This window comes from Pan paniscus, chromosome 17 (genome assembly GCF_029289425.2).
Source record: "Pan paniscus chromosome 17, NHGRI_mPanPan1-v2.0_pri, whole genome shotgun sequence".
NCBI classification, from domain to species: Eukaryota; Metazoa; Chordata; class Mammalia; order Primates; family Hominidae; genus Pan; species Pan paniscus.
In genome coordinates this window covers 78086323-78663038 of record NC_073266.2, presented here as the reverse complement: position 1 = coordinate 78663038, position 576716 = coordinate 78086323, and the positions used below count along the sequence as shown (strand labels likewise).

Genomic DNA, 576716 nt, shown 5'->3' with positions numbered 1-576716 from the left:
TTTCTCATTTTCATGCTTAAAAATTTGTCAGTTTGCATTTTGAAAGGGCGGATTATTAGTGTGTTTTTCAAAAGTAGATATGTAATAACTAAAGCCCTCTCCCATATTTATTTCTAGAAAAAAAACTAGCCAGAAAACAACAATTATGTGTTAATTCAGATTTATTTCTGGGAGGCTTGAACAGTTATTGTGGCAGAGCAGCATGCCTGTTTGCTAGTTTTCAGCTCTGTCTTGGATAAGGTCCTTTCTGTCTTCTGGAAGGTTGTCAAATATCATTAGGGGGTCTCTCAGTGATGCTTCATTGTGCATTCTGTATCTTTTATTTCTCTAGTAAAATTGTGGTTGCCTATAAAGTGACTATGATGCTTCCTGTTTTTCTCATAACAGGTAGAAAGATCTGTAGCTTTGTATAGTATGAAATGACAAAGAAAGACCTGTTATTGAAATACAATTGAATTTTAATTAGCCATACCATCTAAAGCCTCCATTATGGTGAAGCTAGTAGAATAAAGACTGGGTATTTTGTTACTTTTCCAGGGTATGAGGAGGCAAAGATTGTATGTAGTTACTTGGTAGAATACTACTGTCTGCCATCTTAAAAATACTTTTTATAAGAAGATCCCTATTATATTTTACTCTGGCTGAATTCCCTGTGAAAAGCATTGAAGGGTTGGAGTAGAGGAAGGACTAAGTCATAAGCTCTCTCTCTCTCTCTTCTATTAATAAGTCCTTCATCCCTAGATAGTGCTAGTCTTTCTAGAGATAATATGACTGTGAACTTCAAACAGCCACTATCCAGCAGAAGTCACAATGACTATGAATAAAATCATTCATTTTGTTGAAGTTGCAATTTCTTGGTGTCATCAAGTTAGTGTACTTATTCTTTCTCATCTACCTATTTCTGAAATTGTAACTTGTATAATGTTGACCAGTAGCAATATACCCTCTACTATTGCCTAGAGGACATGCCATTGTGTTGCTTAAATGGGAGGGTCTCTTCTCAGGACAAGGAGCAGTTACCAGTTCAGATGAATGTTGACTTTGCAGAATAAATACAACTGAGAGAAGATGACGATGAGAGAAAGAGAGAGAGAGAGAAAGAGAGACAGAGATCTGGTTAAAAGACAGAGCTGCATTCCTATCCAAGTGCTAACCAATCCTATTTCTGGGTAGTTATCCAAAAGAATGGAAATCAGGATCTCAAAGAGATATTAGCACTGCATGATCATTGCAGCACTATTCACAGTGGCCAAATGTGGAAGCAAACTAAATGTCCATTGACAGATGAGTGGGTAAAGAAAATGTGGTATATGTGTTTATAGACAGTGAATTATTATTCAGCCTCCAAAAAGGACATTCTGCCATTTGCCACAACGTGGATGAACTTTGAGGATGTCATGCTAAGTGAAATAAGCCGCTAACAGAATGACAAATACTGCATAATTCCACTTACATGAGATGTCTAAAATAGCCAAATTTATAATATCAAATCATTAAATGGTAATTGCCAGGGGCTGGGGGAGAGGGAAATGGGGACTTACTAATCAACGAGAATAGCATTTTATTTAAATGATGAATAAGTTCTAAAGATTTGCCAGGTAACATTGTACCTATAGTCAAATATGAAATTAATAAAGTAAAACGAACACAAAAACAGAACTGCAGTGTTAAGCAGCCTTGCCAGAACTGATGAGAACAAATGGATTGCCATCCATCTGTAATCTTCAATAAGGGCATTGAAGGGAGGAGGGATGTCCCAGCAGAGAGCAGATGCCATGAGCCAAGGCAGGTCCTGAGGTTAGGTTCCACCTCAGGTCTGTCAAGAATGAATTCACAGTTGGTGGCAACTTTCTAAGTGGCATAAGGATTTGCTGCAAGTGGCCTACTAATCTTTATTTCCCTAGCTTTCCAATGTATTAGAACTGTTCCTACCTGTAATTCCTAGAAAGGTTTCTGTGAACTTGATCAAAACCTGACTGATAATGGTTTTGGTACTGAAAGTGAGGTGCTGCTATATCAGTGACCTGAAATGTTTTTCACTTGCTTACAAGCAGTAAAGAAACTGATTTTGGAGGCTGAAAAAATAGTGGCCCATGTTATGCAAAATATTTTAAAAATACTATCATCTGCTACATCTTGAAAGATAGACTTTGCACCTTCTCAGCTTGTAGCTCTAGGGGAAGAGGATGGAAAACAGAACTGTAGTAGTATATACTTGCAAGTGTTAGTCGAATTGGCAATGTATTTTAAGAAAGAGATGAGTCCAGGAAAGAATTATCTAGTTTGCAAGCAGACATGAAAAGATGGATAGCATCCTAAGATTCAGGGCCTTGAAAACTTGAAAAAATATACTGCTTCTAGAGATTTTAAAAAGGATTTTGCATAACAAAGATTGAACAGAGCTTCTCAGCTGGATCAAGTGACTCATGGAGCTCAGATTAAGGATGTAATTGTCCCTCTCGTTGTTTTATATAACATCAAGGGTAGTTATCATACATTGGGAATTATGTTTAAAAAGTTTTTTGATGGTAGACATGAGTACATGGAGTCGGCTGAAGACACATGGATTTGTAACCCACTAAGTTATTGAGAAAATTACACTGACAAATAATTCATGATCCTATACCAATAAGACCTTTGTCCAACACTTAAAACAACCATTGGGCCTCCAGCCCTCCTTGAATGTAAGACTTGTAGGGCTGTGAAATGCCTTCAAGTAGAGCATGTTTCTGACCCCTGGACCACAGATGTTGCCAGGGAGGATAATGAATAGGGAAGAGCCCCCTAGAATATGAGCCAAGAGCCACTAAGCACAAGGAACCAGGATGTTCCTCCTGACAGCAGAGTCAGGGCTGATGTAAGGAACCTCCCCTCTCCCCTGTATGGGGGAGTGGAGACTTCACAAATTCTTCCAGAGGGATATAAATATTGCCATGAAGCAGTGACTGCTTTGTGCCCACATTATTCTCCTTTGGATGCATTCTGTCCTTGCTCCAGTATTTTACACTGGGAGAATGTGTAGGGAGCCAAACCCTTCCATTTTTAACCCAAAGATTGCCATGTAAAGAAGAGCTATTTATAGATCATGTGTAGGTTTATATACACTATTCTGACATCCCAGACTCTCAGCTGGATGCAGTGACTAGCTGGGTTGTCTCCCTTAGGGAGGGGTTGAGGGTGTTCTATATGTGGGAAATCAGATAAAGGGTTTGGGATTTCTATATGGGCACACTGTGGCAGAAACAATAAGATATATCATCATACACATTTCCTCTTCACAATTGGTAAGAAAAACTAGACTTTCAGGTTTCCTTGCTCATAGTTTGGTGGACATGTGGCTGAGTTATGAATAACGAGATGTGATTCAAAGAGATGGAAGCCAAGAGGTCCTCTAGCTTCTCTTATCCAGGCAGTGATGGTCACGCATTGACAGGTGCGGTGACACAGGTAGGCGAAGCTGGGTCACAGAGTCACTGCTAGGATCTTGGATTAACCTTTACTGTGTTATGCCACTGAGCTTGTACTGTCTTGACTTACCATGCAATTGAAGCTAAGTCCTTGCTACTTTTTTTGGGGTGGGGTGGGGTGGGTGGGAGATGGAGTCTCACTCTGTCAGGCTGGAGTGCAGTGGTATGATCTCAGCTCACTGCAACCTCCATCTCCCAGATTCAAGCAGTTCTCCTGCCTCAGCCTCCCGAGTAGCTGGGACTACAGGCACATGCCACCATGCCTGGCTAATTTTTTGTATTTAAATATAGATGAGGTTTCACCGTGTTGCCCAGTCTGGTCTCGAACTCCTGAGCTCAGGCAATCTGCCTGCCTCAGCCTCCCAAAGTGCTAGGGTTACAGGCATGAACCACCATGCCTGGCCAATCCTTGCTACCTTAAGCACATTTAATTATATCATTCTGTCCTGAATAAGATTCAGTTTGAGCTAAAGGTTTACCACTTTGGGTACATCTGACATCCTTCTTGTCCTAGCTGAATTACAATGATGAGACCTGCACATCTTTGGATGAGTATTTCCATTTTCATTTTTCCATTATTTTAAATTAAAAATTGGAGTAAAAATTAGTAGAAGACTTCCATAATTTCTTAAACCACTATAGATAGAGAGGGCAACCTCATACAAATAAATTGTTGGCTGGCAAGAAAAGTTACATAACTACTAACCTACATACATATAAAAATAATTCAACCCATGAAAGGTAGTGAGATGATATCACTGTATAAGGTGGTTTTGCTCAAAAACAAGGAATACCTGTAAAATAAGTAATATATTAATTGTACTGCACAGAGTGGTATCAGCAATTTTCTTCAAAACATTTTATCAACCTCTGCTAGACTTGGTTTAAAAACATCTCTAGGCGTTGTTAAACATAGAAACTCGAGCTGCATAGACCATTGCAGACATTTCTGCAGTGAGGAAAATGTTCTATATCTGTGCAGTGCAATAGCCGCTAACCACACATATGGCTGCTAACAATTGCAATGTAGCTAGGGCAACTGAGGAATTAATTTTTTATTTTATTTAATTTTTATGAGTTAAATCTGAATAGTATCATGTGGTGAGTAGCTACTGAGTTGGACAGCATAATTGTAGAGCTCACCTGCTCATTAGAGTTAAGATTCTGTGCCCAAAGTGGGAAAAACCTGGTAAAATACCTGCAACATCTTATTGGGGCTTATTTCTTTCTGGGCATCTACACATTATCCAAGGTCAATGTTAACAGCCATTTTACAAATGGTGTTAAGAACTAAGAAAGCGCAAATGAGGATTTTTAAAAATAAAATAGAAGTCAGTAGATTAACACCCCCTACACACGTGGTTTATATAGTAACAAAAAACTTACCCTTATATTTTTTAAAATTTAATAACCAAAGAACAATAATTTAGAATACTAAGAATAATTCTCAATGGAGAAAGGAATATAACACGACTAAGGTAAACACAGACAAATCATCTGGTTATTGACTATCCAATCCATTTTGTGGGGAGGTATATAGCTTTTCCTTTAAAAGGAATTGAAATAGCTGCTGTCCCATGAGGATAGGGACATTAAGTATTGCAGAAGCTGTGACTATTAAAAAGAGTTGCTGGTCATATTGATTTATACCCTCCTTCATCTTTTCCCCTATGAGGGGCCAATGTGAGAACCAACCAGTAAGAAGAGGATGGTGAGTGGTCACTGAGGCCACTCAGCTATTTTATAGGCAGCTGAGACCTAATCAGCCCTGTAAGTGGCAAACTAGCAACTCTGTTCGAATTCTAAGCTCCCTGGTGGTTTTATGTAAGCTATAACAAGAGGTGAGAATATACATATTCTTAAAGAACGCAGGAAAATTACATGTAGGAAAAAAGGCAGAGCAGAATCAACGCTACTTCTACTTAGAACCTAACATTTTCCTGTGAATGATTTTTCTTCCCCATGTTAAGGAGTCCGGCAGATGGAAAACCAGGATAAACCATTTCCTCTCCTTACAATTTGTTTTCCTCCGGCCTGAAAAATCTCTAACAGGTTTTGTAGCTCATAGGGAAGCACATATGCCTTCTGCTGTGAGGGGGCCTTTCAGTATTCAGCTTGGCTGTCATGATTTTTCCACTTGTTCTGATTACTCAGGAGTGTCTGCCTCTCTTCTTTTCCTCCAGGAACTTCTCTAGGTCTTTGCTCAAAGACCCACAAAGTTTGGGTCTCTTCTCAAACTATGCAAGGCCCAGTGGAAGAACATTCTTTTGCTGAAATATACCTCCTGTAGACCTTTGACATATGACGGAGACTCATGTACATTTACTTTGGCAAAATAAAACAATTGGTGAATTAATTATCAAACTTAAATTTTAATATAGAATTTTTAAGAGAACACAAGAGGTTGAAATAAAAATTAAATATTACAGAGAAGCTCTGCACCATAAAATTAAAACATCAAGTTTATTCGTTTTTGACCTTTTATAGATGGTGAAACTGAGACCCAGAACAGTTAAGTACCCAAGGCCAAACATGTAAACCGATGCTTGTAAAATCAGTTTCATGAGACAGTAAACACAGTCCTTATTTTCAGCCTTCATTATGTGCACTGAGGACTGTTTTGGCTGAGGATTTATCATTGCATCTCTACCTGAACTAATCATGATCAGTGTTATCCCATATCTGAGTGTGTAAGGACAGTCAATACTCAAGAAATCAATGATACTGTTGACTGCGTGGAAAATTTTGTGAAAGAGAACATTTACACCTTCACAGTGGAAGGCTGAGACTTCTCATTTTCTTTCAAAACTCTCTATACAGATGGATGAAATATGCATTTGTTAATATTGCCTCCTGTCCCTTTGGTTGAATTTACTAAAGATACAAACAAACAAAGCAAATCACTCCCACTAAGCCTTATACTCATTTGTTTTTTTCAGTGACCGACCAATATATTTTACCATTTATTTAAACACATCACTTGCCTGCAGGAAACCTGTTGACAGATACTATTACATTTGGAGCAATGGGATATAATATTTTCTGAATTTTTCAAGTTTGAAGAATTTCCAGAATTGGCCAACTCTAAGTGAATTTTTGTGTATTGTTAAACGTCAAGAGGGTTTGTTTTAAATGTGGTAGAACCCTCAAAATACTTAAAGCAAGGAATGGATGTGGTGAAAGTAACATATTAACAAGTCAAAAAAGAAAAAGCAACTAAATGGCCACATGTATGAACATCTTCTAAGAAGATGAGCTTACAGGATTCATTTAAATAAACAGTAGAGCTGGAAGCTAGATGGCTGAGCTGTGTTCTGAGCTGTAAAATTGTCACATATATTTTCTTACAGCATTATAGGAATGGGTCTGGCAGACAATCTGAGGACACCAGTGAGTGCCAATAGCCCAGATACCCGCAGAGCTCCACCTCAAAGTGCCAAGCGAAAATCCATTCATCCAGCAATGGCTGTATCTGTTTGCAAATTAATTTACTTGAATAAATTCCCATTCCCTGGAAAACAAATTCAGAGAGGACACATACCCTGCTGCTAATCCAAGTAAAGTGTGTCTTACAGATGGAAGATTAATATGGCCAAATGTTTGATGGCACTTTCTTAAAAAAGAAAAGGGGGGTGTTCTTCCCACTAATAAAATGCAGCTGTGAAAAAGAAAAGCTAACAGCAGACGGTCGTTCTACAAAGGAAACAGTATTTTAGCAACAGAATGATGATATATCCTAACTCCTGATGTTGAGTGTGTGTGTTGTGATGGACACATGGGAATGGGTAATGAAAATAGGGAGGCTTCTACTTGAGAGTACACGAGGCTCTCACTCACAGCCTCTCCATTTAACAAACATACATATTTTTTATTTAGTGGAAGTATATTTGAGTTAACAAGCTCTCTTTCTCTCTTTTCATGAGAGTACCCATTTTCACCTTCAAATCGATCATTGCTTAGAGCAAATTACTCTAATGTGATTCATTTTCTCCTCATACCTGACTGAGATCGTTCTGTTGCCGAGCAAGAGTTTGGGGATTGAGCAGACAGAAGGGAGGGCTGACTTTGGGAATTAGGGAACTGCAGAAATACACATCCCAGGGCAGACAGGATGTGCACAGAGGACACCAGGAAGGCAGGGAGTAAGAAAGAAGCATCAAAAATAAGGTGAGGATTTCGAGGAAAACTGTTCTTTTAGCAAAGGTGGCATGAATGCTTTGCTTGAATGCTGCTTGTCTTTAAGATATTGCTAATTCTCAATCAACTAGAAAAAGCTGACATCTCTATAAAGAGAATAAATTCATAAAATGCAAAGGACAGGCACAACAGAGTATTTAGTAAGTAGTGCGTCATCTTTATTAGAGAGGTACATCTAAACTAATTGGAGGCAAAGTTAGTTTGAATGAATGATAGTTCACATGGCCCAGGCAACTTTGGTTTTTAGAATAAGTGTTAGTAAATGATGTTTATTGCTTTCAAGGGCAGAGAGTAACTGGAAGTGGGTTTGTGATTAGCAGATCTAATGTCCATTTAGGGTGAAACCACCATTCTGAAATCATGCCCCATGATTTGTCCTGCCCCTGGTCATGTTCCTCCTCCTCTGCCATTCTCATGATATCAGTGTTTGCCTGGGTGCCATGTGACCGCATCTCATGGCCACTTCACGCTCAGTGCGTTCCAGGCCTCTGAGGTCATTCCCAGTCTCTGTTACCCACAGGACTCTGTGTACCCACTTCTCTGACCTCATCTTCATCATTCTCTACCTTCTGAACCCCATTCACTATCGTCTTCTGAAAATCCCAATATCCTCAATCTTTGCTGGTATTGTTTGCCTTCCCTTCTTGTTTTAATGGAAACTTGGCTCTTCCCCGATGCTTTACCATGAAACCCTCTCAAGGGGAGCTGTTTTCTTTCCCAAATATCACATGCCACTATCCATGAAGGTGAGGTAGGTGTCTTCTTTGATTCCCATTCATGTTCCCAGTCTGTGTGTTCTCTCTAGAAATGTCTAGGTTTGATTCTCATATAGTACTCCTCTTTCATGTATCTACTCCCATCTTCAATTTATTGGTCCTATGTCCATTTCACAATCCTTCACCCAGTTCATGTGTTCACTTCCTTCTTTACCCAGTTTAAATTATATGTTCAATTATTATAATCACTCCCATGCATATACTCATCTGTCTTGCACTACCCTCACCATATACCTATTTATCCAACTACCTTGGATAACCCTGGCTCTTCCCCTGTTCTGTCCCTGCACAGAGGCAGTTAAGGTTTGCTGAAGAAAATCACACACCAAGTTCATAACCAACTAACCTCGGTGGGCCCTGAGTGTTTCCAGGCAATCATGCTATTTTCTGACTTTGTTTACTCACTCTGCTAGACAATTATTTCATCTTTTCCTCCTTTTTCTTCCATTTTTGCTCTATAACAATGTATATACACTCTACAGGCCATCATTCTATACCTCATTTAAGCCATTGTTATCAAGGGTTTACCCTTAAAGATCATTGTTGAGTAATCACCTGGGCCTGTCGTGGGGTTGGCGGAGGGGGGATGGATAGCATTAGGAGAAATACCTAATGTAAATGATGAGTTAATGGGTGCAGCACACCAACATGGCACATGTATACATACGTAACAAACCTGCAGGCTGTGCACATGTACCCTAGAACTTAAAGTATAATAATAAAAAAAAAAGAATGAAGAACAAAACAACAAAAAAAGAATAATCGCTTTGCTGAATACAGTCGTTGAATCTCAGCCTCTGTCTGACTTGACCTCTCAGAAGCATTTAACACAGTGCATTACTCTCCTCTTGAAACACTTCCTTTACCTGGCTTCCAAGAAACCAGGATTTCTGGTCTCCTGGATTTTCTTATACTCTTCAGTCGTGCTTTCTCTGTCATTTTTATTTTTTAAATATTTTCTACTTATCTTTCTGGTCCTTAATGATGGCCTCCCTCCAGACTTAGTCCTTGGACATCTTCTCTTTCCTATCTTTACTCACAAGAAACTGAAATTTTTAAGTACTCTATCCACTTGCATATAAGAGGCACCTGAAACTTTATCTAAAATGGGGCTCTTAATATTTTACCTTCCCCTGACCTTAATCCTCTCTTGCCATAGTCTCAGTTAATGATTTCTTTATTTTTCCACTTACTTAGGCCAAAAATATTGATGTTATTTTTGCCTTCTGGTTTTATCTTACTCCCATTACTGAATCCACCAGCAAATTCTAGTAGCTCTATCTTAAAGCATATCCAGTGACCACTTATCCCCAGCCCACAGTTACCTCTCTAAGTTATGACAACACTGTCACCCACCTGTGTGGTTGCAACAGCCTCCTAACTGGTTTCCCTGCCCCTCTGCAGAGCAGGCAGAGAGGTTCTGCTGAAACATAAAGCAGAACATGTCCCTCCCCTGATGGAATTCCCCCCAGGACTCTTCTCTTACACAGGGTATTAGGTGAAGGTTACTATGGCCTAAGGGCACAGCACGGACATGGCCTGACCCTGCTTTAGGTCTCTGACCTCTTCCTTCATTCGTTCATCTCCACCTGTGTTAGCCTCGTCACTATTCCTTTCTTTTGGCCAAGAACCTGGAAATGTCACAAAGTAAGCATTTTTTTTGATACTTACAAATAAGTATAAATTGAATTAATCAGCTACAGCTTGAGAGATGCTGTTGCTTACCCAAACATAGACAACAAGAAATCATTAGAGCTTGGATGTGAATTCAGAACTGCCTCGTTCCCAAACCTCTGCTCTTTCCATCCTGTGAATAATGGTGCTTTTATTAGAGCATATTTCCAAGCCACTCTGGAGGATGGCTCAGAGCTGGTCACTTTAAAATAACCACCAAAAACTGATTTTCAAATTTTAGGATTCTTGGAAAACAGTCTTCCCTGAGTATACATATAAACCATAAAAAGACAGAAATTTCAGATATTTTTTCCTTGAAAATGTGTGTTGAACATTTTGAACCTTTAAGACACGGTTAGCTGTTTTGTTTTTATTTCTCATATGTTAGTTTTGAACTGTATCTTATCTACTGCAAACACAGCCAGCAATTATCTTGTTTATTATAACATTTTTCCTTAGAAAAGAATAGAGGTTTTCTACCATTATTGAACCTCCTATAGATTTTGGCTTAAAGAAAACCTTTTGAACTTATAAGAGGTTTGGAATTCATGAATACTAAAATAAATTTATGGTTCTTGGTAACTAGTCCTCGAGATGGAGAAAGGAAAGTATGATTCTAGCACAGATAAACACATTAACCACAGTTTTCAATAAATAAGTAAACACTGATTCTTCCAACTGCTGCCAGCTCAGAAATGATTAACCAGAGGGCTGCTTTCTAACATTCATATTCATGAATTCTCTTTAGAATTAGAGGACAAAGGGCCTCTTTTATAGTTAAACAGGTTACAGCCAAACAAAGAGTCACATATCACACAATATGAGCGTGTCTTTCAGAGAGGATGCATTTTCTTTCAGGTCTAATTTTCCTTTCCTCTCATCTCCTTCCTCCTTTCTGCTATGACTTCCCAACAAATGCAGTCTCCTTGGAGAGCTGCTTCAGATTCCCAGCTGTGCTGCAGCTCTGGGCGCAACAGGGGCCACGTTTCTCTCCCAGCTGATAATTTTGCAGTGAAACCTGGTGTGAAGAACGGTACTCGGTGCCAAACCCCCTGCTGATGAAGGACCCAGCCTCTGAAATGAATGCCCCTCTATTTTGTTCTCCTGGAGTGCTTGTTGGGTCACGTGGCATCTTTCTTTAGAAAAGAGACTCTCTCTTGTTGTTTTAAACAATACAAAAACATGCTCAGGGGCCAATGGGAAAATTTGTTGGTGAGGAAACAATTTATTATTTTAAATGGCATTTCTTAGAGAGATTATTGGCCTTTTTCTGATCTTTCTTGAAGAAACTGCATTTCTCTTTCTCCCATAGACTAATTCAAGAGAAATGAATTTGTAAGCTCAGGGCAGTCATTCCCTTTGGAAGCTTCCTGGCTTTAAAGATGTCTATTGTATGAGAATCACAGACTTCAGAGTTCTAGGGGGCGTCATCAGGAAAAATAATGGCAGTGTGGTGGCCAGAGTGTGAGACACAAATGCAGATTGCCAAACTACATGACAGCTTCTAGGACACTTCCCAGACTTCATTTTGAAGATCATTTAGAATTATGTGTGAGGCTTACTCTCTCCTTAGGGTTTGGGCAGACGCAAAAAGGTGGAATGAGGGGCTTCATTTTTTGTCCGTATGTCTGATTGAATTAGTTAATCAAATTTACTCCCTGATTTGGAATCTTGTAAACACAGCCTGTTTATCCCAAAGGTACTTTGACTGACTGGCATTGACCTTTAAGGCCTAAAGAAGAAAGGCCAGGGGCTCTCAGACCTTTGGCCACAGACTGAAGGCTGCACTTTAGGCTTCCCTACTTTTGAGGTTTTGAGACTCAGACTGATCCACCACTGGCTTCCTTGGTTCTCAGCTTGCAAACAGCCTATCATGCGAACTTGTAATCGTTAGAGTCAATTCTCCTTAATAAACTCCCTTTCATATATACATCTATTCTATTAGTTCCATACCTCTAGAGAAACCTGATTAATACAGACGCATATCAAAGAACAACACAATTGTATAAATTAAAAATCAAAAACTCATTGTAAAGTAAGCCTCTTGGAGGGAAAGCTATTTCTCTATCTTATGGCCAAATTCCTAATATTATGAGTCATTACATAATCTAACCCAGCGATTTCAAGGTGAGGGGCATCAGAATCACTTGGGGATAGGAAGCTGGTTCTGATGCAGCTTGCTGGGCCCCACCCTTAGAGTTCCTGGTGCAGAGGTCTGGGATGGAGCCCAAGAGTGTACATTTCTGACAGGTTCCAGGGAGATGCTGATGCTGCTAGACATGGTACCACACTTTGAGAACCACCCGTTTAACCCATTGTGTAAACTTTTTCCTGGGATATTTTTCATAAATTACTTGCCGGATGATATATTTAACTCTTTTTTTTTTTTTCGACATGGTATTGCTTTGTCGTTCAGGCTGAAGTGCAGTTGCACAATCATATCTCAGAACAGCCTCGAACTCCTGGGCTCAAGTGATCTCCCTGCCCCTGCCTCCTGAGTGGCTGGGACTACAGGTTCCTGCTGCCTGGCTTGGCAATTTTTTTTTTTTTTTTTTTTTTTTTGAGATGGAGTCTCACTCTGTAGCCGAAGCTGGAGTGCAGTGGCATGATCTCGGCTCACTGCAATGTCTGCCCCCAGGGCTCAAGCAATTCTCGTGCCTCAGCCTCCCAAGTAACTGGGACTACAGGTGTGCACTACCACGTCCAGCTAATTTTTTTGTATTTTTAGTAGGGATGGGGTTTCACCATGTTGCGTAGGGTGGTCTTGAACTCCTGATCTCAGGCGATCTGCCCGCCTCAGCCTCCCAAAGTGCTGGGATTACAGGTGTGAGCCACCGTACTTGGCTTACATTTAACCCTTTGAGATACAAAAAATATCTTTTCTGTCAATTTATATACTGTATATTTTAACCACAATTCATATTTTATATTTAATTTAAAACTAATTGATTTCAAAGGAAATTTTAGAGATAGTCAGCAGGAGACAGCATGGAATAAAGCAGTGTTTCTCAGATTTGTGTAAGGTGTGGATCTGCTTATTAGTGTAATAATGCCAGTTTATGTTGTAAGAGACTCATTATGCTTATGTAACTTATAAATCTATAATTGGGAAATGTTATAATTATATATAATATTAAAGTATATAAGTAAATGTAGAAACTCATACTAAATTGTATAAATAAGCATAAATTTATATAAAATATACAATAATTTAATAAAAATTGTATTTGAATAAAAGTATAAAAACAAATTCAAATTAGCAACTTTAACTCAATGTGACTAATGTGCTATTTTGAGGAAATTAAGCTGATGTTTCCATTGTGGCTATGGCAGGATCTTTCTTCAGTGTGTCACACCACTGTGGGGATGTGTGAAGGTGACATTTTCCACTCTTTTCTATGTGAACTCCTGAGAAATATTCTTCAGTCAGTGTAATGTGCCATGATTTGGCCTTTCCTTATATTACAGTCATTTGTTTGTTCAGTCTGTCTGTTTTGTTATTACTGTTGTTGTCTTTCCCTAAGCTCTCAACACTTAAGATAGCATCATCTAGTGCCAATGTGAAGCATCCATTCATTTAGAAGTGTTTGTTTTTTGATTGCTTGCTCCATTTTTTCAGGCACTGTTACAGGTATAGTAGAAAAATAATCCAGGCCAGGACTCTGCCCTCATGGAGCTCACTGAGTGAGACAAGTTTGCAGGGGAAGGTGAAGAAGTGAAAACGCAGGTTGGAGAAGTAGCCTGGGCTGGGCTACCTGGGGGCTCACAAACCAATGTGTGGCATTTGGATTTTCTTTGAATGGTAGTGGGAAGTCACTGGAAGATTTTGTTTAGGGGATTTACGTTATTAAAAAGAAATCTGGCTATTATGCAAAGAATGACTTGTAAAGGGGAAGACTGGAATGTAGATGCAGACCTTGAAACAGAAGCAATTCTTTTTTTTTTTTGAGACGGAGTCTCACTCTGTTGCCCAGGCTGGAGTGCAGTGGCATGATCTCAGCTCACTGCAAGCTCTGCCTCCCAGGTTCATGCCATTCTCCTGCCTCAGCCTCCTGAGTAGCTGGAACTACAGGTGCCCGCCACCACGCCTGGCTAATTTTTTGTATTTTTAGTAGAGATGGGGTTTCACCATGTTAGCCAGGATGGTCTCAATCTCCTGACCTCGTGATCCGCCCATCTCGGCCTCCCAAAGTGCTGGGATTACAGGCGTAAGCCACCACGCCCAGCCCAGATGCAATTCTTTATTTTAACATGATCATCCAGGTGACGTGCAGCAGGCAATATGCTATTGCTTTTAAGATAATACTCAAAATTCAAAGATACGTAAGTTTATCAGGGAGATAAACTTAGGGAGACTATAAGTGCTCCACTATTGTTCTTTAATAATTAAAAAAATTATACAAAACTGTGAAGCACCTCCATATTTCCTCAGGATCTTGTATAGCAGACTTTGTTTTATAAGACTCTCTGCAGGCTTTGCAGTCAGCTGTGGTTTCAGCATTGGTTGGGCCACTTACATAAGTTGCTTAATCTTGCAGGGCCCGTTTCCTCCAAAGTGGGGCGAATAATGCTTCTAACTCAGGCTCTTGTCGGGTGGGGGGTCGGGCACAGAGAGTCATGGCACTGAGCATTGGGATAGTCACTTTACATATATTTGCATGCATTTAAATAAAGGTGTCAAGAGGAAAATGTAACATAAAATGAAAGCAGGTTAAACACTTCATGATTCAAGAAGACCAGGGCAGTTATAATGACCATAGGTGAGAAAAGAAAACCAGGAACTTAAGAATGGGTCAGAAAGAAGGTGCCTTTCTTTCAGTCTTGGCTTCCTCCTACTTGTGCTTTATGAGTATGCTATTAAATAGGAAACTCTCACTGAGGGGGGAAAAAGTCTTTCCCAGCTCTCTGAGAGGAATCAGTTCACTTCTCTGTATTCTTGCTTTGTAGATAAGGAGAATTTTCATTCAAGAAGCTAATCCATTGTTATAATTTCCATATTGAACTTTACGTCAACCCCAAACTTGCATCCTTTGTGAACCAGTGAACTCCGCTTCTTGTTGGAATTATGATGATAGTAGTTTCATAACCATTGGTTAAAATCAGCACAGCTGACTTCCATTTGCTTTTAAATTACGCGACAATTCTAATAACTATAATGGCACTTTTTGAAGAATCCTTAAAGAGACTTCTCCTGATGGCCCTGTGAGATGGGAGCATCCTAATCAAATTTCAGAGATGAAAGATGGAAAATGGAGTAAGACAGGAGGTTAAATTGAAAATGTATCCTAACCTCTTTTAACGCTGGAAGTCTTTGATAAAAATTTTAATTAAAAATCTTCATTTTAAATACTATTGCAGAATGCGTATTTACAAAAAGAGAAACAAAGACTTTTTACTTTGTCCAAATAACACTGGGTCTGTTCAGTGCTGCACTGTCCTTGCAATTGCTTTTGTGATGACAATGAATAAACTTAACTCTTCCACCAAATATGCATAAGGATAATTTCACACCCCAGTGCTATGCAGCTGCTTCTGTCATGGCTAGTGTTGAGTAGCTCAGAGCAAGAGCACATGGGCACATCAAAAAGGAAGCATAGCAAGCCATTGTACTTTGAAACCATGGCATCAAGAATATTGTGTGTTATCATCACATTTAAACTCTCTTTCCCCTGCCAAACAATTCCAAGGGGACAAGAAGTCCTAGTAGTGATGTGTTTAACAAAATGCTTCTAATAACTTTCTCAAGAATTGGGCTTTGCAAGATCATGATACATTTTTGCCTGGAGTCTTTTCCTCTTTTAATTTTTAAATTCAGATATGTTTTGAGTGTGCTTCCATTTCATTTACACTTAGCCTACCAAGCTGCAGTATTCTAAGAGTTATTTGATGTTGGAGAAGTTCTATACATTTTTCATAAGCCATGTTAAGTGTTTCTCTTTGAACCATAAAGTTGTATTTTTGCCATCTCTAAGTGAAAATCAGACAAAAAATAACAAGAGTAGAGTTCTTAAATGCGAAATCACTAACAGAAAAAAACCTATCTCAAAGTCTTCTATCATTAAGTAAGAGGATATCCATCTAAAAAGCCCAAAGGATGAATTTTGTTTCATTTTTTAATATCCTTCAGAAACAAATAGAATTTATGTAAGGTTCTCATGGCATTAAAGCAAAAACCAATCACCTGACGGCTCAATCAGAAGGTCAGTGTGACGTTAAAAAACAAACAAACAAACAGCTTAAATGGTTATTCAAGATCATGCATGTACTCCTCTCCCCAAACCAACTTTGTAGATGAAATCTTTCGCTATTGAGGTAGCTCAGTCAGTACCCTTTCTTTCTTGCATGAAGGAATTGAAATGCAGAGGCTAATTCAATTTTTTAGTCCCCTATCCTCTTATCTTCTATGCAACAAATTATCCACTGTTTCTTGCTAATGCGTTTAGAAATCTTAAAGCCCAGGGTAACTTAGACAAGGGCTATTATTGCTATTTTCAAAGAAAAGAAGTTCTACTATTAGTGTATGGACACAATGCTTTGAATAAAAAGGCTTAAACATTTCATGAATATATGAAAATAGACTTTATGACGGAGAAAGTGAACCTGACTTCTTTGATCTAGGAAAGGCCTTGACAAGTGAAAACCCAGAGAACTGCACCCAGCATAGAAATGAGGACAAGATAGAGAAGCTGGAGGGTAGACCTAGGCCTCCCCAGATTCACAGAAGCTCTTTCAGTGGTGTTCAAATTCCTGTTTTTGTTTTCGATACTACAGTCTATTCTTCAAAATGTTCTTTAGAATCAGATATAACAGCCATGGTTCTGGTTGAGGAAGGCAGATTGTCAGAAGGGCATAGATCTTCTCTGCTCACTTCTTTCTTCTGCCCCTCGTCTGCTCCCAGCCAGCCTCGGAGTCACTGAGGAGTTAGAAAACCACTGTGACCAAAGCCAGCTCTCTCATTTTACAGATGAAAACCAAGGCAAGAGAAATGTAGCATTTTTTTTTCTAAGTCACACCAATTTAAAAAATTTTGCAGAACCCAAGCTCTTTTCCATTGTACTATACCAGGGGTCGATGAACTTTTTCTGTAAATGGCCAGATAGGACATCTTAGGCTCTGCGAGCCATATGGTCTCTGTTGGGACCACTCAACTCTGCTGTTGTAGTGAAAAAGTAAACACAGGCTATACATTAAAAAATGGGCATGCCTGTGTTCTGATAAATGTTATTTATGGAAACTGAAATTTAAATTTTATATAATTTTCCTGTGTAATTAAATATAGTCTTATACTATTCTTTGGTTTTCTTTTCAACCATTCAAAAAAGCAAAGATCATTCTTAGCTCCATAGGCTATACAAAAATAAGCATCAATTGGACCATAGTTTGCCAACCCCTGCAGTACACCACCTCCTTATCCAACCTAAATAGTACTTTTCATTTTGTGCACTACCTAAAAAAAAGTTTAGATCTTTTTTTGGGTTCACAAAAGTGTCATTTTTTTTTCCGTTGATGTCTCCCATCCAGGTCTGTATTTTCTTTGCATTTTCTCCCAGGCCACATCTTTATCCACAGTTTTAGTTGAGGGTTCAGGGCAGTTTATTCAAAAGTTAAAATTAGAAGGATTCTCAAAAACCGTTTTGCCACTGAGCATGTGAATACACACTCAAAGTCAGTGCTAAACTTAGCTTGATTTCTTGTCCAAATTGAATCCTGATTTCAGCGATGCTGTTGAGGAAAAAGACCTGCTTCCAAGCCCTCTAACACTTGTGATGCTATTGAAAAGGCGCAATGGGTGTGGATGTGGTTTTACTCTGCTTCAAGCTTTCACTATTTTTCTCCTGGGCTGGATTTTTCTAAAAGGATGAGGGTCATTAACAGAAGCAGCAATGTTTATAAGCTGACAAAATAACAGCTAACATTTATTCGGTAACTACCACAAGAGAGAAAATTATGTAACAGTGAAGGGTATAGAATGCATCTGTGGACCTTCTGGGTTAATCCCACTCTGCCTCTTATTAGCTGTGTGACATTGGACAAGTTAATTAAGTTACCTCTTCTTCAGTTTCCTCATCTGTAAAATGGTGACAGAAATAGAAGTGTATACTCTATATAATTATAAAACTAAATGATTAAATATATGTAAAAGTTTAAACAGTACCTGATAAGTGGTAAAAGCTATTTAAATATATGATGGCATTATTATTATTGGCCAGGTAGCATATCAAGTTTACTCTTTTCAGATCCTCTCCCAATTTTTCTACTTTTTTGCACCAGATGTGGGCACCGTTAACTGTTCAGTATGTTAAAATCTAGACATTGTCTATGTCTGTGATGAGAAAAATACTTAAGAATTATTGAACACTTACTATATATAACAGACACTATTCTAAAGGCTTTCTGATTATTCCATAATTTAATTTTTGTAATATCCTTCTAAAATAGGTACTATTAAAATGTACTTAAAGATGAAGGAACTGAGACACAGAGAAACTATTGCAGCAACCCCAGGTCACAGGGCTGGTAAATGGCACAGCCTCTCCTGAAAGCAAAATAATTAGGAGTGAAACCTGAATAGATGTTGGTTGAAAATTCATGAAGTTCATGTTTTGGGTGAATGCAGGTTTTGATAGTTTCTGGATATTTAATCTATAAGGTGTCTCTTGTATCCCAGAAATGTGAATTTTAGAGAATGACAAGAACGTACTGCTTTACATTGTGGGTAGAAATGCCACAGAATTTATTGCCTCAAAAAGCTACAGAGGTTTCTTGAATAGTCAAAATATGGAAACAACCTGTGTCCATCCACAGATGAATGGATGAAGAAAATATGGGGTCTATTGTGTATACAATGAAATATAATTCAGCCTTAAAAAAGAAGGAAACCCAGTCATTTGTGACAACCTGATGGAGCTGGAGGGACATGTTAAGTGAGATAAACTAGGCACAGAGGGACAAATATCACATGATCTCACTTATATGTGGAATCCAAAACAACGGACGTCATAGAAGTAGAGAGCAGAAAGGTGGTTACCAGGGGCGAAGGGTGGGGGTAATTGGAAAGATGTTGGTCAAAGGATACAAAATTTTACTTATATTAGGAGGGATAAATTCAAGAGAGCTATTGTACAACATAGTGACTATGGTTAATAACAATCTGTTGTATTTTGAAAATTGCTAAGAGAGTAGATTTTAAGCGTTCTCATGAGAAAAACAATAAATACGTAAGCAGCAAATATGTTAATGAGCTCAATGGAGCTGCTTCACAATGTATACTCATTTCAAAATGTCATGTGTTCATGATACAAATATACAATTTTCCTTTGTCAATTACAAATTTTCTTTTCTTTTAAAAAGCTGTAGAGGCTTCTCGAGACTTCAGGAATACAGAATAGAAATGTTTAGGATCAACCCTAATCTGACTTCAGGGCAATCATATATCCGTCTAAGCATTGCTGGTACCTCTCGGTTAAAGAATGGCAATTTGAATAAAATATGAAACTAACTCAGAATGGTCATTTTATATTATTTTTGCCTTATCAAATTCATTTTCTAGACTTTTTCTCCCTTGGTTAAATGCTGTCCCAATGGGGGTTTATCAAGAGAATACCTGTAAATATAGAGGGTCACTGCATAGGAGATTCTGGTATATCAACCCTGATGGCGAGCCTCTGTTCCCCACCACACGCTCTCTCTGGCAAGAACCAACCTAAAAGATCAACAATCTATTCAGGGTCAGAAGGCATGGTTTGGGTATAATCTTCAAAAGTTTAAACCCCCAAGTGGGACAACTTCAGACATCTTAAAGAATCAAATGGTTCAAACCCATGGTGCATTAAGGTATTGGCATTAATGTATTGGCTCAACATATTTCCTGCAATGTTTTCTTGCAGTTCATAGAGACTCTTACTTCAAGAGACATTAATTAATCGCTGACAGTTTTGCCAGCGTGCAGTGAGAAAAAGAAACAAACAAAAACTATAGCCATTTTGGTTGAATAATTGTGTTGTCTTCACCTTTAGGTATAAGGCATGCCATTATAGAGTTTTCAAATATTCTCAAGAGTGTACACATATCAAAGCCTTCAAAAGCACAATTGTCTTATCTTTTTCTCGTGTCCAGTTATCTTCTCTTTTTACCATTAAAATCAGGTGAAGATAATGTCTTGATGTAATAATTGGATGTAAATTTGTCATTTCAATGCTTTATCTTGCTCCACAAACTTGTTTTCCATTTTGTGCTTCATGGTTTAATGAATGATATCACTGAAACCAGAAACCTGAGAATCAGCTTTGAATTATCTATTGTCCACCGAATCCACACTGGCACGTTGATTCTACCTCAAGTATCCATACCCAGTGTCTCCAAAGTCATTGTCTTACCAAGAGCCTAATTATTACTTGCCTGGGCTGTTGCCTCACTGATCCTTTTTCTGCTCAACTATCCATGGAAAACGGAGAACTGGCAAATCATAAACTGCCTCATTTTTTAAAGTATTGGTGGCTCCTTTAAGCTGAGAAGATGCTTGCCCAAATTCCCAGCAGAAGCAATATCATCCACACTAACCATTACAGATTTATGTCCCTTTACTATTATTACTATTCTTGCTACCCATTCCCCTCCCACCACACCTATCTTCACCCACCCACCACAGGGCTCAGTGCTCAGTAGTCTCTGAACCCGCAGTGTTCTTATGCATCCCAGCGACTGTGTACACACTGCTGCCATGCCTGAGATGCTGGCCTCCTCTTTCACTGTCTGCTGAAGTCACAGTGTTTTTGTTTAAAGGCAATCCCTCATGCCACTTCCTTCGGAAAGCCTTCCTTAAGTCACTTAAGTAGAATCAATAACTCCTTCATTTGTACTTTTATGGCAAATTTTTAGTAAAACAAACATGTAAGTAGGTATTGGACATAGGTGTTTGAATCTCAGCTCTGCTACTGACTGTGTAACCATGGGCCTGTTATTTCACTTCTATGAGCCTCAAAACATAATCATAAAATGTAACATCATGAGGTTTTTGTAAAGGTGAAATGAGTTAGGGCACTGGAAAGCATATTACAGTTAATCAATAAATATCAGTTATTTTCTCCATCTCCACTGCAACCTCTGCCAGCTATGGTATCATTGATCACAATAGTGTGTGTGTGTGATTGTGTGTATTTTTATGTACGTTGTATGTGCTCCTTGAATATAGGGACTGTCCAGCACATATTAAACATTAATAAACAGTTGTTGAATTCAATCAAATCCCAAGTCCTATGTCTTTCATTTAATAGCAATGTTAACACTATGGTCTCAAGAAAATCATCATCTTTTCATTTAAATAGATAAGTTAAATGACTTACTTTATTATTTTATTTTTATCATTTTTTCTACAAGAATTGGATGAAAAAATCACTATGTGTGAAAGTATCTGAGCTATATTTACTAAAATATTTAAAAAACGAAAACATTTGAAAACAACAGCAGTATTCACATTCTTTTTTAAACATCAGATGTTTGAAATTATGTAAATTATATTCACTTGTGCGTGGGCTTGCGCATCTGTACGTGACTTTAAAAATAAGTCTTAGTAAGGACAGATTTTTCATCCTGAAAATGTGAGCCTTAATGTTAAAATTATAACTAAAAGTGTCCGCAAGCCCAGATTCATTAATATTAGAAATGACTGGTAGAATCTAATGTCAGGAACTAATGGCTCCACAATATAAGAATATATTCTAATTAATAGTAAAGTCCACAGCCTTTATGCAATCAGCTCTTTAATGGTTGCCACCCAGGAACAATACGGGGAATGAGTGAAAACCTCTTTCAGCAAAATAGGACTTCTCCAATCTAAACCTGCTTTCTTTAACAGGGCTAAGCTATCTTTATGTATACTATAAAGAGAATCTCAGGCTGGCTGTCTTCATCACCCAAGGACCTATGCATTTTTCCAATGACTGTATTTTCAGGTACCTAACACTCTTCACATCTTTCACTCCTATCTCTACTAAGTCTCCAACAGAAGCATATTCTATGCTGCTACTTACTGTCTGCTGTTCAGGGTGCATATTCCCTGAGCCCCAATAGCTTCCTAAAAAAAATTATTGTTGCTTTTTTGGTTACTTTGTCTTTACTGCATGATCAGCCTATTTCTTCTAGAGCCTGGGTTTTACAAACTAGTATCTGTCTCTCTTGCTCTTTCTCTGTCTCTCGCTCTCTCTACTTTTCCACAGAATACCAGACAAATAACTAGATTCCCAAATCGTATCAGATTTCCAGAGGAAAAGAAAACAATTTGTGACTCTTGTTAGCAAAGGTATTTTGTAATAATTTATCTATGATCTATTTTGGTGAATTTTTGTCTTGATCATATTTCTAACTTGCAGAAAAGTTGTAAAAGTAGTAAAAGGAATTTTCAAACACTCTCTGCCCAGATCCAGCAGCAATTGTTAATTTTTGTTCCATTTGCCATGTATGTGTGTAAGCACACACACACAATTGATTCTCATTATTTATTCACGGTAGTTTTGTTCCATAAAGTTGCCATGGACTTTGAATAAGTGAATACTAGTTTACATGAGTCTCTGATCACAACCTTGTTTTTATCAACTGATCAGTACTGAACCTTGTTTTCTATGTGTTTCTAAGACTCCTAATTTAATATATAATGATGGTTCATTACAACTGAACTGTGATCAACAGCACTATCCCTCAGGTCTGCAAGAAGCTTATTTAACAGATGCATTTTCCCCTTAGGGTACATCACAGCCTCCTTGCACTTCTAACACTGGATAGCACTTCTGCACTGCAATTGGGGGTCATTTTAAACGGCAAAATCACCAACAAAAATCAGAAAAATGTGAACAACGTGTTACTAAATAGACCCCAGAAAGGACACTTGCTTATAATATAAGAGCTGAAACAAGAAGGCAGAGCATATTCTTGTTGGACCCCAGCTGGAAACGGGCAAGGCAGTCGACTCAAATTTCTGACCACTCTGCCTTAGTCCACAAATGATCACTGAAGCTCTGGGAGCATTGATTTTGAGCTATAGATAAATTTTAGCGAATAGGCAAATTCACAAACATGGAATCCTTGAATAATGAGGACTAGCTGGTTATGTATTTGACCCATATATTTATGCATTCACATCTTTTTCTGAACCATTTGAGGGTAAATTGGAGACATTGTACCTATTTACTCCAATTTTTAATTTTTTTATTTCAGTAGATTTTGGAGGAACAGGTAGTGTTTGGCTACATGAATAAGTTCTTTAGTGGTGATTTCTGAGATTCTGGTGGAACCACCACCTGAGTGGTGTACACTGTACCCAATGTGTAGTCTTTTATCCCTTGCCACCCCTAACCCTTTTCCCCAAGTCCCCAAAGTCCAGTGTTTCATACTTATGCCTTTGCATCCTCATAGCTTAGCTCCCCCATATGAGTGAGAACATATGAATGTTTGGCTTTCCACTCCTGAGTTACTTCATTTAGAATAATCTCCAATTTCATCCAGGTTGCTGTGAATACCATTATTTCATTCCTTTTTATGGCTGAGTAGTATGCCATATATATATATTCATACCACATTTATATATATATGTATATGTGTATATATATGTATATGTGTATATACATATATACACACATATACATACACACCATGGAATACTACTCAGCCATATATACCATATATATAGCATGGAATACTACTCAGCCATACCACTTTTTTTATATATATACACACACACACATATGTATATATGTACACATATATACACATGCATATATGTATATGTGTATATAGGTATACATATATACACATATATGTACATACATGCATGTACACATATGTGTATATAGGTATACCTATATACACATATATGTACATATATACATGTATGTACATATATGTGTATATAGGTATACATATAATCTTTTAAACATTTGAAATATGTATATATGTATACATATACGTATATGTGTGTGTATAGATATATATTTACTTTATATATATACACACACACATTTACATTATCCACTCGTTGATTCATGGGCATTTGGGCTGCTTCCATATTTATGCAATTGCAAATTGTGTTGCTATAAACATGCATGTGCAAGTATCTTTTTCGTATAATAAATTCTTTTCCTCTGGGTAGATACCCGGTAATGGGATTGCTCGATCAAATGGTAGAATATGTTGTTATAATGTCTTCATGGCTTATAGGAGGAAAATGGTTAAGCAGTAGATCATGGATTCATTCTTTCTTATTACTGGAGGATCCATCCTTGAAAAAACAGTGTCAGGTGTCTTGGTGCTGATGATAGATCCTCTGGCTAGCAAATCAATGATATTTAAAGTGAGATAGTATCTCTCTATGAAGAGCTTTTAACAGAATATTTCTGGTCTAGTATTTTTTATGATAAAGTAGCCTAGACTCTGTATTTATAGGTCATGGCTGCCTGAAAAATGTTGCATTAGTTATGTCACTATTTTGGTAGAAACTGGGTTCATTTCAGGGTTGCGCCAGCTCTTTTCTGAATAAGTAATGTATTAGAGACTTCTAATGTTATTCTGTGCTGAAGCATATCCAGTGTATGACAAAGGATTTGCGTGATGTATTGACATTTATGTACCTTTTCCTGCTTTACCTATGCCTAGAAACTATTTGCATTCTTGACATTTTTTGTAAAGCTTCATATCAGGTAAGATCTCCGATTCATGTGAATCTGATTTGACAATTCAAATCTTTTATGTTGTCCCAATAATGTGATTCGGCTCTTCTACTTCTTTACTAATTCCTTTGCATTTTAATATGTACTAAAATTATATTGCAAATAGTAGACAGTGTGCCTCCTTTGAAGAATAATATAATTTGTTATTCTACTGGAGATAAAAATAAACAAACTACATATATATGTGTATCTGTGTGTGTGTATATATATATAATGTATATATATATATAACGTTTAAAATTTGATTTTCAGATTGTATTCATATAAGTTGCCATCTGAATTAGCTAGTCAATAATTTATAATTACCAGAGGCATTGGCAGAAGATTAAAATAATCTCCATGCTTGTTATATTGGTGAGGTAGTGTTGGATAATTTATAGCCTTTTATACTATGCATATTCGAAGCAGCATCTTTACCAAAAATTAGTTGGCTTTATTTCTGTGGGTCTGTTTCCAGACTCTGTTCTGTTGATCTACGTATCTGTCCTTTAACCAATACCATGTTGTTTCAATTAACGTAGCTTCAAAGTAATTCTTGAAATTAGGTAGTATTAATGCTCAGACTTTGTTGGCTTTTTTTCAAAATTGTTTTGGCTATTCAAGTTCATTTGCTTTTCAATATTCATAATAGAATCTATAAAATTACCTGCTGTAGGTTAAAAGTCTGAAGGAGGCTATAATCTTCCTTATACCTGTAGCCTTTAGGTGCTTCACAATGTCTGTACTATGTCTGTCTTTACCAATTCATCAGCTGTTACAGCTGAATTCTTTTATTGATGTTTGATAGCCTTGCTCCTGGTAAGTAAATGTAATGTACTTCTTTCCCAGCAGACTCCTCCATATCCTGAGATTTGGGGTTAGTAGCTTGCCCTATGACCTCAGCTCTTTGATAGGTTCAAGAGAAGTTATAAACTTTTAGTACATATGTCTTATTTTCTGGTTTAAGTGTGGGAATGAAGGAATTTAGTGTGAAGAGGGTCTCTCTAGGTTTTTACTTAGCTTATTGGAAACCAGGAGACTTATGTATTTTTTAACCATTTATTTTGATCGGTTATTGAGTGAGAAGTATTAGTCTTTAATTGTGGATGTATCTATTCTCCTAACTTTAAAAATGTTTTGTTTCTTGTATTTTAGGATCTGTTATTTGTTGCATAAACATTTAGGATTGTTATGTCTGTTTTTAATTTATCCTTTGATTATTATGAAATGTCTGTGTCCTTTTTAAAAAAATAATTAAATTTTACTTGTTTTATGTTAATGCAGGTGTTCCAGCTTTCTTAGGCTTACTGTTTTTGTAGTACATCTTCTTCTATCTTTATAGTGAAGCCATGCTTTAAATCCAACCTGGCAATCTGTAGGTTTTAATCTATTTTTAAATAGAATGAATTAATTTTTAATGTTAAATGTTATTGCTATCGTTGATGTTTACCATGTTTTCTTGAGCTTTCTTAGTTTTTTTGGTCTTCTCTTCCCTTTTTCTGTGTTTTTTTTTTTTTTTTTTTTGCGGGGTGGTGTTATTTGAATGTATTTTTAGTGGTCCATTTTAATTATTCTACTACACTTTTTGATTATAAAATTTGACATTATTTTGTAGTTGTTTGCTCTAGGGATTATAATATATATCCTAAATTTATCACAGTATACCTAGAGTTAAGATTGTACTTCTTCAAGCGAGCTTTAAGAAATGTGTAATGCTATGGTTATATTTATCCACATAGAGTATTATAACTATGTGGGTGAATATATAATGTATATTTAAATTAAGGTAAGAAAAAGGTAATATTTTATATTTACGGCATATTTTTTATTCTTTTCATCTAGTGGTGCTCTTCTTTAGCCTGAATAATTTCTTTTTCTCTTTGCATCTTTGTCTGCAAGTAACAAATTCTTTTACTTTTTATATTTCTGCAAAATCATGATTTCACTCTCATTTTTGAAGAATATCTTTGCTGGACATAGAATTTTAGGTGGCAATTTATATATTTCTTTTTAGCACTATAAGGATATTCACTGTTTTCTGTATTTCTCTTTTTTCTGAATGTAAGTCAGCTGCCATTCATGTCATTCCTCTGTATGTAATGTGTCTTTGTTTTTTCTGGCTGCTTGCAGTTTGACTGTGATGTGCTTGAGTATGTTTGTCGTCACTGAACTTCTTCAAATTTAAGTTTTAGTTTTCAATAAATTTGAAACATTTTCCACCCTTATTTCCTCAAATATTTTTTCTGCCTCATTCTCTCTCTTCTCCTTCTGTGACTTTGATTGTTCCTTGTTAGACTACTCTATTGTCCCACATGTCACTGAGGCTCTATTTCTTTTCTCTGTTCTTCAGATTAGACAGTTTTTACTGATCCTATGTCTTTCATTTCCAATCCTCTTCTAATCCCATCCACTGAGTTTTAAAATTTCAGATACCATAGCATTGATTTCTAAAATCTCCATTTTTATAGTTTTATTTTTCTGTTGAAATTCCCCCATCTTTTCATTCTATATTTTCTTTTGAGTTTCTGGACATATTTATAATAAAATAGCTGATCTACATTTTGATATATTTGTATTTTTCAATTGGTTCCTGATGACTGATATCTGACTTGACTGTGGATCGTATTTTTTTCTGTTTTGTTTATGAATTTTGTTTATAAAATAATAATGTTTATAAAACATTCTGGAGACTCTACGTTATGCTGTCTTTCTCTGAAGAATGTATATAACTGTTCTATCACGAGTAATCTGGCTCAACTCAAACTCTCAATGCCATCTCCCTTACGGTTGGTAGTAGCTAAAATCTGTCTGTAAGACTTTTTTAAGCTTAAAAAGAGTTGCATTTAAACTGTTGCTTTCTGCTAGACACCTGGAAGTCTTAAGTATTTGTAGATCAGGGATCAGTTAAGAGTTTGGAAAGATTTTAAATGCAGATTTTTCAACTTCCCCACATTGTGCTGTTCTCTCCTGGGGTTTCTTCCACATGTTCTGGATACTCTGACATTCCTGAATCCATGCCTGGAAGACAGATTTCTGCTGAAGGTCCAGACATCCCACCCTGTGTGGACCCCTCCCAGGTGAAAACTTGCATAAATTCAAACCTACAAAGTTGACTCTCTTCCAGGTTCTTTCTGCTCTGACTACTTATTTTCTCTATTTTGTTCAGAGTTTGTAATTTTATCTGTAGTCCATTATGTAAGCCCGTTACAAGCTGCTCTGCCATTACTAGAATAACTTTACTTTTAAGGAAATAATATTTGTTGTTATTAATTCTAAAAATAGAATTTCCTTGTAGAAAAGTTGGATAATTTAGAAAAAAAAAGAAAAATAATTTGTAATCCAATGAACCAGAAATAACCATTATTAACATCCTGAAATATATTACGCATTATTACAATGTTTTCTCTCCCATTTTATAATACCTATACACCGATACACACAAAGTTGGTATATATCTATTGTTTTGTATTTTGCTTTTTTTATTTGTCATATCATAAACATTTCAATTTAATTGGGTGTATTTTGGAACAAAAGTTTTGAAAATGAAATACTATTCTCTCATTTGGGTATACATAATTAATCTAAATATTATTGTTAACTACTTAGATTCATGACAATTTCATTGTGTTAAATAGGGCTGTGAAACACTCCCTATATATTAATCTTTTATTGTATATCAGATTATTTCATTAGAATTGATTTCCATAAATAAGGATATTGCATCGAAGCATTAAGATGTAAAGATTGTTGCTAATTCTGATTGTTTATCAGAAAGCTTTCTCTTTCTTTTTTTTGTTAACCAATTTATACTTAAATTGCTTATGTGTGAGTTATGCCTCACCACAGCTTCTATATGTACATGTGCTATTGTAAAATACTTCCAATTTCATTTGGGGAAAGGGATAGCTCACTGTGGGTTTAACTTGCATTACTAGTGAGGTTGGACATTAAATATGTTTATTGGCTACCTGTAATTATTTTCTGAACTATTTATGTGCTTTACCAACTTTTCTAGGTGAGACCACTCCTTAGAGACTTCTAAGAGCTCTTTATATCTTATTTACTAAGATCTACTACATAGCAGACATTGGATGATAGAAACTGTGGTAAACAAAATCCATATAGCTCCTGCCTTCTGAATCTTATAATCTTTTAATCTTTGCCTGTACTCATTAACTTTTGTTAAAAACATTTTTATCAAAATAGCCGGTGAATCAAGTAACATGGAAGTGCTAACTCTGCTTTCCTCAGCACTCTTTGTTCAGGGGCACATTCTTTTGGTGCTTATTCCCATGGTTGAAATAAGTCTTATTCTCCTCTTTTTTAAGACTTAGAAACACTAGATAATATCTAAGCAACTCTAAAATGAAAAGTTCAGATGCAGATCCATTGTACTATTGCTTTCTTTACCCCTCATCAATGTTTCAGATTTATACAATTTTTAGTCTTTCTCTTAGTTACTTTTGTAACTTAAAATAAGAGACTAAAAACTATTTTTTGTTACATGAAATTTTAGAAATATCTTCATATTTTGCAATTGGAGGAATTATTCTTTCTTCTTTCTCCATTTATGTCTCATACCAACATAAAATGAATTATACCTTCTCTACACTCAAATGTTTAAAATTGTGCCATGTTTTCTTTGCTTTTTATGAAAAAAATATACTAAATATATATATATACTAAATAGCTTTCTGATTCTTAATTACAACTGTATTCTATTGAAAGGATATATTATAACAAATGCCCTATACGTAAACATTTACATTGTTTCCAGTCTTTTGCTCTTATAAGGTTAAAATATTACCAGTTTTGGACAAAAATGATGGAATGTTGGTAATATATATAACAACCTAATATAAAATTGCTGTTTTTATATTTCCAGATATTTAATTTTGATAAATATTGCCAAAATTTTCTACATAAGTCTGATATAATTTTGTGTTATTATGAGCAGTTTATGAAGAAATCTAGATTTGCTAATATTTGCTTGTTCAATTTGCAGTTTTGCCAATTTGAAAGATGAAAAAATAGGATCTACTATTAGTTATGATTTACATTTCTATTACTATGAGTGAGGTTGACTATCCTTTCATATGTTTACAGGCCATTTTAATTTCTGTTTGGAGGGTGAGCTGTATTCATATCCTTGAACACTTTTATATTAGATTTCTGGATTTTTTTCTTGTTAATTTTTTATGAGGTTTGTAGTTATTAAAAATTCTAATCTCATATCTGATAGGAGTTGCAAATATATTTTCCCAGCTTGCTAATCGTCTTTCAATGTTTGACATTTGCTTTTTAATTTACTCCTTAAATTTTTTTTTTAACCACAGAACTTTTTGATTTCTATATATCTAAAATTTTCTATCTTTTCTTTCATAGCTCTACATTGTAAACAACAGGGTGGTCTTCTTTCTTCAAGATCATGAAATGATGACTCTAGACTTTTTTTTCTAATAGACTTTTTTTTCTAATACTTTAATAATATTACACTAACACTGAAATCTTTGATCTTGGTTTATTGTGGTATGAAGTGTGGTTTCAAGTGTGTATGTTTCCAGATGGCCATCCAGTTTTGTCAACATAATTTTTAAATATATATATCCTTATGTACTAATTTGATAATTAAGTTATATAAATATATTTGGGTTTATTTCTCAACTTTTCATTCTTTTCCATTAGTCAGTCTATTCATGTAACAGTAACATAGTTTTTACTATCAAAATTTGTATTTTAATATCTGGCAATGCCAGTGACTCTTATATCTCTTATTTTTTTAAAGATTTTCTGGCTATTCTTGCTTTTTAGGTGGTGCATGTAAACTTTGAATTGAATTATGTAGTTGCAGATGGACAAAAACCTTTTGGTATTTTCACTGGGTTCACATTGAACTTAAATTGACTTATGTAAGATATTGAGTCTTAAATAAATAGTAATTTTACTTCTAGTTGTTTAATTTCACTTCCGTATCCATCATGAGAATTTGAGCTATTTTCAAAAATATTGTCTTGAATCTTCCTTGTTAAGTATATTTACTGGAGTTAAAATTTTTATTGTAATGAGATCTTCTATTTTATCTTCCTTTTTAATTATATCTTATTTCGTTCTTTAAATTAATTTTGTACTTTATTATCTATCTTACTACTTTTACTCACTGTGTGGGATTTCATCTTTCTACAAAGATGATAGGATTGATTGTGTATTGGAAGGGTTGGGGAATAAGAAAAATTCTTGAGTAAAATTAATTTTCTTGTTAAAAGCATTGGCAAATATCTCCAGTAGAATGTTAAATAGTTGTGATGAAAAAGTGATATGTGTATTTATCCTGTTAATAAATAGTCTGCCAAATTTTGTCAAATGTCTTTTTTATTTTTGTATCTAGAGAGAGATGATCATGAGAACTTCCCCCTCAGGAAAGTTTCTCTGATCTATTAATATAATTGACTATAACTGCCTGATACCAAGTTTATTCACATATTTTTAGAATAAACTCCAGTGAGTTGTTACCTGTTAAGTTGATGTTGACTTTGGCTTGATATACTCAGGATTTTTTTAATGTTAATATTCGTAAGTGAGGTTAATCTATAGTTGTCTTTTTAAATGAAATATTTGTTGGCTTTTATTATCAATATTATATTCATTTTAAAAAACAATTGGAATGTTTTCTTTCTTTCTGAGTCCTGAACCCAGTTATGGAGCACTGGAATTATTTACTGTCTAATTTCTATTGAAACTACCCAGTGAGATCTCCTAGCTTGGTTCTTCGTTAGTGTTAGCTCTTAATTTCTTCTGTGCTAAAGAAAGTATAACACACTAAGTTTCACTGAATCGTATTCTCCTAGAAAACTATTCAATTTATATAGGCCTTTACATTAAGTTGCCTAGAGTCATCTGAAGTAGTCTTGTAATTTTAAACATTTCTGTTCTTATGATTACTTTCTCTTGCTCTTTTATTTTTTCTCTTGAATAAATTAGGTAGTGACAAATCTATGGATCATTTTCAAAAACACCATTCATTCATTCATTCATTTATGCTATGTCATCAATTTATGAATGTACCCTAATTTCTTCCTTTGTCTTTTTTTTTTTTTTTTTGGTGTGTTTGTATTATGTTTCTATTTTCTGACTCTGAGCCAGATGCTTACTGCATTTATTTTCATTTCTTCTTTAAAAATGTTTCCTGTAGGACTTGCTTTAGTTGTATTTCATAAGTTCTGATATATATTGCTTTTATTGCAGTTGTTTCTGTAACTTCAGTTGGTATTTTCTCCTGACTTGAGACTTTTTAAAAGGTTTGCTTTTTAAAATATATATATTTGTTAGTTTTTGTTTGTTTGTAGTTTCCTTTTCCTTTCTGGCTTAATATATTGTCAATTTTCTTCTTTTCTATGGACACTTGAAAAGAAGTGTTTTCTACAACTTGAAAGCATAAAGTTTGCTATATAAAAATCATCTGGTTGATTATAACATATGTTGTTTAAATATTTTATATATATATATTTTTGTCTTCTTGATCTGTCTTGATTAGAGAAGTAAAGTGTTCTTTTAAAAAGGTATTTCTAATTCTCACAGTATCAACTGTAATTGCTCTTTGATGAAATTTGCTACTAGTATTTGGTGTCTGATAATAAAAGTTTTATGGTTTCATTATTATTTGCCTCCCTTAGCATTTTGAAGTGTCCTTATTTGTCTCTGTTAATGCTTTTGTACCCTGAATACTGCTTTGTCTGATACTAACTTTGCAGTCTCTGCTTCCTTTTTGGTTGTATGTTCTGGTCTACTTTTGCCCATATTTGCATTTTTAAACTTTCTAAATAATTTTGTTTTATACATGTTTCCTGTAATAAGCATAGACTTGTCTTTAGCTTTGTGATAAAGAGAAAGATTTTTAATATTTATCTGTGAGGTAAGCTCCCTCATATTGGTCAAGATGATATTCATATTTTATTTCTGTTATGTTTTGTTATGTTTTCTGTTTAAAATATAGGCACACCTCATTTTATTTCACTTCACAGATATTGCATGTTTTACAAGTTGAAGGTTTGCAGCAATCCTGCATGAAGCAAGTCTATTGGCAACATTTTCCAATAGCATGTACTCACTTTGTGTCTCTGTATCACATTTTGGTAATTCTCATAATATTTAAATTTGTTTTTATTCTTACTATATCTGTTATGGTGATCTGTGATCAGTGATCTTTGAGGTTACTAATGTAATTGTTCAGAGGGCCATGAACTGTGCCCATAGAAGTTGGCAAGCTTCATCAATAAATGTTGTTTATGTTCTGATTACTCCATTGACCAGCTGTTCCTGTCTCTCTCTTCTCAAGCCTCACAATTCCCTGAGACACAACAATGTTGAAATTAGACCAGTTAATAACCCTACACTGGCCTCTAGGTGTTCAAGTGAAAAGAAGAGTCACATGTCTCTCATTTTAAATCAAAAGCTGGAAATAATTAAGCTTTGTGAAGAAGGCATGTTGAAAGCTGAAATGGGCGAAAAGCTAGGCCTCTTGTGCCAGTTAGCCAAGTTTTTCTTTTGACTGCAAAAGAAAAGTTCCTGAAGGAAATTAAAAGTGTTGCTCCACTAAACATACAAATGATAAGAAAGCTAAACAGCCTGATTGCTGATATGAATAAAATTTTAGTTATCTGGATAGAAGATAAAACCAGCCACAACATTCCCTTAAGCCACAGCCTAATCCAGAGCAAGACCCTAACTCTCTTCAATTCTGTGAAAGCTGGAGAGATGAGGAGGCTGTAGAAGAGAAGTTTGAAGATTCCAGAGGCTGGTTCATGCATTTTGAAAAAATAATCCATCTCCGCAACATGAAAGTACAAGGTAGAGCAGCAAGCGCTGATGGAGAAGCTGCAAAAAATTATTCAGAGGGTCTAGCTAAGATCATTGATGGAGGCGAACAGCAGGTTTTCAATGTAGACAAAACAGCCTTATATTGGAAGAAAACGCCATCTAGGCTGTCATAGCCAGAAATAATAAGTTAATGCCTGGCTTCAAAGCTTCAAAGGACAGGATGACTTTCAAACAGGCACTAATGTGGCTGATGACTTTAAGTTAAGGCAATGTTCATTTACCTTTTCGAAAATCTTAGGGTCCTTGAGAATGATGCAAAATCTACTCTACCTGTGCTCTATAAGTGGAACAAAGCCTAGATGATAGCACATCTGTTTTTAGCATAGTTTACTGAATATTTTCAGTAAACAATTTCAGTAAGCATTGCTGAGACCTATCACTAAGAAAAAAAAAATCCTTTCAAAATATTACTGTTCAATGACAACACACCTGGTCACCCAAGAGCTCTGATGGAGATATGCAAGGAGATTAATGTTGTTTTCATATCTGCTAACACAACATCCATTTTTTAGTTCCTGCATTGAGTAGGAATTTTGATTTTCAAGTCTTATTATTTAAAAAATTCATTTTAGAAGGCCAAAGCTGCCATAAATAGTAATTCCTCTAGTGGAGCGGGGTAAATTGAAAACCTTCTGGAAAGGATTCACCATTCTAGATACTGTCAAGAATATTCGTGATTCATGGGAGGAGGTCAAAATATCCACATTAGTAGCTGATTACAACCTTCACAGATGACTTTGAAGAATCCAAGAGCTCAGTGGAGAAAGTAACTGCAGATGTGGTGAAAATAGCAAGAGAACTAGAATTAGAAATGGACCCTGAAGATGTGACTGAATTACTACAATCTCATGATAAACCTCGAATGGATAAGGAATTGCTTCTTATGAATGAGCAAAGAAAGTGGTTTCTTGAGATGGCATCTACTCCTGGTGAAGATGTTGTGAACATTGTTGAAATGACAGCAAAAGATGTAGACTATTATGTAAACTTAGTTGATAAAGCAGTAACAAGTTTTAAGAGGATTGACTCCGGTTTTGAAGGAAGTTCTACTGTGGATAAACTGCTATCAAACAGCACCAAATGCTACAGAGAAATCTTTTGTGAAAGGAAGAGGCAATTGATGCAGCAAACTTCACTGTGGTCTTAACAAGATAGTGTAATCACAACTTTTAAATACACTGTGAAACCAAAAAAAATTGTGTAACTCACTTTATTGTGATATTCACTTTATTACTGTAGTGTGGAATGGAACCTGTAGTATCCCCTGGATATGCCTGTACATGTGCGTATGTACAACTGTAGATATATTTATACATTTGTACTATTTTATCTATTCTTTCTTGAAAATTTAGCCTTTTTGACATATAGAAAAGTTATATTTGTTTTCATGACTACCTTTATAATACCCTTTAGATTGAAATCCTTTTTTGATACCTTTTATGTCTATCTATCCATCCATTTATCACCTGTCTCTTTATCTTTATCATCATCATCATCATCACCAGCCCCATCATCTTATCCTTTCTCTATGAGCAATAATAAAATTAGTTTATGTATTAGTCAGGGTTCTCTAGAGAGACAGAACTAATAGGATATATGTGTGTATGAAAGGGAGGTTATTAAGGGGAATTGACTCATGCGATCACAAGGCAAAGTCCCGTGATAGGCTGTCTGCAAGCTGAGGAGCCAGGAAGCCAGTAGTGGCTCAACATCCCCAAACCTCAAAAGTAGGGATGCCAACGGTGCAGCCTTCAGTCTGTGGCCAAAGGCCCAGGAGTCCCTGGCAAATCACTGGTGTAAGTCCAAGACTCCAAAAGCCAAATAACCTAGAGTCTGATATTTGGGGGCAGGAAACATCCAGCACGGGAGAAAGATTAAGGCTGGAAGACTTAGCAAGTCAGCTCATTCCACCTTCTTCTACCTGATTTTTCTAGCCACTCTGGCAGCCAATTGGATGGTGCCCACCCAGATTGAAGGTGAATCTGCCTCTCACAATCCACTGACTCAAATGTTAATCTCCTCTGGCATCACCCTCATAGACACAGCTAGAAACAATACTTTGTATCCTTTGATCCAATCAAGTTGACACTTAATATTAACCATTACAGCTTATATCCTATTTCTTCTCCTTCCCCTTCCATTTCCTAATGACCCAGCTTTATGTTTATGTTTTTTGTTTATATGGGTGAATTATTTTGTGGTGAAGTCTGGGATTTTTGTGTAATCATCACCCAAATGGTGTACATTGTACCCAATAGGTCATTTTTCATCCCTCAGCCCCCTCTGTTCCTCCCTGCTTCTGAGTCTCCAGTGTCTACTATACCACTCTGTTTGCCTTTGCATACTCATTGCTTAGCTCCTGTAAGTGAGAACATGTGGTATTTGGTTTTCTGATCCCGAGTTACTTCACTTAGGCCAGTGGCTTCCAGTTCTATCCAAGTTGCTGCCAAAGACATGATTTCATTCTTTTTATGGCTGAATACATAGATACATAGATAGCACTATCTTTATTGATTTTTATCTTTGTACCATAAGCTTATACTTCTAGACCTTGCTTCATCATCCTTATCTGTTTCCTTCATATTCCTGATGTCGCATATGAGACAACCTCTAACTTTACTCCACTTTCTATATTATGTCCCTCCTTTCCTCCAATATCTTGTGGTTGTATTATTTTTCACTGTCAGAGCACACAACATTTACATCCTATTCTGTCTTCTTTAACCTTTATATGTGTCTTAGATCTGTTGTTAAATATATTTTTGTCTCAAATGTACAAGTAACATATTCAATGCATAGAACCGATTCTTTTGCTAGAGCTTCTCTAATTATTTATGCATTGGCTAGAACTAATTCTTTAGTATTTCTCTAAAGAAAAGTCCACATGAAAAAATTACTACCTGAACTGCCTCATGTTTAAAACACAGTACTGTAGCCTTTATAGTTGAAGGGCATCTTGTCTGGATAGAAAATCTTTGGTTCATGTTCTCCTCCGAATATACTGTAAATGTTCGTGAACTGGATTCTGTCTTCTGTTTTTGTCAAGATGTTTGAGACCAACTTAATGCTCTTTCTCTTAGAAGCAGGTCGGCAGTCAATCTAACTGATACTTTTGAGTATGAAAAGGAATAATATAAGTAATTAGCTTGAGGAACAAGTCTAAACCAAGATAACACCAGGTTAACTGGGACATTTTGTTTTTTATTTGCCCAGAGAACCAAAGCCTCTTTATTCAAAAGTCCGATAATTTTCTAGGATATGTATTTTTCTCAAAAGAAGATATAGAAATGGCCCTCAATCATATGACAAAGTGCTCAACATCAGGAAAATGCAAATTAAAGCTACAATGTGATATCTCCTTACCCCAGCCAGTATGGCCATTATTAAAAAATTTTAAAAAAACGGATGTTGGTACAAATGTGGTGAAAAGGTACCACTTATACAGTGCTGGTGGGAATGTTAATTAGTACGACTTCTATGGAAAAGTGTATGGAGAGTTCTCAAGAACTGAAAGTAGATCAACCATTCAACTCAGCCTTGTATATCTACCCAAAGGAAAATAAATTGTATTATAAAAAAGACACCTGCATGTATATGTTTTCTACAGCACAATTTATAATCGCAAAGATATGGAATCAACCTAAGTGCCCATCGACTGATGAGTGGATAAAGAAAATGTGGTATATATACGTCATGGAATATTACTCAGCTATAAAAAGAATAAAATCATGTCTTTGGCAGCTACTTGGATAGAACTGGAAGCCATTGGCGTCAGTGAAGTAACTCTGGATCAGAAAACCAAATACCACATGTTCTCACTTACAGGAGCTAAGCAATGAGTATGCAAAGGCAAACAGAGTGGTATAGTAGACACTGGAGACTCAGAAGCAGGGAGAGGCCGAGGGGGTTGAGGGATGAAAAATGAACTATTGGGTACAATGTGCACTATTTGGGTGATGATTACACAAAAATCCCAGACTTCACCACAAAATAATTCATCCATGTAAACAAAAAACATATGTACCCCTAAAGCTTTTGAAATTAAAAAAAATCTAAAAGAAAGGAAAAAAATTATTTTAGGATCTGTCTTGCTGATAACTATTCTGAATAAATTTTCCCAGAATGAACCCTTTCATTATGTGGATTCAAATCTTTTTTTAACTTCAGTAAGAGTTTTATTAATTATTACTTTAAATATTTTTTTCTTCTTTGGGGAACTCTGTGTGTGTGTGTATGTGTATATATATATACACAGACACACATTATGTATGTATGTATGTATATATAAAATACATATACATACATTATATATATAATATATTCACCTTTACACAGATTTCCATGTTTGTATGTTCTTTATGCTTTTATCTCTTTTGTCCCTTTTCATATCTTACTTTATTTGACTTTCTCATTTCCTTCCTCATATGCCTTATTCTGCTTTCCACAGCTTCTGTTCTTTCAAAATTTGGTTCTGATTCCTAAAATATTTTTGTCTTTTTGTATTTTTTATTTCTTTCCCTAACTTTCTCAATTCCTCTATTGTCTGATCACCTCTTCTTGTAATTCTTTAGTTTCTGTTTGTGTTTCTTCCTTCATATTGCTGACTATTGTATTATATTCACTTTAGTTCCTGAAAGATATTAGGTTGTAGTTTGTATCTATGTTGTGGCAACATTTTTTCAGGCATGTTTTTATTATCTTTCCAGATATACTGTCTCTACTTTTTTACATTTTTGTATGGAAATAAAATATATTCTGTTCTATTAATTATATCCTAGATTTTACTGAACTATAGGGAAAGAGTGGACATTGGACAGAGTAGCTTCTTATACTCTAAGGCTCCTCCTCACTGCTACAGTGAAAAATTAAAATACAGAAACTCTGCATAGCCCCTCTTTCTCCATTGTCGGACCCTCCCATAGTTGAGGTCTGGGCTTCTCAGTTCTCTTTCTTTTACCTTTTAGAAATAATATTTTGCAGATGATTTCAGAGCACTACACCTTCTGAGCCCCCGTCACTTTCTTTTTGTTGCCCTCTGCCACTTTCTGCCAGCCCCAATAGTCTTGTCGTGGCCAAACTAGGCCTTGAAGCATGTTTCTTCCCAGGTTTACATCTTTCCTGTCTGGGAATCCACTGTTTTTCTCTGAAGTACCTTAAAAAAATTTTAGAGAATAAATGGGAATATTAAACAATTAGCTGTCACCAAATTCTTACAGAGAACAGACCATCTCTGGATATTTGCCCAACATTTCTTCTATTTTTGAGACGAACTTTCACTCTTGCCACCCAGGCTGGAGTGCAGAGTAGCTGGGATTACAGGCACCTACCACCACACCCGGCTAATTTTTTGTATTTTTAGTAGAGAAAGGGTTTCGCCATGTTGGGCAGGCTGCTCTCGGACTCCTGACCTCAGGTGATCCACCCACCTCAGCCTCCCAAAGTGCTTGGATTACAGGCATGAGCCACTGTTCCCAGCCCCAACATTTAAGTTTTTATTGAAGGTTCTCCTACTCTTTGTATTATTTATCTTTCAAATACCCTCATTCTGCTCTCCCTCTCCCACGTCTTCTATTGAGTTCCTTTTTTTGTTCATGGAGACTTCCAGCCGTGGATTTTTACATCCTTCTACTGCAAAATGCATGGGTTGACTGCTTGGACTTCACTGGCTCTGTTTTGATTGACTTTCAATCTGAACATGAGTCCTTCAGCTCTGTGCAATTCTTTTCTATTATGATTGTAGTGTCCGCCCTAGATTGTCCTCAACCTTATTTTTCAGTCTCTCTTTAATTATACAGTAACATCTGCAGCCTCTCAGACTTTTTATTCCCTCCTTCAGTGTTCCTTGTTCATAACTTTGTTTTTGTTTTGTGACAGTTTTTCTGATCACTCCAAACACACTTGTAGTTTTCAAAGTTCATGTCTATTTTCTGTACTTTTCCTAAAGCCATTTAAATGTTTGTCTATTTTGCTTTCTTTTATATGCTGCTGGCTCTTTTCACCTACCTGGCATTTTCTATTCCTTTATTCATACTTAAGAAAGATGTGGCTTTTCTATGCTGCTGTAAAACACTTTTCTAGACATTTTCTCTAAGGAGCTCTATGTATGGCCACTTTGCTAGGTAGAGTTATAGGATCCAGCGGGTGGGCTGCAGACCTCATTCCCCAACTCAGTGCCAGCATCAATAGCATTTTGTTTTTCAGCAGGAGAGGGGAGATGGAGAGGAAAGGACACTTGCCACAGGAATCCTTTGCCCCCAACATTGATTATAATTCCTTTAGAGAATAGCCTTTAGAGTTTTACCTGGGAAGAAAATGCTGGCTGTGTGTACTCTGCATTTGACCTTTTTGGGGTAGAGAGTAAATTTGGGTTCCTGACTATTCTAATTGCATCATATGTAACTCCTTCCCTGTACCTATAATTCACAATATATACTTACCCATGTCATTTCTTAGATGCAGGCTCAATAATTCCATGTCTCAGGAGTACTTGGAATTTATGTGTATTAATAGAATTGCTACAAACCCTCTGAGCCCTATGGACAATTTATGAATAGATTCTGTTCATTTCATATTGATCTCCCTTCAACCTTCTGAGCAGTTCAATGTCTTTTCCTTTATCTCACTTTCACCATCTTTCTCTCTTTTTTTCTTTAGGGGGAGGAGACTCTCCTTTCTCCCAAAACCAAGAATCAAGTTTCTTCTCCTTTTATAAGGTCTTGTATTTTGGCTTAGTCTCTAATATTCTGGCAGACTGCCTCTACATGGAAGTTACCTAAATGGCCCCATTTGAGCAATCTTTCCAATTGACTTTGGGCTTCATAGAAGGCTGAGTTAAGTAACAAGAAAGTTAAGATGAGACTAGACAGTGAGGGCATCACAGGGTGAGCAAATAGGTCTTAGAGGAGTCCATGGGTCATTCATTGACAAATAATCCTTACTATAAGCATAAGACACTTAAGGAACCAAAATATCTAGAATTACAAAATAATAAAAAAGCCATGTCTACTAAATAAAAATAACCAAAAAGGACAACTACTTACTTTGTATTTTCCTAGAGTCCTATGCTTTCTTATTTCACATGTGTACACTATGACTTTTTTAAAAGCCTAACATCTTCTGAATGAGTCCTTGGTTCTTATTTCTCTCCTATTCTTCTCTGGTCCCTTTGTAACACTTCCTTTGTAGCACTCAATGTTCCAGTGCTAATTTTCTATATGGCTTTTTTGGTTAGAGGTCAGTCCTGTAATTTCTTCCATTTGTTCCCCTCCTCCACCAAAAGCGACCCATTTGAACTCGTGATAGCTGTTCCAGTGTATTCCAGATACAGGCATCTTCCTGTCTTCCATCTGAATACTGTCTGCACACTCAAAGGTCAGAAACCCCATTATTGAGCAAAAGTGTAAAGTCCCAAATCCAGAGCACAGAATCCATTAAGTCTTAACAATCGGTTCTAGCCATTAGCTAATAGAACAAACTGCACATCAATAACAGTACTCTGAATAGGATCACATACTTGGCTCATGCAGAAGGTTGTAATTTGCCATATAAAACGTCGAGCTCAGAAAAGGATAGCTGGAGAACACAAGATACTGAACAAATTGTGAGGTTTTAATTTAAAAATTTAAATGGACAGAGGCGTAGCATCACTGGTAAGTGGCACTGAGAATTTCAGGCGATGCTGCCTATGGCTGCCTCTAGTGAGAACTATTTGTTAAAATGACTTGTACTGGTGTCAGACAACCAGAGGGTTCCTCTCACCTGTCAATTTATCTAATAAAGGAAGAGACAAACCTGCACTAGATTTCTGTATTGACTTTTCAAGAAATACTGCAGCCCTCCAGGTGCCATCCTATAAAAACATCAGAAAACATGGTAGAGAGCCTCTTCCCTATGGGTGTTTTTAATCCATTTACACCAATATCAGCCAAGTAAATAGAGCAAAGCTTCAGTCATAAAGCATGCTTTTGACTGTAATAGTCTAAAATTTAACTTTATTATGTATCTTTATATGGTTTTGTGTGGAAAGTTGGAGAAGGTTGCCATGACTGATAAAAATCTTATCTCTGTTTGATTTATATTGATTCTTTCCATAACAATTATATGATTTTTAAAAATTAAACTACACTTCCTTGCCAAGAAAATGGCAATCTTTTTTAGTCCATCATATAATTTGTCTCTAAAATGCCTGTCTTCATAATATGCCGATCATTAGAGTGATGTATATTTGATGAAAACGGGTAATGAATAACATTCAAAGCCTATTTCTAAGCGTTGATTGATGTACGTATTGTTTTGTCTCCTGTGTTTAATGGCCACGTCTTCCTTTTTTTTTCTAGTTTTTCAGCAGCACTCGCTGAGGAGTAAATGAGAACTGACCTGTTTTGAAATCTTCCAGAAATAAAATTCTCATCTTGTTACATTTGTGGCTGGGAGGGGATTTGGCACATATTGCCGTTCATTTGCAAATACAAAGTCACCCACTCAAAAGCCTATTCACTCTGAGGAGGGCACAGTCTATCAAACAAGATCAAGCGTACTTTTTATAGACTCACAAACATCTTTCTTTATGTACATACATAAAAGGGGCTGATAAGAATAGATTTTTTCTCACTGGAAAAAGTCCCTTAAGCATAAATACCCAGTTCTATGAAATTTATTGATCATAAAGGGGAAATGCTGTAGCAAAAGTGCCACTAAGTGACTCGAGCTCTATTTATACACAGCATGTATATAGCTTGGTAGTATTGAGAAATTCTCTTGTGCGATTTTCGGGAAAAATCAGTTCAGACAAATTCGTAATGAGAACTTTATTCCATTCTTATATCACTAGCAGATAACCACTTGACAGTGTGCTCAGATATTAAATTGTTGGGGAAAGGAAAAGGTTTTGCTTGAGCTCTCAGAATGCCTATGCTATTGTAAGCCTGCATGAAATCCTGGCAACAAGCCCCTGCTCACATCCAGGTTGTGTATCTGCTGGGTCAGAGTCACAGGTCAGTGATCAGTCTAACCACAAGTCAGATTCTATGTCCGCAAAGTGGAAAACCTATCATTCCTTTCAGCCTTCTGAATCAGTTTGCATTTCTCCCTTTCTTTCTAACACCAACTTTCTACTTTTCCTCTTATAGGAGTCGTCTGTGGTTCCATGCCTTGTGCATTTGTTCAGTTCACTTGTTTCTTCCTTTCCTGCTGACTTACTTTTGAAATTTAATGTATATCAAATAAGGGAGCATTTGCATCCATGTCCAGGAAAGATGAAAAAGATTGGGGTGGGAAGAGTTAAAGTTCATGGAGAAAGATAACTGTGTTATTTATTTGTTTATTATTTATTTTGAGAGAGAGACGGGGTCTTGCTCTGTCACTCAGGCTGAAGTGCGGTGATGCAATCATGGGTCACTGCAGCCTCAGATTCCTAGTCTCAAGCAATACCCCTGTCTCAGTCTCCTGAGTAGCGGAGACGACAGGTGTGTGCCACCACACTGGGCTAAACTACGTAAAAATTAAATATGAGAAATAGTCACCTATGCAAAGGATTTGAATACGCCGCCTCAACATTCCTTCAAATCGTAAAATATTCTAAAGCTGCCAAGAAATTCCTACTTCAGTTGATTGGCAACAATGAAATAGGCAACTAAGCTCTTTTTATTTCTTTTTGGAAAGATGTTCACATTCTTTATTCTTGTTTAACCTCTGAGTTAGATAAAGAACATAGGTTGGTCAATAGGAAAATACGTATTATTATTCTGGGATCCTTCCACAAAATTGTTTCTAAATATGAGTTAATAACACTGTGCTGTCTGACTACTCACTATTTCCTTATGTTGCTACTTTTACTTCTTTGTCATATAAACCTCTAGAGATGGCATAGATTCCAAGGACACTTTTTTCCTCCCAGCCATCTGAATATAATGATTTAAAATAGTAAAATTTATTCTTCATTTGTAGATATGCATTTATTTGCTAACATCTTCTCAACCAGTTGCCATTATTCAACTAATCCCTACACCAATCAGACTAATAATTACATATTTACTATGAATACATGTCCAGTACTGTACTTTGTGCTATAGTGAATTAGAAAAGTATAACAGTGCTCTGGGTTTTGATGGACTCTTTACTGTAATCAGCTCTTACCTGACCAATGAGTTGACTCTGTTAATCCTGCCTATGATATTGGAAATTCACCATTATTGGAGCTGTTCACATTCCTAAAGTATGTACTATGAGAAGTAAGAACGTGACAGAAAAACTAAGCATTTGGGCCTCATAGCTGTTTAAGTTTCAAGGTTTTAATATGTTCAAAATATTCCCATTATAATTGAATTTATCTTTATTATTCATCAATATATGCTTATAAATGGTAGCAAACATGCAGGCTGCACATTTGTTGAAATAAATTTTTTTAGCTTAAATAATGTAAAGTCTTAAAAACTTAATTACTCTAGAAGAAGAAACAGAGATTCTGGAAAAGTTGGATATCTTTTAAGTTAGAAGTCAGAAAAACTTAAAAAAAAAAAACTTGAAGATTGAATTACTAAGGTTTCAAGCTTTCAAGTTGGTTATCTCTAGTGCCTTAGAAACACCAGCATTTTCACAAAAAGAATTTGATGATCCAACCTAAATTAATATCATATATAATTACTCTTTCTATTATATAAGATACTATTATATTAGACAACTGTCCATTACTGTTAAATTAGAACTACTGCCTAGATAATAATTATACCTGCTTAAGTCTACAACATAGTAAAATATAATTTTATATAACAGATTCTCACAAGGTGGTCCATTAAAGTTCTCTTACAGAGTTATACAATAAAATTAAAACACAAAAGAAGTAATCTGTCTTGGTGTCAATCTCGAATACTAATTTGAGTGGATGTTTTTATTTTAAGAAAGCTTTTTGGTTGTTTTACATATTATGCACCTTTGTCATTTCCACTGAGATCTTGAAAGAAGTATTGCTTTTCATGACTTTGTCATTAGCTCTTGGTACCTGACCTGCATTTAGTGAATGATGAAATTTGAATGTGAATTATGAACATTTAGGCATATTCACTTTTATAAAAATCATCATCATTCTGGTCAGAAAGTACATCTCCTAAGACTGAGATACTACATACAATTATTAAATGATCTGGGGTAAGCAATGTAGAGAAAGAACAAAATAATTTCCAACTTGTAATCATCACCTGTGATAGTAACTGTCTTAAGTGGCAAAAAATTACTGGCAGTGCTTTCTGGAGCCATTAAGAGCTTGCTGCACCCTGGAGTGCAATGAGCCATAAAAGCAGAGCGGAGATAAACACACTCTGGGGTGTCATAAGCTATGAAGCACAGATGTGTTCACCCATATTATGATAACCATTGCTTACAGAAATCCTGCTTTTAGTGGAAGAAGATGAAGAAGGAAAAATGCATTTTTTATTCAATAAAAACCTAGCAACTTAATCTTCTATTTTTTTAAGCATGTGGGGCAATTGAACTGAGAAGTTTTACATAGGTATATCTTTGTCCTTAGATATTCTTTTCAATATTACAAACTTTCTCTAAGTGAAATAAGACCTGAGTATACATTTTATATATAGTCACTGAATAAAGCAACCCAAAACTTCATCCTTAGCATTAGGACTTTTAAAAAGTTACCTGGTTGATAAATATTTTTAGGCTTCTATTATCTTCAACTTACAATAAAAGATAAATAAGAGAATTCCAATATATTTTTCTCAATATGGAATTGATGCAGTCTAAAATGTAAAAAACAAAAATATGGCACTCCAGGAGGAATTCACCTTTCAGACAGGGTGCTCTTCAGATCAACATTATGAATTTATTTTATTATTCTTGTTGTTGTAAGTAAACAGGCCGTCTGTTATTATAAGCAAAGAATAAGGTAGGTCTCAAAATAAGGAAGACTTAGAAACTAGTGGTTTTTCAACTTTATCAGTGCTCCAATGTTACGATGTTGACATAGATTTAGTTAGCTAGTATATGTTGGAGTTTTAAAATGTCTCTTTCGGCCAGGCGCGGTGTCTCGCACCTGTAATCCCAGCACTTTGGGAGGGTGAGGTGGGTGGATCATTTGAGGTCAGGAGTTCAAGACCAGCCTGGCCAACATGGTGAAATCCAATTCCTACTAAAAATACAAAAATTAGCCGGACATGGTGGTGCTTGCTTGTAATGCCAGCTATTCAGGAGGCTGAGGCACGAGAATTGCTTGAACCTGGGAAGCGGAGGTTGCAGTAAGCTGTGATCATGGCACTGCACTCCAGCCTGGGTAAGAGAGTGAGACTCTGTCTCCAATCAATCAATCAATCAATCAATAAAATTAAAACAAACAAAATGTCTCTTTCTTTTTCTTTTCCCTTTGGGTTCCACTTCCGTTGGAGCATATTTGTACAGATGGCAGTGATTCCAACAAATGTGGCCTTTGATTTTTGTTGAGGAAAATAGGAGTTACTGGGTTCAACTTAAAAGGACCTATACAAGATCTAAGAATTAAAGAAGGGAGAGCAATGTAATAGCCACAATAAAATGGTGCAAAGAAGGTTTCTAAATACCCAGACAATCTGTATTTTTGTCCATAATATACTCCGGTAAAAGTATGTTATCTCAGACTTATAAGGAAGTGTTTAATGGCCAATAAACTCTAGAGCATGATGTTTAAACCTATGACCGATGAACCCCCTGAGACTACATTAATTGTGTTGTTGCTGCTGTGGTCTTGTTGTTGCTGTGGCCTTGTTTAAACATTATTGAATTCTGTGGGTTTGTCAGATTCTTAAGAATCTAATCTGTGACTCCAAAATGGTAAAGGACCAGGACCAAGGTTTGTGTCAAGAGAAATTTTAAAATATTTTATTAGTTAAAAATATTTTTAACTAATACAAGTGAAAGTGTAACTTATCAAAAATTGTGGGATGTAACAAAAACAGTGATCAGAGGGAAGTTTATAGCATTGAACACATATATTAGAAAAGAAGAAAGACCCAAAATAAATAATTTAAGCTTTCATGTTATGAAACCAGAAAAAGAAGAACAAATTAAATTCAAAGTATGCAGAATAAAGGAAATAATTAATAGTACATCAGAAATCAATCAAATTGAAAACAGGAAATCAATAGAGAAAATAAAACCAAAGCTGGTTATTTGAATATCAATAAAATCAATAAGACTCTAGTGAGGCTAACTAGGAAAAGGAGACAGAAGACACACATTACTAGTATACAAATGAAAAATGAAACAGAGGTCATTACTACAGATCCCATGGATGCTAAATGGATAATAAAGGAATATTATGAGCAACTCTATGCCCACAAATTTGATAACCTAGATAAAATGGAAAGAGTTCTTGAATGATGCAGTGTGCCCCTTATAAAACTCAGACAAGAAGAAATAAGCAATATGAATAGGCCTACATCTATTAAAGAAATTGAATCAATAATTAATAACCTTTCAAAATGGAAAGCAACAGGACCCTACATACTCAATGGTGAATTCCACCAGACATTTCAGGAAGAAAATCTATCAGTGCTCTATAATCTCTTTGAGAAGATAGAAGCAGAGTTAATATTTGCTAACTCATTATATTAGGACAGCATTACCCTGATACCAAAACAGACAAAGACAAAGGTATTATAATAAAATAACACTACAGACCACTATCTCTCATGAATATAAATGTCAAATCCTCAACAAAATATTAGCAAACAGAATTCAACAATGTATAAAAACAATATATACTATGAGTAAAATTTATCTCAGGCATGCAAAGCTGGTTTAACATTAGAAAACTAATTAATATAACCCTTCACATCAACAGCTTAAAGAAGTTAAATCACGTGATCATATCAATAGACACAAAAAAGCATTTGACAAAATCTAACACTCATTTACGATAAAATTTTTCAGTATATTTCAAATAAAAGGGAACTCATCAACTTGATAAAGGATATCTATATAAAATTTACAGCTAACATGCTTAGTGGTTACACGTATATGGTCAACTGTTCTTTGACAAAGAAATAAAGGTGATGCAGTGAAGCAAAGAGAGTCTTTTCAACAAATAGTGCTGAAAAAAACAGTATATCCATATGCAAAAAAAAAAAGAATGTAAACACAGAACTTAAATCACTCACAAAAGTTAACTCAAAATTGATTGCAGACCTAAATGTAAAATGCAAAACTATAAAAATCCCAGGAGATAACATAGGACAAAATCTAGACAACCTTGATTTTTGGCAATAGCTTATAGATATGATATCAAAGACACAACCCATGAATGAAAGAATTGGTAAGCAAGATTTAATTAAAATTAACATTTTCTGTTTTGCAAGAGACACTGTCAAGAGAATGAAAAGACAATACACAGACTTGGAGAAAATGTTTGAAAAACCCTATCTAATAAGGGACTGTATCCAAAATATACTAAGTAGTCTTAAAACTCAACAATAAGGAAACAAACAACCTGCTTAAAAAATGGTCCAAAGATGTTAAAAAAAATACCTCACCAAATAAGATAAACATATGGCAAAAAAAAAATAAGAAAAATTGCTTCACATCGTATGTCATCAGGGAAATGCAAATTAAAGCAACAATAAGATATGGCCTATTAGAATGGGAAAATTGAAAGCATTGACAACATCAAATGTTGGCGAGAATGTGGAGCATCAAGAACTCTTATTCGTCACTGGTGTAAATGAAAAATGACACAGTCACTTTTGAAAACAGTTTGGCAGTTTCTTACAAAACTAGCATACTCTTGCCATAAGATCCAGTAATCATACTCCTTGGTGTTTACGCCAAGAAGTTGAAAACATGTCTACACAAAAACCTGCACATAAATGTTTATAGCAGCTTTATTCATAATTGCCAAAAATTGGAAGCAACCAAGGTGTCCTTCAGTATGTGAATGAATAAATAAACTGTGATACATCCAAACAATCAAATGGTATTTAGTGTTAAAAAGAAATGAGCTACCAAGCCATAAAAATATATGGAGGAAACTTAATAATGCATATTACTAAGTGAAAGAAGTCAACCTGAAAAGGCTAGATACTGTATGATTCCAACTATATGACATCCTGGAAAAGGCAAAACTGTGGAGAGGGTAAAAAGATCAGTGGTTGTCAGGGGTTGGTGAAAAGGAAAGATGAATAGGCTGAGAACAGAGGATTTTCAGGGCAGTGAAAATACTCTGTATGATGCTAGACTGGTGCATACATGTCATTATACATTTGTCCAGACCCATAGAATGTACACCACCACGAGCAAACCCTAATGTAAACCATGGGCTTTGGGTAATTGTGATGTGTCAGTGTAGATGCATCAATTGTAACAAATCTAGCACTTTGGTTGGGGATGTTGATAATGGGGGAAGCTGTACATGTAGGAGGGTAGGGGATAGATGAGATATCCCCATACCAACCTTTCAATTTCGTTATGAACTACTCTAAAAAATAGCATTTTTTTAAAAAAAAACTTTATTCTATCTCATCATCTATTAGAAAATCCACTTTGGGGTGATTTAAGTGCTATTCTATACTAATATACTATATCAATGACATTCTGGTATAGACTACAAGAAACTTCTAAAGAAGAGACAGAAGAGTATCAGCACTAATCTGTTAGTCACTCTTGTATAGTTCCTTTCCCTTTATATTTAAGCAGTGTGTATGGTGGAGATGGTGGTGAGGCAGCAGGTAGGGTAATACCAAGATAACATATAGATGAAAAAATGTTACATAGTGTAATGAGAATTAGCTTTAAAAAGGCAATTGTTTCTATTTTAAATGTCTATTAAAAGTAAGTCACATAAGTTATGGTTTTTAATATGTGATATTTATTTAAATGTTGTCTAAGAGGAGGGTTATAGTATATTGGAGGTGCTAAAGAAACTCTCTAATATGTTAGAATATTAGTTTCAAATCCTGACTTAAACACTGAGTAGCTCTGAAGCCTACATTTATTTTCTTCCTTTCCCTTCCTTCTTTCTTCCTTCTTATTTCTCCTCATTCTTTCTTTTTCTTTCCTCTGACAGGATCTTACTCTGTCTTCCAGGCTGGAGTGCAGTGGTGCAAACATAGCTCACTGCAGCCTCAAACTCCCAGGCTCAAACCATCCTCCCATCTCAGCCTCCCTAGTAGCTGGGACCCAGACATATGCTATTTTTCATATTATTTTTCATATTATTTGTAGAGACGAAGGTCTCCCTATGTTGCCCAGGCTGATCTTTAACTTCTGGGGAAACCTGAATTTCATAATCCCTCTGCACCAAGACTTCCTTAGCTGGAGAGTAGGGAGTATGGAGTTATTGTGCGGGCTAAACATTTTCTGAGAATGAGGCACCTTCACCTCATTATTTAATTCTGAATGTCAAATGTCATTACTTGAATCTGAAACTGATACACACACACACACACACACACACACACACACACACACACACACACACACACACTCCATCTTATTTGGATCTAAGCCAAAACTGAGAATGTGCGCCATCTGCTGGTGACTTTTGGAACTTCAGACACATGTTTCCCAGGCCTTCGCGTTTGAGGGGATAGGTAAGCATCTATGCAGAATGTCAGAATTGCGGGTAACCTTAGAGATTATCCCATGTAGCCTTCATTTTTATAGTGATTTGCACATGTTGGCTTTTAGCCAGTTGCAGAACCAAGACATGAACCCAAGTTGTCTGACTCCGAGTTGTGTGTAGATCTAAAGCATCAGGGGCAGCGGAGGATTGCTGTCACAAAGTGGGAGAGTTTCAGACAAGGAAGGACAGATTTGGAACACTGGGAGAGAAAACGTTTTCTCCGCTCCACACTTGGGCGGCTGCACTATGTGTGGAGAATATTGGCCTGTGAGTCAAGGTAACCACAGAAAAATGGTACATAATGGATTTTATCATTGCACCCTATATCTTCTCCACTCCAATAAGTCTCCCCTTCCTGCCAACCCCTATATCTTCTCCACTCCAATAAGTCTCCCCTTCCTGCCAACCCTCATGCTTATCTTGTCAGATGCTCAGATACTAGCAGCTGCAAGTTTCTTCCTGAGTTTACCTATTATTCACTTTCCTTTTATCATCAAAACTACTGGGAGGGTAGGCGATTATCTGATCAAATAATCCGATTATCCAATGGACAACATAATGATGTCCAGACTATGTACCAGGTGGAGGTGATGCAAGTGTGAAAATGACAGGTGAGAAACTTACAGTCTAGAGGAGAATCAGGCTAACAAGGAGTCACTCACCATAGACTGTGAAAAGTTGTGATAGGGAAACTGCTAATGAGGTTGAGCTTCTTTCCATATTTGTATGGGTTGTGTGAAATGCCTTCTGTAAACTATATGTTTAAAGGTTGCTTTGCTTTCTTTCTGGGGGTGAGGGGGCTGATTTTTAATGATGTTTTTGTCTTCATCTTACTAATTTATGTAATTTCATAATGTTTTCTGGATACTAGTTTTTTGTTGTTGTTGTAGTGGACTCAGTGGTGGCCCCCCAAAAGGTGTCCACCTGGACCTTGTAAATATGATCCGATTGCAGTTATAATTAAATTAAGGATCCAAAGATAAGATTATAGGGTGGGCCCCAAATATAATAGTGAGTTTCCTTATAAAATAAGACGGGAAGACACAAGAGAGAGACCAGGTGAGGATGTAGGCAGAGATGAGAGTTATGCCACTATGAGCCAAGGAGAGCTGGAGCCTCCAGAAATTGGAGAGGCAAGAAAGAATTCTTGGGAGAATCCTTCTCAAAGTCTCTTGGGGGAGACTGGCTCTGCTGAAACCTTGATTTCAGACACCTGTCCTCCAGAAGTGAGAATAAATGACAGGTGTCATTATAAGACAGCCATGTGAAGACAGAGCTACACAGGGAGGCACACAGGGAGAATGTGTTGGCAGAGGCAGATAGTAGAGAGATGAATCTACAGGCCAAGGAATATTGACAGCCACAGAGAGCTAGGAGAGAGGCAGGAAAGGATTATTTCTTCACCAGCATCTTCCTAATTCTTCATTTGCATGTGCTCGATTCTAAAAATGCATTGTCCAGGAGGATGCTTCATGAAGAGGTGGCACACAAGTTGGATATTTACTACTATGAGAAAATAAAAGAAGCATGAAAACTCTTGGGAGCATACATTTATAGTAGCCAAAAATACAGCCAGATTCGATCAAACTGAGGATGTATACGCTGAAGCCACTGCCAAATGCTTAATTTTAGTGCAAGTTTATCATCACTTAGAGATGTAGTTTGAACCCTCAGCATGTTGTCTCGAGAAAATTTTTTGCTGGCCAGTTTCAAATATTTGGCGTCTCGTATCAGCAGGACTGTACTGAATAGGCATGAGACACAGTTCCTCAAATCAAAGCTAAAGAATGTCATTAGGCCATTCTTGCATTGCTATAAAGAAATAGCTGAGACTGGGTAATTTATAAAGAAAATAGGTTTAATTGGCTCATGGTTCTGCAGATTGTACAGGAAGCATGACAGTGGGCACCTGCTTGGCTTCTGGAGAGGTCTCAGAGAGATTCACTCATGACAGATGGCGAAGTGGGAGAAGGCACATCACATGGCGAAAGCAGGAGCAAGAGAGAAAGTAGGCGGGTAGAGATGCCACACTTTTAAATAACCAGATCTTGGGAGAACTCACTCACATTAGCAAAGACAGCACCAAGCCATGAGGAATCTGCCCCCTTGACCCAAACAATTCCCACCAGGCCTCATCTGCGACACTGCGTCTTAAAATTCAACATGAGATTTGGTGGGGACACAGATCCAAACCATATCAGTGATTGTATTTTTAAAGAACATTTCAGTTCCTTTTGTATATCTCCAATGAAAAAAAAGATGATATTCATATAGTTCTGTTCCCCAAAAAAGACACTTTTAAAAGCTGTTGGCATTGTGCATTGCTACTTAAATCAGAGACAAAGTGAGCAAATTCCATGAGGTAGTCATGGTGAAAATATTCAACTTTATGGTTTGTCACAGATTAATAAGCAAATAATATCAAGGCTCTGCAAACCCTTTTTCAATAACTTGAGTGATTATCAAAGATTACACAGGGCATGTGTAGCAAAAGAACAAAAACTAATAAATATGAATATCAATCTGTGAGCTGTGCCTCATTAATTATTTACACACCAGTGAAACTGAAGTAAAGCAAGAAATATTCATCATATAACTAGGGACCTGTGTAGAGAAGTTGTTAAAATATTATTTTGCATTAGTAATTTAAGAAAATAAATGGAATAGCTATTTCACTGAAGTGAATTGGCATTGCCTGGATTTGACACTTAAAATTCTGTTGTGTAGTGAAGAATTAACCTTACCCAGAGAGAGGTCTGGCTTTTGTCCTCAGCTACTGAGAGGTGATCCCTGGGTTCCTCAAATATCCTGTCTGATGGGAGTTATCTTTTTTTGCCTAAGGGCTTTGTTCACTGGACAGATTAACAGTGTGATTTATGATGGGGCTTTGAGGCAGGGTGTATCAATTCCCATCTCTGGAGGAACTGGAGACTAAGTTCCAACCTCTGGAAGGACTGACTACATGTCCGTCATTTGGGGAGTATGGGATTAGCCCAATAAAGCCTCTGGTCAGCAAAGGCTCCAGTGAGCTTCCCTGGTTGGCCATATCCCATGTACATTGTCACATCATGGCCAGGAGGAGGTAGCACTGTTTCTGGTTCCAGAGGAGAGGACAACTGGGATTTCTGGTAATAGGACTCCTCCTGGACTATCTGCCTTGTGTGTCTCTTCCCTTGGCTGTTTTAAAACTATTTCCTTGTAATAAACTGTAACCATGAGGATAACAGCTTTCAGTGATGTTTATAAGTTCTAGTGGATTACCAAACACCACCCCCCCCCCACCCCACCAAACTTATAATTGGTGTCAGAAGTGAAGGCATTCTTGTGAGGACTGTTTTCTCAGACTCTTCAGTTTGATAAGCTCTGGGTAACTGTCTAAGGCCAGATGAAGAACAGTAAAATAACTAGAAAAACAAGACAAAAATCCAATACAAGCACAAGATAAATGAAAAGTGTATGTCCGTATATGTATGTTAACATATACCTACTTTGTACAATTGTCACTTTTTTCTTGCCTCAAATCCTTTCCCCATTTTTTTTTGATGGCAGAATTCCTCTTTCCTAATGGTTATTCATTCCGGACTCACCCAACTCCTACTCCCAGCATAGTCACATGACCATCAAGGCATGTCAAGGCTTGGTTAATTGGAGTCCACCCTGAGAAGAAAATGACTGTTTACATGACCAAACTAGGCCGATCAAAATACTCTCTAGATTTCTCTGCTAGTCCTACTGAGGAAAAAACATCTCTCTTTCTAGAGTTGCCGGGAGAACAGGATATATACTTGGAATTGTTGGTAGCCATCTAGGCATCTTTTTTACAAAGTAAAGAGGTGCTGCTTTAAAGAACAGAGAGACCCCACACAGAAATGTCAAGAAATGGAGCGAGACCCAATGACATAATTTTATTTCTTGGGACTGACATGTTTCAGGTTAAACTCATCGTGCTTCTTAAATATCTGAGCTGATATTCTCATTCTACTTTTTGTCAGACTAGGTTGAGTTTTTTTTTTTTTTCCTCTCACAAACTCAGACTGAACACTGTCAGCAGTATTTTTTATGGACATCTAGCAAATATTGAAAAATATGTATTGTAAGCACACTAAACAAAGGCAGGAATATGATAGAAATGTCTGGGATTATAAATCTTTGAATATCCAACCAGAAGTCATCCCTGCTATGATCTGAGAGTTGTGCAGAGACAACACTTTGGGCAATGGCTCACTTTTCAGTATTATAGGTATTTGATCAACAATTCTCTTGAATACTCCCTAATCATGGTGATGGACTACATTACATATATCAGAGATCATTTTAGTCCCTTTAGCTTTAGGAACCGGTCCCTTAGGCAAGGATCCTGTTCTTGGCCCAGGAGATCAAACCTCTTCAATGTGAACAAAATCAGAGAAACACAAACCCAAGAGAAAGGGCACTGCCACAAAGGGAATATTTTCTTAAGGCCTGGATGGCAGTTGGCCTATCAGAAAGCCTTCCAAAAATTGAAGCATGTGATAGGTCCCTCAGTACGAGCTGGGAGCATCTTGTATCACCACTGTGGCAAGAAGCAATCCAACTTGGCCAAGAGGCAAGAGGTCATCCAAAGAAAGGAATCCCAAGAAAAGAGACACTAAAGAGGGCACGCAGATATTTTTCTATTCTCTTTGGAGCAGTTGTAGCAATGTTTCTTATGACAAATGGACTAAACATTATTACAACATTAGTATACATTATGATAACTCTTCTCTATGTGTTTATGTATATTTGAATAACTCTTACTTGAAAACTTAAAAAGTAAAGCAAAGCCCTTTCTCTCATTCTAGTAGAGGAAGTGATGCCACAAGGGGGAACTTGGAGTGGCTTTAGCCTTTTTCTCTATACTATTTTCCCACCAAGTTTCTCCAAATAACCAAAGCATAGGTACTTTTGTCATGGCAAAGGCAAATTTAGGGTTTTTTTCTTGAACTGCAAGTGGCCCTTCCTCACTTCCCTAACCTTCTCCTATAAAAAAATTCTGGAGCTACTTTGAGTAATGTACATAACAAAAGTTCATAAACATTCTATGGTTTGATATTTTCCCCCTTGTGCTATAGTTGTAAATGTAGATAGTTTTGTGGGAGTCATGGAAGACAGAGGTGATTTTTTTTTTCTAGAGATATTGAGGAGGTTTGAGGGGGTAGTAAACTACTATTTGAGTCTGCTGGAATGGTATGAACTTAGAGACAAGGAAGACAAGCCTTTTGGGCAAAGAGAATTGCACAAATAAAGCCATGAATACAGAAAAAAATCCAGCCACATTTGGAGGCAGTCTGTCATTATGAACTGGAAATGTTAACAGGCACATGGTGGAAGGATGGGCTGGATAAATGAATTAAGCTCCACTTTGTGGGGGACACTGAATGTCAGACTAAGAAATCATTACTTTATTTTGCAGGGAATGTGTCTTGGTTGAAAGATATGACATGATTAGATCGGTACTTTAACAAGATTAATTTTGTAGTACTTTGTAGAATGAAAGATAGAGACAAAAGACAGGAGGTAGGGGTATCTTGTCATGTCTGACAATATATCTTTTAAATTCCTGATTTTTTAATGTCATACAGCAACCATGAGAACTTCCACTACACTTTGAACATGAGATTCTGCTGTTAGTAGTGACATTCACTTCCCATTTTCTCTACCCATGAATGATGGAAGGCAGTGCCGGCTGACAGTGGGAAGAATATTTAAATAAGGTAAAATGAACCTCAGTGTTAGGAAGGCAAAGGCTTCCACTATATACATAGTCATAGTGTCTTCTGGTTCTACGTTATCAGGAATGACAATAGGAGGGAGGAAGGGAGAGACAGAGAGAGAAAGAAAGGAGGAGGAGAAAAGGAAAAAAGAGAAGAGAGAATATGTAATGAATCTAATCAGTTTGGAAGTTTACTTAGGTTTTTTTCCTTTATATTTTGTGTTTATCATAGTAATTATTTGGAAGCTCTTGCATATCAACTTAAAAATCTGGGATAGTCATTAGTTTTCAGCTTTCTGGGGACATGGTGAGATTATACTTTCTGGTATACTTTCATGATAAGATTATACCCCTTAGGCTTGGGTGTGACAGCGAGACAGTTCGGAACAATGAGCTCTGAGTGGAAGTCACGCGGGTCACTTCTGGGCTGGGACATTTGATTGCTGATGTGAGACTTTCAGAGCTCTTTTTTTTCTGGCACAGATGGTAGCTGGTCCCTCAGCCTACACGTCTGAGACAGGTTTCTCCTTACCAAGTCACATTTGCATCAACAGCATATGAGAACATTGGCCTAATAGCACCCTCCACAATATTGACTAACTTAGTATTTTTCTAGCTTGATATCTTCTAGTCTCTATTATGAGTAAAGTATACCTGCTGACCTGAGATGAAACGGTAGTAATCAGCAAGAATTAGACTGCAGCATAACATACTCTGGATTTTACTGTAATTTCACTTAATTTTAATACTTCCAGCACTTTATATATATATATATATATATACACACACACACATAATATATAATATATACATATATAAAGATATAAATAATAGTGCATATATTTTATACAATATATAAAGGTATTTATAATAGTGCCTATAAAATATATGCATTATTATTTATATCTTTATATATAGTATATACATGTAATATATCTTTATATATTATATATACATATATCTTTATATATCATATACATATATATCTTTATATATTATATATACATATTATATATCTTTATATATTATATATCTTTATATATAAAATATATATATGAAGCTATATGATATATATCAAAATATATTTGTTTTATATAAAGATAGACTATATATAAAGTATATATTTATATACAATATATAAAGGTATATCTTATGTATAAAATATGTTATATTTTACATATAATATATAGGTATATATAGTACATAAATATAAATATATAACAAACATGCTCACATATGTATATATGGCACACCTATATATAGGCTACATGTTATATATAAAGCCTATATATTACATATGTAGCCTATATATTGATTTTTTCTTTTCTTTTTACTGTATTATATAAGCATGTTTTGCTCTTGGCAATGATCACTTTTTCAAAATAAACTATAACATAATTAACCTTTCCTCCAGTGATGAATACTTTTGGATTGTTTTCAATATTTTTGCTATATTACGTTAAACTTCTCTGGTTGTTGCCCACATCTGTTCAAGGTTTTGCACAAACAGAGTTGGACAACAATCAAGGAAGTTAACTGTACCTCCATATATTACTGACTGTCCCTGGGGATTACTCACAAATGCTTATGAATAAGATGATTCCTGCTGGTGCTACCTGGCATGTTATGCTCTTCCAGGACCAACATCTCTTGGGAACCTTCTTTTTGCACTTGATACCACTGATGCACGAAATTCTCCATTGACTCAGGAGTAGTCTCAGAAAAAAAATGATGTTAAATTTCTCTCTCTATCATTAACTTACTCTTTGTTAAAGGGTCACCAAGCAGTGCTGTTATTGCTGACACACTGCCTTAAAATAGATTCTATTTTTTTTTCTGCAGAGGATTAAGATGTGTAATTATGGGAAAAATTTCTAGGCTTCTTGCCTTTCATGTATGACAAATCAACTGGCCTGTACCATCAATTTTCCAGGCTTCTTAAGATCTGTCTAAACAGAAGCCACAGAAAGAGCTTTCATATTGTCCCAGGGAGCTCCTCAACCCACATTCAAATAAGCATCGTATTGATTCTACCTCACCAGTTCCTCAGACAAGCATGACTGTTCAGCACTGATAAAGTCTAAGCTAAACTAAAATCTTTTCCCAAATAATGCTGAAATGAACATTGTCGAGCATGTAGATTTACCTGCATGTATCAGTTCATGATCTATATTGACAGATTTCTTTCAAGACAGATTGCTTTTTGCCAAGTCACATTTGCATCAACAGCATGAGAAAATTGGCCGCATTCACTCTTCAAACATTGACTAACTTAGTATTTTTCAGGTTTGGTAATTTGATGTGGAAACTTATAACATCTTGCTGCATTAACTTTTTAAAATTTGTTTTTCATTTGCACATGTCATTGCTAAATAAAATTAGAAATCATAAGTATTTGTAACTTTTCAAATAAATTTATATTCAAATGATACATATATGTGGAAGCAAAATAATGCAAATTATCTTAGGTGACTATGAACAATTTCTTAAGCTTTATTTCCTAAACTCAGGTATCACTCTTCAGAGAAAGCCTTTTTTCAAAATTGCTTTAATTTTACATTTTTCTGTAGGTCATTTGTATAGCTCACATATTTTTGACTCATGATTTTGAAGACTAACTATCAACTTTATCTGATGATTTTTAGACATATAAAATGAGGATTTAGCTCACTTAAACTAGTCCATTTTCTCCTCTCCTTTCCCCACTGTTTGATATTTATATTTTGCTTATTTTCCTGTTTAATTTTATTCATGTACGTAATCAACTTGAATCATTCTTTTTTATCCTAATGAGCCGTAGACAGTGTTCCAGTTACCTATTGCTGAATAAAACCCATCTGAAAATATAGTGGCATAATAATTTCAATAATTTCACAGACTGTGGTCCGAAATTCCACCAAGACCCAGAAAGGACAACTTATTTCTGCTCCATGACATTTGAGACTTCAGCTGAAAAGACTCAAAGACCGACGAGTCGTAAAGTGGTTGGTGGCAAAGTCACTTCAAATGATTCCTCACATGTCTGGTGGATGACGCTGGCTATTGGCTGGAACCTCAGCTGAGACTGTCAGTCAGAGCGTTCAGAGCTTTTACACATGGTCTTTCCATGTAGCCTGATTTCTTCATAGCACGGCAGTTTCAGAGTAGTTGGACTTCTTATATGGTGTCTCAGGACTCCAAGAGTTGGTCTCCAAAGAGGAGGAGGAAGCTGTGTGACTTGAAAGTTATGCAATGCCACTTCTGCTTCGTTCTACTGTAAGTGGACTCACTCTGGGTGACCAAGAATCATGAATAGGTGACATAGATTCCACCTCTTATTGGGAGGGGTGTCAAATAGTTTACAGATGTCTTTTAAAACTGCCATAATGACCTTATGCAGATTGCTTAGGGCCAACCTACGTAGTACAGTGGGATTTCGTTTCCTTCTCTGTAGGTCTTGTATCAGAGCCACTGGGCCACATAAGGAAGAATGTCCTTAGCAACAAGGTTGGTTGGGTTTTCCTTTCTTTCACTCCATGTAATGCTTAAAATAATGTTATCTTTTATTATGCTTTGTATTTTGTATTTGAATCGTTAATCTGTTGCATAGTTCTCATTTTTCCTCTCTTTAAAGCTTTTAATTGCATTACTTTTTCTTACATAATTTGCCTTAATTTTCTCCTCAAATTTTTCCCCAGTGTCTCAACTATACCTTCTAATCTCGGAATCCTTTCTTTCTGGGTGCCTTTTCTCAGGACTCCTTGTTTTTGTGTGTGTGTGTGTGCTAACCAGGGAAGGTTCTCGCTAGACTCAGGGTACAGCTGTCATATTGAGATTCTCATTTGCCGCTCTCCTGCATTGGGGATATCTAAGCTTCCATTTTCTTGGTTGACTCTTTTTCTCTGAGTTCTTTTCCTAAAGAAGGATATCTATGAGGTAAATTTTATGAGTACTTCTATGTATGAAAATGTCTACTTTCATTGTTGAACACTAGTTTAGTCACACAGGCAGTGTAATAGGTCAAAAATAAGTATCCTGTCATACTTTTAAATGAATTTTTCATATTGTCTTCTAGAATTCAGTGCTGCTGATTAGAATTCTGACATCAGTCTTTATTTCCTTTGTAAGTGTCCTGTGATTTTTTTTATTCACCTTTCTTGAATATTTTCCTCTATTGGAATATTTTTAAAAATTTATCTTGGCTGGGTGCAGTGGCTCATGTCTGTAATCCCAGCACTTTGGGAGGCCGAGACAGGCAGATCATGAGGTCAGGAGACTGAGACCATCCTGGCTAAAACGGTGAAACCCCGTCTCTACTAAAAATACAAAAACAAAATTAGCCAGGTGTGGTGGCGGGTGCCTGTAGTCCCAGCTACTCAGGAGGCTGAGGCGGGAGAATGGCGTGAACCCGGGAGGTGGAGCTTGCAGTCAGCCGAGATCGTGCCGCTGCACTCCAGCCTGGGCGACAGAGCAAGACTCCGTTTCAAAAAATAAATAAATAAATAAATAACAATAATAATCTTTACTTTGGGTTTATTCGGTTTTGTAAACAAGGTGTAGGTGTATTTTTAATTTATTATGCACATCATGCAGTGGGATGGAAACTGCTATACTTTACCTCTGAGAGCTTCTATATAATATTTTTGCTAATTTTCTTTGATTTATTTCTTCTCTTCTAGAACCTCAATATATCTTGGCTTTTCTCATATTTTACATTTCTTTTAAAATCGCTAAAATAACTTTCTCTTTTAATTGTTCCTTTTTCATAACACCATCTTATTTTAGTTATAACTTTTAAAACATTTCTTGGAATATTAAGAAGGTTTTTTAAAAAATTTTTTGCTTATTTTACTCTATTGTTTAATCTATATTTCTCTCTCTCTGTCTTCACTTGGTTTTTCTCTCATACTACTTTCTTCACTCATATGCCTAATGATCCTTTGATATCCATACATATTTTTATATTACGAGAATTCCTTCTGCTATTGCTATAAAAAGATGCTTGCCAATAATTTTTTTCTCTTGAGTAGAAATTGTGCTTTGGAGCTCCACGTGGTGAAAGAGGTGTGTTATGAATTATGAACTAGCAGATTGCCATTTAAGGCGAGCAAGTAGGAGTTAACTCTCAGACTACTGAAGCTCCAAGTCCCAGAAAGGGAGTGGCTTCCTGGGGATTAGACACCTAAGTCATGCACCTTAAATGTCTCTATATATTTTATTCGATTTTACAACAGTAGAGATTTCTGCTATAAGAAGACAAATAAAGCCTGTTTTTGCTCTGAGGGCTGGTGAAGGAAAGGGGAATGAGGATGGTAACTGATAGAGCTGTGCCATATATCTCATCTGCAGACTTTCATTGAGTCCTTCTATTTTGGGCTGCACTTTTTACTTTAGAATTCAGCTTTACCTGTTGACTCTGAGCTCAATTTGCAATCAGCAGGATTCTGGCCAACAGGGTATATCCCCATCTTCTTGGTATTGTCTTTGTAGTGTATTATGGGCCACAGAATTATTTGTCTTTTTCGTCTTCCCACGTTTCCATCCATATTCTTTCTTCTGGGAATTTATGGAAATTTCTCCTTTGTTGTTGACCACACATTTTCTGCTTTCTTAGCAGTTATTGGTTCACTGCCTAAACTGTTAGCTTATTTATTCATTCACTTATGTTTTAGTCTTTTATTTGGAGGATCTTCAAAATTTTGAGAATCAAATTTCTGTGCCCATTCTTCCATCTTGAATTAACATGTTTTAAACTGAAGAATATACTTTAATTCCATAGACATTCAGGAGAAAGAAATGGGCTTCTTTCCTGTTTGCCATGCCAACCTGCTTGTTTCGAAGAGTCAAGCAAACACAGGACACCTGTTTCACATCAGGGTCTTAATCATTCACCTGCAATCACTTGAGCTAATGTTTGATTTAACTGCATTGTTAAACTCCAAAAGCAAGAGTTCCTCATCTGGTGTAGCATTACGCACCTCAAGAACTGAATCACTGCCATAGACAACATCTGGATTCTGACAACATCATGAGTATTTCTTAGAGAAAATATTGCAGTGAGCAGCTTTATATCTCAGTAAAGGCCGATATATCATAGAAACTGAATATAAATATAGAGGATGGCTGTTTTGTACAGGGAGATAAAAGGCATTCCATTTGGTCATGACAAGCCAAATGAACTTTTTTTTTTTTTTTTTTTTTTTTTTTGCATAGTGTAATATTAGATAGGAGCTTCAGGATGTCTCAAATAATTCCTACTTGGTTCCTGATGTCCAAAACTTCATCATCATTTAATTACAAAGCAGATAACCCTGAAAATGGTAGCATGAGGTTTTATTAGTTATTTGCACCTACATATGGATGAAGAAATTGGAAACAAATATCTATAATAATATGTAAACATGAAGGGGTGGAACCCGCAGTAGGGATGCGGTTACTCTTCTTAAAAGAGGAGCTGAGGGTCAGCAGTGGAGGGCATTAGAAGCTAACACTACTCAATCAAATGACTTGCTTGTGCCCAGCAGGTTAATTATTCCCATCACAGGCTGTCTTCTTGAGCCTACAGACCATATTCAGATAGGCATATCAGAGAAATTGGCAGAGAACTTTTGAAGCAAATTAATATCAGACATTTTCTTGTGATGTACCTAGAATTATTTATTTTATAAAAGCAGTCAATATCTACAAAACATTTTATATATTATGCAATTTAAATTCACAGGTATCTTTATGGCACTCATTGTTGCATTAATAATGAATAGAGGTATCAATGTTGGAGAGAACTTGATTCATCATGAAAATAAGAGATCTCTCTATCTGGGAGATGCATGATGTAATACAAGGAAATTACTCCCTATGAGTTAGAACAATCTATTCTCTGTCTCTCTCTTCAATGTCTACTTTATATCTTCTTTCCACTTCAATCTCCAAACTCTCCTCCTCTATCCCCATTCTCAGCTGATATTTTTTCTATTTCACTGAGAAAATAAAGTTGATCAGAAAACTTCCATATTCGCACACCATTACATCTTCTTAATGGCTAGCATCTGCCCCGCAAACTCTCCTCACTCAAAATTTAGCACAGATGGTCCTGTTAGATAGCTCCATCATGTCCTCCTTGTTCTCTCTGCTCTCTCCTTCATTATCACCCCTTCACTTCTACTAGATCATTCCTAGTAGCACACAAGCTTGCTCTTATTCCTCGTGTCTTAAACAAACAAACCTTCTTCTTGAAGCCACTAAATGTGCCAGCTACGCACTGTCTATGGTTCCTCTCCTCTTATTCTCCCCTAAATGTGCCATTCACTGGAATAAAGTGCTCATGTGAACATTGCCAATGTCCTCTGTGTTGCTCGATCCAATGGTCAGGCCTCATTCCTCACCTCACTTAAACCTGAAGTAGTATTTTACACAGGTGGTGACCCCTCACCCTCCTTACAGTTTTCTCAGTTGGCTTTCTGGACACCACAATCTATTGGTTTTCCTCCTACCATGTTTGTTGCTTATTCTCAGTTTTGTGCTCTCAATGTTAGATGTTGCCTTAGCTTGGGTTCCCCTGCAAGGAAAATCCGGAGACAGGGACTTGCCTGCAGGTAGTTATTTTTATTAAGTGATTCCAAAGAGGAGTCGAGAGCCAAAATGAAAACTATGAATCAGGGATGGAGGGAAAACTGAATGAAAGGTGATTTATTAAGTTGATTACAACTGTCGTGAATAACTGAGGCTCAATCTTTCTGGGGCCTTTTTGAGAATCCAGAAGGTTTAGGTTTAGAAAATAAACCTAGTATTGGCCCAGGCAACATGTAGATGAGGGGGATATTTATGTATTTCACGGATGAAGGGTTGCCTCATTGCTGTTACCCGTACCTCAGATCTTCCTGGTATAAACATGCACTGGAATGGCTGAGTGGGCTACCACAGGCTCCCAAGTACTGGCCACAAAGAAAGCCAGAGCAAAACCAGGAGATAACACAGCTCAGCTGAGGTAGGGAGCTGTCAGGCTATAGCTGCATAGCAGCTGGCTGCTACAGCAATGGCTGAATTTAAAAGGTCAACAGAGAGGATGTGATTCTGGAAGGGAAAGATACTGAACACAAATGCACCAGAGCTTGTCCTTGAGTTCTTTTTTCTACATATGCTCATCCTCTTGTTGAGACTCATTCAGTGCCACGGTTTTAAATACCATCCCTATGCTAACAACTTCCAAATGTATAAATCCAACACCGTGTGGGACATCTATGTATCCAACAGGCATTCCCGTCTTAACGTGACCCAAATGGTACTTTCAACGTTTCGTTTCACACTGGCTCCACCATTTCAGGCAGAATACATCTACTTCTCACCATCTCCCTGGTTACCACCCTGTTTCAAATTGCCATCATCTTTGACCTGAAGTGTGGCAATTGTTTCTTAACTTTGCCATCATCTTTGACTGGAAGCATGGTCACATTTGATGAGTTAAATGAGTGCATGGTCTGACATCTACTCCTACATCTGCCACAATCTGTGTGAACCTCATCAAATGTAGACTCGGAGTTTGAGAATTTTTTAAAATCAGCATAAAACATGTAAACTGAGACTATTAGAATGTTCCAGCTCTAAAATGTTATCATTACTACTTCATAAGGCTAAGCTTGGTGAAAGTTTTCTGTATTTCCTTGGAATTATGAAAGTTATTGAAACAGTATATTTCTGAATGTTATATTTGGCTTAGAAATCTATACTTCAGTGAACTAAGTAAAAGAACTATTATTTTGGGTATGTCATTAAGAAATGTAATAAGCCTCTAACTGCTATAAAATAAGCTTCACGTAAAGGTTCTAGGCTACTTGGTAGAAAACAAAATCTACTTTGTAAAATATAATTTTAAAATAATTTAAAATACATTTTTAGATGTTATGGACCAAATTTGCCAATATCTTCTATTAGACTTTCAGCAATAAACAGTAATGAACTGAAATAAATTCATCTCATATATTCAATTTAGTATTAGAGTGGTGAATGTTTCCAAAATGCTCAATGGCCAAGAAATAAAATGTTTTCCTGAGTTTTGAGGGGCTTTATAAAGTTTACCTGTGCATGTTTCAATATTCTCTCTAGAAATTATCCTCTCATTATGAGTTTCACAAAACATTTCTTTTTTGAATCACAATTGCTTCAACTAAATGATGACATATTGTGCACTTGAAAAATGTATAGATATGAAGTGCTCACACCACACAATGATAACTATGCAAGGTAATGCATTTGCTAATTATTTAACCATTTCACAATATACGTATATTTCAAAACATGATGTACATGAAAAAAACGGACAGTGTTAGCTGTCAGTCTTAAAGGAAACTAACAAATTTCATTTTATTTTTACTTTTTAACTTGTATTTTAAGTTCGGGGGTACAGGTTTGATATATAGGTAAACATTAACAAGTTCAGGTTTGATATATGGGTAAACTAGTGTCATGGGGGTTTGTTGTACAGGCTATTTTTCACCCAAATATTAAGCAATTAGTAACTTACTAGTTATTTTTCCTGATCCTCTCCCTCTTCCCACACTTCATCCTCTGGTAAGCCCCAGCTTCTGTTGTTCCCCACTTGGTGTCCACGTGTTCTCATCATTTTAAACAATGTGCCTGAGCCTGAGCATGGTGCGACAAGAGTCACTGTGAATTTCAGTTGACCCATTATCCTCCCTGACAACTTTCTAACAAGTCTCTAACTATGGTGAGTATACACACACATATTGAGTCACTGCAGTAGAAAGACTTTTTTCTTTTTTTGCTATATGTTCTCTTTTGAATTGTGTCTAAAATTGTGTTCATACAGTTGTTGAATCTGAGTAAGAAAAATAGTTCCTGAATTCTCAAGGGAAAAAAATGAGTATCACATTAATGCCGAGAATAATGTTTCTAAGAATTATTCTTTATATAGCTTAGTTGTGTTGATTAAATTAGTTTTTCAGCCTCCCTTGGTTCACCCAGAGTCATATTATAGGCCAGTCCTAGTTTACCACTTTACTTTAGCTATTATCATTGTAGGCAAATAAATTTCTCACTACATGTACGTTTAAAAAATGCCCTTTCTACAGTAATGACTGTCTGTTTAGTATGACTTCTGAAATAAGTAATTTGAACACTCATGCACTATGAACAGAATACTTAATAATACTACTTTTTTGTTTGTTTGTTTTTTGTTTGGTTTGTTTGTTTTGAGACGGAGTCTCCCTCTGTCTCCCAGGCTGGAGTGCAGTGGAGCAATCTTGGCTCATTGCAAGCTCCGCCTCCCGGGTTTACGCCATTCTCCTGCCTCAGCCTCCTGAGTAGCTGGGACTACAGGCACCCGCCACCACATCCGGATAATTTATTTGTATTTTTAGTAGAGACGAGGTTTCCCCGTGTTAGCCAGGATGGTCTTGATCTCCTGACCTGGTGATCCGCCCGCCTCGGCCTCACAAAGTGCTGGGATTACAGGCGTGAGCCACCACGCCCAGCCCGATACTACTTTCAATAATGTGTCCTTGGCCTTAGTATTATTTCAGAGACAAAGAAAAATAGAGACTATATATTTGAACTTCTAAAATTCCATGATCAGCTGAAAATGGTTATAAAATTAAGCATATTTAAAGAAATTTAATGAGTTTTTATTAAATCAGATAATATGAGATAAGAAAATCAATACTGTTAATACCATTCTACAAGAGTTTGGATAAAGAGTGGGTCTGTCTCTGCTGGTTTCTAAGATGTTTCCTTGTTAAAAGCAAAACAAGAACACACATTTGAAAGTAGCAGTAACTGTTTTAGTGTACCAGGGTACCCCTTGGAGTATGATGGCTACAGTATACTAAGTGCCATCCTTGTAGTCCCACACAGATAATGCAATTTATAAAGTCTTTATTGGTCTTTAGTGAATATCCTACACACTGGGAGAATGTGGCTACACATATTTTTATGTCTGCTGAGCTTCAATAAGGATGGACCTATATAAGTTTAATATAGAAATATATGTATTTCTCATTTGAATACTCCACATGGTATGAGATCATGCATTTATAGTTCCCTAATGTACCACCTTACTGTTTCAGCAAGATTCATGGATTTTGTAAAATGTGTTAGACTGAGATCTTTCACTGTAATACTTAAACCTAGCATGCTGTGGTAGAGTAGCAATTCTAATATCTCTTCAACTTAACAGTGCATAGAATAGTGCCAAAGGAAGGGCCTAATCTAATGCCTCTAGTGTCGATAGATGTTTTTCTAAGAGCTTTCAAAACTCAAGATACTATGTTTTATTGTGAGCTCATTTTAGTTCCCAATAAAGTGATAATGTAAATATTTTACTAAGTGTATACATTTACTTGTTGCCAATATAGCATGAAAATAATTAATAATGAGCTTGATGCATCTGGCATTAAGGCACTTCCATAATGAAACTTTTAAGATGCTTAAGTATTTAAGGCAACAAAATGCAGATGAATAGGGCACAATAAACATATATAAATGATATGTTTATATGTGTTTAATTTTATATTTTGAAAAAATATAGTTTATGCTTGTGACTATTGTTGTTATTTTTGATTAAATGTGAGAGTAGTCTTTAAGTGGACGTTTTATAGCTTCTTTCTTCCAGATCTCTAAGTAAAAATTAATTTTAAAAAGGGTATACATATGTTAGCAGAAAATGTGTCCTTTCCAAGTAAAAAATAATCCAACTAATTAAAATAACTTGAAAAATTGGACTAAACCTGGTTTTCTGAATGGATTACTGCTTTTCTTATATTCTATTGAATTAGAGTAATCTTTAAGAATTTCTAATTCACCTTCAGGAAGTAATTTTGTGAGATATTTTCAGCCTATTACATCACATTTTAAAGGTCTATATGCAGAAGCAGAGTATGGAAGGGCTCTCTTTATCTTTGCTGCCTCTATTCATTATTATGACGTTCAACCCCATTTTTCTATATTTATGAACATCTACAGTCGTTCCAATCTCATGCAATGTTCTTCCTTTTATATTTGTGAGCTCTGACGCCATCAAAATGTACTGCATAATGAGAGACAAGACTTATCTGTATAAATGACCACTTTTGGTAAATGCACATCTGGGGAAGAATACTTAAATGTTTATGGCATATACTTTTATAATGCAGTTTTCACTGTGTCTACATTCTAGTGACTTCTCATTTAGAAAGTGTTTCAGGGCCACTCTGCAACCATATAATTGGAGGATGATAAGAAAACTTGCAGTGGTTCACCTCTTCTGTTGTTGTTGTTGATTTGTTTAAAATTAACTACCCAGAGAGTATTCTTGTTTGTGGGGTGGGGGTGGGAATCAATTATCTTTGACACATGTCAGATTTCCTTAGAGAAAAGATGAGTATCTGCCAGCTGACCGTTCGTCCTTCCCAATTGCTTATTGTTTCATTGTAGAGAGAAAATTAGAGATCTGTAATAATTGGCTACTCTATAAACTCTGCTTCCTGGATAACCTACTATCTTGGCCGTGGACTCCTGGTTTAAGGAATAGAAACAAACCCAAATTCGTGGTACAGTATTGTGATTTGAAGGATTTAGGGCAATAGCTCAATCAGGTGAAATGCACTCGGCTTGTTAGAAACCATAGACTATGTTTTACTGTGTGCTTTCCTCATCTCTATATGGCAGAAATCATGTTTTTGTGTGCCTACATTCCAATATTTCACATATTGTATGACACATTGAGGGTATTGAATAAATATTTGGTGAGTATTCACTAAGCATCAGGTACTATCTAAAGTTTTAGGGACACAGATGGGAAAGAACAAACTACATCTGCCTTTAATGAGCCTTGCTTTTTGCCATTAAATTAAAAAAAAAAAAAAAAGGGCGGGGAGCCCAGAGAAGAAGGAAGCTCAAGGATCAAGGCTGGGGCTCGTGAGTCTACAAATTCTCTCATCTCTCTTTTTCTATAACTGTCCATCAGCCTAGTATTCATCTGTTATTCATTCACTCATTCATTCACCACCAAATATTTGTGGACCACCACTAGATGGGAATTAAATCATGAACAAAAAAGAATAAAAACAGTAAATAATTCACTAGAGAGGCTATGCATAAATTTATAGGGGATATATGCTAGATAAGCACACAGCAAAGGTAGCAGTACTAGTCAGGACTACTAGGACTAATCTGGCAGAGAACAGATCTTGGAGAGCTCTGCAAGTGAAGCGAGGGAGTTTGCCTTTCCTTTGCTATTGATCATGAAGACTACCTAGTTCCTAGTCTTTTAGATCTCTCCTTCCAAGAATAACTGTTTTCTATATTCTTAGTGTTAGTTAAAATTCTAAAGAAAGAATATGATTGATCACTGACAAACCAGTGAATTGAATCTTTGTCATTCAATCACCAATGATTGTTCGAATACAGGGAAAAAGGGGAGTAACAAATATTCACATGTAATATAAATGGCGACCCAAGCCTTACTCTTCAGCAGTTTGTGTGAAGGTCAATGAGACAATGTGTTAGGGCTGAGTGTGTACCACCAGACCCTCCTTTAGAATCTGCCCAACTTTTTTCTTATTCATTGGTAAAACTTTCGTGTTGAGACATGCAGGCCTTTACAAAGAGATCATCAGCATATTTTCATTTAGTGTTTCATATCTGAGGGCAATTATTATAATTTATTTAATATGAAATTATTTGGCTAGAAATGGCATTTTAAAAAAAACATCATAAATATCTCTCAAGCATCCAACTCGATACAGTGCAAACTCTCCTTGCTTTAGACCCAAAAGAGAGACAGAAAGGAATTATGGAGCCTCCATCCTTAAAATTCACTGACCTGATTTCTTATTAGAAGTGAGAGTAGAGAAAAGCTTGGGAGTGGGTCTTGAGAAACGAATGAAATATTGTTTGAACTTGAAGATTTGGTGAAATTCGGGGAGCAAATACTTAAAGAGATGTTCCTAATTTGAGAAAGTATATTGATATTTACATGAAAAATCTTAAAACAATTGGGGATTATTTCCAGAATAATATAAATCAACAACTTTAAGTAGTTGTAATTAAGCTACTAGTGTTTTATCAGGTCCACCCGCTATTGTACTATTTGCTTAGATAGCTTTGGTTTCCTCTGTTCCCTTCCAATCAATCTTATTGACTAATCAGACTGAGTTCAACCTATAATCTATATTATTTTAGCCCAATTTTAAAAATCTGAATATTGATAGAGGTGGGAATCTAACTCTGAGGTGATCCATTGATACTTGGCCTCTTAGATTTGTGGCATCATTAAATGGTCTCCACACCCAAGATATGGCAAAAAACAAGGCACATTAAAAGCAGATACAGTTTTTTCTTTCCCATCTGTAGCCCTAAAACTTTAGATAGTACCTGATGCTTAGTGAAGATTCACCAAATATTTATTCAGTACCCTCAATGTGTCATACAATATGTGAAATATTAGAATGTAGGCACACACAAAAGCATGATTTCTGCCATATAGAGATGAGGAATGAGGGAAGCTACAATTTCTTGAATATTTACTATATTCCTAGGACTATTCTAAGTGCTTTCATATCATTTCACTTAATCCAGACAACAATTTTATGAGCTTTTGACACTTAAAAAGAACTGCTGTTTTCTATTTCTCTCCTCTGTGATTTCAAAAGAGAAGGTGGTAGAATCTATATTTTGTTTATACCAAATTGCATATTTCTGTTATATTTTTAACAAGCTACAGTTATTGCATTTTTGAAATCTCTTAGAGTTTTGCAAAGATAAAAGCATATTAGAAAGAACTTCTAGTATCATTTGATGATATATACTTTACAATTATATGGATCAGGGCACAGAAATAAATACCAACTGAATAAGGTTTTACGTAACAACCTATTACAAAGTGAATATATAACATTTGATGAATTTTCTAAAATACAAAAAAAACAGTTATCTGTTCATGGAAGAGGATATTTGTGATAAATTTAACTTTTTTTTTTCTCCAACCAGTCCCAGGCTTGCTTACTTTGTAAAATTAATGAGGAATGCACTTGCATAGGATTATTATTTTTTAAAGGGAGATAAACATGTCTTTCAGAAAACTGTACTACTGTAATTTTTTTTCTTTTGTTAACAAATAGCTTATGGTAAAGGGATTCTAAGCATTAGCAACATAATTTTTTTTTTTTTTTGAGATGGAGTCTTACTCTGTCGCCCAGGCTGGAGTACAGTGACAAAATCTCGGCTCACTGAAACCTCTGCCTCCCGGGTTCAAGTGATTCTCCTGCCTCAGCCTCCCGAGTAGCTGGGATTACAGGTGCCCACCACCACACCAAGTTAATCTTTGTATTTTTAGTAGAGATGGGGTTTCACCATATTGGCCATGCTGGTCTTGAACTCCTGACCTTGTGATCCGCCTGCCTTGGCCTCCCAAAGTGCTGGGATTACAGGTGTGAGCCACTGCACCCAGCCAACATATATATATACTTAATGTGGAGTGAAAAATGACAACAGGATTGAAATTCATGTAATTTCACCAAAAAAAATAATTATTTAAAGCTTTCTTCTTTCACATGGATACAGTAACAGTTTTACCATTAGAGAGTAGCTAACCTCCACAGTAGCACTGATGTTTACAAATGCAGGAAGTTTTTGTTAATCACATTGGACAATTTTAATTACATCCTTTCAGGTATATAAAATGTTACCTTATTCCTGCAAATCCTCCCAATGTCTGTTTAAAAAGAAAACTTGCTCAGCATTAGAAATATTTTTAAATTTAAAAATTGTTCTAGACCTTTGGGGTTTTAAAAATACATAAAGCCTGTTTTTTTATTGAACAAAACATGACAATTTGTAGACCATGTAATGTAGCAGCAAAGGTGGCATTCGCTGTTCAGCTGACACAGTGAATGGGTCCATCAAGTTTCTTTGAATGTGTTATGGAGCTTTTGAATATCTAAAAAAACATTTCTTTGAAACTATCAAACAACTGTTTGATAGGTTTTTCTTATTTGTTAAGATTCACAAGTTCTATTTTTCTCAGCATGCAGTGCTGAGCACAATGGGCAATGTTGACTAGCCTTTATTTAGATAAGCTGGAAGAGCATTAGTTTTCCTTGGGAAGCCATGCACATGCAAAATTAATTGAGGAAACCAACTGATTTATCTTTCCCAGCTGCAATTCAAATGACTCAGGTGTAATACAGTGCAGCTGAGAAAAGTCAAGCTATACAAAGCCCAGCATTAAACAGTTGCTACTCACAGAATAAATTGTTGATTGTCACATCATCAAGAAAATCCACAATTTCCAAAGGTAAATTTAAAAATCCCATCCTTTCCTGTAGACTACTGCCCAACTAACAGATTTAGAGTTGAAACAACGGATTTCAAAATTCTGATTCATTTTCTTCTCAGTGTGAACCTGTTTTCAGGAAAGTTGTTTTCTCAGTAATAACACAGATCATCCTAACAAGTTGAATGACAATTTTCAAGTGCAAGGTTTTTCCAAACAACAGTTTCTCTGCTTTAAAGTAATGTGAAGCAATAAATGTTTAAGGAACATGATATTTTGGATGAATTAGGTGAGGCTTTTTTTTTCTCTTTCATGCATAGCTCATGCTCCACTAATCATCAAAAATGATATTTTGTCAAAAACTATTGAACATTCATTGAGTTCTTTATAGTATTCAAAATAACATTCCCTTTTGTGGAGTTATTCACATTGTTCATTGAGCCTCAAAATTGTTTTTAATTATCTGAAACGTGTAAGGTCTGTCTGTAGTAATCACATGTCTGCACTTAACCAAGACCCAAAGGATAAGATCTACTATTATCTCCCTTAATCTTATTTTCAGTGTCTTATTCTCAAAGCACATACTTGAATAATCTGCTGCCCAAAGTAGAGGTCAAAATTGTTCTTTCGTTTCACTGGGTTTGTTCTTTAAATCTGCTTATTATCCCATCACAGTTTTATTTTTCAAGTCCCTCAAGATACAAACTAATTTTCCACTCAAAATATTGCTTATGTCATAATAAATCAGACTGTGTCCACTGACAGTTAGTGAATAATACATTTCAAATGAACTGAACATTCAAGTCATTGTATATAGAACAGCATCTTTGCAATTTCTTAACAATTCAGAAAAAAATGTTTTTCTTTGACTTCCCTTAAGTTTGACTAACTTGACCAATACAATAATTTACTAGGAGTTTCTGTGACTTACGATTTGGTTGCAAAGAGTTAAAGACCAAATGCTACATTCTCAGAAATGATTCACAAATACACTTCAAGGACAGTTTGGAAACCATTGAGGGGATGAGACTCTTTATAGTAAGGGAATTAGGACACATTAGGATCTGGGCTTGTTTCATTTTTAGAGAGAATAGTCAAGAAAGTCCTCTGCCAGGAAACATGTTCTTTCTCCCTAAAATAACTTGATTTCTGGAGAGAAAATGAATAGAAAATTCTATTGTTCAGAAACTTGGTTAAAAGGTGAACCTCAGAACCACTCCACACGCCAAGGGAATGCTTTTAGTATTGCTTCCTGAAGTCAACTAATGGATTGAAAAGGGACTGGGAAAAGTGGTCACCAGGGGAAGCCTGATGACGGGCAGCTGCAGCTGCACCAGTGCCAAGCACTGACCATTTAGGACAAAAAGGAGCATGTGAAGATGCATTGGGGGCATCAAGAGCAGTAGAAGTAGCAATAGAAGCGCCTCTTTCTTCCTCCTAGAAAAAAAGAATAGAAGAATATACAGAAGAATGGAAGGAAACGTGTAAGGAGAAAATAATAAAACACACAGTAAAGAGAGATTGATGGAATGGGATGGCAGAACTCTGTAGGGTGTTTCACAAAGGGAAGCAAAGCTCAAATAAAAATGAAAATTATTGGATGTTCAGCCTTTGTAGAAAATGATCACACACATACATTCACACATACAAACCCATGACAAAAAGGGACAAGGGAGGAACTCAAGAAGACAATAAATATAATACTGAGACACTGATCAAATAATTTCCTGCATGATTGAGAATTGATGGACAACATGAAACACCTACTTGTATGATATGCTTGTAAATCAACCATTTGGGTAATGCAACAATAGTGTGTGCAATTTGCAATTATTTCCTTTTAAAAATACTTTTAATAATATTAAAGAGGGCAAGTCTACTTGATATGTTTCCATGTTAAGAAGATCCCTACTCAGGTACTGCTTGAAACCTTGTCTCTTTATTCAGAAATTACTGAGAATCAGTGCAGCACGCTAGAAGGAGCATGACTTTGGAGTCAGGCAGACCGATATTTTGCTGTATGTTAGCCGTGTGGCCTGAGGTGAGTTACTTAATTTTTATGGCTTTAGTTTCCTCTCATGCAACTTGAGAATCATAAACTCTGTTTCAGGGGATTGTAAGAATGACAATAGGCAACATCTAAAGAAGTGCTAGGACATACTAGAAGCTCAAAAATGGAAGTTTCTATTGTTTCTGTTGTTGTTCTAGTTGTTATAATCATTAGGAGAGATTATTTAATATCACTCTTTAGTAAGGCTTCAGACAGAGTAGGTAGAATATGAAGTTGTTTTAAAATTATGAGTAGGATGTAAACTCCCAGAGAGGGGGCACAACAAATTTTGAGTAGAGAAAGAAACATTGGAAAAGACACCAGAGTGGAATCCATATGGAAAATGTCAAACAGTTTGGTTCATTTGGCCATTTGGAGGCAAGACCAAAGACCTTGCTCTGAAATGCATTATGCATATTTCACTTCCACATGGATTGCCGAACATTTATTTGCATTGCAGTGCTTATGATAGGTCTATGGTCTGCATGTTTTATATTTTTGTGGTGATTTTTCATTCTAAAGAATTTGCTGGAAGCAGTATGTAAATGCAACCTCTTTTGTATTGTCAAGATCTGTTTCTTACAAGCCAGAGTGAAAATCTACACCAAAATATGACTTGACTTCAAAGAACAATCATTTTTCACTTGTTTGTATCAAAGGACAGTGAACATTTGTGAAAGCTTCTACCTTTATTTTCAAAATACAGTGGGTTGTATTTTGTAATCCTCTGCATGTATTTGTGAAGCTGCAGATAGGCTTAGAACCTTCCAAAATGAGGGTCTTTTGATGAGCATGACTTCTGAATTGCAGGTGGAACAGATGCCCTAGAAGAGGACATGATTTTTCACTAACTGGGGCAAATTGGCTAAAAGCAAATCTTGGAATTGTGATGGCTTTGTAAATAGGCTGAACTGAAGCAAGGATTTTGAGATTAGATTAATGCCAGCCTTAGCTGGAATAATTTGTGCTCTTGACCATCTGCAGCTGTGAAAGCACTACAACCTGCTCTAGTTGAATGTGATTTTCTTGCCCTGATCCCTGGCACACTTTAGCTCAGAGATCCACATGTAGAAATAGGTCACTCAGGGGAAAATGTGTGTTTCTTACACCCTCAAACGGCTTTAGATTTACATATCAGCAAATGACTTACCATGAAGCTCAGAGAAAATACAGTATTTCCATCTGTAGCACGAAGATTATTGACATTTAAGGGGAAACTGTACACATTTTCACTTTTAGCAACACTTAGAAAAAAAAAACATAAACGGCATCTCTAGTAAAGGCCAATATTTGGTTCATATATTTTTCTCATCAGCTGTTTGCTAGAAGAGCAAATGATTAGAATACAGGTCCAAGTACATCTTTTACCCTCTAGAAAAATGTCATAATCTTAGCATACATTGAAAAAAGAAATACTAATGTTTCAGGTTAGCAAGGGTAGGAGAAGGTACTAATCTATGATGTGAGGGGGAAATGATATAGATTTTTCTTTACTGAAAACCACCAGCTGAGTTTATGACAATGAAATGAATTCTCTATAGAATCCTCACTTTTCATTGAGTTGGCGTTCAAGCTTTTAAAAATCTAGAGTTCTGAGCTAAAACGATAGGCAACAATGCATGGATTAATCTCACAAACATAATAGTGAGAAGCCCGACACAAAAGAATACATATTATACATCCAGTTCAAAAACAGGAAAAAACTAATCCAAGTTAGAAGTCAAAAGATTGATTCCCTTTGACAGGTAGAGAAGACTGGCACGATGCGTAAGGGGATTTCTGAGGTGCAGATAAACTTTTGATTCTTGATCTGGTGCTGGTTACATAGATGTGCCACTTTATAAAAAATCCATCAGTCTGTACACTTACAAGGTGTGCACCTCTCTGTACTTTGTTATACTTCAATACAAAGATTTTAATAATCTAGGTTCTGTAAAACTCTCTCTTGATAACCTCATCAGCCTCTACTTCAAGGCTAAGTCCTATGGCTATGAGAATATCAGTGGTGATATGACACTATGACTGATATGCACTGCAGGTTCTTATGGAGCCAAAGATGCTCGCGTTTCAAAGGCTCAGCATCTTCTTTAGCAGGAGTCCATCAAATGGGCATATTAATAGAGCAAAATCCCGTAAGTAACTAGGACCAAATAAACCAATCACAAGGCAAGCTTAGGGGGCATTTGGGAAATTGTACTAGCTTTTTTAAAGCTGGAATTTCATAATATTTTTCGTTAGAATCACTACAAAGTAAGAAAATAAACATCCGTATCAGGAGAAACATAATGATTCTTACCTAAAATAATGTAATTATAGTAAGAACATTATTGGGAGGCAAGCTCTCATTCTATACTATTTTTGGTGCCAGAATGAAATCAAAACTTATTTTTAACCAAGAAATATTATATTCAGGGAACAGAAACTGTCCTTTGTAAGCATGAAGCATAATTTTATTTGCAGTTCGCCCATTTCTTTACCTACAGGGACCACCTTCCAGGTGTCATCGTTCACTGATGCTAAGAGATCTTATGTATAATTCAGTACTTTGTACATCTGTCCAGAAACGCAAAACCAGACCCCCATTTTACATTATGGGAGAATCAAAAGCAGTTCCAGAGCATAATGCTTTTCTTTACATGAGGGAATTTTCTCAGCGTGATGAATGAATAGGACTCTCTTTAACATCAGCCAGACCTAACTCGAAGTACCGCCGCTTACTACCCAAAAAAATGAGAAAGTCACTTGTTTTTTTTGTTTTTGTTTCTGTTTTTTCTGTAAAACATCTATTTCCTGGAATTTTTCTACTGTTTAAATGAGATAATATCTATAAAACTCGTTTAAAAAGTTTTCCTCATATTATTTGGTAAATATTCATGAATATACTACTACTATCGCTACCACTGCTGCTAATGACAATAATAATAATAAATTAGTAGTAGTAGCTAACATATGTGCCAGACTATTACTAGTGTTACTAGTATTACTAGTGTTAGTATCCTCTTTACATTAATAGTGGTGGTGGTAGTCGTATGCACATTTAGAACTTGATTCCAACTTCAAATCTGAAATCATATAACTTATGTCACTCAATTCTACTTCTTGCAAGCAGACATCTGTATATAAAACACAATTCCCTAACCTCATAATACTCAGCTCTCTTAACCTTTTCCCAGACTTCTCTTGCACAGATTTCTTTTTCAATTTTCACTGTTATAAATATTAAAATTTTAAGTACTAAAACATTTCCCCTTTTCTCCTTTTCTGAGAACTCACTCCTTCAACAAATAGAAGGCATGTTCTGATATGCCTGTTTTCTGCTGGTCATAATGCTAGGCGATGGTGGATAAGGTGGACAAGATACCTGCACTCATGAGACTTAATGTTCCAGTGTGAGAGGAAGAATATAAATAAGTATAGAAAATAATTGCTGATTTTGATAGTTTCTATGAAGGAAACCTACAGGGTAAAGTGAAGAGGAGCAGCAGCTGGCAGGAACCACCTTAGACGCTTACAGTTGGGACAGGTATCTCCGAGGGGATGACTTCTGTGGTGAGATCTGGATAAATTATTTCAAGAGGAAACTCTAAGAGTAAAGGCCTTTAAGCTGGGGCTTTCTTAGCAGTATATCCAGGGGAAAGCCAGCAGGTAACTACACAAGATGCCGTGCGAAAAAGGATGAGCGTGAGAATGGAGATGGGGTGAGAGAGGTGGCGGGGCTGGGGGGTGGGCAGGAGGGAAGAAGATGCTAATATGAAGCTTTTACGCCACGGATGCTCACTGGAGAAATGTGAGCAGGGGGGAACACGCTTGTTCCCATAGGTAGCCAGTCAGGCATGAGCAGGTCAGGAGAGGGCTCCCCAGCAACCCTACCAGGAATGTCAGGTGACTATCAGGTGATGGTCCAGCAGTTGTTACACTGTCTCTCCAAAATAATAATTGGTCGCAGCTAGGGCCGGAGAAAGGCAGTCTCCCAATAGATAGAAAAACCCTGAAACTAGTGAAAAACCCTGAAACTAGTGATCAGCAGCTTCCCCATAAGATCTCGGGAGTTGGATGAGTGGGCTCACACATGTGAACTAAGAGGCAAAACAACAGAGTTTAAGTGGTATATGACCTGCTAGTGACATTTGACTGGTAAGGGAAGGCTGCTTCAAGTGAGCATGCACACAACTCCAGTAAACTCACTGCGCATGCTCCCCTCCCAAGCACTAGCAGGCCGCTGCATGTGTGGACAGCCCACCCCAAGGGAAGAATCAGGGGAGAAGGGACACAAGACCCTGGAAACATGCCAACATATAAAATCCCAAGTCAAAAGTTCAAACCGTGCACTTGATCACTCAAGTCACCTGCTCGGCCCTCTTTCAAGTGTACTTTACCTCTTTTCATTCCTGCTCTAAAGCTTTTTAATAAACCTGTACTTCTATTCTAAAGCTTGCCTTGGTCTCTCTTTCTGCCTTGTGTCCCTTAAGTTGAATTTTGAGGTTGCTGCAGACCCATATGGATTTACCACCAGTAACATGATAACTTAAATTTGAAAAGAAACCCTCTGGATGCTGCGTGAGGAATGCCATGTAAGATTTGATGATGAAGCAGTACTCCAGGTGAGAAATGGTAGAGAGTTGTAAGAAGGAAGACTCAGTTTAGAGAAGACTATTTTAAGTCTTATAAGTAATATAGAAAGTTCGTAAAACAGCCAAAAACTATCTACCTTTCTATAAATGTGAGTGAGGTGGTGATAATAATCCAGCTTTCCTGGGTTGTGGGGTGTATTAGTTTGTTCTCACACTGCTAATAAAGACATACCCGAGACTGGGTAATTTATAAAGGAAAGAGTTTTAATTGACTCACAGTTCCACATGGCTCGGAGGCCTCACAATCATGGTGGAACGCAAGTGAGGGACAAAGTCACGTCTTACATGGCAGCAGGCAAGAGAGAGCATGTTCAGGGGAACTGCCCTTTATAAAACCATCAGATCTTGTGAGACTTATTCACTATCATGAGAACAGCATGGGAAAGACCCACACCCATGATTCAATTACTTCCCACGGAGCCCCTCTCATGACATGCGGGAATTATGGGAGCTACAATTCAAGATGAGATTTGCGTGGGAACACAGCCTAACCATATCATGTGGTTAGTAACTGCACTAATAACTCAGTATTAACTACTAGTAGCTAGTTACTAGTAATTCTGTCCATGTAGATTTCACAGGTATTTTTCATTAATCACCAGAGGGGCATGGGTGAATCAGCCCAAGTCCTCTCCTTCACTGAAAGACAAATCTCAAAGCAATTCCCTACTATGAAGTAACAAACCTTTCCATTTAATGAGAAAGAAAATGAAAGTTTGAGAATGGTTAAATTGTAAGAATAGCAAGTTATTCTTTAGTGCAATGCATAAATAACTCATTAAAACACTTTCATGTGAGTTAATTCATTTAATCTACATAATAGTCTAAGAAAATAAATCATAGGGCAAGTATTACTATTTGTCCCCCAACCCTAACTTTATAGATAACAAAACCAAGACCCTGAGACTAAGTACATTTCCAATTTTCCACAGCTAGTGAGCAATTGAAGTGAGATATAAACATTGTCTCTTGATTCTTGATACTAAGACTATTTTCTCTAAGGGATGTGTAGACTGCCCTTTGTAGGATGCGATTTTAAAGGAATTTTCAGAGTGCAGGCTATACTGTGTGTCCTGCCTTTAGCTGGCCTTTTTATCTTCTCCTTTCTTTCTATCCTGTGCTATTCCCATTCCCTATGTCCAAATCCAATTCTTCTCAGGCCATTATCACTACCTTTGTTAGAGGGAAAATTTGGAGGATATAAATACACAGTCATTATACAATGAGTTCTGATGACCTTTTAGTATTTGTTGTGTATGAACTGTAAGCAGCAGTTAAAGATGAAAAGGAATTGGCATTGAGCCTTCTTAATTATTGTTCCTGTTTCAGACCTTTAATAGAGCTCTGGCTGTTGCTGACACATCTAAATGAGGTTTACAGAACCTGGAGCTGTGAATTCAGTGCTCATTAACAGAGGGATGACAGGACTGCGGCATTTTCTTTTTTGCCCTTTTAGAAAAAGAAATCATCATGGATCTCAGATTTAGATGCCTTATTTTACATGTGGATTACCTTCTGATTTGGAATTATTGTTAAGTGTGCTCATCTCGAGGAAAGCCTAAAATGGGTTCATGAAAGCAAGACAAAAGAATGAAGGCTGTGCTTTGTTGGGCTTTCTGAATTCTGTAAGGCCTAACCGATATGACTAGTATCAGAACTCAACACACCATTGTAAATTATGCTATCCAAAGAGGGTTGAAAGGCAGAGGTTCACAACCTGGGTGAATTCCATCTCCATGGATACCACGGTCATCATCTTGACTGGTTGCAGGTCTTTAACTGGTCTTCTGACCTCTAGAGTCTTCTCATCTTGAACTCACGTATACATCACTGCCAGATTTGACTTATGAAAAGGGCAGCTTGGGTTATACAGTATCCTCCAAATTCTTTTTTTTTTTTTTTGAGATGCAGTCTTGCTCTGTTGCCCAGGCTGGAGTGCAGTGGTGTGATCTCAGCTCACTACAACCTCCACCTCCCCCAGGTTCAAGCGATTCTCCTGCCTCAGCCTCCCATGTAGCTGGGATTACAGGCATGCGCCACCACCATGTATAGCTATTTTTTTTTTAAATTTTTAATAGGGACAGGGTTTTGCCATGTTGGCCAGGCTGGTCTTGAACTCCTGACCTCAAGTAATCCACCTGCCTCGGCCTCCCAAAGTGCTGGGGTTACAGGCATGAGCCACCATGCCCAGCCAATAACCCCCAAATTCTGTTGTGAGTGGCCTATTTAATAATGAATTATATATAAACTCTACTTGTTATTTATTGGCTTTAAAATTATGATGTTAGAGTAACAAAGTCAACTAGTTAATATCAAAAGGCAAATAGAAAGTTAGTAGATTTGCTTAGCGTGATGTAGTTTGCATATTTATTGGGCGTGAAGTTCTCACTTAATCAACTCTTACAAGAACTACCATGGTGCCTGTGTTTCTGCTAAAATTGGGATTATGGTTTCCTGGCCACCCTCTCCCCTCTCCCTGCTAAAATGTGTGAAAATCGACTTCTTGTCTTGTGTGTAGAATAGAACATGGGAAAGAACAAAAACGCTTATGGCAAGAAACACATAGATAAGAAGCTGAATTCCAGGGCAAAGAAAATGGAAAATGATATTATAACTCAGCTAAATATGGTGGCAGGTTCTTAGCCAGCATAGTAAACAAACTCTTTAAAGTGTATTCACAAAAAACATATACCAAAAATCTGAACTTCGGACAGTGACTAAGAGAGTAGGAATTCTTTGTAGTAAGGAGCTTAATATAAAGAAACAATTATCCATGCACAAAACCATGTGAAATAAAAAAGCATGTAGCAGGCCAGAGAAGGATCAACAGGACTTAAGTTCTAAAAGAAGAACAACTCACAACAGAGTAAACAGAAGGGACAATTTCCTGACCATGCCCACTTTCTATCATTAACCTGTTCTTCAGTGAGAGGAATTATAAACAGATGTTGGAACTGCACATTGTAGTCATTTTTGTATATAACTGATGTTTACATTTACCCTATAGTTCTTATTTTGGCCATTCTCAACTCTTTTCTCATCTACTTGAAATTCAGAGGATGAATACAAATATGGTTATGACTAGACAATTTGCTTGAAGTGTATGAACACAAAGTAGACAAATTAAGGACATTTCATGCTTGTGACCTTGTCAGTTTATTTATATGTGAACTGAGCTGGATGTTACAAAAGCATTCTCAGTTTAATATCCTGTTTCTTTACTGGATGATAGATATTATTAGGGGATCCTCATATCTCAATAGTTTGAAAGGGTCTCCTGACACACAGCAATGGTCTTACTTTCATACTTCATTCTAACATGGTGACCAAGAGAATTAGCAAATGTGGAAAATGCTATAAGGAAATAGTTAAAAATAAATCAGTAGTGAATGTGAATATCCTTGTCCTGACTTTCAAAACCTCAAAAACTCAAGGTCATTTGAAAATTTGTTCATTGAATAAATAGTTATTAGCATCGCATATGCCACTCACTGTGCTTGATCCTAAAGAAATTTAGATAAAATGAAATAGAGTTACTGCCTCTGAAAAGGTCAGGTACTAGTTGGAAAGCAGGTATGCAAATAAATAAAATAATACAAGGGATAGATAAAACGCTGTTCATTATATTCTGATAATTCTTCTAGGGCAGATTGGGGAGGGATAGGTAAATTCAGGAATAGATAAATGACTTGAGTCTTAAAGAGTGGACTCAGGAAAGGCATTGGAGAATGAAAGAAAGCAACATGGTAAAGTGTGGATGCTTTACACACACACACACACACACACACACACACACACACACACACTCTTAAAACATAGTTTTAGCTAGTTGGTTGCAATGGTCTACAAGTTTGTCTACCCCAAAATAATATTTTAAATCCTAATCTTCAAGGTGATAGTATTAAGAGGCGTGGCTTTAGAGAGATGATTAGGTCATAAGGGTAGATCCTTCATGAATGAGATTAGTTCCTTTACAAAAGAGATCCTAGAAGCCAGGCGAGGTGGCTCACGCCTGTAATCCCAGCACTTTGGGAGGCCGAGGTGGGCAGATCACTAGGTCAGGAGATCAAGACCATCCTGGCTAACACGGTGAAACTCTATCTCTATTAAAAATACAAAAAATTAGCCGGGCATGGTGGTGGGAGCCTGTAGTCCCAGCTACTCAGGAGGCTGATGCAGGAGAATGGAGTGAACCCGGGAGGTGGAGCTTGCAGTGAGCCGAGATTGCACCACTGCACTTCAGCCTGGGAGACAGAGTGAGACTCTATCTCAAAAAAAAAAAAAAAAAAAAAAAAGAGATCCTAGACTAGAGAGCGAGCTAGCCTGCCCCTTTCTCCATGCGAGTACACAGCTAGAAGTCACCTTCTATAAGGAATGGACTCTCACCAGATGCCAACTCTGCTGGAGCCTTGATCTTGGACTTTCCAGTCTCCAAAACTGTGAGAAATAAATTTTCATTGTTTATGAGCTACCCAGTCTAGGGTATTTTGTTACAGCAGCCCAAAGACATTGGTCTGGTCCTTAGACCATTTAGAGGTCAGGATCACCTCTGACACATGTTGAAAAGGCAAAGTTTCAGATAATCACATCAGACTTCCTAGATTGGAGTCCCTAAGAGCCAACTTTAAAATATGCCATTGTAACCAGACTCCCAGTGATTTCAATGCCCACTATAGATGAAGAATGACAATTCTAGAAGCTAAAAATGGTTCCATGTAACAGGTGCCTCTATGGAATTTCACAGGTGATAGGACCATTTTATCTTAGGTATATCATACTGGCAGACAGACCATTTTGAACTCATAGACATCCAAGGCTAAAAATGCCAGGACATAAAGACCAAGTCATGGAGTTTTCTAGGAATATGGGACACGTAGTACTCATGACATGGGACTCATTTTCGATATGTCTCCAGGTTTTCTCTAAGTGGATTGGAGGGTGTTGAAGGATAGTGCATAACTCTTGATAGAAGAAAGCTCCACTGGAAAGAGGAAAATCATGTGGAATAAAAAAATCGTTATTTTTCTTTTAATTTTTATTTTAGTTCATGTGGGTACATGTGCAGGTTTTTTATATGGGTTAACTTGTGCCACGGAGGGTTGGTGTACAGATTATTTCATCACCCAAGTACTAATTATAGTACCTGATAGGTATTTTTTCTGATCATCTCCTTTCTTCCACTGTCTACCCTCAATTAGGCACCAGTATCTGTTTCCCTCTTCGTGTCCATGTGTTCTCATTATTTAGCATCCACTTATAAGTGAGAACATGTGGTATTTGGTTTTTCAGTTTTTGTGTTAGTTTGCTAAGGTTAATGGTCTCCAGCTCTACCCATGTTGCTGCTGCAAAGGACATGATCTTGTTAATTTTTATGGCTGCATTATATTTCATGGTGTGTATGTACCACATTTTCTTTCTCTTGTCTACAATTCATGGGCATTTAGATTGATTCTATGTCTTTGCTATTGTGAATAGTCCTCTAATGAACATATGTGTGCATGTGTTTTTATGGTAGAATGATTTATATTCCTTTGGGTATATACCCAATAATGAGATTGCTAGGTCAAATAATAATTCTGTTTTTAGTTCCTTGAGGAATTACCACACTGCTTTCCAAAATGGCTGACTTAATTTACACTCCCACCAGCATTGTATAAGCATACCCTTTTCTCTCTACCATCTGTTGTTTTTTTATGTTTTATTAATAGCCATTCTGCCTGGTGTGAAATGGTATCTCACTGTGGTTTTGGAAAATCATTCTTTTTGACAGGCAGACTTGTGCCTACATGAGTTTTACATACTTCATTGTTTTTAAATGTTTCTTTAGGCAAATTTAGGACATGCAGATTTAAAAACTATACTGTTGCCATTCTAACTGGTGTGAGATGATATCTCATTGTGGTTTTGATTTGCATTTCTCTGATTGCCAGTGATGGTGAGCATTTTTTCATGTGTTTTTTGGCTGCATAAATGTCTTCTTTTGAGAAGTGTCTGTTCATGTCCTTCGCCCAATTTTTGATGGGGTTGTTTTTTTCTTGTAAATTTGTTTGAGTTCATTGTAGATTCTGGATATTAGCCCTTTGTCAGATGAGTAGCTTGCGAAAATTTTCTCCCATTTTGTGGGTTGGCTGTTCACTCTGATGGTGGTTTCTTTTGCTGTGCAGAAGTTCTTTAGTTTAATTAGATCCCATTTGTCAATTTTGGCTTTTGTTGCCATTGCTTTTGGTGTTTTAGACATGAAGTCCTTGCCCATGCCTATGTCCTGAATGGTAATGCCCATGTTTTCTTCTAGGGTTTTTATGGTTTTAGGTCTAACGTTTAAGTCTTTAATCCATCTTGAATTAATTTTTGTATAAGGTGTAAGGAAGGGATCCAGTTTCAGCTTTCTACATACAGCTAGCCAGTTTTCCCAGCACCATTTATTAAATAGGGAATCCTTTCCCCATTGCTTGTTTTTCTCAGGTTTGTCAAAGATCAGATAGTTGTAGATATGCGGCATTATTTCTGAGGGCTCTGTTCTGTTCCCTTGATCTATATCTCTGTTTTGGTACCAGTACCATGCTGTTTTGGTTACTGTAGCCTTGTAGTATAGTTTCAAGTCAGGTAGCGTGATGCCTCCAGCTTTGTTCTTTTGGCTTAGGATTGACTTTGTGGTGCGGGCTCTTTTTTGGTTCCATATGAACTTTAAAGTAGTTTTTTCCAATTCTGTGAAGAAAGTCATTGGTAGCTTGATGGGGATGGCATTGAATCTATAAATTACCATGGGCAGTATGGCCATTTTCACGATATTGAGTCTTCCTACCCATAAGCATGGAATGTTCTTCCATTTGTTTGTATCCTCTTATATTTCATTGAGCAGTGGTTTGTAGTTCTCCTTGAAGAGGTCATTAAAAAGTCAGGAAACAACAGGTGCTGGAGAGGATGTGGAGAAATAGGAACACTTTTCCACTGTTGGTGGGACTGTAAACTAGTTCAACCACTGTGGAAGTCAGTGTGGTGATTCCTCAGGGATCTAGAACTAGAAATACCATTTGACCCAGCCATCCCATTACTGGGTATATACCCAAAGGACTATAAATCATGCTGCTATAAAGACACATGCACACGTAAGTTTATTGTGGCACTATTCACAATAGCAAAGACTTGGAACCAACCCAAATGTCCAACAATGATAGACTGGATTAAAAAAATGTGGCACATATACATCATGGAATACTATGCAGCCATAAAAAATGATGAGTTCATGTCCTTTGTAGGGACATGGATGAAATTGGAAATCATCATTCTCAGTAAACTATCGCAAGAACAAAAAACCAAACACCGCATATTCTCACTTATAGGTGGGAACTGAACATTGAGAACACATGGACACAGGAAGGGGAACATCACACTCTGGGGACCGTTGTGGGGTGGGGGGAAGGGGGAGGGATAGCATTGGGGGATATACCTAATGCTAGATGACGAGTTAGTGGGTGCAGCGCACCAGCATGGCACATGTATACATATGTAACTAACCTGCACATTGTGCACATGTACCCTAAAACTTAAAGTATAATAATAAAAAAAAGAGTAAAAATTAAAAAAAAAAAAGAAAACTATACTGTTAAGGTCTTAAGTTATTATTGTATTTCATGCTTGAGGATAAAAATCTCAACCAAAACCCATCATCCTCAGCAAAGTATCACAAGGACAGAAAACCAACCACCACATGTTCCCACTCATAGGTGGGAACTGAACAATGAGAACACTTGGACACTGAGCGAGGAACATCACATACCGGGGCCTGTCAGTGGGTAGGGGGCTAGGGGAGGGACAGCATTAGGAGAAATACCTAATGTAAATGACGAGTTGATGAGTGCAGCAAACCAACATGGCACACGTATACCTATGTAACAAACCTGCACGTTGCGCACATGTACCCTACAACTTAAAGTATATATATAAATAAAAAAGAAATCACAACCAAAAAATGAGGACTCTGCCTACTCCCTTTTTTGGGATTGAAGCCCTTTACAGGAGGTCACATATACTGTGGACTGCTTAATTTTAAGACATTTTAATTTTCATTTATATTGGCATTTTGTAAGACTCTATGTTTACATTTAAACTGATTATGGTTTAAAGTGATTACTTATCCACGGTGATTTCTCTGTGGGAATCCTGAACAGATATGACGATTGTTCTGCCTTAATATAAGCCTGAAAATTTATCCCTAGGCAGCTCCCTCTATTAGGAGATATTTGCCTCATGTCTTAAACCATCTATTTTTAAAATGAAATTAATTCATTTATTTAGGAGAATTCTTAGTGGTGGTTGATAAAGTATTGTAGTGACAATGATGAGACTGCTGACAGCTATGAATCATTGAATACTTACCACATTCCTAAAATTGTTCAAAGATATTTACCTGGATATATTTATTTAATCCATTACAACAACCTTATTAATAGCCCCATTTTATAGGTGACAGGGCAAAATCATAAAAAAGTAAAATATTTTGCTCCAGGATCCTGTGAATAAGGGGGTAAGGTTTAGGATCCTGAGGATCCTAACTCAGGTAGTGGATCCCCCAAGCCTAGGCTTTGAACCTTAATGCCATTCTGCTTGGTTTTGAAGCTGCCAGTTCTGTTTCAGATTTTTTTACCCATTATTTATTATCTGAATTTAGCGATTTCTTCAACATTCATTGTCTTCATTTTGAGAGATATAAAACAAAAAATGCCAATCATATTTCTTTAGCTCTATCTTAGGCTAACACCAAACGTGACCTTGTACTTTCGCCTTTCACACCCAAGGGCATGCTGTCAATTATCAGGTTACCCACCCCACGGCCTCATGCCTGGTGACATGCCTTTGTTTGGCTCAAAGAGAAATTATTCTCTTGGTGATTTGGCCATTGAAGCTTCTGGTCCAAGTGAGTTTTTATCCTTAACAATAAGATAGGACAACAGGCTTTGGATGCATAGTTGCAAATAGATAATACCAGTCTCTCCCACTATGCTCTGTGGAAGGTTACAAGAATTCCAGCCCCACCAAAGGCCATACAATTTCATAGCCCAAAAAACTAAAGAAAAATAAAATATCTTGGTGGTTCTGTGAAACGGCTCCTTTTCATTTTTGTTCTTTGAATGAAAAACTCTATTTACAGAATATTATTCTTAGTAACGCCATTGTAACTACCTTGTTCTGTCTTTTTACCATTTCACAGAACATGAATGTTCTTACAGGTATAATGGATATCTTAACATCAGCTCACATTTTACAGTGATACTCTTTGGCATATTTCAAGGCAATAATAACACATGCCTGCTCAACACACATTTATATCATCAACTGCAATAATTTAGCTAATACAAAAAGCTACATGTTAATGTATAGCTTTTCCTTTCTTCTTATGCTCTTCCATGACTTTGTGCTTCTGTGTTATAATAATAATGACTAGGAAGAAAATGATCTATCACCATTTAGTACACCATAAATTTTCTACAAAATTGATGCTGTGTCAGTCATAGATGACCTGCCTCTTGGTGAGAATTTGCTAGCAAAGCAAGCCCTTGTTGAGATTTTCTGAAATTTAGTTTGTGATGAAACCTGCTGTCGGCTTGAGGGCTTTTTATCAGTGAGTATCTTGCCAACTTAAATGTTCTTTCTCTTTCTTGGACAACTTGTTCCTCATTTTAAAAACAAAGCAAATACCCTTCCCTCCCAAATACAGCACATATTATCATTTAATAGATGACAGAAAATATTTAAACTTAATTTCAGGAAAGAAAACATTATTTTCCATCATAAAATAAAATAGAGCGTTAACATCAATATGAAAAATTACAAGCTAAAACAATGAAAGCCCAACTGTTTGGAAGTTAAAAAACACAACAAAGCACACACTTCTTTCCCATATAAATATTTCGTCAAAGATAGAAACAAAATTGCAGTTTTGCACCATAACAATAATACATATTAGAACTGCCAGAATGACTGCGTGAGGAACTCAGTGCAGCTATGTAACTCGAAAATACTTAACAACAACAAAAAAAACAAGAATAAAAATATTTAAAATCTTGAGAAAATGTCATAAGGACATAAAGCAAATGGAAACCTGTTAATTCAATAAAATGAATTAAATCTCTGTAACAAAAGCAAAAGTCTATAAAACAAGAACCTACTGCTATGATGTCTGGAGTTGGTTCCTTCTGATGGGTTCATGGTTTGGCTGACTTCAAGAAGGAAGCCGTGGACCTTCGCTGTGACTGTTACAGCTGTTAAAGATGGCACAGACCCCAAGAGTGAGCCTCAGCAAGATTGATCGTAAAGAGCAAAAGAACAAAGCTTCCATAAAGTGGAAGAAGACCCAAGGGGGTTGCCACTGCTGGCTGAGGTGGCCAGCTTTTATTCCCTCATTTGTCCCCTCCCATGTTCCATTTCTGTCCTATCAGAATGCCCTTTTTTCAATCCTCCCTGCGATTGGCTACTTTTAGACTCCTGCTGATTGGTGCATTTTACAGAGCGTCGATTGGTGCGTTTTACAGAGTATTGATTGGTGCATTTTACAGAGTGCTGATTGGTGCATTTTGCAGAGCGCTGATTGGTGCATTTTACCATCCTTTTGCTAGTACCAGAGTGCTGATTGGTGCATTTTACAATCCTTTGGTAAGACAGAAAAGTTCTGCAAGTCCCCACAGGACCCAGAAGTCCAGCTGGCTTCATCTCTCATTGCTATTCTCTCTCCCCTTTCACCCTCCCCATGTTATGGAAGCTCCTCTCTGGAATGTGTGGCCGAGAAAATGAGAACTCTCTCTTCCTATAACTCCTAGTTAAGGGCCACAGTTTCATTCTGAAAGGCATAGGCCACTGGCACCACTTATACCCCAGCTCACCCCCAGTTTCATGCTGTGGAAGCTGTATTCCAAGCAGGCATAGCAAAGAGGACTGGGGGTCCCTTCTGCCACCCGGGGCTCACTGATAGGGTGGCAGCTCTACCCTAAGCATGGTAAGTTGAGAATATCGGGCTCTAGTCACCCATAAATTCTTACTGCTCATAAGTTGGGGTCTCCATTCTGGAAAAGGTAAGCCTAGAAGATGAGTGGCTACTTTGCTTCCCCTACTTTGCTGGCAGAGTAAAAGGTCACTGTGAGAATCTGGCTATTGTCTCTACCCCCAGTGGTGATACAGTGGTGAAGCGGTTATGCCTCAGGGGAGAGGCAGCCGATAAGAATTAAGACAGAAAACCAAACACCGCATGTTCTCACTCATAGGTGGGAAATGAACGATAAGAACACTTGGACACAGGGCGGGGAACATCACACACCAGGGCCTTTCGTGAGGTGGGTGGTTGGGGGAGGGATAGCATTAGGAGAAATACCTAATGTAAATGACGAGTTCATGGGTGCAGCAAACCAACACGGCACATGTATACATATGCAACAAACCTGCATGTTGTGCACATGTACCCTAGAACTTAAAGTATAAGTAAAAAACAACAACAAAAAAAACAATTAAGAACTCCACAGTTCTTCCCAAGGTGACTGACTTTACTTGGAACAGATCATAGAGAAGTTCATGCCTAAGGGCACTTTTAAAAGTTTTATTTCAAGATTTGGGGGGGCAACAGGTGGTTTTTGGTTACATGGATAAATTATTTAGTGGTGATTTCTGAGATTTTGGTGTGCCCATCACCTGAGCAGCGTACACTGTACCCAGTGTGTAGTCTTTTGTTCCTCACCCCTTCCCATCCTTCCCCACAATCCCCAAAGTCCATTATATCATTCTTATGCCTTTGCGTCATCATAGCTTAGCTTCCACTTACAAGTGAGAATATACAATATTTGGTTTTCCACTCCTGAGTTACTTCACTTAGAATAATAGTCTCTAACTCCATCCAAGTTGCTGCAAATGCCATTATTTCATTCCTTTTTATGGCTGAGTAGTATTTCATGGTGTATATATACCACATTTTCTTTATCCACTCGTTGGTTAATGGGTATTTAGGTTGGTTCCAATTTTTTGCAATTGTGAATTGTGCTGCTGTAAACATGGGAGTGCAAGTGTCTTTTTCATATAATGACAACTTTTTTCCTCTGGGTAGATACCCAGTAGTGGGATTGCTGGATCGAATGGTAGTGCTACTTTTAGTTCTTTAAGGAATCTCCATACTGATTTCGTAGTGATTGTACAAGTTTACATTCCCACCAGCAGTGTAAAAGTGTTCCCTTTTTACCACATCCACGCCAACATCTATTATTTTTTGATTTTTTAGTCGTGTCCATTCTTGCAGGAGTAAAGTGATATCTCACTGTGGTTTTGATTTGCCTTTCCCTCATCATTAGTGATGTTGAGCTTTTTTTTTTCAAATGTTTCTTGGCCATTTCCTTATCCCCCTTTTGATGGTTTTTTTTTTTTTTCTTGCTGATTTGTTTGAGTTCCTTGTATATTCTGGATATTAGCCCTTTGTTGGATGCAAGTTTGCAAATATCTTCTCCCACTCTGTGTGTTGTCTGTTTACTCTGCTGATTATTTTGCGGTACAGAAGCATTTTAGTTTAATTAGGTCCTATTTATTTATTTTTGTATTTGTTGCGTTTGCTTTTGGGTTCTTGGTCATGAAGTCTTTGCCTAAGCCAATGTCTAAAAGTTTTTCTGATGTTATCCTCTAGAATTTTTTATGGTTTCAGGTGTTAGACTTAAGTCTTTTATACATCTTGAGTTGATTTTTGTATAAGATGAGAGTTGAGGATCCAGTTTCATTCCCATACATGTAGCTTGCCAACTATCCCAGCACTATTTGTTGAATAGGGTCACCTTTCCCCACTTTAAAATATAAAAAGAAGAAAAAATAGTGAGCACGGACATTGGAGGCTACATACTGCATGGGAAACAGGCCTTATAAAGTTTATTTTCACCAAGTCACTAAGTAGATAAACACAATCATCCAAACAACAACAGCAACAATAACAAGTCTAAGTAAAGGAGGATTGGAAAGTATCCTCAGTTGCTACATTTTACTATCAAAGATGCTGAGTTTTCAATAAAAATCATTACACGTGGAAAAAAAACACATTATGACCCATGCACTGAAAAACAAATAGGTAATAGATATTGCCTTTGAAGGCACTCAGATGTTGGACTTAGAGATAGTTTTCAAAGCAGCTAATATAAATATGTTCAAGGAAATAAAAACCATGCTTAAAGAAAAAATCAGGTATGAGAAAATGATTTATAAAATAGCACATATTAATAGATATTTTACGAAAGAAACAAATGGATATTCTGGAATTGAAAGTATAAGAACTAAAATAAAAATTTACTAAAAAGTCTCAGTATGGATTGAGCTGATAGAATCAGCAAATTTTAGGAAAGATAAAGATTATACATCTGAAAATCAAAAATTAATGAACAAAAATAAAAACTCAGAAAAATATAAGACATTTTAAACCCACCAACCTACCTATAATGAGAATACCAGAAGGAAATGAGAGAAATGAATAGAAAAATTATTCAAGCAATGACTGCTGAAAAATTTCTAAACAGACTTACAAACATTTTTGTAAATATTAGAGAAGCTCAGCAAGCTATTATATTCGACAATAGCAATACAATAGAACAACGTGGGAATAAAGCTATATTAGAGTAAGGAAATGAACCCAGATGATAACAGGACCAAACAAGAACATGAAACAAACCAAAAAATGCTAAATAAGAAAACTAATTTATAAATATTTGTGATTGTGCTCTCCTTTATTATCATAGCTTCTTTAAAAGACATAAGGTAATGTAAAGTAATAATTATAACAATGTGTTATTGGGTTTGTAACATATGTAGACATGATATGCGTAACAATAATGGCACAAAAAAGGAAGAAGGAAGGGAATGGAGCTATCTAGGTATAAGGTTTATATGCCTTACTAGAACATTTAAAGAATTAACACTAACTCTTTCAAAAATATAAAAGACAAAGGCACACTTCCCAACTTATTCTATGTATCTAGCATTACTCTGATATCAAAACCAAATGAAAACAGACCTTATGAATATACTCATATACTTAATGGATACAGATTAAAAAGTCTTCAACAAAGTATGAAAACCTGAGTATTTTATAATACTTATTAAAAGTATCATAGGCCAGGTGCAGTGGCTCAAGCCTGTAATCCCAGCATTTTGCGATACCGAGGCAGGTGGATCACAAGGTCGGGAGTTCAAGACCAGCCTGGCCAACATAGTGAAACGCTCTCTCTACTAAAAATACAAAAAATTAGCCAGGCGTGGTGGTGGGCACCTGTAATCCCAGCTACTCAGGAGGCTGAGGCAGGAGAATCACTTGAACCTGGGAGGTGGAGGTTCCACTGAGTCAAGATCACGCTATTGCACTCCAGCTGGTGCGATAGTGCGAGACTCCATCTCAAAGAAAAAAAAAAGTATTATAAATTATGACCAAGTGCATTTTATTTGAAAAGTGCAAGTTTGATGTAATATCTAAAAATCAATTCATGTAATACACAATATTAATAGAATATGGGACTATCAATCCCTTATCAGATACCTTGTTTGCAAAAGTTTTCTCCCATTCCATGGGTTGCCTTTTTTCTCTATTGATTATTTCCTTTGCTGTGGAGAAGATTTTTATTTTGATGCTATCCCATTTGTCTATTTCTGCTTTTGTTGGTTAAGCTTTTGGTGTCATATCCAAAAATCATTACCCAAACCAATGTTAAGAAGATTTTTCTCTATTTTCTTTCTGGTAGTTTCATGGTTTCAGAAATTACATTTAAGCATTTAATCCCTTTCAGTTGATTTTTATATATGGTGTGAGATAAGGGTCCAATTTCATTTTTCTGCATGTGGATATCCAGTTCCAAAGTAAATAACCTGACTAAAACATGTGCAAAGAACTGAACAGATATTTCTCAAAAGAAGGCCTACAAATGGCCAGCAGGTATACAAACAAGTGCTCAAGATCACCAAACATCAAGGAAATGCAAATCAAAGCCACAATGAGATATCACCTCACACTTGTTAGGATGGCTATTATCAAAAAGACAAGCGATAGCAAGTGTTGGTGAGGATGTGGAGAAAAGGGATCTCTTGTATATTGTTGGTGGGAATATAAATTAGTAAGTCGTTATGGAAAACAATATGGAGGTATCTTGAAATATTAAAAATAGGACTATCTCATGATCTAGCATTCCCACTTCTGGATATATATGTATAATACATATATTATATATAATATATAATTTATATATAGAAAATAATATATATAATATATAATTTATATATAGAAAATAATATATATATTATATATACAGAAAGTAAAATCAGGAACTCAAACAGATATCTGTAAGGTCATGTTTATTGCAGCATTATTAACAATAGTCAAGATATGAAAACAACTAAATGTCCATCTGTGGGTGAGTGGATAAAGAAAATAGTGTTCATGCATTTACATAGAACAGAGTATTATTCAGCCTTTAAAAAGGAGTCCCTGCCATTGATTACTATATGGATGAACTTGAGGATACTATACTATGTGACATAAGCCAGATACAGAAATACAAATACTGCATATGCAGATCTCAAATAGCCTAATAGGAAGACAGTAGAGTGGTGTTAACCAGAGGCTGGGAGTAGGGGAAAATGGGGAGGTGTTGGTCAAAAAAATAAAGTTGAAGTTATAAAAGATGAATAAATTCTCAAGATCAAATGTACACCAATGTGACTATAGTTAACAATACTGTATTGTGTTCCTGAAATTTGCTAAGAAAGTAGATCTTAAGTGTTCTCACCACAAAAAAAGATAAATGTAACTGTGTGAAATGATGGATATGTTAATTAGATTGATTTTGGTGAATTTTCTACAATGTATATGTGTATCAAAACATCAAGTTGTTCACTTTAAAATATAGTTTTTATTTCTCTATAAAACCTCAATAACCTGAAAATTAAAAAAATAGAATAGAGGAGTTAAACCACATGATTATCTCAATAGATGCAGAGAAAGTATGGATAAAATCCACACCCTTTCATGATATTATATTCAAAAAGCTATGCAAAAGGGAGCTTCATCAATCATATAAAGGGTATCTATGAAAAGTCCACAACTATCATCATTTCTAATGCTCAATATTTTTCCATTAAGATTGAGAACAAGATAAAGATATTCACTCTCACCAGTTCTATTCAATAGTGGATCTAATCTGAGCAACCAGACAAGAAAAAAATAGAAAATGCTGTTTCTCAGATAACATGATATTGTATATAAATACACAATAAAAATATTAATATGGAAATATTCCCCAAATTGATCTATAGATTTGACACAATTCTCAAAATCCCAGCTTTTTTCTCTTGCAGGAATTTTAGGATTCATATGAATCCTAAAATTCGTATGAAATTCAATGCACTCAGAATAATCAAAACAGTCTTGGAAAAGAAGTTGGAAGATTCACACTTCTCAATCTGAAAACTTATTACAAAGCTACATTAATCAAGATACTGTGGTTCTGGCATAAGGATAGACGTATAGATCAAATAAATAGGTTGAAGTCCTGAAAATAAACTCTTACTTCTAAGGTCAGTTGATTTCAATAAAGATATGAAGAAAATTCAATGGAGGAAGAATAGTCATTTTTACAAATGATGCTGGAATGACTAGATAGCCACATGTAAAGAACAAAATTGGACTTCTACTCACATGATACCAAACCAAGCCCCATCATAATGAATCAAGGACCTAAATACAAGAACTAAAACTACAAAAATCTCAGAAGAAAGCATGGAAGTAAATATTTGTGACTTTAAATTAGACAATGGTCTCTTAGATAAAATACTATATAGAAGACATATAGATGAATTAGACTTCATAACATTAAATTTTTTGTGCTTCAAAAAACACCTATCAAGAAACTCTAAAGATAACTCACAAAATCAGAGGGCATATTTTCAAATTATATATCTCACAAGTGACTTGTGTTCCAGCTATATAAATTATTCTTGCAATCCAACAACAAAAAGACACATAATAAAATGAGTAAATTATTTAATAGGCATTTCTTCAAACAAGATATGCAAATGGCCATTAAGCACATGAAACGATGCTCAACACCATTAGTCATTAGGAAAATGCAACTCAAAATCCAAATAAGAATCTACTTCACATGCAGTAAAATTGTTGTAATGAAAAAGACAGTAACGATTGTTGGCAAGAATGTGGAGAAACTGGAACCCTCATGCCCTGTTGGTGGGAATTTACAATTCTGCAGCCCCTTTCGAAAAGTTTGGCACTTCTGCACAATGCTAAACATAGAGTCACCATACGATCTAGCAATTCCACTCTTATATACGTACCCAAGAAAAATGAAAAGATGCCCATACAAAAACTGGTATATGAATGCTCAAAGCAGTGTAATTCATAATAGCCAAAAGATACAAATAAGTCAAGTGCTGATCAACTTATGAATGGATTTTTAAAAAGTGACTTATCCCTAAAATGAAATATCATTCAGTCTTAAAATTAATGAAATATATGCTATGATGTGGATGGACCTTGAAAACACTGTGCTAAGTGAAAGAAAGCAGATTTTTAAAAGGCCACATATTGTATGATTCCATTTATATAAATTGGCAAAAATAAACAAAGGTATTGAGTTAAAAAGTAGCTTAGTGAGTAACTAAAGCAGCAGCATGCGGGCAGTAAAGCTCAGAATGTGGGGAGGGGGAAGAGGAGCAGCTGCTCGATGGTACAGAGTTTCCTTTGGGATGATGAAAACATTCTAATATTTAATTATGGTGATGGTGACACAACCTGTAAATATATTAAAAACTATTCATTGTACACTTAAAATGCATAAATTATATGGTATGTAAATTATATTTTAATAATGCTATTAAAATGTCAACCATAAAACTAGTACATATATTCTGATACCCATCCTGTTATTGAATATATTAATTAGAAACTCATCTAATCACATGTAACAATAGGATGCTCATTACATTAAATTATTTTAATTTTTCTTATTTTTCCCATTTTTGAAAAGTTTTACAATGCATAGGAATTACACTAAAATAACTCTTCAAAAACTTTTATTTAGAATAAATAACAAAGAATACATTTTTAATTTTTTTTGACAACATAGATCTTGTTAGATTTTGTGGTTTCCCTTTTAATTGTAAAACACAGACACTTTAGTTCTGTTAAAAAAAATTGCTTTTTCTCTCTGCTTCGGGAATAGAGATAGTGTCTCACTAGTAAGGCTAGGAAATGATCCCTTAGTTTCTATTTCCCATTCCCAGGCTTAGATGAAGGAGAAAATAATCAGATTTTTATGGAATCAAAGCATGCAAGCCTACTCCCTCAAGAAACCCCCAAGCTAGACAGTTTTGAACATATGGGTCTCATACAAGGAATTAAGCTCCAGTTTGAGACAGCAGAATTGATGGGGTCAGTACTTTTAATTTTTGAGTGTTTATAAAAAAGGAAAGTGCCCAACTCCAATGACTGGGGGAAGGGAGATGATTCCAGAGGCAGAAAAGGACAGAAACTCTAGGTTCTAGGGATCTGAATTCCAAGTCACTCCAAGACAATGCTATTTAACGCCTGCTGCCCTGAGGAAACGGCCATGTGATACTGAACTGAAAGATCTAAGAATAAAGGGCAGGTGACTTGGGAATCAGGAAGAGGCACACCTGGAAAACATGAGCTCAGTGGGAGAGTTCTGTTTTCTTTTAAAGATCATCAGAGGCCTGGGCAGACGGACACCTCACATTATGGCCCTACAGTAGCAGATGGACCTGAGGATGCCCACATTTCACCAGCAATATTGGCAGCAATGTGAACTAGGGCAAAAGTAGGTCAATTGGAAATCCAGCCATTTTCTACTTTGTAGTGAATATAACCTGTGTTTTTGGAGTGGGAGGGTAAGGCAGAGGGCAGAGTTGCTCATTAAGGGGATAACAGGATATGCCAGCTAGTTCTGCAGGCAAGGACTTTGAAGTTCTGATGTGGAGAAATAAAACAGTGAAAAAATTGTCCCTGGTGTTTTGGTGCAGTGTGTGTATGGGTTACATAAACAAGCTCCATGCATATTTTGAAAGTTACTCTATATTGTTCATTTTCCTATCGATATTTTGTACTATGAGTTTAACGCAAATTTGGCTGAAAGAGGTCAAATGAAGCACAAAAAATGGTGATGTGATAATATAATTAAATAATTTATATGCACCTCTTTTTTCCTTTCAAAAAGTAATTATGCTAAATACATTGTGGTGTTCTGAATCAGCGTTTGAAACAGAAGAATAGCATTAATGGAAAAACTGATGAAAGCCATACAAAGTCTAGAATTCAATTAGTAATGATGTACTGATGTGGGTTTCTCAGCTTTGAGAAATGTCTTATAGTAAGATGTTAACAATAGGAGAAATTGTGCAAAGGGTTTATGTGGATTCTCTGTACTTTCTTTGCAACTTTTCTGTAAATTTAAAAAGTTTTGGAGTAAAACGTTAATTAGAAAAGTAGTTAGGACTCACATATTCTGTACCACGTTACTTTTCCCTCAAATTTCCAGCTGAAGAGCCAACTCATGTGACATTTAAAAAAATTTATGGATATATAATAGTTGTATGTATTTATGGGGTACATGTGATATTTTGATACAAGCATACAATGTTTAATGATCAGATCAGAGTAACTGGGATATCCATCACCTTAAAAATGTACCATTTTTTTGTGTTGGAAACATTTCAAATCCATTCCTCTAGTTAGTTTGAATTGCACAATACATTATGTAAACTATAGTCACCCTACTGTGCTACCAAATACTAGATGTTATTCCTTCTAACGTTTTAACATTACAGACTCAAAATATTGGCACATGGTTTGTACAAGCTTTCAATCTAGCTGCTGCTTATTCTAAAGAAAACTCAAGAAAGGAAATCCAGCAGTTAACATAGTTAAATTTGATGCACACTATCAGTTACAAATAAGCTGTATATTTGCTACTTTATAATTTGCTTCAGATTAATTTTCAACTAGAAATCTCTTCTTGTATTCTTTTTTGCATGTTTTATGCAATGTTAATTATATAATAATTCTACTTTAATTTTTAGTTTAGTAGCCAAAGTGCAAGCAGAGAATAATATGTATGCAAAGCATGCTGTCATGTGCTCTATGGCACTCTTTCCCAAGCAATAACCCAGTTCTACCAACAGGATGAAATTTCTAACCTTCATTCTTCCAGTTTATCTACTCTGGAGGTGAACAAATGCCTCATAAAACAGCCCAATGGTGCAATTATCACTTTAGTATTAGAGGCACACTGGAAAGTGCTAAAATTCCACATTAGATACAACATTTTATTGTAACTATAAACTCACAGTGGCCTTTAGGTATTTGCTACAGTGTTAGTAATGATTCATACTTGGCATCTGACAAGAAATGGAAAGATGCCTTATTTGATAAAACCAGTATAAGGAGATTAAGAGACGAGTTTAGGGTAAATTGTGTGGAAGATAATGGTTCATCAAATATCCAGTGCCACACTTCAATAAAGTGCTGGCAATTTAACATGTTTCATGGCAAAATATGATGTTTCAAGTTAAATATGACTATCCATGATTTTCAAAGCACATAGTGATGCCCTAAGCAGTCTTAACAGGTGGAGACATAAAGCAGGCTCTCTTCCCATTTCTTTATTTACACAAATAGCTGCCAGCATAATTCTAGGTTATCAGATTGAACAGAGCTTAAAAGAACATCACTAATATTTGATGTATCTTTTGGTTAGTCTAAATTATAAATTTCTTATTTTGAATTAATTCTACTTTTCTCTGGAATTTATACCCACAGTATTTTTCTTTACTTTTGACAATTCAGAGAAACACTGAAGGAAAGGATTATTTTGTAAAGAACAATCAAATCCCTTTTACTCTCACTGCCTTAAACAAACGTAGATTTATGGAGAATCCTCTTCACAGTATTTCTGTATTAAAAAATGTTATCATCACTATAAAACTATAATGCCTTTTAAATTTTTAAAATGTAACATTAGATAAGTAATGTTTTCTGTTTTCATATGGATTTTATAATTATGCTAGGTAAATAATATTACATCAAGTGGGGTCCTATCCCAGAATTCGTTGAACAGTTCATCTGCTGTAGAACCTTTCAATTTCTTTCAACATTTTTTCATTGTAGATAACATTGCAATTGGCATCTTTATGCAGCTATCTTTTTTTGTATAATTACGTTCTTAATATAAATTTCCCAGAAGTGGGATTATTGCCTTAAAGCAGTAGCAGTGTTATAGTTCTTAAGATATATTTCCATATCGTTTTGTAACGTGTTTTGTCATTTTGCTGTCCTGCTTTCATGCACAGACATTTATTGAAACATGCCATATACATTAACTGAACTCACGTTTACATTATGGTTCCCCCAAATACCATTTGGGTAGAGAAGTTAGAGACATTCACTTATATTTTTGCTATAGAAAGAAGTATCCTCTATTTTATTTAATTTTATTTTAAAGATAGAATACATCTGCCTAGGATATGAGCAACCTTTTGTTTTTGCCTTTCCAGATTTTAGAAGCTGTACTATTACCAGATTGCACATTAAGTATCAGTATTTTACAATAGCAAATGTTGCTACCTAGCTTTATATTGGTTGATTTAACTTCTCATTTTTTTTTTGTTTAGGTAAAATATAATCTAGTTCTAATGTTTATAGTACTTTAAGTAAGACGTCAACTTATTTGTGTCTGTTATTAAAAAAGTGACACCTAAGGATTTTCTGCTAATGTAGTTTTTATTTGCATGTAAAGCTGCATAGTGTTATATTGAACAATAAACACTGTTACATAATTAGTTGTGAGGACTCATTTTAATTAAAGTAGATTATAATCATAATATATTATAACATATATAATCATAACATATATATAATAAAACATTCAAGACTACTCTTAGTATCAGTGACAGCAATTATAGAAACTGAATGTTGGGTTAGTCTGATCATTGATGTTATAATGGTTACATCTGATTCTATTATTATTAGATAATAATGCATTGCTACTGATTAATGAACTGTGAACAATGCAAAATCATTTAGAAAAACAAGATCAAATAAACCAAAAGATCTATTTTAGTTATAAGCATATAATAATTCTTATATTCTCAAGGTGTACTTGCTTTCATTCAGTTGACTTTCTTCTATCTCAATATTTCTGTATTAATTGGTATGATCCTAATTACAGAGAAAATGATATGTGGGGAACAGAATAGATTTCTGCTCTCACTCTGCTATATCAAACTGTATAGAGGATATCATCAAACTATTTGTATTTAAATTTGCCAATTTAAAAACTCATAATCATATGATGAGAAATAAGTGTTAATATGAAACTATTAAGTTGTGAAAAAAATTAGAAATTGGTGAAGGCTCACCATTACCTTGAGGGACACAAATAAATTAGTACAGCCTCCTCTGTTGAGTGATTTTGAAGGTGGGTTTAGGTATAATTTGACTACTAGGTTTTCAGAGGGTTGCTCTGTTATCCTCAAATGTTGCTCTGTTATCCTCAGAGGTCAATTATGCAATCATTAATTGTCTTCATTTTGCTAATTTTTCTGTAAGAGGAAAGACATTCACATGTTAGCCCTAACTGTTTCACTTCAGCTTAGGTACATTTGATATAACTTCTGGGATGGGCAGGGGAGAATGAGGCATTTTCCAGTGAAGTGTAGCCATTTCTTTTCAGCAAACTAATCTGATTAGAGCTCTAATAAATCCACCTAAACTGAAATGTCTTTGTGTAAAGCAACTATGTGCAATAAACAACTAAAACTTCATAAATCATTTGAGATTGAACTGTCCATAATAGAAATTGCTTGACAACCACTTTGTCTTGTAGACTGCCCTCTCGTTATATCTACATAAGCCTGCTCCATAGAAGAAAAGTGAGATGATTCCAGGTAAAGGAGGCATGAGTAAATTTGCCTCTGAAATACTTGCTACTCTCAGTGGTGACCTTATTGCATTGTGTTTCTCTCTTTTTATCAATCACTAATTCAGATACCATAAAACAGTTTGGATTTAGAATTCTGAAACCTGCTGTCTGTATATTTCATATATAATATTTGCATAAATTATCCACATATATATTTAGATAATTTCTTTATTTGTTCTGCATGCATTTTTTAAATAATTAGTATATGTGATGCTTTTTCTGGATACCTTAAATATGAGGATAAGAAGACACACTTTCTATTCGTGGGGTGTTCTATCTGGTATTAGAGATAGGAATTTAAAAAATATGTATTTGCAACATTGGATAATTAAAACAATAGTAAAAATATTATTATGCATATTTTTGGCATTGCAGTATATAGTATCATGCAAATGCTCCACTCACTTCTTTTGCTGTTGAAAGCATAGTTGATTGATGGCCCCAGCTGCTGTCCCTCTGTGTCTACCACTGACTTGTGCCCAGACACCACCTCTGGCTGCTCTCAGCCAATGACTGAGCACTGCAGGCATAATAATACAGGCCCAATCTAGCCGGACATAAGACTTCTCCCACAGGTAATATTGGATCGAAGACTCTCCATTGGCCTGACTAAACATCTTTTGGACCTGGGGTGCAGTCTGAGACTTTTCCTTCATGATCTTTTTTCCCCTTGTCCTTTATGGGTGCCAGACTTGCTGCTCCATTAAAAGAACCTCCCTACCTTCTCTTGCTTCCTCTCCTTTACATTTCACAGGCCTTTTCTTCAATAAATCTCTTGTACGTCTAATCTCATCTTGTTGTCTGCATCTTGGAGGACCTGAACTAATGAACCATATGTATTGAAGGCTTACTTTGTGGCAAGAATGAACTAAATACATTATCACATGTCCTTTCCTCAGAGCAAGCCTGTATGCTAAGTCTCCAATAAGCCAATTTTACAGATGAGGAAATTAATACTTGGAGACATTAAATGACTAGACTGAAATCATATGGCTAGCAAGAGATGGAGCTGGAATTTGTAGCCCTCAAATTTATACCAGCCACCAAGCTGCCACTATACTTAACTGCAAAACCATAACAACTGGTAAAAGAAATACAGAAGCACAAAAGAAATGATTGTCCTGATATATGAGAACATATACTAAACAGTATGTAACTTTTTATGGAACGTATTTTGTCATTTTGCTGTCCTGCTTTCACGCACAGACATTTAATGAAACATGCCATATATATTAACAGAACTCATGTTTACATTATCGTTCCCCCAAATACCATTTGGGTAGAGAAGTTAGAGACATTCACTTATATTTTTGCTTTAGAAAGGAGTATCCTCTATTTTATTTTATTTTTATTTTAAAGATAGAATACATCTGCCTAGGATATGAGCAACCTTTGGTTTTTGCCTTTCAAGATTTCAGAAGTTGTACTGTTACCAGATTGCACATTAAGTATCAGTATTTTACAATAGCAAATGTAGGTAGTAGGTAGGGTAGTAGGTAGCTGGCTAAAAGAGGATTTAAAAAGCACTATGGCATTAATCATAAAAAGACAAATGACCCAACAAGAAAAATAGGTAAAGGATATGAATAGACATTTATCCAAGAAGATATACAAATGGCTACAATACACATGAAAAGATGCTTAGAATCCTTAGTAACTAAGAAAATGCAACACAAAATCTCGATGAGATTCTACTTCATGCCTAATAAAATGGCTGTAATGAAAGAGACAGACAATAACATGTGTTCACAAGGATAGGGAGAAGTTGAAACCCTGGAATATCACTGGCAGAAACGTAAAATAGTGCAGCCACTTTTGAAAACAGTTTGGCAGTTTCTCAAAGGGTTAAATCTAGAATTAACATATGACCCAGTAACTGCACTCCTGGTTATTTACCCAAGAGAATTAAAAATGCAAGTCCAAACAAAAACTTGTATATAAATGTTCACAGCAGTATTATTCATATAGCAAAAAGTGCAAACACCCAAGTTTCATTAACCGATGAATGAATATTAAAAAATATATATCTACATAATGGAGTGTTATTTGGCCACAAAAAGTAATGAAGTACTGAAGTATCCTCTAACATGGAAGAACCGTGAAAACATACTAAAAAAAATTAAGCCAGACATAACAGGCCATGTATTATATGACTATACATTTATTTAAAATCTAGACTAGGCAAATCCATAAAGGCAGAAAGTAGACTAGTGATTGCCAGCGATTGGGGAAAGACACAATTGGGAGTACCTGCTTACAAGGAGTTTTCTTTTGGGGGGTGATGAAAATATTCCAGATTTAGATAGTGGTGATGATTATGTGATTTTTGTGAATATACTAAAAATCTTTGAATTGCATACTTGGGAAGGGTGAATTTTGTGGTATTTGAAGTATGTCTCAATAAAAGGACACTCAAAAGGTTAGAGAAAATGTTTAAATACAGTTAAAATTGTCATAATTTCTTTTTCTCTGTGTTCACAAAGACGCCCCATCCAAATATCTGTAGAACATGATTTGAAAACCAATGCTTTCAGGGTCCGAATGAAAATGAAAATTAAAGCAAGACAACAATAACAATTTAAAAACCAACAATGTTGGACAGCATGTTATCTCTGGATTTTAGTTCAAAGGAGAAAGTGGAAAGAATGTAGTGAAAATCAACATCCAAATAAATTAATTTTCCAAAGGAGTGTAAACTCTCACCTGAAGACAATGGTGAATCATTACCAGCTTTTGCACAAAGGAGTGAACTGGTTTGAATTGTGTTTCAAGACTAAAGTTCAAGGAGCAGAAATTTTTTTAAGTACGTTTTCACGGTTCTTCCATATTAGAGGATATTTCAGTACTTCATTACTTTTTGTGGCCAAATAACACTCCATTATGTGGACAAATGTTATCAGGGAGAGGCTGGATGCAGGAAGGTCTGTTGGGAAGTCCATGGTGATAGTTCAGATAGGAGGACTTGACCTAAGATAGTGGTATTGGAGATGGAGGTGGAGGAAAGGCGAGAGTTATTTTTGTAGTAGAATCCACAGGACTTGGGTCAGAAGTGAGGACGGAAAGAGAAAGAAAAATTGAAATCCTGCCATCTCCTGCTTGGGCACCTGGATACATTACAGAACTACATTAGCTTACATTGGGAATCTAAGACATTAACAATGAAAGTTGGAGATAAATATTTATTTGAGTATTTTGACTTTGCGGTGCTTGCAAGGCATTTGGGTACAATTCTCTTTTCATAATTCGAGATATGAATCCAGGACACAGGAGAATGATTTGGAGTAACACTCTGATATCAGCCTGTTTTCTCCATGAAATTACTTTGCTCCTGACCTTTTACTGTTGTTATATACAAAGAGTTCATTCATGTACACTGCCTCAAGGCATTTGTTTGTTTGTTTAATTGCAAAATGAATGCAGTTTCATTGTTCTTTCTTGAGTTTCAAAAGAGAAGTCTGAATCCAGGGAAGAAAGAGTTGCTTTCAGACAAAATTATTTTTTTTGTGTTGTAATATTCTTGGCATTTTACACCCTAAGCCAAAAATACCATAAGCAACAGATTTTTTGGAAAAATGCAAACACCCATGCAGATAGCATGGACACTATGGTTGAGAGTTGCCTGGCTAGGGATGGCAGTAATTGGAAAGTATTTACAATACATTAAGTCCCTTGGGTTTCCTCAAGACCTCGACCCCTCATTTCTCTAAAGCTCAATCTTGAAGGTAAAGGCTGATGGTATGTGGGGGTGGGATGGGTTAGTCAGATTTGTGTGCATTTTTCCTGGAAGGAAACCAGAAGTTGTAGCACGTCCTTGTTAGAATTCCTATCCACTGGCATAGGCAGACAGCTGGAAGTAAAGACCGCAGGTATTGTTTAGTTTTAAGTAATCCTATGAGAGTCCCCCATAAATTTTCTGTGTGCACCAAAGAACATCTAAGAGCTTCTAGGTCACTGAGAATGATTTGAAGAAAATGCCTCACTTTCCTCATCTGTAAAATGGAGAATTGATATGGGAATTAAATGAGTAGAAAGCTATAGAATACTTAAAATAGTGCCTAGCATATGCCACATGTTCAAAATGAATTATCGTTATTAGTGTAGAATTGGGAAAGAATAAACTGAAATCTACCCTAGCCTCACCTGGCTGTGGGTATTGCAAACACCCAAGTAGGAAAGGTTGTAAGCTGACACCAAAACTTTTTATTCATTATAAATATCTGTATGTTTGTGGTGTGTGTTTCTGCATGAGCACCTACAGTTCAATATGTACAATATCCACAACTAGTAGGTACCCATAAAAATTTTTAAAAGAGTAAATGTACCAGTCCTCAATGGTTGTACCATTAAGGACTTTTGCTGCTTATTTTTTTATAGAAAGTCTTGAGTTACAGAGTCCATACTTGAAGTGGGTTTACTACTTTGATATCATAACCACTCATTTCATTTGGATTCCTCAGTTTGGTAAACTCCATTACAAAGTCTTATCAAACTGATACTCTGGCCAAATGGGGACTTGATTGGACTTTAACTGACCCTTCAGTTGACTGTAGAATAATGCATACTGACCATGTTTATTTAATGGGTTCCCTCTTTAGAGTAGAGGTCTGGATACTGCCTCCTGGTTCTGCATCCTATTAGATGTCTGTCCAACTATACCAAATGCAATTTTTTGGTCTACAAATTACTCTTGAAAATAAGGTGAGGCATTCATTTAGTCTCTAAGATCAATTTAGGGGGTTTAAATACTTGAAGGTGCTAACGTCAGAGACAGAAAAGTAGTTTACAATCTATAACTCACGATTCCATCTTTTTCAAAGATGTTATATTAAATTTGCTTATTTTATCATATTTCTAAAAATGTGAAAACTCGATTGCCAGAATTCCTCTGGCATAATTTTGTCTTTGACCTTGCCAATGTGTTGGGCTTTGGGGAGTGAAGTGTGACATTATTCAGGAGTTGGGATCAAGGCTGAGGTTCACTGCCATCCCCATAGGAAGACTTCACTCAACACTGGGCAAAAAGAGCCAAGGGACATTCAGGAGGAGACCTATCCATGAGTAAAGGCACGAGATGAATGTGGATGTCTTGTTAACGACTAAGTAGGCAGTGTTCCATTCAAGAGAAGAAATGTCTAATTGTTGTACAGTGGGATATTTGGGTGGAAAGTAGCTAAGTAACTCCAAGAAGGGAGAAAGATTTGAACATGAAGAAAGTAAGTGTGGACTTCGGTTGGCAGAAATAGAATAGAGACTATGACAGAAATCTTAAGCCTTTGAGGAAATAAAGATCCCTTGTCTTTTCAAAAGTTTTAGGTGTATCTTGCCTATAGGATAGTCTTTCATGGTATAAGAACAGAGAATGTTAACTTAGTAATACATTTTCTACACTTGGAAATGGAGAAGAGTATAGGTCAGGAATCTTTACAGGTATTGGCTTTTAAAGCTGTCAGTTCTATTTGATAACTTTGATTCAGGTTTACTGGTTGATCATTCCTACGGCAGGCAATGAAGGCACTCTGAATATCAGGGAAAGGTGTTCTACCTGGAAAATACAGTCATTAATTCACATTATTTGATATTATTTAGTATGAAATAAAAAATAAAAATTTAAATAAAACAATAATGCTTGATGCACTAGATAAACTAGTTGCATTCAACTCTCCCTGTATTTGTCAAAGAGACAGGAGAATTTTAAGGACAACTACCTACTGTGTTGTCTTCAAAGAAACATAATATATATTGCCTTGTGTTGTGCTCATAAATGAGAAAGTGTGTATGTATTGTTCTTGCACTACCATAAAGAAATACCTGAGACTGGGTAATTTGTAAAGAAAAGAGGTTTAATTGGCTCATGGTTCTGCAGGATGTACAGGAAGCATGGCTGGTGAGGCCTCAGGAAACTTACAATCATGGTGAAAGGTGAAGGAGAGGAGGCGAGGCATGTCTTTCATGGCAGGAGCAAGAGGAAGAGAGAGAAGGGAAATGTGTCATGCAGTTTTAAACAACCAGATTTCATGAGAACTCACTCACTATCATGAGAGCAGCACTGAGGGGATGGCATCAAACCATTCATGAACAATCTACCCCCATTATCCAATCACCTCCCACCAGACCCCACATCCAACATTGAGGATTACAATTGAACATGAAATTTGGATGGGGACACAGATCGAACCATATCAAAGAGGGAAGTCATTTGCAAAAATAAGATATTATAAGTATGCCACTGGTTGAAGAGGAAAAGGATAATGCAGACCCACTGTTTGTTACAGGACTGTGGCTAACAACATATAGTTCTCCACATCATTTTGTGACACCATCTGGTAAATTATGACATTCATTTAATTGACCCATGCGGAAGTAAATTTCTGTTTCAGGCAAAGCTGCATGAATAAAATGAAAGAAAATAAACTAGTTTCACTTAGTGAGTTCACAATTCTTATACCCCCATCCCTCGATAATTCTAGAAGTTTCTTTGGGTTTTTCTGTTTTTGTTTGAGTTTGGAAACAAGAAACTATTAAGTGGCTCTATAAACATTTAAATGTTTTACTACCTTGGTTCCTAATCACATTAAAGAAGCAGTGGGGAGCAAGAAAGGAGAACCAGGCAAAACAATACATAAACATTCCATATTTCACAGCTCTAACTATTCAATAAAGGTGGGGGCATTAATTATAGGTTCGGAGGAAATGTACTTTATTGGATAAATTTACTATTTTAAAGACTCTTCATGAAACTTGCAGAAAATTAGAAAAGAGAGGAAAATTTATTGAGAATCTTGCATCTCTAATAGTCCTATGACTCAACAATTATTTATTGAATGTTTACAAGGAGCCACCATTGTTCTAAAACCTAGGGTGTCTAAGACAAATGGAAATGTTACTACACACAAATATTTTACACTATATTGGTAATAAACAAACACCAGTAAATAATAACAAATTATGTAAAATGTTGGAAATGGAATTTGTTCTCTGCCTTCATAAACTTGAATTGTTTATGTTGTCTACTGGTTGCCATTAATTTTTAATGGAGGAGTGTGCTGTCCAAAAATGGTGAGCATCTGACTTTTGTTGGCCTGTTAGTCTGTCTTGTTATCCATGTTTTCCTTTTCTTTTATTATGAAAATGTATATAATCTGCTTAAAAATTATCTTCTATATGTTTATTATGTATTTCAGTATCTTTACTGATAAACACTACATTTCAGTGAATATTTTTATAATAAAATCAAGCAAAATAATATGTTTAAAGTATAAAGCCCTCTGCCATATATATGTATATATATGTATATACATACAACATATATATACATATATATGTATATACATACAACATATATACATATATATGTATATACATACAACATATATACATATATATGTATATACATACAACATATATACACATATATATGTATATACATACAACATATATATACATATATGTATATACATACAACATATATACATATATGTATATACATACAACATATATACATATATGTATATACATACAACATATATACATATATGTGTATACATACAACATATATGTGTATACATACAACATATATATGTATATACATACAACATATATATGTGTATACATACAACATATATATGTGTATACATACAACATATATATATGTGTATACATACAACATATATATGTGTATACATACAACATATATATGTGTATACATACAACATATATATATGTGTATACATACAACATATATATATGTGTATACATACAACATATATATGTGTATACATACAACATATATATGTGTATACATACAACATATATATGTGTATACATACAACATATATATATGTGTATACATACAACATATATATGTGTATACATACAACATATATATATGTGTATACATACAACATATATATGTGTATACATACAACATATATATGTGTATACATACAACATATATATATGTGTATACATACAACATATATATGTGTATACATACAACATATATATGTGTATACATACAACATATATATATGTGTATACATACAACATATATATATGTGTATACATACAACATATATATGTGTATACATACAACATATATATGTGTATACATACAACATATATATATGTGTATACATACAACATATATATGTGTATACATACAACATATATATGTGTATACATACAACATATATATGTGTATACATACAACATATATATACATATATGTGTATACATACAACATATATATACATATATGTGTATACATACAACATATATATACATATATGTGTATACATACAACATATATATACATATATGTGTATACATACAACATATATACACATGTGTATACATACAACATATATACACATGTGTATACATACAACATATATACACATGTGTATACATACAACATATATACACATGTGTATACATACAACATATATACACATGTGTATACATACAACATATATACACATGTGTATACATACAACATATATACACATGTGTATACATACAACATATATACACATGTGTATACATACAACATATATACACATATATGTGTATACATACAACATATATACACATATATGTGTATACATACAACATATATACACATATGTATATACATACAACATATATACACATATGTATATACATACAACATATATACACATATGTATATACATACAACATATATACACATATATGTATATACATACAACATATATACACATATATGTATATACATACAACATATATACACATATATGTATATACATACAACATATATACACATATATGTATATACATACAACATATATACACATATATGTATATACATACAACATATATATACATATATATGTATATACATACAACATATATATACATATATATGTTGGTTTGTCTTAAGAAAATGGGACAGAGATGTACCTACAACCTTGAACTTTGCTATTTATTTTTAAAACATCAAAGTAATATATGCAGATTTATCTCACTCTGTTTTAATAGCTGCATAGTATTTCATTATATGGCCATATCATGTTCTATTAATTTGAAACCATTTAAAAGACATTAGACTGGTTCAGAATTTTCAATAATACTAACATCCTTGTACATATGCAGTCATTTCTATGAAATATGAAGGGTTGGTGGAGGAAAATGCATTTTAAATTTAGAGTTACTGCCTAATTGGCCAACAGAATTTTTATGCCAACTTGTACTGTCCCAGTTACATCTGAAAATACCTGTTTCCCCACTAGAATGTTGACTCTTCAAGGACATAGCCTTATCTGCATTTCCACCACTATTTTTGGTTATGTCACTTGTCTACTTAAATCCCTTCGGTGGCTTCTGATTGCTTTCTACAATCTGTTCCCTCCTCATCTCCTCGCCTCATTGGTGCTGTTTGCCTCTTGCTTCCTGCACTCCCCACACTGATTTCTCTTTTAGTTTGTCACATGTATTTGCTCCTTCTTACCTCACATTTTTGTTCACATCATGAATTTTTCTTGGAAAGTACCTTGTCCTCCTCTTTGCCCTGCTAATTTCGACTCATCTGTTAGAATTCAGATCAAATGTTAATTTCTCAAAGGAAACTTCTCTTGCCCTGATTAATTTAGTTCTGATATTATTAACTCCTGTAGGAGCCATAATATCTCATTTATAGCACTTTTCACTATTTAAATTTGTATTTTGGTGTGTGATTATTTTTTAAATGTCTGTCTCATCTGCTAGCATGTAAGCTCCATGAGGACAGGAAGCAAACTTTCCTATCCACCAGGAAATCCAAATCCTCAGCAAACCAGCTTTTTACATGGTAGATGCTTTGTAAGTAGATGTTGAATAAAATAATGTATCCCTAATCCCTAGTGCTTAGCAAAATACCTAAGACACAGTAAACACTCAATAATGTATTGTTTAATAGAATGTTTTTTATGTCTGTTCCCAACATTAGCTATTATATTTTCAAAAATTCATGCCAACTTGAAGAAAAAAACTCACTGTAATTTCATTTTCATTTCTTTAATTATAAGATCAATCTATTTTCATGTGTATTTTTTCATGTTTATTATTATATTTAATTTATTTGGTGAATCCTCTATTCTCGTTATTTTCCTATAGTTCAGTTGGGATAAAGAGAAGTGTCTATTTTTTACTATAGATCAGCAGTCCCGAAACTTTTTGGCACCAGGGACCATTTTCGTGGAAGACAATTTTTCCATGGATGAAAGGAAGAGTGGTAGATGGTTTCAGGATGAAACTGTTTCACCTCAGATCATCAGGCATTAGATTCTCATAAGGCACGCACAACCTAGATCCCTCACATGCACAGTTCACAATAGGGTTCGCGCTCCTATGAGACTGGAATGCTGCTGCGGACCTGACAGCAGGAAGAGCTCAGGTGGTAGTGCTTGCTCGCCTACTGTTCACCTCCTGCTGTGCTGCCTGGTTCCTAACAGGCCACCAGCAGGAACTGTCCACAGCCCAGGGGTTGGGGACCCCTGCTACAGATGAAAATATGAAGATCCATCCAGCTTGTAGCTCATGCTATTGTGCTTCTGCAGCTTCTCATAGCAACTCAGGTGGGGAAAATATCCTCCCATTCATATTGGTTTGGAATAGGAATAGCACTGGGTGGTCACAGGAGGATGGAAAAACCGAAACAACAGCTAAAACAAAAACCAGGCAAAGAAACTACAGAATAACAGAAAACCCAAAATAAGGAAGAGGAAATAGCCAAAACCCCAGTCAGGGTGACATGTCCATGACTCTTTCAAACAAACCCAAGTAAGGGAGAAAGGGGGTGGTAACTGGGAAGCCTCGGAAATCCCCTCCTTTTCCAGAATACCTAATAATTATTCCATCTACTTATTAAAGAAATACCCATAAAATAGAAATACTCGGTGGTCACAGGAGAATCAGAAAATATCAAGCAGCAATTTCACACAGCAGCAAGAAAGGAGATGTTAAAATTAGCTACAAAGAGAAGGACGAGCCTGGGTTGATAAGACCAACAACTGGGGCGGGGGCTCCAGCTGCTTGAGACCACCTAAGTCCAACATAGCATTGGATTTGACCCACACCCAACCCCAGGCCTAAATATATGCTCGTTACCATACTAAATCACTCACCCACCAGTGCAGTGGCAGATACAAGTATGCCCATATTTAGTATAAAAATGGGAGGCACCTCAATTCTAAGAAATCTCCGCCTTTTCCCTAGAAAACCTCATGATTATTCCACCCTCTAATTAGAAGAACCCGTAAAATTAGAAACCCAAACTCCATGTGTGCGACTCACTCTCCCCACTATGCCTGCACGCCCGCTCTTGAATGTGTACGTCCACTTTGCAATGAAAGTTCCTTGCCTTTTGCTTCTTTCTGACCCATCCCTGAATTCTTTCTTGCTGCCGTGTCAATAATCCGGACACCAGCTGGGGCTGGGATCTCACCAGCATCCGGAGACCCACTTAAGCCCTCCAGCAACAGTACCACTATTGTGAAAACTATAAACTCTGCTTCTAATGATGATTGATGGCTTTTCAAGAAACAGCTCCTTTAGTTCTCTTCTCCTCTCTCTATGATTCAGGAACAAGCCTTTTCTCTGACTTTGTCCGAATAATTTTTAGTATCTAAAAGGATGCTACTTATTGCTTGCTTTTTATTTGTGTATTCTCTTCTCACATCCCCCACTCTCGTTCCCCAAATCTCCCCTGCCCCCACCCGCTACTGCCCCATTAAGAAGGAATTGTTTCAAAGAAAGACTGAGACTCATTCTTGGTCCCTGATGAATCTCCAGTGGCAACAACAGGACATGGAACATAGTAGGAACTCAATAATTATCCGTTGACTTATTGAGTGGCTGTCCTGTCCAGAGAGCACTGCAAGTTACAAGCATCAAGCTGTTAAAAAAATCATCCATCTCTTCCATCGTTAACTGTTTTGATCCAGATCTGTGCTTCTTACTCATCTCTTCCACTTGGATGAGTTTTCCTGGGACAACTCTCAGTGTTTCAGAAAAGAAAGCCCATCCGGATATTAGCCCCAGATAAGCACAGGCCTATTCTTACCCTGGCAGGCATTGGAGAAGAGTGGGATGGATGGCTGTGCCTGCCAGGCGGTGGCTAAATGTCCAGATTCTAGATAAAACCATTAGAATTAGACATAGCTCCATATAACCTTGGGCATTCCACTTAATCTCCTGGTGCCTACTTTTCCCCAGCTGCTAAACTGGCTAACAAGAGTTCCTGCCTTGTAGAGTTAGTGTGAGGATTAATAGAAGTAATATATGTAAAGCACTTAAAGCAGTGTCTGGCATGTAGTAAGTGCCTGATAGATGTTGTTAGTATTCTATTAGTCTGGGCTCCTAGCTAGAATTATGTGTCTGTCTCCCTCCCTTGAGGTTAACAAGGAATCTGCACATAGAAAGGTGGTAGCAGATGTAGATCTGGCTTGTTTGCAAATTACTGCCCAGGAATTATTTTTTCTAACCCTCATTTATGTAAAATGCCATAAACTTTTCCTTTTCATTAATTGTCTGTGAAGATCTGTGATCAGAGTGGGTATTATCCTATTTCATTTAAAAGTCTGAGGCATAGAAAGGTTAAATGATTTGCTCAAGGACATAACAAATGACTGGTGACTGGGAGATAGAAATTATATGACTTCTAGTACACTGCTCCAGACCAGGCTCATTCTATTTAGATGTTAAGTTCTTACTTAATATTACAGATCCAAGTGACCTGGACCCATCTCACATTTCCTGTATCATAGCGATATGCAGATGGTGAGTGTAAAAGCAAGGTTACAAGTCAAATGTTGTATCATAGACAGAAAGACTATAAAATTGAAACATGATCCTTTATATCATTCCACTTTTATTTGAGGCCTGTTCTTTCTCCTTACTCACATGAAAATACTATTTATTGGCTTTTTGGAGATGGCATATCCTAGTTTGAAATTATATCTGTCAATTGCAAAATAAAGTTACCAACTATACAAATAAAAAAAAGATCATCTTGGCAACTTCAAAAATAATAAAGTATGCTATTATAAGAAGTAAAGTTTTACACTAGCAGCAATATATAATAAAACATTAAATTCATATTTATTGCATGAAAAATAAATTGGACCACATTTATACCCACTACTTTATAGCCACATGCTATATTAGAGGAGAAAGCTGTAATCCATAATGGAAATACACAAATAGAAAAATATTTCCTAGAGCTGTTTTAGTGACTGAGAGTAAGGTAAGCCTTTTGTTAAAATTACACATTGGTATTTCATGAATTGAAAGTTGGAGTTGTGGTTTAGAGAAAATGGCACTGCAGGTTTCATCCAGTGCTGTGGAGTAGAATTCATCATCCTGGGGGTGGGAGGAAGAAACGGCCCAGAGCAGCTGGCCATGGAAGCAAGGCAGAGCAGCTGGAAACTGCTGTGGGAAGTGGCAAAGGCAATGATCCCAGTGCCCCCAACAGCAACGGGGTCCAATAGATGAACAGTGTGAGCCATGCAACAGCAGTAGTGACCCCAGAGGAAGAAAACAGTGCAGTTACCAGCACCACTACTGACAATTATGCAAACAGGGACAAGAGTCAGGAGGTGTTCAGGCTGAAAGTGTGGGTCACAGCCATGAGAGGAAGAGGGCTGATAACTGTACACTGGGCACAACCTTTGGGTTTTTTCCATGCTGGATGAGGAAGGAAATATTGAAAAGAAATATATATCAAACTGAAAAAAAAAATCAGACCTGGCTTGTAACTTCAGACACCACAGTATAGTAAAGCCCTAGGCCATTTCTGTTCACATAACATACAAGACTTCTGTTAATAAGTCTAATATCACAATGTGCTGTGACTTATTGAACACTTATTCTATGTCAAACATATTTTATCTCATGAGACTCTTACAAAAACCTTGCTAGGAAACATTGTTATGCCCAACTCCACAATGAGCATAATAATGTTTCCTAGCAGGGTTTTTGTAAGAGTCGCATGAGATAAAATTAGCTCCAAAAACACAAAATTAATCTTTAATGTCACCAATGGAGATGTCAAGATTACAGCAGGGACCATGAACTTTTCACCTAGCTTTACTACCTCTGCTTAGGAGACCACTGTCTCAGGAGTCTATAGTCTAAATCTGGTTATTAAAGCAATGCAACTAATTTGAAAAAGCAACATTTCCTGGAATACGGACTGTTAATTTGTCATAACCATGTTTTACTGAGATTGTAGTCACTGCTTTTCTTGTATCTTTCTTTCTTCAGAGATAGAACTTGCTTGGCAAATTTCTCTGCTGCCATTTAAGAAACTCTGTATAACAAGTAAAATGAGACCCAATTCACATGGACGCATACAGAAAATAGACTTGTTTGTTCAGGTAATGGAAAAGTCACTGGGTATGTCTGGAGCTTCAAAACCAGTTTGATTCAGAGACTCGGGAATGTCACCAGAGCCCCAGCTGCTACATTCTGCACATCTCCTAACTGTCTAACTATATGAATTCCAAAAGTGTGCTGCCCCTTGGCCTAAATTGGTCAAAGTTAAAGCTAGAGAGGGCTTTGCCTGCCCATAAGCACTAAGAGTGGAGGAGTATGGGTTCCTGTAGATGGAAAGCCGGGTTAGTTCCTAGGACGGTGAACCTCTGGATGCTGGGCAGCAAAACACTCGTGTAGAGAAATAAATTCTAAGGGATAGAGTAAAAATCTGAATTGCAAGTCAGCACCAGGGGGTTCACTTGAGCTCTGTGAGTATGCCCTGAAGGCTACTGTAATATTGTTATAAAGGGGGTAATGGAAAGAGTTTACTTTGTATTTGTGATAGATGGAAGACTTTATTCTTCAAAATTTTTCCATAAGAAATAATGTAATATATGAACATGGTGAATAAAGCAAACAGCCTGAGGAGACTATAATGAAAATAGAGGCCTCCCTCTCCCTCTTCATTACTCCCTGTCCCCTAAGTCTTTATCCCTCCTCCCCGATGTGACCACTGTAATAGATTTCCTGTGAAATTCCAGCAAAAAAGTATACATTGACATATGTTTTTGTTCCTCCAAATATTTATAATAGAAAATGAAGAAACATTTCCCAACTCATTCAAGGAGGTTAGTACAATTCTTATCATAAAACAACAACAAAAAAGAGGTTATAAAAAAGACAAAGCTCAGGCCTGTGTAAAATCTTAAGCAAAATTGCAATTTGAATGCAAATGTGTATTTAAAGAGACAATATACCATAAGTGGGTTTATTCCAGGCACACAAGAATAGTTTCCATCAGAAAATCCATGAATATTGTTCATCACATTAACAAATCAAAAGAGAAAACAAATAATCATCTTATTAGATAGAAAAGCCATCTGATACAATAAATAACTCTTTAACACAAAACTTTCAGTAAATTGAAAATAGAAGAGAACTTCCCTATTCTGATAAGCATATCATTTATAATAAATCTGAGCAAATATCACCCTAAATGAAGAAACATTAAATCATATTCTTTAAAAGAAGGAATGACACAAGATGTCCACTCATTACTTCTAACGGCAACCCCAAATAGTATAATGAAACAAGAAAAAGGAATTAGAGGAATAAGGAGTGAAATGGAGGAAATTAAAATCCAGTTGACCCTTGAGCAACATCAGATTGACCTGTGTGCATCCACTTACACACGGATGTTTTTCAATCAAATGTGGACTGAAAACATAGTATTTGAGGATGCAAAACTTGGGTGTACTGAGGGCCAGCTTTTTCATTCATGGATTCTGCAGGGCCAACTGGAATACTTGACTATGCATGGATTTTGGTATCACAGGGGTCCTGGAAAAATCCTGTTCTGTATACTGAGGTATAACTGCATTATTATTTCTAGATGATAGAATTTTTTTTGATGATCCAAAAGATTCTACAAGCAAATCATTAGAAATTACAAAAATATATTCCCCAAGAGAGTTAGATATAAAATTAAATTTAAAAATCAGTTGAACTTCTATACCCAGCAATAAAGTACTTAACAATTAAAGAGAAGATAACAGATATAATATTATCAGAGAGTATTAAATACAATTAGGGATAAGTAAACAAAGGAAATGTAAGAAATTTGTAGGGAAATGATAAAAAATACTTTAAACACAAAAATTCTTCAAGGGCTATTAGATCATGCACAGAAACACTGAGTATGTGAATATATGAATTCTTACTGAATTGATCTATAGGGTCAATAAATTTACAATCAAAATCTAAACAGTTTTTGACTTAATAACATGTTATTGAAATTGAGTTTTTATACTACACCAAACACTAAGATCAACTCAAAATAAATTAAAAACCTAAACATAGGCCAGGCATGGTGGCTCACGCCTGTAATCGCAGCACTTTGGGAGGCTGAGGTGGGCAGATCACTAGGTCAGGAGATCAAGACCATCCTGGCTAACACGGTGAAACCCCACCTCTACTAACAATACAAAAAAATTAGCCAGGCATGGTGGCGGGCATCTGTAGTCCCAGCTACTCAGGAGGCTGAGGCAGGAGAATGGTGGCATAAGGGCGTGAACCCAGAAGGCGGAGCTTGCAGCGAGCAGAGATCACGCCACTGCACTCTAGCCTGGGCGGCAGAGCAGGACTCCTTCTCAAAAAAAAAAAAAAAAAAAAAAAACACCTAAAAATAACATAGGTGAAAGGCTTTGATACTGGCCTTGGCAATTATTTTTTTGGGTATCACACCAAAAGCTCAGGCCACAAAAGCAAACTAAATAAACTACATCAGATGAAATAGCTTCTGCACAGCAAAAGAAACAATCAACAAAATGAAAAGGCAATCTACAGATTGGGAAAAAATATTCGCAAACCATATACCTGATAAGGGGGTAATATCCAAAATTTACAAATAACTTACACAACAGCAGAAAATTAAATAACCAAATTAAGAAATGGGCAGAGGACCTGCATATACATTTCTCAAAAGAATACATAAAAATGGTCAAATATGTAAAAAAATGTGTCCAACAATTTGCTAACTGAGCAGATTTTAGCCACTCTTACCTTAACATAATGGATGAGTGTGAGATAATGAATATGTTAATTTGCTTCACTATAGTAAACATTTTACAATCTATATAAATTCCATAATATCTTATTGTATACCTTAAGTACATACAACAAACTTTATTAAAATGTTTTAAAAACAAAATTTATATAGAAGAGTAAAGGCCAAAACAACACTGTTTCTGAAGAAAAGTAGGAACTTATCATAACAGAGGCCAAGATTTATTAAGAAGCTAATAAAATAAAAAAAAACAAGTAAAAGACCTAATGATGCATCTTAAAGATCTAGAAAAGCAAGAGCAAACCAAATCCCAAATTAGTAGAAGAAAATAAATAATAATGGTCAGAGCAGAAATAAAATAATTTGAAATGAAGAAAACTATACAAAAGATCAGTAAAATGAAAAGTTTGTTTTTTTGGAAAAGATAAATAAAATTGACAACCTTTGGCCAGGCTAAGTAAGGAAGTGAGAAACCCAAATAAAAATGAGAGATGAAAAAGGAGAGATGACAACTGACAGTGCAGAAATCTAAAGGTTCATTAGTGGCTACTATGAATAACTGTATCCCAACCAATTGGAAAATATAGAGGAAGTGGGTACATTTCTAGACACATGCAACTTACAAAGATTGAACCATAAGGAAATCCAAAACCTGCACAGAGCAGACAAGTAATGAGATGGAAGCCATAGAAGAAAAGCTAGGGACCTCATGGCCTCACTGCTGAATTCTACCAAACATTTACAGAACTAATACCAAAACTACTCAAAGTATTCCAAAATACAGAGGAGGAGGGAATACTCCCAAACTCATCCTATAAGGCCAATATTGCCAATAACAAACCCAGACAAAAAAACTTAAAAGAAAACTACAGGCCAATATTTCTGATGGATATTGATGCAAAAATCCTCAACAAAATGCAAGCAAACCGAATTTAACAATACATTAAAAAGATCATTAATCATTACAACGTGGGATTTATCCCAGGGATGCAAGGATGGTTCAACATATGCAAATCAATCAATGTGATACATCATATCAACAGGATGAAGGACAAAAACCATATGATCAGTTCAGCTGATGATTCTCCTTATTTTATAGTCAGCTGATTAGAAAGTGAAAATTTTAATTCCTCCTTACATATAATACATTCATTCACAGGTTCTGCAGATTGAGGCATGGACATTTGTTGTTGTTGTTGTTGTTGATGTTGAGACAGAGTCTCACTCTGTCATTGCCCAGGCTGGAATTCAGTGGCATGATCTTGGCTCACTGCAACCTCTCCCTCCAGGATTCAGCAATTCTCCAGCCTCAGCCTCCCGAGTTGCTGGAATTACAGGGGCATGCCACCACGCCTGTCTAATTTTTCTATTTCTTTAGTAGAGACAGGGTTTCACCATGTTGGCCAGACTGGTCTTGAACTCCTGACCTCAGGTGATCTGCCCACCTCAGCCTTTCAAAGTGCTGGGATTACAGGCGTGAGCCCCTGCACCCGGCCGAGGCATGGACATCTTGTTAGGGATATATTCTGCCTACTACAACAATAACATAGTTTGTGACTTTCATGACACCTCTTCAGACAACTAATGACTCCTATATAAATAACCACTTGCAATGGTAGGACTCACACTATGTCTTCTGTTGCCTATTAATATTGCATATAGATGGACATTCAATTTTAATTCTTTAGCTTTCTAGTATGAGTTCATATCAGTCTTAATTCACAAAACTAAAATCCATATTGTGTTTTAACACATCCAGCATGGTAGCTTCTTCATTTCATCAAGGCCTTCAAAATAATTCAAAGAAGTAAACAGATTGGTGGATGCGGTTATATTAATTATCTTGGCCATATTTGTTGTAACCATCCTACTTGTCAGATGAGCAACTTTTATATATAATAGATGCCTAAGTTTCCCTACCGTATGTTCGAGATCAAAGGTGATTATAGAAAGGAATGCTAATACAAAACTAGCCTAAAATTTAACTGACATTCAAGCTAGGTAGACAAATAGTAAAATATTTGTATAGTTTTATTTACATTTTTGATAAAGTGGAATTTAGATTTATACTCATCAAGTTTTGGGAAAATGAATAACCATTAATGATTACATTCTCCCTATTTATACATGATTGGAATATTTCAAGACAGCTATCAATTATTCCTAGAGGAAAAAATCAAGTGCAAATGCCATTTTAAATCATACATTACAAACAATTAAAAATTTTATTAGCTTTTGCAATTTTTCTGTCCTGGATGTTATTATTTTTTTATTTCAATAGTTTACCTATATTCTCAAACAGTAGTAGCTGCTGAACTAAAGTCGTTTGGTATTTTGGCATTTCAATAGATTTTACTGAAACTACACATTAATCATTTGCAATTACCTATATTTAACAAGTAGTAAAATATATAGGCATAGCAGTCTTTATCTTAGCAGCTACAGATGGCTGATTCCAACTGCTACCAATTGCTACCAACACATACAAGACATAGGTGGTTGGAAATGACCTTTTGGAGTGACTTCTTGTCTTGTTAATCTCCATATATCTACATTATGTATGTACGTTTTAATGTTAGGAGCTCAAGGTGTCAGAAAGCATCATCAGAAACAAATAGAAATGCACTTTATTTTAATTTTCTTCCATTTGAAACCAAATCCAGAAAAAGATTTTGCAGGATCTGAATATTTATACATCATAACCCCTATTTCTCTCATGCTCCATTATTTATATACTATATTCTGCCATAACTGGTTAATTAAATCTCTTTGTCCTTGGTAACCAGGTGAGTGTTACTACCAGTCACATTTTACTGGTAGGCACCTTGAGAAAATGAGTATGTGAGCAGTATGCCTACACACATTCTGCATACAGATTCTGTTGAACGCCACGAAAGGTAAAAGCAGCATGTAAGGCAAAGCTTCCCTGATGAGATAAGAGATGTAAAGAACTGTTTTAACCAGTGTTTTGAACCTAGTTTGTTGAATTTAATTAAATTAACCTGGGTTAGAGCAGCAACTATTCTAAAGTCTGTGGAGGATACACAGATAAATAAGATTGAGTTCCAGCTCTCAAAGTTTAAAATCAAGAGAGGTTGGTGTGTTTGCAACTACTCTAATGTAGTCAGAATGTTACAATAGAGGGAAGATAAGAAGAGATTGATTGCAGTTTTGATTTCATTTTTGAGGTAGGTGTGAATTTTGGTCATTTTAAGAAAGCTTTTTATTTTAAAATAATAGATTCACAAGAAGTTGCAAAAATAGCATGGAGAGGTCCCCTGTACTCATCATCTAGCTTCCCCCAGTGGTACCAGGGAATGGACATTGGTACAATACAATTAACTAGACTCCACACCCTATTGAGTGGTCTTTGAACGTGTAGAAATGAGGAAGGGAGAGAAAGAAACTCCAGGTTGAGGAAATAGCATTTGGTTGAAGGTCGGTCATGATGCAGTTTGGATTTTTCAAGAAATCTGCTGAAAGGGATTTTAACAAATAGGCCACGCTTTCCATTTTACAAATGAGTGATTGAGGCCCAGATAAATTAGACAGCTTGCATATTTAATTTTCTTTCTGTGGTAAGATTTAAGTATATTTATACATCATACACCTAGGCATCAGTCTCCAGGGTCTTAGTCCAGGTATATTCCTCCCCACACTATGGTTTTTTTGATGGAATAAAAACACAATTATTCTTTTGGAAACTCCATTGAGAGCTACTCAATGTACATTTTTTTATGAGTCCCTAGAGCCTAATGCAGAGTCTGCCACATAGTAGATGTTCAATAAATATTTATTGAATAGATAAACCAATGCATTTCCTTTTTAGCCTTTAGAATCTGGAAGAGAGATCCACGGAGGACAAGAGGATAAATCACGCCCACAATTAGCCAACTGCAATGGAAATTCATTACTAAAAGTCAATTTGCAGTTGGGCAAAATGACAGCTGCAAGAAGACAGAGAAACACATTTCATTTGAATTGTGATGAATTTAAAATGTACACAGGTTAATTAGCCCTATTTCAGCTAACGGTAAAGTAAATCTGTAAATAAAAGGTGAGTTTCCAATGTGCAAAATAGTGTATCCTCACTTTCTGCATTTTGAACGTATGCATCAGACATCCCATCATGAGGACCATTGTGGTTTTTAGCTTAATTCCAAGCTTAAAAACAGAATCATTACAGAAATGCTGCTTTTCTTATTGAACACTCTACAAGATAGCTTGTTGCCAAATTAAGCTGCACACAGCACTTGTTAACTTAATTAGCAACCTAATGGCTGAACCGCAGCCTGACAAAATGCATGTTGCCTTGGATGGAAATTGCAATGAAACTATAGGCACTTTAAGAAAAGCACAATCCGGGGGGATATTTATTTTCCCTTTTGGACTAAAGGAAAATCTGATTGCCTGGAAAGACCTTTCTCTTCCTGTTGAAGCCCAAACAGCTTTGCGAGGAGCGAGCACCTTCCACAGATATGAAGCATGCCTTTTTCAAAGGCTGCATGCAGGCGAACTCCCAAATGGCTAATGGATATACTTCTGCTTCCATTAATAGCACAGAAAGCAAACTAATTAATTAGAGGACACACTGAATGAACTCCATTTATCACCAAATGGCTCAAGTGATAAACAAATTATTTAAGAGCTCATTGAAAGCAGGAATCAGGACAGCGATTGTAAAGGATTCAACCCAGTGTATTTGTGAATATCCCTAGATTAGCAGCAGTGTCAAGGCCTCTTGTTAGAGACAGTCATGGAATTTTTATGTGATAGAGAATCTGTGTAGATTGACTTGCCATCAAATCTTAAATTATTGTTGAATTGCTACTCCTCTTCAGAATTCGTTGATGTCTCTTTGACTCTGATAAAACTCAGGTGTTCTGATTCTTGGAGAACAGAGGCTCAGATCTGATATGCCGGCATAAATGGGCCTAGCTTTAATCCCAGTGTCACTCTGGTATTTTAAAATGCAAAATTTTCTTTTTTCAGGCTGCTGTGCATTTTCAGGGAAACACTGACCTACTAGAGAAAGAGTTAAAGCAATAAATATAAGAGAGAGTGCTAAAAGCAATAAAGACAATTGCAATTTTTATTATATACTGAGAATATCTATTTGATGTGGTATATTTACCTAATATATAATGATTAATTTTTATAACAATACCATCTCTCTATCTATCTATCTATCTATCTATCTATCCATCCATCCCAATACTACATAAGATAAAATGGGTTTCTGTGACTGGTCACTTGCTCCCATTTTCTTTCTTCCTTTCTTTGTCTGAGCCTGTTTTCTCTTATAACCTATCATGTCACTGCATTTTGCCAGGGCCTTAGAAACCTATATTGATTCTTCTCTCATGAAAAAGCACCGACCTGGCTGCAGTTTATTTTGTTCCACTAAATACTTTGGGGAAGGGAATGCGAATGGAGGCCATCTCTATTTTAAGTGGGTGCCCCCATCAGATTAATTCCAGGATTTGTGTGTGAACCTCAGTCTACGTGAAAGTCGGCTGCTTGTCTTGGGAGTCCCATTAGCTGTCATCAGACTAAATAAACATGTTCCTAATAATTTGGGGAGGTGTTTTATGGTGTCTAATTATACAAGTAAGTATGAATGATTTTGTATATTACAATTGAAAAAAAAAGATAAGTTGGTTCCTGTGTTAGGATGACACAGAAATCTCTTGTGTGCTCCTCCTCCATTTTAGGTCATTATTTTGTACCTCTTGACTTAACAGTTTGAAATTTTACAGACCACCTTTATCCAACGTGATTTGACTCAATTAGCGTGTGGATTCCTTGGTAATAGGGACTATGTCCTTGTAATCTAATTAACTGAGCAACTGCCATATGCCCAGCACTCTAGAACCTTGAGTTTTTAAAATCAATTAAAAGTTCTCCTACTCCCTCTGTACCTTAAAACTGTACTTGATAATATATATTCTTTAAGTCAATTTTCATTAACTGAATCAGAGTGATTCTGGGGATGGCAACAGAAGATGTAGCCTGTTAGCCGGTTACCTTTAGCTGGCTTTCTTTGAACCACGGGTATGGGGCTAAATGGAAATAGAAAGGCCCATGTCATGGTAACATCCATTTAGCTGACATCTTATTTAAAAAAACAATTGTAATTGATATGCATCATGCTTATGGTACTGTTACAATTGTTTATGTTGATATTAGGGAGAGTGACATTAAGTAGTGAAAATTACTATGGATTAAGGGCCAGTGAATTTGAATCCCATAATTTTGTCACATGTCTATAATTCTGAGAAAGATTCTTAAATCTTTAACTTTTGATGTCTTCGTAAGTCTAGAAAGAATGTCTATGAATCTTCTTAGAATACACTTTCTTATTCATTATTGAGTTTTCCTCTTGATTATAATCTTATTTGGCATGTGGTTGTGGTGTGAACAATAGAGAAAAGTGAGAGTCATCAGCTGGGTGGCAAAAGAAAACAGACATAGCAGAAAATCCAGTGTATGCTCCTTCTCATGGTTTCTAGATGGATAACGGGTTACTTCTAAAGGGAGCAATCACAGATGTGGTCATAACACAGCTCTCTCCCGGAGTCATGTGTACGACTTCCATTAAGTTTTGGGGCTGGACTGTCAACTTCTGAAACGCTCAGTGTTGCTAGTTTTGTTCATAAGGCCTTACCTGAACAATCAGAATGAGTCTCAGTTTCCTACTGCTGTTCAGCAACGGACAAATATCTCCTGGGCTAGGCAGGCTCAGAGAGCCAGGGCTAAGTGGGTATTCAGCACTCCCCTTACATCTCCTTCCAAAAGAGTGAGTGTGAGTCCCAAGTACATTTTGAATTCATATCTTCTAAAATTTCACCACTCAGCATCAATATATTTTTCTGATTAAATATAAAGAGAGTACATTTGATCACCAACAGCTTGTACTTTTTATAGGCCACAGTTACGTGTTCCTTACAAAGATACTTTCATGTAACTGTTAGAGAATTACAATTTCAATCACATTCTGTTATTTTTTTCTCATTTGGATGCATACTTCCATAGCTTTGCCTTCTATAAATTTGCAAATTGCTGTCCTCCCTTACATTTTTTTGCCTTATTCCAATTATTACGCTATTTTCTTTCCTTCCTTCCTTTCTTCTGTCCTTCCTTCCTTCCTTCTGTCCTTCCTTCCTTCTTTCTTTTTTTTTCTTTCTTCTTCTTAATTTTTTTTTTTGAGATGGAGTCTCGCTCTGTTGCCCAGGCTGGAGTGCAGTGGCATGGTCTCGGCTCACTGCAACCCCTGCCTCTGGGGTTCAAGCGATTCTCCTGCCTCAGCCTCCCGAGTAGCTGACTAGCTGGGATTACAGGCGCCCACCACCACACCCGGCTACTTTCTGTATTTTTAGTAGAGACGGGTTTTCTCCATGTTGGCCAGGCTGGTCTCTAACTCCTGACCTCGTGATCTGCCCGCCTCAGCCTCCCAAAGTGATGGGATTATAGGCATGAGCCACCGTGCCTGGCCTACACTATTGATTTTTTGCTTTGAACTCATCCATCTATGCTTGACTTGGCATTGCTGAGGTTGAGACTCTGCCTACTACATTTCTGCTTTACAAGACTTCACCAGTGAAAGGTGCAAGAGGGAGACCATGAAGCTGGAGGAGCCCGCAAACTGAGTTCTTTCCTGTTTATTTCCTGCTCCTATCAGTGTTATGTTACTACAGTCTTACAACTTCACCTTGACAGAAGCAGTTACTTGAAGAAGCAGCAATAACTCCCGTTTGGAATGTGTATCACACTGGCTGAACCAGCCTCCGGGACACTAGCCCCAGTTGCCAGTGCCCTCTCCTGAAAGGCCTCATCTCCAACTTCTTGGAGCCAGAGAGCAGAAATAATTGCTCAGCCCTAGATGTGGCAGCTGCTTCCTGCAGGCGCTCCCACCAACATGTCTTGGCATTTTCATCTTCGTTTTACCTTTCTAGTTAATATAGTTAACAATTATTTATACTTACTTACTTCTGCATATTAGATTCTCTCTGTTAAAAGAGCTGCTGTGATTTCTGTCTTCTTAGTAGACTGTGACTGACACAAACCATTACTCATTTATCCTGGCACAGCCATTCCTAGGGTTTTTCTTCAAGTCAGTTCCAGAAAATACTTCAAACTGTTTTCTATCCTGTTTTTCTGACCTCACAACAAAGGTGCCTCAGCAATTGCTCTAAAGGATTTTGGTAAATGCCTCATGAATGCATGTAGTGAGTTTCAGTCTTTCAACAGAAAAGGTCACACTTGCCTTGCTATCAAGGCTCTGAAGCCACCCACGCCTCTAAAGGAAAACACTCAACACTGACAACATTTCCACACATTTTGTATTTAGTCATCTTTTGCATAACCTCATTAAATCATAAGACTTGGAAGGAAAATTGAGAAATCATTTAGTTAATTTGTTTGCTTCAGGAGGTACTAAATCTTGATACTTGCATAATTTAGTTTTTCCATCAAAGCTAGACACTGGGCATTCAAAATATGAGTAGATGAAAGAATTCCATGTTCTAGACATTATAGATGATAATAAATTAAGAAATTTCTCATGCAGATATATGACTATTATCCCAAGATATATATTATCCTAAGATATATTAATTTGATGTCCCTATATTATTTAATTTTGATTTTTTTGAGACAGAATAACACAGATGGAATCTAGAAAAACCTCATGGGTGGCTGTGTATCTGGTTCTAGCACTAACATCTGGTTGCTATTCCTGCTGGTTTATGGCCATTAGCCTCAGTCCTCATTGTGTCTACTATGGCCTGGCTTGTTTTGTCACTCCGTGTCCTGCCCTGTTATGAGTGAAGTGAAATGATCTGAAATTTGGCTTAAGATTTGGCAAATGATACTTCTGATAATTCCTAATCTTAGGAGGACATGGCTTCATGATAAGACTTTCTTATATTTGACTTTTCTCTGCTCCCAATCTGTGAGGTTGTGTCATATACTCTTTATCTCAATCTGTAATTCTATAATCACCTATGAGTTATCTCCTCAGATCTATGGTCTAATTCAGGAATTTCTGGTGTTGGATTTCTAGCTGTCCCACAGGCCTAGAATTTTTTTTTTTTTTTTTTGAGATGGAGTTTCACTCTGTTGCCAGGCTGGAGTGCAGGGGCACGATCTCGGTTCATTGCAACCTCTGCCTGCCAGATTCAAGTGATTCTCCTGTCTCAGCCTCCCGAGTAGCTGGGACTACAGGCACGTGCCACCACGCCCAGCTAATTTTTGTATTTTTAGTAGAGATGTGGTTTCACCATGCTGGCCAAGATGGTCTCAATCTCTTGACCTTGTGATCCGCCTGCCTCGGCCTCCCAAAGTGCTGGGATTACAGGCATGAGCCACCGTGCCCCTCCAGGCCTAGAATGTTTTTACTTAATGTAGGAATTATCCACAGGACACAGAAGTCTTATATCCAAGTTGTCACGAATAACTGGGCTGCGCCCTACCACAAGTCCCATATTGGGTTTGCTGACAGCATTGCCCTTTGTTTTGAGGTTCCCAAATGTGATGAGCTTTGACCTGAACCAGCCTTCTTCCAATTCACAAGTTTTTTAGAAATTCCATAATTCCCACCTTTCTCTGAGTTCTGAAAATTCAGTATCAGTGGCATTCAAATTATTTTGCTTACATATCTCCTGAAATAATTTTGGAGATCTAGTCACTACTCACACATTTTTAATTTAGTTTCCTCATAAGTTTTAATAGTTGCAAAGGATATGATTTTAACATGTTGTAAATATTGCCATTTTAAAATAGAATTGCTATATCACTTTTTAAAATATATCCAATGCAATTTAAATTCATAATAATTTGATACCCACTGTCATCCATATTAGAAACATTGAACAAGCCCTTCACTGAAAGTCATAAATTCTATTTTTGTTCCTTTTCTCCTGAGTTCATATTTTCCCTTTATTTTTCCTATAGAATTTGTTCTTATATATTTTAGTGCATTAAAGTATTTTAGTTACCACCCTGTGGTAGAGTACAAAAGTGGCCCTAAGGCTTTCCCCATCCATTGCCATGTAACTTTGTACTACCTTCCCATTTTGACTCTGAGACTAATTTGTGACTTGCTTTGGCCAAGGTGACGTTGGAAAATGTGAGACGAGCAGAGGCTTAGGAAGCTCTTGAATGATTGGGTTTGCCCTCTCTATTGTGCTTCTGCCAGAGTTAGTCTCTTAAAGAATAAAAGACACCTGAAGCAGAGCTGAGTGTCCCCAGCTGTCTGAGCCTAGATCAGTCCACATCCAGGCATCACAGATGGATGAGCAAAACCAGCCAACATAAGCAGAAGCACCAAGCCAAACTCTAGCTGCTCCAGATGAGCAAATAGATCCTTACTGCTTTATGATATTGAGGTCGTGTGTTGTTTTTTATGTAAAGCATACTTGTATGTAAAATCTGATTTTCTCTACCATGCTTTTCTAAAAAGATTTTTTTTCTGTAAGCATGTTGTAAATATGCTTAAAAATTTTAATGTTAAAAATGTTTAAAATTTGAAAAATTATTTCTTTACGTTTATCCGTTCTGTTATTAGTATTCAGTTAATCCAAATAATTCAAATATATTTTAAAATTAGATACATATTCATTAAATAAAAAGGTAAAACTTTATTGAAAATCCATCCCATTATGAGAGATGAGGAATTTTTTCCAATTGTTTCAAAAATTCATAGTTGAATATTACATACTACTGAATGAAAAAAAGCTAATGATCAAATTTATTCATTTAAAAATGTTTACAGATATAAATGCCCAAAAATCTTGTCCACATACATAAGTTTATGAGAATGGCAGTTGTTTTATAACAATGTCATTCAATTGTTTTGTCTTGCTTGATTATACACCAAATTTAACACAATGATCTGTAACCAAAAGTATTTTTAATGAATTTAGTAGTTGACAGCACCACAGACCATAATTGAATTATTACCAAAACCTAAAGACTAGATAATCATCTGGTTTACAAGATAAATATTTAAATCCAGTTAGGTAGAGATATTCACTCTCTCAGCAGATAGACCAAGAATCACAACTGTCTCTTTATTATGTGTACCATACTTTTTACATCCAGGTCAATGCACCAAAGAATATGTTCTTATTTTGTAAAATGGAAGGACTATTGTCTAAAGAGAGGGAGTGAGTTCTCAGGCAAATCAAATTTTGGAAGGAGTACATCTGGAAGTTGAATATCTGGAAACTAATTTCACTTAAAATAAACCTTCAAATATTGCTAACCTTGGAAAACATACGTGTTCTCTCAGGGGTAAGCACACCCTGGTGTTTGGTTTACTGCTTTTACACAGAGTCAGAGAGGTAAGCTGGTTCCAGGTTCACTCATCCAGACCCCAAGTCAACCATTTCTCCTCTTCCCTTTCCACAACAGTTGGATGTAATGCTGGGAATTTAGGTGTCCTCTGGCAAGCTTTCACTCCTCCCAGTTTATGACAGAGAAAAAGGGACATCAGGCTGATGTCCTTAGATTCACTCAAACTTGTCAGGCAATTTTCATTCTATTCCAATTAGGAATTAATCCTTGGTTGTAGTCATGATCCTTCCACTTCAAATCTCCTTGTCCTCCCTCTCCACTCTATCTCCCTACCCCAGACCTAGAAGAGTTGTTTTGTCTGTTTGTTTTTTTCTGAGATGTCTTAGTTCAGGCTGCTGTGACAAATTACCATAGACTGGGTAACTTAAAAAATGGAAATTTATTTCTCACAGTTCTGCAGTCCAAGATCAGGGAATACTGTGATTATGGTGAGGGGCCTTGTCATGGTTTATACTGAGTGTCAACTTGATTGGATTGAAGGATACAAAGTATTGATCCTGGGTGTGTCTGTGAGGGTGTTGCCAAAGGATATTAACATTTGAGTCAGTGGACTGGGAAAGGCAGACCTACACTTAATCTGGGTGGGCACAATCTAATCAGCTTCCAGTGCGGTTAGAATATAAGCAGGCAGAAAAATGTGAAGAGAGGGACTGGCCTAGCCTACCAGCCTACATCTTTCTCCCATGCTGGATGCTTCCTGTCCTGGAACATCCGACTCCAAGTTCTTCAGTTTTGGGACTCACACTGGCTCTCCTTGCTCCTCAGCTTGCAGATGGCCCATTGTGGGACCTTGTGATCATGTGAGTTAATACTTAATAAACTCCCCTTTATATGTATCTATTCCATTAGTTCTGTCCCTCTAGAAAACCCTAATACAATCCTCTTCCTGTTTTGTAGATGGCCTTCTTCTTGCTGTGTCCTCAGGTGGCAGAGAGCAGAAAAAGAGGAAACAAGCTCTCTCGTGTCCGTTTGTATGAAGGCACTAATCTCATCATAAGGGTTCTACCCTCATCACCTAATTACCTCCCAAAGGACTCATTTCCAAACACTAGCATCACATTAGGATTAGGGTTTCCACATACACATTTTGACTGGACACAAGCATTCAGTTCATAGCATGTGGGTTGGACTTTTCTCTTTAACATAAATACCCTGTGTTTTTTTTTCTTCTATTTCAAGGTTGATTCTTTGGGTAACCCACCAAGATTTGTTCTTAATAGGAAAATCAAGAGTCCTCTCTTAAAAGACTGGGGTAAAAATCTATGATTTCCTGAAAGTCTGGAAAAAGCTGGACTAATCTCACTGCTGTGGTTGTACCCATTTTACTTTTTGGTGGTGTTAGCATAAGTTTCATGGATATAGTATTTGTGAAATACCTGAAGGAAGAATATAAAATCACACACAAAACCAAATAACAAAACCTACACTATAACAAGAAAGGTGAGAAAGTTATGTGATATTCCAAAACACTCTCCATATTACTATAAGCTTTAATTATACTAAAGTGTTTCCATTGAATTTTGACCTATGAGATCATGAGTGTACATTTTGTATTCAGGAACATGTTCTGCTTAATTATGTACTCATAACCATGCTTCCTGTCACTAGGACCCCACAGTGAGGCTGCCTGGGCAATTTTCAGTGCACTGACTAGAGTTGCAGAAGGCAGGTAAGAGGATGCCAAATATATACACTTAAGTGGCTTTTTATCAGCCACAGAATAAAGCCCAAATTCCTTACTGTGGTACCGACATTCTCCCTTAATATATTTCATTTGGCTCTTCTATAAAAACTAAATCTGACCTAAACCATATATTCAACCTCTCTCATTTGTCTCCTTAAAGCCTTCTACTTTAGCTAGGCAAATCTCTTCCGAAACTCTTAAATGAGGTGCATGTCCATTTCGTCATTAAGAATATTTGTATCATTTTTTGTGATACATTTTTTCCAATTACATTAAATTCCATATCTTGAAATCTTTGTTCAACACTCAAACCAAATTCTTTTAAACTGCAATTGTTTTCATTGCCTTTACAATTTCCTAGAAACTTAAATGTATTACCCATGGTATTACTCATACTTTTATTATTTTTTCCAGTCTCCCAACTAAAGAGCAAGTTTCTCGAGAGGCCAGAAAACATGTTTTATGATCCTTTGAACCCATATTATTATACAATGAGTTGTACACATGTGTCATACTGGGCGTCATTAAATGTCCAAAGCCCTTTCACAATCCATGCCTTATTGTTAACATATAATACTGCTTTAAATTTCTCAGAAACAAAATTGCATTAATCATAGGGGATCTTATTAACATGTTAACTTCCTATGTCTACACATCTGCCTACCCCTATTCTTGCCTCCCTACTGCTAGCCATCAAATAAACTGATGTTTGAGCTTTACCCGAGAAAAACTTAATTAGAATCTCTGAGCATAGGCCTTGGAAATTAGAATTGTAAAGAAGCCTCTCATGATTGATAACCAGCATTTTCAATCTCTAGAATAGATTCTAGCCTCTCCTATCTTGAAGACAGTATTTCTTTTTCTAGTACCTTCATCCTACTTCTGTAATGATTCTTTCCTTCAGTTTACTCAATTGCTAATTTTTCACCAAGCCAAAACAAACCAAACAAAACCCTTGATTCTTCTCCCATCTCTCATGTTATAGTTTTAGTACATGTTTTCCTTTCATAGATTACTTTTGGAAAATGCATGCAGATAAGCTATCACAAGTCCAAGTCCAGTCAGGAGACAGAAACCACACAGTAGGTTAAACAGGAGGAATTTGATACAAAGAACTACTGACTATGATAAAAGAGTAAAATAAAAAAATTAAAGGAAACTCTATATGGTATCCTGAGAGAAAGTGCCTTAAAAAGGACAATTTAGGGCTGGGCGCAGTGGCTTATGTCTATAATCCCAGCACTTTGTGAGGCCTAGATGGGTGGATCACAAAGTCAGGAGTTTGAGACTAGTCTGACCAACATGGTGAAATGCCGTCTCTACTAAAAATATAAAAATTAGCCGGGCATGGTGGTGCATGCCTGTGATCCCAGCTACTTGGAAGGCTGAGGCAGGAGAATTGCTCGAACCCGGGAGGCGAAGGTTGCCATGAGCCGAAATTGTGCCATTGCACTCCAGCCTGGGTGACAGAGTGAGACTCCATCTCAAAACAACAACAACAACAACAAAAACAACAAAATAAAAACACCACCACCACAAACAAAAGCAACAAAAGGACAATTTGGAAGAAGTTCAGATTTCTCTGGAAGAAATATAGTTTATTACACAAGATAGCAAAGAAGTTTGCTTCTTTAGCCAGAGCTAGTCTGGAGTTACTGGGTGAGCAATTACCCACTGTGGTAGGAAGAATAAAGGCCCCCTGAAGATGTCCACATCCTGATTTCTATAACCTGTGAATTTGTTACCATACATGGCAAAAAGCACTTGCAGATATGATGAAATTAAGGACCATGAGATGGAGAGATTATCCGGATTTTTCTGGATGGATCCATTATAATAACAGGTTCTTAAGTAGTGCCACTTTCTCACCTGTAGCTAGAGAGAGAGCTATGACTATAGGAGAATTGTCAGAGAGATGCAACTTTGCTGCTTTTGAAGAGAAAGGAGCCATGATCCAAGGAATGTGGGAAGGTTCCAGAAGCTAGAAAAGGCAAGAAAAGCGATTCTACCTACAGATTCCAGACAGGGAAATCAGCCCTGTTGCCATCTTGATTTCAGTCCAGTGAGACATGTTGGATTTCAACTTACAGAAATTTAGGATAGTAAATTTGTGTTTCAGACCACTAAGTTTGTGGTAATTTGTTAGAGTTGGAATAGAAAACAAATACATCCACTCCTCAGAGTACAGGAGGGAGCAGGTAGCTGACCGGCAACTGGTGGCAAAGTGTGCTCTGGGAGTTCTGGAGCTGGTGATGCTGGGAGATGCTCAGAGAATAGGACTTTGGTTTCCAGGTAGAGGGGGCAACAGAGAGGTTACCTCTAGGCTGAAGCTGCAAAGTCTCCTAGGGACCACAGTTGGGGCCTGTGGTTGGGTAAGCTTCTCTGGATGCCTTCAGGTGGACATAGCCCACCTCTAGCTCCTGTAGAAAGAGGACGGGAGAGCGCTTTCGTTTTTGCAATGTTTCTCCAGTGCACTTTACTGAAAAGCAAAACATCACGCTCACTTGAAAGGAGACACAATTAAAGGAATTATGTTGTTTATCACAGAGCATATATTAAAAGGTATATTTGGATCTGAGAGGCAATAAAATGATAACTGACATATATTCTAACTCCAAATTAGGCTATCCTTTTATTATATCCCATGATTTTTCTGACATTATTCCTCATTCTCCTCCCATGTCTGAGTGTTTATTCATATTTTCCTTCCAGGGATATTTTTTATTCTTCTGTGTCGTTAACTCCTTCTCAGCTCTCTACTCACTTTACATTCTGTTTTTGGGTGAACATATTCAAATCTACAGATGTGAATTAATTAAACAGTAGATGGTGATAATTCCCAATCTGTCCCCCCCTGGATTTCTCAATTCTATTGCTAGGCCCTTCCTGGGCATACATCACAGGAACCACAAGATGCCATGGCCCAAACCGAATTATCTTTCCTAACTCTTCTTCACACAGTACATATTGATGGGTAACACCAGCTTTCCAAACTGCAAATCAGAAACCTGTGCATGATCTTTTGTTTGTTTCTTTGTTTTTTTGTATTTATTATACTTTAAGTTCTGGGATACATGTGCAGAATGTGCAGGTTTGTTACATAGGTATACATATGCTATGGTGGTTTGCTTCACCCATCAACCCATCATCTACATTAGGTATTTCTCCTAATGCTATCCCTCCCCTAGTCCCCCACTCCCTGACAGGCCCCTGGTGTGTAATCTTTACTCTTTCTCTCACATGACCCGCAATCAATTCTTAACAAATATCACCATGTTGAATACAATTTCTGAATGCATCTAAAGTCCAGTCACTTCTACTATTCTCTTTTCCTTAGTTGAAGCAGGTTTTTCCCCCTGTCTGGAACACTGCAATGGATTCCAGGTGATCACTAGCTCTTCAAAGAGCTAGTCTTTCTCCCTTCCTACCTATCATGCTCTAAAACAAATAGTGGGCTGGGCATGGTGGCTCACGCCTGTAATCCCAACAATTTGGGAGGCAGAAGCGGGCAGATCACCTGAGGTCAGGAGTTCGAGACCAGCCTGGGCAACATGGTGAAACACTGTCCCTATTAAAAATACAAAAATGAGCCAGGTGTGGTGGTGCATGCCTGTAATTCCAGTGACCTGGGAGGCTGAGGCAGGAGAATCGCTGGAACCCAGGAGGCAGAGGCTGCAGTGAGCTGAGATTGTGCCACTGCACTCCGGCCTGAGCACTAGAGCAAGACTCCGTCTCAAAAACAAAAACAAAAGCAAAACAAAACAGTGTAATTCTGCTCACAATAACCTATAGCATATAATCACTTCTCAACACAGTAAGTGCTTTGCAAAGATTTCTGTACAGGCAAAGGAGACCATTGATGGAGAAGTGTTTGACTTACGCCTTTAGAATGATTAAATTCAGCTAGGAGGTGGCATGGAAAATAAATGGGAAGAAGAGAATTACAGTGGGACATTTTTCCAGCTAGATTAGTATATTTACATGAAAATGCAATGTATGATTTTTAAAAAATTAACCCATATTTGGAGTCTTTGAGTGACTGAAGACTGAAGTAACTAATTAAAGGGTATTGAGAGAGCAAGGAGATTTTTTAACTGGAAAACCTTTCTTAAATCTACATACTCACCTGCATCTGCCTCTTTCTCTCTTGTTGTTTTAATTGATGTCATGTGCCTCCTGTCAAAAGGAAATCCTTTCATGCATGCTTAAGATCCCACCTGATCCTGCCTTCTCAGGTGTGCTCTGTGTGTTATCTTCTCCCTAACATGAAACCTTCATCCTCCTCTGCACTTTAACTTTCCCCGATCATTTAAACACGCTTTAATATCTTTGACATCTTACGTCCACTCCCTTGGGCCTCTCCTTCCATCATAGTCCCTGAAAAGAGTTGTACACTTACACATTCTTCATTTTTCACCAGCGTTTCACTTTTCAAACATTACCGTTTGGTTTTTGTCTCGAACACCTTACCAAAACTGTTCTTGCAAATGTAACAAAAAATTTTCATGGAATCAAACCCTGTGAATATTTCTCAATTTTTTTTGATGTTTCAGTCAATTTTCCAAGTATTTCCTCTTTCTACCTGCCTTTAAAGCTGCTTCTTCATAGCTTCCTTTGCTAAAATCATCTTCTCTAACGGAAGTGTTGGCCGTCTTTGAGGCTTATTTCTGGGTCGGCTTCTCTCCTCACATACTTCCACCTTAAATGACTCATCTGTGTCTTTGTCTTCAAAAACTGTGTGCTAAGAACTCCTGGGAATTTTATCTCTCAGGAATGCAGGCATCCAGGTATGAGCCCAAACTATAGACAGTTGGGTCTGAAGGAAAGGGACAGATGGAGAAGCATGATGAAAGATGAGTCAGCCTGATTTCATTTCTCATTACTTCAAACCGAAGCTAAATTTTGGAGAAACTAGCTAAATTTTAGTTCAGAGCTTTAAAAATCTCAGAGAAATGAATATTCATTTAGATAAAAAGTATCTATCTCCCCCATTGCATCATACACCCTTTGTAAGATACCTCAATTTATCCTATAAATGTGCCCAATGTATTTTTTGAACTGGGGATTGAACATTTTAGAAGATCTATAAATATTTTGGGGGTAAGTCATTGCAAATTTAACTGTGCCTGAGCTGTCCTTGTGAACCATTTTTTCCCTGGGTAAATCTTCAGGCCTCCCTCCAAACAAGTCTCACTGTTATCTCCTAATGTAATTCATTGATAATATTATTAAGGCAGGAATTAGGAAACTTTGAAAATACTGTTTTTAAACGTATGCCATAACTCATACAATTTTCCTATATGCTGTCACAAGTAATGTGCTTATTGGCTAGGTCAGTACAATTGATATCCAGTTGGCAAGGCATTTTACAACAACATCTGTATTTCAGGAAGACTTGAATATTATTGTACTTTTAGAACCATCATGTTTAAACAAATTTTGACTGAAAATTAAATGTTTTAATTAGCTTGCTATAATACTGGGTGAAATTGTATTTTTATATTGATGAAAGTGACATTAAGTAGTAGCAAGACCTCAATCAAAATCATAATCATTTCCTTAACAGTATGGTGCCTTAATTAGCATTGGAACAAACAAATTTTACTTTTTGCAAAATTGCTTCTTTGTATCTGAGATCTGTATGTGAGATTACTTCAGGGTGAGAAATGGTGTGGCAACCATTCTGACGTTCACAGCCATTCCTTCTTTGTAGTAACGCCTTTATTTTTTTATACTAACATTTAAGTCCAAATAAACAGGCCATTCACCACTTGACATTATCATATTCTCACATAACTTTTCAATTCTTTCATAAATAATAATGCAAATTCATTAACTTCTTTTTGTGCCTTAGTTTTGACTATTTCCCACAATTTTTCATTGAAATAGTATTTGATCTGAGAACATCTGCTGTTTTTGGAAACATTTTTCCAGTATTTCACATATTAGTGCTTGCTGTAGGATTAGCTGTTCATTCACCAATTCAGTCACACTTCTTGACATTAGTGCACAAATACCAGTTTTGTCTATGTATTAGAAGCCTTGACTGGAATTGACAATGAATTGACTGTATCAGTGACATACCTACAGATTTCATATTTGTCTCAAATCCTGTCAGTCACTTTTCTACTATTTAAAAAATTAAAGCTACAACATAACATTTCCTAAGTAGGCATATCTGAAATCAACAGTAACATCATTCACTGACCACTTCTGTTTGCAGACTATTAAGATTCACAATCACCTTTTTAAAAAATTTTTACTTTATTTTTTGAGACGGAGTTTCACTCTTGTCACCCAGGCTGGAGTGCAGTGGCGTGATCTCAACTCATTGTAACCTCCGCCTCCCAGGTTAAAGCAATTCTCCTGCCTCAGCCTCCCGAGTAGCTGGAATTACAGGCATCCGCCACCACGCTCAGCTAATTTTTGTATTTTTACTAGAGACAGGTTTCACCATGTTGGCCAGGCTGTTCTCGAGCTCCTGACCTCAGGTAATCTGCCCACCTTGGCCTCCCAAAGTGCTGGGATTACAGGTGTGAGCCACCGTGTTTGGCCCACAATCAATTTTAATGCTTATATCAAGTGTGTATGTTCATTGTAATAATGTTGTGATTCAAAGAGGCTAAATCACTTACCAAAAGTCACTAAAAAAATGTAAGTGGAAAAACAGACTCAAAACTATGATTGAGTCCTTAGGCAACAATCTTTCCATTTCTTCTACTAGTTCCTTTATCTACATTTGGAAACTTCCTATTACCATTTATAGCTGACATTGATTGGTGGCAGTAACTTCAAAGTAATGGTGAGAGAAGTTTTGCTACCGTAGTTGACTCTTCGTTGTATGTTCTAGACTTTATTCTCCTAGTTTTCTGCAATTTTGCCTTCTCCAATCTTATTTTGTGTCTCCTTTTAATGAAATATGTGATTTCTTAATATGAGAATGTAAGAGACAGAATATATCCCAAATATAAAGTTTTGATTCATGTAAAAGATTTATTCTGTCTACATAAAAGTCATTCTCGTGAAACCCCGTCTCTACTAAAAAATACAAAAAATTAGGCGGGCGTGGTGGCGGGCACCTCTAGTCCCAGCTACTCGGAAGGCTGAGACAGGAGAATGGCGTGAACCCGGGAGGCGGAGCTTGCAGTACGCCGAGATGGCGCCACTGCACTCCAGCCTGGGCGACAGAGTGAGACTCCGTCTCAAAAAAAAAAAAAGTCATTCTCCTGTCAAGTACTTTTTTCTCTGAAATTAGTTGTTTTTGAGTTTGTATTTTTTTCAGATTCAGACAGTATGAAAGCATACATCCAAAGCTGTCTTCTCAATTGAATAAAAATGGTGAAATGGAAAATACATATCTTTGTTATACTTTGTCGTTCTATGTTGGTATCAAAATGCCTAGAATATGATGTTGCCTGTATTCTGAGACTCCTTCCCTTTGTGACTCTGCCTGGCCTGCCAAGTTTTACAATAACCCAAGCTTCAGATCTTACCACCTTCTCCTCCCATGTGTCCTGGAAACACTGACACCTCAGCAATGACCAGTATGCTTGGCACTCATATCTTGGATTCTAAATATAATTCCCCACTAGAAGAAGCCCCAGGTCTTTGAAAATATGGCTGATTCTACAGCTGGGGCAAGGAATTTTTATCTTGTACCAGGAAAGAAGGGAGATGAATATGATGATATCACTCTGATTAGGCTACACTGTATGGCAAAGGTAAAGACATTTTGCAGATGCAATGAAGATCCTAAGTCCGTTGCCTTTAAGTTGATCAAAAAGAGGATTTTCTTAGTTGAGGCTTTTAAACAAGGGTCTGTCAGAGACACACTTCTGCTGACTTTGAGCACATGTAGAAGTCTAGAAGAAGAAAAACTGATAAACCTTAAGTTGAAAAATTCTCAGCTATCTCAAAAACTCAGGGAATAATGGATTTTTGAGCAGGCAAAGTTAAAAACTCATGTTGAACAACAAATGTATTTAGTAGGAACCTCAGAACAGTCAATCCATAATAGTAGGGCTAAATTATCCTTAGGTCAGGAGTTGGCAGACTACAGGCTGTAGGTCCAATGTGGCCTTTCACCTGTTTTTCCTAAAATTGTGAAGGAACACAGCCACACTCATTTTTTTAATGTGTTATCTGTTATGTGTTGCTGTTTTCAAGCTACAATGGCAGAATTAAGTAGTTGCAACAGAAACAGTGGGACCAACAAGGCCTAAAGTATTTACTGTCTTGCCTTTATAGAAAATGTTTGCCAACCCCTGCCCTAGTTAAAAGGCTAGTTAAATGAACCCTAACAAATATAAAAAACAAACCTCAAAGAAGATTAGGCTGTTCTACAAGTAACTTAAAGTCATGCTAAACAAAGTCCAATAATCTTCAAATGAAAATCACAAGATCTAGACTCTTGACAATGTAAAATCAAAAAAGTCTAATATCAAATAAAAACTGCTAGATATTCAAAGAAGCAAAACATGTGACCAATAATCAGAAAAAAAAACTCAGTAGAAACAGATCCAGAAATGGCAGGCGATGATTGGAATCCGCCATCTACTATTACATCTACTTTAAATATGCTCAAGGACATAAAGTAAATTATGAACATAGTGGGAGAGATACTAAAATTATAAAAAGGAGAATGAACTGAAATACAATAAAATTGAAAAAAAATCTGTGAAGTGAAAATTTATGGATGGGGTTAAGACATTAGATATTGCTGAAAAAAGTATTAATGAACTTGAAGACATAGAAATAGAAACTTTAAGACCTGATGCACAGAGAAAAAAAAAAAGCTGAAAATAATCAGAGACAATAATCTGAGGAACAATACTAAGTTGTCTAATATACTTGTTAATTGTAGTTCCAGAAGGAAAGGAAGATGGGGAAACTGTACCCGGCCAAAACAGGAAAAATATTTTAAGAAATAATTATTAAATTTTTCTAAATTGCTGAAATATATAAAGCCACTGCTTCAGGAAGTTTAATAAATCAATCAGGAAAAACACAAAGACAGATGCATTAAGGCATATAATAATCAAATTAATGAAAACCAATGATAATCTTAAAAATAGCCAAACAAAATAAGACACAATACATAAGAATAGATTCCACAGATTTCTCAACATGTTACCAAGACACCAGGGGTTCAGGCTAGGTCCTGATGCTTACCACACAGAAAGCCAATGACTGAGACGATGAGTAATGTCAAGGGAGAAGGCTTTAATCAGGTGCTGCAGTAAAGGACATGGAAAATCAGCCTCAAGTCCATCTTCCTGACCGGCTAAAACTAGGGGTTTATATAGCAGGGAAGAAATGCAACAATGTGTAAGAAAATAGGAACTAGGGAGGGGCAAGGAAGCAATCACGATGAATGATGCTTTCAGCATCTCATTGTCTGGATGTGGTGACCTGCTGAGTTTCAGTTATTTCACACTTTTTGATTATTTGATACTTTTTGAGAGGCCTAAGGGATTCTTTCCTGAGGAAGGAACTCAGATAAAACAAATATAAGTTGGCCTGGTGGGGTGGCTCACGCCTGTAATCCCAACACTTTGGGAGGCTGAGGCAGGTGGATCACCTGGGTCAGGAGTTTGACACCAGCCTGGCCAACATGGTGAAACCCTGTCTCTATTAAAAGTACAAAAATTAGCCAGGCGTTGTGGTGGGCACCTGTAATCCCAGCTACTCAGGAGGCTGAGGCAGGAGAATAGTTTGAACCCGGGAGACAGCAGTTGCGGTGAGCCAAGATCGTGCCACTGCACTCTAGCCTGGGCGACAAAAGTAAGACTCTGTCTCAAAATACATATGTTTTAAGCTTTAGGACCAGGAAAGTTAATTTCTGTATATCCAAAAACAACTATTTATGGGACTACTGGGTGGATTTCAAACAGAAACTGTGCAAACCAGAATTGAGTGGAATGACATCCACTAAGTGCTAACAGAAAACAAATTGTCAGTCTAGAATTATAAGCTTGGGGAAAATATATTTTTAAAATGAGGGTGAAATAAAGACTTTTTCAGACTAACAAAAGTTGACTGAATTGGTGGTAAGCAGACTTGTTTTAAAAGAAATGTAAAAAAATATTCAGACTGAAAGTAATATCAGATGGAAATGTGGATTTATACATGGAGAGTTTTGGAAATAGTAACCATGTACATAAATATAAAATACTGTTATCTAATTTTAAATTTTATTTAAAAGATTAAAAAATCAACTCAAGTGGATTAAAGACTTAAATATAAGACCTGAAACTATAAAAATGCTAGAAGAAAACTTAGAAAAAAGTCTTCTGGACATTGATCTGCGCAAAGAATTCATGATTAAGACTTCAAAAGCGCAAACAACAAAAAACAACAAAAACAAAAATAGACAAATGGGACTTAATTAAACTAACAAAGCTTCTGCACAGCAAAAGAAGTAACACAGTGAACAGACAACCTGCAGAATGGGAGAAAATATTTCAAACTATACATCTGACAAGGGATTAATATCCAGAATCTACAAAAATCTCAGACAACTCAACAACCACCACCACCACCACAACCACCAAATAAACCCATTTTTTTTAAAAAAAGAAAAGAACACCAACAGAACAGACATTTTTCAAAAGAAGACATATAAATGGCCAAAAAGCGTATGGAAAAATGCTCAACATCATTAATCATCAGACAAATGCAAATTAAAACTGCAATGAGATACCATCTCCCACCAGTCAAAACGGTTATTATTAAAAATTCAAAAAACAACAGAGGTTGGCGAGGATGCAGAAGCAAAGAAATGCTTATACAATGTTGATGGGAATGTAAGTTTGTAAAACCTCTATGGAAAACAGTATGAAGCTTTCTCAAAGAAAGATCTCCCATTCAATCCAGCAATCCCACTACTGGGTATCAAAAAGATACCTGCGCTAGTATTTTCACTGTAGCAATATTCACAATAGCAAAGATATGGAATCCACCTAAATGTCCATTAACAGATGACTGGATAAAGAAAATGTGGTATAAGTATGTATATACAATGAAATAAAACTCAGCTATAAAAAAAGAATGAAATCATATCTTCTGTAGCAACATGGATGGAACTGGAGGCCGTTATCTTAAGAGAAATAACTCAGAAACAGAAAGTCAAATATCACAAGTTCTCACTTGTAACTGGGAGCTAAACAATGTGTACAAGTGCACATAGATTGTGGAATAATAAACACTGGTGATTCTGAAGGGTGGGAGAATGGGAGGGAGATGAGAGATAAGAAATGGCTTATTAAATGCAATGTACAGTATCTGCCTCATGGTTACACTAAAGCCCAGATTCCACCACTATGCAATATATCCGTGTAACTATACACTCTGCATTCCATAATTTACCTGTAGTGTATCCCAATGAGAAATTCAACTGTAAATTATATCCTCTCAAACTTTCCAAGTTCATACTGAAGATTTTAAATCTTACTTTCCACTTCATACACTTACAATTAGTTTGTCATTTAATCATGCGCTTCTTGCACTATTTTTCTGTCTTTAAATTTTTATTTATTTATTTATTTATTATTTTTTATTTATTAAAAATAAATAATTTCTGGACATTGGTCTGTGGAAACAATCTTGTTTCCCTTTTAACCAGAGTCCATGTAGTTTAAAAATCATGAGAAATTCTAAGTCAACATTGTCTGTAGTCATAATTACATTAAAATTTATTAATACATTTGAAAACATTTTAAATTAAACAAGACTGTTTCCCGTTTAACCAGAATCCATGTAGTTTATAAATAATGAGAAATTCTAAGTCAACATTGTCTGTAGTCATAATTACATTAAAATTTATTAATACATTTGAAAACATTTTAAATTAAACAAGATTGTTTCCCTTTTAACCAGAATCCATGTAGTTTATAAATAATGAGAAAAATAAATGCCAGTGGGCTGGAAATGTGTGTACATTGGTTAGGTAATGTCTGTCCTTCTATATAAGAGGGCAATTATAGCCAGAAGTGTAATGCTAAACCTGAAGGCAAAGCGAAAAGTTATTTGGAAGATTATAATGGTTTTGTTACTTGTGGTGACTCATTAAATGGTTGAGTCCCCAAGTTCATGCCTCCTCTCCAAATGTGCATCAAAGACAGACTAATCAACCCTTGTTCTGTGGCACCATCTTTTGTCTAGATTTCATCCAGCATTTATCCCAAACTTTGTGTAAGAAAAAAACTATTTAAAAAGTAGAGGAATTTGGGAAATTTTTCCAGTTCCCTTAGCTGGAACCCATTTTGCTCCTTTTATTATCTTGTTTGATTTTGTGTTTTCATAGAATTTTCTACAACATGTATTTACAAAATATCTATGTTCTTTCGTACAGATGGCTAATTCCATCGATTAGGAGTTTCACTTATTTCCAAGTCCTGCAGACACTCTTTGCATCCTTTTTAGTATTGATTATTGCCCTCCCCTACCCCTACACACATTTTAAAAGATGTAACAAGTCATTAGCTTACTTCATGGCCCTAGCATATTACAATTATTTCATGTAATATGTCTGAAGGCACAGATCAAATAAATTTCACTTTTTATAATTACAAAGAATTATGCATCTCCAAATGTATTTCCTTACTTAATTCCTCATATCTGAATCTCCTTAGATTTTTATCTCACAATATTTATCCATTCAAATGGCTCTTGTTCTGACATTGCACTTCATTCTGGATAAAATAAATGGGTTCCTTCTCAGTCTCTTAGCATTCATCTATTGTATCTCTTCATAGTTTGTTCTGTCTTTCATTATGCATGTCAGGGTGTTCGATTTCTAACATTACTGAAAATGAGGATCCTTTTTAAGAGTTGATGTCGTGGGTGAAGAGTCTAGTTTATTTCTAATTTTCCTCTTTTTAAAACATAAGCAATGTGTAAGATGTGAGATGAGTTCTTTCGTATTTTAATCTTTCCCAAAAGAAGGTGTCTTATCCTAAAATCCTTCTTCAAGGACATTTTTTAAAAGGTTCTCACCTTTAAATATAGCACAACATGAAGATTTTACAGATTGATGGACATCATATTACAGTTCTGGCCGGAGTTTAATGCTGTTTCCTTAGGGATTGCCGACTGCAGGATCTTCCCCTATGTTTCTAATGAAAGCTTGTCTTAAAACAATCATAGCAAAGTAACCAACATCTGTTTCTTTGCATGGGTTTGGTATGTATATGCACAGGATTTGCTTACTCAAGTTTTTTCTTTCTTTCTTTCTTTTTTGTACATGCTAAAGATCAATAAATATGATGAACTAGTAGAGAGAAGTTCAACATTTACCTAGACACTCTTTTGTGAATTGTACACAATTGTTAAAGCCACTTGGTTCAAAATATATTCCTTCCTACATTCTGATAGTCCATTAAATCTGTTAAAAGATGGTCCAAATATATATTAACTCAATAGTATAGCAATTTTATTACCACAGAATATCACAAATTCCATTTATTCTAACCCAATTTGGAATATAAGCTCTCATGTATCATCAATTTTTTTTGGAAGTTTTCTTCAATATAGCAAAATATGCTAGATTTGTGAATGTAGAAAATTATGATTCACAAGACATTTATAATTTATCTTATCTGAATAGTCTCTTATCTGAATAGTCTTTGAAAAGTCCCCACAATGCGAACTTGGCAACAAATGAATGTTATTCACAAGTATGTGGCTGTTGGAATGATTCACAGATTTCCCCTCACTAAGTCCTGGCTACTTCTGATTTGTAATGTGTTTAAAAACTATCATGTCTTGAATTTCTATTAGGTAAAAATTCCTTTATATATGTTATGTTTCACTTTCACAGCAACCTTATAAGATTGAGAATCTTATACCTGTTTTAACTGAGGAGTCTTAAGGGTATTTCTGCAAAAATGAAGATCCAAAAGTGTTGACAGTATTTGATCAATTCCTTCTATCCCAAGATCTAAGGATTTGCCAAAAGTAAACACAATAATACCAACTCTCTGTTACTTAAACAATAAAAAAGGTTTATTACTTTTAACTAAAAGTTTTACACATGTTTCAAGCAGAAATCTAGCATAGCTTGTGGTGGCTTGATAGACTCTGAGTGTCACCTGGCATCCCTCTCTTCTTGTCATGGCCCTCCATGGGCCAGCATCAGGCCTCTGTAGTGCCCACCATAAAAATAATAAAAAAAGACTCTGGTGCACTGGAAGTCAGCTAAAGTATAGAGCACGAATCTCTGGCGCTAGTGCCCCTAGTAGTTAGGGTAGATGTTTCCATATAGGTCACATTTATAGTTTCTGCTGAAGTGGGGGAGTATAGCAGCTGCTGCGCAAAAATGGCCTATAGGCCTTATGTTCATGGGAAAGCCCTAGGGTATCATGCAATCACTATTCTAATTCATAGGAAGTAAGAAGGCGGGCATGGTAATGAAGTTAGCCATTTGTTGTACCGTAGACATAAACAAAATATCTAGGATTGTTTTTCTCCATCATAATAGCAGTTGGCATCCCAGGGTAGCATAGGAGTTAGTGGAATATAATCCAAAGAATAAGCCCTTGTTATGTATCTTTTACTTATACATTTCCTTAGTTTTAAAAACTGGGGCCTTGGTAACAAAGCCCATTCATATTAGTGCAAACAGTAGGGTGCATGTACCTTCTAAGAATTTAAAATAGTAAATACCAAGTTAAAATGTGTGTGAGCATGTATATGGCTGTTAAGCATTTAAAATAAGTCCTAGCCTATTTCAATAACACTTAGTTCTTCAGTGTCATATACCAATAAGCGTCAAGGAAAGAATTCGATTCCAGGTATTGGAAGACTATGTTTTAAGTTTCCTCTATTACAGCATACAGTCTCTGGGGAGTTTGATGCCCTTCCTTTGGAAGTTAGTTGTTTACGTAGTTTTGAAGGTGAGAACCTTGATCTATAGATCTATGGTCTGATTCCCAATTTTGCTTATCCATAAATTTTATTTTGCTAGTGTATCCAGAATTAATTGGACCTAGGGAATGGAATAAGGCAGCTAAACTTACAAAAGATTTACTTAGAAATAGAAATGTCAATATATTGATTTGTCATGATTAATATAAATGCAAAGAGTACAGGAAACAAGTACCAATTGATCAATTCAGTTTTACTTCTGTAAAATATTCTATATAGGAAGCCAAATATAACACGTTACTTAGAACTAATTGAGTCAGAGTATGGGAAAGTTTATAACTGGTTTTAATTGCTACATGTCTAGTGCACGCATTTCACTATAGGAACTTATTTACCATAAGAATCACACCTTTGAGTGTTTGTGTCAATATGTCCACCCTATTAAAGGAAAAGGAAAGCATTTTATTTTGATTTAGGTAATTTAATCATCTAACAGCAAGAATTATCTACTAGCCGGGAAGGGGACATTTTTGGAGGAGGGGCAAAGCATCAATTTTAAATAGTACCCACAAAAAGCGTTAAATTATTATATTCCAGAAAGTTTTCTCAGATCAGTCAAACCTTGGGAGGCAGAAGTAAAGCACAAAAGCAAAGTGTTGGAACCTGAGTATAATCAGTGGCAAAGAGATCAGTAGGCATCGAACTACATAAAAGATTCTGATCAGAGTCACGTGGAGCATACCTCACCATGGAGGTCCAAGAAATAGGCTCTCCGCCTCATGATAGTCACATCATAATAAGAAAAACTTCATGCAGATGAAGTAGAGAATAACTAATCATAAATCTGTAATTGGTCCAGTGGGATTCATTTTAGGGAAGAATCGAAGGAAGCAGGAAGGAGATATTTGTGTTGCAGACCAAGAATCAAGTCACAGGAGGAAGAATAAGTCTCAGGTATGAAAATGTTAGCAGGAATCTGTGCACTAGGTGTAGCAAGACAAGCTGCAGACAAAACCCCTCAGACACCGAGTCAAAGAAGGAAGCGGTTTATTTGGCTGGGAGCGTCGGCAAGACTCCTGTCTCAAGAGCAGAGCTCCCCAAGTGAGCAATTCCTGTCTCTTTTAAGGGCTCACAATTCTAAGGGGGTTTGCTTGAGAGGGTCATGATCCATTGAGCAAGCAGGGGGTACGTGACTAGGGGCTGCATGCACCGGTAATTAGATTGGAACAGAATAGGACAGGGATTTTCACAGTGTTGTTCTATACAATGTCTGTAATCTATAGATAACATAACCAATTAGGTCAGTGGTCGATCTTTAACTACCAGGCCCAGGTCATGGCGCTGGGTGGTCTGCCTGTGGATTTCATTTCTGCCTTTTAGTTTTTACTTCTTCTTTCTTTGGAGGCAGAAATTGGTCATAAGACAATATGAGGGGTGGTCTCCTCCCTTATCAGGAGTTAAAGAAGGAGAGATCCTTCTGGCACTGCTGATCGGGCTGATTCTCCAACTGATTCAAGTCCAAGCTCTAGTCTGGTCCTAGCTATATTAATGAATGTTGGAGCCATAGATTCAAATTGCCTTCTAGTCCTTTCATTAGCCCTTGCAGTTCGGGGAGAAAAAAAAAATCCTAAAATCGGGAACTTAGGACTGAGAAAGATGAATACGCACTTTCCTGTTTAGAGCAGCTTACATGGCCTTCTTCCTGGAGTGCCCTCCTTTCACTTACTCTCACCTGGTAAGTGTGTCAGGGTAAGTAGACTGGAAGTCAACAAATTTAGTGATGCAACAGGTGGAATATCTACATATAGATTGCAGTGAAAATATTAGATCTGAAACAGCAAACGTGTAACAATACACTTGACTCCTTAATTTGTTCAGAGATTGTTCTGGTGCTGTGCTTCTTAATATTCCCACACCTAATTCCTCTTTTTTAAAAAAAATAAAAAAAATTATGTTAATATGCCTTCTTTAATCCTGATATGCAATTCATAGCTAGCATAACCTAACTATACAGTTGACCTCCATAATACTCTATTTTAAATTGGAATTGGAATTCTATTTAAAATAGAAATCAAAGTAATTTGTAATAGCATCACATATGTTTCAAAGGTGCAAATTCATGGACATGATTACACTGGGAGAGCCGAGGAAGCGGTCAAGCATTTACCACAAATGTGATTGCTACAGATGCAGTTGGGTATAGGCGAACTGTATTGCAACTCAGATTTTATGAGCCGCATTTCCAGGGATGTTGTGGTTTTACAAAATTGTAATCAACTCTTGGTGAATGTCCAAAGAAAATACAATCTCTTCTCTATTTACACAAATGTTGCATTCCTAGAATAGCCCATTTGTGTTAAACCCACACAAGAAAATCTTGTGCTTGCACTTAAAACAGTCACATTATAGCTTTAGTAAATTATAAACAAGCATTTCATCTCTAAGAATGTCCTGTAAAATATCTGGATATCTTGAAGAGTTAGGGGCAATGCTTCAGTTGGGCAGGACTGCAAGTTCATTTCAGGACATCAAGTATCCATGACTCTTAAATGAAATTCTCGGAGTGGCCATAACCATTATGATAACCAAAACACCCTCACACCTTCAAACTTCCAAAGCACGAGAAGTCACTAAGAGGTCACTAGAACCAAGTCTTCTATGCATTTTGGAAATGCATTAATTTGGGATAAGCTATACATAACTGTTTCAAAATTTTTAGAAAACTGGAATACTCTTATTTGCCCTATGAAACTTATCAAATTATTTTTTAAAATTTAATTTCTACATGGGCCAAAGACACAGATAAGGATAAGAGTGAGGAGTTAATAAAAAGCAAATGTCAAAGACAGAGTCATGAGCCAGAGAGTTATTTATTTGTAAATTTTTGAGATGAAATGAAATGAAACAATTATAAGCACCAAGGCCTCTTTGTAAGAAGATCCAGGTCAAAGCTAGATTTGAGATGTTCAGATGACAAGTGCCTGAGATCTGGAGAGTGGGTGTTTGAATGAAAACACAGGATTTGGGGACTAACACATAAGGTTGTCATGAACATATTTTCTAGCAGCCCAAGCTCCAGGGCTTTGACAATGTAGGGATGACTGAGTGGGGAGGTCTTGGCTACTCCAGTGTGTGATACATCAAGGATCTTTTGGGATATGTCAAATAGCTTCTGCTGGGAACCTCTTTGTTTCAGAATCTCTGTTGCCTCAGCTTGACTTCAGATGCTGATGCTGTTCTGATGACACTCTGGCTATTCTCTCAGAATCCACAGGCTGACCATGCTTCCTTGTTGCACACAGGGATGATATTCTATGACCCAGATCAGGGGCCCCAAAACATGTTAGCTCTCAGCCAGAGATATGATGTGCAAGCCAGCGTGGAACCAATAAGCAGACTCCTGCTCTGCTGAGCTGTCATCAAACCCAGTGGGAAAGTAAAGAGGCTGTTACCTGCTGCCTCACTGCAGCCTGAATTTTCACTTCCATCTGAAATTATTTCTCTTCCTTTATTCTTTGTGGTTCTTTCTTTTGTCCTTACCTCCAATCTCTTCCTTTTTTCCCTGAAAATTGTGCTAACAAATTAGGAGGATTAAGCTCAAATTAGATAAATAAAATAACGCTAGCCTTTTTGCCATTGGGGTAATTGTACCTTCTTATCCATCCCTTTCCATTTGGGGGCATGTCCCTTCTCCCCATCCCTGGCCCTCATTTGTTAGTTACTGTAGCTTACACTGGTTTTTAGGTTTTACTTACTCCCCTCCCACAGCCAGGTTCTTGCCAACCATCTACCATATACAATATTGCAGCTACAAGCTGTTCTCCGAAAATCCACTCAAAATAGCTGAGGAACAGCTGCTCCTGTGATATTTTCAAAAGAAAGAAATTTGTATTTGGCTTCATGGTCTAAGGGTCTGTTGGTTTTGCATAGAAAGAGACAAATGAAGCCCTTCACTCCAGCTGAAATTCTCTGTCCCTCATTCTCAGGCTCCTATTTCAGTGGAAGGATAAGTGGGCCAGGAAATGGAAAGATGGTTCTGGAAAAAGCATGCATCATTTGCTTGAGGGCTGTTCATTTACTTCTCATATTTTTGCAACTGATATTTACAAGTAGATTAACAAGAGTTAATTTGTGGGTACAAATTAGCGAGAAAAACAAGACCAGTTGAATCCAATTAGCATTTTTTGACACATGTGTCACTCACCTAACATAACACTGGTGGGAACACTTTAATAATGCAGAGGAAATATATCATTAATGTGTGGCACGCTTCTTCTACTCTTGAAATTTAAAGGCTTTCGTAAATTTTGAGAGTGGGGCTAAGTATCCTTAAATTGTTTAGTTTGCTAGTGAAAGTCTCTTTTTATGTCTTTCTTCTCATACTTCCCCAGGAAGCATCTGAAAGAACAGTATGGCTGTCAGGTTTGGAACAGAACAATTAGATGTCAAGGATGCAATTAGTCTAAAATTAGCACATTAGGGACTCAAAATCATAGCATCTGAGACCACACAGCTATGAACTAGTAATTAAGAAACTACTTTCCACTCACTGTTTCCTGGAAAAAAAGTATTTATGTATTTCCTGTGAGATAATATTTATTCACTGTAGAATTATATTTCATTTAAGCACTTGAAGCCATGTCTTGATTCTGGAAGAGCTGAAATGCATCTTTGAAGGAACACGCCTGTGTTAGCAAGAGGGGGGTGTGTATTAGCAACAGTGCCCATTGCTTCTAAAGTAAATTTTATGCTGCAGAGCAAGCAAAGCTACAAATAATCACACTTCTTGTCACATGCTATGGGATCACATCAAGCATTATAAATTATTAGAGATTTCACATGGACATCATGTAATACCACAGGAGTTCCATTATGACCTACCGTTAATTAACATCCACTGCCTATATTTCAAAGTGCTATTGCTCTGTCACACCACAGGCTGTTATGCAGACCATAAATGCTATCAATATTCCTGCATTTATCTAAGCTCCAACTGCTCAAAATGTGATTTGTCCCATAATACCTTCTTAGTTTGATATGTGACTCAGATTGCTGACCTCACATTACTTCTATCTCAAGTTGTCATGCAGTCAATTTTACTGAATAACTGCGGGGCTTAAGAGCACAGAGAAGAACCAGTATTGGAAGGAAAACATTACTCCCATAATTTTAAGAAAGAAAAGAAATACTAGGATGAAGAGTGTGGGGGCTATTCTGTGCCAATGAAAACAAGTTGTAAAGTTGTGAGTTTCCTGGGGCAGAACATAATTAAGTCCGTGCCTTGCAGTTTAATGAGTTAGGAGATGCTCGCAACTTTGGAGAGAAAGCCTGCTGGTTTACATACTTTCTTGCCTTCTTCTCTTTCTCTCTCTTCCTTTTTCCTCTTTTTCATCAACATTTACTTATTGAGTGTCTAATACATGCATTCCTTAGTGTACCAAGGAGAAGCCAAACTTTTCAGTGTAACAGCAAAGAATAAGTCCGTCACACTACTAGATTAAATAGTAGTATGAAAAAAGTTAATATAACTTAACAAATAATTTGCTTTTACTATAAAGGTATTTGCTAAATATTAGAGTTTCATAGACTATTATGATTAAGGATTTTTTTAGTGATAACCTAGTCTAACATTACATAAGAAAAATGAGACAAAAATTAGCAAGTAAGTGGTTGGAGTAATACCAAAAGTTAAGGCACTAGAAAATCAGGACGAGAGCCCCGTCTCGTAGAACTTGGCTAGCAAATGTTTTTCTTCTTACACATGCTTTTATAATTTGCTATCCTAAAAAGACAATTGCAATTGCAAGACAGACAGATTTTATACCATATAGTTTAAGCGCTTATTTTTCTTTAAGCAAAACAAATTAATGGAGAAACTATGAGGGCCGAGTGCAGTGGCTCATGCCTGTAAACCCAACACTTTGGGAGGCTGAGGCAAGTGGATTGCTTGAGCTCAGGAGTTTGAGACCAACCTAGGCAACATGGCAAAAACACATCTCTACAAAGAATACAAAAATTAGCCAGGTGTGGTGGCATGCATCTATTATCCTAGCTACTTAGAGGCTGAGGCAGGAGGATCACTTGAGCTGGGGAGGTTGAGGCTGTAATGAGCCGTGTTTGCATTACTGTACCCCACCCTGGGTGACAAAGTGAGACTCTGTCAAGAAAGAAATTATGGAGATGTAACCCCTTAAGCCTTGTGTAATGGAAAAAGTCACAAAACTACAATAGTGAGGGAGCAAACAATACATGATTTGAGACAAAACACTTAAATTTGAAAAGCTTTTGAACTGCAAAGTGAGTCTCTCTAAGCTACAGTTGCTCATTGTTATGGAGCATACTAGGGTTTAAATGTGTCTCCTAAAGTTCATGTGTTAGAAACTTGATCCCCACTGTGAAAGTGTTCAGATGATGGAGCCTAATGGGAGGTGTTTGGGTCATAGAGGTGATCCCCTCATGAGTTGATTAATGCTGCTTTTGTGGGAGGAGCTTCCTTATAAAAGTGGAGTTCAGCCCCCTTCTCCCTCTCTCTCTCTCTCACGCACACCCCCTCTCAATTTCCATCATGGGATGACATAAAAAGAAGGCCCTCACCCAAGGCTGGCCCCTCAGTTTTGGACTTCTTAGCCTCCAGAATGGTGATAAATAAATTTCTCTTTTTTATAAATTACTCAACCTCAGGCATTCTGTTATAGCAACAAAAAATGGACTAAAATAGAACACAAGGTCGTTCTTTGGAGATCACCTTTTTTACTTGCCTATCAGATAAGCTCCCTCACACTGGAAGAAAGCCATTGGCATAAAACTGTGTTTTTCTGTTAAAAATGTACAAATGGTCAAACACTTAAAAGTTCTAGAGTTAAAAAGCAATGACCCTTTCATGTTTTCTGAATGCTTGTCAAATAATGAAGTTATTGCCCTGATCAGGCAGGAGAGGTTGATAAAGAGTATAGGGGTTAAGGGTTGCTTACAAATGACAGGAGGGCTGGCTGTATCCTGTCTATGAAGCCCTTATGAAGAAAAACGAAGTCCCAGGAAAATAAAAGGCATTTAGTGTTATGATCTTTATAGATCCTTTGCTTAGTTTTTTGTGAGGTAAAACTCAACTTAGAGAAGATATTTTATTCTCAATGTGTCCAGGCATCTTTGCCAGCTCAGGAACAAATGTAGAGCTCTGCAATAGATAAAACCTGCATTGTGATTAGATGAGCTGCCAATCAAAGTCCTCAGTGGTGTCTGATTGGAGAACAGAATCCTGGATTTGTAGAAATTTGGAGTGGGCTGAACCAATAAACCTCCACACACCTCAGATACCCTGGGACTAGTTCCAAAAAGAGAGCCAGAAACCAGTATGCAGTGTGGGTCTGGGCAGAGACAGGAGTTTTCTCCAATGGGTGGAAAGAAAAAATTTGACAAAAGGAACAAACCTGGAGTTCCTAGGAGCCCACGGTGATCTGGTGATCTCTGTATAACATACTCTAGATAGCTTTTACCCCTAGTACAAGTTTCAAAATGACAGTTTTCAACTTTGATATTAGCTTTTATTATTTTGCTTCAACTGACATTTTCTTAATATTAGATGTAAATGTATATACTGAATTTTTATATATATTACATAATTTAGTAATTAGAGAGTTTATTTTTCTGAAAAAAAATCAAGCCCCACAGCTGGATAGTATATTTTCATAGTTTTCTCAGTTAACCTTCATAGAAAAAGGTTCAGTTAGAGTTTTATGCTACCCTCAATGATGCCTGCTGGTAGCAGCTAAGCTGGGGTTAATTCCCAAAGTGAAATAAAGTAGTCTCTGGGCAATATGCCCTACAAATCTAGCTTAGTTGGTGATTACAAGTTTCAGACTCATTATCTTCTTTTTTTCACTCAAACAAATAAATATAGCATTTAAATATCAGGCAAGTTTAGAGAAATTTGTTTTTGTTCACTTATTTAAGGCTGAATAAAGGGCTCAGATGAATTCACAAAAAAATTAATATACATTTGCCCAACAAATATTTAGTGAGTACTTTCTTTTTCCAGAACTGTGACTGTTCAAGATGTAATATATTTCTATATTAGGGTTACTTTTACTTTTTTACAAAATTAAACTTATATCTCAGGAAGTATTTTAGGATGAAATGAATAAAATAATAAAAGTGTTATATATTTATTTATTTATTTATTTTTTTGCATGAGGAACTTTCTGATAAACCCAGGAGATGGCAGGAATTGAAGAATAAAAGGAAGGATGAAAGAAATGGTAAGGGGACATTGACTAGATCTTTGTGGAAATGCCATTTTTTTCCACTGGCATTAGCTTCCTGTGTAGCTCAAATATATGTACAATCTCAAGATTGATGGCTTCCTTGCATTCCTTTCACTTAGAATAACAGTGAGTCATTGCGCTCAGCTCCAGCTTTAAGCAGAACTTCGGAAAGAACATTTCTTGTAGGGTTTTGTCGTTTTGCTAATGAATCACGTGGAGCTCTCTTATGGTTAGAGGGCCCCCAATCAGGAAGGATATTGGACCAGTTGGATAAAGGAGTTTAAGGAATCAGTGACATTCCTCATAACTGAGGCTATAGACTTGTAGAAACGTATTCACTCTGTGCACAATTTAGGTGACACATTTATAAAAATTATTTCTAATCCTGGGGCTGTAGGAAATAGTAACTGGAGGGCTGAGGGAGTTACATTGCCATTGCACTGCTCATGCACTTGTAAAATCCTCCCCTGAAAAAGCAAATTGGACTTTTGGGTTCATCCCTCTTCTTGGCAGACTGAGTGAGCCATATTCGTAATGGCATTTTGTTTTTTAAAAAGATATTAGTTATTATGCAAAAAGGCAAAACTCCTGGTGGACAAATAAGCATTGCTAATTTTGAGGAGATTCCTTCTGAGGCCGTTCTATTACCTTCAGATGTTGGCCATTCCTTGGAGGTGGTCTTGACAAGAGACTAGACCAGACTCCTTTCCCTTTTATGTAACCACGTCTGATAGATGTGATAATCTTCTGATCTTTTGGGAGTTCTGATGAACATCTTTCCTCAAATAACTCTGAGCTCTGTTTGTCAGGTGACTATGTGTACTAGTCTGTTCTCACACTGCTATGAAGAAATACCTGAGACTGGGTAATTTAGAAAGGAAAGGGATTTAATTGACTCATAGTTCTGCGTCGCTGGGCGGGGAGCAGGGGGAGGTTCTTAGGAAACTTAAAATCATGGTGGAAGGCAAAGAAGAAGCAGGCACCTTCTTCAGAGGGAGGCAAGATAGAGTGCCTAGCAAAGGGGGAAGCCCCGTATAAAACCATCAGATCTTGTGAGACCTCACTCACTATCATGAGAACAGCATGGGGGAAACCATCCCCGTGATGCAATTATCTCCACCTGTTCTGCCCTCAATGTGAGAGGACTGTGGGGATTACAATTCAAGATAAGATTTGGATGGGGACACAGAGCCTAAGCATATCACCAAGGTTCCCCAAAGTGTCCCTTACTTTGGCACAGAAAGAACTGGAACAAAGAACTATCTGACCACAAGGCTCTGGACACAAAACTGCGCAGAAATGTGTGAATTGGAGATCAAGCTTTGGCTAATGGTTTTTTCATTAGCCAAAGTTGAAATTCAAAAGGTGTTTGTTGTCACAGATGGCATGGGTAAACCTGGAGGACATTATGTCAGGTGAGATAAAACCCAGTCGCAGAAGGACAAATACTATGTGATTCCACTTAAAACATGAGGTATCTAAAATAGACTCATTGAAGTTGCTAGCGACTGGGGGTGGGGAAAATAGGGAGTTAGTCAATGGGTATAAAGTTTCAGTTGTTCTAGATGAATACGTTCAAAGTATCTGCTGTACAAAATAGTGCCTATAGTTAACATCATGGTATTGTGTACTTCAAAGAGTGTGTTAAGAGGGTAGATCTCATGTTAAGTGTTCTTACCACAAAATAAAAGAAAAACAAATACAAATGAAGAGAAACTTTTGGAGGTGTCAGATATGTCTATTACCTTGATTGCAGTGATGACATCATAGGTGTTTCCATATGTCCAAACTCATCAAATTATACACATTAAATACATGAAGTTCTCTGTGCATTATTTATACCCCAATAAGCTGTTAAAAATAAATATTTAAAAAATATTAGTTGAATGAATAAATGAATTAGTGAATTCAGTAGCCATTGATTATAAAGAGTCAGATTTTGTGGCAGGTCCCTGGAATACAGAATTAAAGAAGACAGTCAACAACATCAAGGGAAAGTGACTGAGACACACATAAAAATGCATAATTCCAGTACAGTGTTCGCTGCTAAAATAGATGCCGACTCTAGAGCACTGAAGAGTAAGAGTAACAGCCCAGTGAATCAGGAAATAATGCCACGGGAAGGAAATTTTGAGCTGGCATTTGGTCTTTTAATTAAGGCAACATTAATTCCACCATATCATTACTTTCAAATTATTTCTATGTTATGTCTCTCAATTGCTTCTGTAGGCTAACATATTGTCTAGGAGTTAAGCCATGGCTTTAAAATGCATTCTGATGTGATTGTATTCATTTACCAGTTGAAGAAACATTATTGATACCATAGTTTATTTTCTGTTACTTTCCAAATTTTTAAAACTTTGAAAATCACCCAAACTATATCAAGAAATCTATAGTATGCCTATAAACTTAGAATATCTAACAAAAGACATCTATTGTTTTAACATAATCATCCTTTCCTTTTTCTGATATCTTATATTTTCCTGGACCATCATGCACTTCAGGTTTTAAAATACATTTCCATAGAGTTGAGACAGATGATTTTAATTTGCTTGCTATGATTCATTCTCATTACCAATTATAATTTTGTGATTTTGTGCTTTTTCCTGTATTTTTAAGTTCATGTTTATTTTTTCAAAGAACAAAGTTCTGCATATATTTATAAAAGTTATTGTTTCGCTTTATTAATTTCTGCTTGTATATTTGTTATTTCTCTCCTGCCAGTATATCTTGGTTGATTTTGCTTATTCTTTTTCAAACTTCTTATGTGGAGTACTTACTTCCTTTTTTGAAAAAACAAATTCTTTTTAAGTTTCCAGATTTTTTTGTGAGCATAGTTTTAGCCATTTTCCATATTGTGTAATTTTTATACTTTTATTCAAAAACTTTTATTTATATTTATTTGTTGCTGTTATAAAGGCGTTGGTTCATTCTCATCAATATCGCTGATACTGGGATGGTTCCTATTGGCCAGAATGGTTCCTCTCCTTACAGTAGGTAATCTGCAGCCTCACTGGCTCACTGGGGACACAGGGAGGGGTGCGAGCTGAGCCCAGGGTGGGGCGATGACTCTTCAGGCAGGCAGCCTGTCCCGTGTGAAAGAGGCATGGGTGAGTGAACCACCAGGGAAGCAGAGTTGGCAGAAACGGCCTCACAGTCTTTTATTTTTCCCCATCCGTCAATGATTCTCCACCCATATTTCCAAGTTTCAGGTTAAAGTGTTTCCTCTCAATTTTTGTCATGAATTTGTAGTGTTGTTTCATATTATTATAAATTATGGACTGTTTCACTATGACTTATTTGAATTTATTGAAAGTTTTTGTTATATTGCCTAATTTAGAAAATGTTTTAATGACATTCATAAAAGGCAAATATCTTCTTTATTAAATGTGCTATTTCGTTCTACTTATTATTTATTAATATAAATAAAACTACATCATTTTGTCAAAATTTTCAAGTACTTCTGACCTGCCTGTGGTATATTCTCAAGGTATATGAAAACTCTTTGAAAGAATCAAAAGACTACGCAGTCCAGGACCACTGAAGAATATCTGCCAGCACTCTAAAGATTTTAAGAGGTTTTGAAAGAAAAAGGATTGGTGTCCAAATAATTTTTGAGTGATTTGAGGTTAACAAAAATTAAAAATCATTTCTTTCTGAGTTTCCAAAGGTCTTTAATATGTTAGCATGAATTGAGTATCTCTAAGATATAGCTATTTAATACAAGTTTTCCAAACTAATTTTGTCATGAAAAGTTGTTTTGTGGGACATCTCAAGTAAAGTGACTGGATTTCATTGGAAGTTTTTAAGAAGGCAATAGAAGCTAAGAGACCGTTCCAAAACTGTGAACTTAATTGACAAACTTTGGATCTGGTGTTTTGGCAGTGCCAGTAGTTCCATATCAAGTGTATCAATAGTTAGCTAAATATTGCCCATCAAATTACATGGAAAGAGAGTGAAACAACTTAGTCAGCAGTCTGAACTGGATCTAGGCTAGCAATCTATTAAATTCTAATTGATAGCCTGTATCGTCGTGGCTCAATTTTTTCAAATGCTTCTGACCGACTGTGGTATATCATCCATAAGTGAATTTTCATTCCACACTGTAACTGAAAATTCATTCATTCAATTAAATATTGAGCCCCTGTGACGTCTTAAGCACTGTCACTATTAAACAGGACAGTTTATGCTCCCTTGTTGGAGCTCATTTGCTTCTTTAGAGACATAGACAATCAATAGGAAAATATAAAAATTAAAAAAGTTATGAATACAAATTATGTTTCTGGTGGGTTACTTCAGATTGGCAGACATGGAAAATATCTCCAGATGCAGGAATGTTCTTTGAAAATGATATTTTAATTTTGCTCTTGAATTAGTCCACTTCTTCTTGATGCTGATACTCAAGCAGCTGTTTCCTAATGACTGGGTACAGAAAACCTCACCATGCTGGCTGATGGCCTCAGATCAAGCGTAAGAGCATGAGAAGGTTCAGAAAATTGTTTGGCACAAATGTGTAATAAGTAGATGCAGTGTCTGTTTCACCTGAAGATGAGAAGTAATAGTTCTATTTAGGGAATATTTTTGATTCTCTCTTGTTCAATGGGGATAAATGCTGCCTTAATTTTTAAATTGACATGTGAAATTAAATTTACATGGAAACATATGTTTATCGCAGGGAAAATTAATCATTTGAACGGGTACCTAACAGAGCCTTTAAGAAAAAAAAAATAAGAGTTGGGGTTTCACTATGTTGCCCAGGCTAGAGTTGAACTAACAGGCTCAAGTGATCCTCCCACCTGACCCTCCCAGGTAGCTAGGATTACAGGTGCCTGCCACCATGCGCTGCTAATTGAGCTTTTTAAATGATCGGTCATAACAAAAATGTTTCTGTTTGGCCTGTGTGCTCATGTCATTTAACATTCATCATGTGGCCCTGATTAAGTTGAAATCAGACTTTATTTTAATATATATTTTCACAAAAGGGTAAAAGAACATACATTAAAGCACATTTCAAGATCGATCTATCTATCTGTATATATATTAGATCTTACACTATTGTCATAAAAAAGTACACAAAATTGCGCTCCAGTGTAAAATTCTATGTCACATTGTTCTCTGTTTTAAACTTTTCACAAGTAATTGTTACTGGCACTATTGTTTTTGAGAGGAAAAATGCATGTATAAAGGAAGGCACAGTATATGTAAGGTTTTGATAAAGCCATTTGCAAATATCCTTTCTAAATATATTAAACATTTGGCCCCAGGCAAATAATAATGTTTTATGGGATGGAGGAAATAGGGAGAGTTAATATTTTTATAAATATACAAGAAGCTGTCCGATCTTGAGTCACTTTAAATGCTCATTTTGCTTTTAATGAGTAAAAATGTTCTTCAAATAGTAATTTATAATTTGTATTTCTTCTTTTGTGAATTTTCTGTCAATACATTTTGTCAAATGTTTTCCCACTATTGGGATTCATGTCGTTTCTTTGCATTTGACAAAGCTCTATTTTGCCATTTCTGTCACAGGTTGTAAATATTTATATCAAATTATAATTTGCTTTTTGGTTTCTTTACATATTTAACCCTTTTGAGTAAATAAAACTAAGGAAGCTCTAAAATGTAAGGTTATTTTATGTTACTAATTATGATTTCTGCCTTTAAATTTGTTAAAGAGCCATCTATGTGTTCTTCTATTTCTTTTAGGGTTTCATATTCTACATTTAACATTTACTGTGCAGAAATTATTTTATCTTTTCTCCAAATTGTTCACCAGGAGACATAAGCTTATTATTTGTATATTTGTGTATTTATTGATTTATTGAATAGTAAATAGTCTTGCTATATATATAATATATGTATTATGCATATATATTTCATGTAAAATAATCCCCACTCTTTTTTTTTGAGACAGAGTCTTGCTCTGTTGCCCAGGCTGGAGTGCAGTGGCGCAATCTCGTCTCACAAGCTCCGCCTCCCGGGTTCACGCCATTCTCCTGCCTCAGCCTCCCTAGTAGCTGGGACCACATGCGCCCGCCACCACGCCCAGCTAATTGTTTGTCTTTTTAGTAGAGATGGGGTTTCACCGTGTTAGCCAGGATGGTCTCAATCTCCTGACCTCGTGATCCGCCTCCCTTGGCCTCAAAAAATATTGGGATTACAAGCCTGAGCCAACACGTCAGGCCAATCCTCACTCTTTCCTGACTTATAAAATCCTTTTTATGAAATTTGTTTTCTTTAATATATTCCATTATTCATAAGCAAATGTATTACTATTTTAATTAGTATATCTTTATAATACTTTTTAATTCTTGATACTTTTTAAGTCCTACCTTAAAAGTCTTTACGAAATTTTTTACCTTAAAAGTCTTTACAATTTTTTTGTTTGTGTGGTGGGGGCGGTGGGGGCGGGGGGACAGAGCAGAGTCTCGCTCTGTCGCCAGGCTGGAGTGCAGTGGCCCAGTGTCAGTTCACTGCAACCTCCACCTCCCGGGTTTAAGCAAGTCTACTGCGTCAGCCTCGCAAGTAGCTTGAACTACGGGCAAGCACCACCACACCTGGCTAATTTTTGTATTTTTTGTAAAGACGGGGTTTCACCATGTTGGCCAGGATGGTCTTCATCTCTTGACCTCCTGATCTGCCTGCCTCGGCCTCCCAATACAATTTTTTTTTTTTTTTTTTTAGCTAAACTAGTACATTTATTTTTAAAAATAAACTCAGATTATATTGGAAAATTTCCTGCAACTCATAGTAATTTTTTTCTCTAGTTATTCAAGAATTCTTTGTATATTTCTAAAAAATAATTTTACTCTTTACCTAATGATGTAATAAATTATAGTTTTGGATTTATTGTAATAAATTATCTCTGCATTACTATAAATATGCTTTTTTGATCTTAGGTCCAGGTAGTAATATTGCTGGTAAGCTCTAAAGTATTTTACATTTATTCACATTAGAATAAATGTACTGTGACCATAGATTGGTCACAGTTTTCTATGTTTTGGTGCTATAAATTTCTGATACACTGGTTGCAATTGATTATAAATATGATTTGAAACTCCCAATATTTACCCGTTATGAATCATTATATAGCATGGGTATTATAAATGGACTTTAGTAATGCAAGAATTTATTTTTAAATTGATGTTGACACTTATTTTAGATATATTCTTTGACCACTAATTTTTTCAATATCTAACATTTATTTTCCTATTCATGTTTCTAATTACTTTTAATTTAATTTTAGTTGTATATTGTGAATTTCATTGATATAGTCACATATATTAGTATGAAGTCATAAGTTACTTCTACAAATGTATGTTTATTTCCCCATTAACATTAATTTTTAAATTAAGATTTTTCTATTTTTGCTTGATTCGTTCTTTTCTTGTTTATCCCCCAAAGAATAACCTTTTGGTTATATTCACAAACACCGATATTTTAGTTTTAGGTTTTAATATTTTAATTTTACTTTTCTGAATTTATATTTTCTTGTTTTTTGTTTTGTTTTTTGCATTTTTTAAGTTTTTCTTTCTTCATCCCAAGATTTTATACTGCTGGATTCAATTTGCTGATATTTTGTGGGAATTTTATGTTGAGGTTCCTGAGGGATATTCATCGACAGTTTTATTTTTTTCAATGGCTCTTTTGCTTTCTGGGTAATTTTGGTCTCATAACAAGAGTTGGTAAGCATTCCCCCTTCTCACACTTTCTGGAAGAGCTTGTGTAGAATTGGATTATTTCTTCCTTAAATGTTTGGCAGAATACACTAGTGAAACAATCTAAGTTTGGATTTTTCTTTGTTGGAAGTAACGTAGCAACTTCTACTTTGTTTTTATTTGATTATTCTCTAATATCTAAGCTTGCTTTTTTATTTTCAAACTTTCTGGATCATTTCTTCTTTTCACTTACTCCTTTTTAGATCCCATGCAATTGGTTTTGACTGATTGGTTTTTATCTTAATCTCATTATTTTCCTATTTTACCAAATAAGCTAAACTGTTTAGCTACTCAAATTTACGGTCATAACTAATTATATAGTCTTATTTTGTCACTTTTTTTTACTTTAATATGTATCTGCAATTGATTCCTTAGATTTGTGTGTTATGCCATTTTAACTGTTTTCTTTCACTTGGTTATACCTAATTATTTGGAATTTTCATCACATTTTTAATTATCTCACTATCTTTGTTCATTAAATATTGCTACAACTAATTAGGTGTAATATTTAATTCTCAGAGTCATAACAGTAGATAGTTTATCTGCTTATTGCCTTCTTGTTTTATGATAGAATTTTAATTTTTTGTGTAATTATTGTTAAATTATACTTTCTGTCATATTTCTTTAAAGAAATACTTACAACACTTGGATTTTTTCTTGAGATGGAGACTTGCTCTGTTGCCCAGGCTGGAGTGCAGTGATGGATCTTGGCTCACTACAACCTTTTGATCAAGCCATTTGATCGAGGGTTCAAGCCATTCTCCTGCCTCAGCCTCCCGAGTAGCTGAGATTACAAGCATGCGCCACCACACCAGGCTAATTTTGTATTTTTAGTAGAGACAGGTTTCATCATGTTGGCCAGGCTCATCTCAAACTCCTGCTCTCAAATGATCTGCCCACCTAGGCCTCCAAAAGTGCTGGGATTATGGCATGAGCCACCATGCCTGGCCCACATTAACTATATTTCCTGATGCTTAAATCTGTGTTTCAATGGTTTTAATGCTTTCTTTCAGTTGCTTTATGTTGCAATACCCCCATTACATTCTATTTTTATTTAATAAATCTCATTTCTGTAATATATTTTGAGTTCTTTACTAATACATAGTTGGTAAATAGTAATGAAGACTTCCTTATGTGATAATTTTTTCTTCAGGTGCCAAGTCGCATGAACCACAAATTAGCTCAGCATATAATTTCTAGCAATAACTTTTTCTCATTGAAGTTCTTTAGACTTTGAACCATTACTGGGATCTTACATTATGGGAAAAAGTCTGACATGAGGTCACAGTGTCTTCTTTTATGAATAAATTGATTTTAACACTTGATGTATGTACCAGTGAAAGTCTCTAAAGCATAGTAAACCCTCTTAGCTTGTATTAATATTTAGGCCCCCATATAGGAATATTTTCTTCTATTATATTTGATTATTGTCTTTTTTTTTAAAAATTGGTTTTGCCCGAGGAACACCAGTGATCCATCTGTATGTTTTTGGTTGGGCTATCCACCTTATCTATTATAGCCTTTATTATTTGTGTGATTTGTTCTTAATAATCTATATTCTGCAGGATTTTTTTCAAGCTTTCATCCATAACATGGTTTTATTTTTTCTTCTATTTCTTGTTAAGGACTAGTATTGTCTAGTTGTTTTTCTTTTTAATCTCAAGCTATTTTCTTTTCTTCAACGAATGTTTGAGTGCCTTCTGTTGCACTAGGAACACCAGTGAACAAAACGGTCAAACATCCCTGCACTGAGGGAACTTATATTCTGTGGCTAGAGAGAGATTAAAAAAACATACATATGTAATATATCAGACGGTAGTACTTAGGAGAGAAAAAAGTAGGTAAGAAAGCTGGGGAGTGTTATGACTGGAGATTGGCCTCATCCAAAAGGTAAATTTTGAGCAAAAACTTGAAGGATTTGAGAAAACAGTGTGATAAAAATATCTAAATAAAGAGCATTCCAGATAGAGGAACAAGGAAAAATGTTTCAAGATGGGATGGTATCTAACTTGTTCCAGTGATAGCAAGAGGCCAGGGATTCTGGAGCAGGAAGACCAAAGGTAAGAGTGATATGAGAACAAAGAGTAACAGAGATGCTGACCGTGTAGGGCTTCCTAAGGCACAGTAAGAATGTAGCTATCTAGCCATCTAGCTATCTCTCTCTGTCCCCACCTCTCACTCACTCTTGAAAGGTAAATGAGATGTGATATTCATTCTAAAATAGTGGGTGTGAATTCTCCTTGTGTCCCCTCAAAAATTATCAAAATGATACTGGAATTCTCTCTTAAATCTTAAGCTAGAGCACACAGATAAATCATTAGACTAAAAAGAACGTGGTAGGAGCTAGAACCATGAATCAACCCAAGTGTTTACCTCTACATGGCTGTTTCTTCACTGTTTTTGTGGAAGCTCTGTACCAAGGACAAACTTTCCATTTGTGTCCAGCCTGAAATTATGTTGCATGATGAGACGTGTCTCTTTCCAGGTCTTGTTGTCTGCCTTAGGAAATACCTTCAGTAGCATGAGGGATAAGCTGTGTCCCAGGGAAACCCTATTATTCCCAAGTTTGGAGTGGCTACTAACTGCTGTTGTGGCAAAGCAGTCTCCTCAGCCCTCAACCCATATTCTTCCTTCACTTGGTCATTCAAATTAAGAGCTGTGTTTAAATTTACTTTCTTCATTTCCAGTGTCATTGTACTTCCTTCAAAGGAGGAAGGGCAAAAAATTGTCTTTTAGTGTTTTCTATAATTTTGGGAAGAACTCTTAAAGCTTGTGTAATGTTTATTCTTAAATTTTATGTTTTCTAGATGGTATCTTCCAAAATTTACAGCAATATCATTTAGATGTTTAAGTTGAATTCTGTTGTATGAATGTGTGTATGTTTAGAGAGATGCAGGGTGGTAGAGAAAGCAATATAAGGATAGTTAGGCATCTGCATAACAGTGTATTTGTTTTCTATTGCAGCATAACAAATCAATATTATTTTAGTGGCTTAGAGCAACACATATTTATTATTTTAGAGTTTCCATAGGTTGCAAATCTGGGCACAGCTTGGCTGGGTCCTCTTAGCTGCTTTGTGTCCTGTAAAGCTGTAATCAAGGTCTTTATTAGGCTGCATTCTCATCTAGTAGCTTGATTGGGGAAGAATTGCTTCTAAGCTTATTCAAATTGTTGGAAGAATTCATTTTCTTGTGGCTGTATGAGGGCACCAGCTCTTTAGTGGTTGTTACCTTTATGCCAAACTCAGGTCCTAGAGGCTTCCCATAGTTTCTTGATGTGGGAAGTGTGGCTGCCTACTTCATTAAGGCTACAAGATCAATGTCTGACATCGAGGGAGGCCAAATCTTTTCTCAAGGACCTTCACCTAATAAGGCTCTTCCAGAAAAAAATGTCCCTTTTGATTAATCACAAATAAACTGATTTGTGGACTTTATCTGTCTTTAAAAATCTCTTTATCTTTGCCATTTTCTATTGGCCAGAAGGAATTCACAGTTCTCATCTCCACTTAAAGGAAGGCATTTTTCAAGACTTAAATACCAGAGAAAGGAATAGTAGGGGACTTAGAATTCATCCTACCACATCAACCCACAATTGTCCCCAGATATATCTTAAAATATATGTATTATTTCATATATCTTAAATTAAAATTTAATTTTAAGTTAAATAGTGGAAAACATTTTAAGAAATCAGCTTATTTTTCATAGCAAAATTTAATACTTACGTATACTTTTCAAAACATCACTCAACTTTCTAAAATAAACATTTTATTGAAAATATACTCATCAACTTCCAGGAAATACTTATGGACTATTCTAATTTTATTTATTTAGTACTCTGATGGTTTCATCATCTAACTTATTTTTTCAGGCTAAATTCCAAGTACGCTGTCTCCATGCTCCTCAAAACACACATTGTTTTCCAGAGCATAAAAACACAGCACTAAAAGAATGATCCATTGCAGATTTGCCTGCCTACCTGCCTGCCTGCCTTCCTTCCTTCCTTCCTCCTTTTTTTCTCTTTCTTTCTTTTCCTTTCTTTCTTTCTGAATCTTACTCTTGTCACCAGGCTGGAGTGCAGTGGTATGATCACAGCTCACTGCAGCTTCAACCTCCCAGGCTCAAACAGCTATCTTACCTCAACCTCTTGAGTAGCTGGAACCACATGCGCATACCACCATGCCCAGCTAGATTTTCTTGGCTGTTGTCAAGATGAGGTCTCCTTCTGTTGCCCAGGCTGGTCTTGAACTCCTGGGCTCAAGCGATCCTCCCACCTTGGCCTTGCAAAGTGTTGGGATTACAGGCATGAACCACCACACCTAGTCTATGCATTAATTTCTAAAAAATAGTTTATCTAAGTATGTTGGGTTTTTCTGTTGTTTGATTTTGGTTTATTTGTTTTTACCCTGTGACTCTACTGGGTCATTGACTATTCTTTTATATACTCATTTTGAAATTTTGAGAAATGAGAATAGACAATTAGGATAAGATATGAAAATCAGTGATATTTGTATGAACTTTGACAAGCAGAGGAAAGATGATAAACTACTTTTTTCATAAGTTTGCCTTCCCTTTCCCATATTGTGCTTCAAGAATCATTCAACATTATAAGCTGAATTACTACTTGTCTTTTTAGACATCTAATAAATGCATGAATAAAAAGTTTTATAGTGGTCTTTATCATATTTTAAGAATGGAAGCGAGAGACAAGAACAGGATATGCTATCCAGGTTCTTAATTTATCACCAACTAGGATTGCAATAGAATCTATTATCTGCCAGTAAAACCAATGTTTTTAGAAGTCAAAAACAGGTGGACCACTAGAAGTCTCCCTTTGTGAAAGTGGTAGAAATTGCCCCTGATTCAAGTCAGCTAATACTAGTAAGACTTTTAGAAGTAACTGGCTTCAGGCACACCCCTCTGATCTGTCTGTTGTTCTGACTTGCCAGCAGGAAGGGTGCAGGAAGTTATGGTGTTCATTAAGAAAAGTGCCTTTCAAACCTCCCTAGACTCTAGCCTCAAGTGAACTAACTGACTGCAAGCTTGTCTGTTTCAATGTTGCAAGAGAACAATTTTTGTAAGAAAAAGCAAACAACTTTAACAGCAGGTGGCTGAAGCATAGCCTTCAGAAAGCTGTTAAGAACCATTTTTGTCTGTGAAATAAAACATGGTTGCGAGCGATATTATTTGCACTTATTGATTCAGTGAAAGAAGTCACCTTATGTTTAATTCAAATTGCAGTCCTGACATGGACGGGCTTAAAACAATCATGTTTTACAAATCCATTTGTTTAAATGATTCTCTTGTTGGTTGTTCACACTGTGCCCTGTGTTGTTATATTATCACTCACTGCAAGTGCTATTTAAAGAAGTGGGAAGCCAGCAATACACATTGCTTTAGGGGGCAGAGATTATACTTAGTAGAATAAGGCAAAACGTAGTAGGTGAGTGTTAATTTCACAATGCATCTTTGTATTTCTTCAGTCCACTTCAATTGTTACTCTCCCTTTCTGTCCCTATTGGTGGATTTAGTGTGCTCCCATATATGCAGTTATGATGGCCATATTTCTTTTTTCTCTTGGGGTTGAGATGCAGTATAATACGCTACAAAATCTTTCAACTAATTTTTCTTTTAGTTCTATCTATGTTGGGCATCACAGTGCTTTTCAAAAATCTCAATTTCATTCTTTAGATGCCAAAGCACTGTACTGGATGAAAAGAAAAGCTTGTCAAAACACTGACAAGATGGGGTAGACCGTAATTCTCTGCAACCCAATTATTCTTACCATTTAAATTAGGAATATCTCCTTGAAATTGCTGAGAAATTGCTGTAGATTGAGTTTTGGCCGATTTTATGGAAGTAACTTTGATCATGGGAACACCCATGGAAGCTCTTCTGATTGCATTTGTGAAGTTCTGCAAATACGAGTGCAGAGAAAGGTTAAATAAACTCCCTCAGATTTTAAAAATTAATGAGTAAAAGTGAACCTTGTTTGTATGTATTTTAAAATTCCAGTCAGAGGCCGGGCACGGTGGCTCACGCCTGTAATCCCAGCACTTTGGGAGGCTGAGGCGGGCGGATCATGAGGTCAGGAGATCGAGACCATCCTGGCTAAAAAGGTGAAACCCCGTCTCCACTAAAAATACGAAAAAAAATTAGCCGGGCGTGGTGGCGGGCGCCTGTAGTCCCAGCTACTCGGGAGGCTGAGGCAGGAGAATGGCGTGAACCCAGGAGGTGGAGCTTGCAGTGAGCCGAGATCCCGCCACTGTACTCCAGCCTGGGCGACAGAGCGAGACTCTGTCTCAAAAACAAACAAACAACAAAATTCCAGTCAGAAAGGATAGCTGATCCATGTGCATGGAATTACGAACCCTAGACTCATGATAGCTGGTAAAATTGGAAGGAACCTGATACGAAGTCCCAATGTTAGTTAAACAGGGAAGAGCCCCAGGAAAGAACCTGCATTGTACAGATAAAACTGAGTGTACAGATAAAACTGAGTGTACAGATAAATATTCATTAGGTACAGAACTCAGATTGAGGAGGCATCCACAGTTCCCTGGAATGGTGCTTGCTTGCCTTCTCTTACTTCTTTTTCTTCCTCTTGGTGGGTCAAAGGCATCAGTCCCCTGGAGCCCAATAAACCCCAGAAAAATCACATATGTACAGCTTTTTGAAAAAGCAGTGGCTTTAGTGTCAGATAAATCCAAGTTTGTGTCCTAAATCTTCCACTTCAGTAACTGCTTGGCCGGCCCTGGGCAATGGGCAAATTCCAGGAATCTCAGGTTCTTAATCTGTACAAACAGAGATAACATCTCCCTTACAGGTTTGTTGTGAAGAATTAAATAAAATAAGTTCCTCAGTCACCCAGAGGAATGCTTTATTATTTGGCTTCTGTTGTTCCTGAATCTGCAAAGCTGAGAACTCAAGATTCTGGGGATCACTCCTCATGAGACCTTGTCTTAGTGCCCACCACACTTGCCATGGCATGTGCATGCACTTGCAGCAAGTGCCGTGCCCATCATTCTCTCATCCATAGTTGTGTGGATCTAACAGTCTCTTTTGAACAATGAATGAGCTCTGAAGAAGTAAATGGAAGGCATAAGAAATATTCTAGCACTAGCAACAAATTTAACCTGAAATTCAGTCGTTTTCCTTGTTCTTTGTTTCATTGAGTAAATCATCTCTTAGCATGGCCAATGCACACGTGGATAATTGTTTTAGGAGACACAAAAATGAATCAGCACATGCTTGCAGTCTAATAGATGAACTAATATATGTAAATAAGAAAATACTAAAGATGTGAGAAAAAGTTAGGAGCCATAAGAGAAGTACCGATATATTTTATTAATTAGACAAAATGATTTAATATTAATGTACCATGCTTCCTGGGAGACTAGAATTCTGAACACTGAACTTATATTGAAGAAATGAAAAATCACGTCATTAATATTATAGCCGATTGTTTCCATGTCTCACCAGATCTTTAAGAGGCAGGGCATTGAATTTTTCCTTGCTTAAACACCTCAGCATTTAGATCTTTGTATGTATCTTGCACATAATAGAAATCCAAAGCATAAATGAAGCAATGAATGAGTGAATGGAAAGAATGGGAATAAGAGGAAATTAATAAGACAAAAATGAAGACAGTATAGCCTTAATCAGCACAACCAGAAAAGATGTCCCATAATGTTTTTCCCCCAGTAAAAACTTACTAACTCATACCCTGTTCTAGGACTATGGCAGAATAAATCCTGGTTTTTATTTTCCAGGCAGCAAGTTTTAAAAGACAGGTAAATCTATTCTCATAGATTTGGTAAGATAATTGATATGCTCCTCAATAAGTTGTATAAATATAAATAAGTAGATCTGTGCTCTATTACTGTATTATTAAACTTACAGCATTTTCTGAAACTGCCTTATAACATTAAAAAATCCTATGTCATAGCCAATGTTAATACCCTACCTCTGATAATCTAAGTTTCAGTCAAATTGGAGGAATTAAAGTGACTCAAAATTGTAAGCATGTGGTTGTTACCCTGAAGACAAATATAGTTGTGATTGAGCATTCATTGTCTCTCAGCCAAAAGGTTGCCACTAAAATAAATTGAGAATGGAAATGTTGGCAGAGGTATCAAATGGATGGCTCACGTGTTTGGAAAACCCCTGTTGACCCATAAGCATCTATCTTGACAGATGAGAATGAGAGTGAAAAGAATCTTGGCTCATGTAAAGAAAGGTGCCCCTTTGAAGTCAAATTGTAGGGTAACCTCAATACAGCTAGTAAATCAGGCCCAACTCTTTGGTTCTTTGAATTGCCTACCTAACTTCACCATGGCAATGCGTGCTACAATACACAACTGTTACCAAGCTTCATTAATATTTTATAAGAGAATACTGAACATAAATGTTTAGAAGGATTACATGCATAGAATCAAATGAACAAATACATGTAAAACATTTGAAACAGTGCCTGCACTAGTAAGTAGTCAATAAATATGGGTACTATTATTATTTATACACACTTAAAAATGGTCACTTTAGTGAAATAAATGCTTTTCATTTTGGTTTATTTAGTTAGTTAATATTAAGCCAGTCAGTTTTTAAGTGACAATGTGAACTTTTTACAAATTGGAAACATAATAGAATAATTAATACAATTTTATAATATCATGATTTTATATACTAGACACTATAATTTTATAATATACCTTATACTTTAAGATTTCTTAAATTTATTTTACAATAACCCTGTTAGGTTGGGCAAGGAAAATTCTATTATGGCTTTTTTTTTTTCTGTAGAATTGGAGTCTATAGGACTTTGTAGGGTTTGGAATTTTGAAAAATTTAAATGAGTTATTCAAGTATACACGATTTTTTTTTTTTGTCCTCTAGGACCCAGCTAAGAAAATAGTACATATCTCCTAATGACACATCTAATGTTCTTTCCACTACCTAGCTCACCTTATAATGGTGCAGCAAAGCAGGAATTTCTGTTTATTTGTTTTGTTTGTAAGTGAAAAAGCAAAATGGTATATAATAGAAAGAGCTTTTGGGGAAACTAGACCTGGTATTAAATGATCTCTCCGCTACTGCAGTAATAATTATGATCACCTACTGATTACCCCTTACAAGTGAGATAACTCATTAAAAGTTTAGTTGATTTTTAGAACAATTCAACAATGAAAATGCTGTTGATGCTCACATTTTACAGATGGGGGAAATAAACTGATCCTCAAGAATTTTTTTTTTTTTTTTTGAGATGGAGTTTTGCTCTTGTTGCCCAGGCTGGAGTGCAACGGTGCACTCTCGGCTCACCTCAACCTCCGCCTCCAGGGTTCAAGCGATTCTCCTGCCTCAGCTTCCTGAGTAGCTGGGATTACAGGCATGTGCCACCACACCTGGCTAATTTTGTATTTTTAGTAGAGACAGGGTTTCTCCATATTGGTCAGGCTGGTCTCGAACACCCGACCTCAGGTGATCTGCCCGCCTTGGCCTCCCAAAGTGCTGGGATTACAGATGTGAGCCACCACACCCATCATTTTTTTTTTTTTTAAATGGTAACTTTGTGAAAGGGAAGCACCTGGGGTGATCTGGATCACAAACTGGTTCTTACATTTTGTTATTGTGATTCCTATCAGACTGTATACTAATGCTCATACAATGCAACCTGCCTCATTAAACGTTAGTTTCTTCATTTGTAACAGGGCGTTAGTTTCTTCATTTGTAACGTCATAAAGATACTACTTGCTTTGCATGGTTGCTGTGAGCTATTATTTAAAAAGTGTCCAAATAGCTTACTACAAAGCCCTTCAATAGTAGAAATTCTAAAACCCTGGTTGCTCTATCATTACCTTCCGTGGATAATCATATTATTTGAATAAGGTATAAGCCACTTAGTGCTTTCAAAAATTCTTACATTTGGCTACATTTTGCAATGATTAGTCAAGTTTTTATTTTATATTGGAGTAGTAACAGATGGACACATTTTGGTGCTATATGATTTTTAATATCAATTGTGAGAAAAATTGATGTGGACTCCAAGTTCTTAATTCTTCATTTTCATTAAGAAGGTCTCTTTAGATATAAACTTACCTATATAAGAGCCAAGGACTTTCAGAAGCTATGCTGAAAATAAACATTTTAATCATGAAGTTCTATAACTTCCACATTACTTGGCAGATTGTTGTCAAGCTTGTAGCTCTCATTTCTTTGTGGAATATGGTGGAATCAGAGCTGTTTCTAGATCGATACATGTTTCTTTGATAAAGTATTAGTACTCAAAGAAAAATATATGGAGTTTTACACATCTGCACAAGTCTGACAGGCATCAGTTTGGTCTTCTTGAAACTGAATAAAATGTTCAATTTTAATAGAAAGAATTTTGGAAGTCATTAGGCATTTGATTATTTTTCAATTGTATATCAATACATTGTAATTAAGCCACTTTTACAAGTGATTCAATGCTGTTTCTATTAAAAACAATCACTGTCCTATTTAAATCTTTCAAAACTTGCTATTTATATATTGTTTATACTTGGAAATGCAAACTTTGGCCTGTTTCAATTAATATTGACATTTTTCAAATTATATATTCATTTTCAATTCTAAGAAAATATGTCAAATGGACTCAAGGCAATGTGAAGCATTCAACTGGTTTCTGAAGCAGGTTTAGGAAGCCTGTCTCTCCAAATTGCTGCATTGTATATGGATGTAACCATGCCCAATCTTCACTTTAAAAAGTCATATGTTGTATACCATATTCAGCTAAAAACTACGAATTACACTCCCCCTCTGATACTCATTATGGAAATTCAGAGCTAATAAGGATGTCTTTGATCAACTAATCCAATAATTTTATTTTTACAGATGAAGAATCTAAAAAACAGAAGGCTAAGTTAGAGTCACACAGATGATTAAACTATGAGCATCAACTAGAAGGCAGGTTTTTATTTGTTTTTCATCTCTGTTATTGCCCATATACTAGACTGCTTCACATTTCGTAACAAAACAACTAATTTCCTCTTATACATAATAGGAATACATAGAACATGCCACTCCAAAACAGCATAGTGTACATTTTGACAATTTAACTGTCCAATTGAAAGGCAGAGATTAGCAGAATCAATAAAATAATGATTCAACTACATGTTGTCTACAAGAGACTCACTATAGTGTACACGGATTTCTCAGGTGCCAATAGCTTTCTCAAGTGTTCATATACTCCAGTATAGACTACACATTAGGCAAGAAAACAATTCTCAACAAATTTTAAAAGATTGAAATCAAATGATATTTTTCAACCATAACAGAACGAAACTAGAAATCAATAACTAAAGGAAAACTAGAAAATTCACAAATATGTAAAAATTAAACAACATACTCTTAAATAACCAATGGATCAAAGGAGAAACATCAAGGGAAATTAGAAAATACTTTGAGATGAATGAAAATGAAAACACAAAAGCAAAACTGTGCTTAAAATACATAGTTGTAAAAGCCTACAATAAAAATAAAGATCTTCAATTGAGAACATGTATTTTTTTTTTTTACATTAAGGAAGTAGAAAAAAAAAGCACAAACTAAACCCAAAGCCATCAGAAGGAAGGAAATAATAAAGATCACAGTTAAGATACACAAAATAGAAAAACAATAGAGAAAAATCAATGAAACTAAAACTTGGTTCTTTAGAAAGATCAATAAAATTGGCAAACCTTTAAGTAGATTAAGAGAAAATAGAGAAGGATCAAAGAACTAAATTCAGAGGTTGAAGTGGGGATATTGCTAATAATTTTACAGAAATAAATAAAGGACTGAAAGTACTATGAACAATATTATCACAAAAAATTAGGTAAGCTAGATGAAGTGGACAAAATCCTAAAGGCACACAAAATACAAAAACTGACTTGAGAAAAAACAGAAAATCTGAACAGACATATAAAAAGTATAGATATTGAATTAGTACCCATAAACTTCCCAATAAAGAGAAGCCAAAGACCAGATGGCTTCAATGGCCAATTCTCCCAATTATTTAAATAATTAACACCAATCCTTAAACTCTTACAAAAAAATGGAAGCAGAGGTAAAACTCTTTAACTCATTCTATGAAGCCAGCATTACTCTGATACCAAAGCCAGACAAAGGGACCCCAAGAAAAGAAAACTGTAAACAATATCTGTTTGTAAATATAGGCGCATATACCCAGTAAAGAGATGGCTGGGTCAAATGGTATTTCTAGTTCTAGATCCCTGAGGAATCGCCACACTGACTTCCACAATGGTTGAACTAGTTTACAGTCCCACCAACAGTGTAAAAGTGTTCCTATTTCTCCACATCCTCTCCAGCACCTGTTGTTTCCTGACTTTTTAATGATCGCCATTCTAACTGGTATGAGATGGTATCCCATTACTGGGTATATACCCAAAGGATTATAAATCATGCTGCTATAAAGACACATGCACACGTATGTTTATTGCGGCACTATTCACAATAGCAAAGACTTGGAACCAACCCAAATATCCAACAGTGATAGACTGGATTAAGAAAATGTGGCACATATACACCATGGAATACTATGCAGCCATAAAAAATGATGAGTTCATGTCCTTTGTAGGGACATGGATGAAGCTGAAAACCATCATTCTCAGAAAACTATCGCAAGGACAAAAAACCAAACACTGCATGTTCTCACTCATAGGTGGGAATTGAACAATAAGAACACTTGGACATAGGGTGGGGAACATCACACACCGGGGCCTGTCGTGGGGTGGGGGGAGCGGGAAGGGATAGCATTAGGAGATATACCTAATGTAAATGACGAGTTAATGGGTGCAGCACACCAACATGGCACATGTATATATATGTAACAAACCTGCACGTTGTGCACATGTGCCCTAGAACTTAAAGTATAATAATATATATATATAGATAAATAAATATAGGTGCAAAAAATCCTCACAACATACTATCAAACTGAATCCAACAGCATCTTAAAAGATTTATACACCATGACCAATGGGATTTATCATAAGAAAGCAAGAGTTTAATCAATGTAATACATTATATTAATCAAATTAAGGGGAAAACATGCTCAGTTCAATAGACGTGAAAGCATTTGACAAAATTCAACACCCTTTCACTATAAAAACACTTAACAACTTAAACAAAAAATAGGAGGGAATTTCCTCAAACTGATGAAAGCTGTTAATGAAGAACTCCCAGCTGACATTATACTCAATGATGAAAGTCTGTACATTTCCTCCCTAAGATCAGGAACAAGACTAGGATACCCACTTATGCCACTCCTATTCAACATTGAACTGGAAGTCCAGTTTCATTTCCTGTCCCATACATAGATGTTTATAGATTAATGTGGGATTTGATCACTGTCTTATGTTGTAATACCACTCTCATAGCTATGATATACTGCTTTGGATCTGTTTTGTGCATGCCCAGCTTGGGGCTGAAGCTTTTATTTGTTTCTATGTGTAGAATTAAAAAGTTTCCTCCAGCTCTCAAATCTATGGGATTTTTCATACACTATTCAGTTCCCAGAGGCTAGAGAAATTTGAAGTTTTTCTTATAGTTGTATCTGCTCACACTGCTCTGTGGTTCCACATAACTCAGGTCACACTCAAGGAAAAACGATGAGAGAAAAGAGAAAGAAAAAAACAATGTGGATATTCCCCATAGTCTTTCAACTACAGGATTGCCTTTTTTCTTATATTTTTGTCTAAAGAGAGGGGTTTTCTCTCAGGTTTTAAGTGCCATTACTATACCTCCACCTCACTTCCACTACAGTACAGATTCCCAATTGGGACAACTCCCAGGGCAGGCCTGAGGAGACAAAAGAAAAGAAAAAAAATTAAAAAGAGAACAGGGCTCTCCTATCTATACTCTCCAACTTCCAGTGTCCTTTTTTCCGGTTCCTCTGGCCAGAATTAAATGGTTCTTGGAGATCTGACTGCAGGTATCTGCTGCAGTGGAGCCAAGGTCACATTTGTGGTAATAAAATCTGAGAAACTCACCCCGTGAGAGGTCATTCCTCATGTTTTGGCTCCTTTTCCTATTTTGTTACTGTCACTATTTCAGAGTTCCCAGTTGATTGCTTTTTGTATTTTGTCCAGAATTTTCAGTTGTAATTAGTGAGAGAAACGTGTCATAGTAGATTTACCCCTTCTTTGCTAGCACCCTTTGGTGCTATGACTTAGACTTTTAAGACATATATATTTGGACATATTAAAAAATTGTTTTTGCTATGGCAAATTCTATCTTTCTAAATAATATACTTTTAGCTGTCAATTTCTAGTGTATAAAATGCATCTGATTTTTGTGTGTGGATCTAATATGTAGCTTATCTGCTTAATTCTATTATTAATTATAATAATTTATTTCTAGATTCCCTTCGTGAGACAATAACACTACCTCTTATGAAAGTTACATTAATGTTTTCTAATGCTTATAATGTTTTTTATTTTCTTATGTTAATTCACTGGGTAAGGCCTTCAGTTTGGGGATTTATATAAACAGACAGGAAACTTCCTGCTGAAATTCAAATTTTAAAATAAGTGTTTCAAAGGTTTAATCGAAGTTTGCTTTACTATTTGGAATATGCCATTTTCAGATTTGTAGTTTACTATTTTTCTCTATATTATGGAGAATGGGTATTAAAATTTAAACTATCATGAATTGCATGATATGATCTTTGTTTTGTTATTTTCTTCTAATCTTTGAAAAATTATTTATTTTAATTGAAAAATTCCTCAGTTTATATGTATGACAAATATATTTATTGTGTATATATTCATTGTGTATAGCATGGTTATTTTGAAATATGTATACATTGTGGGATGGATAAATCAAACTAAGTAACACCTGCATTACCTAACATACTTATCATTTTTTGTAGTGAGAACACTTAAAATCTATTCCCTTGGCAATTTTCAGAAATACAATACATTGTTATTAACTATAGTGACCATCTTGTACAATAGGACTCTTAAGCTTTTTCCTCCTATCTAGCTGAAATTTTGTATTCCTTAACCAACATCTTCCCTCCTACAGCCCCAGACCTGGTCACCATCACTCTAATCTTTGCTTCTAAGAGTTCAACTTTCTTAGATTCCACATACAGACATTCCCTGGTTTACAACACGTTGACTTACTGTTTTATGACTTTAAGATGATGCTGCAAAAAGGATACACATTCAGTTAGAGTCCTATTGTACTTTGAGTATCCATACAACCATTCCTTGTTTCACTTTCAGTTTAGTATTCAATAAATTAAATGTGATATTCAATACTTTCTTATAAAATAGGCTTTGTTAGATGATTTTTCCCAAATGTAGGCTAATGTAACATTTAAGGTAGACTAGGCTAAACTATAATGTTTGGCAAGTTAGGTGTATTAAATGCTTTTTTGACTTATGGTATTTTCAACTTAACACAGGGTTTATCAGGACATTAATCCCACCTTAAGTTGGGGAGCATCAGTGTAAGTGAGATCATGCAGTGTTTGTCTTTCTGTGCCTGGCTTATTTTGCTTAGAATAATGTCTTACAAGTTCATTCATGTTGTATCAAATGACAGTATTTCTTTCCTTTTTAAGGCTGAATGGTATTTCATTGTGTATATATACAACACTCTCTCTATCCATTCATCTGTTGATGGATCCTTAGGTTGATTCCGTATCTTGGCTATTGTGAATAGTGTTGTAACTAACATGGGAGTGTTGCTATCTCTTCAACATACTGATTTTATTTCCTTTGGGCATATATCCAGATGAGGGATTGCTGGACTGTACGGTAGTTCTCTTACTGACTTATTGAGGAACTTCTATGCTTTTTCTATAGTTTCTCTACTAATTTACATTCTCACCAATAGTGTAAAAGGCTTCCTTTTCCTCTGTATCCTCTCCAACACTTAGCTTTTGATTCTGTGATAGTAGCCATTCTAATGGGTATGAGATGATATCTAATTGTGGTTTTAATTTGCATTTCCCTGATGATTAGTGATTTGTGGCTTTTATAGTGTACTTGCTGATTATTTTTATTTATTCTTTTGAGAATTATCTACTGAGATTCTTTGCCCATTTTAAAATCAGGTTATTTATTTTCTTGCCATTGACTTGTATGAGTTCCTAAATATACTTTGGATATTAACCCCTTATAAGATGTTTGCAAATATTCTCTTCCATTCTGCAGGCTGTTGATTGTTGCATTTGCTGTGTAGAAGCTTTTGGTTTTAGGTAATCTCATTTTTTTCCTATTTTCTCCTATTTTAATCTCTTAATGTGAGAAATTATCTTAATAGACTTTCAATAGGTTTTCTACTTTGAAATCCCTCCTTCATTCTTAGGATAATTTTAATTTGGTGAATAGTTATATATTTTTATGTATGTGTACACACACATATAATATATGTTATCTATAATAAATATATCATGTAATCATATATACATATAATAATGGATGTGATAGAATCTTTTGTATTCCTCATACATGAGTCCTGGCTGTCCTCCACAGTGCCATTTTGTAGGGGCTTTCTTGTCTTTTGTAACAGATAGTAGAAGACAAAAGAGTGTGGAAGCACCCATGTGGGAAGTTTTGACAGAGAAGACTTGGAAGAGGTACTTATTCTCACATTTCATTGGCTAAAACATAATCAATAACAGATCCCTAAGGAAGTACGGGATGTGGAGCCATTTCGGGCCCAAGAAGACAGAGAAACAGATCTTGGTGAGTATTTAACAATCTCTTCCATAGTGATAATCTTGTTCTTTCAATTGACAATTTTAATCCATATGTATTTATTATGGTTATTGGTGTATTTGGCTTCATTTCTCTCCTGACATTTTGCATTTTATTTTTGTTATTTTTATGATTTTGTTATTATTGTGTTTATTTTCTCTCTTTACTTTGGAAATTATGTACTCTTATTCTGTTATTTTAGTTTATCACTTTATATTAATACTTTATATATCTAATTATATTAAACATTTTTACTCTTCTCCCAAACAGTATTATGATCATACAATGTTTTAAATCTAGTTATCCCCATGTTATAAGTGATCGTTATCTAGAATCTTTATTTTATCTTATATTTTCACTATCAAATTCAACACAATCATCATTTGCTCTGAGAAATATTTGTAAAATATTTACCCACATTTTAAACATTTATTTGTTTATCTTTTTTGTTTGTTTCTCAGACCCTCCCCTTGGGGGCTGTATCTTCTTTCCATATATATATACACATATATATATATGGAATATACATTATATATAATATATTATTTATATATTATATTATATATTATATATAGTCCACAAATATATTATATATAATATATACAACATATATACATATATGTGTGTGTATATATGTTAAATATATATATATATTTAGCAGAGACCAGGTCTTACTATGCTGCCCAGGCTGATGTCAAGCACCTGAGCTCCAGTGATCCTCTGCCTTGGCCTCCCAACATACTAGGATTATCGGTGTGATCCAACACTTCCAGCCAAACTTCGCTTTTAAAAATTTCCTTCAGTGTCTAATTTACTGAAGTTCACCCTTTAATATTGTCTCTAATTTTTAACTGTTATGCATTAACTGTGTGTGTCCTTTTCTTCCTAAATACAGCTGACTTTTCATTCTATATTTTATTCTTTATTATGTGAAAAGGGCAGAGGTAGGAAAGAAATATAAATTACTATTATTTCAACATTTATTCCCAAAGTACTTTCATCCACATTTACATTTAATTTCTAAGTGTCTTGAGACAGTAAAGTGCAGTAATGAACAGGACACAAGTTTTGCCCTCAGACAGACCTATTTTGAATATTGGCTCTACCACCTACCATTTGTGTTAATGGAAAAGTTTCTTGACTTCCCAAATTCACTTACCTTATGTTTAAAACACAGATAGTAGTAGCAAACTTAGAACATTAGTGATTGGTAAAAGAGATAATGTATTCAGAATATGTGTTTCGCAGTACTTGGCAGAAAATGGCTACCATTTATTGAGTGCTTATTATGATGATGCTGATATAAAAAGTCCTTCGGTGTCATCAAAGATTTAATTCCCTGGAACATTAGTGATCCTACTTTACCATAACTATAGTGTAATTAAATTTCCTGAGGCATATGTGTATGGGTCTCATTGTTTTATATGCTCGTGGTAGAAAATTTAGGGAAAGACAAGTCCATCTTGAACTCTAGCCGTAAAATGGTGTATTCATTCTTACACTCGAGTATATGTAGTCTACAAAAGAGCTATACTTTAAGTTATGGATTTGCTGATAATGTTTGAATTCTGTTTAAAATAGTGACAAATGGCAATAATATTTTACTGGTGTATAATGTAATCTCTTACTGCATTCTCTTTTTTGTTTTGCTTCTTGATTAAGATAAAATCAACAGTAAAAACAAATTATATTAAGTGTATAGCTCAATGTTTCTACATTTGTGTATTATGTAGATCAAAATATAGGACATTTTCAGCATCTAAGAAGGTTTTTTCGGCCGGGCGCGGTGGCTTACGCCTGTAATCCCAGCACTTTGGGAGGCAGAGGCGGGCGGATCACGAGGTCAGGAGATTGAGACCATCCTGGCTAACACGGTGAAACCCCGTCTCTACTAAAAAAAAAAAATACAAAAAAATTAGCCGGGCGTAGTGGCGGGTACCTGCAGTCCCAGCTACTTGGGAGGCTGACGCAGGAGAATGGCATGAACCCGGGAGGCGGAGCTTGGAGTGAGCCGAGATCGTGCCACTGCACTCCAGCCTGGGCGACAGAGCGAGACTCCATCTCAGGAAAAAAAAAAAAAAAAAAAGACTTTTTCATGCCTTCTCCCAGTCAATGCCCCTAAAGGTAACAATCCCTTTTTCCTTCCAGTGATAGATTAATCTTGTCTATTATTTATTTATTTATTTGAGACAGAGTCTTGCTCTGTCACCCAGGCTGCAGTGCAGTGGTGCCATCTCGGCTCACTGCAATCTCCGCCTCCTGGTTCAAGTGATTCTCCTGCCTCAGCCTCCCGAGTAACTGGGATTACAGGCGTCCTCCACCATGCCTGGCTAATTTTTGTATTTTTAGTAGAGATGGGGTTTCACCATGTTGGCCAGGCTGGTCTCGAACTCCTGACCTCACATGATCCTCCCACCTCAGCCTCCCAAAGTGCTGGAATTACAGACGTGAGCCACTGCATCTGGCCTAATCTTGCTTATTTTTGAATTTAACAGAAATGGAACCACACAATGTGTATAACTTTTGTCTATAAGATTTATTGATGTTGTGTTTATTGTTATGTTTACTCTTTTACATGGCTATGCAGTGTTCCACTGCATGAATATATAATTATTTTATCTACCTGATGGACATTTGGGTTGTTTCCAGTCTTGAGCCATTACATTTAGTATATTAATTACTCAATTCCAATCTGGCCAGACTTCTAAGTGAACAATATTCTCCACTCACAACATGCTGATTCTCCATTCGCCAGTCACCGTCTGTACCCCCTTCCCTTTTCATATGCTGGTTTATTTTCTAAGAATATCTCCCTTCTTTCTTCTGATTATTAAAATCTTAAGTGATGCCAAGTTCAACTCAGGTTGGGGCCAAATGTGAGGGATGAGCAGGGAAGGGACCCAAGACCATGTACCATAAAATTGTTTCTAATGATAGCCATGTGCTTAGTCAGCATCTTCCTTATCATCACCTTTAACAACAGCAAGAAAATATTTATTAAGATTACTGTATGTAGAATATGGAACACTATGTTAGATAATCAGGGGGAAAAAGGCATTTTCTCAAGAGCATTACAACACACATGGAAAGACAGAAGCTTATATAAATTGTTATTGATCTTCCCTATGCTGTAGACCTATGACAGATGGTAAGTGGGTTAGAAGTTAAAAATAAGGAATCATTCACAGTGGGGCTGGAGATAGGTCATTATGGAGGATTGTAGGAGCTGGGGCCTTATGGAAAACAAGAAAAAATAATTCAAGAAAGTGGAAATAACACAAATGAAGTCTTTGCTTTATAACACATCCAGAAAATAATGAATCAACTAACAGAATGATGTAGGGAAGTAGTGAAACACAAGGTTGGAAAGAAAACCAGTAAATGAAGTTTTAACAGACTTGTAAGGCCAAGTATTAATAGTTAGTGTAAGCTTTATCATCAGGAAGTAGAGTGACATTAATGACTTTGCAGCAAAAGAGCACTTGGAACAAGGTAATATTTTCCAACAAGATAAAGATATAATTAATATGTAGAATGGGTTGGAGTGGTAAAACCAAAGTATAAAGAAAAAATGACAACAATAATCTGTATAAGAGACATTGAAACTTTGGAACGTGCTAGTGATATTGAAAATGAAAGAAAGAGAGAAGGACTTTACACTAAAAAAATCAATGAAGCTTAGTTAATAACTGATATAGAAGGGGGATTTTTAAAAATTGATCTCATGGGGTTAGAGAGTAGAATGATAGCAGAGGCTTGAAAGGATGTGGATGTGTTGGGAGGGGGGAATGAAGAGAGGTTGGCTAATGCTATCTAACTGAATGTTCTATCCACTCTTCATACAGTTAGATAACATACAGTTAGATAACATATAGTTAGATAGAACATTAACCACCATACATTTAGATAGAAGGAATACATTCTAATGTTTGATAGTAGAGTAGAAGGACTATAGTTAACAACAATGTATTGTATATTTCAAAGTAACTAGAAGAGAGGACTTGAAGTGTTCCCTACACATAGAAATGATAAATGCTCGAGATAATGGATGCCCTAAATACCCTGACTTGATCATTACACATTCTATGCATGCAACAAAATATCACATGTACCCTGTAAATATGGACAATATTTACCAATTATTTTCAATTAAAGAGTCAAGTATGACTCCCAGGTATTACTGGAAGACTGGAAGCATAATGGTACAAAGGACTAACATCTGATCTCTTGGAAGAACTGCTAATCTTGTAAAACATAATAATGTTGGTTTTAGATGTATTGAATTTCACATAACATAGGGAGTCCAGGAAATCATGAGCAGCAGGTAATAAGAGAAGTGAGACTAATAATAAAGTGTAGAGTTAGAGTTGGAGTTGTGTGGATAATCTATAAGGATTTCGGAGCTGAAGGTTTGCGAGCGATCGAGGGCAACAACAGGGTGGGGTGAATGAGTAGGAGGAGCAAGAAGAGTAGAAAATCAGGAACTTAGGCTTTAGAAAGTAAGAGAGTGAAAGAAACAGAAAAGGTAAAACCATTTACTTACAAAGAGTTAATGCTGCTGTGAAAAGTACATTAGTTATAATAGTACCTACTTTGTGTACTGGCAAATATGACTCATTTATTTTCATAAAGTTTCATCCCATTTATAAAAGGGAGGCATTTCCCATACATGTTAACCGCCACAGAACCTATGGCACTAAGAAATTTCTGACACGTTTGATCTTAAAGATGAAGTCTTCAGTTCTTCATACTTTAACAATTTTTTATTTCTAGCCTTGTTTCATACCCATACTGCATTCAGTTTTCTTACTTTTCATAAAAAGGAGAAACATGAGCTGGAGCTGAAAAATGCATTTTATATAATCCAATTGATTTTAAACTCTGCCATTTGATAGGTAGGGAGAATGCCCTAACAACACTGCTATGGAGTTCTCTAATTTGTTTTTTTCGGCTTCATGCTGCAAGCAATTTTTCACCTCAAATTCTAATAGAACTTTCACATATTGAAATGAGAGATGGAAGCAGCCTTGTAGATCATCATGGTTGCAGTAGGAAAGAGTTTTAGACAGGGTCTTATAAAATTTTAAATTGATCCTGCATTTGACCTTAGACAAAAAGTCAAAAATGAACAACTAGGTACTGCACTCACATAAAAGGAAATATCTCATCAGCAAACAATAAATCTGTTCTTTAAATACCAGTTTTAACAGGTCCATGTAATGCTTGAAGCCAGCTATCAGTCAATTTTAAGGTTATTGTCAAATAGCAAAAAGGAATTCAACATTCGTGTATCAAAACATATATTGTTGTAAAACATGAAACTTACTGATATTTTTATTTGTAACAATAAAGTAATTACACTTCTATGTGGTATAGCTATAGGAGACTTGGGGATTTTGTAAACATACAACTGAGTGATACGAATGTTCCATCGTTTTGTGTCTGTAATTAAAATTTCAGAAACTATTGCTGGCCAATCAGTATGTTATTGGCAATAGTCTTTTTCATCCCAGAATAAATAAGAAATTGTGTTTGCATGGCACTCATGCTAGAGAATGAACACTGGGATTTACATGATTATCACTCGTAACTGTGGATGATAAATAATCTACTGGATAAAAAAATGATGTTGGAAGCAGACAGATCTGTTTTCAGGTACTGACTCTAGCAGGAATTTCAACCTGGCGAGTGTATGCTTCTCAGTATTCATGTCTGTAATACCATGAAATCTACCTGCAGGTTTGTTGTGAAGAAAAAAAGAGATAAAACATGCAAGTAATCTAGTATCTAGTAAGAGCAACAGTTGCTTTTATTGTTGAGGTTTAGTAATTCGTCAGTTTTGTATGACAGTGGGTACATACTATGATCTAAATTTGTGTCCTCACAAAATTCATTTGTTGAAGTTTAATCACCAGTGTGGTAGTATGAAGAGGGGTGCTTTGGGAGGTGATGAGGTCATAGGGCTGTGCCCTCATAAATGTGAGTAGTGGCCTTACATAAGAGGCCCAAGGAAGCTTGTTCACCTCTCCCATGTGAGGACACATAGAAGGTGCCACCTATGAGGGAGAGGCCGTCAGCAGACACCAAATCTGCTGGCACCTAGATTTTGGACTTCCAAATCTCCAGAACTATGAGAAATAAATTTCTGTTGTTTATAAATTACCAAGTCTAAGTTATAGCAGCCCTGACAGACTGAAATGGTACATACAATAATATACAATTATCAAATCATTTTATATATAGATATAGATTTTTTTTTTTTGAGACAAAGTCTTGCTCTGTCACCCAGGCTGGGGTGCAGTGGTGCAATCTCACCTCACTGCAACTTCCACCTCCCAGGTTCAAGCATTTATCCCGCCTCAAGCCTCCTGAGTAGCTGGGACTGCATGCCTGGCTAATTTTTTTATTTTTAGTAGAGACGGGGTTTCACCATGTTGGTCAGGCTGGTCTCGAACTCCTGACCACAAGTGATCAATGTGCCTCGGCCTCCCAAGGTGCTGGGATAACAGGCGTGATCCGCTGTGCTCACCCTATATACACATTTTATATATAGGTTTATATATACATTTAGATTGTAGGCATGTAAGCATCCTATATACATGGAAAAGTGTCTTCTAGAAGTGCTTAACAAAGGTTATCAATGACACTATAGATTTAGATAGAAGCAGGTTAATAGCAGGTCTGGGCCGGGCATGGTGCCTCACCCCTGTCATCCCAGCACTTTGGGAGACCCAGTTGGGTGGATTATGATGCCAAAAGATCGAGGCCAACATAGTGAAATCCCATTTCTACTAAAAATACAAAAATTAGCTGGGCGTGGTGGCTCGCACCTGTAATCCCATCTACTGGGGAGGCTGAGGGAGGAGAATCGCTTGAACTCAGGAGGCGGAGGTTGCAGTGAGCCAAGATCATGCCACTGCACTCCAGCCTGGGTGACAGAAAAAAAAAAAGCAGGTCTGGCAATGGGATAATTCTGGGAAAGCTTGCAAAAGCCATGAGGATAATGAAAATCAAATGCTGTCTTAGTAAGCTCAGACCACCATAACAAAATACAACAGTCTTATAGTCTAGATTGCTAGGTCCTCACCTGGCCTTTCCTGGGCATGTATGGAGAGAGAGGAGAGGGGAGGGGAGGGGAGGAGAGATAGTGCTCTGGTTTCTCTTCTTCTTGTGAGGACACCAATCCTACTAGACTACAGTTCCACCCTTGTGTCCTCAATATCCTTAATTATCTTTTTATAAAGCCCTATTTCCAAGTACAATCACAGTGGGATTGTGGCTTCAACATATCAGTGGGGTAATGGGGGTGAGAATGGGAGGAATCATTCGGTTCACAGCAGATGTTAAATATTGAAGAGGAACAATGTGTTAAATATGTTTCAGGACAATGATGATGTTTGAGGAAAGCCATTGAGGGAAATTATGATGACAAGACCTCAAATTGCCAAAGTCTCCTAAATTGCTGAACATTACTTGAAACAGCCTGAAGTATATGTTGTAGACTAAATAAGATAGGGTAAGATAAAGGTTGAGGGTGTTGGACTTAATACCTATTAAATTTGGGAAGTAAGACTGGGCATTGTAGTAGATAAGAGTTCAGTAGAACTGAATGATATCTCAGAGTTAATACTGACTGAATTCCTTATAATGAATGACATTATCCAGTGTCCTCATGTTGACTGAAAAAACAATACATGTGTTTGAAAAATGAGAGAGCCACACTCGAATACTGAAAGGATGTGATTGTTTTTCCAAGTGTCACTAGGGACCATATGCATTTTGATTTTAAGGTCAATTCCTGATTGCTACTCTAGAATTAATTATTTAGTATATTTGGAGGTGGGATAAAAATGTGCATTTTAACAAATTTTCCAGATGATTTTATGCACTTCACTGTTTTAGGAGAACTAATTCAGGGTGAAAAACTGTAGGGAAGGTGAAAGATAACTCAAGTGAGGAGGTGCCTTTTAAGAAAGGTGATATAAAGGGATGTGAGAATCATGCAATTAGTGGAGATTTTAATAGAAAACCCTGATTATAATAGGGTGGTAAATATAGAGGATTTTTAAAAATGGGTCTTGATAAGGCAAATATTTATTTTTGGCTCCGGTACACCCAGAAGCAATAACTGTTCTACTTATTCTGCACGTTAAACTAATTATCAAGACTTCTTGATTGTAACTCCAAATATCTATATTTACATTCCTGTGGTTCTTGTTTTAGTTGAAACTCTCAGTAATTCTTATCCAGACAACTATAATAGCTTCCTCCCTGGTATACCTGACTGTATTCTTTCCTTCCCTTCATTTATCCAGTAGTTTGTTGTACAAGGAAAGCACAGATTTGTTGAAATGAAAGCACGCTCCACAGAGTGGGAGTGGCTCAAGGGAGTGGCTCAAGAGCACTGGTTACAGCATTTTCTGGGGTTTTAATACCCTCTAGATGTTTCCCATTGGTTATTTAGTTATACCCTGTGTAAATAAAGGAGTGGCCTGCAACCAGGAGGTGACCAATCATAGGCTGAAGTGAAGTTACAAAGTTACACGTAAGTACTTGGCCAGCAAACTAGTCTGATTGGTTTCAGGAGGGACCCAATCAGAGGTGCTTGCCATGTTTCATCTGCAACCACAGTGCAAAGGGAGTAGCCTCTGATCCTTTTGTTATTTGGGTGTGGAGAGGTGGGGTTTTCCTCTTGATTCAGTTCTAGGAAGTCAGCATGAATAGGCCTTAGGTTCCCTGCCTCCAGATCCTATTCTCCTGCCTCAATAGTGGTGGTTATGGGTTGAACAAAAGATGCAATCCCCATTACTTGTGAACGTGGCCATATTTGAAAATAGGGTATTTGCAGATGCAATCAAGTTAAAATGAGGTAATAATGGATTGAGGTAGGCCCTACTCCAATGTGACTGGTATCCTTACGAGAAGAGGGAAATTTGGACACAGAGCCAGAGACACACAGGGAGAATTCCATGTGATGGCAGAAGTAGAGTTTGTAGTTATGTTTGCACAAGTCAAGGAACTTCAAGGGTTGCTGGCAACCACAAGAAGCTAGGGGAGAGGCATTTGCCCTCTGAACCTCCAAGAAGGAACCAACCCTGACAACACCTTGATTTCAGAGTTCTGGCCGCCTGAATTGTGAGAGAATAAATATCTGCTATTTTAAGCCACTGCATTTGGGGTATTTTGTTACAACACTAGAAAACTAATATAGTAGTCTTTCTAAAACTCATTTCTTTTCTCAGAATTATCCAAGAGGCTCCTACAGTCTGTAATATAAATATGAACTCTTTAGAAAGATATTCTAGTTCCTTCAATTTTTGTGTCCTACCTATCAGTCCCCTCTCTTCTCTCTTGTATATATCAAACCATTTGAAATTCTGTGATTTTGACCCACGCTCTCACCCTGCCATTTATTTGCACATGGTGATCCCTCTATCAGACATGTGAGCTCCATTTCTGAAATGCAACCACCTGGAAACACTCACGTTGAAGTATTAATCCAAGTGACATTGGATTAAAGTTTTCCATGACCTCCTCCAACCCCAGCACAGTCCCAAGTACTCTCTCTTCTTTCCCTTTTACTCCAACGTATACACCTCTTCATTTGAGCACTTATTAGATTATGATGTAATGGTCTGAAAAATGTGTTTATTTTCCCCACCAGATAATAAAATCCTTGAAGCAAAGAACTTCGTCTTTACATTCAAGTGATCAATGATTCAGGTCATGCCTGAAATGTAGTAGGCACTCAATAACCAAGTGGTAAATTGTAATCAAATGAATGAATGAATGAATGAATGAATATATGACAGATTTTTAAAAAGATTTTGTCATTACCACCACAGAGGAGAAACTAGATTTCTGCTAATGGATATCAGTGTCTTTAACACAGATGGTTAAAATAACATTGCATTTGATCTTTTAATGTGTCTTTTATTTTGCTTTTTTTTTTTTTTTTTTTTAAAGCAGGTTGCACAGTCACCATCTCCTACATGGGGCTTATAGGTAGTAAATAAGAACTTCATGATAGCTCAGCCAACTATACTCTATTCTCTCTCCAACCCTTCCTAAAACATTGTAATTCTAATGCACACATATATTTCTGGTAGCTATCCTTAGAATTCCAGAAAGTGCAAATATTGATGAACTAAGACAGAAAGCTCGGTGATTCTCTGCACCTTAGTTTGCCCTCAGTTGTTTTATTGAAATAAGCTATGCGACACCACTGTGATTCATAGTGCACTCAAAATTAGCTTAAAATTATTAAGTGTGGCAATTTTGCCACCTGATTTGGAGCCAAATAATTTTTTTTTAGTACAGGGTCCTCGAATGTTTTTTAAAAGCACCATTGATGAAAAGGAAGTTAACAAAATTAATCCGATCTTGAAAGTTTGCTTAATTTCCATTTTTATAAGGTGATAGATGATTGATAGATAGATAGATCAGACACACATATAAATTTAACTCCTTACACAAAGATTGAATCAATGTTGTCAATAAGAGAAAAGGGCTGAGATTCCATTTCAAAGTACATACGCCTTGTTAACTTCTTCGTGTCTTTGTTTTCTTTTCATCATTGGTTCTCCTACAGTGGCTCTTGGAGAAAGGGGAAAACCTGTGCTCTTAGAAAGCGCTAATCAAATAGATATGCCACAGCCTAACAGATGGGTAAGCGTGCTGGAGGATGAACCTCACGTGGATTCAGAGCTGTGATTACACCCCCTCCTGGTTTCACCCCCAATGATTCCCACAGTGTGCACCTGTAGATCGTCAGCCCAGTTCTTTCAGCTGCACCACCAGAGACACCCTTACTGACAGAATAGCCTCTTCCCTCTGTGCAAAATTTCTCTCTGTGCACATTTTGATGATCTCCCCACCTCCCTCATTTCATTTCGGCTGCGCTTGTTGTTATAATTGTTTTACAAGTGTATGTACAAACAGTGTGCTACCTCTTTAAAATTTTCTAAATACCTTGGGAACTCAAGCTTTCGGAGGAGGCTTCTCCAGCCACCTGTGGCTGCAAAACTGTGTGTGAAAACTTGGAGACTGTCAGGAGTGGAAGGGTGATGTGTCCTGGCTCCCCGCCGTTCTAGAATGATAGGACATTGCAATAGCAGCAAACTTGGAAATCGTGTCTGACTTGGATACTTTACTGATGCAGAAACTGGAGTGTGGAGAAGATTAGTGATCTCACGTTCACCAGGTTAGTTATACCCTCCTCCTGAGAAGCTCTTGGAAAGGGATTGTGACTTTTAAATAGAGTTGAATAATCTCAAGGAAGGTTTCACCTACCACCCGTTCTCCTTCTTACACTTTTCCCCAAAGCTAGTTTCGTTTTCTTTTTGGCTTTGAAAATATGTTGTGTATATTATAGTTCCATTTCTATTTTGAGTTGTAACTGATGTTTATAAATATATTTCTCCTAACTACAGGCCTCTTGAGGGCAGGAACTCTATCTTACTCACTTCTGAATCTTTAGTGCCTATGATAAATACCCGATAAATATTTGTGAAATAAATTATTAAACAAACTAATATCTAAGGGAAGAAATTAAAGATTCAATGGATGAAAGAGGGAAGGAAGAACAATAACTGGTCATGCTAACCCTCTTATTAGAGTATTGACATGATAAGAATTAATTTCATGCCCTGTGGAGGGTTTCTGGCTCTACCTATAGCTAAGGGATATTGGCAAGCTACTTTTTTAACCTGGTCAAAAATCCTTTACATCAAGATAGATATCAAAGGAAATCTATTTCTATTTTTAGCTCACTGATTCTATCACATTTTTATCTAATCCATGAATAAAGATGAAATAATCTGTTACTTACCTAAGGATAATTTCAAAGTAAATTTGAGTACATGATAGTGGATTGTTTTGAATAATTTCATCAGGTATTTCTGCTGCCACCTAGACTTTTTTTTTTTTTTTTGAGATGGGGCGATCTTGGGTCAACCTCCGCCTCCTGAGTTCAAGTGATCCCTCTGCCTCAGCCTCCTGAGTAGCCGGGATTACCGGCATGCACCACCACGCCTGGCTAAGTTTTGTGTTCTTAGTAGAGACAGGGTTTCACCATTTTGGCCAGGCTGGTTTCGAACTCCTAACCTCAGGTGATCCACCCACCTCCTCAGTCTCCCAAAGTGCTAGGATTACAGGTGTGAGCCACTGTGCCTGACCTGTCACCTAGACTTTAAAATATATGTATACATATATATATGTATATTTGTTGTTAGCATTAAATTCTTTTCTAAATTAATAAAATATATGTTTTCAAATGTCTAAGCTCATGGTAAAATCTACTTTACATCTTTATCAACAGTGAATATGTATATATTCATGTACTAATTCATTCTTATGTGAACCAGTATTTTTGGGGGGATCTGCTTTGTGCATGTACTCGGCTAGTTTCTCCAAGACAAAAAAAATGAAAATAAAAATCACAAAACTCATTCTTTATACTCAAAGCACATAATTTTATTATATTCAGTAAAAGCTGGAAAAGTCCAAATTTCCATATCTACCTCATAAGTTATTTATTAAATTATATACCTATCACATTATATATGTATAAACACACATTTGGTGAATATACTCCAAGTAATTATGACATTATTCTGATAAGTCAAGATTTTATTGATGAATAATTTTTTTAAAAAATTTAAGTGCAAATGAGAGACACAACTGATGCTACTAATTGCACATAACTTACAAACTAATTTCAGTATTTAAGAAAATTTTATGTCAGTTGTGCTGTAGTTTAGAAAAAAAGGCTGAAAAGTAGTGGTAGTCTCAAGCTCACAGTAACTGCTGTGGACGTGAATAAAGGAACATGAGTTTCTTTAGTGTGCACTCTGTGTGCGGCAGCACCCACAGTGTTTACCTGAAAACATTCTATTAGAGATCAGCGATGTGGAGCAGTCACAGCACAATAATACCTTTTTTTTTTAGAAGTACAAGATGTACTGTGGGCAGTACTTGAAGAAAATTTAAAGCCTAAAAATGTTTATTGATAGTAAGAATAGCAGCTAACAAGTATGGAGTGTGGTGTGTGTCTGGCACAATGGACTATACTTCATCTATTTCTGTATCAGCACAGTATGTTATATATGGTCCTCAAATGTCTTGGAATCCAACATGGCTTTATAATTTTCAACTTTGTCACAGTTTGCAATTGAAAGTTGCAATTGAAAATACCTCTGGTTTGAATAGAACAGTGGTTGCCAGTGTCTGAGGAGAGGGGAAAATGGGATGTTGTTCAATTGGGACAGTTTCAGTTATACAAGATGAGGTCTACTGAACAACACAGTACCTTGTATTTAACAATATCATATTTTGCATTTATACATTGTTCAAAATGTAGAGCTCTTGTTAGGTGATCTTACCACACAAACACAAAAAAGGGACACGAGTAAACTTCTGGAGATGTTGGATATGTCTATGACCTTAATTATGGTTATGGACTCTTGGGTGTATACGCATGTCCAAACCCGTCAAACTGTATACATTAAAATGCACAGAGTTTTTACTCAATTCTACTCAACAAGGCTGTCAAAAAAATATCTTGTTTTCTTTCTTATGAGAGATAAAAATCACTTAAAGATGTAAACTTCGGGGCAAACACGTTAATCAACAACTCAGCCTAACACTAAAGTGACATTGGAACTCACGCTACAGCTTTTTTATCCAATGCAAAATTAGAGAGAAAGATATCTGCAAAGCTACAGTCTTCTGTTCATCATCAGGAACAGGTGTTGAGCACCACTGTAAATTAGTGCAGTGCTGGATGTACAGAAGCAACACATTAGGGATGCAGTGGGCTGCCTTTATGATGCTTCGAGTCCAAAGATGAGCCAAGGGACTGAACTTGGAACAAATCATCTCTTTCTTCTCTCCTGATATATAAGCCTGTCTGCCACTCTTGTTCTGGATGCTTTTCATCTTGTAATTAAAGGTGGGTAAAGCATTTCCCATGCAATATGACTGGCAAGTCTAAAGACACACATTGCCTAATTTCTTAGTTGTCTCAATAGGTACTTAAGAAAAATCCTGAGAGTAACAGTTCACTAGAGCAAGAGTGGTTTGCAAAGAGTTCCAAAAGTAAACATAAATGTTTAGTTCAGCATATTATTGATAGAATTCATACCCTGAATTAAGAAACACATATTTATATAAATTTTCTATCTCTCTCCTTCCTGTTGAAATATTTTATGTTCCAGCAACAGGTAATTGTGCAAGTATTTTTATTTATTTGTTTGTTTGCTTATTTATTTATTTATATTTGAGACAGAGTCTCACTCTGTTGCCCAGGCTGGAGTGCACTGGCGCGATCTCAGCTCACTGCAGCCTCTGCCTCCTGGGTTCAAGTGATTCTCATGCCTCAGCCTCCTGAGTAGCTGGGATTACAGGCATGTGCCTGCATGCCCAGCTAATTTTTATATTTTTAGTCGAGAAGGGGTTTCACCAAGTTGGCCAGGCTGGTCTCAAACTCCTGACCTCAAGTGTTCCATCTGCCTCGGCGTCCCAAAGTGCTGGTAATTAACAGGTATGAGCCCTTGTGCCTGGCCCCATTTGTACATGTATTTATACTTAATATTGAGTGTACATTTTTTATGTTATTATTTGCTATTTATATATCACATAACCTTGAAGTATTAAGATCTTTTTTATCAAGTAGATAAGAAGAATATAAAACAGCAGGAATAAATATGTGATCTCTGGCTTTTTAACTTCTTTATAGAACTTATAATTATTTCTAAATGTTATTTGTTTAATTATTTCTAAAAATGAAGATGGCTGAAAGATTAGCCAAAAGATTACATTTACTACACAAAATGATATTAGATAATATAACAATAATTGACAAGTCCACTGTTCCATATTTCCAGTACTTCTGGTAGACCAAGTTTCATCAAAGCAGAAAGTTCATTTCATTCTCTACACTTTTGATCATATGAGTAACACAGTAGCTAGCAGATAGTATGGCTCTATTTATCTATCTGTCCATTTTTGTTAAACCCTGGAATCTATTTGTTAAACCCTGGAATCTATTCATGTTTAGTAATTACCAATGAAGCCGCTGGATCTAGCAGCTTTGTGTTCTTTTCTCCTGATTTAGTATGAATTTTTCCTCATGAAGCATTAGTTTTTAATTTACTTATGACTCTGATTTTCTGCAGATTTAAGTAGGCAGGAAAAGCACAGTGAAGTAATGTCTGTATGCATATTTAAACACATACATTGAATTAAATACATGTAAATGACAATGAAAAGGAGAGATTGCAAACCTTTTCCTACACAAGGTTCTACGCTTGTCCTTAGGTCAGACCAATCAAGTTGGCACAATAAGAGGTGAGATTTTTGTCTACTCTTCATCTATTCCATTGAATCACCATTACTACTTCGTTAGTTGCAGATGTGTTTCTAATACTGGGCTCGTACTTAAATATCTGTTTTAAATATATACAAGAAATTTTTAAAAACTACATGCAAAGGAGTGAGAGAAAGAAGATGTCAATGGCTTGCCAAATACTGATGCTCAACAGAGAAATGGAGACTATAAAGAAAAAAATCAAAAGGAACTATTATTCAAAAGAACAATCAAAATTAAAAATTCACTAGACGTGTCTGACAGCAGATTTGAGATTGCAGAAAAATTAATTGGTTAATTTGAAGATAAGTAATAGCAATTATGCAACTTGAAGAATATACAGGGAACAAAATTAAAGTTAGCTGAGCTTCAGAGACTTGTGGTACAATGCCAAGCATACCAATTGATGTGTAATCATGATCCCAAAAGTACATAAGGGAGACAAAGGGAGAATAAAATGGAAGAAATAATGATCAAAGCTTTCCTCAAATTGATAAAAAAATGTTAATCTGGAGATCTAGGAGCTCAACAAACTTTAATAATCACAAAAGATGTGCACCTAGATACATCATAACCAAACCCATGAAAGCCAAAGACAAACAGATAATCTTGAAAGCAACAAGAGAAATTTGACTCATGATGTAGAGGAGTACATTACATTTTTTAAATTTTATTGTGTATGTTTAATGAATTTATAAAGTTATGATGACTTTTCGTTTGAAAAAATGGATGGCAGAAGGCAATGGAATGACATTCTCAAAGGCTGAAAGCAAAAATAGTTAACCCCAAACTTTATATCCAACAAAACTATCCAATACTGATAAAATTAATTTATTCATTTAATCTTATTGAGCCAGTTATTGCTATGGACATCATATATAGAACCATGCTTCCCCTTTCCCCCAAAATGTTCCATTTTCTTGAGATTTATATTCTTTCATGGATGCAGTCAGTCAAGCAAAAGTATGACAGGTACTGAAAAGTGTTATGAATCTGTTTAAAAAGCATTCTGGTAGATTTTAGCTGCTTTTTCCACCAAAAAAATAATAATAAAGGTAATTGTGGGATGATAGATACATTCATTTGCTTAACTGTATTGATCCTTTTACTTTCTCTTATGTATACCATAATGCCATGTTTGATACCTTAAAAGCATATATTAAAATTTATTTTTAAAGAAATGAATTTCAGGAAAGGGAACAACAGAAAACTACCAATAGGCTGGCATGGCTAAAGCTCAGTGAGGATGAGGGAAAATGGAAGGGAAGGGGACTGAAGAATTGGTTAAAAAAATCACCCTGGGGCCTTGCAAGTTCTGGAGGGACTCTTGTTTCTACAGTGATTACATTGAGAGGTGAGGAGTGACGCAGTCTCATTTCAACATGTACTTTTCTTAAAATCATCAGTTAATCATAGTATGGTACATGCAGGCTACCATTTGCCTGTAATATTAAAAAACAAAATATTTTATAAATACATCACATTATAAGATAATGGTAGAAAAAATGTAAATCAACTTCATATTAGTGTTTACTACTTAGAATGAAGGTAAGAAAGGAGAGTGGTGAAAGGTATATGAAAAAGACTTCAAATATATTTGTAATATTTTAATATCTTAAAATCAGATAAAAAGTGACAAATTATTGACATTAATTATTGAATAATGGTGGTCTCCATTTTCTCTGTTTGAAGTGTTTCATACACAGAATTATTTACGAAATAAGTCAGGGAATATATGCCTAAGCAAAAGTTTCTTACAGGAGCCTGGATATGGTTTGGATTCGTGTCCCCACCCAAATCTCAGGTGGTAATCTCCAATGTTGGAGGTAGGGCCTGGTGAGAGATGTTTGGATCATGGAGACATATCCTTCATGGATGGTTTAGCACCGTCTCCTCAGTCCTGTTCTTATGATAGTGAGTGAGTGAGTTATCACAAGATCTGGTTGTTTAAAAGTGTGTAGCACCATCCCCTGCCTCTTCCTCCTGCTCCAGCCACATAAGATGTGCCTGCTTCCCTTTCACCTTCCACCATGGTTATAAATCTCCTGAAGCCTCCCCAGAAGCGGAAGCTGCTATGCTTCCTGAACAGCCTGCAGAAACGTGAGCCAAGTAAACCTCTTCTCTATATAAATTACCCAGTCTCAGGTATTTCTTTATAGCAATGTGAGAGAACAAATGAATACAGGCCTCAAAAGTTGTCATAATTATTCAACTGCAATACTTTATGATTTATTTGGCTCTTTTATTGACAATTCAGTTAAAGAGCAGAAGCAATCAAAGTTAGAAAATAGCACCTACCAAAGTCAGGTTGTGTAATAGATTTGTTATGTTCATCTGCCTATTATCTCATAGGCACTTATTAGGTTGAAATTACCATTTTTAGTTTATCAAAATGATAAAATGTTTGCAATCCACACTGTTTGACTTAGTAGAAGGATTGTTGTGGTTGAGTGTTTCCTCCTTCCTGAGAGTTGGTTTCCTCTTCATTTGAAAGCACATTGTTCCTTATCAAACAAATGTGGGGGAAGTCCTATTAAACTTAAAAGTGACTCTAACAAGCTGAAATGGATACTATGGACAACATGAAAATCCAAGCTTATTCTAGTATTATCAAATCTCTTTATAGATGAAATGCACTAGATTTACAGTTTGCCTTTCAAATCTCTTTTTCTTAATTTTTAAAAAAATTTTATAAATGCATCAAATCCATGCAAAATATAAGATTAACTTTTGTTGGCCAAATATTTCATAAATCCTGATCAAACTGCTTATCCAAACTGTCGATGTTATATTTATTCTCATGAATTCTTTGAGGCAAAGACCAAGGTTTCAGATACTTTCAGACACGAGAGGGAAAGAATCACTAGAAAGGTCGCTAGAGGCCAGGAAGAGAGAGACTAAAGACAGTTTGCTAAAAAGGAAGTTCATTTAAACACAGTAATTTGAAAACAGACACAACAGGAAACAATCTATATTATCTTCTATTTGCTCAATCTTTTTGGTTTTACTACTGCCAATTCCACCCCTGCAGTTCAGACCTGGCAGCAAAATCTCTCTTACTTTCCAGCAGCTTTTCACAAGTTGATAAGGAACCAAACTCAAAGATAAAAAAAAAAAAAAAAAAAAAAAAAAGAGAGAGAGAAAGGAATAGACTAAAATCTCTGACTTGGCCTTTTTCTCTATGTGTATCTTATTTCTTGCAGCTTCACCCTGAACATGGTAAGGTTCGACAATGGAAATGTGAGCCTGACTTAGAAATGGCTCTGTCTGGGACTACCATAAACCTTCACCTTAATGGTTTTATGCATCCATATAAAGTCCTCAGCAGTATTGTGTATATCTTGAAAACATAATGACTGTTAGTCAGTTCATCCTCATGTCCTCTGAAGGTGAAATCCTTTGATATGTAGAGCTGCAGAACTGTGTAGCTGCACCAGGAGAAATAGCATTCCAGCTATGATCTTACATAGTGCAATCATTTATTTAAGTAAAGCCATCTGTCATATTTTGGGTGGAAAATTACATAGTCAAGATGGATTTAAAAAATACTGTTGCTATGCTTTGGTTGACAAGGGTTTATTTTTCAAATTGAAACAGTAATTCTTACTCATCTTCAATGTTATTTTTGTAAAATAAATCCCAATGAACTGCTGCGCTTTAAATACCTCATTGTGATTCACACCACTGACATTCAGGGCATCTTCCTGAAGCATCAGTTCTGGAATAGATTGATCAATATGTCAATTTGGATGGAGTTCTTTATTGCAATTGTTTCAAAGTTAAAGAACTGCATTTTCCAAAGTTCATTAGTTTGCCAAGTGAGTTGAAGTAATGGCTCTCCACTATCCTTTCTATCCTTAGTTTGTTGAAAATGTTTTCTAATGACATTCCCTGAACATTTTCCAAAACCAGTTGTCCAAGGATTTCTTCATGTCCTTCGTATGTTTCTCTGTAATAGATTTGGGTCCTTTCTTTGTTCTGCACTTCAATTTCTCCTTCAGCTAAAATTTATCTTCCCATTAGCAAGTTGTTACTTTAACTATAGTCTGCTTTGTGGGTGATAAACCCTATAAGAGAACATTAGACTTTGAAGGACCCTTGGTTTCCCTCCGAAGCTTTTCTGAGAGCAAAAGGGACATTGGGAATATTGACCATGACCAGCATGGGACATTTATTCCTAAACACCCTGAATGGCATAGACATAGACATTTTCAAATACTCCAGAGAGAGAGAGAGAGAGAGAGAGAGAGAATGAATTAAATTTTATGCATGTGTTTAATTTCCTAGGTAGAATTAGGATTCAACCGTTCCTAGGACTGTGGGTTAAATTTTAGGGCATGGGTTTCTGGGAAGTTGACAAGACCCAGAGTATTTGGCATCAACAGAATGATGTAAGTAGCCTGCAGATAACTCTGAGGAGAGTTTAATAACAAAGTATATTTTCCTAAGAGATTGTTCACTTTTTTAATGCTTATCTCACCAGTTTAAAATCAGGTAGAAATTTTCATGTCATTTAAAGTGATTTTTAAATGCAACATCATCTTATCTTGGTGAAAATATGTTCTGAGGATTCAATAATCTAAATACTCCAAGAACAACTAGGATTTTAAATCGCACCCTGCAATTAGGCATTGTTGTTCTCCCCTGTAGCTCTAAGGTTAGTTACATGTCAGCTTCTCTTATTTGAACCAACTTTTGGAGTAATGCTCTCCTAGAGCAAAACTTACCTCCAGAACCATAGGAATTAAGAATCAGCAAAGCATCAGAAAAAAATGTGTGATTCTTATTTTTGTAGCGTTATGTCATTTCTCTTCTTTAATATGCTTCATGTTTATCTGTTCCCTTTAATTCTTGTTCAAGATCTAATAAAGTTTGATCTCTTAACCACACAAAAGAACCCATGTAGAAAGTGAAACAATTCAATGAGCAAAAGTATTTGATAGAAATCGATAGAAACAAAACCAATTCTAATTAGGTACTTGAATCCATCACTCTTATTTTTATACAAAGTATATAGAAAAAAATAAGTGAAAATATTTTATTGAATTTTCCTTTTTTTTGTTTTTATTTTCTTAATGTATTTTTTGGTTCTTGTTCTGACTTCTTGTGTTGATCTCTTAATGTAATCGTTTTTTAATCTTTGTTAATTTCTAACAAATGTCTCTAAGCTTTGTAGTTTCCACTGAGTATACCCCTGCCTCACAAACACAAACACCATTTTATCTCCTTTATGATGTTAGTCCAGATTAACATAAAGTTTAGAAATCATGCAGCACATACTCATTGGCCCAAAGATAATGCAATACTGTTCTTTATTCATAATTCTTGAACTAAGAATATTTAACTAGTTTATTGTGCACATAGGGCTTGTGCTGTGTTATTAACCACACCATCCCAATTCAGTGTCATGGTTTTTGAAGACCAGCTCCATTTCTTCAAATTTATTCCTGGGATTGATTTCCCTAGGAGTCTTGTTTCATCAGGTATGAGGGTTTTTGTTTGTTTGTTTGTTTGTGTAACTCATCAAGGGTTTTATTCTTTTGGACATTTCAAATGAAGACAACATTCACTGAGGGCATTAGAGGGTCTTAAATTGTAGGAAAATCTAACCAGTAGCCCTGTAGAATAATTAGTCTTCCATCTGGTTTGGCACTGAGAAGCGTGAGCCCGCATAGGGGAAGGGGAGAAACCTCAGGCACTTCAGGTATATTGTGATAGTTATTTTTGCAGTTTGTATTTTTTCTAGCACAAGGGAAAAAAATCTTTCATTTACATACTGTCTAAAATTGTATCATTATTCTTTCATTTGTGTATTGTCTAAAAGTATATCATTATTGGTGAGATAGGTGTGACATATTTTATTTTAATTGTTTTAATTGGTTGTACTAAAACTGGCTGAGAGAACTGAAGTATAGAGTTAAGGTGATGATTGTCTCTGATAAAACTTAAGTCATTGGATTAGTAGGCTAAGTCAGAAGTGCAAATGCTTAATCAGTAAAGAGGAAACGTCTAGTAAAAAGGTCATAAACACTAGCATGAAACTCAGGATACTCTTATTCCAAAGGTTTTGAGAAGAAGTTATCTACTTCATACTGCCATTGACCTGTTTGAAGATCTTGGCATTTCCTGGCAGATTTACTGGATCACCTTACTTATCTGTACAACTTCAGTTAAAGATCTTTGCTAAAATAGAGCTTTCTAGTTCTGCTAAGATTCCTTCTATTTGTTCAAAATTTGGAGTGACTAGGTGAGTGAAGTTTCTGAAGAATAGCAAACCCTTGAATAATTCAAGAATAACTATTCCGGCCTGGCGTGGTGGCTCACGCCTGTAATCCCAGCACTTTGGGGGGCCAAGGCAGGCGGATCACCTGAGGTCAGGAGTTAAAGACCAGCCTGGCCAACATGGTGAAACCCCATCTCTACTAAAAATACAAAAATTAGCTGGGCGCGGTGGCAGGCACCTGTAATCCCAGCTGCTCAGGAGGTTGAGGCAGAAGAATAGCTTGAACCCCGGAGGCAGAGGTTGCAGTGAGCTGAGATCGTGCCATTGCATTCTAGCCTGGAGGACAAGAATGAGACTTCGTCTCAAAATAATAATATAATAATAATAATAATAATAATAATAATAACTATTCCAGTTAAATATGTTCCCATTTGACTGGATAGAAAAGTTGCAATGTCCCAGGCAGGAAACACAAACTTCATGTATCTATGTGTATATATATGTGTATATATGTGTATATATATATATATATGTGTGTATATATATATGTATTTATTTATAGCTCTGTGGATGCTGTGACTTTTTTGAAAGGAAAATGATTCAAACCATCCACAAAATATGCATACTATTTTTAGTACATATTTATAGTCCACAAAAAGAACCAATTGTATGAAATCTATTTAGAGATAGATGCTCAGAGATTCCTTAAGGGCAGGGTTCCTGTTCATCTCACTTTTATTATTTTCCCATAAGTGTATTAGTTACAGGGCTGGCCGCTGTGGCTCTCACCTGTAATCCCAGCACTTTGGGAGGCCGAGGTGGGTGGATCATTTGAGGTCAGGATTTCAAGACCAGCCTGGCCAATATGGTGAAAACCTGCCTCTACTAAAAGCACAAAAATTAGCTGGGAGTGGTGGTGCACACCTGTAGTCCCAGCTGCTCGGGAGGCTAAGGCAGGAGAATTGCTTGAACCCGGGAGGCAGAGGTTGCAGTGAGCAGAGATCACACTGCTGCACTCCACTCCAGCCTGGGCGACAGAGCGAGACTCCCTTTCAAAAAAAAAAAAAAAAAGTTAGTTACAGAGGAGGCAAGAATTGCCCACCCTCTGCTATTCAAAAAATGTTTTCCCACCCATGTTTATTTAATATTACATCCAATTTACCACTATTGTGATGGTTTCCTTCATGGAGGATTTTGGGGGCTAGTAAATTTGAGAGGTTTTAATTTGTGTGTTTTTTTCTGGTGCTACCTAATAACCATTATGGTTGGTGCCACATCTTGTCTTCATGGATCTTACAGCTCAATTATTCCAGGGCTTTTGTAGGAATTCACAAAGCCACATTTTAATGCCCCAAACAGAAGATGTTAATTTCTCCATGGAAGTGTTGATAAATTTTTTGTTATTAATGGTCAGTCGAAAGTCAAAGCAGACTGTTGAGTGTAGCAAACTACTGTAATATTTCTGTAGTCTTTCTAAGGTATACATAATGTATTTTAATAATATTTTCATAGTATCTGCTATGCAGTATGCTACCTTGTATTGTACCTTTTGTTGTGAGCCTTAATTTAACAACAGCAATTACTGAAGATAGAATAAAATACTTCACATTTGTTGTTCTTTTTTTTTTTTTTTTTTTGAGACGGAGTCTCGCTGTGTCTCCCAGGTTGGAGTGCAGTGGCGCGATCTCGGCTCACTGCAAGCTCCGCCTCCCGGGTTCACGCCATTCTCCTGCCTCAGCCTCCCAAGTAGCTGGGACTACAGGCGCCCGCCAACACGCCCGGCTAATTTTTTGTAATTTTAGTAGAAACGGGGTTTCACCGTGTTAGCCAAGATGGTCTCGATCTCCTGACCTCGTGATCCGCCCGTCTCGGCCTCCCAAAGTGCTAGGATTACAGGCGTGAGCCACCGCGCCCGGCCTTGTTGTTCATTTTTAAAGAGTATCTGAGAAGGTTAAAAGACCTGTTTATTTCTATGATATCTCAAATAATGCATTATTCTAAAAATGTATTGGTGGTTACTATATATATTTACCCTATTAGTAATCTGACATGCCCTAGAATGGAACACATTTGCCATTTGAAACTTTTTGGCTTCCGTTTTTTTCTTGTTTTGTTTTGTTTCTTTTTTTTGTGGAACTTACAAGAAACTAGATATTGCATACCATCCTGGTATCCTCTTTTATTTTTAAGCTTAGACCCATGAACAAAAAACATCCAGCCAGGATATGGTGTAAGAGCATCCCAAAAAACAGTTCATGGCCATTCCCAGAACACGCATGAACTAAAAAACACAGTATTCTCCTATACTGGATAAATGTTATGAAGTTGCTCCTTTAAGGGTGTTATACAAGTGGATGGTCTTATGAGAGGAACAATACAACAACAATTCATAATAAGTTAATCAACTAGTAGAAAACTGTTGGTGTTTTCCTTTAGCAATGGATATTCACTCTACATAGTAACACGAGATTTAATGATCCTTATACAAGAGCTGAAGGTGGTGTGACTAATTTATTTGAGGTCTATAATTGCTCCGAGGCTGAGTCTCAGCTTGGCCTGCTGTTGAGTGTAGCCTAAATGTTTACACATACAGAAAGATTGATTTATGATTGTATTAGTTTCCTAGGGCTGTGGCAACAAACTACCACAAACAGAGAGGCTTAAGACAGAGACATTTATTCTCTCATGGTTCCAGGGTCTAGAAGTCCAAAATCGTGTTAACCAAGCAGTTCTTTCCAGTGGCTCTGACCGAGAATTCCACACCTGTCACCCGGCTTCCAGTGGTTGCTGTCAGTCCTTGGCATGCCTTGGCTTATAGCTGCATCACTGCAATCTCCTCCTTCATCTGCACATGGCGTTCCCCTCTCTGCATCACTGTGTATCCTCTCCTCTTCTTATAAGGAGTCAGTTATCAGTTTTAGGGTGCACCCAAATCCAGTATAACCAACTTAACTAATTACATCTGCAATGACCCTATTTCCAAATAAAGTAACATCCTGAAGTTCTGGGTGGACATGAATTTTGGAGGGACACTATTCAACCCACAACAATGATCACCACGAACTATCAATGACCCTGCTATAATTAAACTACCTATGTTTACAAATTCTTTTGTCCATAGAGATACTGGGACCATAGCCTATTGTCTGATAATTTCCTGATTCATAAATGGTGTAGGTATTCAGAAGTCTAGTTTTACTCTAGATATATGAAAGAAAATTTATAAGAACTTCTAAAATAATCTCTCTGCAATATGCTTTATCTGAAAGTTCCATTTGTAATGTACCTTCTATCTATTAAATCTATAGAAATTACGTCATGGTAGAGAAGTAAGTATTTGTCTAAAAAGGATCCTGAAAAAAGTTACGGATTGAGATTTGGGAAAGAACTTAACAATTGGTAGAAAATTTCTATTACTTGAGTGGCTTTAGTAAATAAAGCAAATAAAGTCCATTTGACCTCAAGCTTTTTAAAGTTGATAATTTACCATCAAGCTCACATTTTTCTTACTCCCCTCACACACACACACACACACACAATGTGCCACAACCAGTCAATTTTATTTCAGGACACAGTTTCTCTCTTTCACCTTCTCTCTCTTTTTATGCTTTAATTACAAGTCCATTTGCCTTCCTTCTTATTTTTCAAGTATCTTTAAAACTTTGCTCTGATGGGCAGTCCTAGTGGGCTTAATGGTAGATATTTTCACGGTCATGCAGTTAATAAATCTGTAATGTTGTCCATTTATACTTTATTATTGGGAGTAAAGAAAGAATAGGATGTATTGGAATACTAATGCCTTCCTCCTAGTGAGAGCTTTGGCAGACTTTGTCAGGTTGTCCTTTTACTTTTTTCCCAAAATTGAACTTTGATTCTTCCACTGGCTCTTCCGTTTGCAATATGTACAGGTACTTTACAGAGAGAAGCTTTTGATTCTTTGATGAAAAGACTTAGTTTGTATTGATTTCTAATCTGTTAACTTTTTTTCCCCAGTGTTTTTATTATTATTATTATTGTTATTATACTTTAAGTTTTAGGGTACATGTGCACAATGTGCAGGTTAGTTACATATGTATACATGTGACATGCTGGTGTGCTGCACCCACTAACTCGTCATCTAGCATTAGGTATATCTCCCAATGCTATCCCTCCCCCCTCCCCCCACCCCACAACAGTCCCCAGAGTGTGATGTTCCCCTTCCTGTGTCCATGTGTTCTCATTGTTCAATTCCCACCTATGAGTGAGAATATGCAGTGTTTGGTTTTTTGTTCTTGCGATAGTTTACTGAGAATGATGATTATCAATTTCATTCATGTCCCTACAAACGACTTGAACTCATCATTTTTTATGGCTGCATAGTATTCCATGGTATATATGTGCCACATTTTCTTAATCCAGTCTATCTTTGTTGGACATTTGGGTTGGTTACAAGTCTTTGCTATTGTGAATAATGCCGCAATAAACATACGTGTGCATGTGTCTTTATAGCAGCATGATTTATAGTCCTTTGGGTATATACCCAGTAATGGGATGGCTGGGTCAAATGGTATTTCTAGTTCTAGATCCCTGAGGAATCGCCACACTGACTTCCACAATGGTTGAACTAGTTTACAGTCCCACCAACAGTGTAAAAGTGTTCCTATTTCTCCACATCCTCTCCAGCACCTGTTGTTTCCTGACTTTTTAATGATCGCCATTCTAACTGGTGTAAGATGGTATCTCATTGTGGTTTTGATTTGCATTTCTCTGATGGCCAGTGATGATGAGCTTTTTTTCATGTGTTTTTTGGCTGCATAAATGTCTTCTTTTGAGAAGTGTCTGTTCATGTCCTTCACCCACTTTTTGATGGGGTTGTTTGTTTTTTTCTTGTAAATTTGTTTGAGTTCATTGTAGATTCTGGATATTAGCCCTTTGTCAAATGAGTAGGTTGCGAAAATGTTCTCCCATTTTGTAGGTTGCCTGTTCACTCTGATGGTAGTTTCTTTTGCTGTGCAGAAGCTCTTTAGTTTAATTAGATCCCATTTGTCAATTTTGGCTTTTGTTGCCATTGGTTTTGGTGTTTTAGACATGAAGTCCTTGCCCATGCCTATGTCCTGAATGGTAATGCCTAGGTTTTCTTCTAGGGTTTTTATGGTTTTAGGTCTAACGTTTAAGTCTTTAATCCATCTTGAATTAATTTTTGTATAAGGTGTAAGGAAGGGATCCAGTTTCAGCTTTCTACATATGGCTAGCCAGTTTTCCCAGCACCATTTATTAAATAGGGAATCCTTTCCCCGTTGCTTGTTTTTCTCAGGTTTGTCAAAGATCAGATAGTTGTAGATATGCGGCGTTATTTCTGAGGGCTCTGTTCTGTTCCATTGATCTATATCTCTGTTTTGGTACCAGTACCATGCTGTTTTGGTTACTGTAGCCTTGTAGTATAGTTTGAAGTCAGGTAGTGTGAAGGACCTCTTTAAGGAAAATTACAAACCAGTGCTCAAGGAAATAAAAGAGGATACAAACAAATGGAAGAACATTCCATGCTCATGGGTAGGAAGAATCAATATCGTGAAAATGGCCATAGTGCCCAAGGTAATTTACAGATTCAGTGCCATCCCTATCAAGCTACCAATGACTTTCTTCACAGAATTGGAAAAAACTGCTTTAAAGTTCATATGGAACCAAAAGAGAGCCTGCATCGCCAAGTCAATCCTAAGCCAAAAGAACAAAGCTGGAGGCATCACACTATCTGTTAACTTTTTAAGGTTCTTAGGAAACATCTACCACCTATTGGATATTTTCTAATTGGTAATTGTACATTTCAATTTTTAACAGTCTCTTAATTCAAATTTGAGCCCATTTATAAAGAGAGTTAATTGGTGTCCCTTTATTTTAGCTGTTGGTCTATTCCAAAATACTGTTTGAAAGTTCCCTAAAATTTATGTGAATCTTTACTTAGCTTATAATTTGAATCTTTATCCAATTTCCTTTAAAAAGGAGGCTTCTGAAATTTTTTAATGTTTCAAATTATTATTTTTCTTGCCTTCTCATGGCAATTATTTTTACACATCTGAGTCATTTAAATCTCTTCCTCAGCTTTTAAATAGTTTTTCACACCTGAAGGAAAGACAATTAAATGAAGTAGTTTAGGTTTGTGTCCATGTGTGCTCAATGATGCGCTCCTGCTTATAAGTGAGAATATGCAGTATTTGGTTGTCTGTTCCTCTGTTAATTTGCTTAGGATTATGGCCTTCAGCTTTATTTATGTCGCTGCAAAGTATATGATTTCATTCTTTCTTTATGGCTGCATACTGTTTCATGGTGTATATGTACCACATTTTCTTCATCTAGTCCACTGTTGATGGGTGTCTAGGTCAATTCTATGTGTTTTAAAAAAAAAACAGATCTACTGTGTGTTAAATACATTAGGTATGCCAATAGATATGGAAATCATTATCACTCTCAGTGAAGAACCTACTGGATATGACCTAGAGATTCTAGACTTCGGCTTGATACCTTGACAGGATGTGACTTTTTGGTTGTCTTCCTTGGTGAGACGGTGCTAGAGCAAAATTGACAAAAGCATTTGTTCACCAGATGCTCGATTAATCAAATATATTCAGCTTTCTGCATTCTAGACACATGGTAAGACTACACTTTCCCACCCTCTTTAAAGCTGGGTACGGCAGTGTGATTTGCTTTGGCCAGCAAAAGTGAGCAAAGGTGATGTACGCCATTTTCAGGTGGAAGCTGAAAGCATCAGTGCTTCCTGCTACGTTGTCTTGCAAGTTCTGCAGCGAATGTTCATGCATGCACCAAGCTGAAGTGGCTGTTAGCCTGAGCCACTGAGTTCCGTGACGATGGAACACCCCACCCAAGCACCGGCCTCTTTTGCACATGTAGTATGAGCAAAAAGCAAACTGTTAAGTTACTCATTTATTTTACCATTGTTCATGCTACACAACCTAGCCTAACCTTATGGATATCTTTCAAATTGCTGAAACATCAAGACAATCTGAATCCTACTGCTTTGTAAGTAACCCCTTGTTCTTCCACATCTTGAGGTTGTAAAGATTTTTCTCTTCCTTTGAGTTGTGAAATTTAACCAACGTGCATGTGTGTTTGTTTGAGAGAGAAAAAGTGTGTCATTGTGTCTAGGTCTAAATTTTCTTTTCTTTTTTTTTTTGTTTATCTTCCTTAATAAATGGGTATTGCGTGTCTGAAGACATACTTTTCTTCTGCCCAGAAATTTAGGTTTTTGTTATTTCCATGAATGTTCTGTCCCTCACTGTTCTTTCCTTCTGGAACGCTTACAGACATTTCTATATCTATATTTTTGGGAATGTGTTCTAAAAGAATACTTTGGCAGAATTTTTATCTCACCAGACTTAAATGTTTTGGGTTTCCTAAACAGGAATTAAGAATTTTCAGATTATTTCTTTAAGTGTTTTTAATTTTTAAAATGCTAATAGTTTTGTTTTATAAGTATAGATTGATATGTATATATAGTTTGGTTATGTATACAGTATATATACATAATGTGTGTGTATGTGGTTTCTTGACTCTTACTGAAGGTCTTAATTATCTAATGTTACAGGTTTTCATTTGCTTTAAATCTTAGTTTTGTGTTGTTAGTTTCATTCCATTTATTCTTTTTTTAGCTTGTAAATTTCTTCCCTAGTGTCATCTTTTTCTCAATGCTTGGTTTCTGCAATGTTTACAAACAAAAGTAGCATATGCCGTCTTATCTTGGGATTATTCCTGGGTCTCTGTTTTCAAACTCATTTGTTTTGGATGTCAATTTGTGATTCCCTTAGCTCTGTTGTTGATATGTCACCTGTTTTTTTTGGTTCCGTATTTTCTCTAAATTCCTTAAAATTGCCACCAGGCATGGATACTTGCCTGATTGTTAGAGTTTTAAATGTATAATTATTTTGTAATTTCAGTGGATTATCGGGGGGAGACAAAAACACCGTATGTGCAATCAGCAAGCTGAATAAGATTTATATTCCCCTGTTTAACTTTAAAAGTGAAAATAATAATAATGTCATATTCCGTGTAGTGGTAAGATGTATTCATTTATATACTTATTTCTTTCACCCTGAGCTTAATTTATTATCTGACATATGTCAGAAAATAATGTGATAATTTGATTTTCTCTAGTCCCCAGTAGCTGTCTAGTTGTCTATTACCTACTCATTTGTGATGCCTTATCAGGGATTAAGTGCTCATGCAATGTAGGGTCTTATATGGCATCAATAATCCACCAAATAACTAAAAATTATTAAAGGCTCACTATATGTCAACTACTGTGCTACTCATTTTCTCTTCTTTCTTTCTTTTTTTTTTTTTTTGAGACAGAGTCTTGCTCTGTCACCCAGGCTGGAGTGCAGTGACGCGATCTCGGCTCACTGCAAGCTCCACCTCCTGGGTTCATGCCATTCTCCTGCCTCAGCCTCCCAAGTAGCTGGGACTACAGGCGCCCGCCACCACGCCTGGCTAATTTTTTGTATTTTTTAGTAGAGACGGGGTTTCACCATGTTAGCCAGGATGGTCTTGATCTCCTGACCTTGTGATCTGCCCGCCTCGGCCTCCCAAAGTGCTGGGATTACAGGCGTGAGCCACCGTGCCTGGCCTCATTTTCTCTTCTTTCTACTGGCCAGTATGTCTATTCTTGCTCTCGTAGCACACTTTTACTTATTATTAATTATTTTAAATAGCCACATGACTACTGCATTTTTTTCTTCACCCAGATTATATGTGACTCTTTCCTCAGTAGAGATTTATGCATATATTCTTATGTATTATTCTGTTCTAAGTGATTTACTTGAAGCTTTTTGCATCACAATTTAGATTTATTCTTAAAGGCTTCCAAGTCCTGACTTGTAGATTTTTAACTTTGGCTACAGATGTGGGAAAACATATGATTGGTATATTTTTTTCTTGCTTTCTTCCTTTTGTTTTATTTTTTGGTGTTTGGGGTTGATATAACTTCATTGATTTTAATTATGTATGTTATTTTCTCCCTACTCCATCTGGCAGAACTGAACTGTAAAATTGAAACCAGAAGGTTGCAAATTTCAGTTAGTTCATGAAACTTAATTGTCAACGTTAGCTTTGTGACCAACCATTGTTATATGTGTTTTGTTATGGGGCCTCAAGAAGGCTTCAGAAACTTTGGCACAGCCCTTAGTCACAGTCAATCAATTATTCCACTTTGCAGGTGCTTGATTTTCTAGCATACAGCAATTGCACAGTGGGTTTGGAAGACGGGCAAACATGCCCATGAATATTTGGAAGTTTATTTTTCTTTTATTGTCACCGGCACATCTGTTAGATGTGAGTTTTGTTATATGCCTCTCAAAGATTGCTCAGATACATTTTGAATTGTGTTACACATGACTTACGGAGAAGCCATTAGCAGATATAAACATCCCCTTTGTTTTACACAGTAGACTTATTCTAATAATATCCTATCAATTTAATTATCTGAAACACTAAAAATTGTATTTTAACCTTATACTAAAATTAATTTGATGTTTGCTATGTTCTGAAGATCGTTTCTTATTTAAAAGTACTATTTTAAGTAGTATCAGGGATAAATATATTTTGAAAAAAGTAGGTAAGGGAACTATATGCTTCACACCAGGACTTTGTCTTCATTACTAGATAAACTTTGGTTAGGCAAATTATGTCAAACAGCATGATACCTCTGCATTCTCATGCTAATATTAGGTATTGACTTATAATTTTGATGAGATGGATAGGTAATGTTCCTTTCACCTTTCCAAAGAGTGGAAATCTGTGGGCTGTATTTCAGCTTTGCGGAAGAAAACTGGCTTTTTTCATGTATGATTCATAGAGAAAATGACCTTCTTAAAGGTAAATTTGTTGGTGAATGAATGTGTAAAAGGATTCATTCCTTCTACATTTTCATACCTAACCATTGGCAATGCAGATTGGACCTCATTTCTGTTGATAACACACGGAACTAGTGTTCTTCCTTGACTCCAACTAGCTGCCTTTGAGCTAGTAGTTGTTACTCACAGGGATCTGGGCTGTCAGGAAAACACAGTTTTCTCCTTGCATTCCTTCTAAGCCAGAAAATCCTAGAAATTTTGCTTTTTATTGCAGTGCCCAGAGCACTAAAATCAAACTTGTTTGAGAGGTAAAAGCAATTTCATGGAGACGCAGAATAGCGTGGCTGTTCAAAGTATGGATCTGCAACTAGGCTACTAGTGTTAGAGTCCAGCTCTGCCACTTCCTGGCTGTGTGGTCTTGGGACATTGCTTAATCTTTCATTGCTTCAATTCCATCATCTGAAACAAAGGTTATAAACACTAGTTTCCCCACAGCATAACTGAGAAAATTAAATGACCACTAGACACTAGATACTCTAGAATAGTATCTAGAATACAAACTGTATGGTTTTAATACAGTCATTGTCTTTAGACTGACTCAGGGTGTAACTTTTAAACTTGTCTGCCATGTTCAACCTCTGCTTTGATTTGAATCCATGCTTTTACAACTTTCTGAGAGCCATCCTTATAGGAGCCTGAATCATCAGCTGGTGCAGAGAGAGCCCTGTGTCGGGTCTAGTGAACCAGGAAAATTGCTGTCTGCAAAATCTGTAATTGATAGCCATTCTAGTCACCCACTCTTGGATATATGAAAATGGAAGTTATAGACAGTTGGGATTGGAGCAGTCATGCCTAAGGAATGAGTTAGTCAAAGGGGAAAAGCTAGGATGCAAAGTATGAGAAGGAATATAGAGGGAGAGGGGGCTGAGGGAGACCAAGAGGAGGCTTGAATGGCTTGTTTCCTAAAAGGTTCAGGGCCTCTAATGGCTCACATTTCCTAAAATAGTGTTATAATCTTACAGTCTTGTTTGTTTTAGCCAGCTTAAATCAGTTCTGTTGCTTGTAACCAATTACTGTCACCCTATTTTAGACAAACTATTTATGCAAAAATTACTAACAATCCAAGTCTAAGACATTCTTTTTTTCATTTCAATTTTGTATCAAGCAGGTCATATTAGTGATGGTTCAATGCATTTTTTCATTATATACCAACCTACCATTTTTATTGTGATGTTACACACAATAGTTATTTTTATAACACACATATTTATTAACGAGGTGAGGCTAAACCATTCTAGAAATATCATTCTGACTGAGATGCAGCTGCTCACTTATCAGCATGTGCGACACTGAAAAACTATCTGATGAAAGAAATATTTATTGAACACTTACTATATCGGAGCAATGCTCTATTTGCTTTATTTATGTTGTCTTATTTTATTTTCACAGCAGTGCTGTCAGGTAAGTATTAATAGAGGATGGATTGGAAGCCCAGGGAGGTTAAATAATTGGCCTGAAGTCATATAGCTAAAATATGTGAGGCTAGGTCTATTTGACACTATTCTCTTTTTAATATACCTTGCAGTCAATCAATCACTCACGGATATTTACTGAACACTTATTATATACCAAGAAGAGTGGTACAATGAGGATTGGACCAGTAGGGTCCAGGGAGTTGTAAATCATATTAAGAATTTTATCCAAATGTTGTCAGTCTCTCAAATATGGAAGAGAGAATATATATTTATGTAGTTTTTTAAATTATTTTTTGCAAAATTATTAAAGTCTAAATAACTGGAAAGTCTAATGATAATTATAAATATAAGCAATTGAAGATGCCTAAGAGTAATACTTAAATGTCAATTTTATGACCATGAAGCAATGTTTAAAATTATAGTGTAATAAATTCAGGTTGGCACTCAGGATTTGCAGCTTTCTGTTAATAGAAGGTCCCTGTGATTAGGCAGAAAAGAGTAAGCTGCATGGCAAACTGGACAAATTGATAGTGGTGAAAGATTCTGGAGCCTTATTATTTAATCAATTAGAAGTTGACTTATTTCTTTGCCAAACAAATAAAAATAAGATTAAAATAAAATGGATCATATAGCTTTGAGTATATTTATAATACTAATAACGTAGAGTTGCTACTTTCTTTTTAAAGTGCATGTTTCTGAATTAAATCTAATTAATTATTCACTTGAGATGGTCACTACCTTCTCTGACAGTTCTTTGGTTAGATACACTCACTGATGCAGAAGTATTCCTCCTCCTTTGCAGTAATGCCCCAATCAATCCAATTTAGAGCCATAATTGTATCTAATTGAAATGGTCCCATATTGCCTTGGATTATTATTTCAAAAATAAACAGCATATTTTGACATGATGACATACATGTACCTATACCAGGAGTGTGCACACACACACACATTTGCTATCTCCTTTGCTTGGTGATGGGTCAGTGTATTTTCTTGCCACATCCCAGTCAGAAAGATCTGAAATTCTACTCTAAGGACTGCTTTACAGAATTGCATGCATGTTTTATATAATTCTTCCACATAGAACTCACTATTATTCAAAACACCAATTTTACAAAAATTATAATTCTTGAGTTTTGTGATACTGCAACAAAGGGGTCATTTTTATTTCAGCTGATGTCAGTAAAAACTGGAGCAACCAAAACATTACAACATGTAATTCTTTATGAAAATTGACACTGAGAGTAGACCAGAAAACCCAACCAAGCAGAAAGTACTTGTGGAATAAGTGTTCAAACAGGTGGGGTTATAAAATCAGTTTTAAATTCACCATGGGAAATTCCTAACTCTCTTTTATCTGAGTGTCAAATAGGCCCTCCATGATTAAAGTAGAACTCAACACTGATCCCTTTTAACCATGAAATATACAAGTAATTAACACTACACTTCAGTTTCACACTAATGCCTGAAATTCAGGTCTTGGAAACTGCACTAAATGCTGGAGGATCAAAGTTTGATTTTAACTTTAATTATATTTGAGCCTGATAGTCCAAGCATTGGTAATTGATATGAAAGCCAAGTTCATCACAAAGGCAGCAACCAGAGAATTCTTAACATATATAGCATTGGAAAACAGGTTTCCTTGGCTTTGTTTAGCAATGCAATTTTGGTCATTACTTTAGAGAGATGAAAGAACTGCATCTCCATCACTAGATTTTTGCTTGCCCTGGCTCATGCTGACTAGTCACTCAGGGAGTCAAGTTGGGTCCTTGAAGCCACCTTTGTATTCAACAGGTCATAGAACTTCCTGTGCCATGCCAGGGGGAGATGCTGCCATTCTCTCAGCTTCTGTGAATCTTTTGTGTTGCTTGTACTTTCGGCCACTGGCCCAGGATAGGGACCCAGAGTCCCCCTGCTTCTTCAGCAGCACCGACTCGATTTCTTCTTATGAGATTACCTTACATTACTAATCTCTATTAATATGGTTATTATGTGGCAAATATATATATTATTTGTGTAAGTATATGTTAAAGATTAAGTCATATATATAAACATACGTATATAAACTTATTATTTATTTATTTAAACTTATTTAAATTTATAAAATAAATTTTATTTTAAACTTATTTAAATATATATGTGTATGTATATATGTATATATATGTCTGCCTGTCTATCTATCTATCTATCTATCTATCTTAATCTGGTGGGTGCAGTGGCTCACAGTGGTAATCCCAGCACTTTGGGAGGCTGAGGCAGGCAGATCAACCAAGGTCAGGAGTTTGAGACCAGTTGTTGAACACGGTGAAACCCTGTCTCTACTAAAAAATACAAACAAACAAAAAAAATTAGCCAAGTGTGGTGGCACACACCTGTAATCCTAGCTACTTGGGAGGCTGAGGCACGAGAATCCCTTGAACCTGAGAGGTGGAGGTTACAGTGAGCAGAGATCTTGCCACTGTATTCCAGCCTGGGGGACAGAGTAAGACTCTGTCTCAAAAATAAATAAATAAATAAATAAATAAATAAATAAAGATATACTTACACAAATTATATACAGTAGTTCCCCCTTATTAGTGGAAGTTATGTGTCAAGCCCCCTAGTAGATGCCTGAATCCTCAGATAGTCTCGAACCCCATATATACTATGTGTTTTCTTATACATGCATACGTGTGATAAAATTTATTTTGTAAATTAGGCATAGTAAGAGATCAACAACAGCAACTAAGAATAAAATATAACAATTATACCAATATATTATAATGAAGGTTATGTGAATATAGTCTCTCTCTGTGTGCCTCAAAACATCTTATTGTACTGTATTCACTGATTTTCACCTATTTTATTCTTATTTTACTGTATTCACCTATTTTCTGATCCTGGTTGACTGCAGGTAACCAAAACCTTGGAAAGCAATACCATGGCTACGGAAGAGCCTGTTGTACATTTTGCATTGTTAATATGTTTCCTAGTCACCAACAACTAAAAGTGTCATCACTTAAATAGTCACTTTTTCTGTAATGATCCACAGAATTTCACAAATGCTGTTGCATTTATATTTACTAGAGCTTTACGAGAAAGTGGAACTTAGTTGACAATCAAGGAAGGGCTTTACATTTCAACTGTGGGTTTACAATTCATTACCAAAACTGTGTCCTAATTTGCAGCTTGATGCTCTCTCCTTGTAACTTCTGTTTATGTTAGACTCAATGAATTAAACTGCAATTTCTGCTTATTTTCCTCTCTCTTGACTGTTCTGTGTAGGACAATTAAAAAATCAAACTTCGAAAATAAATAACAATTTGCCTTTGAAATTCTATGGTTCTTTGGCATATTCAGAAATTGAAAAAGCAAAGGAGAGTGCATTGTTAATACGAATTTGAAAAGCTGTTATTTTTTAAAAGTAGATGAGAAAATGTGCATTGATCAGTTTTGTGTATTACCATGCAAAGAGGCAAGAAAAGAAGACAGCAGTAATGGTTTCCTATTGAACCATTTTGCATTTCCATGTGTTAAAAATTTCTTAAGTAAATCAGCATGTTTTGGCTGTTCTATGACAGCCATAAATCTTGGGTAATCATCCTGTGAATGGGTCAGTGCATTAGCTCCATAACTTCAATTAGCTGTACTTCTATCAAGCTCTGAGAAATCTACTGTAACACAGTTTTAACTATTAGATTAAAAATAGTCATATATATTAAGTGTTGTTGTAAATGAAGCCAACTTTAGGCTATGTCATCTGAACTTCAAAGCTTCATTAAAGTTTAAATATTTAATGTTGAAATGGCTAGCATATGCCATAACTACCATATGCAGCATTTCTTCGTGTGTGTGTGTGTGTGTGTGTGTGTGTGTGTGTGTTTTGCTCTAATGTAAGAACAGAAAAAGACCATATGTTTCAGAATGTGGAGAACAGGGCAATATGACAAACTAGATAACCTGACGTTACTTTTGGAAAAACAGAAAACGAAAACTTAAAGTACTGAATAAAATATCACAATCTTCCTTCTTAATACTTTGCTGAGTTTGGAGTGAAAAACATAGGGAACATCTGAAACTCAGGGTTATAACAAGGGTTCACTGTGGCTGCCCTGGGGGAGCAGAGGGGGATTGCCGGTCTTGATAATTGAGGAGGGTGGGCTTCATGCCCATATGAATAGCAGAAATAGGGTCTCTGTTCCATTCAGGGTGGTAAGTTGTAATTGATATCTGCAGACATAAAATCAGGACCCTCAAAAGGCTACCAACAGTAAAAAGATGGGCCAGTCAAAATTTTTCCTACCCATGAGAAAAGACATTGAAATATCCTTGTTTCTGTTCTGAGTGGGTAACAAAAACCACTGCCTTAAGATCTCACAGCCACAGACCTGCCCACCATCACACAGGGTTATATTCAAATCTATGTGGTCTGTGTGTGACATGGGCTCACAAATTAATATAAAATATGATACTAATCTATTAATACTCCTGAGACACCTAACAAAAATAAAGATGAAATCAGTCTGGAGAGACTCAGCCTCAATTTTTGAAGATGAGCTCACAATTAAAATTTCAAAATAAAGAAGAGACTCACCATGTCCAAGGGTTAAGAGACCCAAGAGGACCTGCAGATAAAAGAAATATCATTTCTGACTAAATCCGTTTTTCTTAATAACACTCTATTTGGAGCAGGACAATTTTTTTTTGTTGTGCAGGATTAACTTGTGTGTTGCAGAGTGTTTAGTGTTCCTGCTCCACTCTGACACTAAAGGCCAATAACAACCCACCCCACCCTCACCCCCAGATCCTGTGACAGTCAAAGGTGCTCCTGCACAATTCTAAACACCCTCTGAGGAGCAGAGCCACCACCGTTTATGAACTATTGGGCTAGAAAATAAAATAAGTATGTTTTATATTAATAATGATCTGAAAGAATGTGTTGAAAATGTGAGAAAAACACAATCATAAAAGTCAATTTTAAAGCACTCAATGGAACCTATAAAAATTAAAAATATAAAGACTGAAATTAAAAACCTATTGAACAGATTGAACATCAACATATACACATTTGATGAGAGAAATGGTGAATCAAAACACTGATATTATATAATTAGAATTCAGCATAAAGAATAAAAAGTTAGGAAATATGTTGAGAGGCATGAGAAAAAAAAGAAGTTTCAATTTATATCCAAAATAAATTTCAGAGAAAAAAATATAATTCAGGAAGGCTAATATCCAAAGATATGATGATCAAAACATAGAGATTTAATGAAATATGTAAATTCTTTGTTTTAGCTATTATAACATCCCTAACGTAATACAAACAAATAAATCTATATCTAATCACATCATGGTGAAATGCAGAACACCAAAGACAAAGAAAAGGTGTAGAAAACAAGACAGAAATGCCAGATTATCTACGATAGAAAGACAATGTAAACTGAGAACAGTCTTCTCCAAGGCAACTGTAGAAGCCAGAAGATAATAACAATTTCAGGAAATGTGGGGATAAATAAATTTATGTAGGTGAAACAGAACTGGGTCTGGCACATTGTATGTGTTATACAAGTGTTTGCTATGGTCCTCATTAACCTGGTTTGGGTTGCATGAATAAATTATGAAAGGTATATAAGGTATAAAACTGAAATGTAATGAAAGGTATAAACCTGAAAATAATCCACCTTCATAATTTTTAAATGGCTACTGGGAATCATAAATTGTATTGTTTTCTGAGGAAATTAATATAATATACTTATTAATAGCTTAAACATTGAACATTAGCCTTAGATTTAGTGCTTCAGTTTAGTTCTTCAGTTAACTATTTTTGTTCAACCTTGGGAAGTAACTACAAATTTAAAGCTGTTTTTTTTTTTTGTCTACAAAATTGAGTTAGTTAACTGAATTATTTATTAATTTAAGTATTTATTAATAAATATTTCTTCAAGCTCTGAGGCAGAAAATCCCCAACAATTTTAAAACTCTCTAGAAATATTACAATTTAAGTAAGAAATAAAACAATTGAATGTAAAATAATGCAGTAACTGCTATGTAAACCAAAAAGTATCTGCGTCGGGTCTCAATCAATTTAGATGTTTATTTTGGCAAGGTTAACGACAGTGCCTGGGAAAGAAAAAACAAAAACAAAAATGGAATCACAGAAAAAGCCTGTGGTCTGTGCCTTTCTCCAAAGATGACTTTGAAGTCTTCAATATTTAAAAGGGAAAAGTGGGCTGGAGGGGAAAGAGGGAGGGTGTGGTCACATTACTGAATCCACATGTTGCAAGAGGAAAGAGAAGGTAGAAGAATAATCAGTTATGTTCTTGTGCTCTTTAATCAGCACTTTACATAAGATAAGGTGAACATAGAGTAGCTACCTGTGAAGATATTTAACCTTTTTTCTGTAGCTATCTGCTTAGGAACAAAAGAAAAGGCAGCTTCTTGCACGTTTCCCCTTTCAGCTTAATTTTTTTCTGTTTTGCAGAATGAATTGTGGTCCCAAGTTTTTATTTTCCTCTCACAACTATAACACAGATATTTAAAAATACTATAGAAATGTAGAGGAATGGCAATTACTTCTTCAAGAAGTCAGAGATAGTTGCAGGAAATATATGATGATGATTATTATTACCATCATCACCCTAATCACTGTCTGAATGAACACTCTGGGCTAGGCACTGTTTACATATATTTTACATGTGTATTGGAAGGATATTGCAGACAGAGCTAAGACACAGTGACATGAGGTTGTGTCATAATTATAAGGAATTTTCAATAGTTGAGTGTGGTAATAGCACCAGAGTAGATGTCAGATAACTTTAATAAAAAAGGACATAAAATATTGATCAAACATTCCTTAGCAGAGACAATGCTAGTTTTCATCCGAAAAGGTGGAATGGAACAGGATTCTAGAGGCAGAGAGATTAGGTAGCAGCTGCTACCATAATCTGGGCAAAAGCAAGTGGAAGCCTGAACTAAGGTAGAGGCCATAGAAATTGAGTAAATGGGTTTGAGTGACGTCTATGAGACAGAATCAACTCGACTGGTATGCTTGTCTTAAATTCCCCAACCAAAGATAAATCTGAGATACCTAAATGGAATATGTGAATGGACAGAGATTCTATTATTCAACAGCAAACAGCTAAAAAACTGCTACAGATGTTTTTTTTTAAATTTTATTATTATTATACTTTAAGTTTTCGGGTACATGTGCACAACGTGCAGGTTAGTTACATATGTATACATGTGCCATGTTGGTGTGCTGCACCCATTAACTCGTCATTTAGCATTAGGTATGTCTCCTAATGCTATCCCTCCCCCCTCCCCCTATCCCACAATAGGCCCTGGTGTGTGATGTTCCCCTTCCTGTGTCCATGTGTTCTCATTGTTCAATTCCTGCCTATGAGTGAGAACATGCGGTGTTTGGTTTTCTGTCCTTGCGATAGTTTGCTGAGAATGATGTTTTAGAGTCATTTTCGTCTTGTTGACCTTGAGGTCTCTGTGTGTGAGAATGTCTCACAATGAGAAGGAAGCACAGAACTCAATTTGCAGATGTAAAGACAGGCAGTCAAACATCCTGTAAGATAAAGTTGAAGTGCTAAGTGAATAAAACTTACTGTGAGAGGAAGGTAAAGAGGAAGGGAAGGAAAGTGGGCCAAAGGGGAGAAAAGGAGGAGAGTAAGGGGAAGAGAGAGAAAATAAAGAGGATAATTAGATGGATGTTAAGAAATCGCAGAGGTGTTTTTAGGCAGATAGAAATGGGATAAGCAAAGATGAGTGTTCAAGAGGCCACAGGAGAAAGACTTGCTAAAACAAAAGGCGTAGTGGTCAATATCAAGTGCTGTAGAGAAGCAAAGTGAAATAAAGATAGTTAAAGTAAGCAAACAAATTATTTTCAAACATTCATTGAACATCTACTAGGTATCAAGTCCTAAAATCATCATGGAAGAGAGGAGACCCATATCTTACTCTAAACCAGCTTACCATCTTGTGAGACAGATAAAAACAGATCATTGGTAAAGGTTAAGAAACATAGTTGCAGACAGTAAAAGAAAAGACCCACTTAGGCCAAACTGGAGCTGTTTAAGAAAGATGAATAAGAGGTGAGAGGTGGCCAAACCAAGAAAGGTGGGAAAGGCATTCCAGAGAGCAAAGATACAGAGGCAAGAGACATGGTGTGAACTGTTACAAAAGTGTAAAATAGGAGAAAAGTAGAACAGTGGCATTTGACAACTGTAGTATCAATTGTAACTTCTGCAGGTGAGTTTCTGTAGCAGGCAAGGTGGCCTGAAAGTTGATGCACTCCCACCCTACCCTGCCACTGCCCCTATGGCCCCATTATCAAGATGAAAATATTATTTGATGACATCTTTAATCTCACTCAGGCAGGAGAATGTTCAATCAGTATGTTAAAATACCACATAAAAGAAGTACCCTTGGCATAACAAGGGCAGATGTATTGAAAAATAAGACTAGGGTAAGGAAGATACAAAGTCATAGCAGTAAAGAAAAATTAATTTTATCAGTAGGGAAATGTGTTTGCTCATAAGTATTACAGGGCAAATAAAAGCACAAATGCCCATAAACCACAGCTACTATTGGAGCAGAGAGAGAGAGCTCAACAACTCTTTTCAGTCCTGTGGATCAGAGCAACCTCCAAGCCCACAGGCCACATCATGAAACAGTGAAATTCTCATTAGAGCTGATTGCCATTGAAATCCACTTGTTGCTTGAAGTTCCATATTTACAAAAACATAAGGGATGGGATTTAAAATCTAATTAAAAACATTAAGAAATTGAAGAAGTAAGGTCATAAGAAAGAGTGTGTCTTAAACTGAGAGAAAGACTTCAATTGTAAGGGGAAGTCTGAAAATTCAGATATGAGGATAATAGGTGAAGTTTGACAAGGTTTAGCTCAATGCATTATGATGACTACACAAATGCACGTTAATATGTTTAGTAACTATTTTACCATGTATTATACTATGTTTAGTCATGAGACATCATTGGATCTTCTTGATTCTGGAAATAGAAGACCAATGTTAAATTAGAAACAAAGTAGGGACACATACATGCTCACTAAGGTTTAGCAATAACCCGATAGTAGAAAAATAAGAACTGTAAATATTTTAGTAATTGGGCTTAAATTTAAGGATCAATCTAATGAATTTAAAAGTTTACTTTAGCAGTTTCCACAGAGTTGAAGTGCTACAAGGACTGGCTATATAAAAATATTCAGTGAGTCAACTTATTATAACTCTTTTAATTCATTTAGGACACATTAGAAAAAAATGTGAGATGATATATTTTAATTTTTTTACTTTATAAAATGTATGTGTGTTTGATTTTAAAACGCTTTTATAAACAAAACAAAGGATAAAATATTGAGAGCATTTAAAAATTGTTGGCATTTCCCATGTTTATTTCTATCCAAATTTGTCAAAGAAATATGAAAAACTGTATCTAATCTTATTTCTCATTAGTCTCTCCAAAAAGAATTACTTTGTTTTTCAGTGTTAATTACCTCTTAATATAATATCATGATGCTTATTAAATTCATAATTACTCAGCTTTTACAATGATAGTGCCAAATAATCTAGTATTTATGGTATTTTAACTACTTATTTTCTATTAATTTCATGAAAAGTATTTTTTAAACTTAAGATTACAGGCTTATATTTTAATTGGCAATAAAACATTCATAAGTAAGAGTGTTATTAATAGATTCCTTAGACAACTAAAAACAAATGAATTATGAGTTGTCTCAAAAATTAAGCTGATAAGTGAATTAGACTGATTCAACCTCATAGACTAACAAATCATGTGGTAAATTATGGACTTACACTATTACCAAAAATTTGCCCAAAACTTAGCTTTATTCATGCGTGTATTCACTGGGTCCTGTATCAACCTAACATTTAAATACCTTCCGTGTAAAAGCACTGTGCTGACTGCTGGGAAAACTACACATATTTTCTTAAATGCGCTATGTTTTCATGCCTGCCTGCTTCTAGTATTCCTCTTGCTAAATGACTTTCTCATTTTGACTGTGTAGTAAATTCCTACCCAATGTCCAGTGCTCTCCTGGAGGCTTCTCTGCCTCCTTCCTCTCCCTTGCAGCCAGATGGACTTGATTTCTTCTTTATGCTTCTGTACAACTCTGGTATATGCCTCTATTATAGCCCTTCTTACACTGGGCTGTAATCGTGGTGAGTGTTACTGCTGCCACCATTGTTCTGTTTGTATTTATATGGCCTTATTCCTGATTAGACTTTTAATTCCTTCATGGTAGGACAAATATCTAGTTAATCTTCAGCCTCCTAATATTTACATAGTTAAGTCAATGAATCTACCAATAAACAATAGTAGTTATAGGGTCTTGGTTTGAAATTGGTGTAAAATATGTTACCTTTTTAATGAATTTTATTGCACATATATATATATTTTAAATTTTTGCGACAGAGTCTCACTCCATCACCCAGGCTGGAGTGCAGTGGTGTATGATCTCAGCTCACTGCAACCTCCGCCTCCTGGGTTCAAGCGATTCTCCTACCTTGGCCTCCCCAGTAGCTGGGATTACAGGTGCGTGCCACCATGCCTGGCTAACTTTTGTATTTTTAGTAGAGATGGGGTTTCACCATGTTGGCCAGCCTGACCTGGCCTCGGGTGATCTGCCTGCCTCAGCCTCCCCAAATGCTAGAATTACAGGTGTGAGCCACTGTGCCTAGACTCCAAGTTTAGGAGTCCTAAGTAGAAGCTTGCAATTGACTGAACTTGGATCATGTGTCCATTACAAGTGCCAAGGTGAAGAAAGACAAAGTTTCTGATTATTTTTGGCTTCCAAGGAGACAAGACTCAGCCAAGATTCACATCACAGGGGACCAATTCTCTCCACAGAGCAAAGGGTTTTGATTACCAGCCAGAACAAATAAAAATAGTTACTGTAGCACATGACTATTTTCTTAATCACATGCTTACTTGGAAACATTTAAAGAACCAAAGTTTCCTAAAATACACAGAACTGCTTTATCCTCAGCTCTTAGAGAAATCAATTTGCTAAAATCAGACTTTTTATTTATATTTACCCTATTTTGGTAATAATATTCTGAATACATTAATAATGATAATAACGACAATATTTATTGATCATTTATAATGCTAGTATACTTTGTATATTTAGAATGTATTGAGTTTCACTTTAAGATTTTTTTTTTCTGTTTTTAAAAATATTCTGCTTTAATGAACCTTTAAAAATACTTCTTTTTTTTATTTTTTATTTTTTATTATACTTTAAGTTTTAGGGTACATGTGCACATTGTGCAGGTTAGTTACATATGTATACATGTGCCATGCTGGTGCGCTGCACCCACTAACTCGTCATCTAGCATTAGGTATATCTCCCAATGCTATCCCTCCCCCCTCCCCCCTCCCCACCACAGTCCCCAGAGTATGATATTCCCCTTCCTGTGTCCATGTGATCTCATTGTTCAATTCCCACCTATGAGTGAGAATATGCGGTGTTTGGTTTTTTGTTCTTGCGATAGTTTACTGAGAATGATGGTTTCCAATTTCATCCATGTCCCTACAAAGGATATGAACTCATCATTTTTTATGGCTGCATAGTATTCCATGGTGTATATGTGCCACATTTTCTTAATCCAGTCTATCATTGTTGGACAAACAACCCCATCAAAAAGTGGGCGAAGATTTTTTTTATTAGTGAATTTAACTCTTACTATTCACCCCTACTGCAGGTGTGATTATTAAATTAACTTACATCTTGAAGCAACAATCCCTCTGAAGGATAACACAAATTTTTTTTTATTTTTTATCTTATTTTTACATTGTTTCAGACATACAAAAATATATAAAGGGTAATATAAAAAACCATGTCCCTTTTTCCAAACTTAAAAAAATATTACTAATAGAGTTGTAGCTCCCAGACACCCTATCCTAATTCCATTCTTTTCCTTTCATATCAGAGATGGTCACAAACCTGAACTAGATGTTTATTAGGTCCATACATCTCTTCAGATATCTACACATATGTATATATCTATAACCGAATATTTGTAGACATCATATACTCCTTGTATCCTGCTGCAATTAACTTTTTTTGCTGAATGTTATATAGGTGACATTTATGCAGTTGACACTTGTAGCTATCAGTTATTTTTACAATCATATAATATTCTATTGGATATGTATATATCAGTTTTTTTATTCTCTCTGCTATTGATGGACATTTAGATATTTTTTGTGGTTGTAAACAATCCTGCTCTGTCCATTCTTGGATGTTTCCTTGTTTAGTCTGTAAGAGTATTCACAGGTATACACGCAACAAGGGAAGTGCATCTTCAACCTTATTAGATATTTGGGAATCTCTCTTCAAAGTATCGATTTAGATTCCTACTAACAGGGTGTATTCTTCCCTGTTTCTCTACATTCTCACTGACATTTTTGACAGCTATTTTAATTTCTTTTTAAATTTATGCAACCAGAAGGGCATGCCATTTTGGTTTTAGTCGCATTTCCCTAATTGCCAGGAAAACTGAGCCACTTTTTCAATGTTTCGTTACTTCATGTTTCTTCTTCTATGAAATGCCTCGTCGTGTTTCCATCGTGTTATTTGATCTTTTTCTCCTAGAATTAAAAAAATACATATTTCTCTATTCCGGAAAGTAATCCATTGTTGATTATAAGAGATGCATCTTCTGATGTAATTTTCATTCCATTTCATAATGTCTGTTGATAAATAGATCTTAATTTTTTATATTTCTTTTATTTAATTATACAGTAGTCACACCGTTTACATTATTTAACTCAATCTCAAAAACATGCAAAGGTATATAATGAAAAGTTTCATGCCCTATAACCCAGGCACCAGAAGCCTGCCTGTTTATACAACTTCCCTCCACCTCTTCCCGAAAGGTAACAATTGTTACGAGTTTATTATATTCCCTTGAGGAATATTTTAATGCATGTTAAAAAATGCAGATATAGTCTTCTCTCTCTTTCCTTTTCTGCAAGTAGTAACATAATATATCCCATGGTTCTGTGCTTTCCTTTTTCACTGTCAGGTATATTTTAAATGTCTTTCTATACTTGTACATAAAGTATTCCTCATCCTTTCTTACAGTTGTATACTATTTCACTGTATGTATGTACCATATTTAATTAACTAGCCTTTTACTGATGGAAATTTACGTGTTTTTCAATTGCCGTGTAATGAAGTGCAGGTGTTAAGATAACGGACCTTGGAGCTGGAGCACCTGGTTGTTAATTCCAGCCAATCATTTACTAAATAAATCTAGGACAAGTTAATTAACTTTTCTGTTTCCTCATTTGTAAAATGCAGTAATAGCACCTACCCAATAGAGAAGTTACAAGAAATTAATGAGTTAAAGCTGTCGTACTTAGGATGGGACTATATTATATGATAAGTACTAAATAAATATTAGTTGCTGTCATTACATGCATTGTCTCAATGCCTTATCTTGTACATACTTCATCTCACAAATGTATACTTGTTTTAAAAATTCCTAGAAGGTAAGTTAGATTGCCTAGCCATATGTATATTAGTATTGATTTGTAATTCTGATACATTAAAAATTACCCTCCATAGAGTTGTACCAGTTGTCTCTCATACATGAAATGTGTGAGTTCATAGTTCTTCAGAACTTTACTCACAGGCTGTATTTTATATTTTTTGTCAATTTCTATAAGTGAAAATTTCAATCAGAATGAAGTTTTAATTTGCATTCTCTTTATTTTTCTTGAGGTTATCTTTTCAATTGTATACTTTTATTTCATATTTTGTGAAATATCTGTGTATATTATTTATCAACTTTTCTATTGGACTGCTTTTAAAACAATTTGTAGACTTTGTTCTGTGTTAGGAAGAATAACATTTTTTTCTGTGATAGGAGTTAAAAATTTCTTTTCGGCTGGGCGCAGTGGCTCACGCCTGTAACCCCAACACTTTAGGAGGTCGAGGCGGGCAGATCACGAGGTCAGGAGATCGAGACCATCCTGGCTAACACAGTGAAACCCCATCTCTACTAAAAATACAACAACAACAACAACAAAAAATTAGCCGGGCGTGGTGGCAGGCACCTGTAGTCACAGCTACTCTGGAGGCTGAGGCAGGAGAAAGGCATAAACCCGGGAAGCAGAGCTTGCAGTGAGCCGAGATATCACCACTGTACTCCAGAAAAAAAAAATTATTTTCATATGTGTTCTTTGTCTTTTGACCTTTGAACAATATTTTTCCCTTGCAGTTTTTTTTTTAGGTAGCAAAGTATACCAATGTCTTCTCTTAGAACTCTAAAGTTTTATATGATTATTTCAAAGGTCTTCTCACTCAGAAGTCATGAAACAATTCTTCCAAGTTTTCTTGTAATATTTTTGTGACTTAATAACCATATTAACATTTTAAGTCATATTTATTGGAGTATAATTTACATACAGTTAAATTCTCCCTATTTGGGCGTGCAGTCTATGAATAATTTTTGGCAAGCAAAAAATAGTAATGAATTTCTTCTACCCACCTCCATCCCCAGGAAGTCTCTGATCTGTTTTCTATACTCAACAGTTTTGCCTTTTCTAGGATGTCATAGAAAAGGAATCATATAGTAAGGGGACTTGTGAACCTTTTTCATTTAGCATAATGCATTTGAGATTTATCCATATTAAAACATATAGCAGTAATTGGTCTCTTTTTGTTTTTGTATAGTGTTTCATAGTATGGCCACATTACAGTTTGTTTATCCATTCACCAGTTGAAAGACATTTTGGTTGCTTCCAGTTTTTGGTGAATATAAATAAAGCCAATATGGAAATTCATGTTTTTTGTATGGACATATGTTTTCATTTCTCTAGAGAATAGAAATGTAATATCTGGGTCACATGGTAAGTATATGTTTATCTTCATAAGAGACTGCCAAATTGCTTTCTAAAATAGCTGTACCATTTTGCATTTCCATATTAACATATAACATATACACATTTTGTATTTGAAATTAATTTACTCCAGCCTATGGATGAGATATGAGTCCAACTTTTGTATTCCAGTTGGTTTTCCAGTTGTCCCATCAGAATTTATTGATACACACCTGTTCCCTACTGATTTGAAATGCCATCTTTATCATATTCTAAAGCTCTATATCTATTTGCCTTTAATTTTGACTTCTTATTCTGCTCCGCTGATAGCTCAATATGACGGATGACAAAGGATTCATGTTTCAGTACCATACTTCTAAATTACTGAGGCTTTACATTTTAAAATATAGAAGGGCAAGTTTTCTTTCTCTTCTCTTTCCTTTTTAAATAATAATAATAATTATATTATTATTATTATTATTATTATTATTTTTGACAGGGTCTTACTCTGTGGCCTAGGCTGGAGTGCAGTGGCAAGATCATGGCTCACTGCAGCCTGGATGTCCTGAACATCCCGGGCTCAGGTAATCCTCCCACCTCAGCCTCCCAAGTAGCCAGGACTACAGGTAAACGCCACCATGCCTGGCTAATTTTTGCGTGTTTTGTAGTGACAGGCTTTCACCATGTTGCCCAGGTTGGTCTCAAGCTCCAGGGCTCAAGCAAGCCTCCCTCCTCGACCTCCCAAAGTGCAGAGATCACAGACACGAGCCACTGTGTCCAGCGAAGGGCAAGTTTCCTACCATGGATCTTCTTTTTAATGTTTTGCTTTTTATTTTCCCTATCAATTTTAGAATTATTTTGCCAAGTTACAAAACATGTCTTTGTATTTCTTTGAAGAAAGTTTTCATCTGTATGATTTTCGTTCTAGCTTGGAATATGATTTCCCTTTATTTTATTCCATTCTTCATTTTTGTCTGTGACCTCATGTCAGTTGCCAAAGCTCTCAGAATCTGACCCATCCTTCCTTTTCGACCTATTCATCGTTCTTTCCTGTTACACTCCAGGCTGTTGCTGTTCCAATCTCAGAAAGTTACAGATGCTCTCTCTTTTATCTGTAATCCTATTTCTTCACATGGCTAATGGCTTTTTATCATTTAAGATTTTGCTCAAATGATACTTTATGAAAGTGTTTTTCTGTCACCACTTTACTTAAGTAGCCTCATCTTGGCCCCAACCATTCACTTTCAGTTTACTCTGATTTATTTTCTGTATGATGCTTATCACTATTACAGTCATGCGCACTCATTTCCTTACTTGTTTATTTCTAACGCCCCCTAATTAGTTGAAACCATGAGAGCAGGAGCTTTGTCTTCTGGTTTCCTGCAGGTCATCAGTGCTGGGAACAGTGCCCGGCACTGAGTAGATGTGCAGCACATATTAGGTGAATGCATGGATGGTCTTTTCTCAGCTCTATCAACTGTCGTCACACTCTTCCTTCTGCTACTTATACAAACCAGTTGGACAGATTTTCTATGTGAAATGATTTGACTGCCTAAGAAAATCAGTGAGGTAATGACTTGTGACTTTTCCAACTGAGTACCAGAATCACAGGTCAGAAGACTGAGGTCCCCTCTGCTACTCAGCTCCATCTCCCCCACCTCCCACTCTCATCTTTGGCTGGGCTGGTATGACTGGCAGGACCACCATCTGTGACTCCTTGAGGCATCACAGTGAAACAACTGAAGCAGAATACATACTCAAAAACAAGTGAACAGAATCAAATCCACTCTCAGTAGCTCAGATCCTTACGGATGGAAATAACCAATCAGAAAATGATCTGGAACAGTGGTTTCCATGTCTGGCTTATGATATGTCACCTAAAATATTTTGACAAATATGGCCATTTGAACCTCACCCCAGTCCTACCAAATCTGAACCTTCAAAGTTCATTAAAACAAGCAAACAAAACCCACCAATGGAACTCTTGTGGGGCTCTGGTATACTTCAATGTTGAGGAATCACTGCTAAGCTGAGTTAGGCAATTGACTATGTGTCTAATCAATGTGAACTGATGCAATGATCATAGATAATGGTCCATGCATTTAAAAATATTATGGAATTATTAGATTGATGGTTGAATAATAAGCTAAACAATCTAGCATTTTTTATGCTCTACATTGATGAAAAAGTTCTGTAAAGTCTGTATAATACCCAAATGCAAGAATAAGGCTTTGTTCTACAACATGATGAAATGAATTCTGCTACTTACCTGTGAACTGCCTGCTCTGCAACCAGAATAATTTAAAGCTTAATTCAATGTCTAAAAATGTTTTTCTAGTTAGAAATGCAGGCAGCTGAGCTTCATTATAAAGATACTGAGTCCGAATCTCTGAATATGGAACCCAGGAATCTGAATGTTTATACAACGTTTTGGATGATCCCTTTGTATGATCTCACACTACTATGTGTGAATCATGAATTCGCACATCATAGATTTGGACTCCTTTTGGGGTGGGGCTAGTTGAGTTCAAATGGGTCTAACAGGGTGATCCTGGGCAAGTTACCGTTTTCATCTTCCATTTCCTCATCTATAAAATGGGAACCAATATGATCTGCCTCAGGGATTGTTGTGAAGGTTAAATGAGATCATCAATGGAAAGTAATCAACAAAGTGCCTGAAAATTTACAAAAAAAAAATGACTCAGTAAACATTAGGTCTTACTTTTACTAACCACTTACTTTAATGGTTTATCCCTATTTGGATTTTCTATCTAGTCTGTAGGAGTATCTCAAGAGATGGTTCTCAAAACATGGTTCTGGACTACAGTCATCGACATGAGTTGGAAACTAGTTGGAAATAAAAAATTTTGGATCTGACCCAAATATAATGGGTCAGAATCTCTGATTGTGGGACCCAGGAATTAATGTTTAATAAACCCTCTATCTGGATGATTTTGATGCATGCCGAAGTTTGAGAATCACTGATCTAGGAGGATTAAATAATAAAAGGATTAATTGAAAACAATAAGCAAACTGTGAAATAAGTTACAGTTAACTAAACAGATAAATTTTAAAGATACATAATCTTTCTCACATACGTATGCGCATCAACCACCCCCCACCACACACACATTCATTCTAAACTGTGAATAATGCAGGTTGTGTTTATCTAAGGAATGTTGAATTTCTCTTAGACTCATGCTTGCTCTGGTTTTGTTTATTGTTTCTCCTATCAATACCCTGGTTCCATATCATCTGTGGCTCTTCTGTATTTCACACTCTTCCCTATTTTTATAGTAGTGTTTCCTGGAATATTTACTTTCTGTATTAGGTTTCAGTGTAGAAGTAGACTGAGAGTAGACATTGGAGACAGATAAGCATTATATATATAACCCAACTCAGTTTGTTGACTTTGGGCAAGTTAACCCCAGAATTCTGGATTTTTCATCAGTTAAAAAGGAAGAATGATGCCCTCCTTAAAATTTTCTTTTGAAGACTAAATGTAATATATGTAAATTATATAGCACAGTGCCTGACACATAGTGAGAGTTCAAAAAATGTTAGCTAAGTCCAGGCTTGGTGGCTCAAGCCTGTAATCCCAGCACTTTGGGAGCTGAGGTGGGCAGATCGCCTGAGGTCAGGAGTTCAAGACCAGCCTGTCCAATATGGTGAAACCCAACATGGTCAAACCCCATCTTTACCAAAAATACAAAAATTATCAGAGCATGGTGGCGTGTGCCTGTAATCCCAACTACTTGGGAGGCTGAGGCACGAGAATCACTTGAACCCGGAAGGCAGAGGTTGCAGTGAGCCAAGATTGTGCCACTACACTCTAGCCTGGGTGATAGAGCAAGATTCTGTCTCAAATAATAAAGTTAGCTAATATACTAATATGCATAGAATGTTCAATCTTACAGCCATTGCTAATATTAATATTTTATATAGACAGCACTAACCAAAAATATATACTGTTTTTTTTCTATGCCTGTTCCTATTTCCACAGAAATTTAGGGAAGAGCCACACTCTTTTCCAATATGCACAGAGCAAAAATATCTGTAGACCTCCTTGTTACTGTCAAATTTCTAGAGGACTACAGTAGGGTTGAGAAAGTTACAATGACTTATTATAACCTATGTTTGGGATCATTACACCCTAATCATGTTGTCAAATACAAATTGAAAGCTTCCCTCAATATATTTATGGCTCTGAATTTGCCCACATTCTGACACTATTTTACCATTAGTTAGAATAGAAAACGACAGTCAGTAGAGTTTTCTTTTTATATCTATGGCACAATCTTCAGAGCAGCCTCTTGTATAGGCAACTAGACATGAAGTTGCAAAGTCTTTATTAGAATATGCTTTGTGTCTCACTTATTTAAGTTGAAGTGGCTGCAGCAATGTGGACCTGAGTCCAGATCTGTGCTCTGATTCAGATCTGTGCTCTCTCACTTTCATTATAACCTTGAGCCAATTGCTTCATTTCACTTGCTCTCAGAGATAATTAGTTCAACTTTCTCATTTATAAAACGACTAGGTGCATTTTGACTAGTTCAATTTTGGTGAGTATTTTATCAGTACTTGCAAATAATATGTGTTTTCTGTCTTGTTTTGCATGTCATAATTGACATTCAGTTTGAATTTTTACTTGTGCTTTGCAGATTTTCTATAGTCTAACTTATTTTTTGGTCTGCTTGTTTTATCAGCCATAAAGAGGGATTGTTAAAATATCTCTTCCCATATGTTGAAGCTACCTTTTGGATTGCATGCAAATGTATCTTTCTGGTGGATTTGTTTTTTTATCATTATGAAACATCCTTCTTTATATCCAGAATTGCTTTATGCCTTGATGTCTACTTTCCATGATATTTGGATAGTTATATAAGCATTCTCTTGGTAAGGTGATCCTGATTTATCTTTTTTCAATTCATTTACAGTCGGCCTTTCTTTGTCCTTTAATTAAAGACGTGTATCTTAGAAGCATCATATAGCTGGGTTTTGTTTTCAGGAATTCTACTCGGCTGTGCACAGGGGTATTTTCATTGTGTTCATTATGCTTGGGAATTTGTAGAGTTTATTATTATTGTTGTTGTTGTTATACATTTTTACTTCAAATTGAAATGAAAAATAAAGAAAAGCACGTATATCTTTAGTGTGCAGCACAATTAATTTTCACACCTTTGATCAAGCACCCAGATCAAGAAAAAGAATATGCCCAAACTCTAAGCCTTTCTCATTCTCTCTTTCAGTTCCTTTTCTCCCTAAGTAATCCTTATCTTGATTTCTAAGATCATAGTTCATTTCTGCTATTGCATCTTCCCCATTCTCTTTCACTCCTCTTCCCTGACTCTAAGTAAAGACATTTTATATCTTTTCACTGTGTCCTTTACATCTCATCCTTTTTTTCTCCATGTGTTTCATTTATACCTTCTGTTTACTTATTGTCCAGTTCACTAATTCTCTCTTCTGGTTTTTTGACTAATTTGCTATTAAATCCATATATAAATTTTTCATTTAGGTTATATTTTATACTTGTAGAATGTCCATTTGATATTTTTATTGTTTCAAGTTCTCTGATAACATTTTTATTATGTCATCTATATTTTGAGCGTAGTAATAATAGTTATTTTAAAATTAATATCTGGCAACATGAATATAAAGATGTTTTGTATATTCTTACTATTAGGGTTTTTCCTTTTTTGTTCATTCTGTTAGCATGTCTCATGGAATACACTAAAACTTTTATCGAGTGCCTCACATAACTAATAAAGAAAATGTAGAGATAATGTTAGATTTATCTGGAGGGAATTTCATTTTGCTACTGGTAACTATTTAGGCTAAGAATACATCTCCTTAATCCAATCAAGAATTGATGTGATTCCAAGTTGGATTTCAGTCTCTGTCCAGGCTGATCCATTTGCTTACCCATGCCTTAAGATCTCATCCTCCATCAGTTCTAATTGAGAGTCTAGACCCTTTTTCAGAGTCCCTTCTTCTCTGTGGGCCATACTAAAAATTTTGCTTACTCCCAGACACATAGCATTGCTGGAAGCTCTGCTCAGCTTCTCAAAGTCTGTCGCCTCTTGAGAATCAGCAAACACCTCAAAGGGAAAAGTAGTAATAAATTTTGAGTTCTTATCTTTGTGTATTTTTTGTTTCTGGGATTGTTATCCCTTAAGCCTCTTTTTACCCCTTCAATGCTTTCAGAGACATTTTTTTAAATTCCATCCTTTCTGGTTGTTCTCAGAAGGAAGGTTCATCTGCAAAAGCCACTCCTCAATTACTGGAAGCAGAAATTCCCTAGAGCCCAATTTGATAATTTATTTTATAAACATATAGTCTTCTTTGCATGGACCTTCAGTATGATAGGTGCAATTAAATGCTATACAATTAGACATTTTTACCCACAAGTGTTCCCATTATATATTTTGGATATCTGTATAAACCTTCTATCAAAAAAAGAATAAATTTTCTTATAAGGATTAGACTAGTCAGTGACAAAAATATTTATTTATCCAAAACATCTTCCATAATATCGAGAACAAAATTACCCGTCTGCAGACCTGAAACTCTAGGGACAAAACTTATAGAAAGCCAGGTGTTAACATAGCTATTCTTTGACTGAGTAATTTAACTCAATGATACATAAAATATGAACAGAATATTTTAATTATGTGGAATAGAGTAGTAAATTGATTATGCTCTCTTTAAAATGCATGTTGAAATGGTATTCCTTAAAAATAATTGCTTTCACGTAATACCCAAAATGAAGATTCACATTTTGGGAGATAGTAATCGCCTACATATTTTTCTTCTATCATTAAAAAATAGTCTTATACATATCATACAAGATGTATCTTATAAAACACCCAAGAAAATACTTTCATGGTGTTTTGAAATTATTTTGTGGGAAGGGGAGCTCAGAGATTGACAGCCTGGTAAGAGGAGAAAATGCAGCATTCTTGATTTGAAAGTAAATAGACCACCTTAGAATCTCTGAAATTGTCAGGAGGCTTTGTGAAGACATTCTTATGCAGGCAACTGCAAGTCCATCTATTGTTTTAATTTGTCTCTCTAATAATTCCCCGGAGTTGCACTTGGTTTGAATATTGGAGAAAACAGAAAAGAATCAGGTTGTTTTCTTTTACTATTCATCCAAAAATTCAGTGTGGTATATTAACCATCACCTATATCCCTTCAAGGTTGTTTGATTTCATTAACCTTTACAATATCCCAATTAAATACAAGTATATTCATTTTATCATTCATACTTGATTTCTTTAGATAATCAAACTATGCAATTTTCTGTGATTCTTTTTATGTGAACACCACTGCAATTTGTAGAATGTTTCTTTTTCTTTTAAAACAATGTCACATATCTAAATAATATAGCAGTAGAAAATATTCTTTATTAAAGAAAAGGAAGCATCCATTTTCTTTTACATGTTTTCTAATTTGACAGAAAATCTTCAGTATATCTAATAATTTCAAAAGATAATTTTGTTGTGCTTCATTACTACATCTTGTAATTTGGAAAATGATATGTAGTATACTGAAAGTTCTCTATACCTAGATAATATAATGCTGCTCTTATGGATATTATTGGTAACTTACATATGTTGCTTATTTTTCTACAAACATATTTTTTCTGCTGAAATGTTGGCAGCACTTCATTAACAATGGCTATGAATTTAAAACATCAAACATTATTTATTATCTAAGGTATAATTAAACACATAATCAAGTTCTTTGAAGGCTAAGTCAGCCTCTGTTCTGGTGGTATAATTTTGGGAAACACTGACTGTAAGCCATAATAGATTCTTCAGACCACTGTTAAGCAGAATAATTATTGTACATTTGAAAATAACTGAAAAAAATAGAATTTGAATTATCCTAACACAAAGAAATGATAAATGCTTGAGGTAACGTATACCTCAGTTGCTGTGATATTTTGATACAAGCATGTATCAAAACACATGCGATGCAAAATACAATGCAGATTGTATGCTTGTATCAAAATATCGCAAGTACTCCATAAACATGTATTACTATTACGTGTCCGTAATAATCAAAAATTAAAAAAAATAAACTGAACTAGAATAATTATTCCCCTGCTACTTCCAGGTATGAAGACCTAATCTAAATGTCTGACACTGAGAGGAAAATCAGTGAAAATGGAACGGAATAGATAAACCTCATTTCCTTTTGGACTTTATTCTTTGTTTGTTTCTTTCGCCACTCCGTCCAGGCCAACCCACCCTCAGCCAGTGTCAAATTAGTCTGGGGATAAAATATGCAAGCAGAGACTGCTGATCAGATTGTAAAGGGGAGGAGAACAGAATCCAGAGTCATGAGCCTGAGGTTTCTAGTCTGTGTTATCAAAGAAGAAAACCCAACTTTTGAACTCATCTTTTGCATTTTCATTGCACCACCTTCAGTCAAGCACTGAAACCTACAATGTTATGAAGAGGAAAAGAGAGTTAAATGAACTATGTGATATATAAAAACTGCAAGTTGTAAGCACCAAAAGGCATAGAAAAGGACTCTGAGACCCAGAAAACTACTTGACTAGAGCAGTCAGATTCTGTTCGTGTAGAGTGTTGATGAAAGCAGATTGTGTGTGTACAAGTATATTTGTTTTATTTAGTTAGATTAAAAGGTTTACTTCCAGTATATTATCATAATGACCATAGAGAGTTATGGTGTGTTATTTTAGAATACATTGACATGTGCTAAGGTGCAGGAGGCACTGTTAGTGACACTATACTTTGGGTATAGGAGGGTGAACAGTGGAATGTTCTGAACAGTCCTGCACCAGAACCATTCAGCAGAGGCAGAGTGATAATAACTCCTAATGTGCCAATATCAGAACAGAGGAAGTTCAATTTGAAAGGAATTAAGTTAACGATGTATTGACTGAGAGAAATATTCAGTGTTAATTGGATGGCATTCCGAATGAGCCTGCTATGCAATACAGCTCTTTGTTAAAGGAGGGCTTTGGCCTAGATTTGTCCTTGCTCTGTCTGAAATTGCCATGGTGTTTTCACAGCAGATTCAAATGAAAGCCTAGTTAAGCAAATGAAACCTACACATTAAATTATGTGCATGCGTGTGTGTGCATGTAAACATAAACATGAATTTGGTCTAATTTTCCTCACAGTTCCTTTCAATATGGCCATGGCAAAGAACATGATAAATGGTGATTTGGGAACTCTATAGAAAATGTCTTTCATACTTTAATCTTGTGGAAATGCAAAGAAAATATAATATTGGCAGTGAATATGATATTTTGTAATTCAGATAAACATTTCATGGGGGTGGTGATAAACTGAAATTCAGATGGTTGATATTGGCTGCTGGATTTTAAAAATAATTTAAACAAATAGCTTTAAGAAGAAAATTATTCTGTGCATGACAATATAATTTTTAACAGTTTTATTGAGGAATAATTTAGATACATAAAATTCACCTGCATTAAGTGTGTATTTTTAGTACATTTACACAGTTGTACAACCATCACCACAGTAAATTTTAAAACATTCCCATTACCAAAATAAGAAATAGGTTTATTTATTATCACAAAAATTTACTATGCAATTATTCAATAAGTATATTATTTCATTTAATAAGTAGAATTTATTAATCACTAAATATATAAAAAATGATTTAGAATATATTTTATTGAAAATTTCTGATAAATATATGTATCTCACTAACACAGATCTGTGAGATAACCAATCTGCTAGGACACAAATTCCAACAATTTGCATCTATTAGTGCCTGCTAATAGTGCTAACAAAGAGAGGTAGTATACATATTAGCTTGGTTGATAAAAATTGAGTTAAAATTTTTCTCTAATCTGAAAATATAACAGAATCTAGTCTCAGAGACCATAATGTAAGTGTAGAAGCAAGGATATGAGACATATTCAAAAAATAATTTACAATACAAAATAAGAAATATGGCCGATATTTACTATTTATATTATTGTTGTTGATAATTATAGTTAAAGATTCTACATGACACAGAATATCATATAAGAGGATATTCAGTTTGAACCATGTTAGAAAGGGAAAATTTATTGGAAAAAGTTACTTTATATGAGTTAGAGCTTGGAGGCTGGGAAGAGTTCAATAAGTGACACTGAGGAACTAAAAGAGCCTTATAAATAAAGCCTAATAATATAAGCCAAACCACAATGCTGAGAAGCTTAATGTTCCTAAAAGAAAGACTCATTTAATTGGTTGGAAGGTGCAGTGTAAGGAGGGGTTGGGGGGCAGTTTCCTTCTTGGCTACAACTAACCTTAATACTCTGGTAACAAGTCTGTGCTCAGCCTGTTGGAAATGGGAAAATATAGCACACTTTTTAGCAGGAGCTTATGATTGAAGAGTTATTTAAACGTTAATTTGATTACACATTCTTGGATTGATCAAAGAGAAAAATTAGTAAAAACAAAATTCCATACGTGAATGTTGTGGAAGTCTGAGGGATATAAGCATAATTACAGTGATTGCTATAAAACAGAAAGGAAAGCATGAAAGAGAGAGACAGGAAATAAAAAGCGACAAGCTTTGGTGACTGAATAGATCTGGAAGGAAAAGTTGAAAAAAATGTAGAATGTCTAAAGCAGAGAACAAAAAATGCCAGATGTGGGTGAAATGTGCCAGGCTTGTTGGTGGCCATGTTGGGGGAGGGTGTGTGCACTCTCCTTCGATAAGAAGCCCCCTTCTTTCCTTAGTCTTATGTGCATATAACCTCTGATGGCCTTGAAGTTGGCATAGCTAGCTCTAAGGCTTCAGGCTTGGGTGATCAGAAAAAGCACCTAGCAATTTTGCACAGTTGAGGGGAGGGCGTATGAAAAGCCATATGTTGTGTTTTCAAATGTTGGAAAAAATCTTTAAAAACCAATTTAATTCTCATTTTATATGCTCGAGTCAATTCTGTTCTTTAATTATCTAAGTCAACAGAAATAGGTGAGTCTGTTTCATTTTGATTTCAAGTCAGTTTCACTTTTTGTATTTTCATGCACAAATACGAAAAAGCAATTTATTGATTTTTGGACAAATAATCCATACAACATATTATATTTTGTACCATTGCATATAGCACCTCTTTCTGCAGCTCTCGGGACTCTTTGCAATTGACTCATTGCTTGGGCCAATGGCTCAGGCTGGGCCTCTGAACTGAACTCCTAGACTTTTTAAAATTACTTTTCAAATGAAAAGTACCATGATCTAAAAAATTTTATTTATATTGAATCCTATGCAGTTCCTGGTTGTGGGAGTTCCATAAAATCCAAATTTCAAATTTGCAAGTTAGCACTTCAGTTTTTTCATAGTGGTCTCACACTTTGATTCTGGGCCAGCTCTTTTTCCTTACCTCTCCATACATGCAGGTTAATGTATCATGAAAATTCATTTATTGACTTTTTTGAGATGGAGTCTTGCTCAGTCACCCATGCTGGAGTGCAGTGGCGCAATCTCCGCTCACTGGAACCTCTGCCTCCCGGGTTCAAGCAGTTCTCGTGCCTCAGCCTCCCGAGTAGCTGGGACTACAGAGGCACGCTGCCACGCCCAGCTAATTTTGTTTTTTTTTTTTGTATTTTAGTAGAGGCGGGGTTTCACCATGTTGCCTAGGCTGGTCTCGAACTCCTGAGCTCAGGCAATCTGCCCACCTCGGCCTCCCAACATTATTGTCTTTTAAAAATCACAGGCTTTTAAAGCTTTGAGAAAAGCTAAATGCATTCATTATATATTATCTTCACATGAGTAACCTGAGACTCAGAGGAAATCCAATGACTTACCCAAGATAAACACAGTAATATGAGCCAGAACTAAAATCTACGACTCTCTGCTCTTTCTTTCTACACCAATCAACTAGACATTTAAATTATGAATAATCATAATTTCTTACTTGCGTTTTAGGTGTTTATAATGCTGGAAATCCCAGCTCAACAACATTGCCTTTTCAACTCCTCAGGAGGGTAAACAACCCCACAAGTTGATGGCGAACCCAGTTAAGTTCATGAACTGGAGCCACATGAGAGGAGTGTACTCAGTGTGAGCTACTCATGCACATTTAGTCCTAGAACTCTGGGGAAACACACTGAGTCTTTTGACACATTTTTGCTCCTTGGTTTATCATTATGTGCTCTTGTCCCAATTACAGTGGATAATTCTTGAGGGCTATTATTAAAATATGAGCAAGAGAAAGAGAGATGCGTAAGTCCTGAATTTAGTACATAATTAGGCTAGAGGAGCAAAAAGAGTCCAAGTCAGCTCTATAGGGCTTGGGGTCGATGATATTATGATAATTAACATTTATTGAGCTGCTACTATTAACCGTCAAGCACTGGTGCAGATGCTTTTCATGTAGTACTTAATTTAATCCTCACAGCACCCCCGAGTGATTCTCTCAGTCTAGTTTCCCTCAGATGACCGTGAGACAAGTATTCGAGTACAAGCAGTTTATGTAAGAGGTGATCTCAGGGAATACTGGAGGAGTATAAGGAAGTGAGATAGAGGATGGAAAGACGCCAATAAAAGGTGCCTGATGCAACAAATTATGACATGGACAACTGGGGCTTAATCTACCACACATGGTCAGAGCAGCTTCTGTAAATTTAAAACTATTCTCAAGTTTAAAAAGTGCATTTAAAAAATGAATCTTGTCAAATTTAACTGGATTTCAATTGTGTAAAAATGCTAGAGGTGACAAGGAACGCTCACAAGTTTTGTTCAGACTTGCCCATTGTAGGAATGGCCCTGACTTTCGCATACATGAATCAGCTATGTTGGATCATGTATCTTTGCATTGGTGAGACAGGTGCTCCTTAACCTAGGTCACTATCATATACTTCTTTCCTCTTGGGCATCATCTGCACTGCTGTGAAGGAAGGAGCACCAACAAATCTTTCCCAGAAGTAAAACTGAAAGAAAGAGCCAGTTGTTTCTTGGAAGTGAATTTCAATGTGTGGTACCTGTTTGGCTCACTTTCCAAGGTATGGGTGTTACACATGTGAGGAGGTGACTTAGGCTTGTGCTAGGTTTAATGATTTAGTTGTATAGTACGGTGATACTATTAGATCACCCACAGTTCCCACCCCCAAACTCAGTCGAGTGCACCCATAAAACTGCTGAAATAACAATACACTGTTGTTTTCCAAGCCTTCCATAGCAAAATATCACAGGCTGCATGTCTTAACAATAGAGATTTATTTTTGATAACTCTGGAGACTGAAAATCCGAAATCAATGTGTGGGAAGGGTTGATTTCTCCTGCGGCCCTGCTCCTTGGCTTGCAGGAAGTAGCCTTCTTGCCATGTCCTGACATGACCTCTCCTCTGTGCACAACCATGGCCCTGGTGTCTCTTCCTCTTCTTATAAGGACACCATTCCATTGGATGAAGGCCTTACCCTTCTGACCTCATTTAATCTTAATTACTTCTTTAAAGGCCCTATCTCCAAACACAGTCACATTGTGGGTTAAGGTTTCAACATATTAATTTGCGGAGAACACAATTCAATCCACGAGTGTACCAAATCCCTCATTATTCAAATGAACTTACATAAAAATATGCATTACCCTTGCTGATGCTATTCTGTCAGATAAGCTCTATGCTTTATCTCTGAATTTGTCACACCCTGTTACAATGTGCATATACATTCCTATTCATAATTATCCTGTTATGTTGCCACAGCTGAAATCAGCATTTTGTAAAGGAGGGTGGGGCTGTTAACCTCTGGGAAAAAATAAGACTCAGTGGAATGCTTAAGTGTACCAGGAAAGCAAACGCTATTAAATATTCTTAGACATACATGACTGTTCACCAATGGAGACCAATTTCAAATACGAAAATTAGTTAAGTTCTTGTACACTAGAGAAGAACAGAAGGAATGGGAGAACTTCTGAATTATATAGTCTATTCCGGTTGATCCTTGAACTTCCCATTGCTGGGCCAGTCACAATGGCTAATGCCTATAATCCCAGCACTCTGGGAGGCCAAGGTGGGTGGATTGCTTGAGTCCAGGAGTTCAAGACCAGCCTGGGAAACATGGTGAAACTTGATCTCTACAAAAAAAAATACACATACACACAAAACTAGCTGGGCGTGGTGGTGCACACCTATAGTCCTAACTACGTGAAAAGCTGAAGTTATAAGATCTCTTGAGCCCAGGAGGTTGAGACTACAATGAGTCATGATTGCGCCACTGCACTGTAGCCTGGGGAACAGAGTGAGACTCTGTCTCAAAATAAATAAATAATTAAAAAATTAAATACCATTGGTTTCACAGAGAACTAGAGAGCTGAATAATTACTCTAAATTGTTGGCAATATTTTTTGTGATAATAATTAATATGATTCTTCAGGTAACTACTGTCAAACTTTAGAAGTATAGAGATTAACAAGGAATAATAGGCACAAAATGAGAATTATGAAAATATGTCCAAGCTGACAAGAGTTGACTTCAATTTGCTTCACAAAGCTGCCTGACCATGAAAGATGCATTACAGTAGCCTGAGATTTATTAATAAGTTTTTCTTGTTCGAGCTTGCTGAAGTATTTCATGTTTTCAAATTTTATGCCAAGTAAAAATATGTTCACATTTTATAAATATTTAGGAACTGAGTCATGGTGCTCTGGTGTTTTGGTTCCTAAGACATAGTTTTATTTCACTTCTGTGATGGTTAGTTTTAGGTATCAGCTTGACTGGATTAAAGGATATCCTGATAGCTGGTATACCATTGTTTTGTGGTAGGTCTGTGAGGGTGTTTCCAGGAAAGAGTGAATGAGTGGACTGTGTAAGGAAGTTCTGTCCTCACCCAAAGGGGGCATGAACCACTCAATCGGCCAAGCACTGGGATAGAACAAAAAGGCAGGGGAAACGCAAATTTGCTCACTTGATCTCTTTCCTCTGTGGATGAGTCTATCTTCTCCCGCCCTTGGATATCAGAACTCCATGTTCTCCAGCCTTCAGACTCCTGGACTTCCCTCAGTGGCTCCTTACGTTTTCAGGCCTTTGGCCTTGGACTGAGAGTTTCACAGTCAGCTTCCCTGGTTCTGAGGGCTTCAGACTTGGACTGAGCCATACTACCAGCTTTTCTGGTTCTCCAGCTTACAGATGGCTGAGTGTGGGATTTCCCGGTCTCCATAACCGTGGAAGCCAATTCTCTTAATGAGTCCCCTCTAGTATGTCAATATCTATATATCTATACTAAATCTATCTATATCTATATTACATATATGTAGAAACATACCCTGCTTATTCTGTTTCTTTAGAGAACCCTAAAAATCTTCTAAGAAAATTATCTTGGAATTGAGCTTTATTAAAAAAGAAGAATGAGTATCTTATTGAATTATGCCTGTACATATTTACCAGTCATCATAAGACTAATATTTAGTTCACCTAAACTAAGTTTGTAGTTAGATTTTCTCATAGAGCATAATTCTTCTTTTCTGCTATTATCATTTATCACACGAGACACACCAGTCTATATAAACTGAAATAGATTTATTTTGGCCTATATTTGAAGAGCATAAGGCTTAAAATTAAAATAGCATTTTTAAGCTGAGCATAACTTGGAGGTTATAATGTCTATCCTCCTTCAGAAGAGGCACTCTGCCATTTTGTCTCCGTTTCATAATTATGAACACCTTTAGTGTGATAAATGAGAAATAACATTGGACAATCAGGAACACTGAAATCCAGCCCTGTCCTGTCTACTTAATGGCTTAGTGAACTTAAGTCAAAGTAAGCTCTAGCTCTGCCATTAGGTAGGCATGAGTTCAAATCCAGGCTCTCCTATTCATCAGTCTGGGACCTCAAGTAAGTTGTCAAATGAGGAATTGATTTCCTTGTGTGCCTAACTTTGGTTAGCATAAAGAAAGATATCATATATCCCAACTTATGTTTTGAGGATTGTCATCTGTAGAATATTCTTATGTTAATCTGCTCTATAAAAATCACAGTTAGGGTTCAAATAGTAAAAATATTTATTTATTTTTTAAAAATCTCAATGAATAAAATAATTTTGTACTGTGGCCATGATGGCCTAGAAGGAAAAGTAATCAGTTTCTAATATTGCCAAATAAAGCCCTCTTGGGTCAGACAGAGTAGTTAAGACCATACTACACTACCCCACCTGTGGTAGGTAGTTTTGTGAGTCAGCTTGGCTGGACTATAGTACCCAGTTATTTAATCAGACACTAACCTGGGTGTTGCTATGAAGATATTTTGTACAAGTGGTTAAAATCTACAACCAGTTGACTTTTTTTTTTAACAAAAAAGAAGATTATCTTTAATAATCTGGTGAGTCTTATCCAATCAGTTCAAGGTCTTAAGAGCAAAACTGAGGTTTCCCTGAGGAAGAACTCGCAGCTGTGTGCCACAGTGCCAACTGCTGCCTGGGAGTTTGCAGCCTACCAACTTGCCCTACAAATTTCAGACTTGCCAGCCCCCACAATTGTGAGAGCCAATTTCTTGCAATAAATCTCTTTATGTCCTACTTTATCATTCTATTAGTTCGGTTCTCACATAGAACCCTGGCTAATACACCTCTGTGAACTGGGTTTTAGGGATACAAAAATTAATGAGAAGTAAATCCCAAATTCTGATGTGATAGTATTGGAGGAGAAGCCCGTGTGGAAAACTGAACATGCTCTCAACAGGAACAGTTAGGGAGCAGGGCAGGGAGGGATGATGGGAGAAGAGTGAGGGGGTGCTGTAGTGAATATTCGTTCATGTAGTGGATTAAGTAGAGTCCCCCCAAATCCATGTCTACTCAGAACCTCAGAATGTGATCTTATTTGGAAGTAAGGTCTTTATGGGCATTATTAGTTAACAATCTTGAGTTGAAACCATCCTTGATTTAGCCTGGGCCCTAAATCCAATGACTAGTATCCTTTTAAGAAGAGAAGATACAGAGAGATATAGAAAGAAACCAATGTTAAAGATGGAGGCAGATATTGGAATTTTGCTGCCACAAGCGAAGGAACACCTGGGACCACCAAAGCTGGAAGGATTCTTCCCGACAGTCTTCAGAGGGAGCATGCCCATCTCAGCACCTTGATTTCAGGCTTCCAGTCTCCAGAAGATTTCTGTTGTCTTAAGCCACACAATGTGGGATATATTGTTATGGCAGCCCCAGGAAACTAACATTGGGCACATTATGTTTTCAAACTGAACCAGCTCCCTCACAACTTCAAAGTACAGCTGAAGTATTAAAACATGGGGACAGCAATGTCAAATTGTAATCAGAACAAGCATGAAATGCCATTGCCAAGCACATCTCTTCCAAGGAATGACATTCAGATCATGGGCCTATGTGTCCTTGGGGCAAGGGATGGATGAGCAGAGAGAGATATTTATTTATATCTGTATTTATAAATATACATTTATATGCATTTATATTTATGGTCACTGCACCTATGAATAGATCTATCCTTAGAGCTTGGTAAGGATTTCTTAATTCCAAGAAACACATAGTTAAATGTCACATGTCCAGTTTCAATGAAAGCAGACTCTGAGGTAGAGATAAGCCTGCAGGATGTTTGCTGGGGAAGGCTTCTGGGATTAACACCTGTGAAGGAAAGTAGAAGAAGCAAGATAAGCAAACGAGAAGTTGGATGGTCGTGTAGTCACTGTATGGCCTCTGCCAACCCCACCATCACATTGAGTTCCTGAAAGCTGAGATAACCCTTGAAAATTGGTCCGTATATCCATTGAATAGGAGCTGCCCTTGGGAAGGGGACATGGCCTTGGGTGTAAAAGCTCCATTTAGTGCCAGGTGCAGTGGCTCACACCTGTAATCCCAATACTTTGGGAGGCTGAGGTGGGCGGATCATGAGGTCAGGAGATTGAGACCATCCTGGCTAACACGGTGAAACCCTGTCTGTACTAAAAATACAAAAAATTAGCCGTGTGTGGTGGTGGGTGCCTGTAGTCCCAGCTACTCAGGAGGCTGAGGCAGGAGAATGGCGTGAACCCGGGAGGCAGAGCTGGCAGTGAGCTGAGATCGGTCCCCTGTACTCCAGCCTGGGCAATGGAGCAAGACTCTGTCTCAAAAAAAAAAAAAAAAAAAAAAAGCTCCATTTATCTTAGGCAGCTCTCGGAGGGAAAAGCTAGAAGCAGAAGGGGGATCTCAGTGGACAGTGCAGCATCCATTACATCAGGTTGCTAAGAAGTAGAAAAGCCAGTCTCTGAATTAAATGAGATCAGAAACCATTCTGTAATATTTGTGTTGTAGCTATGTCATCTGTAAAATGATTAAAAATTTTAATAAGTCAGTCATTGTATGTAAAAATACATAACCTATTGCCTGGTGTACAGTGCTTTACATTTATTGAAATTATTTGTATCAGTAAAAGTGAGTTTTCCAAACATGTGATAACATACGAATGCTTATAGCCTTCTCTTGTAGTGTTCTAAGCTTCAACACATGCTAAAAGGAAAATGATTAAAAGCATTTAGAGGACCTGAGTACAACTTCTAGTTCTCCATGTTACTTTTAGTTCTTTTATATGTTAACTTCTTAACTGTTCTCAGAATCTTCAGCTACAAAATGAGGCCTTCAGACTTATTCCTAGAATACATTTAAACTCTAATATTCAGTACTTGAGAATTCATAAACTCCATTGAGCTGCTAAATTCTTCACAGATGTCTCATGGTTACCTGGGAGAAAATGGCAACTTGGACAATGGGACCTACATTTTGTTCAATAAAAGAAGCTAAATTCTAGCGTGTTCTTATGAAAACAATGAAATTGCCTCAATTTTAATCCTGCTTTACCAGACAGTAGTCACGTGACCATGGACAAGTTATTTGATCTCCCTCTGCCCCAATTTCCTCATGTGTAGTGATGTGGTTTGACTGCATCCTCACCCAAATCTCATGTTGAATTGTAATCTCCGTATTTCCCACATGTTGTTTGAGGGACCCGCTGGGAAGTAATTGGATCATGGTGATGGCTTCCCCCATGCCGTTCTCATGATAGTGAGTGAGTTTTCATTAGATCTGATGGTTTTATAAGCGTCTGGCATTTCCCCTGCTGGCATTCATTCTCTCTTCTGCTGCCCTGTGATGTAGTGCCTTCTGCCATGATTGTAAGTTTCCTAAGGCCTCCCCAGCCTTAGGAATCAATTAAACCTCTCTTCTTTATAAATTACCCAGTCTCAGGTATTTTTTCATAGCAGCATGAGAACAGACCAATACATGTAGCATGGGGACAATACTAGCATTGACCTCACAGGGTTGTTACAAGTTATAAGTGGGTTAATTTATGCACAGCACTTAGAACAGAGCCTGGCACACGCTAAACACGCCACAAATGTCACACATAATGGCTGTAGTTTTTGTTGAAACAAGGTAATCCCCCAAGGTCAATATCACCCCATTTAGAATAGTCTACAGAGTAAAAGGAGTTTGTCTCCTTTTGAATGTTAGTTCAACAATAAGCACATTGATAAAACTAGCATTTTTTATAACCATTTTTTTGGACTATCCTCCTCTTGGGACTATAAATTAGGAAGAAAAAGAACAAGGTCACCTTAGAACTGGGAAAAAAATTATAAGAAATCACTCGCAGTTACTAAGGAGTAAGAGACCAATACCTTTTTCACTATTAATGCAAATTTTCCACACAGTGTGATGACCTCTTTCCATCTCAATATGATATTCATTAAGATGTTTTAATAGGTTATGGAAAATTTTGAAGAAGGCTTTATATAGAAAGTTAAATTTAGAGTGGATTTTTGGAAGATTCTATTTAAGTTATTGTTGGCGTCCCATGTAGTTCTCTTCATTAGCAAGGTCCCTTACCTGAAAATGGGATTCCGGCACTCTAATGGCTTGTTTGCCCCTACGGCTTGTCTCCAGTTCCAAATTTCCTTCCTCAGTATGCAAATGCACAGTGTGTCACAGGGATACTGATTCTATCTGCTGAGTATTCCCACACCAAAAAAAGAAAAAAGAAAAAAAAAGCATAAAACACATGTGAGATAAGCAAGTGAACAAAGTGCAGAGTTTATCCTTTCTTTGGTCTGTTTGTTTCAAAAAAAATATGGGTTATTCCACTATACGTTTTTTCTACACAGTCTAGGATTCTAATGGCGGAACAGGACTATAAATCTCACAGAAATGCATACTGCTTTGATTACATTTTTACACACTGAGGATTGGAATTCAGTTTAAATAGTAGTGAGCTTAAGATCAAAAGACTTAAAGCATTGAGAAAATGAGTATTTGGATTTCCTTTATTTTTATAATTTGAAAGTTGTGCTCTGTAGCTTGTACATCTTCGTTCCCTTCCCTTACATATTTCACCAAACCTAAAATATGCCCGCCCCTGAACACACACACACACACACACACACACACACACACACACACACCCCAAAAGCATGCCGAGCTGGTTTTGCCATTATCTAGCTTGGTGGCTTTAGCAAGCCTCTTTGCCTTTTGAGACCTCAGCTACAAAATATGTTGGCAGAGGTGGGGAGGTAAGTATTCATTATCCAATCTCTCATCTTTTCCTCTAATGTTCTAAGATCCTTATTTAGCTTTGTTTTGTTTGTTCAAAGAATGAGACACTAGAGCTTCACATTATATTTCTTCCTTTTAAATTATGTACACACTATTCATGTCCCTGGATTAGACACTCTGCAGACAATCTAATCCTTGAAGTTAATTCCTCGATTATAATAAAAAATGAACATTTTGATATGGAAGCATAAAAGGCAGAAAAGCAGTAGTGACCAAGCAGAGCTCAGGATTGCGGGGAGATTGGATCAGATAGAAGAGCCAGTGCCTGAGCTACTTTTAAAAACATAAAGCACTTTCCTATCATCTACCTTGGTGGTAACTAGGATCTGGTCTCCCACGGATATTTATTATTTCATGTCTGTGTGCACCATGATGTGATAATGGCTGGCCTTTACTAATGAGGGCACAGAATTTCCCAAATGGTTTTACCTTTTAATATATAAGTTCCTTGAAGATCCACTCCCCATTCTGTTTACTTTATATTTTTAACTGCTGATCTTTATGTATACACATATCTTATTATGAAACATTCTCTCTTCATTATATAATAATTTAATTTATAAAATCTTGAATATCTTAATTGCAATAATCTCCTAAACCAAAATAAATTTATAATATTTTACCCTTCTGTTAAAGGAAATAATGTGGCTTAGACTTTTAGAGAGATCTAAGATTTGTATTGCCAAATAATAGCTTAGGTTTCAAATTTTAATATAATGTATATGAAAGTAAGTTATGAACTAATTTATACACCCACCATCAATGTATAAGTGCTCCCTTTTCTCCACAACCTTGCCAACATCTGTAATTTTTTGACTTTTTAATAGCCACTCTGACTGGTGTGAGATGGTATCTCATTGTGGTTTTGATTTGCATTTCTCTATGATCAGTGATGTTGAGCTTTTTTTATATATAATTGTTGGCCGCATGTATGTTTTCTTTTGAAAAGTGTCTGTTCATGTCCTTTACCCACTATTTAATAGGGTTGTTTATTTCTTGTAAATTTAAGTTCCTTATAGAGTTTGGATATTAGACCTCTATCAGACACACAGTTTGCAAAACTTTTCTTCTATTCTATAGGTTGTCTGCTCACACTGTTGATAGTTTCTTCTGCTGTCAGAAGCTCTTTAATTAGGTCCCATTTGTCAATTTTTGTTGCAGTTGCTTTTGGCATCTTCTTCATAAAATCTTTGCCTGTGCCTACCCATTGTGTGAGACAGTGTGGTGATACCTCAGAGACCTAAAGACAGAAATACTATTTGGCCCAGCAATCACATTACTGGATATATACCCAAAGGAATATAAATTATTCTATTTTAAAAACACATGCACATGTATGTTCATTGCAGCACTATTCACAATAGCAAAGATACGGAATCAACCTAAATGCCCATCAATGATAGACTGGATAAAGAAAATTGGGTATATATAAACCATGGAATACTACATAACCATAAATAAGAACAAGAGCATGTCTTTTGCAGGGACATGGATGGAGCTGGACGCCATTATCCTTAGCAATCTAACACAGAAAGAAAAAAGCACATACTGCATGCTCTCACTTATAAGTGGGAGCTAACTGATGAGAACGCATGGACACATAAAGTGTAACAACACACACTGGAGCCTTTTGGAGGGTGGAGATTGGGAGGAGGGAGAGGATCAGGAACAATAACTAATGGGTACTAGGCTTAATACCTGGGAGATAAAATAATGTGTACAGCAAACCCTCATGACATAAGTTTACCTATGTAACAAACCTGCACATGTACTCTTGAACTTAAAAGTTAAAAATAAGTTTTAAAAAACTTGCTGTGAAAGAAGGGCATATGCTATAACAGCTCAATAATTTTGAGGAATAGATCATTTTTGGTCGATGTTACTTTTTAAAAATCATTCTCCCTGATAATTGAAATTTTATTAATTTGCCTTTAAAATGATCAATCATCTTCCCATTAGTTCAAACATTTCTGTTTTCAAAGCATTCAAAGCAAGAGAATGAGAGATGTTTCTTAGGAGAAAGGAAGGAAAAGTATTCCAATTTTGTAGTTTCACGTTGGAGAAACAGTCTTTTATTTTTAAAAATATTTATTATTTGTGTGTGTGTGTGTGTGTGTGTGTGTGTGTGTGTGTGTGTGTGTGTGTCAAGATCTCGCTCCGTCCTGCAGGCTGAAGTGCCGTGTTGCAATCAAGGCTCACTGCAGCCTCCATCTGCCAGGCTCACGGAATCCTTCTGAGTAGCTGGAACCACAACCTGTGCCTGGCTAGGTTTTTGTTGTTGTTGTAGAGATGGTGCCTCCCTGTGTTGTCCAGGCTGGTCTCCAACTCCTGGACTTAAGTGATCCTCCTGCCTTGGCCTCCCAAAATCCTGGGATTTTTAAAAATAATTAAGATGTGTTAGAAAAGAAATTTTTTGACAATGTCCAACATTGTCACTAGTCATATAACTCTTACCCATCACAGACATTGTTCTTCAAGCTTCTGCCCCTTCCATTCCTTCCCATCCTCTTACTTCCATTTCCTTCCTTTCACTCCTGTCTTCTCTCTTCATTCTTTCCCCAGGAAATCTCATGATTGCGCCTATACATTGCCAGATTTAACTACATACATCCTTCGGGTACCTCATCTATGCAGCAGGCTCTTTATGCACTATGGTCTTGAGTGCCAAGAATTGGATATCTTATCTAGGATGATCAACAAATTATAAAGTTGATGAGAACAGGTCTTAATAATGAATTTATAGTTTCTCTGATGTGTGACGACTTCTAACACTGACAGCCACTCAGGCTTAAAACTGGTTTTATCATTGTCTCACTGCTGCTCATCCCCCATATCCTATGCGTTTTGACTCATTCAGTCATGTATGCAAGCATTTTTCCTCTCATGGGTGTGCATTCATTTACTCAACCAGCCTGTGTTAGTAACACTTCTATGTATTGGGGTGTGTCTTTTCTGGGTGCTTTAGAAAATGCAACAGGATAAATCAAATGTGGTTCCGATGATTTTTCACCTATGATGTGTACTATATTTGCTCCTATTTGATCAGGCTATAATCACTTACCTTGCTCAGATTGCCTAAATATCTAATTACCTAAGAGTTTCACTGCCATCAGTTTCTTCTCTTCATTTCCAGAGTCATCTTTCCAAAGAATACCCCAGATCATGTCACTCTTATGCCCAGAACAAACAAACAAAAACAATAAAATAACAAAAAGAAAAATTCCTGAAATGAGCTTACTCCCTAATTTGGTTAGAAGAAGTTATGAGGAGCATCGGTGGTAGCTGTAGGCCAAAGCAAAGAATAAGTTACTTTTACTGGGAGGTACTTTAAAGTCATAAAGCTCCATTAAAAATTGAGTTTATAAAAAGTCACCTTAGTTTTCTTTTTTTTTATTTTTCCCCAAATTAAAGAGGCTTATCTATATTTTTTAACATTGATACTTGCCTTCTCATTAATGAGAGAAGGTTGGCTTACTGTTATGCTGAGAATGGAGACAATTAAGAAAGCTGAAAAATAGCAGGATGGCAAAAGACTAGTATAGCTGCATCCTGGAAGATGAGCTCTCTCTTTACATCAAGGAAATAGACATCCTGCTTTCTCTTTTTCCCTTTCCAAAGGGCCCATGGCAGTTTGGTCAGAATGCTCCTATATATAGCAAAACAAAACAATACAAAACAAAATTTGCAATCCGTATGTTCATAAAGTGGATAGTGTATTTGAGCCTTGTGTTTTTTTTTTTCTCTTCAATGATTCATAATGATGGTTTTCCCTGCCTGAAAAGACCTTCCACCATATCTTAATTGCCTTTTTTTTGAGGGGGGTGTCTACAACACCTACTATGGTGACTAAGATTTAGTAAATATTTAATGACTATTTTATAAAAATACAGTTTTCTATTTTTTATATTTAAGTTGAAGATGCATTAAAAATAAGTGATAACACTTAAAACAATGATCGAATATTAACTAACTCAAGACATAACTTCATGTTCCCTGAAAAGCCAGTGACATTATGAAAAAAAAATAACCTCACCAGAAAGACCCTGCTATACAATGCTACAAATCGCCTGTTGCAGATTCCCTCTCCTTCCTCTTTGGGTTTTATAGCTGGAGGCAGGTGGCTCATTAAACTTGAAAAGAGTTTCTCCAAATTCAATTTCTGAATTCTCTGCAGGAATAGGCTTTGTAGAATCTCATTGAGCACAGGCACATTTGTTTGTTTGTTTGTTTTGTTTTTCTTCACCATCAACATGGAACTCACTTAAACTGATTAGCAGTTAGAATCAGAGTCATTGCACATTGTTTCATAAGCCGCACTTTCATATCCAGAACCAGTAGGTTGCTCTTTAATTCCTGGTAGTGGGCCATAAGTTTTCACCTTTTATTCACAACTCAGAGAACAGGAACCTTGCCGTGTCAAGTCAGAAGTAGGGTGAGTTTTTCTGATCTTTAGAAGTCTTTTGAAAGAAAATTTATTTAATATGGCAATAAAATGTTATTATATCTGACAGCAAAATATGTGTGTATACATATATAAAAATATGCACACATATATGTATATTTGTATGTGTGTATATATATATAATATAGACCACTTAAAAATAAAATGGTTGAGAAGAAAACAAATTATAAATCAAAGAAAGTAGGAGTATTTCTCTCATTATACAGACAGTGAAAAATTTTTGCAATGAGATATAAAGGTTAAGCATTTTTTTTTTCAAAATCATAAAACAAGTGAGTGATGTATCTGAGAAAAAAATCTAGGATACTCCCAGCCTCATTTTCTATTCTCTAATCCTGAAACTATATTTTCAGTTTTATACTCTGTCTCACAATACTTCCCTACCAGGCGCTACTTTTGTCAGTGAAAAAAGGCAGTTTTATTCCCTGGTCCTATGATATCCCATCTTTCACTATCAATTGCCAACTACCTGCCTAGGGACATCATAGAAGTTTTTATCAGGGGAAGTCATCTTACTTCATCTTCCAAGAATATTCTCATTTTTTTAATATTGCCAATTGATCTCAAAATCATCAGGGATTTAAAAGTTTGGTTTAATTTTTAAATTACAAATTTTCAATATATATATACATATATATATACACACACACACATACTTCTAAAAAGTGAAATAACCCAACAAGATCTCCAATGACAATAATGGATATGTGCCCCTATCTCAAGAACTCAGACCCAAGATCTCAGAGGAAACTACTTTCAATGGTTTCCAGGTTTAGTTCTTCTTTTGGCTATCTTTACATTTCCAAATAAGGTGCCTGTGTTGTCATTTCCTGATTTATCTTCTGCTTCAAGTGTCTTACTATAGATCAATAAATACGGATTTATCTCAAAATCTTTCTCACGCTCTCTCTCTCTCTCTTCTATATGTCAGCGTTTTTGTTTCCTCTCTCAAGCCACTTTGATAACTTGGAATAATAGACATAAGCCAGTGTTTCTAGTATTATCAAGTTGTTATGGATTGAATTTCATTCTCCACACCCTAAATTCATATGTTCAAGCCTTACCTTTAGAATATAACCTTATTTGAAAATAAGGTCTTTAGCTGAGGTTAAAAACATTAAAGAGGGGTCATTAGGGTGGGCCCGAATCCTGTGTGACTGGTGACTTTATAGAAAGGAGAACTGGACACAGGAACCCGCAGAAAGGAAAGGTGATGTCAGCAGACATAGAGAAATGGCCATCTACAAGCCAAGGACAGAGGCCTAAAACAGATCTCACCCCCCAGATCCCTCAGAAGGAAGCAACCCTGCCAGCACTTAATCTCAGACTTTTAGCCTCCAAAACTATGAGACAATAAATTTCTGTTGTTGTCAGTCACTCAGTTTGTGGTACTTTGTTAAAAGACCCCTGGGAAACTAAAACGCAAGTATATAGTCAGGGGTCTCGTGACTACACACCACTACCTCTAACCATGGGTGTTCCCAGTACAGGACTAATGAAGGCCCCTAAGTCAATTGGCCTTAGGCCCAGTTACAGCTTACAAGCTGGTGGCCTCTGAAAGTCTACTGGGTCTGCTTCTCTTGAAGTAAAGCATTGCTTTTTTTTTTTTTTTAATTTAAACAAGTCTGTAAAAACTATCTTTAAAGCAACAAATTTCGCTTAAAATGTTTTAAAAGTTTAGTACAAATCTGAGACCAAAAAAAAGATCCTCATTAATTTTGAGAGCATATGCTATTATGATTTTCTAACTTCCTTTATATCCCCACACCTGGCCCTTCTTGTTTCCAAGTCACAAGTGTAGAAAAACACCACATATGTAAAATGATCTATTTCAGTTCACCAATGAGCCACTGAAGTTTATTATACTATTACAGAGTCCTCCAAGAGACATAGACATTTCCTTGAGAAAAAGACAGTTACTAAGGATTCAAAGTAATTACATAAGCAAGAATCATGATATGAATAGATGGATAAAGGACTAAATAAAAAGTAACAAAAGTTCCCACATTTTTGTTTATTCTAAGTAATTGTATAACCTTAAGAAAACTACTTAGCCAATATCAGCACCTCTTCATTTATTACAAAAGGATAACAGAGAATTTTCTTTCTCAAAATTTTCTAAGAATGAGCATTTGAATTGTTAAAAGCTAGTTATAAATTGTTTGAGGCAGTTCATAAATAAGTTTACTATTCTAAGAAATCAGAATTTTTGCTTGACAGTGAAGATGTTAGAAGATATACCTCTATTTGGGATTATTTCAAACAAATGTATACTTTTTATCTAAAACATAAAAAATTACTTGATCAAATGATGTTACTTGCATGTACACAATACAAACTTTAAGAGCTATTACTTAACAAGTTAAACTTTTTGACAAGTTAAACTTCTTGACAGGCAAGTTCTTATGAGTAAAATATATTCGTATGACTTTTGGGTTAGTTGAACAATACACATTTAAGAAATTATTTTTAAATGTATTAAAATATCCTATTAAAAATAAGCATTCTCCAACAAGTTAATATTTTTTCTCATCATATTTTATCATTTTATTTTAGTCCAGAATCTTATCTCTCCTACTGAAAAAAAGGCAATAAACATTAATTTCTTCTCTTTTCTCCTACGCTTTGAACATGTTTCATTGAAAAATTAACTCAAATATATTTTTTCCACTTAACGTACTGATTTATTGTTTGAAATAAATTATGGGGACATGAAAGACATCATAAGGTTGAGGAAGACTTTAAAACTCAATGTAGTTTATGAAATGTACCAAAGAAGAAAGTAGTGTTATAAATAATAATGAAAACAAATCTAGTGTTTATCTAACTAGCCTCTCTCTCTTATGTCTCCTAGATTGCCAATGAGTTAGTTAGATGAAAATTGATCCTTTAGACCAGGCATGATGGCTCTTGCCTGTAATCCCAACGCTTTGGGTGGTGGGCGGATCACCTGAGGCCAGAAATTTGAGACCAGTCTGGCCAATATGGTGAAACGCCCTCTCTACTGAAAAATACAAAAATTAGCCTAGCAGGGTAGCAGGTGCCTATAATCCCAGATACTCAGGAGGCTGAGGCACAAGAATCACTTGAATCCAGGAGGTAGAAGCTGCAGTGAGCCGAGATCATACCACTGTATTCCAGCCTGGGGGACAGAGTGAGACTCCGTCTCAAAAAAAAAAAAAAAAAAAAAAAAAAAAAGGCGGGGGGGAAATCGATTCTTTATTCTAGTCCACAGTAAGAGGCAGTTTCAACATCCCTGACTTCTTGAAAAAAGAGAATTTAGATTATCACACATGAACCTCATCAACTCTTTCCTCTCTACTCCAAATCTTCCCCTGTATTTATGCCTATTTCCTTTCAGGCTCCTCCCCATCCCGCACACTGCCCTAACCAACTTACCACCCCTTCCCAGGAGCAGAGGAAGGATGACTCCCTTAGTCTGAGGAAAGATCAACCTCTGCCCGCAGACTGTTCCACCCCCAAGACAACATGAATGTTTCAACCCCTGGTCTTGATAGCATTACATCTTTGCCCTCCAGGATTGTATGACTTTAATTATTTGCATTTTTATTTTCGTTTTCAGTATCTCCTTCTCCCTGATCTCCATCTTCTCTATGTATATACACGCTCACACTTCAACCACAAATGTAAAAAAACAACAAAAAGAGCATCACACACACACACACACACACACACACACACAGACACCCCACACCATACCATACCATACCATTCAAGCTTCTGTTCTCTTCTAGTTGTTCCAGCTCTCACTACTTGTATCCTAAAAGAGTTAACTCGAGTTATTTCTTTAATTTTCTCACAGATTTTGCCCTCTTTAAGATCCCTAAATTAGACTGTAAATTTTGCAACTCTAGCCGATCTCATATCTCATACATAGCCAAATTGTATGTGTGTATATATACACATATATTTTTTCTTAGTGCCCCTGCTCCTTAAAGCCTGGAGGATTTTACAGTGTTTGCCATATTTTGCTTCTTAAAACTTGACCTTCTTGGTGGATGTGGACATCCTAAGGCCTAGATTTCTAAAGTCAAAACTGAGCACATTATCAATAAAGATGTGTTATAAAAATGAATCCTTTTCATTGCTGTCATAGCCCCTTGAATACACCTCTTGCTCACATTTCTCAACATTTCCTTGTTCTCAAAAGAGTTTTTAAATTTTTAGTATCAGAAAAGACTAGAATATTTTTAAAGGGTCTTTAAAATGGTTTTTAATGTTGCTTAGTGACTTTATTGAATTGAATGAGTTTAACAGGTAAAATTTAATCTTATTCCATGCTCTGAAAAATAGACTAGTTTCAGAAAATCATCAGTCTGTTAATATCAATTATGATTATTATTAATTTTTAAGAGACAAGTTTTCACTCTGTCACCCAGGATGGCGTGCAGTGGTGTACTCATAGCTCACTGCAGCCTTCAACTTTTTGGCCCAAGCGATTCTCCTACCTCAGCTGCCTGGGTAGCTGGGACTGCTACCAGGTGTGCACCTGGCTATATATATATATATATATATATATATATATATATATATATATATTTTTTTTTTAAGAAATGGGGTCTCACTGTCTCACTATTTTGCCTAGGCTGCCAATTATTTTTTAATTAGGTGAAATATATACTTTAATTTTTTCCTTGTGGTAGTAAATAATTTTTAAAAAATACTTCCAGTTACACATGAACTTGAGTATCTTTACTTTTCAGTGTTTTTACCTTCTTTTCTTTTTTTTGAGACGGAGTCTCACTCTTGTCGCCCAGGCTGGAGTGCAATGGCAAGATCTTGACTCATTGGAACCTCTCTGCCTCCCGGGTTCAAGCAATTCTCCTGCCTCAGCCTCCTGAGTAGCTGGGATTACAGCCACCTGCTACCACACCCAGCTAATTTTTGTATTTTTAGTAGGAGATGGGGTTTCACCATGCAGGCCAGGCTGGTCTTGAACTCCTGACCTCAGGTGATCCGCCTGCTTCCACCTCCTAAAGTGTTGGGATTACAGGCATGAGCCACTGTGCCCACCCTTTATCTTCATTTTACATTTATTTTGTACCTATGTTCATACTAGTTATAAGACCTCCTATCCCCACAAAATAAAAATGAATACAATCAAAATGTTATACATAGAAGAAGCATATATGTAAGGTCTAGACAAGTAAACAAGTCAATTGACAAAAAAATTTTAATCATTTTTCCTAGCTACAGTTCATTTTATAATTCTCTTGTAATCAATTTTTCTGCTTATTTCCATTTATAAGGGAATTCAGATGAAGACTAAGAAAAGTAAAAATTTCCTGGACTTATGAGCTCTTTATAAGTCTAACCATTAAAAATTTAACATCATATTATTCATAAAATGCATTCTTGATACTAGACATTTTCATTTTCTGTGTTGAACATTTACATGCTCCTCACACCCATTTTTAATGGCATTTAAAGTTCTAAATGTGTTACTCTGCCATGCCCTTCCTGTTATCTTAATAGGGGCTCCAATTCCTCACCCACATCCTTGCACACTTGACTTCTCCGAATAATATAAAGTTAAAAGACGGAAGTTGATTGTACTGTATCCCCAAATGGCTTTTTGATATCTGAAGAGATATCATAAAGCTGAATGCTCCCTATTCCTCCCTTGAATGCATTATCTTCCTTGCCACCTTCCACTAAATTGCTACCTCCAGAAAACAGCTTCATACTAAGTTTGGAGAGTGAATGTAGGTCACTAACACAGCGGGGCCATGTACCGCAATTTGTCCACTAGCCTGACTCATTTTGTGTTCTAATTTCAGTAAGAGGGTGCTGATTCTTTGCTAAGTGGTAATTGCACCTGCAGTACTAAAACCTTTCTACATGCCTGGAAAAGCACACTCACCATCAACTTGCAATCATTCCCTACCGTGCTCCTCAATAGTTTCTGTGAGTTTGCTGGCCTCGACCTTCAGAATGACTGCCTGGTTTCTTCTATAGATGTAGTTATGTGGCTCCCAGAGGCCTGCTGTTATTGTCAGCAGGAGACCAGGCATAAGACAGGCTAAGACTTTAGATCGGTATCCTGTATTGCACTCTAGGGCTCTAGGGAGAGGTTTCACACGCTGCCTGGGACCTTGGGAACTTGCTCTCATCCAGAGTTCAATCCGAGCCATAAAAGTATCAATGGTAGAGATGATGATGATGATTATTATTATTATTATTATTATTATCATTATTATTTTGCCCAGGCTGGAGTGCAATGGCGCTATCTTGGCTTACTGCAACCTCCGCCTCCCAGGTCACGGTTCAAGCAATTCTCCTGCCTCAGCCTCCCAAGTAGCTGGGATTACAGGCACACGCCATCATCCCTAGCCAAATTTTGTATTTTTAGTAGAGACGGGGTTTCACCATGTTGCCCAGGCTGGTCTTGAACTCCTGACCTCGTGATCCGCCCACCTCGGCTTCCCACAGTGCTAGGATTACAGACGTGAGCCATCACGCCCTGCCAATGGTAGAGATTTTTTGTTTGGAAGCCTAAACTTCAGTCCACCAATCTAACCATGTTAGTGCAGGATACTGCATTTTTTTTTTTTTTATGAGACAGGAAATTTACGGCTGCTGCTTTCTCTTTCTCCCCTTTATATACTTATAACAAGGAAACAAAACAAAATAGAACAAAACTCTCTTTCAATGTAAGCAAGATTGCACAGGAATTCACCAATATGAATTAACTGACATTGCAGTTGCTCAAATATCCATGCACCTCTCTTAAGTTTAAAATGTATTCTGACTTCTTACTTGGTTTTAAAAAAATCTCAAACCAGGTCAATGTTTGCCTTCTCTTTTTTATTATTAATACTCTACACTTTATGAACTCCTTCACTCACTAGAATAGGATCAGAGTTATGACATCCCCAGCACCAACTCTAGTTTCTGGCACACCAATGCCCCAAAAATATTAAGTGAATGAATTACTAAGTGAATAAATGAATGAGGGGAGATGTTTAACCATCTTTAAAAATTTTAAACTGGAAAGTATAGTTTGCGATCAGCAATTGAATAAGAAGAGCTTGGATGTGATTCATTAGAAAATAAATGGAAATGAGGAGAGATAAGCAATAAATAGATTATAACTTTGAAAGGGGTAATGAGATAAAAAAATTAGTGGAAAATTATAGATTCCTAATCTATTTTTTAAAAGGTCTAGATTGCTACTGTGGGACACATGAAACAAATGAGCAAAAGAAACTTAAGCTATTAGTATTGATAGAAAATAGAAGAGAAATTTAAGGATTAGAATAAAATAAAGATTTGGCATTAGGAATCTTCATTTTTCCCTTTCCACTTAGGATTGGGACTTATAACCTAGAGAGCCAGTTAACTGACTAGTCAACTGTTGTTTTTTAACATTTTCCATCCTGTTTACTATTTAACGGGATGGAAAAATCCCAAGATAGAAGATGATGACAATGGGGAGGATGTATTTTAAGTGTCTGCACAACAGATTGTTCAGGCTTTTGATAGAGAGAGAGACGTATCTGGGTGCTGTGAATCTCTTGGGCAAAGGAAATGGGTTGAGAGAAGATCACAAAAGGGAAGGGGGCGCATACAAAGACAATCTTCATCATTCTTGCAATTCCTTGTTTGAGGGACTACATGTACATGTCCATAGGAGACCTAAACCTGTTGATATTGTGTTCAGTTGAAATGTAATCCCTCACCTCAAGGCTCTTATCTCGTAAAGGTGATCCTTCATCACACGATTCCCATTATACTCCCTAAGACAGATGTATATCCTTTGGGAGAGAATTTCCTATTTTAATCAATAGTGGTAATCACAGTGCTACTTAATTTTTCATGTTATATACCAGAAACATTCTGGACTCTTCTCTCTTAATGCCATAGAATCAACAACTCAAGAGGCAGTCGGGAGGCGTCTGTAGTGTAAGCCATTTTAAAAAGTAGCAAAGTCTTTGTGTGCCATGGAGACACATTTGTTATCCCTCCCTCCATGAACCCACTAAAGTCATCTCTAACATCTGGTATATAATATACTCTCAGTAAAAATAGGTTTGGAATGACAGTAGGAGAGGGCATGTAATTGATGCTTGGCAATTCTTTGCCATACCCATGGAATGAAAACATTTTGTTCAAGACAGTGACAGCAACACTGTATATGTACTAAGGTTGGTGCTTTTAACCTCTGTGAACCATGGTTGAATAGTAAATCACTGGATGTGGAAAGAAAACTATAAATATTTTGGGGAAAAGCCAAAAATATCAAAGTAAGCTGAGCTTAGCCAGAAATTGCAGCCAATTTCACTTGGCAGAATTGCTTCCATCAAACTGTGGAATTAGAGACAAGTCACTTAGAAATGTAGCAATTACAGCTACCTAACCACTTCAAGGAAACTGTTAACTAATTAATTAATTAATCAGTGTGTGGAACATTTACTTTTTCATTTCTTTGTCCTAGGCATCATTTTGAGATTTAGCTTCAAGAAGCTTTTATCATTTTAAGCAGAAACCATTTCTAGAGCTAACAAAGATTCTGTGAAGACTATAGGATAACTTTAATCTTATATGCATACACTTTATGTTACATAAAAACGTCATAATTATCTGAATATGAATTAGCTATTAACTACTACAAAAAATTAACATACCTCAATACTAAATGTTTACATTCTATTAATGCATTCATATAAAGTGCTGTCTGTTGCCTACTTCTTCCTGTCTACATCACTGACTATATAGTCTTTGAAATGTAACCCAGTACTAAAAGCACTTACATTACTTAATTTATTCGTTCTTCATAAATAAATATTTATTGACAACCTAATATGTTCCTGGCACTGTGTTAGGTCCTAGGTGAACAAAACCTCCATAGACCTTAACTTCATAAAGCCTATAGTTCAAGGAGAGAGAAAAGCACTAAATAGAAGGATGTGAGTGTGTGTGTTTCAAAACAATTACAAATTGTTTTATGTGCCATGAAGGAAAAGAAAAATGGGACACCATAAAAAATTAAAATGAGGATCTACTTTAGGTAAGGTAGTAATAAAAAAAAACCTCTTCAAAGTGAAGGATAAAAAGAAAACAGTCAGGGAGATTGGAATAAACATTTCAAGCTGAAAAAAAAGAACATACAGACGGTGTCAAGGTGGGGGCAAAGGGAATGAATAAAACTTTGCCTATCAAGTAGCAGAGAGAAATCCAGTGTGGCCAAAAGATATTTTGTTAAATATCTTTTAACAAAAAGCATAACACAAAAATAATAAAAAGGGTAAAAGCATGAAAATGTAATAATAGTAATAGAGCTTTTAGTATGTGCCAGGCATCAATCTAACCAATACTGCATTATCTCATTTGATCCTTATAACAAATCTATTAAGAATGCACTACAATTCTCTCCATTATACAAAAAAAAAAATGAGACAGAGAGAAAGAAACTTGAGGTCTGAACATTTTCTCCTGGATTTGCCTTTATAAAGGTCATTGGTCACCTTTGCAGGAAAGGTTGTAGTGGAATGGTAGTAGCAGATACCGTGTCGGCATGTGATGAGGAATCATTTCCTGGAGAAATGATGGGAAATGGCATTTGTAAACAATTTCCTCTATCCTGAGGTTTGGCTGGAGAGAAGAACGGTGAAACTGCGTGGTAACTACAAGGGAAATATGGAATCAAAGGCAGTGTTGTATAGCTTCTTCATTTTGTTTCTGAAATAATGGGGACCATGAGGACATATTTCTATGCCAATGAAATAAGATCTCACATAACACTTCCTTTGATTTCCAGTTCTGTCTTTGCTGCTAATGCTGTCTTAAGATCAATGCAAGACAATTAAATCAACAAATCTTCGCTCCATGTCTGCTGCTATGCACCAATGCCTTCCTCACATTCTACTGCCCTGATTCAAAATCATTTGTTTCTGAGACCTCTGTGAGGGCTCCCGTTATGTTTGATCTCTATAATTGTACTCATGGGTTTTTGGCCCTCATTCTTTGTATCTTCACTGTTTGGAGAAACTCAGATGCACTCGAAAGTACTTTTTCCTATTATTTCACTCAACGTGATAGTCAACACAAGATTTCTGTGACTAAATTTGGGAGGAAAGTTTCTCCCCACTATCAAGTGAGCAATTAATTCTGCAGTGGACACCAACTGGGTGTCCCCCAATTCAATTCCAACACTATCTACCTGAGGATACTGCCAGATCCCACAGACGGGGGCTCAGTCCCCAAAACTGACCCCTTTAGACATCATTAGACATCAGTCACAACTCCAGGTCTCTGGAAATTCTGACCAACCATCTTCAAATTGAGTTTCCCAATTTGAAGATTTGGGTTCATTGAAAACTCATTGAAAATGAGTTTCCCATGACCCCCTCTTTGGGTTTGATTAATTTTCTAGAGGAGCTCACAGAACTCAGGGAAATACTTCACTAATTTATTACAAAGGCTATTTTAAGGATACAAATAAACCACCGGATGAAGAGATCCATAGGGTGAGATCAGGAAAGGTTCTAAGCGCAGGAGTGTCTGTCCTCATGGAGTTGGGGTGCGCCACCCTCCCAACATGTGGATGAGTTCCTATTCAGTGTCCTATGAGACCCCACATGTTCAGCTCTCCTGAACCCTCTTGAGCCTTTTTATAGAGACTTAATTGGATAGGCATGATTGAAGCATAGATAGCCATGTAGAAATGTGATTAGACAAAAAGGGTTTGATCTAAACCCAGCCAGGCTTATCTGTTTAGATCCTTCTGGGATTCATTGTGTAGCATTTTTTCCTCCAGCTTATGGGGTAGAACTCTGTCTTGGATAAGGGTCTTATGACGCATATTATGATTAGAGTCCTGTCATGAGCAGGTGAAAGGAGGGCAGGAAAATGTCTGAGCTGTTCTGTTTACTGTAGCAAGGTCTATGGGAGTTACAAGCCAAGAATTGTGGGTGAAAACACACACACATACACACACATACAAAATATCACACTCGCCTTGCTGCTTTCAGGTATGAGGAAACCTGGATTCGTTAGGGCAGTTTTAGCCATTATAATGTAAAAGTTTATTTTGCACTCATGGAAAACCCAAAGTGAGTGCTCCTTGGTAGAAATGCCTTGTCTCTGCAATAATCAGGGCCAAGCTCCTTCCATCTGTGGTTCTCCTGTTATCAACATTTGCCCTCAAGTGTTGCTGTGGATATCTGCATTAAGTTAGTGAAAGGAAAGATAATAAAGGATCATGCTTGGGAGCATTTTATAAGTTGGGCACATCGTTTTGAAATGCACATCATTCTATGTATATTCTATTAGCCAGAGCTCAGTCCAACTAAGCTGAGTTGGCAAATCCCACTGCCAGAAAGGCTGGGAAATGTAGTCCAGCTGAGTTTGGGGGACAAAGAAGACCTGCTTTGGATGACTAGATAGTTACTTGCTGCCTCTCTGGATCTGGCCACTTGCCTGCCCGGACAAGTTAGAACACCTCACTGCCCGCTTCCTCTATTGATTGTTTATTTTCTTTCTTTCTTTCTTTCTTTCTTTTTTTTTTTTTGTACTTGACCCTGTCCCACCTTAATGAATAAGCAAGGGCTCCCCCCTCTACAATAAAATTTCAGCTTCTGCCCTTATTGCTCTCCTTAATATGGCCAAAGTCACAGAATGAAATTGATGTTTTACTCTGTCTTCCCAGTAAAATGGCAATGCTCTCTGTTAAGGAGAGCTTCATTCATTGGCTTAACCACAACTATAACTGAAAGAACAGTTGTTCTGCTTCTGAGCCACAGACCAAACCAATCTACAGTTAAAGTAATTTCTCTCCCAAAAAAAGATAGTCATTCAAAGAAATCTTTCTCATTGATATGTATTGCTTCAAAGATGTATTGCTACAATTATTACTTAATCCTCATAATAATTGTAGAAAGCAGAAATTAATGCTTCTATTTTATAAGTGAAAAAATTGATACGTAAGGAGATTAAGTTTCATTTAACTAATAATTGGTGGGTATTAGGATGTTTTGAAATGCTCTTATTTCTAAGCCTGTTTTTTCTAATATACTATGATGGATTTTTTTTTTCATTTTTGCCAGTGTATTTCTTTCTGTAGGGAGTATGAAAAAACTGATGAAAAGTACCAAGTAGTGAGAGAAACAAAGAACCATAGTATCAGTATCCAAATATAACAAGTTTCATAAATTTTTCTTACAATCTATTGCCTATGATCTTTTTTCTTTTGAAAAACAAATGAGAGAAACTATGTATAGTAAAATAACAATTAGACTTATGTATCTATTACCCCTAAGTTTCAAAAAGCAATATTTCTAATATTTACTTCAGATGTCTTTTTAAAGATATGAAATATTACAGATAAAAGTTACATGGGCTTTTTCTTTACACTGTTAATTCATGGATTATTTCTTTCATACTCTGCTTCTTAGTAAATATTTCATTATAAAATTAAACCCTACCATTAGAATTAAGCATAAACTTACCCTGTTGCATGTTATTCTGTTGCTGAATATTCAGTGATTTTAACAGTTATGCTATAATTATACTATAACGCATTTCTTTATGCTTAAATCTTTGTCCATATTTCTAATAAGTTTCTCTTGTCATTTTCTGTAGAAGGGGAAAAGAAATGCAAATTCATCTCTACTGTATGTACCACTATTTACACCTTCTTAAATTCCTAATTCTGATTGTTGTCTGATCTGAAATATACCTTTACATTATTTGTTTCTAAGATGGGCAGGTGATTCATATATTTTGCACATTTTGCCTGTGAGAGGATGTGTTTTGTTAGCTTCACAAATGAAAGACAATTTAGCTACTTAAGAAATTCTTTGATTATAGCCTTTTCCTTTAAAAACATTTTGGATAATATGCCAACATTTTCTGGCACTTTAGTGCAGAGGAAAAATATGAAGGCAGCCAGTTCTTCGGGTGTTCTTTTAATATTTTTCTTTCACCATTTAATTCAAAATTTTGCCAAGGGTGTCTAGGTGTGGGACTCTTCATTGATTTAATGTGTAACATGGTAGTGTGACTTTTCAGTTGACTTACTCATATTTTTGTTTGCTTGTTTGTTTCAGATTTTACTTATGTACAAATTGGTTTTCCCTTCTTAAGACACCTAAGTTATTCTTCTGTACTTTGTCTTCCACATTTATTACCTTATTTTTTCCTTGTGTCCCCTTCTTTAAATCTCTTGGTCATTTTTGTTGCATTCTGGAAAAATAATTGAAGTTTTCGTTTCATCACTGATTTGATTTTTTCATCAATTTTACTGTCTGCTGCTCTTAATATGCATTTAACACTTTCATTGCATTTGAGTCTTCTGCTAATCCTACTTTTCTCAGCAGTTGCCCATTTCAATTCATCCTGTTTTATATCCACACCAGCCTGTTGTCATGCTCCTTTCACATGTGCATCATAGAATTCATGCATTTTTTGTACCCTATGTGTCTACAAAAGCGATTGTAATTTCCTTTTAATATTATTATTTCTTGTTCTTGGTATTATCTTCTCTACTTTTAGGGTGATGATTGCCACTTCTTTTCTCCTGTGTCCTTACACAGGTTCCTTTGTTGTTTATTTTGTGGTTATTGTTGTTTTGTTTTCTCATCTTCAGATAGGTGCTTTTGTCGAGACTCACCACGTGCCAATGGACAAACTATTTATTTTGGCTTTCATCTCTTTTTCTCGACATTTCATTGCTGAATGAAAATCCCCTTGCAGAGGTTTGGCGAGACATCCAGTTAATATGCACAGCTATTAGCATAATTTTCATGTCTATTATTAGGATTTTATCAAGTGTAAGCTCTACTGGACTATGATAAGATTGTCAGTTCCCAGTTTCTAAATCTTTTTTTTATTCTGAACAAGGGAATTAAAAAAAAAAAAAGAAAAAACAGGCACTCTTCTCAGAGCTTCTCTTATTCTTGTCACCACCAAAAGCTCATTACTTATGAGGACTACTATTGTAATGCAATATGTCAATATTACTTCCTATGCTTATTTCATAAAAAATTTACTCTCTGGAAGTTTTACTCTTCAACTGAGAGTAAAGGAAAAGTGCTGATGGGTATGGAGAAGTAGCTGTACCCACATAGAGCAAGATGGATTCCTCATTTTCTGCTTGGCCGTGAACTTGACTTCCTAAAGAAGAGTAAGCCTGGTGGCAACCATGGGGAAATAGAGCATGAGCACTCCATCAGCTGGGTTAAACCAAAAGCCAGCCACCCGAGGAACACTGAACAGAGCTATAACATCCTGCCAATCATGGAAATGTTGGTAATCACTTTCCATGCTTTGCCAATTCTCTTATCTTAGTAGCAAGTTGTGAAAAGCTGAGCTGGGAAAATTACACTTAATTTTACCCTGTAGCTACCAAATGACTACCAAATAACATATTTTAAAGATGATACTTGTATTTAGTATAAAATACACAAAATGCTATGGTGATCCAGGTAAAAGTTTTTTCATACTGGTCGCTGCTTTTTCTTGAATACTGTCAGTAAGTGACATATTTAAAAATATAATTAAAAAGAAACAAAATAAGCTAGGTTTGGAAAACATACAGAGCTAGTTTTTCTGGATACTTATGGGTAGCTTTATTAATCTTTTATTAAAAAATGTCATGCCAAAAATGGAATATATTTATGAGATTTCAATTAATGTCTACTTTTGCTGTATGATAATTCTATCGGTACTTGAAGAGGGTACTTTATAAAATCCTAGGGAAAAATTCACAATGCACCAGGAGGAAAGATGCTCCCAGTGATTTTTCTCACATGACAAATTTATCAGTTGGCATTGGTGAGCACTTTTGTTGATGAGTTGAATAATTTTTATGAGTTGACTAATATATTGGGATATATGGTTGTGGGTAGCTCTATTGGCCTACGTCCTACAGTGTGGAAAGTCAGATCACTCTCCTTTCTTTTCTGGCCTTGAACTGTATCAAAGTAAATGCCTACAATTTCTTTTCTTAGGATAATAAAATGTTGCTTCTCAGTGAAAGTAAGACAACTACAAATTTGGGTTAAACACTGTGCTTTAAATATATTTTTAAAAATTACATTTGGAATCATTAAAAATATTGGACTTTCACTGTAGAATAAGAAAATTCAGGAAAATATTTATAGAACACATAGTGTAAAATTCTCCTCAATTGCATAAAAATGACAGGTTATTTAGCTTGGGCTGGAAAGTTCTGAAAATATCCCACTGGTAGTCCCAAAGCAACAAGGAAATTAACACGGACAATGAGAATACTACTTTTTTTTTTTTTTTTTTGAGACGGAGTCTCACTCTGTCACCCAGGCTGGATTGCAGTGGCGCGATCTCGGCTCACTGCAAACTCCGCCTCCCGGGTTCACGCCATTCTCCTGCCTCAGCCTCCCGAGTAGCTGGGAATACAGGCACCCACCACCACGCCTGCCTATTTTTTTTGTATTTTTAGTAGAGACGGGGTTTCACTGTGTTAGCCAGGATGGTCTTGATCTCCTGACCTCGTGATCCGCCCGCCTCGGCCTCCCAAAGTGCTGGGATTACAGGCGTGAGGCACCGCGCCCGGCCGAGAACACTACTTTTGTTATGTACCAAAAAACTAATCATTTCAGCATCCTTATTACTTAAGCACCTTACATCTAGTTGGGTACTGCAAAGATATATCCTCATGCTTTTTAGAAGTGATAATAATATTAACTGGAAGATCATTTTTAAAAGGTCAATTTTAAAATTGAGATTAGCGTTTGCTCTTTCTTAACTTGAAGGACTGCCCTCGAGGTTATAATTACTGAGTGATGTGAGAAAATGAACTCTTAACACTAAAGTTAGTTTCATGTAGCCATATTTACCTCAGTTCTGTAGGGGGTGGTGAAATAAAAGGGCATGTCCATTGGGCCCTCTAGCATATTTAAGATGTGGGCAAAGGCAATGAGAAACATATGAAAGCTTGTTGGGCTTGTCTTCTGACATCCCCCATCTTCATTTTCAGAACAGTAGGAAGTATGTGGTCTTGTCTCTCTGGAGAGGGAACATCTGCTTTGTAGACCCAAGGTTCACTAGCTACATCCACCCCAAGGGCAGCCAGCTCAGCAAGACATAAATGTTCTATTAACAAATTTGGCCCTTGTCTCCTGCCTGTAATCTCCACATTGTCTTTTGCTCTCTTGGCTTTTGACAGGCCCTTTGTAAAGAGCCAAAAAACCTTGCTGCAACCTGCAAAATGAAACATAAACAAAAAGGAGTGAAAAGGAATTCCTGTTGCTGATAAAAAGCCATGAGCGCTAATTACATCACTACTAGTCCCTTGAAAGAGAACAAGAAAAAAAGCCTGAAATGAAGAGATGAGAAAAACAAAAACAAAAAACACGAATACTGAACACTTTGAATTGTTTTCTGTTTGGGATGCTTGTGGATACACAATTCAATTAATGTTTTATCTGTGGTTCTTTACTCTTTTTTTTTTTTTATAAAAATAAATCCTGGCCAGGCATAGTGGCTCACTCCCATAATACTAACACTTTGGGAGGGCAAGGTGGGAGGATCCGTTGAACCCTGGAGTTCCAGACCAGTTTGGGCAACGGCAAAACCCTATCTGTACAAAAAATACAAAAAGTTAGCTGAGCGTAGTGGCTTTCACTTCTGGTCCCAGTTACTCTGGAGGCTGAGGTGGGAGAATCACTTGAACCCCGGAGGTTGAGGACAAGGCTACAGTGAGCCATGATCACACCACTGTACTCCAGCCTGAGAGACAGAGGAGAGCCTGTCTCAGAAGAAATCAATCAATAAATAAAAATAAATGAATAAGTAAATACATCCCAAATTTTTAAAATTAATATTGCTTCTATGATTAGTGTAACCTATTTACTATTCTTACTCTGTTCTAAATTACTTTTTCTTAAGTCTTTACTTATTTGGAGTTTAAAGTTCTCAAATTTTTATATTATGAAAAAATATCACATTAAAATAGATTTATTTCCAAGATCATCTTTTTGCTCTTGCTTTTAATAAGGTATTTACAAGGCAGGCAGATAAATATTAAAACTCTTCAAGAGCAACTAGATTTATCATAGAGGATGTATTTACATTGCGATTGATAGTAAAAACCAAACTCCTAAATGAGGAAAACATCTCTACATAAAATTATTAGAACTTATTATACTTTTATAGCCATGGATCTCATTAGAGGCCATTGTAGGATGATGTACCACTGAGATTTCTTATTCTAAAACCACTAGCAAAGTGAAATATTCCTGATACATGCTCAGAGGTTGTATGCATATTTCTTTTCTAGATCTTATACTAGTTGCTCTTTCTAAACTACAATATTGTAATTATGGTAAAAATAATAGAAGTTATCTTATTATGAAGAGATGAATAGCGTTGTAGGAGTATCGTTGTTAAGAGTAAAGAAAACATAGTAAAACTAACTTTTAGAAACATCTCAAGATATAAGTGTCTAGGTCAGAAATAATGGGAATGCTGATGAAAATTTAAATAAGTGAATAAGGCTGTTTTGTGACCTCTGTAAGTTGAAGGATTGTTCTCAGATTGGTTTGGCCTAGATAGTAATGTCATCTGTTTCAGTTTCTATGTTGACAAAAAGTAGTGCACACAATTATTTTCTCTTTTAAACATATCTGTAGAACCACTGAGTATGTAATGAGTTAGCATTCTTGGCAGCTAGCATGTATCACAGCAGCATATATACAACTCGCTTAAACACTTTCAGGAACACTGATAGCTAATATGGTAGTTGTGATCATTTTGAATTTTATACAGATTTTTATTAATTGTATGTTTATTTTTATGCATATATCACAATTGGTTTAAAACGCAAAATGAATATTTATGTTGAAAAAAAAGTTAAAGAAGTGCCTAAAGTAAGTCTACACATTTTCTTCAAGATGTAATAATCACCAGATTTATAAGAGATATTCATTCTATTAAAATTACTATATAACACATAAATTGCCAAAAATTAGTGATAAGAAAACAAAATATGGTAAAATTTTTAATTGAATTAGACTTTCTATTTATTGGAACCCCCAAAAATCTATTTCCACAATATGTTACATACTTGAAAATAGCAGAAATGACATCCAGAAATGCTCACATGTTGTCATGTAGAAATACAATGTAAAAAGTCATTTTAAGAAACCCAGTGGAAAAACAAATAAACTACTAGAAATACAAAAATTCCAAACATGAAAATTTTTTAGCATTGCTGTTATAAATATTACGATTTGTATTTTAACAACATGGTGTTCCAAAATAAAAATATATTAACAGTAATTGTGAGACATTTTGTAGAGTAAAGTAAACTATGTTATCTCAGTTTCATTTTCCTGGGAAGCAAACTGACCTACATCTTCAGCTTCTTACAGAAAACTGCCTCTCTCTTTCCCTTTACAGAAACCTCACTGTTCCTTTGATATACAATTCTTGCTGAGGCCTCTCAGATGGAGGTGGCTCATTTTCCCTTACCCCATGTCTTGGTCCATTCAGGCTGTCTTAAAAAATGCCATAGACTGCATGGCCTAAATAACATAAATTTATTTTCTAATAGTTCTGGAGACTGGAATTCCAGGATCAAGGTGCCAGCAGGATCTGTATCTGGAGAGGGCTCTCTTCTTCGGTTGCAGGGCTGAGAGGTAGGGGAGGAGTGCTCCCTTGCGTCTCTTCTTTTTCTTCTAAGAACACTGTCACATCAGGTCCCTAGTACCCTTATGACCTCATTTAACACTAATTATGTCCTTTTAGGCCCTATCTTCAAATAAGTCACATTGGGGGCTAGAGCTTCAACATATGCATTTTGGGAGGATACGATTCAGTCTGGTAGGGCAGCAGTACCCTTACTTGTTTGTGCTATTTCCAGGACATCCCTTCTCCACTTCCATGTAAACCGCCTTGTTCTTTTGGGCCTCGGCTATTCAGAGCCTCCTAGGAAACCTCAGTGCTATGAAAATCTTTGTGTGCTATTTCTATGCTTTCATTTGAGATGCCAAGACTAGCTTGGAAAAATCAAACGAGTGCTACTGTAAAGCCACATTCTACCACCTCTACTGCATGCCCAGTGTTATTCAGAATTCCTTCAAGTTACTGGGTGTTTTTTTTTTTTTTTTTTTTTTTTTTTCCTCTCTCCACAAAAGAACTTCACCCCCTAGCCTTCTACTGTCAAAATACAGCTGGTCAGAATGCTTTTTTCATGAATTGATTATTTGCACTGAATAATTGATTATTTGACATAAGAGCCTAACAAGTGGAAAACTCACTCTACTACTTATCAAATTTAAAATTTATCTCCAAATCTTCCATCTTCTCCTTATAAAACTAATTTCTCTCAACTATGCTCTATACATTAAAGTTTTTAATAAGTATAATTAAAAATACTATAAACAAAGTTAAAATATAAGCCATATACTGAAAGAAACGATCATTTGCAATACATTTAACCAGCGAAGAGTTAGTATCCAGCATACATAAGAAACTTCGGCAAATTAATAAGAATGGTAAACAACCCAGTTGAAAAATGGGCCAAGGTTATGAATAAGCATTTTATATGGGAATAATTTCATTAGGACTCTCAGGAAAATGCCAATTAAAACAATATGTTACCTTCTTTTTAAGGCTGAATAATATTTTACTGTGTATATATACATATCACATTGTCTTTAGTCATTAGTCTATGGACACTTGAGTTGTTTTCATATCTTGGTAATTGTGAATAATGCTTCAATGAGCATGGGAGTACAGATATCTCTCATACATACTGACTTCAGTTATTTTGCATATATAACCAGAAGTGGGATTGCGGGGTCATATGATATTTCTATTTTAATTTTTTGAGAAATCTCCAAACTGTTATCCATAGTTGCCACACCATTTTACATTCCCACCAACGGTGTACAAGATTTCAATTTGTTTCGCATCTTTGTCAATGCTTGTCTTTCTTTTACATAGTAACAATCCTAACGGATGTGAAGTGATATCTCATTGTAGTTTTGATTTGCATTTTCCTTGTAATTAGTAGTGCTTAACATTTAAAAAAATATATCTGTTGACCATTTATATGTCTTCTTTAAAGAAATGTCTGTTCAAGTTCTTTGGCCCATTTTTATTTGGGTTATTCGTTTTGTTTTATTTTGTTTTTTTCAGCTATTGAGTTGTTTAAATGTCATATATTTTGGAAATATAACTCCTTAGCACTATATGGTTTGTAAATATTTTCGCCCTTTTCATATGTTGCTTTTTATTCTGTTGATTAATTCCTTTGCTATGAAGGCAGTTTGTGACAACATGGATGGGCCTGGCAGACATTACACTGAATGAAATAAGTCAGTCACAGAAAGACAAATACTGCACAATTCCACTAATATGAAGTGTCTAAAGTACTCAAACTTAAAGACACAGAGAATGCAGTAGTGGTTACCACCAGCTGAGGGGGGAGTAAAATAGGGAATTGTTTAATGTGTATAAAGTGTCAAATATGCAAGATGAATAGATTCCAGAGAGCTACTGTACAATGTTGTGCCTATCACCAACAATACTACTTATTGTACTTCAAAATGTGTTAAGGATGGGTTTCAAGTGTTCTTTCCACAAAAAGAAAAATTAAAAACAAAAATCAAAAATAAAGGAACACGGGGAAACCTATGGATGTGTTTATTACCTTGATTGTGGTGACAGTATCATGAGTGTTTGCATATGTCCAAACTCATCAAATTGCACACTTTACATATGGACAGTTCTTTGCTTATCAATCATACCTCAGTAAAGCTGCTAAAAATGTTAAAAAGTGTTTTAAAAATTCACATTCATCTGTCAAAAATAAATTGAGAACAACAAGCATGAGAGAGAATGTGAGCTCTCAAACACTACTGGTAGCTGTATACATTGGCACAATCCCTTTGAAAAGCAATTTAGCAACAGCTAGAAAAGTTGAGGATGTATATTCCACAACTCAACATTTTTTCATCTGCTTATACCCTAAAGCATCTGTCATTCATGAACACAGATAATCATTGCTACATGACGGATAAAAGTGAAACATCATAAATAACCAAAGTATGTATTATTATAGGAGTATATAAATAAAAATGGCTATGTTCATATGATAGAATATATGGAAAATAAATAAATGGCCTTGATCTACATGCATCAACATTGATAAATTTGATGCATCTGATGACTTCCCTTTGAAACTTTTTCTTCATTTAACATCCAGCTATGACACCTGGTTCTCCTCCTAAATTTCTGGCCAATCTCTCAGTCTTCTTTGCTGGTTGATGGTCATCTCTAAAATTTCCTTTGGACTTCTCTTTTCAAGCAACATTTACTTTTTAAGTGACCTCATCAATTTTTGTGGCTCTAAATGTCAACCTGGTGCTAATGACTTTAAAGTTACACCTGCAGCCCAGATCTTTCCCCTAAATTCCAGACCCCTCTGTCTCACAACCCATTTAGTCAACATCTCATCTGCAAGTCTTGGACTTTGGCTCCTGGGAGCTCAAAGCTGTTCCCCATGCAGTCTTCCTCACTTCTTTTACTGCCAAGATGATTCTGACAGTTGCTTAGATCTTTCAACATTGATCTCCAACCTGATCACTTCCCATCACCCCACTGCCACTGCCACCTGTCTGATTGGAACCACCATTATCTTTTGCTTTTGTTACTGAAATGAGTTTTTACAAGCGGTTTCCCTGCTGCTGCCCTTGGTTCTTTCTGTCTTTTCTCAACAGGACTGTTCACAGCGATTTGTTCGAATGAATGTTGGATGCTATCATTCTTCTGCTTAAATACTCTCCCTTGGTTTCTACATGATCTGGCTTCTGTTATTCTCAGGCCCCATCTCTTCCCTCCCTTCCCCTCTTTCCCTCTACTCCAGCCATCCTGACCTCCTCCTCTTCCTAGAATGCACCAGGGATGCTTCTGCCTCAGTCTTTGAACTTGCAGTTCTGTGTTTGCTCATGTAGCCAAATGACCAGCTCCTTTATTTTCTTCAGAGCTTTCCTCAAGATTAGCTTCTTGGTTAATACCTCCCTGGATGCTTCATCTCAGCTTCTGATCTGAACCCTATTACTTCCTCTCCCTTTTCTTACTTAATTTTTCTTGTTAGCTCTTATCAGTTATAAAGCCGCTGCATTAATCAGCTTGGCTTCCATAAAAAAACACCACAGGATGGTGGCTTCAACAACAGAAATATACATCCTCACTCATCTGGAGGTTCTAAGTCCCTATCAAGGTGTCAGCAGATTGGATTCCTGGTGAGAGCTGTCTTCCTGGCTTGCAGATGAGTGGCATCTTGCTGTGTCCTCACAAGGCCTCTCAATCTCAGAGAACTATCTGGTGTTGTCTCTTTATAAGCACACATGTCCTGTGGGATCAAAACCCTACCTAATGACCTCTCTTAATCTTATTCCCTCCCTAAAGGTTCTCTCTCTAAATATTTGTCACTTTGAGGGTTAGACCTTCAACATATGTATATTGGGAGGTACAAAATTCAGTTCGTAACAGCAGCCTTAATCGAATATTTCATATTTTGTTGTTCATTGTCTATTATCCTATTAGAATATAAGCTTCATGAGTGCAAAGACTTTAGTTTGTTTTCTTCACTGTTTTCTTCTAGCACCTAGAGTATTTCCTGTGGCATAGAGGATATTTAATAAATGTGTATGAATTATCTGAAATCCTGATGTGAAGTATAAAAAACGAGTTGTCATTTCATACCTAAAACATCATTTCAAAATCTTCAAATTATAAAATTGCACCACAAGTTTTTCATGAACAAGTATGTGTGTAGTAATATACTTTTTAAAAATTGGAAGACTGCCAATGTCAAGACAATTAATTACTTCCCTGAAGAGCAGAAGGAACATGAAATTAGAGAGTAGTTAAAGCAGCTCTAACTGTAGCTATAATGAAATAAAAGATTTAACTTTTAAAAATAATACTTGAAACAAGTATGAAAATTTTAACATTTGTGAAACCTGGAGATAATACAGGAATATGTGATATGTTTTCATTTATGTTTCTATGTTTTAAATATTTTAAGACAGAGAGAGATAAGTAGAGCTCCTATAAGGGAGAAGACCATGTCTGTTTTGTTCTTGCATGTATCTCAAACTCCTAAAAAGGATGATGGCCCATAGTAGAACCTCAGTGAATATTCAGTGAATGGATGAAGGTTCAGAATATTTAGGCTTATTTATCTTTGGTTCCGAACATAATACTTGGTACGTAGGTACAGATAAACAAATATACAAGCAAATAAGCAAGAAAACAAGTAGATGAACAAAAACATGTTTAAAATGATAAACAAGTCTCCCTAAGTGTCCTAGCCTCATTCTTCCCCTCTTTCTGTTCCTTTTATACTACTTAGCAATGCTGTATGTGTCTTGGCTTCCCAGTTCTGCTATCTCCCTCTCTGTTCTTAACCCTCATTTACTTTTCTGCCAAAAGATACAAGCAGAAGCCACTGGAGAAAGAGCTTGGGGGACTAGCATGGTTTATGGTCAAGGCCCTGGCCTTCTGTATCTTCTCCATACACTGTGAAGGCATTTGGGACCCCTCTTTGAACTTGAACTTCTGCATGAGTCCTCCCTCATTGGTTCCGATGGATTGTTTTGCCTAAAACTGCAGTCCTGTGGACCTTACAAAGAGTGGCAACAGAAACCTGTTCTTTGCAGCTCTGCTTAATTCATGCCAAAACCCGTTGTTAAGATCACTTTCTGTCCAGTCTCACAGCCAAATGCCCCACATTTGGCCAGATAAAGTCTATTTTCTGCCAAAATTCCATATACAGTTTCTCTTAAAAAGAAGTGTGCTTCTACTTTTTCTAATAATCTAAAAGTCATGTATTTATATTTACCTTTCACAGGTGATAGATTCTAGCAAAACTTGAGAGTCTCCATGTTCCTTTATTTTGCCTAATTATGAGTACTTTAAGTATGTTTGGGCCAATCTATCTAAGTCATTTCTGCCTTAATTTGATACAAACAAGCAAAAGTCATGTTATTAAGGGGACTGTGAAAACATTCAAAGAAAGTCATTCTCTCTCACAGACTCTCGGTCCACGTTAATTAGGAAAACAACAATCAGTCTTTCACATTCACATCTCTAACCTTTTATCTCTTTTCATACTTAGCCATGGGGAAAGTGATGACTCTAGGGATTAAAAAGATAAAAGAATTTAGAGTTATAAATTAAGATCGTTTATCTGATAAATACCTAGCCAGAAATTAGAACCCTCAACCTCACAAAACCCGAAAAAAATAGATTTCTAATGTATTAAAGAAGTTTAAAAACTAAATCATAAGGAAATGAATAATATGTCAAGTATTTGTCAGATCTCCAGATGGTAGACTTTCTTAATTTAAAAGTAACAGCAAGCACACATAGAAAAAAGTGGACTATTTGGCTGCATAACCCTTTAAAACTTCTGTATGATTTTTATTTCAAAAAGACAAAAATACAGAATTGAAAACAAAAGATAAACAATAAACTGAAGAAACTATTTGCAACAAATATAGTATCTTTTATTATAAAAAGAGTCTATTCCTATTGATGCCAAAACACGAAGACCCTTTAAGCTAATAAAGAATCGAACAACCTGGGCAGCCAATTCATAAATGAGAAACTACATTTATTATAAAAGTAAATTTAAAAATCCACCCACTTATTAATAACAAAGGAAATCAATTTAACAAAAAACATTTAAAGTAATATTAAGAAATCTGTTCAAATTTGGTTAAGCAAGTAATATTATATATTACTAATGGGAATGCAAATTGAATTACTGTGGAAAACAATCTTAAATTTAAAAATGTAAAAGTCTTCCTAATTATTGACCTAGTAATGCCATTTCTCAGAATTTAAGAAATGATTCTAGTTTACAGTCCCACCAACGGTGTAAAAGTTTTCCTATTTCTCCACATCCTCTCCAGCACCTGTTGTTTCCTGACTTTTTAATGATCGCCATTCTAACTGGTGTGAGATGGTATCTCATTGTGGTTTTGATTTGCATTTCTCTGATGGCCAGTGATGATGAGCATTTTTTGATGTGTCTTTAAAATGATGAGTTCATGTCCTTTGTAGGGACATGGATGAAGCTGGAAACCATCATTCTCAGCAAACTATCGCAAGGACAAAAAACCAAACACCGCATGTTCTCACTCACAGGTGGGAATTGAACAATGAGAACTCATGGACACAGGAAGGGGAAAATCACACACTGGGGCCTCTTGTGTGGTGGGGGGAGAGGGGAGGAGGGAGGGATAGCATGAGGAGATATACCTAATGTTAAATGACGAGTTAATGGGTGCAGCACACCAACATGGCACATGTATACATAGGTAACAAACCTGCACGTTGTGCACACGTACCCTAAAACTTAAAGTATAATTAAAAAAAAAGAAATGATTCTAAATACAGGAATTTAAAAAGCAACTTTATAGCCAAAGCTGTGCACTGAGTATTAATCATCACAGTGGAAATTTGAAAATAGTCTCCTAGGTTTCTGGATTATTTTAGCTATAATATATTACATTCATTTATGGCTATATATTTTAAAAAAGCCAAAGACAGAGTAACGATGAAGGAAGACTACTTAAAAACATTTAATGTATCAAATATGAAATGGATTAAGGAATATACGGGTTGGTTTATTATTAGGTAAGCAGATTTTTGGGCCAACAGCTTTCAGATGGATTGTCTTTGGTCGACCTGGTGTCAATCCTCATAGCCATGCACATGACCTTCGTGGTCTCCATATTAGACATCTTGGTATCTAACTCTTCTGAAATTGACCCAGGGCCCTCGTTTTTTAACCAGCACTACCCATCTGCTCTCCTTGTCTTGGCAACCCGAAGTCTTCCTAGGTGCCTGAACCACTTTGCTTGGTGGGAACTTCCTCCTCCAGTTCCCGTGGGCTCCGAGCTTTAGAAAGCCCAGATGCCAAGTAATGCTCACACCTGCCTGAGCCAGGACAGTGATGCACAATGAGTGGCATTCATTTTCATCTTGGTTACACTTTCCAGTTTGTCCTGAAAATATTCTTACTGGCTTTGGGCCAGTGCCATGGCTTATATCTGTAATCCCAGCACTTTGGGAGGCTGAGGCAGACCAATTTGAGTCCAGGAATTGGAGACCAGCCTAGCAACATGGCAAAACCCTGTGTCTACAAAAAAAAAAAAAAAAAAAAAAAAAAAAAAAAAAAAATTTAGCCGAGTGTGGTGGTACGTACCTGTAGTGCCAGCTACTTAGGAGGCTGAGGTGGGAGGAACGCTTGAGCCCGGGAGGTCAAGGCTGCAGTGAGCCATCATCGTGCCACTGCATTCTAGCTAGGGCAACAGAATGAGACCTTGTCTCAAAAGGAAAAAAAAAAGAAAAGAAAAAAGGAAAAATACTTACTGGTTTTTTACCTGTTACTTGGCTGTAGGAACTGTGCTAAGTGTTTGATGTTTATTATCTAATCCTACCAACCAAAGACGTGCACTAAATATTTAATGTATAGTATCATGCATAACTTTCTTCACAACACTGTCAGAAAAATGACATTTTATTGATGAGAAATCTAAAGCTTCGTAACTTTTCCCAAGCACTGTGAGGAAATAGCAGAAGTAGAATTCAAATTCAGGTGTTTTGACTTCAAAGAGAAATCATTATTTCTTATGTTCCACACTAGGTAAAAATAAAGTTTCACATCAGGCTAATCACAGAGAGAAAAGACATTTAAACAGTAGGTAAATGCTTGAAGACTTTGAGGTTTCTAGGTGTTCTATGTCTTGTCTACCCTATTCACCCTATTGGTGAGGGAGAGATTCTTGCCCTAAATAATATAAGAAAGCCAAACACGCAAAACCCAGCACCACACAGGTGATATTGGCAGCATTATATTCATTAGCTATACTCGTAATGTCCCGAGGTAGGAGGACATTTCACACAACACATGGTAATACAGGGGTGTATACTCAGAAGCAAAGGGAAACAACACGGCTGTGGGAGGCAGGCTTTGTAGTAACTGGTGAGTGGGTGTCCTCTGGTTCTCACAGGAGAATGCAATCGGTTGTTTGAATAATTCTGTGGGCTGACAGGGAAGTAAAACCCGTGAGGTCGAGAACAAGGTCGGGGACAGCTGGTCTGGCTGATAGGAAGACTACCTGGGTGGGGAGTGACGGGAATATTTGGCAAGAGCCGGGAGCTCATGAATAGGCCTTTGGTGTCAAGTAACTCAAAGATGTCACAGCAGCACTTAAATTTTAGGTCCTACAATTACTTTTATCTAAAAAATAAGGAAGAAGATAGAGACTCAGTTTTATTTCTCTTTGTATCCATAGTAATTTCCTGCAGTGTCTTCTGTTTTCTATAATGAGTCTTCTCAGTGTTTTCACCAGGAAAGATACAATGAAACTGGTAGTGGATACAGGAAAGACTCTCATTTCAGGTTGAAGTATGTCAAAATTATTCATGTTTAAATGTGAATGGTTTGTATGTAAGGTGTAATTAAGAAATATTCTAAGTATTAATATTTTAGTATGAAATTAAACATATTCATTCTATACTTGAATAAACTACCTAAAAATGTCTTACTACAGACAACGAACAAAGCATGATCCAGATTTTTCATTGAGATTTTATTATTTTAGTTAAATTTCACTCTAAATCTTGTCTGTCCTCTGAACACTACCCTAATTAAAAGACTACCTGAGACAATTTTAAAATGTCCAGGACATTAGAAGCTTGTGTTCTATTCATTCTTATTCAGTGTCTTACCTTAAGGTACCATTTGGAATTCTTCAACGTATTCTACTATTTTCAATTAAATACTAGTTTATGAGACCAGAAAGACAATGCACTGGTGCCTCTCAAAATGAAATGGATGGACCGTCCACTGAATGACAGTCCCTGGTGGTAGGAGATTTTTAATGAGCTCTGCAAGTGATTCTTATGCATGCCCAAGTATGACAAAGACAGCGGTCTAGAAATGCTTTTATTTCTATGGTTCAAGGGGGTTATAGATTAGCTCTACATTTATCCTAGCTGGAGGTGGTAAAAAGGGAAGGGGCTATGAAAGGTTTGCATCTGTGCATCTCTCTTTCTCCTATTCCTGTGTGACCTTGGCAAGTTACCTTTCTTATACCTCCTCTTTCCTGTCTGTAAAACAGAGTTAACCTACAACATTAAAATATTGTTCTAATAATAATGAGAGTAAAGAAGACAGCTCAGAGAGAGCACACACTGTGCGCTGAAGGATGTTATGCTTTCCCCAGTCTCTTCCCTTCCTAACAACCTTATGAGAACCCCTGACACAACTCAGGTGTGGTGAGTCATTCTTCTGATTGCTTATCTGCCAGACCACAAATTGTACATGTAATTAGGAGTATTTTACATTAATTGTCTCTCATGTACTATGTACTTGCAGGTTAACTCATTTAATTCTGAGAATAATGTGACAAGACTGATTATTATATATCCAAATAAATCTATTTACAGATGAGGAAACTGAAGAAGAGAGGAGTATTTTACTGGCTCATGATAATGCTAGTTAAATGTTGAAACTGAGACTCAAGTTCAAATCATCCAGACACCCATGCTTGTCCCACAGTAGCAGCCTAACAAATGCAATTATTCTATTTTATTTTTCTACAAAGCAATTTTAAATCATCTCGATTTTCCCCAACTTTATGAAGGTATAGACTGTTTAAAATTGCATTTAAGGTGTACAACATAATAGTTTTAGATAGGTAGATAGATAAACCTTGTGAAATAATCATCACAATCAAGGTCATTAACATGTCATGCTCTTGATTTTTAACACCCTAGTTCAAGTATCTCAAACTCATATGCCTAATAGGACCAGGAAAAAATATAAATGAATGGCTGAATTGTATTCAGCTGACATAAGGAGTGGTTTATATATTTTGCCACCATTTTTCTTGAAACACATAATTCTGTAAACCTAACTTTTCTTTCCTTACTTTGATGGAAATATAGTTACAGGGAAAAGCAATGGCATGAAAACAAAGAGAAATGGCAACTGAACTTTGGCCTCAGTGCTGGTGCCAGAGAAGAAAGTGACGAAATAACTGCCAATGTGATCCTGAGCTTCACACCTCATCTAAGATGCACAGTGGCCACCAGCTCCAGCTGATGATGCTGTGCTGCAATTCCGATCCCAAGACTCCAGGTGTTCTGGTTTCTAAAGAGAAGTCAGAAATCTGGATTTTAGTTTGAAATTTCACAACTTTTGATTGTTGGTCTGAAATAATAAAACAAAACTAACAGGCAAAACAAAACTAACAGGCAAAACAACAACCAACTCCTGTGCTGGCCAAACGAAGCATATTTGCTGTCCAACTCTAGTCCATTGGTCACTGGTTTTGGACATCTTCTTTGGATGAGCAATAGGAAACACCTGAGGTCTGCAGCATTTTTATTTACCTATGGAAACTACTTACATTAAAAATGGCCTCAGGGCAAGGGGCTTTTGCATCAGCTCTTTCTGTTTGAAATGAAATTTTTGTTTGGCTCCTGGTTGGTTGGTTTTAGCTCCAAGAAGTTTTTCTCAATCTTTCTATTAAATGTTTTCCACACAGAGGCAAGGAAGATGTTTTCACAGTTATTGTGATAGGGGTCAAGACTATTGCAACAGGGGAGGGAAACTGAACTCAGTGCCACTGAAACAAAGGTCATTCTACCCTTCTACCTTGCTTCAAAGCTGTCTGAAGAGATCCCATTTATTTCTTTGTTTATTTATGGTTTGTCTTTCCTACTGGAGGCTGGTTTCCAGCGAGTAGGAAACTTGCTTATCTTTTTCACCATTGTATTATGAAATTTTAGAACAGTGTCCTATACCTAGTATATGTTCTACAAATATTTCTTCAGGCACAGTAGCAGTTACTTATTGAGCAGGCACTAGATGGTCTGGAAATAAAGCACTCTGTGCCTTAAAAGTCCTGAATAAGAAAGGGAGGTAACTGTGCCCTCTCCAAGGCTGACCACTCAGTACGTCATCAATAAACATGTGTGAAGTGAATGCTTAGTATATTACAAATAACTGAGATTTGTTTAATTTATACTTAGCCTCCTAAAATAGGCTTTCTTGGGTTTAAGATCCACAGTCTTTGAATGCATCAGCACATTATGTGCCACATCATTTCAGAAAATGCATATTTGATTTGACCACAGTTGCTAATAAAAATGACCTTTTATAAAATCATTTGCATAGCATGCTCGTAGGACTCACTTACTTTGTTAGGCAATTAGTCCATCATACTTCCAAAAATAATACATTTTATATATATGTTAATAAAAGCAATTTAGATGTCTCAGATACACTGCAAAGCTTTTGTAGATGGAACAAAATTTGGCTTTTCATCTATACATATTCAAATGGTTTCTTAATAACTCAATTATCTTTGGCTGATTGATTCCAGGAATTTTGCTAATTTTTTTCTCAACAGTACTGTGATATTTTACATTTCATATTACTTTAATTTTTAAGGAACAAAGGGCTTCTCGCTTTTTCTAAGCGACATTTTGTCTTTTGGCAATGCCAACTATGAACTGCACGTGGCTAAACTTGGATTCTTAGAAGTGATAGAAAATTAGCATAATAAACTCCATGCATGACCCTTAACTGCATCTGCATACTTAAAGAAAAACAAATATAATCAGTTTTCATAACAGGAGCTTCTGTAAAGTACTGTTATATGAAGTTAGGAGTTGGCTAATGAAATTGTGGATAATATCAGTTACTATTTGGCTTAAAGCCTGCCTTTTAAAATATTCACTTTTATTATCTTTGGAAAGCTAAGGGCTTGTGTTTGTTCTCTCCTTGTGCCTCCATCAGCTGGGTGTTTCTGAGTGGACGGAGGCCTTACCTCTGGATTGACAATCCTGTGAAGATATGGCTTGAACTTTTTTTTTTTCTGAAAGTGGATTCTGGAAGCCTAAAAGTAGTCCTGTTACATATGTATACAAACCTGATGCACTACAATAAATCATTTATTTAGACTAATATGTCCGAAGACATCAGAAAAGCCCCAGATAAAAATCTTTGGCAACTATAATAAAATTTGGTAGGAATACAGAAATAACCCTCCATAATCTGATACATCAAAATAATCTATTTATAAAAAATATTTGTCATGTTTTCATGAAGTTGCAGTATTTTTCAATCAATATGTGCTAAAACAAAATCACATAAAAAGATAGTGAAAAGTGTGCTGTATGCAACCAATCATATACAAGATTAAGAAAACTATATACCATTATAGGACAATGATATGGTTTGGCTGTGTCCCCACCCAAATCTCATCTTGAATTGTAGCTCCCATGATTCCCATGTGTCGTGGGAGGTAATTGAATCATGGGGGCGGGTCTTTCCCATGCTGCTCTCATGATAGTGATAATTCTCATGAGATCTGATGGTTTTAAAAAGGGGAGTTCCCCTGCACACATTCTTGCCTGCCACCATGTAAAACATGACTTTGCTCCTTGCTGGCCTTCCACCATGATTGCGAGGCCTCCCTAGCCGTGTAAAACTGTGAGTTCATTAAACCCCTTTCCATTATAAATTACCCAGTCTCGGATATGTCTTTATTAGCAGTGTGAAAACTGACTAATACAGACAGTCTTTAACCTTTCTTCTACTCACCAAAATCTTCAGCCCCTTTTTTGTTCGAGGAGGGGGTTGTGCGAAAGACTGGAGCAATCACTTATCATGTCACAGCTGCATTTTCTTTGCCATGCATAGCACCTTGCTGCAGAATCTTACTGTATGGTTGCAAGAACTCCTCGAATGGTCATATATTTAATCCAGTAGAAGAGCTTGTCAAACCATGCAAGTACCATTTGTTCTGAGTGCTTGTCTGCCTCATCTATCGTGATGTCCAAATCAATGCTAATTCAGTCATTTCCATCATTATCCCTCTTGCTGGTTCAATGACAAGAATGCTTATAAATGTACTTACAGCAAAGAAAACAAAGCCATGATATATTCTAGCATATTCTAACTTTTTCCATATTATTTCCTTTTCACATGTTAAAGAAAAATTGTACCAGATGGAGTTAAACAGGCATGAAAGATTTTATTCAAGGGTATTGCAAGAGGGATCAATATTGTTTTAACAGGGAAAAGAGGCTGAACTCAGCTCCACTGAAAGAAAAGACAGGAGTGCTTGTAAGCACTGGAGTGAGCTGGTAGGAAAGGACTAGATCGCCTAAGTGGATAGTTTGGTCAGTGTGATTAGGCTACCTTGGTTTGCTAATTGTCACTTAGGGAAGTTTGGCATTCATTCTCCCACTGAGACAGGGGCCCAATGATTTCTGATGATTGCATTTCAAAGAGTTAGCTCCCAGGTTCAAGAGAAAGACACTCTTGGGTTGTAGAAGATTTACATCTTAAATAGGCAGAGAATTTACTATATTAAAAGTTTATTCTGGCCGGGCACGGTGGCTCACACCTCTAATCCCAGCACTTTGAGAGGCCGAGGCGGGCGGATCACAAGATTAGGAGATCGAGACCATCCGGGTTAACATGGTGAAACCCCGTCTCTACTAAAAACACAAAAAGATCAGCCAGGCGTGATGGCGGGCGCCTGTAGTCCCAGCTACTCAGGAGGCTGAGGCAGGAGAATGGTGTGAACCTGGGAGGCGAAGCTTGCAGTGAGTCGAGATCGCGCCACACTCCAGCCTGGGTGACAGAATGAGACTCCATCTCAAAAAAAATAAAAATAAAAAAAAGTTTATTCTAGGCCGGGTGCAGCGGCTCACACCTGTAATCCCAGTGCTTTGGGAGGCTGAGGCGGGCAGATCATGAGGTCAGGAGTTCGAGACCAGCCTGGCCAATATGGTGAAACCCCGTCTCTACTAAAAATATAAAAATTAGTCAGGCATGGTGGTGCATGCCTGTAGTCCCAGCTACTCGGGAGGCTGAGGCAGAAGATTCACTTGAACCTGGGAAGCGGAGGTTGCAGTAAGCCCAGATCACGCCACTACACTCCATCCTGGGTGACAGAGAGAGACTCTGTCTCAAAAAAAAAAAAAAAAAAAAAAAAAGGTTAGTCTAAAGTCAATGCTGTAAGGAAAAGAAGGCCAGGGGGCCTATAGTCTGGAATAAACCTGTGTAAGGTTTAGTGAAACTGATAGGAACTTTAGGGCCTTCTTGGTCAGACATTTATTGTATAGTCTACAGTTGTTGTCCCCAACCTTTTTGTCACCAGGGACCAGTTTCGTGGGGGGATGGTTTCCAGGATGAAACTGTTCCACCAGAGATTATCAGGCATATTAGTTAGATTTTCATAAGGAGAGTGCGCCCTAGATCCTTTGAATTTGCAGTTCACAATAGGCGCCCTCTTTCCTTAGTGTAAGGAATCTAATGCTATAGGCGCCCTCTTTCCTTAGTGTAAGGAATCTAATGCTATGAGAATCTAATGCTGCACTGGTCTGACAGGAGGCAGAGTTCAGGCAGCACTGCTCCTTCAACTGCCACTCACCTCCTGCTGCGCAACCAGTTCCTAACAGGTCATGGATGACTAGGTGGTTGGGGACCCCTCGTCTACATGAATCATTTACATTTTGAGCTCCAAAAAATATTTAAATTTGTATTAATATGTGAATAGAGAGGCAGTTACTATAAGTGTCACAAAAAGAAGCTTTGCTCAGATAAAGGAGAAAGTATATTATGATCCTAATGAAGATCTAATATGACTCGGCCTTGCAGTGTATAAAATCATGCCTAACCCAGAAAGAATCTGTTCCAAATTGCACCTACAATCTCATGTGGTGGATCTATAATTTTACTTCAATTACCATTCTACATCACTTTTTACCAAATAATTTATCTTTAGGAGAAGGGGCCTAGTGGAATGCTGGCATTTAGGGGGAAATCTTGAAAATAAGTTACTGTTATTAGCACTGTTGTTGTACTGTATTTGGTGCTTAGGATCTCTTTAGAAAGAAGTGAAGAAAGGAATGAATGACAAAGAAATGGCAACAATTAATGGTTATGCTAAGGAAAGAGGGCACCAAAACCCAGCAGGAGAAAGAACAAGCAGATGGAGAGCCTGAGCGGTTGACCTAAGCTGTGGGAAGGTAGTCAGTCCTGGCAGGACTGCATCCCTGTGCTAGCTGCTATCAGATTCTATACACCTTTGTCCCCATTGATGAAAGGCATTACAGTTGTGAATCCCCATTTTATAGATTTTAAAAATCTGCCTAACAGGTTTAAAGTCATACCCAGTATCAGCCACACATGAAACCTTACATAGCTCCACTTATCTTGATTATAATTGAGATAGGAGTTCCACAGGACTTGTTTCTCAAGAAACGGGTCACAAAGACCCCCATATGATAAAACAGGATGTGGTAAAGAAGCTGTCCAAAACCCACAAAAACCAAGATGGTGACAAAAGCACCTCTAGCTGTCCTCACTGCTCATTATACACTAATTATAATACATTAGCATGGTAAAGAAAACTCCCACCAGTGCCTTGAAAGTTTACAAATGCCATGACAAGATCTGGAAGTTACCCTATATGGTCTGACAAGGAAGGGAGTCCTCAGTTTTGGGAATCCCCTGCCCCTTTCCCAGAAAACTCATGAACAACCTACCGCTTGTTTAGCATATAATCAAGAAATAGCCATAAAAACAGCCAAACAATAGCCCTCAGGGGTACTCTGCCTTTGGAGTAGCCATTTTTTTATTCCTTTAGTTTTTTAATAGACTTGCTTTCACTTTTCCCTGTCCAATCATTCTTGAATTACTTCCTGCACAAGGCAAGAACTCAGCATTCTGAGCTGAAACCCAATTTGGAGGTTCACCCTATGACAGAATTGCATAAATTGTTTGAGAAGTTTGGAACCATTGGAGGTAGCCCACTATATAATATGGCCAAAATGTATAGCACTGATTGTTAGAAAAGTTAAGAAAAGCTTTCCCTGTATTGACTATTCATGGGGTAAAAAAAAAATCTACAATAAGCGCAGGCAACTTGTTTCAAATAGGTAACAAAAAGGCATAGGTTTGGTGACTAAAATTATCTCAAGATGTATTGAGAGGGACATTAGATAAAGGTCCTTAAGCAGTGAGGAACAAAAGCAGTGGGGAGAAAACTTAAAAATGCAAACATTTAGAAATTGGAAACACTGCTTTAGAGGAGAGAAAAGAAAGTAAGGCTTTATCTCAGTTATAAGAGACAGTGTTGAAAGCCAAAGAAAACACACTTTCTTTTTTTTATTTTATTATTATTATACTTTAAGTTTTAGGGTACATGTGCACAATGTGCAGGTTAGTTACATATGTATACATGTGCCATGCTGGTGTGCTGCACCCATTAACTCGTCATTTAGCATTAGGTATATCTCCTAATGCTATCCCTCCCCCCTCCCCCCACCCCACAACAGTCCCCAGAGTGTGATGTTCCCCTTCCTGTGTCCATGTGTTCTCATTGTTCAATTCCCACCTATGAGTGAGAATATGCGGTGTTTGGCTAGTCCTCAAGGGTTTATTCTTAACATTAATTATAATCAAAAAGCAAACTCAAATCACAGCAATCAGTATGTGGTCACAAACCCAACAGGACCAGACCTTAGTCCAGATGCCTCCATTACAGGTGGTTGGTGAGTCTGAGCATTTCCTGATGGCTTTGACGCTGTGGGTATAATGAAGTGAAAAGACACTTGCAAGATCTTGTCTTTGAGGAAGAACAAATGTCCACGCAGACAGGAAGCGGCTGGCCTGGCGTTAGCTCCTCCTGTGAGGACAGAATTTTTGCCGTGGGCTATGAAGACTAGCTGCATTTCTGGTGATTATAGAGAGACTCAGCAGGCCAGGATTTTTATCACCCATCTTAATTGTTTAAAACTGAGGTTCTGCTTTATAGGACTTTACTTAGAAACATTTCTAACATATAATTTGGTTAACATATTTGTAAAAACATATATATATATATATATATATACTTACAAACATAAATCATTTTTAATTATGAGTTTCTTTCGGTTGTTTATTTCATACTTTAATTCCTGAGAATTTGAAGAAAAATATTTTGTGGTACATTTTCGGAAGTAAGAAATGGGAATGCCTATGAACAAGTCCATTAACTGTAGCTTTTATAATCATGTTTAAGAGGGCAAGATAACATCACAGGTTGCAATTCAAGGTCTCTAATCCATCTGAAAGATTTATTGTATCGGGGAAAATTTCTGCTTGTTGCTGCATTTTAATAAAATTAATCTTTATAATTTGAATTTGGGCTCATATATACGATCTCATATTCTGGATGCTGACAGAGCTGAACATTTTAGTAGACAATAAATTACCTTTACTTTGATTTTTATCTTCATACAAGAGGACCATTACCTAGGAGAAATACAATCATGAAATAGTTACTCTGCTGAAGAATTTTAAAAGCCTAAATAACTAGAGGTAAGAAAAAGTACTTAACTGTTTTTCCTTTAAAAATACCTTCCTTTTTAAGGAATAAAAATGTTTGGGTGCTTGTTTTCTAATTGAAATGTTCTTGTTCTTAATACACTCAATGCAGCTGGAAGGAACTGTAACATATGTCTCTCATCCAGAAGAATTTCAGAAATGTCATTTTCTTCTCCAGTTGTGAACCTTCTTGTGTAACAAAAAACTCTCAATTATATACTAAAGTATGAAAATGTTATGTAGTGACTGAAATAGAGATGCGTTTTCATTCAAACTAAATAATCATGTTGTGACTTTGCTTTTTTAACATAAACATTTCAACACATTTAATTTTGAAAGCATATATAGCATATAGGGAATTTGACTATTATTTAATAGTAATATCTTCACATTATGGACTGGAATCCCCTTTATTTAAAAAAAAAAGCACTGCAGTATTTATGTTCTGCACAAAAATCTCTGTCCTAACGTCTCTATGTTTCAGTGATTGTCTGGTTTGAAAATATCAGCATTATAGAAAGAAGTTTCAGAGGGTTGGTCTTCCTTAAATCTTATGTTGCATAAGTGAGGTTCAGGTACATGAAAGTTATATTGTTTATTTATTGTTTATATCTTATATATTTATAAAGTTCATTGTTTATTCCTAGACTGAGTATTTTCCCTGGATGTCTACTCCCAAATTTCTTTTTAATTTAACTTTTATTTTAAGGTCAGGGGTACATGTGCAGGTTTGTTATTTAAGTAAACTTGTGTCTTAGGGGTTTGTGTATAGATTATTTCGTCACCCTGGTATTAAGCCTAATAACCGTTAGTTATTTTTCCTGATCCTCTCCCTCCTCCCAAACTCCACCGTCCAATAGGCCCAAGTATGTTTTGTTCCCTTCTATGTGTTCATATGTTCTCATCAATTAGCTCCCACTTATAAGTGAGAAGTGTGTTAGTTTGCTAAGGATAATGGACTCCAGCTCCATACGTATTCCTGCAAAGGACATGATCTCATTCTTTTTTATGGCTGTATAGTATTCCGAGGTATATGTATGTACCACATGTTCTTTAGCCAGTCTACCATTGATGACATTTAGTTTGTTTCCATGTCTTTGCTATTGTGAATAGTGCTGCAATGAACATACATGTGCCTGGGTCTTTATGACAGAACAATTTATATTCCTTTGGGTATATACTCAGTAATAGGATTGCTGGGTCAAATGGTATTTCTGTTTTTAGGTCATTGAGGAATTGCCACACAGTATTCCGCAACAGTTGAACGAATTTAATTTCCCACCAACAGTGTATAAGCATGCCTTTTTTGCCACAACTTTGCCAGCATCTGAATTTTTTGACTTTTTAGTGATAGTCCTTCTGACTGGTGTGAAATGGTATCTCCTTGTAGCTTTGATTTGCATTTCTCTTATGATCTTTGATGTTGAGCTTTTTTTCATATGATGGTTAACATCATGTATGTCTTCTTTCTAAAAGTGTTTGTGTCCTTTGCGCAATTTTTTAATGTGTTTTTTTTTTTGTTTTCTTGTACATTTGTCTAAGTTCCTCATAGGTGCTAGATATTAGCCCCTTGTCAGATGCATAGTTTCCAAATTCTGTCCCTCATTCTGTAGTTTGTCTGTTCACAATTTGGACAGTTTCATTTGCTGTGCAGCAGCTTTTTAATTGGATCTCATTTTTAAATTTTTGCTTTTGTTGTGATTGCTTTTGTCATCTTCATCATGAAATATTTGCCTGTTTCTATGTGCAGAATAATATTGCCTATGTTGTCTTCCAGGGCTTTTATTGTTTTGGGTTTTACATTTAAGTATTTCGTTCATCTTGAATTAATTTTTGTATCTAGTGTAAGGAAGGGGTCCAGTTTCAATCTTCTACATATGGTGAGCAAGTTATCCCAGAATCATTTATTGAATATGGAGTCCTTTCCCCATTGCTTGTTTTAGTCAGGTTTGCTGAAGATCACATAGTTGTAAGTGTGTGGTTTTGTTTCTGGGTTCCCTATTCTGTTCCCTTGGTCTCTTTTTGTACCAGTACCATGCTGTTTTGAATATTGTAGTCCTGTAGCATAGTTTGAAGTTGGGTAGCATGATGCCTCCAGCTTTGTTCTCTTCACTTAGGATTATCTTGGCTATTTGGGCTCTTTTTTGGTTCCATATGAATTTGAAAATAGTTTCTTCTAGTTCTGTGAAAAATGTATTTTTTAAAAATAGAAATAACATTAAATTGCTTTGGGCAATATGGCCATTTTAACAATATTGATTCTTCCTATCCATGAGCACAGAATGTTTTTCCATTTTTTGTGTCATCTCTAATTTATATGAGTAGTGTTTTTTACTCCTTGTGGAGATCTTCCACCTCCCTGGTTAGCCATATTCCTAAGTGTGTGTGTGAGTGTCAATTGTGAATGGGATTGCATTCCTGATTTGGCTCTCCGATTGACTGTTGTTGGTGTATAAGAATGCTATCAATTTTTGCACATTGATTTTGTATCCTGAGGCTTTACTGAAGTTGTTTATCAGCTGAAGGAACTTTTGGACAAAGACTTTTGGGCTTCCTAGATATAGAATCATGTTGTCTGCAAACAGGGATAGTTTGACTTCTTCTCTTCCTATTTGAATGCCTTTTATTTCTTTCTCTTGACTGATTGTTCTGGCCAGAACTTCCAACACTATGTGGAATAGGAGTGGTTAGAGAGGGCATCTTTGTCCTATGCTGTTTTCCAAAAGGAATACTTCCAGCTTTTTCCCTGTCAGTATAATGTTGGCTATGGTTTTGTCATAGATGGCTCTTACTATTTTGAGGTATGTTCCTTCAGTAATTAGTTTATTGGGAGTTTTTAGTATGAAAATATTTTGAATTTTATTGAAAGTCTTTCGAGATAATAATGTGGTTTTTGTCTTTAGTTTAGTTTATGTGATGAATCACATTTATTGAATTGTGTATGTTGACCCAAACTTGCATCCCAGGGATAAAGCCTGCTTCATCGTGGTGGATTAGCTTTTTTGTTTGCTGCTAAATTTGGTTTGCCAGTATTTTGTTGAGAATTTTTGCATCAATGTTCATCAAGGGTATTGGCCTGAAGTTGTCTTTCTTTATTGTGTTTCTGCCAGGTTTTGGTATCAGAATGATCCTGGCCTCAAAGAATGAGTTAGGGAGGAGTCTCCTCAATTTTTTTTTTGGAATAATTTTAGCAGGAATGGTACCAGCTCTTCTTTGTACATCTGGTAGAATTCAGCTGTCAATCCATCTGGTCCTGTGCTTTTTTTTTAGTTGTTAGGCTATGTAGTACCAACTCAATTTCAGAGCTTGTTATTGGTCTGTTCAGGGATTCAGTTTCTTCCTGGTTCAGTTTTGGAAGGGTGTATGTGTCCAGTAATTTATCCATTTCTTCTTGATTTTCTAGTTTCTGTGTATAGAGTTGTTCATAATATTTCTGGTGGCTATTAGTATTTCTGTGTGGTCAGTGGTAACGTCTCCCTTGTTGTTTCTGATTATGTTTATTTGGATCTTCTCTCTTTTCTTATTTATTAGTCCATCTAGCAGTCAATTTTATTTTTTCAAAAAACAGCTCCTGTATTTTTGATCTTTTGAATGGTTCTTTATGTCTCAATCTTCAGTTCAACTCTGATTTTGGTTATTTCTTGTCTTCTGCTAGCTTTGGGACTGATTTTCTCTTAGTTCTCTAGTATTTTTAGTTGTGAGGTTAGGTTGTTAAATTGAGATTGTTCTAACTTTTTGATGTGGGCCTTTAGTGCTATAAATTTTCCTCTTAACACTGCCTTAGCTATGTCCCAGAGATTCTGATATGTTGTATCTTTGTTCTCATTAGTTTCAAAGAACTTCTTGATGTCTGCCTTAATGTCATTATTTACCCAAAATTCATTCAGGAGTACGTTATTCAATTTCCATGTAATTGCAGGTTTTGAGTGAATTTCCTAATCTTTATTTCTAATTTGATTGTGCTGTGGTCTGAGAGATCCTTTGTTGCAATTTCAGTTCTTTTAGTTTCAGTTCTTTGCTGAGGAGCATTTTATTTCTGATTATGTGATCGATTTTAGAGTATATGCCATGTGGCTATGAGAAGAATGTATATTCAGTTGTTTTAGGGAGAAGAGTTCTGTAGATGTCTGTGAGGTCCATTGAATCCAGTACTGGGATCAGGTCCTGAATATCTTTGTTAATTTTTCTGTCTCAATGATCTGCCTAATATTTTCAGTGGGGAGTTAAAATATCACACTATTATTGTATAGCAGTCTAAGTCTTTTTGAAAGTCTCTAAGAGCTTGCTTTATGAGCATGGGTGCTCCTGTATTAGGTGCATATATATTTAGGATAGTTAGGCCTTCTTGGTCTTCTTGCTGAATTGAACCCTTTACCATTATGTAATGGATTTCTTGGTCTTTTTGATTTTTGTTGGCTTAAAGTTGATTTTGTCTGAAACTAGGATTGCAAACCCTGCTTTTCTTCTGTTTTCTATTTGCTTGGTAGATTTTCTCTTTATCCCTTTATTTTGAGCCTCTGTGTGTCATTGCATGTGAGATGGGTCTCTTGAAAACAGTATATAAATGGGACTTAGTTCTTTATCCAGCTTGTCACTCTGTGCTTTTTAATTGGGGCAGTTAGCCCATGTTTCTCCCTAGTTTCTGGTGGCTTTTTGGCTGGTAGCTGCATCAGTCCAATCTCTGTTCTATCTTCACATGGCACTCTTCTCTTATGTCTTTATTTGTTGTTTGTTTGTTTGTTTTTATAAAGACACCAGCATTGGTTGTAGGGCTCACCTTAATCTAGTTTGACCTCATCTTAACTAATTACATCAGGAAATACCCTGTTTTTATATCAGGTCAAATTCTCAGGTTCCAGATGGACTTGAATTTTAGAGGAACACTATTTAACCCAGTATTATCCTCAAAATAACTTCAATTGTTCTCTTTCTCCAATTTAATTCATCTCTCACAGCTAACTTTATATGTTTTTTTCTCATTCTGAAAACATAAATATTACATGTGAACAGAAGAAATGTGAATCATTAAGACCATGAGAATCCATGGATTGATTTTCCCATAGTAAGACTTTGCCTCCAAGTGTTGAACTTTCTTTCAGAGAGATCAAATATGTACTTGGTACACTGAAGTGCTTTTAAAATTCTTTCCTCAATGTTCTGCATTTACGGCATGCCAATGACAGTGTCTTATCTCTCTCTCTGTGTCTGTCTCCATTACATCCAGATGGGCCACTTTACTTCCATAAAGCCTTTAGAATTACAGAAAATTTGGCTCTAATAGACTTTGATTTTGAGCTGTAGTTTTTCTCATCTTCAAAATTAATATGACAATGTTTAATTATCATGGTTGCTGCAAGACGAAATTTATTTGGCCTTGCATATTCACTTAAGTCATGAGACACTGTTGGTGCCTATGTAGCTCATCACCTATGGCTCACCCTCTGGCTCCCTGAGCCTGCTTTGTGTCCTCTGGGGCAACCTTCAAACAGCGACCAATAGGGGTTACTGTATAAACATCCCTGCAAGTGGAATAACACTCTATGTGTTCTACACTGGCCCCCAGAGTTCGCTTGTTGGATTAAGTATTCAGTTGCCCACCTAGAAACTGACAAAATATGGCATCCCTTATTGCCTTTTTTTCCTTCCCTGTCTCACCTCACTCTTCCTCTTAGGCCGTTTTCAGAGATTATCTCCCAAATAAACTACTTGCATTTGAATTCAACTAAGATAAATAGTCACTGTTATATCATTACTATGAATGAAATGTAAAGCTTTTAAAATGGTTAAAGGTGGTCTGTGTCCAGGTTTTAGGAAAAGATCTGATTATCTCTGAGATTCCTTTTTAATGGGCACCCTGCTAAAACCTGCCTGCCATCTCTTTCTCATTCAGTGTGCTTTTTCTGATTTCCTGCTCAAGTCTTTTTCATTCAATTGAATTTTGCCTCTACTGGCATCATGCAGTTTTCGAGGGAATTGTCCAGTGCCTCAGGCGCTTAAGAGAGGCCCGCCAAGCATCACGTATCATGATCTTGGACCACTCTGTGTGGTCTTCCCTTTTCCTAAGGCATATACTCTAAACTCCTTGCCCTGACTAATTTCGAAACCACATTCAATCTTTCACTTGGACCTCCAGATAAATTTCAGAACTATTTGCCCTCTGAATTTTATGTATTTTGTCTTATTCAATAATGTAATAAATATATATTGAGTGCCTACCATTTCCTAGGCCTGTACCAGGTGTACAGATGTGCACAGGACTAAATCTCCATCCTCATTCTGTGGTTCCCTTGCTTCACTCTCTCTGTGAAGCTTCTTATTTATAAGCAACAGAAATAAATAGGTTATTCTAAGTAGATAAAAGGAATTTACATAAGGGCATCTAGTAGCTTACAGAATTTGGGGGTTGGCCAAAGAATCAGAGTTGAAATCTACTCACCTCAGAACAATACCCAAAGTCACATCTCAGAAATGATTTCTCAGGGAAAAAAATGCTATTATCACTGCTGGTAGAACTTCTGCACTTTTGAATTCTTGATGCTGGATGAAGCTACTGCCTTTGCTGCCTCTTTCTGTAGAGTGGATTTCATACTTTCCATGACAGGTGGTTCTAAAAGGTTCCCAATAATCCCCACCTCTTTGTATTCACATCCTTATGTAATCCCTTCTCCCTGGTGTAAGCGGAACTTAGTGACTTGCTTCTAATAGAATATGGCAAAAGTTAAGGGATGTTACTTCTGCAATGAAGTTATTAAAGATGTGTATTCTGTCTTGCTTGCATTCTCTATTTGGCTCTTCTTGTTTGCTAGCAATGATGAAACAAATCCTGATGTGGTAGCTGACCTATGAATATGCCCATGTGGTCAGGAGCTGAGAGCAGCCTCCAGCGAAAAGGAAGGAAGGAGCTGAGGCCCAAGGTCCAACTGCCTATGAGTAACTGAATCCTGGCAACAACTGTATGAGGAAGCATGAGACAGATCCTTTCCATTCATTCAAACTGTTGCCCCAGCCAACATCCTGACTGCATCCTTGAGACCAACTTGAAACAGAAGATTCAGTTACACTGTGCCCAGATTCATTACCCTGCAAAACTCAGTAACAAATGTTGCTTTAAGCCAGTAAGTGATGGTGTCATTTGTTATGTGGCAATATATAACTAAAACACCATTCTTAGTGATTTATATTCCTACCTGCAGATTCCAATCTGGTAAGAAAGCATTCAACTGGGCCTAGATCATACATTTGTACTCTAGACTCAAGGAGGAATGGAGGGCAAGAAACCAGCATTTTCATCTTTTATAGTTGGAGGTGTTTTCTTCCTCACAACAAAACATACACAGGGAGGGGTTCCCGAAATATAGAAAAGACTTTTATATTCTGGACAGTTAAAAACAATGTATATTGTACTCTATGATGACTACAAAGCCAGAAAACCAGCCCAAATCATGGTCCAATATGAAGTAAATATCTTGCCTTCCTATACAAATGCAGGCAGCAATTTTCCTCCATTATTTCCCTTGTGTAGGCAAGGGTCTCCTCCAATTTTTGCTGGGCTCCTGAAATAGGTGGGGCTTGGGAAGAAGATGGTGAAGTGTCTTCCTTAGACCTCTTATTGATTTCTAGGGCTTAATTTTATGTTGGTCCATATCAATTATTAGAAATAATTTATTTCTTATGTACTGTTTTATAAAGCTCCACAATTATCAGCTAGTTGAGACAAGAAGTGAAAACTCTGAAATACCAATAGGCTTTGCTCTTTCCCGTGGAATACTTTCAAATAGATATCTACAACAGTCATTAAAAGTGTTAAAAGTCCAATGGAAAGGCCTAAACACGCAAGACACAATAATTCTGTTTAGCAGCAAAATCATAGGCCTCAGAACAGAGAGGAGGAGAGCAAAGGCACCGTAGAGCTGTGCTTGCTGTTACAGGAGGAAACAATCCCAAGTGCTTAACTACCGCAAATCTTGGGGTAAAGAGATGCTAGCTTGAAGGCAGAAGTCCGTTTGTATGTGAAATCCATAAGACTGAAAGATATGTGCCATGTAGAAAGAAAACTTGCTGTAGAGGCTATAGGGAGAAAGCCATGTCAACAGAAAACAGCCAAATTCCAGTGAGCAGAGATCCAGTAGGTATTTATCCAACACCCACCCTGTGCTTGTCCCTGTCTGGGCACTGGAGAGATTATGCGGATGACTAAAGCACATCCTACTTTCAAGAACTCCACAGGATCTTATGGGGGAAAAAAAAAGAAATCAAGGCCAAGGCTGAAAGACATGAATAGAATAAGAGATTGTGTGAATACTGAGAAAGGAGGACATTGTGGTATGCCACTTATCATTATAGTATGTTGTAGAATGTCAAGAGCCTATTAATTTTCCTTTTCCTTATTAAACCTATTGCTAATCTAATGTGTCCATAGGATTTGGAGCTGATGACAGCTGTACTGTTCAGGAGGGTGCTTGCCCTAATTTTATTTTGAGAGGAGTATATAGTGTGAGTCAGGCAAATTATGGCAGACCTCTAGAAGATAATCCCAGAGGATGACTTCATGCTTTGGGTATCTGGACAAAGGGTTATGTAAAATTCCTACATAATGGGAATTACCTGTTATATTTATTTTTCATTTAATGATCTTACTGTCTTTCATTATCATCTTGATAGGTAAACTGAAATAATGCCTTGTCCTTCTAGCTGACTGCATGGCTTCTCTCTGCCCTTGAATAGCCTTAACAAGTTAATTAATAGTGACTTTTTCAATGTATTTGCCAATAGTACACATTAAATATGTGAAAAGCTGTCCTTTCTTCCTAACCAAAGTATATGTAATACTTGCTGGCAAACTTGAATGCATGAGTGATAGCAAAAACAATTCAGAGGAATGAGTGGAGCCACAAATTGCATGGTGCACTGGGAAAAATCATGACTCATAGAAAAAAAATTATTGTTCACTAATATGTAATTTAAGAGTATTCTATGTACAATTTTCTTCATTATCTTGGCAGACAATATTGTAATAAGTATATAATTAGTGATATTAGTGGCATACATTTTTTCAAAACAACAGGCATATTTGTGCAGAAATAAAGTTAGGCAATTTTAGTGAGGAAGTTCAGCAATTACAGAATTCAGTATGTTAAGATTTCGTTCAAATAAGTAGTCATTAAAAGAAATGTTTTGAAAGTGGTAGGCTGTCATCTTTTGCTTGAGGTGTAGAATAATAGTGAAGAAAAAAGTTATGTTGAAAACATATTTCCTTCAAATGGTGTCAGGTCCTGTTTTCTGGGAGATGGATCACTCATTGGTTATGGGTTCTCAGTGGCACCACCTTTACCTGACATTACTGTTTGTGATCCTATTTCCCAACCCAGATGCAAGCCTGTTAGGACTTTAATTCTGTAGATCAGATATATATCCCTAAAACCTACAATTTTATGTGCAACTGTCAATTTATAGCCACTTTCCAAAACAGAGATTTTCCTTTGTTACAAATTGGCCACATCAAATAATACTTAAACCTAATTCGCTTTTGGTTGTACTAACTGATGAGCTTAGTCAGTACTGCCCAACACTTAAGGGGCACCATTAACAATACATTGTGAAATACAGTGGACCTTTTTGTTGCTCTATTTCATTTTTAATTGACTCAGGTTATAACAAGGTGGTAAATAATAGACTCCCTGAAAGGAGGGGAATCCATCTTATTTATCTAGAACAGTGTTTGAGCCATAATTCAGTAACATTTACAGTTCATTGTTTTATTAAGTATATTCTAAACTCTTCGTATAGGAGAATATTTTAACAGAGTACATTTTTTCTTCTAGTTGTCATGACTGTATAGGCCAATCAAACAAAATCACAGCCAAAGTGAACCATATGATGGCATGAACTTTTTTGAGGACATTTTTAGCCATAGTGCCCAGCACCATGTCTGCCGATAATAGATGTTTCATCAATCCTTTCATTCATCATATGGAATAGAAAAAAAAGCTTGTCATCTCTTATACTAAAGAAGAGAAGTATTTCTTAGAAAGATAATGTATAGTAAAGGAAAGCAAAGAAAGAACTTACATCATTAAACTTTTCTCTACTGCAACCTCACACTGATTATTTATATACATTGATGGGGTAGATTTTATACTTAAAATAAGAAACAAACTTTGGCAATTTTATTTATGTCAACCAATCTTCTTCAAGTGTCCCCATTACTCTCTGACTTTTTTCAATAATTACAGATGAGAAACACTCATAATGATGAGAAAGGTGAAATAAACCCCTATGCCACTTCAATAACTGACCCCCGCCCCCTAACCATCCCCACTTTAATAATTCTAAGAATCTCTTGGATGTTTACTACACTGACATTATGTTTTTCTAGGCATGTTACTTCCATAAATTTTGTGTTTTTTTTTTTTTAGCTCTGGCCTAGACATTGTTTTGAAAAGCAAATAAATAAATAATAAGAGCTTTTGGAATTTCCACTTTTGTAGGGGTCAAAGGTATCATGTATAACAAAAGTCAACAAGTGACCAAAAGTCTAATTTTAGGCAGTGAAACAAGATTTTTGAACAATAAATAGCATCACATTAAAATCAATGGTTAAGCTATAAAATAACATCAGAGAGTCAGTTTACTAATCGGCTTGCCAACCATCCCATAGCCTAGTTTGTATGTTTTCTTACTGATAATTAATTAATAACTAGCATTGCACTATATTTACATATAAACCAGAATCAAATCCTCATGAACATAGAGCTACAGAAGCAACATTCTTCTCCTTCACTGTACCCTGCCATGATCTTATCCTTATTAAAACAAAACAAAACCCTCTTTTTCTATATCAGTTTCCCCAAGACACTTTGAGCTACATATTCTCTTTCTCTCTGTATGCTGTCTTTCTTCCTATACCTCTCCTTGAATTTGATTTGTCTCTATTATGCCACTTATCTCATTCTGCTAGGTAGTACATTTTAGTTTATTGTTCTATTCCTTTTTGTCATCTTGCTCTTCCTTAAATTATATGCGGCTTATTGTGCCTTATCCTCTAAAACATCTAACCCCGTAGGTGTTCAATAAGTAAACTTAATTGTTTATCCTCCATGTCCTACACATAATCCAGTTCTATAAGATTATGTATATACAGGACTAGAAAAAGTTGTGTGTCAATTCAAGTGTACTGCATCTATTGTCATATTAGACCTCAGTTGACCTGAAGAATGGCTACAAAAACTGATGTGATTCAATTCCACTATCTAATTACATTTTTCCATTGGAAAAGAATTGTTTTTATAAGAGGCTAGCAAGAACAGTCATATATTCTTGAGCAATCATAGTAAAGACACAATTGCAATAAAAGCAAAATGTGAGATTTTTGCAAACTTTTTGAGTATTAAATGTGTGACCTTGTGGATTAATCAACCAACTAAGATTTTTAATAATACTTCTGTGTATCATGCATATTCTTGTTTATGAATCTTGGTCTATTATTTCCTCAAATTGGTTTGTTTATGTTTTTAAATTCCCACATTTTGGGGGGGAAATGCCAAGTTAAATATTTTCTTTACTGACAGATGACTAAGCCTCTCATCTTTAAGACCAGGGTTTGTTCACCCTGATTTCTCTTTTAAAGTCAGTTCTTAAGTCTTGTTATTGTAAAAGCTTTTATGGCAAAGTTATAATAAAATTTTTAAGAATTGCCAAATATTACTTTGTTAAAAATTATATTTAAGATATATTTTTCCAAGTGCTAGTTAAAATAACTTTAATAAAACTTTACTTATTACTCAGCTATGTGGGGATTTTTTAGCAATAAGTTCCAGAAAAGCAAAAAAACAAAACAGTGCCACATATAATCCTTTGACCTTAAGTGAATCTTATTTACCTGAGGATACATGACATTACAATCATTCTTAATGTAGCTATTTACTTGGGTTATTTGACAACGAGCAGATGATCCTTATTCAATCTTATATTTTCCTCATAAGACAGAAGACAATGCCTATTTTTAAACCATATTATTTGGTTCTAATGCATAGTACTGTTCAGATATCTGTGGTCTAATCTTAATGAAAGTAAATTTTAAGAGAGCCTTATTAATTAAAGTATATTTTTAGAATTAGCACTTATCCTGTTGAATCATGAGGACTGTGGACTTACTAGAGAGGAAAAAAGATAATTATACTGCACTTCTATGTAGTTTTGAAAATGAATTTTATTGTGTATATTTGAAGTTTACAACATGGTATTATGAAATACATACAGATATATAGGGGTGTGTGTGTGTGTCTGTGTGTGTGTATATATATATATATACATACATTATATCTATAGGTATATATATACACACACACTGTATCTATAGGCATATATATATATATAGTGCAATGATTAGTAAAGAAGGTTAACATGACTATCATCTCACATATAGTAGTAACTTTTTTGTGTTAACAAGAGCAGCTAAAATCTATTTATTTAACAAAAATCCCTAACTCAATACAATTTTACTAACTTTAGTCTTCATGTTGTACCTTAGGTTTCTAGATTTGCTCATTCTACGTATTTGCTAGTTTGTGTCCTTTGCCCTATGTCTTTCTATTCCTTCTTCCCCTACTGCACAGTATTGTTTCATTCTCTATCTCTGTGTGTTTCAGCTCTTTTTAAAATTTCACATGTAAGTGTGATCCTGTAATATTTTTCTATCGATGTGTGGCTTATTTCACTTAGCATTATGTCCTCTAGGCTTATCCATGTTGTAGCAAATGGTAGGATCTACTTTTTTAAGGATGAGTAATACTTCATTGTGTGTACATATATATGCCACATTTTCTTCATTCATCCATTGGTGGGCATGTAGGGGTTTTTTTCCCCTTGTATTGGCTGTTGAGAATGATATTGCAATGAACACGAAAGTGCAAATATCTTTACAAAGTAGGATTTCATCTCCTTTGGGTATATAGTCAGAAAAGGCATTGTAAATAAAGCTGTTTAGATTTTTTTCAAAAAACTCAATTAATTTCAAGGGACCTATTCACACTTTGTAATTCATTTTTCCTAAAAGCAGATGCAGCAAATTTAAACCAAATCCCTGAAGTATCTCTTCTGTATCCTCTCTATATTTTTAAATGGTTTGAAGATGCTACTTTATATTAGAATAGTTTATAATGCAAAAGACCCTTTCCTGCGGTGTTACATAAAACATAGTTTCTTCATAAAATTCCTATTTTTTTCAACCACATATATGTGAGAAAACAAGTTATAACAAGGCAGGGATGTACAGATTAATGGTGCAACCCAGGTTCTAGCAGGCAATAAGTAAAAGTCAAATTCCCAAGTAGCCAAATATATTTTAACTTCACAATGTGGTTTCTTATACTATGGTGCAAGTGTTGATTCCAGTATTCTCATTTTAAAAGCTCTTCAGTCAATCAATGTTGGTCATTTAGTCATTTATTTAGCATCTTCCATATACAAGAAGCATGTTAAGGGTTGTGAAGGGTAAAAAATATTTGAAGTTAAGGCTTCTGCCAAAAGTTGCCCCATGAAAGAATAACTAAAAACAGAAGGCTATATGTGACTAGTTCAAAATATTTTTAGTTCAAGAAACAACTATAGTGGGAGGTCAGATGACACAGAGTTCAGTGAAGGTTAGAGGGAGGGAAGAAAGCTGCTTTGGGAAAGTGGGTTTTGAATTTGGAAATAGAAACTTCCAGAAACAGAAATAAAATGTGGATGTGCAGAAAGGACTTGCAGGACCATTCCAGCTGGGGAAACAGCTGTCAAATGACAGATGCAGGAAATTTAAATAAACACTTGGGGACAGTGAGAGGTTAATACAGAGGAGTAACTGGAAAATAAGTTTGTGTAATAGGTTTGAAACATATTTTAAGGGACTTAATAACTTAGGAAATTTTCATTATAGTTTACAGCTCTCAAGAATTACTCTTTTGTCAATGTTACAGAGGGAAAGAATAATTTAGAAAATGTACCTGACTGAACGTAAAATCTGTGTCAAAATCCAAGAGAACTAGAGTAGCCTAGATAATCTTGAGGAAGAAAAACATTCGGAGGATTTATATCATCAAGTATGTTTACCGTAAAGATTCAAAAATAAAGACACATAAGCATATTGGTACAAGAAAAGAAAAATCACTCAATAGATTAGCATGAAGAACCCAGAAACAGACCTGCACACCTAATATATAGCAAAGGCACCAGTGCAATGCAATAAGTGGTGTTATGTAAAAAGGATATTTGTGTAGGAATTTAAAAAATGCAAACTCTGATTCTGACCTTATATCATAAACGAAATTTGAGATGAATGATGGTCTGTTAATGTGAAAGATAAACACATACATAAGTAAATACGCAATTCAGTTTCTTAAAAAAATGAGCACAATGCTTCAACGTCACCTCAGGGGAAAAAAAATCCAACTAGCCAAGGTGCATATAAAATGGTGCTCAAGTTTATTACCCCCAAGGAAATGCTAATTAAAATCACAATAAATATAATTTAAACTCCTATCAAATTGGCTAAAAAATCAAACAATGGCCAGTATTAAGTGTTGCCAAGGGAGGGTGTGGCTCAACTGGAGATTTGATATTGGTAGGTGGGAGAGTAAATTCTGTCTACTACATATGAAATTATCTGGCAATGTCTAACTAAAGCCAAATGAATATGTCTTTTTATCGATTTTATAACTCAGCAATTCCACTCTTAGGTATATATCAAATACCAATGAGTGTTTATTTCTATTAAAAGATGTGCATGCAAACTTTATAACAACTTACAGAAGTTTTATTTATAATAGCCCCAAAATGGAGCAGTCTAAAAGTCCAATATTGGGATAAATGAATTTTGGTACATTCTTACAATAAGAGAAAAAAGACAGCATAAATATTTTTCATAGGTATTATGTTGAATGAAAGAAGTCAGACACTAAAGAATGCATATGGTATCATTTCATTTGTATGTAGTTCAAGACAGGGCTCACACTAGTGATTACCTTTGGAGGGTGGTTGTTGACTGAGATGAACCATGAGAGAGCCTTCTAGGGGGCTATAAATGTCTTATATTCTAATTTGTATAGTAGTTATAGAGGTAGATACATATAAAAAAATTCATTGAGCTCAACATTTAGGATTTATGTACTTTACTGTAAGCAAATTATTCTTCAATATAAAATCAGAAAACTAACCAGATTTTAGAAAGTCTCACTTTTTTAAATTGCTCATCTACATGTTTTTCTCTGTGTATCCACTTTTGTATGCATCTGTTACCTTCTCCTTTCTTAGTTGATTTACTCTTATTACTCATGTTGTCTGTTCACTGAGTCTGTGAACTTTTGCCTTGGCTCTCAGAACATAAACACCCAGGACCCTTGGTGTTGCTTGCTTCCATCTATGAGACAATACTTACAGCTAATATTAATTGTGAGTTACTGGGCTAAGTGTCTAATATGAAGTATCCCATTTAATTCACATAATGAACTCATGAAGTAGCTACTATTTTCATTGTTTTACATGTAAAATTTGAAAGATGAAGTAACTCTCAGAAGAACCAGCATTTAAATTTAGATTCATCGTATTCCAGAGTTCAGGTTCTTAAATATAATGCTATAGGAAAGCCTGATAACATGAGAAAGACTAATTCTAATTTTCCAAGTTTTTTTTCATATCAGCAGTGCAAATTATAAGTCACTTAAAATCCTACAGATGGGCCAGTTCAGGCCGAATGAATGTGGAGAACACATCATAAAATCAATGCTTAGGATGATCATAGGGGCTCTGGGTGGAAGCCGATGCTCTGCCATTGCTGTACACTTGTTCAGAATTACATCACCTATCGGTCTCTTTCATTAATCAGAGGTCTCTAAAAATTAAAAAATAGTATAAAAAAAGAAATATGCTACATTTACCAATGGAATATAAAATAAATATTGATTAGAAATGAAAGAAGAGACATATTTTGTGTGCCATACATTTCAAAAAGTAAAACGTTCTGGAGTCAGTTTTTAAAAAAATCTGTCACTTCCTGACCCCCATCCGTAGACGCGATTGTAGAAATCATAAAACATCATCTAATTTGAAGTTGGACACGTCAGGAAGTGCATTTGAAAGATTCAAATTAGGCCGGGCGCGGTGGCTCACGCCTGTAATCCCAGCACTTTGGGAGGCCGAGGCGGGCGGATCACGAGGTCAGGAGATCGCGACCATCCTGGCTAACATGGTGAAACCCCATCTCTACTAAAAAAAAAAAAAAAAAAAAAAAATACAAAAAAATTAGCTGGGTGTGGTGGCGGGCGCCTGTAGTCCCAGCTACTCAGGAGGCTGAGGCAGGAGAATGGCATGAACCCAGGAGACGGAGCTTGCAGTGAGCCAGCCTGGGCGATTGAGCGAGACTCTGCCTCAAAAAAAAAAAAAAAAAAAAAAAGAAAGATTCAAATTATTTATTTATTTATTCACTTTTATTCTTCTTTGGAATTAACAAGTAGACTTGTACAAAGTAGTTTTGTTCAGTGAAAAACAATATTTGATAACTGAAGCTAAAAAGCATCTATAGTATACTGCAGCTTCCTTTTTTATATAGACTAAAGCCTACCACGGTATGTTTTGAAAGATGAGATTTCTCTTAATGCCATGAGTATGAGTCCTATGTTGTCTATATAAGTATGTGCACATCTAAAGAAAAATGAACTGGGTTTTCTGTTCATAGAAGTTTAAATTGTGACTGATAATTTTCCAGCTAGATCTAGATAAAAGTAATTATTAACTTCAATAGAAATATATGGATTAGATACAAATGCATTTGTTAAGTCAAAGTTCAGCATTAGCAAAGTTATGACTTTTGAAATTAATCCTCCAGTGTGATTAATTATTAATGAATGATCATGTCTACTGACTTATCCCAAAATATCATATTTATTGTCATAATTTAAAAGAAAATTTTATTTAAAATTATGAGTTTTGTAATAAAAAACATTGAATAAAGTTCAATACATAATTTAAGAATTCTCGCTGAGCTAGGATTAAAACTGAAATTGAAATGGATTTGCTTAAACATAGTAAATTTGTTGCTTTCTTTAAGTTCCCCATAAATGTCAGAATAAAGTATCTGAGGATCCAATATATTGTATATTGTTATTTTCTATCTTCTAAAAAATAATTTACATTTCTAAATTTTTTCTTCTCATTTTACAGTAAGGAAAACCAAGTTTCAAAACATAAAAACATCATTCCTAATGCCATTAGGAAATTGTTTGTATACAACTACTGAAATCATCATATGGTTTTAAGTCTTTAATCTGTTAATGTCATGAAATACATTGAACAGTTTCCTAAAGTTAAAACAACTTTGTGATCCCAAAATAAACCCAGCTTAGCATGTTTTGTGTGTATTTTTGGGATTTTGTTTGTCAATATTTTATTAAGGATTTTTTTCATCTGTATTTACAACAGTATATGATTCTTGATTAGTTTTATATGGTAGGGAACTAGTTCCTTTTTCAGCACCATGTAAGAGTTTCTTAAAATGTATTCTTGAATGTATGTTAGAACCATTTAGAAAACCATTTGGGCCTGGTATTTCTACCTTTTTTGTGATTGCAATATTAAACAGAAAATGCAGAAAATATAAATATATGGCTTATTAAATTATTATCACAAAGGAAGCACTTATTTGACTACCATCTTGATAAAGAAATAGAATATTATCCACAGCACAGAAACCCTCTGAGGCCCAAGTAGTACCACCTCTCCTCCCCAAAGTTAAATGCAATTCTAACTTCTAACACAATATTTACTTTTGCATATTTTAAAGTTTATAAAAATAGACTCAAAAAATATTATTTTTGCCAGGATGATTTTATTCTGCATTAGATTATGAAATTCATCCATGTTGTTGCATGTGTCTATGGTTCATCTGTTTTCACTGTTGCGTAGCGTCTACATTGTTTGACTCTGCCAAGGAAATTTATCTATTCTACTCTTGCTGGACATTTGGGGCTTTTGCATTTTTGGCTGTTATGAATAATGTTACTAAGAATATGCTTATACATTTTCTAGGTGCACATGTTTTGCTCTCTATATGCATAGGAATGACACTGCTAAGGCAAAAGGTAATGCCAAACAGTTTAACATGGCTGCAATAATTTATGCTCACACAGCATTGTGCATGAGATTCTGCTGGTCCATATTCTTGTTAAAATTTAGCATTGTCAATCTTTATAATTTTAAGGATCGTGGTGGTTGTGTGATGATATACCATTGTAGGTTTTGACTAAATTTTCCTGATAACTAATAATTGAGTATCTTTAATATGATGAGTAGACATCTGAATACCCTCTTTCTGAAGTCTCTATTTAAGTCACTTGCCTTTTTCTCTTAGGTTATTGTATTTTTCTTATTGATTTCCAGCACTTTATTTTTATATACTGGATATGTATCCTTTGTTGGATGTGTATGTCTTGCCAATATCTTCTGCTACTTACTCCATGGCTTGCCTTTTTACTCTCTAAATGGCATGCTTTGATGAACTTCTTTTTTAAAATTAATTTTACTGTGTATGTTTGAGGTTTATAACATGATGCTTTGAGATACATATAGGTAGTAAAATGGTTACGATAGTGAAGCAAATTAACATGTCTGTTATCTCACATAATTACTTTTTTGTAACAACAGAAGCTTAAATTTACTTATTTAACAGAAATCCCCAATGCAATATAATTTTATTAACTATATCTCTCATGCTATATATTATCTCTCTAGATTTGTTCATCCTACATATTTGGTACCTTGTATCATTTGACCTACATATTCCCCTCTCCACTCTGCTACCCCTAATGATTCTTATTTATAAAGTAGTCTAATTCATCATTTTTCCCATTAGTGTGCCAATCCTTTGTGTCCTATTTAATTTCTTTATATATGCCAAAATTATAAAATATATGTGTCTGTGTATTTGGCAAAAAGTGTTGGTATTTTTCCTATTACATGGGCCTCTACAATTCTTTTGTAAATGATAATTGAATATGCAGGGGTTGGGACAATGGTAGTCAGGATTCTTAGATGACCGCTAAGTTCTTAGCTCCTAGTGTACATATATCTTCTAGTTATTCCGTGGAACATTAATCTAGGTATTGCTGTAAAGGATTATTGCAGATATAATTAAGGTGCCAAATCAGTTGAGTTTAAGCTAGGGATATTATGCAGGTAATCTGACCTAATCACAAACCTTTTAATCCTGGATCTATAGATCAGTAACAGGGAAGTCAGAGACGTTCAGCCTGAGCAGGATTCTCTATTACTCACATTGAAGATAGAGGGAGCCATGTGGCATGGAATGTGGGTAGCTTCTAGGAGTTGAGACCAGAAAGCATGGAAATGAGAACTTCAGTCCTATAGCTGCAAAAAAACCTGAATTTTCTCAGCAATAAGAATAAACTTGGAATTATATGTTTTCCCAGAGCTCCAGAAAAGAACTCAGTCCAATCTACAACTTGATTTCAGCTGTTTGGTACCCTGAGCAAAGGACCCAGGCACACTGTGCTAGATTTCTGGCTTACAGAGCTCTGAGCTAATAAATGGCTATTGTATTAGGCTTCTAAGTTTTTGGAATTTTCTTCAGCAGCAATAGAAAACTAATATAAGGGTTTGCATTATTGTTTATGTGTTGACCTAGCACAATTACTTAAAAATTATTTTCTATCCCTACTGATCTTCAGTGCCAACATTCTAATAAATCAATTTTTCTATTTGTCTTTCCTTGAACCAGTTGGAAATTCATAATTACTCCAGCTAAGTAATATTTCTTATACCTTATAGAGAAAGCCTTCCACCTTGTTATTCTCATTTGAGAGTATCTTTCCTCTTCTTGTCCTTTGTTAGAAACCATTTAGAAAACCATTTCTAAATGTGTATTTCCATATACATTTTGGAAGCATCAATAAATTACCTACGCTGTCCAGATTGATTTTGGAAGAATTGGCAACTCTGTAATAATCAGTCTTCCAATACATAAACATAATCTATAATTTATTTTTCATATTACAAACTCATGCAGGTTGGAATATGTTATTTTTCATGTACAATGACATATTTCTAAGTTTTATATTCTTCTCTTTTCTTTATTTATCAACTAAAACTTTCAATAGACATTACACAAAAAAACTCAAGCTCAACACATTCAAAATTGAAAACACTCTCATTTTTTCAAAAGTAATTACTTCATTGGCTTGTGCATTAAACTCTTGTGAAAATTGTTCTGAAAATCATTATCAGTATACTTACCAGGTATTATAAAATGGAAAGTTGTTTATATTTTTTCCCCATTAAGCCAAAAATGAAATTCCTCAGGGAGGAATGGTAGATAGCCAAAACCTATGAGTTGTTTTTGATTCTTATGACTCTCTTTCACCTAAACATTAATAATGAAGCAAATCATTTTCAGTTTATTAATCTCTCAGTTATGCGTACCCCTCACTTTCATCCCTGTAATTGTTCTAGTTGAGTCCCTTTGAATTATTTGCCACCTGAACTACTCTAATTACTTTCTAAATTGTTTTCTTCCTTCTATTTTCTACCTATCTCTTAAATATTTTGATGCTGATTCCAGGGCAATGCCTCTTAAATCACAAATCTGATCATGACATTCCTCAATACCTGTTTAAAATTAGTCAGTGGTCCACCCTTTTCTTCAGTGTAAAATCCTTGAATACATGACACTTTCTCCCACATTCTTGGAATTATTGGACTATCTTTTCATAGACTACTGATAAAATTACCTTCTACTAATCTTTCAAAGTATAACTAAAATGATCTTTTCCGGAAATTTTGCATGAGCTTCCTTAATCTCAACTGGGTTCATCAGCTGCAAATAGTGTAGTTGGGGTACTTATTTAGGCAGTTTGATTGAAGATTTTTACTATTTTCCATTTTATGAGGATTTCGTTGAAGTTGTTGAAGACCCATTTATCCCTCAGGTCCTTTGATAAACGACAACAAATGAGGTTTAAACTATTTTCAACTTGTCTATTATTCTAATAAGTTTCCCCTTTCTCCTTGAGAGAAGGGTTGTGAAATTGTACTCATTGGTTTTTACAATACAAAAATGCTACTAAAAATATGAATGAAAATAAACAAATGCTTACGATGAGATGTTTATGCTTTTACACCTCATTCCCTAGAAGCAGTATGTAGCAATTACAATATAGAGCTTGTTTACAGCAAGTTTTTTTACTGCGTTTTAAAAATATATTTAACAAGTATTAATTTAGAGCCTAGTACATGGGAGAAGTTGTGCCAGTTGTTGAGATATGAAGAGTATATCAGCTTCTCTTGTAAGAACATCTCTTTCAAGGAGTTTAAATTATAAACAGAAACAGAGTACCATGATTAGTACTGTGATGGCCTTGTGTAAAAGGAGCTATCATGCCAAAGGAGATTCCCCATGTTAGAAAGCTGTGTTGGAGAAAAATCTCAAATCAGTGAAGTACACTATTTTCCACCTGCTTTTACCTACCTACACCTATTTCCAATCACACCACATTTGGTACAGTAGTGCTGTAAAATAATTGTTATCTCTCTTTGATTTAATTTCAAATTCTATTTTAGATTCAAGGAGTACAAGTGTAGGTTTTTACATGGGTATATTGTGTGATGGTAAGGTTTGGAATATGGATGATCCCTTCACCCAGGTGGTGAGCATAGTGACTGAAAGGTAGTTTTTAGTCTACGCCCTCACTGCCTAGTAGTCCTCAGTATCTATTGTTCCCATCTTTATGTCTATGTATACTCAATGTTTAGCTCCCAGTAAGTGAGAACATGTGGTAATTGGTTTTCTGTTTCTGCATTAACTCACTTAGGATAATAGTCCCCAGCTACATCAATGTTGCTGGGGGACATGATTTCATTCCTTTTTATGATTGCATAATATTTGATGGTATATATGTACCACATTTTCTTGATTCAATCTGCCATTGATAGGCATTTAGATTGATTCCATGTCTTTGCTATTGTGAATAGTGCTGTGACAAACATATTAGTGCAGGTGTCTTTTGGTTAAACAAATTTATTTTCTTCTGGATTTATACACAGTGATATGATTGCTGGGTTGAGTGATAGTTCTGTTTTGAGTTATTTCAGAAATCTCTAAACTGCTTTCCATAGTGGATGAACGAATTTACATTTCCACCAACAGTGTATAAGTGTTACCTTTTTTCTGTAGCCTTGCCAGCATCTGTTATTCTTTAACTTTTTAATAACAACCGTTCTGACTGTGTTTTTGATATGCATATCTCTGATGATTAGTGATAATGAGCACTTTTTCGTATGTTTGCTGGGCATGTGTCTGTCCCTTGAGAAGTATTTGTTCATGTCCTTTGCCCATTTTTAAGGGGATTATTTTGTTTTTTGCTTGTTGATTTAAGTTTCTTATAGATTCTGGATATTAGACCTATGTCAGACATAGTTTGTGAATGTTTTCTACCATTCTAATAGGTTGACTGTTTACTGCATTGATATTTAATTTTACTATGAGAAGCTCCTTGTTTTATTTTTCCAAGTTAGTATTTTTTATTTTAAATTTAGAAGATCAGACAAGCTATAATTGCATAGATGAAAGAATTGTTCATTCAGAATATTTCTGAATGAATAAGCATTTTACAGAAAATAACACTTTTAAGGGCTGATGCCAACTGCAAGCTCAGGGAATTGCTAATTGTAGATATGATCAGCTATGGTTTCACAGCTGACAAAATGATAACAGTTAAAATTTGAAGATTACAAGTGGGAGTTATGACGTATAGTAACCTGAACTCTTATACAAGTTACTGAGAGTGTGAATTTTTACAACCAATTTGGAAAATAATTTGGCATTAGACAGTAAAGTTGAAGATGTCTAAAATCTATGATTCAGCAATTCTACACTTGGGTTTAGATAAACTGTATTCGTGTGTCTGAAGCTCTGTATCAGATAATTCACAGCAGTGTTGTTCCTAATAGTTTCTAACTGAAAATAAATCAAATATTATTAATTTTAGAATAGTGAAATTAAATATAGTCACATTTAATGCCATGGCTGGATCACTGAAAAATAATATTGAATAAAAATATAAATTGAAGAAAACATAAGGTATTATCATTTAGGTAAACTTAAAACATGCAGAGTTAAACCTCATATTGTTCAGGGGAAACAATATGAAGTAAAATAGTATTTTTTTAAATCACAGAGATGACTAACACAAAATTCGTGGCAGTGGTTATTTCTAAGAGGGAGAAAGGAGGGAGATTCAGGGGCACACAGAGGACATATATATGGCTAATAGAAGCATTTTCATTCTTAATCTGGGTCAAACTGTGTGCCATGCATACAGTTTAAAAGTATTATTTTTCAGCTGCAAAAACAATAAAATACTTAGGAATATACCTAACCAAGGAGGTGAAAGACCTCTACAGGAAAACTACAAAACACTGCTGAAAGAAATCATAGATGACGCAAACAAATGGAAACACATCCCATGATCATGAACGGATAGAGTCAATACTGTGAAAATGACCATACTGCCAAAAGCATTCGACAAATTCAAGGAAATTCTTGTTAAAATACCACCATCATTATTCACAGAACTTGAAAAAACAATCCTAATATTCATATGGAACCATAAAAGAGCCTACATCGCCAAATCAGGACCAAACAAAAAGAACAAATCTGGAGGCACGACATTATCCAACTTCAAACTATAAGGTTATAGTCACCAAAACAGCATGGTACTGGGATAAAAATAGGCACATAGGCCAATGAAACAAAGCAGAGAACCCAGAAATAAAGCCAAATACTTACAGCCAACTGATCTTCAACAAAGCAAACAAAAACATAAAGTGGGGAAAGGGCAGCCTATTCAACAAATAGTGCTGGGATAATTGGCAAGCCACATGTAGGAGAATGAAACTGGATCCTCATCTCTCACCTTATACAAAAATCAACTCAAGATGGATCAAAGACTTAAATCTAAGCCCTGAAACAATAAAAATACTTTCCAAAGATAACTTTGGAAAACCTCTTCTAGACGTTGTCTTAGAAAACAACTTCATGACCAAGAACCTAAAAGCAAATGCAACAAAAACAAAGATAAGTAGATGGGACTTAATTAAACTAAAAAGCTTCTGCACAGCAAAAGAGATAATCACCAGAGTTAACAGACAACCCACAGAGTGGGAGAAAATCTGCACAATATGCACATCTGACAAAGGACTAATATCCAGCATCTACAACGAACTCAAACAAATCAGTAAAAGAAAAATACAAACAATCCCATCAAAAAGTCAGCTAAGAACATGAATAGACAATTCTCCAAAGAAGATACACAGATGGCCAACAAGCATATGGAAAAATGCTGAACACCACTGATGATCAGGGAAGTACAAATGAAAACAAATATGCGATACCACCTTATTCCTGCAAGAATGGTCATAATCAAAAAACAAAGAAATAATAGATGTCGTCGTGGATGTAGTGAAAAGGGAACACTTTTACACTGCTAGTGGGAATATAAACTAGTACAACCGTTATGGAAAACTATGGAGATTCTTTAAAGAACTAAAGTAGAACTACTATTCATTCTAGCAATCCCACTACTGAATATCTACCCAAAGAAAAAGAAGTCATATAAAAAAGACACTTGCACACATGTTTATAGCAGCACAATTTTCAATTGCAAAAATATGGAACTAGCCCAAACGCCCATCAATCAATGAGTGGATAAAGAACATGTGAGACATATATATATCTATATTTATATAAATATAGATATATTATCTATATTTATATAAATATAGATATATTATCTATATTTATAGATATATTATCTATATTTATAGATATATTATCTATATTTATATATACCATATATGTATGTGTGTAAATATAATACACACATTATATATACACATATGTATACATATGTATATGTGTGTATATAATACATATACATATATGTATATTATATATGTAATATATGTGTGTATATATGTCCATATATATGCACATATGTATACATATGTATACACATGTATATATTATATATAATATATGTGTATATATAGACACACATACATACACCGTGGAATACTACTCATCCATAAAAAGGAATAATGACACTTGCAGCAACCTAGTTGTAGTTGTAGACTATTATTCTAAATGAAGTAGCGCAGGAATGGAAAACTGAACATCATATGTTCTCACTCACAAGTGGGAGCTAAGCTAGGGGACACAAAGGCATAAAAGTGATACAATAGACTTTGTGGACTCAGAGAAAACGGTGGGAGAGGGTGAAGGATAAAAGACTACACATTGAGTACAGTGTACACTGCTTGGGTGATGAGTGCACCAAAATCTCAGAAATCACTGCTAAAGAACTTATTCATGTAACCAAACACCACCTATTCCCCCAAAACCTATTGAAATAAAAATAAATTTAAAAAGAAGAAAATAAAGGAAAATATTATTTTTTCACTCAACATCTAATAAATTGTTAAAGTGATAGTAATAAAAATTCACCTCATTGAAAAAATTGTGAACCTAGAGTTTGAAATGACTCTTATCCCGAGAAAATAATAGTCACATAGCAATTGACACCAAGTCATATCCTAGGTAAGCTATTAAAGTGATGGAAACAAATTCTAGGCAGAAAATCCTAATCAGCCCCAGAGGGGGAAAAATATGTTTGGCATTATCTTTCTCTATGGGGACCTCCAGTATTAGACTATGTTAGAGTAATGCCTACAAAGTACTGAATAAAAGAAAATGTCCTCAGAATGTAACATCCAGGCAAGGTTCTATTCTATACGAAGAAAAAGCATACATTCAGAATTATGCAAGGACTTGGAGAATTCAATTTTTGTGAACACTTTTTAAAAATATCACTTGATGATAACATCCAGCCATCCATTATACAAATCCAAATGACTCAAGAATTGACAAGCTTTGGTTAAAAAAAAGACAAATAATTAGCGTTGTCTATATAAATATGAAAATAAGAGGAAATAACTCTGAAATGTGTTGACAGAACATATAAATATTGCAAACCCTAATATGAAAAATAATATAATAAATAGAGATTTGGGGTAACTGAGGAGGAAAAAATTGTTAAAAAATTAAAATTTTCATCATTCTTTGTAGCAAGTAAACAGTGTCTAAAATTCAAACATGTACCTAAAATATAGTGAATCCACGATTATAACGTTTGTGTTAATCATTTTTATTACCTAGTGGAATCTTTTAGGAAATAATCTACATATAAAATATTTATTATAAGTTTGAGCTTCCTCTGTTTTATTTCACAATCCTTTTATTTTAAAATGATGAAGTAACATGTAGCTTTTAAAAACTAAATTATAACCTGTGAAGAAATATTACAATATTTTATAAAACATTCTCTTTTTATGTCAGCTTGTAAATAGATCTTTTAGAAATGTATCTATTATTTAAGGAACTTATTTTCTGAATGGTGGGATTTGTGGTGGTTTTTCTCCATTTTTGCTTTAGCCAAGTTACATAATTATCAAAAGACATATTTTTAGAGAAATAATAGTCACATTTTAGAAAATGCTTATACATTTTTACCCAATACTTTTTCCTTTAGGAATCTGTCTTATATAGATTCTCACAGAACATAGTTAAAAGGGTAGGCTTGTAAAGTTCACCTGCTTCTGCTGAGACCACCCTTGGCTGTACAAATGCTCCACTGTTACTCTTTTCGTTCTATTTTACCCTGATAGGAAACTAGACAAACATTACAAGAAAACAAATACAGACCATTGTTTTGAAAGAAGTGAGCTACATGAGAAATGATTTTGTGCTTCCACTCTTAGAATCATTATGCTCATCATCACTGGCCATCAGAGAAATGCAAATCAAAACCACAATGAGATACCATCTCACACCAGTTAGAATGGCGATCATTAAAAAGTCAGGAAACAACAGGTGCTGGAGAGGATGTGGAGAAATAGGAACACTTTTACACTGTTGATGGGACTGTAAACTAGTTCAACCATTGTGGAAGTCAGTGTGGAGATCCCTCAGGGATCTAGAACTAGAAATACCATTTGATCCAGCCATCCCATTACTGGGTATATACCCAAAGGATTATAAATCATGCTGCTATAAAGACACATGCACATGTATGTTTATTGCGGCACTATTCACAATAGCAAAAACTTGTAACCAACCCAAATGTCCAACAATGATAGACTGGATTAAGAAAATGTGGCACATATACACCATGGAATACTATGCAGCTGTAAAAAATGATGAGTTCATGTCCTTTGTAGGGACATGGATGAAGCTGGAAACCATCATTCTCAGCTAACTGTCACAAGGACAACAAACCAAACACCGCATGTTCTCACTCATAGGTGGGAATTGAACAATGAGAACACATGGACACAGGAAGGGGAACATCACACACCAGGGCCTGTTGTGGGGTGGGGGGAGGGAGAAGGGATAGCATTAAGAGATATACCTAATGTTAAATGACAAGTTAATGGGTGCAGCACGCCAACATGGCACATGTATATATATGTAACAAAACTGCACATTGTGTACATGTACCCTAAAACTTAAAGTATATAAAAAAAGAATCATTATATCATGTTCTACCTTTATGTTTGCCTCTACTCAGTAAGAAATACATGCATTCTAGATAGTCCTCCCCATTCCTGCTCTAACCCCCTATGCCATGCTCTGTGCATCCTCATGCATTCCTTTCTCACCCTCTCACACTGGCACACGCAAATCCTTCTACTGGACTCTTTGCAACTTACAATCAACTCATAAGCATCTTTTATTTTTTCAATCTCTTTGACAAAAGTTTTTGCAGTAATTGAAATCTATTTATTTTCTAGAGATATAATTGCTCTTGCTGTCCTCTCAAATAATGTTAATTTCCTCTCACATACATCTTATACCAATATTCCTGGATGTGGGCTTCTCATTATCATTTCTAGGTCATCCTATAAAGAGCAATTTCCCTTGAAGCCTATGGAATGAGACTTCTTCACGTACTTCTCAGAGTGTTGTAATCTATTTTCTTCGCTGACATTCCCCATATCCCCTTGAAGATATTAGCATTTTGGTTCAATGCATTTATTCTCACCATTTTCTAGCCCTCATTCTGATGAACTCCATAGGATCATCAATCCAATACAACTATCAATTTCTTAGCCTTCTCACTTCCTCCACATTGTCCTGCCTATGCCAACTTACCACTCACATGGTCACTCCCTGCACTCGACCAGTAATGAGAACTTGACATGAGCTATATTTCAGCCACCCTGATTTCAACAACTGTGTGCTGCCTTTCCATTTTGTATCTCTAGTAACTGGATTCTAACAATTGTTCCATCATTCCAGAATAATATTTTCTCCTTTTATCTCTTTCATATCTTTATGTCCCTTCTTATCCAACTTATATTTTATGGTTCATGATTAAAAGTTCTCCTAGAACAATCAGATAGTAGATTAATAACACAATAGAGGACTCAAATAACACTATAGATTAATTGGATCTAACAGACATTTAAAAACACTGCATCTAACAATGTAATACACATTTTTCTCAGGTGTGTATGAAATACTTCCCAAGATAATTCGTATGTTGGGCTATAAAATGACTTAAAAATGTTAAAAGTATTGAAATTATATAAAATATATTTTTCAATCACAATGAAATGAAATTAAAAATAAATAGCAGAAGGAAAACTGGAAAATTAAAAAATATGTGGAAATTAAATGACACATTCTTAAACAAACAATAAGCCAAAGAATAAATCACACAAAAAATTAGAAAATAGCTTGAGATAAATATTGTGAAAACACAACATAACAAAGCTTATGGCATGCAGCAAAAGCAGTGTTAAAAGGAACATTCACAGCTATAAATGCTTAATTAAAAAGAAAAAAGCTCTCAAACAATATAACTTTAAGGCTTAAGAAAATAGAGGAAAAAAAAGAAATGATAAAAATTAGAAGAGATAAATAGGAAAAGAATGGATAAAATTAATGAAACCAACAGCTGGTTCTTCACAAAATCAATAAAATTGACAAAATTTAGCTGGATTATCTAAGAAAAAAGAGAAAACTCAAATAACTAAAATAATAAATTGAGCATATTGCCAAAATTTTACAAAAGTACAAAAAGAGTATTATGAACAATTGTATGCCAACAAATTATGCAAACAAATGAACAAGTTTGTTCATTTCATGTAGGTTACATAGATGAAATGAGCAAAATACTAAAAACACATCCTATAAAACTGACTCAAAAAGAAATAGAAAATCTGAACAGAATTATAGGAAATAAAGGTATTGAGACAGTAATTATAAACCTCCCAGCAAAGACAAGCCCAGGACCAGATGTGCTTCACTGCTCAGTTTTAACAATCCTTTAAGTAATAACACCAATCTCTCTCAAACTCTTCCACAAAATGAAAGAGAAGGTAATGCTGCCTAATGTGTTTTATGAAGACAGCATTATGCTGATACTAAAGGGCACAAAAACACTAAAAGAAAATAAAACTACGGACCAATGTCCTTTATGAATATTGATGGAAAAGTCTCCAACAAAATACTAGCAAACAGAATTCAGCAGCACATTAAAAGGATTATACATTTGGCTAAGTGGGATTTATTCTCACTTAGTATATAAATACAAAGATTATTTAATATACAAAAATCCATAGGTATGATGTACCACATTAACAGAATGAAGAACAAAAATTACATAATCATCTCAATTGATTCAGAAAGAGCATTTGACAAAATTCCCAAAGCCAATGTACACAAGGGTATTTTGTCACTTTTCTTCTAGGGTTCTTATAGTTTGAAGTAATACATTTAAATCTTTAATCCATCTTGATTTAATTCTTGTATATAGTGAAAGGTAAGGGCCCAGTTTTGTTCTGCATAGGGCTAGCCAGTAATGACAGCACCATTTATTGAATAGGGAGTCCTTTACCCATCACTTATTTTTGTCAACTTTGTCAAAGGTCAGATGGCTGTATGTGTCTGGCTTTAGTTCTGCATTCTCTAACCTGTTCCTTTGGTCTATATGTGTGTTTTTGTACAATTACTATGCTATTTTGGTTACTGTAGCCTTATAGAATAGTCTGATGTCAGGTAATGTGATGCCTCCGGCTTTGTTCTTCCTGATTAGGATTGCTTTGGCTATTCAGGCTCTTTTTTTGGATCTCTATGAATTCTAGAACATATTTTTCTAATTCTGTGAAAAATGATGTTGGAAGTTTGATAGGAATAGCATTGAATTTATAGATTGCTTTGGGCAGTATGACCATTTTATAGATACTGATTCTTCCATTCCATGAGCATGAAATCGTTTTCCATTTGTTTTGGTTATCTATGATTTCTTGCAGCAGTGTTTTGAAGTTCTCCTTGTAGAGATCATTTACCTTCTTGATTAGCTGTATTTCTAGGTATTTCAGGTTATTATTTCTGATTATCACAGACAATACTGAATTCTCAATTAGGCTCTCTGCTTGAATGTTATTGGTGTATAGAAATGCGACTGGTTTTTCTACATTGATTTTGCATTCTGAAACTTTACTGAGGTCATTTATCAATTCTAGGAGCCTTTTGATGGAGTCTTTAGGGTTTTCTAGGTACAGAATAATATTATCAGTGAACATAAACAGTTTGACTTCTTTTCCTATTTGTATGCCTTTTATTTATTTCTCTGGGCTAGAATTTCCAGTACTATTTTGAAGTCATAAAGGTAGGCATCCTTGCCTTGTTCAGTTTCTTAAGGGGAATGCTTCCAGCTTTTTCCCATTCAGTATTATGGCTGTACGTTTATCATTGATGGTTCTTGTTATTTTGAGGTATGTTCTTTCAATGCCAGTTTGTTGAGGGTTTTTATTATGAAAAGGTTTTATCAAAAGCCTTTTTTCACATTAATTGAGATGATTATGTATTTTTTGTTTTTGATTATTTTATGTGGTGAATCAAATTTATTGATTTTTTTATGTTGAAACAACCTTGTATTCCAGGAATAAAGCCTACTTGATCATGACGGATTAGCTTTTTGATGTCCTGCTGGATTTGATTTGCTAGTATTCTGTTGAGGATTTTTGTATCTATGTTCATCAGAGATATTGCCTTGTAGTTTTCTTTTTGTTGTTGTTGTTGTGTCTTATGGGCAAAATATTTAAATAGACATTTCTACAAAAGAGGTATATAAATGTCCAATAAACATACAAAATCATGCTAATCATCAAGGAAATGCAAATCAATCAAAGCACTAAGAAATACTACTTCATACCCTTTAGAATTGCTATTTTAAAAAATAAAACAGAAAATGACACGTGTTGACAATAATGTGGAGAAATTATAACCCTTGTGCACCAGTGGTAGAAAATGTAAAATGGTGCAGTCCTTGTGGGAAAAGATGGCTGTTCTTCCAAAATTAAACTAGAATTACCATACGATCCAGCAATTACACTTCTGGGTATATGTTCAAAAGAAGTGAAAGCAGAGACTTAAACAGGTATTTGTACACTCATATTCATAGGAGCATTATTGACAATAGCCAAAAAAATAGAAACAACCCACTGTTCATCAGTGGATGAATGGATGAATACAATGTGGTATATACACACAATGGAATATTATTCACCTTAAAAATGAATAAAATTCTGGCACATGCACAACATAGATAAACCTTGAAGACATTATGCTAAGTGAAATAAGCCAACATAAGCCAAATGAAAAGGAAAAATATTGTATTATTCTACTTATATGAGGTATCTAGACTAGTCAAATTTACAGAGATGGAAAGTAGAATGGTGGTTGCCAGGGGTTGGGGGAGGGAAGAGTGGGAAGTTTCAATTTAATGAGTAGAGTTTTAGTTTGGGAAGGGGAAAAGTTCTGGAGATGGATAGTGGTGATCCTTGTACAACAATGTGTTCTTAATGACATTAAGTTTAATGACATTAAACTCTACAATTACAATTTTAAAAAGTACCTTTATCATCAACTCTCTTGCCTGGTGAAATTCCAACCCCAATAAAATCAAAATAATTCCATGAACCTTTGTAGTTGAACTTGGCTGCAGAAAAGTGACTAATATTCCTGACTGATCTTTCTATAAATTTAAACCACAACAGTCATACTTATCCTTTAACAATCTGTCAGATCATCTTTCTCTTCTTGATAAATTCAAAAATGCTTTCCCATCACAAAATAAAATCCAAGTCCTATACAACCTGGCACATTTATTGCTCATGTATTTCATTTCTACTGCACTTTCCTTTAATTACGCTATGCCTACCCACACTGGCCTTCAGGTTCTGTGACAATGCCAACCATATTCCACATTGGGACCATTGCATTTGCCATTGTATACAGACTTGGAATGCCCTTCCCCTAAATATTAGCTAGATGGTTTCCCTCACGTTCTTTAATTTAGTAGTCAAAATTCACCTTAGAGAGGCTTTCCCTGCCCACTTTGTCTGAAAGAGCAATCTCACCACTCTCTTTACACTTATGCTGCTTTATTTTTTTTCTCGTAGCACTTAACACCATGTGCTATTATATGACATAATTCATTCTGTGTCCATTGTCTATTTTCATCATTAGAATAATTTCATGTCAACATTGACTTTTGTTCAGTGTTATATTTTCAGCACCTAGAGAGTGTCTGCTAGTTGGCTGTATGTTCAGAAGAATCAACATATGTAGTTTAGGTATTTCTAAACCACGAAAGTTGCTTAATACATATATCCCAAGAATGTGCTAGAGGCAGAGTTGACGGTGTTTCTAGATTAGCTGCTCTCTTCACTGTACATTGTAAATGACAAACAACTAGAACATCAGGGTCCCTTTGCTGCACCCACAGTCTTGCTTTTCCAGTCGGTATTACCATTCTTTCAGGAGGTTTGCTCCTAGAACTGGTGATGTAAAGAAGGGAAGTAGCTGTATAAGAACTTCAAGGGCTAATCCCTGGAAAGGAAGCAAAGGGATAATACCTTTTTAAGGGAAACAGTTTTATCAGTATCATTTGACCAGCCATAGATATGAGTTTACAGAGGCTTCCTGGCCTTTCTCCCAATTATGTTGTCCCTAAAACATGGAGACTCCATTTATCCCTCACCTAATGTGGCTACTATGGGCCATATTACCAGTGTGCATCGTGCTCTATAATTCCTAGTAATTTTTATTCTGAATGTGAAGGGAAGTGTCTTTCAACTTAAGAATCCCCAGGAGGACTTTATTACACCTCAGAATTTGGAAGTGCCCTGAAATTTTACTTTTAAAAATTCTTTGTACTTTTTGAGGTGCTATAACATTCTTATATGTATCATTCTGTAATTAACTCTCTAGCTTAACTATAAATGGTAACTAAATTTTAAAGAGCCAATTGTAGGTATCCCAATATAACATTAAGAAAAACTAAAGGAATACACTTTTTTTGCTACTTTGTTGGGGTGAAGTACTTAAAAGGGTAAGGTAGAAAGAAGAGACAAAGTCCTGAACCTTTCAAAATGGGAAATTAATTTTAAACTTAAAAAAATGTCTTCATTACCTATTGCCGATACTGTCTTTGCATAAATAAATAAAAATAAGAAATATTTTTAAAAACATGTTTTTAATAATGCAATTACTTACTGGCTCCTCATAAAGAGCTTAGAATCTAGCCTAGAATAAGAATTAGTTACATGGGTGGATCCTAACATTCCTTTGAAATTTTTATGCTTTATATTTGAACTTTTCCAATCTCTTCAAAAAGATGAGCTCTTTGTTGTCTCATAATGGACTTAACTTTAGCCTGTTTATGTGAGCAAATTGTGTCTTTTATAGGCTTTTAGTTTAATAGGATGAACTATGACAGTCTGATGTTATGCACATTGGCAATTTTGACCCCCGTATGGTTGAATGTATAGAATGTGAACATACACTAAATAGCTTTAAAACCCTCTCTTGTCTTGAACTGGTGAATTTTTACGTTAGCAAAAACTAATTCTAGAAAATGTGCCTATTGAATTTTTTTGGAATTAGGGCATCTTCTCTAAGTAATTTATGTTTTTACAAAAAATTATTTTCAAGTTTGTTTGTGATGAACCAAATCCCACTGCTGACTGGTGGAATTTTTTAGGTGGATAATAAAAACAATATTTTATAAAGAAAACAGCTCTTATTTGTTTAAGGAAGATGCTCTAATGAGGGTCAAAATCATATTTTGCAGTGTTAATTATTTCTCTATGAGAGGCCTATTATGTTAGCTCCATGCATGTATAGCTATGAATATATAGCTATGTATATATTCGTATATGCCTTATAGATTATGGTACGTTAGAGAGTCTTACCATGTTCCTCTACAGGATGTCTATTTAAGGTTTTCTATTAAAAATACTTTTAATCAAATCAATTAGTTTTTTTTCTGCTTAATCATACACTTATCCCTGTTTGAAATAATACATGCAGTGGAAATCCACTGATACTCATCCACCAAAAATATTTTAGTCATTTTCTCTTTGGAGCCAGATAAAGTTGAAATTCATTGTAGGTGGCTTAGAGTGTATTATTAGGTAGTTTTGTGCTGTCTGACTTTCTGAAACTCCAAACACTTTTAACGATTAAAACAATTTTACTTAACAAGAGGCTTTGTGGTGAAATGATTGACTAGTTGCTATCTGCAAACAGCAAATTATAACCAATAGGAGCTCTAAGATCCTGAAAATAATTGGTAGCTCGTTATTTGAATTAAATTGCTGAGTTTAGCTTTTCATTTAAATTTAAGCACAACCACATTTACCAACTATTAGTGTAGGCTTGGTAAATGAGTGTGCTCCCTCATATCACTCTTCCAAAACAACAAAATGACAGTGGAAGTATAAATGGATGAAGTTCCAAAGGCTTAATAATTCAATTAACTAAATCAGTATTCAATAATAAAAAGGTTTGCTCCTACTTTCAAAAGGATATCTTTGCATTAAAGTTTCCTTACAAGTGACTGAAGGACTAGCTAGACAGAAAGTTGCTATTTGGAACTTGGTCCTGAATGAGCACACAGTGTAACTCCATTTATGGCCACTTAGCTCGTTAACAGTCTCATGGCTAGAGTATCCAGAACCATTCTAGATCTCACCGAGCCTTGGATGACCAGAATCCATAAGTTAAATGTGGGCAGGGACACATAACACAAATGGGTCAGCGCTACTATTCAGAGCTTGGGGTTATGCTGCGGATGGTTTGTCATCTTACATGAAGGATGAGATCTGAGTTTGTAATATTATAGGCCCCCTGATTCCAACACAAGCAGAGATGCTCAATTATTCCAGGCACTGCGCTAGACACTTTGCCTAAAGCAATTATCATCATCACAATAATCCTCTGATGAGGACTTTATTATTCTCCATTTAGATATGAGGACACTGATCTTCATAGTTAATGAATGAGCCAAACAATTGAGATTTTTTTTTTAAATTTAGGATTACTTAAATCCAGTGTTTGGTATCTTCCTACTAACCCAGTCTTTCTTAAAGCATTTAGGGTTTCAAATGAAATAGATCTATCCCCGTTATGTTTCAAAGACAACATGTTAGTGGGTAAATTGATGGTTCTGTGATTGCTTCAGTAGTTCCTAACTAAGGGCTGGGATTGCCACATGAATGAGCAGGTTAGCTTGATAGGCTCAGTGGGAAGGTCTCTCTGCACAGGTGTGCAGCCTTTGAGAAGTGCAGAGACAAGCTCCTTGCTGTTATTATGCAACGTGTTATTTCAGGACAAATTTATGCTTCTCCTAGGGAGCCTTCTAGAGTAATAATCTCTGACAAATGGTGATCCTGCTATACCTAGTCTCCCCGAATGGCTCCACCTGAATTTATTTTGCATGTAAATTACAGTGCTCATGTTAAAGAATCCCATAGATGTAGCTTTATTTCTACTTGTTAAGACCAAAAAGAAAAATGTAATGATTTGTTAAGATCATCTTTCAATCATTCTGCACTTTCTCCCAAGTGTTAATTTTCTTGCAAGTAGAAATAAGGAACTTGGGCTTCCCTTCCATTAAAAAAAAAAAAAATACCATTGTGAAAGTTTATGTGACCAGGTCCTGCAAACAACCAGAGACAAATATAAGCAGGTGTGCATATCATATCAAAATACTGCATTTTCCTTTTCTTGCATTTTTAAACATTAGTTGCAACTTTGTTTTAATTTTGTGGAAAATAAATGTAATCACTGTAATTTTATGTATAATTATTAGTAAAATGCCACTTTTACCTTTTCCATGGTCCTCATTTATTGTCCCCATTCTCTCTGTAAGCAGAATCTCCCCCAGGTGCTTCAAATTTTCAATGCTCAATTCCAGATTGATATTCTTTCCTCTACCATTAACTAAAGTTTTATCTGTGAAATGATTATTTTGTCCCATTTTTTCTTGATTAAAACAAACCAAAAGATGAAATTAAGAGAGAAGTAAGTAGAATAAAGCTCTCTTTATTACCTTTACCTTCTTCTAAATTGTTCATTGAGTAGCTTGTGAGGAGAGGTCATTAAAAGCATCATTAGTTGAAAAACACAGGCTTGTCTTTCCACACCCCCTACAGTTATATATCACACACTTCTTCTATAATTAGAATAATGCCAGCACTTTATAAATGGTCACTGACTGGTCTTGATTTATTAAAAGTCTAGACAAGTAAATGCACAAGATAGCCCTTGACACAGGGAGTATCTAAGTTTCCCTTACTATATATTCAGACATCTAAAAGTTGTCCAGAATGTGCTACCATATCATCCTTTATTCTTAGGAAAATTCATTGTTTGTCCTGGTGAAAGTCAGTTTTACTTTTCTAGTCTTGTTTTGTTGGTTATATAAGGAATGGAGTAATTTTCAGCATCTATTCAAAAGCTTAATTATTTATAAAATTAAATAGTTTTTAAAATGAAAGTAAAATAATGTTTAGTTTATATTTAGTACTTTTGGAAGGTCCAGAAGGATATGTTCTGCTTAGTTAACCACATTGTGTTTTTTCTTTTGGAAATGCAAAGAAAGTATCTAATAATTTTAAAATATATATATATATATATATATATTTCTCTCATTTCTTCTTTTTAGCAGGGATCTACTTGTCTCTACCCAGAAATACAGATATAAAGTCAATGGAAGAGATAGATAGATAGATAGATAGATAGATAGATAGATAGATAGACAGACAGACAAAGAGATAGATGGATAGCTATTATTAACCTTTTATGACATTGAAAGAATGCATGCTGCCCTCTGGAGTCCACAAAAGGAAAATGCAAACCAAGTTTTTCTATCATCTTTAATATTTAAAATGTTTAATGCTACAAGTTGGAAAATAAACTGTATCTTTTACCTTTGCAATAAATAACATATAAGTAGCGCGACTAACAGGGAAGGGTTATGTTGAATTCTTAATTTGACCTTATGACGCATGTTTTCATGAAGTAATGAGGTTTTTTCCCCTTACAATTTACTCACTATGTCTTTCCCAGTTACCAAAGGGCACAGAAATAAGTGTTAATGAAGAGAAAAATAGAGGATGAGATGAACAAAAAGCAAATTAATCTTTGTGCCTACTTAATATCTTTTTGAAATATATATTACTTTGCACTTCAGATCATACTTTAAACTTTCTTATATAACATGTATGCCAAGTTTATGAAGTGAAAAATGTGGTTAAGAAAGATGAAAATTAAAGAAAAGCTGTGAACATGGAATTGGGAATATATTCTTTCTACAGTAAGGCAACTTTTCTCTTATGAAAGTTAAAATACCACAGTGAAAGAGAAAGCCTTTGCTGCTACCTACTGAAGTGTGTGTGTGTGTGTGTGTGTGTGTGTGTGTATGTAGTGAGATAGATAGATGATAGATATACAGATAAATAGATAAATATGATCTCAGGCTTAGAACATAAGAGGTTGATCAATCATAAAAATGCAAGAGTTTCTATTTCGAGTATTCACAAGACTTAAGAAGTAGTCATTAGGAACCCAGATATTTGGAAAATTTCTTCCTGGAAAGGCTCTTCCTTCTTAAAATTAACATTTTTAATAACACTTCAAGGTTCATTTAAAATTTAAGTCCAAGAAAAGCTGTTCTCTACTTCAATACATTTTAGGAACTTACTATACTTTTTGCTGTGTCAACATCTCTAAACAATTCTACAATGTTTTTCAGAGTGTCACCTATTCAGAAAGGTTTTATTTTAACATATACACAATTAGATTGACTTTTACATCACTCTTCTAATGTAAGATTATTTACCTTCTTTTATGCATAATATGGTGAGAATCATTCAGGTTATTTGACTTATTTCTTAGCAAGAACATAATGCAGCCTGGATTAAAAATACAAATGGATGACTTCAAATTGCTTCTCTTTTTACTTAGCAAATTTTAAGTCAAATATATATAATCTGTATGGACTCAAAATATAAAACAAGTTCAAGAATAAATTCTCTACAAAGTCATGCTGATAAACAATGTATAAATAATAACTGTGTATTCTGAAAAAATGAAGGAAGGGAACAAAAAGGAAAAAAGGACAGTGAAGGAAGGAAGGAAAGAAATGAAGAAGGGAGGGAAGAAAGGAAAATCAGCATTTCACTCAGTGACATGTATTGCCTTTTATATTTTTCATTTGGCATAGGAAAGAGCATAAATATATTATTCCAACTATGAGGATGGCAGAGGTATTTCTGAAATAGCAAACTCAGGTATAGAGAAAAGAATATTATGGGAGAGTAAAAGAACCTAGGATGATAAGGAGCCACCAGGGCATAGCTGTGGTTTGTTGGAAGAAATAGTTGACTATACAAAGACATTTAATGAGAAAAGAAAATAGAACACTCTTTTAAAGGGTACATTTTTAAAACCATTTTCCATCTGTGTTCCTAGAAATGTGAGTTCAATCAATGAATAATTCATCCAAGGCAGATAAAGGAAAAATGCAGAATGTATTCACTTGGCCAAGATACGCAGGACAGTCAACTGGTAACAGCTTCAGTTGCCCTGGCATCAAGGTTTAATTGAACCAAAAAGCAATTCTGAAATTTCAAAAGAAAATTATTTCTTTTATGAAATCTGTAAAATTGGACAGGAGCTTTTGAAGACATAAAACTAAATTGAGGGTAAAATGGACTTATGAATTCAAACCATAAAGGTTATCAATTTTATCCCCATTTAGTTTAGTTAAGTATAAAGTAATCATTTTCTTTCCATCCCACTTCATTTTCTTTGCTTTTATATCCCTATGTCACAAATTCAGTATGCAGACACTGTTGCAGAATGTAAAACATGAACAATTGCAATATCTTGGTTCCATTGGAAGCCATGATATTCTGGGACCATGTCTTTAGGAAAACTTTGTCAGTTGACTTTCATTGCTTTAAAAAATCTGATATATCACACTATATTGTAATACAGACTGATTTTTCTGTCTGTCTTCCACATGAGCATGTCATGTTGAGAGAGTTGTTGTTGACATTTGTTTCTATGCCACTAGTACTTACTTCAGTATCTTGGTATATATTATGGTACTCAACAAATGTTTAAAATATGATTTGTTGGGGAAAAGTATATGATGGGGAAAATTATATAATTTAAAACTATATACTTATATATATGGGGGGAAAGTATATGATGGAGAAAAGTATATATGATGGGGAAAAGTATATATGATGGGGAAAAGTATATGATAGAGAAAAGTGTACATGATGGGGAAAAGTATATGATGGGGAAAAGTATATACATGGGGAAAAGTATATGATGGGGAAAAGTATATACATGGAGAAAAGTATATACTTAATACCCAAATGGTGCTTTGTAACATAACAATGGCAATATCTTACTGGTAGTGTGGAAACATATAAATTTATTTTTGCTTTCAGTCTATGGCTCAATGAAGATGTTCTGCTAGTATTAAAAGATGTGGTTGATCTTGACTAGATGTGAGCATGCACTTGTTGTCAGTTTGTGGGTTGCCTGAGAGCTGAGAACTCAACTGAGAACTTACATCTTTTCAGCATGTTCTCTAATCTTCCCATTGATTAGTCCAGGCTTATTCTCTGGAATGTGCAGGCATCCACTAAAGTTTCTAGTCTTGAAACTGGCAAAAGCCTCCTCTGCTTCATTCTGTTGACCAATGCAAGTCACAGGACCAGCACAAATTCAAAAGTGGAAAAATAGACTATACCTCTTGATAAGAGAAGCATCAGTCCCTTACAAGGCTCATGGAGACAGTGAAGCCATTAACTGGTACAATCAATGTAGTACACGCTACCTAAAGGGCATTATGCTAATTTACATATGTATCCAAGTCATCCAAAACTATGACATGAATTCTCTCACAGATATATAAATAAGTATAATTCAAGGGCGTATGTCAGATTTGTTCAAACTACTTTTGTTTAAAATAAGTTTCTGATGAAAAAAGGGAATTTAGAAACAAAACAATCATTTAAACACTGAGAACCACAGCTCAAACAATAAAGAAATTATACAATAAAGATGCTAATGAAACAAAGAGAAGGAAGGAAGGAGGGGGAGGAACAGATAATGACTAAACAGAGCAAAACAGCTAAACTGCTGCAATCAAAGCAAGTAGCAAGAAAACAAAAGGCACTGATTAAATTCAACCTCTCTGCTCCCAAAATAATATGTGGGCTGCATGGTTTTTGACAAACAGTATGGTAAAGATCTAAGTTAGATTACAGCAAGCATTATTGATTCTATTTTCATTCCTATTAGAGGAAAGATGCATTTCCTTGATCAGTTGGAAAAAAATGCATATTAAAGTACTATTGTACAACTATAGCAGGGCCACTTGAAGTTATTATGTCCTTGCTCTGGCCTTGAGGCATTGGAAGAAAACCATATATTGTCGTTCACATTCAGCTTGACAGAGTGCAAAATGACATATCATTAAAGCCCGTGTATTTGCAAATCAAGAGACCAGTTGTCTGCTTGAGGACAATTTCCATGGTGTTGCGGCAAAGCCAAGACCAAAGGCTGAATGTTAGAAACGTGAAATAATTAGCAAAAGAAGGTAGTGATGAAGAAAACCAAGAAAGCCTTAACATTTCCCTCAGGTAGATTATACACAGGCTGATTCCTGCCTCTAAGTCCCTGAACTGCTTCTCATGCAAGCCCTTACAGAATCCAGATGGCCTAACCACAGGGTCGCTTTACTCACTTTTCTTAGATCATTTACATTAAAAAAGTTGTAATTGTAAAATCTTTCTTTTCCCCTTTCAGATGTAGATCCTTTTAAAAGTCTGTTGACAGTTTTTACAAAGACCTGAGATCTATCCTTTTGAAATGTAATCATTAAGGGAAATAGCACTCCTATTTTCTAGTGTCCCTGGGAGTATAGGGTCCTATTTCTGGTGGGCACTTTGGGCTAGGTGTAAAACTTCCTTCTGTCATGAAGATATAAAGAAAGTTTACTTTCTTTTTTTTTTTTTCCTTATTTTACTTTAAGTTCTGGGACACATGTGCAGAACATGCAGGTTTGTTACGTAGGAATACATGTGCCATGGTGGTTTGCTGCACCTATCAACCCATCATCTAGGTTTTAAGCCCTGCATGCATTAGGTATTTGTCCTAATGCTCTCCCTCCCCTTGTCCCCACCCCCTGACAGGCCCCAGTGTGTGATGTCCCCCTTCCTGTATCCATGTGTTCTCCTTGTTCAACTTCCACATATAAGTGAGAACATGTGGTATTTGGTTTTCTGTTCCTGTGTTAGTTTGCTAACAATGATGGTTTCCAGCTTCATCTATGTCCCTGCAATGGATATGAACTCATTCTTTTTAATGGCTGCATAGTATTCCATGGTGTTTATGTGCCACATTTTCTTTATCCAGTCTATTATTGATGGGCATTTGGGTTGGTTCCAAGTCTTTGCTATTGTGAATGGTGCTGCAATAAACATATGTGTGCATGTGTCTTTATAGTAGAATGATTTATAATTCTTTGGGTATAGACCCAGTAATGGGATTGCTGGGTCAAATGGTAATTCTGGTTCTAGATCCTTGAGGAATTGCCACACTGTCTTCCACAAAGGTTGACCTAATTTACACTCCCACAAAGAGTGTAAAAGCATTCCTATTTTTCCACAGCCTCGCTAGCATCTGTTGTTTCCTGACTTTTTAATGATCACCATTCTAAATCGTGTGAGATGGTAGCTCATTGTGGTTTTGATTTGCATTTCTCTAATGACCAGTGATGATGAGCTTTTTTTCATATGTTTGTTGGCCACATAAATGTCTTCTTTTGAGAAGTGTCTGTTCATATCCTTCACCCACTTTTTGATGGGGTTGTTTTTTCTTGTAAATTTGTTTAAGTTCCTTGCAGATTCTGGATATTAGACCTTTGTCAGATGGATAGATTGCAAAAATTTTCTCCCGTTCTGTAGGTTGCCTGTTCACTCTGATGATAGTTTCTTTTGCTGTGCAGAAGCTCTTAATTTAATTAGATCCTATTTGTCAATTCTGGCTTTTGCTGCAATTGATTTTGGCATTTTAGTCATGAAGTCTTTGCCCCTGCCTATGTCCTGAATGGCATTGCCTAGGTTTTCTTCTAGGGTTTTTATGGTTTTAGGTTTTACATTTAAGTCTTTAATCCGTATTGAGTTAATTTTTTTATAAGGTATAAGGAAGGGGTTCAATTTCTGTTTTCTGCATATGGCTAGCCAGTTTTCCCAGCACCATTTATTAAATAGGGAATCCTTTCTCCATTGCTTGTTTTTGTCAGGTTTGCCAAAGATCAGATGGTTGTAGATGTGTGGTATTATTTCTGAGGCCCCTGTTCTGTTCCATTGGTCTATATCTCTGTTTTGGTACCAGTACCATGCGGTTTTGATTACTGTAGCCTTGTAGTATAGTTTGAAGTCAGGTAGCGTGATGCCTTCAGCTTTGTCCTTTTTGCTTAGGATTGTCTTGGCTATATAGGCTCTTTTTTGGTTCCATATGAAATTTAAAGAATTTTTTTTTTTCGAATTCTGCTAAGAAAGTCAATGGTAGCATTGAATCTATAAGTTACTTTGAGCAATATGGCCATTTTCATGGTATTGATTCTTCCTATCCATGAGCATGGAAATTTTTTCCATTTGTTTGTGTCCTCTCTTATTTCATTAAGCAGTGGTTTGTAGTTCTCCTTGAAGAGGTCCTTCCCGTCTCTTTTAAGTTGTATTCCTAGGTATTTTATTCTCTTTTTAGCAATTGTGAATGGGAGTTCACTCTTGATTTGGCTCTCTGCTTCTCTATTATTTGTATATAGGAATGCTTTACTTTCATTTGGATAAGGCCAATTAGCCAAAAACTGTCATATGATTTTCTTATTTTAACTCCTAAAAGCTCAGACTGGATTCTGGTTTCTCCCCTCTGTTGTGATAGCCTTGTATAAAGTCTTCCTTTCATGTTTAACTGTGGTGAAATTTTTCATTGACAAACATCCATACATTAGCAAAACTGAAATGTTTGTAAAGCATTTCTGAAATTTAAAAAGAAATTACAGAAATTCTAAGAAGACTGAATGTCTCTACACTAATTAATGAGCAAATAGTTTAACTTTTTGGTAAGCCCCTCTTATTCAGAACTGAATTAAGTTAGGCTAAAACTAAGAATAGTTCCTCTTAATTGAGGGAAGAAAAAAATGTCTTGTGTCATGTAAATTGTATGTGAACTTCCTCTCTGAAGTCTCCTTCTCCATGGATATTTCTGTTTAGCCTTAATAGCATACACTGCTGCCCATGGTTTCCCTGTGAAGAAAATAGAGAGGGGCTTATAATGGAAAAAAAAAATGGCCTATTTAAAAATTAGCTAAATTTATATCTGATTAAGTTTAATTCCATTCTAATGTACTTTTAACATCTGCCTCTTAGGTTATAGGCCTTGTTTGAAGGCCTAAGGGAATTAGATTTCGATAAGCTTAGAGTCTAGTGAGGAAGACTGATGTTCACACAACGACCCCTAGAATACATGCAAAGAAAAAACGCAATGAGAGAGGGACACACAAAGAATCAAAGATTTTATAGGCAGGAGCTATTAGCCTTCAAGTAGTATAAAGGAAAAGATTGGAAAGAGGATGCCCAATAGCCAGTTCTTAAAGAATGAGTGGCAATTCTAAGGACATACAGAGAAAGGAAGAAGATTCTAGGTGAAGGCAATAGATTGAATAGGGATAATGAAGCATGCATGTGTATGTGATGTCCTATGGAGGTGAAAACAAATTAAGACAGAGTCTGGTAAAATGATAAGGGCCAATCCTGCCTAATGGCTCCACATTTTAAGAATTAATCCTACAAAACATTACCGAAATGTGAGATTTGCACTTTGAAATATTAACTTATAAAGTTGTTTTGAACTGACATACATATTATATTTGTTATTAATTTATTGAGAAATAAATGTATTTACTTTAAACCACATCCATTAAAAGTATACGATATAATGAACTTTGATAGGTGTACACATCTATAAAACCACTACTACAATCAAAATAGTGAATATATCCATCATAAGAGTAAAACCCAGCCCCACACAACAACTGATCCACATTTCTCATTATAAACTATTTTTTCTTTGGTAGAATTTTGTATTAATGGAATTGTAAAGTATGCACAATTTTATGTATCTAGCTTCTTTCAGTCCACATAAGGATTTGGAGAGTGGTACATGATAAATGTGAGCTTAAATTTTTAAGAATCTGGCAAATGATTTTCTAAAGTAGTAGTACCATTTTACATTTCCACCTGCAGTGTTTAAGAATTCCAGCGGCTCTACTGCAAAAACATGCCAAATTGTAAAGACCATCGATGCTAGAAAGAAACTGCATCAAGTAATGGGCAAACTAACCAGCTAACATCATAATGACAGGAGCAAATTCACACATAACAATATTAACCTTAAATGTAAATGAGCTAAATGCCCCAAATAAAAGACACAGACTGGCAAATTGGATAAAGAGTCAAGACCCATCAGTGTGCTGTATTAAGGAGACCCATCTCACGTGCAGAGACACACATAGGCTCAAAATAAAGGGATGGAGGAAGATCTACCAAGCAAATGGAAAGCAAAAAAAAAGCAGGGGTTGCAATCCTAGTCTCTGATAAAAGAGACTTTAAACCAACAAAAATCAAAAGAGACAGAGAAGGCCCTTATATAATGGTAAAGGGATCAATTCAACAAGAAGAGCTAACTATCCTAAATATATGTGTAGCCAATACAGGAGCACCCAGATTCATAAAGCAAGTCCTGAGAGAGCTAAAAAGAGACTTAACCTCCCACACAATAATAATGGGAGACTTTAACACCCCACTGGCAATATTAGACAGATCAATGAGACAGAAGATTAACAAGGATATCCAGCACTTGAACTCAGCTCTATACCAAGCAGACTTAATAGACATTTACAGAACTCTCCACCCCAAATCAACAGAATATACATTCTTCTCAGCACCACATCGCACTTATTCCAAAATTGACCAAATAGTTGGAAGTAAAGCACTCCTCAGCAAATGTTAAAGAACAGAAATCACAACAAACTGTCTCTCAGACCACAGTGCAATCAAATTAGAACTCAGGATTAAGAAACTCACTCAAAACTGCACAACTACATGGAAACTAAACAACCTGCTCCTGAATGACTACTGGGTAAATAATGAAATGAAGGCAGAAATAAAGATGTTCTTTGAAACCAATGAGAACAAAGACACAATGTACCAGAATCTCTGGGACACATTTAAAGCAGTGTGTAGAGGGAAATTTATAGCACTAAATGCCCACAAGAGAAAGCAGGAAAGATCTAAAATTGACACCCTAACATCACAATTAAAAGAACAAGAGAAGCAAGAGCAAACAAACTCAAAACCTGGCAGAAGGCAAGAAATAACTAAGATAAGAGCAGAACTGAAGGCGATAGAGACAGAAAAAACCCTTCAAAAAATTTATGAATCCAGGAGCTGGTTTTTTGAAAAGATCAACAAAATTTATAGACCGCTAGCAAGACTAATAAAGAAGAAAAGGGAAAAGAATCAAATAGACACAATAAAAAATGATAAAGAGAATATCACCACTGATCCCACAGAAATACTACCATCAGATAATAAAGAGTAGCTGGTACCATTCCTTCTGAAACTATTCCAATAGATTGAAAAAGAGGGAATCCTCCCTAACTCATTTTGTGAGGCCAGCATCATCCTGATACCAAAGCCTGGCAGGGACAAAACAAAAATAGAGAAGTTTAGACCAATATCCCTGCTGAACACTGATGCAAAAATCCTCAATAAAATAATGGCAAACCAAATCCAGCAGAACATTCAAAAGCTTATCCACCACAATCAAGTTGGCTTCATTCCTGGGATGCAAGGCTCGTTCAACATATGCAATCAATAAACGTAATCCATCATATGAACTGAACCAAAGACAAAAACCACATGAGTATCTCAATAGATGCAGAAAAGGCCTTTGACAAAATTCAACAACCCTTCATGCTAACAACTCTCAATAAACTAGGTATTGATGGGATGTATCTCAAAATAATAAGAGCTATTTATGACAAACACACAGCCAATATCATACTGAATGGGCAAAAACTGGAAGCATTCCCTTTGAAAACTGGCACAAGACAGGGATGCCCTCTCTCACCACTCCTATTCAACACAGTGTTGGAAATTCTGGCCAGGGCAGTCAGGCAAGGTAAAGAAATAAAGGGTATTCAATTAGGAAAAGAGGAAGTCAAATTGTCCCCGTTTGTAGAAGACATGATTGTATATTTAGAAAACCCATAGTCTCAGCCCAAAATCTCCTTAAGCTGATAAGCAACTTCAGCAAAGTCTCAGGATATAAAATCAATGTGCAAAAATCACAAGCATTCTTATATACCAATAAGGGACAGAGAGCCAAATCATGAGTGCACTCCCATTCACAATTGCTTCAAAGAGAATAAAATACCTAGAAATCCAACTTACAAGGGATGTGAAGGACCTCTTCAAGGAGAACTACAAACCACTGCTCAACAAAATAAAAGAGGACACAAACAAATGGAAGAACATTCCATGTTCATGGACAGGAAGAATCAATATTGTGAAAATGGCCATACTGTCCAAGGTAATTTATAGATTCAGTGCCATCCCCATCAAGCTACCAATGACTTTCTTCACAGAATTGGAAAAAACTACTTTAAAGTTCACATGGAACCCAAAAAGAGCCCGCATTGCCAAGTCAATCCTAAGCCAAAAGAACAAAGCTGGAGGCATCACGCTACCTGACTTCAAACTATACTACAAGGCTACAGTAACCAAAACAGCATGGTACTGGTACCAAAACAGAGATATAGACCAATGGATCAGAATAGAGCCCTCAGAAATAATACCACACATCTACAACCATCTGATCTTTGATAAACCTGACAAAAACAAGCAATGGAGAAAGGATTCCCTATTTAATAAATGGTGCTGGGAAAACTGGCTAGCCATATGTAGAAAGCTGAAACTGGATCCCTTCCTTCTTACACCTTATACAAAAATTTATTCAAGGTGGATTAAAGACTTAAACGTTAGACCTAAAACCATAAAAACCCTAGAAGAAAACCTAGGCAATACCATTCAGGACATAGGCATGGGCAAGGACTTCATGGCTAAAACACCAAAAGCAATGGCAACAAAAGCCAAAATTGACAAATGGGATCTAATTAAACTAAAGAGCTTCTGCACAGCAAAAGAAACTACCATCAGAGTGAACAGGCAACCTACAGAATGGGAGAAAATTTTTGCAATCTACCCATCTGACAAAGGGCTAATATCTAGAATCTACAAAGACCTTAAACAAATTTACAAGAAAAAAAATCAAAGAACCCCATCAAAAAGTGGGCAAAAAATATGAACAATTTTTAAAAGAAGACATTTATGCAGCCAACAGACACATGAAAAAATGCTCATCATCACTGGTCATCAGAGAAATGCAAATCAAAACCATTATGAGATACCATCTCACACCAGTTAGAATGGCGATCATTAAAAATTTAGGAAACAACAGGTGCTGGAGAGGATGTGGAGAAATAGGAATGCTTTTACACTGTTGGTGGGAGTGTGAACTAGTTCAACCATTGTGGAAGACAGTGTGGAAATTCCACAGGGATCCAGAACTTGAAATACCATTTGACCCAGCCATCCCATTACTGGGTATATACCCAAAGGATTATAAATCATGCTGCTATAAATACACATGCACATGTATGTTTATTGTGGCACTATTCACAATAGCAAAGACTTGGAACCAACCCAAATGTCCATCAATGATAGACTGGATTAAGAAAATGTGGCACATATACACCATGGAATACTATGCAGCCATAAAAAAGGATGAGTTAATGTCCTTTGTAGGGACATGGATGAAGCTGGAAACCATCATTCTGAACAAACTATCGCAAGGACAGAAAACCAAACACCGCATGTTCTCACTCATAGGTGGGAATTGAACAATGCGACACTTGGACACAGGGTGGGGAACATCACACACTGAGGCCTGTCATGGGGTGGGGGGATGGGGGAGGGATAGCAATAGGAGAAATACCTAATGTAAATGACGAGTTAATGGGTGCAGCAAACCAACAGGGCACATGTATACATATGTAACAAACCTGCACATTGTGCACATGTACCCTAGAACTTAAAGCATAATAAAAAAATAAAAATAAAAAAGGAAGAGAAAAGAATTCCAGTGGCTCTACATGCAGAACATCAGTTGAATGTTTTAGTCTTTCAAAGTTAAGTTTTAGCCTTTCTGGGGAGCAGGAAGTGATATTTCACTATGACTTTTATTTACATTTCCTTTTTAACTAATAATTTTGAACACTTTTTCCATGTGCTTGTTAGCCATTTTTATACCTTGTGAAATATCTGTTTGAATCTTTTCCACATTATTTATTAAATGTTTTTCTTAATATTGAGTTGTAAGAATTATTTGTATATTTTAAATTCAGGTTTATCATAAGAAAAAAAAAATTGAATATTTTCCCCTCCTGAGATGGGCCATTTTGATTTTTTAATGTTGTCTTTTGAAGATAAAAATAACATAATTTTTAAAGTCCAATTTTTATTAAGTTTTTCATAGTTCATGCTTTTTGTGACGTATCTAAGAAAATATTACTAATCCAATGTTCCAAAAATTTCCCCTGTGGTTTCTTCAGGAATATTTATACTATTAGCTTCTATATTTAAATTTGTGATGTATTTCCAGTTACATGTTAGATATTGTATAAAAGTTGATGCATATAGAAATGTATTTGTTACAGTATTATTAGTGGAAAAGAGTTTTTTTTCCACATTCAATGCCATGGCAATTTTGTAAAAAAATCAGTGTTCATAAATATATGCTTCTATTTCTGAACATTCTATTATGTTTTATTAATCTATATATGTGTATTTCTCCTAATTCCACATGGTCTTGATTAGGTAACTTAACAGCAAGTCTTGAAATCAGATAGCTGATATATTCCAATTCTTTTATTCTTTCTCAAAGTTGCTTTGAATAATATGCTTTATTTTTATTTAATACAAGTTGAGAATCAGCTTGCCAATTTTTACAAAAAAAGGGATGCAGAAAATTTTACTAGAATTTCATTGAATCTATAAATCATTTGGGCAAATTGTCTTCTTAACAATATTGTGTCTTACAATTTTTGATCATAGTGTACCTCATTATTTACTTATGTCTTTTAAATTTTTCATTAGAATGTCTTATAGTATTTCTTGCATATTTTTTTCTAGCTTTGTTGAAGTATAATTGACAAATAAAAATTTCATACTTACATCTCATATAGTTACACTTTGTGTGTGTGTGTGTGTAGTAAGAAAATTTAAGATCTACTCTTTTAGTTAAAGTGTACAATACAGTACTATTAACTGTAGTCAACATGCTGTATATTAGAGCTCCAGAATTCATTAATCCTGCATAACTGAAACTTTGTTCCATTTGACCAACATCTCTCCATTTCCCTCAACCCGTAACCCATGTCAGCCACCATTCTATTCTCTGCTTCTATAAGTTTGGCTTTTTAAGATTCTAGATGTAAGTGTGATTATATATTTGTTTTTCTGTGCCTGGCTTATTTCACTTAGCATGTCCTCTAGGTTCATCCGTTTTGTCACAAATGACAGAATTTCCTTATTTTTTTCTGATTTATATATATCGCATTTTCTTTGTCCATTTATTTCTCACTGTGTACTTAGGTTGCTCCTGTTGTTGAGTCATAATACAATTTTGCCTGCAGTGTGAGCTCTTGTCATGGGAAGCAGGCAATCGCGATGAAAAGATCTGGCTAAATATCTGTGAAAAGATTGTCATTTTGGACAAAGGTACCTGACAAAGTTGGATTAGATGGAATGTGGGGCAAGCCCAAATGAGAGCAAGTCATTTGCTTTAATCCTGTGTATGAACCTACAGAAGGCTCAGTCTCATGACCGATCTACACATAAAGGAGACCTCTCCAAACCAGTAGAAGAAAGGTTGGTGAACCTAATTGAGCGTTAAACCACTGCAGAAAAGGAAAAAAAAAAAAAAAAAAAAAAAAAAGTCGTGATCTGAACCTAACTGGATTATCTAGTAAAATAGAAGTTTCAGTATTCTCTAGCAAAATCCACACCCAGAGTTTACACAGTTCACTTACAAAAGATCAGTAAAATGTGACTACTTCCAAGGAAAAAAATCAGTCAATCAACAAATGTGGCAGAGTGCCTGTAATCCAAACACTTTGGGAAGCCAAAGTCGGAGAAATGCTTAAGGGCTAGGAGTTGAGACCAGCCTGGGCAAAGTGGCAGAGACTATGTTTCTACAGAAAATTTGCTCAGCACCTCAGGCAGTGGGAGGAGCAGCAGTGGCCAGGCAGCCCAGCTTCACAGAGGCTCTCAGCATCTCATGTCTTGCAGGCACCCAGCAAGCGCACTCCCTCCCACTAAGGTGCCCAAGAGGATGGTCAGCTCAGCAGAAGAGGTGGTGAAGGAAGAGCCCAAGAGGACATCAGCGCGGTTGTCTGTTAAACCTGCTGCTGCAAAAGTGGAAATGAAGCCAAAAATGAAAACAGGAGAGAATAAATCTTCAGACAAAAAAGTGCAAACAAAAGGGAAAAAAAACGGTGCAAAGGGAGAACAGGGTGACATGGCTAACCAAGAAACTAAAGAAGATTGACCTGCAGAAAATAGTGACATGAAAACCGAGGAGAATCCAGCCTTTGATGAAATGAGAGAGAAAGAAACCAAGTCTCATTAATACCAAATACCATGTCTTGTCCCTGGTCCCTGTCCCCATCCTTGTACAACCTAGAGGAATATTTTATCAATTATTTCATAAATGTAACTTTTTTAGTAGCTCTAGAAACATTTTTTTCATGTCAAGCTTGCTTTATTTTCTTTATATATTTATGAAATATAGTTATTGGATTAATAAACCATGAGAATGTCATTTTTTAAAATTATACTTTAAGTTCTAGGATACATGTGCAGAACGTGTAGGTTTGTTACATAGGTATACACGTGCCATGGTGGTTTGCTGCACCCATCAACCCGTCATCTACATTGGGTATTGCTGCTAATGCTATCCCTCCCCTAGGCCCCCACCCCCCAACAGGCCCTGGTGTGTGATGTTCCCCTCCCTGTGTCCATGTGTTCTCATTTTTCAGCTCCCACTTATGAGTGAGAACGTGTGGTGTTTGGTTTTCTGTTCCTGTGTTAGTGTGCTGAGAATGATGGTTTCCAGCTTCATCCATTTTTCTGCAAAGGACATGAACTCATCCTTTTTATGGCTGCATAGTATTCCATGGTGTATATGTGCCACATTTTCTTTATCCAGTCTATCACTGATGGGCATTTGGGTTGGTTCCAAGTCTTTGCTATTGTGAATGGTGCTGCAATAAGCATACGTGTGCATGAGTCTTTATAGCAGCATGATTTATAACCCTTTGGGCATATAGCCAGTATATTGCTGGGTCAAATGGTAATTCTGGTTCTAGATCCTTGAGGAATTGCCACACTGTCTTCCACAATGGTTGAACTAGTTTACACTCCCAACAGCAGTGTAAAAGCATTCCTGTTTCTCCACATTCTCTCCAGCATCCGTTGTTTCCTTACTTTTTAATGATCAGCATTCTAACTGACATGAGATGGTATCTCATTGTGGTTTTGATTTGTATTTCTCTAATGAACAGTAAGGATGAGCTTTTCTTTCATATGTTTGTTGGCTGCATGAATGTCTTCTTTTGAGAATTGTCTGTTCATAGCCTTCGCCCCCATTTTGGAAACTAATTAATGTGAGGCAGTAAAGTGTACAATGACCAAAAATTTTATAACTAAATGCAATTCTTGCACATGTTCTACAGGAGAAATATAATGAAATGTGTATAGCTTGCTTTGTAGTAGCAAGAAAACAAGAAACAACTAACGTGCCCACTGAAGAAGGGGAGATGAAGACATTATTATGGATTCAAGTTTTTTTTCTTTTTTTAATATTTATTTATTTATTTTTGAGGTGGAGTCTCGCTCTGTCACCCAGGCTGGAGTGCAGTGGTGAGATCTCGGCTCACTGCAACTTCCACCTCCCAGGTTCAAGCAATTCTCCTGCCTCAGCCTCCTGAATAGCTCAGACTACAAGCGTGCACCACCAAGCCCAGCTAATTTTTGTGTTTTTAGTAGTGATGGGGTTTTCCCATTTTGGCCAGGCTTGTCTCGAGCTCCTGACCTCAGGTGAACCACTGCCTGGGTCTCCCAAAGTGCTGGGATTACAGATGTGAGCCACCACGCCTGGCCAGATTCAAGTTTTAGAATACTATGCAACAGTAACAACAAATCAAATACAGCTGCATGTATTGAGATAAATAAATCTCACAAAATCTTTGAAAAGTGTGCAGAATGATTCACAGCAAGTCTAACATTTATATGAAGTTCAAAACACTTCAAGATTGAATAATACATTTTTAGGAATAGATAAATATGTCTACAGGAGAAGTATGAATCTGAAATTCAGGAAGAGAGGCTAGGTATTGAATCGCAAAAGGCTCACGGGGAGCTCATAAATTATTAGTAATGTTCTATTTGTTAAGCTGAGGAGTGTCTAGTTCATTTTATTGTTAGTCTTCATAATTTAGATAAATTATGAGATTAATTCCTCAAATATAAGGAAAAAATATTAAGCCAGACTTTAGGTCTCTTATGTATTAATCCAGCTATTAATCATTTTTCCATTCATGATACATCTGCTGTTTTTTTCATGTAACAAGCACTACTAAAACGGTCTTTCTCCTGGGAGAGAAAGAGGGAAAACAATTTACTATCCCTTTGTTTGCTTTACCATTGTAGATGATGCTAAATGTTAACATTGTTTAAAAAATAATATGCAAAATTTCTGTCCTGTTTTACTTTCTACAGTACTGGAATAGGATGACTTTTTTTCACACTTCTAGAAATTAATTGCCCACATATCTTTCCACATCAAGCGGGCAGCAGATAGTGTGCATGTCTTTCATAATTTAACGTAGGAAAATTTACATCTTTGGTTGTATCTCTCTCTTGTGAGTACCCTCAAATTGGGAATAGTTTGAAATAATATCACCACAGAATGAATAAAATTCAGAGCACTAAAAAATGTTTGAAATATTGTCTTTGTTTTCCTTTCTGAAGCCAGTAATTGTCAATGTTACATCAATGTCATTCTTCCAAATAACAGAAAGATTAATAGTGAACCTCACATACACTTCTTGCTGGGACATTGGTCATAGAGGACACATTGTGACTTGGCTTACTTGGTAATCAAGACAAAACTTGACACTAGCAAGATTTATCTGGAGATGTACTTTTTAAAAGGAGCAACTTGGCCCAAGTAATGACAGGGAATGTGTATTTCTTTGACTTAAAGGCTTGATAGCTAGGATTTATGACAAGCTCAAAGCAATTCATATTAATGTCATCTAACATCTTTCAAGAAGGAAATTACATAATCTCTACAGGACCAATTTTTTATTTTCCAATATTTATGTGAATCGACAACTAATGAGAAACTTCCTCTGGTAGCTGTTCAATATTTCAAATGAGATAGTTTATTTCTGACACAGAAGAAGCTCTGTAGAAATTATTGACAACCGAAATAATGCATGAGGTGTGCTTCAACATTCTGTCAGTGTGAGTCTGGGTGGAGAATATGCTCTTTTTTATACAAGTCATTGTCTAGTCCTTATAACATATTTTATGACTGGCAATGAAATAACATTACTATTATTCAATTGGGAATAAATAGAAAATACAAATAATTAAAATGCCATCCAAAGCAATTAAGTTAGCACTACACCAATGCTCATTTGAATTTATATTTAAAATCTGGCAAATATCTGTGTAGTGTTTTAAAAGAAAATACCTTTGGAAAATATTCTCTATATTATTTAATCATTTAACAATAATAAATCAACAATGTGATTTCTCTGTTCTTTGTTCATTTATGTTAATAACATCTGAGAACAATGAAAATTGCATATGCATTTGTGGTTATGTTGGGAAATCCAAAGCAATTTACAAAAACAAATAAAACTACACTAGAATAAATAAGTGAATTTGGCAAGGTTGCAGTACACTAGCCCAATGTACAAAAATCATGTGTAGTATAATATACAATCAACAATTAATTGAAAAATACAATAAAACATAGTTTATAAATAGCAAAACATTAAATATTTTTAAAGTTAATAAATGTGTGCAAGTCACACAAATACTGGAAACTACAAAACATGGCTAAAATAAATTTTAAAAGACCTGAATAAACTGATATACCATGTTCATGGAGAAAAAGATTCAATATTAATATTCAGATATCAATTCTACCTAAATTGATCTGTTTATATTCACTGAAACGCCAATAAAATTTTTGGTAGGTATTTTTTGGTAGAAATTAACAAGCTAATTTCACATTAATATGGACATGAAAATAGCCAAATAATAAAAAGCAGTCAAAAGAAAATTTTAAAAAGATCTTAAATGGCCAAAAATAATATTGATATTAAAAACTGAGAAATTGAACAACCCCATTTCAAAGATTAATATACATTAACAGTGATTAAAACAATTTAAGTACTAGTATACATGGAGACAAATAGATCAATGCAACAGAAATGAGAGTTCAGAAATAAACCCACGTATATCCATTCAATTGATGTTTACAGTGACAAAAAGATAATTCAGTAGGAGAGAAGACAGTCTTTTCAACCAATGGTTCTGAAGAAACTGGCTATTTAAAAAAAAACTTCAATTTTTATCTTACACTATGTACTACAATTTAATTTCAGACCACAGATCTAAATATAAAAGCTGAAATTACAAAATTTATTTAAAGATATACAAGACTATTTTTGTGACTGAAAATAGACAACTATTTTCAAAGCAAGGCATAAAGCACTATAATTAATGAAGAAAACGTTCATAAATTATATTTCATCAAAGTTTAACACATTTACTCTCAAAAATTAAGAAAATGAATAGGCAAGCCACAAACTGGTGGCAATTTTTGCAATACAAATATCTCAGTAAGAGCTTATACCAAATATATATAAACAACTTCTATATCAAATTAATAAGACAGATATGATAAAAATGGACAAAAAAATTCAATAGATAATTTAGAAAAAAGCTAAAATGATCAATAAATACACAAAAAGACACTCAACATCACTAGTAACCTCAGAAATAACTATTTAAAAATATATATAATGCCACTAGACCCCCATTAGAATGGCCAAAATTTTTTAAAGATGAAACACCAAATTTGATGAGGGTATATAGCCAGAACTCTTAGACATTGGTGGCATAAGTTCAAAAGCATACATCTACTTCACAAAAATAGTTTTGTTTTTTTTCTAAATAAAATTAAGACCTATATTTACCATATGACTTAGAAACTTTTCTGCTAGGTATTGTTCAGGGGAAATTGGAAAAATATGATCCGAAGTCCACAAAAATACCTGTACAAGAATGATCAAATGTAGCTTTATTTCACCAAAGAAAAGTGGAAGCCACTTATCGAGAGGTGAATAGTAAAACAAATGGTGACATATTTATTTAATAGCATACTATTCCCCAGTAGTAATACTAATACAAACAACAACATGAACAAATCTCATTAACATTATGTTTAAAGAAAAAATCCAGTCACAAGAAAGTATACATCTTTTTATTTCATTTATATGTAGTTCTGAAATAGTGGAACTAAGCTACGATGGTAGTAATTTTAACAATGGTTGTCTCGTTAGTTATGGTGGGGTGGGATGGCCTACAGCAAAACATTAGAGAACATTATAAGGTGATTAAAATATTCTGCACATTGTTTGAGGTAGTGGTTATATTGAGGTGTATACTTATAAAACTCATGGGACTCTACAATTAATCTGTGCATTTTATCGTATCAATTAAACATCAATACATTTTTAAAGTGAAAGAACTACAATAAATCACAAAAGATTTAAGAGACCTTGATTAAAATTCATTAAATAAAAATAAAAATTTAAGATAGTTGGAGAACATTTTTAAATGACTGGGTCTTAGATAATATTATTAATGTTAATTTTTAAGGTATGATAATAGTATCATGGTTATGTTAAAAATAATATCTTTATTTGGTGGAGATGCATACTGAACCATTTATGGACAAAACTATCCCTTAGACGTACTTTAAAATACTCAAGAAAAAACTAAGAGAATAAATAAGAATGGTTAAATGTTGATAATAGTTGAAATTGGGTGCTGGCTACATGGGAATTTATTATATTATTCTTTATATTCTATATATCTCGGAAATTTGTCATACTAAAAGGTTTAAAAGTCTGGTTTGAATGGTGAAGATGTTAGCCAATCACACTTTCCATACTGAAATAAAATTCATCCTTGAGTGTATTATATGAAAAAAATAAAAACTAGCTTCAGCCAAGATTGGCTTCTACATTTTAATCTCTCAGATATTTTAAGAGTTTATTTTCCTTATTTACATAAGACCAAGTAAAATGAATATGAGGTACTACATAATTGAGTTATGTATTGTTACTTCCAAAATGTTTTCCCCCTAACAAATAAGCTGTCACCTCTCCTATCATATATCGATTTTCCATATATATGAAAAAATTATGAGGACTAATACTATTTATTCAAATTACAATATATCAAAGTTATAAGCTTTGTACCTTTTGAGTAGTCCAGGACTAGTTTCAATGGATATCCATCCAATTTTTGGTAAGCGTCTGAGTTGGAGCACCCCCAAAAATAGAGCCTGAAACAGTGTATTTGGTAGATGATCCCAAGCAAGTAAAAATGGAGTCAGGGAGGGAGAGCTACGGTTTGAATATGGTTTTACTTTTCCAAAATTCATGTTGAAATTTGATTGTTATTGCAGCAGTGTTAGAAGGTGGAATCTTTAAGAAGTGATTAAGTAATTAAGAGGGATTAATGTCTTTCTTGCAGGAATGGGTTAGCTATCTTGAGAATCTGGCCCCACCTTTTCTGTCTTGTGCATGCCCTGTTCCTGCCTTCTGCTCTTCCACCATGCTATAAAGCAGCATGAGGCCCCCATCAGATGCAGTTGCTTGTTCCCAGGCTCCAGAATTGTGAGCTAAAAAAAAAATTTTTATTTTAAATAAATTACCCAGTCTCAGTTATTCTGTTATAGCAATAGAAAATGGTCTAAGACAAAGCAAAAGACAAGAAAAAGAGGAAAAGTCACTTATAATTATCAAGTTCCTTGCTGCAGGCAATGGGCTCAATTTAGATGGGATCTCTGAGAAACATGAGGAATTTTCTAGAATTTTCCTTGCAAAGTAGAGGCGGGTATCAAATTTACCTCTGCCTTCTATTACCATCAGTTGAAAGTCACCTGAGTCAGTAACTTTACCCTCCAACCTCTATCATCTTGCATTTATAGGTTGTGCTTGTGTAATCTAAGAGGGATGCTGTGGCTCCTCAAACAGCTTTGAGGCAGAAAAATAGATGGCGTGGCATGCCTTTGGGTGAAGCAATGTCAGCATGAGCCACCACAGCTCACCAGAGCTAAGGCTGAAATGAAAATGCGACGAGGAGATGTGGGGCAACAAGAGTAAAATAAATATTACAGGAATGTGTCAGTGTTTTCAGTTTGTCTGTTCCGTATTGAAAGAAGTATATTCCAGTGTCAGGGTTCATTAAAGGTATAGACAAAAGATACACTGTAACACGAATTGTCACTAGTCTTTAGTATCAATCAAAGATGACTCCGTTGACTATATTATTTTTGTACTTCATATATTACCTTGAGTATTCCCTCCATTAATCATGTGCTGCTAGACTGCTAATGGATGTTTATTATTATTTAAATGTTTTATGTCCCTAGCTGCCAAGCAACGCATTTCTTCTATACACAGTAAACTGGAAAAAGACATTCTCCCTGATCAATACAACAACTCTAAGAGATAGATGTTATTACAATGTTTATACATGTATGATTTACGGAGATATAGAGAAAAGTTGCTTGTTTGAGATCATTTGGTAATAAGTGGCTCATCAGTTCTGAATCTAAAGCCTATGTTCTTTTCAGATCCTTACTTTTGCTACCTTGACTTCACAGACAGATGTTTTCATAATTCCAGTGTACCATAGGCTGAATGACAGAGTAAATGTCATAGAATAGGCTCTCAAAGAGAGCTTATCAAACGTTTATCAAGCCTTGCTTTGGGTTGAATTTGCCTCTGCCCTTAGCTGTAATATATACTACTGTGAACATAATCAGGCATGAGTCTTCTCTGTATTCCTAAATTTTCTTGGAGGGATAAAAATACCAAAGATGGAGCACCTGTAATAAACACTTGTCTAAGTGCAGAGAACTGGTAAACCAGGTCACTCAAATGTGCATGTTAATAAGCCTCCTGAAATGCTATCCATGGCTTCAGGAGGAATAAGAAAACTATTTAATGTTTCCCTCTCCACTCCTTCTCAGCATGTGATTATTGCTAAACCTTTGCTGCTTGGTATTTTTCCCTCCAATAGGCTAAAAATATGCAAATAATCTTTTTAATTGTTCATGAGAACTCATTAAATTTCCCTCTTATGATGAGATTTTATTCTTTTAATCAGCAGTTGTTTGGAACTTAGTAGATAAAAAAGTACGGTATCAGTATTAACACACTGCATATGGTTTTCTTGCTTTAAAAAATTAACAGAAGGGAAATTTAAACTGAAGTGATTACAGAATTTAATTTATAAAACTATATTCTTTTTTCATCTAATTAGAATTTTAAAATGGTTTCTCGTATCAAAGCTAAACTATCTGACCTCTCTTTTGTAATCTTCATTGAGCGTTTTAATTCTGTGAAGTATCAAACATGGATGTATGAAATTTTACCAATATTATTTTTCTCCCTTGTAACTTCTTTTCTATTTTTAGTATAAAATGTGAGTCTTTGCTTTAAGATACAGAAAAAGTGCAAAGAAGCAAGTTCACAGAATCTATTATATTTGGAATTAAATACCTGTTTGTCAGAGTCTTACTATCAGAATCCTGTGGATAGTGGAAGGCTGGAACAATAAAGGAATAGATTTTATCTTAGAAGCTCCTTCATTAGTAAATGAGAAAATTGATTAATGATAAGGGACTATATTGGTTGCCTCCTTTATCTATTTTGGTTGCTCAAGACCCTAAATTTTTTTAAACAAACTCACCACCTATAAACAGTGGGAATTAATTGAGGGATTGTTATTAGTTTAATAGAAGCCTAACAGTGGAACATTAATCTATTGAAATTTGCCCAAGTATAGACCAATACCGGAGAATCATGGTGACTTCTAAACCAGATATTCAAAAATTCAAAAGCAGAACCAGTTTTTCTCTCAACCTAACCTTCAGTTCTTACTTTGGAAATGGAGCTAAAGTTAGAATTGTTACATGAATATATCTATCTGGTCACCTGGGTTGGATAAGCTATACTCCTGCAATAATAGCAGAGGCTATTAGTGACTCAGAACTGGTTTCAGATATAGTCTTGGACAGAGGAAATGGATGGCATCCCTGGAAAAATGAACTAATGATTGGTGTATTCATGGAAGAGTCATATGGAAGGATCTTTTTTCAATAGTAAGGCTGAAATCATTTTGCATTTTCTTTCTCCTGCTTTAGAAAATAGTTTAATATACCAACGCTCAGTGTATTAGTCTGTTCTCACACTGCTATAAAGAATTGCTCAAGACTGGGTAACTTATAGAGAAAAGAGGTTTAATTGACTCACATTTCCCCATGGCTGGGTAGGCCTCAGGAAACTTACAATCATGACAGAAGGGGAAGAGACACATCTTGCATGGCAGCAGGTAAGAGAGAGTGAGTGTGTGAAGGAGGAACTGTCAGACACTTATAAAACCATCAGATCTCATAAGAACTCACTAACGATCATAAGAGCAGCAGGGGGGACACCACCTCCATGATCCAATCACCTCCCACTAGGTTTCTCCCTCGGAATGTGGGATTATGGGGATTACAATTCAAGGTGAGATTTGGGTGGGAACACAAAGCCTAACCATATTATTCCACCTCTGGCCCCTCCCAAATCTCATGTACTCACATTTCAAAACTAATCATGCCTTCCCAACAGTCACCCAAAGCCTTAACTCATTTCAGCACTAACTCAAAAGTCTCAGTTCAAAGTTTCATGTGAGACATGCCAAGTCCCATCCACCTAGAAGTCTGTAAAATCAAAAGCAAGTTAGTTACTTCCAAGATATAATGGGGGTACAGGCATTGGATAAATGTTCCCATTCCAAATGGGAGAAACTGGTCAATACTAAGGGGCTACAGGCCCCTTGCATGTCTGAAATCCAGTGGGGTAGTCATTAAATCTTAAAGCTCCAAAATGATCTCCTTTGACACCACGTCTCACGTCCAAAGCACTGTAATACAAGAGGTGAGCTCCCATGGTCTTGGGCAGTTCCACCCCTGCAGCTTTGCAGGATATAGGCCCCCTCCTAGCTGTTTTCACAGGCTGCCATTGAGTGTCTGTGGCTTTTCCAGGCACATGGTGCAAGCTGTCAGTGGATCTACCATTCTGGGGTCCACTGATGGACCTCTTCTCACAGTTCCACTAGGCAGTGCCCCAATTGAGACTCTGTGGGGCCTCCAACACCACATTTCCCTTCCACACTGCCCTAGCAGAGGTTCTCCATGATGGCTCCATCCCTGCAGCAAACTTCTGCCTGGACATCCAGGCAATTCCATACATCCACTGGAATCTAAGCGGACATTCCCAAATCTCAATTATTGACTTCTGTGTACCCCCAGGCCCAAAAACCACATGTAAGCTGCCATGGCCTGGGGCTTGTGCCCTCTAAGCAATGGCCTGGGCTGTATGTTGGCCCCTTTTAGCCATGGCTGGGAAACAGGATGCCAAATCCTGAGGCTGCACAGAGCAGCAGCAGGGCGCTGGGCCCAGCCCATGAAACCATGTTTTCCTGCTAGGCCTCCAGGTCTGTGATGTAAGGGGCTGCTGTGAAGGTCTCTGTCATGCCCCGGAGACATTTTTTTCATTGTTGGCTATTAACATTAGGCTTCTCTTTACTCATGCAAATTCCTGCAGCTGGCTTGAATTCCTCCCCAGAAAATGGGTTTTTCTTTTCTACTACATGATCAGGCTGCAAATTTTCCAAACTTTTATGCTTTGCTTCCCTTTTAAACATAAGTTGTAATTTCAAACCACCTCCTTGTGAATGCATAAAACTGAACACTTCCAAAATCAACCAGGTCACCTCTTGAATGCTTTGCTGCTTAGAAACTTCTGCCAGATATCCTAAATCATTTCTCTCAAGTTCAAAGTTCCACAGATCTCTAGGGCAGAGACAAAATTCCACCAGTCTCTTTGCTAAAGCATAGCAAAAGTGACCTCTGCTCCAGCTCCCAAGAAGTTCCTGATCTCTATCTGAGACCACCTCACCCTGTGTGAGAACAGACTAATACAGTTAATTGGTACTGAGGTAATGGAGTACTACTGTAAAGATACTTAAAAATGTGGAAGTGACTTTGGAACTGGGTAACAGGCAGAGGCTGGAACAGTTTGGAGAGCTAAGAAGAAGACAGGAAGATGTGGGAATGCTTAGAACTTCCTAGAGACCTGTTGAATGGTTTTGACCAAACTACTCATAATGACGTACCCAGGATTGGGTAATTTATAAAGAAAAGAGGTTTAATTGACTCACAGTTCCACATGGCTGGGGAGGCCTCAGGAAACTTACTATCATGGCAGAAGGGGAAGAAGCAAGTCTTAGGTGGAAGCAGGCAAGAGAGAGTGGGTTTGTAAAGGTGGAACTGTCAGACACTTATAAAACCATCGAATCTCATCATATGTCACTCACTATCATGAAAACATCATGGGGGATACTGCCCCCACGATCCAATTACCTTCCACCAGGTAACTTCTTCGACACGTGGGGATTATGGGGATTATAATTCAAGATGAGATTTGAGTGGGGACACAAAGTCTAACCATATCACTGGTCTTAGATTTCAATTACACTAACATTTACTGTCAGGTATTGAGGGTTTCAAATGAATAAAACATGGTATGTTTCCAGTTTATAGTTGAGTGAGAGTATGACTATAATTTATGCCAGGCAATAACAATATTACACAAAACACCTCAACATGTAATTATTTAATAAGGTAAGTACAATGTGAAAGGTATAAGGGGATCGTGTAATAGAATGAGAGGAATAAACACTGTGCTCCCCTTCATTTACCTGGTCTCATTACACCGGTCTCTTTATTGTGCCTTCAACATACCACGTATATCCCAGCATCAGGGCATTTTTCACTTGCTCATCTCTTAGGAATGCACTTTCCTCAGATATTTGCCTCCCTTGCTGTCTGGCTTATTTGTAATCTTGGCTTCAAAGTAAACCTCAGTAAGGCTTTCTGAATACCCTATCTATGTGTACTCTGTCTGTCACTCTGATTTTTTTATAGTGATTTTGTATTATTTACTTTTGGGTAACATGTATATTTATTTGGTTATTTCTGTGCCTTTTATTAGAATACAAACACTTTGAAGCTGAGGATTTCTTTATTTTGTTAAATCCTGCAACCTCATACCTAGCAACATATGGCAAATTCTCAAATACTTGTTGAATGAGAGGAAGAAAGAATGAATATTATAATAGGAATAAATTAGAAGACAATCAAATATTGTGATATTTTGGCTAAGTATTGAAAAATTAAGAGGGTTTCTGTAGCAGTATGGGAGGTATAAAGAAAGCCTCTGCTGGCTTTGTTAAGCTTTAGTTCATTAGATTCTTCATGGGGAGGGTATTCTTAATGATCATACCTCTCCCACAATGGGAGGATTCTCTAAGTTTTGGGACCAGGAAGTTTTTCTGCCCCTCCTCTAAGGGTAGAGGTGTCTTTGTTATTGTTGTTTTATTTATTTATTTATTTATCTTTAGTCTTTTCTTCTGGTAGCTGCCATGAGTCTTCACCTGGTCCTTGGGGAAAGAGGGTTTACTTTTTTTCCAGTTACATAGTCTTCTGTTCAATAGAGGAGAAAACTCAAATAGCAAAATCTGTTGTTGTCCCCAGGGCCTGCCCCTGTGGGAAGCATTCTTCAGCTTCTTCACTGTCCCTGTAGTTCTCTTGAGTAACTGGTGAAGTCCATGGAAAAGGATTTGCGAGTGAACACAAACTCCTCTCTTGTCTATGACTCCCAGGATTTCTATACTGTCATACTAGCCTACATTTGGCCTCTAGAAGTTTTTTAGACATTGTAGCTGAATTCTTACCATTCTGTATGGCAGTTCCGTCTTCCTCCTCTGCTCTACTGAAAGTAATCCAGAACTCATCTCATATCTCTGCTCGTAGGCCCTTGCCCTGCTTTAGATGTAAGGCTATTTGGTTGTCCTGAGACCTCTGCCTTTCAAGGGTTTGAAAATAAGTTATGATTTAATGGATTATAATGGCTTTAGGTTGTCATTAAGATAGAAGCAATCACTTCACAGCTTTTTACATTGTATTTCAAATCTTCTGCCCCTCCAATCCTTTTTATTTCATTTATTTTTATTTTTATTTTTTGAGATGGAGTCTCACTCTGTCACCCAGGCTGGAGTGCAGTGGCACGATCTCTGCTCACTGCAACTTCCACCTCCCGGGTTCAAGCGATTCTTCTGCCTCAGGCTCCTGAGTAGCTGGGATTACAGGCGCATGCCACCATGGCTGGCTAGTTTTTGTATTTTTAGTAGAGATGGGGTTTCAACATGTTGGTCAGGCTGATCTCGAACTCCTGACCTTGTGATGCACCCACCTCGCCTCCCAAAGTGCTGGGATTACAGGTGTGAGTTACCGTGTCTGGCCCAATCCTTTTTATTTACTTTATTTGAATGTATTTATTGCATTTTACTTTTATTTAAGTAGGGAGTTTCTTGTTTCCTATAAATTTAATGGTTTCTATATTATTCAAAAGCTTTTATATATCAGAATATTTAAATGACATATGGCTAAATATGAAGCTGTTTTTAAATATATATATATATATTTATTTATTTTTTCAACTTGGATTTTAGGTATAGGAGATACATGTGAAGGTTTCTTACATGAATATTTTCATGTCACTGGGGTTTGGTGTACAAATGGTTGTGTCATCCAGGTAGTGAGTATAGCACACAATAGGTAGCTTTTTAACCCTTACCTTTCTCTCACCCTCCCCATTCAAGTAGGGCTCACTGTCTACTCTTTCTTCCTTGTTCCCAGTGTAATCAATGTTCTGTTTCTGCGTTAGTTCACTTTGGATAGTGGCCTCAAGTCCCATCCATGCTGGTGCAAATAATAATAATAATTTTTGTATTAGCTTGTTCTTACACTGCTAAGAAAGACATAACTGAAACTGGGTAACTTATAAAGGAAAGAGGTTTAATTGACTCACAGCTTAGCATGGCTGGGGAGGCCTCAGGAAACTTAGGATCATGGTGGAAGGGGAAGCAAACATATCCTTCTTCACATGGTGGCGGCAAGGTGAAATGCCAAGCCAAAGGGGGAAAAGACTCATAAAACCACCAGAACTGATGAGAACTCACTCAATATCACAAGAACAGCAGGAGGGTAATCACCCCCATGATTACGTTACCTCCCACTGGGTCCCTCCCAGGACATGTAGACATAATAGGAAATACAATTCAAGATGAGATTTGGGTGGGAACACAATCAAACCATATCAATTTTGTTCTTTTTTTATGGCAATGTAGTATTCCATAGTGTATATATACCACATTTTCTTTCTCCAGTCCACCATTGATGGGCTTCTAGATTGACTCCATGCCTTAGCTATTGTGAATAATCTGTGATGTACATATGAGTGCATATGTCTTTTTGGTAGAATGATTTACATTTCTTTTGGTATATACTCATTAATAGTATTGCTGGGTTGATTGGTAGTTCTGTATTAAGTTATCTGAGAAATTTCCAAACTGCTTTCCACCATGGCTGAACTAATTTATATTCTCACCAGCAGTGTATAAGCATTCCTTTTTCTCTGCATCCTCAGCAACATCTCTCATATTTTGACTTTTTAATAATAGCTATCCTGACTAGTGTGAGATGTTACCTCACTGTGGTTTTGATTTTCATTTTTCTAATGGATTAGAAGTGTTGAGCATTTTTTCATATGCTTGTTGGCCATGCTGTATAAATTCTTTTAAGATGTGTCTGTTTAGGTACTTGGTCCATTTTTTAATGGGGTTCTTTGCTTTTTGCTTGTTGATTTGTTTAAGTTCCTTACAGATTCTGGATATTAGACCTTTGTGGGATGCATATTTTGTGAATATTTTCTCCCATTCTGTAGGCTGTTTACTCTGTTGATAGTTTCTTTTGCTGTGCAGAAATTCTTTAATTAGGTCTAACTTGTCTATTTTTCATTTTGTTGCAATTGCTTTTAGGGATTTCATCATAAAATCTTTGTCAATGCCTATGTCTAGAATGCTATTTCGTAGGCGTTCTTCAAGGTTTTAAAAATAGTTTCAGGTCTTACATGTAAGTATTTAATCCATCTTGAGTTTATTTTCATAGATGGTGAAAGGAAGGGGTCCAGCTTCAATCTCCTGCATGTGGCTAGCCAGTTATCCCAGCCCTGTTTATTGAATAGGGGGCCCTAATCCCATTGTTTGTTATTGTAGACAATAGCAAGGTTATTGTTGTAGGTGTGTGGCTTGTAAGTTGTAGGTGTGTGGTTTTATTTCTGGGTCCTCTAACCTGTTCCATTGGTATATGTGTCTGTTTTTGTACCAGTACCATGCTGTTTTGATTAAGTATCTTTGTAGTATATGAAGTTAGTTTGTGTGATGCCTCCAGCTTTGTTCTTTTTTGCTTAGAATGGCTGTGGCTATCGAGCTCTGTTTTGGTTCCATATTAATTTCAGCATTGCTTCTTCTAATTCTTTTAAAAATTACATTAATAGTTTGATAGGAATATAATTGAATCTGTAAATTGCTATCAGAAGTATGACCATCATAATGCTATTGATTCTTCCTATCCATGAGCCTGGAATGTTTTCCCATTTGTTTGTGTTGTCTCTGATTTCTTTCAGCCATGTTATATAATTCTTATTGCAGAGATCTTTCACCTCCCTGGTTAGCTGCATTCCTAGATACTTTATTCCTTTTGTGGCTGTTGTGAATGGTTTTATTTGGCTTTCAGCTTGTTCGTTATTGGTGTATAGAAATGCCACTAATTTTTACACATTGACTTTTTCTCTTGAAACTTGACTGGAATGGTTTTTCAGTTCTAGGAGCCTTTGGGCAGAGACTATGGAGTTGTCTCTGTATAGAATCAAATTATCTACAAAGATAATTTATCCCCATCTCTTCCTATTTGGATGTTGTATTAGTCTGTTCTCATACTGCTATAAAGAAATATCTGAGACTGGGTGATTTATAAAGAAAAGAGTTTTAATTACCTTACAGTTCTACAGGCTGTATAGGAGGCATAGTTGCTTCTGATTCTGGGGAAGCCTCAGGAAACTTACAAATATGACAGAAGCCAAAGGGGAAGCAGGCACATCTTATATGGCTGGAGCAGGAGGAAGAGAGAGAATGGGGGAGGTGCCACACACTTTTGGAACAACCAGATCTCACGAGAACTCACTATCGCCATGATAGCACCAAGGGGAATGGTGTTAAACCATAAGAAACCACCCCCATGATCCAATCACATCCCACCAGGCCCCACCCCCAGCACTGGGGATTACATTTCAACTTGAGATTTGGGTAGGGATACAGATCCAATCCATATCAGTTGCCTTTCATTTACTTATCTTGTCTGATTGCCCTGACTAGGACTTTCAGTAATATGTTAAATAGGAGTCGTGAGAGTGGACATCATTTTCTTGTTCTGGTTGTCAAGGGGAATGCTTCCAGCTTTTGACTGTTTAGTATGATGTTGGTTGTTGGTTTGTCATAGACGGTTATTATTTTGAGGTATGTTCTTTCAATGCCTATTTTGTGGAGAATTTTTAACATAAAGGGATGTTGAATTTTATCAAAAGCTTTTTCTACATCTATTGAGATGATCATGTGATTTTTTGTTTTTAGTTCTGTTTATGTGATAGATCACATTTACTGATTTGTGTATGTTGAAGCAACCTTTCATCACCGAAATAAAGACTGCTTGATCATGGTTTATTGACATTTTTATGTGTTGCTGGATTGGATTTGATAGAATTTTGTTGAATATTTTTGTGTCTATGTTCATCAAGGATATTGGTCTTAAATTTTCTTTTTTCCTTGTGTCTCTGCCAGGTTTTGGTATCAGAATGCTCCCTGTCTCATAGAATGATTTAGGGAAGAGTCACTCCTCCTCAATTTTTTGGAGTGATTTTTGTAGAATTGGTTCCAGCTCTTCTTAATCTGTCTGGTAGAATTTGGTTGTGAATCTAAATGTTCTAGGGTTTTTTTTTCTAGTTTCTAGGTTTTTAAATACTAATTCAATTTTTGAACCAATTATTGGTCTGTTCAGGATTTAATATCTTCACATTTCAATCTTGGGCGGCTGTATGTTTTCAGGAAATATTAATTTCTTCTAGGTTTTCTAGTTTGTGTCCATTGAGGCATTCATAATGGTCTTTGAGGGCTTTTTTATATTTCTTTTTTTTTCTTTCTTTCTTTCTTTTTTTTTTTTTTTTTTGAGACGGAGCCTCATTCTGTTGCCCAGGCTGGAGTTCAGTGGCTTGATCTCGGCTCACTGCAACCTCTGCCTCCCTGCAACCTCTGCTTCCCAGGTTCAAATGATTCTCCTGCCTCAGCCTCCTGAGTAGCTGGGATTACAGGCATGTGCCACCATGCCTGGCTAATTTTTGTATTTTTGTAGAGATGGGGTTTCACCATGTTGGCCAGGCTGGTCTTGAACTCCTGACCTCAAAGGATCTGCTGGCCTCAGCCTCCCAAAGTGCTGGGATTACAGGCATGAGCTACCACACCTGGCCAGTTTTTTATATTTCTATGAGGTGGTATTATCACATTTGTCATTTCTGATTGTGTTTATTTGGATCTTCTTTTTCTCTTTATTAATCTAGCTAACCATCTATCAATCTTATTTACTCTTTCAAAAACCAACTTTTGGTTTCATTGATACGGATTTTTGTGCCTTAATTTCCTTCAGTTCCACTCTAATTTTGGTTATTTCTTTCCTTCTGCTAGCTTTGGGGTTGGCTTGCTCTTGTTTTTCCAGTTCCTCTAAGTGTGATGTTATGTTGTTAATTTGAGATCTTTCTAATTTCTTGATGTAGGCATTTAGTGCTATAAACTTTCCTCTTAACATGCTTTAATTGTGTGCCAGAAATTCTGGCATGTTGTATCTTCGCTTTCATTAGTTTCAAATAATATTTTGATTTCTGCTTCAATTTCATTTTTACCCAAAAGTCATTCAGGATCAGGTTGTTCAATTTCCATGTAATTGTATGGTTTTGAGAGATCTTCATAGTATTGATTTCTGTTTGTATTGCACTGTGATCCAATAGTATGGTTGGTAGGACTTCAGGTGTTTTGAATTTGTGGAGAAGTGCTTTATGGCTGAGGATGTGGCTGATCTTAGAGTATGTGCGGATGAGAAGAAAGTATACTCTTGTTTTATGGGGGCAAATAGTACTGTAGATGTCTGTTAGGTTCATTTGGTCAAGTGTTGAGTTAGGTCCCAAATATTTTTGTTAGTTTTCTGCTTTAATAATTTGACTAGTACTATCAGTTCAGTCTTGATATCTCCCACACTTATTATGTGGTTATCTAAGTTTCTTAGTAGGTCTCTAAGAACTAGTTTTACAAATCTGGGTGCTTGTATGTTTGATACACATATATTTAGGATAGGTAAATCTTCTTGTTAAATTGAATCCTTTACCATGATGTAATGCCCTTTTTTGTCCTTTCCTAAATGTCATTGGCTTAAAATCTGTTTTATCTGAACTAACAATAGCAATGCTTGCTCTTGCTTGTTTTCTGTTTGCTTGATAGATCTTTCTCCATCCTTTTATTTTCAGCTTAGTGTAGTCACTGCATGTGAGATGGGTCTCTTAAAGCCAGCATACAGTTAGGTCTTGCTTCTTTATCCAGCTCGCCATTCTCTGTCTTTTAAGTGGGATATTAAGTGCATCCACATTCAAGGTTAATACTGATATATGATAATTTGATACTGTCATCATGTTGTCACCTGGCTGTTACATAGACTTCATTGTATGGTTTCTTACAGTGTCAGTGGGCTATGAACTTAAGTGCATTTTTGAGGTGGCAGGTAACAGCCTTCATTTCCATGTTTAGCACTCCCTTAAGGATCTCTTGTAAGGAAGTTCTTGTGGTAATGAATTCCTTTTGCATTTGCTTGTCTGAAAGCATTTTATTTCTCCTTAGCTTAATTAGGGAAGCTTAATTTGGATGGATATAAAATTATTAGTTGGAATTTCTTTTTTTTAAAGATGTTGAATCTAGGCTCCCAATCTCTTCTTGATTGTATGGTTTCTCCTGAAAAGTCTGCTGTTAGCCTGATGGGATTTCCTTTGTATGTAACTTGTCTCTCTCTAGCTGCCATTAAGATATTTTCTTTCACATTGACTTCAGAGAATCTGAGGGCTATGTGTCTTGGGGGTGGTCATCTTGTGTAGTACCTTACAGGGGTTGTGGGAATTTTCTGAATTTGCATGTTGACTTCTCCAGCAAGGTTGGAGAAATTTTTGTGGACAATATCTTCAAATCTGTTTACCACGTTGCTTGCTCCCTCTCCATCTTTTTCAGGAATGCCAATGAGTTGTAGGCTGGTCCTCTTTACATAATCCTATATTTCTTGCAGGCTTTGTTCATTTTGTTTTGTTCTTTTCAAATTTTTGTCTGCCTGTGTTGATTCAAAGGAGTGGTCTCAGAGCTCTGACATTCCAAGCATAGTCTATTTTATTATTAATACTTCTGATTGCATTCTGAAATTCCTGCAGTAAATTTTTCACTTCCAGAAGTTCAGTTTTGTTCTTTTTTAAAATGGATATGTCACCTTTAACTCTTGGACTCTTTACTGTTTTCCTTGGATTGGGTTTCAAGTTTCTCCTATATCTCAGTGAGCTCCCTTGCCACCCAGATTCTGGATTCTGTCTCTCATTTCAGCCATTTGTGTCTGGTTAAGAACCACTGTTGGGGAGTTAATGTGGTTATTTGCAGATAAGTAGACACATGGCTTTTAGAGACGCCAGAGTTCTTTTGCTGGTTCTTTCTCATGTGAGTGGGCTGATATTCCTTTAATCCTTGAGGTTTCTGTCATTTGGAACGGGCTTTTTGCTTAGATATTCTTTGATGCCCTTGAGGGTGTGACTGCAGTGTAACTTAAATTCAGTCAGTTGGCTTCATTGCTGGATGTTTTCAGTGGATCAAGGCTTGGCTTAGCACTCCTGGGCTGCATGCTTTTGCCCTAGGGGGCTAGAACCAAGCCTGTGGCTTTGTCCTCTGGCCCCTCAAGTTTAAGCACCTGCTGCACTGGAGAGGCCATGGTGTTCCCAGTCTTCTCTACCAACACTCCGATGCAGCTGCCAGCAAAAGTTCTTTGATAAGGCAGTGGTGGGGCCCTGTGCAGATGCAAGCTGTTAGGGTGGCAGTAGGAGGCTGTGGATGAGTGTGTGCTGGTGGGGAAAGGCTGTGGGTGGGTGAACACTGGTAGGAGTCAGTCTGCAAAAGCATTCTGATGGGTAGGTTGAATCTGCTGGCAAAAGAGCTATGATGGCAGCTGCTGGCAAACACTTCAATTGGGCAGCTGAGGCTGCACTGCAAGTGGGTGCAACCAGGTAGGTACTCTTGGAGAGGCTGGCAGGTAGGCAGGTACTCAGAGATCAGACTGGCCCCATCTCACGGGCAAGGCAGCCCTGCCCAGGTACAAGTCCTTGTGCTCAGCGACTCAGTGCAGGATTCCCAGCTTCCTCCCACTTCAGCCTGGGGTCTGTGTCCTCCCTCTGTCTACTCTTAATGTCTTCTTTCTGAAAATCTGTTTGGAGTGTGTCAGTCTACTTAATGGTCTGGTTTCTCTCAGTGTGGGAAGTTCTTCCTGGCTGCAGTTAGCTGGCCATCTTGGTTCCTATGCAAAACTCTTTTAAATGAAAAATTTCTCTCTTTGGAAATTATATTCAGCATGAAATGTGCTATTTGGAGTGCTGGTATCACTTTGATATTTTCCCCATTATAGGTGACAAAACTTTTTTTTTTCTGGATGCCTTTTGTATTCTATCCTTATCTTCAAAGACTTTTAAAATAAGTGTTACTGCTGTAGATAGATAGATAGTAATTATTACTTATCCTTTTATCCCTTAAATACTGTACTTTTGCCTGCAGGTTCTAGGTTTTCTGTATTTCAAACATGTGTTTTCAAAAAATTTGATAAATTTATTCTGTTCTTTAGTACTGTCAATTATGCATATGTCCTACTTCCTCATCTGTCATTCATATACAGGCATACCTCATTTTATTGTATTTCTCTATTGTGCTTCACAGATATTGCATTTTTTTTACAAGCTGAAGTTTTGTGGCAACCCTGCGTTCAGTGTCTATTGGTGCCCTTTATCCAACAGCGAGCATGTGCTCACTTCGTGCCTCTGTTACATTCTTGGAATATTTTCACAATATTTCAAAGTTTTTCATTATTATTATATCTGTTCTGGTGATCTGTAATCAATGATTTTTGATGTGACTATTGTAATTTTGTTGAAGTGTCATGGACCTCACCCACATAAGATAGCAAACTTAATTTATAAATGTTGTGTGTGTTCTGACTGCTCCACCCTTCAGCTGTTCCTTCATCTATCTCCCTTTTCTTGGGACTTCCTATTCCCTGAGACACAACAACATTGAAATTAGACCAACTAATAACCCTGTCTCCATAACATAAGCTGTCTCCATAACAAGGTGAAGCCACAAGTACTAATGTAGAAGCTGCAGCCAGTTATCCAGAAGATCTTAGCTAAGATCATTGATGAAGGTGGTTACACTAAAAAAAAAAGATTGTTGATACAGACAAAACAGCCTTATATTGGAAGAAAATGCCATCTAAGACTGTCATCTCCAGGAGCTTCAAACCTTCAAAGGATAGATTGACTTTCTTGTTAGGATCTAATGCAGCTGGTGACTTTAATTTGAAGCCAGTGCTCATTTACCATTCTAAAATTCCTAAAGCCCTTAAGAATTCTTCTAAAACTACTATGCCCTTGCTCTATAAATTAGACAAGAGTGGGTGATATAACATCTGTTTATGGCATTTGTTACTAAATATTTTAAGTCTGTTGTTGAGACCTACCACTCAGAAAAAAAATATCCTTTTAAAATATCACTCTTCATTGAAGGTGTAGCTAGTCACCAAAGAGCTCTGATGGAGACATACAAGATTCATGTTTTCAGGCCTACTAATACAGCATCTGTTCTCTAGCCCATGGTTCAAGAAATAATTTTGACTTTCAAGTCTTATTATTTAAGAAACGCATTTTTTAAGTGTATAATTGCCATAAATAGTGATTACCATGACAGATCTGGGCAAAGTAAATCCAAAACCTTCTAGAAAGTAATTACCATTCTAAATGCCATTCAGAACATTTGTGATTCATGGGAGGAAATAAAAGCATCAACATTAACAGGAGTTTGGAAGAAGTTGATTTCAACTTTCATGAATTTCTTTGAGGGGTTCAAGACTTGAGTGGAGTACGTAATGGCAGATACGGTGGAAATAGCAAGATAACTAGAATTAGAAATGGAGCCTGAAGATGGGCCTGATTTGTTACATTTTCATGGTAAAACTTCAACAGATGAGGAGTTGCTTCTTAAGCATGAGCAAAGAAAGTGGTTTCCTGAGAAGGAATCTACTCCTGGTGAAGAGCTATGAACACTGTTGAAATGACAACAAAGGATTTAGAATATTACATAATATCACATAAAGTTAGTTGATAAATCAGAAGCAGGGCTTGAGAGGATTAACTCCAATTTCAAAAGAAGTTCTGCTATGGGTAAAGTGCAATCAATCAGCATGGTATGCTACAGAGAAATCTTTTGTGAAAGGAAGAGTCCATTGATGCAGTAAAATTCACTGCTGTCTTCTTTTAGGAAATGCTCACAGCTATCCCAACCTTTAGCAACCACTACCTTGTTCAGTCAGCAGCCACCAACACTGGCAAGACTCTCCACTAGCAAAAATATTAGCATTCTCTGGAGATTCAGATGATTGCCTTTTTAGCGATAGAGACCTTTTAAAATAAGGTATTTTTTTAGACATGATGCAATTGTTCACTTAGTAGACTACAGTGTAGTATATATATATAACTTTTATACACAATGGAAAACCAAAAAAATCATGTGACTTGTTTTATTGCAGAATTTGCCTTATTGTGTGATTTCGAGCTCATCTGCAGTATCTCCAAGGTATGCTCTATTTTATTCCCCTATTTATTTTTTTCACAGTTATCTTTTTATTAGTTCAATTTACTTTATTTATTTGTTTTATTTGAACTAAAAAAATATTTGAGTTAATTCAATTTTATTTTATCTAAGGCACTTGTGTTTTGAAAAATCTCTTAATATTGTCTTCTAAACTTTGTGGCAATTTTTCTGATATATGATGTTTATCATAATTTTATTATCATGTATTTTATCCAATTTTTTGGATCATATTTATTTATCAATTCTCTCTTCTTTCCTTTCTAATCATTACTAATGGTTTTTGATGGAGCATTTATGTTTGAAATAGATTTACTGAATTATATGCTTCTCAGATGGGTCAGGGGATACAGTAATTATTTAGAACCTTAAACTATGGTTTTCTGCCTCAGAACCCAAATATTGTGTTTTCTTCTCTGGAGGTGTATCTACTCTAGTTTTATGCTTTCTTTTTATTTGGAAAAGCAGATGGTTTGTATAACTCACATTGAAGTTTCTAAAATGGCAAAAGTTCTATTGGGTTATCATTCAGCTGTTTGAATCTTTCTAATCCATTCATCAGATTTGAATGAGGAAGCATACAGAAGATACTAGATCCCATGCTTTGAGTTGTCACAGCCAATGCAAAATTTAGTACAGATAGCCTGAAGTGCAGATTTATGAGAATAATACATTTTTTCTAAGACACTAGGTTTTGAAGTGACTTATTACACAACAGTGTGCAACTGGAAGAATCTTATATGCCCACAGTGAAAGGGGCAGTTTGAATTCTCTACACATTTCTTAATTTTGGTCTCCTTGCAATTGAATTGGGTAACTAATCTTCACACAATCAAGTGTAGGAAATAATATTCTATCATTGTTTCTCTTGAGGAAATTTTAACTATATACTTGGGTACCATGTGAATATGCCATTTGTTAATATTTTGTAGTGGTTTGACTACATGACCACAGTTTTAAAAGAGCTATGGTAGTCTATAGGTAAGTTAGAAATCCAATCAGAGTAGAATTTATTAATATTAAGAAATAATAACTTGAATAAAAAAATTAAAGTAGATCAGCCATTATAAAATCTTTCTCTCACCTTGATTTCTTTTACTATAAATTCATTGGCATCTTTTCTATATAGACAGGAAAGCGTATTCTATATTGGACCTTGATTCGTTTCTTTCAAACATTCTAGAAAACAGAGAATATAATAGCTTTTCAATTGTAACACAATATGCATTCAAGGATACTTTTCATCCATGGTCTTAGACATGAAAAACTTTATGTAAGGTGCAATTTAGCAGAGATAAAAATATTGAGCAAATTAGAATTAGCTTTAAGGTGGCCAGTAGTAATTTTTTGGAGTACCACCGCTGTTCCTGAAGACTCAAAACCTACACGCTGTGCAACATATCTAAACCTTGTCAATGGCTGACATTATTTGGTAGTCTCATGATAAGAGCTACCATTATGTGTGTGGCTTGAGAGTCCATTAAACCTAGAGTCAATCTAAATCTCTTCTCTTTTCTTTTATGTGCCATGGGAGATCACTAAAATTGCATTTGATTTAGACTTCACATCAAAGTTAAGAAGGAAAATGTTTCCTTATGCACTCACTCAGATGATAAAACAAATGAATTTATGAAGATTGAAGCTTATAGTATTAATAGCAGGCTGTGAAGTCACAAATATGTCTGTCGTTATCATCAGAATTGTAAATGACATAGTCATGTTTATGATCTTAGGTTTCTTCACATTTATTATGCTTGCTCTTCTAGTGACATTGCAGAGTCCCGCTTTGGTTTTTCTTTCACACATGATATTCTAATTGCAGAAATCCAATTCCTCCATGCAGTTCAGGTCTCAGTGCTGCAGACGTTTCTATTTTGATATTGGACCTTTCAATATTAATGACCCCTTAAAGGAGATAAACAACTTTAACTTTTTATTTTTTAATATCTAGTTGTTTAGCATAGTAGTATTATTTAGCTCTAAGCCACCAGTAACTTTTTATGTTTAAATAACAAATCATAATTTAGTTTCCTTACAATTCCTAACCAGCAGCATCAGCGCCTCAACTAGACTCAAAGCAGGACAGGGAAAATGTTTCTGAACTTTCAGAAATTTACTGACCCGCATTACTTTAGGGAGAGATTCAAAGACTTGTTGGAGAATAAAGTTCAGAAGAATCCTTTGGTGCACTTCATCTGTTCTCCAGGTCTACTTTTCCTTCCTAGATAATAATCAGAGTTCGAGAAAAAAATGTGCTGAACAATGTACTCCAAAGTTATTATATTTATCATTTGATTCAATAGGAATATCAAAGTCTTGAAGTGCTAACAGATTTTTAAGGCCTTCTGAATCTATTAGGGATCAATTATAAGCCATCTAATTTGAACGTTGAAATATGTTATTCCGGTTCAATACAAGATGGAAGAATAGGAAATCTGCAGGCCTGAATCCTACGTGATTGAGGATGATACAACCTCTGATGCCCAGTGTTTCATTTATTCCTTTATTCAGTTAGTCATTTTATTAAACACCCAATGTATAAGTTAATATACCCAAAGTATCACTTATACTGCTTATATAATACTTAGTAGAGGGGGTTGCATAAATAAAGTAAAAACAAATCTCTTACCAATGAATAGGAGAATTGAATTAGTTTATTTCTACAATTCTTTGAGCTAAGACCACAACTTACTATATGGGTGTGCATACGTATGTTTGTATGTATGTACGTAAGTGCATGTTTCTTTGCTTATTCTCTATCCTTAATAGCTGGTATAATACATTCATGTTCAGAACTTGGCATGCTTTTATTTTAAATTTTAGAGTTTCCAACAAACTGAACATTGGGCACCAGACCTTTCTTTTTGTTTTGAAGAGGAAGTAAAGGGTTATGTTCCGTGGCTTTGTATTTGAGGAGGATTCCTGCTTCTCCTGGTATCCAGGATTCAACTGAGCTCAACAGAGCTTCAAGTTGCCTATGCTGTCATCAAGGTGCAATACTCATTAGCTAGATGATAAAAAACACCTACATTTTTGTTCAATATTCTCTTCTTCAGGCTTTAGTGTCCCCAGTTGTCATGGAGCTTGTAGTAGCTGCTTATGAATTCCAGGTTCTTGTCCCACCTGTGCTACCTGTGACATCGTCTTTCCCTCCATAGGACAATGATGCAATCATAATTTATAGTACAGAGATTAGAGTTTTAAAAAATCTCTGTTTTCACGAACTCTGCTGTGGATAAACCCCTTAGAAAATTTCTCCAGTGATACTGAGACTTTGCTCTCCTTTTCAAATGAAATGATTGCCAGGGTCATTGCACCAGTTGGACCTAGGCGGGTTTTGTGGGCTGCTGAGGAATAGAATTGTAAAATTTCTGAGATGAAGTAACCGTGATATGCTGCCCCTACCCTGGAAATAATTCAATGATTTGAACATGAGTTCCTGCCACAAACATAGCTGTTATATGATTCTCAATTTAGTTAATAAAGATTTTTGCTTCTATATCTATGTCTCTTGCTGATATACCTTGCCTAGCTCCGTCCTGTCTGTGAGCCCTGTACCAGGGTTCTGGTTAAGCCACAGAGATTATTATAAACAAACACTTCAAAGCTGCTCTGCCAATGCAGTCAGGATTATGCATAATAAAATGTCTTCCTTCCCAAGTCAAAAACCAATGTGCAAACATATTAACATTAGTCGTCAAAAAGCATCATCTGGTCCCATGGGAACCTAGTGATATCCATAATTATGAATAACTGGGAATTCTATCCCAATCATTTTATAACTTGATATTGCTAAGTGTTACCCCTCCATCAAACATCACCAAAATTAATACAATATACATTATATATTATGTATAATACATAATATATTATATATTATATTTATAATAATATAATGTATATTATATATAATATAATAAAATATATAAATATGTTTTATTAATATATATTAACATTATATATAATAATATATATTACATCATATTATATATTATATGATATAATATATAATATATAGTATGATATATATCATACTATATATTATATATTAACATAATAAAATATATATTAATATATTTTATTAATATATTATTATTGAGGTTTATAAAAAATATATACTCCTTGGGAGACCGAGGCAGGTGGATCACGATGTCAGGAGATCGAGACCATCGTGGCTAACATGGCGAAACTCTGTCTCTACTAAAAAAATACAAAAGATTAGCTGGGCGTGGTGGCGGATGCCTGTAGTCCCAGCTACTTGGGAGGCTGAGGAAAGAGAATGGTGTGAACCCAGGAGGTGGAGCTTGCAGTGAGCCGAGATTGTACCACTGCACTCCAGCCTGGGCGACAGAGCGAGACTCCATCTCAGAAAAAAAAAAAAAATATATATATATATATATATACATACACACACACATATATATATATGTATACATATATATGTGTGTGTGTATATATATATCTATGTATACTCCTCAGAAAAATATGTTTACCAAATATATTCTAGTATATGTCAAAAATATATTCATCAAAAATGTGGAAGTATGTTTCTGAATATATATAATTATCACATATATTTCATTATTAATAACATTAATGATGATTATATTAATATTAAGAAAACAATTTAAGGACATATTTTCTATGAATACCTTTTTAGGAGTTACAGACTCTTTCCTTCTCTGCCCCTGAATCTCCAGCCACAGCAAGAGAGCTTGACTGAAATAAATGTAAATATTTCATAAAATGAAGCTATGTAAATGTGAAACTGGTCAGGTTAAGCTAAAACTGTTATATATGGACGTCTCTTCACTAGAAGATAAATTTCTTTCAGAAAATATATTCATCAGAGGACAGATGACAATTGGCCAAGAGTCTTGAAAGGAGAGTTCACATATCACAATTCCCAAACTGCTAGGAGAAATAAATTGTCAAAGAGTTGAGGAAAGTTTAAAGGAGTATCTCATGTTTTAAATCACAATGTTTCTTTGGATTTGAATCCCAGGTTTGCCTTACATTACGTATGCTTATAAGTAGAATATATGTTAGGACAACATCTGCTACATAGGAAATACTTATTATATAATATATGTGACAGTAGTTATGATATCATACCTAATAGTGTATATTTTATATTCAAACATATACATGTTAATGATAGTACCAATGAGATCATTATGTCAAAATTTTACTCTAATGCCCAGGCAAAATTTATATGAGAGAAATAATATACACAGATTTATGTAAGTATTCAGAACTATTGCATTTTTTTTTCTAATTATATGAATTGATCTATAATTGCATGTACTCTTTTTTAGTTTTATTTCATATGTACAAACCGTAGAGTAGCATAATACCACTAGATTCTCTATTTTTGAGGTAAGCACTGAGGAAGGGAAGCTCAAAACATAAATTTTATCATCTATTAAAATATTCCAGGCAATAAATGTGTTAGTATAGACTTATATAACCAAATTTTTATCAAATAATTTGATTTGGAACATTATACGAACCACTTTTGTTCACAAGGATAGGACTTACACTATCAGCTATGTGCTCAAATATGGAAGTCTTCCAAGTTAAATATTAATATTAAGGCTTTTTGTTTTGAGAGCCTAGAATAATAAAGCAGAAAATTCTAATTACAAAGGCACCTATTTTATCCTAATTTATGCTACTGATCCCCTCATTTTCAGATTCCAATTTAATTCATCTCTTTTTTTATATTCCTTTTGAAAAAAGCCTGCCTTTACCTAGTCATTTCTGCTGATTCTCTGCAAGGCTGCCATTTCTCCATCCACTCTGTGACCCACCTATATGCCCTGCTGCACACCTTATTGAGATGTAGATCAAGCTCTAATGATACTTGGCAACAGCTCATTTAAAATAAATGCAATTAAATCAGACATAAAGCTAATAAAAAAACTGAAAAATAATATGGGTTATGGTAGACCAATTAGGGGAATGTTCACAATTTTCTCTAGCAAGAGAAGTCAATGTGAGCTGGGTATGATGCCATATAAAATGGAATTTTAAAAGTAATATAATTAATGCCATTCCTGAAAATCAAGTATATATAATGACCATCTTTCCTGGCTTTAAAAATTAGATTTGATAGCCAAGTGAACTCATTAAGAATGATTTTTTTTAAGTATACATAGGGCTTAAAGGCACATATGTATAGCTATATTCAATTAAGTGTTTACTGTACAACTTACAAAATGCTGGTACTCTACTGGGTGATTCGAAGATGCAAAGACTTGGCCATTGCTCCCAGAAAGTCTTCAGTTTATAGAAAGGAGACAGGCATATAAAGAGATTTGACCCATACATGGTAAAGTGCGGGTTCAAGAATAGGTGAAGCTAGTTATCTCAGGTACAAAGGTGAAGACAATGCCAAAAAAAAAAAAAAAAACCTTAGTAAACAGCAGAAATCATATTTTGATGTAATTTTTTTAAAAAATCAACATCAGTGCAAAAATCTTATAATGAAGAAAATATCAAAATTGTAAATTACTGATTTTTTAAAATTATTATTATACTTTAAGTTTTAGGGTACATGTGCTCAACATGCAGGTTTGTTACATATGTATACATGTGCCATGTTGGTGTGCTGCACCCATTAACTCATCGTTTTTCTTAAGCTCTAATACAACACCAGATGATATTGGTAAGAACAATCCTGAGACAGGCACATGGTAGAAAGGGATTCTAAAGGATGAGGGCCTAATTCCTCCCTATAGTGGGGACGAGGTATAATCTCGAAAATGTTTCTAGACAAACATGAGAACCACCTTCATAGGGAGCCTGAGTGAGCTTGATGAGGATGAGAAGCAGGCAGGCATTGTAAAGCACAGCAGCATTCAAAAGAGATGCCTGTAAAAACAAGGTGATTTTGGTTTTAATATGGTTTCTACAAAAAGAAATTCTTCAAATAAAAAAGTAAAATAAAATGTAAATAGACAATTGCTTTGTCAGTAAGAGTTCTGAGCAAAGATGACTATACAAAAATATAAAAATACTGATTTATTCCAAAAGTACTTTAATGTTTTTATATAAAATTTTAGGTTTTCAATTCAAACTCACATTTATTATAAGAATAACAATCTGGATACATTTATTTCTTTACAATGAAGTAACCAGATGGCCTCAGCAACACAGTTTTGCAAGAACTTTATACATAACTTTTTAAAAAAATTTAAGAGATGGGATCTCACTCTCTCACTCAGGAGGGAGTGCAGTGGCATGATCATTACTTATTGAATTTCTGGGCTGAAGTGATCCTACCACCTCAGCTTCCTGAGTAGCTGGGACTGCAGGAACACACCACCATGACCAGCTAATTTTTTTAAATTTGTAGAGACAGGGTCTTGCTACATTGCCCAGACTTATCTCTAACCCCTGGCCTTAAGTGATCTTCCTGCCTCGGCCTCCCAAAGCTCTGGGCTTACAGGCATGAGCCATCATACCCAGCCAACTTTACAAATCTTATAATCGATATGACTTACTTTCATATACGTTTGTCCCTTTTAAAATTGGGTAATTGTGTTTTCCTCCATTTCTAGTCCCTTTGCTTCAACAATCCTAAAATTTGTGATTTCTAGTTCTTGGAGAAATGTACAAATGTATACATGGATTGGGTTTAACTGGGTTTGGAGCTAAATTCCTAGATAATTTTTCGGATTTGTAAATGTAGAATCAATTGTCTTCAGACTGATGTAAACTGTTGGTCATTGACTATGATGTTGGAAAACAGAAAGGAAGATTTAGCAGGACTTACAGATTTTGCCATTTTGTTGAGGACATAAAATAATGTAATTTATAACACACTTTTCTGAATTGCTTTCATGTAATTGCTGTTAATTGAGCTTTTAAAATACTTATTTATCAATAAAATAATTTTGGTTGTTTATTCTCCAGTCCCTAAGAATCCAGACAAACAAGCTGCTGAATTCATTCACAACAAGAGAACACTTTTTTTCACTCTTCACTTCTTAGTGTCCAGTTAACAGCTAAAATGCTATGTCCCTATGGGGTCTTACTCTGCTTTGTATGTTTTTTGTTTGGGCCATGGACACAAGAGATCTTACAGAGTCACGGTAAAGAACCAATTTAACTGCTTACAGAATCTAGGAAATGTGTGTATTCCATTAAAAGGGTAGTGTTACAATGGGAAGGCTTAGGAAGAGGAACAACCCGTATACCAGTGAACTTGAAAGACGATACACAACCCTAAGGAAGGTGCGAGACCATTCATGGGTGAACAGAAAGAACATGTTTCATTGCAATTTCCATTAAATTTAATCTAGCATATAAAATTAAGTTTTACTAATATTTAATGTATAGATTAATTCTCATGTCCTCTAACATCAGCTGGAGTATGTATGGGTTTCTTCAAGGAAAATCACAAATTCCACAATTCAGAGATTAAACAGCAGTACCCTCATCTGCAAAGGATTAAAATGTATTTGTCACCAGTTAAGTGGATTTATGGGTTATATTATCTAGTCTTAACTAAAGCTAATCCTCTGAAAGTGAAGAAGTGGATTAGATAAATTCGTGAAAAGAAAACAAAATTGAAAATAATACTAATAATGTGATTCCTCAGAGATGACATTTTAATTTATATTATAAACTTTTCCTCAGCTACATTCCTAGACAACAGTAATGGCAAACTAAACAGATTTGACAAAATTAGCCAAAAATTTCTAAATATAAAAATGTTATTTCTAGTATAGATTTGTATTCACTGTTGTTAATGGTGAACTTGTCCCAAGTATATATTTTCTATTTTATAAATTTTACTATGAAATATACCTTTTTAACAATGGTGATTACGAATCATGTATCAAAATAAATTGAACTTCAAATTGGATTTTTAAATTGCTGTGTCTCAAAGTATTAAAACAAGATTTCCAAAGAAAAATAATCAACCACATTGCTTTCATTAAAATGGGATAAATAATACTTTTAGTGAGATAAAAAAATATACCATCAAAAGCTTAAATTGATCTTGCAATATCTATTAGTCTGTTCTCACACTGCTAATAAAGACATACTGGAAACTGGGTAATTTATAAAGGAAAGAGGTTTAACTGACTCACAGTTTCACATGGCTGGGAGGCCTCACACATGGTGGAAGGCCAATGAGGAGCAAAGTCTCGTCTAATATGGCGGCAGGCAAGAGAGCCTGTGTAGGGGAAATTTGCTTTATAGAACCATCAGATCTCATGAGATTTATTCACTATCATTAGAACAGCACAGGAAAGACACCCCCACCCCATGATTGAAACACCTCCCACCGGGTACCTCCCATGACAATCAAAACCATGGGAGCTACAATTCAAGATGAGATTTGGGTGGTGACACAACCAAACCTATATATGTTATACTAAATTCATTCTATCCCTTATTAATATATATTTTTGTATTGTTTATGATGTGCAGATTATATTAGCAAAATAATATTAGTATATAATTTGTGAATAAATATATTCTCAGGTGAATAAAAAACTCTTAAAATTTTATAATGAGACTGGGCTTGGTGGCTGACACCTGTAATCCTAGCACTTTGGGAGGCAGAGCCAGGAGGAACACTTGAGTCCAGGAGTTCATGACCAGCCTGGACAACATGACAAGACCCCATCTCTACAAATAATTAAAAAATTAGCCAGATGTTGTGGTGGGAACCTGTAGCACCAGCTACTCAGGAAACTGAAGTAGGAGGATTGCTTGAACCTGTAATGTTGAGGCTTCAGTGAGCTGTGATCACACCACGGCACTCCAGCCTGGGTGACAGAGTGAGACCTTGTTTTAAGAAAAAATAAAGAGAGAGAAAGTACTGAGTCTTCTCTTAGGGAAAGTTTGATAATGATAATAATATTTACTGCTAATATACATTCTGTATTTATTATATGCCTGGAAATATTCTTAGCACTTTCGACATTTTTTTCATGTGTTTCTTACAGAAGTTTTTTGAGGCATTCAGAGATTGTAGATAACAGAATGGAAAGTCAGGTCCAGAATATAAACTTTATTGTGTCTGAATCCAAAGGCCATGCCTTAACTACTGTAGCATATTGGAATTATCTCTTACATCACTTGAATTAAATATGTTCCTATGTGTGTCATCTCAAAATTAAATTGAGAGTAGTTTTCCTTGACATTTTATTGTTGTGGACAACTAAGTCTAATTGTGGGACAAAAAAAAAAAAAGATAATAGCAATAATTTTAACCAACTAAATGATATATCAACAGGTATGGAACAGTATGAAAAGAGTAATTTAAAATATAATCAGATATCTTAAGAAGATGATTCTGAATTCTGAATATATATTTCATATGTGTTATATATATGTAATATATATAAAGTTAAATTCAACTTTAAAAGTGATTCAACAGTCCATTTATATTTTTGGCATCTAATTCTTCAACTAAGCTAGAAAACAAAGCCATATCGAAGATTAGTTACCAAGGTAAAATATAATCCATTAGTCTGATTTATTCTCTTAATTAGATTTGCATTTGAAAGATTGAGCCTTTGGTTTCATTTTACTTAAATACTGCATTTGCATTATTTCACACCCACATTTAGGCTCTATTCATTGTATAAATATTAATAGATAATATAATTTATATTCTAGATTAACAACGATCATAATAAAACTGACTTGCATTTTAGATTTTATAAGGAAATTTAGAGGCCCTTAAATCTAATTTTATGCCAATATTTCTAATACCTTACAACCAACTTCTAAAATATCCCCCTGAATTAAGGTTGACCTTGAATCTCTAGCGCAGATTTATTGGAATTAGAGTTACCAAATTCATCCTATCATTCTTATAGAATTTTAAATTTTTGGAAAATACCCCAGGCATGATTATCAAAAGGTGATGACACTTTGTTGGTTTCCTTCATCTACTTCTCTAGCACACTCAAATCAGGAAGTTTAGAAATTGAATAGTTCTCAGCATATGATGTCCTTTGACAAATTAATTATTTCAACTGAGAATTATTTAATTATTTTGAATGCCTAATTTCAGAGTCCCCTGAATATCCCTCTGAAAATTTCAGACTTAGATTTGAAATTGTGCTCACATTCTGATCCAACAAGGGGTTTCTTTCTTTAAACCTTGCCTCTAGTGTATAGAATAAACATTGTGCCAGATATTTTAAGACATGATAGTTACTATTTACATATCATCCTGCAAAATGTCATCCTGAGATTAAAACTGATATGAGTTAATATCATTAAAATGTTAAAGATGTTTCAAGTGTAAAGAAATTATAGGGTTTGCAGAAGGGACGGTAAGGTTTTGGTTAATTCAGCAAATATGTAAGAAATTTAATAAAGAATACATTTTCAGTTCAAATTTCAGACAGTCTACCATTTCTGATAATCTATGACGCTGGAGACCTTAATCTGGCTTAAAAGTTGGCTGAGAGGAAAGGTTGTGATATTTTGACTCAAATTTTTTAAATTTGATTTTTTAAAATAAAAAAGTAAATGACGGAATGAATGAACAAAAGAGGAAAGGAATAAATGAGTAAATGGATTGGCTAAAGTGGCAGAAGGTGCTCAGTACATCAGTAATAAAGTTAAGCACCATATTCAGCCTAGCAGTTCTTCTTTTACTTACAATGTACCACAGTACAACACTCTCTGTGGAATCAGGCAAACATAAGTTATTATTCCCTTAGGTGTAGAAATTCACCTGCACTTGTGTTTATAAAAAGCTAATAGAAGAGAGGACTGGACAAGTTATAAGTGAGCTGCAGCATCCGTAGGATGTACCAGGTTGAATTTATTTTGAATCTGACAGTATCTGGAGGAGTTGCTAGTTCACATAGCTACAAAAACAGGTCACAAAACACTGAAAAATGCTCTCTGTGATCCACACATGAAAGATTGAAAGAGGCAAAATACAGTAGTGGTATGGGCCTTTAAGCATCTCATTCTTGTGCCTGCCAGGGGCTTAGCATCTTATACAGGATGGTTTCTTGACACTTTGATGATGGTAGAAGATAAAATGTTGCTTTCCAAAAGCATGCAGGTACGTTTTGCTGGAAGACAATGTAATCATAACCTAGGGTTGTGTTCCTTACTTTAAAAGCCTTTCTTGGCATCTATCTGTAAAGATGTTCAAGTTGACAAAAGAATTGGACTTACATCTCTATTCCGGTGTAAAGAATATCAGGATCCATTATTTATTTATTTCTGAATTTAAGGAAACACTTCGATATCAACAATCAAGTTGTGTGTCAGCATTTGTTAAATATTTAGATCTTTGCCAACAAGATGGGCTTCTGTACATTATTTCCCTTGCAGAGCTTTATTTTATTTTAATACAACTTATGCCTCCATTTAAAATATTTTCTTATTTTGGTGGTTTGCCTGCTTTTCCTTGACATTTTATATTTTCTCATTTTTTCTTTCATTTTTTCATACTTATTTTGTGCTTTCATCTACATGTATTGCTTCAAAGCTATAATATATTACATGTGATAGAGATAATACTCAAAATCCTTCAGATACGTTTCCATATCCTGTAAATATTGTTGTTCTAGAGACGTCCTTCTCCTTACTCTCTACCCTCTTTGAAGAAATAGTTCTCTGTGTTTCATGATTACTCTATAAAACAAGGAAGTCATTTTTCAGCTTTGACTGTCAAATGAGATTTTTTGTTTGTTTGTTTAAATTGGCAGCAGGAAAATAAGCTTGAAAACCTGGCTTTGTCAAGAGAGTGGGGATTTTCTAAACTATGTAGCATATCAGAACTAAGCCTAGCAGTCTCAGATAATACAGGTACATCCATAAGTAAAGAAGAGGCTCCCTTTTTCCTCATGACAACTAGTGCCTGAGGCTTGCTACATTAACGTAGGAAGAACTGTAACCAAGAAGGTGGAAAAGTTCAAACCTGCCCCATCTCTATAGGTGAAGCACAGAGGTATAAGAAACAAGTATTCTGAAGACAAGTGTCTTTTTTAACTGAACTGGTCCAGAATGAGAAAGTACACTGGAAAATATCTGAGTGTTAAAAAGTTATTATGAGGTGGCTTAAATAAATTATGGTACTTACAGGTGTAATATGTACTAATTTAGAATGATGACAGTGGTTGTGTTTACTGGTAAAAAAATAAACAAAAAAACATGTTTAATATAAATATGAGAGTGATTTTTGGAATTAAATCGTGAACAGGCTCAGGAGAATTGTGTTGTTATCACATAACCTCTCTCTCCAAATAGTCAACCATTTTTTTGACTTTGCTTCTCTTTGTTGCTTGCATACTGTTCATCATGGTTGTCTTTAAATACTGGCCTCAGTCCCCAAGTTTTTCCACTTGATTTTCCAAAGTTTTCCAAATGAGTGACTATGTCCAAATTCTAATCTTTTTGGACAGTCTCTGATTTGCTCATTTTAGATCAGAAGCCTGTATTTAATCCAATAATTAGTGGCTGCAGTGGACAAGAGGTCAAAAGAGGGCATTAAGCTACCTATTTCAGAGTCATGGGTAGTATATGATTTGTATGATAGAAATGTGAGAGAAAAGGAGAACGTTGATATTTCTAGAATTAAGCTCATTTGCAAAAAAAAAAAATTGTGGTCAAATAGGGTTGGGAAATCCTGAGTTAACCAATATTAAGTAGGTTTCTTTAATATAGGACTTTTTAGAAGATTTGGTATGTAAATAATCATTGCATATATTCACATTGGTAATGTAATATTCTAAATTAATTTGTCTAAAGACTTATCTTTTTGTTTGTAAAAACATCTCATTGTGTATTTTTAATAACACACTTTGAAATTTATTGATTAATTTTAAAGAGGAATAAAGTTTAAAAGAGTTATCTTCCCATTTTCATTGAAGTGAATATATTTAAGTGTGAATATGCATATTTGTTTACTCAAAATCTATTCAAGGCCTACTGTGTGACAAATTCTATGCTGATGCAGAGGAAAAAAGTAACTCTAGTTTTCACAGTGGACTGACAATATTAACAATTCTTTTTTCTGGGTGGCATAATTATGCATAATATTTTTTCTTTTTTTGCTGCTTATCAATATTTTATTCTCCTCCTTCTTCTTCTTCCTCTTCTTCTTCTTCTGTGATGTGTTACTTATTTGAAAATATATATATTTATTTTCAATATGATATGTAAATATTTATATTTACAAATAATATAAATATATGTAAATAGATATATTTTAAAAATTAACACATTTCACAGAAGAAGAAGACGACAGAGAAGAAAATGTTGGTATACATATAAAAAGTGTATATATATATATATATATATATATATATATATATATATGGTTTTATTTTGGTAAAAAATTCAAGATTAAATAACATCCAGAATATAATTCCATTTCCATTACTAGCTATGATACTGATACATGAGAGGTCACTAAGTCAGGGACAAGGTAAGGTTATATGTACACAAATACCACCTGTTGTGAGGTTTATATGGTCTTAGTTCAAAGTCTGCTATAACAGACTACCACAGACTGCTTGGCTTATACACAATATTAATTCACTTCTTACAGTTCTGGGGCCTGGAAGTCTAAGATCAAGTCACCAGCAGATTTGGTGTCAGATGAGAGCCCACATCTTGGTTCGTAGACACCAAATTTTTCACTGTACCCTTTGTTAATGGAAAGAGAGTAAAGAGCTCTCTGGAGTCTCTTTTATCAGGGCAGTAATTGCATTCATAAGGGCTCCACGCTCATCACCAAATCTTCTCCCAAAGGCCCCACCTCCTAATACCATCACATTGGGGCTTAGGCTTTAACAAATTAATTTTGAGGAGACAAAAAAATTCATTCTATAGCAATTCTATAGCAATAAATTTCTATAGTATTAATGTATATTTATTTATATGCATGTAGGTATTATTATGTAATATATATGATTACACTGTGTGTAATACATGCTATACATAATATTTATAGGTTTATTTAGTAAATGAAGGGCCAGAGTGCCTCTTTAAACTACTCAAATCTACTTTACTGAAAATCCCCTCATATGATTGATGCTTAAGTACAGTGAGAATTACAGAAAGAGAGATTATGTACATTTTTATAATTGCAGTGGTCTTGTCTTTGAACAGGAGTCAGATAACTTTTCATACACAATATGGTTAAAGGATTTAAGCAAAGACTTTTCCATTATTTTGTTCAGTAGCTGAATCAATCATTCTTCTTCCCCAGTACATGGAAATATTGCATTTTCTGCACCTTAAAAGTAGGTAAATATATGACACGATTTGGCCAGTGATGACGTAAGCGTATGTGATGATTGTTACTTCCAAGCGGAAGCCTTAAAAACTGATGTGCAATGGCGTCACTTTTTCTTTTCCTCTGCCACCTGTGATGGCTCCATGATCAGCCTGGTTTCAGATTTTAAAATCTGGAGAGCTTCTAAACAACAGACAGTGTTTACAGAACATGAGCAAAGACTAATTCTTTGTTATGTTAAACTACTGAAATTTTAGAGTATGTACATCATTGTACCACAGGCTTTCCTCTCCTGACTGTCACAGCTAATTTTATATCAGATGGAGTAATAAAATCATTCATTATATTGCATGTACAGGATCTGGAACCATGCATTTTAGGTTCAAATCATAGCTCGATAACTAATATTTTGTGTTATTTTTGGCAAGTCACATATACTTTCCTTTGCCTCATTTTCCCCAAAGAGAGATAATAATGCCTTCCTCTATAAGGATGTTGAGAGACATTTGATAATACATGTGTAGAAATTAACGCCACCCAAATAAGAACAAGCAAAGTCTATTTATTCAGAGGTTGCTATAGCAAGGGAGTCAGACAACACAATTTGCATTTTGCAGACTCAAAGGCAGACAGAAGAGGGTAAATATTTTATAGCTGAAAAAAGGGAAGATTTTAGGTATGCTCTGATTGTATGTTGTTCACATGGGAAAGCCGGAGGTCAGCTAAGTGAAAGCGGGGCATCCTGTGTGATTAGGGCCGGAAATTTGGCTTTGTCTGGTTTGTCCTAGATTGGAAACAGAGTTAAAATTCTGGGAAGTAGAAGTTATTAAGTCCTGACTCTTTGGGGCTGATTGTTAGAGAGATTGTGGTTTGGCTTCCTGGACTGGTTGTTGCACATTGTGGGTCGGGATCTATTTTAATATGTGATCAGACCCTTGTCCATTTGTATATTCAGTCTTGTGCACATAAGCCTTACATTTTAAGTTATTTCACACTATGCATAGCTGTAATAAAATCAGTAAATAATATATATTAATTATCTTATGATTTAGACATTATATCTTAAATATTTTTTAAAAATATTTTATTGGTTAAACTTGTTTATTTGTACTTCCCTTTAGTGTCTCCCAACAATATCTACATAATTATGTATTATGGTGTCTCAACAAAATATTTTATTGTCTATTAAATACAAATATTTTAAGTAGAAAGAGGAAGTATGTAAAACTACTTTCTTCATAGACATCAGTTTCCCTTTAGCTGGGGTTTTCATCTTACTGAAAAATACAAAAGCTGTTACTTGGAAATGAAGAAACTAAATTAAATAAATCTATTTCTAATGAAATAGAAGACATATTGATGGCATGAGAACAAGGAGTACACATTAGAGAGAAATTAGAGTGAGGCTGAGGAACACAGAAAGCCTGGAACTGCATGGCCTAGATTCTATTCCTCGTGCTAGAGTAGGACCTTGGAGAGCAGGGGTTTTTTGTTTGTTTGTTTGTTTGTTTTTTAATAAACGATTTCAAACACTGTGTATTAAACTCTCTAAAGAAAGTAAAGGAGTGGTATGAAAAATAGTCATGGATGACAAAATTCAACAAATGTTAACTTTAGTTGTATTGACTTCAAGATTTTAAAAATAAGAAATAAATTACAGTTTTCAAAGTGCACTTTTGAATCCTTCTCAAACGTACTCAGCTTCGTTACAGCTGAGAAGTAATTGCTAATCAGAAAGTAACCACTAATCAGTATTTTGTATACTTTACTACATCTTTATACATTTATCATGAATATGTGATATTATTTTTCAAAATTGATGTTAATAGGAATAAACATTTCATACTCTGAAATGTTATTTTTCCAGCTTTATTGATGTATAATTGACAAATAAAAATTGTATATATTTACTGTATACAATGTGATGTTTTGATATATGCATATATTGTGAAATGATTGCTACAATCAAGCTAATTAACATATCTATCACCTCACATAATTATCTTCGCAGGGGATGGGGTGAGTGGGTAAGTGTGAAGAGAATACTTAGGATGTACTCAGCCAACTTCAAATATACGATATGTTATTAGCTGTAGTTATCATGATGTACATTAGATCTCTAGAACTTATTGATTCTTCATAACTGAAACTTTCTACCCTTTGACCAACATTATCTTACCTCCCCCGACACTCCCTATCCCCTGGTAAGCACCATTCTACTCTCTGCTTCTATGAGTTCAATTTGTTTAGATTCCAGATAGAAGCGAGATCAGGCAGTACTTGTCTTTCTGTGTCTGGCTTATTTCACTTAGCATAATGTCCTCCAGGTTCATCCATGTCATTGCAAATGGCAAAATTTCCTTCTTTTATCATATCTTAGCTATTATGAATAATGCTGCAGTGAACATAAGAATGCAGCTATCTCCTTGAGGTACTGGTCCCATTTCCTTCGGATATACACCTAGAAGTAGGACTGCTAGATTATACGGTATTTCTATTTTTTAAATTATTGAGGCACCTCCATACTATTTTTAATAAAGGTTATATCAATTTACATTCCACCAACAGTGTACAATGATTCCCTTTTCTCTACATTCTCACCACTCGTTATCGTTTGTCGTTCTGATAAACACCATTCTAACAGGCATGTGGTAATATCTCTTGATTTGCATTTCCTTGATGATTAGTGATTTTGAGCATTTTTATATGTTTGTTGGCCATTTGTATGTCTTATCTGGATTTTTTCATTCACCTTTAAATCAACTTTCAATATTTTAAAATGTTTCTTATGGAAATATAAGTAATTTAGTTTCTCTGTATTCAAGTAATGTTCAAATGTTCTAAGATGTATCTGTTCAATAAGTAAACAATGCTTCAAATTTTTCACTTTTACAAACAATCCTCCGATGAATAAGTTAATACACTTCACCAGGCACTTGTGGCAGAATTTCTGTAGGAAACAATAAGAAATGCTGGATGTTATGATCATGCACATGTTATCACTCTCAGATATTGCCAAGTGTTTTCCAAAGTGGCTGCAATTATTCACCCTCCATCAGCCACCTATTAGAGACCCGGTTGCTCATACTCTTGCCAACACTTAGTTAAGCTTCTTATATTTTGCCAATCTAATGTATATGTGATAATATATTATTTATTTCACATTTTATCAGTTACAATTATTTAAAATTTATTCTCCTTCTGTTGTTCAGATTGGGTCATTTTTACTTTTTCTATATTCAAGTTCACTCTTTCTTTTCTCTGTCATAGTCATTCTGCTGCTAAGTTTACCCAGTGAATTGTTTTTTTTTTTTTCTTGGTTATTGTATTGTTCAGTTCTAAAACTTCTACTTGATTCTTCTTTATATCTTCTATTCCTTTGCTGTAACTTTCTGATTTTTCACTTGTGTTTCAAGAATGTTTATAGCTGCCCATTAGTGCATTTTATAACTGCTTTAAAATGTTTGACAAATTCCTGCATTTATATGCTCTCAGTATTGGCATCTGTTGATTACAATTTATCATACAAGTTGAGATTGTCTTGGTTTTCTCTGTGACATGCAATATTGAACTATATCCTAGACATTCTGAGTATTGTGTTCTAAGACTCGATCCTACTTAAGTCTTCCATTTGAGCAGGTAGTCAACTTATTAGGTTCAGAAGTCCTGGTCATTTGTGTGGGCTGTGGTTCAATCATCAATTTACTTTACTAAGGCTGTGAGTGCTCTCATGGTCAGCTTCACTTGTGTGTTACCCAGAAGACAGGACTCCACCTCGTTTTCCTCCACATCGCCTTGGGTGTGGGGTTGCCACAGTCAGAGTTCTGTCCACAGTCTCTACTGGGGAGAGGCACTTCTTTGTTGCTGCAGGGAGTGGAAGTGATCATTCTATCCATAGTTCCTGTGCGCAAGAGGCCTGCACTTTTATAGGTCAGGGGAACTGGAAGTCAGAGATCCACCTACAGGCTCTATGGGGATGGCTGCATCCTAGTAACTGCAGCAGGAAGGAGAAGGTGGAGAACAGCTCTGTCAATTTAGTGCCCATTGGGAAAAGAGATGGGCACAACTTTTTTCATGTTGTTTGTCTTAAGAGTAGAAAGGGCAGAAGAGGATAGTCTACTGGCTATCCTTTTCCAGGTCTTTTTTCTAGAGAGAGTAGGTTTTCCTTGTGGCTACCTTTTTGGTGTGTGTTGGGGGTATGTGTGGGAATCTGTGCTGGTTGGCTAGTCTCCAGGCTGTGTGCTTCTCTAGCATTTGAGCTTAGATATAGAGGAGGCAAGTAAAAAGCCCAGGGACCCCATCTCTTGGATGTAACTCAAGTCCTGATGTCACTGGATAATCTGCCTCATTTTCTCCTTTAGATTCTTATAGTAGGTCATTTATGTATTCTGTCCAGAAATTTTATTTTATTAGCAAGACAGGTAAAATGAAATGTTTCCCTCTATTTTGTCTTGCTCACCATTTATCTTTTATGTACTATTTCAGCATACAAACACATGCATTTTGTCTCTGGAATAAAAGTACACTTTTTTTTTTCCACCAAGAATCTCTGTGTTAATCTTTCTCAGTTTCTTTCTGCAAATTGTGAAGAAGAATGTGGGAATTTGCCAATTCAAATAAAGAGTTGGTGGCAGTTCTAAATCAAAAATCTTTGGAAAGCTCTGTTGCGTTAACCATCATCCTAAGCGACTCTGTTAAATGTCTTAAATTGGATTCCAGAGATGTCTTGAAACTGTTTTCTAAAATCAAATAACCATCGAAATGACAGACTGTACACTTGTGGCAAAGAACCTCCTGCTGAGATATTATTTAGCATGCCACTCCTCATATCCAAAGAGCCAAGCAGCAATTTATTTAGGTCATACTCACAATCCGAGCTGTGATTCACTTTACAGGTAAATTGAAAGGTAGTGATAACGTTTTGTCACTGGTTGATGGACAATCCTCTTGTTATAAATAAAAGAGGAAACCAAATAAATGATACATCGAAACAGTTTGTCATAGAATACTGAATGTTCTCCCCAAACCGTATGGCATTCTCTGTAGCTATATAATTGATTCCATGTAAAGTTGCTGTTTTACTTTTCTGGAAACCAGGAAATACAAATTATTTGCTCTCTAAGAGATTATAATTTTAAGTATGCTATAAGTTTTATTTTAGTTACTGGACTAAATATTATTTAAATTTTTTTTATATTGAATGACTGGATGATGATGACATATTGGGAGATTACTAATAAAATGATAATAAGCAATACTGGAACATTAAAGATGAATTCTCCTATAATTTACTTACAGTTGTCATAAAGACAAATTATGTAAATCCAAATGATATATACATATATAGAATCTTGAATTTTGATTGCTTCATAAAAGGCAAATGACTAACTTCAGGTGTGTCAGACTTTTTCTATGATTTTAGACACCAAGGAGCAAAAAAATGTACATTAACTTTTCTTCTAAAAGCTTTGTTTCTAAATATTCACTTTTCCTATGGTTTTGTAACAGAGCTGGCATGGGGCCAGTAACTGAAAAGCAGGTACAACAACTGTGGTTTATAATCTTTAGAATCCAGGATAGTGTGTCTTATGATATACTCGCAAGCCAATTTAAATACATAAAATAAGAGCCGATAAAAATCTATTACAAACACTGTTTACTATACATACAAATAGAAATTAAAAACATACTTGAACCCCAAAAGTAGCATAAGAATGCTGAACTGTATGTTGTAATTCTATCTGTATGTTTTCCTCAGGCAAATACTCTTTGCAACAAGTAAACTTTAGAGGGCTGAGAATCCCTGATGTAGGTAGAGCAACCACATACAAACATATGTATATACTACCTGGTTTTGTGTAGGTACAAGCTAGGACGTTCACACAATGATGAGATTATCTAATAATGAATTTCTCCGAATATATTCCCATCTTTAAATTATGCATAACTTACATAGATTCTGTTTTATACAAGACTGTCTACCCTAAATTCCAGCCCATCTTTATACTCTAAAACTGAGAGACTTGGTGAACTGAGTCTACCGAAACGTGATGTCTATTTCTTTTTTTCTTTTTTTGAAAGGGAGTCTCTCTCTGTCGCCCAGGCTGGAGTGCAAGGGCACAATCTTGGCTCACTGCAACCTCTGCCTCCCAGGTTCAAGTGTATCTCCTGCCTCAGCCTCCTGAATAGCTGGGATTACAGACGTGCATCACCACACCCGGCTAATTTTTGTATTTTTAGTAGAGACGGGGTTTCACCACGTTAGTTAGGCTGGTCTCAAACTCCTGACCTCATGATCCGCCCACCTCTGCCTCCCAAAGTGCTGGTATTACAGGCGTGAGTCACCACGCCCAGCCAGGTGATGACTATTTCTAATACCCACTTACATGCTTTAGAGACTAATGGTGACTCTGGATTTAGGGTCTATCTTAGATAATTTCATTTCTAGATTATACTATGCACCGATAACTTCACTGTTGTGGTACTCTTTCAGCTGTGCATACATTACCACATACTCTGATAATTTTACTTTTTCTTTGAGATTTTGGACTTTTGAAGAATTTTCTGAAATCCTTTATAATAATTATTTAAGTTATCCCTAACAAATACCCAGGATGAGAAATTACAGCCTTAGCTACTGAATAATCAAGTGAATGTTTGTTTTCTAGCCTAAGTTTTATTATTGCCACCCATATTTTAGTCACAATTAGATTAAACTTTTAATTAAAATTAGAATATAACTCGATTTTTCCTGTGTAAAAGTAATGGAAATAAGGCTGCATTGGGAATTAGGAATTATGTCTAAGGTAATTGGTATGTGTGACATTGATCAAATTGCTTAGTTAGCTAAACATCTAGTTGCTGTTGTTGCTGTTTTTAATCTATATAATGAAGAAATTTTGCTAAAGACTAAGAGTTTTAAAGGCAGAATTGAGAATTAGAACTGGTATTTTTTTTTTGTCCCTGTGCTAAGAATTCTGAGAACTAACATAGTTTTCTGTTCCTGGCTAAACAACCCTGGGACTAGGGTGAAGAACTTAAATACTTTCTCCGGGAAATATGTATTCTAGGAAGTTAAGACTAAACCAGCTAAAGTAACTTGCTTATCAACACAAATACCTTACACCACAATATACACTTTTCTGCACCTAAAATACACAGTCAGTATGTTATAAACTCTGCCCAGTCTCAACCAATTATTGCCTTGCAAGACCCACCTTAAAAATAGTTCATCTTAGGTCTATAATCCTGTAAATATCCTCTTTTGCTGTCCCCTCTCTGAGAACTATTAGGACTGTCCAAGTGGTACAGGGTGCTTCCTTACTGAAGCAAGCCTGATAAACTTAGCTTCACTAGTTAAATAGCTTTTTGTGATGATTTTAAGGAAGTTGATGGTAAATGCTTGACAGAACAGACCTAGAGGTCTTTCTTACATTCAGTATAAGCTCTTTGCAATATCATTACTTAATTTAGTTTATTGACTTTTTTCCTCCTGTAGGCCTTTGCATAAGACATAAAGTCATAAATATTAATATATTCATACTGGAGTGCTTCTTAGTAGAAGCATTGATTCCTCCTACTCTGCATACCATTTGAGACAATAAAAGAGCTCATTTAAAAAAATTATGTGTTATATTTAAATCATAATATTTCTAGAAGTATTATCTAGATAGGGAGTTTGAGAGATTTCAATAATTTAAAATATGAGTTAGAAAAGAAGCTAGTATTATTTGGTATGGAGGGTTTCTGAACTCAGTTCCTACATGATTCCTAATTTCACAAAACCTGAAAATGTAAGCAGCTCTAGTTCCTGATTTCAGAAAACTTTGTGAAAATGTAAGCAGCTTTAGTTGGCATGAGTTACTTTGTTTAATTGTGTTTTTAAAATTCTTCTCAAATAGGTTGCAAGTTAAGTTTACCGTTTCTGTTGTACAGATTAAGGATGTAGCAGCTAAATTTCACCTGATAAATCTGATGAAGGTTATTTGTTACTGGAAAAAGAAAAACAACCTTAAAAGCAAAATCATGAGAAGTAGAGTGGTAATTACCAGTTTTACTTTTTGACTATGGAAAATAAATTGGAAATGGAATAAATTGGAAATGTGATCATTCTTTTCCACATTCACTGTGATAGTACTAGTATATTCCTGCTAAAATATTAAATGTTAATGATTTGGGCAAAGCTGTTTGGCCTGACCAGAGGTCTTGAATTGATAGTGAGAAGTGGAAGCTGGAACTGACTTTACCACTGAGAGAAAGTGAAACTTAATCTCCCAAATGGTTAGAAACAACATTATGACATCTATGCAGAGATAGAGTCAAGAGCCTTTTACAATTTTTTCCTGTTTGGGTGTTAATGACTTTTACTGTCTGTTTAGTAGGAAGAAGCTATGTAAATAAGTGACTTAGAGACATTTTTGAAAGGGAGGAGATATAATTGCTTGATAGTTTAGGGAATGCTATACAGATGCTCTGAATTTTAGAGTTGGATTATTGATTGAGTTACAGTATTTTGGGATATGAAAATGCAGAGTGTTCTGTTGATATGAAATTTGGAGACATGGCTATTTTAAGAAACAGATATTTGGTCCTCTGGGTAGCAGGGAAGTCAGAAGAAATGAGTCCATATTGCTTTCATTGGAGCTGCTGGCATTGAGACCTTATATATATTGGCACAACCCTAGGCAAGGACAGATTTTCCTACTGTCATTTCCTTTGAACAACAAAGGGTACAGCTTGGAGTGCTGTTGTGATTAGTTAGCAGAGGGAAATATTTTGCCATATTCTTTTGAATTGCTCTGTGCTTCCAATTTCAGTGAAGGTTTATGAAAAGAGGGTTTCATTATAGGAAGGAATACAGGAAAAAATGGTTTAATTTTTCATTCAAATGAGGGCCAAGAGAAGTCTGAAGAGGGGATATTTGCCCAAATTGATTTGGTGATTTATAATTTCTTAGTGTTCCTGCTTCATATGGTCAATTCATCTTGACTATTTATACTCTTTTCAAAAATTATATTACCCAAATAACTCTGCTGAAAGTCACAAAGAATCTGGCTTCTGAGACCAAACAAAACCAAGGGTAAGGTCATACAAGCTTGTGTTTGTTTGCTCTGATATGCTCACATTATTCCTCTGTGTAAAGAATAATTATCATATTCAATTTATCAATGTGGTAGATACAGATAGTATAATCCCTGCATTTGTAAATAATTTGCTTGCTACAGTGCTCCAATTAAAAAAAAAGTCAAAAAGAAACTTGCTATTATTAGCAAGTTGTTTGTTTATTTGCAAATGGATGCCGAATTAGAGAATTAAGCCAGCCGAATACAGTGTTTATATCTCACTGTTATTACTAATACAGATTTGAAATACACATATATTTATCATGACACTAAATTAATATGTTTATGTTGCTGAGTAGCTAATTGCTGACATGAAAATCCCAGTGGTTCAAAAGAACATAGTTTGGAAGTTTAGTTAGTTTTGCAAAAGAAGGACTGAGAGAAGGGGGTTGTTCTGCATTCTGGTCCTCACTTTGCTGTAACTGACTAGGTGACCTTGGGCTTCTTCATTCCTATTTCTAAAAATAATTAGATCATTTTAAGTCCCTTTTCAGCTTTGTTTATGCAACTCATAACTCTGCAAACATAAGTGTTTACTATCAGTATATTGTGGTAGGCTAATATGATTCCTTCCCTCAATAAGATGACTTTCGTCTATGGATTTTGTAGATTTGGCACCTTTCTGTGACATCCTATGGGGGTAGTTGGGAATAATTATCCTCTAAGGACTAACAGTGGTGATCTCCAAGTAGAATATGTTAATATGACGATTTGAAAAGGACATGTATATAAACACACCTAGTTGATCCTCATTATTACAGATTATGTACTTGCAAATGTGTCTACTTGCTAAAATACTCGTGGCACTTTCCCTGGACATGCATAATAGAGTCTCCTGACCTGTGTGTTCCCAGCCGAGGTCAAACAAGTCAGCCTCCTGCCCTTTTATTTCAGTTTTTACACTGTAAACAAATGTCCTCCAGTTCATGGTCTATCTATTCTACACTTTTCTCATTTTCATGCTTTTTATTGATGGTTTCTCTATTTAAAATGACCCCAAGCATAGTACTAAAGTGCTGACTAGTGCTCCTCAGCTCAAGCAGGCTGCGATGTGCCTTACAAAGAAAATATGTGTTACATAAGCTTCAGCCATGAATTATGGTGTTGTTGATCATGGGTTCAATGTTAACAAATCAAATATATATATATATGGCATCTTTAAACAGTAAACGATAAAACCAAGTCAAGTATTGAACAGTTGATGAAGATGTTGGGATCACAGGCTCCCAGTAACCTAACCTTGCATTTTTTCCGGGGCAATATTGAGTATTCACTGATAATGTTTATAGTGACTTTATAGAGTGTAACTGTCACAAATAACAAGAATTGATTATACCTATAGAGGAGATTATAGGCACCAAGTTACATATGTGTATGGTGGAGGCATGGGGGAAGGTGGTGGTGTGTATTTCTCTAAGGAGGCCCCTAATTTATTGAGAACTTTTCTCTAGGTCTTTGGGGCAACATGAAAGAATGTCAAAAAAATTCATGTGTGAGACCTATGTCATGATATCCAAATAGGATTTGATCTCAATCTCCAGCCTGATGCTGAATTCATATCTTCATTTACTTTCAGTGTGTGGAATATGTAATGTATGCAGACTTTAAATGGTATGACTCACAGTTGTAGGTAATGTTCTTCATTATGTATGAATGTATGCTAAATGGCATTAGAAAGCATAATGTGGAAACTGCTAATTGATACTAAATAGTGTATAACTGACAGTCTAGGAACAGTTTTCTTGATTTTACATTTAAAAAATATTTTTCCATGACAGCTTCCATGCCAGCACTAGAAGAATTTGCATACATTTGTGTGTACCTTTGATGTATATTTATATGAGTAAACAGGGATTAGGTGTGGTATCTAATCTCCTAATGGGTTTTTTTTCTAAGATTCTTAAAGCTCAGGAGGTTTGTTCAATTACTAATGTTATTATATAAAGATCTGAAACTTTTACTAACCGTAGCAAAGTTTTGGGATCAGGATTAAGGATTTGTAATCAAAACATCCTTCTACTCATCCGCTAACCTGTACATAACATAGGCAGTCCACCGCAGTGAATAATGTGACTAGAAAATCAACCTGTGGAGTGTAGGACATAGCTGTTGGGATCAAAAGTACCATAAGCATTATCAAATGGTATGCAATTTTGTTAATTTTTCATCTCGTGTGTTCCTGTAGCCACTGTTTCACAGATAAAGAGAGAATATAAAAGAAGTGAGGAAAATTGGGGAGAAAAGGTCAATGACTAAAGAAATTCAAGGAATTCAGATGCCTCAGACCCAAACAGAGTTGACACTTTCAGGTTCATCAAATAAATTTAAGCAGCCCCCTTCCAAGATTTTGTCATGAAAACAACAGTGAAAATAAACAATTTGTCTTGCCATTACACACGCTGACAGTTAATGAACTCTTGAAAGTTTATGCATACAGTGTGGGATCTGAGAAGCGTATCCCCTTACCATGCGAATAGAGTGCCTTCTAGCTGGGCAGAAGTTCTTTTGAACCTGCCCTTGTCCTCTACTTAAATGAAATGGTGGCATTTGACCATCACAAAGCAGAAATGTATTATTTATTATTCTCATCTCCATATTTGTCTCATTTGTTGTGTCATGTTCAAACAGACATATTGTGTCATGTTCAAACAGAAATATCAAAATCTCAATTCTTATTAAAAATCTTAAGAACATAAATATGTATTCCATTAAATATTTCTATTTTGAATCATTAAAGCATTAAAAAAATCCTTTTTAAAACAGAATTCAACACTTCAATGGCAGATGTTGCATTTTGGCACATGCAGGGCTGGAACCAGGGGAAAGGAAGTGAGGCAATTGCCTTTGTACAATATTTAAGAAGACACCAGATAAAACAAAACAAAACCATCAAGAATAAAGGTCTATTTAATGAACCCATGATAAACAAAATACTTAAAATTAAATAATGACAAAATCAGTGTGGATATTAATTTATTTATCCATCTATTCTAAGATTATTTATTGAATGCTAAGTAGGAGAAGTAAGTATTTCATGTGCTAGGACAGCAATGAACAAGAATGTCAAGGTCTCGGTGATCAGATAACATTATAGACAATAGAGGGAATCTGAGAGATTACCCTCCCTCTTAAAAATAAAGCTGCGTATCAATTAGGTAAAAGCCAGTTTTAGTGCTAATTCCACTTGCAAGGGTTATGCCAAAACCTAAAATCAAGAAAGGGACTAGGACTATCACCAATATAGTTTTAACTACAAAATAAAAATGAAAATAGAGTTTATTAGTTAGCATAGCCAAAAGAAATGCAGGGTTTGTGGGTGGTCAAGAGGATGACTACCACAGATTAAAGTGAGCAAGTTATTGGGGTAGCAGGAGGAAGTTTAAGATTCAAAGAAAATCAATTAATTTCTTTGTTAATTGATTGGACAACCACTGCTGAGCATCTACCACTACCAAAAACTTCTCTATGGTTTGCAACAAAGGGCAGAACAAGAGAGGCAAAATTTTTGATAGAACATATATTTCAGCCATAATTGGGGAGAGGTTACTTCACTTTCCGTTTGTCCCAAGATTATGGCCAGAACTAATTTTCTTCAAGTGGAAACTAAACAGAGTCTTTCTGGTGTTATATCTATATATATCTTTTTCTATATATAATATATATATATATATATATACTATATATACACATCATATTTGTATATAATGTGTGTATATGTAGTTTATAAATGTATATATATAAAAAATTCTAAAAATATGTATATATATTTCCCTTTCCCTAATTTGTACCTAAGTGACAAATAGCATTTAGACCCTTGCTGTGGGAAGTCTGGTCCTTGGGAACTTGTAAAATCCAGTTTCATACCCTACCTATATCTACTAAATCAGAATCTGCATAATAGCAGGATCTACAAGCGATTTGTGTGCACATTAAAGTTTGAGAAGCTATGCTTTAAAAATAATAACTATGTTTCTAAGAAAAAAAACCCCACAATTTCATCTTTTTAAATGGACCAGAAGTTTATATTTTCCATTTCTTAAACACATACTTTATAGTCTTAGAGGTCATAAATTTCTTTTCTTTCAGTTATTGTTTTCTGACAAAACTCTATCATCTTTGAAATTATCATATTTAATGACTGTATGGCATTATCTCAAATTTGTATCCATGATTACCTAATCAGGTATTGAAAATAGTGCATAAATCTTTAATACTATAGAAATATTTTCAATAGTGTGATAATGGATGGCCAATACAATCTATATAGATTTTTATATGCCTTGCACTTTTTGTCAGATATCAGATTACATATGACTGAATACAAGCATGATCGATTTCTTGTTTGATTTTTACCAAATTTATTTACAAAAGGTTTGTTCCAATGTGTCCTGTTATCAGCATTATGCAAGTGTGTGTCAATTTTACCACGAAACCCTTGGCATAAAATTTTTAAAAGATAAAAAGATTATGCTAATGTAATAATTTTCAAATGGTTTAATCCCTCTTAGCTAAAATAAATTTGCATTTTATATGTAAATGATCTTATTTTCCAATGTAGATCAATTTTTAAGGGACATTTTAACTAAAAACAATCTAACGATGAATATCCTAGAATACAGATTAAGCATTTAACATAGAAACACCAAAATCACAGATTGTAATGAAAACATTCACTAATTAGGTCACTCCTCTCCATTTTTCACTATTTACACACAAGACTAGGTAATGTCTAGATCTTAGGCAAGAAGCACATTAACCTTGTAGCACATATGATGGGCCAGTAAATAGCTTCATATAAAATATCTAAGGGAAGATACTCAACATTTCTAGCTTGTTTTAGCTTGAATGGAAAATACAGTGTTTGGAAAGAGTCATCAATATTTAACAAACTCTGGTGTCATTAAAAGTCCATGGTTAATGATGGTACTTGGAATTTTTTCAGAAGATCATTTTGTTTTTACTTCAGTGATACAATGATGTAATTAGAATGAGATTAAAGTCCCAGTTTTTCTAGGTTCTATCTGTGTTATATTAAACAGTTTATTTCATTTCCTCATTTGATTTCCTCCTTGCTATTATTTGAATGATACTGTTCCCTCTAAAATTTATGTTGACACTTAATCCCCAGTGCAATAGTTTAAGAGGTGTGACTTTTGGGAGTTGCTTAAGTCACAAGGGTTCTGCCCTCAAGAGTGGGATTAACACCCTTATAAAAGAGCTCCAAGTGGAAGAAAGCATTGTCTTCCCCTTCCATCCCCTCTGCCATGTGGGGACACAGGTTTCTCTTCTCAGAGGATGATGCAGCATCTCTGTGCCATCTTGAAAGTGTACACTGGGCCCCCTTAGATGCAAAACTTGCTGACATTATAGTCTTAGACTCCCAACCTCCAGAAATGAGAAATGAATGTCTGTTCTTTGTAAGTTGCACAGTCACAGGCATTTTGTTATAGCACCACGTGGACTAATGACACAGGATTCTTGGGGTGTTGCATTGCCAACCGGAAACCTCTGTGGCCAGCGGTGCCATTGCCTGAGTTTAGTTCAGGCCTGCTGGGCTTGTTCTGCCCACTCAGCCTGGCAGGCTGCACTTGGCTCACACTACCAGCCTGGATCTCATACCTGCCGAGGGTGAACCAGTTGCGGAGAGGGGAGATGTGTGAGTGAGCAAGCCTGGGGTCCCAACACTGTGCACAGCCAGGCACTCTGGCTGTGGCCAGGCCGGCAGCTCCAGGAACCGGCACGGGCTTTGGCTTCCTGGGAGGCTGCAGCTGGGCCAGACATACTGCAAGCAGCTTCTATTGTGGGCACCAGGGAACGTGGTGGCAACCAGAAGCTTGGAGATGCTAGGAACCACAGAACCCCAAAGAGGGGTGTCACAGCCCTGGCTTGGGGAGCTCCTAGGTCTAGGCTCCTTGAAGGGCCACAGCTCTTCTCTCCTTCTCTCTCCTCTCTTCCTTGTCACTCCCAAGATGGCAAGCAGGTGGGCATGTTTCAGACCTATTTGTGTTACAGTTCTTTCTGTCCTGCCATTTGGTGAGTCACGAGTTCTTGTCCTGTGTCCAGGAAGAGAGAGGTATGCAGACAGCTGGAGGGTGAGTAAGGCAAAGAGGTGCTTTATTGAGATATAACACAGCTCTCAAGAGACTCTACGTGGTTACTTCTTTTCTGCAGGCAGGTCATCCCATTGTCTGCTCAGCTGTCAGCTGAGAAGATACCCAGAGTGGGTAGCACCTCTCTGCAAGCAGGGCTTCCCAACATTGCCTGAGTCTTGCTGAATTCCAGTTTTTATGGGCTTCAGAAGGTAGACAGTCTCATACTGACTGGTCCATGTGTGGCCATCAGCAGCCTGGAAAAAGCATCGTCTAAGTTCTCACTCTAGTCCATGGAACTGGCAGCCAGGCCCCCATGCCTCACGCCTCCTGGTTTGAATGTGGGGCTTCACTGGGAGATCTGCCCCTTTCCACCCAGGAACCTGTCTGCCTCCTGCCACCATTCATGGCATTTAGGCTGTTCATGACAAGGGGTGCCTGCAGCCCTGTGCTGAGCTGCCCTCAGCACCCCCTCAGCTTCCCTCCCATGCTCGTCAGCACCCAAAGTCCAGAGGGGGCTGAGGTGGCAGGGGGGTGGCGTGTCAGTGCTGCTCCTAGTGCAGGGACATCTGGCCAGGTTGTGTCAGTGGACAGGCTTGGCTACAACTTTGCTTCAAAATTGGAATGGGCGCTAGGAGTGGAGAGAGGCCAGGCAGCGGGAGCAGGCACTTCTGAGCCTGCAGGGGAAGGGGGGTTTCACCGGCCCCCAAGAGCACAGGGATGATTGGGTCTGCAGCCACATCTGGGTGGCTGTAGTTGTGCTAGGGAGCCCAGAGCTCCTGCTTCACCAACTCAGAAGGAGACTGGGCTCCTGTCTGTTCCTAGCTCCCGCCAGCTCTGTGGCAATGGCACCCCCAGCTGCCTCTCCCCCGCTGCAACCAGCATCTTTGCAACAGCTGCTCCAGATGGGCTGCCACTGCCATCACTAACACGCTTCTCTATTTTTGTGTGTGGGTGTATTTTTTTTTCTTTCCATCCGTATTTTCCTTTTTAAAATTTTTATTATTTATTTGTTATTTTACTTTAAGTCCTGGCATACACGTGCAGAACGTGCAGGTTTGTTACATAGGTATACATGTACCATGGTGGTTTGCCGCACCTATCAACCCGTCATCTAGGTTTTAAGCCCCACATGCATTAGGTTTTTGTCCTAATGCTCTCCTTCCCCTTGCCCCCCACCCCCCGACAAGCCCTGGTGTGTGATGTTCCCCTCACTGTGTCCGTGATGATGGTTCTTCACAAAGATATTATATCACGTAAATAGTATGTGTTTCTGAGCACAGTAGCTGCTCAATGTTAGTCCCTTCCTGTTATTTATACATGCTGCCCTAAAGCCCTCTAATTTCTACTTTTTGACTTCTGGAAAATAACCAGAATTGATCATTTTTGTTCTCCATGTAGCACTAAGAGACATTAAACACTTACTTTTCTAGAATAGTCTTGGATATTTGTGATTAAAATAAAGGTTCTATTTGATGACCAACCACATTCTTGCTGGATGATTATAAATAAAACACACCCAGGCATAGTTTAATTATGTGCAGAACTAGCCATCTAACTCTGAGAGTTTATGTCAATGAAGATTGTACCAAAAGAGACATCCTAACAGGCATGAGCATCCGTTTAAAGATATGACTACCAGTTCAATAATCTCCTTAATGCTCTTTACATTTATGCTAATTTTTTTCAATTTATTCATATTTTTTCAACTATGACATTTAGACATCTAGTAAATACCACTGCAAGATATAACAAAATAATGTATATCCTTTTTTTCAAAAAATGATGAAAAAGCTGTGCTTATTATTAAACTTACTTTGTTTATTATATTAATGTATGAGTTATATGACATTTTAATAGCAAATAATTATACCATCTATCTTCTAAAGGGCCAGATAAGTTAAAAAATACAGAAATTCTTGTCATTGACTAAATGGGGGAAGCAATTTCTAGTTTCACACAAATATTTTGTCTCAAATGTGACTTTTTACCTATCCCTACTTACTGTTAGGAATCACTAGCTACAATAGTTTAGAATACAAAATATTTCAATCTCTTCAGTAGATTATAGTTCATATTTCTATTTTTCATGCTTCTGTCTTTGCAACAAAGAAGAGTAGGGCAAACTGCATTCACAGATTGAAATCTTTGACATTCTTTGAAAAATAAGAATTTTTTTAAAAAGCATAGCACAGTGTGAATGCGTAGAGTTCAGCATATTGATGCTACTACTATTGAAATATTTCGTATTTTAATAACCTTATGCACAATAGAATCATGCAATATGATAGCTACATAATTCTTTTTAGCTATCTAGTATTCCATTAAGTTACACTCTTTTTATAAACATGTAATGGAATAAAATAATTACAAAACATTTGTAAAATCATTTTTGTGTCAAATTAACTCAGGTTTAGAAAGCTGTAATTTTCACACTTTTTAGTGGTCTGACATTGAATAAAACAAACTCTGACATGATGTGAAAGCCAAAAGATTTTAAAATACCAAGGGTTTTCATGTTTATTTCCACTAGAAATGTTTAAATGAATGTGAAAAACACTTCATGTTTACATATATTGTCATGTTCCTCAGTAAAGGTACACATGTATTTTTTTCTACCTCACTGTAGAGTCTTTTACAATATTCCTCAGTGGTTAATTTTTATCATGATAAAATCAGAGAAAGTACTAAGACAACACAAAACATGAATATATTAGATCTGTTGCCAATTATATGTCCATATTTACTGAAGGTTTATTTTCAAAGAATTTATTCTGTATGTCCATTGGAAAAGAGAACTTTGAGTTTTCCCTGTCATTTGAGGAACATGCCAAAACCTATAAAGGAAAACCATGCTATCTGAGTAGTTTGGCTTTTGTTGAAATTGTATTTGGAAACACTTCGTAAGTATAGGCAGGGTTTTATAATACATATGTTAAATAGCTTTGGGATGTTTAGACCTGGCAGTGAATTCTATTTGCAGAAGATGAGTAAGACAAAACCTGATAGAACTAAAAAAGAAATAGATTAGTCCACAACAATAATTGAAGATTCCAATATCAATCTCTCAGAAATTGATAGAACAAATAGATATAAAATCAAGAAGGACATAAAAAACCAAAAAACACTGTCAACCAAATTGATCTCTGTGATATTTCTATAATTCACAACCTATCAATAATGGAATCACAATATTTAAACTGTACATGAAACATTCACCAAAATAGACTATACTTCTGGCTTATTTTATAAAGTCAGAACTACTCTAATAACAAGACCCATAAAAAGATATTACAAGAAAAATGGCAGACCATATTCTCTCTTTAAGATTGATAGAAAAATCTTCAACCAAGTAGAAGCAAATTAGACCTGGCAATATATAAAAAGGAATACCCAGAAAATAGGTTTGACATTCAAAAATTAAGAATATAACTCACATTAACAAGCTTTTTTCGTAAGTAAGAAAAAAATAATTTCAGTGTGAAAAAATCATATCCATTTATAAACAATATTTTTCCTAAGAATAAAAGGAAACCTCTTTAATCTGATAAAGGGCATCTACAAAAATTACAGCTATCATGTATATTGGTAATAGACTAGATGCTTTCCCTCAAAATTTGGGAACAAGTAAAGGATGTGAAATCTTATCACTGCTATTTAATTTCAAGCTATGAGCAATAGGGCAAGAAAAATAAAAGTCATACAAATCTGAAAGGAAGAAATAGGTCTATCTCTGTTTGCAGCTGACCTGATTATATAAAAAATCCTGGGAAATCTGAAAAAACAAAACAAAACAAAACAAAAAACCCTACTGTAATTGACCAAGAGGTTTAGCAAGTTTGTGGGATAAAAAATCAATATACAAAATTCTGCTGTATTTCTATTTACTAGTAATAAACAATTAGAAATTGATATTTACAGATTAGTACAATTTAAATTTACACCAAAATAAGAATTACTTAGATATGTAGATGGTGCAATAAGAGTAGGATATGTAGGCTAAAAAATACAAAATCTTTAATCGTTAATTTTAAAAGACCAAAATAAGTGAGTATACATTTTATGTTCATGGATTGGAAGATGTAATATTAAGACGTCAATTCTTCTTAAATTGGAATATATATGTAATACATTCCTAATCAAAATCCTAGCAGAATTTTTTTGTAGAAGTCAACATGCTGATTCTAAAATTTATACTAAAAACTCAAGAAATCAGAAGAGCTAAAATAATTCGGAAAAATTAAAAAGAAAGTTGGAAAATTCACATTACCTGACCTAAAGGCTTACTATAAACTTTGTGGTCTTATATTTGTGTAAGATAGACATATGGATCAATGAATCAAAATAGAGTTTCCAAAAATAGACTCACATATATATGGACAATAGGTTTTAACAAAAATGCAAAGACCATTCAAGGAAGAAAGATAATCTATTAACAAGTAGTGGAGCAACAACTTGAAATTTATATGCAACATAATGGATCTCTATACACATGCCATATATAAAAATTAAACCAAAATAGGTCATAAATGTAAATGTCAAACCCCAAACTTCGTAGTTTCTAGGGAAAAATATGGAAGAAAATATTTTTGAACTTGAGATACACAACATTTTCTTAGATACAATGCTGAAAGCACAATTCTTAAAATAAATCTTTTAGGATACTTTTTAATCTAACAAAAATCCTCAGAATCGATAAGGAAGCATAGAACTTAGATCTTCCAAGTCCCAGTAACAAGCAGCACATGAGTTGGAACTTGAAGAATATGGTCAGTGTCACTCTTTTCTTGTCTCTCCCAAAGACTTGCATTCTCTCAAGGGACCCCACCAACTAAAATCCATGACTGCCAAACATCCTGAAGTTTCCTAGAGAGTCAGATACTCTCTTTAAACTCCACCTCTTGTCATACAGTCACCGGTAATGCACCACCTTCCCCTTCAAAGGGTTAACATCCATTCATCTTTGCATCCCAGCTCACACCTCAGCTCCTCCAGGATAACTCCCTTGAGCAATTCTACCTTATCCCCAATAGTGCCATGGTACGGGCTGAATTGTGTCCCTCCAAAACTCCGTATGCTGAAGTATTACCCTCCCTTTACCCCTTGAATGACCATATTCGAATGTAGAGTCTTTACAGACCTACAGTCTTTTTTTTGCTTAAGTTAAAATGGAGTTATTAAAGGATCCCTCATCCAATATGACTAGTGTCCTTCTAAGAAGTAAAAATTTGGACACAGCCACATACAAAGAGAAGATGATGTGAAGACACAGAAAGAAGATGGCATCTACAAGCCAAGGAAAGAGGCCTAAAGTAGATCTTTTCCTCACCGTCTTCAAAAGGAACTAACTCTGCTAACACATCGATCTCAAACTTCAGGTCCCCATACCTGTGAGAAAATACATTTCTGTTGCTTAAAGCCACTCAGTCTGTGGTATTTTGTGATGGAAGCCCTAGCAGATGAATACAATGCCACAACTACCTGGTGCTCCTATTGCACATCTCTGTTCTCGGTCTTTGCTGTCAGTTAACAGGCGATGATGCAGTTGCTTATTTAAATGGTCTTTGTCCTCTATTAGGCTATGAGTTCCATTAAGACAGGGACTACACTTTTCTTGTTCATAGTTGTATCCTTAGTCTCCAAGTCATTGCCTATTATATAATAATTACTAAATATAACATATACAGGTTCATTGTATAAGTGTAATATTTATATAATATTTGGTAATTTCAGTAGGAAAAATCTGAATAGTATCAAGTAAGCTGAAAAACAAAAAGGTAGCTATAGATAATATATAAGGAAATGCTATAGAAAATGCATAAGTATATTGTATATACCAGGAACTTAAAAATATTAACTTGTGTTTACCAGGAACTTAAAAATATTAGCTCATTTAATTCCCATTTTTTGCATTAAGAAGCAATAGAAGCTCAATAAACTATCCAAGAACAGATATATATATCAGAATAAGGTCTGAAACCATCTAAATCATAGAATGGCAAACTTTTCCTAAAGAGGACTGAATAGCAATTTTTCTAGCCTTTGCAGATCAGACACTCTCTGTTGCAACTGTTCAACTCTGGCCTCATGGTGTAAAAGCAGACATAGACAATGTGCAAATGAAAGGCTGCAGCTATATTACAGTAAAATTTCATTTGCAAAAACAGATAGCGGACTGGTTTGGTGGTGGTTTGTCAAGTTCTGATTTAATATCTTGCCTTTTAAATCTACTATACCACCCATTTGATAAAACAATTCAAACTTGAAATGCAATTTTTATGTCCCCTTTTAAAGCCCGTGTAAGAATTCCAATTAAGAACTGTTTGTGTTTTTAACACATGATGATGTATCTCTCACTGTGACAGTTTAATTAATACACAATTCACGCCTGGTTAAATGTAAATGAAGTGCTTACTTCATGATAATTTAAAATGCTCTGTTGTATCATGAACAGTTATTAAAAGCCTCATTGACATGATTGCTTATTTTGTTTTAAAATTTATTGTCAAGATGCAAGTTGGCAGGTTTTAACGATTCTTTTTGTAAATACTAAACAATTCTATGTCATGGAAGAAAAATGTCAACTAGAATAGTTTCTTTGAGGCTTATACTGTGAAAACCAGTATAATAATTTTAATACAATAGCTTATGTGTTTATTCAACAATAGATATGTTATAGTGGGAAGCCAGATAGCTGTTAAATGATCCCAAATAGATCCCTACATGATCGATGGTGACTTAGTTTTTTAGTGAGGTTAAGAGCACATTCTCAATATCTCTTATCTTTCACCTTGTTTAGTCTTTTTTTATTTCTTTTTTTTTATTGTCTGAAGATCATGGTTGAGAAAATGAGTGTCTCTGTATGGGAAAGGGGATTCTAGAATCTTCGGAACAATTTCTTTCACTGGATAGCTCTAGGAAATACATACACAGGATTCATTAGGCAACATTTATAAAATCATTCCATTTAAACAAATGCTTTTCAATGTGTCTTGTACTTAAAAACCATATGGGTCTTTTGTTTTATTTTCCATTTTAAAAAACAGGAGGATACATGGAGTTCTTACATGGAGATTATGATTTTGTATATGCGAAATGAGGCTAAGAACTTGCATTTTAAATTAGCAGTCAGCAATTCAAATCTGAATTTTAAACACAGACTATCTGAACATAACAATTTAGGAAACATCACCTAACTTCATAGGTCAATTTGAATTTCCTGGTAGCTGGGTTTATTAATGATGTAAAATTCAACAGAAATAGGATATGACAGCGTCAAACAATGGTTTCCTAGAGCCCTGGAGGAATTAGTATAGATCACAGCACAGATAAGTATAGGTTTGGAAACCCTTCCTGGCCTCGATCCATTTTGACCTCTGGTAGAGCAGCAGAATTAGACAGAAAAAATGTGGAAAGAGGATTTATTTCCACAAAGGATATGAGATTTGACCACCAGCAGATATTATAGTACAATTATATTCTAGTAAAGTCAGGATCATCTCCCACTTCTACCCTCTGCTTTTTCTTAGCCGTTTATTCTCTTAGTCATGTTAAAATTAATGGGTACTTTCTTAACATGACAAATTGTACAAACCAAAAACCAACATCATGCTTCATAGGTATGTTAGGTATACTCACATTAAAATAAGAAAGAAGACAAAGGCTTCATTCTCATACTAAGACCTCTGATTTTTAACATTACTCTGTGTATACTAACTGAAGAAATAGCTGAAGACTATATAATATACTTACAAATGTGAAACTACACTAGAGGTCCTTCATCAGGTGGAGATGATTGGGTTTAGAGTCAGCAGAACTGTCAATGGGCAAAGAAATGATGCAATGACTGAGGTTGAGGGTGTAAGTCAAAGCCAGTCCAGACAGGGTAAGTGATGAATTCTAGAGAAAGAATTTAGTAGTGTGGAGCAAAGATGCACTTTCCAAATTGTACGGAGCCTGATCCCAATCTGTTCCAACAGTAGACTTCAGGAATAAATGCCAGTAGGCTAGTAGAAACATTTTTCAGAAATATAGAAATATTTTTCAGTAGCCAAAGGGCCGTGATAATCCTGAGTATCTGAGAATTCTGTCTTCCCTGCAATATAACAACATTGTGAAAGGTACATTTCAACTACTCATAAATCTAAGTGCTATCTGCGTGAGAAGATTGAACAGAAAATAAAATGTTGATAAAGATCACAACATTTGTATGTTTTAATTCTGTTGCTTCAGACTCCTACTGAACAACTAGACCAAAAAAGGTAAAGATATAGGCTGAGCATGGTGGCTCATGTCTGTAAACCAAGCACTTTGGGAGGCTGAGGGAGCAAGTTCACGTGAGCCCAGGAGTTCAAGGCTACGGTGAGCCATTACCACACCACCGCACTCCAGCCTGGGCCACAGAGCAAAACTCTGGCTCTTAAAAAATAAAAATAAAAGATAAAGACCTACAGAGAACAATGAAGAATAGATAAAATAATGTAGATCAAGTTGATATATATATAATGTATATATAAAACTAAATATATGTTACCATTCTCTCTATATGTATATACACACACTATATCTTTAAAATTTGTTATGCAGTCCTACATAGATTATGACTTGGTGGTTATACAGACTGCCAATAATATGTCAAGTATTGCAAAAAAAAATTAGAAATAGATTTTATCAGTTTTTTAAAAATATAAGAAATTAGAATTTAATAACCAAACCAGAAAGGAAGAAAATGCTACCACCTCAAAAATTACAAAATATATTTTCCTTTTAAACAATGGAAATCATTGCTTCTCTTAAGCAATGAGGAATCCAAATCAAAATGATAGAATATCTAAAAAATAATGCTGCATTGGTAACACATATTGGTAATACATATTAATAATACATATCAAGACACTTTGGAAATACAGCAAAGGCTTTCCCTGAAAGATAATGTATAGTTTTTAAAGGCATATGTTAGAAAAGAAAAATTACAAATAATACAATAATTAGCATCTATTTAATTAGTTAAAAAATATTTTAAAGGCTTTCTGAGGAAAGCAGATGGAATTAATACATAGATTAGTTTTATATTGCTGCTGTATAAATGTAATGGCTTAAATAATAGAATTTTATTTTTTACAGTTCTGTTGGTTAGCATGCAAAATCAGTTCCCTTGGGCTGAAATCAAGGTGTCAGCGGGATGCCTTTTTGTTTCTTTGGAGGCTCTAGGACATATCTTATTTTCTTCGTTCTTCCAGATCCCAGATGCTGCCACATTCCTTGCAATACAGCCCCTTCCACTATCTTCAGGGTAATCACCATCACATCTCTTCCACTATTCTTTGTTTGTTTGTTTGTTGTTGTTGTTGTTGTTGTTTGAGACAGAGTCTCCCTCTGTTCCCCAGGCTGGAGAGCAATGGCACAATCTCAGCTCACTGCAACCTCTGCCTCCCGAGTTCAAGTGATTCTCCTGCCTCAGCTTCCCAAGTAGCTAAGATTACAGGCGCCTGCCACGGCGTCTGGCTGTTTTTTTTAGTTTTAGTAGAAATGAGGTTTCACCATGTTGGCCAGGCTGCTCTCAAATTCCCAACCTCAGGTGATCTGCCCACCTCTGCCTCCGGAAGTGCTGGGATTACAGGCTTGAGCCAGCACGACCAGCCTCTTCCACTATTCTTTAGTCACATCACCTTCTATCTCTTCTCCTATGCCTCTCTCTTCTACTTTTATGGGTCATTGTGACTGGGCCCACCTGAAAAATCTAGGAAAATTACCCTATTTTAGATGATCAGCAACCTTAATTCTATCTGTAACCTTAATTCCTCTTACTTGCTTAGCCTAATATATTTACTATTTAATTGCTTAGCCTAATATATTTAGAGCCTAATATATTTACTATTTAATTGCTTAGCCTAATATATTTAGAGATTAAGACATGGATCTATTTGGGATCCATTACTCAGATTCATGCACATACAAAAAGGAATCAATAAATTAGAAAAAATAGCAACTAGAATTCTAATTATATCCAAAGTCCTCTGGAAAGGACAAAATAGACTATTAACTAAGCTCATTGAGAAAAAATAAGAACACAAGAAAATATATTTAAAATTAGAATGATATTTTGAAATAACTGCAAATAAAGAGGAATAAAAATAAAAAAATTTCTTTGTTCAACTCTGCAAAAATAATTTTGAAAAATGATGAAATTTTTTTCTAGAAAAATGTATTTTTATAAGCTTCACTTCAGAAGAGAGAAAAAGTGAATATTCATAGCAGAATTGGAGAAAGTGTCAAAGAACTATATACCCTCTAAAAATAATGCAATAGTTGGGGCGTGGTGGCTCACGCCTGTAATCCCAGCACTTTGGGAGGCCGAGGCCGGTGAATCACGAGGTCAGGAGTTCAAGACCAGCCTGGCCAACATGGTGAAACCCCATCTCTACTAAAAATACAAAAAATTAGCTGGACGTAGTGGCGGGCACCTGTAATCCCAGCTACTCCAGAGGCCGAGCCAGGAGAATCGCTTGAACCCAGTAGGTGGAGGTTGTAGTGGGCAACAGAGTGAGACTCCGTCTTAAAAAAAAAAAAGCAGTAAACCCTGATGATTTCATGGGAGTAATTCTCACAAAAAACCTTTATGAAACATACAATTCTAATGCTTTTAAAAGTTATGGAGCATGAAAGAATTAGGAAAAATTCCACGTTTTATGACTTCAGAAAAATGCACACACACAAAGATGCAGGCCAATCTTAAGAATATTATACAAACAGAATCTACCCACATATAATAAGAGTAACACATCATGACCAAGAAGATTTTATTTCTAAATTAAGAATGACTCGATATGAAAAATATGTAAATATTATTTTAAATAATATTAACAGTAAATGTTAAAAGATAAAAGTATTGTGGAAAATCCATGGGTCAACTCATTATTAATATTTAATTAACATCAATACCTATAGAATTAACATTAAAACAATGGGGGAATTCTCTAAGTTGGCTAGATTTCATGATATATGAAGACAATAAATTTCCACTTTAAAAACAACAAATTAAGAGATATGATAGCAAAAATACCTTATTTATATGAGCAACCAAATGGCAGAATAACTAGCAGTGAACCTAACAATAAATTTGTCCAATGTATTTACTTATAAACATGTATGACTTTATAATATTCAATACTATGAACCTTCCGATTAAAAATTATAAGTTTATTGCGATATCTATAAAATGTTAATAACAGTATATTTTTCATAAGAGGGGTTGGGGATAGAATTAAAAAAGGGATGAAAACTTTATTTCAAAGTTATTATGGAAAAGTAAACCGGTAAGACTGACTAATATGTAAGAAAATTATGAAAAGGAAGAGTAGTGGTTATGGACTAGCCTTACAAGATGTGAATATGTATTTTTTTAACTGTTGGAATTGAAGCGGAATGTTACAAATGCATCAACACAGAGACTGCTGATTTTTCTGTCCAGTGTTCGTCCAACTTTATTAACAGTACAAATAAGGTATTATACAAATAAATTGTAAAAGTCCTACAAATATTGCATTATAAAAAATAAATGAAAAAATCCTACAAGATTAAAATAGGTTTTCTAAAAGACATTGTATTTAGAAGATAGGCTCTACTGTACTGATAGAAGAAATTTAAAAAAATCTATAAATTGTTGAGACCTAATATACATTTTTAAAAAATCAACCCTGTTAACTATTTCCAGTAGCCAAAACATAGAAAAAAATGTTCATCATAGATAAAGAGATAAGCAAATTTTATCATATGCAAAACAGTGGAATATCCTGCAAATATGAAAAGGAATGAAGTACTGATGCAAGCTCTAATATGGACAAACCTTGAAAACGTTATGCTAAGTGAATAGCCAGACATAAAGTTATATATTGTTTGATTCCATTTATATGAAGTATACAGAACAGAAAGCATATTAGTAGTTTCCAAGGGATCAAGGCATAACTGCCTAGTGGGTACTGCACTGTTCTGAAGGGGGATGAAAATATTTTGGATGTAGAGGTGGTAGTGGTACAACATTGTAAATATACTGAATGCCATTGAATAGTTTACGTTAAAATAGTACCAATTTTGCTGAAATTATTCCAGAAGATGGAGAAAGAGACAAATCTCCCTAACTCATTCTATTAAGTCAATATCACCTGATACCAAAACCAGGAAAGGACATAACAAAAAAAGAAATCTATAGATCAATATCTCTCAAGATGGATGCAAAAACCCTCAACAAAATACTAGCTAACCAAATCCAACAGCACATCAAAAAGATAATATACAGTGATCAACTAGGTTTCATCCTGGGAATGCAAGGATGGTTGAACATATACAAGACAACAAGTGTGATGCATCGCATAAACAGAATTTAAAACAGAAACAATATGATTGTCTCAATAGATGCAGCAAGAATATTCATTGAAATCCAGCATCCTCTATTATAAAAAGCCTCAACAAAGAAAGGACTTACCTCAAAATAATGAAGACCATGTATAATAAGTCCACAGGTAAGAAGGGACTTAACTCAAAATAATGAAAGCCATATATAACAAATCCACAGCCAACATCATACTGAATGGGGAAAAGTTGAAAGTATTCCTTCTGAGAACTGGAACAAGACAAGGATGTGCACTTTCTCCACACCTATTCAACATAATACTGGAAGTCCTAGCTAGAGCAACCAGTCAAGAGAAGGAAATAAAAGGCATAACTTGGAAAAGAGAAAGTCAAACTAGTGCTGTTCACCAATGATAGGAGTGTACATCTAGAAAATCCTAAAGACTTCCAAAAGACTCCTAGATTTGATAAACAAATTCACCCCTAATGTCTCGGGTTACAAAATCAATGTGTCAAATCCATAGCACTCTTATACACCAACAAAAACCAAGCTGAGACTCACATTAAGAATTCAACCTCTTTTACAACACCTGCACAAAAATACCATACCTAGGTAAAGATTTAATCAAGAAGGTGAAAGATCTCTACAAAGCGAATTACAAAACATTGCTGAAAGAAATCATTGAAGACACAAACAAATGGAAGCACATCCTATGCTCATGGATTGGAAGAATCAATATTGTGAAAATTACCATACTGCCCAAAGCCATCTACAGTTTCAGTGCAATTCTTATCAAAATACCAACATCATTTACCACGGAATTGGAAAAAAATCCTAAAATTCATATGGAACCAAAAAAGAGGGCAAATAACCAAAGCAATCCTAAGTAAAAAGAACAAATCTGGAGGCACCACATTGCCAAATTTCAACTTATACTACAAGGTTATAGTTACCAAAACAGCATAGCACTGGTATAAAAGTAGACATATGGACCAATGGAACAAAATAGAGAACCCAGAAATAAAGCCAAATATTTACAACAACCTGATCTTGGACAAAGCATATGACAACATAAACTGGGGAAAGGACACCCTATTTAATAAATAGTGCTGGGAAAACTGAATAGCCAGATGTAGAAAAATGAAACTGGATCCCTCTCTTTCAATTTATACAAAAATCAACTCAAGATGAATTAAAGACTTAAATTTAAGACCTGAAAAAATAAAAACTCTAGAATATTACCTAGGAAAAAATCTTCTGGACTTTGGCCTAGGCAAAGAATTCATGACTAAGACCCCCAAAGCAAATGCAACAAAAACAAATAAATGGGACCTAATTAAACTAAAAAGCTTCTTCACAGGAAAGAAATAATCATCAAAGGAAATAGACAACCCACAGAGTGGGAGAAATATTTGCAAATACGCATCCGACAAAGGACTAATATCCAGAATCTACAAGGAACTGAAACAAATCATCAAAAAAAAAAAAAAAAAAAAAAAATCCCGTCAAAAAGTGCGCAAATGACATGAATAGACATTTCTCAAAAGAAGATATGCAAATGTCCAAAAACAAGAAAAACTGCTCAACATCACTAATCATTAGGGAAATGCAAATGAAAACTATAATACAATGAGATACCATCTTACTTTGCAGGACAGCCATTATTAAAAAGTAGATGTTGGCATGGATGTGGTGAAAAGGGAATGTTGGTGCATTGCTAGTGGTAACGTAAATTAGTAAAACCTCTATGGAAAACAGTATGTAGAATTCTTTTTTTTTTTTTTTGATTTATTTTGTTTTTGAGACGGTGTCTCGCTCCATCGCCCAGGCTGGAATGCAGTGGCGTGATCTCGGCTCACTGCAAGCTCTGCTTCCCGGGTTCACGCCATCCTCCTGCCTCAGCCTCCTGAGTAGCTGGGACTACAGGCGCCCGCCACCACGGCCAGCTAATTTTTTTGTATTTTTTTAGTAAGAGACGGGATTTCACCGTGCTAGCCAGGATGGTCTCGATCTCCTGACCTTGTGATCCGCCCGCATTGGCCTCCCAAAGTGCTGGGATTACAGGCGTGAGCCACTGCGCCTGGCCCAACAGTATGTAGAATTCTTAAATAACTAAAAGTAGATCTACCATTCGATTCAGCAATCCCACAGCTGGGTATCTATCAAAAGGAAAAGAAGTCAACATATCAAAAAGACACCTGCATGCATATGTTTATTGTAGCACAATTCACAATTGCAAATACAGGGAATCAACCCAAGTGCCCGTCGACCGATGAGTGCATAAAGAAAATGTGGTATATATACCACATGAACTACTACTCAGATGTAAAAAAGAATGAAATAATGTGTTTTGCAGCAACTTGGAGCTGGAGGTCATTTTTCTAAATGAAGTAACTCAAGAATGTTAAACCAAAAACCATATGTTCTCACTTATAAGTAGGAGCTAAGCTATGGGTATGCAAAGGCATACAGGTGATGAATAAACTTTGGAGACTGAGAAAGGGGAGAGTGGAAAGGGAGGGAGGGACAAAAAAATCTACATATTGGGAACAATGTACACTGCTTGGGTGATGGGTGCACTAAAATCTCACAGATATCACCCCTATGCAATTCATCCATTAACCAAACACCACTTGTATTTTAAAAGCTATTGAAATATATATGTATATAAAGTGTAACTCAGCTGACTGCCTTTGAAGAATAATAATTTGAGATGACAATAAGGTGATAGTGTAGTCATAAGATCTAGCAATAACTTTTCCTGGAGATATCTTAAGCAAAAATGATGGAGGTCAACCCATCATTGCACATTGAATGCTGATATTCTTGGCTTTAATAGGAAAGCATTTATCTTTTGCACCTGTTCTGGTATATGCATAGCTGTCATGTATTCCAACAAAAGAGAGGAAAAACTGTCACTATGATTTAAGAACTATGCATTGGCATAAGAAAAAGTAACATATTTTGAGCAGTTAGAATTTGTTTTTCTTGCTGTATTATGCCTAGTTTCTACAATGAATTATTTAAATTTTGTTTAATAGTATTAGTCTTTTCCTATTGAGTTCATTAGTATGGCTTTATTATAGAAAGCTCTTTGAATTAGAAATAAAATAAAATGGTTAATTTTATGACATGTAAATTTCACCCCAAATTTCAAACTTTCAAGCAAATGATTTGACTGGAATTTTAATATAGATTATAACAGTCATTTAATTTAAAAAATTACATGCAAGTAGTTGTTTTTTTCAGAATTGAAACTAAAGCCTAATGTCATGGAAGTTCAAGGCTCTCATTACAATAAGGAAGAGAAAAGTTTTGATGTCATGACTCTTTAAATTGTCAAAATGCAAATACTGGCAGAGAGCAGTTGTCTATGTGTTCTGAGGTCAGGAATACTAAAGCTGTCTCTTTTTCGTATCAAACCATTTCTCATGCAAATAAATATCGCTGATTGCTCCACCCTGTTCCTTGCTAAGAACTTTCTAAGAACTAAAGGCTTTCTAGACTCAAAGTGAAAAAAAAAATACCTCTGCCCAAATGTCCTAAATGTACGTAAAAAAGACAAAGTATTTTTTCCCTAAAAATTAAACAAAAAGACAAATACTAGAGAAATAAAAAGGGGAAGCTGGAATTTTTATGGCTATATTTAGCATTTGCTATCCCAATGCTAATGCTACAAAACACTTTTCAGGGAGTGCTACCCAAAGGAAGGCACTGACAAACTAAACAAGACATATTTTTGGTTTTACAAAGGTGAAAAAATATTCAGTTACTTGAGGGTCACATACACATTCAGATTTTAATCCAAATCAAAAATTTAAAATCTAGAATCAGCATGTCATGTCGAGCAATCTTCTCAGAACATTCATCTTGGTCATTTATATAATGAATTATCCAGTGTAAAAGTTTGATCTATTTTACATAATGCTGAGGATTTCTTATTTGCCCTGAGATCAGTAAAAAGTATTTAAGAAAGTTTAGTTACATGAAAATTTATTTGGTAAGAACTACCAAGAAAAAATCACCAAAATTGTTTCCTTTCATAATATCTCCATGTTTCCATTCAATTACTTAGAAATAAATGTTAGAAAATAATGAACACAATAGATTTATACATTTTAGAAAATTGATTCATTCCAAATATTTAATAACAATAATGAACAATATTTTGATTGAATAAGTCTGTATCTTTCAAATGGTAGATAAATATAAAGAACTAAAGATATATAAAATTCATATTTTATGGTTTTAGGAATGTGCTATGGTTAAACTCTAAACAAAAATTTTGTTTGAAATTCAAAATAAGTTTTAGGGAGCTATTTCATTAAAGCAATTAATTTGGTTGTTTTACTTGTGCATTGAATGTTTTGCAATTGAGTAGTTATTATAATTATGTCATTACAATAATTATGCAATTACTCTCAGTAATTATATCATTTAATTATATAAGTATGCTTACAGGAATTAGTTGTATAATTAGAACATGTAATTACATAGTAAAATAGAAAACTGTATTGTAAGACACACTAAGTTGGATATATTGGCCTATTTCAAATTATAACGTACAAAGTATTTATCCTGTGTAAAATTTTTTATAATTTTTAAAAACTTTATTTTGAGATAATTATTACTTTTCAGAAAGTCCATATTCCTTTCATCCAGTATCCCATTCCTATTTGCCAACTGTTCCAATTATGTCTATTTTTTGAAAAATAATCCAATTCCAGGATCATTCGTTGCACTTAATTGTCATATCTCCTTAGACTCCTTCAATATCTATTACTCTGTCAATCATTCTGTCATCCTTCTATTTTTCTATATCTATCAATCTAGCTATCCATCTAGTTATCGATCGATTGATTGAATGCCATGACGTCACACTGACACCACCAGTTCTGATCCAAAACCTCAAGGTTCATATCTTGTTTTTCATATTTGTAAATGCCCTCTCTAACTTGAGAAACCTGGCTTCACTATGCTTACCATATATACTTATTTACTCATCTCTAGAATCGTCTCTTAGTCTTTCCTTGACTCACAGGTGTCTGTCAGTTTCCTCACGGTAAGATTTCTATTTTTTTATGTATAATAACTATGTAGAGATAGTCCTGCATTATATAAACTTATCATTATGTGTCCTATTTTCACCTTCTTGTTCATCAAAGTTCAACTCCTAGTTCAGTGAATAATCTTGCCTGAGAATGATATTGTTATGATGGCTCCCGAATGGTGATTTTTATAATTATCTAATTTCCTTTACATTAATTAGCATTTTATTAATTAGCATTCTGTTGTAAGAACTTTTCTTCATTCATTCCTTCATCTATTTATATCATATAATTTCATGGATTACTAAATATTGCTAAATGTTCAATGTGATAAAATCCATGGAAATTATTAACTTAGATGCTCATATTACTCAGGCATGGAAAGTATGGTTCATTAAAGTTGAGTTATGTTCTTTTTGACAGGCTTCCATCAGTTTTTTAGTATTTCCTTAATTTATGTCACATTAACATGTTTCTGGCTGATCTTGTATTTTGTCTACACATCCCTAGAATCAGTCATTTCTCTAAGAAACTCTGCTTCCTTTCCAGGGAGAATGGTATTTAGAAACCGAGGTCTTGGTACTAGGTGTACTCATTGTTCCTGGAGTGTTGCTATTCCTAATCTCTCTGGATAAACAAAGCCAGGAAAAAAATACACACACACACACACACACACACACACACACACAATGTATACTCACACATACAAACATGCAAACACACACAAAAAATATGTTTTCCATTGGCATTTTTTCTATATCTATACATATTTGATAACCATGAGTTTACACTGATGCTTTCAAATCTAACACATCAAGGTTTGTTTCTGCTCTCCCATTTTCATTTTTCTAAATATCTTCTCCAATTTCAGAAACCTTGGTCTCATAATCCTTAACATATTTACTAATTACTCAATTGTCTCTACTTTATCAGTCTCTGACTTCACATACACGCTCTCCTGCTCAGCTGCCATTTACCACTGCTGAACTCTCCCCCCTGCTCACTTGCTTTTTTCACATGGGCCCCAGCTCCATCCTGAAGTCATGGAAGTGAGGGAGAAAAGTGGCTTCAGAGGGTGCAAGCCCAATCTTTGACAGCTTTCACGTGGTGTTGAGCCTGTGGGTGCACAGAAGTCAAGAATTGAGATTTGGGAACCTCCACCTAGATTTCAGAGGATGTATGGAAATGCCTAAATGTGCAGGCAGAAGTTTGTGTAGGGGTGGGGCCCTCATGAAGAACCTCTGCTAGGGCAGTGCAAAAGGGAAATGTGGGGTTAGAGCCCCCACACAGAGTCCCCACTGGAGTACTACATAGTGGAGCTGTGAGAAGGGGGCCATCATCTTCCAGACCCTGGAACGGTAGATCCACCGACAGCTTGCACTGTGCACCTGGAAAAGCTGCAGACACCCAGTGCCAGCCTGTGAAAGCAGCCAGGAGGGAGGCTGTACCCTGCAAGGCCACAGAGGTGGAGTTGCCCAAGACCATGGGAACTCACCTCTTGCATCAGCGTGACCTCCATGTGAGACATGGAGTCAAAGGAGATCATTTAGTACTTTTAAGATTTGGAAGCCCCGTTGGATTTTGTACTTGCATGGGGCCTGTAGCCCGTTTGTTTTGGCCAATTTCTCCCATTAAGAATGGGTGTATTTACCCAATGCCTGTATCCCCATTGTATTTAGGAAGCAACTAACTTGCTTTTGATTTTACAGGCTCATAGGTGGAAGGGACTTGGCTTGTCTCAGATGAGACTTTGGACTGTGGACCTCTGAGTTAATTCTGAAATGAGTTAAGACTTTGAGGAATTATTGAGAAGGCAAGATTGGCTTTGAAATATGAGGACATGAGATTTGGGAGGGGCCAGGGGCAGAATGATATGGTTTGGATCTGTCTCCCCACTTGAATCTCACCTTGAATTGTAATAATCCCCACATATCATGGAAGGGACCCAGTGGGAGGTAATTGAATAATGGGGACAGGTTTTTCCCATGCTATTCTCATGATAGTGAATTAGTCTCATGAGATTGATTGTTTTATAAAGGGGAGTTCCCCTGCACATCTCCTCTTTTTGCCTGCTGCCACGTAAGACATGACTTTGCTCCTCTTTCCCTTTCCTTCATGATTTTGAGGCTTCCCCAGCCATGTGGAACTGTGAGTCAATTAAACCTCCTTCCTTTATAAATTACCCAGTCTTGAGTATGTCTTTATTAGCAGCATGAGAATAGACTAATACAGGTACTATCTTGAAGTTCAGTCATTTTTTTTTCTTTGTGGTATTAATCTGCTGTCAACTCATACTGGTGTTTTTTTTTTCATTAAAAATATTTTATTTTTACTTTGTTCAGTCTTATCTGAGTCATCTTTTATATATTCAACTTGTCTTCTTATCCTTAAATGTGTTGCCTGTCTTTTGCACATGTGAACATATTTATAGTAATTATTTAAACACTCTTGTCTGCTAATTCCATCAACTTTTCATTTTTGTTTTATTTCTCTTGTTGTTCTCTTCACTACGCATTATAACTTTGAATGCCTTTCTTGAATTCCTAATAATTTTACATTGGATGTCAAACCCAGTAAATTTTACATTTTGACATTCCAAATTTGGTTTTATTATTTTAAGTGGTTGTGTTATGTAAATGTTGAATTTAGCATTAATTGAACGTTACATTAGCTCCACCACTAAGGTCATTCACTTCTTAGGACTCTACTCAGTGCGCCATGTATTATGAGGTCTTTCCATTCTGGTTGGTGAGAACACAACTATTCTCAACACCGTATGGGATGCATGAATTGTTCATTCTACTCTTCTTTGATTCTTTCCTCAATCTTAGGAAGTTTCCTCTAATGCATATTCGTAATAGTACTCAGCCAAAGGCTTGAAAATATCTTTATTGAGATCTCTGGAAATTTCTCCCTGTGCAGATTCCTCTCACGGAATATTCTGTCTCACATATTATATTCAATCTTTGTCTCAGCAATTCAAAGAGACTGTCAGCCTTAATTTATGTTCCAGTTTTGTACTGTGGTTGAGAAATTGCCTCTGGACCATTTCCTTACTAAATACTGGACACTATTCTCAGGACTTTACAAGGACTAAGACTTCCGATATTCACCACAATGTAGTGAAAATCACATTAGTACTTTCATTTTGTAGATGATAAAACTGAGGTACAGAGAGGTTAAATAATCTGCCCAAAGTCGTACATTAATCTGTTATACCCCACAATATACTGTCACATTGTACCTTGGCCAATGGTATAAATACCTATATTATCAGACCCTACTGTTTCTAGCAACTAATAGATGTGGAATAATTTTTATTGTATGTCTGTTTTAATTGCATATATTATTCAATATGTTTTTACCTAAAAGCACTAAAAGGATTTTGAAAATTCAAATAACTTCCATGATATTTCCATCTGTACCTCAATACTTAAAGAAGACTTAGCAACCAATTTAAATTATTCTTATAAACTTAGAATTCTGAGTTAATAAAAACAAAAATGGAAGAGTTTTGGAGAAAATGCAAGGAAGATTAAAAAGTCAGTAATAAATTGACACTTCTGAATTTATCTGTCTGGAGACATCAACAAAACATATGACTTTCAATTGTAGGTGGTATTACCAAAGATTAGAGAACAGAAAAAAATAACTGTACACCAGTGATATGAGAAGATACTACATGTATAAAATACATCTTATAAAAGTATTCTGTAGGTTAAATAAAACATTTTGATATTTTTGAATCATTATTAGATAAATAATAAACTGTCTGCTGTATATAAATATACTTTTTTTCAGGCTAGGCATAGCACCTCACACTTGTAATTTCAGCACTTTGGGAGGCCAGGGTAGGCAGATACCTTGAAGCCAGGAGTTTGAGACCAGCTTGGGCAACATAACAAAATTTCATGTCTACAAAAAATAAAAAAGTAAGCCAGGCATGGTGATGCATGCCTGTAGTCCCAGCTACATGGGAGGCTGAGGCAGGAGGATCACTGGAGCCTAAGAGGTTGTAGCTATAGTAAGTCATGATTATGCCACTGTTCTCCACCCTGGGCAACAGAGCAAGACCCTGATTCAAAATAATAAATAAATAAAGTATCAATTTTCCAATGATTTCTCATTGTCAAAATTCTCAGAGTCATAAAAATTCTAAGTCTTATATTTCTCTCTTTATTTCCTCTTAACTACCAAATCAGAAACACAGGCAGAGGCTGTGTTCTTTTCCACTCATTTATTCCACCTTAGCTGCTAAATAACTTTGAAACTTGTTGTTTAGACAGTTCTTTATGAAATACAAAACTGATCACATATATCAACTTCACAAAACTCTTTGACATAAATCAAACAGTTATACCTCTTTTTCATAATAAGTGTTCCCATGTGCATGTTATTTGGAGGCACATATTTGTTTTTTGTATCTGTATAAAAATATATGTAGTATATCCTCTTGAGTTTCTTTTTTGACAAAAACAGCACAATATGCTGGAGAGGAAAGAGCACATAGTCTGGATTCAAACTGAGCTAGATTAAATTTCTTGCTATGACTCATACAGCTGTGTAATCTAGGGCAAATTACATAACTTTTTGAACCTCAGTTTCTATGTAGATAAAAAGAGGGATAGATACCACTACTTATCTTGATTAATTGAGAGGACATAAGATATTTCATGTGTAGTAACAACCACAGCATAAATGCTCAATAAATAGTATGTTTTATAACTAAAACATCTTATATTTGATTGCAATGGAGTGTCATAAAACATGAATTTAAGAAGATAAAAAGTGAAAAATCACTAAACAAAAGGAATTGAAAAGTTGTAATTAGCATCCCCTTTTTCAGAATTCAGGAGATGATGTTGTCAGCACTAAGTTAATTTCATACAATATAGTTTCATCAGTAGTTAAAAATCAAAAGTATTTATTTAGGTCATTAATATATCACCTTCAAATAAGTAACTCAAATTGAAATGTCTCCAGTAATCTTAGGAAATAACTCTTATTAACATTTCATCATGTCTCAGATTGTAAGTGAAAAAAATATTCATTTCAGGAAGAATTAAATAAGAGGAAAGCATAAGAAATGAAACGCTGAATTGGAAGTAATTTTCCATAGAGTTTTGCCAGTGGTATCATTGGAATTTGTTCCAAATAGCTATTTTATGATAGACAATAAAAGCATTTAGAATTGTTGTAGTTAACAACAGAAACCAAGACTAGCAAAATCACTAGTGACAATATAATTAAACATAAATTCTACATGTATACATAAATTAATCCCCAACTTATTCTGAGTTAATTAATCTGGTAATATATCATTTTCTGAATACAGAAAGAGAAAGCAAATTAAGTGAAATATATATCTGAGCAACCCAGATAGATGTGACAAAGCCCATGATTTGAAAGGAGATAAAAAGTCCTTTGCATTGTCACTAGGGGTCTATTCATGAATGTACAGAATTTTCCCCTGAATTACAGTAACCAAATTTCCTTGCCTGCCAAAGATTTACATTGAAGATAAGTAAGGAAAAATCCATAGAGGTTGATACATTGACGGCAGCAAATATTGTAGACTGATTATTTATCACTGTTGAAATGAAAAGAAAGGGACTGTTAAAAGTTGGGTTGAGATAGTTAAAATGCATATTAAGAAAGCAAGTTGCAATGTATGACAAAAATTGTAAATTTAATTAAGTGAGCATAGCTCTTGTTTTAGATGTTTTCATTTGTTATGTATTGTAGATGAGTAGAGATCAGCAAATGCATTATTTCCTAATGTGTTTGGATTGCTTCTTGGCCAGCTTAGGTATTATTATTTCCTGTTCTTTTCAGTGACTTTCTAAGCAGCTGTATAGAGATAATTTTTAAGTTAATAATTTCACCATCTTTGACTTAATTTCAAAAGTACCTTGTCATTATTAAATGGTAATGGAAAATGACTGTGATCTTTTGGAGATATCAACGACTTTAGCACAGAATTGACTACTAAAATAATAATGCTTTCACTAAACAGATTAATTTTTATGAGTTTAATGGGGTAACCTCAATATATCTAGATCATTCATGTAAGTGGAAGACCTCTTCTGTGTGTCAATTTAAAGGAAGCCCTATTACTAACTTCAGCATTCTTGGACATGTAAAGTAGTATTAAAAATATGCAGATTAGTACACATAAACCTTGTTTTTGCAAACTGCTTACTTTTCTGACATTTTGATTAGATAGTCAAGCTTCTTTGACAAAACTTTCATTACACCATATCAAATGAAATAGAGAAAAATAAATATCAATATTTGTAAAGAGGATATCAGGGATACCCCATGAGGTAGATATTATGGTGGATTTTTACCACGTCAAATTAGCTAAGCTAAAATTCTTTTTCATTGTATTTTCATTCCTTTATGATCCTACGTTGAAACTGGTCACAAGGGGAATTTGTGCAGAACTGGAAGGCAGAAGTCAAGGGGCAACCATGGTACATACTAAAAATTGTTATAAGGTGGGTACTGCCACTGTTCATGCAGGTATTTGCTGATGATGTGTTTGTATTGTGGACATGGGGCAGCAGACAGACCAAAGTTCCTCCAGCTCCTGCCTGATATTTTTTTTTCATAGATTCTGAGTCTTGGTCCAGGTACCCTTTATTGCTCTGTAGCAAATGGTGCTAGTCTATCCACCACTCACAGCATCAGGATTAATACCAGCCAGAGGCAGATGAGGTTTCAAGTAAATTTCTTGATTCCAGTTTTTAATTTTTATTTTCACTTTTTGTGGATATGTAATAGTTGCACATATTTATGGGCTAAAGATGATATTTTGATACAAGCATACAATGTGTAATGATCAAATCTACCCCAATTAATATCATCTTTCCTTCTTTACTATAAGCTCTGCTGACTTCAGGGCAAACACTAGATGCAGAAACAGCTGATTTACATAGGCCACTTAACTAGTTCTCGTCATTGTGTAAGGCCTAATCTTTGTAATCAATACCTTATTCCATATCATTAACAGTGGTTCTGTACCTCTGACCATCACTAATTGATACAGAAAGTGATGTAGCCAGTAGAATTAGGGTGATGATGACAGAGAACTTATTTGTATTGTTTTCTGTTGTTTCTTCAATGACGAGAACATTGTCTGGCATGTAGTAGATTATGAACAAATAATGGTGCAATGATTGAGGACTTCAAGGGGCAGGACGGAGGAGAGGCAAGAGAAAAGATATTAGAGTGCCAGGAAGGATGGAATAATGAACCTGTTGTGAACCGTATTGATACATTGTCCTTGCTACAAGACAGGTAATACTAACATTTATCAATATCTAAGTCTGCACAATCCATTATTTAGCTACTAGATATATATGGCTATTGAGAATGTGAAATAAGACTAGTGTGAATTAAGATGTTCAGTAAGCATAATATATATACCAGGTTTCAAAAACTTGTCAAACAAAGGAAAATATCAAATTAATAATTTGTATCTTGATTACTGTTTGAAACGACCATATGTTGGATGTATTGGGTTAAATAAACTATACTTTTAAACTTCTTTTTTTAAAATTTGTAATGTGGCTACTAGAAAATTTAAAATTAAGTATTTAGCAGACATATTTCTATTAGACATACTTCTGTTGTTTGTCTAAATGCTTCTTTTGTAGAGGTTTCTAAAATCATTGCAAATCAGAGCAAACTCATTTTATTGACACATAAAACTTGATATCTTATAAATGTAATCTTCAAATAATGACATCTTAATGTCATTTAATCTTCACAAGAGATCTTTGGTTTACCTACTCTTTACCGATGAGGAGTCCCATCTAAAATGGGCTAGGCACTTTGGGAGGTATATACATTATAACAGAAAAACTCTCTTGAATCCGGAGCTATGTCTTTTAACATCTTTTGTAGTTGATTTTACCAGTAAAAGTAGCATTCCTTTCTGTATAAAACCAAAAAATAGACTTCCATTAAGCATTAAGCAGCTTTTTGTGTCCAGGACTCTTTAGATAAGAATATCTTTCAAATTTGTTTTTGCTGATAGTGCTGTATTTCAGTGTCTCTCTAGTAATTGCCTTAAAATATCAAATTCTCACTGCCTCCTAAAATCACAAAAGATTTATAGCAAAAATTGCCTTTGATTGTATCAAAAAGAATATTCATATATATTCATTTTATAACCTATATTTTATAATTTCAAAATATACAGACATCCTCTTGACAGTTCCATGGATGACTTTGGAATTATGTTTTGAATATAAGTTGATTGTATGAACAAGAGTCCAATAAAAGTTTTAATAATTTTACTTTTTCTGTCAAAAGCTGTGTCTAATGGTGATTAATAATTTCTCGTAGGTACAACTTCAACTTCCTCTGTACTTTTAGAGTTCTGATTTTTCTTAGATCTTGTTTGATTTTACCAAGAAAAAGACAAATGTTTGAAATACATTTTTTGACAAAAATTTATGGATGTTTCAATCACATTTTGAAGCTTGTTCTCCAAATCTAAATATGCCATTCTTTCTGAAACAGGTATTGCCACAGATCTTTCTTTAATCTATCTTCTCATGAGATATGCAAACTTATGAACTTAGATTCTTCTAGAAATACCATTTTTGTTAATGTTGTCTGCTAGAATTACAAGTTGAAGATGAGTAAAATAACCTTTCTTTCAGATGTTTGGATCATTTGCTATGAGTTTAAACATTTTACAGAGGAAAAATAGGATTTATTATTTTACTAAATTACAATGTTGAGAGTATTTTAATCACTATGAATAAATTATCATATGTTCATTATTACATTATTAGATGAAAATGAAAGCCCTAATTATATAGTCTTTGCAAGTAAGATTCTCTTTGGTTTGTTATTTTAGATAATATTTATTACTAGTTAGTTTATATTCCAGTACCTTACAGTACAAAGTAAAACTATTTGAAAAGAATTTATATAAATTGAATAAATGAAGTTATCTCTCCAACTTGTCCAGAATTAATCTGAATTTGAAAATATTTTCTTTTTTTTTTTTTTCAGTTGCAAGATTTAATAGAGTGAAATAGAGTGAAAACAGAGCTCCCACACAAAGGGAGGGGACCCAAAGGGGGTTGCCGTTGCTGGCTCGAATGCCTGGGTTTATATCCCGATCCTTGTCCCTCCCGCTGTGCTCTCAGGCAATAGATGATTGGCTATTTCTTTGCCTCCTATTTTTGCCTAATTAGCATTTTAGTGAGCTCTCTGATTGGTCGGGTGTGAGCTAAGTTGCAAGCCCCATGTTTAGAGGTGGATGCGGTCACCTTCCCAGCTAGGCTTAGGGATTCTTCGTTGGCCTAGGAAATCCAGCTAGTCCTGTCTCTCAGTTCCCCCTCTCAACAGGAAAACCCAAGTGCTGTTGGGGAGGTTGGCTGATGACCACTCTAACTGCTTCCCGCTGAATTGGGGCATGGTAGGGGTTGTGCAGTTGAGATTTCCTCAGGAGGGGTGCCTTCGATGTCATTAACATCGGAGCACGGGCTAGCAGGCCGGTCCAGGGGTCCACAGTGGATCTTAGTCATGGACTCCTTCTGGCGCTCCATTTGAAGAACAATTTGTAGTTTTACAGTTTTGATTCTGGAAGAGACAAACTTAACAAGGAGGTTAAAGATACAGGGATTGAAATGTATGGCCTGCAGTGCAGGGGATTATTTCTTTGGCACGCTTCACAGCCCCTGACTATCTGCTTGATAGTTTTGAAAAGGCCTGGTCCAGTACATAATAATTTGGCCATCTGATGGGTGCTATCAATGCCTAAGTGGAAGGTTTGGTGAAGGGTTTTAAGTAATTTCTGTTGGTTAGCTGCAGGTGAAAGTATTTTTCCTTCTTCAGTGGCTAGCCATCTGGAGGGGAGGAAAGTATGTCCTTGTGAGGTTTCCTATTCTATTTTTCCTGCTGAGTACTGCGGCTTGGTTTCCCAGAGGGGATTATCCTATACTAGGCATCCTTCTATAAGCATTTCTAATGGAAGGTCCTGCCTTGCGCTCTTTTGACTTCAATATCCGCTTGGCAGTTCCTTTCTATTTCCTTTTCCTTTCTTTTCTGATGACCCTGGCAGTGTAAGACTGTCACCTCTTTAGGTTTCTGTACAGGCAGTTATAATCTCCTAATAGCTTCCTGATGTTTGACTGGTGTTCCCTCAGAAGTTAGGAATTCCCTTTCTCTCCATATTGCTGCATGGGCATGGAGGACTAGGTAAGCATACTTAGAAGCTGTATATATATTTACCCTTTTCCCTTCTCCTAATTCTAGTTCCTGAGTGAGAGCTATTAGTTCTGCCAGCTGAGCACTAGTTCCTGGAGTGAGGGGATTACTTTCAAGTATTCCATTATCACTGACCACTGCCATACCCCACTTTTCGAAGTCCTTTTTCTGCAAAGGAACTTCCATCAGTATACAAGTTGAGGTTGGGATCAGTCAAGGGAACCTCTAAAAGGTCCCCTTGAGCGGCATAGGTTTGAGCAATTATTTGTTGACAGTTATGTTCTATCTTTTCTTCATTGTCTGTAAGAAATGTGGCTGGGTTAAGAGGTGCACAAGTGCACAGTCACAGCACTGGACCTTCAAGTAATAGAGCCTGATATTTAAGTAAATGGTTGTCTGACAGCCACAAGTCTCCTTTAGCAGTGAGTGTGCCGTTCACATCATTAGATGTCTACACAGTAAGATCTCTTCCCTGTATTATTTTAACTGCTTCAGATACTAAGACTGCTACTGCTGCCACTACCCATAATCAATGAGGCCAAACCTTTGCCACTACAACAATTTCCTTACTCAGGTATGCCATAGGTTGCAAGCTTGTCCTTTGGACCTGTGTAAGGACTCCTAGAGCTATTCCTGTTTTTTTCTGTGACATGTAAAGAAAAGTCTTGCCCCGTTGGCAAGCTTAACACTGGGGCTTGGGTAAGGGCCTTCTTTAGGGCCTGGAAAGCCGCTTCTGCTTCAGGTGTCCATCTTACTAAATGGGTATTGGCTTTCTGAGTTTCTTTAATTAGTGTATATAATGGTCTGGCTGTTTCATCATACCTGGGAATCCATATTCGGCAGAAACCTGTTATGCCAAGGAACCCTCATAGTTGCTTTAGGGTTTTGGGATAAGGATAAGCCAGTATAGGCTGGATACGTTCCTCACTGAGGGCCCTGGTGCCTTTGGATAATTTTAGCCCTAAGTATTTAACGTGCTGTGAGCAGAGCTGAGCCTTTCGTTTGGAAACCTGTAGCCACAGGTAGCAAGAAAATTTAAGAGTGCTTGGGTGGCTTGATGGCACAAGGTTTCTTAACAGGTGGCTAAAATTAAATATCCCTGTACCAAAGGACAAGAGTGTCCAGGTATGAGAATTGGCTCAAGTCTTGGGCTAATGCCTGGCCAAATAGATGGGGGCTATCCTTGAACCCTTGGGGTAAAACAGTCCACATGAGATGAGACGTTGGGTTCAAAAGATCTTTAAAGGCAAATGAGAATTGAGAGTCAGGATGTACAGGGATGCAGAAAAAGGCATCCTTAAGGTTCAGGACTGTAAACCACTCTGCTTCCTCTGGTATTTGAGAAAGCAGAGTATAAGGGCTAGGTACAGCTGGGTATAGACAAACAACAGCCTCATTGATAATCCTGAGATCTTGCACTAATCTCTACTATCCACTGGGTTTCTGTACTCCTAAAATTGGAGTATTGCAGGGGCTATTGCATGCTTTTACTAGGTCTTGGGCTTTTAGGTCCGTAACAATCTTTGGGAGTCCTTGTTGGGCCTCAGGTCTGAGCAGGTACTGCGTTTGGTAGGGAAAGGGGGCGGAATCCTTTAGTTTAACTTGAACAGGATGGGCTTTCTTTGATCATCTATATTGTACTTCTGTTGCCTAGACTTTAGGATTAATTCCTTCCTCAAGCAGGGTACAACAAACGGGTGTTCCTTCTCCTATGTTCAGGTGTATAATGGCCCCTGCTTTTGCTAGAATGTCTCTCCCTAACAAGGTAGTGGGGCTTTCAGGCATAATTAGAAAAGCATGTGAAAAGAATAAAGCTCCCCAGTCACAGCTTAGTGGCTGGGAGAAGTGTCTAGTGACTGGCTGTCCTAGGATCCCTTGGATAGTGACAGATCTGGAGGACAGTTGTCCGGGTTCTAAAAAATTAGAGAATCTGACCATTTACAGGTATTTTATATTATTTGCATTTGGTTTGGTTTTACAGAATCTGAAACTAGTTTAAAATTTACAAGAAATTTTAACGACTTTCAGAGGAGATCAGGAGTGACCATGATCCAACTGCGTCTTCAAGCTACCCAGTTGCCTCTCATTTCACATGTGCTCTGCTCATTGGTGGATGCAGCTACCAGCATGGCTTTAATTACCTTAGAAATGCCAATGGCTCCCAAATCTACCACTCAATATACAATACACACACACATACAGACACACACACACGCACACACACACACACATATATATGTCAAATAGTTCATGACTTACAACAGTTCAGCTTCCAACTTTCTGACTTTATGATGGGTTTGTTGGGGTATTATATGAATTTTCACTTCATGATATTTTTGACTTAGGATGGGTTTATCAGGATGTATCCCCATAGTTGGTTGACAAGCATTTGCATGTATATTCAAAGTTCAATAGTTATTACAAATCAATATGACTGTAGCTGAATTCCAATTTTAATCTCTTCACCCCATATCTTAAAACCTGTTCTTCCTCCTTAATTCACCATCAATTCATGATTCCACTCTCTATTTAGTCAGCAGTGAAAAAAAAAATACCAGATTGAATGGACTTTGGCAAATTCTCTTGAATGGGCTGCCACGTCCCGTTTATTTGTACATGATTGGGTTTGCCTGTGCACATTTGGGTATAACATTCGCTTTTAACCTTATATCCAAAGATGTAGTCATAAAATATAAACCCTAAGTCCGCTATAGTGTAGATGTACACTGTAATCCAGGAGCTATAATTAAAAATAATAACAGGACAAAAATGACATTTCACAGAAGATATTATAGAAATGACCATTAAAAGTGTTAAATATTATTTGTTATCAAGAAAATGAACATTGGAATTACAATGAGATATAAATTCACCCACAAACATCTAAAACTGCACTGACAAGACAAGTTCCTCTTCTGGCTCAGTGAATAACAGAAAATGTACATAACATTCCAGGTGACACAATTAAAAAACAAAGGGAAATATGGAAACAATGGTATTTCAAGACAGTAAACTTTGGGCGACAAAGGACAGTGATCACTAAGAGAAGAGAAACAAATAATGTGAGCTGATTGCTAAAGTACCCTAACTGGAGAATGCATCCCTTCCAGGGAGGAGAAAATCAGGAGCACGGCAGTCACCCTCCTTTGAAAAGAGAATATGGAGAAGCCCATGTGGTTGGCTATATCAAGAGCATGAATTAACTGTAAGATAACTTCAAGTGCTCTAGTTTATATGTAACTGGAAGACTTAAAAGGAAGAAGGAGAAAGTGTATTTGAAGAGATTATAGACATTTATTTTTCCAAGTATGATAAGAGTTATAAATCCACATATCCAAGGAGCTCAATATCTCTAAACATGAGAAACATGAAGGAAGCATACCAAGTCACATCATAATCAAATTGCTTAAGACAAGAGATAAAAATAAGTTTTTTAAAAATGGCACATATCTACAAAGAAACAAAGATGACAATGAAAGCAGCCTTCTGATTGGAAATGGTGGAAGCCAGGAAACAGTGGTATACCATCCATAAAGTACTTACAGAAAAAAAATAGCCACACTAAAATTCTGTACTCAGCAAAGATATTTTTCAAAAGCGAAATTGAAGACTCTTTAGATATAAAAATGCCGAGAGTTGCACCAAAAGCCTTGCACTAGAAAAATGTAAAATAATTTCTCCAGGAAGTACAAAAAGACACCAGTGGAAATATTGGTTTACACAAAGTAATGAAGAACAGTGGAAATGATAGCTATATGGGTAAATATAATATATTTTAATTATTTAAGTACCTTCAGTATATAACTGTTTAATACAGAAGTAGTAACGACAAAAGTGAGGCTTATAATTTATGGAGCTTTCTCAACTTCTTGGGTCTTTAACTTAATATTGTTTTACAAATTTGGGAAACCTGGCAGCTTTATTCTGTTAAATATATTTTCTGCCACACTTGCTTTTTCCTCTTTTCCTAAGAGTTCAGTTACATATACATTATGTTACTCAATACTATGTCACAGATCACTTAGCCTCATTCATTTTTTTAAATATTTTTCCTCTCTGTTTTTTAAAATGAATGATTTCTATCTTTTATCCTCAATCTAATCCTAAATCCATCCAGTGAACATCCTACTTCAGAATTACACATTCTAACTCTAGAATTTCAGTTATGTAGTTTTAATTTTTCCTGATATTATTCCCTATATATTGACTTATTATGAATGCTTTCTTCTTTATGTCCTTGAATGTATTTGTAATTACCCCATTAAAATCTTTATTTCTTAATTTTAACAATTTTAACCTTGAGATAACAGCTTGGTCATCTCAAGGGTAGTTTTGACTACCTACATTTTCTCTTCCAACTGCAGTACATTATACTGTTTCTTCTCACTTTTATTAGTTTGGTTGTATACTGGACAACTTTAAGTGCTGGCTGAAGGTGGGGGCACTCTAGAATTGGTGGTCATAGAGGAAGAAGATGCAATCCTACTATAATCTTGGGCCCAATTTTAGCAATAGAGACTATAGTTTATTCCTCCTGTACTGTTCTTTTATAAAGATTACATATGACCACCACTATGAAGTCTAGGTAACTGTAAATCATGAGAGAATCTGAGAGGTACAATGGTTGGACCATAGTAGAAACACTTTGAGCCATTCACATCTACTAGACCTAATCTGGATTTCAGCTGTGGATACCATGGATAGGTCTAGGTGTGTTTGACTTCTTTATATGCTGATTGTGTGATAGAGTCTAGCCTAAATTGTGAGCCACACATCTTCACTTTTTGCGTTCAAATTCCTCCTTCACTAAAGACCTGGAGAGGACTTTTTTCAGGCTACATTCATGTATTACTCGTTGCTAAGAGAGATAATGCCCCCAGGGAAAAATCTCAGATGAGGGAGTGAAAGTATTAGATAACTCTCTTGTTTTTTGTAGTTTTAATAAACAATTCATTGAAGTATTCTGGTTACTTTTTAGGAGGTAATTATTCACTGTAACTATCTTTGCTTCTTGTTACCTCCCTTTCCCAAATCCCTTAATTCTTCTACCTTGGACAAGCTCCCAAATGATTGTGCATAATTCCTTGTGAACCAATATCAAAACTAAAATAAAGTTCAAAATGTTGTCCCTTGTAAAAGAGGATTGAAGTAAGATATGTTCAAGGAGATATCATGAAATTAGTGATAGTTATTTATATATTGAAGAACTTTTGGCATTTTCAAAGAAGAAAAAAAGATACAATTTCTCATGTAAAAATTATTGTGGTTTTTAGAATGGCAATCATTAAAAAGTCAGGAAACAACAGATGCTGGAGAGGATGTGGAGAAATAGGAACACTTTTACACTGTTGGCGGGAGTGTAAATTAGTTCAACCATTGTGGAAGACAGTGTGGTGATTCCTCAAGGATCAAGAACCAGAAATACCATTTGAGCCAGCAATGCCATTACTTGGGTATATAACCAAAGGATTATAAATCACTCTATTATAAAGACACATGCGGCTGGGTGTGGTGGCTCAGGCCTGTAATCCCAGCACTTTGGGAGTCCACAGCGGGTGGATCACGAGGTCAAGAGATTGAGACCAACCTGGCCAACATGGTGAAACCCCATCTGTATTAAAAATACGAAAAACGAACTAAGCATGGTGGTGCGTGCCTGTAGTCCCAGCTACTTGAGAAGTTCAGGGAGGAGGATCGCTTGAACCTGGGTGGTGGAGGTTGCAGTGAGCCGAGATTGCACCACTGCACGGTAGCCTGGCAACAGTGTGAGACTCTGTCTCAAAAAAAAAAAAAAAAGACACATGCACACGTATGTTTATTGCAGCACTGTTCATAATAGCAAAGACTTGGATCCACCCCAAATGCCCATCGATGATAGACTGGACAAAGAAAATGTGGCACATATACACCATGGAATACTATGCACCCATAAAAAAGGATGAGTTCACGTCCTTTACAGGGACATGGATGAAGCTGGAAACCATCATTCTCAGCAAACTAACACAGGAACAGAAAACCAAACACCTCATGTTCTCACTCATAAGTAGGAGTTGAACAATGAGAACACGTGGATACAGGGAGGGGAACATCACACAATGGGGCCTGTCAGGGGGTGGGGGCTTAGAGGAGGGATAGCATTAGGAGAAATACCTAATGTAGATGTTGGGTTAATGGGTACAGCAAACCACTATGGCGTGTGTATATCTATGTAACAAACCTGCATGTTCTGCACATATATCCCAGAACTTTAATAAAAATAAAAATTATTGTGGATTAGCTATTGTTAAGTGCAACACCATTTAGGTAAATGAGTGTGTCTAAAGGGCTTGTAAATACAATATTCTCTCAAGTATTTAGTCTATACACTTTATGAAGATTTATCGAAACTAAACAGTAATTCAAATAATAATACATTCTGAAGGTTATGACCAAATTAATGAGGTTTTGATGGTGTTGTATGTTTGCTTGTGTTCAAGTAATCCTTTCCACGTCTGTTAATGTTAGAATTATTGGTCTCAGATGAACACCTACCAGGGAACTCAGATTCATTAATTGATTTATTTTTATGTTACCAAGAACATCACCCTCTGCAGATAGAGATATAATAGATGCAAATCAACAACAATAGCAATAAATACCATTACAATGAGAATTCTGAAATAGACATAACCTTTATAAATGCCACATTATGGCTTCTTTTATTCAAGCAATATTCCAACATCCATGCTTTAGTAAAGATGGTTCCTTGGTGCTTTTTTAAAGGAGAATGGGAATTTGTATTACTATGAAGATGAGCACCAAATTTTATACTTTCAAATGTTGTAGGGGCAGCCTCCCTACTGCTTAGTACACAAGGCTTTTATCTAACCAATCTTGTATTGATCAGTATGTTGTTGTTGTTAAAAAATATTAAAATTCTGTAGTGTTTAGATAATGGAGTTTATTTTCCAAAATGCTACTTTCTAGATTATTTAGTCAAAGGAAATTTTTGCTTCAGTGGTAAAACCTTTAAATGTCTGCTAGTTGTGTATTCATACTGTTACAACTTAAGAGGGTGAAGGTTGTTCTTACAAGGACAGGCTAGGTGTAGAATTTTTACAAAATTAAAATTTTAAAAAGCAGGTTGAATTACCCCAGACCCTAGCTTGAATTAACATGCGTATCGGTTTCAGCTTCTAGTCCAGATATATTCTCCAAGTATTCTAAAGATATTACCCATCTCCAGTTCTAGGTATACTAGGACTCTATTCCCTTCCAAAATTCATTCAATTCAAATCCTAATCTTGCCTTTGATGGACTTTTCAGTAACCTTTTCAGCTAGTCATAATCTGTCACCCTTTAGGTTTATCATCTAACGTAGGAAGTATTTCTAATATTTTCATTAAGTAAAGAAATTATTATTCTTAGGAGGAAAAGAATAACTTGACTGTTAATTCACCAAGTTATATTCATGCTTATGAGCTGTGAATGATATTATATTCAAATGAGATATACATTTACAAACATGAGTAGGTCAGCATATTTGGAAAAAACTAACTAGAAATGGTTATGTTTAATATCCTAACAAAATCCCCTCATCTTTGATACAGACTCTTATCTGGTTATCTGGTCATTTCTCATTTCAATTTTTTTTCACAGATTAAAGAGTATAAAATAAAATGCAAATCATAGGGAAGCACTCACAGTTGGAAAAATATGCTTTGTGATTGATAAATTAGATATCAAATTCCAAAATAATTACCAATAACTTTGGGTATAACAATTAAGAAATATAAGTGATAATGGCATCCATATAAAACATTATCTTTTCTAAGATTTGTATATATTTAAAGTGCATGCTTGTGTAATTGACATGAATAATACTTTGAATACAAATGGAAAAAGCAGTAAACATAATTAATATCCTTGCTTGGCTATTCAAATTTTAAAAGATACATCCGAATAAATTCCACGGATTATTTCTCATTTGTACTACAACATTTCCCTTAAATGTTCATTAGCACTGTCTTGATTTAATTTTGTTAATTGATAACTTGATACCACTGTAGAAAAATAAAATGAAAAAGAGAACTAAACAGTAAATTATTTAAAAAATCAGGAAGTCATTATGTCAACTTACTATATTTCGGTAGCAGATTTTTTTTGTTTGTTTACTGTAGATCACTGAATCAGCATACACAAAAAGATGGGAAAAATAAATACGTATGTCTATGTGGCACACATTTTGAGGAACCTAATTTAATAATGCTACGTAGAACTGTATATTAAAAGATTAGCCTAGCCCAAAGAAAGATTTGGCCCTTTACCCCAAGCTGAGTTTTTGTTTGTTTGTTTGTTTGTTTGTTTGTTTGAGTCGGAGTCTCGCTCTGTTGCCCTGGCTGGAGTGTAGTTGCGTGATTGATCTCGGCTCACTGCAAGCTCCGCCTCCTGGGTTCACGCCTTTCTCCTGCCTCAGCCTCCGGAGTAGCTGGGACTGCAGGTGCCCGCCACCACGCCCGGCTAATTTTTTGTATTTTTGGTAGAGACGGGGTTTCACCGTGTTAGCCAGGATGGTCTCGATCTCCTGACCTCGTGATCCGCCCGCCTCAGCCTCCCAAAGTGCTGGGATTACAGGCGTGAGCCACCGCGCCCGGCCCCAAGCTAAGTTTTCATAAAAACTGCAGAGAAATAAGGAAATTATAATGTTTTCGATAAATGCTGTTAAATCAATTGGATATGTACATAGAAAATATCCTTGACCTCTCCCTCAAACTGTACATATAAATCAATTCTAAATGGAATGCAGATGCAAATATAAAAGATAAAACAATAAAGTTTTTAGAAGAAACCAGAAAAAAACACGCAATGTCTGCGCCTAAGCAGCAGCTGATCACCCCTGCATATCTGTGCCACCAAAGGAGGCCTCTTCAGGCTCCTTTCATGCCCCTACGCTCCCTCATGAGCGTCTACAGGTGCCCTGTGCAAGACAGATAGGAAGAGGATATTAACCCTCCCTTTTTCTGGGGATTCTAGCTATTCTAACCTGACTTGCCAGCCCACATTTGTTCTTTCAAAATGTGTTACAATTTCAGTCATTTTTTTTCCCCTTACTTGTTGGTATGCCATCTACATCTATTCTCTGTCTCAGGTGAAACAAAAGTTTCCTTTGTCCCATTTCTCACCGGAGAGGATTGTCTCTCTCTCTCTCTCTCTCAAATTCAGTTTATTTCGTTGACTTGTAACGTTAGCTCTCTCATGGGTTCAATAAAAAGTTATGATTTTGAAGATTATCTGGCTTTTTCTTTCACTGTTGTTAGTTTGAAAGTAATATTCTTTTGAAGCTTTCTGCATCCTAAGCAGCAGCAGAACACCAGGGCATTTTTATATGTTTACTTATTCCAGAGGAAATATCAATCTGTTGAGATGTTGTACAATCAAGGTATATACATTCTCCTTTTCCCCGCTCATGTCCACTTGGATGTTGCTAGAATTGAGCAAGCATTTTATAACAGAAAGAAGGATGGTTGCGCACCTGGTCTAATCTGTATTTGTAAATAGTAGAGAGAGATTCTGCAGCCCAGATTCGTAATACATCACAAGGCCAAATTAGACTAGCAAGCATATACTTTCTTAAACTTTGCTGGATAGAAATATTATCTCCTATTTAATTGCATGTTTTTGTCATATGAAATAGTAGAGAATAAAAACAAAATGAAGAATGCTAAGCTCTTTCTTCTGCTTTCACTCACTTCTGTATTTTGACTTCCATGTTGAGATTAGTGCCCATTTCTCCCCTGCCCCTACAACGCATGTGGACACATAACAATAACTACAGTTTTCACCCTTCTGTTTTTAGATTGCTGCAGTCTCTGGGAAGTTGAATATGACTCTATTACTATTGACCATCTCAGAAAGAAGGACAAACTGCCCAGTTTTCTGCTTCACATAGACACTATGTTTTTGTAAGCCAAAGGCAGAAGAGTAGAGATAAAAACCTGAATCATAATTCTACCTTTCTTTCAAGAAAGAACAAAATATCTGGCTTACAGTAAACATTTAATAATAAATGAATGAATGAATGATAACTTTTGATTATGATGGCTAATTGGGATCCACACATTATAATTAATGAATTTCTCCTCCAGCTCCAGATGTTGGTGATCACTAATTGCCACTCTTAGATTAATGTTCATCTCTTTTCCGTTTCTTAATTGTTTTTTTGGTGGGGAATTGGGAGAGGCTGCATTAGCAATCATTATCTCGATAGAATTTTTAAATAAAATTCTCACTACTTTATTCTATTTTTAACTAAGAGTATGTAACTCATTCTGATTTTTTAACTTAATTCAAGTGTTTTTTGTTGAACTTTGTGATATCCTACAACCTATGGCCTTATAGTTCACTTCTATAATTTACAAAATTCTTAGAAGGGAAATCAGGTAACTTTTCCTTTTAAAATTAATGCAATAACAATACCTCTCCTATTTAACTTATTTTTTTTCAGGATCAAATGAGATTATAAGCACAAAAGTTTTTGCTGAACCATGTATCTATTCATTATGCGTCTGACTCTCTCTCTAAATTGCGGGCTCCTGTCTTAGCTTGTAATATGTGCTTTTTAATTGTTGACAAACTACATTAAATATTTGTAAAATAAGGACAATCATAATAAATAAAACAATGTACAGAATAGATTTGTAACTTATTTGTTATTGCTTATTAAACTTAATAGGGAACCATGCATATAGTGATAATTCCATCCAGGTAGATGACTGCTTAAGTAGAAATGGATGATGGGTCTTCATTTCCTTGGTCCTGTTTACTCCAGTTCCTAGCTATGAGATCTATGTAAAATTATTTAATTTCCCTGATTCTTTAAAATAGAAATAATATTCGTATTCTATAATACATTAATTTTATAATTTATAATCTACATAAATTACATGTAAATACATATATGTTTATGAAAATAATAATATTTGTTATTGTACTATTTTATCTTGATTCTATAGTTCCTAGGATAGGCTTGCTGTAGATATTTACCTTTTAAATGTTTCTTTTCCTTTCCTTTTTCTACAGATACTTAAAATTAGTGAAAACTTTGTGCAATACACATTCTGTTTAGAAAGCATATCAGGCTGGGCGCGGTGGCTCACACCTGTAATCCCAGCACTTTGGGAGTCTGAGGCAGGCCAAGCACATGAGGCCAGGAGTTTGAGAAAAGCCTGGCCAACATGGCGAAACCTCGTCTTTACTAAAAATGCAAAAATTAACCAGTTGTGGTGGTGCTTGCCTGTAATCCCAGCTAATGGGGTGTCTGAGGCAGGAGAATCGCTCCAACCTGGGAGGCGGAGCTTGCAGTGAGCTGAGATCGCGCCACTGCACTATAGCCTGGGTGACAGAACAAGACTCTGTTAAAAAAAAAAATGTATATCAAACTTCAAATATTAATCACATGTTTGACCAGGAGCGGTGGCTCATGCCTGTAATCCTAGCATTTGGGGAGGCTACGGTGGGCCAATCAACTGAATCCAGGAGTTTGAGACCAGCCTCAGCAACATGATGAAACCCCATCTCTACAAAAAATACAAAAATCAGCAGGTCATAGTGGTGCAAGAATAAGTACCTATACTCCCAGCTACTCAGGAGGCTTAATACTAAGCTATTAGTATTAAACAAGCTAAATAGTAATTTAACCCATAGATAACATAATTTAACATTTAATGTTAAACATTTGAGATAATCCACTAAACCAAGGAAAGGAAGAATAAAATAACTCTCTTTCTTCAACTTCTATTCATTCTTCAGGCTTCAGGTTATATTTAATATCTTCAGAGAAAATCCAGAGGGCTTCTGGACAAACCCAGCTCTTCATACTAGCTATTTTCAAGCTACCCTGTTCCACACATAGTAAATGATTTATGAATTTCTGGTCATCTCTTCCTTGTAAGCTTTGTAAGGGAAATGACCATTTTGGTCTTATTACTGGCTTTTCAGTCCTTAGTATAGTATCTGAAATACAGGCCAGTGCACATGCATTTATTCAACAAGTATTTATTGATTTTAAATGTAATTTAAATGTAATTGAATTCACATTTTTTATTTTAAATAGCACTCATTTAAAATGTTATGATGCTATTTTAACTCAAAGCCAGGAAATTGTCATTCTTGATTCTAAGGTCATGCTACCAAATCTAATTTCCTATAATGAACTTGCTTTCCCAAGTTCCACAAGGAAAAAATCACTGGTGTCAATGATTTGAAGTTCCAATTCCTTGGTAAATAAATGTATATAATTATAATTTTAAAAATTGCCATACTTTAAAAGGCATGCAACGTATTTCTTCTGGGAAAGCAGTTGATTGAGGAAGAATTACTATTCACAAGATTCCAGTCAATAGAAAATGATATGATGTTTGAAAAAACAGACAAATATATAGACTACGAAGTTAAGCCTTCTCTATGTTTGTTTTATGTTTTCTCATAAGTTCAGTATATTTTTTCTGCTATTCTTCAAAATATTTTAATAATGGTGCAATTCCAGTGTCAGTGAAGAAAAAAATTTTTTTTTTTTTTTTTTTTTTTTTGAGGAGTCTTGCTCTGTCATCCAGATTGGAGTGCAGTGGCGCAATCTTGGCTCACTGCAACCTCTGCCTCTCAGGTTCAAGTGATTCTTCTGCCTTAGCCTCCAGAACAACTGGAACTACAAGCACGTGCCACCATGATTTTTGTATTTTTAATAGAGATGAGGTTTCTGCATGTTGGCCAGGTTGGTCTTGAACTCCTGACCTCAGGTGATCCACCCACCTTAGCCTCTGAAAGTGCTGGGATTACAGGTGTGAACCACCACGCCCAGCCAAAATCTTTTAAATAGTGGAGTTTCATATCACTTGAAAAGAACGAGTTAAGGATGTGTCAATAGTATTACTGTGTTAAAAAAAGAACATTTTATTTTTGTCCTTTATTAGAAAAAAAATAAAGTATTTCCATATATACATTTTATACATAATATTTTTATTTTTAAAAACTTTGTTAAGTTAATCACAAAACATTACTAGTGAAATTTATTTTCAATGTACTCATTTAAAAATTATTTTTATCTATAAGCATAAATATAATAATTATGAGTAAAGCAGCTCTGGATAGGATAATGGTGTATCTTCTCTGAAAGCACACTATTTTGCTATAAAAACATGACAACAGTATGGTTCTAATTACCTCCCATATTTTAGAGGGTGGCAGCTGGCCAATGAATTGCATTTTTTTTCTCCTGAAAAGATATAATCAAATAAATAGTAGACGAAGCTTTTGTTGACTCTTGGATATGTAAATTAGGCATGCTATTTAACAAGTTATTTTGTCATCCTGATGAGTGGAAACATTGATTTGCAAGACTAATTATACTCACTATTTTTAGAACAAGCAAAGGGCTTTGCATTGTGTAGTTTTGTAGGCCATCAGAATTAGATAGTCAGGTTCCCTGAAGGTCAGGCCTCTCCAGCAGGTGCTGGAGATGTTTACATAAAACTCATTTTAGTGAAGGAGGTGAGGTTTATAATTCAGTAACTCGCTGTGGGTCCATTTTGCATCTTGAAGTCAATCAGAGCTCTCTGCTTAGACACACCTTCCCAAATGTCAATGAGGGTCTGTATCTGTAAATAAGCTTCTCATTACTAATCTATCTTTAGTGATAAAATAAGTCTAGACCTTTATTAAACCTCCAAAAAGCACAGTATACAAATATTTCTTTTTCGAGTTAGTAAAATGTCCTGTGAGTCTTTGAGACTCATCGAACAAATTTCTTTTGTGCTGTCGGTCTTCAAAAAGAGTCCCACAGCAGGAGTTAGCATGACAGTTTCGGAATTATCCAAAGAAATATTTAAAAAAACACTCCTTACAAGGGAAAGAATTATATAACTACTTTAACACAAAATTATATTTTAGGCTTCTGATTTTCAACTACATTGAAACTCAGCTTTTTCATGGAATGGAGAATAGATTTTCTGGACTAAAACTTTTGAAGAACTACTGTCTCCTAAGCACGTTTTGGGTGGAAATCTGTGAATTGGAATTTCGAGTCAAGAATAAGTGGAAAATATACATAACATGGAGACATGTGTTCAAGTTTCATATTTGTGTGTCAGGGCCTGCTTAGAGCACTAAATGTATTATCCGATAGAAAACAGAATCTCCTTTCTTTGTCCCTTACTGAGATATTTGCCAAGAAAAACAGTTTTTGACTATATAGCGACAAGGAGGGAGCATGCTACTAGAATTAATTCTGGACAACGGCTATCACAATGCTGTTCAAATGAACTCTCTTCCTGATAAATCAACGTGTCTCTACAGTAGTTGATATATTGCTACTGGAGAAGAAGTAAAATCATGGAAGGAATTGCATGTTCACATAAGCACTTGCACAGTATTTTAGGGACTCAGTGTCAATCAAGGCACAGTTTGGAGTTGATGGTACTGTTCTTGCTAGTGGCAATAGCTATCTTTGCAAGATTCAAATCTGCATCATTTATATTAAGCTCTAGTGTCAAATCTTACCCTCCATCCCCTTGCTCCCACAGTGTGGGGATATATGTGGACAGTTAGCCACTAAATTAAAGATCACATTTGAAGAAGTAAAACTCTAGTTTGACAGCATTTATATTATTTTTTTTTAATTCTATCCTCAATACTAGTTAAAGGCCTATTTTACGTGTAACTTTTAAAAGATGAATTAAACATGACCTCAATTACAAGTCATATAACTACAGATAGAGGTGAAGTAACCTTTGTTGAAGATCGGTTACATAGGCTAGGCACTGTGATAGAAACTTGATACATGTTCTTTTCTTTAATCTCACAGCAATGCAGTGAGATAGTAATTATTGTTCTTGCTTCACAGAAGCTGAGGGCCACAGATGTTACTAACTCGGTCTTTTCCTTTGGTGTTTGAATGATCTCTAAAACAATTATTTTAATTAGTCATTAGCTAATACTTAAAGATTGCTAATAATGAAAAATTGCAGACAGTTTATCTAGCTCAAACATTTCTATAGTTGTCCTATCCAACATCTTAGAAACTAGCCCCAAGTGCACAAATGGCTATTTAAATTAAAATTAAATAAAACTAAAAATTCAGTTCCTCAATCTTGCCATATTTCAAGGATACAATAATCACGTGTGGCTAGTGGTCATCATATTATATAGAACATATTATGAAACATTTCCAATAATACAAAAAATTATATTTGAAAGTGCTGGTCTATAGTTTTATATACATATATAAACAGATACATACATATGTGTGTGTATATATGTGTACACATATATACATATATATGTCTATATATTGTGTTAGGCTGTTTTTGCATTTCTATAAAGAAATACGTGCTGCTGACTAATTTTTAAAGAAAAGAGGTTTAATTGGCTTATGGTTTTGCAGATTTTACAGGAAACATTCTGCCCGCATCTGCTTCTGATGAGGGCCTCAGGAAGCTTACAATCATGGTGGAAGGCAAAGTGGGAGCAGGCATATCACATGGTGAGAGTAGGAGCAAGAGAGTGCCGGGAGGAAGTGTCACACTCTTTTAAACAACCAGATCTCATGTGAACAGAGTGTGGTTCACGGGAACTCATCACCCAGGGGATGGTGCAAAAGCATTCATGAGAAATCCATCCCCATGATCCAATTATCGAGGCCCCACTCCAACTTCGGGAATCACATTTCATCGTGAGATTTGGAGGAGACAGATATCCAAATCATATAATAGATACATATATCCATATTCTTTAAATGAATTCACATGCAGATGCCTAATATATAAAAGAAATCCAAGAAGACCTGCTCTCTGTAGGGTCTGAGCAGTCTTAAATCCAGCTTACTGATTAGCACCCTTCACTCTCCCCATGTTGGCTCTTAGGCACCTTGTAATACCCCTATGGCTTAAGAGCACAGTATGAAGATTTATTTTTAGATAAATTATTGTCATTATCATTGTAATCATTACATGTAATTACAGAATGTCAGAGGTGGAATAGATTCCAAGATCATCTCATTCAATCACCTCATTTTGCCAAAGAGGAAACGAGGTGCAGGCAGTTGAAGTCATTATCACCATTCTAACTTAATATCTCACTTGTTTTTGCTGTTTGCTTATTTCCATTCACTACACATAGAGGAGAAAAATAAACTAGAGTTTCTTAATTGAAGTCCGTGAACTCAGTTAAAAGGGCACAGTTCCCCTGAAATTGTGTATATTATTTTTGTCATTTATTGTACATTATCAAGGGGAATTATCCATAGATCTTTATAGATCTATAGAGATTCCATCAGCATCTCAAAGTGTCTTGTGATGTTCAAAATTGTAATCATCTACTGTGACCTGAATAATATATGCAATTTAAATTACCTACAGAATGATTGCACCTCAGGTTTTAAAAGACTTGCCTTATAGTACATATTGAGATAAAAAATAATAAGAAATGGGGAGGCATCAGAATTGATTTGCCCTTACAGGGATCACTTAATTGAATTAGAGCCACCACATTAAATTAAAACAAACATTTGCATATTTGATAAAGAGACTAAATATTTTGTTGCAAACAGTATAAAGGAGATATAGTTGAGAACAACTTTAAATTTTAAGAAATAGAATAAATTCTTTTTATTTGCTTAAAATGAAAACAAGAAAATCAGAAACTCTAAAGCAATTATTGCCAATGATCAGAAATATTTTTGACTTCATTTACTCTGATTTTGATGATGTATAAAGCCCAGAGAACAAATAATGTCATGTGAAAAATATGTAGGCTGATCCGCATTTTAATTTCCATCCTTGTGGACATACAATAATTCCCTTCATATTTTTCAAGCTTAATTTTTCATAATTTGTTATTTTGATTCTTGTAATCTTTTTTTGAATTTTGAAATATTGATACAACAAAAAATATTATGGCAACCATGAAAGTGTTTTATTATTTCTAATGCTATTTCGGTCCTGTCCGTCTATTTAATATCAAAAGATTGACACCTGTTAATGGTTGCTGGGTTTTTTTCTGTGTTTTAGATAATTACGATGTTTGCACAATTATTCTGTAGGAAATTAAATGCTGTTTACAATGCATTCACATTCTTTTTAAATGCCACTTTAAAATAACTTCTCATTATACAACTCGTCTTGAAAAAATAAAGCTAATAAGGTGCAGAAAGGGACATTTCTGATCCAATGTCATTGGTGAAACTCTGTGTCTAGCAATGTGCAGCATTTGGGAAAGCAATGACAAGCACCCTGGTATTCAGGGATACATGCTCCATAGCCCGGGACAGAAGTGCTGCCAAATGGCCGGCATCCAGAATGGCTTATGCCCTACTTCCCTTCACATGGTTCTTTGAAGTGGCTTTCTCTCTCACAAAAGAAGAAAATGAGCAATTATCAAATTTTATACCCAGATGGAAGAAGACGTGAGCCTGCTCATAATGATTATTGCATGTTGGGTTAAACAGAGGATGGGCTTTTTATTAGCTTGAGGGAATCAGGACCCTCTTGTGTCTGGCAGGGATGGACAGATGAGACAGTCCACAGGTCAGTAGCATAATAGTAATAATATATCTATTCTTGGCTAAAATTTGGGACTTGGATATTTTATCCATCCATCTATCTAACTCTCTATATAATCTGATCATACAGTAGAAATAGAATATGTGCATGTATGTATGTGTATATTTTTATGTGTGTGTTTATACAACCTAAAGTTTGCTTACGTATTAAAAACATAGATTTCTTTAAATAAATAACTAAGCAAACCATGGAGCATTTTTTCCCAAAGAAGTTAAACAGACTCACTGTCTTGATAAAGGTTTCAGTGCAAATTCCTAGGGCCAATTGTTGGATTGAAAAACACGTTACAGTTTTATACAGTCTACTTGATCTCTCACTCCAGCACTTAATGTTAATAGAGACTCAATACTTCCAACAGGATAGCTCCAAGAGACACAGATGCCAACTAAAGGTTGGCAAAGATATCTTATAAGATCTCACACAGTGTCTTATATTAGCTGGTGTTCATTAGTGACATCCGGATAGATACAATGTTCATAAAAGTTGCCATCCAAAATGTAATTTCCCTTTTCTGGCTCCTTGTTATTTTTTTATTTTTATTTTTATTAACAAATATTAAATTTTTATGTCATCGTGACTGTGTAAAATTTCTTGGATCCATAAGTATTCAATCAACAAACATGTTATACTTAATCGCTTGAATGCTTGATTTATAACTTTTGAATATTTAGAGCCATTATACATGGACTTCTGTACTCTTCCTCAGACCTGTAAATTCTATGCAGCAGGCTGCAGAAGACAGTCATCAGAGCTTGTCACTAAGGAAATAATTACCATGTGTATCAAACTGTGTATTTATACTCTACTTCTAAAATAGCCCTGAAAATTAAGAGTTTAATTTTTTTTCATTTTTAATGTAAAAGCAGTACCTGCATATTTAAGGAAATATAAGAAGTAAAGTACTGAAAAGTAAAAGGAAATGTAATACTCTAAAAAAAGATGAATTTTTGCTGTATTTTCTTCCTTGATTTTCCTATGTGGGTTTTACCATAGTTGCAAACCTTTTATGTATGTAATATGCATATACCATCCACATTGTACATTAAAATTTTTATGTAATAAACATTTACATATTAATACATAATCCATAGATACACTAATATGGTAGCTTTATAATGCTTGATTTGTCATTCTATACATACTGTAATTCAACTAGTCACAATACAGAAGCAACCTAAAACCAAATAGTAAAGAAACATTGCTAAAAATATGAGTCAGATCTCCACCCATATCCTTTAACGCTGTTGTTGGTGTACATGTCACGCACTGAATAGTCATCGAGGCATTCTCTTTGGTGTCCAGATCCTGTGGAACGTCTTTGCTAGGCTTTTCAACGCATCAGAGAATTAACATCCCATAGGAACAGGTCTCACGCCATGACTAACGGAAATTGGTGATACATATCCCAGTTCCTTTGCCCCTTGGGCAGGCTAACTCAGAGGCACATGTTCTACTCTGCCTCCAGAGTTCTCAAGTTGTAGCTGGCTTAGAATGTCATTGTTATTGATCCTTTTCTCTCAATCATTTCCTTACTCTCCTACCAGCATTTCCTAGCACCATGTCCCAAATAATGAATGTGTCCTGAAAATCTGAAGTTTTTACTCTCCTATCATTAGAGTAACTGGACAATCAACAACTTTCTTTTTTGTTCTTGTTGTTGTTGTTGTTGTTTCGAGACAGAGTCTCGCTCTGTCACCCAGGCTGGAGTGCAGTGGTGCGATCTCGGCTCACTGCAAGCTCTGCCTCCCGGGTTCATGCCATTCTCCTGCCTCAGCCTCCCGAGTAGCTGGGACTACAGGCGCCCGCCACCACCCCCAGCTCACTTTTTTTGTGTTTTTAGTAGAGACGGGGTTTCACCATGTTAACCAGGATGGTCTCGATCTCCTGACCTCGTGATCCACCGGCCTTGGCCTCCCAAAGTGCTGGGATTACAGGCGTAAGCCACTGCGCCCGGCCCAATCAACAACTTTCATATCCTACTCTGTTTAGTACTGATCCAAGAATGATGTCTGTAAATCGTTTTAGGAAAAGGTTCTCAGATTTCTTAGTCATCAAAGAAAATTAGACAAAACTAAAGAGGATACCAGGTTTTAGAAATTCTATTATTTGATAATGTACCAATGTTTTCAAAACATAAACCAAGGGTATTAAACGAGGTATGTTGCTGAATCTGCTGTCATTTGAGGACCAATCAAGTGGAGAAATATACCAATTAGAGTTCAGAAAAAAATTATTTATAATTTGATAAATGAAAATAATATCTCATTTAAAATTATTTTATTAATAAGAAGACTAAGCATCTTACCTTATGTATGTGTGTCTCGGCTGAATCCTCTTTCTTAACCACCCTTTAATCGGGGCAAGCCGGTAGAGGAGGAGGCTTTCAAGTCAGGTCTAGTTTCAGCTTCCTCTAGGGGCTCTCACTCACTGGTCTTGTGACCTGAGGCACTTAACCTCTTCATATCAGTTTCCTTACTCATAAAACTGAGATACTAATATCAACTAAACATTAAAATTTAGGTAATACGTCTAAAGCACTGAGCCCATTGACATACGATAAACATTCAGAAAATAGTAGATATGTTCAAATTATGCCCCCTTAAGGCATTTTACACTAACTTAAAAAAAAAAGCACTATCATTTATTTACTACATAATGAGCTCACATACAATTAACCATCTATCTTTTATTCATATTTACTGTGTTTATCAAACATGAGTGTCATGGAGAACGCTTATGTACATGTAATCAAATTGGCCTATTTTATCCTTTCATCTAACATTTCTAAACGTATTTTTTTCTCTCATCCTCTGAGGTTAGATAAATGTTTAAACCATTTAATAACAAATATTTTGAATTAATATTTTCTTCTGAGGTTATTACCTCATTTTGGAGGAAAAAAACACAAATTATCCAATGAGCTTCTCCTTATATATCTTAACAAATATTTTTATTTGCAAATATTCCCTTTCTGTGCTTAAGAGTCTGTAGGAAACACAACTACATTTCTCTGATACAAATTTGTGGAATTCATATTTTCTTGCTGGGGCAAAAGGACTCCCTATAGACTGACTCCACCTCGTGTTTGAACCTCACTTTTCCTTAAGCCTGTCTCCAAGCAGGGCAGTCTCACTTCTGTTCTTCTTCCGTCATTTTTCGTCCACTTCCATTTCAAGCCTTTGTTTGCTCTGTACACCGTTATAGATTTTGATCTCTTTTATACTCCTAAATTAGATTTATTTCAATGTCTTGCATATGATAGTTTGTTTCCATGAAAAGATTACTGACTAGTAGAGCCAATATTAAACCTTTTATTAATGCCTTTGTCACTCAAGCAAAATTCCGGTAGGCGGAACTCTAAGATAGCCCCTAAGTTGCCTGCTATCCATATAATCCTCTCCCCTGAGTGCAAATAGAAGCTGTAAATATGATGGAAATTTAATCCCTTGATGATAGTATGTAATATGGCAAAATAGACTTTTCAGATAACTTTAAAGTTCCTAATCTGTTGGCTTTGAGTTCTCAAAAGATAAATTATCTTGGATGAGACCTAATCAGGTGAGCGCTTAAAAGATACAAGATGCAGCAGCAGACACTCCTGCTGGCCTGGAAGAAAGCAGACAATGATGTTGTGAACTGCTTCTGGATGACACTACAGGGGTGTCCTTGAGTCTTTCTACTGGCCATCCTGCTCATAGCCAGCAAAACAAACAAACAAAAAACCCAGGTACATTAGTTCTGCAGCACAAGGAACTAAATTCAGTCAACAATCTGAAAGAGCTTGGGAGAAAACACTGAATTCCAGAACAGAACACAGCCCTAGCCAAAACCTTGATTTCAGCTTTTAAAATCCTAAGCAGGCTGGGCACAGTGGCTCATGCCTGTAATACCAGCACTTTGGGAGGCGGAGCTGGGCGGATCACCTGAGGTCAAGAGTTCAAGACCAGCCTGGCCAATATGGTGAAACCCTGTTTCTACTAAAACTACAAAAATTAGCCAGACATGGTGGCACATGCCTGTAGTCCCAGCTACTCAGGAGGCTGAAGCAGGAGAATCGCTTGAACTCAGGAGACGGAGGTTGCAGTTAGCCAATATCGCACCACTGCACTCCAGCCTAGACGACAGAGAGAGAGACTCTGTAAAATCCTAAGCAGAGGCCTTATCTTTGCTGTGCCTGGACTTGACCTGCAGAAGCTGTAAGATGGTAAATGGTGGTGGTTTTAAGTTCCTAAATTTGTGGTAATGCAGCAATAGAAAATGAATACATCCTATATTATTCTCTGGCTCACGTAAAATTGTAGTCTTTCTCTAGGTCTTTTTGGTTTTGCTCTGATGCACTTATGAAGACATGCTCATTTCAATACTCTGTGTAAATTTCAGAAAATTTGCACAGAGAAAATAAGGCAGAATAATTTGGAACATGAACGTACCTCAGAGTTAAAAAATATATACATATATCAAATTGTAAGACTTACAGCCAACTTCTAGTGTTGAATCACAATTTGGTGAAATGAGGTAATAACAATATTAAAGATAGCAATAAAATTATTATTGACAAACAGCTCACACTTAAAATGTGGTGCACTTAATATGTAAAAATTTTAAACTTCATAATTTTTTAATTTTCCTGTTTCAACAGATGAGAAAATACCCTTAGAAAAATTGAGTGACTTGCCAAAATTCACAGTCACGAAGTGGTGGAATTGGGTATGAAAGAAGGCTGCCTAACTCCACAGACAGAGTTTTCATCAATGCCTTCACATTTTGTGAACAAAAACAAACAAATAAAATCAAAGGTCATTTTTAAAAGGACGACTATTACATTTGGGATATACAGAGTGAAGATCATCCAAGAACAACCAAATTCAATAGTCTTTAATATTTGAGAACATGATGCATTAAGATTCAGGCCAAACTCAAATGTTTATCAACCAGGTACCTAAATGCTTCACAGATACTAAACTGTCTGCACCCATAAGCCTGAAAATCCTAATTCATGATTAAATATATTGAACTACTAATAATATTAAGTAGGGGTTATACAACATAGTGTAACTTAATAGAACTTTACAGATTATTTAAATCAAGACCATTGTACAAATTAGTGATGTGAATCTTGGGAGAGAAAGACTCAAGATCAGCCAATTTTCCTTCTTAATTAACATTGTCCTCAAGAAACAAGAAAATCATAGGTGCAACATAAATAAGGCCGTAAGAGTTGAAGTCCGCTCATTGCCCTGGAATCACCCTTAGGTGCTTTTCTTAAATATGAAATGTGTGTTTTTCTTCTCTCTCCTGTGCAGAATCACTGGAAGTTGTAAAATCAGGTTTGGGGCCTGATTTTTAGGCAGGTTCAGGGCATCAAGCAGGTGATAACTGGGAGAAGGCCTGTAATATTTAAAGAATTAACAACACAAAATAATGGCATACCAAAAATGTCAGTTAGTTCCAAGGCCATAGAATATAAGCTTTCAGATCTATGTCAGTTGAATTTTCAAACTTAGTCATATTTTCAGAACCTCTTATAATTGTAATTACTTCTATTGTTGTGTGTGGAAATCCAGAGAGTCCCTTATACTCTAATTCTCTTAGTGTCCTGGAAATTTTCTAACAAATTCCAGCAACTTACACAGTACTGTCTCATATGCCACAGCTTTTGCTAAATATACTCTACAATACAGCCCCACACCTATGCACAATTTCTATTCAGCCTTCCTGGAAATCCATCAGAAAATAACCACCAAAGACAGGTGGCTACAAGCCACTTCGAATATGCTCATCCACTGTATCTTCTTGCATGTACTTTGATGGGTATGCATTAAGTGCAATATTATGCATGTCTATTCAATAGGTCAGATATTGACTACAAGTCATAGCAAGCAAGTGCTAAATCCATCCCAATATTTTTTCTGCTCAAATCAATGGGCATTGGCTTTACAGAAAAAATCAGTAATAGTGACAGATTTCAATGCTCTTGCTAGAAATTTATGTTAATGCAAACAGCCTTTACATTATATATGACCCGGTGGCATAGGAGGCAGATAATCAATATCTTTATATCCCTTGGATTAAATTCTCTTCTTGGAATATGCTAATTAAAAGTGAACCATAGTGCTAATATTTTCTGCATAATTAAGATCATTTTGTAAGGCAAAATGAATTATAATATAGTAAACACTTTTGTTTGAAAATTAATACCAAATAGAGTAACACACAAAAACCCAACTGCCAATAGCATATCTGACCATAAAAATTAGTTATTGTAACCCCCAAAACCAAAACTGTAAACCACATTTGTTCCATTTTACGTTGCTATTATATCTTAATAATAAAGTTGTGTATGTGTGCGTGTGTGTGTGTGGCCCTGTGTTCAGAGGTATCAGCTCAAAATGTGAAATATTGTGAGCTGCTTTTGTACCAGGATAATGTGTAGGTAAGGAAGCAATTTAAAGGAATAGAATGCATTCTTTAATGTCAGTACAGCTTTCAATGGGACTAAAACTTAATGATTTTTTGAGGGGAGAAATAAATGGGTTGAGCTCCATCACATGTCTACTCAATTTCACACTGTAGATAGTGTTTTAAGAGAACATTTATGGTGGAAGTTGCAAAAGTAATTTCTCTGCAACTACAGAACTATTGTTCTTTAAAAGATGCGTCTATAATTTGTTCTTGGCCTCAGAGTGGAGGAAAGACCCGCTAGCACAGAAATATCCAAATCTAAAGGAATGAGAAAAACAGACATTTGACATATACTGAATGAAGAATAAAATATTGCCATAGGTGTTATAAGAAATCCATGGAACTTATGATATGAATTAGAAATACAAACAATCCATCTTACTCTTTCTTGGATTTCCAAAGTGACAAATACCCTTGAAATGTCATTTATTATTTTAAAATACGCTCATTGATAAACCAGCCTTTTTCTCTTCCTTTCCATCACTAGCCTCATGCTGTTTCTTCTTTGCCAGTGAGTTCCAAATCATGAGCTCAATTGTTTATTTTCAGAACAGTGTGTTCTATCTCTCCTTAGGATAAGATACAGAGGGGAAGGACCTCGGCTGTCTATTTGCAATATGTGTGCAACCTCTGGAACATCCATCCCTAATCTCCTTGAAGCCCTTCATTCATTATTAATTGAAGATAACTAAATAAAAAATGTAAAATAAAAATCTCCACCAGAAGCAAAATCTATAAATGCAATAATAGTAACCTATTTTGTATGATAGATGACTTTATATTTTTCATATTTAACTGTAAATTGTGAAACATAACTAAAAAGTGAAGATGAGAAAATATTAGAAATAAAATAGAAATCTACACTTAAAAGTAAATGTACAAAAAAAGGCTATCAATGAATTCTTCTCTATGTATTCTTTGCATGTCTTTCACTCCTGGGAGATTTGGGCACTCCGGTAAAATTTCTCTTATGTTTATGTTTCACAAGACAATTAATTCTACTCTAATCTCAGTGTAATGATTTCACTCTTCTGTTAAATAAAAGGAAACTCTACTTTTTGATATTTTAAACTACTTATTCTTGGCTATTCTTTCCTGTTCATTTTTTTCCTAATAAAAATCAGTTATAAAACTCTGGGACAGGGTATCGTAATGGCCAGGGTCATATTGTTCCCAATGATAAGTCTATGTAAATATTTTATCCAATTCCCAATTCTTCACCTAGAATATCAAAACATGAATTTTCATTCATTCATTTAACGTATGTCAATTACCCAGTGTATGCCATGGAATGTGCCCAGGCCTTGGGGAACAAAAATGATAAAGAAAACAGCATATTAGGAGTTGATAACCTAGTGGAAAGCTTAGTCATAGAAACATATATTTATAATAAAATATAATAATTTTACTAGAGGTAAATAAGGGTAGACAGTCAGGGAAAAGTGAAGTTTAGATTCAATATAAAAAATAAGAGAGGTGTTAACAAAATGAGAGTTTCAAAACTGTCAGCATAATTTGAAAGCTTAGGTGTGCTGTAAATAAATGTTGAAATACAAAAAATACAAATCTACTCAATTTATCACCAAATGAATTATTCTACCTGTTAAATGTGGAAAGTTTAATTTAGAGAAAAATAAAGTTTGATTTCATTTTTGTCAAAAACAGAAAAAGAAGGAACATGAATGTTATAGTAACAATGGTAGTAAAGCTTAGCATTTCGCATTTTGTAATATATTTCCTCATGTCTTTAGTTTACTCCTGAACCTGGTCAAGCAATTTATTCTACTTGGGCTTATCTTGCTGCTTCTGTATCACCTTTCTATTTGTAAGTTGTGATAATGCTTCCCCGGTTTCCCTGGTATCTCCCAGTATAACACTATCTCCAAAATACTCTTTCTAGCCTTCCTTTTCTATTCATATTGGATTCACCAATTAGCCTGTCTGGCTGATATGCCTCGCTCCTTGCCACAGACAAATCCACCAGTGCTATTCCTGAGGGCTGCTGTGGAAACAGCTTCTCTGGTCACCATCACTGAGATCTTGCCCGGCCAAATTCATGGGTGGAAAAAGTGTGAATGCCCCACTTCAGGACCTCTCAAATGGAGAGCTCCCAGAGTAGAAGTGTTTGCCAGAGGATTTACTTCTGCATCGGAGTAGGGTCCCTTTCTGATTTTGGAAGTCCTGGGGGTATTGATACAGACTTTGGCTATTGCTTCTGGGGCTTCAAATTTCAAATTTTAGTATATGTTCTCCTCTTTACCTGAACTTCTTATCTTTTCATTTGAATTTTTATGTCCCTTTGCCCTCTGACTTTTTAATCATTTCACTATCAGGATCCACAATATTTGTTTTTTATGATATATTACATAATCAAATCATTTCTGCTAGCTATGCCATGATGGGTATATTTGCCCACCATTTTTCCAGGCTCCTCTTTAAAGTTTCGTGAATCAAATATCATGACTTAAAGGAGTAAATCTTCACTATCTAGTTCAGCCTTTTAATTTTCTTCACAAGGAAGATAAGACACAGAGGAAAATGGTCCACACTCAAGAGGTACAAATCCAACACCTAGGAACAGAAACTACCCAGACTTACCGTTCTCAGTCCCAAAATACTGCTTCACAAAAGTGGCTTTGTAGTCTCTGTCACAATTCCTTCATGAATATTTAGGGATGAATGGAAAGAGACTCAATTTCCAATAAGATAGAAAGCTCTGAGTGACCTTCATTTGTATGAAATATGAGCAGCCTTGATACAAAACATAAATAATATCTACACAATATAGGGTTTTTGTTATTGTTCTTTTGTCTTTTGTTGGTTGGTTGTTTTGTGTGGTCTTGACTCAGTTGTGAGGTCCTGGCTAGAAGCGAGTCGGTTCCTTTCTTGAGCAGCCGACCTCCCTTGTCTTCTCATGGCCAGGTTCCAGATGTCAGGGGACAGGCCCTATGCCCCAGCGCACTGAATTATTTAAATTAGCCAACCTGAAACCTGCCTGTCCTGCCTTGCCCTTGCCTCTGGCAGAAACCATAATAACAGCTCTTGCCCGCAACCCCTTCCTGCCCCTGCCTTGGGGCCAACCCAGCACCTCTCCGGAGTGGCCTGGGGTGGCTGTCTGTGCTCTCCCAGGAAGCTGGGTGTGACACAACTGTAAAATTTGTTTCTCTTTCTGGATCCCTGTGGAGTCTCACCATGCCACACCCAAGGTAATGTGGTTAAAACAACTTAACATGTTGCATTTTTTTCAGTAATATTTCACTTGAGAATGGTAAAAGAAATATCAACATATATGGGAACAAATGCAGTTAAGGCCTAAGTTTACTTAACTCGCCATAGATAAAAGATGTCAATGTTTTAGAACTCTTATAGAAGTGTATTTGACACCCTGTGGACTCATAATGCCATCTAGTGGAACAATTAAATAAATGCAAGGAAGGTCTGTGTGTGTGTTTCATATTAGGAAAATTGTAAAAGGATTGTTAATTGTATTTTGTGAAGTCACAGTAAAGTAACTGATGCTATTGAAGCTACAAAATTTAGTTCTAAGAGTCATGCTATCCAACACTTTTCCACATACAGCTAACAAGGTCTACTAATGATTAGTAAAATGGCCCTCATCTGTCATTTATTCAGGATAAATTTAAGAAAATTGCTTAATTTGTCTGAGCCTCAGATAATTTATATATATAATATCAGTTAATATTCTTACAAGAGAACACTGCAAGGAGTGTACTAATATTCTCATTTTTAAATGAGAAGTCAAATTCTTTTGATAGAAACCAATGAAGTACTTTACAGAAGCTAATTCTCTCCGCTTATCAACCCTTTAAATAATATTTTATTTATTAGAATTTTGGCTAAATGGCACACCAAAATCCATGGTCTCCTGATTACTTTGAAATTTTCACAGAAACAGAAAATGATTTCTATTTCGTTTAGTTTTATATATACAAAGTGTGTTACATATACACAAAGTGTGTTACATATACACAAAGTGTGTATATGTAAAACCAAATGAAATGTCTTTGTCTATAAACAAAGACATTGCCAAGTCAGATTTGAATTTCCTTCGGATATACTAGAAAATTTTTAAGACAGTAGGAAGGTACTCTAGAGAAAACATAAAATCTTGTTAAAATAAAAAACGATAAAAGGAAGAGTGGGAAACAATTATTTGTTCTGGCTTAAGCAAGGCATTTGACACTATTTAAGTCAGTCAGTGAAACCCACATGGTGGACTCTACTTCATCCCTCGAGTTGTGTATCTAACTGCTCTCTAGAAGGGCAAACATACTACCCCAGCTAGGTCACCATGAGTCATCCCTTAAACCCTACAGTGACGTTTCAGCAAAGGATACCTTTCTTCATAGAATTTTTCTTCAATAACTTCTTAAATTTAGATTTGTTGAGATATAATTCACCACTGTACAATTCACTCTTTAAATGTACGTTTCTATCCGTTTTAGCAATTATATACAACTATGTAACCACAATTACAAATGAGAAATAAAATATTTCCATCATCCCAAAATTTTCCTTGTACCTCTTGTAGTCAATCCCCTTCCCTCAACTTGCAGGATCTGGTAACCATTTCTACTTTTTTGTGTTTTTATCATTTGGCTTTTCTAAAATGTCACACACACAGAATTAGACGATATGCAGCGTTTTGTGTCTGGCTTCTTTCACTTATGATAATTCTTAACAGATTTATTCATATTGCTACATGTATCTGTGGTATGCTATTTTTATTGTTGAATAGTATTCCACTGTATGAATATCTCACAATTTATTTGTCCAGTCAAAACTTGACGTTTATTTTCAGTTAGGGACTGTTATAAATGAAACTGCTATAAACTTTTCCATATATGCTTGTTGTGGACATACATTTTCATTTGACTTAGGTAGATATCTAGATGTAGGATTGCTAAATCATATGATATGGTTTGGCTCTGTGTACACACCCAAATCTCATTTCAAATTGTAATCCTCAGGTGTCAAGGGAGGGAGGTGATTGGATCATGGGGGCAGTTTCCCCCATGCTGTTATTGTGATATCGAGTGAGTTCTCGTGAGATCTGATGGTTTTGTCAGGCAGTTTCCCCTGCTCTTGCTTGCTTCTCTCTCCTGCTGCCTTGTGAAGAAGGTGCTTGCTTCCCCTTCACCTTCAACCATGATTGTAAGTTTCCTGAGGTCTCCTCAGCTATGTGGAACTGTGAGTCAATTAAACCTCTTTTCTGTACTTATAAACTCAGTCTCCAGGAAGTTCTTTATAGCAGTTTGAAAATTGACTAACATATCATGTTTGATATTTTCAAATGGAAGGGTTGGGTGCAGTGGATCACGTCTATAATCCCAATGCTTTGGGAGGCTGAAATTGGAGGATCACTTGAGCTCAGGAGTTTGAGACCAGCCTGGGCAACACAGTGAGAACTTGTCTCCAGTAAAATTAAAAAAAAATTATCTGGGAATGGTGGCATGCACCTGTAGTTACAGCTTCTTGCAGGGGCTGAGGTGGGAGGACCACTTGAGCCCAGGAAGTAGAGGCTGCAATGAGCCCTGATAGTGGCATTGCACTCCAGCTTGGGCTACAGAGTAAGACTCCATCCCAAAACAAACAAACAAACAAACAAACAGAAACAAACAAAGAAAATAGAAAAATCCTGTGCAACTGTTTGCCAAAGTGATTGCTCTACTTTCATTACTACTAGCAATCTCTGAGAGTTCCTGTTGCTTCACATCTTCAGCAGCACTTGATATTGTCAGTTTTTATTTTTAGTTATTCTAGTAAGTGTGTAGCAGTTCTTCATTATGGTTTAATTTGCATTTTTCTAATGACTAATGATAGTGACAGTCTTTTCATATGCATATTTGCTACCTATGTCTGTTCTTTTGGCATGGAGGACACCTCTGTTGTCAAGTACATCAAATTGATTGTATGGTTTTTCGGTCTTTATTCTTGTCGATATTCTGTCCATTCTCTCCATTTCTGGTATAAATTACTGAGAGAAAATTGAAGTCTTAACCTCTGGTTGTATGTAGATTTAATTCCTTTTTAAATTTTATTATTTTTATTGAAGGAGAATACACATAGGAAAGTGATATTTTCTTGATGAATTGACTCCTTTATAATTTTCTCACCCTTTCCTTTTTTTAACTTTCAACTTAAAATTGTCACATCTGTTTATTCCAGCATCATATTCTCTTACTTTCAATTGACTCCTTGAGAACATTGACATTTCATGTAATTATCCATATGGTTGGCTTTAAAATGACCATCTTAGTAGTATTTTCTATTTGCTTCATGTGTTCTATCTCCTATACCTTTTTGCTTCTATTTTCTTAATTGAGGGTTGTGGGCTGTTTTTAAAATTCCACCAATGGCTATTAGTTATATGTCTTTTTTAATTTTTAGTGGTTACTGTAGGATTTACAGCATAAACTTTTTTGAGTGCCTCTCTTTCAACTCGTTGCTTTTCTTCAATATTGTGTTGGCTATTATGTGTCTTTTATCTTTTCATATAAACATTATCATCAGGTTTTGATATCCACAAAATAGTTTGCTGGAATTTTTATTGGAATTGCATTGAATCTGTAGATCAAATTAGGGAGAACTAACATCTTAATGTTGACTATTTCTATGCATTAAAGTAGAGTATCTCCTCATTTAATTAGATATTCTTTCTTTCATCACAATTTTTTATTTTTCCTCACATAGATCTTGTATACTTTTGTTACATTTGTACCTAAGTATTACTTTACTGTGCTAATGTAAAGAAGATTGTGTTTTTCATTTCTAATCCCAAGAGTTTTTACTGGTATACAGAACCTAAACATTAGCAAAGTCAAACCATTGAGGCCTTGATAACATTGACATTTTGTGTAATTACCTTTTATATAGTAAATTATCTCTTATATAGTAAGATTTTATATAGGCTTTCATATAGTAAGATTGTATGCGGCAAACCTGCTATAATCACTTAGCATCTCCAGGAGTTTGTCTTTTGTTTGCTGTTGTTGTTTTTATCAATTCGTTAGGATTTTCTATATGCACGTTTAGTTTGCAAACAAAGGAAGAAAGGAAGTTGTAAATCAGTATGCCTTTTATTTCCTTTTCTTGTCTTATTGTTCTACCTTGGATTTGCAGTATGATAGTGAACAATAGTAGTGAGAAGAGATCCTTGCCTTGTTCCCCATCTTAGGGAAAAAGCATTCAGTTTTATGATTAAGTATGATGTTAGCCGTATTTTGTTTTGTTTTGGTTTTTTTAGATATTTTATTTTTTTAAAGCAGTTTTATGTTCACAGCAAAATTGAGTGGAAAACAGTGAGTTCCCATATACTCCCTGTGCTCACACATGCACAGTCTTCCCCACTATCCATATCCTATGCAAGATTGATACATTTGTTACAACTGATGAAACTATATTAACAAGTCAATATCACCCAGTCCATAGTTTACATAGGTTTCACTCTTGGTGTTGTATATTCTATGAGTTTTGACAAAACTATAATGACATTTATCTACCATTATAGTAGCATACGGTACAGGTTCACTGTCCTAAACATTCCCTGTGCTTGGCCTATTCATCTCTCTCTCCTTCCCCACTAATACCTGACAACCACTGATCCTTTTATTATATACATAGTTTTGTCTTTTCCAGAATGTCATAGTTGGAATCATGCAGTATGTACTTTTTTCAGATTGTGTTTTTTACTTTAGTTTCCTGCATGTCTTTTTGTGACTTGATAACTTACTTTTTTAATGCTGAATATTATTCTACTGTCTGGATGTAATACAGTATATTTATCCATTTACCTAGTAAAGGACATTTTGGTTACTTTCAAATGTTGGCAATTATAAATAAAGCTGCTGTAAACATCTGTTTTCAGGTTTTGTTTCAACTCATTTGGGTAAATACCAAAAAGCATGATTGCGGGGTCATATGGTAAAAATATATTTTCTTTCTGTAAGAAAAAAAAAATGCCAAACTGTCTTCTAAATGACTGTATCATTTTGAATCCCCACCAGCAGTGAATGAGAGGTCTTGTCGTTCCACATCCTTGCCAGGACTTGGTGTTATCAGTGTTTTGGATTTTGGCCCTCCAGTAGGTGATAGTGCAATGGCATGGATAAACCTGGAGGACATTATCTTAAGCAAAACAAGCCAGGCACAGAAAGACACATACTGCATTATCTCATTAATATGTGGAATCTAAAACAGCTGAACTCCTACAAGTACAGCCTGTCACAGGCGTGTGAATCAGAGCAACTCCATCTTGAGTAGGGGCTGGGTAAAATAAGTCTGAGACCTACTGGGCTGCATTCCCAGATGGGTAGGCATTCTAAGTAGCAGGATGAACTAGGAGGTCGACACCAGATACAGCTCATAAAGACCTTGCTGGTAAAACAGTTTGCAGTAAAGAAACCAACTAAAACCCACCAAAACCAAGACAGCGATGACAGTGACCGCTGGTCGTCCTCATTGCTACAGTCCCACAAGTGTCATGACCGTTAGCAAATGCCATGGCAATGTCAGGAACTTACCTATATGGTCTAAAACGGGAAGGCATAAATAATTCGCCCTTTGTTTAGCGTATAATCAAGAAATAACCATCAAAATGGGCAACCAGCAGCCCTCAGGGAGGCTGTGCCGATGGAATAACCATTCCTTATTCCTTTACTTTCTTATTAAATTTGCCTTCACTCTATGGATTTGCCTCAAATTCTTTCTTGTGAGAGGTCCAAGAACCCTCTCCTGGGGTCTGGATCAGTACCCCTTTCTGGTAACAAGAGTAGAATGGTGGTTCTCAGGGGTTGGGGGTAGGATGGAGGTGAGGAGATGTTAGTCAAAGGAGACAAAATTTCAGTTAGATAGGAGGTAAATTCAAGAGAGCTATTGTACAACATAATATAGTTCATAACAATGCATTGCATTCTTTGAAAATTGTGGGGAGAAAAAGCAGAGTCTAAGTGTTCACACCACAAAAAACGAAAAACTATGCAAGGTAACGCATACCTTAACTAGCTGTATTGAGCCACTCCACAATATATATATTTTTTAAAACATCATATTGTACATGATATGTACAATCTTTAATATGTCCATTTAAAATAAATTTTTTAAAAGTTGCCCTAATTGACCCCCAAAATATCTCTTTTAGTTGGATTCTTTTATTTCCAATTAAAATTTGCACATTGTATTTAATCATTATGTTTCTTAGTCTAGGATGAACAGTTTATGCATATTTATTTTCTTTCTTGCCATTGAAAGACTATATGTTCCTGGACTATCTTGAGTCCCCAGGATCTCAAAAACTTTTACCTAGGTCTCTTAGCTGGAGTGTTCTACTTGGCCCTAAGTTAATGCCAAGTTACTGAGAAATAACTATTCATATATTTATCAGAGAAGTGACAGGGAATACTTTTTCTTATCTTTTATTTCATTTTATTTTCTCATGGTTACCATATCCTATTTGGAAATGTTCAGTCCAGAATGTTTGGGAATTTGGAATTTTCTCTGGGTCTTATACTCATTGTCTCTGCTACTCGGTTACCTGGGACTGTCACAGGGATTCCATCCTCAAAACCTTATAAAAACCTTTGCCTGCTTAATTGCCTCAAAGCAATTTTTGGAGGCTGTTTACCTGCTGTGAAGAAGTAATAAAGAGAAGGCTTCCATTCCTTCCAAACTTCTTTATTTTAACAACATTGACCAAAAAAAAAAAAAAAGAGAGAGAGAGTCTAGGTCAGTTGCCTTACTCAATGTTTGACACTCTTATTAAGTGGTTTGTTTCTTAGAAGCTTGCAAACCCCACAAAGTGGGATGGATGTCCCTGCAGCAGAATGTCTTATTGGGAGGAAGTTGATTAGAATCCACAATGTAGTTAGACATTCTGGTTACTAAATATTGTGTGCTGTGCTGCTGGTCTCTTGTATAATAATGATTACTTTCTCCTCTTTCCCTGCCCCAGATTCCGCTAACCAAAGTTTTGTTTTTACCAGACTTTAGTTGGAAGTATTTTGAATAGTTGCATTACAGAGTAGAATGATTTTTAAATTTAAGGTAACATATTGCAATTCCTGTAAATTCATTGACCAGTGCCCACCACAGGAATTCAGTTGATAAGTTCTTCAGTAGGATGCAGACTTCTCATAAGTTACTGGTTTTCCTGGCTCCCTAGACCCTTCCTTTTCCCTTCCCTTTATCTTCTGCTCTCCCATCTCTAGAGGCATGGACAGAGCACCACACCACAGCCTCTTTTACTTTATTTCAGAGGAAAATGTACCTTTTATTTAAACCTATCTAAACTAAGTTACACATCTGGAAATCCCACCTTTAGTAGTCAAACAAGTATGCTAACTTATTTTCCAAGACAAAGAAGAGGTTGTCTCTTCTATTATTCTTTCAGGCTAATGGCACAAATTGAGTAGCTTTCAATTTATGTTTCTCCCTGGTGTAGTCTCAGATAAAATATGTTGCAGAAATAAATTGGACTTAGAGAAACCAATGCATTCTAAAGATATTTTACAACATCCAAAGCAAACTGTAATCTCCCAAAGAACTAACAAAGCAAATCCTGATGAGCTTGAGAAGGCAGGGCTCATGAGTTCAGGTTCAGAGCCTGGAGACAATGACCCCCAACTCTGCCAACACCCTGATGCTCACAGAATGTGCTATTTGCTGGACCACTCGGAGGGACTCTGCAGCATGTTGCTGACCTGAAAGCATAGCTTCACCATTTACTTGGACAGTCCTTCCCCAACAACAACATTCTTTACCAAGAAAAGACAGACGAATGAAGCTTTGGATATAAGCTGCAAGCGGTGAAGCAACTTCATGTCAGATGGGAAATACATTGCTGTTATGTGATCAGCTTTTGCAGAACTTAAAAAAAAGAAAATCCAAATATTCTGTTAAACAAACTTGCTTTCTACTCTGCTACAGAAGAGTAAGAAAAATAGCATTAGAATTTTTTTAAGCATCAACTGGGCACAGTGGCTCATACCTATAATCCCAGCACTCTGGGAGGACAAGGCGGGTGGATCACTTGGGGCCAGGAGTTTGGCACCAGCCTGGCCAACATAGCAAAAACCTAGCTCTACTAAAAATACAAAAATTAGCTGGGAATTGTGGTGCGCACCTGTAATCTTAGCTACTCAGGAGGCTGAGGCATGAGAATGGCTTGAACATGGGAGGTAGAGGTTGCAGTGAGCTGAGATTGCTCCACTGCACTCTAGCCTGTGTGACAAAGCAAGACTCTGTCAAAAAAAAAAAAGGAACTTTTTCTAGGCATCAGAAGCTGGTGTGGGCTCATCAGTTAAATATACTGCAGTAGGTCCGTTGATGCTCCACCTAAGCCCCCTCCTAATCTTCTCTTCCGCATACCCTAGCCTGACTCCTTGTGGCCAGCACTTAACATTTCTTTGCCTGAGGGTTTTATCTGCTGTCAGAGCCTGGTTCCTTGCGTGCACAGCAGACCAGAGGTGCTGAAGAATTAACATCCTCCAGAGAAGGCTTCAACTAATGACTGCTGGCTTTCCTAGAATCCCAGAGGGTTTAAGCGCTGTTCACCCACAGGGCCAGCTGGCTTGTCAAGACACCCTTTACCCGCCACCTGCCCTTTCTTGTCTTACTCCTCCCACCTCCTTACAGGTGTTCCTTTCACCTTCCATATAAACTCAAATACTGTTCTCAGGGTTTGTTTCTGGGAGTCTTACATATGTTATATGCTCTCTAGTACTGTCTGAATGACTTTAAATAGATTTACACCTGTATAGTACAAACATGAGTCTTCTCGGATATTGTAAACCATTATTCAAAGCAGTTAATAAAATAAAAATTAGATATTCTTATTATATCTTTAGAAACCCTAAATAAATTCTCTCATAAGTAATCGATATACTTTTTTTATTTCATTTTCCTGGAAGGAAAAGCAACACGAACCAAATTGTTCTTGTTATGACAATATTAAAATATTATTAAAAGTGTCATATTTTATACTCGTCCTAGGATAAACAACCAAAACCCAACTTATGTCTTCTGTATTATTTAATATTACTGTGGAAGAACATAGGCGATGACACTGTTGAACAGTGTAATTTGAGTATGGAAAACAGGGTATTAAATAGCATCATATAAAGCAGGAAGCTAGCAAACCAGTTGGAAATATTAGAAAACTCATTAGTTAACCATATTAAGGCACGAATTATATTTTCTCTTTTACACTTAAAGATCAATAATACTGGCTACCTGTTAATTGGTGACCTTGGGTATAGGAGAAGAAATGTTCATACAACTTTGGGACAACTCTAATAAACTTTACCCAGATGATATGGTTTCACCTTAGTCTAGAAAACAAGTTGGCAAACTCTGGCCCTTGGGCCAAATCCAGGTTACTACCTGTTTGGTAAATACAGTTTTATTGGAACACAACCGTATCCATTTGTTTACATACTTTCTATAACTGTTCTCATATTACAACAGCACGCTGGAATATTTGAGACAGAGAACTTGTGGTCCTCAAAGCCTAAAATATTTACTAATTGCCCTTTACACAAAGCAGTTTGCTGATCGTTGGTTTAGAACACTAGAGTATAAAGTATTTCTAAACATAAGCATCAAAAAACTCATGAATACATTGCATAACTATACATCCTGTGGCATGTTATTTTAAAATTTTTATTTAAAAAATGTAATTTTTGTTTATAAAATTTTAATAGATAATTTGCAAAAATAGTATGGAGAGTTCTCCTGTATATGTCATCAAGCTTCCCCTAATGCTAACATCTTACATAACTATAGTATAATTATTGAAATTATGTAATTAGTATTGATATAAAATAATGTATATACCTTATTTGTATTTTACCACTTTCCTGATAATGTCCATTTTTTGTACTTTTTCAATCCAGGATCATTGCATGTGAGTGTCTTCTTGCTCTCCTCCAATACTGGACAGGCATTCAGTCTTCTGTTGTTTTTCATGTCCTTGGTTTGTTTGGAGAATACTACTCGGTTATTAAGTGCTTCCCAATTTGGGTTTGCCTGATGTTTTCTCATGATAAGATTGAGGTTATAAACATTTGGCAAGAATACCACAGCAACGAGAACATACCTTATTCTCGTTAATATAATATCAAAAATCATATTATATTTTTGATATGTCCTATTGCTGCAATATTAACTTTGATCCCATCACTAAGGTGGCATCTGCCAGGTTTCTTCACAGCAAAGTAACACATGAGAAATACTTTGAGACCATGAAATATCCTGTTTTTCATCATACTTTTGTCCACTAATTTTAGTATCCATTGATGTTACCTGCAACAACTATTATTTTGGTGTTTGTTTAATGATGACTTTATAGTTCCCTCATTTTTTCTAATGTAAGTAAAGTCCTTTTTCCCCATTTAATTATTCACTTATATCAGAAGGGACTCATGTGGGTTTATCTTATTTTACAGGTTATAATCTAATACTACCAATGTTTATTTTGTTACCCAGACTGTCTCAGCTTTGGCCATTGGGAAGTCCTTCCAGTGGATTATTGGATCCTGTGCCCTTTTGACATGCTTTCTTCCCTTATTAATTTTTTGTTTGTTTTGGGTCTTACTTCCGGGTTTTCTGTCATCACAAGTTGTTCCAGGCTTGTATTGTACATTTCCTCTTCAAGCCCCAAAACCAGCCATTTCTCTAAGCATTCATCGTTCCTTTTATTGGAGACTGGTATTTAAAATCAAGTATACCTTGTGCTATTAAGCTATCATTGTTTCTAGGAAGACAGAGCTAGGAAATATATTTGTGTAGTCTACTGTTTCCTTAACTATTTGTTTGACTTCTTAACCTTTTGCCTGAAGAGTAACTTCTGTGACGGGGAAACTCCCAGGTGTTGGGCTCCCTTCTCTATGCCTCCCTGTTTTCAGGAAGCTTGGCTCTTCCAGTAAGGATTTAAGTCCTAAGATCCCTGAACTCCAATTTTTGCATATTACTGCAGTGTGATTTGTTCAAAACTCTGATGACTAGTTAGCCATTCAATCCATTCCAAGAATCACCAAATGGTCCAAGGGTAAAAGTGGATTGCTAATTTTAATATCATTTCAGTGAGATTCTGTTCTCTCCTGAAGCTTGACTTCTGAATTTCAGGCTGCCTTAGCAGCTCCACAATGCCTCCAGAAATATGTTTTGTTGTATTTTACCCAGGTTTTCTAATTGCTCCTGGTAGATGTGTAGCATTGTTAGGCTGATATAAACTACTACATAATAGCTGAAAATAGTATTTTTTTCTTATTTTTTTTAATGGAGGTAAAGCAATCACGTAGAAAAGTGCACACAATATAAGCCTATAGTACAATGAATTACCACAAATGGAACGCAAGCTTATATCTATCTCTCATGTCAATAAATAGATCTCTTAACATTTTAACAGTTTGTGAAAAGTGAGCACTTTTCAGTTAAATATTCAAAAAACTTGTACCATTCATGTAGAAAAGGCAATAATATAAGATATAAAAGCAAGTTATAGTCTCCTGTGCATGCAGGTCCACGGAGACTGCAATGTCAAAATGCTATTACTACAGATTATTTTCAGATGCTCTGCTACAGATATCAGAGAAATTTAAGCAAAGTGATGTGCAAGGAACATATGTTACTATGAAGTAAACTGAATCCCCTTTTTTATTTTTATTTTTTATTTTACTTTAAGTTCTTGGATACACGTGCAGAATGTGCAGGTTTGTCACATAGGTTTACATGTGCCATGGTGGTTTGCTGCACCTGTCAACCCGTCATCTAGGTTTTAAGCCCCACTTGCATTAGGTATTTGTCCTAATGCTCTCCCTCCGCTTGCCTCTTACCCCATGATAGGCCTCAGTGTGTGATGTTCCCCTCCCTGTGTCCATTTGTTCCAACTGTTTAATTCCCACTCCTTTTTGAAGCAGGTGTTCAGCTCTACACCAGTGAATTTCATAAAATTTCCTCTACTCATCACAGGAATTTCAAGGACTGTCAGAGATGATATTCTTTTAATTTATTTAGATGTAGGAAAACGCTTTTTGAAAAGTTAAATTTGCCTCCTTCATGGGAAAAATAAATGTGGAAAAATTTGAGAATTTGTAGAAGTTAGGTTCAGATCTATTTAACAGACACAAAAGATTGCAAAAAAAAATTACCTGTAATTAAGGTAGAGGTTGCCATTTTCTCAGGGCAAAATATGGAAAACAGATTGTACCTCATTTAAAGCTTTGTCCAATATATATGCAGATAATTAATGAAAGTGTACGTATTGACCTGGAGAATGCCAGAGAAGAAAATGTGTTTCAGATGCAAGAACTATATATAAGGTTCAGATAATTAACAAATCTGAAGAAGAAAACCAAATTTGCTCCTCACTCTGATAAATGAAAAATGAACTAATGAATGGAAGCTAACCAAAGAATGAAAGAAATATCTGCTGTTCAAACACACCAGTAATAGTAAGAATGGGTAGAGTCTGTGATAGCCACAGTCTCCTGATGCCAACTGGAAGGACCTCTAGAAAGGCTTTGAGAAGGGTTGGATGATAGGATGTTTATGCATGGCTCTCTCCGTAAGGGCTTTAATGAACAAAAAGGTGAGCACCACAGACCAAAGAGACTCTGAGAGAGGTGGTGGAATGGGAGTAGAGATCACTGGTTATAATAATGTTGGATAATTTGTGGGTCAAACTAAGTCCTAAATTTAGTTGAAACTGAGGTAATCATACAAACTTTTTAAGCTTATGTGTCAAATGACAGAAAATTATACATATACCACATACATTAATGTTGCATTTGGAGTGTTTGAGTTTTCATGTTTTTTAGATGTGCCAATAGTCAGCAGTCAGCTTACCATCATTCTGAATAAATGCTAACAGGCAGAGTGGCTGGAAACAATGCCCAACTTTGGAGTAAAATTAATCTTGACACAATTGAGTGGGAGAGTGCTAAACTATTTTATAATTATCATTTCAACCTAAATATCAATTAGAATTTTGAATACAACCTAGCCGTTATTTTCATGGCTTATCTTCAAGCTATTATTAGAAACCTACAAGCATTTAAACCTACATCACATTTCTTATTTTTTTCTTTTTTATGCTAATCTAAATAATAAACTTACTTTCATATATAATATACATATTTCATATGTTAATACATAAGGTAAAGTGGTTTTGTGGAAGTTGATTAAACCTGGATTTGCAATGTATATGAAGTAGCAGAATTTTCTCCTGTTATTTAGAGAGTAACCTACCACCTGCCCTTAAAACGTCAACTGCCTTACACAATATCAACACATTGTTTTTTATTTTTTTCTCTAATACAATATTTTATTTCAATAAAATGCACTTTTGAAATTTTAAAATGTTTTACAGCACTTGAAACATTAAATGAACACAGCTTTTAATAGCTGGTTATATGGAATTGACTACTGGAAATTTAAAGAATAGCCTATATCAAGTTGTAGTTAATATTTTTATTCTCACAAACATTCTTTTACTATTTGTACAAAATGACTGGTAGAACTGTCATTTTCATCCAAACAGAATCAATTGTCCTCTTTAAGTAGTAATGGTCCACTAGCTTGTTCAACACAGTTCTCAAAGTCAATTTGTCAGTTTTGTGACCCTGAGAATAGAACTCAGTATGGATGAAAAGAGAATATTTTGGTTTTATTTATTTAAATAGATGGTTACATCATTGTAACTGATTTAAGGAAATATCATGTTCTTAAACTCATATTGTTTTCAAGTATGATTTCATGAACTGCTTAGGTATTTATTGGAAGATATTAAAATCTTAAAGTTTTATATTTAAGATAGGTATATATTTTCTATGGATTAGCGGTTTTATATCTAGAGTCTTTATACTTAAGCATTCTGTAACAAAACATTAATAATTATTTTTTAAAGATTTTAAACAGAAAACTTTCTTAAGAACAATTTAGCCACATTTTATTCATCATGATTAGGTAACAAACAAATGAGTCTACAAAAAGTGGTCATAGAAAGGTGTATCTAAGTTAAGGTACATACATACGTTTATATTTAAATGTATATCTGGATATATATGCGTATATATTTATATACACTGTGTATTTATGCATGTATATACATACACACATATGTGTGTGTGTGTGTATATATATATATTTGTATTTGTAAAAAATCACAAGAGTACTGTCTTTACTTACAATTAGAAAAATGAATATAATAAATTCATCCAGATTCATTTTATGGTGTAAGTGTGACATGGTTAAGGTGGTCAAATCATTTTAGAATACTATTCAGTTCAAAGTAAAATAGTAACACAATAGCTTCTGCTGTACACAGGGTTTAGTGAATAAATTAATATATAACCATTAAAACTTCGATTTCAAAGTAAAAATTTAAGAGCAATTTCACATATGACAGACTCACTGCACACTTTTGCTTTCTTCCAGTTGTTTTTAACAAATACTTTATAAGAAAATAACTATATTTTGGCTTTATTACACATGGAAGAATGCTGTATTATAAGGTAGTTATTATAAAATCTTGTGTATAACAAATGATTTCTACAACTAGACTCACAGTGTACAATAACACTGCTTTCACAGCATGGAGTCAATGAAATGTCCGTAGCTTTTAGCAAAGATACATTATAAAGCCACATACATCTAGCAATTATTAAGAAGAAAATATAATTTTTGCTCAAGTTGATCAGTGGTTCTGGGGAGTTCAAGTATACTGTTGAGAAGCTGCTAAAGTTATGACTTTTTTTCAGTTTTTAAAAACACAATGTACTTTAAAGAATTGCTTAGTAAGCAAACTTCCTTAGCATGCATAATCAACTAATTTAATTTTAGTCATTTTTAATTTTCACAAACCACTGTTTTATGAGTTGTGTAATTATCTAAACAATGTTTTGAAAGCATTTGAAACATCTAAAAGACAAAGGAATCCTTTAATATGTGAAATAACAACACAAACTGTGAATTTTATTACCACTAAAAAAATTCCTACCTTGCCTTTTTTAGGCTTTAGTTTAGCTCACAATCACCATACTCCTTAAACGCTTCATGTTTCCGATACAACTGGCAGGGGCCAGCATTGTGGGCAGTAAAAGTATTTACCAAGACAGTTGTGTGTAAAGAAAGGCAGGTTTATTAGAGAAAGTACCAGAATATGTTGTGAGAGTGCAATGGGCAGCACAGTAGAGAAGGGGCTGTCCGCAAGGAGACAGGGGCTGGAGGGAAGTTTTATAGGGTCATGCTGGAAGGGTCACATACAGATCAGTTACTGCTGCTGAGGCTGTATGTGGAGTGAGATATTTGGAAACAGCATGTTGTGCCAGCAAGTTGTTTGTGTTAGCCATGTCTCAGAACAATTGTTCCCCACCTGGTTCCACTTCCTTTTTGTTTCTTACTTGTTTTACCAGGACTCTCTCTACACTTTCTACCATTCTTTATTTATTTTTTATTTTTTTTGAGATGGAGTCTCACTCTGTCACCAGGCTGGAGTGCAGTGGTGCGATCTTGGCTCACTGCAACCTCCACCTCCCGGGTTCAAGTGATTCTCCTGACTCAGCCACCAGAGTAGCTGGGACCATAGGCATGCAACACCACGCCCAGCTAATTTTTGTATTTTTAGTAGAGACGGGGTTTCACCATGTTGGCCAGGATGGTCTTGATCTCTTGACCTCGTGATGCACCCACCTTGGCCTCTCAAAGTGCTGGGGTTACAGGCAAGACAGATTCACTGAGATATAATTCACATATCATATTGTAAAATTCCTAGGAAGAAGCCCAACCTCAGCAAAACAAAAACCAGTTGGATTCAGAGATGTCTAAGTAGGAGATAAACTTTTGATGAATCCTCCTCATTACCATATTAAAAACCCAGCCCAAGGAGGAGCTTATTTACCATTTCTATCCACAGGACATATGTAGAAGCATAATCAGCAACGGCTGCACCTGCACTGTCTTTACTGACTTCTACATGCAATGATTCAGCTATTAGCCCAGTAAAAGCCCAGCTTCCACCTTTGTTTGGAGAGGTACTGCTTTGGGGAATTATTTCCATGTCCTCCTTACTTATTGCAAGTAATAAATTCTTGTTAAATCTTCCTTGGATGTGGTAATTGGGTGGATGAACCCACCCATTGTGTGAGTTATAGTACAATTTACCATTTGAAGTGTACAATTTAGTAGCTTTTAGTATATTCACTGATCTGATCAATCATTATAGTCACAGAAATTTTTTGCAGGAACAAGGAATTCATACATTATCACACACACGAATACTTCACATTCAAAATCTCAGAGCCTATCTTGAACGCCTGCATATTAAGTATGCTGAATACCACACTTTTTTTGCAAAGGATAACTTAAAGATTTTTAAATAAATCCAGTTTGGTATGCTGGAGCCAAAGTTGCACAAACAGGTAAAGAAAGACTATTCAAGGCTATGGCAATACAAGAGAAAGTCCAAACTCAGTTTGAGCTCACTTCTGCTGAAACAAAGGGCTGGAGACTCTTTAAGAGGTGGAGTAGGAAGATTATAGGGCATCTATGTTTGCTGATTGGTGTTACTCAAATGAAAAATAAACATTTCCATACCTTCATGGCAGAAGGTAGTTTTACAACTTGGTGTCCACTGAAGTTAGGCTTCTCTCCTCTGACAGAAACTGGGAGATGAAGGAGCTATCTTCCCTTATGATTACATTTCAAAGGAATGGTCCCAAGTTCTTGAGAAAGCCCTGCGATATAAAACTGGCAAGAAAATTTTTAAAAGATTTATATCTCAAAGGGGCAGAAAAAGAACTCACATGTTTCATAAATTAAATGTAAGCAAAAGAAGGTCAGGCTAGAGACAGGAACATGACTCTCTAAGGCTTAGTCAGTCTTGGGGGCACGCCTGCAGGTCACCACCTTACTCAGAAATCTGGTGTAATAGGGTACTGTCCCCTTCAAGATGGAACTAAATAAATCACTGCTTAGCATTTTTTTTTTCTGTGAATAGCCCTCTGGGTTTGAATTCACAGGGCCCGGTACGACAGGTCAGAGCAACTGATGGCTTGCAGGTCAGTTGTTAATCTGGCAGATCAGATTCTTCTTTTCACTTCCAACTATCCAACCCCACCCACCACCCCCCAAACAGAATTATAGTTAGAGTCACTACATTTAGAAAATTGAGATGTTTGACTGAACTCTGACTTTGCTAATTGAAGTTTTGGCATCCACTACAAAATTCATGTATCACTGCCTTGCCTTTTGCTGACATCTACTGGCACTTTCATGAAAATATACTGAATTTGGGCTATTTAAAAAAAAATCACACTGGAAAAAGACAGTCAGATGTCCACTTCTAGCTGACAGAGTTACAGGTACTGTTCTTGCCCTCCCGTCACGAGGGACTATAAAACCGGACAACATATGAGGCAATGGTTTTCTTGCATTGAACAAAAGGCAGTGCAAAACCATGCTCTTTAAGAGAAAACAGTGTATGAACCACATTGATCACCCTTTCTGCCTGGGCACTTTCAGGGCACGTTGCCAGGAGGTGCAGCTCAAGTCAATGGGGTCTTGCTGAACTGAGATGACACAGTTGAAGCACTGACTGCTGAAGCAGCTGGGATTTGGGAAACTGGTATATCAGAGAAGAGGCAGTTGCACAGAGGGAGACTGGGGAAGTCTGACTGTGGATTCTCAGCAGGTCTCCTGGGCTGGGTTGTGGGTGTGCTGGAAGAGATCCTGTGAGGCTTAACAGTAAGCTATTGCTGTGAGGTTCCCAGGGACCATGACTCCCTGCCCAGGAAGAGTGAAGCAGCCTGGTTGAGCACCTTGGACATTCTATTTAGAATGTCCATTTAGAACCACAAAGGACAGGTTTTAAAACTAAGGATCAAGCTCCAAAATAAGGATATATGCCTAAGATTAAGTTAGAAACTGAAATTGATTATCATAGTAAAGAATAAAACCAAGCCTGACAAGCTCAAATGTAACCCCAGTAACTGAGTGCCTGCCAGAAAAAAACTCAGCACCCTTAAATGGAGACGACATGATCCATTCTACTTATACTCCAAGGCCTTGAGGAATTCAAGTTAATTTATAAGGATTGAGGTTTAGAATGAAAAAAACATTTGAACCAGGGCTGATTTTACCCTCAATTAAAGTAATAGAATCTGTAAAGGATTGAGAGCCCATGATCTGCTCACCCAGTTGTCCAATCCCTGGTGGGGAATCCTGGGTCTTAAGTAACAATTTGAGTGAAGTGGAAAGTGAGTGGTATGCAAAGCACTTTAATTCTGCAAGGTATGGTACAGCTCAAGGTACAGTAATCCATGGGGGAATAAGGATGATGCTGTGAAAGGTCCAATGATGAAAGGAGCTTATGGAAATGTTGTATAGGAGGAGATTAAAGAATGGGTTGACTTCCAAATTGGGTTGCATTACAGATAACTGGAGTGATTACCCTGAAGTCTCAGCAGCTTTACTAAAATGCCATACTGGAATGGATATGAGTGAATGGTCATGTTGTCTTTATTCTTTACATCAGGGATATTGTCTAAGCCTGTTCTTTTCCTAGTTTTAATTGATCATGCTAAGTAACAACTTATCTGGAGGGTAGCAAGAGATCACTCCTCTGGTTAAGAGAATGGTTATAGTAGGAGTATTATTTCCCACTAAATTCCCCTTTAATAGTCCTATTTGGTCATTATGCAAAGCAGACATTCTGGAAGTTAAGAGTAGAGGATTAAACAAGATGGTATCTTCATTTGCTTCAGCTGTATCGTATATAGAAAAGACTGTGCAGGAAAGGTGAGAGAATCAACCAGGGACTGGCATGTCTCTACAGGCCTAGCTAATGCTTTCCTTTCCATACAGAATTGCAGTCTAGCCAGGCTCTGTTTGCAATGTTTTGAATGGAACCCAGTATACATTTGCTGTTTTCCCAAAGGGATATGTGAAGTTATGGGCATGTTGCCATAATTAGATCAGGATAAACTTGGAAATGATAACCATTAAGGACCAGTTAGTGCATTACATTGAAGATGACATGATAATTGCCTTCTTCTTGGAGGAATAAGCAAGGGGAGTTAAGAACTGTAGTTACTTATTCGACAAATAAAGGCTGACTGATAAATACAGCTGAAAGTCAAGGCCCATTGAAATTCCTGGAAATTACATAGGTTGGAACAAACAGGAACATTGTCATTTGTGGTTTAGGGCATGGACTACGGCTTTAAACTACAGACCTATTCTGACAGCTGTATTTTATAAATGATAAAAGTAATATTTAGACAGTGAAGTTTACAGAGATACTTGAAGGCCAAGGGGAGTCTAAAATTCAAGTTCTGTTACTACTAGTGTAGTAAATGAGTTTTCAATTTGTATTGTGAAATATTTCAATATCATGAAGAAAATATTTAACAAATATCCGTTCACCCATCATGCAGATAAATAATCCTTAATTTTTTCATATTTACTTAAGATTACTTAAAGAAATATAACATTCCATATGCTCTTAAAAATATCCTTTGAAATATTTACTCATTACTCACCCTCCTTCTCAAGAAGGAAATTGTTAATCCTAAAACTAATGTGTATCTTGCCTGTCCACATTTTTACTTTTTTATTACGTATATGTGAATTCTCACTTTCAGTTCTAGTCATCTAGAGATTTATTGATCTACTATTGTGCCAATATCCCAGTATCTGGATTACTTGAGTTTTATGGTAAATTTTATTATTCTATAGGGCAAGTTATTCTTCTTTATACTTCAAAACGACTTGACTATTTCTGGTAGCTCCTTTGTAAGAAGTTTGAAATCAAATTGTAAAGTTTCAAAAAGTAAACTAAAAACACCTGTTGATAATTTGATTGAAATTGCTTTGAATTTCTAGGTTGATTAAAGGAACACTCTATTGTAGATATTGAGTCTTGTTTTAGTTGACCATAATCTGCTAACTATGATTTGAATTATATGCCTCAATGTCCACACAGGAGTGTGATATTAAATAGAATTTTATATTACTGTTTTTATTTTTATTTTATTTTATTTTTTTGATGTAGTCTCACTCTGTCACCAAGGCTGCAGTGCAGTGGTGCCATCTTGGCTTACTGCAACCTCCATCTCTGGGGTTCAAGAAATTCTCCCGTCTCAACCTCCCAAGTAGCTGGGACTACGGGCACCTGCCACCACGCCTTGCTAACTTTTGTATTTTTTTTCAGTAGAAATGGGGTTTCACCCTGTTGGTCAGGCTGGTCTCAAACTCCTGACCTCAGGTGATCCACCCGCCTTGGCCTCCCAAAGTGCTGGAATTAAAGGCGTGAGCCACCGTGCCTGGCCTTATTCTGGGTTTAATGAAACAGAATAGATACATAAAATGGATTGCAAGATTTCTTTTTTTACATGCTGTTTTAAAGTATAGTTTCTATCAAGTTGGGATTATCTCTTCCTTCAGGGTGTGTAAAACCCATCTGTAAAACCACCAGGACCTGATATATGTTCCTCTTGGCAGGGCAATAAAGTTACTTAATCAACTTCTGTTATTTTTTATTGAAAACTGCACTGAATGCTAAATGTCCACCTTTAAAGTAAACAAGTATAGTAATGGTAACTCACACTAAAACAAAACATACTTCTGATAGCCATTATTTTTCTGTTTGGAACAATTTTAAAGTTTTTCTTTTGTCACTAAAATAGGAATGTACCTATACAGAGGCTCAAAATAGGCCATCTTTTTAAATAAAAAGACAATGATTCACAAAGGACTATGAATCGAACATGTAACTAGTTGATACAAATCTAATAGGATTTGTTAAAATCAATCACATCTAATACCTCTGAAGTGTTGTTGTGTAAAATACCACGTGAAGAAAAGAAGGTTTTATTAATGTCTAAAAAAAGTGGGTTTGTTTATAGACAATCTGACAAGTTTCCATAAAAAGTGTTTCCTGAGGCATAAGGAAATGCAACATTATTCTTCTTGAACCCTTTTAGCTCAAGACTTTCCACTCAGTAAAATAGCAGATCTGAAACTGAGAAAGTATATGTGAGTGCAAACAGCTTGTGAAACTTAATACTTTTTTTTCGCATCATCAGAAGGTTTTACTGAACTTAAACCAACTTGCCTGCTCAGTATGCAGTTCAGCTGTGAGAGACTTCTCTGTACGGAAGCCTGTACTGTCTTCAATCCTATGCGTGCAAGTGTCTACCACAGGCAAACAGTTTTCTCCCCATTTTGTAGTCATGTGATCTTCCTCTTAGCAAAAAGAGGTAACCAGCCCCTGTAGACCAATGGAGATTTCCTCTTAGTATTTTTTATTTTGATGTTTGAACTCTTGATGCAACATTCTATAGCAGGGTGTTCAGGACCTGCTGTGGCCAAAGGACTGATGAAGGAAAAAGCACCATTTATTCTTGGTGATTAAGGTGAAAAACTTAACACACAATGACAGAAGTAGGTCGTCAATAAATCACATCCTAGTCTTTCAGAGCTTCTGTAAGCAGACGACATCCAATTTTCTAGCTCTTGTAGTTTTAACACTGCAACATCAATAATGCATATGTCCAGAATCAGTTAAAAAGACCGTCAGATTCGTTTTCTCTGAGTTCATCAATTTTTCACTGTCTCTTGGCCGCAAGTGTATCTGAATGATTACCTTCCGACATTCTCTGCTATTGTTCGTTGGGGTGCTCTGGATTGTCCCTGTGTTTTGTGGGCTGGTTGGGAGAGGGAGCTTGGGAAGGATGTGCCACTGTGGGGAGGTTGTGAGTCACTGGGATGCCTCCAGGGATGATCCCTTCCGTGGCTGCGAGAAGTCCTCCTGGAGCCACGCCCAGGATGCCTGGAGCCACGCCCAGGATGCCTGGCAGATATCTGTATGTGGCACCATTAAGCTCGGGATGAATTGCTTGCTGTTCTATTACTGACCAAGGAGCTGATGTGACAAAGAATTCCTTGTTCACACAGTTTGTTAAGCTTTCTGGGATGCGACCTGTGATGGTTCGTCGGATCTCGGTGGCAGCCGCCTCCCTTATCTCCAGCGACACCTGGATGGGGGGGCAGCGTGAGGAGTGCAGATGAGATTCCGGGCATCCTTCAAGGAACCCTGAGCAAAGCTAAAGGGCTCTGACTGGGGCACGTCGAGAGCTGCCCTCTTATCTTGCCATCATTGAGGGCCTGTGCTAAGGCTTTCTCGTCCACCAGGGCACCACGGGCTGCGTTCACAAGGAATGCTCCCTGACTCATCTAGTTTATAGTCATAGTCATTGATGTGGTGGTGGTTATGTTTGCTGAGCTTGCAGTGCAAAGAGATGCAGTCACTTTGACACAGCAAATCCTGCAGGGTGTAGACCCTCTGCACGCCCAGGGACCGCTCTATCCCATCCTGCAAGTAAGGATCATAAAATACGACGCTGAATCCAAAGGCCTCGGCTCGAACTGGAACCGCTTGCCCCGTGCTACCAAAGCCGATGAGGCCCCAGCGTCTCCCCACCGATGTGAGCCCCTCCCAAGGCCACCTCTCGGATCTGCCCCATGCTGTAACACACGTGCCTTCTGGCCATGCCTGGCACAGCCACGTGTTCCTCCGGTACAGACTGAGGATGTGGCAGATGGTTGAGTTGGCTGTCTCTTCCACAGCTGCGGACGGGATGTTGCACACAGCAATCTCAAGCTCACAGGCAGCCTTGATGTCCACATTGTCGTAGCCACTGCCTATGCGCACGATCACTCCCAGGGCCTTGAACTTCTCCAGGTCCGCCCTGGCGAGGGTGATGGTGTGGTACCTCATGGCGCCCAGGGCTTCATGTAAAATCTTCTCGTGGATCTCCTGCGTGGAGTGCGTATCACAGAAGGCCATGGTGGCCAAATCCTTTGGGATGGGCATCTCCACGGTGCAGTTGCGCAGTCCAGCAGTGCCACCCGGGGCGGGGGTGGAGTGCAGGGGGCCGTTCATGACCTGGGGGGAGGATACTTTCACAAATTCAGTGCACTCGCTGTCTCTTAACTTTGTGCTTATCCACGCGGGCCATTCTTTATGGAACTTTGCAACTCTCAGATCAAAAGGCAAAGTAGTCCTCTAAGAACCTGGGGAACTCGCAGGAGTCTGCACGCATGACGCCACTATGAACCCAATATAAATCTGTCCGCAAACTCTATAGTTTACACGACGGGCTGTCCGTCTTTTTAAGCAAATATGGCTTCATTCATTCAAAACCGTTTAAGATGATGAAACCCGTTTGCTTGTAACTCGGCCAACATCGCTCATTCAATTAACCTCACCACCACCCCAGGTCTGGAGCGCCCGGAATCCGCGACTGCTGGGGGTGGAGGCAGCTCTGGCCCGGTGCTGCCAGGTCCCTGCCCCTGCTCTGAGCCACTGGCGCGGGCTGGGTCCCACCCTGGTGTCCCGTGTGGTCTCGCAGCTCCTCCCCTGATGGGGCCCCGCTGACCAGAGGGGCACTGGAGACCCCGCTGGCATGAGGGGCCGTCTGGCTGGACCCCCGCCACCTTGGGTCCGAGCTGGCTGGTCCAGCACCACGTTTTTTACTTTCTTCTAATTTTCCTTTCTTCTTGAGAAAATTATGGTAAGATACTTTTAAAAATTACTGGCATCCGTTTTTTTCTTTGAATTTTATTATAATATAAAAAATCATGGCCGGGCGCAGTGACTCATGCCTGTAATCCCAGCACTTTGGGACGCTGAGGCGGGCGGATCACCTGAGGTCGGGAATTCGAGACCAGCCCGACCAACATGGAGAAACCCTGTCTCTACTAAAAAATACAAAATTAGCCCGGCGAGGTGGCACATGTCTGTAATCCCAGCTACTCAGGAGGCTGAGGCAGGAGAATCGCTTGAACCTGGGAGGCAGAGTTTGCGGTGAGCCGAGATGGCACCATTGCACTCCAGCCTGGGCAAAAAGAGAGAAACTTCGTCTCAAAAAAATAAAATAAAATAAAATAAAATAACTTTAAATATCTTTAGAATCTGTATTTGAGGCACCTTTTCATTGCAGGGGCTAACTTGTACTTCTATGGTTTTATGGATCATTTTCCTAGAGGTTTGTTTTAGTTATTCAGATTATCTGGGAAATACTCAATTTGGTAAGAGGATTTCAATTTCTTAAATAGTAATATAAATTTAATATTAAACTTATGTCAGCAACATAGAAGTCGTATATTTTTGGAGGTCAAAAATTTCATACAAGTATTTCTTTTATCAAGGCACAATATTAAATTGTTACAAGTTTTTTTCTTTTTAAAAATTTTATTTGTATAATCTTAAGGGGTACATGGTCAGTTTTGTTACATGGATATATTGTATAGTGGTAAAGTCTTGGCTTTTAGTGTAACTATCACCAAATAATGTTCTGTTAGGTAATCTCAGAAAACCTCACACCACTTCTTCAGCTCTTCTCAGACAAGAAAGTTGATTCCCTTACAGCTGAGTCCTGGTCTAGAAAAAGTTATTAACTCTTTGATTGTTTTCCTTGTCCATGGAGAGGGAGAGAAAACTCAACCCCAAGTTTACCCATTGAATGGAATTCTAGAGAGAAGGGGCTGTTACCAGTTTCTTATTCTTTCTCTGAACTCAAATAGATCAATCTCTTGTTGGTTCTTTTAAGTAGCTGGCTTTATATTTTCTCAGTTTAGTTGATGCCATACATGGACTATGGAGAAATAAAATAAGCTATGGAGAAATAAAATAAGCTCTTTAACTAAAATATAAGTCATTTACATTAGATCTTTAATTATCCTTAAAATGATTTTTGCTTATATAGTTGGCCCTCAGTATCTGCAAAGCATCCTCAGATTCAACCAACCATGGACTGAAAACATTTTTTTAAATGAAAAATAAAACAACAACAACAACAACAAAAAACAAAAAACAACAGAGTATAACAACTATTTATGTAACATTTACATTGTTTTAGGTATCATAAGTACTCTTGAGCTTATTTAAAGTATACAAAAGAATGTATATAGGTTGTATGCAAATACAACACCACTTTATATAAGGAACCTGAGCAACCTCAGATTTTGTTGCTCATGGGTGTCCTGGAATCAATCTTCCTCATATACTGAGGAATGATTGCATTCTATAGTTCTAAATTGCATGTTTCTTTTTGCTCAGGGAGAGATATGATTAAAACAGATTCAGCAATTTTCATTCAGGAATGAATACAGATGTTCCTTGATATGGTTTGGCTATGTCCACACCCAAATCTCATCTTGAATTGTGGTTCCCATACTCCCCATGTGTCCTGGGAGGGATCTGGCGGTGGGATGTAATTGAATCACCGGAGCGGTTACTCCCATGTTGCTGTTCTCATGATTGTGAATGAGTTCTCATGAGATCTGATGGTTCTATAAGGGGCTTTTCTCCCTTTCGCTCTGCACTTCTTGCTGCCACCATGTGAAGAAGGATGTGTTTGCTTCCTCTTCCACCATGATTGTAAGTTTCCTGAGGCCTCCCCCACCATGATGAACTGAGTCAATTAAACCTCTTTCCTTTATAAATTACCCAGTCTCGCTTATGTCTTTATTAGCAGCATGAGAATGAAATAATACATTCCTCTACTTAACAATGGGGTTGTGTGCAGCACACCAGCATGGCACATGTATACATATGTAACTAACCTGCACAATGTGCACATGTACCCTAAAACTTAAAGTATAATAAAAAATAAAAATAAATAAATAAATAAAAAGAAAAAATAAAAATAAAAAAAAAGAAAATCAAAAAAATAAATAAATAAAAATAAAAAAAAATCCAATTTCAGTAAAATCAAATGTCAGAGTATTATAGAAAATATCTTCATTTTATGCCCCAGGATTGCTGCTGTTAACAGGTGCAGGTACCTCCAAAGAGTTCTTCTGCATAAGCAAAGATATATATGTCTATACCATTTGCATGCAAATAGAATCATGCTACCCATACTTCTCTGAAACTTGCTTTCATGCTTTTAACATATGAGAACAACTTTGTAAACTTATACATAACAAATTTGCTGTCATTAAAGAAATGATAAAATGAAAAAAAAAAAAAACAATGGGGTTGTATCCCAATAAATCCATAGTAAATTGAAAATATCATAATTGTAAAATACATTTAATATACCTAGCCTACTGAACATCACAGCGCTGCCTAGTCTACCTTAAAAGTGCTCAGAGTGCTTATATTAGCCTATAATCGGGCGAAATCATCTGGCAACACAATACCCAGCAGAGTATTGATTATTGACCCTCCTGATTGCGGAGCTGACTGGGAGCTGTGGCCTTGTTTTCCAGCATTGAACAAAAGGATGGCATTGCATATCACTAGCACAGCAAAAGAACAAAATTCAAAATTTGAAGTTTGTTGTTTTCTGAATTTGTATTATTTTTGTATTATCATAGAGTCAAAAAATTATAAGCAGAAACTTCATAAGTCAGAGATCATCTGTAATTGTTTCTCTAGACATTAGATGGCTTTCTTCAACAGCATATATTTTCTATCTAAAACCTGTATCCAAATTTCATAGATCATAGTGTTAACATATTCATCGCTCAGACAAAAACCTCTTTTGGTCATTTGGATACTTTACTTAAGCTCAAAGTAAATATTTAATCTTTCACCAGTTGTTGTGGAAAAACAAAATGTTGTATCCAATAAATGTGTAGTATGGTGACTTCTTTTGATCTAAATATGTACATTCTTTGAAAATGTTTACTTATATATTATTGCATTTGCATTTTAATTCTTCATTTATATTTATGTTAAACTACTTTAATTTGCATTTATCTACAAAATTATAATATGGAAGGAGCTTTTCATTGAAATATCCATTAAAGCTTAAGTCTATGTAATTTGATTATTATATTTAATTTTCACAACATAACATTTACTAAAATAGTGAAGACACACACACACACATATGTATATGTATATGTAAAACTAAATTTATTGTCTCTAGAAAGTAGCCGATTCCTTGATGGCTATTCTGGGGATAGAACTCAAGGAGGTCAGACTTTTCTATTTAACTTTATTGGCATATAAACCAGTGATTCAACTTTAAGTGCATTTTTAATCCAGTAGCAATACTTTAAAAAATAATATTATGATCACACTCTTAAAAATTCTGACTTAGTTTGTCTTTGGGGAGTCCATGCATTTGTACTTTTAACAATTGCCCTGGAAAAAAAACACTGGACTTGACCAACATACAAGTATCATGACCCAGAGTTAAAGAACTACCAACAGGAAATCAAGGTCAGAACACCCAAAGCACTGAGCCTCAGCCAAGTAATCTTTGTCTAATTGAGTACAGCAGAAAACTGCTAAATGATTGAGGAGAATGTCATTAAAACCTTGGCACCATAATGTGTTAAAGGTAGTCAAAGTCATTATATTTTAAAATTCTGGTTTTGCTTCCTAATTATACACCCACTTAAAACCTTGGAATTCAGTATATTACATGACTTCTTTAGGGCCATAGCCAATTAATGAAAGAACAACAATTTGCTTCTGATTACATGTAATTATGCTATAAGTGTAGTTTATGTACTGTATGTTCTTTGAATTAGACTATCACACATTCTTTACCATTTATCTTCTTTACCATGAACAGGAGATGAGAAATGTCACCTGTTGTATAAAGAAATACAGAGAATAACTATTCTCTACAATTCTAAATTTTATCATCCTATATTATTATCAAACCTTGAAGCATTACCTTTATATAACTGAGCACATGATATTCATGGATATACTAGGCGTCACTATACTCCTGTTATTACCAGAAATAGAGTAAAACACCATCCCCAACCCAGAAGCAATTATTGTCTAGTGAGAGAAGCAGATAGCCAAGCATATCATTTCAATGCAATGTATTCAGTACTATCAGTGAACATATGTGAATTATATTTTTGATGGTCATGTTATTGGCACTAGTTACAAAGTGAAATTCCAGAAATAGTCTCTGTCATTGTAGAGTGGAATATAAGAAAAATATTAAAAGAGGAATTATGATTTGGGAAGAAATTCTTATGAGTGGTCTAAACCAGTAGTGGGAATATATATGTAAAGACAGGAGTCATAGCTCAGATGACTGTCTCCAAAAGCCAACTGAGCAAGAGCTTTCTCTTCTGCCTTAGGTAAACAAAACCATCAAACTGGTAATAACTGTGTACTGAGCATGACAGTAGCTTCTCAGTGAAGAACATGGTAGGAATTTTTGTAGCCCAAAGAAACAAGAGCCTAGGAGGATCATTGGATCAAGGGCAAGTTGTTCACTAGGGTTTGATATCATAACACTTGATGGGATGGTTAGAAAGACAACTTACTTTAAAGGAGCACTCAAATTGAGTCTTTTGGAGCAACATGTTGCACTGCCATTTTCTGTTAGGTTCATCTTATTACAAAATATGTAATTGTGTTTCTTAAAAGCCATGGTTATTAGTTTCTCTCTTTCTACTTTTTTGTTGTCATGGCAACAACCATAGAAGGCCCAATGATTGACCAGTCATTTGAAATTAAGGAAAGAGGCACTGATATGAGCTTGTCTATTTTCCCTTGCCTGAGATGAATCAGTCAGAAGTCCATGAAATGAGATCCTATTGACACTAATTTCTCCTAGATTTTTGTAACTCAGTTATTTTCATACTTCAAGATCTTCTGCCAAAACAGATGTGAAATTTTCCATGTGGCTCTTGTTTGTAAAATATCGGACACTTTTCGTCATATCTGTAAAACCACTTTTCTCTTACTCTCTCTCCTTCATTTATGTCTAATGAGCAGCTTCATTTATTGTTTTCCATATATTTTATCATTAATGATTCTACTGTGATGGAATATCTGTATATCAATAGATCATTGTAAAGTTCATGCTCAGCAATATAAGTAATTACAAACAGCTGTGCCTTGAACACAATGGAAACAGCATCTAAACCCCATTCTTGGAGAACTTTCTGGAGAAATCTATCATGAATTTTTGGATTCTAACATGTTAGTCATCTTGGAGTTTCTACCTATGGTACATGGTAAACATAAACTCTGTTTATGTTATAAGCCATGACAATGAAAACGTATGGTGTAATAACTATAACAACTGTATTTTCCTCTAATTTGATGTTGGGGTCTCTGTCTCTGGAGAGTGGCTATGATCTCTATCCCTGCCTTGATGGGGCTCCAGGGATTTGGTCATGGATGCTTCCAGTATGCCTTTCACTGGATACTTGTTATCCAAGCACGTGGCCCGATGCCTATGTGTCTGACCTGTGACCAGGTGCTCCTCTCAAAGGAAACTTGTATACACTGGCAGGGATCTTCGTGGGTCTTGTCTGATCTATGTCCAGTTTATTCCTACCAAAATATCCACTCTCCAGGAGAGCCCTAACCAGGAAAGAAGTTAGGTTCTCTTTATGTCAGTCAGGTGAGACACGAAGAGGCAACTCAACAAAACACTTAAAACAACAGAAGCAGCTTATTATTTACAGCTCCCAGAAAGTAAAGGACTGCATAACTCGTAGGACCAATGGAGCGCAGGGAGGGCCATCAGGGACATGCCTGCTGAACCACCAGGTGGAAAGTAAAAGAGAAAGAGCGAGGGTCCTATGGCTAAAGCCTTTATTGGGGTCCTGGGCATTACCCAAGCAGGTTTCCCTCAGGGACTTCTAATTGGTGGGTTTATAACAAGCAGGCATGAGTTCTCCGGAGTCATGCTGTGACTGAGACGTGGTCACTGTGGCGTATCTGTGCAACCCTTGCTGAGCATGGGGGTCAGTGAGGTTGTATCTTCCTGTCCCATAGGGAAGTGGTCACCAGGAGGCAGTTGTATAAGGCAGATATCTGTATCAGTCACACTGAGGAACTGGGAGGTGGTGGAGAACTAGAAATTGTCAAGGGTGGAGAAGTCCTGCCTCTGGCATGAGAAAGTGAAACTTATATTTAAAATTGATGCTGAGGCAATATAAAATTACAGAAATGCACTATAAGCATGGCGAATCCCCACACTTCAGTAACATAGCAACAGGATAATATATTTGAAATATTTACCGGTATACGTTATTTTGTAAATTTTGGTGTCTATAGTTAACCCTCTAACCATTGAATTAAGTCATTATATTACTTCAGAGAGAGGGAGAGTGCAGCCTAGGGCAAAGTAGTCACTTCTTTGAATTTTCCAACCTGTTTTTTATTTAATTTTAAAAATTAAAACAATGAAATTTACTTTGTGGAATACAGTTCTATGGGCTTTAACAAAGACATAGAGTAATGTATCTGTCGCCCCAGTCCTGATACAGAATAGTTCCATCAACCCCCAAATTTCTTCAGGCTGCCCCTTTAGATACAGCTATTTACCCTCAACCCCTAGCCCCCAGAATCCACTTATCTGATACCTGTTCCTATAACTTTGCCTTTTCCAGAATTTCATATAATATAATCAGACAGTATGTAATTGTTCACATCTAATTCTTTCACTTAGCAAAATGCATTTGAGAGTCATCCATGTTGTTACAGGAATCAATAGTCTGTCCTGCTGACAGTATACAATGGTATATGTACCATAATTTGTTTATCCTTTTACTGGTTGAAGAATATTTGGGTTGTTTCCAGGTTTTCTGTGATGAGAAATAAAGCTGTGATAAACTAACATTTGTGTGCAGGATTTACATAAACAGAGCTGTTTATTCTAATTAGCTAAATATCAAAAATGGGATTTCTGGGTCATATAGTAAGTATATGCTTAACTTTATAAGAAAAATTCGAACTGCTTTCCAACAGAGCTGCACTATTTTGCACTGCCACCAGCAGCATGTGAGAGTTACAATTGGTCTGCATTCTTGTCAGTTCTTAGTATTGCCAATTTATTTTTTATTCTACTAACTATGCAGTGGTTTTAATGTTTTGAGCTAATTAATAAATATGTTGAGCATATTTTCATACTTTTATTGCTATCCATATGTCTTTGATGAATCTGTTAAAAATAAGCATATTTTCATAATCTTATTCCTATCCATATGTCATCTTGGATGAATCAGGTCAAAATCTTTTGCTTATTTTTAAACATCAGGTTGCTTCTTTTCTTATTGTTGAGTTTTGAAAGTTCTTACATAATCTGTATACAAGTTTTTGTCAAAAACAGTATTTGCAAAATATTTTCTCCAGTAAGTGGCTTGTCTTCTCATTCTGACAGTGTTTTCTTACTTTTTTTCTTTTTTTTCTAACAGTGTTTTCACAGAGCTGAAGTTTTTAATTGTTATGAGGCCTAAATCTGGGGGAGATTCTACTAAGAATTTTTTTGTCTGACCTAGAGTCTTTTTTTCTAGATTTTCTTCTAAAAGTTTTATAATCTTTTATATTTCACTTAGATTTATGACTCATTTGAGTTTGTTTTTTCACACATTGTGAGATATGGATCAAGATCCCTTTTTGGGCACCTCATTTCTCAATTAATATATCTTTGAATCTTTGTCAAAAATTAATTTACTATACTTGTGTAGGTTTATTTCTAGACTGTATATTCTTCTCTAGTGATCTAAGTGCCTATCCTTTTGAAAGTATCCTTTTGCTTGATTAGTGTAGCTTTATGGGAAGTCTTGCAATGGGATACCATGAATTCAGTCAAAGCACTTTCAATTGGCAGTAATTATACAGTTCAGAGAAGTCTGGAGTACTCAGGGTATAGAATTGATAGTATGGACCAAAAAGTCTGAAATAAAGTTAGGTCATGTGATAAAAAAGGGCAGAAACAAACCTCTTCTGGGCCAGAGGATGGGCTGTAAAAGGGATTGAAAATGAGTAAAGCTCAGACACAGAAGAATCACCCAATACCTTATCCATTCCTCCATCACAAACTAGGATAAAACTGAAGGCAGAATGGCGAATGGAGAGAACAGAAAAGTCCCAACTGGCCTAGGGGAGGGCCCAAAAACCAAAGCTGTTGTGTGTTTTGTTATGTTTTAAATCTTGGTTTTAAAACCAGCACCCCTAGTGTGGTGCGGGGAAAGCAGCTGAGACTTCCAAAGAGGTCTGTGGAAGTGCTGAATGACACAAGGACACAGCGTGAGGGGTTCTTCAGTAATAGGAGGCACATCCAAGTGAAGGCATTCACATTACCTGCCAATGCAAAACAGAGGAGTTCAGGTTATGCAGAATGAGCAGAGCCTGAATTATTTGCTTTCTACTGCCCCCCATAGCAGTGTTATTAAATATTATTTCTACCTCTAATGAGATTACCCTCAGAATAAATATGAAAAGAAGAACGAAAATGGATGTAGAATCCTAGGATAATTAGTTTTTACTTGGAAGAGGCAAAAATACTTTAAATTTTCAAGCTTACATTATTTGCTAATGTAAAAAATAAGATACCAAAGAAAGTTAAAATATAAGAATGTTAAACAAATTACATCGTGCAACACAAACTTCTGACTACGAAATTTCATACTTAATAAAATATTATGTCTGGATAATCTATGATAATTGATAATAGGAAAGGAGATGGCAGTGGTTAACATGGAATATGTCCTTTTTTTTTTTTTTTTTTGAGACAAGTTTCCTCTGTCACCCAGGCTGGAGTTCTGTGGTGTAATCAAAGCTCATTGTAACCTCAAATTTCTGGGCTCAAGTAATCCTTCTGTCTCAGTGTCTCCAGTGGCTGAGGGCTGAGACTTTTTTTTTTTTTAACTATTATTACTTTTTGTAGAGACAGGATATCATTATGTTGCTCAGGTTGGTCTCAAACTCCTGGCCTCAAGCAGTCCTCCTGCCTCAGCCTCCCAAAGCACAATATGTCCATGTTTATGGTCATGGTATGCATGGACAAAGCAGCTCTGTGTTGGGTAAGATATGGTTCTGCTTGGAAGTAGAAATTCTGATAATTTGAGGTTACAGAAATTATAAATTATGGCCATGATGAGGTCTTTATGATGGTTCTTATTTCTCTATTGGTGTCAGATCACCTGAAAATAAGATTTTCTTCCTTCCATTTTGTAAAGGAGTAAAGAAAACACCATCAAAGTTGCATTTCTGCTTAATTTCATCAAGCGTTTGGCAAATTAAATAAAATTCACATTCTATTTTCCAACTGATTTAGAATTATTTATACAATTATGTAGCATGCATATGAGTGACAATTCAGGCAATGAATGAAGGGCTATAAGAACACATAGGCATCCCTCTTAACAGAGAAGGAGACTTTATGTAGGTTACCCAGTGTTCAGTTGCCATGGTGGTTGGAGGCAGGAGGAGTTTGCATTGGCTTAGGTAGTGACTATTTTGGAGACCCTCTTGGACTCCAGACCTGCTGAATTCTAGTTAGTGTTCCCAATCCTGCCTCTGCAATGGCAGTCTTTGCAAAAACATCAAGCATGGCAAAGCCCTGGAGAACCCATGTCAGTAGATCCTGCACTGATCCCAGCAGCTCAGTCACTTAAAATCTTCACAGATTATTTTATTTGAGCCAAGACTGGAAAGGATTATGCCAAATTCTGGGATGTGTCAGCAAACTTTAATTAAAGAGATGGGTTGTAATGGGAGCTAAAGAAAGCATAAACTGAAACTTGTCTTGACATCTATGTATATGCTATATCCTATTATCTGCTTAAGAACCTTCTATTGTTCCCAACATTCCATAAATAAAAATGTTCAGTCTTCTCTAGTTCTTGAAAAATTTTTAAAAAGGCCATTAGATAAATTCAGATTAAAGCCACAACGGGATACCACCTTACATGTATTAGAAGAACTGAAATAAAAAGGACTAAAAATTCCAAGTGTCAGAAAAGATATAAAGCAATGGGAACACTCATGCTTTGCTGTGGGAATTTAAAATTGTACAGCCACTGTAAAATGGTTTGGCAATTTTTTATAAAGTTAAACATGTATTTATTATATGACCCAGGAAACCCACTTCTTAATTACCCTATAAAAGGTAACATTTTTGTTAATAGGAAATCTGTATGCTAGTGTTCATATATAGGCATGGTAAAGTGCTTTTTTATTTGTTTTGTCATTTTTACATACTTTTAAGTACTTGATCTTTTTTCTGTACTGCCATTTTAGCTAAGTACAAAATTGGACTGTCTTTCTTTCACAAGAAAATTAAAAAAAATTTTTTTCTTAAATAACAGTTGTGTTGCAGTATAATTTAGTGTTATAATACTCACCTTTTTAAAGTGCACAATTATTGGTTTCTAGTTTATTCAGAGAGCTGTGCAACCATCATCACTATCTAATTTTACAGCACTTTCTTCATCACCAAAAGAACCTCTGTACTTATTAGCAGCTATTCCGAATCCTCCCCTAACCCCAAGCACCTGAATACACTAATTCTCTTCCTGTATTTATGGATTTGCCTATTCTGGATATTTGGACATCATATAAGATGTGAACTTTTGTGCTTGGCTTTTATCATTTAGCATATTGCTTTCAAGGTTTATACATGTTGTAACATGTATCAATATTCTATTCCTTTCTGTTGCCAAGTATAATCCACATTACTGTACCACATTTTGCTTATTCATTCATCAGTTGACGGAAACTTGTTTTTTTCCACTGTTTGGCTATTATGAATAATGCTCATATAAACATTCATGTCCATGTTTTTATGTGGACCTAAGTTTTTATTTTGGAAGTGGAATACCTAAGAGTGGAATTTCTGGGTCATATGGTAACTATGTTTAACATTTTGATGAAATGCCAACTGATTTTTCAAAGTCATTGCACCATTTTATCTGCCCCAAATATAGGAGGGTTCCAGTTTCTTCTACATTATCATAAACAAACACTTGGTACTGTTTGTCTTTTTATTTTAGTTATCCTAATGCGTGTGAAGTGATATCTCATTGTGGTTTTGATTTACGTTTCCTTAACGGTAATGATATTGATCATCTTTTCCTGTGCTTATCTTGTGTATCTTCTTTGGAGAAATGTTTGGTCAAATGACTTTCAAATCCTCATCAAATTTTACCTAAAAAATGTAGCTGGGATTTTTATGGAAACTCTTGTTTTGTCTGTAGATTAATTTGGGGAGTACAGAATTTTCAAGAAATTTGTCTTCTGATAATGAACATGGATTTATTTCTGTTTCTTTAGGTCTTTAATTTCTCTCAGTGATGGCTTGCAGTTTATTGTGTGCCTGTTTTGAACTTCTTTTGTTAAATTTATTGCAATTAATTTTATTGTTTTTGGTGCTATCATAAATAGAAAAACAATTCTTAATTTCACTTTCTGATTGCTAACTACGAGTGTTTAGACATAAAATTGATTTTTGTATTTTGATTTTGTATTGCTTTTAAATACTTTACTTTTAAGTCTTTAGTCTTTATTTGAACAAGTATTGCCTTTGTTAGGTCTGAATCCCAAGCTTCTGTTTGAATTAAGACAATATTATACAAAGAATTATGAGGGGATTAAGAAAACAATAAATAAACATTAGTTCTTTTGGTTATGATGCCTGCAATACTTTGACATAGAGTTTTCCTGTGCCAATTTTAGATTACCTAAGTCTATAACACATGTACTCTTCCAAAGAAGGAGAAACAGCTTAAATTTCTATGATTTTTATAGTAAGTTCTAAATGTACCAAGTAAGTAATAACATTTAGCCAGCTCCCTTAAAGCTACTCTTACTTAGACACGATCACATTTATTTGTGTGCATTTTTGTGAGGTCTTGTAAATGTGTGAATCGATCAACAAGTAATATAGCTTCACTTGTTCCCTGCTGTATTCTAGGTCCTAGCCTGAGTCCTTCCTTGCTCAATGAGGAGTCTAAAGACCTTTCATGGCTTTGGAGTTAAGAGGGTGAAAGGTAAGCATAAAATCAAAAGCAAAATGATGCAAAATTGTGCCTCTTTTATGAGGGACAAAGTCACAGAACTATAAATCATTTTGGAATTCAAGAAAAAGTATAGGTCATATTTAATAAAGCTATAAAATATCCGTCTATAATTGGCATTTTCACATATTTTCATCTTATTTCTTGGTAGCATTTAACTGTTCAATACAGAATTATTGTAACAAAAATTCAGCACTGTTGAACTATCACAGTAAATCATCTGTTTAAAGGAAAATTTAATTCATAACACAGTTATTGAATGTACTTGCTGTAATTATGCAATAATCAATCCATAGGATTTGAAAGGGGCTGAATCATGTTGATTTTCAAAGTTATCCATAAATCACTGAAGTGGACTGCATGTGCTAAGGTTAACGATGTTGAATGAGGTTATTGCACTTTTAATTATGTCAATTTTTCCCTGAGATGTGTGATCTGGGCAAAGAGAATTAACATAAAGTCTGCACTATGTCCCCCCAGCTCTTGACTAAACCAAAGGATAATTTGGATACAGCTCTACTTCCATTTCTATTTACCTCTAAATGATTTGAGGGACGAGAATAAGAGAACTGAGACTTGGAACTCCTGAGTGTACTATCTGTGAAAGATTGAACGTGTCATAAAATGCTACCAAGGCACAGCAGTGGTGACATGGCCCCAAACAGAATTTCAGGGTTGCCAGGAGGAAATTTCAAAGCTAACAGTTCAATTAGTGTTTGTATTGTGAGCTCTCTGCTGCAGCCAAGTTGATTTGGTCTGCCTGGGAGCACAGGACCCAGCTCAGCAAATGTAACATCCATTGTTTTGATCCAAATGTATTTCTTGCTGTCTCCAAAATCTTCCAGTCTCTCACAGATTTCTCCAAATATATCTTTATATTGGTAAATACAGGGAGTAGGATGCACAAAAAAATGACCTTTATTTTTGCTGTTAGAAAGGTAGACACTGAGTTTACAGGATATGTTAATGCAGGCAGGCAACTTGACTGTGAATCAAAAATAATTCATGGCTAAAATTCTTATAAAATTTCTTTACTTGACAAAAATATGTCTCTTCCTCCTAGATTAATATCACATTTTCTGATAAACTCTGATCATTTTATCAGAGAACTGACATTCTTTACACTTTAGAAACAAAATTATAGAACCAAAGTATAATTTTAAAATGTCTCTTTTTTGAGTTTTGTTGAATTATTTTAAATATGTTTCATTCAAGTGACAAATTCATAATCTTTACATTTTGTTTGTTTAAAGAGCTGCAGATCTTACGTTTCTTGACATTGTCACCAAACAAATGTCTAACCATCCTTCCAGGCCCAGCTGCTGTCTCTTTGTTCTCCACTGTGCCTCGAACACAAGTGTTTGCCCTCAGAAAAGCAGAAAGACAAACTAGAAAGCACATGAACTTTGAAACAGAGAACAGTGAATTCAAAACCGTACCACTGAAAACAAAACAAAAACCACCTTTAAAGTGTGTGTTCACAGTTTGTCAAGTTGCGATATTAATAATGCCAACATGTACTGTGGGCTTACTACATGCCAGACACTGTTTTAAGAGCTTAAAATATATCAACCAATTCACTGAATTCTCATACAACCTGTGAAGAAGTACCATTATTGTTCATTATAGTGATGGGGAAAGTGAATACAGAGAGAAATTCTTAGTAAGGAGCAAAGCTAGGATTCAATCCCAGGAAGGCTGATTCCAGAATTTGTGTTCTTAACCTCTTTGTTATATTTTTTTGGTCTTTTTTGTATTTTTGTGTACATCTTCACTTTTTTATTATACTTTGTTTTAGGGTACATGTGCACAACGTGCAGGTTTGTTACATATGTATACATGTGCCATGCTGGTGTGCTGCACCCATTAACTCTTCATTTAACATTAGGTATATCTCCTAATGCTATCCCTCCCCCCATCCCACCCCACAACAGGCCCTGGTGTGTGATGTTCCCCTTCCTGTGTCCATGTGTTCTCATTGTTCAATTCCCACCTATGAGTGAGAACATACGGTGTTTGGTTTTTTTGTCCTTGCCATAGTTTGCTCAGAATGATGGTTTCCAGCTTCATCCATGTCCCTACAAAGGACATGAACTCATCATTATTTTTTATGGCTGCATAGTATTCCATGCTGTATATGTGCCACATTTTCTTAATCCAGTCTATCATTGTTGGACATTTGGGTTGGTTCCAAGTCTTTGCTATTGTGAATAGTGATGCAGTAAACATACGTGTGCATGTGTCTTTATAGCAGCATGTTTTATAATCCTCTGGGTATATACCCAGTAATGGGATGGCTGGGTCAAATGGTATTTCTAGTTCTAGATCCCTGAGGAATCGCCACACTGACTTCCACAATGGTTGAACTAGTTTACAGTCCCACCAACAGTGTAAAAGTGTTCCTATTTCTCCACATCCTCTCCAGCACCTGTTGTTTCCTGACTTATTAACAATTGCCATTCTAACTGGTGTGAGATGGTATCTCATTGTGGTTTTGATTTGCATTTCTCTGATAGCCTGTGATGATGAGCATTTTTTCATGTGTTTTTTGGCTGCATAAATGTCTTCTTTTGAGAAGTGTCTGTTCATATCCTTCGCCCACTTGTTGATGGGGTGGTTTGTTTTTTTCTTGTAAATTTGTTTGAGTTCATTGTAGATTCTGGATATTAGCCCTTTGTCAGATGAGTAGATTGCAAAAATTTTCTACCATTCTGTAGGTTGCCTGTTCACTCTGATGATAGTTTTTTTTTTTTTTTTTTTGCTGTGCAGAAGCTCTTTGGTTGAATTAGATCCCATTTGTCAATTTTGACTTTTGTTGCCATTGCTTTTTGTGTTTTAGACATGAAGTCCTTGCCCATGCCTATGTCCTGAATGGTAATGCCTAGGTTTTCCTTCTAGGGTTTTTATGGTTTTAGGTCTAACATTTAAGTCTTTAATGCATCTTGAATTAATTTTTGTATAAGGTGTAAGGAAGGGATCCAGTTTCAGCTTTCTACATATGGCTAGCCAGTTTTCCCAGCACCATTTATTAAATAGGGAATCGTTTCCTCATTTCTTGTTTTTGTCAGATTTGTCAAAGATCAGATGGTTGTAGATGTGTGGCATTATTTCTGAGGGCTCTGTTCTGTTCCATTGGTCTATATCTCTGTTTTGGTACCAGTACCATGCTGTTTTGGTTACTGTAGACTTGTAGTTGTTAGTATAGTTTGAAGTCAGGTAGCATGATGCCTCCAGCTTTGTTCTTTTGGCTTAGGATTGACTTGGCAATGTGGGCTCTTTTTTGGTTCCATATGAACTTTAAAATAGTTTTTTCCGATTCTGTGAAGAAAGTCATTGGTTGCTTGATGGGGATGGCATTGAATCTATAAATTACCTTGGGCAGTATTGCCATTTTCATGATATTGATTCTTCCTACCCATGAGCTTGGAATTGTGACTATATATTCTTTAGAAATAATGATCAGCTAAAATAAAATGAATTATGTCAAGGTGATTTTGAACTGAAAAATGGCTGTTAATCAGATTATCAACAAACATTTAAGTAGGAGTTTCAAAATGAAGCTTACCAGCAGTTTAAACTTAGAAGGTTTTTTAAACTTAGAAGGTTTAAAACCCAATTATTCATTTTCATCAAAGTGAAAATAGCAAAAATATTCATAGCCATTAAAGGAACTGTAGTTTTATAAAGGATCTGCTAGAATTTATTGAGCAAAGCTGTCCATGAATTGCAGCAAAGCATTTGGCAGATTTTTTGCCATCCACACTTGAGAAGAAACCTAGCTAGCTTCAGATTTTGATTGTATTACTCATCAACAGCATGACGTTAGACACATTATTTAAACTTTAAGCCTTAATCTTCACATTCATGAAATGGAGACAATAAATCATTTAAATCATAATGTCAATCGAGAATTAAATGAGACCATGCAAGTTAGGTTAGCAAGGTAGCAAACCATGTGATACACGAGAAGTGTTCATGTAATGTTAGCTATGGTTTATGTATTTTTGGATAATTACAAAAGGGTGTCACTACAGTTGATATTTAGGGACATTAAAATGATGTTGCGGAAAAAAATGAGTTAAATTAGGAGCTTGATACAAGCTATGGTCACTTCTAAACAAATATGTAAGGATCAAAAGGCATATATGTCAGCCCAGTTATTCCCTTCCCTCTCTCTGCTCCAAAATATACAGATTTATACATCGTAATTGTTTAAAAAAGAGAAACATGTTATATATTTTATTCTTGACAGAGATGAAATACTACAAGAGGATACTGAAACTGATTTCAATACAGGAAGTCTTTATTCAGTTAATTCAAGGACATAAAATACATGTTAAGGTATTAAATGTCCACAATGGAATTTCTCTTCACAAGAGGAGAGGTTTTTGTCTCTTATTTACTGATGTATCCTAAGCACACTAAGAACGTACCTAACATTTAACAGGTGCTAAATATTTAAACAAACGTGTGTGTGTGTGTGTGTGTATAAGCTGGATTACCTTTCATCTTACATAGCATAGAATAAGAATTAAAAGTTCTTATTCATAACATTTTTATAACATTTTCAATATTCCTTTCTTATTATCCTTAGGAATAGAATTAAGTTGATGTTTACATGGTATATTCAAGTTCACATTGAAGTATCATAAATCCTTCCCAAGCCTTTCAATTTCATCAATAAGATAGTCAACATCTTTTTGTCTTGTGGGAGGATTAGAAAAAAACCATTCGCAAAAAATTTACTTTGTCTCCACATGGCTGGTAGCTTATCATGATTGTGCCTTCCATCATCATCTGTGCTTTAATCTTTGGAGCAATCTGTGTGTAAGTGTAACTATTATTATAAAGAAGTTTTACAAGTAAATATTCTTTCATATTCCAGATGGCTATGTAACTATCATTAGCTTCAAGTAAATTGTAGGCAATTTAAGACCATCAGGGATAATTTTTAAGAAATGGCTTAGTACAAAAAAGCAGCAAATTCTATATTCATATTGCAGCTCTCATTACCCCATGATTTACAATTACCAACCATAAAGTAATATAAATTTGCTAGACTGCATTAAAGAAAGGCATGTGCCATTTCCTTATATTTATATAGCAATTCAAATAGAAGTACCTGGGAAAGAGATAAAATGAAATAGAGAATGGAAAAATAGTATCATGTTTTAGTATTATTTGCATTATTTGAATCATTATTGTATATCTTGAGTTTTTCTACAAGGTCACTATTTTGGAGCAAATATAGTTTCTTTGTAAATTTCACAGAGACAAGCTCTGTTTAATTATCTTGTTCAGCTCCTAAAATGGCATCATGCAGGTGGCGTTAGAGCACATTAAAACAACTTTGGCTACTGTTACAGGGCAAAGTGACACGAACACTCAGAAAAGCCAAAGATAGCGTTCTATAACTACTCAATGTGCACTTATTCATGGTCTATTTCTGCAAACAATTTACCTTTAAATGCTACAAATGCTATCCATATTTAACTTTCCTATAAGACTGTCTGATGGCAGTGCAGAAGCAAATATACATTTATATATATATATATTTACGCATATGTAAATATATACACACAAACAATTATATATATATATATATACACACACTCACAATACAATCTCATATATACACACACACACATACAATTCTATCATTCAATAGTCAGGATTTTTATTTCGTGTCCTTCTCTAATTAATATTTTATTCAATATAACAATACTATATTGGGTATTTTTTATTATCTGCAATACGGTGGGAAATTGTTTAATAGTCTTGGCTTGCCCTCCAGTCAGGAACATGTGTAGAACTCTAAGAGGTTGAGTGGTTTGGGTGTACCTCTAGAAGCCTTCTTGCTTCTGACTAACTCAGTTGGTGGTAGCTACCCTCATGGAAGGTGACATTTATATGCTTAGAAAAAAAAATAAGAGCTTCACTTAGTCCTTGCCTCAAACCACAACATATTTAAATAAGAGTACTGTGAAAAGCAAGAAGGAAAACAAAAAACTACATTTTCTGTTACAAGCCCAGTGAAATTTACTAATGATGATAGAAAAAGTTGAAGGCCTTAAACATTAATGTCAGACAATTTTTGTTCAACTTACTTTAGGGCAACTCAAATTATGTAAAATACGTGGTCGAACTATCAGCATAATTCAGAAAGGTGTGGTAATATTATAAAATAAATATTATGATACATGATTAAGTTTAGGCAAAAGCTCATATTAAATATATGGATAGGGCCAGGCACGGTGGCTCATGCCCGTAATCCCAGCGCTTTGGGAGGCCAAGGCGGGTGGATCACAAGGTCAGGAGATCAAGACCATCCTGGCTAACACGGTGAAACCCCGTCTCCACTAAAAGATACAAAAAATTAGCCAGGCATGTTGGTGGGTGCCTGTAGTCCCAGCTACTCAGGAGGCTGAGGCAGGAGAATGGAGTGAACCCGGGAGGTGGAGGTTGCAGTGAGCCGAGATTGCGCCACTGCACTCCAGCCTGGGCGACAGAGAGAGACTGTCTCAAAAAATAAAAAATAAAAATAAATATATGGATAAATAGCATATAATGGTGGTAATGTCCACATTAATTATGAAGATAAAGATGAAATATTCTCATTGTATGACATGCATTTTAATTCTTTTCAGTATTGTTAATGGAACTATTATAAAATATCTCTCAGATTCTTGCTCAGATAATTTATGATAAATATTTTAAAATTGATAACATTTCTTTAAGTATCTCTTCTATTTTTCTTTGGAATTGTAGTTATTTATATTTTTTATTCTCTCCCACTAACTTTTCAAGCCAACTGAGGATAAGGATTCTGTCTTATTCATTTTATAACTTGCAACTCCTACTGGTACACCTGGGAAATATTAACTAATGAATAAATTCACCAAAGCGTATGAATTTCAGCTGATTGCATATTAGGCATTGAAATATTTTTTCAATATGTAACTAATGAATGGATTAATTTCAAAATGACTAATGGGTTGAGTTCTCAGTGAGCCCCATATAATTATTAAACCAGTAGCTTGGAATCATATGACCACCAATCCACTAACCAAACTAAATAGACGCATTAAAAGTCAATATTAAAATTAGAATTAAAAATACCACACACTAAAAATTAAAAAGAAAAAAAAACCTTTACCTTTCGGAGTTCTTGATCTCTTTCAAAACCTTTTGGAATATGTTTAAGCCTTGCTGGGAAATACCAGAAGCAGACATTAGTGAACTCAGGCTAAATCAAAGAAAAATATTTTACAAGTATCCATAAAAACTCCACTTAATTCTTTAGTGACTTCATTATTTCAGAAGTACTTTAATTTATCTCACTTAATGTTTATGTATTTAAATAAAGGTTTCTTTCTGTGCTTAGTACATGTCAGGGCCTGGATTCAGAGATAAAAGAAGTAGCTACTTTCCTCAGAGAGGGCCTAGTCTGGCACGGGATCTGCTTGTTTCTCCAATAAACTCTTGAGTCATGATTCTTGAGGATTTTCATATCTATGTGATCATCTTCCCCATATTTTGGTTTACAAATTCCTTCAAACTTCCATTCATCCATGCCATGACCATGACGTCAACTGTTTTAAACAAATAATGGTAGCATCAGTTTTGTATTTGAGAAAGATCACTCAAGTTGAAGGATAATTGATTCGAGGGAAGTATGATTGAAGATAGGAGAATATTAGTAAATAGAATGTTCCCATAATTCAGGAGAGAATGAAAAGGACTTCACTGAAGGCATAGCTGTAGTGTAGATAGGAGTGTTTCCATTTCCAAAAGCTTCAAGGGAAAGAATTGATCAGCATGATGATGAATGTCAGGCTTTCAAGATGAATTCAAAGTTTCTGGCTTAGATGACTGAGTGTCATTCACATAGACAAAGGATGGAAGGGAACTTAAGTCAGCTATCAAAGCTTATCTCAGAGATGAAGTTAAACTGTCAGATTGTGCGTAGTATTAAAAACAAAGAAAAGTTTAGTTTTCACTTAAAAGCAGAACAATAAGCAAATATTAAGATAATAACAGAGAGGGAGACAATTTAGAAGATAAACAAGGCACCTTTGTTTCTTAATAGTTACTCTTATTAGAATGATTTAATGAGTGCCAGTAGAAGGTTTATTGAGCCTTAAAGATTGATATACAATGTAATGCTAGCAAAATTCTCAAATCTTTCATTAATATCAGCTTAGTGACTTGATAACAATGTACCAAAGATTATTATAATTTAAAGCCTACCTTCTCTTATATTATCTACTGTCTGGAAATGCAATTGCCTACTCTAAGATACAGAAAAAAAAACTAAGAACAATTAAATTCCATCTTATTTAGTGTCAGAGATGCCAGAGATGCAGTTAAAAGCAAACAGTTTCATTGTTTTAAAAATGTAAAAATTGAAGGTACTCATTAACTTAGTCTTTTGGACTCTTTGCTTATAAGACAAGGAACTTAAATTAAAAATGTTTTAAAACCTAACTTATATGAGCTTAGGTAAAATAAAATGCTTACAATAATTAAGTATACCTATAAGGTTCTCCCAACACATGAGATAAGTAATAGATTCAGATAAAAATACTCAGAAAAGAAAATAGAGATCCATTGAATTATCTCAAAAATTAAATAAATAAAAAGCTAAGAGTCCTCCTTACCTCTGCATCAAACACAAGCTTAAAGTTATCTTTTTTCTTTAAAACCTTATAGAAGTATTTTGCAAGTTCCATGTATTTGTTGATTTGTTCCTCAAAGCCAAGGGTTCCCTATAAATTTAAAATAAATCAAAGGCTTAATTTAAGTAAGATACTTTAAATTACCTTCAAGATGTTCCTCAGATTTATTTAATGTGCTTTAGTATCTGTGAAACTCAGACTCATATATTCCACTGCCTGTTCAAATCTCCATTTTTATAACTAATAACATCTTAAATGACATGTTCAAAACTGAAATCCTAATGTTTCTATATGCAACTTGTTTCTACCAGTCTTCTCAATCTCAAAACATGTAAATTCTATTTTCAAGTTCCTGAGGCCCAAAAGATTGCAGTTGTTCTCACCCAGGACGCTCCTCTTTTTCTCATACTCCACACCTAATATTGTGGCAAATTTCCCTGGGCTTACCTTCTGATATGGTTTGGCTGTTTCCCCACCCAAATCTCATCTTGAATTGTAGCTCCCATAATCCCCACGTGTCATGGAAAGGACCCAGTAGGAGGTAACTGAATCATGGGGGTGGTTACCCCCATGCTGTTCTCATGATAGTGAGCTCTCACGAGATCTGATGGTTTCCTAAGGGGCTTTTCCCCCCTTCACTTGGCACTTCTCCTTGCTACCGCCATGTGAAGAAGGACGTGTTTGCTTCCCCTTCTGCCATGATTGTAAGTAAGTTTCATGGGCCTCCCCAGCCATGCTGAACTGTGAGTCAGTTAAACCTCTTTCCTTTATAAATTACCCAGTCCTGGGTATGTTTTTATTAGCACCATAAGAATGGGCAAATATACCTTCAAAATCTAATTAGAATTTGATATTTCCTAATATATTCACTGTCACTATGTCAGCCCAATCACTCTCTCCTTCATTACTGAAACTGCTTCCTAACTGATCTTTCTGCTTCTGCCTAGGCATCGATTGCCCATGTTGAGTCCATGCCATTCACATTTACTTTAGGCTTATGTAGTGGGGAGACTTTCCAGTCCTATGAGGTGGTACTTCAGTGTATTCTCAGTAATTAAGCCATCTTTGTGACCAAGGTTTACTTTATCGGTGTACAAGCTGTGTAGTCGCACAGGGCTCCCGTACTCAAAAGGGTTTCATATTAGTTGAATGACGTGCTGTCACAGTCCTGAAATTCTTTAAAGTTTTATTTTGGGCTTGTGTTTTGTAAGCAAAGTCCAATGGGACAATGAAGCATGCACATAAGCTAAGGATGTACATGCAACATAAATGTCTACCATGTTTTAACACCTCATTTATACATAGCATTTGAAATGCACCATAAGCATAGTATTCCAGTGGACTCATGATACACAGGAGCCCAGTCACACTCAATGTCAGTACAATGTAAGCGTGTTGCATCTACAACATACAATACTGTAAGTGAGGATGCTGGGAGTCCCAAAAGGCCACACTTTCTGTTTAAACTAGGACTTGTTTCCAATGCAGGAAGAAAGCTGTAATGTTCTAAGAAACACTAATTAATAGTCAAGGAACCCTTTTATATCCATTCTTACTTGTGTTACTTCTCTGTATTAACCATACTCACTCCACTCTGGCCACATAGATCTCCTGTTGTGCATTATGCAGAGTAGGCAGGCTCTGTCTCAAAGTTTTTAAATTGTGTTTCCTTTTAGCTATGCTTCTCCTAAATGCAACATGAAATGCAGCATGACCTCCTCTTCACTTTTTTGAGATTTTTATTCAAATATCACCTTTTATTGGTGATGATCATTCTATTTAACATTATAAATACTCATCATCCCTAGCACTCTGTATTCTTTTTTATTGTCTTATTTTTCTCCCTAGGAAATAGGGATTTATAAAAATTTATCTATTTATTTAAATGATTAAACTATGTATATATGTACAAATCAAAATATGTTATAAGTTTTGATTGTAAGAACGTATGATCAAACCTGGCAACTCACAACTGCAAACAAACATTGGCTTGGCAAAGGCACTATTAGTCACTGAAATGCCTATGAATAGGTAGGATTAAATGTCAATGAACTAATTTCTTGAGACAACCACTTTATCATTTGACACTATGCCAGGTATTTTTTTTCCTGAGGGCAATTAGTTTAGGGGAAACTGCTGGTAGTTAAAAATAAATCAAAACAAACTTATAGAAAAGTTAATTGATATTATTGAAAAAGAATATTCTGAGTCTTAATTCTGAAGAAATGAGGCTAAGGACCACTGAAGTCATTGCCATAGAGCATATCATCACTCTCCGGAATTTTTTTCTGTAGAATCTTTTGGTAACATTCATGCATGTTGAAATGACAATAAAAATATTATGCCATGTGTCTATATAGTAAATGCATTTTTAAGTTTCTTGAAAAAATGTCTACAAAAATTAAATAGCAACGACAATGGCAACTTTAGTCTAAACTTTAAGAAATTCTGTTAGACCAGGTCCTCCCAAAAGCAGATGCCAAAATGGGATTAAAAATCCTCAAGAATTGTATTGGTGGAAGTCCCTGTGTGAAAGACAGAGGAGAGAGAGCCGATTAGACTGGGAGAGCCATCAGACAGTGGAGAAGTCTGGCTCTAAGTTAAAGGGAGGTTAAGGGGTGGTGGGGGGGCAGCATCCATGACTACCATAAAGTCTGAGGAAGATTTAGAAAGGCCACAGGTATCTTTATGCCAAGTCAGCTTTCAGAAGACTCTCCTGTCTCCTAGGAACGAGGACTGCCTTGGAATCCTTGCCAATTCAGTCACTGCCTGGAACAACCTTTTGGAAGCACAGACTCAAAGTAAATGCAATGGTGGATTTTAGAAGAGCAGATGAGGCTCTTGGACAATTAAGCTTTCTGTAGCATTCTGATGGCCAGATTCATTTCATGATTCCAGAATCTGTCCAATTCATGTAAAAAATTCATCCCAAAGTAGGCTTTTGCATTATATTTATTTTTGCATACATAAGTAATGTTTGTGGAATCTTATGTCTATTTTTTCTCTGATTTTTATAATGTCACAGTACTTTATATAATTAATTACATTTATAAGAAATCTAAATTTTATTAATCATGGCTCCTCTTGCAAAAAACAAAGTATTCATTGTGTAATTAAAGCAAATGATAACAAAATAGAATTTTTTATTTATATTTCTAGATTTTCTCTTAATGCCCATTATTTTGGCAAGAGTGCTAATGGTGGCTCACATAAAAATATTTAAATATTTAATAATTATAAATTATGATAACAAACTTTCAAGTCAACTCCTTTCTTTCAAGCTCAACACAGATTTTTACCTGAACCTGATTTGCACCATGTAGGATAGTTACTTTTGAGTAAAAAACCTTCCACTATACTGAGTTTTTGTCACCTATTCCTGGAAATAGCCTTGCATATGTAATATCTATAGATGCATCATTTTTATGCCATATTCTCTGTATGCAAAGAAAAAAAGATGAACCTGATTTCTTATCACTATTCTGTGTGCACTTTGCCATTCTTATAGTGCTATGAATTGTATCAAGACAGCCAACAAGAACTTGTGGAAAGAAACGTACATGTTGGCTATAGATGAGTAGCCAGGTCTCATCTAAAACTCTATTGCTTAGAGTTAGTTCTCTCCATCCATCAGTAAGCTACTGTTTCTGTATCTACTTAATAGACATAATAATACCGAAACTGCCTTTGCAAAAATTATAACAGTGAGAAAAATTTAACCTGACTCCATTTTGCTTCTAACCTCCAAGCTGCCCTAGTTCTTTCCTCAGTGTAGGCCAAGCTAACTATGGGATAAAGTTTATAGTTTAACTTCAAAACAAAAATGATAACAGTCTCTTCCCAAAACTAACCTTGTCCTTGCTCAAGAACTGAATCAACCTTTCTAAAACTAACAAATTAGTCACAAGGTTAGAATTATAGTTTAGGAGTCATATAGACACAAATTAGTCACAAGGTTAGAATTATAGTTTAGGAGTCATATAGACAGAAGACACAAGATTTTTAGCCGCTGCAATTACTCCTAAAGATCACATCACTATTGTAAACCCTAAGATTTGTGCTTCAGGTATTTTTTAGACCCTGCATTCTGATGGACCAGCTAGGATCACCTGTGCTGATAACCCATACCAAGAAACCAGCTCATCTGGTCTTGGGACCCCCACCCAGGAAATGACTCAGCACAAGAATACAGCTTTGATCTCCTGTGACATCATCCCTGACTTGACCAATCAACTTTCCCCATTCCCTAGCCCCCTGCCTACCAAATTATACTTGAAAACCCCTAGCTTCAGAGTTTTCAGGGAGGCTGATTTGAGAAATAAACTTCCATCCTTCCACTTTGCTGGCCCCCGCAATTATTAAACTCTTTCTCTATTGCAATACCACTGTCTGAGTCCATTGGTTTTATCTGTGAAGCAAGCAAGAAAGAAGACCCTGCTGGGCAATTACAATACGTATCCAACAGAACTATTGGAAAACAAAAGCGAGATAACACACGTAAAGGTCCTAGTGCAATAGATGTTCAATAAGTGCTAGGTCCATTTTGGTGAGTTAATGTATTAATGTTTTCAAACCTTATTACCAAAAGTATTCAAAGTGAGTTACCAGTATATATATACATATATATATATACACACATATATATGTATATATATGTGTATATATAGACATACATATATATACACATATATATAACAGTGTTTTTTAGAAATACATATATCTGAGCAAGATGATTATAAATTTACAAAAAAGTAGTCAATTAATATAATAAAGTTAGAAGAGAAAATGAGTGCCAAGGTATTGCACACCAACTGAAAAAGGACCAATAATTTGCCTCTGTGATTCATTTTACAGACCATATTATTCTATTTGTGTTTTGTACTAAGAATTTCATATCCACTTAAACTAATTGTTCTGGACACTGACACCCTGATACTGACACCAGAGAAGAATACCTTGTGATTCATAGAGGATAGTGTATAGTGGACAAAGTCCTCAGCACATGGCTATACATAATTTCACACTTTCTTTAGGGCTTTTCTTTGTTATGCCACTTGATATGGGACAACCCATGAAAGAAAACCTAAAAGTAATTCAGTCAATATAAGAAAAACACTTCATGTTCCTGCATGATTAGGGCTCTCTGAGCAAAATTACTGACAACCTGGGCTAAAGGAATAGTGAATAATGAACGAGCCTTGGAACTTAAAAATAGAAGATGTCTCCTTTTTTTCCATACCAATACCAATTTGTTTTTCACATTCTGTTACTGCTGATCCCCTTTGTGGTGGAGGCATATGCTGTTTGTTCCCACTGAAGGGGTAATTAAACCTTTGCTATCTCCCCAGGAGTCAAATATTTTCTTTCTGTCTTAGAGTGAGGTAGAGACCTTTCCCTCCTCCCCCGAAAGAGTATTTGTTTGTTTGAATTCCAGAGTACAAGATTTCATAGGCCCCACCTCCAAGTACCAGCTCCTACATAAGATTCCAGTTTCACAATTTTAGGGTTTCCTGCAGGATAGTATAAATCTCCTTTGTACCTGTAGGCTAAGATGCCCTCATGGTGGTGTCCCAAGGGGAAAATAGAGTGTGAGTGTCTATGCTAAGATATTCTGTAAGTAAATAATTTATCTTTCTCTGATCTAAAAAGCTTCATGTTTATTTTAAGGCTAAGATTTTCAAAAGTATGGATATTAAAAATATATCAGTTAAGTCAATTTTATAAAAGGCCAAACTGTGACCCAGGTGATAGCTCTGTAAAACAGAGTAGAATGGAATTTATTAGTTTCATACATTACCAGAGTTTTTTCATACATTACCAGAGTTTTTTCCCCCTAAAATTTGTTTTATTACATTTTGTATATATGGATGTGTGTTATTACATTAACATAAATTGTATTTCTTAATGTGGGTTGTTTTAAAAAGTTCAAATGTCACCCTTTTATTGAATACACTAATAGATGAACTATATGATCCTTTAGATAATTGTATAAATATCACTTCTTTTAAAAAATATTTTGATAAGTGTTGAACATTTGTTCAAGGTTGTCTCAAGACAAGTATTTAGGTATATACACTGTTATTTAAGCTAAGTCAAGCTGCATGCTTTGATTAGCAGCTAAACTATTAAATAGGAGAACTGGTGACCTCTTACAAAGTTGAAAAACTTTATAAAAATATTTACAAAATACAATCTGTACAGAAGTGGGTTGAGAAACATTGGGATTATCAGTGTCTGAAATTTACACAAGGCTGCATGGGTGCAAAAATTGGAGCTTTAAAGTCTTTTAAGTTTACCCAAAATTCCAAATTGTCCATTTAAAAAATCTTCAGGAAAAGAACTTACAGAATGCATATCTTAGAATAGTAAAAATTATCTATGAAACTTCAAAGTTTATATAATTGCTAAGTGTAATCCTGTGTTACTGATCATATAGATATCTGTATCAGAACGTTGGCTACATAATAGGCTCTTGATAGATGATTTCTATGAAAAGCATTGTCTTCGCTTTTGGAATACCAAATTTCTAACAAAAGAAATGACTTCAAATTAAATAGTAGGGCTAATAATATATCAAAGATGCTTTTAGTTCATGTCAAACCTTTGATAACAGTGTATATACCTAAATACTTGTCTTGAGGTTCAAACTTGAACAAATGTTCAACACTTATCAAAATATTTTTTAAAAGAAGTTATATTTATACAATTATCTAAAGGATCATATAGTTCATCTATTAGTGTATGCAATAAAAGGGTGACATTTGAACTTCTTAAAACAACCCACAGTAAGAAATACATTTTATGTTAATGTAATAACACACATCCATATAAACAAAATGTAATAAAACAAAATAAAACAGAACCTAATGTCCATCTTTCTACAGAAGACTAGGAAGGGGGTGAAACACACACATACATATATACAAAATGTAATAAAACAAAACAGAACCTAATGTCCATCTTTCTATAGAGGACTAGGAAGGGGGTAAAAGAAATAGCTTTATAAAATCTTGTCGGTTATTTCAATTAAACATAAATAATGGGCAAGAGGAAGGTGCAGAACACATAATTTTTGTTGTATAATATTTGGAGAAACTGTATCTTCAGACTCTGACCCTGAAGTAGATTGATCTTTCAGGCAATAAATAAGTATTCACATCTGAGATTCAATATTGACTTCAGGTAGCTTGACCCATTATCACTTTCTATTAATAAAGGTGAAAAAGAGGCCTAAAAAGGTGCTAACACGTTTTTATGTTTCTAACATGTTTTTTATTCCTGAAATTTCATGGAGTACATGGTAATGGTGGGACTGCCAAATATTCTTGTCACCTCAGTTAGAATTTTGACTTGAGAAACCACTTGCAATTTGCAGTTAGAAAGGTGGCAGTTTTCTTGAGAGGTATTTAGGAAAATAATGGAACTATAATTTGGGATTCATAGGGTTCTAAAAATTAATGGAATCATCTAAATATTGGATGCAAATAACTAGGACCTAAATAACCACAGATTGAATAAAGGTAAACACACTGGCAATGGAAGTAACTTATATTTGGAAGAGTTCTTAAAAATTCAAGAGCCAAAAAATCTTCTGCAGAATTTAAATTATATTCCTTTACTTAGTCATTTATATTTTCCTTGTGACCAAAATCATAAAATGTGAGATGAGTTAAAAGATCAGTCTGTGACTTTGGCCATTTTCATATGACTCATATCATATGGCAATGACCATAATCATAGATAATTATGATTGAATTCTTGACTCTACCATAAGCTTTTATATAATAGGTGTGAGACATGAATATGCAATGACTGTCTTCATATTGATCCTAAAATTGTAACAAAATAATTATGCTGGACATTTGACCACATTCTGATGATTTTCATAAATGTCTCCTTTCATATTCTTTTCTCTATTGTCCTTTAAAAATAACATTACATAATAAACTTTAATACCATTAAAATCATTGTTAGTAATTTTGACTCAGTATTTACTGTCACCTCTTGTCTCTGGTAGATTTGGTACAGTTTCTGAAAGGATTTCCTGTTTAAATTCTGGGTTGTTTTCTCTTAGCATTTATGAATGAGAACCATGCATACTTTCATTATGTTGATTTGTTTTTTTCAGCTTTTAAAGCTAAAATTTATAAGCCTTGTGAAGCTAAACTGTGTCATAAAAAAGTATCAAGATGCTCCAAGCTCAATAATATAAAAAATTGTATTTTATCTTAATTGAAATTAACTTGTAACAATGATAACTCTTGGATTATATGGTGAATTATAGCAATATAGTTAAGTTTATATGTAATATTTTATTTAAACTGTATTATATCTGTATAAGGAGGTAGGTACAATGTAATTGTACAAATGAGGAGCCTGAATCTGAAAGAATTTAAATTACTTGTTTAGGTTCTTTGCATATTATAATATTCTTGTGATATTTCTCAAATTTCCCCTGCTATTAGAGGTAATGAAGAGTCAAAGACACCTAAGCTTACTTATTTTAAATATAACATCATACTTTTATGTTCATTAGGACTAGAGAATATTAAATTTGAGTCTATGTTTATACTTAGTCAAAGTTACATATGTTGAAAGTGTTAATAGAAAAAGGTAGAGTTGTGTAAATTGGTTTAAGTACCAATGGAAGCTCACTAATTGACTGTCTCCTAGCCTTATTAAATCAATATTCTGGCTACTCCGTTTTTGTATTGGGCAGGTGAATACAGATGGGGAAAAGCAACTTGGAGAATTGGTGTTAATGTAAAGTTACAACCACAAATCTCAACTAGACCTTTAGCACCTCTCCACAGTCTGACTAGCGTTTCCTGGCCAATCCTCCATTGCATAGATAATTTTTCATTTGCCTCACTAAATCTCCAGTTTCCCTTCACTCCTCGCAATTTCAGTAGATGATCTTGTTTCTTGCTCTTTAACAAAATAGGAAAACTCAGCAAATAACATTGTAGAACCAAGTCTACCATTCTGCCTATTTGTATACAGTCTTTCCTCTAGTTATTAGGTAGGTGCAAAAGTAATTGTGGTTTCTGCCATTTTTAATGGTAAAAAACAATTAAAAATATAGCAAAAACTGAAATTTCTTTTGCACCAACATAATACAACAGATGGATTGCACCTGACTCTAGATAGGATAAGCCCATCTAATTGTAAACTACATCACTTGCTCACCTTTTGCCTACAACAAAGTACCCATTCCAGTTTTTCACTTTCTTCTTGCATAATGATATTTTCCATCTATTAGACTATGGCAAAAAGTATATTTGTATGCTATAACAAAGCTCATCTATAACAACAGAAACAAAAATTCCTTTGGATGTGAATTTCCCTCCAGCTACCACTGTGTCTCCCTCGCCCTTTATAGTCAATCTCCTCAAAACACTTTTCTACATTCGCTCTTTTCGTTTCCTTACTTTCTATTCTCACACAACTGTTCTTACTGAGATCACTACTGAACCATGATGAAGTATTTATTTTTCAATTTCCAGTTCTCATTTTAGTCAAGCAACACACAGAGTTTGATACAGTATCATTCTTTGTTTTCTGAAATTCTTTCTTCCCATGGATTTGGTGACACCTCCCCATCTTTTCCATCTTTTCTTTTCTTGATGGAGTTTCGCTCTATTGCCAGGCTGGAGTGCAGTGGCACGATCTCGGCTCACTGCAACCTCTGCCTTCAGGGTTCAAGCGATTCTCCTGCTTCAGCCTCCCAAATTGCTGGGATTACAGGCTTGCACCACCACGCCCAGCTAATTTTTGTATTTTTAGTAGAGACGGGGTTTCACCATGTTGGCCAGGATGGTCTCAATCTCTTGACCTCAGGTGATCTGCCTGCCTTGGCCTCCCAAAATGCTGGGATTACAGGCATAAGCCACGGCACCTGACTGACACCTCACCTTCTTAGTTATCCTTCTATATACTTGGCTACACTTCAGAGTGTCCCTGGTTGGATCTTTTCTGCTTCTCCCTGATTTCCATGTTTTAAGTTTCATTTCCCTGCCTTCTCTTGTTTCTACCTACAGTCAGTCCCATGACTTCAAATACTATCTACATGTAAATACTTTTTAAATGTATATTATCTTCCACAACTTCCAAATTGAACCTCAATTCACTATTCAACATCTTCACTTTATTATCTGTCAGTCTTAACTTAAAAAAATGATATTTCAATGATAAAAATCAGTTCTTTCCATCACCTTCTTAAATTCAGGATATAACTCTTTTCTCCTAGTTGCTCAGATCAAAATGGTTGGAATGTCCTTTCACTCCCTCCTCCTTATACCCTACATCCAATCCATTAGTAAGTCCTATTTATTTTACCTTAGAACTACTCTAGGATCCAACTACTTTTCACTAGTTTCACTGCTACCACTTTAGGCCAATCCACTGTCATGTCTTGCCCAGACCACTGGAAGGACCTCCTAACTAATCATATTGTTTCTCTTCTCTTCCCTGCCATGCATTTATCGTAAGAAGCCAAAACAATTCCCTTTAAAACATAAATCTGATTCTGTCTCTCCTTGGATCAAAACCATTTACTGATTTTACGTAACACTGAAAACAATATCCAAAGTCCTTGTTTTTAATGCATAACCTGTCATCACTCTATATTCTCTAAGCTCCCTTAGTTTTTTTAGATATCATTTCTAGCTAACTTATTGATTATTGTCTATAGCACCCAAACCCTCCACAACCCTCCCAAATGTCACTGACATGAGAAAAGGAAATTTGGTTTCTTTGCTCACTGCATTCCCCAGCACCTAGACTGCCGCCTGGTTAAATAGTGCTCAACAAATCATGAGTAAATTGTTAAACTTCATCAATGTAGATGGTGCATTGCTACAGAGTAATTTAAATGTGAATGAGTCAGACTGGTCCTATAGTCTCCAGTTTCATTATTCCCTCTTTTCTTAACAACCTGTGCATTTCAGACACTTACACATCTGTTTGGCGCCTGACAACATTGAGAGGTTCTCATCTTAGGAACACACCTGAGGTTCATGTATTCTCTACTGTCTCGTGGTGTAAAAGGTCAGAATCCCAAATAAATAATGAAAATCATTAGATTGATTAGTTAAATTTGTTCTTGTTAAAAACCACATTATTATAGCCCTAAAACTTTAAAATTTTGGTGTTTTATTCCAAATATGCATATTAATATGACCCTTACCCCCTTTCTTTTCTACTCCAGTAAAAAGTAGAATGAGTAAAAGATGACAGATTCCTACCTTTGCTTTCCACATTAACCACTGCTTGAAGATATCAACATGTCGGCCACACTGAATAGTTTTATCCGCAGTGTCAAAGTCAACATTGTAGAGTTTACCTGACTGGAAAAGATATTCAGCTTGCATCTGATTACATGCATCTAGAAGGCCCTAAAAAAGGAAAAACATATCTAACATGTAAGTCATATACATTTCAATAAGAAACCACAATTATTTATTTCACTTAACTATTTCCACTTTGAATGCAAATTTAAGTAGAATTTTGCATATTTAATGTAGAAATATATCCTTTTTTGAAAATAAATGACCGTATTCAGTTTTTTTGATTTTTCTAGAATATGGTGCAATTTGGTGAATACTTGTCTATTTTTTAAAACTTTTCTTAAATGCCTTGAAGTCTTGCTGCTCTTTTGAAATTATGTGACTGTCATTTAATAATGTTAATGAGAACTGACTGCCTAGTCCACTTTAACTAAACTATCCTGTGAACCAACGATGTAGATGCCAAATAAACAGCTCTGATGACCATAGTAGATGAAGAATAAAATAATCCATACATTTAATCCATTCATTTAATTTTGTCTTTTTCTAGCCTTTTGTCTCATATGAAAAATGTGGAAAACATTCCTCCTCAGTATTAAAGACTTCAAGAAGCTTTACTTTGGAAGATTAAGAAATAATCACTAGAAAAGGACATGTTACCCATCACTGAGACAGAAATGTTTTCTCAGTATGTATGTTGCTTCAGCCAACAAAACATAAATTTATGTGCATTGATGGGGTATAATTTAAATGTTAATTAAGCAGAACTATTTGTACAAGAGGTAAATAACATTATATGTATTTATGTGTTTGCTATATGCTTTCCATTTCACATTACATCATTTGATCCTCATGGAAAACTGATGGTGTAGGTACTATAATGACAACATTTTTATAGATTGAAGAAACTGAGAATATTAACATGTTAAGTAATTTTCAAGAACATATATCTATACAATGATGAATTTGGGAGCTGACAAAAGGGCAGTTTGACTTGAGGTTTGTGGAAACACAACATCCTAAGGAAGATAACTCACACTCTGTTTCAGGATAGGCTTGTGGATCTATAGGAAGGACCACAATGTGACGGTCAGTGTTGAAGTATTTCAGGGAAATAGAATAGAAATTATAACTCAAAAATGAAAATAGTTTATGAATCTGTATTTTGGGTGTCCTATTTACACATGTAAATATTTTCTTCTTAGGCTCTTTTGAACCCCCTTTTTAATCTTTTGTTAGAGCAGGCCTGGAGACTATTGTAAACACTTTAAAACAGTATCATCAAGATGAGCTTCTGCACAGCAAAAGAAACTACCATCAGAGTCAGCAGGCAACCTACAGAATGGGAGAAAATTTTTGCAATCTACTCATCTGACAAAGGGCTAATATCCAGAATCTACAATGAACTCAAACAAATTTACAATAAAAAAAACAAACAACCCCATCAAAAAGTGGGCGAAGGATATGAACAGACACTTCTCGAAAGAAGACATGTATGCAGCCAAAAGACACATGAAAAAATGCTCATCATCACAGGCCATCAGAGAAATGCAAATCAAAACCACAATGAGATACCATGTCACACCAGTTAGAATGGCGATCATTAAAAAGTCAAGAAACAACCGGTGCTGGAGAGGATGTGGAGAAATAGGAACACTTTTACACTGTTGGTGGGACTGTAAACTAGTTTAACCATTGTAGAAGACAGTGTGGCGATTCCTCAGGGATCTAGAACTAGAAATACCATTTGACCCAGCCATCCCATTACTGGGTATATACCCGAAGGATTATAAATCATGCTGCTATAAAGACACATCCACACATATGTTTATTATGGCAATATTCACAATAGCAAAGACTTGGAACCAACCCAAATGTCCAACAACTGGATTAAGAAAATGTGGCACATATACACCATGGAATACTATGCAGCCATAAAAAATGATGAGTTCATGTCCTTTATAGGGACATGGATGAAGCTGGAAACCATCATTCTCAGCAAACTATGGCAAGGACAAAAAACCAAACATTGCATGTTCTCACTCATAGGTGGGAATTGAATAATGAGAACACTTGGACACAGGAAAGGGCACATCACACACAAGGGCCTGTTGTGGGGTGGGAGGAGGAGGGAGGGATAGCATTAGGAGATATACCTAATGTAAATGATGAGTTAATGGGTGCAGCACACCAACATGGCACATGTATACATATGTAACAAACCTGCACGTTGTGCACATGTACTGTAGAACTTAAAGTATAAAAAAAAATGAGCTTTATCTGGTGTGATGATTGAGCTACACTTAGTCATTAAGCAGCATATATTTATAGCACCTGTCATACATGGTGCTGAGACGGTGGATTTGTGGTGAGAAAAAGGGTAGAGAGACTCTGCCTTCATAGAACTTATAGTCTGAGTGGCAGGAGGCTGGGTAGGTAAGGGCGGGGCTGGGCACTAAACACAATGTCACAGATATGAGTGTCAAATTATACCCATGATAAATGTTATTAAAGAGTTTTCATGGTGCTATAGAATATTCTGGCCTAAGGGTCAAAGATTCCATGTAGCCTGGAAGTCAAGGAAGGTTTCTGAGTAAAAAAACATTTTTGAATTCAGCAGTTTAGCAAGAAATATGCTGGGGGAGAGAGCTGTGGGAGTGAAAGTTGAGTCAGACCATGACAGGTGGAAGGAGAAAGATGTACTGAGATCATAATGGAGACAGCTGCACTACATCTTTTTGGAACTAAAAGGAAGCCAATGGATATGAATAAAACAATAGGAAACACAAGAGGAAGTAAGAGTTCAGAGAAAGCCACAGACTACACCTCCTGGGCCTTTGTGCAATGTCAAGGATTTCAATCCCCATCTTAGCGACAAAGAGAAGCTACTTAATGAGTTTATATTTTGCATTATGAAAAGCTTCTTCTGAATAAATGAAATTGATGTGGCTGGCATTTTGTTTGAAAAACATATGGTATTTTCATTCCCTTGAGTGTAAAAATGAAGAATATTTAAAATCAGTTTAAATATATTTTATGTACAATTATACAAAAATGTATATATTTACTTCCTTATAGTCAATTCCTTGTCAGCATTGAAAAATATGTTCATTAAATATTGATATACTCAACTTGTTCTACTCATTAAGGCACGAATTAAAATTGTCTATCTGCAGCCCTGGACATTCAAATGGTTAATAGATAAGAATCGAACGTTCCTCTTAATTCAAGGCTACACCAAGATAGACTTGTTTTCCAGAAATGACCTTAAAAATAGTAAATGCTTATTGGTTTGGGAATTCTGCTGTACTTCCATTGACCATCCATCTATCTTTAGGAAAAGGTAAAGTACTAGACAAAATATAAAAAACAATTTATTTGAAAACTCATGATAGGTACTTATGTAGAATAAAATGTATTACTTCAACATACTCATGGTGGGCTAAGAAATCAGAGAAGACTGCAGAAAATTTGTATTTGAGCCATAAAAAGAAAGGTATCTGAAATCTGAAAGTTAAATAGAGACCTGTTAGCAAGGTGGGGGTTGGAGACAAATTTGAAAACTTCTCAAATGAAAAAAAAATACGGCCAAACAATAATGTCAAGGTTCTGGACACATACCAATGCTGAAGAAGGATCAGTCTGCTAACCTGCAGGCTTTGAGCATCTGCCATTTTGTGGATGGGATATTGCTGCCATGCAGCCAACTTAGCAGGAGCTGAAGCAGAGATAATGTTAACAGTTCTAGTCAGCAGAGCTGATAATGCACTAGGTATGAGAAAATGAATAAAGATTCCCTCAGAACTAGGGAAGATGAAGTGAGCATTAAGTACTCAAAGAGTAGGCAGGAAGGCTATAGTAGGAAGACAGATTATTTTTATACCCAAAACCTCTGGATTGCTTGCAAGTAAGAGAAAATAGAAAATGATGTCCCCAAAGGTAGAAATGAAAGTTAGGTAAAATGTGTTTGTTTGCAACTTGACAACTCAATAAAGAATATGCAAACTTTATAATTGTATTTCTACTTGGAGGAGATAATGAGCTCAAGTCCTTGTATACTGTCACATTTACTACGAAGGGAAATAAAATAAATATACATGTAAAAAGAAAATAATGTCATACTATACATACATTTATGCTTTTTCTTTCTTTTTTTTTTTTTTTTTTTGAGAGGAAGTCTCACCCTGTTGCCCAGGCTGGAGTGCAGTGGCATTATCTTGGCTCGCTGCAACCCCCACCTCCCAGGTTCAAGCGATTCTCCTGCCTCAGCCTCCTGAATAGTTGAGACTGCAGGCACACACCACCACACTGCGCTAATTTTTTTGTATTTTTAGTAGAGATGGGTTTTCACCATATTGGCCAGGCTGGTCTCAAACTCCTGACCTCATAATCCACCCTCCTCAGCCTCTCAAAGTGCTGGGATTACAGGTGTGAGCTACCGCACCTGGCCACGTTTATGTTTTTTTGTGCCAAAAATATATTACAGTTACTCATTGTCATCCACATGAAAATATGCCCTATTATTGGCTCTATACTCTAAGATTACAAATTGGCCAGTGGGCCAAATTTGATTCCTAAGAGATATTTTGCTTGGTGGCTTTTTAAAATTATTATTTCATTTTATTTGTAAATTGACAAAATTTTATTTATTGTGTGTACAACTTGATGTTTTGGTATATATGTATGAAGTATTGCATATATGCATGTTGTACACACACTATGCATTGTGGAATGACTAAATACAGTTAATTAACATGCATTTCCTACATAGGCATTGTGGAATGTGTATATATATGATTATATATATGCATTGTGGAATGACTATATCTAGTTTATTAACATATGCATTGCCTCATATAGTTTTCACTTTTGTGGTGAGATCATGTAACATCCACTCTTTTAACAATTTTCAAGAATACAATATGTTGTTATTAACTGTAGTCACCAGGTCCTACAATAGATCTCCTGAACTTATTCCTCTTATCTAACTGACATTTTGTATCCTTTGATCAACTTCCCCTTGAACTCCCTCCCCCAACTGCTTCAGCCCCTGGTAGCCACCGTTCTGCCCTCTAGTTCTGTAAGATCAATGTTTTTAGATTTTACTTATGAGTGAGATCATGAGGTATTTGTCCTTTTTGTGTCTTATTTTGCTTATTTTACTTAACTTATTTGGCTTATTTTACTTAACATAACGACTTCCGGATTCATCCATGTGGTCACAAATGGTAGGATTTCCTTTTTTTTTAAATGGACAAATAGTATTCCCTTGAGTATATACACCTCATTTTCTTTATCCATTCATCCATGAATGGACACTTAGACTGATTCCATAATGTGACTATTGGGAATAATGCCACGGTTAGCATGGGAGTATAGCTATCTCTTAGGCATTCTCATTTCATTTCCTGTCCTTTAAATATATAGCCAGTAGTGAGATTGCGGGATTGTATATTAGTTCTATTTTTAGTTTTTTGAGAAATCTTCATACTTTTTACCCATACTCTTTTCACTAATTTACATTCCCATCAAAAGTGTACAAGGTTTCCATTTTTTTCCACGTTGTCACCAATGCTCATCTTTGTTTTGTTTTGTTTTGTTTTTTGTATAATAGGCATCCTAACAGTTGTGAGGTTATATCTTACTGAAGTTTTAATTTGCATTTTCCTGATGATTAATGTTGCACTTTTTTTCATATATCTATGGCCATTATGTTTTGTTTTGTTTTGTTTTTTGAGACAGGGTCTCACTCTGTCACCTGGGCTGGAGCGCAGTGGCACGATCTTAGCTCATTGCAACCTCCTCCTGGGCTCAAGCCATCCTTCCACCTCAGCCTCCCAACTAACTGGGACCACACAAACCCACCAACATGTCAGGCTAATTTTTTTGTATTTTGGGTGGAGATGGGGTTTCACCAAGTTGCCTAGGCTGGTCTTGAATTTCTGGGCTCAAGTGATCTGCCTGCCTCAGCATCCCAAAATGCAGAGATTACAGGTGTGAGCCACTGCGCCCGGCTGGTCATTATGTTTTTAATAACTGGGTTATAAATAATCAGGTTTTCTATAGATCCTCTCACTGTCTTTCATCTCATACCACATCTTTTCACCCAAGGGTAGCTGGTTTACTACCTATGCACTATACTCATTTGATTTTGTCAAATGACTGCTACTTAAAGATCAACTTGTTCTCCTCCAAAGGGCAAATTGTGCTGCAGTATGTTTCATTCAGTGAGGTCATATTTTTGTTAATTTAAAACATTCACAATAAAGCTAGTCATTGTTAACCATCTATTATGTCAGTAATTAAAAACAGAAATCATTTCCTTTTTCCCGGATCAAGACAGCAGAGCACTGAAGAGGGACACCCATTAGTTTGTGTGGATTCCAGGTCACAGACTTGGCCGTAGGTGATAAAACAGCTCTGGTTAGCACTCACAGTCACTGGAAAAGGAGTCTAAATGGGTTCTTTTGCTTTCACAAGTAATGTCCCAGGTCTTACCTTTCAATGCCACTGAGTTTATAGGAATAGTTTCTGGATAGCAGCAGTCCACCTCCCCAAGCTGCCTACAACAAATACAAAGAACATGTGCTCTTATACTAATTACTTATTTTTTAATTACACTGACTACTTTTCCTATGTTAAATTTATTTTAAAACATGATGAAGATTTAATTATTATGCTAGATAATTATCGAGCTGGCTATAATTATTCTACTTAAAAAAAAACAATGCATTAAAAAAATTTCCTACCATGAATTTTCATTGTCTATTCATGACATGGTGAAGTCTTAAGTTCCTAATAAATTCAAGAAGGCACTTTCTGTAAAATTTCCAAAGACAGATTTTAAAAGTTGGCATCAAATTAGGCTATACTACAGAAAAATTAAAATCTCCATTGTATGCTACAACTTTAATTTTATTCAACTCTAATCAAAGTCAAAGAAATTTTTCTTAAAAGTTATTGTACTAAATTAATAGCATCGAAAGTTATTATTTCTTTGATATTAAAAAGAAATGTATATTAGAGTAATGGGCTAAGTCTTATTTCAATTTCAAATCATGTTTGACTTTAACATTGATATTCTAAATTTGGGGTTGAATATTAATAGAGATTTAGGCTTTTAAATATAATTTGGTGTATTTTTAGCCCTTTTCATGATGTATTAAGTCTATTTAAAAATAAACTTAGGTAGGCAGGTGCGGTGACTCATGCCTATAATCCCAACTCTTTGGGAGATTGAGGTGGGCAGATCACTTGAGGTCAGGAGTTCAAGACCAGCCTGGCCAACACGGTAAAACACTGTCTCTACTAAAAATACAAAAAAAAAAAAAAAAAAAAAAGCCAGGTGTGGGCCGGGCATGGTGGCTCATGCTTGCAAGCCCAGATACTCAGGAGGCTGAGGCACGAGAATGGCTTAAACCGGAAGGCAGAGGTTGCAGTGAGCTGAGATCGTGCCACTACACTCCAGTCTGGGTGATAGGGTGAGTCTCTGTCAAAAAAAAAAAAGAAAAAAAAGATGTAAATAAGATTATTCTTTATCTGTATTTTCTGTATTTATTCATTATAAAATCTAGGTACAGAGAAATTTTTGACTTGCCTGAAATGCCTGTTAGGAATCTTTAAGGATTGTAGGATTTTTTTAAAAAAAAAGAGGCATTATAAGCCAGACTAAAGGAGATGACTTACATCCACACGCCTCCAGAGTTTGTGCTTCTCACAAATATCAGCGGTGTCAGGGAGAGGGTCGAAGGCTCCGTACACTGTGCTTCCGGCTGTGGCACAGACACAGAATGGAGTTTGGCCCTGGTGATGAAAAAGCGGAATCATTCTTACAATCTCATGAAGTCCACAGGAACTATATACAACACTGGTACCCATTACACTTCTGGATATCAGAAATCTGGATAACTTTGATTAGGGATATTGAATAGCTAATGATTTCAAATATTCTGAGGTACATAATCACTAGAGATAGTAACATAACTGTAAGGTGGATTTATACCTTTCCCTTTCAATTTTATCTATTGTTATTTCTGTTTAAACTTATTTTAAAGAAAGTAATACCACAAACATAGAAATGGCCAAATTCCATTATACAGGAAAGACCCTGATAAATTTGCCTTTCATATGTAACAGAACCAATAATATTAGAAATACTGCAATGCTACTTAATTACACCACTTCAGTTTTATAAGAAATTTCCCACATTTTGTGTTTATTCTATTTTTTCAGCAATTTTCTTATCAATTATTTTTCACTAATAAACATACGTAAAGTATATAAAGATATTTACATGTTAAATATAGAACCGTAGAACATACCTTTCTTTTAGCTTGTAATATATTTTTCTCTAACTCAGCTGGAATCATCTTTCCCCTCAAAAATGCAAATACACATTGATTTATTATAAGTATATAAACATACAAATTCTACCAATTGGAATAAGAAGTGTTGTGCAAGATTTTAAAACAATTAGTTTTTAGTGTCTCCTAAAGACATTTATAAGTGTATGAATAAGTAATAAATGTTCAATTAATTTAAGCCACGTTTAAGTTAGAGAGTGCTTCATCTACTATTCGGTCACCTTAAAATCTGCACACTTACTAATCAGAAGATTCTGATCATTGTAAGGAAGATACAAAATAATAAACTCTCTTTCGATCATGCTTTTTTTTTCCTTCCTTATTTTCTTATTTAAAGTAATTAAACTTTATTTATTTGTTTATTTATTTATTTAGAGACAGAGTCTCGCCCCGTCGCCCAGGCTGGAGTGCAGTGGCACGATCTCGGCTCCCTGCAAGCTCCGCCTCCCGGGTTCACGCCCTTCTCCTGTCTCAGCCTTCGGAGTAGCTGGGACTACTACAGGCGCCCGCCACCACGCCCGGCTAATTTTTGGTATTTTTAGTAGAGACAGGGTTTCATCATGTTAGCCAGGATGGTCTCGATCTCCTGACCTCATGATCCATTCTCCTTGGCCTCCCAAAGTGCTGGGATTACAGGCGTGAGCAACCGCGCCTGGCCCTTAAAACTTTAGTTATTAAGACCTCTTGATATCAAGATTAAAAATATCAGGCGTTCAAATTTGAGGGGGGATGCGGGTGGCATAAATTAAGGTGGCCTCACATTTCTTCACAGCATGTTTCCATGAAATAAATTAAAGCCAATATTTTTCTACTCCGTTCAGCTATGAGACTAACTGCCAGCAGCCTTAGAGGTAACTCATTGGAAACATTTTAATTGAAGTCAGTACCAAGATAATAATGCTCACTATCTTCAATATTCTATTTTCTTTTGAAAAAAAAGAGACCGATAATAAAATAAGAAACCTAATTGGAATACATATCTTTGTATACCTAGAATACCTAAAGTTGTTTATAAAAATAAGAATGTTGAGCAAGTTACATAAGTAAATTATGGCTTAATTTCTTAATACCAATTATTGAAAATAAATAGTAGAAAAATCCTATTAATAATAGTAGAAATGATGTAAAATATCTTTAGAGTGGTAATTCTCAGGAAACGTGCAGGGACAAACAACCTGTGATAAAGCTTACTGGATAATAAACTTATAAAACATATTTGCAAGATATTTTATATTTATATATTTCAGAATTTCATAATATATAAATGTTTCTTATAAGGCAATAAGAAGTAATAAACTACCACTTAAAAAATAGGCAAAGGACATGTACAGTCAATTCACAGTAATATACAATTGGCAGGTCAGCATATTAAAATATTTCTATTGTTCTGAACAACAATAAACATCATTTCTGTCAGATTTTCTAAGTACAAAAATATTGATAATATTTTAATGTTACATTTCAGATAAGAATATAATTAACTAAAAATGTTTAAAGGGCAAATGGAAAATTTGTATTGAGTTATAAATTCACACATAATTTGAACCTAGAGGCATTCATATGAGAGATATTCAAGGCAACTCAAATGTGTTTATTAAACTCAAATACGTTTATTACATTCACTTAAGCACTGCTCTTAAGTACTAAAATCAAAGGGAAAACCTATAAATGTCTTTTTAAATAGGACTTGTAAAACTTTGCTGCATTTATAAAATTGGAAACTGATGTAACTTAAAAAAAAAAGTCTGTGTGAATTCACAAGATTTTGAAGCTATACCATAAAGCCAAAGGAAATAAAGCAAATTACAGAACATAACACAGAATTGATGTATGAATAAGTTTTATATTAATAAAAATTATATCCAGAATATGTATAAAGTTTATGATATTGCTTATTTCTGAAGAATGGGATCCAAAGAAAATATAAAGATATTTTCACCTTGTACTCTAACATGGTTGAATTTTTAATTTCCAAACATCACTATGTTGATAATTTAATGTATTTCATAAATATAAAATAGGGAACAAATATATGGCAATAGAATTTTCATAAGGCCATAGTTAGTAAATAAATGTCAACAATGGGGTAAATAATTTTGGTGCTTCTTTCATAATGACTTACCTTTAAAATATAAATAAAATGAATCTGGGAGAGGATTCTTGCCAAAAAATGGAACCACAGGCAAATGAAGTCTCAATCTATGAAGCAGAGTAATAATAAAACTTTGAGAATGTATTAAGAAACATACCTTTCATCACACTTTACTTCAATTACATTATCAATTCCAATACCCAAAATTGCTGCAGCTATTTTTATTGAGTAATGAAACTTGGGCAAAAATAAGAAAAGAAAAGACATTACTTCTCCTACATGAAATCTCCATTTACACACAAGTGCACTTGGGCATATATGCATAGCTTTGAATGGGTCTGTGGATGTATATGCACACAGGTATCAAGGCATATTTCCAGGCCCCCATCTTGACATTTGTTGGGATCTAGAATGTTGTAGCACCTCTTTCCAGAAGGCACTGTGACAGAATAGAACTCTTTATAAGCTTGGGTGGGAGCTTGAATATTTTAGTTCCCTGCATACACATGAAGCCACATCGTTTATAAAGTTAGTGACAGTTAACTCCAGGAAAATCTTTTTCTGCTCTGGACAGCTCTAGCTCCTGTATTTGAGATTTTTTTTTTTTTTTTTTTTTTTTAAAGACAGATTCTCGGTCTGTTGCCTAGGGTGGAGTGCAGTGGCATGATCTAGGATCACTGCAACCTCTGCCTCCCGGGTTCAAGCAATTCTCCTGCCTCAGCCTCCGGAGTAGCTGGGACTACAAGCACACGATGACACGCCCGGCTAATTTTTTGTATTTTAGTAGGAATGGGGTTTCACCGTGTTGCTCAGGCTGGTTTGGAACTCCTGAGCTCAGGCAATCCACCAGCTTCGGCCTTCCAAAGTGCGAGGATTACAGGCGTGAGCCACCATGCCCAGCCCATTTGAGATTTTTTTTTTTTTTTAAGGCATGAGGTCTTATGAATGTACTGAATATTACAGTGCCTGTAATTCTTAATTCAGACTTTGACACCCACTTTGATCTCTTGCCTGCTAGTTTACTTTGTCCAGCAAGACAGAGGTGATAGCAGCTCTAAAGATAAACTTGGCCCGGATTATTTTTAATCGCTAGGAAAAGACCAGATATATGAGATTAAAAAATACAGAAATTAAAACCTTAACCATATTTCTATTTCAATAAAGAATACAGAGATTAAATAAAAAACTGATTTCTTAAAGATCAACATTATGGAATTTCAGCTTATTTACTTGTTATAAATATTTTCAAATTATATTTCAAATGATGAAAATTGCATTTGTAAACAAGCATGTTAAGTTCTATAAAATTCTGTAATACATTGCATTGAATATAATGTAGTAGTTTCCAACTTGATAATATATAGTAAGTACTTACTTAATGTAGCCATAGGTTCTTGGAAACTGACTTTAGCTGAAAAGATGTCTAACGAAACCAATATTTTTTTCTCTTTGACATTATAATAAAGCAACTGATGTAATTCAAGAATCTATTGTATATTGCTTCTCTTAAAGTCACAGTTTCCAAGAACCGATGACGTTAAGTGAGGACTTACTATATAGATGTGTAATGCCAATTTGAGTTTGGCAAAGGGAGTGCACTGCAAAAACAGGAATATTTCAATAAAAACTCTTCGTTTCTAGGTACTTTTAGGTAGAAATCTCAAACTGGGACTGCTACTACATTTTAAGATCATAAATGTTGCCATGATAAATAAGAAGAAAGCAATCGGATTACAGGTTTTAAAAGTTTTGATGCTATGCACGAGAGTGGAATACTAAACCTAAAGGAGATATCAGTGGAGATATTGTCAATATCAGAAGAGTTTGGCTGAGGATCTAGTCTATAAAAAATACAGTTTTCTTTTAACTGATTCCTTTGGTCCTAACTGGAAAGATGAAACAGTAATTACATTCTTTTTCTTTTTATTCATTGTGAAAAATAACTATTAAATCTTTGAAATTTTTACAGTAATTATTTTGGTAAAGTTAGCAGAATGTTTTATATTTATATAAAACATTTGTTTTCTGTTTGTCATGCTGAAATTAAATTTTAATCCTGAATTATTTGTATTGCTTACCTATAGAGCCTATATTTACTGGAAAGTTGTTTTTTTCCTTTTCAATATCAATATGTAGATCCAGACTCAGAGATTACCTGAACATACTTGATATAAGCATAATGCCAATATTCTTAGTCTTTATTTTATCAGGTTATCTTTGATGATTCTTAAAAGTTGGAAAGAACCTACACTTGATACTTACTTGCTCAGAAACAAATAATACAATGCATGGAAGTGCAGTCATGCCTTTTGTTTTTATCTCTGGATATTGTTTATAGCGAGCTACTAAAATACCATAAAGGTTTGATATACTGCCACCTATGGAAGGGAAATAATGACCATTAAGCTAATTTCAATCCTGATAAATGTTTACTGAAATAATAACAATTTGACAGTTTCTGAAACTAATGAGGTGCTAAATCACTGTTATTTTAAAATTATCCTTCCCTGAAATTGGTGAAAGGTCAAAGAATGAAATTCCCACTTTTAGATTTCTGGAAATTTTATTTGCGATGATAATGCAATGGCTTATGAATGTCTGTCAAAAATAACAGTGTTAGTTGGAACACATTTTGAGTATCTCCTGATAGGTATTTTATTTAGCTTACAGAAAGTTGTTTTTTCTTACCAGGTGAAAATATTCCATCTGCTTCTGTTTCTCCCCAGCCAATAATTTCATATATTTTCTTGAGAAGAATTGTCTCCATGACAGTAAAAACTGGGGCTATTTCATATGTAAACCTATAATACATATAGATAAATTCAGCTGTGACTTATATTACACGGAAGAGACAAAGTAAAGTCATGTGTTAAGAAGATCATATACTTTTTAATTCTATATTAGACTATGCAAGAAATGGTTACCTTTTATATATTCTAAATTGCTTATTCCAGATTGAGTATATTAGTTCTACAAAGAAAGCACCATGACTTCCATTGTTTTGGGCAATACCTGAAAATTTCTTTCCCACCTGGAGGAATTTTGAAAGCAACTCCCATCCCTTCAGAACACACAACATAGTTTAGGATCAGAAAATGCCCAGTTATTAAGGAAAAAAACCCTATATATTCTTTAATAGACAAGTTAAAAAGACATAGATCTGGAGTTGCAGACGATGTTTTGCAGAACATGAAATGGGTAGAAAAGGCCTTTTCTAGAAATTGATTGATAAATATCCTTTGTATAAGGATTGTACTTTGAGGAAACACACCAAAAAACAACTTAGAGTTATTATGTTTTCAATAATAACAGCTGTAAAGCAAGAAGATAGCACAAGACAAGAATAATGTGGGACCCAGGGAAAAGGATTCAGAGGTGACCATGATGGGAACTCTCCCTCTGTGTCACACTGTGCAATTAGAGTCAGCTCTTCAGAAAGCAAAAGCTGGAATTCAAGGCTATAAGCTTTCCTTTGTGCACACTCTGTACAATAAACAAACAGTGAATTATTTACAGTGGGTTCTAAAACCTGAAGGTGGCTTTCATTAGTCTCAAGAAATCCTTTCATTTGTCATCAAAGATGTTTAAAGTCTCCTTTAAGTGTCCTTAAATATAGATATTGACATCAGGCACTATTTATGTGCTGCTTTGGATGCTCTCAGCTTGTTCTGCCTCTAAGGCTTTTGGACAATATTCAGGCCCAGCCACACTCACACACAGCCCCTAACAGTGAGTCACCTCCTCTCTTGACAGTAGTCACTGGCCTTCTGCCCAGTAGTTTCCTTTTCAGCCTGAAACCAAGAATGCCCATCCGTCAGGTAGGGGGAAGTCAATATATCCTGTGGTACAATCCTTTGGCCCTAGGAGACCTGGTGGGGTGTAAATTCTTTCCCCTTCCTCCCTACAGATGAAGTGTCCTGAGAAGTACAAACCCCGGGGGAACAAGCACTCACTGTGCTTATATTCGTGCTTAGACCCAGGTCTCTAATGATTCCTCATACTGCTCTTCTGTCCTTTCCTGACCCGCTTCATTTCTTCTCAACCTTGCCCTTTCGCATGGCATACCCTAAAAATAAAGTAAGACAGAAGTTCTTGCCTCCAGCTCTGCTCAGAGATGCAGACTAAGAAAACCCACTGACTATTAGAATTAAGATTTTAGTTCTAAGAGGAACAAAGTAGGAAGCAAGCCTTATTCACTTCTATTTCAATAGGGCTCAATTCTGCCAGAATGTACTGTGTCAATTTCAGCTTCCACACATGACCCTTGTGATCCTATTTCACCTCTATGTAGTAGGTATTATTATTTTCAGGAAACAGAGACTCACTATTCTTCACAGCATTGTATAGTGGTAGAATTAGGAATCCAATTTGATTTTCTCTAATTCCGTCTTAAATGGTTTATGGTAAGAGATATCCAGTCATTAAGAATGAGGAAACTTTTTGAAAATAAAAAACCATCTATCTCTTATTTCTCTTTGCATCTACCACCTATGCTTTCCACTATTCCTGTATTTAAGCTCAATAATATGTATTTTCTTCACATAGAGAATGATTAAGTCTCATAACAATGGGATTCCAAACTATGGAATATAGTTTATAAATTTATTTTGTATAATATATAACATATAAAATATATTGTCTGGAAAGACAGTATTGCTCTATACAGGTTTAACTAAAGAGCCATTACAAAGCAAAAAAAAAAAAATTAAAAATAGCAGTAAGCTAAGTACACTATTTTTATTTGCATTTCATATTTACAAAATACTAATTACTACAATGGACTATGCATCATTAAAATCTCAGTGATAACTAAACAGTTAAAACAAACCTCAGTTTTCCCGCATAACAGAGCAGGCTCTTATAAATATTTAGTTCTCGGTTTTAAAGTTTGAAGTTCTACCAGCTATCTCTTTTGATTGTTAAATTATATTAACATCTGACACAGACTATTCCTTTCAATTTAGTATCCAATCATCTCTCTATCCTTTTTTACCTTGAAAAATATTGCCCTAAAATTAACTTTACTTCAAAACACATCAGCAGTAGATCTAATTTTCTTATGGCCACAAGTTTTGCCATGGCAAAGGTCAATATTTTAAAATAATCGTGTCAAAGTTGAATCTAACTTTTCTTTAAAAGTTTACTCAATACCACTGAGGTTCTAATTTATATTCATATATATGTGTGTGTGCTTTTTTTTTTGTTTTTGTTTGTTTGTTTGGTTGGTTGGTTTTGAGATGGAGCCTCCCTCTGTCTCCCAGGCTGGAGTGCAGTGGTGCAATCTCGGGTCACTGCAACCTCCGTCTCCCAGGTTCAAGCGATTCTTGTGCCTCAGCCCCCCAAGTAGCTGGAATTATAGGGGTGCACCACCATACCCAGCTAATTTTTGTGTTTTTAATAGAGACGGGGTTTCACCACGTTGGCCAGGCTGTTCTCGAACTCCTGACCTCAAGTGATCCACCTGCCTTGTCCTCTCAAAGTGCTGGGATTACAGGTGTGAGGCACCGTGCCTGGCCTCTATGTGTGTGTATTTTAAACTATGTACTGTGGGCTGTTTTGAGTAGTGTTGAAATGATTCCACTCCTAGAACTTGACTGCCAGTCCACACCCTAACATCTGAGGCTAATCAAGTAAATTCAGGCCCTGAACATTGCCAGAGAATTTCTAGACAACCAGGTAAACTTCACACATGTCACACAGGAAACACATAGCAGCTTCTTTGCATTTCTCCCCAGTCTCAACTATTTTGTTTTTGACACAGCAAGCCTCGTATCCAGCAAAATGGAACTTCCACTACCTACATCTTCACTCTTGCTTACATGTGTCTAATAATCTCACATTTCTTAGGTATAGAGGGATACTCACAGGTTGGTATTTGCAGTGGCTGTCAACCATTCCCCTGCAAGTCCAGTCATATCTAACCCACTGGACAGCTGGTTAAAATAGCAAGGATGTCCTAGAGACAAAAACAAAATTGCAATAGGCCAAAATAAAAACTAGAGTTAAAAAATACTGAAATTTGATAATAGTTTTTCACCTACCAAGTACTCATGTATTGAGCACACTTAAATTATGTTATTCAATAAACATTATTGAGGAACTATCCTATACAGAGACATTCCTAAGTATTGGCGATATGGTGGTAAACCAGATGGGCATAGTTGCTATCATGTGGATTTTACAGGCTGGTTGCAAAGAAAGACATTAAACAGATAATGACACAAATGTGTTTGATTACAATTGTAAAAAGTGCTACATAGGAAAACAGTGGGTGTGGTAAGTCCATTCTTAGGGGAGTGAAAGTAGCCAGGGGAGTGGGCCGAGGAAATCTCCAGAGAAGTCTTCTTGGAGGAAGTGATTTTTAAGGTAAGATCTAAATTTAAGCATTGCCAGACAAAAAGATTTGGAAAAGGAGCAAACTGAAACGGATCTCAATATGCTCAAGGGTGAGAAAGATCCTGCATCTAAGGAAGGAAGGTCAAGGATGGGGGTGTGTACAACTACTTCAATGGACCAGTTAGGCAAAGCGGGAAGAAGCCATCTAAAACATTAAATAATTTTCACTGAAAAGCTGTTTATATGTTTTGGGGGGCATAATATTAGATTCTTTTACAATGATTTTTGAAGATTTATATTAGTAAGTAATCTTCATTAGTTGTCAAATTGAACAATCTATATTTGATATGGTTTGGGTATTTGTGCCCTCCAGATTTCATGTTGAAATGTGATCCCCAATGCTGGAGATGGGGTCTAATGGGAGCTGTTTGGGTCATAGGGGCAAATGCCTCATGAATGGCTTGGTGACATCTCTGCTGTAATGAGTGAGTTCTGGTTCTATTAGTTACTGGGAGATCTGACTTTTAAAAAGGTTTGCACCTGCCCTCCTCATTCTCTTGCTCATTCTCTCACTATGTGGCACACTGGCTTCCCTTGGCCTTCTGCCATGAGTAAAAGCTCCCTGAAGCCCTCACTGGAAGCAGAGGCTGGCGTGTTTCTTGTACAGCCTGCAGAAATGTGAGCCAAATAAAACTCTTTTCTTTATAAGTAATTATTAGATGTAGGTATTCCTTTATAGCAAGACAAATGGACTCACGCAATATCCAACTTAGTTTAAAGTAATCTTCCCTGGGATTCCTGGCTTACACCTACAATCCCAGCACTTTGGAATATAATTTATAAATTTATTTTGTATAATAATTTATACAACATACAAAACAAATCATATTGTCTGGAAATACAGTATTGCCCTATACAGGTTTAACTAAAGAGCCATTATTAAGCAAAAATAAAAATTAAAAATAGCAGTAAGCTAAATAGGCTACTTTTATTTGCATTTCATGTCCACAAAATACTAATTACTATCATGAGCTATGCATCATTAAAATCTCAGTGATAACTAAACAGTTAAAACAAACCTCAGTTTTTCCACAGGGCAGGGGGCCGAGGGGGGCAGATCTCTTGATCTCAGGAGTTTGAGACCAGCCTGGGCAACATAGTGAGACCCCTGTCTCTACAAATCATACAAAAATTAGCCGGGTGGGTGATGTGTGCCTATGCTCCCAGCTACTTGGGAGGCTGAGGTGGGAGGATCGCTTGAGTGTGGGAGGTCAAAGCTGCAGTGAGCCATGATCACCCTACTGCACTCCAGCCTGGGTAACAAAGCAAGACCCTGTCTCAAATAAATAAGTAAGTAAATAAAAATTAATCTTCCCCTTCTTATCCCCTAAATAGATTATCTTCTGCACTTCTTTCATGACATATTTTACAGACGATTTGTGTCACAGCTCTTTGTGAGTCCCTCTCTCTTTTCCTCTAGTATGTTACATTATCCGTGTTTCAACAGTGTCCTCTCCTAGAGCACCTGTGTGGGTTCTTAACAAACAGGAACTCAATACGTACTTACTAAGTTGGATGAAATGCAATGTCTGGAAGTTGTGAGCTGTATTAGCAAAGGGTTCCTTTCTGTTATTTACTTATCACTTTCTTAGCATCTTTATTTTTTCTCTCTGCACTTCAGATGTACAGAAATGGAAATGGAAAAGTGGAGGGTGGGTCTACAGATTTACCCTACATTTGCAACGCTAAAGGAAAAAAAAGGAATTTAATTTATGTAAGTCAGAAATGCTTCCCAATTGCCCCACTATTTTTCAGAAATACCATTTGCTATTTTTATTTCTAAGCTAAATTTATTTTAATTTCACATTTACTTTATACAGTTAAATTTGAGTCTACAACAGGTTTTTTTATTCTAATCTTATAAAGGCTTTCTTTTTATTTTGTTTAAAAATGGTTTTCTAGTTATAAATATACTACATGTTTTAGAAATACATAAAATACAAACTATACATAGAGAATAGTGATTTTTATGCATATATAGGAGACAACCTGCCTACTTATCTATTCAACTACCTATTTATAATAAATACATTCTACAAATGATATTTACAAAGATATCCTAAAATGATACAAAGATAGTTTACAAATGTGTTTATTATAAATAGGTAGGTATAGACACCTATATATTGTGTATGCATACACACATGGAATTAACAATATAATTAAATATAACTGAGATATTGAATATATTATTTTGTGGCATATCTTTTTATAATGATCAATATCCTATGAGAAATTCCCCATGACTTCTCTAAAACTTTAAACGGTAATATTGCATAGTATTTGTTTCAAAGGATATTCTCTGTTTATTTAAGATAAATTTAAAGACAAGCATCCTTTGTTTTCTGTTATTAAAATACAGGCAGCAATGAGCATTCTCAAATGTAAATCATCTTTGTGCATTAGCATGGCAGATCAGTTTGGTCTGAAAATAAAATATTAGTGATATTTAAAGTGCTGGGGTGTAACAAATATGTCATAACAATGTCCATATATTTGATATTTATCAAATGTAAAGTATCCATTCACAAGCGATTTCTAATTATTAAAATTATACATAAATATTTTTCAAGATAATATAATAAAAATTAATAAGCCCAAGTAGAGATAATGTATTTAGAGCCACTTTGTTGGTCCTTTTTTCAAAGACTAAGTTCATTCCAACACACTATTTAGTAGGTTTAAGATTTTAGAAAAAGGGTTGCATAGACCCTATTCAAACATCACTTGCCCCTGAAAGTATGATCACTTTAAATGGCTAAGAACCTAGTTACAGTAACCGGGTGTGGTGAATCACACTTGTAATCTCAGCACTTTGGGAGGCCAAGGCGGGTGGATCACCTGAGGTCAGGAGTTGGAGACTAGCCTGGCCAACATGGTGAAACTGTGTATCTACTAAAAATACAAAACATTAGCCTGGCATGGTGGTGGGTGCCTGCAATCCCAGCTACTTGGGAGGCTGAAGCAGAAGAATCGCTTGAACCTGGGAGGTGGAGGTTGCAGTGAGCCAAGATCGCGTCATTGCACTCCAGCCTGGGCAACAAGAGGGAAACTCAATCTCAAGAAAAAAAAAAAAAAAAAAAAAAAAAAAAAGAATCTAGTTACATTAAAGCTAATTTAATCAAAAAACACAATTTCAGAAATATAAGATATATATATGTGGCAATTTTGATGCTATGTATTTTACTGGTACAAAGGATAATTAATTTGGCATCAATATTGAATATTACAAAAATAAATGAAAACTGATAAAAATTATACATTTACTTGTCATTAAAATGTAATTTCCTGAATCAAAACCATTTTATTTACTTTCTTTTATTTTTAGAATTTTAATTTTAAAATAATTTTGTTAAACTGAAAACAATTTTTAGATGATAATCCAATTTGAAAAAAACAAAGCTAAATATTTTAAATAAGAATGAATAAAACTATGATCATTTTTCCATACAAATGTAAACTCAAAGCCATTCATCCAATTTACAGTTCAAAAACATCAATCTGAAAAACCACCTGTTTTAACACTGTATTTTAAGGTATCTGTGCAATCAACAAGTAACTGTTCCAGAGATTCAGGGTGGTCAGGCAGTTCTAAGGTAAACCCAACCAAACCTTCAAGTAGTTGATGAGGATGATGGAAGTCCAATATTTTACTCTTACCATCAAAGGTTTTTTTGCATACTGTAGAAGAATATCTACCACTTGCAGCAGAAAATATTTTGTTAAGTCTTTGTCATCTTTGCATAGCAACAAATCTAGAGAAAAGAGATCAACTACAAAGTCAGTAGCTAAATGGCAAAGAAAATTTCCAAGAGATAGAATTGTCATCATTGTCAACTAAAGATATTAAAGTGCCATGTCAAATAGCAAGTAAAGTAGCATTTTCCCAAATCTTATCAACAATCTTCATTCAATGTCCCATTGGACAACCTTTATTTTTCACCAAAAATTAACCATTTAAAATTAATGCCATTGGAGCAGGTGTCCTTTCAAGACCTCCTAGAAATGTATTTTATTTGATTGTACTGCCACAAAATGATCTGGTCATTCTACTTTTAAAAGTAAATTAAATGGTCAGATCTTAAAGAACATTGCTATAAAGACACATGCACACGTATGTTTATTGCAGCACTATTCACAATAGCAAAGACTTGGAACCAACCCAAATGTCCAACAATGATAGACTGGATTAAGAAAATGTGGCACATATACACCATGGAATACTATGCAGCCATAAAAAATGATGAGTTCATGTCCTTTGTAGGGACACGGATGAAGCTGGAAACCATCATTCTCAGCAAACTATCGCAAGGACAAAAAACCAAACACCGCATGTTCTCACTCATAGGTGGGAATTGAACAATGAGAACACATGGACACAGGAAGGGGAACATCACATACCGGGGACTGTTGTGGGGTTGGCGGTGGGGAAGGGATAGCATTAGGAGATATACCCAATGCTAAATGACGAGTTAATGGGTGCAGCACACCAGCATGGCACATGTATACATATGGAACAAACCTGCACGTTGTGCACATGTACTGTAAAACTTAAAGTATAATAATAAAATTTTAAAAAAAGAACATTGTAATTGCTTTGATAAACATGTAAAGCACATGAGATTTATGTATTAAAAATAACAAAGGGATACATTTGTTAGTGGCATTTGTACCTGAAGCATAAGCATTTGATAAATTAGTCATTACATTCCCAGTGTGAGCTTCTTTTTTCTCGTCTTTCTCAGTGATTGAAAAGTACAGATAGACATTTTTCCCATCTGGTTCTTATCTAAGTTAAAAAGTTAATATTTTGGGCTTATTAAAATGTGTTGATAATATATATTTCCTCCCTTATCTGTTATCAAATAGATGTTTCTAACAAATCCATAATAATTGCAACTCCTATTTCCTTTCTCATGTAATCTCTGGAAGATAGATATGAACTGGAGAGAAAATTCAATTTTATTAAAATAATACAAAGAACAAATGATACATTTATTATTAGTTTTGTATCAGTTTAGAGTATAGGATTAGGAATATAATAATGAAAATATATGTTATCCATAAATTACAATGCCTACTACAGAATGAGATTATTATATTAACACTTAGCTGCTTATGACAATATGTACTGTATCTTAAGTGGGCCCCAAGTGCCTTGCACACATTTTGATCCTCACAATAACATTTAAAGGATTTTTTATACAAATAACAAAATAGATGAAGAAGTTAGATAATAGTAACAACTTTTTGAGCACTTACTATGGCTCAGGCATGTTTCTAACCATTTCATATGTATTATTCAATCCTCATAACATACAGTTAGTTAGGATGTAGGCACTACTATTGTTAACACGAATAGCAATATATGGTTGATTTTGGATTTATAGGTAGATCAGATTAAATCCAAGGGCCATTGCAAATTAATAGTTTAAAATACTGAGTTCTAAAATTCTCTTTAATAAAAATATTGAGCCAAACCTCCACTCAAACAAACACGTCATTCTTAAGTGTCTTTTAGTTTTCTGGGAAATGTAGTGGGGGAAAGGAAGTACAAACTATGGTTCCTGAAATCAAAGTAATTACCCATAGCTATATGTAGAAAATATAAGGTAGCTAGAAAATGATGTATGACTACATTTTGTACTTTTGATTCTCATAAGCTTACAGTATTATTTCCAGGTTTAACGAGATTTTTCTTAAATAAAATGAACTATTTTCCTTTCCAAATATTGCATTTGTTAAGACTATAGCAAGATTAACTTGGTTTAATTTTTGAAACTGATACAATGTTTAAGCACCTCGAAATGTTTATTCATTCTAAATGCAATTTTTATTATAGTATTTTAATAAAAATACAAATCCAATATATTAAGAAATTGTGCATAAATTGTACAGATTACAGTAATGAGATGATTTATGCATCATGAAATATATTTAAAAATAAATTTTCATATTACACATTGACCCTATAGACATATATTAGGTTAATTCTACGTATTTTTTTTCTAGAAGATACGGGTAGTTTTACATTTCCCTGCTATAAACAATGAAATAAATTCTGAAGTGACTAAGAGTGTCACTTCTTTTAAATAATCAATGGAAACAAATTCACAAGTGAAATTTTTTTAAAAACCCTTTACATGAAGCAATATTGCAGAAAGTTTGTATATAAATTATGTAGAAGCCAACAAATTTTGTATATTGGTGTAAGAATTACACTCCACTAATAGCCCCACTACATATTGAATTTACAATATAAAACTATGTTAAACTTTATATTTAATAACAAAATAGTTAAGTGCACAAGTAATATGAAGATTGCTAATATACTTCTGTCAAAATATTTTAATAATAATTATATAAAATTAGAAAGACTGTCATTTTACAGTCTTCAGTTTTTAACAAGTTGCAAACTATTACTCAAAGTTTTTATAAAAATGTACTCTCTCACCTGCTAGTAATTTCCATGTCTTCTTACAAAATTTCAACTTACTTACCAGGCTATATCCACATTTCTTGAAATCTATGTGCAGTGAAAAAAATTGCTGTCTGCTTTAAGAAAATATCTGGAGCCAGAGAGTGTTTTCTTACAATGAAAAATAACTCAACCATTGAAGATTTTTTACTGCTGTAATTTGTAATACAGACTCTTTTAAAGTCTTTTCCTTGAGGTCACAGGAATAATTCTATTATTTGTAAAATGGGTGGGGATTCAATGCTTTTATTTCATTACAGAATTGACAGATAGTTGTAATGTATTTGTATTTAAACATTACTTGCTTTAGTGCTTTTTAAAAATATAATGTTAAAAAAATAAAAGGAATGGGCTTCAACTTCCTTTAGACAATTACAACTTTTATCTGCAAGATTGTGTTAGTTATGTAACATTCTAGAGTAGAAATTTAAAAAAATGCATGGGACTATTAATAGCATGAGTCAAATCCTTGTAACACAAGAATTACTTTTTACTTTTGTATTAAAACTCTAATATTTAAAATAATCCATAATGATTATCACTTTGAGCCCCATTACCAGGTGTCCATTTTTTCAAGAATTTATCAAGTATCAGCTTATCTCTGTTGAGTAATGTGCAGGTCAACATTATTTATATTTATTAAATAAGTTTTACATATGTTCCTAAAGGAACATGAAAATATTGATAATTCACATAATAAAAACTTCTGAAAATATGTTAGTCTGTACCCTAGGCATTTAGGTGCAATTTATAAACAGATTAAGTAACTCTTAATTCACTCTAACAATGATAGAAAAATATTGTAAATTGTAAAAGTCTGTTGACAACTTTCAAACATGATTTGGGCCAGTTGTTACAACTTTTTTTTCTTTTTTATTAAGGAGTTCACTAGAGCCTCTAACAGAAAACAAACCCAAGAAACCCCACTGTATTTGATGATTTCAAAAACCACTTCCTCCTTTGCTTTCTTCCTGCTTTCCGTGGAGTTGATCCATGACTGTGGAAATGGATAGAACTAGGAAAATAGGGAATAAAAGCTCCATGTCCACAACTATGTTCTCTTTTCTTCAATGACCTACTTCTTTGCTCTAATAGTGTCACCATGTCTCTTTTGAAAGATTTTCCCATTATCTTCATTCAGAAAAGAGGAGCTCAGCCTCATGACTCCTGGACATCTACTCATCTCTGTTACTAAACCCACCCATGGTATTCTAGTGTATGTACTACCTGTGAGTTAACCCTCCACTCTCCTAGGCACTGACAGGATTCTATCCTGCCAGGTTTCCTCCTTCCCCCCTCTATTCTCATCCTTACCTGTTCCTTGCCCCCCAACATTATAACCACCAGCAACCTAGCTTCAAAATGACTCAAATAATCCCACTTCAAAGGAAATGGATTTTGAGCCATAAAGTCTCTTTAGCTATTATTCCACTTATTTCCCTTTATGTCCTAGCACTTGGCAATTAGACCTTTGTTTATAGACATGCTGAGCACGAAACTAACCCTCTCAAGGCTCAAAGGGAAAGTAGTTTTTTTTGAATTTTTACTTTAGCCTAATTTTACACATTTTTAGCACACATATAAATTGAAATTGAGACCACTCAAAAATTTTCTCTGCAAAGCACATAAGTGCTTTCTTACATTATGCTACATTAGATAGAACTAAAAAAAATAAAAGAGAGTAATACTTTTCTCTTAGGGTTGATAAAACCTATAGATTTCTTTTTGGTTGGTGTTTCTTCTTTTTCTTATGTATTTCTTTCATTGCCCCCTTTCTGTGTTTCATACAGTGTTAAAAATTCTCCATATGTTGAAATCTGAAAGAAGGTGTATGAATTAGGTATTACTATTGTCTCGTTCTGTATCATGTCTTCTTTTACCTCAGTTTCTCCATCAATACAATGGACATGGTAATAATATCTACTCATGGATATGTGCTATCAAAGGAGATAATAGCTCTAAAGTGTTTGTTACAATCTTTTCCGTATATTATCATCTTTTCTCTAGCAATACTGACAGGCAAAACAAAAGCAAAATAAACAAACAAAAAACAGTTTTGATGATGCTACCATTCTGACCAAAAACTTTTAATAATTTCCCATCTACTATATTATAGTCTTTAAGTTGACACTTTTCTTGCCCTACCTCCCACCACTCATCTGCAGAATGTCTGTGTCTCAAAAGTAGGACCACTCACGCTCTTGCACACTGTACCTTTTTTTACTTCCCTTTATGATATTTTGTGTAATTTCTTCTACTTTAAATAACTTCCCTCTTTCTTCTAATCCAAAGCCCATATATAACATATATTTACTGAGAACTTATTATACACGAAGCACTCTTCTAAGCTAGATTCATATTTGCTCATTTAATTCTCCTCATAGTCTTGTAAGATTTACTGCCATTTCCTCTGTCCATTTTACAAATGACAAACTTAAGGCACAGGGAGATCTTATAGCTTGTCATGGATCACACAGCTAATAAGTGGCAAATCTATGATTCAATTCCAGATAGTCTGGTTCTAAAGTCTTCTCTTAACCACGAATCTGACTTCTGTCTTATAGGGTTCAAGTGATATCTTAGTAACTCCATAAATACTTCTTTATCTCTACCACTGAGATGAAGTGATATTTATTTTCTTCTGAATTATCACACCAAGTATCTGTCAATTTTTGTAGAGCTTACCTGCTAGTCTAATGAATTTATTAGACATTCTGCCTTGATGTTGGAAGGAGTTACAAATGTTCCTTCAGTATTGTCCTCAAGGAAGTACAATTTGGTAGAAAAGAGAGTAGTGAACCGAAAAAAATATTTTAATAATGTGAAAGGTGCTACATTTATAAGATTATAACCATTGATTCTAGTAGAGACATGGGACAGGATGGTTAGGGAGGGTGTAAACGTGGTGTTCTAAAAGCATTTAGCAGAGGAGTTAAGGCAATCCGGAAGGCCATCTAAGGCTCTCTAAAGAGGTTGATATGACGTGGTAATTGGCACTTATCTAGAGGATGCGGAAAGAGAAACATGCTCAAGGAAAAATAAAAGAAATGCATAAGGTCTTGAGAGACCAACTGAACAAATAAGAGAAAGCTACAGTATATGGTACAGCCCAGAAAACCAAAAGGAAGAAATCATCCTACGTGGTGGGAAGGATACATGAGTGTGTTTTGTATTCATCCTTTACAGCCCAGAAAACCAAAAGGAAGAAATCATCCTATGAGGTGGAAAAGATATGTGAGTGTGTTTGGTATTCATCCTTAGAGCAATAGAAAACCAGAGAAAGGTTTGAGCTATGGAGGAATGACATGATTGTGGTTTTCTTATGGTTATGGAAACAATGGTAATGGGATGATAGTTGAAAGTATTAACTAAGTGTCTCAGTAAACCTTTGTGCAGGAATTCTGTGTTTACCTAAGAGACTCACAGAGACTAGAGATAGAGACACATGCTAGCTGGCAAAATTCCTTCAAGTGAATTCCAATTTAAGTGCATAAAATTCTGATGGCACTATATAATGTAAACTTATAAAATAATATGGAATTATGGGTAAGAGAACCACATTTCAATTCAGAGAATAAGAAGGAAAATAATTTACGGGCATTGAGCCCTTAGTATGTAGCACGCTCTATTTTAAACTCTTGATAAGCAATAACTTATTTAATCTGTGAATACTTTAATATTTTATAAATAATTATAAGTTATTATAACTAACTAAATAATAAATAAATTATTATAAATAAATAATTATAAATAATCATAAGCAATAATTTATTTAATACTCTAATACTAATAAATATTTAATACTCTAATACTAATTATTTAATACTCAAATAATAAATAAATTATTATAAATAAATAATTATAAGCAATAATTTATTTTATACTCTAATACTTTAATATTTTAATAAGCAATAACTCATTTAATACTCTGAACAACTTAATGAAGTAGCTTAGTAGTTAAAATAGTGAACAGATGCTTTAATAGAAACCAAAATAATAGGGACTTAAGTCAATGTTAAGATTTATTTCTCTTCTGTATAGAAGTCTGGACTGGTAGGTGGCTAAGGGCTATCACACTGTTGTGCTCCATGAGGTCATGCAGAGCTCTGGGTACCTTCTTTCTTGCCATTCCTTAGATCAATGCTGTCTGATAGAAATATAAGTGAACTAAATGTGTAATTTTTAATTTTTCTATTAATCACATTTTTCAAAAGTAAAAATAAACAGATTAAATTAACATTAGGGATATATTTAATTTAACCTAATAGGTCCAAAATGTGATCATTTTAAATATGTATTACCTCACAATTAGGATGCTAAATTTCATTGGAAATACTTGGTCATATTTAGGTTTCACAAAAATTTTGTTTGGAAAATGTTAATACACACAAATTGTTTCAACATACAATTTTTTAATAACTAAATTATTTGTTTTTAAATTTAAAGTAATTAAAACCAAATACAATTAAAAATTATGTTATTCAGTCACACCAGCCAATTTCAAGCGCTCAAGAGCCCCATGTGGCCAGTGGCCACTGTACTAGACAGCACAGGTCAAGGGTATAGCCTTCATCCACTTTTTATCCACTAGCTCACTAGCACAGTATCTGAATTCCAGAGTAAGAAATGGGGGGAAAGGGGGATAAGAGAAATTAGCCTAAGGCTTAAGGCAGGAGGCTAGGATAGAAATCACAGTCTCATGCTCGATGGACATCTTCCTTCCTTTGTTTATAGGCAAGGAGGAAGAGAATAAGGGCAAGGATGTGCTACCAACACAAAATTGAAGAAATGGATATTGGAAAAACTAGCAGTCCACGTCAGTTGTGGATACTCTTGTAGCACTATTTTTCAGACAAGAAAAGAGAGACACAAAAATTTATGTTTCTACTTTTATACATTTGTTAACTAGTAAGTTGAAAAAAAAAGTATTTCTACCATAATATAAAGGATGTTTGAAATTTGAACGTTATCCAATATATCAGATTTTGACAATTGTTATCTAATGTTTTATTTATTTTTTTGCTTTACCTGTGTTGATACTCTAGCTCTTAGATTGCATGAGCTTTAAGGAAATGAAAAAAAAAAATGTCATTAAATTCCTTTTACACTTTCACGGTGCCTAATATCATTCAATTCTTTACACATTTACAGGATGCTTAGTTATACTGTAAAGTCTAAAAAAGAACTAAGTTATTCTTTCACATAAGCCATATTTACTAGGCTTTCTTTCCACATAATTTTTGATTATCTGAGTTCAAAACATGTGAAGACAGAAAAAGTAACAACTAAAAAACATAAACAGCAACTTAATAAACACTCAGAAGTCTTATTGATATATGTTTACTTTGTGAGGTTTGACTTCATCTGTTTTCTTAAGTCACTGATCTCTTCTGGAAGAATTTTTTTCATCTTTGGGGAATTGCTTTTAACAATATAATGAAGCGCACAAAGTACAGAGAAGATCGTGCAGGCTTTGTGGGAATGTCTGGTTTTTATATTCATGTGATTATTTTCATTGTTCATCTCATTGTAATTTTTTGTAAGAATTTGTAAGCTTTCTGTTTACTTATATTGAAAGAAAAAATATCACAATCATATAATAACATCAAAACTATGTTGTTCTTTGTGGGGTTTGTGTCTAGAATACATCTTTATTTTATTGATCTTGAAAGTGAAAAAATAGTTTTGTTATGTTTTAGTTTTTGTAAATCACATTCACATTATTCTGATATATAATTTGTACCACGTATCTACAGTGTAGAAACTAATTCACAGAAAGTGTAGGAACTTCATTCTACAAAGTGCAACTCACAACTATCAGGGCAGAATTTTTACCCCAAACTGAAAACCAGATCACCCAACCTTAATCCCTCCATTTTGCTGAAACAATATAACATACTAATTCTGCCGTCCCACCTAGTGGCTTTCTAAATAAACTCTAGTCATTTTATGAGTATTTTAAATTATTTTCAGGTAAGGTATGGTTTTTACTTGAACATAAAATATCAGTATGTAAAGCAAAATGATTTTTCAGGTTTAGTTTAATCTGAACTGAACCATACCTAGAGCATCTGTGGTAATTGGCTGATGGCAACCAAGGCAAATGTCATGTGATCCTAGGTATGTAAACCAAGAAGAAAGGGAAACAGTATCCAGTTCGCTACAGATAACTGTTATAAGGAAACAACTTAATCCATAACTCTGAATGAAATATATTTGGAATGGATAGTAAAACCAATCAACTTTCTTTGTATTTTAGGAATTAAGGTTTAGCAGGATATATCAAGTCATATAATTTGTGTTTAATCAGTACCTCCCAGCCTACCCAAATCACTAAGATTTACTTTGAAGATTGCAACAAGAACTGGAAGAAAAAAATTAAAAACGGCCATTAGGCAATTTTTTTGCCAATTAAATTGGTCAAACAAAACGTGTTACAGAGTTGGTAGTGGTTTTTTAAAAAGCAACTCCTAAACCTTCACAAGAATATAAATTGGTATGGCCTTTTTAAAGAGTATTTTCTTATTTTAAATTAAAATTCTCCCTTGATCCTATAATTTTGCTTTGACAAATCTAAATTTAAAAACTGTGTTACTTGTCATTGTGAAGAGAGTGAAAATAATCTAAAATATCCATCCACTGGAAAAAACTTAAATAAAATATGGCGTACTATTTTATTTATTGTAGAAGCACATAGCTATGTAGAGTCAGAAAAAGACATCCCAATACTTTAAAATGTAATATATCCTAGGGTATGTGTAAGAAAATCCCATTTTTGGTTGGGCACAGTGGCTCATACCTGTAATCCCATCAGTTTGGGGGGCCGAGGCAGGTGGATCACGAGGTCAGAGATCGAGACCATCCTGGCTAACATGGTGAAACCCCGTCTCTACTAAAAATACAAAAATTAGCCGGGCATGGTGGCGGGCGCCTGTAGTCCCAGCTACTCGGGAGGCTGAGGCAGGAGAATGGCGTGAACCCGGGAGGCAGAGCTTGCAGTGAGCCGAGATCACACCACTGCACTCCAGCCTGGGCGACAGAGCGAGACTCCGTCTCAAAAAAAAGAAAAGAAAAGAAAAGAAAATCCCATTTTTATGAAAAAGTACACATACACACAAACAGTACATTCAGTGAACAATAAGTAGTGAGTAACTTAGAGACAAAAAGAACTGGAATGAATACACCAAATTATTACTAATACGGGAGTATTCAAGAATGGTAGTGGTAAAGGGAGAATTTACTTATATATATATATTTTTTAAGATTTCATTTCTTTAAAAACATGTAATAAAATATACGGCTGTGCACTGAACACCAAGCTGTGAGTGCTTAGAGATTTCATGAGGTTAGGCAATGAATATGTATAGAGGAAATAAGTCTTACTAAGTAAGCTGAACAATACCCAGAGCTCACATGGTTGAGATCCATCCCAGTTTTGAAGTAGGAGAATGGAGGGACCAATTTGAACACATGGAACATTCAGTAGAGCTCTCAGGAAGAGCCAGAAAGGCTGCAAGTTAGAAGTAGGCCTAAATTAGTTCTAGAATAAAGGCTACTCTAGGACTAACAATGCTTAAAAGTCAGGAGTTGCAAGGATAATGTGAACTGCCTACCTAAGCAAAACTCATACTCTGAAGGATGACATCTATATACAAAGCAACATAAAATTCACAACGTCCAGCATCCAATAAAAAATTTAAAATATGCAAAGAAGTGGAACAATGTAACCCACAACCAGGAAAAGAAAATTAGTAAGTAGAAACAACCAGAAATAACAAAGTTGATGGAATTAGCAGAAGGAATTTTGAAAACATGTACTACAAATATATTCAAAGATTTAAGGAAAACATAAATATAATATAGAGTTATGGGAACAATAAAACTAAACTAAATTGAATTTCTAGGGCTGGCTGAACAAATAAAATTTATAAAATGAAAAATTTACCAGATTGATCTAATAGAAATTTAGAGGTTACAGAAAAGGAAAAAGATAAGACTAATGAATTTGAAATGCATTAAACATTGAAGACTACCAAAACTAAACTAAAGGGAGAAAAAATATGGTCAGAACCTAGTGGCATATGAAGTAAAATAATAGAGTTTCATATATGTTTAAGTTAACTTCCAGAAGAAGAGGAAAAAGAAAACTATTTGAAGAAATAGTGGCTTAACCTCAAATTTGATTAAAACTATAAACCCACAGATCCCAGAAAGTTCATCAAATCCCGAGGTGGATAAACAGATGAAAAACCACACCAGAATGTATGTATCAACTTGCTGAAAGCAAATAAAAGTTTTGAAAAATTTACAACAGTCAGAAAAAAAATGTACAGAGGACTAAAGTTATAAGAATTTTTAAAGTGCTTTAAAAGTTTATTTAAAGAAAACCACTGAAAACTAGAATTCTGTATTACATTTTACATCACAAAAAATAGTGAATTTGTAAGTAGCACTACAAGAGACATTAAAGAATGTTATTTGGGCCAACTCAAAACAATAAAATAGATTCTTCTTAAACTTCGCTCTACATAAAAGAATTAACAATGTTAGAAATGATAAATGTATGGATAAAATTATCAGATTTTTTCTTATTTTCAATTTTTATAAAACATCATTTGAAGACCCAAACCAAAAGGTAACTAACTGTACTATCTTTCTCTTCAGATACATCAAAGAAAACCAAGAATATGAAGACATAAGAATGAGGAATGCCTGTTGGATTTGGTAGGATGGCGAGTATTGGTTGTATTTGCCAGAAAAAGTTTCAGTAAATTATTAAGAGCAGAAGCCAGTCTGTGGTGGGTTAATAAGTGAATGATGGCAATTTCCAGACATACATCTAATTATCAGCATGCATTTCCCATCTTACCTTTCAAAATCCTATCATAATTATATTTAATGGAAAATTCACTTTAGATAACATTAAAAAGATTGCAAAATAGAAAATGGAGGAATGGTAAGTGATTTAAGAGGGTGATGCATAATCTCCATACAGATCTGTCAAGACATAAAACAACTGCCTGGAATAACTATGGAAAGGTGTAAGTGGAAGCACCAGATAGTGCAGAAAGTGAGGGTATGGTGTGATGTAGAAAACAGATGATTGATTGAATATTGGTAGATAAAGATTGAACCCCAAGATTCTCCTCCTTGTATAACCAAGCAATCACCATTCTCTTCCACTCTCTACCTCTGTGTTCCCAATTCCTACAGAATACTGAAGTTTTATGCCTTAAGGAAGTGAACTTGGGAGATTTTAAAGTGACAAAGCATATTAAAAGCAAGGGTGAAGCAAGGGGCTACAAACTGAGGAATTAAGTGTAATTCGTACTGCAGTCTAATTCTTTCCACTGATATGATTCCAAAACCACCAGCAAACATACCTTTCCTCTTTCCTCAGGAACCTCCAAAGGACCCAAAAGCAAGAGAATATCAGAGGCCTCCTCATCACAAATAAAAGAGCTGAGAGAAAATGTTTCAAGATGCTTCACTGGAAAAACTCACCAGGTGCCTGTAACTAATTTCTCTAATTGGCATACTCACTCTCACATTCAAAACTTTCACAATGAACATACAACACAATCAATGATTACCAGCCAGTAGGGAAGTGGGTCTTAAATAATCAAATAAGAAACTGAGAACATACTTTAAATAGAAAAGAAAGAGAGAAAACACAAAAATAACTCATAATATTTCCAAAGAAACAAGAGGTGATCAAATATCCACAAAACAAGAACCATAGCCAAAGCAAATAAGCAGAATAAGAAAAATTTCTTAGAAATTAAAACATGGCATGTCAGAATCACTTAAGTGCCTAAGTGACGATATATGTTAAAGCCGAAAATACAGTTAAACAATACATTATTTATCTGTGGAAAGATTTACGAGCAAAGAATACATAAAGAACTAATATGTTGAGTTACAGATTAGCATCCCAAGTGCAATTAACTATTGTTTTAATTTAGAAACATAATTACAATGCAAAAGGTAATATTTTAGTTCTTGGAAATGTAATAGGCAAAAGATGAAAAAGATACATACACATGCATTAGGCTATGTAGATGCTTTAACATTTCCCTTTCAGAGTAAAATTCAAGAGAATTTAAACAATGAAATCCACCAAATGGCCATTTAAATAATTGTGGAAAAAATTTTATATGCCTGCTCATATTACAATTGAAATTATCTTGGAAAGTGTTTTCAAATGAAGAAGATATTATTATTTTTAGAACCTTTCATTCTATTTTATCAAATGTCACTTATACTGGTCTTTCATCATTCTTCAGGTTAGACACTATTCAAGGGTATTAATGTTGAGGAAATGGACCCATTTTTCTTTTACTTACATGTTATTTAGAAATTTGAAATAATTTCTCATAGAAAAATATTCATGTCATATTGTCTATAAAAATCACTAAATGTAACTGCTGTATTTCATTATTTTAAGTCATATTATTTATATCATTGGATTCTTCATGAATTTAAAATAAACCTTTATTTAACATGTTGCTTAAAAGTAACATTGGGTAACTAACCATAGACTAATTTGATTTAATGCAGAAAGAGAAAAATAAAAATACAACTTTGAAATTTGAGAAATGTAAATGATTGATTTTGTATCATTTCAGTTTTGTATCATACACATTAATAAAAGTTTAATATTCTGTGCCATGAAATTGGAAGTAAGGGTAAAACATAAGAGTTCCGTACTGAAGGAGAAGGATAGGTTGACTTGAGGGAAAGCACTCATCCACTTGTTAGAGTTATAAGCTAACTAGCCACTTTTTCATGGAACACCACTTTTACCTCAAAAAAAAAAAAAACTATGAACATCTAGATTTGTGTGTTTGGCAGACTGTTTTTTGTTTTTGTTTGTTCAGAAATGAACAAAGTGAATCTTTCAATATAAGGGAAAGAATTGATATTTGATTATAAAATTTGAACTTTCAAGCAAATTTAGGAAATTTCGTTCTGCTATTGTGAGCTTGACAGCTTCCCAATAAATATTTTCTTTGACATAAACAGTAATACTAGAAGATCTCCATTAGTCATTAAACCAATATTTTCCAAATGACCAATGCATATTACAAGTCATGCATTTCAAAGTGCAGATGAACCAATGGATTTTAATATAAAAGAGAACAAAAAGTTCAGTGATATACTTTCAAATTCCACACTTCAATTAACTGTTAAGAAACTGCCACTTCTCATTTTTTATGTGTATCAAAGAAAAATAACCACAATTATATTAAAAGACTATTAAAATATGCCTGCCTTTTCCAGTTACACAAGTGTTCCAGCTGGATTTTCCTTATTTTATTTTTGATACATAATAGATGTACATACTTTTGGAGTACATGTGATATTCACATAATTTGTAAAGATTAAATCAGCATAATTAGGATATTTATCACCTTAAATATGTCTTTTCTATATCATGAAAACATTCAAATTATTTTCTTCTAGCTATTTTGAGATATAAAATAGATTATTGTAAACTCAAACACTAGGTCTTATTTCTTCTATCAAACCATATGTATTTTTTAAACTATTAATAAATGTCTCTTTATCCTCCCCTCCCCTCTACCCTTTCTGGTCTCCAGTTTCCACCAATCCACTCTCTATCTTCATGAGATCCATGTTTTTAGCTCCCACATATGAGTGAGAACATGTGATATTTGGCTTTTTATACTTGGCTTAATTCATTTAACTTAATGACCACTAATTCCATTCATGTTGCTACAAATGATACGATGTTTTATGCATGAATAATACTCCATCGTTTATATATACCACATTTTCTTTGTTCATTCATCCACTGAGGGACACTCAGGTTGATGCCATGTTTTGGCTATTGTGAATAGTGCTGCTATAAACATGAAAGTGCAGGTATCCTTCAATATACTGATTTCCTTTCTTTGGGGTTTATATTCATTAGCAGAATTGCTGAATCATATGGCAGTCTTGTTTTTAGTTTTTGGACTAAAACGAATCATATGGTAGTTCTGTTTTTAGTCTTTTAGTTTTTGTATGGCGTTTTCCAAAACTCCATACATCCTCACCAGCATCTGTTATTCCCTGTATTTTTGATAAAAGCCATTTTAACTGGGGTGAGATGGTATCTCATTGTGGCTTTAATTTGCATTTTTCTGATAATTAGTAATTCTGAGCTTTTTATTTATATACACCTGTTGGCCACATGTATGTCTTCTTTTGAGAAAATGTCTTCTTTTACCCATATTTTAATTAGATTGTTTTATTCTTTAGATGCTTCCATTGACACATTTTGAAACATACAGAACCCAAAAGCAGATATAAAAATTCAAATGTTTTCTATTACGCCAAACATGCAGAAATCTTATATTAAGCCAAATTTACCAATGTACAACACTGTTACCTTTCTTACTCTTTTTATTTTTGTTTTAGGAAATAAAATTATATTTTATAAAACCATAGTATTTATGTATGTCGCCCAGGCTGGAGTGCAGTGGCATGATCTCAGCTCAATGCAACCTCCACCTCCGTGGTTCAAGCAATTCTCCTGCCTCAGCCTCCCAAGTAGCTGGGACTACACATGCACGCCACCACACCCAGCTAATTTTTGTATTTTTAGTAGAGACGGAGTTTCACCATGTTGGCCAGGCTGGTCTCGAACTCCTGACCTCAGGTGCTCCGCCCACTGCAGCCTCCCAAAGTGCTGGGATTACAGGAGTAAGCCACTGCACCCGGTCAATTTTAAATAAATAAATAAGTTTTTTAAAAATTGTCAGTTGTAATTTGTAATATTTCTAACATAGCCGAAATTGTTAGATGTAACTCACATAAAGCAAAATTCTTTGAGATCTTAAATAATTGTTATGAGGTAAAGGGTTCCTAAAACCGAAAAGTTTTAAAACTACTGCTTATAAAGTGCTGCTTTCCTAATATAACTGTTGTAGATGTAAAAGTATTCTAAAATGGAAATTTTAATGATATTCTTATTTAAAAGGAAACAGTAAATTTTTTTTTTCTTATGGAGTCTTATTATTCATTTTTTAATAATATACAGATATAACAACTCTGCCTAGTGTTTGCATTTGAATCTCAAATAATCATCATTGAACATAAAAAGGAAAAAAATAACATCTGAATATCACAAAATAACTCAATACCATAAATTGGCTCATGAATATTTAATTCGCACATTAATTGATCTACAGATAAGTAAGGCTTGCAGAATAAATGAATAAACTCATAAATATTTCCTGAATTATTTATCTATTTGGTCTTTTGTAGAAGGCAGTAGGTGTATTATGCAAAAAAGTTGCTCCATAAATATTAATACATGACATATTAAAAGTCAAGAAAAATGCCCTTTTCTTATAATCACTGGCCACTTGCTACTCTACTAATAAGCAAAGCTGAAAGATGGAGATTTACATAATTGAACATCATTTGAAAATGAGATATTAGCTTGATTCATGTTTACACATCCAAAACTTTAAAACTCTTGGACATGATGATGATTAACCAGAAAAAAGGGGATTATGGCCCATTTATTTTTCATCTCTCTAGTTTAGATGGGAGTGAGGACGCAGGTCTATTCCCCTATTAACTGTCACTCACTGAGCCTCCTGTGTGATGTACATATACAAGATGACATGGTCTTGTATATATGGCGAAAATATATATATTTCTTTGTGAAAGTTTACTTTTTATTGAATTAAAGGGTGATTAAAAGTAGATTAAAAATTGTTTCTTTATTTTGCTATTTACACAGTGTGCATGCCTCCCCCAAAAAGTCTTTTATTATTTGAAGTACTACTTATTCCTACAAGGCTTCCTTAAATAATCCCTAATATCATAAGATTAAATATTTTCTATTTCCTCAGTATTGGCATAGAAAATCTTAAGTTTTTTGGGGGGGGAGGTGGGGGGTTGTCAAATATCTTACAATCTTTTCTTGTTTATTTATTTATTTTTTTGTAGAGACAAAGTGTTATCATGTTGCCCAGGCTGGTCTTGAACTCCTGGCCTCAAGCAATCTTCCCACCTTGGCCTCCCAATGTGCTGGGATTACAAGCATGAGCCACCTCTCTCAGCCTAATTTTTAATATACATTCTATCTCATTAACTACATTATAAGTTCCTTGAAGTAAACTAGCACTGTACTTGGCTTTGTTCATATTGATATGGTGCAAAGCTGATAATTTAACAGATGACTATTTTTGGTTAACCAAAGTGACTCAAATGACCCAAGCAAGTTCTGTCAGCTCAACTCAAGTATCCTGGTGAGGGAACCCAAAAATAAACTTTACCTGAGGAAAGCTAGGAACCAAGAATACCATATTCATATTTTGTATTATTATTACATAAGAACTTAAGTACCTTATTTCCTATTGGAAAAGAAAATATATACGTCTACATTCTATAGCCCTAATTACCAAATATTACATTATACGAAGAAATAAACTATTAGCAGTGAGACCCAGAATGAAATTTCAGTAGTGTTTCAAGTGAAATCCTTTAAAATCACTCCCATTTCCTCTGCCTATTTTTTTTATAGTGAGTGATATAATCTCTCTACTCTAAAAGGATGAAATGAGTAATGAAAGGGCATGTGCCACCCTAAAAAACGCTTTAATATTCACTGGTAATGTTTTTTGCTGTAAATTTAAAAACATAAAAATTACGTTGGTGAAATTTGTGACGACAGATACTTTTAATTATATTCTAACAAAAAGTTGCAGGCCTTCTAACATGTTTATTCTCGTATCTTCCTCACATCTATTAATGACAACTCATTCCCCTCATCATCATGAGGACTAGTTTGGGTTTCCCCAAAACAGACCCTGAGACAAAGACTTGAGTGCAGGTAGTTTATTTGAAAGGTAATCCCAGGAAGTAGAAGTGAGGGAGTAGGGAAAGTGAGATGGAACAAAACCCAATAAACAATTGATACTGTGGAGAACTGGGACCCATTCCTGTTGATGATGCTCAAAGGAAACATGAAGAACAAACCTTTGCATTGTCCCATGTTGACCTACTGCCTACTCTTCCTCATAAACTGAAGGTTACCCACCCTGGGCATATTCAATCCCTGGCTTTCAGGGGTGTATTGATCACAAATTTGGCTCACAAGAATGTACCCCCATCAAAAAAGCAGAGTCCATGGTACTTAGAGTGAGATGCTTTCATTATACAGGATCTTATTGTAGGTGAACGCCACTATGGACCAAGCAATTAAGAGGTGAGACATCTACAACATCTGCCACATCAATGTTCACTTTTTAGAGTCAATATTAATGATGTCTTCACCTCATTCATAAGTTGTCAACAATATCTCAATAGCTTCCTAACTGAATTCCTTCTTTGTAATTATGTTTCTGTCTAATCCTATAAGCAGACAGGGAGGGTCTGCAGGGATTATAGGAATAAAATCAACTTGAGCAGTCAGCCTGTTTTCCAGCTTTGCAGCTTGTTTTTTTCCCAAACCCTGCCTGGAATGTGGTCACGCAGTTGATTGAAATCAGCTCCTCACAGAGCCCAGAAACTTATACATACAAACATGAGTGAACGTTCCTCAGTACCATGCTGAGATCTCCAACCCAGGATGAGCTATAGCTTCATTACCATAACATGTGATGCATGTGCTGGCAAGACTCACTGCATTGTGCAACTGGGACCCCTTCTCTACATGCAATGACTTGCCCTTTCCCTTCTCCATCGCCCCATGGAACCCTTGTGTCACTTTTCCTCAGGGAGATACGGGTTTGGAGACTATTCCCAGGGCTCTCTTTATCTGTGGCAAGCAATAAAAGTATTGATCAAACCTGCGTTCTCGTGGAGAGTTGCCTATTACTCACTGGGCGAATGAACTCCTATTTTTCTAGGTAACAATCCTACAAACCACACCAAGTTAGTGATACTTACATTCATGTATTAATTTATCAAAGGACATTTATTGGGTGCCTGTAATGGATCAAACACATAGGTCCTGAACTGGCCATTCCAGACCTGGCCAATCATAAGCCCAGTGATCATTGTCATTCTTCCAGGATTGATATATACTATCCAGAATTTTTTAAACTGGGACACATACTGAAACCTTTTTACTTCACTAAGCTACAATTGTCTGACCACCCCAGACTGCTGGTATTGTGTCCCCTGCCACATGAAGTCTGTGGAGTGAGTGAAGCTGAGGATCAGAGAAAAGATCCAATCGATTCCTGGTTCTGATTGCTAAGGAACTTGAGAATGGACATTTTTTCTGGAATGTTTCCCTCTGTTCTGTGAACTATCCTTCCAACATCCTCTCAACACCGCTTATTTCTTTTTATTATTATTACTAAGCTAATTAAAATTGAAATTATGCCATTTACAAGCGAAACAATCCTGCTATGCTATAGAATTTAAATTAACTTGAAAGTCTTTTCTCTAAAGCTGAAAAGAGAAAAGAAGATATGAAGTAAAATCTTGATGTTTGGAAGGAGCACTATATCACATACATCTTTATCATGAAATGTACTGAATCGTGGTATTAAACAAAGAATAATAAAATATCAGAATGCAAAATGTGAGAATAAAGATTAAACTAGATGCTAAATTAAAATACAATGTCAACTCTCCTTAATTATATATTCTAAAATCAATAGGCAAAATGCACCAGCTCGTTACCCACTAATCAATGAGATATTAATAAGACTTTCTTCTTATATAATTATAAATAAACATATTATCTTAAAGCAAGCATCTTATGAATAGAGTCTAAATCAACTGGACTAATTATGACAAAATAGAAGATGTAAGTACTTCTGAAATCCTAAATGGTCATCTAAGCCTTGGTTATCAAATCCTCCATTGCATCTTTTTCTCTCTCCAGAAGTACTTTGGTAGAGAACCTTGAGAAGACTGCTACAGGAAATAAGAAACTATCATGGAATTGACATCATCAGATTTATGTTGCAAAATTCTCAGGGTTGCAGGTTTATAGAGGATAGAATAAGAAGAGGCACATAATGATGTTAACTACTATTAAAAGAGGGTACTGAGCTACACTGCAGGTTCCTTTAAGATTAATCAATCAACATGCCTGCAGCAAATATTGTGCAAACTTGTGAGATTATCTAAATGCCTATTATGTTTTAAGTTGCAACAGGGCTGTAACTTGCTCTTTTTTGTTGTCACTGCACAGCATTGCCCTGAAAATATTCTACATTTAAGTGTAAATTATTTTCCTCCCCCAAAAGTTCTTTGAGGGCTGAGACTTAAATTATTGCTGTGGCCTTATCACTGAAAATCACTGCTTGGCAGATAACAGATTATACATACATATATGTGCATATGTTTGGTATATAATAGAAAATATATATTTTCATATATGTACATATGCATAGCTAATTATTGAAAGAATCAATGAACACCAAAAAGTTCCTGATAAAATTATAAAGAAAATCATTTTGGATATTTATAAAAATCATACAGAGCTCAAGGGACGAGATGTTTTACTTAATGAAATGTGGAAAATTTTTATTTAAAAACTTCACTTAGGCAATAGTTCTATGCTATTTTATTTTCTGGATCAAAGCTAATCATCATGCTTAATTATAATTTTATCTCATAAAAATTTTCATTTCCTCCAATAATGAGAAAAAGATTTGAAAATGTTACAGTAATTTGAAAGTTTATTCGTGTATAGAAAATTATAATGAACTTAACTATATAGAATGAAAATAAGAATAAAAGATATAAAAGAAAACTGAAAATGGCCAAATATTTTGACAATATTACATTTTCATATTCTACTTTGATGTAAAGAAAATAGACTCCAACTTATTGTTTTAAAAGCAAAGAAGGAGGGAAGGGAGAAAGGGAGGGAGGGAGGAGAGAAAGTACCAACACTACACCAACTGCTTATGTATTCTTAGACATGTCACTTTAACCTATAGGGGACTTGCCAATCTGTGAAATGGGCTGTTTTCTACTTCACAATGTAATCACGAGGTTCGTATATAATAATGGGAGTGAAAGTTTTTGTTAAGTAATGTAAGACATATTAATTCTCTGCTCCAGTCCTCAGGTGCAGGGCCCCTTCATTGGGATAACTGTCCATTCAGAGAGCTCCACCTTCCTTCCTCATGCCTAGTCCCTAACTATCACTTGATACTAGCCATTAGTTAATTTTAAAGCATAAAGAGAGGAATCTTTTTCAGGAAATGTCAGAGTCTTTAGAGGAAATAATCATTAACTCTTATAAATAGAGAATGTGTTTCTCACCTCTGGTCATGTTCAGATGATTGCATGTCCTACCTATTCCTTCTTTTAGAGTGGCTATGACTGTCCTCTGATGCAGTGTTAATGTCCACTTCTCTCTAGACTGTGACAGGAAGCTATGGATCCACAGCTAAGCATCCTATGCAAGCATAAGTAAGTAGAAGAAACACAACTGGATCTAACCTACTCTTTGAAGTTAACGGACATTGAATTGTATAGACCAACTAAAAGAGTTCCAGTTCTAAAAGAGTTCCAGTTCTAAGACAAGACCCAGAATTTCCAAATTTTAGTGTCCTTCAGAGCAATACCACCACAGTCAGCCTGTCTCCGCTTCAATATGATTATACAATAATTTAAATGAGGCAAAGACTCTGAATATTTTTGTTTGAACAAGGAATTTATCAGAGTAATAGCAATATTATACCTTTAAGGTTGAAGTGAAAAGATGATTTACAAGTACCTATACCCTAAGAGAACAGAAATTTAAATTTATTTGTATTTATCTGACAACAGATTATGAAGTAAGGAATCAGAGAGGCAAATTTTTAGAAGTTAAAGGGACATACCAACCATCTCTATGCTACCAAAAAGCCATTTTTAATAATAGTTCTTATAATGATAGAAAACAGAACAGAATTACTATAGTTGCACTAAATAATATGTCATAGGCATCTCAATGTCTATATATAGATTTGAATGTTAATTTTAAAAGAAAAGACAAAAATTTAAACATCATAAAAATCTAATATGCTAAAAGTAGTTAATTATTCTACACATATATTTAGCAATTGTTAACATAATTATGGAGATAATGTAGAAATATAGGTGGCATTTTTCTATTCTGGTTTATTTAAAAGTCAAAAATTAAATTATTTTTGAACATTGTTTATTTCAAGATTTTAAAAAGGCAGAAAGTGAAAATAATTAGACAATAATTAGAATGGTGTGATTCAGTTTGATGTCCAATCATTTGGAAGTTGTAATTTTCCATATAATTTTGTCATATATTTTCAATTATTCCTTAAAATGGCAATTTTAGACAAAAACAGTAAAGCAGCATTGTATAAATTATTTCTGTCATGTATGAAATTGAAAGGATAAATTAATCTTTAAAAATAATTGGTTTTGCCTATAGAGGAAAAGGAAGCAGCTCTCTCTTCTTCCCTCCTTCAAAATATCTCCTTGAAAACATAATTGGCTTGAATCCTTTCTCTAAACCATGGAACATAGATCAGTCTCTTCAAGGAATAGAATAGCCCAGACTCCATGTTTACAGTGTAGATTTCTCCAAGGTCGTGGGTCTCATACCCTCTTGAAATGTAAAACTACATCCTCAGAGTTAAAGTAGGAGCCCATCTCAAGGTGGAACCATTGGTTTTGGAGGGAGATTAGAAGTGTTATTATTCTTTTGGAGGAGCTCAATTAACTAAACAAATAGCTGTTCGAATTCTTCAGTGAACTTTGTTCTCACTTTGGTATATAAATTGTGCAGAATTTTATCCTGGCTCTGTTGTCTCCTGTGGGCTACCTAAATGTGTGTATTCTGTTTTGCTAATTCAGTAATAATGAGTTTTATTTTTATATGGACATGGAGAGGTCTCTCTTTTTCAGTAAGATTTTTAATTCCCAACAAGATAAATGGCTGAAAACAACATTTGTTTCATACAGGAAAAGGAATTGAATCAAAATATGCTTTTTCCTCTCATTTAATGTTTAATGTTTAAAGTCCGTGTTATAAACTATGCAGATTTGAGGTCAAGGTAGAATCGGATAATAGCAGTTGTGGCCTATGGGAAGGAAGAGATTCCTGGGCCAAGAAGAAGTAGAACTCAAGGGGCTGGGGTAGTTACAAGGACAAAAAGAAAGGAGGGGGTGGGGGCCTTAGGCTCAGTTCAGGCAGGTTTCAATAACAAGAAATCAACTAAAACAGGTATGGTGGTAAACAGTCCCTTCATTTAGTAACCCAGTCAGTTGCTTCAGGTATAAGGAATATAATCAAATAACCTGAAAAGATAGATAAGATTCACAATAATGAGTCCAGATTTAAAGAAGGGTTTCAGCCCAGTGCAATTGTGGTAAATCTAATGAATTGTGTTATTCCTATTGTTAAAAATAATAGTGGCTTCTGATGTGAGTAATATCTACATAACTTGGAAAGTCCCCTATTAAAAACTACCTAAAGTTCTGGATAAAATACCAAATTCATACCTTTCATTGTATAGCTGACATGAAAATAAGAGAAACTTCCAGGAGTCAAAATAGACAGCCTGTGGAGACAAATTTACAGAATAAATGGAAAAGCTCTATCTTTATTTCTGGAGAAGACTGAGTATTTGATTTTTTTACTCTGAGCCAAAATCAGGGTAATGGAATTTGAGCTGCATTCTTTAAGACGTCCTGTTTAAGGTTCCTTCGTGACTTCCAGGGTCAGCCTTTTTAACCATACTTAGCAATTGGTCAAACAGAGTTGAGAAGCCTGGCTTGATTACTTGAAAGGCCTCTTTGAAAGTTTCTCTTCGAACTCCCAGAAAGCCATGATTCCTCACAAAAATCCTTGTAGTTCAACCTGAAGACACAGTGTAATTTGTGTATGTGACTGAGCCTTCGTGGGCTTTGTGCGTGGGTATCTAGGGCTTCCAGTGTTTGCCTGCATTCTCTTTTTCTTATTGCATCATATACTTTGCCTTTAAGTATAAGCCTTATATGAGTATGGTCGGTGGAGTCTGATGAGTTTTTTCAAAAAACTGGGGAAGTCTTTGCAGATCTGAAAAAAATAGTGATAAGGACATGACTTAGCTGTGATGTTATTGGAAAGGAAGTTTAGAGGAAGTGGTCTTTGCTCATCTGAGAAACCAACAGCTTGGGTGTTAACATACTGGTAGGGATAGAGTCTTGCTGAGATAACAAGTTGAAATGGACACCAACTTCTAAGCCTGAGACACTTAGAAGCCTTTACTCTCAATAAAAAGATGAACTAGAAATTATTTGCCCCCAAACTTTGGAAGACAACAGCTTATCTTTTTTCAGCATGGGCTCTTGGTAAGAGAAAAGAAAGTGTCTTCTCTGAGAGTTCCAGAACCACAGGCTTGGCTTATTTTGGTTTACAGTTTGAATTCACACGACTGTAAAAGCAATCCAAAAAAAAAAATCTATATAATAATATCCCCTAGACAGAGATATAACTGAAAAGGACTTGGCAGAGGCAAATGCAAAACTCCTCAAGATGGAGATAGCCTAATCAGAGCCATTGCAGTATTCCCAAATTAAGCTTCATAGAAGATGAGTCCTGGTCTCAAATTGCAAAATATATGGGGAAACAGTCCAACATGAGTGATATTATTCTACAATATATAAATATATATATAAATATAGATTATAAATACATATTACATATATTTATATATTAGATTTTTATATAACATATTTTATATATTATATAAATACACATTATATATTAGAAATATATAAATATATCATAATATATAATATATAATAAACATATATAATATATGTATATATGTATAATATATATGTATATAAATATATGCTTATATATAAATATTATACAATGTATAAAATGATTATCTCTTAAGAAATTTAATAAATTATTAAATATTTTTGAAAAGGAACTAAAATGATTAAACACTACCAAAAATAACCAGATAACCAGAATAACCAGAAATGAATCTACAGTCATTGAAAATCAAGTGGAAAAATTCAACAATCTATTCAATACAGTTTAGCAAATGATAAATTATCTCAAAATAGGTCTGATGAATTCACTCAGAAAAGGTATTACAGAGACACAGAAATAAAAACTACAACTGCAAAATAAAGAGGTATAGAAGGTAAAATGTGAAATTTTAAATGTATCAAGGAAATTAACTAGAAGAGTAAAATAAAGAGAAAGGTGAAAACAAAATATGATAAGAGATCATGGCTGTCATTGCGGAAAGGAAGTGAGTATGAGTTCTCATAACAAAGAAAATCTAGTCATAAGCAGGATTTAAATAAACCAAGAAGCAAGCAAAACTCACAATTTTCTAAAAGTAATATGGTACAGCAGTTCTCAAGATTTTTGGTTTTAGTACTATTTTACTCTTATTGAAAAAAGCACCAATAAGCCCCTTCCATGTTAACACAAGCAACACATTTATATAAAAAGTAACTACATTTTCCAAAACTATTGAAAAGGGCGATATTGTTTTACATTTTTGCACTCTTTAATATATGGCTTAAGAGAAGGTATGTAGATTCTCACCACTGTTCTGCCTTCAATCTGTTGACATATCACAGTCATATGACCTCAGAAAACTCTCCACTGTCCTCTCATGAGAGAACAGCAAAAGACATTCTCTTACTATTATTATAAACATTTTTTTTCAACTCATGAATCCCTTCACTCCTGACAAAGTGAAACTAAAGACTAAAAAAGATAAAAGAAAAGTCTAAAAAACAATCTGACAGAACAAAGCAAAACAAAACAAAACAAAACAGGTGGACTAATTCATCTAATCAAAGGCAATGATTAGAAACCATAGTGACCTTCAGTTAGGCCAAAGCTCTTAGACATGTAACATCAAAAGTACAATAGATAAAAGAAAAACACTGTTTAATTTCATTTTAAAATTTAAAACTTGGCACTTACAAAGACAATATTAAAATTTCAAAATCCTACTTATTTGAAATATTTGCAAATTCTGTCATATACAAATAACATTTGAAAGTATAAAGAATACTTACAACTCAGTAAGACAAACAAAATTTAAAACATAAAGAAAATATTTGAATAGATATTTCTCTAAAGATACATGAATGGTGAATAAACACATAAAAAGATGTTCAACTAATTAGTCATTATAGAAGTTGAAATTGAAACCACAAGCCATATTACTTCACAAGTACTCGAATAGCTATAATTAAAAAGACAGACAATAACAAATGTTGGTGAGAAGGTAGAGAAACAGAAACCCTCATACATTGCTAGTAGAAATGTAACAGAGCAGCCACTTTGAAAAAATGGTTTATAGTTTCTTAAAAAGTTAGACATAAATTTACCATAAGACCTGGCAATAGCACTCATAGGCATTTGCCTGAAAGAAAAGAAGGCTTATGTCTACATAAAGATATATAGCGTTTATTGCAGCACTATCCATAATAACTGAAAAGGATTTTTTAGGGGAAATGAAAATATGCTAAGACTAGATTTTGTGGAAGTTACTCAATTCTGAAAATTCACTGTACTCATGAATTATACACGTAAAATGGGTGAGTTTTATGGTATAGAAATTCTACCTAATGAAGCTCTCTTTTAAAAAAACAGTTAATGGTTTATCCAATTTGATTAAATTGAATAAAAAGCAAAATCCAGATGTGTTATTAACAAGATACATACCTAGAACATAAGAATACCAAATATTGAAAGTAAAAGTAAGGAGATGGAAAGCTAGGGAGGACAATCATAAGTAAGCTGGTGTAGTTAAATTAGTAACAGAAAAGCAGATTTTAGGCAAAAAGAAAATTTTAGGTACATTTCTAGGATTTATTTTATCACTGTTTTTGTTCATAATTTTCTTCTGGTCCTAGAGCACATAGTAAGACAAAATAAGTTATAAAATGCTTACTACTCACAGACATTACCATTGTCTATCTGGAAAATAAAATCAAATATACTGAAAAACTATTAGCGCTAATAAGAGGTTCCAATAATTTTATTGGGTTTAAATCAATCTATAGGAATCAATTATGTTCCAATGTGCCACAAATAACTTAAAATATATAATTTTTAAAAATGATATTATTTATAATAACAAAAAACTACTGCTACTTAAGAAGAAAACTAATGAAATGATTCAATTACTCTAAACAGAATATGATAAAAATTTATTGAAAGCCATAAGAAAAGATCTAAATAAATAGAATGATTCACCACCCACATAGGATGATTTAATTTCATGATAGCAAGCCTTCTTGAATTCATCTACAAATTTATTACAATTATTATCAAAATTGTAATTTGACCAGCTGATTTTAAAATGTTCAAAACGAAAGATCAACTATGGCCAAGATAATGTTGAAGAGCAAAAACCCAAGGGGATTTATCCTGAAATAAATATTTATAAGAAAATTACCATTATAGAAGTGCATACTGTTGCAGAGACACACAAACCAATGGAACAGGACAAGGAGCTTAGAACTACACCTATGTGAAAACTTGATTCACCACTGAAGGGACACTGCATGTCAGTAGAGAAAAAATCGACCACTTAGTAATATGATGCTGTGACAGTCATTTACACAGAAATATTTTTAAAGTTTGATCTTTTATGCAACACACAGATAAAACAGAATTGGTTTAAGACTTCAGTATAAAAGAAAAAAGGTATATTTTATTATAACTTTTATTAATTATATTGAGATAATCCACAGAACAAAAAATCTAATGGCCAATAAAAGTGTAAAATTACTCATTCTCATTAATGATCTGGCAAAGGGCAAGTGAAAACAGAGAAACCATTCTAATCAAATTGGTAGAAATTTCAAAACCTGGCAATACCAAGTGTTGGCAAGCAAAGACAGAAAAGGGAATTTTATGCACTTCTGCTAGAATTGTAAAATGATATGCCCATTTGGAGGAACATTGTAACAATACATCATAAACTTGAAAATGTTTATACACATAATCTATGACTTAGTAATTCTCTTTTTAGGTATATCTTAATAATTCTAAATCAAACTAAATTCACTTAGGGAACTTTAAAATAATGCTGATGCCCGAGCTATTCTGTAGAACTATTAAGTTAGAATTTCCAGAGCAGGGGAGAGATCCCAGCACCAGAATTTTTTAACACTACTTCCCAAGTGATTTCAGTATGCAGTCTAAGAACTTCTGTCTTAGAGAAACATCAACATTTGTGTGCAACTATATAAGAATATTTATAGGAGCATAAATGGAAATGGTATAAATATATGTAAGTATAGCATTATCCACACACCATCTACAGAGAATGAAATAAATAATACTGATATGTTCATCTCATATAGATAAAATTAATCAATTGTAATTCCAAGTATCCACTGAATAAATCTAATGCAAAATAAGTATACATTCACAGTTTCCTGCATTTGTTTCTAAGTGGTTTTCTTTTTGTGTGTGTGTGTGCTGTGGGAATTATAAACAACAAATTCTAGAGAGTGAAAAAGGAAGGATGACGGATGCTGAGAAGCTCATAGTCAGTATCAACTAAATAGGAAATATTTTATTTCTTAGAAAAAGAAAGAGAGATCTGAAGCAGGTGGATGGGACAAGGTAAGAGAATATGGGTAGGCTGGATGTGTGGGTGTTTGTTTTATATTTTGCTTCTTAACTTACATTTGTGTTAAATATATTCTTTTTTACATATCAAATACATTATATCAAAATTGCAAAAGGCATTAAACAAACATGATCAGCATTAAGATTGGTAGTGTATATGCAGATATTGTCTATAATAGTCTATATTTTCCCATATGTTTAAAGTGGGATATATTTTAAAAATTACTCTTCTTAAACAAATAAACAGGAATGTGAGGCCAAGAAACTGAGTCAGAAACTATTTCCCTAAGATTAAACCCTCATATTGGGACTGCTGTGGACTGATTGTGAAAAGGTAAATTCCACAGTCTCAGTTTGCATATAGGACAAATTGTATGTTAGTTGAGATATCAGGCCACATACAGTCCTCCTTTGGTATCCAGGGGGTATTGGTTCTATGACTCTCAGGACACCAAAATTTGAGAAAGTTCAAGCCCCTTATATAAGATGGCCATTTGACTTTCTTCACAGAATTAGAAAAAATACTTTAAATTTCACGTGGAAGCAAAAAAGAGTCCATATAACCAAGACAGTCCTAAGAAAAAAGAACAAAGCTGGAGGCATCACGCTACCTGACTTCAAACCATACCACAAGCCTACAGTAACCAGAACAGCATGGTACTGGTACCAAAACAGATATATAGACCAATGGAACAGAACAGAGGCCTCAGAAATAATGCCACAAATCTACAACCATCTGATCTTTGACAAACCTGACAAAAACAAGCAACGGGGAAAGGATTCCCTATTTAATAAATGGTGTTGGGAAAACTGGCTAGCCATATGCAGAAAACTGAAACTGGACCCCTTCTTACACCTTATACACAAATCAACTCAAGAAGGATTAAAGACTTCAATGTAAGACATAAATCCATAAAAATCCTAGAAGAAAACATAGGCAATACCATTCAGGACATAGCCATGAGCAAAGACTTCATGACTAAAACACAAAAAGCAATGGCAACAAAAGCCAAAATTGACAAATGGGCTCTCATTAAACTAAAGAGCTTTTGCACAGCAAAAGGAACTATCATCAGAGTGAACAGGCAACCTACAGAATGGAAGAAAATTTTTGCAATCTATCCATCTGACAAAGGGCTAATATCCAGAATCTACAAGGAACTTAAACTTACAAGAAGGAAAAAAAAAAAAAAACACATCAAAAAGTGGGCAAAGGATGTGAACAGACACTTCTCAAAAGAAGACATTTATGCAGCCGACAAACATTTGAAAAAAAGCTCATCATCACTGGTCATTAGAGAAATGCAAATCAAAACCACAATGAGATATAATCTCACGCCAGTTAGAATGGCGATCATTAAAGAGGCAGGAAACAACAGACACTGGAGAGGATGTGGAGAAATAGGAATGCTTTTACACTGTTGGTGGGAGTGTAAATTAGTTCAACCATTGTGGAAGACAGTGTGGCAATTCCTCAAGGATCTAGAACCAGAAATACTATTTGACCCAGCAATCCCATTACTGGGTATATACCCAAAAGATTATAAATCATTCTACTATAAAGACACATGCACATGTATGTTTATTGCAGCACTGTTCACAATAGCAAACACTTGGAACAACTCAAATGCCCATCAATGATAGACTGGATAAAGAAAATGTGGTACAAATACACCATGGAATACTATGCAGCCATAAAAAAGGATGAGTTCATGTCCTTTGCAGGGACATGGATGAAGCTGGAAACCACCATTCTCAGCAAACTAACACAGGAACAGAAAACTACACACCACATGTTCTTACTCATAAGTGGGATTTGAACAATGAGAACACACAGACACAGGGAGGGGAACATCACACCCTGGGGCCTGTCGGGGGGTGGGGATGTAGGGAGGGATAGCATTTGGAGAAATACCTAATGTAGATGACAGGTTAATGGGTACAGCATACCACCATGGCACATACATGTCTATGTAACAAACCTGCATGTCCTGCACATGTATCCCAGAACTTAAAGTATAATAAAAAATAAAAATAAATAAGATGGCCGTAGTATTTGCACATAACCTATGCACATCTTCCCATATATTTTTTAAATCGTCTTTAGATTACAGATAATACCTAATGCAATGTAATATTATGTAAATAATTGTTATACTTCATTTTTATTTGTGTTATTTTTATTGCTGTATTATCTTTTTGTTATTTTTTCAGATATTTTCAGTTTGTTGAATCCACAGATGCAGAACGCACAGATACGTAACTGTCAACTCTACTCTTAAATTTTAATTTATGCTACAAAGCAAAAAGCAAAAACAAAAAAATTATATATTACTCAGTTATTTAAACTTCTTGTACTTAATACAAGTTCAGTGCAAGAAAAGAATTAAGAACAATTCCTTCATTTCCTCAATGGCCAAAGGATTTTGATTTTCAAATGTATATTTCTGTAAGCTATTTGGGTCAATAATTCATAGGAGGGATTAATTCAATACCATTGAATAGGCAAGTTTAAAGTGCTGTCAATATTTTGTCACCAGGATGGCCCCATCTTTAACAGTTTCTCTTTATTCTTCTCTTAATCCATAAGCACAGCTGCTTAAGGTAGCCAGATGGCCCAGATGCCACAAAGCAGCCTTGTGACCCTATGCTGGATTACAGAGGGAGTCTAGACCTGAGCAGGTGACCTCCAGTTACCTTTCCATCATTAACATGTCATTATAATACTAAAAAACCCTCCCCTAAGAGAAGATGGCTATTTTGTGTACACGAGATGTATGAAGAAGTATGCTCATGAACTGTGCTTCTGCATCTGAAACTTGCGTACAGACCTTCCTTGCCCAGCAGCAACCCTTCAAAACTCCCATCCCTCCCATTGCCCAGAGAGAAGGTGGCTTTAGATCATGAGCTCCCCTGCTCCATTCTTTGGCAACTGGACAAAACCTGATTGCCTCTCCAAATGGACATTCCTTCTTTGTGGCTGATATACAGAAAAAACACAGTTGACAGTGACATTATTATTAACTATATAAAGTGGATCATAGTCAGTCTAATTTATGAGTGGAAAAATAAGGCTCCCAGTGGCCTCAGAACCAAGAATATTAAAGTCTTTGGAGTCTATCCTGGTCTCCACCATTAAAGGATATGAGTAAGGTGGGAACAGGCTGAAGATGGTCCTGAAGGAAACGTTGTTATCTATTCTGAGTTCCGTAGACTCTTATCACAAACAAATTGATTTATGAGAGTCAGGATTTAACTCAGACATAATTTTAAAAGTTGTGATGGAACATTTTCCTGATTACTGTGAATAACATTAAATGAAATTGAGATGGCATCTGTAACAGAATAATTAAATGGAAAAATGACTTCGATTAATTTGATGTATTACATGGTGAAAAGAAAAGAAAATTGTAAGAGCAAATAATCTGTTCTCAAGTCTAGGTTAAAGGATACAGTTTGTTATTACAATTTGAATACTTAATTTTCTTCTTAAATTTTTGAAGAATTATATGTCACTGTCTTTGGAAAAAATTAAAGTGGAATTCATCTTGTGTTCCTGTTTCTTTTATGCTGTATTGCAGCTCTCAGGAACTGAGATATCTGATCCATAAAATTGCTTTCAATCATTCTACCATAATTAGTACCATGACTATTTATTTCCAACCTATAGAGATACACACATACACATATATACACATACATATATATGTATACACCTCTCTATATATACACATATACACACACATACACCTATAAATACATACATTACACCTTTCTCTCTACATACATATATATACATACACACATAGACATATATATACATACATATAGAGACGGCATATATGTATATAGAGAGAGTATATAGAGAGAAGTTTTTTATATATATATATATATGTCTGTGTGTGTGTGTGTGTGTGTGTGTGTGTGTATTTTTTAAAGCCATTCTTCATCCTGCTATCATCCTTCTGTCTCATCTTTTTCAACCTCCCATGGGAAAAAATTTGTACTTTGATACTATCCTGTTGACAAAGTTGTCAGACTTCCTGTGCCAATTTTCACTTTCACAGAAAGTAGCAATTGGAAATTCAGAAGAGAACTCAACTTGGATTTTATTCAGAGTGGAACAGTTATTTTCCTCTTCACAAGCTATAGATTTGCAAAAACAGAGTGATTAGCTTTTTTATTTTTTTCAAAATCTTAAACAACATAAAATATGTAGAGTTCCTTGCTCCTGCTGTAAACCAGAAACACATTAATCAGTGAAATGGTGATATTTACATTTGCCTTGATTTTCTCTTGATTACCCATACCTCATGCAATCATGTAGTCTAGAAGTTTCCACCCTACATATTGCTTTTAGACTAATTATGGCTTTTTGTTGCCATCCAAGTTTTATCAGAAAACATACAATAGTAATTAAAATAAATACAGTTTAAGGAACTGTGCTATAAATGAATTAGTAACTATATTTTCTTTATATTTAGGAAAGAGAAATTTTAAAAGATCATATTTTATAACATAGAATACATAAATATGCACAGGATAAAATCATAACTTACTGTAGCAGAAAAGTCATCAGCTTGATTTTTTTTCTAGGTTAGTGTTCCAGTCAAGTGTAGTATACCTACCAATATTATCAATTTTCCCTTCCTGCTGTGTTTAATTCTTTTTACTGTTGCCAGGCTGGAGTGCAGTGGCATGATCTTGGCTCACTTCAACCTCCGCCTCCCAGGTTCAAGCGATTCTTCTGCCTTAGCCGCCCAAGTAACTGGGAATACAGGCGCGTGCTGGCTCACTTCAACCTCCGCCTCCCAGGTTCAAGTGATTCTTCTGCCTTAGCCTCCCAAGTAACTGGGAATACAGGCGCGTGCGACCATGCCCAGCTAATTTTTTATTTTTAGTAGAGATGGAGTTTCACCATGTTGGCCAGGATGGTTTCGGTCTCTTGACCTCGTGATCTGCCTGCCTCAGCCTCTCAAAGTGGTGGGATTACAGGCATGAGCCACCATACCTGGCAAATTCTTTAAAATTGAATCATTTAAGAAATTATTTTTATTTACAGTATGTAAAAGGCCACATAAGGATTAATTACTTATTTCTGGATAAAAAAATCATTAAAAAATTATTCTCCATTTAAAGCAGATATCAGTCATGTTTAAACAGTTAAATATTTTTCTGTATATCCTGGTTCAGGTTATTCCCAGTGTCTGGAATACATTTTTCTCTTTTTCTTACCCAACCAACTTACTCACACTTCAGAAACAGTTATACTCTTCTCACACATTTGTGACATTTCCCTACCTCTCTTAATTTTACCTTCCCTGCCCTCCCAAAGAGAACTTCAAACCATTATGATCATAATGAGTTATGGTAACTAGTAAGTATATACCAAGTGATACCTCCAACAAAAATATGATTTTTTTTTTCAGGATTGGGAAAGGCACTTGTTTTATTCTGTATTTCTGACCTGTAGCATATGCCTAGCACATAATGTGTTAAGACTCATTCAAAATAAAGACAAGAATTAATTCAGTCTCAGAATTGAATTTCTGACAGTAAGAATCTCTGCTCTTCAAATAAGCAGTTGGAGGGGATTACTACGTCATGCTGTTTTGATGAGTTTTACCTGGCTTGCTTCATCTAGCCCACAGTGAATTTCCCCTCCCCCAAACTGGTGATATAATGCAAATGTGAATGGGTCTAGACTAATTTGGACTGAAATCTTGAACCCACTTTTAAAATTAAGAGATGGCCTTCAAAAGGTACTTAATTCTGAGACTCAGATTCTACATATGTAAACTGAGAATAATGGTATTTTCTGGCACAGTTGTTGCAAAAAAAAAAAAAAAACCACAAAAACATATTTTAAGGGCTAGAACAGTGCTAGGCATATAGCATGTTAGCATAGCAGTAAGTTTCCTTTCCTTTTTTTTTTTTTTTTTTTTTGCTCCTTCTGTTGTTTCTGTTTCTTCTCTCCAGTATCCTTCAATGCTAAAGAATTCTGAAAGTTAGTCTGGTTGTAAATATAGATCAACCTAATCTATAATTTACAATGTATATGAGATTTTTTTTACTTAGAATGCATAGCAAATCATCATTTGCTTTCAGCCCCAAATACAAGACTACAGATTTCTTTTCACTTTTTAAATATCTTGTGATATATTCCATATGAGATATAAATATTCAGAGATGATATAAATTGAAGAATAAAAATGAATTTACTTGAAATATTTAGAATGTATGATTTTAATTTCAGAATTTCATGTCATTCCTTTTAAAATTATTTCTGCCTGGATAAAACTTTACATTTTTAGCAATACTTCAAGTTTTATTCCAGTGAGTGAAAATCTGAAGAAAAATGGTAGAGGAATTTTCTTAAGCACTATAGACAAAGCTAAGGAAAAATATTCAGAAAATATTAAAAATAAAACTTAGGGGTATTATCTGTTAATAATATAATTGTACAGTGTACCCAATAGGTAATGAGAACTGACAATACTTATTTTGTCATGGTACTCTGCATTTAGTAGTACTCTGACCGTCCACTGAGTCTAGTCAGCTCTTTCCTTCTACGTAATTTGGTAATAAATTTTACACAAGCCTCATCTCTTTTTTCTCCTTGAGGACTGACTGCACCAACCTTGCACTCACCCAACTTTCAAAAAGAGCAATTACTCTCTTTCAGAGTTACTGTTCTCTTACAATTTTCATACATTTGGTTTCACCACGGCTTCAGCTGAGTTTTTCTGCAATTGTAGCAAGAATCCAGTTCTTCAAATGTCCTGCTTAAAGGTTAGATGCCGTGTATGTTTGGCCACAGAATCACTAAACAGTTCTGAAAAGTCAAGCTACAACTTTAGAGCAGAATAACATGCTTTATTCTACCAACAGTGCAATACCTAATTCATAGATAATGAACTCAGAGGGGAAAATTTCTCTCTAATGGAAAGGTTATTATAGATTATATTATTAACTGTATAGAGCTAACTTCACAATACATAGTCTACGAGAATTTTCTTTCTATTGAAATATTGAGGCAAGAGCTAACTTCACAATATACAGCCTAAGAGAATTTTCTTTCTATTGAAATATTGAAGCAAGTGCAGCAATGTGTGTCAAATTTGTAATAAGAATTTCTTAAGCACTATGAGAAAAGCTAAGGTGAAATATACAGAAAATATTAAAAATGAAGCTTAGGGATGTTGTCTATTAATAGTAAAATATACATTAAAGATAAAGAAAAAATTGAAAATAAAAAACCTCACAAAATATATTATTTTGTAGGTTATATTTTAACTACCTCTCCCCAAAATATACTCATTTAACAGTCCCTAAAATTATTCTTTCTTAAGGCTTACATTTTGTTGCTGTTTATTACAATTTAGTTTTGCTTCCAGGTTGCTGGTATATATTATTGATTCCTCAGTTCTAATTTGTCTCCTATTGTCCACCAAAGAGAAGATTCTTCAGAAAGTTTTCTGAAACAGTGTCAGGAAAAATAAAATAAAACAGCATTCTATTGACTCTTTTTCCGATAACAGTTAATGATGAAACACTAGGCTTTTTGTGTCATGATATGGGAATCAACAGCCATTCTCTTCTTACTATAGAGCTAAATACCAACATTGTAGCCTACAAGTCAGAGAAGGTAAAAGGAAATTTGGTAAAACTATTTTTTTTTTTATTTTTAAAAGAGAAGACGTGTACCCTATATAGGGTACATACTGACTTTCTAACAAGAAATTACCTGGACTTCCTAACTCCCTTTCCTCTCTCCTCCAGCTTTTCTCCATATTGATGATCCAGTAATCCTTCTCAAACACATATGCCTCTAGCCTCCTTATTAACAGGATAAGACCTGCTTACCTCCTTATTCGAGCATAGGTGGCCTTTCAAAATCTGACCTCTGCCTCAATTCCCATTTATATTTCCCACCAGGCAGTCTTGCCCAGCCCAACCAGTAGAGCGCACTGTATTTCCCTACACTACTAGAATGCTTTGTACTGTGAAGTTCCACCCACTGTAATTGTGTGTTTGAACATGTGATGCCCATTCCTAGGTATAAATTCCCTTCAAGGTAGGGGCAGGTATCTTCATTTGTTCATTATTATTTTTATATTTAATTCTGCCTCAGCACAGTGCCTGACTCATAATGGTACTGTTTCAGGCCGTTCTTGAATTGCCGTAAATACCTAACAGTGGGTAATTTATAAAGAAAAGAGATTTAATTATCTCACAGTTCTGCCAGCTTTACGGGGAACATGGTGCTGACATCTACTGGGCTGCTGGGGAGGCCTCAGGAAGCTTACAATCATGGCAGAATGCAAAGTTGGGACAGACGTGTCACATGGTGAAAGCAGAAACAAAGCCGGGGGGTGGTGCCACAAACACTTAAATGACCAGTTCTTGTGTGAACTCAGAGCGGTAACTCTCTGATCACCAAGGGGATAGCCCAAGCCATTCATGAGATCTGCCCCCATGGTCTAAACACCTCAGCTCCGCAGAGCATGCAGCCCCAGCCATGCCTCTCCTGCTGAAGCTGACTCAGGCCGCTGCTGTCATCACTAATAGTGATGATATTAAAAGAGATGTTGTTTTTTCAGTATCTGGGAATCTTTAGGAAAGCTTTATATTTGAATTCTTTAATAATAATAGTTGTAATAGAATTCAAGTTAATTTGGTGAAATAGCTGGTCAATATTTGGTTAAATAGTTGCTCTTTACTTAACAAATTTCTGATAAGGAAGATTAGTTTTGTATTTGGGACTTGTCCAGATTCTCTCAAGCCTACAGAATTGTTAAAGTTTGGCTCATGTCTCTTTAAACCAGCAAATTATCTCTCCCTGTAATAGGCCTCTAACCTGTCTGAACTCATACCCTTGAAATTACCTAAACTGTCTTTGTATTTGCTCACATAAGGAGAATGTGCTTCTCTCCAAAATTTAGGGTTTTTTTTTTTGACTTGTGTGTATGTTTGTCTGTATGTGTGTCTGTGTGTTTTCATAGTTTTCTCATTTCTTCAAAGGAAAAATGAAACTTTTTTCAGCTTATTAGGTCTTTTTTAATGTGGAAGCAACATTTTTGCATGACCTTCTGTATCCTAACTTAAAGCAGAACTACCACTGAATCTTTAAAGTTGTTTTTTATTAAATATTTTAATTTTTAATTTTTGTGGGTACATAGTAAGTGTAAATATTTGTGGGGTACATGAGATGCTTTGATACAGGCATGCAATGTGTAATAATCACATTGTGGAGAAAAGGGTATCCATTTCCTCAAGAATTATTCTTTATGTTTCAAACAATCTAATTATACTCCTGGTTTTTAAAAAATGCACAATTTTTATTGACTACAGTCACCCTGTTGTACTATCGAATAGTAGGTCTTATTCATTATTTCTAATTTTGTACACATTTACCATCCCCACCTCCTGCCCCATGCCCGCAGCTCCCCCACTACCCTTCCTACCCCCTGGTATCCATCCTTCTACTCTCTCTGTCCGTGAGTTCAATTGTTGTGATTTTTATGTCCCACAAACGAGAACATACGATGTTGGTCATTCTGTGCCTAGCTTATTTCACTTAACGTAATGATTTCCATTATCATTAACATAACATAACAATCTCCAATTCCATCATGTTGTTGCAAATAACAGGATCTCATTCTTTTTGTTCTCTTACTCCATTATGTATATGTACCACATGTTCTTTACCCATTCATCTATTGATGGACACTTAGGTTGCTTCCAAATCTTAGCTATTTTTAACAGTGCTGAAACAAACACGGGAGTGCAGATATTTCTTCAATATACTGATTTCCTTTTTTTTCTTCTTTTTTTTTTTTGAGACGGAGTCGTGCTCTGTCGCCCAGGCTGGAGTGCAGTGGCGCGATCTCCACTCACTGCAAGCTCCGCTTCCCGGGCTCACATCATTCTCCTGCCTCAGCCTCCGGAGTAGCTGGGACTACAGGCACCTGCCACAACGCCCGGCTAATTTTTTGTATTTTTAGTAGAGCCGGGGTTTCACCGTGTTAGTGAGGATGGTCTCCATCTCCTGACCTCGTGATCTGCCCGCCTCGCCCTCCCAAAGTGCTGGGATCACAGGCGTGAGCCCCTGCACCCGGCTCTGATTTCCTTTCTTTTGGGTATATACCCAGCAGTAGGATAGCTGGATCATATGGTAGCTCTATTTTTAGTTTTCTGAGGAATTTCCAAACTATTCTCCATAGTGGTTGTACTAATTTGCATCCCACCAACAGCGTATGAGGATTCCCTTTTCTCCACATCCTCATTAGCATTTTTTATTGCCTGTCTTTTGGATGTGAGCCTTTTAAACTGGGGTAAGATAAAATGAGACGATATCTTAGTGCAGCTTTGATTTGCATCTCTTTGATGATCAGTGATGTTGAGCACTTTTCATATGCCTATTTGCCATCTATGCGTCTTCTTTTGATAAGTGTCTATTCAAATCTTTTGCCCATTTTTGATCAAATTATTAGAGTTTTTATTATAGAGTTGTTTGAGATCCTTATATATTCTGGTTACTAATCCCTTGTCAGATGGGTAGTTTGCAAATATTTTTTCCCATTCTGTGGGTTGTCTCTTCACTCTGTTGATTGATTCCTTTGCTGTGCTAGGGGTGGAAAAGGGGTGGCATTAGTGATTCGGGACTCTCTTTACTATCTCTTTGATGTCTCTTTCAGTGATATGAAGTTAAAACCAGGAACTTTGAGTGTTCACCTATTTTTGGCTCTTCTGAAGGTGATTCTTTTCTGGGTAGATGTTAAATGGTGTCTTTGCAGCGGGGATGATCAGTGGAGCCCTCTATCTCATCATCTTGTTCTCCCTCCTCAACAGGAAAAAATCTTTAAAGTTGTTTTAATTTGGAAACGGTATAATATGGTTGAAATCTATGAAATCATGTATAAAGAAAAAGATTTCAGCTACTTCAAAATTTCAAACTAATATAAACAAGTATATTAATAAAATTAAAAATGTAAAATAAAAGAACTCACAACTAGTCAACAGTGATTAGAAATAATCCTACAATATTACGATGACCTTGTGCCAATGAATTTGACAATTTATGTAAGATGGGCAATTTACACATAAAAATTAAATGAAATTGTCTTGACAAGAACACAAGCTTGAATGACTTACAAATATTAAATAACTAAAATGATACATTAGATATGTAACTACGAAAAATACTTGGAGAATAGGCTTTTACTGACAAACTACTAAAACACAAGGGAAAAAAAGTCAAGGAACGCTAATTTTAAACAAGTTACTTTACAGCCTACATGATGGAGGAACAATGTTGAATTTATATTATCACAACTCTAACTTTGATACCAACACCAAACCAAGGACTCAAATGGATTAAAAACTATGAACCAATCTCACTAAAAGACATGTAATATGACAATATATAATTAACACATAATTATCTGACTTGTTTAAAATAGGGAAAATATTTTGGCTTATCTTTTTTTAAAAATCCTCAGATATTATTATCACATTAACAGAGTAAAATATAAAAGTCATATAATTTTCAATGGATAAAAATAGCTGACAATATTTAATACCCATTAATAATAAACCATTGAGCAAAGCAAAGGAATGACTTTATTTTTTTAATTATATTTTAAGTTTTAGGGTACATGTACACAACGTGCAGGTTAGTTACAAATTTATACATGTGCCATGTTGGTGTGCTGCACCCATTAACATCATTTAACATTAGGTATATCTCCTAATGCTATCCCTTCCCCCACCCCCACCCCACAACAGGCCCCGGTGTGTGATGTTCCCCTTCCTGTGTCCATGTGTTCTCATTGTTCAATTCCCACCTATGAGTGAGAACATGCGGTGTTTGGTTTTTTGTCCTTGCGATAGTTTGCTGAGAATGATGGTTTCCAGCTTCATCCATGTCCCTACAAAGGACATGAACTCATCATTTTTTATGGCTGCATAGTATTCCCTGGTGTATATGTGCCACATTTTCTTAATCCAGTCTATCATTGTTGGACATTTGGGTTGGTTCCAGGTCTTTGCTATTGTGAATAGTGCCACAATAAACATACGTGTGCACGTGTCTTTATAGCAGCATGATTTATAATCCTTTGGGTACAAATCAAACAACCCCATCAACAAGTGCGCGAAGGATATGAACAGACACTTCTCAAAAGAAGACATTTATGCAGCCAAAAGACACATGAAAAAATGCTCATCGTCACTGGCCATCAGAGAAATGCAAATCAAAACCACAATGAGATACCATCTCACACCAGTTAGAAGGCGATCATTAAAAAGGCATGAAACAACAGGTGCTGGAGAGGAGAAGGAGAAATAGGAACACTTTTATACTGTTGGTGGGACTGTAAACTAGTTCAACCATTGTGGAAGTCAGTGTGGCACTTCCTCAGGGATCTAGAACTAGAAATACCATTTGACCCAGCCATCCCATTACTGGGTATATACCCAAAGGAATACTGGGTATATACCCAAAGGAATGACTTTAAGCAGATAAACTGCGTGCCTCAAAGACCTATAGCAACTCACATAGTGGATCATAAGAAGAATTTTTTAAGTGACAAAGTAATTAAAATTTTTGTGATCACTACATGTATCAGCTTTGAACTGAAAGTCTGGTTTCAGCAAAGATGCTAGACATTACATCACTATCATATTTTAAAATATCTAAAAACAATATGCAAGACCTGTAGGAGAAAAAGTGTGAAGTTCGACTGAAAAATGTTTAAGAAAACCTACGTAAAAGTCACATATAATGCATCAATGAATGGAAAATCAATATCATAAGGATGCCAAAAATCTGAGCTTTTGCTATTTCTTATCAATATCTCAACAGGACTTATAGAAGAAAATTAGGAAACTTGATTCTAAAATTTGTATTCTCTACTAAAATATGGAAATTCTAGGAGGCCAGTCTCTCAGAAATCATCTTTATTGGTGATAAAAATTGAACACTTTAAGAAAAGAGATAAGGAATAGAGAAAAGGTCCCCAGTCCAGGCTATTTTCCATGCTCTTCCCTAAAAATAATATTTGTTAAACAAATGAATGGCATCTAACCATCAAAAATTAAGATATTAGCCAGGTGCTGTAGAGAACTATAATCCCAGCTACTCAGGAGGCTGAAGCAGTACAGCTTGAGCCCAGGAGTCTCAGGCTGTATTGCACAATAATCAGGCCCATGAGTAGCTAATGCATTCCAGCCTGGGCAAACATAGTGGGATCCCCATCTCTAAATAATGCTAATATTATTAAGATACCAAATCAAATAATACTTCTTACACTCAGACATTTTATAGGGGTGATGAGAACTGGGTAATCATGTGCTTAATTATGTGTTTGAGTAAAGAAAACACCATCTCAACCAGCAGTAAACAGGCGTTTTTCATATGCTTTGAGAAAAAAAATTAAATAAGAAAAAAATGCAAGAGAAAGCTTACAGTTATGAGGCAAAATGTGGAGAATGGGTTCAGTCTCAATGTATCATGTTTGTCTGATAGATATATGTATTTCAGGGGTGGAATTGGTAACAATTTATTGTGCATATTGAATAATACAATGAGTATAATAACATGATGGCAGTAGAGAGGACAACTCAAATAAAATGGAAGATAAAATTAGAAAGAAAATGTTTCCTGAGAATGGTAGAAGCAAGCCTTTTTTTGTAGGTGAAGTGTGGGCTGTTGTGTTCCTTTTTTATAAAAAGAACTAGTAGCAAAGACTTGAAGAAAATTGCATTTGTTTTAAGAAGCAATGCAAATTAATTCATTTGACTTTTCAATTTTTAATAAGCAAAAAAGAAAGACAATTAGTCGAGGTAACCAGTGAAGGGAAAGATTGCATGCAAATAAAGATGTCAACTGAGTATGCTCCTATCAGCAGTTCCACTAGTAGTAATCAATTGATTATGTTCATATCAGCAGTCAAATTCAAAGAACCCTTAAATTTCAGGAAGACTGAGGAAAGGTATCAGAGAAAAGACAAGAAAAAAGAAATTTGAAGGAAGGTGTAAAACATGACAGGAAAACTTTTTGGGATGGGAAGCCTCTAGAGTAAGCATGAGCTCGTATAATTTAATTCATTCTGTTGTTTAAATCAAGAAAATAGCTTACTTTTTTAAAATTATGAGTCCATAAGAGCAGGATCTGAGTTGCTAAATCAGTGGGTGAAAGGAGATTCTACATTCCTAGACAGGCAGAGCTTCTGGATTTACATCTCAACCTGAATTTACAACAGCACGAGTGAGCAATAGGTGCAAGCGGTAGGAGCGATGGATAACCAATGTGATTTTTGTACCATATTACTGTAATATTAGCTGTAATGCTTTTGGAAAACAAAGACTTGATTTCCTAAAAAATAATAATAAATTCACCAGTTATTTTCTGCTTTAAAAGATACAACTTTTTAAAAGACTTGCATAACAGTTCAGTACTAATTTATGCTACAGGGAATGATAAACATTTTTAAACACATGAAGCAGATTTAAAACAGACATTAACTCCATCGTAATTGTGATCACTCTTTTTAGTTCTCAATTTGTTTACTTTGGTGCCTTTGTACACAAGACTTCGCCTACTCTGTCACTTTTTCTTTTCCACACATTTCTCCCAGCATTATTCTTTTCTGCCCTCCACTTCTAGGTTCACTGCACAATCTATCAATTTTTAGCAGCAATTCTCTAATCATTAGTCATGGGCACTTTAGCCCCCAGTTCTATTCCTTCAAGATAAGTAGTATATTCTTAATCCCAAGGGAAACATCATACAACACATCATCGATGGTGAGTATATTTGTTTTATGTTACAAATTAACTTCACCTGTGTGATAGAATGTACTAGGTGATTGTATCGGCCTCTAGAAGAGAAGAAACAACTTTCTTATGTAGAGAGTTAAATGATATTAGGGGAAGATAAAACACTGACAAATTTAACTAATACTTAAAAAACAATCATCATCTCTTAGGTTTATATTTTTCAAGTTAATCAGTCCTAAATCTTGAGACCTCTAGAGACATGACACCTGTACTAATTTTTTCCCATTAACTTCTTCCTATCTTCGTCTCTTCTCTACCCAGCATAGGTTGGATGGTCGTTACTTCAGACACTCCCTTGACAATATTCTCAACTTCCTTTTTGTGGTCTTCTGGCTTCTTCCATTCAGTGAATCATCCTTAAAACTCCACCCTAACAACTACCACACTTCATCGTCCCACAAAGATAGAAGCCATCAGACAAATTTCTCTCTAAGCTTAGACACATCTGCATCTATCTGGGTTTAAAGCCCTCCTATTACCAAAAGCAATATCACTCCTCTGTGGCTGATCCTCTTCTCAGTCTCATTTCATCCTCATGTGAAATGAGGACCTCATTCCCTCACACTTTCCTTCTTTTTCCTATAACTTCCACTTCTTCCTCTTTAAAGGAAAGAGTGCACCAACAGAGTTTGGTATGGGTTGAATTGTGTCCCTGCCAAAATCATATATTGAAGTCCTAACTCTCAGTATCTTAGAATGTGACCAAATTTGGAGATGGGTACCTTTAAGAGGTGATTGAGGTGAAATGAGGTCATTAGGGTGGGCACTAATGAAATATATCTGCTGTCTTTATCATGAGAGGAAATTAGGACACGGACACACACAGAGGGAAGACTATGTGAAGACACAGGGAGAAGATAATAATCTGCAAGCCAAGGAGACAGGTCTCAAAAGAAACAACCTTGCCAATAATCTGACCTTGGACTTCAAGCCTCCAGAACTGTGATGAAATAGATTTCTATTGTTTAAGCTGAGTCTGGTTCTTGGTGTGGAAGCCCTTACAAACTAATACAGAGTTCATCAGCCTTTATAGAAATTTAAGTCTTTTTCATCTTCAGAAATTATTCCATCTTTTGAACCTACATGCCTCTTTTTTATCACACAATTTCCTTCCTCTCCTAAAGAGTCAATATGCTTGACTTGTGTGTAGTTCTACACGTGTTTTCTCCACTTTTAATCAAATACTCAGCTCATGGTCAACTTGGATTTTACCCTCATCAGTCTATTAAAAAACGTTTCTTTCTTATTTCCAGAGTTTGATCCTGTTGACCACGTCCTCATCCTGAAACACTTCCTTGTTTTGCTTTTATTTTTTAAATAGTACCATGCTCTCTTAGTGTTCTTCCTACCTCTTGAGTTATGCAATCTCCAACTTTACTAGTCTATGTTTCTTCCATATTCTTTTACTTTGTGTTCAACCACTGACGCTCTTCCATTCTCACTTTGCTCTCCATGCACATGATTTGAAAGTTATATTTCGAGTTCAAGTTGCTGGGCTTCAGACTTTATATAAAAAACTAATATTCTAAATAAATAAATTTAAATCATTGTTCATCCTCCCTTCCTGCTCTTCTTCCTGTGTTCCTACCCCGATATGACATCACTTTCCCAAATGATAAACCCTTATTCCTCCTTTTCTCAAATGTCTCCCATCAATTAACCATTTAGGCCTTTTTTATTTATCCTCTTTGATAATTCTATTTTTATACTTCTCTTAATTACTATTCCCATTCTTTTGGGTTAGGCCATCTTCATCTCTTACATAGCCTCACAACATGTTCTTCTGACACCATTCTTTATAGAGAGACACTGTATCCATAGTAACCAGTTTGAAGCATAAGTCTGACTTTAAAACCATCTTGCCAAAAATCCTTCAGTGGTTCTCCAAGGCATTCAAGATAAGGTCCAAATTACTGAGTATGGAATACAAAACCCTTCCTGGATTTGCCTATGCCACTAAGCTGGCACTTCTCTTTCCCCAACCTTCATGGTCTATGATCAAGGTGACTTTGTTTAATTCAATTTCAAGATGTAGTTATGTTCTCTGGCCTATGGTCCATTTAACATGGAATCCTTTTGTTTAGAATCTCCTTCTCCCTATCCCTTTACTTAGCTAATTGCTACTCATCTTTCAAGTCATAAATTATATACCATCATTCTTTGCCACTTTCCATAGCCATTGAAGACTGAATTCATTTTCCTTTCTATGCAATTCCTTGGATTTTTGTGCCAACATATTTAAGTATTTAGACAAGTAGTTGTTTTCCTTATGATGTGATCATTTATTAGTTGTCTCTCAGTTTCTACTGGTCTCTAGAAAGCTTAAGGTAATAAATAAATATCTCTTAGATTAAATAATTAATAAACAAATGTTTAGGTTTTGCATCAGAGGATTTTTTAACTAACAAAAGTATTTGACTTATTTCTGATTTTCATTTATTTTTCAACATTTCACTTAATATGTTCCACCTAGCACAGTGCTTGGCACATTATAAATTTTTAAGGACAATATGAGCTTGATAAAACAAGGCTTAACAAATATAGCTAGTTAGATATTAGTTCCCTTATTTTCTGTTATTTTATTATAGAAATGATGTATGTTGTTAGGAAATAATTGTGAAAATATTTCATGGGAACATAGTAAAAGATTTGAGAATGGACAGCAGTATTCCTTAAACTCTATATTCTGTGACATTCCTTTTCAATTATTTTTATCTTCAACCCAGAACACTATGTAGATAAGCATAAACATTTTAGTCCTGCGTCAGTTGTTTTCTAGTATTCCTTCATACCATATTATATTTCACATTCTTGAAACCATCAGTAACAGTTACTTTGAGAGCACAATTACAGCTTTGCTGAATTTTCTACTCTTTTTACCTTTTTATTTTAACATGCTTTTAGATGAACAGAAAAGTTAGAAAAATAGTGCAAAGATTTATAATATTCCTTTCACTCAGATTCCCTAAATGTTTACATTTTAATATGTTTGCTCTATAATTCTTTAGCTCATAATATTTACATTCATACTATATATGTATATAATAGAAAGTAACTTTTATACGTTATTCATATTATTTTTTGAACCACTTGAACGTGAATTTCAGATATAATCCCCTTTTAGCCCTAAATTCTTCAGCGTGTGCTATACAATCCACACCAAATTATCAAAATCAGGGTATTACCAATGATCAAGTATCATGATCAAGGGTATAGACCTTATTCAAATTTTGTCAATAAACTCACTATCACCCTTCTAACATACAAATTAATATATATCTATCTCTCTATATATCATACATCTTGCCTTTGGTTGCTACATCTTTTTAGTCTCCATTCATCTGAAACTGTGTTTTTTCAAATTCAATCTTGATATTTATTAGCTCATGAATGATTGCATGTTAGTGTTTTAAATCTTGGTCATTTCGGTGAGTTTATGTCTTCTTCTAGACCGTATATCCCTAGTACTACATCTTTTCATAAGTGCAGTAATATTATAGATTTATGGGCTTTTATTCTGAGGTATTTAATTTGTACTCTCGAAAAGATGCTACTGTCAGCAGCTACAGGGGGTATTTTTAATTTTAATGCTTTTTCTCAGGAGGTACTATGCTATGGTTTATTTCAAAGTTTGGACTCCAAGAAGTAAGTGAATTTTTCAGTAGCTGAGAGGAGTTAAAGATGCCAGAGTGTGGAATTCCCCTCCTGTAGAAATAAATATAACATAGAAAGAGCACTTTTGGTTAAAAGAAAAAGCACTGCACTTCCTTTATAAAGCCAGGCACTAACATTTTTTTTCCCCCTGAACCACAGGCAAGGAGTTTTTTTCCCACAGAAATCGGATAATTTAAAAATGGTCGTTGAGCCTGGATTTAGGGCACGTTCAGTTTTATTTTGTTGCTTATGTATTTGCTCAAAAAACCTGTTCTAGGGTCCCTATTGCAGCAGGGCAGGAAACTTGGTGAGTTCAAATTAAAAAGAATGCATGTTGATTAATGGCTATCCTTAGTTGTTCATGAAATAAAATTGGGATGTTCCCAAGTGAGAATTACCTGAAATCTTCTTCAACAAATTATTGAATCTATGAAATCCTGAGTTTAAGAAAAATATAGATATATTAAAAAAATATGTGATAGGTAGGTAGGTAGGTAGGTAGATACATACATACATACATAGCTCTGTACTGGAAGGATCCTATTACTCTGAGGATTCCATTGGTCAAAATGTATGAAATCTCAGAAGTTATCCTTTGAAACGGGATATACTTTATGAGGCTTATCTTTGCATGCTCCCTGTTTTTTACATAAGGCCTCACAGCCTTTTCTCTAAAAATCAATAAAAAAAGAAAAGTATTCCATATTGGCCTAAATAAGAATAAAATGTCTGTTTTTTTTGTTTTGTTTTGGTTTTTTTTGAGATGGAGTCTCGCTCTGTCATCTAGGCTGGAGTGCAGTGGTGCCATCTCGGCTCACTGCAAGCTCCACCTCCCAGGTTCACACCATTCTCCTGCCTCAACCTCCCTAGTAGCTGGGACTACAGGCGCCTGGCACCACACTCAGCTAATTTTTTTTTTTGTATTTTTAGTAGAGACGTGGTTTCACTGTGTTAGCCAGGATGGTCTCGATCTCCTGACCTTGTGATCCACCTGCCTTGGCCTCCCAAAGTGCTGGGATTACAGGCGTGAGCCACCGCGCCCGGCCTAAAATGTCTGTTTTTATATTTTGAGATTATACAGACTTTCATGTCTAATTTAATGATAGACTGCAGTTGGCCTGGCTTTTGGAGGTCATGGAAATCTTCTCTTATGCTATTAATCTGACTTGCCAAAAAATGAGATCAGGTATAAATAACAGGCCTCATCCTAGCGTTATGACGCTTTACCCAAAGAGATCCCTAAGGATAATGCAAATTCTTTGGCAGAACCTCAAATTTATGTATCTGAAGGCAGATACATAAATAGATGTCCTTTTACAAAAATCAAAACTCTGTGGCGCTTTTGAGGTGGTGCCTACAGAAGAGCTGTGGGGATCGGGGGGCTCCATGCAGTCTCAGCAAGAGAAAGCTTGATGCCCTGGAGAATACTGTGAGCCTTCTCTAATGATGCTGAAGAGTGACTGACCCCAAAAGCTCCTCTGAAGGCCACAAACTGGGCTCCATAGAGTGCCCTATTCAAGTGTGACAACGAGTATCCATAGAGAGTTCATTCAATCATCTTTCACAAGTAAGCCAGAATTGCGTTGTCAGAATTGCGTAAATAGATGCAATTCTTTCACTAGGTTCTCTCTAGAAGAATGGGAAAAGATAGGTCTAGTTAGATCAAAGAACATGCCAGCCAATGGTTTTGTTTTTTCTCTTCCAAAAATTAAAAGGGGAAAGAAACACGTCAAAAACAGCACATATATTTATAGGAGCTTGTGAATCTTAGACACATGTCAAAACTTTCCTTTTTAGTCAGGCTAATAAATTTAGCCACTGCAACACACCCCGAAAATCTCAGTAGCTTAACAAAACAGAGGTTTATTTCTCACTGTCACCAAAACTCAGTGAAGGCCAGGTGCAGTGATTCAGGCCTGTAATCCCAACACTTTGGGAGGCTGAGGTGGAGGGATCACTAGAGCCCAGGATTTCAAGACCAACCTGGGCAATTTAGGGAGACTCATCTCTACAAAAGAAAAAATTTAAACCAACTAGGTATGCGGGGGCTCACCTGCAGTCTCAGCTACTGGAGCAGGAGTAGGACAGTTGGGAGACATAGAGGATGGGTTGCAGATGTGGGAGGGATTTTTAAGCCCACGATTTCGAGGCCACAGTGATCTATAATTGCACCATAGCACTCCAGCCTGGGTGACAGAGCAAGACTCTGACTCAAAAAAAGGCATGCAGTGGGGGGAATTTTGGCAGCCTCCTGGGCAACTTTCCTCCAAAATGAATTAGTGATCCAAATTCAGTCCAACTTGTGAACCCACTGCCTTTGGCATGCAGGCCCCACAATGCTGCAGAAAGGGAAGAGGAGGAATGAGTGAACACGTAGGGGTCTCATGCTGGTGCCTGAGGTGGCAGACATCACTTCCACACTTGAACCAGGTATCTTGAACATGGGCCTCACTGAAACTGAAGGGTAAGCTAAGAGTCTAGGGGAGCCATTAGCCTCTCCTGCAGCTACTTAAGAGTCACATTTATCAGCAGATCTAAGGGACTTCCCTCATCCAAGACATCTCAGTTTTACTAGAAAGAGCATCTTAGTGCTTATCCTGTATTCATGCTTACATTTACAATAATTTCCTAAAGACAGCATTTCACATCAAATTAAATAGTACTTTCTTCTCTATGCCCATATATGGTGGGAAATAGGTATATTATCTATTTGGGGGATTTTAATTATGGTATAAAAATAACAGCTAATTAACAGGTAACATATATGTGGTGATAAATTAATGAGCTTAATTTGTTATAGAACTGAAAATGTGCCTCTGTTTTACAAGGACACATCCATTTCATCACTTCTTGATATCATATTTTACACTTTCTATCTTTAATTGCCCTCAGGACTTATCATATCTTCCACCAGACTTCAAAATAAATATCTTTCAATAATAATTAAAATGATCAATAAATAGCAGTATTTTGGTACTTGTTGTTACATTTAAATATACTAAAATCCAAATAAAAAATTATGAATGAATAAAATCTGTTTTCCACATTTCCTTAATTGAAATTTCTGACTTCTGATTGATGTGAATAAGCTTTCTAAAAGTAAATCTCAGGAGAGTGTTCAACTAATAATGTCCTCAAAACATTTATGTTGTTTTCTTTCCCTATATGTTGGCTTTGTCAGTCTTATAAATATTTGTTTCTTCTAACTTTTCAGCATGGACAAAATAAACAGCATCAAGCTTCTTATATGACTTCAAAAATTCATTCCTTTTAAATAGATATGTTCATAACAAAGCTAGGCCCTTCGCAGTTAGTAACAAACATAGCTACCTTTAAAATCTTAAAAGAATGCAAAGACCTAGGGAACATAGGTGATATCTCAGAAAAATGTTTTACAAAACAAAGTCTTCAAATAAAAGAAATATATTTACTTAGCTATAAGCATTTTGGAAAAACACAATACACATCCAAGATAAATACCATAAGGCACAGCAGCAATAGATTCCAGATTCTGAGAGGAGAGGATACGAATATAGAATGATAATTGGAGTCTAAAGCAATCAACCGGGCAACAACAACAAATGCTACATAATTGTACAACTATTTGCATATATGAGAAATCAAAACTACAAAGAACAGTGGGTTTTTTTGCAAAGTCCTTGAGAGTTTAGTCTACTAAGTAAATTTTAAATCTGATTTTTTTTTGTTTGGAAAGGTCTCAGTGTGAAATACTTTATAAATGACACCTAATTAAGACTTAAATTGCCTCTATCAGAATGAAAAGTTTTCCTTTTCAAAACAGTCTTGAAGTAAGTTGTATCTTGATGCAGAGATTTCACTGGACAAATTAAATATACAGTATACATAAGGGCACAGAGAGAGAATGACCAGTTCTGGTTTTGGGAGCACTTACTTGTGCTTTTATAAGAACGAACAATTAACTAGATTTTGAAGCTATCTTGTAAAGACTGGGGAAAGCATCCCAAGCAAAGGAGACTATAGGTCTAAGGGTATAAAGCTTTGAAGTTCTTAGTTATGAGGAAATCATGGAGACTACAGCTTGTTGGAGCACTGAGATGGAGATGTGGTAGTGAGAATGTGGATTGGAGCTATCTGCATTCATCTAACCTAAAGACCACCATGCCTGCTGCACCTACTGTCTTACAAGTAAGGGCTTGATTACAGAAACTTCGCTAAATATGGGAGGCATGACATTTGCAATACTCCCTTGAGCATAGTCAAGAAACTAAAATTGGTTTCTTTTATCTACAGGGATCCAGGCTGTAAATTCCAGTCAGTGCTCCCCACTTCCTGAGCCTTCATGGCTCTCTGACGTTGACTTGCTCCTGCCCTCTGCTCCAGCAGGCTTTGTCAGGGCTAAGCAAGTATTTCCCTTATTATGTGAACCCAGAAGAAGAGGACTAAAGCTAATGTGACCTCTCACCACTCTCTCTCTGTCTGTCTCCGTCTTTCTCTCTCTCTCTCTCTCACACACACACACACACATGCCCACACATATATATCTGGAAGGTACAAGAGTTGAGTTAAAGCATTAATGTTTTACCTGCACATTACTGTTAATGCTGGAAATATACAGGTATTTACCTTTAGTTTTTAGTGTTATGTGTGGGAAGGATGAATGCTAGGGTGGGGTTTAATTCTACCAGCAGCTTTTGTTAGATGAAACATCAGAAGATTTGCTTATTGTAAAAGGTATTTGTCCTTTTTCAGTCTCTCAAAGCTCAGAAGGTCAGCAGCTCCAAAGGACATTGTTCTGTGTTGAATATAATGAAATCCATGCTTTGTCCTCTGTGACAATAATAGGGAATATTCTTAAATTTGACTGGCTGATGGGGCATGAAATTCAATTACTGTTCATTCAAGTATTGTTTGAGCTATACAAGTTTGTTCTTTTGTAAAATTTAACAAATAGAAGGGAAATAGAGTGTCTTCCAGTTGAAAGATATAATTGACATTGTTATTCTGTAATTATAATTACCCTTATAATCCATTACCTTTTGAAGTCTGGTCTCCAAAAAAGAAATTAAACAAAAGAAGATAACAGAGAAACCTTGAATAATTTGACTAGATCACTTGCATCAATGCAGCAAGTTTTCAACTTAAAATTTTCTAGCAATTATTTTAACATAAATAAGTTGGGAACACATTTTGTCATGACATCAAATCTCATTTAATTATTCCATCAAAGATAGAGTATCCATTCTGAAATATTGATATCAAATGATAAATCATTTTCTCTTGAACCAGAATCTGCCTTCTCATTAGTTTCTGTGATACCCAAATAACTTCATTCTTTCTACAAAGATGAAAATATTGGGTCAACCTTTTCTTTGAAACTTTCCATTTCTACATGATGGATTATAGTTATTTTGGAGAATAGTTACAATTTTCTTATCATCTTAGAAAGCTATAGAATAAATTATTGGCTTTTATGAAAGGATTGCAATTCTATTTTTATAAGCCTTCAATTTCTACATATATTTAAAATGCTGGTGCTTAATTTAGGTTTCTCTTGGGTTAGAATGTAAAGCATGAGCATTGTGTACTATAACTTTGCAGACTGTATTCATAAATGGCCATTTGCTTTTACTTAGAAATTTT

General features: G+C 35.6%; 1 long non-coding RNA gene and 3 pseudogenes across 1 annotated transcript; 2 read left to right on the top strand and 2 right to left on the bottom strand.

Moving 5' to 3' along the window:
• The first annotated feature begins 207767 nt into the window (after positions 1-207767).
• LOC117976824 (uncharacterized) lies at positions 207768-505801 on the top strand. The gene is made up of 5 exons (XR_004667589.2): positions 207768-208226; positions 362718-362764; positions 483632-483707; positions 503622-503835; positions 504251-505801. It is a non-coding gene; the product is annotated as an uncharacterized LOC117976824 (long non-coding RNA).
• On the top strand, positions 338608-340205 carry LOC117976823 (non-histone chromosomal protein HMG-14-like; annotated as a pseudogene).
• Positions 469592-470950, bottom strand: LOC100980707 (C-terminal-binding protein 2-like; annotated as a pseudogene).
• Positions 505802-510112: 4311 nt separating the features above from the next.
• Positions 510113-524388, bottom strand: LOC117976825 (glutamate decarboxylase 1-like; annotated as a pseudogene).
• Between the last annotated feature and the right edge of the window lie 52328 nt (positions 524389-576716).